The following is a 562,422-nucleotide window of genomic DNA, read 5'->3' as shown; positions in this document are numbered from 1 at the left end:
CCGAGGGCGAGTAACTTTCCAGCAAATTTTAATTTTTGAAGTGAGCTATTCCTTTAATAAACACAATTTAGGCAATAACTTCTGAAAAAGCATAATTGATCACTGCTCGTTTGTGGAGTCGAGGGGTCGTTCAGTTGCCAAGAACGGATGTTTTAATGTGTTTTCAGGCTACTTGTTCTCATTCTTTCGTTTTTAAATCATTAGAAAAAAGTATACAATGTGACTTTGGTAATATTTCTCTGTTGGTTTTCTGAGATGAAATAAAAAAACAGTGTAAATTACTAAAAACTGATAGCAGGTGAAATTGTGTTACACAATATTTGTTTCATGTCTCAATAATCATAGAATAATTGATGTCTTAACATGTTGATCACTGCTAGAGCCCTGAAGAGACAGTAGAACTGCATTAGGAGAAGCATTCATCAGCACCTGTGTGGACATGCTGTGTACGTTTCTTTTAACATAAGTAAAAGGTGGAGCTTTTTTTTAAACCTGCAGTACTGGCACTGATCCTGAATTACTTCGCTAAATGTTAGTTGTGCCGTGTGTTTACGGTACTTTTCAGTTGCACAGCTGACACGCTCTCCAGAATTTCAATGCGAGTGTTTTGCATTGCTTTGTATTGCAAGATGAGGCTGGTTTCTGAAACATTTCTGTCGCCGCACACTTCAAAATGCAACAACTGATGATAATACAGGGAATTCTGGGATAGCAAATCTGCTGACAGCAGCATGGGTGAGTTTGTAGTTGGTTTGAAATTAGTTAAAAATATTATTTGTTCCTCAGAATGCTGTAGATACAGCAGACAGTATGCAATAATTAAAATGACATCTATTGCATTTTTAACTGACATAAATATTATTCTGTCATGCGCATCTGAACGTCATTGTGCAATCACCACTGTTGATGTCTCCTTAAAAGACAACAAAAAGAAGTTGCCTGATTTTGTACACCCATCTGAAAGGTCTCATTTGAAGAAACATGGATCACAAGGTGAGGTGCACATAATTTGTATCAAAAAGTTTTTTTTTTTTTGGAAATTCTCCAGTGCAATCTTACAGAAAATACTTTTTTAAAATAAATAAATAAGCGTTCAAAATTGGCTGTATGTCTCGAAAGAGTTCTTTTAGATTACAGTAATCATGGAGCTTTCAGTTAGAGTATTGTATTTGATTTTACTTCTCTATTACTGTGAACCATTATGAAAGCCATTTGTATCTGTCCCGCCTGAATGAAGTGTCAGTCAAAAGCTGTCATCCATTTTATGTCTTTTCTTTTTTTATCTTCTCTATGCTTTCACTATTGTGTCCCCTCCCTCTGTTGTTCTCTCAAAGGGAGGTTTAGGGAACTCTAAGGAGTTAAGAACTGCACCTCCCAAAACACATTCGATTATACGATATGAACTTTGTTCAATGGAAACATTCCAGTCTTTTCTGTCATTGTGTTTCTGTAGAGTTAATTTGTATTAGATCACCAGTAAAGGGGAGTGATTGCTGGGAGGATTTTGTTACTTTGAAATCTTTCTTTCTGAGGTGGATCAACAACTTGGCTGGTTCAGTTTTTGAGTTTGTGTGTGTGCCACAATTTTTCCCTCGCTGCACTTGCCTCACTCATTTCTTTCCCTATATTCTTTTGGCCTCTTTTTCATTGTTGTCTGTTAGTTATGATTCATTCTTTTGGACTAGGTCTCTGGTGGGTGACAAATCCCGGGAACTTAATCTGATCCCTGTGTCAGTTTCTGTTTTCCTTAACAGCGACACTAGCAACATATGGATGTCATTAATAAATGTCATTAATTGCATTTGACTGAAACACACCAGAGTGATAAAATTCTATATAAACAAATGTTTCTTTTTATTACTATAAGAAAATACTTTCACAAGATGGTTACCTTTGTTATGGGTCTTTTTTCAATTTATCTGCAGGTTTCTTTTACCTGTTGTGTAACAAAAAACACACAGTATTATGTACTTCCTCAGTGCTTGACATATCAGTTTCCAGGGTAAAAATGGCCGTGGGTCAACTGTGTCAAGTGAAAAAGCGTGTTAGTATTTGATAGCTGAACTCTAAATAAATCCCTAGGAAACTTAGCGTGGGTGTCAGCTGATAACTTTAACCATTTCAGAGCTTTTCCTCATCCTATGTTGCTGATACAGGAGTGTGTGAGCAGTGACTGTCAAATCCTTCCAGTGATGTCAAGGAATCTATTCAAAGATTCTCTCATTCTCTCTTTATGGGTCAGTCGGTCAAGAGCCACATCTCTGAGACATTACCCTGATAACTGACCTGAGAGTCTTATTCATAGTGAGCGTGGTCATGTTTAGCAGTTAATGAGGGAGAGCTCTTTTAGAATCACCGTAGGCTGACAGAGAGAGTCGGGTTGGCAGTCAGGTTTGTCTTATTGGTTTTACAGAAACAGTGGTTGAAGATTTTACGTGTTCGTTTGAGAGGAGAGTTGTCAATACTGAGAAAACAGTAATGTAGACCTGGTCATATTGTGAGAGATTTTAAGGTCCTTGTTTATAGTCGGGGAGCCAAAGTCTCAAAAGCTCAATAAAATGGGTTGAACCTGACATGGTCTGCCATACTTTTTATTTGTGTTTTTTCTGTTAACTTTGACCCTAAGAACCAGTAATTGGAGGGTCTGCTCTGCTGGAAGTATTGCGAAAAAAAATTGTGGCCATTTTAGTGTATGCACCCTTTATTTTTTATTAGAAAAATGTGAAAAATGATTTTTTTTCCTCAAATCCTCAGTGGGTTTGGTAGGCTGTCAAAAAAATTAGGCGTTTTCTCACTTTTTTCCAATATTTTCATCTTTACTTCACTGGCAATCAACTATTCCCCCAAGTTATGACATCAGTCAATATGTCATTCTTTTCACCAAACAGTATACTCATTCCACAGAAAAAATCATAAAAATCCAACCAAAATCAATGGATCTGTGATGATTTCACTAATAGTTGATCAGCAGGCTCAGAACCTCAATAGAATTTTAGGCTGTTTAGAGTTATATAGAGTATACTGTTTGGTGAAAAGAATTTTTTTGAATCTTTTTTTGGAAAAAAGTGAGAAAACGCCTAATTATTTTGCATTAAATTAATGCAAAATCATGTAGAAATGTGTTTTAAGAGTTATTTTTTCAGTGGATGCTGTCAGAACATGTGTTCGGTGTACCTGGAATGCATTTATTGACAGCCTACCAAACCCACTGAGGATTTGAGGAAAAAAATTTTTTTTCACATTTTTCTAATAAAAAATAAAGGGTGCATACACTAAAATGGCCACATTTTTTTTTTCGCAATATTTCCGGCAGAGCAGACCCTCCAATTATTGGTTCTTAGGGTCAAAATTAACAGAAAACACACAAATAAAAAGTATGACAGACCATGTCAGGTTCAACCCATTTTTGAGACTTTGGCTCCCCGACTATTAAGAAGAAGAATGGAAGAAGTGGATTGTGAGAGAATGGAGGAGAAAGATGTTCTTCACACAGCTGATGAGCTCATTGACTTTGTGGAACTTTATAACGGTAAACGTAAAAGGCACTCTATTTGATGTGACTACTTTTAGATCTGTATTGCATTTCCAGTGTTTGCATACATGTTTATTCTTCTACAGATTAAAACATGTTATTTAAATATAATTTAATTGGGGTAAAAATTTCTGCCATTCCTAGACAAACCTGTCCATTGTCATTATACCCTCCAAAATGTTATCGTGAATACAAATGCACCTGTTTGTTCCTCATGCATATAACATCTATTCTTAGACATTGCTTAAATTGAAGGGAGCACAGCACATAGCGATTCAATCCTGCAAATTGTGTGTGTAGTTGTATGAGGTGTGTTCACTCCCTATGTTTCTACATGCTGGATTTCAAAATGTTCTCCTGTCTGTTTTGCCTTCAGTCGAGCAGGAGCAGATTCAGAAAAGAACCTTCACGAACTGGATCAATGCCCAGCTGTCCAAGGTGAGGGTCAAAGTTAAAGAGCTCCTAAACCTGACTTAGAAAAGCTATAATAGTGATGTTGTGTTTATCTGAATCATCATGGTCATCATCTCACTTGCACTAATCATGTGTATTGACAGTGAATCACAAATAGCCTTTTTTGACATGCAACTAAATTACAGATAAATGACCGACATGGAGAGGTTTTTTGGTAGAGGTCATTCCTGCATGTTCTCCAATAGTGGAGAGGGAATGAGGGGTGGGCAGGGGGTAAATATAATCTTCTCAGACATGGGCCAGAAGGACAGACAGCAACAGGAGTTAGTCAGCACACACACTCGTGAACACACATATTCACACCCACAGATACTTATAAAGTGAGCAAATGACACAATCAGTTTGTCGGGGCTTGTCGTCTTATGTGCATGAACAGAGGACGTATAAGAGGTGTTATTTTAGATAATTTCACAATGCTCTTCTCTCCGTATCCCCAGCAAACACTTACTAATGCCTGGAGCTCAGTTTTATGTAAAAGGTTTGATCAGGATATGTTCACACAAGCTTGTTTGATATGTCCTCTAGACATGTCTGAATATCTGCTGTGAACACATTTCCTAACGAATTGGATACAAATGGAAACTAAGCAATCTTTCAAACTATATAATTTGGAGTAGATTTGAGGGGAAATGTGCTTAATGTTTTAAAACATTAAAAATGTTTTGGTAACACTTTACTTAATGCTTTTATGTATAATGCATTATAAAAATAATTTTAATGCATTAATTATGCCGTGTAATGCATTGTGCAATCTCATGAATAATTGTAACCACAGTTAATACATTATAACACTTATCAATTCATTGTTACACTATGAATTAAAATTTGGTTATTAAAATTATTTACGACAGGATATAATGTATTACAACGCACATTATCAATAATTATAATGCATTATACCCTTTAATAACCATTTATATAAAGCAGTTGAAGCAAAACTCAGCAGGGCTGCGGCTCTCCAGGACCGACATTCACCACCCCTGATATAAAGACTTTAAGTGAAGTGTTTAATTGTTAAAAAGTGTTACATTTTAATTTTGAGGTGATATATGAACCAGAAATGTTTTTGTACCTGTATGGTTTAGTTATGAATTTATATATTGTGTGCATTATGGTGTTTAATATGTAATATTTCATTTTGCTCTCTCAGAGGAGTCCTCCAGTTACATTGGTGGATCTTTTCAATGAATTCAGAGATGGAAGCAGTTTATTGGACTTGCTGGAGGTGTTGAGTGGTCAGAGAATGGTAAGAGTCTGATTCATTAGTGGTCAACTGATTTTTCAATAACCTATGCTGATATCTAGAGAGCAAGATGGCCTTTGCCCAATAGACATATGCATCTATACCTATACACCTATAATACAGTACACTATCCATTGCTTATGAGATATACCAAATTATTACAAAAACATGAGCAGTGCTTTTGCGAAAACCACAACCTACCTTCATTTCAGAGCCGGGAAAAAGGAAGAGGGACATTTCAGCACAGAACAAACATTGAGAAAGGTCTAGCGTTCCTTAAGAGGAAATCGGTAAGACGCAGCACAGTAGAAAATACTCATGGAAATATATCAACACATTAATGGATCAACACAATTCTCGACTTTTTCCCCCACAGGAGCAAGTTTCCAACTTTAATTGTGTGCAATCAATTTAAATTTTAAAAAGTTAATTAATTTGTGTTGGAACTACATTAATGATTTTTGTTTGTTTGTTTGTTCAGGGGATTTTCTGTTCCCAGCATGCATGCTTTTTTATAAGAGTTTCTATTATGTTGGAGTTTTGGGGTTACCATTGTTGTGAAGAGTGATGCTAAGGCTGAGCGCAGGCTAATGAAAGTGAAGATTATTCTGTACTGCTTTGAAGAACAGTCTCATTTTTCTTTGCCCCTCCAGCCAACATCATGCACTTCACACGAATGTGTGAAGTAAAGCATTACTTTTAGCTCCCTGCTGTGTGGAGGTGAAATATCAACATCTGTTATTTTATCAACATCTTTGTCCTGCAGATCAAACTAGTCAACATCAATGTCTCAGACATCATGGATGGGAAGCCTTCCATCATTCTGGGTCTCGTCTGGACCATCATCATGCACATTCATGTAAGTTTACTGTCACAGTCTAACAAAAGATTTGGGTTATATTAACCATTAGATTTAAGAAGTCCTAATAAAGTGTACTAATATAAAATGTATTACAAATATACTAAACTCAGGAGAATGAATGTAAATTTTGTGATTTTTCACTTTTACATTGTTTAGATCGAAGAGTTGGCCAGCACATTGAACTTTAGTTCTCGTCAGTCTTCTCTGGAGTCATTGGCGAGTTTAGACACTCGTTCGACCAGCAGCAGTGCCCGCAGCAGTCCTGTGCCACCCTGTGGTTCACCCCTGCACACCCGTTTCCGCGTATCTGCCAAGAAAGCCCTGCTGCTTTGGGTCAGAGAGCAGTGCCAAAAGTGAGGAGCAACCTGCTAGAAGGGATTCTTGGGAACAGTGAGATTCTGAAACCAATAACCTTTTTCTGTCTTTTTTCACAGGGCTGGTTGTACTCTGAATGTGAAGGACTTTAAGGCGAGCTGGAGAAGTGGTGTAGTGTTTTTGGCGATACTTCATGCTCTGAGACCGAATGTAGTGGACCTAACCAAAGCCCGAACAAGAACCAACAGACAGAACCTGGAGGAAGCCTTCCACATTGCTGAAAGAGAACTTCACATCCCCAGACTACTAGATCCAGCCGGTAAGTGTGTGTTTATGCTGTGTGGTTTTGTTGTATAGTATGCAACAAGCAGTGATAATTTTAGGCTTTTGTTTTCTGTATGACATACTTATAGAAGAATGGTGTATTTGTATTTCAGATGTTGATGTTAGGGATCCTGATGAAAAGTCTATTATGACTTATGTTGCTCAGTTCCTGCAGTACTCTAAAGATGCTTCTGTTTCTGACGAGGAAATGCAGGTTAGCCACACACACACACACACACACGCACACACACGTGTACACTTTTCTCATTAACTTTTTATGCTGTTTACAATGACTATACCCTAAATCTGGTCTTTCACAGATGCCTTTGCGATTAATTTATTTTAATAAAAATAATATTTTGCCCATCTGAACCATTTTTACTAGTGAGCACTAGCCTCTCAAGTATGGAAGTAAGGAATAGTTTAGCCCAAAATTTAAATTTTCTCAGCATTTATTCTCTCACATGTTGCAGCTATTCCTTTAAGATGTTTTACTAGGTTTTTTTTTTTTATTGTAATTTTGAATCGTAATCACAATTTTTGTAAACACAATTAGAAATTTTCCACAAATCATGCATCCTTGGGTTTTACTGTATATGTGGGGACGTTTTTATGTTTTTCATATTCATAATAAATCTAAACGCAAACAGGACAGTATTCCTCCAACATTTCACACTGTAAATCTAAATGCTCAAGTGACTCTTTATGCTTTCACATATTTTTTTTCTTCTTCTTTCTGTTTTTTTCCCTCTCGATGGTGGTTTAGTATCTCACTCCTCCTCAGCGCCTCTCTCCTGTCAATCTGCCATCAGACTTTACTCCTTCTATAGCTGCATCACCTTTAAGACAGGTACTTCTATCTGCCTGTCTCTCTCTCTCATAGTTTTAGCAGCTGGATTCATTAATTAACTGCTTCTTCTCTTTTAGTTTTGTAAAGGTGTGTTAGTTGTTGTGTTACTAGGATTATTCACAAATGTCTATGAAAGGTTAATTCGGAATTGTCTGGCCTGTTTAACCCTAAACCAGTGTGTGAGTAAATGCAGTATATACACTCTCAAAAAGGTATAAAAGCTGTCACTCACATGGTACCTTTTCAAAAGTTACACCTTTGTACCATATTTACCTATGATTTTGATTGATTATTTTAATTGATTATTAATACCTAAAAGGTGCATATTAGTACTTTTTTAAAAAGGTACTGCCCCAGTGGCAGCTTTTGTAACTTTTTTCTTCTGAAAGTGTACTGTAAGTGGTTGACAACATTTTTTAGGCTTCTCTTTTAATCATCAAGATTTTGGCTTTAAATGTATAAGAATACAACCCGAATTTCCGGAAATGTTGGAACATTTTTTAAATTTGAATAAAATTAAAGCTAAAAGATTTTCAAATAACATGAGCCAACGTTTTATTCACAATAGAACATAGATAACATAACAACTGTTTAACCTGAGAAATTTTACACTTTTTATTATCCACTAAATGAGCTCATTTAAAATTTGATGCCTTCTACAAGTCTGAAAAAAGTTGGCAAGGGGGCAACAAAGGGATGACAAAGCAAGACATTTTGAAATGATTCAGCTGGGAGAACATCTAGCAACTAATTAAGTTAATTGACATCAGGTCTGTAACATGATTAGCTATAAAAGGGATGTCTTAGCAAGACAAGGTCTCTCAGAAGTAAGGATTGGCAGAGGCTCTCCAATCTGTAAAAGAGTGTGTAAAAAGATTGTGGAATACTTTATAAATGTTTCTTCAATGTCAAATTGCAAAGGCTTTGTAAATCTCATCATCTACAGTGCATAACATCATCAGAAAATTCTGAGAAACTGGAGAAATCTCTGTGCGTAAGGGACAAGGCCGAAGACCTTTGTTGGAAGCCCGTGGTCTTCAGCATGATTCTGTCTTTGACATTACTAAATGGGCACAGGAATACTTCCAGAAACCACTGTTGGTAAAAACAATTTGATGTCCCATCTGCAGATGCCAACTAAAGCTCTATCATTCAAAAAGGAAGCCATATGTGAACATGGTCCAGAAGTGCCGTCATGTCCTGTAGGCCAGGGCTCATTTAAAATGGACTGTTTCAAAGTGGAAACGTGTTCGTCAGACGAGTCCAAATTTGACATTCTTGTTGGAAATCACGGACGCTGTGTCCTCCGGGCTAAAGAGGAGGGAGACTTTCCAGCGTATTATCAGCGCTGAGTTCAAATGCCAGCTTCTCTGATGGTATGGGGGTGCATAAGTGCATACGGTATGGGCAGCTTGCATGTTTTGGAAGGCACTATGAATGCTGAAAGGTATATAAAGGTTTTAGAGCAACATATGCTCCCTTCCAGACAACGTCTGTTTGAGCAGGACAATGCAAAACCACATAATGCAGCTTTTACAACAGCATGGCTGCATAGTAGAAGAGTCCAGCTCGGGTGCTGAATTGACCTGTCTGCAGTCCAGATCTTTCACCTTTCACATTTGCCGTATCATTAAACGAAAAATACGTCAAAGATGACCACGAACTCTTCAGCAGCTGGAAACCTATATCAGGCAATAATGGGACCAAATTCCAACACCAAAACTCCAGAACCTCATAACCTCGATGCCCAGACATCTTTAAACTGTTTTGAAAAGAAGAGGAGATGCTACACCATGGTAAACATGCCCCCGTCCCAACTATTTTGAGACCTGTAGCAAGCATCAAATTTGAAATGAGCTCATTTTGTGCTTAAAATGTTACAATTTCTCAGTTTAAACATTTGTTAATGTTCTCTATGTTACATTGTGAATAAAATATTGGCTCATGTGATTTGAAAGTCTTTTAGTTTTAATTTTATTCAAATTTGAAAAAACGTCCCAACATTTACAGAATTCGGGTTGTATAAGGCAGAGGTCGCCAACCACCGGGTCGCAACCCACTACCGGGCTGTGGAAGAATTCCTACCAGGTCGCGAGAACGTTCTGGAGAAAATGTGTATAGATAGGACGCTCTGTTATTTATTGTGCGTAAATGATTGCTCTAATTATTCTGTATTTTCGTTGTATGCTATTGATATGGAGTTGCAATTTGACGATTTCATGTTAAATTAGTAAATAAAAGATTGCTCTGATCTGTCATATAGACTATTAGGGCTTAAACGGATCGCAGTTGATACGTGATATACGGACCAGCGCTCACAAGAATAAAGACATGTTTCAGTCTGTAACGGGGTGAACGAGACGTGAGATGTGCGGATCCATTTGCAAGCTTTTTTTTTTATTAATAAACATAGTCAAATAACAGGCAGAGTCAAAACACCAGCAAACGAGTATGGCACGGACAAGACACAAGGGTAATCTTAGGGCATGCATGGGTCCTCGATCGGCAAACAATATCCAGAGGGCTTGAGAAGAGGGGTAGTCCGATAACCTGAGCAATAATCCAAACAAGGTATACACAGAGTCCGAAACGGTGAGAAAAGGGTAAATCCACGATACAAGGGCGGGAAACAGGAAACGAGTCTATAAACAAAACAAACTAAACTTAGAAAACACAGAATGGCTCGGTAAGGCAGCTAACACTAGGAGAGTGTTATACGCAGAACAATACTCGGCAAAGACAGAGAGGAAGTTCAAGGCTTATAAAGCATGTGTAATCAGTGCAATCAGCTGTGTGATCAGCGCAATGTGAGATTGGTGACAGCTGTGTGTCGTCAGTGCAATGGATGATGGGAATTGTAGTCCGTGGGTGAAGAGCAACAGTAGTGTGGTGCAAGAGTCAATATGATGGAAGGGCGACCTCTGACGGTGAGTGCGGAAGACCATGAACCGGATTCGTGACACAGACAGCATGGCATACCAATTTGTTTCCTCTTTCATGTATCCTTGCATTTAAGATACATATGCATGGGGGTTTGCGGTTACGTCGCAATACTGGAAATATTTCTGATTTAAACCATGAAGGCGAGCCGCTGGATATCACACAAGCAACGCGCAAACTTTGCGCAATAGTTATGCCGGTGAACATCTTAACTTCTGTCATACAGAAAGTAAAAAAAAAACTACATTAACAGCGCATATTCTCTCAGAGACGAATCTAATTCAACGTGCTGATAACAGTATAAATGAATAGACCTGTTTTAAAGACCCCATCCACAACACACCCATTCACATATCCCCCCCCCCCCCCCCCCCCCCCGTCCCCCAGTCCGGTTCACAAGATTTTTTTGGAAAACATAACCGGTCCGTGATGTAAAAAAGGTTGGAGACCCCTGGTATAAGGAAAGTGTATATCTTAGGTTGAAGTATGTTATCTGAGATTCTTAATGATTTTAAACTTTTTGACTTATTTTGACTGAAGAGTTTGACTGATTTTTGCTATGGTCCACTTTTGTAATTGTTTTAATTGAACTGTTCTCTGATCAGGCTTACCTGTTAATGCCCTGTCCAATCAAATCAGGCCCTCCAAAATCACCTGAGACAGCTCGAGCAGCTGCCCCTGGGGTAAAATATCAACTCCGTCCCCTTTTATGATGCCCCCTGTATTGCTCAGTAACTACTAGTGTCTTGCATGTATAAACATGCTTATACTGTAACTGTAAACTCAATTATGTAGATAACCCCAGAAATTACAGAGCTAATCCATATATAACCAGAAAAGATAATCCGTGGTATTAAAGAGATAATTTATCTAATAAAGCAGCTCTGTGTTTGAAGACTCTAATATACTGAACGTGAGCTTTCATGACACTTAGCAGAAGCATTTTAATTACAGACATGCTGAGTAAATTGGTTTGTGTTAAGAACTTACTTCCTCCAGAGGACTACATTACTAAACTCTGACTGCTTTACTGTTTAGTCTGTAATGTAAATAGTATTTAACTTGCAAAGTTGTTTAATCCATATGATTTACCTAAAACTTGAATTTATGAAATTATATTTGTTTTGTATACCTTGATTATAATGACACCATAAATTAATTAATGGATTAAAAAAATCAAAGGCTGTGTTCGAAATCGCACACTCTTTGAGTCTGAGTAGGTACTTCTTTTGAATAAGCAATTACTTCACAAATTAGTACATTACCCATGTTGTCATTGTCATGTGTCCTAGCAGTGTCAGTTGCGTTGCTTACCAAGTAATTTGGGTACATTTCACCTACTGTTTTATGAATATTATGAATTTAAACATTCTACTCTTTTCACATACTGCTTAGACTACTATAGAAATATGCGATTTCAATTTCAGCCAAACAATTTTTGTTGTTGTGATTGATCGTTCATTTTTGTTCCTGTCTGTCCAGACCTCAGCCAATCAGAAGGCTCAGGAGGTCACATGCTGGTTGGATCAGGCCTATCAGGAGCTGATAGAGGGGTGGGACTCCACTGAAGGAGAGAGCTATGCTGAGAGATACCAAGTAAGACCTGAATTCTTATACATTGATATAGTCTTATTTTAATGAATACAGTCCATAATGCAGAATGAAACAAGGTGCACAAATTACTCTGGGAAATATATTATTGAATTTGAGCAAAGAACATTTATTTATTGTTTTTTTTGATTGCTTAATTGATTGATTTATCTGCAAATTATATGAAATATTATTTTATTTCATCTATTTTAATCTATTGACTTTGTTGAGATTCTGAGTAATAATATCCTGGAAATAAAATGAACACATTTTCAGATTTTTTACATTAATGTTTATTTACTTGTATTTCAGGTCTTCCACACGTTCATTGTGTCCTTTAACGAGCAGCGGCGGCCTGTAATGCCGTTACTAACAGCGATGAAGAGGACTCCTCATCTCAGTGCAGAGCAGAAAGCTCTTAGACGAGCCTGGGATGCTCTCGCTGAGAAGGTCACTGCATCACAGAAACTTTCTCTGTTATGTTACTTGTGTGATATTTGATGGGTTTTGAGTATTCGACTGTGTGCTGAGATTCATCAGACCCAATAGAAAAACAGAAACATAACATGTCTGAATGCATGTCATCTAAATAGAAAGCATATAGAAATTCTTACAGTAGATGTCTTTTGCTAATTTATGTCTATGTGTAGCTACGTGAGTATAAAACAGAGCTGGACCTGAGCCTTCCATCCCCACTGGACACTGTAGGCCGCTGGTTATTGCGTATTGAAGAGGTTTTATCTGCTGAAGAGGGCGAGCCAATAGATCACGCCAGAGCCACGGAGGAGGCTCATGAGAAACTTGAGCTACTAAAGGTTTTACTAACTTCCTTCCTTTTATTATGGCTATAGAGCTGTTCAGTCATGAAAATGTAAGTAATGTCATATTTCTGCCTGTGTGTTTATCTGCAGGTGTGTTTGGAGGAGATGCCACATCATATCAAGAGGTTTAATATGTTTCAAAACACAAATGAGTTTGGAGAGGCTCTGGTGCCAGCAGACAAGACGGAAGAGATGAAGAGAAGGTGAGTTTGATTGCTTAATCAGACAGGAGTCATATTGCAAATGAAACAGCATCACTTTTAGTTGCAATATTGCTGTTCTTGTTTCATGAAATGCAGTAAACTATTTAATATTTTTGTGTATGCGTCCATTTTCCAGGTTCACCAGTGTCCGTGTAACAGCTAAATATCATGGTATTAAGCTGGAGTACCGTGAGCACAGACACACAGCGTTAGACCTGCTGAATCAACTCAACATTAAACTGCGATCTTGGAAAAGAGCCTACATTTCCCAGGAGGCTGTTCGTGTGCTAATGCAGGACTGGAATGTGAGTGAGAATTTTAGTGAAGTCAAATAAAGTGACAGAATTTATAAAAAATATATTTGTATATATATATATATAATACATTAAACTCTGAAATTATGGATGCTTTATACTTTGCTCCCAATGAATATTTTTAGGAGACTGTGAATAAACAGGAACTGACTTCTTTGCTGGATGGAGCCCTCCATAGACTCAAACTAATCGCCAATAAATACACCAGCAAGGCTGCCTTGGGTAATACAAAGGAACGGTGTATGCATGCTCCTAGATGATGATAAAAATTATTTTTAAAAAAGTATTTAATGGCAACAAAAAACTGTAAAACTGTTAAAAATTTACATCCTAAGCACTTTTTTGTGAAAATTGTTATTATTGATATTCTGATGTCTGCTTCAGCTGGAGACTCGACTCAGGTAAATTGTCAGGTGGCTGATCTGGAAGCAGATGTGATGGCGACTCTGGAGGGTGTACGGGTGGTGAGGGGAACTATGGGACGTGTGTTGGCAGCATGGGACTCTTACAGTGATATCTACACCTCAATGCGAGCATGGCTGGAGCAGGGTCCACATGCCCAGCGACACGGACAGAGTACAGAGGTGAACAAATGCGTGCATAGAGAAAACTTTGAATCGACTTTGTTGCTCTCAATCTATGTACTGAGTAGACAAAACTCAAATATTTTTAAGGCTGTTGATTTTTTTTTTTTTTTTTTTTGGAATGTAAACATGCCTCTCCCATTGATTTCCTAGGTGACATTATCAGTTATGTCAGAGTGGAGTTCCCGCCAAGCTCACCTGAATGAGGTGGCCAACTACTTGACAGAGGTCACAGACCCACAGACAAGCCGTGCTATTTCAGATGAACTCTGCAAGATAAATCTGCTCTGGGCTGACTTTGCCAAAACAGCCCAGTTTGTAAGTTACCCATCATGTTCAAATTTGAATACTCCATGTGCAACCTTAATCATGAAATAAATTATTTAAAAAGTATGTCCTTATCTTGAATAGGACCAATACATTGTTTTGTCTGATTGCACTGGACAGAGAGTCTAGTAAATAATTTTCTTCTACAAATATAAAATAGAGTGCCTTTTTTAGTATTTTGAAGCAAGTTGTATATTTCAGTCTTTAGCTGAGGAGCCCAGTGCTGGCCCATCCAGTCCTCAGAAAGTTCAGTCTCTGATAAGGGAGGCCACTCAGTTACTGAAAGAACCTGTGGAGGTCGTTTCTGGATCCCTACGTACTTACACTAAAAGACTACAGGTATACAGTGTGTGCATATACTGTACACTTACGCACACACTCCCACATACATAAAAACACACAATGTATACTTCGTATTCCCTCTTTTTTATTATAGATATTTGCGATTTTGTTGCTATGTCTTTTTGTTTTCTAAATTAAGGATTAGACTAAGTAGGATTTAGCTTGAAATAGTTTTTTCTCACAGCTTATGATGAAGAAAATAAAGGATGTGAATCTAGAAGCCCTCTCGCCATCTCTAGACTGCTCTCCAGAAACCCTGAGCAAACTTCAACAAGCCATTCCTGAAGTAAGCAACCACAGTCTTCTTGTGCATTGAGTAAATTTTCTTGCCTTCATGTATACAATCAAATTATAGTGCAGATTCTGCAGAATATAACATTTTTAAAATGTTAATCTAACACATATAATGATCCTTACTGATGTCTGTATGCATTTCTGTTTTTTCTTTCTGTTTTTTGTTTTTGTGTGTATATATCTAGGTCCTGCAGACACTCTGTGAGGCTGAACAGGTGTGTGATGAGCTGCGCGTGAGTGTGAGTGGGTTGGGCGGGCGTCTAGCTGAACTGTTACACTGGGAGATGGAAGCCAGAGAGCTGTATCAGCTTCTAAAGGAGGAAACACACAGGCAGAAGAGAGGACAAGATCCCAGAGCACGGGTGAGTATCTACAAGCACCACAAAATATTCATACATCTCCTTCATTAAGTGATTTGGTATGAAGAACTCTTCTCTCTTTTCCTGTAGCTATTGATATCAAGGGGTTTACAATTAGAGGGTCAGGTGGTTATGGAGGAGCAGGATCTGCAGGTGATGGTTATGACTAGTCAAAAGACTTCACCACTGCAGTATCTCATGGCATCCACCATGCAGGACAGAGTCCGCACTGCTGTTGATAAGTCACAGGTCTGTCCACTAATTTTAGATTAACAAAACTTTAAAATGCTGTCAGCATGATTTCATCTATAAAATGACTTGAAAGTAATTCATTTAAAAAGATTATCTATAAAATTTAACCAGCTCTTTCAGAAATACAGATATGCCAAAAATTATATTTTCTGTTATTTTCCTACAAAGTCTTGGAGCCTAGGTAAGGTTGTTTCATAATTGTATGCAAATGCATTATCATTTAGAAATTCTGCTAAATCTCAACAGGAGGCCGTAGGGATGCTTAGCTCTTTGGGGGCTTGCAGAGACCGAAGCCCTGTTAGAGACCAGCCCCCATCCAAGATCTTTGTCCAATATCAGGAGACAGAGGAAGAGTCCAAAAAACCCTCTTTCCAGCCTGTCTCTCCATCAGGAGCCTCTGGTCAACCAGAACCTCAGCCTGCAATCAGGCCCAAAGTACCAGAAAAATCTCAAATACTCCTAGAGGTATCTTCTCAAGCAGTAGACCTCAAGACCCAGCAATGTAGTCAGCCTGTGCCAATGATTGTTGTGCAAGAGTATGAAGAGGAGAAAAGTAGTCCACAACCACAAATGCATCCCTCTGTACAAGTGAAAGCCTCTCAGTCCATTGAAGTTAAGTCAGAGAAAGTTGTCCATGCTCAAACAAAAATCAACATAGAGCATCATGTAGAAAGCCATGAATCTTTACCACAGTCTGTGACACAACAACAGACAGAAAAAGGTTCAGTAGCTAGCCAACCCTCACAGAACCTACAACAAGCAGAGTCACAAGTATATAATAAACAACAATTAGCAACACAGCCACATGTGTATATTCATCAACAAGAGAAAACTCAGCTTGCAAAACAGCAGGAGGTTCAACCACAAGTATCAATCCAGTCACAGTCTCAGGGCCAACTAGAAACACAAACACAGCATGCTCCAAAGCAGCAGAGGAAAGTAAAGAAGTCCCAGGCACATCTGCAGAACAGACCTTGGCTTCAACAGAGGAGTCAACTGGAAAATGTTGACCAAAAAACAATGCCACAGTTTGTCCCACAATCTCAGTCAGAGCCTGAAGACAAATGGCAAATAAGTTCTCAAGCACCACCACAGCATATAGTAGCTGTTTGCTCACCTAAAGCACAGGGAGCTGCTCAAGGCACAGCACAGTCAAAAAGCATTGTTGAGAGTGATGAGAATCACCTGAAGCCAGCACAGTCTGTTGCACAAGAGAAACCTCTTGTAGAAACAGAAAACCTTCCTCAAACTGTGCCAGCAGTTTCAGCACAACCAGTGACTCAAAAACAACCACAACAGCCAGTGACTGTTCCGATTCATCAACAGGTATTTCCCCAACCTCAGCCCTTTTTATCAACTCAAGCTCAAACAACTACACAACAAACACAAGCTACTGCACCTATTGAGCAACAAAAGCAACCTCAAACACAGATAATGACACCACAGCAATCTCAAGTGATGATCCAGAAACAGGTACAATCTCAATCCATGACTCCCATGCAACCACAGGTTATGGCCCAATGGCAGCCACAACAGACTATTGCGCAGCCTCATCCTGCAGTGCCACGACCACAAAGATTTCCAGTGGCCCAAATAATGCCCCAAAGGCCAGTCCAACAGTACCCAACATCTCCCATTCAACCACAAATAACGATGCAGAGACATCAGTCTCAGTCCCAGCGACCCACAATGCACAATCCGACTGTAATTTCCCCTCAACCCAAAGGTGCATCCCCCATACAACCCGGAATCATCTCTATGCCTCGACCCCAGATGCCTGTTCAATCTCAAAACCAAACTCAGGTCAAAGCACAGGGAAGTGCACCACATGTGATTCAACTTCAGGGGCAACCCCAGTGGGGTCAACCAGGAGATCTCATCCAAACGTACCCCAGAGTGCAAGGACCAATTTCTGTTGCTGCCCAAATGCAGCCTCTGTCCCATTTCCAAACTCATCCCCTACCTCAAAGTATCCCTCCAACTGAACCTCAGCAGTGGTCACCAATAAGACCAGGCATAGTGACCCAAACTTACCCCACTGTCCAAATTCCAGGTCAGATAGTCCAACCTCAACGTCAAATGGCAGGTTACCCTAAAATCCAGCCACAATCACAGCCTCAACAGTGGCCCTCTGCTAGACCTGAAACACCTTGGGGTCAATCACAGATAAGACCCCAAGGTCCAGCTCAGCATCTAGTTCCCTCTCAGCAATGGAGGTCTGTCAGTCCAGAGAGAGTCAGTCCAGTATACCCAAGACCTGAAACCCAAGGCCCCAAGGGACCACATCCTCAGTCCCAATATCAAGCTCTACCAAGGCCAGCTAGCCCTCAACATCAGCGGAGTCCAGTCCAACCAGAACATCAGTTTCAAGTTTCTTCCCAGACTATGTTCCATGGTGCTCCCCAACCAGTAGCTCCATGGAATCAACCACCTGCTCAAGCTCCCATAAGATCTCAGAGTCAACAACAGCCTCAGCAAAGTCAGCAAAAGTGGAGTTCATCCAGGACGGAGGCCCCATCTGCAAACCTCATCCAAAGCCAAGTTGCCCAGGCAGAGCTTCAGTCTCGAGATCTGACAAAGCCGCAGTTACCAATACAGGAACCACCCCAGCAGCAGTCAGCTCCTCGGGTTAAGCAGCCAGTACTTGCCCAGGCTCCCCCTCAAGCCTACACTGAGGCTTATATAAAGGCACAGGCCCTGGTTAGGGATAGATTTGAGGAAGCCAAGCACTGTCTTCAAGAGCACATTATAGAAGCTATCAGTGTATTCAAGGACAAGAGAATGACGGACGAACAGGCATCAGTTAAGGAGGTTTGTCCTTTTTAGTTTAAGTTAGTTTGCTTGTTTTTTTGGCGGTTTGCAACAGAGCCCAATATCATTAAACTATAATGTTGTGTCTGTATGTATTATAAGAGATTGTGGTTAATTTTCCCAAGTGTCTGTGTTGGATTTTTGTTTTTTTTAGGAGACGCTTCGGACTCTTGACCCTGATCTTCTTGAAGAGTTCTTGAGGGCTGCGGAAGGGATGGAAGCTTTCTGCACCCCATCTGAACTTAGAGACATGGAGTTTTTCACACAATCTGTTAGAACACAGTGGAAGGTATCGGTATAGTAATATTAGTGCTTGTTTGTCTGTATTTGCAGTGTGACTTTAATGTTAACCTTTTATTTTTAACATTTTTATTTTTGATACTAACTGAAATGCTCTACACTGTATTAAACTGATTGTATGTGAAGTTACAAATATTAAAATGTTGTGTGCTTGCTGTTGTGTTTTTTATTTTATTAATATATTTAGGATGTTCGAGTGCAAATATCAGAATTTTTGAAGCAACTCAGATTTGAGTTAACCCGCCTGCATTTTAACCGTATGGCTGAAACATGTGAGATACACTTTAAGAAGGAAAAACTCAACCATAGGCCTGAATCAATATCAGAATCAAAAGAAGAGGTAAAGTTACAGCTACCCTGACCACGGAGCATGTGGACAAATGGGTGTGGAAATGAATTTCTCTTAGCTATATTTTATTTCCTCCTTTGTTTTCTAAATTAAACATTTGATTTTGGGCTCCATTAATCCCTTAATTTATTGTTCTTGTCTTTCCTCTTAACCACATCACTTGCTTGGCACATGACACAACTTTATTTTTTATTTTGCATGTTGCAAATAAAAATACAGCAAAATAAAACAACAGTGCAAAGTAAATAAATTACAGTAGCATTAAATAGTAACAGTAAATAAAAGGATAAATGATAAGATTAAAATATGAGTAAAAATAACAAAAAAATATACATATCTGTAGGTTTAGTTTTTTATTTCTCTCTTCCTGCAGGCTTGTTTGTCTGCAGAGGGCAGTCTGGCAGAGGCAGGACAGCAGCTAGAAGCTCTGAAGGAGTTGTGCGATACTCTGAGCCCTGAGGACGCACACAGGCTGGCACAAGCCCAACTCAGAGAATGTGAGAGACGGCTTGCTGCCATCCAGCGGCAGTTCAGTGGAGACACAGATACACCTCCTTCAGACACTAGGTAACAGAAAGAGAAAGAGCCTCTCTCATATCACTTCATTTTGTCTGATAAAACTATTTATAAATTCATAAATTAATTTATTTTCAATGTCTAATAGTTTACAAACAGAGCCAACAAAAGAGCCATCCAATCAAAAAGCACCAGCAGTCTCACCACCACCTGAGAAGCCCAAAGAGGTTATTGTTTCAGAGGTACAAATATATGATCATTTTATAGAACAATAAAATTTGTATTATTTTATCTAAAAATCTTTGGTACATTTTGCTTTAGGCTGTTACAATGGTTAGCCCCCTGCGACCGAGAACTGTGGAGAAGAGAGAGATGGTGAAACAAACGAGTACAGAAGAGGACATGTATGGATAAAAAAAGGAATAGCTACAGTATTTGTTTCTGTATAAGATCGTATGTGATATTGTTTCAGAATCGTATGGTTTACATCTTTTTCTTGAACTTCTCAGGTACCGCAGCTCCAGATTTGCATTACAGGCTCAGCTAAACAGAAATGAGCAGTGCATGCTTGGAGATCGTACCTCAGAATCAGTCACTCCCACAGACCTGCAGAAACGACTGAGAGAGTTAAAGGTAATGCACAGTGTTTTGTGTTTTAAAGTTGGCTATTTGATATTATTATGCATTTTCAAATGACAATTACTTTAAAATTAAAAAGCTTTTTTGTCTGTGTTTAAGTCTCTGTGGGACGAGACAGAGTCTTTGTGGAAGGAGTATGAAGCGCTGTGTATGCAATGTGTTCAGTATAATGAACGAGCTGTTGAGCAGGACCGTATTGAGCTCACTGTCAGGTGGAGAGAGCAGAGGTCACAGTTACAGGGCAGGTATGACCATGTCAGACAAGACATTACTTGTCTTGCAGTATAAGCTTTAATGTGTGTTTAAAACTACCGAGTTGAAATTAATATTCAGATAAAAGCATATTACTGCTTCTTTTGTTCACTTTCACCCTGTGCTACCCAAAGAATCATATGATCTGCTCAAATCCTGAGAAAATATCCTGTAGCCAGACTGTGAGTGTGTTTGTTTGTGTGTATGTTGTGTTGTTTGTTAAATAAGTCTATGCATTCTGACAGGGTGGATTCACTGGGAGCAGCACTTGAGCTCATGGACTCTATTAAGCTGAAGATTTCTGAGATTTCTGAAAGGCTGGAAATTTTCATCAAAGAGCCCAAAGACATTAAGGGATATAAACTAGCTAACCCTGACATTTTGAGAGATGTGAAGGTGAGAGATATTTTTATTTATTAATTAAACTTATTTTTTATTGATTTCTATTCATGGTTAACATTTGTAATAGAGACACAAATGTCATTTTATTTTGTAAATAATATAATATAATAATACCTGAGAGAAGAATGTTTATTGTACTGCATTTCATGGCAATTTCACTGCATTTAGTGGTAATTTCACTGTATATAACTTAGCTTTATGCCTCCATCCCATTTTTTACATTGAAATATTTACCTCTCCCTCTTATTTTCAGGACTTAGATGAAAGTATCCAGACAGAGATGGATCGTCTGTCTCGATTCGACTCTGAGCCCAGTCATCTAGACTTGCATGACCGATCACCTCTAACTCAGGTAGTTCTGAACCACAGATCCAGCCTGGACCGACTCAGGCAACAGGTGCGCAAGAGCGACGCCGCTACCCGTGCCCTCGACCGCTTTCTCATGTCCCTGCGCACCGTGGAACTCGATGTATCTTCTGTGCAAAGCGCCCCCAGCAATGATGCTGTTGTGCTGCAGGACAGCAGGTCCAAGCTAGCACTAATCAGAAAGGGAGTCAGCAGCCTCAAGGATAAGGCTCCACAGCTGGACCAGCTCTTGGGCGGAGCACAGCTCGAAGTGACCCAGGACAGGAGCCCTGTTTCCTGTCTGGACATGGTGGGGGTACTGGTTCACAGGGTGGAAGAGGCAGATGATCGATTGATGATTCGACAGAATGAGCTCCAGAATGAACAGCAGAACCAGAGCCTCGGCCTGAGGAGGAAGACTCTCCAGGCTGAGTTAAGGAAGGTGCTGGCGGCAGCAGAAAAACAGGGTCTAAAGGATCCCACTATGCCAGCTGTGCAACATCGGTAATGATCTTTCTTCCCTATATAGATCTCATTAAACAGATGCTTTAGATGTAGAATTGCCTATATTTGGGCTTAATTTTAATTTGAGTTAATTGAGATTAATTTGATTGACTAATCAACATATGATACAATTAATTTATAGAAAATCCAAGATAGTTTTTTTCTATACAACAAAAGTTGACTTACAGTAACTGCCAATGTCAAGCTCCAAAAAAAATGGTATGTTATGTCTATATGTTCTCCTTCACTCTTTTAACACTGTGTTTGCATCTATGTTAAGGATGCGAGCACTGTCCGATCTGGAATCGCAACTGAACTCTCTTCGCCCTGAATACCAAAACATGAAGAAGGCTCTGTCTGAAGTCTCTCCACAGAAAGAGCACCCTGGTCCAGCAAATGAAGAGCTTGACTTCCTTTGGGAAGAAACTGAAAAAGCTGTATCTGACAGGTGAGATTTACTTTTTTCCTATTTTTCCTATTTTTTTTGCCTATTTTTCATTCGTAAAGGGTTCGTTTCGCCAAAATGAAAAATCTGTCATCATTACTCACCCTCAAGTTGTTCCAAACCTGTATTGATTTCTTTCTTCTGCTGAATGCAAAGGTGTTTTGAAGAATGTGGGTAACCAAACAGTTGCTGGTCCCAACTGACTTCCATAGTATGGAAAAAAACACTATGAAAGTCAATGGGGACCAGAAACTGTTTGGCTACCCACATTCAGAAGGAAATTCAAGTGTGACAGAAACCCAGAGTGTTACTCTCTTTATGTGTATGTTTGACAGACAAGAGCAGTGCACTGTTCTTATGGAACTCCTGAAGAAATTTCAGAACTGTCGCAGTTACCTGGGCAACACTCTCCAGAGGGCGGAGCAAACAATCAATGAGCAGGCTTCATACATGGGCAAAGACAATCTACAGCGACTCCTTGCAAAAGTATGTCAATTTTATTTTAATCACAATACATACTAATGTTATAACTGCCTGTTGTAATTTCCCATCAGGTTTCTTTCACTGAAAAGTAATTTTATACTGCATTTTCACCACCAGGTGTCACAGATATTACAATTCAGATGCAGATGCACAGTAGAGCTCAGTGTGAAGCATTCTTATTTTAAATTCATCCTGTAATTGAATTTTGTATCAGCACTAATCACAGTTTGCTTCCTCTGCATGTACAGAAAGGGTTTCACATTTATTACTCTCAAAGAGGCTTCTCTTTCCATTTTTGTTCTGACAAATCAGTGACAATGTTCTATTAATTTTAATTTAGTCAGATCCTCCATGCAGTACATTTATTTGCAGAGTTATGATGAATACAACTTGTGGTAATTTATTATAATTGTGTAGTCTACATTTAAATACCAATAGTAGTAGTTCAAGTTCAAGTTAATTTTATTTGTATAGCACATTTACAACAGCCACTAGGTTGACCAAAGCACTTTATAGAACAGAAAATTATAAAAGCATACACAGAAAGCAAACCAGATAAAAAAGAACAACCCGTTTTAAAATTACAGTATAACAGTAATCAATACACTAAGGAAAACAAACACGTTTTTAGCAGGGACTTAAAAACAGACAGAGAAGGGGCCATTCTACTCTCTAAAGGCAGGGTATTCCAAAGTCGTGGCCCTGCCACCGCAAATGCACGCTCCCGTCTATAACATGTGGAACTACCAACAAATCCTGGTTGCAAGATCTTAGGCTTCAAGGTGGAGTGTATAAATGAACGAGTTCAGAGAGGTAGACAGGAGCTAGGTTATGTAAAGATTTATAAACAAAGAGTAGAATTTTGAAGTCTATTCTCTGATGAACAGGCAACCAGTGTAGAGATCTGAGAATAGGAGTGATGTGTTCATGTTTGCGACACTTCAGAAGAAGTCTGGTGTTTCTAGAGTTTTGGGTTCGAGTTTTGATAGAAACTGTAACCGATAACGGAAGAGATATGTTTATCGAATTTGAAATGCTGGTCGACAAGAACACCTAGGTTCCACACCTGTGATGATCTAAAAACAGATAAACTGTCCAAACTGGGGCGTATATACTGAGAATTCTCATTAGAACCAAAAACAATTACTTTGGTCTTGTTTTAATTTAGGAAGAGATCATTTTGGGCGAGCCATGATTTAACCTCCTCTAAGCATTGCAGAAGAGAGGTAATCGCTGCGGAATTGTTTATTTTGATTGGTAGATAGATTTGAGTATGATCTGCGTAGAAATGAAAAGACGCACCATGTTTTCGTAGAATAGAGCCCAGAGGTAGCATGTAGAGAGAAAATAGAGAAGGAGCTAAGATAGAGCCTTGCGGAAGGCCACAGGATAGAGGTGCAGGGGAAGAGGTAAAATTACCCAGCTTCTCTAAAAACTTTCTCTCCGACAGGTATGACTGAAACCAATTTAGAATGGTAGCTTTTAGACACACTCAGGACTCTAGTCTGGATAATATTCTAAAAAGTTATCATGTTAAAAGGCAGGATTGAAAAAGTCTAGTCTACCTAGTAAGAGTAGATTAGATCTTTAACCATCAGACTACCACCACCATAGTCTTTTTTTTGGCAGCGGCTATTTGCACTAAGTGTAAATAGCAAGATTTTCTGCTATTTATACTACTTATTGCAAATAGTGGCATTTATCTGCACCTCAGTATTGTAGTACATTATAAAACAGTACGCAATAATAACGTATTGAGTGTAAATTATAGTTTTAATTCAAATTAGGCTATTAAATTGATGCCACCTTATTGGGACAATAAAGTCCTCCCTACACCTACCCTAAACCTACCGGATACTTTTTCAACTTTTTTATTATTTCCTTCATTTTTATTGAAAAATCTTTCCGATGCGATATGAGATTTGAAAAGGGAGAAAAAAAGTTTTGCAAAAAACTTGGGTCGATTGCATCAAAAAGCACGCTTCTCACCATCTACACCACTGAAACCGTTGCTAAATTAGCTTTTTTTTGCAGTGTTGACTATCCCAATCACACATTGGTGGGTGGAGTTAGTGTAAATAGCCTTTGCCAACAAGGTGGACGATTTGCACCTAGTGTAAATAGACACTCTGTTTTTTTTTTTTTTAATCTCATAATGTTTCTATTTCTAATAATGTTTCTGTCTGTATATTGTAGGTCGTTGGCATAAAGGAGGATCTTAATAGCCTCGGACCCAAGATGGAGGAGTTCAGATCTGTGTGCAGACAGTTGCAGTCCCAGCTAAAGAAAATTCCTGATTGCTCGGAAACTCCATTTGAGATGGAGGCAGATGCTTTGGTGGACTCATGGCTGGATGTGAGCATATGAAAAACGCTGTTCACAAGCATTATATTTTGTTCAGTCATTTTAGTTCCTTATCAAGTCTGTGTGTTTCTCTGGCAGGTGTCAGAGAAGACAGACAGTTACATGGATAACCTGCGTGTGGGTCTGGAGTTGTGGGAGAAACAGCTGGTTCTGGGTGGTGAAGTGGACTGCTGGACTTCTACTAAACTCATTATCTTCTCAGAGTCTCACCCTTTTAGCAGTGAAATGGAGGTTGACAGCATGAAAGTATGTCTTCAAAAAAAATTTATCTGCCTTAAAAGGATCCAGAATGTTCACTGTACACGGGCATGGGCTTAAAGGCACAGAACTGTCATTTTGATTCCATTAAGTCTTTTGTGTGTTTATTAGAATCAGATTCAGTGCCAGGAGGACAACCTTGAACGCTTCCACGGGAAGCTACTAGAGATCCAGGAACTGCTGCAGAGCAAAGAATCTCCTCTTGAGTTACAGGTAAATGTGCAGCATATTTTTTTCTGTTTATTAACTTTTTGGACTTTTCTAAATGCTAATTATTCCTAACTTTAAATGCACACACACACACTGTCTTGTCTTAGGTAATGGAAACCAATCTGAGGAAGAAAATGGAGCAGGTGAAGGAACTCTTCTCCGACTGCACTGAAGTGTTTCAGGAGCTCCTCACAGTTAAAGCTCATATGATAGAAAAGATTGACACCTACCAATCATCTGTGAAGAATATACGCTCCTCAGTAGACATGATCAGTTCAGAGGATCGCGCAGAACTGGATGTGCATTTACAGGTATGATTAACAGACACACTGTAAAAAAAAAAAAAAAAGTTGAGCCAACTTAAAAAGGCAACCAGCTTCAGCAGATTTTTGAGTTCTCTCAACTTATTTTTGTAGGAGATTCTCAACTTTTTGTTGTATAAACTTAAAACAACAAGTTGAGAAAACTCAAAAATCTGCTGAAGCTGGTTGCCTTAAAAATTTAAGTTGGCTCAACCTTTTTTTTTTTTTTTACAGTGCAGGCAGACATGCATAACACACTGTTTTAATATATAACCAATTTTATTTTCTGTTTGTAGGACTTGTGTGAGCAGCTTTTGGACCAGGAGGAGCAGACTGAAACTTTGCTAAAGGAAATCAATCTCATGTCTAGCATTACTGGTCCGCAGGCCTTGGAGGAGCTGGCCAATCATAGTAAGCGTCTCAAAGACAGCATTGCTGAAACACGGGAGTTGATTCACCAGAAGAAGGATCAAGGGGAGAAAAGCTTCCTTCAGACTATTAAAGGTCTGAGAAACTGCATTCAGCATTGTGTCATTGCGAAAATTAAACAAGTGGAATTTTTTTTTTTATGTTTTGACCATTTGTCCTATTGGTTCTCTGCAGACGAGTTTCAGTCATTTGAGGAATGGTTGCAAGATGAGCAGCTCTCTGTGAATGAGTGCTTTGAGAACCCTGAGAGGAAGCAGGATATAGAAACATCCATGCAGAGACTGACAGTGAGTAACAGTGAGATCTCAACCCTATCATTTTGGAAATACTTTTTAGATAAAAAGACTTGCTGTATAATACACTGATTGCAGGGACAGCAATCCAATGGCAAGAGTCACCAGGTGATAGCAGCCTTAGTCAAAAGCATAATTATAGAATTACAGGAAGGGTTCAAATTGAGTTCATCAGTACGGAACAGTTTGTGTTTTCTTCAGCGTTTCCTGGCTTCTAAGGAAGGAGAACAGCGTCTGGCTCAGTTGAAGGAGAGGTTTGAGCAAGGTGGACAGGCAAAGCTCCCTGCTGAGGCTCAAGCTTTGCTTTCCACATGGCATCAGGAGCAGGAAGGAGAACTGGCTACACTAAGGGCTCACTGCCAGGGACGCCATAAACAGCTAGATGATATCCTTCACAACCTCAACAGGTACATGGAAGAAGTTCTCATCATAGCTATTAGTTGTTACTGTTGTTTCGATTCATTCGTGACTTTGTCTTCAGTTTGCATGAGGAACATAACCATTTGAAGGACTGGCTGCAGCAGAGAGAGCAAGTAAAAGAACAGAGAGAAAAACTGAGGCAAATCCAAGAGGATTTTCTTAAAGAAAGGTACCACTCACTATTCAATATAAATAAACACAGTGCCAGACTTCATTATTGACTAAATTGCAGATAAGCTATATAGCAACTTCAATTTTATTTTGATTAATTGTGCAGTCTTTTATTTTATATAAAACAAACATAACAACTACTTTCATCCTTAATCCACAGCGCTCGTGTGGAGGCATTCAGTGACCTGTTATCTGCTGTAAGGATGTGTGGCCTGAGGGGAGACCCTCTCCTTAGATACTGTGAGACCCTGATAGACCGATACCACAGCCTGGGGATTCTTTTGGAGAATCAGGCACAAGTCCACAAGACCCTTGATGATCAAATTGAAACATTCCAAACCAATGCAGAACACATCAGAGCCTGGATCAGAAATTTAAAGCAAAGACTTGAGTACTTGGGGACAGACACGCCAATGCAGGAAAAACAAAAAAATGCTCAGGTGGGCCCACTAACCCTCGTTGTTTGGATTCTTTAGCTGTTGTTAGGGGAACAACTGGTTAAACATGAAGCTGAATGGAATGATGAATATCCTCAGTGTATTTAGAATAAAATACATTTTCTTTTGATTTTCTTTTTTCTGTGTTTTAAGGTTGTGCTTAATCTATGTCCTGAGGGTGATACTAAACTCGTGGCTCTGAAAGAAGAGGGTGATACTTTATGTGCGCATGAGATTTTGGAGGACACCAGAAGACAGGAGCTCATTCACACCCTTGGAAACATTGAAGATGAGTGGAAAAGAGTTCTGGATATGGCTCAGCAGCTAAAACATCAAGCAGAACTCCAAGACACTTTCTGTAGAGAACTAGAAGATCTACAGGCCCAGGAAGAGAGCATCCAGTCCTGGGTGAGAGAACAACTGCAAATGCTTCGCTCTTTGGGGAAGGACCTTCAGCCAAATGAAAAACTTAATAAAGTGCAGGTAAAGAGTCAGACTGAAGGAATTTTTTTTTAATCTAAATCTCTTAAATCAATTTCTCTTCTAAATCATTGCTCTTGCATGATTCTAACCCAGATAAAACTGAGTAAAGGTTGCTAGCCGAGCACATATTGTGTTGGGAATAATGTCTGTAATGTATATCCTCTAGGCTGTCTTAGACCTTGGTGATGAAGCCGATTGCAGATTGGCCAGTTTACAGAGACAAGGACAACATTTATGTTCTTATAAAGAGCTTGAGAATGAGAGGAGGAACCACATTGACCAAACCCAGAGAGCAGTAGAGGAGGAGTGGAGGAAAGTGCTACAACTTGCCCAGGAGCTCAAAAACCAGGTCAAGCAAGAGGAATCTCTCTACAGAGAGTTACAAATTTTCTGTGATCAGGGAGAGGACGCTCGATCCTGGATTAGACATCTCAGAGAGACCCTGGATTCCCTTCTTGTGACATCTTCCATTCAAGAGAGGCTTAATGGAGCTGAGGTAATAGAGAGGAAAATTTAACCCTTAAATGTTTGTACATGAGAGGCTTGGGAAGGGACAGTGAGTAAGCCTAATTGATGATAAACTATAATATTGAAAATGTGGCAAGTACTCAGGTTCACTCTAAAGGTTCAAATCTTAAGCATTCAAAATGTGAGGCTACATAAATATGATTTGCACATGAATGATGATGAATGAATGATGCATTTATATAGCGCTTTATTGTGTATTGCTGTACACCCAAAGCGCTTTACAATCATGTGGGGGGTCTCTCCTCAACCACCACCAGTGTGCAGCATCCACTTGGATGATGCGACGGCAGCCACAGGACAACGGCGCCAGTGCGCTCACCACACACCAGCTACAGGTGGAGAGGAGAGAGAGTGATAGAGCCAATCAAGTGTATAGGGATTATTAGGAGGCCATGATAGACAAGGGCCAGTAGAGGGAATTTGGCCAGGACACCGGGGTTACACCCCTACTCTTTACGAGAAGTGCCATGGGATTTTTAATGACCACAGAGAGTCAGGACCTCGGTTTAACGTCTCATCCGAAAGACGGTGCTTTTTGACAGTATAGTGTCCCCGTCACTATACCGGGGCGTTAGGACCCACACAGACCGCAGGGTGAGCACCCCCTTGCTGGCCTCACTAACACCTCTTCCAACAGCAACCTAGTTTTCACCAGAGGTCTCCCATCCAGGTACTGACCAGGCTCAGCCCTGCTTAGCTTCAGTGGGCAACCGGTCTTGGGCTGCAGGGTGATATGGCTGTACACTGTACTACATGAAGTGAAGTGACAGGTCTTATTCCTTAGTTAAGAAACAAGGCCATACTTTCTGGAACAGTAAATACTTATTGAAAACCAATGAAAAAGCCTTGATGGGTTGCACGATTGCATGAAGAATTAAAGGATGACAGAAATTATGGTTTAGATGAATGTCTTGGTTTTGTTTTGTTTTTAGGCACTAGTAGCTCATAGATCTGAGTGGGACTATAAACTTTCTGACCTAAAAACGAAGGGAGAGAATCTTTGTTCCTGTGAAGATCTAGATGAGGACAAACGTCAGACAATCCAACACACATTACAAAATGTACAGCAGGAGTGGATGGGATTTTTTATGCAGGCTCAGGAACTGAAGAACCAATCAGAACTTGAGCAGTCTCTTTCGAAGGACATTCAGGATCTTCAAAAACAGGAGGAGAGCACTCAATCTTGGCTCAAAGAGCAGCATCTGAAGATCGAATTGCTCAGTGAAGAGACTCGGTTAAAAGAGAGAATGAATGGAGCTCAGGTAAGAGACAAAGATTCAACGTTCACCAAATATGTACTTAAAGAAAACTATCTGACTTACTCGCTGACATGGTTTGCTTATTCTAGGCCATCCTGAACTCAGAATCAGAGGGGGATTACAAGCTAGCCAACCTAAGGAGGAAAGCAGAGGGTTTGTGCTCTCGAGAAGGCCTGGAGGAGAAAAGAAAACAGGAAATCCAGCTGAACCTGAGATCAATTGAAGAAGAATGGAAGACGGTCCTGGCAAGTGCTCTAGAATTAAAGAACCAGGCTGAGCTCCAAGATTCTCTTGCAAGGGAGCTTCAAAATGTCTGTGCCCAGGAGGGGTGCACCTGGACCTGGGTGAAGAACCAGAAAGATTGCCTGGACTCACTGAGGAAAAGCACTCATGGTACACAGGAGCAGATTGAGGAAAGACTAAGCAAAGCACAAGTAAGTAAAACAATATGGAGAAAAAGAAGAAATAATTGAATGTCTGTAGTAAAACACTTATTAGAAGAAGTTAAACTGCATTGCACATGATCAAAAATGTGACAGTCAAGTACTCTCTGTATTTTAGGCAATTCTAAGTCTGCACTCTGAGGGCAACTCTAAGATTGCAGCCCTGAAACAGACAGTAGACCATCTTTTTTACCGTGAAGATCTTGATGAAGATGCAAGACATTCTCTCGTTAAGAAAATGAAAAATGTAGAGGAGGAGTGGAAGACAACACTGCAGCAAGCACAGGAGCTGCATAGGTTTGATATGCAAATAATCATATTTATACATATATTCTGAGCCCATTTAATTGAATGGACATGGCTTTTTATGTACAGATCAGGGTGCATAATTAAATGTTTTTTTAATGTTAAACTTATAGCTTTTAGAACTTAAAATGTACACTTCTCATTTTATTTATTCTAAATAATATTAAAAATACTAGCTTAATTATATTATATTATATGTTATTCCTCATTCTGCAGTCTGCTGAAAAGTGTAGTTGAACGCCTGGTGTCCTGTCGGTGTCAGAAGGAACAGCTTCAGTCTCGTCTGGATCAGGTGAAACAGCAAAGAGCTGCATTGCCACGGCACTTCCCTTGGCCTGGTTTAGGGGATCGAAGGCACACATTGGAGCAAGCCAAGAGTCTGCTAGACCGTACCAGGGCCCTGACCCCATCTCTGTCTGCTGTCCGAGCGCTCGGGAGGGAGATGAGCCAGCTGACCCGTGATTCCAGCTGGATTGATCCATCCTGGGCCACCACAGAGGAGTGCATACCTGAGTTAATCAAAGATCTTACGGTAAGGCTGTATAGGTGTGCTGTTCTAAATATTTCGGACTAATCGTGACTAATAGATAAAAGAAACTTGATTTACGTGTATGACATTCTTTTTTATGTGTGCTTCTGTAGGAGTTTTGTGTAAATCTCGAAGAGGAAATACGGAGAGAGCGAGTCTGTGCTCAGTTAGTTGAGCAGCACACTGTAGCACAGGATTGGCTGAGAGAGCAAGTCAAAGTTTTCGGTGCTCTGCCCACTGAACGTCATGGGTTACAAAGCTCTATTAACACTCTTAAGGTCTATTTAAATTCTTTGTTTTATATAAAATCGATTAATCCATTTTTAAGTTTTTCAGCAAACCTGTTAATAAATAAAATGATACATATTTTATTATAATTTTGTAGGCTCTTCTTCAGACCATAGACAGGGTGAAGAGAGAAATGAAAGAACTGGATGCTGTTAAAGATTCCCTGATGGATCTTTGCACTCCAGGAGGTTGTGATACCCTGACCTTAGAGGTTAGCCATCTTCATGACCTCTGTGTGTCCTCGGAGAAAGAGATGAGGGAACGGTTAGCTGTGTGTGAGGCCAAATTGAGTGACATTGACCTCAGGCTTGCAGGCAGAGCACAGATTCTCAGGGAGCAAGCAGAGAGTCTCCTAGATGAGCTGCGTGCTCAGGACCACTCTTTAGGATTTCTGGTGGATAGCCAGAATATCAGCCAGCTACAGGAGAGCTGGCATAGCTTCAAGGTATTGTGGGAAAATATTAATTCATCTATGTTCAGTTTGTTTGTTCTGAAACTTTAGAGAAAGTCAATCAATTTAAACTTGACAATTTTTATATTCTCATAGACATGTGAGAGAGAGCTTGAGTCTTTAGAGGGCAAAGTTCATAACCTTGGCCATGCCCTCCAAATGGTCCCACCAGATGAGGCACCCCCCAGTGATGTCATTTCCATAGTGGACACAGTTACACAACAATATTGCAGGTACATACAGACATGTTGCCTTTTAACTAAATCCAATTATCAAGCTGTTCAAAATTAAAATGTCTGTAATAATGTATTCCTGTATCTGGATCCTGTTTAATCAGTTGTACAATTGATAGCATGTTTGCCCATTACAGTAAAATGTTGCATTATATTACAGTGTATTACTTATGTATCAGTGCTTTATGGAAAATCATCATTATTATTATTTTTCTCAGTCTACGGTCAAAACTGTTGGAAAAGCAGAATGACTGCGCAGACAGCACTGTGCAATGTATGAGACAAGCCTTACAAAACATACAGTCATGGAACCAGACACATGCAAATCCTCCCTGCAGCTCAGCCACATCCATGCAGGTGTGTTTGTATCTTAATTTGCATAAAGTATGTGAGTACACAACAAAACACTGCACCTGCACCATACAGGTCCATTTGAACGAGTAAGGTTGCTTTTACCTTTTAAACATGCAACATTTTTACTCCTTAGGCTGCAATTGAGGAAGGTGTGATACTGTGCAAAAGCCTGCAGGTAGTGCTGTCCCATAAAGAACTGCTGAGGGAATTTCTGGGCCCTGACTTGGCTGGCAAACTTGAAAGAGATGGAACAAAAGCACTAAATGAAGCAGACATTCACATGAGTGACCTTAAACAGGAGCTTAAGGTGAGTATGACTCAATTCTGTGGGATGATGCTTCACATGAGATGTGTAGTGGTTTAAAAAGATGAGTCTGTGTTTCAGAATGTGGAGGAGAAGGTGAAGCAGGAAGCTCAGAGGTTGTCACTGGAAGCTCAAAGCATTCAGCTGGATTCACAGGTACAATTTCACAAACATACATATTCACATACAAACATATTTCTAGACTTTTGTTGTATCTGGCCATTATGTGCAGTACTATGTATATATGATAAATACCGTTTGTAGGTTTCTGCTGCGACGCCATCAATGAAGGAGTCTGAACAGTCAGAATTTGTTTCTTCTTCATCGTTTATCATGGAGAGCATTGAAATGACAGATGACAGTCAGCAGGCTAAGGTACAGCCATCTGAAAACCTTGACAGCGAGCTCCCTCTATGTGTAATCTCAGAAACTACAACTGAAACAGAAATTCACACTGCAAGAAACTCACTATCAACATTAGAGACTGACACTGAACAGACTGATATCCAAACAACTGTACCATTAACCACAGAGATGCTACCTGAACCAGCAACAGGACTATATGAATCTACTCTTCCAACAAGCAGCCATGGTGCAAATGAAACTGAAAGTGAGAATTTTGTTTCCTTTGCTTTGGAAACAAAGTCTGATAATGATGAGATTGCAGATGAAAAGATGCCCATTTCCTCATCTGCAGCTATCCACAGCTTGAAAAGCACATTACAAGACACAGACTTGGAATTACACAGTACTGAGAGTCTTAGCACAGAAGGACAGGTAAGCCAGTTGTCTGATATAGTTGTGAGTTCAGAATGTTTTGCTGATGTGGAGGGTGAGAAAATTGAAGCAGTGACAGCAAAGCCAGATAAAGAGGAAGCGGTCTCATATATTTCACATTCTCAAGAGGAACCTTGTGGAGAAGGTGAAGCACAAACCAAAAAGTTTACTGCGCTCATTTTAGATATGGATACAGTGCACATAGATAGTGTAGACACATACTCCCACACACCCACAGATGGTGCTACAGTGAAAGAAGGCTCTGCTAATGCTATTTTAAATGAGAAGACACTGGGCAAACAAGGTCATGAAACAATTGCCCCGCCAGAAGCTGAAATTTCTGAAGTAGCCATAGAACCAATTAGCATCCCATCTTCTCTTAATGAGCCAAGTATGGTGAATGTTTTAGAAATTAGTTCAGCAGTAGAACCAGAACAGTCACAGCTCATCGATATAGACACTCATGGACAAATGCAAACAACAGCAGCTCCACATTCTGAAACACAAGGTAGTGAAGATGCTGCTTCCAGAGGTATTGGAACATTTTCTTGGAGCAATGGACCAAATGCTGAAATTGGTGACAGAGAGAGCAACTGGACTACAAATAATGCTCCGTGTGAAATCCAACGCCGATATATTATTCTAGACTTCCCTGGGGGGGTGGAAATGCAGAGACATCATGCTCATGAAGCTACTCTTTTCAGGGAACCCACTCAGACACAGATTCAGGGATCAGAACGTTCAGTGTCAGAAAGAATGGAGACAGAATGTGATGCTAAAAGAGAATCAGAGATGATAGCCAGTACAAATAGACATTTAGAAACAGCCGAACAATCTGAACTGGTTGAAGCAAGCCTAAAACTACCAGCAAGGCAATTTGGAGAAGTCATGCATTTCATTGTAGAAGAAGAGACAAAGAAGACGCCATCAGGTGATAAAATGCAATTCATAGAACTTGATCCTAAACTTACACCTCCAATCAAGCAACAAAATGAGGTAGAAACTGAGGGCCAACAAATAAACAAAGTGCATGTCTCAACAACAGTAGAGGATAAACCTGAACGTGAAGAAGCCATTGACGTCATTTTGGGAGAAGAGACAAAGACCCAGCCAGGTGATAAAGCACAGTCCAAAGAAATTGAACCTGAACTGACACCTTCAATTAAAGTCCTGGTTGACTGGGACACTGAAGTACAACCTGAAAGAATTAATGTCTCACCAGAGGAGAAACCTGAAGTTTTAGAAGCCGCAGATGTGATTGTAGAAGAAGAGATGAACAAGACCCCATCGGGTGAAAAAGCACAATTCATGGAATCTGAATCTAAAATGACACCACTTGTCTGGAGAAATGACAATAAAACTGATGTCCAGTCAAACAAGGTAAATGTCTCAACACAAAAGGAGAAAGCTGAAGGTGAAGAGGCAGTGGAAATCACTGTAGAAGAGGAGACAAAGACAACATCATCAGATGAAAAAGCACAATCCATAGAAGCTGAACCTGAACTGACACCTTCAATCAAACAACAGAATGACCAGAAAACTGAGGACCAGTCAGAAAAGGTGGATGTATCACCAGAGGAGAAAATTGAATGTGCAGAAGCCTTGCATGTTATTGAGGAACAGAATGACTGGGACATTGAGGTACAGTCTGAAAGAATTAATGTCTCACTGACACCAGAGGAAAAACATGAAGTTGTAGACACCGCAGATGTCATTGTAGAAGAAGAAACAAACAAGACCCCATCAGATGAAAAAGCACATTCCATAGAAGCTGAACCTAAACCAACACCACCAGTCAGGCAAAGAAACAAAAATAAGTTTGATGTCCAATCAGACAAGGTAAATATCTCAACAGCATCAGAGAAGAAATCTGAAGTTACAGAGGTTATCACTGTCATTGTGGAAGATGAAATAAAGATGACTTCATCGGATGATAAAGCACAATCCCTAGAAGCGGAACCTATACTGACACCACCAGTCAGGCAACAAAATGAGGATGAAACCAATGTCCAATCAAACCAGGTAAAACTGTCAACAACATCAGAGGAAAAATCTGGGGATACCATGCATATCATTGAGGCTATGGATAAAGTGCAATCCATAGAAGCTGAGCCTAAACCAACGCCACCAGTCAGACGACGAAATGAGGGTGAAACTGAGGTCCAATTAGATAAGGTGGATGTCACACCAACACCTCCCACCAGACGACGTAAATGTGACAAGTTATCGTTAGATATTGAATCACAGATAGAGGGAGAAGTTCTTCCCACCCCACAAAGCAGAAGACGTAGAAAGAAAATAGGAATTGAGAGGTTTTCACTTGATTTAGAGTCCCAACCTATACCACCAGCAAGACGACATAAAGAAAAAGAAGATAGAAGATTATCACTTGATCTGGAGACCCAACCCACGCCACCAGCAAGACGACGTAAAGAAAAAGACGGTAGTAAATTATCACTCTATCTGGAGACTGAAACCACACCACCAGCAAGACAAGGTAAAGAAAAAGAAGGTAGTAGATTATCACTCAATCTGGAGACTGAACCCACACCACCAGCAAGACGACGTAAAGAAAAAGAAGATAGTCGATTATCGCTTGATCTGGAGACCCAACCAACACCACCAGAAAGACGACGTAAGGAAAAAGAAGATAGTACATCCTCGCTTGATCTGGAGACCCAACCAACACCACCAGAAAGACGAAGTAAAGAAAAAGGTGAAGATAAAGGATTATTAATTGATCTGGAGCCTCAAACAACTCCACCATCAAGAAGATGCAAGAATAAGTCAGAGAGTGACATGTTATTTTACAGTGCTGAATTAGGAAAAAGTGATAATCAGCAAACAAGTGAACATAAAGACAGGGAAGAGCACACTGTTAAACCAACTCCACCTGTCAGACGCAAAGTTAGTCAGGTTGAAAGTGATGGCGCAGTTTGCAAAAACCAAGAAGAGAAAGAGGCCTTTGTGAAGCCCACACCACCAACAAGAAGGATAGATAGCAAAGTTGAGAATGAAATTGTCGCAGGTGCTTCTAACCTGAAAGAAGATATGAGCATACATAAACCAACTCCACCTCTGAGGCGAAAAGCAGAAACTGAGATGGTTTCAACCACTCCTAAAAGTCAACCTGAGGAAGTCCTTCCAACTCCACCGACCAGGCGAAAGAAAGATCAAATAGAAGCTGACAGAGTTCCATTAATGCCAGAAGAGCCACAGGTCATATCAACTCCAGCAACCAGTGACAAAGAAAGTTCATGGAATGAAAAGGTTTCTATGTGTGCAAGACTGGAATTGGAAGCAGATGTTGAAGCAATACCTAAACAGGAAGATAAAGATGAGACTGATACAAAGTCATTGGTTGGTCAGGAGCAGCAAGAGGAGGGGCAGGAATCTACTTTGGTCCCAGAACCCATAAGTGTAATCAGTCAGACAGATAGCGTCAGTGAGATTCAGGTAACTTTAATGTGCACGATTCCACCAAAAGGAGCAAACCTGCATGAGGTATGATGGTGTGGTATTTGCATGCTGTACTGCAATGGAAGTGTTCAACTGAGGATGTGTGCTAGGGCCAAAATGAAGTGTCCTTAAGCTATCTGGATATTTGCTTTGTAGGGTGAAATGAATCCTCTTTTTTGCAATAGTCCAGTTGTTAACATTCCCAAACACAGCTAACACATTAGGTTTTAACTTAATGGAAGAAGAAATCTTCTAACAAAGTTTCAATTAACACCTGGAGCTCCTGAATATCTCTTCTATTTGTTTCTTTATATGTTGGTGTGGCTCTGGCTGCCTTACCACTGAGAAAATCCCATCATATTCAGCTCATGCATACAGTTATTACTGCTCTCTATCAGTGAATAAATACTCTTTCATTCTTTTAATATTGTCATGTTCACAGAGAGGGCATTTTTTTCTGTTCCATCACCTCTTCCTTATGGCACTGTGAATGTTGGGAATGGCTTTCTGAGTTTTTATTTGTGCTTTTACCCACAATTGAGTTTGCTTGAATTTACTTCATTAACTGCTCTAATATCTCAGTTATTTGTCTAGAATCTTTTATCCTGTATATGAGATGTTGCAGTTGCTAGTCTTCAGTTCAGCCATTAAAATTTAGTTTTTTCTGCTTATTTTTTATGTGTTGCAGCCACAAGATCAAGATGTAGATGTTTCTCCCCAAGTTGGTTTCACAGCTGAAATCACTGAGAGTCAAGCAGAGGAAGACAGGGAGCCAGAGGGACCCACAATGAAGGATATATTCATGGAGATCAAAACAATTACTGAAAAGGGACCAAAAAGTGTACTTATGGAGGTAATTTTAAAATTGTTAATCACTATAACATTAAATTCAAAATACTGAAAGTGATTTAAACAGTGTCAAGACATGAAGTTTAACATAAACATAAACAAAAATTTTATGTGCAGTATGTCAACTGTTCTTTCAAAAAGCTTATATTTTTTAGGGCATACCTCATGAAAGTACAAAGAAACATCTTGATACTTCCAGCACTGATCTTGAAGCTCGGTTAAAAAGGCTGGTGTTCCATTTACTAGACCTTCGAACTTGCCCAGCTGCTCTGAACTCCAAAGACATGGCCAAACAACTAGAGGAGGCTGAGGTAGGACAACCCAATAAAAACATCAGTGTGATGAACTTACACCTTACGTATTACTGATTGTTCTATGTCCTCTTGCCTATTTAATATGTATAAGTTGAGTTGCTGATTTTTCAATTAATCATTTGTATTAGAATCCTGATTTATGTTTGGAGGTGAGCATATTTAGTACTTGTATTTTTATGTTATTTTAGGAATGTAGAAGGTGTGCCCAGGGACAGGTATCTATGCTGTCTAGGCAAGACAAGGCTAATGGAGACATTGGCAGAGGCACTAATGGCACAGTTCATGACCCTGAGGGTATGCAACAGCTGAGTGCCCAGTGGAGTGCAACTTTGTGGGATGCAGCAAGCTCTGTTCACTCCAAAGAAGCTCAACTACAGATGGTTGCAGATTTCAACAGACAGGTCCAGAAAGTCAAAGCTATTCTGGAGAGACTCAAAATTGAGCGTGCGGCACTGAGATTGTACGTATTTACTACTAAGCAAGTTGTTTCTGTATGTATCACATTAAATACTGAGCAAGTTTATTGTTGCACTAAACTAGGGGTCAACCGTTTTTGTCAGAGCCCTTGTTATTCTTAAAGGGGTCATATGATGCGATTTCAAGTTTTGAAATCATGTCTATGTCACGGTGTGAAGATTTGCAAAACACCGCCCAAATGTATACACAAAGAAAGAGGGCGGACCTATTATTGTCACTGTATTGTTGCTGCCGCCGGCGCCATGTCGTGGAGACGCTGTTTTTCATTGTTAAAGCGAAAGTACTTTTTTTGGACTTCCAAAAGAGGACATAACTAGAAATCAGTGGTTAAGTTATATTTACAACACTTTTCCAGAAAAGTTCAACCCAAATATTAGAGTGTGTGCAGCGCATTTTACAGAGGACTATTTCCTGAACCTGGAGGAGTAGCCTACAATGCTGGCTTGCACAAAGGCTGTTTCTATGCAAAGTGGGGCAATTCCAACTTTGCAAAGACAGTCTGGCACTTCTGACCCACAGCCTTTATGTACATTTTCTTATTTAAAGAATTTGCCACTGACGATTCAAACGTGAGTTTTGAGCAGTGTAGAGTAGTGCTTGTTGTTTGTCGTTTCTTCGATCACAAATGCAGACATAGTAATATTTACGCGGCACGATGCAACGCAAAGCGTAAAAAGACAGTATAAGTCATTATAATCAGTAATTATGTCCCCACTGGATGACTAAATGTATCTTTCATATCTCTAGCTCTCCAGCTGTGAGCAGTTTTGCTGAGGAGGAAAGGCTGCGCTCTTTCTTGAGAAACATGGAGCAGGAAAGGACAGCTCTCGGTGAGTTAATTCAGACTCATGCAAAACTGTCCCCCCACCTCAGTGTGCCTGAGAGACAAGCAGCGGAAATACAGCAAAACTATTTGCAAAGCCAGTGGAGGGTGCTGGAGAAGGATGCAGAGATTGTTCTTTACATGGTTAATGCTTATGCTAAAGAAAGCAGCAGCCTTATTCAAGAGGTCAGTGCCTTAAAAGACCATCTCGAGAACATTCAAAAGACCTTGGATGCATCGAAATCCTCACCAGTTTTATGGGATGGCAAGAGAGCTCAAGAAATTATGAATTTAAATGCTGATCTTACTTCTACCCATCAGCAGTATCTCTACCTTCAACAGACCTCTGAGGCACTTGCCCAGGAATTCCAATTCAATGCAGATATATCCAGTATAGAGCAGGATCTTCAGCATATAAAAGATCAGCTGGATCAAATAGGTGAACAATTAGCAGTTTCGACCCCTAGCAGCAGCAACCCAATGTTAAGTAAAATTGTAAAGGTGATGACAGATGCTCTGGCTTGGGCCAAACGGACAGAATGTGATGTCAAAGGACGGCAGAAAAAGGTGTCTTTGCTTCCAGAAGAGGTCCATCGACAGATTAAAGATTTAAAGAAATTGCAGTCTGAGATGAACTCAAAGCAAACCCAGTTGAAAGCTTTGGTTGAGGAAGTCACTGAGCTGATTTGTGATCTAGATGAAGCTGATGTTTCGATGGTGACCTCATGCTTGAAGGTCCTAGAGAATTTGTCCAAATCAACAGCAGGAAAATTGTCTGAGGCAGTTCGCGAGATGGAGTCAGGACTTCAGACCCGGGAGAAGATGTCAGAGCAGATAGCAGATGTTGATTCCTGGGTGGTTGGACATATGCGGAGGGAAGCTTTGAAGAGAGTAGATTATAAAAATTTGTGTGTGGCAGACCTGGATCGCAGGTTGAGGCAGATTCAGGACGTTCTTGGAGAGGCAGAAAAGCAGTTCGCTGTCACTGAAGCCCTTCAGATAAAAAGCAGAGACATTGCATCCGAGCTAAGTGTCACAGAGAGTACTAAGCTCTATAAGAAACTCACCAAACTTCAAGAGGACATCAAGGGTATTGTTATCTATGAGAAAATATGTTGCCAAAAAATTGTGGATGTCATACAGAGCCAAGAATCCTCTCAGAGGAAAGTGTCATCTCTCGAGAACAGCTTGAGACAAATGTTAGTTGATGTAAAAAGACACAGGTTTCCTGTTACCAAGGATACCCTCTCTGTCATTGAACCCATCAAACAGATGCTTGTGGAGCGAAAATCTCAGGTTGAGCAAGTCAGTCCCTGTGCAGAGGACAAGAGAAGAGAGCTGTTATGTGTTATTACTGAACTGTACCACAAAATGATTGATTTGGATCTCAAATCACTAGCTCATGAAAGGTACTTGAGCCTCAGTCGGTGCATTGAAGATGTCAAGGAAGAAATAGAGGCTCAGATCCCTAGGACCAAAGATGAGAGCATCAACAAAGAGGAACGCTACAGAGCCTGCCAGGCACTTCTGATCCAGATCTCTTTAATAAAACTCTTGTGTGAGGAAACAATGGATGAACTGCAGGAAATCATAGCAGATCTATATCCATCACAGCTCTCTGCTGAACGAACAAGATTCAAACAAATACTGGAAAGTCTCAAAACCTCAGAAATGACAGTGAACAATAATCTTCAGATATTGGAATGGGATCTGCTAATGCATATTCATTATCCATCAGAAAAAAGAGCAATTCAGCAATTCCTCAAAGACACCAATGAGGAGCTGGAAAAGCCTTGTAGTACTGAACCAAAAGAGGCAGTGATCGAAAAACAACTAAGAAAGTGTCTTGTACTCAGAAAGAATGTAGAATTTAGAATGCGAGTGCTTGAGTTTCTTGAAAAAAAGACTGGAGCTCACCCTCCACAGGACTCCAAACAGCTTACTTGCTTGAAGGATATGGTTTTGGAAAAATGTGATCAACGAATGGTGAGTTTACTCTGTTTCATCTTTGACACACAGTTTCATTGATCTATTCCTTTGCAATATAGTTTGGTGCAAATGTTTAGAAACATCATATACAGAATCTTTAATGAAAATATACATTTAAACAGATAAAGTCAAGGTAGATTTCTGCTGTCTTTTCAGGTGAGCCTGACTAAAGCTAAAGAACTGTTGAGGAATTACACCAAAGCGGTGACTGATACCATTCGATTCCTTCAAAGAGTCACATTGGCCCTCCTTCCCTCAATCTGCTCTGCTAGAAGCTGCTCAGAAAGACTACAAGATGCACAACATGCTTTATTGACCCTAGACACAGAGTTTCAGTCACATGTTTCACAGCTTCAAGCTCAAACCCCACAACATCCCTGCTTCAAGCCACAGAAGACTGAATTTCTACACACAGATGTCCTAGGCGAGCTCCTGGTCAGGCTATCGACCCTTAAAGCCCAGGTTCAAATTAATGTAGAATCTTTGAAAAGGTACATACTGTAGTATGAAACCTTATTATACTGTATAAGAACTTTTTCCTAAGAGTAAATGGTCATAATCACTAATCAAGATACATAATTACTGTTAACCACAATACACTCAGTATGCATGTCAAATCTCAAATCTTTATGAAACGTTATCATATCTTGTCATCAAATTACAAATACCCATGTCAAAATTAACTAATTTCTTGTCCATAACAAGGTGTGTTGAGTGCCAGAAACATTCTCGTAAGTGCTACGAGGAGCTTTGTCAGCAAGTGAGAAACTTAGAAACATTGCTATCACAATGTGCTTCCAAAAAAATTACTTCACACAAAGACTTTAAAGACCAGCAACAGAAACTCAAGGTAAAGTCAAAATAAAAGCCTTTCCTGTAGAAAGACTAGCATTTGTTGGACTACCATTACTTACCCTTTTAATCTAAAGATCTGTTTCATTTATCTGTGTTTTGCCAGCTGATGCAATGAGATACATATGGATTTCAGGCTAGTATATTTAAACATATTTTTAATCTTTTTAGGCTCTAGTGGAAGAGGTTGCCATGCTTCCTGGAAGACTGGAGAATCTTAGAGAGTGGTGTTACCTGTATGGGTGCAGAGCCAACAGGGAGGATGCCGTGAGCGATATCTGGGGTCAGGTGGCAAGACTGCAGCGCTGTGCCAATGATCTGCAGACACGCTCAGAACAAATGGAAGCAGAGTGGAGCAGTGTCACAAGAAGTGTAAGTGCCATGACCAAAACCGATGCACCAACATGCATGTGAAATAATTAAACTCTTGTTCTGGCATGCTTACAGACTGTTGTGCAGATAAGTAGAACTGAGCTAGCTTTCCTTTGCTGTCATTCTGCAGGTGGAGCAGGCAACCGCTGTGTTGGAGCAGGTGGATGCGGAGCTTCCAGATAGCAGCAGAGAGAATCTGACTGGTGATGAGCTACAGGAACTACTTGTCTTCTGGTCCCAGTACCAGGACAGACTGGACTGTGAACACAGAGCTCTCTCCGCTTTGGAATTAAGAGCTGCAAGGTTGCTTGGCATCCCCCCCCACCTGGAACAGGCCCCACCCATTGAGCTGTGCCAAGAGCTTCAAGCATTGCAAGAGCATTACCATAGGTCAGGCATCTACAGTACTTAGCCTATTACTAATTGCCTTTTTTTCAGTTTTCGTTCCTTCTTCCATTTTTAATTATCTTAAACCATGGTTTTCTTGAAATGTGAATGTCTTTTGCCTAATATTTCCTATTGTGGACTCCAAGGTCCCAGTGGTCCACACGTTAATTCCAAACCAGTTGGCTTACAAACTAAAGTAGGTCAACATTAGATGCCAACGTCCCATTCTAGAGAGGCCAAATGAACACATACTTCAGACCATTAAACTGCACACAGGCTCAGCTAAATATCTGGATAAAATGTACATTTATGAAAGTTTATTTTATGCTGAAAGAGAACATACTGATGTATGGATTCTGGGACATTAATCAGTTTTTTGCCTTCTTTTTAGCATCCATTTCGGAGTATGGAGTTGGACTGAGAGTTTAACATGTCTTTTAACTTGTATGTCCTGCAGTCTAAAGGAGCAGAGCTCTCAGGGGTTGAGGGCAGTAAGAACAGAGGTGGAGGAGAGGGAACGAGTGCTGGAGCAGCTGGAGGGAGTCCGAGAATGGCTGGAATCTGCCGTCTCTCTCCTCGCTGTTCTGGAGCACGAGCCCAGCAAGAAGCAACTACAGGTTTGTTACTTGTCTTGTGACGTGAATTTGTTAAGCTGGTCTTTAATCCACTTTAGATGTTTTTTTGACTTGAGTTAAAAAATTGGATTATAACTTTGCACAGGCACTTGTTATAGTAAGTAAATCTATTGCACCAGCATGATAATTACTAAAGCTGATGAGATGCAGATGAAGGGAAGAGGAATTTGCCATTGACACAATGTTCTGTTTGTCCCTGATTGCACGGCCAGCAAACTTCATTTTCTCTGCCCTCGCTCTGTATGAATAATACTCCACCTTTTCATGTTGGGGAGTAACTTGTTAACACAACTAAATTGACTACATTTTTCATTAGGCATTACAAATCATCTGCTTTCAATTCAGTGTAGGTTTTTGTAGCAGCAAATGTTCCTGTGTTTTGTTCATTTGTGAAACATTTAATTCAATTCTGTGGTTTGTTTTCCACTAAATTGAATAAATTAGGGTTTCCTAGTTTGATTAGTTGCTTGCTTTTAGATCTACTAACTGAAATTGTAATTATTTTTGTGCCAGATAAATGTTTGGGTATTGTTTTTGTAGTATAGATGGGATTTTGAAAGAGTAGACTGCCAGATTCAGTGTGCCTATGACTTTACAGATCTCATAACATAATGGGAAAAAAAATGCACATTCAAAAGTACAGATGGATACTGAAATGATATTTCACAAATTAAGACATTTTAAAAATTAATTAACCCAAATAGACACTGTCAGATTAATGAACCCTGCAGTGATTGTTTCTGAGCAGGCGAGAAACTGTGGGTATTGGCATACAGTGCTGTTTAGTCTAGGTTTGATTGGTTCAGTATTGGTGACCAGGCTTTTCCAAGTGACACAATTTGTAGAAATGAAAACCAAGCAATCAACAAAATATCCTGTTGTTTATAGTGCTGAATAGGTTGTTCAATCCAATCAGTTCAAACACACACACTCTTAAAGATTCAAAGACTTTTAAACAGTTATTCTCTTTTCATACAATTCTTACTTTTCTTGAATGTGTCCTATATTATACTGCCAAAATGCTAAAGCAGTAAAGCAGAATGGGTAGGAATGGGCATAAAATATTATGAAGAACAGCACATGTCATGACTCTTAATAAAACTTGAAACAGCTGCCAAATAGAGTGATCTGAACGGATAATCTATCTCTCTCTAATACATCCCTGTGGGTTTTCGGTAATTTTGGGATCTTGTTTATGCAGCTTTTCTTCCCATCTTAAATGACTCATTATAATATAAAAAGGGGTTAGAAGCTTTATCTCAATGGAGAGGTGAAAAGGGTTGAGAGATATAGAGAGAATTTTGAGGGGATTGTTCTGGTTCTGTTATCTTAAAGCTTGAGAGATTAAGAGCATCATCAGTGACTGGGTCAACCAGCAAGACTAGTGCTATATGAAAAACTGATTTGCACTGAATATCACATAAATGTACGAATATCACATTGTGCATCGTTTCCATGTGCTTTCTGGTGTTCCAATAAATGTAAGTGTTTTCTTTATTATACCTTTTTTGATATTTTGTATCCAGTAGAATCTCAAAATAGAAATTCTTCTACAGTAAAATAACCTGTAACCTATTTTAACTAAAGTAAAAATTTACTTGGTAAAATATCTAATATAATTATGTTTTCCAATCATTTGAAACTGTCTTTTTTATCTTTTGTGCTATTTTTTGTATTATTATACCCTAAAAAGAATTCAACAATAACATTTCATTTAAAGTACTAGCAATGTTTTCATAATGTTTAATATGAAAATATTGTTAGTACTTTAAATAAATATTTTGTTGTTACAAAGATGAGTAAAAGGTCAATAAATCTCATAAATTTCTGAAAATTGAACATTTTAGGATTTGACAAGGTTAGTTCAGGTAATCAGAAAAACATTTCTAAGAACTTGGCACTTGTTTGAAATGTGTTTTTCTTTCCTATTTGGCAGGGACAACATAAAGTACCTTACATCTCTCTGTAATGAATATGATTATATTTTGACCACCAGAACAACTTCAAATGTCAGATGATGTCTCTTTTTCTATACTCACTGCCCTGTATATTTAAAAAAAAAACACTCTTGTACCAAGAAGTATTTTTGAAATTAAATGGATAAAATGGAAAATGGTTATTTGTGCAGTCCATGGATGTACTCACTTCTAATGTACTTGATGAGTAATGTTGCTTTTTGCTAAACAGGAGGTTCACTCACAGCTGTGTACCCAGAACGCTGTTCTGCAACGTATTTCAGAAAGCTTGAAGATGATCTACTCTGACAAAAATACATCAATTCCAGAGGAGATAGAGGGACTATTACAGGAAGTCTCACAGTCATTACAGGAAGTGGAGGAACAGGTTTGTTCCCAACTTATTTTGTTTCAGCACCCAGATTTTACATTCATCGAAACATACATTACTCCTATTAGTTACGAGCAACATTTATCTAAAAGTTTTTTCTTATTTTAATATGGACAAGAGCACCAGAATGTAAAATACTCTTGTTCGTTATTGAATTCAAATAAAACTAAATGTGCTTCACGCACCTTTTAAACATCACACGCACTGCTGTTGTATCTCATCTTTAGTGAATTAAGAGAGGAGAACATCTCACTCTAGAACAGGTAGATGCCTACATCAGAGACACATACTCAACTCACATACACACTCTTTCACAGGTGTAAGAGGTGTTGCATCATCCAAATATACACTCTTAACAAACACATGTGAGAGAAGTTAGGTAGGCCCTGTGGGTTCGTTAATTAAGGTCTGGACCTCTTGCAATTCTTGTTACTAGAGTTTTGTCTCATAGACACTCAATGTGTCCATGTGTTTAGTGCTTTTTAAAAGTAACATCAGTAATTCGGTTTATGTTAATTGACATTTGATTTGTCTGTTTTTATCCATATCGCTCGCTCATTCACAGGTGAAGACAGCTGTGGAGAAAAGTGGCCCACTTCACAGGCTGGGTGCTAAAATCTCAGAGATTAAAGCAGGTCTGGGATCAGTTCAGAGCTGGTTAGAGCAGAAGAGCCTGAACTTCACTGAAGCTGAGAGCACACAGAAGGTCAGACATAAGTTTAGCTCAGTGTAAGACTTGTTTCATGCATTTTGTATTGTAAATGTACAGTATCTTACTATTGGTGCCCATATTAACAGATTACAATGTAGCAGACATAATGCTACAAGTCGTTTCAGGGAAAGCTCAAAATAACCCTGCCTTAGTTTATAGCCTGTAGCTGCGAGTTCTGTGAAACAGTGTTTTAAATGTTGTAAATTAGCCTATACACAAATTTAAAAAGCAACGGAAGATTTATCTGTTTATTGTTGCTTTGCAGCGAGTGTGGGATGAGTTGGATGGTTTACATACTCGTCTGACAGCGGTCGAGGTGGAGCTACAGGATGTGAGTGAAATGCATCCAGATGAGACCCGTCTGTTATTAGACAACCTTGCCAACACTCAGCAGACCCATACACGCCTCACCAAACAGGCCGAACAGAGGACTGCCTTCCTCAGCAAGGTCACCTGCTCAGATTCCCATGATGCTTTGCTGTACTTGGATAAAAATTAAAGGAATAGTTAAAACAAAGCAAAGAAGTTAAGCATGATAGAGTCGCATGAAAGGAGTTTAGTATAATAACTAATTTATGACTTCAATTGTGTGTTATCTAAAGTGTGTTATCTAAACTGTCTCTGTGTAGGTCCGTGACTGGCTGCAGGAGCATAAGGAGATGGTGAAGGGGTCACAGAGCTGGATCTCAGAGGCTCAGTCTTGGCTTACGACACCATGCACATACACCACAGCCAGATGCCTGGACAGTCATGTGAATGCACTGCAGGTATTATTCTCAGAAACCTCATTATCAATTACCTGACAGCTGAAGAAACCTGCATCATCTCACTGTGGGGTTTGAACTTAGTATTCGGTTACTGGTCCAGATCTTTTATGTATTAGTCTAAAAGGCTTTATCGTTTTCGTGTTTTAGATGGTTCTGGATGATTCTGCTCAGATGAGACGGTCTCTGCAGGGTTTCAGCAGTGTGCTGACAGAGATGAGAAGTGTGTTTGATGTCAGTCCATTAGAGGAGCACCTCTCAAATGCTGATCGACGTGTGGCAGACATGCAGCACAATCTGCTGGGACCCCTCTCTCAGCTGGAGCATGCAGCAGCAGTGAGCATACCAGCGTCTAATAAGATAAATGACTATATATTATAGACTTGTGTTGTTTTTATATAAAGCTTATAATAATTACTTTTATTAGATATATATATATATATGTGTGTGTGTGTGTGTGTGTGTTTGTGTGTGTGTTTGTGTGTGTTTTATTTTATCTAATAATCCCTGAGGGATGTTAGCTAAACTGTAGTTTAGTGTATAAAAATGCAGAGCTGTGTTATCTTTAAAAGTGAATTTCATGAATTTGTGAATCTCATCTATTCATTTATGTGTTTGCATGGTGTGTGTTTTTAAGGAAGTGGATGCCATTGAGTCAGAGGTGAAAGTCATGGAGAAAGATGTGGCCAAAATCAAATCTACTCTGACCACCAAAGAAGACATCAGTGAGGACAGTCTTAAGGTAAAAGAAAATTTTGCTTTGTATTTAAACATTTGACCAGGTATGGGTGCAACGCTAGTTACGCATGTAACTGGTCCTGTGAATTCTGGATGACCGCCAGAGGTAGTATGTATACTTTGGATTATCGCAGCGCCAGCCAGATCAAGAGGTCAAGAGAATATACCAACAAAGTCACATAGTGACGTATGCTGAGCTCTGGGGTGTTATAAGCCACAGTAACTCAGCACTCCACACTCGCGCATTCCGAATGACGATGAACTTTTTCACAGGAATTCACAGAACCACAGTTACATGCGTAACTAGCGTTCTGTTTCATTCCTACTGACCACCAGAGGCGGATGACACATTGGATGACACATACCAACATAGTCATGAGGAATGCTATCTGGTATACCTACCAGATGAAAAAATTAAGGCTGCTCCCGAAGAACCGCAGAACACACGGCATGATGAGCAGCAACGTTGTCCTTATAAAACCTGGCAAATGTGCACGGAGAACCCCAGGTAGCGGCAGTGCATATGTCCGCCAAGGAGACTCTTCTAAAAGCAGCCCAAGACGATGAGATGGCTCTAGTGGAATGACAAATTAGACCCGAGGGCAATGGTCTCCCCGCTGCCTTGTAAGCCAGTATAATAGTCTCAACTATCCAGTTCGACAATCTCTGTTTCAACACTGGAGCACCTTTCTTCACACCACCATAGCAGACAAACAACTGGTCTGAACGTCTAAATTGAGCAGTAGTGCCTACATAACACTTCAACGCACAAACGGGACACAAAAGGTGATTGCTCAAATCAGACCCTGAATAAGTCTGAAAAGAGGCCAGTTCAGTGTACTGATTTATGAACTGAGGGAGGAGAACTTTCGGAAAAAAAGATGGATTGGGTCGTAGGACCACCCCGGAGTTATCTGGCAACCTACACAAGCATAACTCACTAACAGATAGAGCATGCAACTCACCAACTCGTTTCGCAGAAGCAACAGCCAACAAAAAAGCAGTCGTCGAGGATATCCATTTGATGTCATTGCTTTGCAAGGGCTCAAATTGGGATGAGCAAAGAAACGAAAGCACGAGTGGTAGATCCCACACCGGAAAATTAGGATTCCAAGCAGGCTTTAGACGGCGTGCACCCATCAGAAAGCTGCAGACAAGATTGTGAGATCCAAGAGAAGATCCCTCGATCGGAATATGATATGCTGAAATCGCAGCAACATACACTTTCAACGTGGAAGCTGCTTTGCCCTCTTCCAGTAAACGTTGAAGAAATCTCAAGACACTCGGAATGACACATGTTGCGTGATTAAGCGCATGCTCCTCACACCAAGCAGAGAAAAGCTTCCAACATGAAGCATAAATCTGCCGTGTGGAAGAAGCCCTAGCGTTGGAGATAGTGTGAATAACTGCAGGGTCGCAATGCTCCAGAGAAGGATTTTTTCCCAACGGCCACACCCAAAGCTGCAGACAAGCTGGGTCTGGGTGCCAGATGCTGGCCTCCAGCTGGGAGAGGAGGGAGCTGCCACAGATTGCCTGTCAGAAGTCTCAGTAACAAAGGAAACCATGGTCTGGTTGGCCATCGTGGTGCCACAAGTAGCACTCTGTGAGATCCTGTTGAGAGTCTCCCTTAACCATTCGTGAGACTGGGGACTGGACACTTCTGTCTTTGCGAACCATAAGTGACAGTGAGTGGTCTACTCTGAAGCAAAAAGATCCACCTCTGCCCTTCCAAACCATAACCAGATCTCCTGCACTACCTCTGGATGAAGCCTCCATTCCCCTGGATGTAATCGATCCCTGGAAAGTGCATCTGCTGTCTGGTTGCATGCTCCCGAAATATTAATTCCCCTCAGTGAAGCGAGTCGTGGCTGACACCATGTCAGGATCTTGTGAGTAAGCTGTAGAGACCTGCGGGATTTTGTGCCCCCCTGGTGGTTCACATGGAACACTGTTGTGGTATTGTCGGACCGAACAAGAACATGACGGCCTCCCAGGGCTGGCAAGAAATACTTTAGAGCCATGAACACTGCACGTAGTTCCACCAGGTTGAGATGTTCTTTGGCCTGAGTAGGTGTCCATCACCCACAAATACCCCTCTGATTCCAAGTTGCCCCCCAACCTGTGAGGGAAGCATCAGTTGTGACTAACTCCCGTCGAGAGGGGACAAAACCCAGGGATACTCCTGCAGAAACTCTACCTGTCTCCACCGCCTCAACGCACGTATGGAACTGAGAGAAATTACAATCAGTCGATAGAGATGTCGGGTGGGATTGAGTCGTAGACTGTTGTTCCATAGCTGGAGTGGTCTGAGGTGGAGTAAACCAAGGGGAATCACCACTGTAGCAGCCGTTAACTTCCATATTAGTCGTAGGACCGTCCAGTAATGCAAAGACATACCCAGCCAAAAGAGAGTCAAGAGTTGCAGAATGTTTGTCACGCATTCCTGAGACAGGGAGGCAGACATTAGGGGGGAATTTAGAGTCATTCCTATTAACGTTGTGGTCTGTGCTGGAATCAGACAGCTCTTTTTCTTGTTCACAGAAAAACCCAACTTCTGCACGTGTCTCAAAAGCAGTTTGGAGTTTTGCTCGGCCTGCTGTTTTGTGGGGGCAGAATACGCATGCCTCACATCCAAAGAGGAGACAGAGCTGTGCTCACACACCTTGTGAAGACTCGGGGAGCAAGGGAAGGCTGAAAGGTAGAACTTTGAACTGATAGGCTTGATTCTGGAAACTGAAACGCAGAAACATTCTGTGATGAACAGCAATTGGGACGTGAAAATATGCATCTTTTAGGTCGACACTCAAAAACCAATCATCTGCTGCCACAGACCGAAGAACGTCGGCTGTGCGCAGCATTCAAAAAGGAAGGACCTTCAGGAACAAATTCAGATGCCTCAAATTGAGAATTGGGCGGAAACCAACAAGAAAATATGTTGAATAGAACCCGTCTCCCTGAACGAGGGGATTAACTTTTTCTATGGCTCCCTTCTCTAACAGTGAATTAATTTCCAGAGAGAGAGCCATTGATCGAACTGCGTCTCTGACAACCATTGGAACAATTCTTGAAAATCTGGGAGGCCGGCGTTGAAACTGTAGAAAATATCCCCAGGGGTCCACTGTGTTGGTTTTCCAGTACTCTAACTCTTCTATCGAAAAACGATCGCCCGCCGGCCTGAATGTCTCAGGCTTTGTGTGTGCGACTTTTAGTGATTGTGGGGGGACGCTGAAGGGGGCCTCCAGGCAGCTGTCGTTGAGGTGGCCGAGAAACTCTTGTATCTTCAGTAACACAAGGCTTTTGATGGGGCTGTGACTGAGGTGTAGCGTGTTGGCGGAAAGGGTGGTCCATTGCGGCATAGCAATGACGATTCTGAACTGCTGGCATCTTAAATGTAGAGTTGCACTGCACCTGCGTCAGTTGGTGAGTGGCCTCAGACAGCTTTACCCTGTTTTTCAACAGTTCTGGAATAATAGGTACAAAAAGATGCCCAGGAACAAAAGGAAGATCTCTCAAGTTTTTCTTACAGTCCTCAGGTAGTCGTGCTTGGGCAAGCCACACTTGGCGGCGGGCTGCCAGGGTTACATGGCCCATAGCCAAAAGAGCCGTTTGCAGGAACTGTGAAATCGAGGGATAAACATTTGCTGGTTCAGCAAATCAGAGTACTGGTGGCAGCAAGAAGTAATTGAGAGATTGTGTTTTCTGTACGAGTTATGTAGGAAACAGACTCACGCCTTTTTCAGTAATGAATCTGTGCAACCACATTGCGCACTAGGACATCACACATAGGGCCTCGTCAGGAGACACCCCCAAGGCTGCAACAGGCTGCTCTATTTCTGGAGCACGACCCATCCCAATAAAATCGGCTTCAGCCATAGATGCTAGCTTCCGAGCAATCTTTCAGCGCCGTTTAGGTGGACCAGAACCTGTGAGAGCATTTGAAAATTCAATTATAAAATCTTTACATGGTGGCATAGCAAAAGAAGTCACAGCTGTAGGCTGTCTGAAAAAAAATATTGGTTTGAGCAGATTGGGCAGGTGATTCATCGAGTCCTAGACGAGCATTTGCTATGCGAAGCATGGCCAAAGTATCGTCAGAAGAAGACTGGACCTGTCCAGATGACTGAACTGACACCTCACTAGACCCCTCTGCTGCTGGATGACTAGTGAAAACAACCCGAGGTGAAGGTTGCACAGCAACGCCCATAGTTCCCCCATGATCATTAAAAAAGGAATCAGAAGCACTCGTAGAAAGCATATCCAAGTCAGAAAAACAAGGAGAATCAAGAGATTCCTGCCCAGCTCCTTGATTCTGAACATTCTCATCCACCTGTGTTGTCTTCGCAGGAGTGACACGTGTGACAGGTTGAAGTGAATGAAGCAGGCATTTCAGTTCCGCCATTTTTGAAGAAAGCACAGAAACCGTCTTAGAAAGTGAATCTTCTTCCACACGCGAATGTTCGTCACTTCGCGATGTGACCTTCTTCTTCTTAGATAGGAGAAGAGCGCCGGCTGCAGCAGACGCCTTGTGTTTTTGAGAGCGCAGAAGGGCTACATCCAACTGAACGAGTTTCACGGTTGAATTAGGATGTAACTCAGCAAGACGGAGCCGTCGTTCCGACATAGGTAAGAGACTGCAGTGCAGACACGGTTCCGTGAGAGCTTCTCTCAGATGTTGAACACCCAAACTCGACGGGCAGATGTCGTGACTGTCATCCAGGAGAAGATTAGTAGGGCACAGCTTACAAGTCAATGGAAAGCCAGTGGCAATCGACCTGTGAGCCATAGTTCCTCAGATAGCAACGGGTTTAAGTCAATCAAAGAGATGGTAATTACACAACAAGACTAAAAAAGCTCAAAGAAAATACGATTCCTCCAGATAAAACTGACAGGTAATGCCAACAAAAAACTCACAACAAGAAAGATATATCTAAAATGGCCAATGGATTGAACCAAGAGGCACAGTGTATAGCATAAATTCAAGGAAAAGCACTCAAAACAATGGAATATATAATGATTACATTAATGGGAGACCGCTAACTTATAAGCGTGGATAACACCAGCCACCGGATCGCACCGAGAGGCACAAGGTGCTACTGACAAAAAATAATGAAACTGAAACCTCACCAAAAATGCTGCTGAAATGTTCCAAATACTTTGAAAAGGCATAGAAGCACACTGACACAGCTTGTGAGGACGATATCTCGCTGCTCTTTTAAGCTGCACTTGACAGCGCGAATATAACCAGGCGAGAAAGCGAAAGAGGGGAGTGCTGAGTTACTGTGGCTTATAACACTCCAGAGCTCAGCATACGTCACTACGTGACTTTGTTGTACGGTGGGCGAGAGAGCTCAACGCGCTGCAAATAGAAAAAACACCTGCAAATTAAGAAAACAACTTCATCAATTTGACAACACATGCGATGCAAATGCTCACAACACAACCAAATAAAGAAACGCACTGCAAATACTCACAAAACAACCAAACAAATAAACATGCTGCAAATAAAATTCTTTATTTGGTTGTGTTGTGAGCATTTGCAGCACCTGCTGTCAAACTGATGAAGATGTTTTCTTGATTTGCTGGTGCTTTTTCTATTTGTATGTGCTTTCTGAAGTTGGCGCTGCGATAATCGAAAGTATTCATACTGCCTCTGGCGGTCAGTAGGAATGAAACAAAACCAAAATGATGTAGTAGTTACTATTAAGAGCCTGATTGCTGTGAGTGTTTTGTGTGTGTTTGCAGGCAACAGAAGAAAGGATTGACCTAATGAAAAGGACAGTCGCTGAGATTCAAAACTGTAAGGATGGCCTGTGTCTTCCTGACAAAGCTGAAAACACACTCGTAGTGTTCAAAAAAGCAGAACGTCTACAGAAACAACTGCTGGAACTTGAACAGGTGTACATATATACTGTATGCACACACAAGCATGCAAACACAATTCACACAATGCTCAGTATTATGTTTGTCTCCTCTCAGCTGGCACTAGAATGCTCGATTGAGGTACAGGAGACATCTGTCCCACCTCTCTGTGTCACACCCCTCAATGCTCCACCCCTCAATGCTCCACCCCTCACTGCCCCAACCCTCAGTGTTCCACCCACAATTACTGAGGAAGACACACAGGTTAGCCGAAATATTATGTTAGAATTATGTTAATCAAGAGGCAGTAATTACATATTGATCATAATATGTGTGTGCAGGAGAGTGGTCAGATTCAGATTGTGCACGTAGAGGAGGACGTATTGAAAAAGTCAGGAGCAACGCTGATGACGGTGGAGCAATCCACACCGGAGCAGAGACTTATTTCTGATAAAAGCAGCCACACCCTCACAGAAACACAGGTATGAGAATTAAGAAATAAGGTGCAGTATATAGACATGGCTTAAGGCTTTGTTGGGCACAGCATGCATAGTTCTTTATTGCTTTCATAAAACGGTTACTTCAAAACAAAAATAGAAAAAGAAAAAAATTCAGCACTGATAGCCTTGTATGCAGCGCTGTCGCACTATGGGCATCCCATGTTCGAATCCCAACTCGTGGACCTTTCCCGATCCTGACCCCACTTCGCTTCCTGTCAGTTCTGATCTTGCAAAAAATTCCAAAAAAATAAAATAAATAAATAGTCTGGGCATGTTCATTTTATATTGCTTATTTTAAAGTATCTTTTTAAAAGTATCTTTTACATATGGTAAGAAACCCTAATACTGAAAATAATCATATTCTTGTTGGTATTTCCATGTATTTTTTTAAATGTTAAGTTTAAAATAATTTACTTTATCTTTTTAGATGTTCATTTCTATGTATATAAATACACAAATAAGCAGTTAGAAAGCCAAGGCTGAATTAATTTGATCAAAAATACATTAAAAACAGTAATATTGTGAAATATTATTATAATTTGAAATAACCCTGTTTTAATGTATTTAAAAATTTATATTTATTCATATAAATCAATGTATTTAATTATTCCTGTGATGGGAAAGCTGAATTTTCAGTAGCCATTTTTTTATTCCTCAGTGTCATATTATCCTTCATAAATTATTTTAATATGCTGATTTTGGTGCTCAAGAAACATATCCTGTTATTATCAATATTGAAAATAGTTGTGCTACTAAATTTCTTTTCATGATTTTTAGAAAAAGAAAAAGTACAAAAGAACATTTGTTAAACATCATAACCATATTTGCTTTTATAAATGTTTTTATTGTCACTTTTAGTAAAAAAAAAACAACTTAATGGTTCATATTCTCAAACAAGTACTAAAATACAGATCTTTAGCATTTCTGGTACAGCCAAATGCAAAAGCTGTAGTTCTGCTGGCTTCACACACTTGATGTTATTAACCTAGACAGTTTTAAAACTGGTGGTGGTGGTGGTGATGGTGCAGTGGATAAGACACATGCCTTTGGTGTGAGAGACCCGGGTTCGAATCCACTGTGAGACACCAATGTGTCCCTGAGCAAGACACTTAACTCCTAGTTGCTCCAGAGGCGTGCGACCTCTGACATATATAGCAATTGTAAGTCTCTTTGGATAAAAGCGTCAGCTAAATGAATAAATGTAAATGTAAAACAGGATTAGCATAATTCCTTTTTATTCGCATATTTGTGAGGTTAATAACATCAAGTGCAGCACATGACATGTCTGCTGTCTTGTCTATCTGTGGAAACCTCTCCATATCACTCCAGCTGACGCTATGTGTGTCTGTGTGGTTGCATGGTTGTGTTTGTGCCTGCTGCTGTGCATGTGTGTCTCTGATGTGATGGGACAGCAGGAGTCTGAGGAAGAGGAGGAGCTCTGTGAGGATCCAGGAGATGGAACGGAAGATGCTTCTGATGAAGACTATGAAGATTGCATTAAAAATGAGGATGAGGAGACAAGAGGAAGATCGCCGACCTCTCTGAATTCTGAGGCTTCCTTCAGCATGACTGTGGAGGTAATGCAGGGGGATCAGAGACTTCAGCCCTGGACACCTCCTGATGTTTCCTCTGCATGTTTTCTACATGCTTACTCTTTCCATCATATGCTTCATAGTTTTTCCACCATTTGACTTAACTCTGTTCTTCTTGGATCTTTCATCCTGTTATGTACTTTACTACATTTATCGTCACCCTCCTCATCTTCACAAAGTCGTTGTTTCTTCTTCTTCACTTCTAAGTTTTGTTTTTCTTTCTTTCTGAACACAGTGCAGTTTGATTATATTAGCTTGTTTTTCCTCGTCCTCTAGGAGGCAGTATGACTTCATTCTTTCATTGAGTTTGTATTTACTATTTTTCAGATACTCCCTGTTCTGTCTAAAATGTATTAAATATATTTACAGAGATTGTTTAAATCTGTATTTTAACAATACCATGATTCTGTCATGTATAAGAGGTGTTCATAGGCATAATATAGAGAATTCTTATCCATTGACAAATAACTATAATATTGCACAACATATTGGGCTTTATAAATTTGTTTTGCAAATTTACAGTTTGAGACTAGACTTAATCTGTATTTGAATAACCAATCACGGTTGACATTAATGTGTGTTTTGTTTGTTTGTTTTTTGTGCAGGACACAGTTTCTGCAGACGTGGTTTCTCCTACAGAACAGATTTTGGAGCAAGCAGAAGCAGCAGACTCAAAGGTAACACTAGACTTCTACAGTAATGGCCGGTCTTTATTTGATCACATTAATCTGTATGTGGAGTGTATTAAGGGGCAAAATTATTGCTGCCTTGCAAACTCCGAAAAAGACAGTGTGTCAATTTTTTGTTCTTTAAAAGGTGCTAAGTGGCCACTTAAATCTCTAGACCACTTAAAGCATTTTTAACGTTTTGTAGTCTTTTGGAACTACAAAAAGAAATCATATCAGATATCATATCAGAGTTTGTAAAGAATAACTTCTTTTTTCCCTGTGTTTGCAGGTAGAAGTAGATACCTCTGTGGCCTCAGGAACAGGTGTGTCAGAAGCTTTATCTGAAGCAGATGCCACAGTGGAAAGCCAGTCTCTCCCTGCAGACATGGTAACCAATACCTCCTCTGTTACAGAGATCCCCACGTCCCCTTCCAGAGTCCAGCTGAGGTGTTTGGTCTCCTAGTTGTAGTTCTCTCCCTACAGAACCTCCATGTCTTAACTCCCACCTCTACAACCCCTAGATGTAGATGTTTCTAGAGCTAGAACTCTTCCCAGTGCATTTACATGGCAGATGTGTAAAAAAAAAAAAAAGACTTCTGAGGAGAAATTCTCTTAAAATAGTTCAGAATTGAGTTCACAATAATGAAACGAGGGTAAAATTAAGCTAAATAGTTTTATATAACAAATTTTATAACAAATCATTGTATAAAAGGACTTAAAGCAACTTCCTGAGGAGTTTATGCAGAGGAGATATTCTCTTTGCATAATATCGATGTTTACATGTTACACCGTGTTTATACCGGACGTGTGCGGTGTTGCACAATAAAACTGGATCCCATTATAATCAACTACAGTATGAAGATGCTTTCACACTTACCGTTGCTCAATTGAATTTTGCACAATAAACTATTCTGCCAGCTAGCAAACAAACCAAGCCTAAACAATTGATTTCTAAACAGATGTTTTCTTCATCTGGTTATAGTATTGAAGTGTAGTGTTATGAAAAATGGCTGTATAGACACTGCCAGAATGAGCACTTCATTGTGGAGCTGTTTGCTCTTTTGCAATGCTGTAAATCTCCGGCCACACAGAAGTCACTGCCAAACCAAGAGGCTTGCTATTAGTTGGTGTTACGAATTGTAAAAGTTCACCAAATCTGATCCTGACGTGAAATTCACTTTGACATTAAGGAAATTTGTTTTTGCCACCAAAAGCCCATCAGGCAAAATTCTTCACTGTGCTGACTGTAGTAGAAATTTCACCCACACTTCAAAACCACTATTTTTTATATGCTGCACAGTTACTCCTGCCAGTTTTATCAGATATAAAGCTATTTTATTTACAAATATCATTATACACTACCAGTCAAAATTTTGGACACATATACTTTTCATTACTTTTTCATTATTACTATTTTGAATGAATGATGCATTTATATAGCGCTTTTATTGTGTATTGCCGTACACCCAAAGCGCTTTACAATCATGTGGGCAGCATCCACTTGGATGATTACAACGGCACCAGTACACTCACCACACACCAGCTACAGGCGGAGAGGAGAGAGTGATTTTCCACATTTAAGTGTAATTATTGTGTTAAATGTCCAAGAAAGCAGGAAAATCAGTGTATTTGTTCATTTCATGGTATCTTTTCCTTGACTTTTAGCTACAAAATACAATACTATGATACCAAAAAGATCCTAAAATCTTTTATATGGCATGTATTTTTTTGTTTTTTGTATAGCAGTGTGTTTTCTTTTTTCCAAATGCAAGATAAGATGGTTACTCTGAGAGGATTGTTGAACAGATTTTGTTTCGTGGAGTGAAACAATGTAACGTGAACATTAAAAATCAGTTAATCGATGGCTGCTCACTCTGCACAGTTATGTTTAAGTGCATGTGTATTATGATTAATTTATTGTTTTTCATGAACGATTGTTGTTTACATGACACATTTTTTAAAAGTAAGCTTTTCCTGCTCAAGAATATAAGAATCGCAGTATATATTTTGTTATTTATATTTAATATTTTATCTTTTTGTGCCATGTAAACGCACTGACTCTTATACGCACCTGTGCATGTTCTCCTGATCTCTCCCTCTGATTCCTCCTGTGTGAACAATATCATGCTCCTTTAAAGTCTGAAAAGAAAATAAATTCCAACAAAAAATTCACACTTGCTTGTCTCTCTCTTTCTCTGTCTGTGTCAGGAGCAGGGTGCATGGAGGGGGGAACAGACGCCGCACACCACTGACACACTGACACTGACACACGTGACACTCATAGACAACACACAGAAACATTCAGAGTCACAAGCCCCACCCACAGAAACAAAAGACATGTTGACCTTATCTAATGTCATGACCTCCGATAAAGGGCTGGATGATTCCTTAGAAAAACTTGAAGTAGTTTCAGAAATACATTCCACATTCAATCAACAGGCTCACTTAGAGAAACCCACCTTTGTGCCTCAGAGCCTGAGCTCCACAAAACCCACAAATACACTATCAGCCAAATCACCAGAGCAACATTTACACACTCCGACACACACTCCATCAAATGCAGAAGACGACACACACACACCAGTTACAGTCAAGTCCTGCCTGGAGAGGACAGAGCCATTGTCTGCGAGTGCATCTTTGGTAAGCACAGATGCTGATAGTGAATCTCATCCCACTGACTCACACTTTACACATCAACTCACTCACCCGCTGACTTCAAACTGTAGTAAATCTGAGAGTGTGTTGCATTTTATCTGCACATTTCTCTTTGCTCGCTCAAAAGAGAAATATTTCTGTCTTACACTAGAATAGCCTACTCAGTGCTATTCTTGCAGTCTGAGGTCTCAAAGATTGGATTCAGTAACAGGAATTTACCTTTGCAACTAGGTGATTCCTTAAAAATAATCTTTCATTAATCATTAATTGTTGGTTATTAATAATTAACAGCTCGATATGTACTCTTATTAATATTTGGTATTATTACTATGTGTTAAACAAGTCCTGCACAGTCAGGAATCCATATACATTTGCTGCATATGCATTTGTGTTTTTCTGCAAATGTCCACATATGTTAATCTTTTTTTTCTTCAAAAAGTCTCAAATGAGTTTATGATCATTTCACTCTCTGATTGTTACAAGTGAGCAGGCCATTTTGTTGCTGCTGTGCCTTTAATGTGCCTTTAATATAAATACTTTCTTTGCATATAATTTGAGCTAAAGTTAAAAAATAAACCACTATCATTAGTCCTTAGTCCTTCTGGTATTTACAATAGAAATCATACTTCCTCATTAGCTTACCCACAGAATAGGCGTTGATGTAAATAAGGGCAATCCAGTGTTGAAATATGTCTGTCTGACGTCAGAAGGTTAGTCATCTTGCATATTAGTTTTTAATAAAAAGTCTCTGTTGACTGGAAAGGAAGTTTGGATTTCTGAAAGTATGTTTTCATAGGACAAAAAAAAAATCACGAAACGATTTTGATAAAATATGACCCAGGACTATAACCACCAAAGACACTGAAGGGAACACATTCCCAGTATAGGTTATGGTGGCTGATTCTTAAATTATTATATTAGGTCCCGTCTAATCTTTGTGGCTATATTTCTGATATATGGAAGTAAAATCTATGAATTGCAGTTATTCCAAAAAGTTAAGATATTCTGTGACATCTGAGAAGGACAAAAGCAGCATTTTCTCAAAAGCTAGAAAGAAGTGAATTGTAATGGAATAGAATAAAGGATGAAAAATTATCTGGGCCATTTGAGCCTGAGCAAGGCAAAAGTATAGTTCCTCCTTAATGTGTGTGTGAGTGTGCTCCTTGTCACACAAGCTGCCCTTGAAAGTGACGACATTCCAGGAAGTAGTTGTAGCCGAAGGTGGGTAGAGAAAACCAGGGACAGACAGAGAGAGAGAGAGAGAGAGAGAAGCTACATGACAAATGACTGGTATGAAAGCTGAGACAGTTTATTGAGAGAAAGACTGGACCAGGGGGCAGAGAAACAAACAAAAGGGTTAAACCTGTGTGAGCAGAAACTGAGAGAGAAAGTAAGCAGAGTGTGTGAGAGTGTGAAAGTTTGCTTGTCTCTTGGTCAGAGGACACACCCAGTGTGTGTTTGTGAGTTTGTACTGCTGTGTACTCACTGTTTCTGCTGCAGTCAGCCAGAGCAGGTGTGCTGTCTCTCTCTCTCTCTCTCTCTCTCTCTCTCTCACTCTCTCTCTCACTCTCTCAGTACACCTGTCTTTACCTTTACCTGTCTTCTTCTATTATACTTCCCCTGCCTCGTGATTTTCTATTCTCTCTTCATGAACATCTGGCTCTGAGCTGCTGTTGTGTATGATTGTCCAGGCCGCAGGTGAAGCCGGGGGCTCGGGTGGATGGTTGTCCGGTGACAGACTGCTCCATGCCTGCCGTGAGAGGGCCGAGCAACTAGAGGTGTGTCTGGAGAGAGCACAGGTCAGTCTGGAGGGGTCAAGACAGCAAGCACAGGACGCAGCCATGCAGCACAGCATTAAACATCAACTTCACAACTGCCAGGTGATCTCACACACACACATATATATCTGCATTTCAAAGGTCAAGGAAATGTTAAACTATAGCATGCAGAATATGGCATTAATATGTGCTTTATAAGTATTATTATATGACCAGTATGCTAGTAATATGTATGCTAATAAGCAAGAGAATTGGTCTATAAAATAAAGTGTTACCGCTAAAACCATTTGAAATAAAATAAAAGTTAACTCAAATAAAATATAAAAACTTCAGCCAAGGCAACGTTTCTTTAAATGAATTTACTAAATTAATGTACTAAAATGACTAAAACTGAAATAAAAATGACTAAAATCTATTGACATTTTGAAATAAAAAAATAAACATTTCAAAACACACACATATACCCTCTGCCTTGTTGCTGCTGCTGACTCAGCAGAGCAGGAAGTGCTCAGAGCTGAGATCTGTCACACATTGAGTCTGGTTATATATTTGGCTCTGTTCAAAGTAAACCTGCCATGAGTATTACAGACCAATCTGACACTATCATACTATCTTTTTCAAATGTTTCTGTCTGTAAAAAAGTTCTATAAAACTTTAAAAGACATCATTATCAGTTTCTGTAGACATCAGTTCTCTCCTGTATAATCAAGACTTTCTCTTTTTCTTTGTGCCTTGCTCCTTCATTGTCTGTCTTTTTCTGCAGTGTTTTACAACTGTAAACTCTTTTATTGCTTGGAGATCTAAGTGTTTGCCAATGGCAGTAATCGCAGGTCACAAGCTCAGATCTCATGATGTACAATTAAACACAATACAGTCTTTATGATTGATAGACTGTCAAAATTGATTTCAACTTAGAATTTTGGTTAGACTGAAAATGTATTATTTGTTTAGAATAATAGTTACAGTGTACAAAAATACTGATTGGCTGAAATACAATCAGGAGCAGATTAGATTAGATTAGATTGGTTTCAGTGATTGTGGAAACAAAATAATTATTTTGTTTGTCTTATTTAATGATGGATAACTGCTTTTGCTCTTAATGCTAAATCACTGCAGGTAAATCTTAGTTAAATGCTTATTTGTGTGTTTATAAGCATTGGAAATGCAAGTGTACAGTAAGTGAGTGAGTGGACAGTACTGTACATCATGGCTCGATGAACCAAATAATATTAGTCTGTTATTTATTTTTTCGGGTGGAGTGAAGACATATCAATACCTGCTTCTTTCTTTCCTTTCTCTTTCAGCCTAGTTTATTCCCTTTTAAACACACATACATGTTATACACATGACATGCATGAGCATCTCTGTAAACCCACACAGCACTGCATTTCCGATGCATCATGAATTTCAACTTCTCTTTTCTTAAGGAAACTCTCTATGCAGATATTTCAGTTATTGAGTGCTCACTTTCATTTAAAGTTATTTGAGGAGAAAGATAGCTTATCTGTCAAGTGCTGATGCAATATGTTTTCTACCAATTCCTTGTAAGTTTCCCATTTAAATCTAATAATTTAGCCTGTCAGATCTTTTTAAGTGTGCCATAAAGCCTAAAAGGAACACAGATGTTTATGCTCTCCTGATTTATTGATCTTGGCATTGAACATTGTGTCTCATTGTGCTGTTTGGAGGAGGTCATGTGTCTCATTAATGCAGTTAGAGCTGATATCACTGATGAGGTTAACTGTAAGTTAGGTTCATAGCTTCTGCCTGACTAAGATGAGGTCATGCTAGGCTTTGGGTATGCAAATTTATTTTGGATTCTTTATATTTAGACATTTGACGTCATTTTAAAGTGGTTAAACCAGATATGCAGTGTTCTCATGTGTGTGTGTGTGTGTGTGTGTAACCCGACTCCTTCATCAAAGATTCAGAGATTCAGCTGAGCTCCAGCACAGTGACCTGGTAAACTGTTATAACTACCACTTCAACACACCAGCAGCCATCATATGCAGGAATCAATCAGCCTATTGAAAAATATATCATTTGCATACATTTGGTTCTGGTCAAGTAGGTGTTAAAGGGATAGTTCACCCAAAAATGTAAATTCTGTGATCATTTAAGACCTATAACCTATGGAAGTTTGTTTCCACCGAGGGGTTAAAAAATGTAAAAAGTAAATGTGAATTTTTATCTCACAACTCAGACTTTTTTCTCCTAATTATCAGCTTACATCTGAATTTTGTCTTTCTTCTCTGAAAAATAATCAGAACTGCAAGATATGAATTCTGAATTGTGAAATGTAAACTGCAAAATGAAGCTTCCATAATAGCCTGCATAACTGTCTGTGGAACACAAAATAAGATATTTTGAAGAATGTTGGTACCAAACATTGGCTTCTTTTCTTAAGACACAGAAAGACACATAATCTCAAAATTTGAGAGTGAGTAAATATTGATAGAATTCTCATTTTTTAATTAATTATCCCTTTAAGTTATGATAATTATGATCATCAAGGTCATCGTTAAGGTTTAAGCCAAATTATGTGCTGTTTGCGCTCAGTGTTTGTTGCAGGATGTACAGGTGGACAGACACTGATCGATCCCAATCGAAAGTCTGTGTGTTGGATTATTAATGAGATTTTTGTTCATATTTGTTTTTCCAAGTACAAGCGTTGTGTGAAATGTGTCAAATGGTGCATTAAACACCTGTCACCTTCCTCTCAGCCCTGCTAGTTCATTCTCTAAGGTGGACTCTGATCTTTATGGTGTTTATTACTTTTGATTGATTATATTTTCTCTATTGTGAACCTCAGCTTTAATAGGTGTTTTTTGTAACTTCTTGTTGCCGCTATGCGTGTATGCTGTGTTAGAGTGATTTAGAATTTAGTTTGAGTATGTGTTGATTTGTAATTGTGTTTTTTTTTTTTTTTCATCCATCTAGACAATTCTTGTGGAGATTGAACAGAGAATCTCCAGTCTTCCTGTGTGTGGATTGAAAGAACACGAGCAACGTGAGGCTGAATCGCTCAACACCAAACTCAAGCTGCTGAAGAACAGACTGGTGACGGTTCAATTACAGCTGCAAGAGAGACACAGCGAAGATCAGGTACACACACATACACTAATACATCCAGAATTTAGTCTATTACCAACCAAAATATGTCTGTTTTTTTATGTTGGGGACAGCATAATCCAGGTGTACTTAATGAACAGATTGCATGTGATGACAAAAAGTGATCATTAGTATGCTAATTGTGTCTGATTTTCACATTTTCTGATTCTGAGGTATTAAATCTAGAGGTGTTGCTAGTGAGAGGCTGCAAAGTGCCTGGATTTGAGCTGTGAAAATAGAGCTGTCTGAGGTGTTACTGTATGTTTCTGTCTCTCTCCGTCTGCAGGTGCATGTTGAGAGTCAGCGCCCCCGGCAAGCCAGGTTGATGCGCAGCAGCAGTGTGCAGGAGATGTTGAGTTCTTCCAAAACCAAACTGTTCAGACAGAGCAGCCTTCAACAACAAAGGGTAACACACATTCATACACACACTTAAAATATTAGTTTTTCTAACACAAAATTTGTCTCCCCAGGGTTTAACAATAAGGATTTTTTACTATATTGTTGTGGGATTCGATTTTTTTCTTGCCCTGCCAGAATTTTCACTAACTCTAACATTAACCCAGATTTTATTTTGGGGGGTTGGTAAGATTTTTAATGTTCACCAAGGCTGCTTTTATTTGATCAAAAATACAGAAAAATGCAGAAGAAAAACCGTGAAATATTACAATTTAAAATATCATGTTTTAATATATTTTAAAATGTAATTTATTCCTGTGGTGACAAAGTTGATGACAAAGCTGAATCAAAGCAGCCATTATTCCAGTCTTTAGTGTCACATGATCCTTCAGAAATCATTCAAATATTTTTGAGGAAACCATTATACATTTAGGATTCTTTGATGAATATAAAGTACAGCAGCATTTATTTGAAATAGAAATCTTTTGTAACATTATGAATGTCTTCACTGTCTCTTTTGATCAGTGTAATCTATCCTTGCTGAATAAAAGTATTAATTCTTTTAAAAATAAATCCTATGTACTCCTTTTATTAAAATAAAATGAAATAAAATATTTAAAAAGGAATGTACTAGTTTTTTAATTAGCAATAAAACCTGGATGTTATAAAGGTGCTAACTCCATGACAGCTGTATTTCATACACTTCTGCTAGAAATTATGTCCTAAATTACAAAAAAAATACTGATTTTTAGCCTGTTCTAATGCTTCTAAGAGTATAACATGTCATATCAGTCCATCATCACTGAGACCGGCTCTCTCACTCTCTTTCTTTCTCTGTTTAAGGAACTGGAGCATGGATTGAATGAACAGAGGGATCTAACTAAAGCTATCGCAATTCAAGGCAGCAGAGCCCAAACACAGAGCCAGAGCGCAAATGAACATGCAGGGTATCTAAATACACACCCTTATTTATACAAATATATGCCTAGACTTTGTCATTATATAACACTCCATGATGTCTGCAGCCTCTCACCAGCAAATGAAGACAAAAGAAAGGAAGTAGAGTTAGCAGTCCACAGGAAGTGGACACACCTCTTCAACAGATTGACCAAGACAGCAGAGACCGAGCAAGGTGGAGATAAAGATCAGGATCCATCTGAGGTCTGAAGAATCCTGATTTTTCTCCTAATGTTTATCTAAAGTTTCCATTTGCTAATGTTTAATGTGTAGTAATTTTAATGTGGGAGTTATTTTAAAGGGGTCATATGACGCTGCTAAAAAGAAAATTATTTTGTGTTAATGCGGTTTAAGGTTAAAAAAACACATTATCTTCCACATACTGTACATTATTGTTGCTCCTCTATGCCCCGCCTTTCTGAAACGCGTCGATTTTTACAAAGCCCATCGTTCTGAGAAGCGAGGCGTGCGCTGATTGGCCAGCTATCCAATGCGTTGTGATTGGCCGAATACCTCACGCGTGAGACGGAAATGTTACGCCCCTCACCGTATTGTGATGCCGTGTCCCGGGCGGCGCAACAACACAAAAACAATAAAACCCATTATAAACGAGGTATTTGTTGCATCCAGTGGGGACATAATTACTGATTATAATGACTTATACTGTCTTTTTACGCGTTGCATCGCGCCGCGTAAACATTCCCATGTCTGCATTTGTGATCGGAGAAACGACAAACAACAAGCGCTACTCTACACTGCTCAAAACTCACGTTTGAATTGTCAGTGGCAAATTCTTTAAATAAGAAAACTTACTTACAGGCTGTGAGTCAGAAGCGCCAGACTGTCCTTGCAAAGTTGGAATTGCCCCACTTTATAGAAACTAAAATGTATTCTTTATAGCCTTTGTGCAAGCCAGCATTTTAGGCTACTCTTCCAGGTTCAGGAAATAGTCCTCCGTAAAATGCGCTGCACACACTCTAATATTTGGGTTGAACTGTTCTGGAACAGTGTTGTAAATACAACTTAACCACTGATTTCTAGTTGTGTCCTCTTTTGGAAGCCCAAACAAAGGACTTTCGCTTTCACAACGAAACACAGCGTCTCCAGGACATGGCGCCGGCGGCAGCAACAATAATACAGTGAGAATAATAGTTCTGCCTTCTTTCAGTGCGTATACGTTTGGACGGTGTTTTGCAAATCTTTAAATCAAGTCTTAACTTTGATAAAGAATATCTCTTTGGTTTTGAGACTTTAGTCTTTGCAACTTCAGGGATCTTATCTATAAACAAACAGCTTGTATAACACTCCAAAGAGAAAGGAATACTTAAAGTCGCATCATATGACCCCTTTAAGTAAAGAACATTGTAATATTTGTGTGTGTGTGAACAGATCCTCGCTCCATCTGTGTGTTTGTGGAGTGGAGCTGCTGTTTCTCTCTGTCTCCAGGAGATTCAATCCAACATCACACAACTTAAAGAACTACAAAACTCAGCAGTTACAACGGTATCAATAACAAACACACATTACAAACAGGATTACTGTTTATAACATTTTAAAAAGATAGCATAATGTATACTCTCTTTTCAAGATCCTAGTACACATTCAATCAATACTGCCAACCTGATAACAAAATATATTTAACTGATCTGTCTGTGTGCAGGATCATCAGTCTCTGGATGAAGGTCTATTTGAGGTGTTGAGTGGAGTGGAGCTCACTCTCAGCTCTCTCACAAACACTCTAATGTTTCAGCCAGCATCCTTAAACACTGACATATTAAACCAACTAGAGCAGCTACAGGTATTCAACCATCCATCAGACCATCTTGTCTGTCACTTCATTCATCCATTACTCCTGGTTTCTTTTCTCATTGATAGGGTTTATCTGCAGAGCTGACCTCCTTGAGTGCCATACTGACCTCCCAAGGTTCAGAGGTCATAAAGTTGTTAGGTTCAGGTTCAGCGATATCAGAGACCTCCACTTGTTTTGACCTGCTGGTGCAGCGTGTATGTGACATTCAAAAGAATCTCACTGATAAACAGGAGCAGCTGCAGGAGCGATTAAAACACACGACTCAGCTGCAGGTCAGACTTTTATTTGCTTATTAGTGATGAGATGTGTGTGTGGTCACGTAAAAATTCTCCTGCAGTTACTAGTTACATGGTTCAGAAAATTTGTGCTTATGTGTTTACAGTGTTATGTTAGCACCGCAGTTACATTTTAGCAGGTTTTAACACCCCAAACCTTCGGAGGTCTCGCCTTCATAACTGTCACAAATACTCACACCTGTTTGTTATGAAACTTGTCATTATAATGTACTTATAATTTGACCTTTTTTATCAAGTGTGACTCATTTGTAATATTTCATTGTGTGTGTCAAACCCTGCAGAAGAGAGTGAAAGACCTGCATGACTCAGTGCTAACTAATACATTAATCCTTCATCCTACAACTAACGGAGAAACCCACTATGACCTTCACACACAGCTGCAGGTAAGCACACGAGCCTGTGAATAACACAGCTTGTAACATCAGGATGAGTGTGTGAAGATTAAACACTACTGGAGAAATAACACTCTTCAACATATCTGCAAGAACAAAAATACTGACGTCTTCAGTGTACATTTGCTGACTTCGGTGCCACCTCTCTGCATTTTATAAGTTATAAGGTTTCCTCTGAAAACCACTCATAATGCTAGTCAGGGTTTCTTGCACCAGAAACTGTTTTTCTTATTAGTTTTGATCCACTCATTTGATTGGAAAAGCATCATTTGTTAGTGCAGGTATTTTGTATAACAGCATTAGGTGTTCACTGAGTTTGATCTTTCTGTATTTGTGATTCCATGTGAAGGCCATCACTGGATGGAAACAGGAAGTGGAACAGAGTGAGAGAGAGCTGGCAGAACTTAAAGAAGAGACAGCGAGTCGAGATCAGCCCTTGTACCTCAAACAGCAGATCAGCACACTGGAGGTATGGATGTGCAGCATCAAGAGTTTACCATAAAATGCATTTTAAATTGCAATTCAAATTCTGGTAGCAAGCATGGGACACAATTGTAAATAAAGTCTTAGTTTTTTTTTTTTTAAGAAATTAATACTTTTATTTAGCAAGGACACATTAAATTGATCAAAAGTGCCATTTATTGGTGCATTTACACAAATGTTAAGCAGCACAATTGATAAAGAAAACAAATGTTTCTTGAGCACCAGACCAGCAAATGAGAATGTGAAGGATCATGTGACACTGAAGGCTGGAGAAAATTCAGATTTGCCATCAAATTGTGATATACACTCTCTGTAGGTGGTATTGGAGAGTGTTTGGAGTGATCTAGAGCAGCGCTGTGGAGTTGTGCAGTGGAGTCTAGATGAGCAGAAGATGAGTGAAAAAATACTGAAGTGTCTGCAGATGCTCCTGACGATTGGAGGAGAGAAGCTTGCCTGCACCTCTCAGCTGGAGCTCAGGAATCTACCACAAATCCAGACACACCTCAACACACACACGGTAAACATAACACACCTTCAAACAGCCTAGGTAAATACACACCCACAAGTTAATCAGCTGCACAAATACAAAAAAACAAATATACATTACATTTTACATCACACATGAATCATGCACAATATAGCACCATTACAGTTCCTTCGATCTCTTTTTCACCTCCCTAACTTTGTAAATCTATAGGCGTTTTTCCTGTCTCTGGGGGCCCACCTGAGGAGACTGCAGCAACTGAGTGTGCGGATGCCAGACAGCGCCTCCTGGGAGACTGAAGTGTCTGAGGTTGAAGGTCAAGTGTCCAGTGTCCTGCAGCAGGCTCAGGCTGTCGGCACTGTGCTGCACGCTGCACTGCAGGTACGAGAGCAAAAAAATCAAGAGATCATCTTGTGGAACGACACTTTTTTACAGTTTTTCTGTATTGAAAGCTGCATCAGTCAAGAAGATACAAGAATGAAAAAGGGATTGATGTATAAATAATAGAACAAACGAATGGGATTGATGAGTTCATGAATAAATTAACTTGTAGACTGAATGACCAACAGCATATTTTAATATATTTTTAGTTAATACTCCTCTGCCCTTGATAAGGACTTTGATGCATTTCAGGTTTTCACTCACTGGGATGAAAATCAGTCCTGGTTAGAAACGCTTCTGCAAAGGTTAGTGACTCAGCTTCCCATAACACCTCTGCAGGACCAAACTGAGGAGCAGCTCAGCGAGAATATTTCTGTCTATCAGGTAATGGTTTATACTTACGTATATAGTGAACTGACACACATATACATATATATATATATATAACTTTAAATCAGAATCCATGTATTTTTGAAGATCCTTGAATTCTTGTTTGTGATAGAGTGTGCTGGCGGTTCTGGAGAAGAACAGAGCTCGGATCAGTCTGGTTCTAGATGAGGGTCGCAGACAGCAGGAGCAGATTTATAGTAGTGATGTGGGTGTACCTATACGTATAGTGGGTGTGTCTACAGCAAGACTGGAAGAGCGATTAGCTGCACTTCAGAGGAGGGTGGAGCAAGGACTACACTCCACCCTCCATCTTAAGAAGCTTTGGAACAGGTAAAAATGAATGATATTGGTAAAATCACGCCAGCCAGCATTTTCACTCTGAAAGAATTCTTGCCATTTCATTACACAATATGCAGAATTCTAGGCTATCTCAGTCTTTTAAAATCAAAATATTTTGAGCCATATGTACTCACTTAAATTGTTTATTAAGAGAGAGTTGTGTAGAGACAGAAATGTACACAAAGGAAAAATATAAAGAATTACCACTACACTTTTTTCCAGGTACCAAAGCGATTCAGAGGCTATGAATGAGTGGATGCAACAAGCCAAAGAACGTCTGCATGCATGGAGAGATCACATGACCACAGCTGAACAGGAAGCGGACACCCTCTCCCATTTTAAGAACTTCACAGTCAGTCAACCAGTGATTCTAATCATTCATTTTTAGTTTAGATTATTTTGAACAATAAGATAATTAAAAACTTGATGATATTTACAGAAGCTACATAGACCCTGTTGAAAAAAACAGCATATGCTGGTTAGGTATGTTTTGAAGCATGGCAGCTTGTTTTGAACTAGTTTAAAATGGCCATTAGTTGGTCATGAGCTGGTTTAAGGTGGTCCTGAGCTGGTTATAAGCTGGTTATGAGCTGGTCCTGAGCAGGAATTAGCACATGACCAGTTTAAACCAGCTCATGACTAGCTGCCATGCTTTAAAACATACCTAGCATATGCTGTTTTTTCTACTGGGAAACCTTCTTTTATGCAAGTTAAATTAATATTAATTTATTCAATAATTTGAATAGGTTTAGATTTAACAATTACAACACTGGTTATATTAGGATATTTTTTCATCTGTGATGTTTTTGACACAGGAGTTCATGAAGGAGCTAGAGGTGAAATCGGCCCTAAAGGCATCAGTGATCAGTTCTGGATCTTTGATCCTGTTGCTCAATGAAAGAGAGCAGAACATTGAGACACAGAAGATCATCAGAACCACCAGTGCTCCAAGAACCTCCACTCCCTCTGGAAATACAACAACCTCTGAAGACCCACAGCCAAGTGAAACTAGCAACCGGGCCTCCATTGTCCTAGATAACAACCCTGAAGACTCATCTGTAGATGTCACCTTACCTTCAGAAACCAATGTTTCCTCTATTCAAAACATCTTCTCAGAAGAAAATATTTCTACCACAGAAGAATCAGATGGAAAGTTCACAAAAGAAGGTGTTATCTTTGAGGAACCAACTTCATCTGTATTCGATTTATCTGTAAAACAAGAGATGGTTCTGTCCCCAGTTCTTCTGACTCTACAGTCCCAGCTGTCTCAGGTGGAGCAAGACTGGGTGGAAATACAGACAACCATTCTTGCCATCCAGCAGGGACTGCATCAGGTACATTTTACTCCATTACTAACTGCATCCTGGATGGTTGGAAATAAAGACCTGTCAGTTTCATGTTCTTCAGTTTGGAGCATTGTCCAATAAATAAATAAATAAATAAAAGAAAAGAAAAATTTATGATGGAGGTCAGGCAGCCATCCAGGTATGATTTCCTGTATTACTGAGAAGTTGATAAAATCTTTGCGGAATATAGTCTGTCCTTTTTATTATCCATTATCAGGCCTCTCTTTCTTGTTCTCGTCACCGTTTTCTTCTTTGATTACATGTGTCACCCTTCACCCGCCTCCACTGTTTTCTTTCTTCTCTATTCTCTCCACCTCTGTCTATCACTTTCATCTTTCTTTATGCCCATTTCTCTGTTCTCTTTCTCTCTCTCAGAGTGTGGTGGAGAGCCTGTCTCCTGAAGGACTGCTGGCTGATGTGTGTGGCTGGATTACAGGTGCTGAGAGCAGGTTACAGGAAGCTGAACAAGAGGGTCACCACACCTGTACTGCTGCAGAGTTCACACACCTGCTCAGAACATATCAGGTACCTTGCTTGCATTTTATCTCTATTAATTAAAAAAAATCCAATAATTAGCTAATCCAATAATTAGCAGTGCAAAATAACAGATTATTATTTTTCTTGTAAAAATAACAAATTATAAAGAAATCAGCAAATATATTTGAATAAAATGATTATAAATGTAACTAAAATTTGCAAGTAATTTACCCCGTTATAGTAAAATAAATAGTATAAAGTACAAATATAACAAAAAGGAAGACATTACAAATTTAGTAATAATTGAACAGTTCTTTTCTCTTTAATTACATTTTCAATTTATTGTGGTTTATTAGCATTAAAACCAATTTTTTTGCCTTAAAAACAGAGCTAAAGAGTTGTATAAAGTAAGAAAAGTATTGAAATAAAATAAAATATAACGCAGACTACACTTAGAAAGCTTAGATAAATAACACAAAGGAAAACAGTATGAAAATAACTAAAGAAATGTCCCAGTGTAATTAACTCTCTCTTTCTTTTCTCTTTCAATTTCAGTTTGTGCTTTACTGACTTGACACAACTGTGTAAATTTGCTTAGCTGCATGAAATTAAAAAGTGTGAAGTAAAAAGTAAAGCTTAGAAAGTAACATTCAGCAAATACAAAAAATCACTTTCTCTCTCTCTATTTCACTCTTACTTTTCTTTTTCCCTATGTAATAAATCTCTTTAACACTTTACAGACTTTTTTGACAGAACACAATTTTATTGAATTTACTGATAGTGTAGCTTTTCCTGCAAATATAAAAAAATTAAAAAATAGTTTTGGTCGTACCTGTCTCTTATTCTCTTTCTGTCTAGGGGATGAAGAGAGAGATGGCATGTCAGCAGATGTCTGTTGACTTTATTAATCAGTGTGAGCTGAAGCAGGCCGGTTTTAGCAGGTGCAAACACACTGCATTTGCTGAAAACCTGGGACACGTCAATCTGTGCTGGAAAACTCTACAGGCTCAACTGAACACACTGGTGAGTTTATTATTATTATTTATTATTATTCCGCTAACCAATTCAGATTAACATTGTTTGCATTGTGCTTCTCAGATCCAACATGCTGAAGATGAGGTGAGGATGTGTGCAGAACGAGATAAACTACAAATCCTACAGCGCTGGGTCAGAGGTCAAAAACAATGGATGAGACTGGCTGAAAGACCCATCAGTCACTCATTTGCTGAGAGGAACCTGAAGGATTGTGAAGTTAGTCGCTGATATTTTCTGGTTGTGGTAACTGATTATGTGGATGCTCCCCTACTTTAAAAGCTTTCAAAAGCATTTTCTTTTCATTTGAATGTATTTATATTACATTTTAGAGGAAGCTTACTTGTCTTTCTTTCATTCTCAGGAGCTGGGGGAAAAGTTGAAGTCTAAATTCTCAGTACTTGCTGAGCTGAGGAAGAGGAGACTTACCACTGATGAAGAAGACATGGATAAAGAATTCCTCTCAAAAACTCACAATCTTTCACAATCTTTGACTGACCTCTCTCAACAGGTATGGAGACAAAAACTTGTTCCTGTGAATTAAAACAAAACCAACAAATATGTATAAACACTCATGAGTGTGTTTAATTAGGAAGTTGATAATAAATGTTCATTTTCTAGAGTACAGCCCTTGGGGATACCTTGAAAGAGCTGTGTAAGGTGTGGTCTCAGTTTGAAAGTGGGAGGAGTCTTGCAGTTTTAAACTCAATGAGGATCTGCCAATCACTAGAGTACTGCCACGCCCCTCTGCCCTCTCTCTCTGCCCTCCAGAACAACATTGATAAGATACAGGTGCTGTCAATCATCCAAAAAAAAATTTATTCACAAGCTATTTCTGATTGGTCACAGTTTGACAATTTAGGTTAACGCTAGAAGGGATCCGAATGGCGCTACTGGGCATGTGCACATCAATACAGCGTAATTTTTGTCACACTGTACAACAATAATTATTATTTTTTCATTATTGTAAGGGGTAGGTGTAGACGTTAATAAAACACAATCTAATAGATAGAAAATTAATTTCAATGTTCGTTTCCGGTCAGAGCTGTATCCCTTGTAGCCACAACCCATATTTTATTGAATTTAAATATGTGATTACATATTATTTGTTAACTTAAGAGTAAACCTTTGGCTTGTCAGAGATGTGTATCATAATGTGTATTCACAAATGATATCTGCAGGTCTTAAAAGCAGAGACAAAGGAGATTGACAGCCAGTGGGAGGATCTTACCAAGACATCAGCAGTTCTTATTGGTGGAATTAACCCAGACTCTGCCCAGGTGTTATCGGAGCATCTAGAAAAAGAAAAAGCAAGGTTAGACTTCACACATACCAGCAAAGCAATCTGAATGTGTATATAAATGTTCAAGCTCCTACACGTTGTGTCACCCTGTAGGTGGTCAGAGGTGAAAGAAAAGGTCACACACACCTTGCAGAGGTCAGACAGTGTTCTGAAAGTGTGGCAGAGATACTCTGATGTGAGACGTTCCTGCTCAGAGCAGCTCCAACATCTCAAAGAGCAGCTCAACACACACACTAAAACACCTGCTGACAATAAACAACTCACACACAGCATCGCAGAGCTGAAGACTGTGAGTACAATGCAAAGACACAGATATCCACAGATTACTATCCATTTAAATACACAAACTTAAGTGGGATCAAAGACCACAATGAAAATCTGGGATTTTTTTTAAATCAGAAGAGTTATGATGTAAAAGGAAGAGGAAATGATTATGCACTATTTCTAGATAAGTAATAAAACAGGCAATATATTACAATATAATATTACTTTTAATTATTTGAATACTGACCTATAAATAGTGCAGAATCATGTATTAGATAAATAATATTAGATAAGTATTAAAGGGGGCATAACACCCAGTTTCACCCAATCTCATGTTAATCTTGAGTACCTATAGAGTAGTACTGCATCCTTCATATTTCCAAAAAGTCTTTAGTTTTATCATATTTATAAAAGAAAGATACAGCTTTACGATTCTCTCCGGAAAAAAGCCGAGCTCCTGGAGGTGGCGTGCCGTGGGCGGAAGCTAAAGAGTGATGAGCACTTGAGGCCAATCACCAACAAAACACAGACATTTGATGCCGTTTTACTCACCACCTGCAGTTCTGAATCATGACCGGGATCTTTTATAGCTGGGACTGCTCCATCTTTCAGTATCGAATGCAAATCCAGCATGAACTGGGCTTGGTTTATAAAACGTTCATCAACAAACACACTTGTGAAACTCCATTGCTGACCCGGAAAAACAAACTGCATCCACTGTTCACGTAACGCTGGGTTCTTTTGGGAAGCTGAGCTTATCTTTCCCTCACAACCAAAAACACACTTCTTTAGACATTCTTCTCGAGCGAGTCCTGTGGCTTGCAGTGCTGCTGAATGAAGGGCGCGCACTTGCTTTCGCTCTGGTCGATGCGTGCACGGGTGTGCTCTTCTGGGAGAAATGCCCATATAAGGAGTTCCACCCTCGTTTACGTCATCAAGAGCAAAGATCTTGTATGAAACTTGTACGAACCCGGAAGTACGATTTTTGGCACATAAATACTCTGTTATACTTCCAAATACTTTTTTGAAACTTTGTCCTTGCTTAGCATGAGAATCCAACTCAGTGTAAACAACTCTGAATGCATGAAACAGCATTGTACCCTCACTTTAAGAAAAAACTATTTGGACTCCATTACAGTATATGTCACAGACTGTATTATTGTCCTTGTTTCCTTCTTTTAGGTATTACAGAAATGCTCAGAGACTCTACAGACTGATTTGAATGAAGTGCTTGAAGTATCTAAGGATCTGATTGAACAGATGGATGATGAGGATGCTGTTTTCATCAAATCAGAATGCCGTTTGTTAACACGTGGTTACCTGCAGTTACAACAGACTCTGAAAGGAAGAATTGAACACATGCAGGTAAGACTTACACACATTATGTGTTTTAATGAACATGGAAGTGTTTGAAGTATGTACGCTCTCTCATTTCATTCAAAACTCATCTGTTGTTATTTTTTCTGCATAATATGTCCATGGTCTGTCAAGTTTCAAAAAAGACCAAAAAAACCCACAATAATAGCACCATTAAGTATCATAATTGTAGTCTGTAAGTCATTGAAAACCATTAGGATGAGTAAATGATCACAGCTTTTGTGACTATTCCTGTAATTCAAAATATGCATATCTGTTCAGGTGGATCTTGAGCAATTTCAAGAATTTGAAAGGTTATTCCAGTCCCTCGAAACACAATTACAGCAGTGGGAAAGCAAGCAACGAATAGACAGCGAACTCACAGATATATCTCAGGTGATAAACACACACATGCATAACTCACTCACATCATTTTATTGAAGAAATCCCCATTATTAATAGTTTCTGTATTTCCTTGTTTACAGTCAGGTCTGATGGAGATCAGTTCTCTCTCTCCTGATCTGCATCTGATTAACACACTCAGCTACAGGCTGACCCTCAGTGACCCCGTGACACAGAGGCTTCAGCACCTCAACAGGAAGTGGGCACAGGCCTCCGCACATGCTCAGGAGAAATGCAGGTGACTGGCACTTACAATCTGATCACCTGAGAAAGATAAAAATATCAGATTCAACACACAGCATATTACATGTTTATGTGAATATTGTGTGTGTTTAGTGAGTTGCAGGCAGCTTCTCTCCAGCAGCAGAGCTTTGAGCAGAGATGTGAGAGCTGGCTGGCTTTCCTACAGCGCATGGAGGACTGTTTGGCTGTAGAAATTGCATCGACTTACCCTGGACTGAGAGAACAACAACGAACGCACCAAGTACAACAGTCGACACACCCATAAACGCAACACATATGGATCATAGATCCCATAAAATCTACCCTTTTCTCTCCTTTTCTTCTAGTGTTTTCAGGCTGAGTTGTCTTTAGGCCATCAGATCCTTCACTCTGTGATCAGTGAATCTCTCCTCCTGTTACAGAAGGGAGATGTGGAGGACAGGTGACGATTCTCAACATGTTTTTTTTTTTTTCCAATCTCTGTTTTGTATTGCATTTTGCATTGTGAAATACAATATCATTCAGAAGTTTGGGGTCAGGAAGATTTTTTTAAGAAATCTGGACTTTAATATGCATTACATTTTATAATGTTAAAAAAAATAACAATTAATATTGTTTCAATATCGATAACAGTGACAAATGTTTCATGAGCACCAAATCAGCATATTAGAATGATTTCTGAAGGATCATGTGACACTTGACAAGTGATGTTGAAAATTCAGCTTTGCCATTACAGAAATAAATTACATTTTAAAATATATTAAAATAGAAATTAGTTGTTTAAAATTGTAATAATATTTCACAATATTACTGTTTTTAATGTATTTTTGATGAAATAAATGCAGCCTTAGGGAGCAAAAGAGACTTCTTTCAAATACATTAAAGAAATTGTACTGACCTCAAACTTTTGAACCGTAGTGTAATATAGTAGTTTATCATTTTGTCATGAAATGTCCTACTTTATAAATATTAAGTTGATACTTGTAAGTTTTATATGTGATTTGTAGTTTTACTAACCGCCTTGCCTGTGCCCTCAGGAGTGACTTCCTATTAAAACTGGCACAGCTGAGAGAGCACTGGCAGGGGGCGGTGCAGAGAGCAGCTCAACGGCATGCTCTAGTGGAAGGGCTCATACAGCACTGGCAGCTTTATACACACACAATGCAGAAACTCCACAAACTCCTCACACTCACACACACACTCTTGTCACCTGCTGGTCCCACACACTGTAGTGTCCTGCAGTTGCGCCTCTTGCTGGAAGATCTGAAGGTAACAAAATGATTTTCAAATATCATAATCATCAGTGATGAAAATATTGTATAAGTCATACTTTTTTACTCTCACCAAGGCTCCATTTATTTGATTAAAATACTTTAAAAATAAAGTAGCCTAATATTGTAAAGTATTATTATAATTTAAAATAACTGTTTTCTATTTTAATATATTTTAAAATGTGATTTATTCCTATGATGGAAAAGCTGTATTTTCAGCAGCCATCACTCCAGTCTTCCGTGTCACATGATCATTCAGAAGTCATTGTAATATGCTCATTTGGTGCTAAAAACAACATTTATTATTATCAATGGTGAAAACAAAATTATGCTGCTTAATCTTTTTGTGGAAACTGTCAGTTTGGAATTAAAAGTTCTCAAAAGAACAATATTTATTGAAATAGAAACCTTTTGTAAGATTATAAATGTTTTTACTGCCAGTTTGATCTTTGCTGAATAAAAATATTAATATCTCTAAACCTTACTCGTCCCAAACTTTTATACACACCTGGAATAATGGCATATACATTTCTATCCATTTCATATGTTCAAATTTGTAGTTATCTCTTCTGGTAATACGTCAAACACTTATTGCCCTAGAAATATTTCTTATTCATTGTGAATCATATATTTTCTTTGTTTTTGATTAATTAAGTAAATTACTTGATTTATTCTATATTTACACTTTATAATATAATCTATTGACACCTAACTTGCTATTGTTAGTGACAAAAGAGTCAGTTTGTTTGTTTCACCATTTCTCCCTCTCTCTTTTTTGTCTGTCCCCTTCACTCTCTCTCTCTCTCTCTCTCTCTCTCTGTCCCTGTAAAGAGAACAGAGCTGTTGTTTCAAAGGTCAGTCTCTGCATATCTGTGTGTGATGGAGGTAGGCAGGCAGCTGTTCTCAGTGAGTGACACACAGACGCAGATGCAGCTGCAGACAGACCTGGCAGCCCTGCAGGAGGACTGGGAGCAATGCCAGTGCATGCTGGGAAAGAGAAAGACTCTCACATCTAACATCACAAAGGTAAGATGGATTGATTGGGTTTGAAACGGGACCTTTGAATAAACTAACTCTTGTGTTTTATTGCTTAGCTCTGTTGCATTTACAAGGTAAACTTATAATAATGATGATAATGTCACAATATTTATCCTTATCCTTATGTTGAAGGTCAAAGGTCACAATGGAAATCCATAAAGCTATGTGAGTGTGTTAGGCTTTTTTCTAAAACAGGATTCTCATGATAATGAAAGCATGGAAGCATTAGGCAATTTTAAAATTGTTACTTCTAAAACTGGGAAATTAATTTTTAAAAAGTCAGGGAAATATCCAGAAAAAAACTGATAGATACTATATACAATTGTGTACCATTTTTCGATGCCCAGCTGTAAAATATTTTATCTAGAAATTTTCCATTGTGAGTGAAATCTCTATTTGTTTTTTTTGTTTTGTTTTTTGGAAATCCTTTTCTAAATATGAACAAATAGAAAAGTATTTTCTAGAAGTCAGATATCGTTTCTATCTACCTATCTGCATATCAGCATTTATGAGAGTAAAGTTTACATAACAAAACAGGCTACTGCGAAGTGAAATTTGCCCTTGGAATCTTTATGTTTTGATATGATTTTATGATTAGATAAGAAATAGCATCTTAGATAGGAAAGAGCAGGTCATGGGTTGTCAATCTTATGAACACCTGTTCAGAGCTGCTTCAGAGAACAAACACTATTAACTGTCTGTCCATATATGGACCGGTCTAAACCTTCACCAGGAATAAACTCTGCCATTATATACTCCCATTCTAGAATGATGCAGGACAACACTAAATGTTGGATTGTGTGTGTAGAATAAGGAGATTCTGTATTATGGTGGTTTTGTACAAGAATGAGTCCAGCTGAGTTTGACCTACATTCCCTCTGATTCCACAGCTGGACTAATCCAGATCAGACCTTTGCACACACTAATACACAAACATACAAGCACAATAATTTTAAAATCAGTGTTTCTGACCTCAAAAGTCTTCATGCAGGTCTATCTGTCTTTCTGTCTGTCTGTCTTTGTTCTGTTGCTAGTATATCTGTTTCTCTGCTCCTCATCCATTGCTGACCTTGATTGTAGTTTAGATAATATGAAGACACAGAAAACAGTGTGCGCGTGTGTGTGTGTGTGTGTGTACTGGTATTCACTACGGTATGGGGACCAACAAGTCCCCACAAGTATAGTAATACCAGTAAATTTTGACCTTGTGGTGACATCTTTTAGGTCCCCGTGAAGAAACAAGCTTATGAATCATACAGTGCAATGTTTTGAAAATATAAAAATGCTGAAAGTATTGTGTGAGGTTTAGGGGTAGGGTTAGGGCAAGGACATAGAAAATACAGTTTGTACAGTAGAAAACCATTATGTCTATGGAAAGTCCCCATAAAACATGGACACCTGTGTGTGTGTGTGTGTGTGTGTGTGTGTGTGTGTGTGTGTGTGTGTTGTGTGTGTGTGTTGTGTGTGTGTGTGTGTGTGTGTGTGTGTGTGTGTGTGTGTGTGTGTGTGTGTGTGTGTGTGTTCATGAGTGCATGCATTGGTCATGTGCTAAAGGGTTTATAGTAAAGCCTGTCTAGGGATTTACAGCTCTCCCTGTCTGTCCCAGCCTTTCTGTCTCTCTCTCACAGTATTTTGTCTGTCTTCATTTCTCATGCAACACCTTATAAGATGAATGCCAGTGTTCTGTGTTCATGTTCTGTGCTGTATGTGTTATTATAATATGGTTTTACTTGTATAATACTGTATATGTGTGTACAGTATTAGCATGTAGATGCATGTGTGTTGTTGTGATAACCCCACACTGGTGTGTGTTTGTGCATGCATGTGTTTTCATTGCCTCTAGTCATGTCTTAACTTTTCATTTGTCTCTGCGCCAAGACATTGGTTTAATGTAGTGCACACTGACCTTCCACAGTGGATGGCTGGACACCTGTCCATATGTTTGTGTGTACCAATCTACCCTCACATATAAGCTGTCTATGTTTTCTCTGCATTATTTTTGCTTTTCCTGACTAATGATAACTCCATCCGCATATAAAGAGGCTTATATAAGATATTACATCAAAATCACGCTAGAGCATTACAGTAGCCTCTATTTGTATCTTTTTAAAAATTATTTTGCAGAAATGGGAGACCTGTGAGACCAGACTAGCTGATCAGGCCCATCGCCTGGAAGAGGTACGAGCCAGACTGAAGCAGTCAATCCCAGATCAGCAGGAGGAGATGGAAGAGGAACGCCTCCTTGTGAAGGTAAAAAATCTAAGAGGTGAACTGCTTCATATACTGTTGACTGACTTATTAATACACCGGAAATATGACTGGGGGTAAATAATTACCTACTTTTGTTCTATAAAAGAGCAACATAACCAAAATAAAATACTCAAAACACACCTCAACAGTTATGGTGTTTGGTAAAGTTAAAAGCATCTATGCTGAAAGTTAGCAGTTAGCTTGTGCTAAAACCACTTCCTCCCTGCTATAGGCTTATTCAGCTGTGATCCTCCTCCCTCCCTCCCTCTCTCTCTCTCTCTCTCCTGCCCTCCCTCTTTTGTCCCATGGGCTTTAATCTCGTAGGGCCAGAGGGAAAAAGATAGAGAGATTGTGTGAGTCAGAGCTGGGACGTGTGGCAGTGTTTTATGTGAGTGTGTGTGTGACGGTGGTGTGTTATGTTATGCAGGAGGTTCAGGTTTGTTTAGAGGACTGGTCCGTCAGTCTTTCAGAGCTCAGCACCATGAAGACGGACCTGTCCCAGTACATCCTCACCGATGACGTCCTACTCCTGCAGGAGCAAGTGGACCATCTGCACTGCCAGTGGGAAGAGCTCTGCCTCAAAGTAAGGCACACAAATATGTTTACCTAGCAGACATACCAGAGACTTTTGTATTTTCTGCTTTAGACGTTTAGATGGACTAGGAGGAAACAGAGCAAATATAAAGCCTACAGGAATCATTTGTCTAAACATTGACAGCTCTAACTCATTGAGCTGACTGATTAGTGTGTGAGAAGCTGAAGGAAATATTTAACAGTAAAAGACGATGAATGAATCTGTATTATTTGTATGTAGTTTAAGGTGTAGATACTTAGCAACTTTTGCTTTTTAAAACACGTGCTTTATAAAACATGTTGCTTATTTGAAAACACGTGTTTACCTACTGATATCTAAATGAAGACGTGCCATTTTTTGTTGATTTCTAAACTTAATTATAATTACTGAGTGAAACCTAACTCAAACTAAAACTCTGTGCTTTAAAGAGAACTTATTTATTGATTAGCTTTTATTAAAACTATTCATTTATCTAAATTATTAAATATTAATTAATTTGTTTGTTTTTTCATTTATTCATTTATTAAACGTTACTTTTGAGAATGGGTCACACTTTATTTTAAGGTCTAATTTTTTATATTAACAAACCATTAACTATGACTTTTGCCTCGATAAACTCCTAATTTGCTGCTTATTAATAGATAGTAAGGTAGTTGTTAGGTTTAGGTATTGGGTAGAATTAGGGATGTAGAATATAGTCATACAGAATATGTGCTTTATAAGAACTAATAAACAGTCAATATGTTAATAATAGGCATGCTAAGCAACTACTTAATAGTGAGAATTGGTCCTTATACTAAAGTGTTTCCAAGGGTTGTTTTGTTATATTTAACCTTTGGAGACAGTTTTGTCTCCTGCTACTGCTCAAAAAACCTACAAACACAGACGACATGCTCAAAGGAAATTCCATCTATTTTAAATACAATGTTGGCACACCGTCACTCCCCAAGAAACAGATGTTTTCTCATCAGGGCTCATTGATTCAGCTGGAGTCATTGTTCCTGTGAAGTTCCTTGATGTATGCTGTTCTGGTGACCATGTATTGATTTACTTTCAGAACCTGTGCATCAATCATATTACAGTCTCGTTGCTTTTTTAATGAATATGGTGCTGGATCAGTCAGCTGAAGTCTCCTGGGGTCATGTTTTGGGGGTCTGGTGTGAGTTTTGGGGTGGGTGGGGGTCTTTGACACTGGAACAAGAGAGCAGATGGTGGAGAGTGAAGGACACAGAGAAAAGACACACAGAAGTGAATAGAAGCAGGAGTCTTTACCTCTTTGTTTTGGAAATCATTCCCAGTGTGTGTCTGTCACACGCCGGAGTGTGAGTGTGTGTCTGTGGGGGGTGTGGGGGTGTTGCCTGGTAACAGTGAAGTCCACATGTGGCAGCTGTTGAGTTTTCAGGATTTTAAAACTTTCTAGTGGCAAGGTTCATAAAGATGTTTTAAACACATATATAGGTCCTTTGTAACAAAACGGGATTACCCTGCCTTGCCATAAACTTGAAAAGAATAGAGAATTCTTGTTTTTATTTTTCCCTATTATGAGCCTCTGTGTATTATGAGTCTATTTAAATTAAATTTATTAAGTTAAATTCTGAGTTCACATAATTTGAGACTAATTTTATTAATTGATTGTGTTCGGGTGTCACTAAAACATAACTACAGTCATGGCCAAAAATATCGGCACCCTTGGTAAATATGATCAAGGCAGGCTGTGAAAATTCATTTGCATTGTTAATCCTTTTGATCTTTTATTAAAAAATTCACAAAAATCTAAATTTTCATTGGATAATAAGAATTTAAAATGGGGGGAAATAGCATTATGAAATACATGTTTTTCTCAAATACACATTGGACACAATTATTGGCACCCCTAGAAATTCTTATAAGTAAAATATCTCTGAAGTATAATCCCATTCATATTCACAATTTTGAGCACTCCAGGGTGATTATGAACATGAAATTATCCAGCCATGGCTTCCTGTTTCACAGAAATATAAATAGGAGGGAAAACAAAGCCCAAATTCCCTTAATCATCCATCACAATGAGAAAAACCAAACAATATATTTCTGATGTGCAGCAAAAGATAATTGAGCTTCACAAATTAGTGAAGTGGCTTTAATATATATATTGTAATTCCATGTATTCTCAGTGTTGATTCATTAGATTTAATACCGTAACAATTGCATTACATTGTTTTTAAAATCAGTATAAAGGCAGTACAACTATATTAACATAATTAATACTATTTATTTTTTTATTTTTTTATTTACAAAATTGTGGTACTTAGAATTGTGTGTATTCTTAATTGTCAAAATGTGAAAAACATATTTATTATGTTTTACTGTTGATTTTGGTGAGAAATATGGTCTGCACATCTTTTTGACAGGTTTAGTGAGATTCCCTGTCTGCGTGAGCTGCACTCATGCTGTCATATCTCTTGTGTATTTTCTGTCTCTCTCTGTAGGTGTCACTTCGTAAGCAGGAGATTGCTGATCGACTGAATGCCTGGATCATTTTCAATGAGAAGAATCGGGAGCTATGTGAATGGCTGACACAGATGGAAAACAAGGTGGCACACAGTGCTGAGCTGAGCATTGAGGAAATGGTGGAGAAACTCAAGAAGGTTCGATCACCCAGCATAAATCACCTCAGATAGACTGTACTGTCTGATCCAGCGTTTCACTGTATTTTGCTAAACCTAAATAGCAAATGAACGTTTTTTCCACATTTATTTGCTTTCATTTGCTTGCTATATGTCCTGTTTTGCCTAATGTTGTAAGCAAACTAACAACAAGAGTATGACTCTCAAAATATTAATCATTATTACTTTCCTCGCCCACTTACACTCAAATATTGACTCTCTTCAGGATTGTATGGAGGAGATCAACCTCTTTAGTGAGAATAAGACACATCTGAAACAGCTGGGAGAACAACTCATCACTGCTAGCAACAAGACCAAAGAAACAGAAATCAATGACAAGATCAAGGACATCAACGACCGCTGGCAGCATCTGTTTGATCACATCGAGGCCAGGTAAGACCTTAGTAACCTTGAGCATGGCCATGCTTAAATACACTAAATCAGATGCAGTACATAACACTCCTTTATTATAAATACTGCTAGAATGTGACCATAAAACTGTGATGCACAAGTAACTTGAGAACTTTGCTGGATTTTTAAAAACGTTTGGGTCATGGGATATGAACTGCTTCCAAAGTACTTCGTAAGGCATAGTGATGTTAATCTGGCATTGATCCAATTCAGCTCAGTCACACTTTATATAACAGACAGGAAGTGCACTTTGTCACATTCAGTGCAGCGTAAACATCAGCTCCACTGAGTCAGAAACTGCAAGAGAGAGAGACTGAAATGTAGACCTGCACGTGGCATCAGTCCAGATGGGCGATATCAGAGTGGATGAAGCGTATGGAGGGGGTTGGTTTGTCCAGCTCTTCGTTTGATTAGACATATGGTGGCTGTAGCATCATGATACATTGATGGCCAGCTTGTTGACTCCTTGTCTCCAAGTCTGCTTTTCTTTTCTGCATTTTCTCTTTGGTTCTGAATCTCTGGGATCATTATAAAGTACATTCAATGCATCTATATTTATTTTTTGTTAAGAAACATTAAAAGAAACATTATTTTTCTTAAAAAAAGCACATTTCAATAAAGAACCTTTTGTGCAGTGGAATTTTTCCATGGATTTTGAGAGTTCTTCTTGGAACCATGAATGTCAGTAAAGAACTTCAAAATTCAAAATACAGCTGGAACATTGTGACAGTAAGCAGATCAGCTGGTTAAATGTAATTTAATGTAATTGTGTTGCTTAAACAAGCCTCTTAAGAGAGGTTTGGTGGCTATAAGGGGAAGAAACCAGTGGCCTGTTGCTCTCTTTACCTGCAGCTTCCTCTTGCCTCATAGCAGCAGATAAATTCACGTGTAGAGCTTTAGATCTTCACATCTGCTGCTGAGCAAAAATCTCTGCACTGACAGTTATTCAAATTCTGTTGGTAGCCAGGTCTGAAAAACTGTCAGCGTTATTGTGTTAGTAGCATGTTTGCTTGTTTTAATCTGGTTTGCAAATAGGTGGTCAGAAAAATTATGCCTTGCTACAAACATTTCTATCATAGTTCCCAGCCGAGTAGATTCCTGAATGTCTAGAAGCGATTTGAATGTTAACTCTGGCTCTGTGCCACTAATGTCAAGGTTTTAGAGCTAACACTGGCTGTGCAGGTGCAGGTAGACACTAAAAGTAGCTTTGTGGCTCAGTAGGTAACCAGGCACGAGATCTGCCTGTTTGTCGGCTCTCACCTTGAGCTGGAGCTTTAGGCCTGTCAATATTCCTTCCCATCAACCACTGAGACGAGCACAAGTTTAACCAAAGCACATGCAGTCAACAGGGTTGTTATCCAAAAATAAACACCTTTGGGATGATACAAGCTCACCCTGTCAGAGATAATGATCCAACTGACTGTCCATTATATGTATATTTTGTTGAACTATTCCTTTAAATTCACTTTGTGTGCATCAATAGAGTGTTTTATTAATGGGTTGTGCCTGTGTCGATAATGCTGTTGAAGTCATTTGTTTTCTCTGTGTGTGAGGTCAAAGTTCACGAGCATGACTCCAGCATGCCTGGGCCTGTCTCAGCTGGTCGCTCTGTTTTCATTGTCACTATCAAGTGTTTAGAGATTATTTTTTAATCTGTAGTTAGACCATCTGAAGAGATATGTTAATATACATTATACGCTACCATTTGTAGTATTTACAAAGTTTGGGGTCACTAAGATTGATTATATTTTTAAATATCAAATAAATGCTGTTCTTTTGAACTTTCTGTTCATCCTGAAAAAAGCAGCATAATTTTTTTTCAACACTAATAATAATAAGAAATTTTAGAGCACCAAATCACCATATTAGATTGATTTCTGAAGGATCATGTGACACTAGAGAAAATATGGCTTTGCCATCATAAGAATAAATAAAATTTGTATTATATTAAAATATAATTTTAATTAGAAGAATTTATTTTAAATTGTAATAATAATTTACAATATGACTGTTTTTACTTTATCTTTAACTTATAAATGCAGTCTTGGTGAACAGAAGAGACTACTTTCAAAACCATAAAAAAAATATACTGCCCCTAAACTTTTGAACGGCACTTTATGTATATATTTGTGTGTCACTCACACAAACTTGCAAATGGGAGTGTGTGATTGAGACAAGTCTCTAAGCAGGATTACAGAAGTTGACTCTTGTCAGCTAAAATCACAGCAGAGTTCACCCTCACTCACAGCATCCGCACACGCGGCAGCTGCTGTCTGCTAGCACTGGCCTTTGTGTCCACTCACCGTCCCCTAAGTCTTCTGTCTACACTTATTGTGTCGCTCGGCCAATCAGCATCAAAACTCTGTCCTTCTGCTCTTCTGCCATTTGCTGAGTGATGGCAGCCATTGTATTATTGAACCCTTGGTGTCTTACAAAACTCTGCTCACTATTGCTGGACAATGGACCGACATGGGACAGATGTTATGTTGAAAACACCCCCGCTGAACACACTCATAAGCGATCTTGAAGATTCCTATTCAGGAAAGTTCATTAAAACTCTCTACTCCCTGTTTTAAGGACTCGTTTGTGGAATGTTGACCAAAGTGTTTGTATGAGGAAATTTGTTTAAGACACCTGTAGCTGGACGTGTTTCTATGGCCAGTCTTATTTTAGGGTGTGTGACAGCATTGCCTGTTTGTGTGTGTGCATTTGTTTGTGCCTCCTCACAAATAAGATTCCATATTTTAACAGTCTTTATCCACCATGACTATCATCCTGAATGGATATCAAATACTGACTAATCGTGAAGTGGGACAATTGAATTAAACCATTCAGAGAGCTAAAGTGTGCTCTGGATCTTCCCAACACCCGTGAAATACTCTCTTCTAAAGACTGAAAGATTTTGGCAAGCAGCTCTATGTGAGGCTCCTATGTGAGGCCCACCAATGTGGTTCCCTGTGGCCCAGATTTATGAAATCACCTGAATCAATTATTACAAATTATTATTAACTCTATTTTAATATGAGTGGTACCTGTCTGTGCAAAACATGTTGCATAGATGCAAGTAGTGTCCCAAATGATGCATTATATGCTACACACTTATACCCTGCATTGTCTATCTTGTGTATGAATTTTATGTTATTTTGTCATTCAGCATCAGATTCTGACAGCCTCTGTCTTTCTACTGTGTAAGGAAAGCTGTTGAGTGTGTGAAGTGTCCAACATTCCACACTTCATTTATTTATTTATTTTTAGTTAAGTGCATCATCTGAGTATTTGAAGTGCACTTTTACTTTGTGGAATTGTTACTGCTACTTTATGCAGTTGTTCTGAGTGGGTTTTAGCATGTTGCTAGGTGGTTGCTAGTGTAGCTAGGGTGTTCTGTGTTGAAGATGTTTCTATGTGTTGTTTCTATGTGTTCTTTTAAATTGCCTAGCTCATTAGTCATCCCTCACCTGTTGCTTAGAGAAATGGCACAGTGTTCTTCTGGGATTAATAATCTGTTCAGGATAGGTTTGGATTTAATTATCTTTAGCCCATGGAACATAATCTCAGACCACAGAGGACTACAACACATGTAGAAGTCCCTGTTTGAACTCTTATGTACTCACAATTAAGACAGACATACACATATTCTTTTGATGTATTTTTACATTGCTTTCTTAGCTGTGGTTAGGCAAGAATCTCATATGTTAAAGAAAATGACTTTCAAAAGTACATGATGCTGTCTAACTTGCTACTACCTGTTTGCTACACGCTATTTTGCACATTCAGGCTCGCCCTGTACACCCATAATGCCACATACAACAAACAAACTAAACTAAAATTAAACTACTCAAATTGAGATGTAAGGGATAAGAGATTAGATTAATTATTTTTGTTTAACTTTGGAAGTTTTGATACATAAATATGATTTGGTTGCCTTTGTGTGTTACCTACAATCAGTGTTAGGGGAAGTTATACATTACAATATTGCAAAAAAAAAAGTCAATAAAATTGTGTTACTCCTAGTAAGGAATGCTTTATGTTACTTTTACGTTACTTTTGTCACCTGGGAGGGCTTAATTGTTTATTTTTATAACAAAAACCCCAAAAGTTATATTTTTGGCAACTGTAAAGGCCCTTTCAGACCAAAAGTGAAATTAATAAGCCTCATGCTAAAGGAAGTGCCTCTGCCTTTGTTTTTCACTCCCAATTTATCTCAACATGGGTACAGGAGAGGTGTCAGTGAATAGATGGGGAAACAAAAAAGTAACTCCGATATTTTCTTGTAAATTTAATGCGTTACTTTACTAGTACGTAACTCGCATTACTTGTTATGCGTTACCCCCAACTCTGTTTGCAGTCAAGCTTGCTACATTAACGACTCAAGACAATTTTGCTTTACATTTAATATTCAGATTTGATTTCTGTATCAGATTGTCATAATAAAATGCATAACACTCTCCACAAGATTCCTGTAACACATCTCTAAAATATACTTGCTCATGCCAAAATTGTTGTCTGTGATATGACAGTCTATAAATGTTCCTAAATATTTAAAACTACTGGCTATAGCCTATTTGTAATGCAGTTGAAGAAAGTGATGGGAACATGGAGTATCCTCCTCACCATCTTCCATCTCTTGGCCATTCAGTGAGAGGGAGAGAGTAAGGGGTTGAATATGAGAGAGGGACAGGAGGGTGGGGGTAATGTATACAGCAGTCCACAGTCTGTGAGAGGAGCTTGTGTGAGATCAGCCACAGCCATTAAGACAGACATGCTAACGCTAACACGAGAGAGCCATGGAGCCTCACCAGTCTGCGAGTAAGTGTTTGCTAATTGCACACACACAGGGCTTTCATGTAAGCATGCATGTTTTGTGAGAGGGGGATGGGCAGTGCTTTTGTCAGTGTGTGTTCTGCAGGACTGATCAGATTCCGCTTTGCATGGAAACACACTTGTTTCTAGGGAGGACGTGCTGGTGATGTGCAGATGGTGCATGTTTTCAATTCTAAATAGAGATGCTCCAAAATCAGGCTGCAAAGAAAATGCAAGATGCATGCATCTGGAATCATGCATCATGCATATAGAATCAGGAATAGCTAACACTATTTATATAGTATATGTTTTTAAATCTTGTCATCTTTTGAGGCTTTTGTGTTTATATTGATGTGATACAGCAAGGACATCTTGTCTCATTGCCTTTTTTCATTGCACCAAATATTTTGAGTGACTGCATGCATTTGTTATTTTATTAAAGTGTTTTCCCTTCATTTTGCATGTGATAAATGCAAATAGTGCTTATGTTATGTTCTGATATGAACACCAAACGCTTCAATGCATTGCTGTCACGTGCAGTCGAGTTGTTGTGTGATGTCACTTCTTCCACATCAGCACTCTGGTTTGTTTTGGTTGGACCTCCATTGGAAATGTCACATGACTATGAAGGAATGCCCCCCATCCTCTTAGTCACATGACGTCACTCTTAGAGTGGTGTGAATGCCGTCTGCACGCTCAGATAGTCCTAACAGCGAGTGTTCTGGTCTGGGTTGAATAGATTGCGACAGACGGACCGGATGCACACTCAAACCTAATAAAAAGCCTTTTGTCCTGCATTGTGTCTTTGTAAACCTCAGCTGGCAGGCTAGTTATAGGAACGACACTAGGTCAAGGAATGTTTGCTGTTTATGTGAACTGTTCCTCAGGCACCACACAGAACAAAACTCATTGCAAGAATCCATTTCTATATCCATATTGTCTAGGTTTCTAAAGTAAAAATCCCATTCATTGTCTCCAGAGGAATTACTCCAGAGCGATAGCTTAACTTCTAAAGACAGACAAACTGTGTATCATATTAACTTTTTTTTTTTTTTTTACAATGATCATTTTTAAACTACAAAAATTGCACTTTTTAAAACTTCTGTGGGGAAAATGAATGTGAAAAAGGACACTAAAAATGTGGACAGACACTGTTGCACTCTATAGTAGAAACGATGACTGTGACTGACTACTGTTTTACAGGAAAGCAAATGTCCAACCAATCAAAACTCTTAACTACTGTTAAGTGATACACACAATGTAATACACAAAAGACTCGAGTTCAAGTCCCAGCTTAATAGTCTTTTCCCAATTCTGTTCCTGTCTCCCCTCTTACTGCTTCCTGTCTCCTCTTACACTGTTCTATTGAATACCAGCAAAAAAAAAAAAAAAAAAAATGTATTGAAAGACTGACTGATTGTATTTCAGGGTGAGGAAGCTGAAGGAGACGCTGGTGACAGTGCAGCAGCTGGATAAGAACATGAGTAATCTCCGTATCTGGCTTTCCCGCGTTGAGGGTGAACTGGCCAAACCGATCATCTACAGCGTCTGCAACAGTGATGAGATACAGCGCAAACTAGTAGAGCATCAGGTAATCAGTGCATATATAGAACAGAACCACAATGACTAATATATATGTTTAAAATGCACAATGCGTTATGAGGTACATTTCTTTAAGCACCCGTGCTTTAGGGTGAGTAAAAGGTAAAGAGGGACACTAAAGCTTATTCATCTTTACCATTAATGCCTCATTTCCACCGAGCGGTACGGGTCAGTACGGTACGGTTCGGGACCAAACACCCTGATCCAGCTTCCGTTTCCACTGCCAACAGTACCCTTTACTTTATAGGCGTGGTGTAGTGATCGACAATAAGCACAACTCTGCCTCTTTTATGTCAGTTTTAATTAACAATAATAACCATTATAAAAGTATAAGTACAAAGTATACGAGACTTATATAAGAGGAAATAAAGACAAAAGCAAACAATTCAGTCAGACGTATGCTACAAAGTCAGCGCTGTAAGTTACTACGGTGAAGTTCAAAATAAATATAAAGTTAAACTTTGTACTCAGTAAAAATGATATGACCAGGAATAAATAATAGATTCCTGAGACCACAAATGCCTGTTAAATATACACAAAACAAATATTTCATGTTTAATCACTACAGAGACATCAGAGCCAGCGGCAAATGTTGGAAGGCCGAGCGTAAGGCTGCTCGAGGCGGATACATGAGCATTGAGCGCCCGCTGATCGCCTCAAGCTCCAAAATCAGCATAGCAAATTTTCAAATAGGCACTATATATTTATAAATAAACTGCAGATTTGAGTTTTAAACTACTATATTCTCGCATGAAAAACTCTTAAAAGTGCATTTCATGACACAATAATAGCAATATGTTTTGGCAATTACGTTTCACAAGTCCACAAGAACAGACAAGAACGCATATTGAGAAAAGGCTATTGTCTGTGTGAAAATATAAAATTATAAAATACACTTATATTTTTTTGTGTTTGCGCACTCTGATGTAATAAGCCGAACATAGCAGAGCGGAACGAGTGAAGGAGAAGCTTTATCCCCTTGTATCAGGCAAAAGTGACGATTTAGTAAACCAATCAACTTCTTCAGTGAGTTTAGCTCCACCCTTTTGGTACCCTTTGCTGTGCTAGGTACCCCAACGAAAGGGTACCAAAAAAGTGGTACGGTACGGTTCGCTATTTTGGTACCATTCACAAATTCTGACAATGGAAACGGACATAATTGCGTACCGTACCATACTGTACCGAACCGTACCACTCAGTGGAAACAAGCCATAAGTGTATATTCCTCCATTATTGAAAATTTACATGAAGTTTCACCTAATATGAGATGACATTGATGTATCCTTTTGCATTACTTTTATGTCTTTGCAATGCCATCTTTCTTAGACGACTGATAGTTTGAGTTTTTTGGTATAAACCTACATTAGTCTTAAGGCCTATTCACACCAAGAATGCTCAAGCTCTTTAAAGCAGGGTGGATTGAAATTGAAATTGAAATTGCTTCCAATGATATTGCTTCTCTGTGTCGTTATGATTATAGTTCTGATGTGGACTTTCTTCTTCTCATAGAATAAGAACAATTATTAAAACTTTATAGTTATCATTATAGTTCCTGTCCTTGCGTGTGAGCAGGCCTTTAGAGTGTGATGTTGTTCTCCACTAGGACTTGCAGAGAGACATCGAAAAGCACACAGATGGTGTAACGTCTGTTTTGACCTTGTGTGACGTTTTACTGCATGATGCGGACGCTTGTGGTAGTGATGGAGAGAACGATTCCATTCAGCAGACCACGCTCAGCCTGGACCGCCGCTGGAGGAACATATGTGCCATGTCTATGGAGAGGAGAATGAGGTCAATACAAACACCCAAATCAGCATGTTTGGTTACATAATGTCACTTTTTTTTTTTTTTCTGACCACTGTGCTCTATACTGTCCCCTGCAGGATTGAGGAGACATGGCGTCTGTGGTGCAAGTTCCTGGATGACTATTCACGCTTTGAAGAGTGGCTGAACACGGCAGAACGTACAGCGGCCAACCCTGCCACTAAAGATGTACTCTACACCTGTGCTAAAGAGGAACTCAAAAAGTTTGAGGTAATAGCACCAGAACTCTCATACAGATTCAAATTAATACTGAAATACACTCTTAAGAGGGTTTTCGCTGTGACACCAAAGAAGAACGATTTTTGGTTCCCCAAAGAACATTTCAGTTCTTTAATGAACTGTTTTTCTTAGTGTAAAGAACATTTTAATAATCTAAAGAACCTTTTTCAAGTATAAAGAACCTTTTGTGCAATGGAAAAGTTCCATGGCTGTTGAAGGTTCTTCATTGAACTATAAATGGCAATAAATAACCTGTTTTTAAGAGTGTAGTGGCACTCTCAAATTTGTGATTGTCTAGACGTAATCTATTGGACACTTAACACTGTTTTTAAATTTACGCACATGCAGGCGTTCCAGCGCCAGATCCATGAGCGCCTGACACAGCTGGAGCTGGTGAACAAACAATACCGACGTCTGGCACGAGAGAACCGGACAGACGGTGCCAGAAGGCTGAAGTTGATGGTGCATGAGGGAAACCAGCGCTGGGATACGTTACAGAAGAGAGTGGCCGCTGTGCTCCGCAGGTTAAAGGTCAGACTTGAGTCATAGATATTTTTTTTTTCTTAAAGTCATACATACGGTATATATATATATATCTGTCTGTGTGTGTGTGTTTATTTATTTTTATTCTTTTAGTCAGTCAGGAGACAATAAATTGATCAAAAGTGACAATACAACATTTGTAATGTTACAAAAGATTTATATGTCAAATAAATGCTGTTTTTTAACTTTCTATTAGGGATGCACGATATTATCGGACTGATATTGAAATCGGCCGATAATGACTTTAAATGTAAATATCGGCATCGGCCTGACATGCAAAATTATGCCGATATGTCTTGCCGATAAGGGGAAGGGGTTAACTCGCATGTGCTCAGGGTGTGCTAGCGATTAGATCACGTCAGCAATGTGGCTCATTCTTGAAGCAAAGTTTTGTCTGAATGATGAATAGATTGACTGTTTTGGATCGCTGCATTTAATGTGTGAAGGCATGTACAGAATGACGCGTTCGGTGTGGGATAGAGTAAACCGTTATAGCACAAGCAGGGGCAGCAGTGACAGCCTCCCCCAGGTCCTAATGCCCGTTCGGTAAGTAGTTTTAATAGTAGGGGCGCTGTTGGCCTACTTCTAATTAAATTAAAAGTAAAATAGCCTACACAAATAACATTTAGACTGTGTTTCTGATTAAATAAAGCAGTAATTGATGTAATAAAATAAGTATGTTTTGATTTAATGGTCAGAAGCTATAGCTTACATGAAAAAAAAAAAAATCACAAACATGACACTTGTAAATTAAATAATTTTATATATACTGATTTATTCATTAATGTGTAACGTTTTATTTTTTAAACAAATCATGAGCTCTAAAAGATTTTCAGAATTTTTACAACTCTTTTGTTTTAGACCATCTACAAATGTTAAATCTTAAAATAAAATATTAGGGTTAACACTGCATCTTTCTGGGGGAAAAAATGCAGCGATTGATATAGTTGATTTATATTTATTTTCAAAGCTTCAATGTACTGTTAAAAAACCTTTATTTTTTTTATTTAATTCTAATAAATAAGTTCTTTTTAAAAACTAACCAAAATTAATAATATTTTGCTTATAATTTCTGCACAGGAGAGACTTGGTGTTGTTTCCAAACAAAAGGAAATATATCGGTATCGGCATCGATATCGACCAAAATGAGTTGAAAAATATCGGCATATCGAATATCGGCAGAATTCCAATATCGTGCATCCCTACTTTCTATTAATTAAATAATCCTGAAAATATGTGTGAAAGTTTAAATTAAAATATCAAGCAGCACAACTGTTTATATCAATAAGAAATGTTTCTTGAGCACCAAATCAGCATATTACAATGATTTCTGAAGGATCATGTGACACTGAAGACTGACAGTTTAGCTTTGTCATCACAGAAATAAAATTAAAAATATTAAAATAGAAAATAGTTTAATTTTAAATAATTAAACTATTTTCTATTTTAATATTATTTAATTATTTAAAATAGTTATTTTAAATTGTAATCATATTTCACAACATTACTGTTTTTGTTTTTAATCAAATATATTCAGCCTTTGTGAGCATAAGAGACTTATTTTAAAACATAAAAAATATTACAGTGAACAGTACTTTTTATTATACATTAAATTCTCAAATACTGACTGGTTTGGAAATGGCACCTAATAAACTTTAAAACCTGTGAAAATGTTCAAATTAATTGCATCTATGACCATCAGTTTTTTGTTTCCATGATAACAAAGTGTACCTTTTTTGGGGCAAACCTCAATTTCCTAAAATGTTTCTGAACTCTAAATGCTTCTCCTTTGTGCAGCACTTCACATTTCAACGTGAAGATTTTGAAGTAACGCGGGAGGGGATTCTGGTCTGGCTGACTGAAATGGACCTACAGCTCACCAATGTGGAGCATTTTTCAGAGAGCGATATTCATGAAAAGATGCGTCAACTAAACGTCAGTACACTCTGATTTTATGTATAAAAGTCTAGTTACACAATCAGATTGAAAAATAATTTGTGAATTTACTTCCTGCAGGCATTTCAGCAGGAGATCACTCTAAACACAAATAAGATCGATGATCTGATTGTTTTTGGAGAGAACCTGATCCAGAAGAGTGCTCCGTTGGACGCCGTACTCATTGAAGATGAACTAGAGGAGCTGCACTCATACTGCCAGGAAGTGTTTGGCAGAGTCGCCCGATTCCACCACCGTCTTATCACCAGACGCCCGGTCAGTTTGAAAAGACTCCTCTCACAAACTCTGAACAATACTCTCATGACTGAGTACTGACTTTAACTCTTCCCACTTTTACCTTCTCATAGGTGCGTGAGGAGGACCGAGTGTTGTCAGACAGAGACACAGATCCGGAGGACTCGGTTGATTTCAGTGGGGTCTGGGAGAGAGAAAGGGAGGAGGAAGAGGAGGCTGCAATGAGTTCTGATGTTTCTCTGACAGTACGCCAGGCCGTGTCCCAGCTGATACCACCTGCTCTGGAGCGCTCAGGTCGTGAGACCCCCGTCAGTGTGGATTCAATCCCACTGGAGTGGGACCACACCGTAGATGTGGGTGGATCTTCATCTCCAGAGGATGATGAGGAGTTGACGTTCTACAGCGCCCTATCAGGTAACTCTTTACAGACTGGTCTCTGCAGCTCTATTAAAGTGTATCTAGATCTGTCTGTTATAGGCCGCTCTGTTAGTGTTTCTAGATCTGCTTTTGCTGTATGTTGCACTATTAAGGTCTGTCTAGAATTCTTTGTCTCTTACATGACACTCTGTTGGAGTATATCTAACACTGTCTGTAATCTGCCGCTCTGTTGATCTCTTTATCTGTTATCTGCTGCACTTTTAGGTAAATGTATAGAGCTCTTTTTGCCAATTGTTTAAAGAGATTCTAGATGTCTGTCTGTTATTGGATTCTCTATTTGAGTGTTTTAGATGTCCTTGTCCAGTACTGTATTAGTGTATATAGATGCACTAATAATCTGTAATACTGTATCTAGATCTCTTTATCTATTATATGAGTCATTCTACAATTTAGGGTACATTTCATGTCCACTGATGATCATTATATTTTTCTAACAGTTTCTTGACAAAAATAATATTTTATTACCTGAAATTACCTTGATGTCCCTTAAAGGGGACCTATTATGCTCCTTTTTACAAGATGTAAAATAAGTCTCTGATATCCCCAGAGTGTGTATGTGACGTTTTAGCTCAAAATACCCCACAGATAATCTTTTTATAGCTTGTTAAAATTGCCACTTTTAGGGTATGAGCCAAAACGCTCTGTATTTGAGTATGTTGCTTTAATGCAAATGAGCTGTTGCTCTCGGAGAAAAGGGGGCGGAGCTTCAAGAGCTCAAGCTCCCTCATTAGCAGTGCTAACCTTTGCAAATAACATTCCACGATTAGTACAAGCCTGTTATCTTTACAGAAAACATACTCGGTTTCAAAGTCAGTCATCTGATTATACTGTGCATAATAAATTCGTGTTTATGAATTACACAGACGGGGAGCATGGCGGGATAAAAATAACAACATAGCTGATCTCATGGTACATGGCATGCTATCACAAACTTTATAAGACCCACTCCTGATTATAAGCTCAAATAAACTCAAGCGATTGACTCACATTGCTTTCATATGCAACTTTTAACTACCACATTCCTATTCACGATCATTCATGAAGACAGCACCAGTGAAAACAGGCAGAGACAATGGTAGCTTTAGCATCATTAGCCTTACAGAGTGCCAAGAAGCTCTTTCGGAAGGGCAATTTGGAAAACAAACGTGTGGTACTTACTTTGTCTGGAGCTGACTTTCCCGCATGAAGTGTTGGTATTGATCCCTACACGTCTTGGGGACTTTACCGTTTTTTTCTGGGACATTTCCTTAGACAATGAAACTTTACCACAGTGTCCTCAGCGGCTCAGATGAGGGAGTCTATGGAGACTCCTGTGTTCATTAGTGCATCCCAAACACAACACTTGAAATGCCTCTTTGGCGCTGACATTGTATATCTCCAGCAGCTACAGCAAGTAATCAGTAATGGTGGAGGCGGACCACAGCTTCTCACTCAGGGCTGTGTCTATGCTTATAGGGCAGCCTCACAAATGGGTGGGACTTTTCCCCCTCGGTGACGTGAACAGAGGGAGAATCTGAAACAGCTCATTTGGAGAGACTGTTTATGATTTTGTTAGATGATAAACACCTTATAAAAGTGATTTTTGCATAATAGGTTCCCTTTAAATTACCGTTTTTGCAGTGTCAGTTTTTTGTGTCATTGGGTCTTGAGTTCAAAGTAATTAATAAAAAAAATGTTGAGGTCAATATTATCATATTAATGTATTTCAAAAAATATTTATTTCCACAACCTTCTGTCAACTATGTTATTAACTGTATAACCACCTGCGACTAAGAAATGGCTGATATAGTTTTAAAAAAAGACCATGCACCCAGCAAAAAACAAAATGGTGTAGAAACAATTTTTACTAAGTTTGTTAGTAAATTGACAAACGATTACAAAGAAATGGACAGTAACACGCTGAATTACGGTAAATGTGCAATTTTTAAGTATAGAAAAACTGAAATAGTATTTTCATGAAGAACTCCAATAATTTTATTTGTAACTTTGAAAACTCTTTTTTCATTGTTATTTTAAAATGGTTTTTAATGATTAAGCTTGGCAAGTAGAATGTTACACTGATGAAATCAATAGTCTTTTTGTTGAGAAAGCATATTGTTTTTGCACTTTCAGTTGCTGTAAAATGTACCCCAATTATTGAATGATCTATATGATGAATTAGGTTGGTGTACCTAGGGCTGTTATTCAATGCTCTAGTATTGTATCTGCTTCTTGTTGTCTGCCTCCCTGTTATACTGTATCTAGACCTCTGTCTGTTATATAACTCTCTATTAGTCTAGATTATTCTGTCTGTTATCTGTGTCTAGATCACTGTCTGTCTGCCGCTCTTCTGTTGCAGATGTAGAAGTCACTGAGAGCTCTCAGTCATTTATTAAAGCTACATCTAAAGCTCTGAAGGCTGTGTCTGGTAGGCATCAGCCTGCTGCATGCTGTCAGTACGGTCACGGCACATTACATGCGTGCTTTAGCATATGTTTTCTTCATTCATCTCTAAATATAATAGACATTTTATGCCTTGTGCTCACTGCCTGACTGCTTAAAAACTTCCCCTCTTAAGCAGCTCCCCATGTTCTTGAAATCCCATGATGCTTGTTTTTATGTTTGCCAAGAATCTTCTCCTGCATGTATTGCAGTACATATTCAAACAGATGTTTTTCATAATGCACGTCAGTTTTGCAACCAATTGCATTCTTATTCTTTTTTGTTTTGTTTTCTGTAGCATGTTGTGCAACTGAGTGATGACTTCCTGCATGCTTGTTTTACGTGATATTCGGAGTTAAAATATCTCTTTCTGTCTTTCGCTTAGGAGGAAGGTCAATGGTGGAGCCGTGGCACTCTCCTGATGCGCCAGACAGGAAGCGAGTGAGCAGAGAGATCATACGCAGTCTCAGATCTTCACCCACTGACACCAGCGCTCAGTACCACCCACAGGCCTATGTGAGTCCTCACTCACTAAACACACATTAACATTGGCGCACACATGTAAACACACTTTATGTTGTATTTCCTCTCTCTCCAGGATAAACTCATGTCTGAGTGCGCTGGCAGTATAGACAGTATAAAGCGAGTGAAACTGATTCTGAGCGAGGAAGAGCAACTGGACGATCATGGTTTGACGGTGCTTTCTGCAGCTGATAAGACAGGTGTTGCTATTTGTAATACTTTTACAGAAATGTTCATACATGGGGTGAGTTTCAATGATATCTGACCTTTGCCCTCCAATCTGTGGCCTCAGGTGTGATCGAGCGATGGGAGCTCCTGCAGGTGCAGTCGTGTAGCGTGCCACAGGATCTTCAGCAGTGGCACAAACTCAACTCTGACCTCACTGATGTCATGGCATGGCTGGACGCTGTGATGCCTGAGCTAGAGAAGCTTCAAACTCTAGAGCCAAAAATCACCATCAGAGACATGGAGAGCAATATCCACAAACTAAAAGTACTTACTTACAGAGACATTTAGAGAGTAATAGAATCAGACACAAAGAAAGTTAATAAAACAGTGCACTTGAGAGAGTGCATTTTTATCCATAATTTATATTTATTTATTTTAAATATACACTGTTGTTCAAATGTTTGGGATCAGTACTATTCTTAATGTTTTTAAACGAAGTTTCTTCTGCTCATCCAGGCTGCATTTATTTGATCAAAAATACATTTAAAAAAACAGCAATCTTGTGAAACATTATTGCAATTTTAAATTTCTCTGTTTTCTATGTGAATGTATTGTAAAATATGATTTATTCCTGTAATGCAAACCTGATCACAGGAATAAAAAAAGTATCACAGGTTCCGAAACATATTAAGCAACACAACTGTTTCCAACATTGATAATAAATCAGCATATTAGATTAGAATGATTTCTGAAGGATCATGTGACACTGAAGACTGGAGTAATGATTATGAAAATTCAGCTTTGCATCACAGGAATAAATCATTTTTTAAAGTATATTAAAATAGAAGACAGTTCATTTAAATTGCAATAATTTCACAATATTAGTTTTTTTCTGTATTTTTGATCATATAAATGCAGCCTTAGTGAGCTGAATAGTTTTTATTGTAATAATTTTTCACAATATTATTGTTTTACTGTATTTTTAGTCAAATAAATGCAGCTTTGGTGAGCAAACATTAGTGTGTATTATTTAGGCATATACCGTATAGGTTAATTTTGTCATTTTGTTCTTTCATAAGGACATGCAGAGGACTTTTAACGGCTACAAATCAGTGATGATTGGTGTTAATCTCAGTGGGCAGGGCTTCCAGCACGGAGACAGCGCCGAATTACGCGAACTGCGTGAGAATCTGCAGTCAGCCAATCAGAAATGGGCACAGGCCTGTGCGGCCCTGGACAGCTGGGAACACCGACTGCATCAAGCACTCATGGAGTGTCAGGTGAGGAAAAACAAGCTTGAAAAGTGACATTGATCCCAGAGTTCAGACAATACAGAAAAGTACCATGAGTGGTTTTTGTTTTGCAACTGCAACACAAGATGTGTTTAGTAAGCTCATGTCTCTGCACCTTCACACGTTTCCACTTGTTACTTTTCGTGTTCGTGAAATTTTATCTCAGATACAAAACCATCAAACCACAAAGTTGTTTTTTAGTTGTTTGTTGAAAAAGGTTTCAGAAATGCTGGGTGCACGTTGTTCTTAAAGCTAAGCAAATGTAATTATCATAAAAAAATTTATAAAAAGCCAGGGGGCAATTTATGTGCTGTTTTGTCCTGTGAAGCCTAAACCAAACAAACAAGCACCATGTAACAAAGACCTGTGAGAAACACAGACTCATCTGTTTTTTCCATTTTCCTTTTCACAGGAGTTTCACGAGACTCTTCACTCTCTGCTGCTGTGGTTAGCTAAAGCAGAAAGCCAGCGCTACATGGTCAACATCCATGACCAAAACACAGACCTCAACATCCTGCAAGAGCATCAAGACACGCTCAAGGTAGAATAGTGTGCTGTTAGTGTGAAATATCTAATAATGCCCCCACAAAAATTGGATGAAAAAAAAAGATTAATTGTGGGACAAAATTTCTTCATATCTTAATGTATGGGTTGTTGTCTGTGCATAACAGGCTGTTCAGCAGGACTTACAGTCTCGTGAGAGAGAGGTGCACTGCCTACAGGAGATCTCCTCACAGATCCTGCTACAGGACCAGGGAGAAGACACTCTGGAGGCCAAAGAGAAGGTTCACGTCATCAGCAACAAGTTACGACTGCTGATCAGACAGATCGCACACGACCTGCACACACTGCAAAGCAGACTGGTACGTTTCTTTCAGTCTCACACACACAAACCCAAGCTTTCTCTGCAGGCCAGACGGGTTTCACTCTCACACACTGATGTTTTGATCCTTTATGTTCTATTGCAGGACTCAACTGGTCCAAATGTGGACAGGACAGCATCAACACAACAGCAGGTACAGAAACACTCACACTAATTAATATAGATTTTGTCTTCTAACGCTGCTCTTGGGGAGTTTGGTTTTGAAAGTAACAGTAAATGAGGGTTTTCTAAGAATCTCTAGTCTGTGTTTATCATTTTTCTGATATCTCTAGGAAGCCGCAGGAGTTCAGGCCGTTACACAGGGATCTCCCGCGAGTGTCAGGTACACACTGATAGTTTTACTATGCGTCTGTGTTCAGTCGTGTGATTTTGCGACCTTGTATGACCTTGCTGAAGTTGATGTCTTCTAGTACTCTCTTCACAATATCTAGTTCTTCTCACTTTCACACATCTGCTGCACTTTCACCTCTAGAAAGATTCAACATGTACTTTATGTTGACCTTCACAACCCACAAAGTTAAGAAATAACTCACATTGAAGTATGCATAGTTGATAAATAACAGGTTGATTTTTTAAAGCATTTTAGGTTAAAGGTTAAAATGTTTGGGCTCAGTAAGATAAAAAATATATATATATATATTAATACTTTTAATAACCAAGGATGCCTTAAATTGATAAAGTTATAGTAAAGAAATTATTAATGTTACAAAAGTTTTTTCAACTTTTGAACTTTATAAAATCTTAAAAACTTTATAAAATTTTAGAATGTAAGTTTTGTTTTTGAAAAAAAGTATTTTGTTTATCAAAGTTACATTTATCTGATATACAGTATAAAACAGTAAAAAATTCATAATGTTAAATATTTTTACAATTTAAAATATTGTTTTATACTGTTGTTATATATTTTAAAACATACTTTATTTCTGTGATGGCAAAGTTGAATTTTCAGCAGTGTCACATGATCCTTCAAAAATAATTTTATACAATTTGGTTGTCAAGAAACATTATTATTTTAATGTTAAAAAAACATTGTTGGCTTTGATCACTAAAAGGTAAAAATATATTTTTTTTAACATTGTAAGTATTTACTGTCACTTTTGATCTGAGCCCTGTTACAGAATATATGTTCATTTAAAAAAATATTACTAAACCCAAACCTTTTAGCAGTAGCGTAAAACTTTGGAACTGTCTAACTGTGTTTTCTGCAGGGCTGACGAGTCTGATTCGTCCCCAGTGAGGCCTTTTCTGTATCGTGTCCTACGAGCGGCTTTTCCCCTCCACATCCTCTTCCTGCTGTTGCTGGTTGTGACATGTCTGGTGCCTCTCTCAGAGGACGACTATAGCTGCACTCTCTCCAACAACTTTGCCCGATCCTTTTACCCAATGCTCCTCTACACCAACGGACCCCCACCCACATGAGAACAACTACACGTACCCTTCACTAACAGCTCAATCAGTAGAGGAAATGGAACGTAGTCCAAGTCTCCCGGTTTACGCTCCTGTAGAAGATCCTGTAGCTCTGATTAATCTGAGTGAAAGCCCTTGTGTTTGGGATTCAATAGCTTTTCCTGCAAAAATCAAATCTTGTTCCTGGATCCGAGGTCTGTTGCACATGGAGAGTGATTTTTTGTTTTCTGAAACTTCTCTTCATGAGCCTTTCCTCATGATGTATATTTGTATTTTTAGAGAACGGCAAGGACTCCTCATCAAAGGTGCACTCATTTTTTAATTGTATAGTATGTAGCAGCACATTCATTGAAATGAATACTCCTTCACACAAATGTATTTATTTTTGACGTATAAATGACATAATTGAACCCTATAGGCTCATAGGCTTTGAGTCGGCCTGTATTTTTTAATTAGAAGCCCTGTGTATATGTCTGAGTGATGGGACTTGCTTGAATATCAGTTATGTTCATACAGTCGTGTTTCTAGGAGTCAGTGTAAAATGACTTGCAATAATGAATATATTTTATTTGTAGTGCTCTTAGCTGCCATTCTTTTGGTCAAAGCCATGGAGGAGAGACACAGAGAGGCATCAGGGTGTGTGCAAATGTTGTTTAATTTATTCAGCCAAAAGTTTGGTGGCTGTGTTGTTTTCGTGTGTGTGTGTGAATATTGTAAAACTACTGAAATTATTTAATAATAATTGGTAAACGATCTCAGTGGAGATGTAAATTATATCTGATTATGTTTTATAGTTTATAGCTAGAATTTTTGAGGCAGGAAAATCTGGTACCCAGATGTGTTTGTGTCTGGTGTGTTTAGCTAAATGGTTAAGGTGTCTCATAGAAACACATTTCAAAAGTATCCACATGACTGTATGTGGCTTTTATTTTATTTTTAACCTAGAGAAAGTCTGGTGAAAGGCCATTAGTCACTCTTTCACTCATACTAACTGCCAAAGTGTCAGAGACTTTGTTTTATGATTCATCACATTTACACAAAGAGTGCTGTTCGTCCTGTTGTTTGATGTTTTTAATTGAATTGTTATCGTATGGATTACATTATGGGTCAACTAAAATAGATTGATCACAGAAAACATTCACTTTATGAATTTATTTTGCAGCAAACCTTGCACTGCCACTGTCAAACACTGGTTGAAGAGAATATAAAGATATTTGTGTTTTTTGAGTTTGAAGTCAATTTTCCTACAAATAAACATCATGTACAAATATGCAAGTGTTCACTTATTTAATTCGCACATTTATTATGCAGCTGAATAAAATGAATTTAGTTTTTCTACCTGTAGAAACTTACTGTTGTGTCAGTGTATCATCGGTATATTTTTTCCTGTTTAAAGCTGAAGTGTAATTATTTTTTTTCCAGTTTAACCAGATAAAAGTAGGTTAATTCCCCAAAAACTGTAAACAGTGAAGCTATTTAAATGCTGTTAATTTGAGCACCTCAGCCGGCTCAATAGTGACATTGGCTCAATGACATTAGTTTGGGACTGTGTTTGTCCAACCAATGACAAACGAGGGAGTGTGTGGGAAAGTGTTTGAAAATTACTTTCATGTTGCGTTCCAAACAAGATAACCACCTCTGAAGGGCACTGCGTAATGAAGGTACAACTGATGGATACTTTGCTTCCATGATTCTTTGTGCGACGACGGTGCCACATTAATTTTCTTAGCAAAATGACGCAGAAGTGGTTTGCAAGGAGCTATTTTTTTTGGTCTCCAAAGTCAGTGCTTCATCCCGTCGAAGCACTGACTGGAAGGTAAACCCTTCGAAGGGAGCACTGGGATGAGCCTACCAAAATGGAACGCAGCATTGCAATACTACTTGGTGATGTACACTGCAGCTTTAATGCAATTGCTGCTTCTCATGACACTTCAGGTGCAGAATATGAAGTGTTTACACAAGGATGCACCGTTATTAACACTCATAGCACCAGAAAACTCAGCTGCATCTGTAATTACACATTACAAAGTATTATATAATTTGATACACTTTTCATGTGTTAATTGTGCGTCTAAGTCAGGCTTTAAGAAAACATCTGAAAGAGGCATCAACACTCCCAGATGTTTTTAAAAGCCTCACATTTACTGTCAGCGACAAGTACTTAATAAACCACGAGAAGCAACACAGAACAGCAAATAACAGCACACTTCAATGTCTTACAAATATACAGACACAAGAGTACAAAATGCATAAACTATTAGAAGTGTGTGTTTCATTTACCTTGGCCAGTCTTCAGAAAAACAGTCATATTTGTCAAGTCAGAGGTTGGAATATTTAAATGTGCAGTGTGTAATTTTGACAATCTGTTCAGTGTTGCCGACTAATTTTCAGGGAAAGTTGCTAAAGGAAGGTCAATTTGTTGCTAAAAGACGTTGTGATGTCATTGCACGATGACGTCATTATGTAATCACGATGCAAAATTGTGTCACTACATCAATAAAACCTTTATATATGTTAATTTAGATTTGTTCGTAAAATAATATAAATGCTAATATTAAAATATAACTTAAATTTCAAAATTTAATTGTTCAACAATTCAATGAATTAATTAACATACACATTTTTGAACGACTACAATTTAAGTTTTATATTTTTATTAGCTAGTAAACTAGTAAAACTACACATTCTGAACAATTATAGTTTTAAGCAGTGTATTAGTAGTTAGTTAGTGTGCTACACTCGAAGAAAAGTCTGTAAAAATAGGGCACAATCCACTGTGTTAATATAAAGGAATTTTCCTTATTGATTTTTCACAGGGTTTTTTTTACCTGCATTTTAAATGACACATTGTATTTTGTGTTTTCGAGTTACAGGGTTACAATGGATAATAGATAACGGATAATATCCTGGAAAATTACTATATAATACCTTTTCCATTTTTTCTAGATATTTTTCTTACAGTGTACTAACTGATCAACAATCACAGGTACAAGCTACTAACAAGGTGTATCATAAATTAGAAAATTTAACAATTGCAAATAGCAACTTAATTCATGTTATGCGTGTACTGCTATAGGCAGCTTTAATTTCCTATTTCTGTGTAATTTAGATGGAAAATGCACACCTTTTTATTGTTTGAGTCACTTATCAAAAGTTGCTAAAAGTTGGCAAATAAATATAAAAAATTGTTAAACTTGTTGCTAGGTGCTTTGGAAGAAAAGGTTGCTAGGGTAGTCTGAAAAGTTGCTAAATTTAGCAACAAAATTGTTAAGTTGGCAATATTGAATCTGTTTGAACGGCCCAAAAGGACACAGCATAGCACTGGCTCAGCCAATGGCGTGATTTAGCTGGTTGCTGAGAAATGGCAGATGGGGGAGTGTTCAAATGTTTCTTTCTACTGTGTTTACCACAGAAATTACACACTTCACATTTAATAAAACCATCCATTAAAAGGATTCCATTTGTGATTTCTTGAATACTAAAAAACATGACTGGTTTGAATAAGAAGGATTCCTCTTCAGGTTGACATTATGGCATATTAGGAAAACAACAGTTCAGCCCTGTTTGGTTCAGGTTGTCGTTGGTCATCTAAGTTTTTTTTCCAGGTCTGGTTTGAATCCCCCGTGACCCAACATTGGACAAGCGGCTTGGAAATTGGATTAATTTCCAATGCTGCATCCAGGGAGATTTTTACCCCACAAAAGGGATACTGTCAATCTGTGTCCATGTCCACTCGATGCTGACTACAATGTAATATCTTATCCACTGTCTCTTCAGCTCTAGAGAGACAAACACAATACGTATTAGCTTAGACTAGAAAACCTTGTGTGAAGTGACATTTTAAGAAATATATAATGATTCATTTGATTGTACTAGTTGAAGGAATGTTCCAGGTTCAGCATGTTACAGTCTATTTAACGCAGTTATAAAACAAACAAAAATTGTGTGAACAGGAAAGCACTTAGTTTGTTTTTAAAGGTAATTTTTTAAAAGGCTGCAGATATTTGATCAATAATATAGTAAAACAGTAATATTGTGAAATATTATTACAGTAAAGGTTTTATTTTAATATATTTCATTCAAAATGTAATTTATTCCTGTAATGCATGGCAAAGCTGAATTTTCAGCAGCATAACTTCAGTCTTCGGTGTCACGTGATCCTTCAGAAATCATTCTAATATGCTGATTGATTATCATCAATGTTGAACACTGTTGTGCTGTTTAATATATTGTGTAAACCATGAGTAATTTTTTCAGGATTTGTTGATGAAGAGAAAGTAAAAAAATAAATAAAAAAAACAGCATTCGTTTGAAATGGAAATCTTTTCTAACATAGTAAACTATTTTGCAACAAAATCAAAGTCTTTGCTGTCACTTTTGATCACTTCATTTGTAAATGAATAATTGCCGGATCCAAAACAGCAAGTAAAAGGCGCTGTGACTAACACTGATAATACAACAATACAGTTTTCCTGGAACATTCAATGACGTCACTAAACAGTGATGCCACAACTACAAGAGTATCGTTCACAAGTTTCTGCATGGACATAACTACAGCCTAGGGCACAGGTTTTCAAACCCATGGATCAAAAATAGGTCGCCAGGATGATTTAAGGAAAATGTGGCCTATATAATAATAATAATAATAATAATAATAATAATAATTTTCTAGGCACTCAAAGCACTTTACATAGTAAGGGGGTATCTCCTCATCCACCACCAGTGTGCAGCATCCACCTAGATGATGCAACGGCAGATATATTGCGCCAGAATGCCCACCACACACCAGCTTACTGGTGGAGAGGAGACAGTGATGAAGCCAATCAGTAGATATGGGGATTGTTAGGAGGCCATGATGGTCAGAGGCCAATAGGCAAATTTGGCCAGGATGCCGGGGTTACACCCCTTTATATGTAAGTTACATTAAAAATAACTAAATTTGTTTTCATAAAACTAAATTACAATTAAAGCCTATATATAAAAAGGTATAAATATGCAAAATATATCTGGCTAAAATAATTAACAGATATGAGGCGTGGTGCTCCACTAACAAGTTCACGGAAAGGAAACCGAGAACCAAGATGACAGATCGAGCATCCTGTTTGTTTACTTTATATTACAAAAGCACAAGTGTTCTGTTTTTATTGTGAGCGTGCAAAAATAAAACACTTTGCAGTTTTGAATTATGTCTTACTCTGATCTGTATGAAAAAAATTTAGTATTTTTTCCGCCAGTGCCTCACACACACCACATATTCTAGAAAATCAAACTTGGCATTTTTTTCTTATCGAAAGAAAATACAGTCAACCAAACGTATAAAAGGTTACACTGGTCAATTGAAATAGTCCGTAGGTTAACCAGTCCACTCTGCTGTTGTGCCAAGCACATTTTTGCTCATATGAAGAGGATGATTTTTTATATCTATATGGGCCTACGATTATAAATGTATTATATTATATATACAACAGTTTAACATTCAAATACACTGCGAATATGGAAACATATGGATTTATGCCAAATGAGAGGTACGTGAGCCCAATGCCTGTACTTTCAGTTTGCTTTGTTTTTGGTTTATTTAGCTATATATTTTTTCAATCTTGTTCTGTTCTGAATACTGTTTAAATCATTTGTTTTGGAGTGAGGGGAACTAACGTATAGCTATGTTTATTCATTAAAATATTTCAATTTATTTGTTATTAATTTTGGGTATTTTTGGTATTTCTGGTATTATTACACTCTCTCCAAATGTACAAACGTTCAACATTCAAAAACAAATACCGGAACGCAAAAATCCAAAATCTAACATTTCCCAGCTCAAATTAAGCACTCTTTTGAACGGCAACCAGTTACATAAACTTAATTATCATTTGGTTATTTTTTGATAAACTTGTGGGTGTATTTTTCACAAAATATGATTTCTGTATTACCAAAAATGGCACAATTCAACACGAGTGTGCATGTATGGATACACTCACTGTGGACTGTGCCAGGTCTCCTGGTTGCTCTCTTTCAGCGCAGGCTGCTGTCTGGATGTGTGGAGGATCTCTGTGGTCTGTTGTGTGTCCGACTGAAGAGAGGCTTCTGTGTGAGCTGCCAGCATCCGGCTGCTCTGGGATGTGTTGGCATCCAGCATCTCTAGCAGAAGATCATATAGCAGCACCACGTTTTTTCTCTTCATGGTTGACAGATGCTCGATGCCTTTGTTGCTATGGACGACAGAAGAAGGAACAGTGAGCCAGTGAAAATTGAAACATAAAATGGTGTGAAAGTCTATAATACAGCCCCTGTCAGATCATAAACACAGTCTGCTGTGGTACCTGAGGTGTCTAATATGTGAGAGCAGCATTAGCAAATGGGCGAGCCGGGTGGACTGCTGCTGTGAGGACAAGCCTGTTCTGGAGATGGTCCAAACTAAAGCGTCAGTCACAGAGTCCAGCAGCCTCAGAACCTTCCCACGGCTCTCTACATCTTCAGGAGTCTGTGGCAAGCTTGAACAGTTATCTGTTAATAAGCACACAAGAGAAGTGAATCACAACATCTGAAAACGGTTAATTTTGTGATAATATGACTGAACAAAGCTTGCCATCTAGCCACAACCTTTTCATAGAGTCAGCAATCAGACTGCAGTTTTAACCCTGTAAAGCCTGACATACGAAATACTAGCCTGAAAAATATATTCTTTTAATTGAACAGTCAGACAAATATATATATACACAAACATCTGCTTATGTGGATTATGTTTTGTATATTTGATACGCAGGCTTGTATGGCTCATATAGTGTGATATACTGTAGTGAGAATATGGAGCTCATATTTGAGGCGGAAAAACTTATTTTGACCTCCAATTTATTTAGAGGCTCAAACTGAGCAAAAATACATAATTTGTTGTAGATGTTGTTATTTATATAACGAAAAAATAAAAGGAAATTCTGATGTCTTGTAATGTGAATGTAATGTAATGTGCACCGCTCCTGTTTAGCCTGTATATGGAATGACAACCAGTCATTGCAAGACCACGCGCAAGTGCACGAACAGAGAAGCCCCCCCCCATATCAGAAGGTATGTTTTCATCAAGTTTTTATCAGGTTGATTATTCAATCACGTATAAAAGCTATTCATGTATAAAAGATTATGCAGTAGGCCTTTTAGGGTTAAAACACAAGAGGGCGGCACTGGCAGGAGACCACTGACCAGTCATGTAAATATAGTTTGCATGTTGTAATTATTAGCATGCCCTACAGTTAAGTAGAGGGGGGAAAAAAACAAGATACAAACTGCATCTGCAATTCTTTCATAATAACGTACACACACACAATCAGAGTAGTGTCATACTGGAGTTGAGAAGGATCATGGCTTTGAGGCAGGCATATTCCTCTCTCTGAAGCTTCAGTTCTCTGAATCTGGAGGTGGTGGCCAGCAGCATGTCAAAGATCTCCATGATTCCTTCAACACAGTTCCCTTCCTCCCTGAAAGAATTAGAGAGAAAGAAAGAAAAGGTATGAAACAGATAAAAGGGAAAAGATCAATCACTTAAGCCATAAATGTCTTGTGACTAATCACTCTGGAGCCACAAGAAAATGACATCACCACCACAAGAGCATGCGCAATCCCAAACTATCCTCAACTATTCAGTAAAGAAGACGAGAAGAAATTAATGTCCATTTTACAATTTTAGGAGCCTGGCACCTAAAAATATCTATTTTAATATAATGATAAAATGAAATTATATTCAAATTATTAGTTATACTTTTCTTGCAAAATAATTTTGTCAGAACATACATTGTTAGGCTGTACTGATATTTTCTATATACATATACACATGTATACACATATATATATATATATATATATATATATATATATATATATATATAGTATATACACACACGTGTATGTATTAAGTATTCTAAAATTATATTTACATATATTAAAAGTTTTAAAATGATAAAAAGTAAAAAGAAGAAAAGAGATATATATATATATACACAGGTATATAGAAGCCTTTTTTATTTTATTGTATCATATACTGTACATTCATTTATACTGCTATACTAACTGTACTGAAAAAAAGAGTATCCAAAAAAAACATTTTTTAAATAATTAATTAATAGAAAAACTAGGTAAAGATAATACTAGGTAACATACACAGCTTATTTTGAATGAATACACATGACCTTAAAGTGTCAGGTGAAAGACAAAGGAAGTACACGCTGTCTCACACACTTTCTCTCTCTCACACACACACACACACACACACAGTCCTGTGTGAGAACTGAGTAGTGCAAACTAAGCTTGTGTTATGAGACGGGAACGCCAAGGTTTGTTAAGACCCTAGAGATAATCACCAAGGAAGAGGAATATTTAATTCCACACAAATTAATAAACAGGTATACACACACACACCAGCCATACATACACAAAAGAGAACAAAAACAGATATGTTTTCTTAATGAACTTCAAAACATTTGTTTACACATCTCACACTGCGTGTACTGGACACACACAACAGAAGATTATCTGAAGGTCAATGAATGAATCCGTTAAACATCACTGTTTTTCAAATGTTACCATCAAGCAAGATATAAGCCAATCTCTCCCACTGATGGAAGACGCCTTTAGATTTCAAACAATTCTAAGCTAAAGAATTCTACATATTGACAGCACAAATGCATTTTTGGGATATCTAGTAAAAGTTGTTTTATTATTTTATATTTTGTCTCCTGAACAGAAAAAAAAAACAAAAAACACTGATCTGATTTTAACAAATTCCATCCAAACCACACTACAAATCCAATTCAATTTCTGATAAAGCCGAGTCCAAACTGTTACATTTCAGCTTGTTTTTCATTATTCAGAGTTTTGATATCATAGATCCTATGCCACTGCATAGAGAGACAATATGGGAGGAGTTATATCAGATTTTTGTCCATCAAAAGGGGGTTGTGCGCAACAGACGTCTGTATTCTGTAAAGCAGGTCTCGTCACTTTTGGTTCAGGTGTCTTTATAAGTGCTCTGTTAAATATGGAGCTGTTTTACTCAAGATGTGTATAGCCAATGTCCATCACATATGCAGATTGATATTTAGAAGTTTTCTATTTTTATTCTTTTCCCGAATATTCGGATATTAAAATTTTATAAAACTCCAACAATAACGACTACTAGTTAGGTTAGCTGATTACCTAAAAAGTCCATGGGCATCTTCATGAGTTCATAGTAATTGCTCCAAAAAACGGATCCATTTTATATATATAGATCAATGCATGCATATATATATATATATATATATATATGCAACCAAAGCCAGCAGACAGTCAGTAAGTATGGAAAAATTAATAATAATGGATAAAAATACAAATAAAAAAATTAGTAGATGTGCTCTGCAGTTCCACCTTCTTTGATGTGGAAATCTTCTCCAGTTAATTTCTTCTGTTCATGTCAACGAGGTTAGACGCAATTAAAAGCACAAACAGACTGGAGAGCTGCTTTGCAGTATTTAAGTTGTATTTCTAACTGAAAGCAACACCGACACTGTTGTATCATGTTAAAAAAAGCTGCTTGCTTTAAAGCAGGGGTTCTGATCTCTGGTCCTCGAGGTCCACTTTCCTGCAGAGTTTCCAACCCTAATCAAGCACACATGAATGAGTTTCATCAAGGTTAGGGCTACAATCTGCAGGAAAGTGGACCTCAAAGGCCCCAACGCAAAGAACGAAAAAGAACTTTGCTGTGAGCATATCAGGGCCATGAAGGTGTGTCTACAATACATTCTGATCAAATTCAGTATGTTCCTCTTCAGTGTGTCATCTGTGCTGTGGAAGAAGACATTTTCTAGTGTCAGTGGGAGATTTTACCTGTTGAGTTTGAGGTCAGGTGTGAAGATGAGTTTCCCGGGATGATCCACAGATCTCCACATCAGTCCCAACATCAATATATCCAGCCAGCAGCATTCCAACAGACGCACCTGATCTGACAAAGTCAGCTCCACAAAACCTGCGAGAGAAGTAACAAACACACAAATGTCTTCCGGAACACACTCTTACACAGCAGCTTGCCCTTCAATTGCAAGAAGTGCGCGCACATACACTCACACAAAATTATTTTTAATGCTTTTTGTCATTTCTGCATGACATGACAGCATGACAGCCCCTGCTAACCATTCACTTTCACTGAATGGATAAGCAACATTCTGCTAAATTATTATTTTTTATTCCACAGGAGACCGAAAATCATTCCGGGTTGGAACAACAATGAGGGTGATTGAATCCCATTAACCTTTTAGAAATTACAAGAAATCAATTTGCCAGAAAATTGACAACTTTATAAAATCACTTTAAACTAAAAGAAAAAAATTAAAAAGCATACGCAAATGTAATATATGTACATTAAATTTCCATGTATGAAACATATATGAAGTAAAAACATATGAAACCTAACAGAAACTTTTAAACAATTTCATATATTAAAATATCTAACCCATACAAATATGTATGTTTATAAATGTGTACCACATTTATTGTATAATATAAAAGATAGGCATGTATTACAGTTTTTTTCCTTTTTTGTATATATGTTGTTTTAATAAAGTTGCATATATAAATAAAGAAATTGTTGTCATACATGATATGGTTGCAACAAATGTAACCATATTAAAAAATCTTCATATAGATATTATTAAATTATGTACATGCATATTTTATTATATGATTTTATATATGTTATGAATTTATATCTTCATCTAACCAGAGAATGTATGTACAGGTATTTGAAAATTATATAGGTAACATATATAGCAATATCACTCTCGATAAAGGATAATACAATTCATATATTACGTTTCTATATGGGAAAAGTTACGCATTGCTTAAAAAGTGCAATGTGTGACAAATTATGAATTAGAGTATTTCAGGTATTTATACAAGCACACACCTGGTATCTTCTTCGCCCAGCTGATCATGAGCACCAGTTCCTTGTCAGCGAGGTTGGTTAGTGACATCATCATGCTGGCCTCAGTGTACGGCTTCTTTATTGGCTCTCTCAGGTAAATCTGAGGAGGCTCCGCCTCCAGAATACAATTGACCATCTGCTCTGGGGAGAGGCTCCGGCCACACCCTTCAGCTCTGTCCCCCGAAGGGAAGAATGGATGAGTGGGACTGAGGGGAAATTCTAAATGAGGCTGGGAACGACCTCTGACCCCTAATGCCCCACCTGAGCTGTCTCTGATCTGGGGGTTGCGATTATGACGAGCACCTCGGTAACTGCAGCGTTCCCGCCTCACACCTGTTCACACACACAGTGCACACTCAGCACAGCACACACTGTCCAATATGATAACACCTTAGTTTAGGGACCAGTTCTCACTATTGACTAGTTGCTTATTAGCTCGCATGTTGGCTGTTTATTAGTAATTATATAGCACGTACAGTTATTAATACCTTATCCTGTATTACCATATTGTAGATCCTTTAAATCGACCCCATACCTAAACTTAATAACTACCTTACTAACTATTACTAAGCAGCAAATTAGGAGTTTATTAATGCAAAAGTTGTAGTTAATAGTGATGCATAGTGAGAATTGGTCCCCAAAGTAACAAGTGACCAAAATATATAAAGTTTGACATATCTTATCCACCAGTAAATAATAAGTGGCTACACAGAAAAAAGAGGCGGCTGCCTACCACACTTCATCATGCCCACTTCATAGCACTTGCGGAGTCGACAGGCCTGGCAGCTCTTGCGTCGGCTCTTGTCAATGGTGCACTGGTTGGTGGCTGGACAAATATAGTCATTGTGCCCTAAAGATGATTGGGAGAAAAAAAATTAATTAAACTCATATCCTTGGGTGCCTTGGTTAAATTCAGCTTTTTAAATGTCATCTCATTGTATTGTCTAAGATATTATTAGGGCTGTTAATTGATTCAAATATTTTAGCACTACGCTGTCAAAAAATATTTTTGGAAGACCATTAGACAATGTTTTAGAAGAAAATACTATTTCAGTCTTTCTACTTCAAAATGGCATTTAATTCAGTTTTGCTTGCTACTTCTTTGTAATTTTTTTATGAAATTTACCAGCAATTTCTGAGTGAAAATTGTTTCTACATTATTTTAGTGTACAATCTCATTTTCGTATGGGATTAACTTCCAGAAACATGCACTTATATTAATAATCAATGTTTATAATATAATATAATTAAATATACACTCTAACGTTCAAAAGCTTGAAATAAATTAAGACTATTATTTAGCAAGGATGCATGCATAATGTTATAAAAATGTATAAATTCATCAAAGGTGATGTGTAATGTTACAAAAGACGTATATATATTTCAAATAAATGCTGCTCTTTTGAACTTTCTTTTACTCAAAGAATCATGAAAAAAATGTATCACGGTTTCCAGAAATCTATTAAAAAGCACAACTGTTGCTGTAAAATTGGGGTGAAACAGGGGTGTTGCGATTTCTGAAGAATCATGTGACACTGAAGACTAGACTGACAATTCTGCTTTTCTATTACAGGAATAAATTACATTTGAAAATATATTTCAATATAAAAAATTATACACCCAAAATAATATATCCAACACTGTTTTAGCATCAAATTAAAAAGCTAAAAGTAATACTAAAAGTTAAAAGTAATAATAAAAACATGAAACTTTTAATCACACACATTGACTTTGACAATCCTATTTATCATATTATTTTGTTATATTGATGTTTTGATTATGTTATCTGATGTTTGCAAAATCTAAATGACAAAATATTCCTCAATAATAAATTTTTTTCAGTGAAGTAATCCTTGGAGATATTAGTAGGAACATCACAAACTGACCAAGGAATACATTTTTTGCATGGAATTAATGCAATCTATGAAAAAAATGTGTCCTTTAAAGAATAAAATACTGTGTGGTTTTTACTGAGATTTAGTATTTGTAAAAACTGATATGTTTTACATATCTGGCTTTTTGAGTAGAGTCTATTGACTGAAAGGTCGAAAAACAAACTTGTTGGGGGAATACAGAGAACTGACCCTGACATACTCAAAGAAATCCACACACAGAAGAAGAAGAATGTTTGAGGATTCATGAAAAAGTCTGCTTAGAAGAACTCAAAACGGCAAAACCCTCCACTGATTAACATGGCATTTCAGAAGATAGAACATCTGAAGAGCATGTATTTGTTATGTTAAATGGTTACTTTGACCAATGTTACCTTGAATGCTCCGTTTGAAGAAAGCCTTGCACCCCTCACATGACCAGACACCATAATGATACCCAGAGGCGTAGTCATGACACACCGCACAGAAGTGTGCGTCTCCTTTACCCAAAACGCCTGGTGAAGGATTCAAGCCACCATCACCATCCAGTTGCTGCCCTAACAGCTTTGCATGAGTAAGGACAGAACTATAAAAGATGAAGGTACAGATGAAGTAAAAAAAGTGCAAGAAGAATTTTTTTTTTTACATTTTCTAAAGAAAACGTGAGGGGTTCTTGCCGCATGAAACTAGTTTTTATTAATATTTTGAACTCGATTTTATTTTTATATATTCTATTATCATTTTAAATAGTTTTTGTGGTTTGTATCATTTTTATCAGTTTTATTATTCATATGAATTTTTTATTCATGAATTTTAGTAGATCAAGTTTTTAGAAAGAAAAAGATTAGAAAAGTTGCTTTGCCGACTAGCTGACATAAACTAATATTCTATATTTTTTTCTTTCAGGTCATCGCCCAGATGCAAACACAGCTAAGAAAATCCTGGAAATGATTATAACTGTTTAATTTGATAAGTGTATGATCAAATTCATTTTTATTTGCTTTTTAAACCCTTTGTGATAATATCCTATATAAATATGCATTTGCTTGTTAGCTTAATTTGTTAGCTAGATTTTACAAAAGTGACAGGTGAATTAACACAAGTTAATTAATATTTTACATTATAGCCTTTACTGCATTTTTAAGTAAATTTTTATGTTTTATATAATGGTCTATTTATTTTGCTAAGCTATGCACAATTATAGGCAAATTTTCTTTAATTAGAATTAATTATTAGAATCCTATCAGAACAGACCTGAACAGACCCTTTTTTTGACCCTTTCACTTGTTTTATTGTCTGTCCTGTAAAAAGTCAGATTAGAAAAGTTATATCATGTATCTGCTCATAAAGTTGCATGATTCAGTATACTGTAGCAAGCACCTCAAGATAAAACGAAAAGCAAATTAAAACATTTTATGTGGTCACAGGGCTTTTATTGTCTCTATGGCAACTGAACTATGCATTTGAAAGCTGCTACTGGGAGATTAAAGGCATAAATCAATTATTAAGACACTGCATGTGATCTGCTGTTTTCTCACCTGCCCTGGTGTGTCTTGGCGTCCTCCCAGGTGGTGTTTGTGTGTGTTTCGCTGTAGGCCAGTGGGGGCGGGCAGTGCAGAGACAGCGCAGGGTGTGTGGTGTGGGGTGGCCAGAAGATTGTCGGACTGAGCGGGACAAGGCTTTCGGACACGGGTGGATAAGTGTACCCCAGCACTGTGGAGGACACAGGGCTGTAGAGCGTTAAGGCTCCATGGCTGATCTCTCCCCAGTGCGGTGGTGAATAATCCTGACAGGCTTCCACATAAGGAGATGGAATGCAGATGGTCTGGCTGTCCATGCCGAGCGGGGACGTGTACAGATGGGGTAACGTGTTAGGCGAGTCCCCTCGATTGGCCTTGCCGGAGTCCAGGGCAGGGGAGACTGACGCAGAGGCCAGACATGGGGAGAAGCTCATTCTGGAGAACTCAAACGAGGTCCTGGCTTGACAGACTACTGCATTGTAGGTCAACTGTGTCAGAGGAAGTGCTTGCTGAAGGACATAAAAAAAAAGGAAGTCAGATCCTGAGGGATATCAGAGGAACACTTACACCCCCTGCATGTTAAGCACACAGTACCATTCAAAGGTTTATGGTCAGAATGTTTTTTTTTTTCTTATTTATTTTTCTTACTTTATTCTTTATAATTGTTTTCAGGATTCTTTGATAAATAGAACATTTAAAAGAATAGCATTTATTTAAAATTGTGAAAATGTAATGCCCTTAGTCTTATTTTTGATTGGATTAATGCATCCTTGTTGAATAAAAAAAAAGTAGTAATGTCTTTAAAAAAAAAAAAGGACCCAAAAAACTGACCCATACAGACCCCAAACTTTTGAACAGATCATATGACACTGAAGACTGGAGTAATAGCTGCTGAAAAATCAGCTTTGCCATCACAGGAATAATTAAATATTAAAATATATTTTAACTACCAACCCCAAAGCTTTGAGCTGTAATGTACATACTGCACAAACTTTTAATATTTCCTGCAAGTGTCGTATAAGTGCTGCCTGCATTTCCTTTAATGTTTTTTAAACCTGTTTGTGATTTTCATGGTTTTTCCAGAAACAACGCTTGGCAGACTACATAAAGACAGCCTTCTCAAAAAGATCAGTATGCCTGTTTTTTCTAGTTGTATTAGCAGATGCACTTCCTTTTACAACATTTCTATGAAAAAGTGACTTGAAAAATAGAAAAACGTCACAGAAGAACATGATGCATATTTTAATATAATTATTTCTAAATATGTCCAAAATACATGATGCAAAGCGAGACTGTAGAGGGAGGTAAATAGCCTCTGTAGCGGGTTACACTGCTCTCTTCTGGGAGATTCATCACACCAAACCAGACAGGATAACTGCTTTTTTGGTGGGGGAGTGTTTTGCAGATGACATATTGAAAGGTGCTACTCCAGGAAATGAGGTAGCCTGTGAATAATTTACTTGTGGTTGAGGTTATAATATTCTACTGGTAACTGTCCAAAAATGCTGTAAAGATTTCAAGCCAATTTCAAAGATTTCTTTTGGTTTGGATATCAGTAAAGATATCTATAACTATAAGAAGGATCTGTCACTATCATAATAGTGTAAAACTTTGAGAAGAGTCTCTAACTCGTAGAAGACCAGTTAATGGAGCATATAGAGGCACGTCAGGTCAGCATTTGTTTTAATTCAAATGATTACTTAGTAAGAGATGCAGAGGAGAAAGTTATTTTAAACAGTTTGTCACAAAGATCCAGAGTCCACTGTGCTTCATGTAACACTGAAACCAGAGATGAACAAATAGACTATGAGAATTCTTAAAAGAGCCAGAATAAACCGTAAGGCCGTGCGTGTGTGTGTGTGTGTGTGTGTGTGTGTGTTGGGGAGAGAGATAGCTGTTAGTATGTGACCACAACTCATTAAAATAATGCAAGTCAGCATCCAAAGATGCCAAAGTGTCACTGAATAATAAAAAAACACTCAATCATTCTTCAAAAATAACGGCCCAATGTATTGTTACTAAGTCATTTTCCATATGAATTTTTTTCACAGGTGTTTTACCAGTATTTTGAATTACGCATTTCATTGCGTAGTGGTTTAGGGTTGAAGAAAATGTCAGTTTTTTTTTTCCAAAAAAAAAAAAAAAAAAACGTAAATTATGGCTTCTTCTCCTTGTATACACCGCTACGAGCACACACAAAGACATCCATCCAAAGCCTCCCTCTCCCCGAGGTGAAAATGAAACCTTCCCTACTCCAAAACCAAAGAGAGCTGTGTGTCTTTCTGTATCCATAATCCGTCTCTATATTAGATCAGAATCACAGAACACTCTTGAATTCACTGTCCTATGACAAAACAAAAAGATTTTCTTACTCTATAAGCTTGCCTTGTTTTCTTATCCCACTGGCAGATATGTTTTCTTGATTTAGGCATAAACTCATAGAATTCTGATACATTTAAAAAAAAAAAAATATCCATTTTATTCTATATATATAAAAAAAATAAATTATATCTTAAGTATTGTTGCTTCAAGTAAATGTATCTTGATTTAAAAATGTTTAAATACTTTTACTGGAAAACAAGATAAAAAATAAGGCATAAGAAATGTTTTAATGCAGTTTATTTTAAGATTATGTTTATAATATATTTTATTCTGATTTTTTTTAAAGCCATCACCAAATATTGTAAGTGGGTCTAAAACAATGCCTGAAATCCTTTACAGGGAATAATTACAGAAACAATTTTGAGCAATTCTCAAACGTTGAAATCACTCAAAAACTATTCATTTCAGAATTTTATGAGCATTACTATCAATTATGTGTGAGAAATTATGTAAAATTATTTTTTTTTTTATATAAAAATCTACAAACACTCAAAACTACAAACGTTACTTTAATGCCCAGAGTTCCCTGTTCTCTAGGCTAAAGGGCATCTGTGGGTCTTGGGTCAGAGATCTGGCCAGCTGCCTCAGTAAACACAAAGAATAAAGGTGAGACGTCACTGTGCCAACGTTATTACTGAGACAACTCCTGAAACATTGTGTTCTGTCTGAGAGAAGAACACACGTATAAAGAATATACCCAGAAACATTATGCTGAACAGTCTCTGTAAATACAGACATGATAGAGCACACCGTGTAAATAGAACACGGTAAGCACTAGAAAACACACCGGTAGCATGCCACTGACTGCAATGAGGAGGCAAAGTCCACTGTCTGGGTTTAGGGTTTTTCAGATTGTCTTTATATTATTTGCGTGTTGACAACAAATAAAAATATAACAACTTAATCAAAATTTCATTAGTATGCTTATGAAATAATATAATTTAAAAGAACTATTTAATTTCTATTTGAATTTTAAAATAATAATAATAATAATAACAATATTTTCCAGTGATGGTCATTACTTCAGTCTTCAGCGTCACATGATCCTTCAGAAAACATCAGCTCAACTAATATTTATTATTATTATCAGAGTTAAAAACAGCTGTGCTGCTTAATCACAGTGAAAACTGTGATTCATTTATTTTAGGATTCTTTGATCAACAGAAAGTTCAAAAGAACAGCATCTATTTGAAATAGAAATTATTTGTGACATTATAAACGCCTTCACTTTTGACTAATTTAATGCATTCTTGCTGAACAAAACATGCTACGCAAATAGATATTATATTCACTAAAGAAATGCTCATTGTTGCTCCATGGATTTAAAACATTTCTATAATGTTTCCAGGCCTGGAAATCACAATTTTACTGGAACTGAGCTTTAACATCCTGCAAAAGCACTATTGTTCAAGCCACAACTCTAAAATGCTGTCTATTTTTTTATTGCAATTATTTTGCTATTCATTTTATCAAACACTTTAGGACCTCTCTGAGAATAAAATGAGTTCAAAAGGAGGCAGAAGAGACGTTGCCTCCTTCTTTACCTTTATCTGCCACTGTCTCTACTGAAAAGGGAAATTTACTTTATTTATATAACTTTATGGGGAAAATATGGTTCATACACTATTTGGCTTCATAATACATAATATTTGTTTTGTTTTATTGCTATATTGTTGATTGTTATCTTACACTGGAAAACACTCCTGTCCTGACACACACGCACACACACACACACACACGCAATGCAACAGATGGTCTAAGTACAAGAGCACAACAAATCCATTAAAATAAACAGACTGCTCCTTATATTTCACCATATAAAAATCACACATGCAACCATACCAAAAATTTTGTTTTATAATACTTATAATAAAAACTATACACATTTTTAAGTATGGTCACTGTTACTCAAGCAACTTAAAATTTGAAAATTTAAATTTCATTGGAAGACGGAGAAAGCACTTTCCTCCTGCCGCTCTTATAAAGCTCTGATTGGCTATAATCCAGACACACATACCACTGAACAAAAGGCCAAGGACAGGACAAAGAAACCCCTACACATAACACACACACACAGACTCCCTGGGAGAACTTTTCTCCATCCTAATAAGGTCTTTCTGCCAACTTGAGATTTCTTTGAACTTACACAAGAATTAAGTTTAAATTTATATCACATCGGGCACATGAAGGTCCACATCACCCCAGTATCTCAACCTTGTATCTGCACTTGTAGTGAACCTTCACACAAATAATTATGCCCACACATCTGTGTATATATGCACATTCTTCACACTTGAAACCACTCCGATCGCTGACTCTATTCATGCTTTCCTAATTGAGACTCGCTTCTTTTTCAGGGAGTGAGGGATGATAAGAAAAGCTGGCCTTCTAAAATCTGAGACTGAGAGTTCTCTGGCACAAATATTAAGAGAGAATGTTAGAGAGCATGATTTCTGAAATTACTAAATGACACAGACTTATTACAGTCTATAAAGTTTGAGCCAATGCTAAAAAGTCATTACACCTCAGGTACTTCTTTTCGTAAAAACAGTATTTTACAGGAATTATAAGTAAGCACAGCAAATGGTGAGCAAAATTTGTGCATATGTTAAATTAGTAAGAGGTAACGTAAATAACTTGGTGGATTTAAAAAAATATATAAAAAAATTACTGATAAAGCCATTTTGAAAACTCTCTCTAAAATAAAAATGTTTTGTCAAGTAACCAAAGGATGTGCTTCATGTGGTATCTACATAACCTGGGTTTATTCAAGTCAAAAACAATACATAAGACTGAATCAACCTGATTACGCCGAGTTACACTTTACGCCATGAAATCTGTGCCAAAAGCTCTTGCATGCTTTTAAAAAAAATAATAAAATAAATTTAAATATTACCCGTGAAAACACATTCATACATGGAAACATTTTGTATTTATCTGCTAAATTAACTAACTTCATGGATTTAAGCATAAGCCTTTAGAATGTTTTAAAGACTATTCAAAAATATTAATTTGTCTACTTTTGGTATATACAGTATATAGTGTATGCATACAGGTTCACAGAAAACATAGATGACAAACAACTGTTCCTCAAAAACTTTTAGCACCACCACTAAAAACATTATTTTAAATGCTACTTCTGAACAACTACAACTGAATGTTGTAGCAGTTCCTTGTTTCAGTTACATGGGGCTGAGGTTTTGGATGATGTATCTGCAGAACAGATATTTTGGAAGTTTTGCCCTTGGCCTTTGAGATACAAAACGCAAAACAGGAATACAAAACCCCAACAGATGGTCAAGTTAACACCATACTTAATGAATATTTTATGTGAAACACTCTTTTTGTTATAAATTATACCGTTCAGGTGGCAGTCTGTTATCCAGTCTCATTCACTGTCTAAACACCCCATTTCATGATTTACTTCTGTCATTGAACTCATGCCTAACTCATCACTAATGCCATTATAATCTTATCACGGTCAACATTGAGTAATAGACCGCGTTTGTGCAGAGCTAATAAACACTGTCTGCAAAAAGTCTAGAATATGACACCAGCAGACACATAATAATGACCTGAAATGTACTGTATAAATTAAATGTAACAGTAATGGCACGGCCTTTAGTTTTATTACATCTTTTTATTACTGGCTTGAAAACTAGATAAGGAATATTTTGCACTTTGAGAGGAACTCCCTTCCTAAAATATAAACCATAACATAAATATTTATTTGATTTTATTTTTTGATGTATAGAAAGCAAGATTTAAAAAAAAAACTATATGTAATTTTTTACTCAAAATAATTATAAAACATGCTTATACTTTTAATATGCGATATTTTCTAGCACCCCCTTGTGGCTCTTTTGGGGTCCCCGGGCAAAGTTATATTGTAGCATACTTGGGTTATCACTTATACATCGAATCATTAAATTCATTCATCCACTGCAACACGTTTCATAAAGTTTTTTTTTCTTTTTGATGTTTCAGCAGCCTACCGAAGCAACATCTTTGGGTATCATATGCGCACTCGTTTGCCATTTCAAGTGTTTAAAGTTTAACAACATCTTGTTTACTAAACCTTTTGTCTCACATGAACACTAATAATTAACGCTCTGATTTCCATTCCAAAAATTGCTATGGTAACCTAGTTTCCGGCAAAATACCGGAGTTACTGGCGTAAAATCAGAATACGGTAATCCTTCAAACAGCGTAAGAAGTTTTGCGTATCTTTTTCATTTTGTTCAATTTCTATTTTGAAGACAGTGGCAACTAGCACTAATTTAGCCCATTTTTAATGAAAGGAAACTATGGTTACCGTTTTAGTACGGTTTCACTGTAGTTAGAAATGGCACTTACCGACAGCAGGTGATGTGAGCTGGAGAGCAGAGATCTGTTTGATCAGCTGTGAATGCGCTGCGATCTGATTTACTGCGCGCACAAAGAGAAAGGAGTTAGCAACAGACGCAAGAGAGAAAGAGAGAGAGAGAGAGACATGCAACCTCCTGGTAGTGTCCTAATAGCGCTCTTTGCCTGATTGTACTTTGGCAAAAATCTGTCTTTGGATATAAAGATTAGAAGCGCGCGTCACTGGCAGCCGCGCCCTCCCGGAGCCACCCCTAACCGCGTGAGGCAGAGATTTACAAGTGATGACAAACAACAGGACTAGAGGGAATTAACATATCATATACCATACTTCACCATATCCATGGGGAAAGTTCACGTTAGTTTCCACCAGAATTCACTTGTAAAACCCTTGCTTAAGACTCCCCCAAACTTTGTTTTGACTTATTTGGGGGGACTTTAAACTTTAAGACGGCAATGTGATGCATTTTTTATTGACCCTTTTCTTCCTACTAAAAAATGTAAATTTAAAAAAATGATAGAGAAAGAGAGAAGACAATTAAAGGTGCACTGCAATATTTGCATGCGCTGTTGAATACAGTCCTTTTGTTCTGGCGCCTGAATGCAGCATCATGTAGCCTAAAAGTTTTCAGTTATGCTGTGGTATTTCATACATATTTAATTTCTGACAGGAATGAAAATGGGGCTGTGAGAAATAGAAGTACAGTTTAACAGGATTGTAGCCTACTGTTGTTTAACATAAAAATTGTTCAGCTGACACAAAAAAAAAAAAAAACATTTCAGTGGTCAGTAACACAAAACTTTTTCAAAAGATGTGAATCCTGAAAATTACATGTGAAGTGATTGTGAAGACTGTAAGTATCCCTCATAATCTCGTTTTCATCTGCAAAATATTCAATAGGCCTCTGGAATCTGCTATTACTAAATTTTAATGAAAGTTAGACCAACAGGTGTATTTGGTCATTCAAACGTTTTTCAATTTTGCTCCAATTGCATTTATAATGGAACTTTCTCAATTTCTTTCAGTTCACCGCATCCTCCCTCACCCCCACTGACTTTTAAAACACTTAAACTAAAGTAGCTAATTAAAGGTTGATGTTGTTTTTTTTACACAACCGAATAGTGAGGTAGCGTTATCTGCAAATCTTGGTATTTCTTCATTTTCCAATAAGGCTGGTCAGCTCCAATTCAAGGCAATAGTGAAACAAGCCAGAACAGGAGACAAATTAAAGAACCGTGTGTTCCTTTTCAAGACCTCTGCACGCTCTTTCATTTGCTGGGGAACTGAGTGGAGAGAGAGCGAGTAAGAGAAAGAGGGGGCACCGAGTTGAATTTTTCATTCCCTCATATGCTGCTTATACCGCTTCTCGGCAGGCGAAGTTTAATTTTGCAGAATGCCATTCGTAATTATTTCTGAATTACAGTTATTTCTCCACTGGTTTCCGTACGGTAGCAGTAATGGCAAATGCCAGGTGGAGTAGGCAGAGCTGGGTTTTAGGAGAGTCCATTATCTCCTGTAATAGACAGCGGTGGAAAAATGAGCTGGCATTCACTTTCCAAAATGGATCTATTGGTTGGTTCAGTTAATGGCTCAGGGCAGATATTCCAATAGATAACTGGGTACCCCAGTATTACATCCCAGCTCTGCAATTAAACCAGTTTAGGTCTGATCTTAACGTTATAAGAGAGGAGTACAGAAGTATAGAAAATAAAAAAATAGAAAAGGAAATTGAAAAAATGTGATAAAAGAGTTTCAGACATTGACAAATTACTACCAGCAACGGGGAGCCATCAAACTGGGTTTGGAATTTGGTTCCATGTCCTAATGGAGTTTTTATGATGCTCTCTTGCCTAATTCTGCACAATTGAAACGTTTTCTTATAAAGGTTTTGCCAAAGTCTGATGCACATTATTTTCAGGCTCAGATTTATGTGAATTTACACACAAGAAGTGATCTAGAATATAAAAAAAAAAAACTGATCTAGAATAAGATTCTTGATTGTCGGACAATGATCTCAAATCAGACTTTCCAGAAGAGTAAACTGTTTGCTTAAATACATTTTAATTTAACTCTTCAATTCAAAGACTTGAATCCATCAAGTCGGCTGTTAAAAAAAAGACTTGTTTTAAGGTTGCCGTGTCTGTGAACTGACTTGTTAAAGACCTTCTCCTGTCTGAATAATAGACTGCACTCAACCCTTCTGTCTCTATAAAAGAGCAACACACACTCTCTTTTGGAATAAAGCAGCCTTTTACCAAGGCCAGAAGTCAATCCTTCTTCTCTTTTCTGTTTCTGGGTAATGCACACATATTCTGGCTGCTGATTTTCTCACTTTTATTACATTTATTCTTTTAGATTTAATCATTTAAGATTAAGGCAACTTACAGTACAAATGAGGACAAGCACAAGCAATTTATTATACAAAAGCTAATATTAATAGCATTAGCAGTACCTTAACACCAGATTTCAAGATTAAACTAGAGAAATACAAAATGTATTTACCTTTGTTTACGGTTTAAATGCTCAGAGAAGTGGTGCGTCTTCAGTCTTGAAGGTTGTGAGATCTCAGAAACTCCATCAGAGGAACAGTGAGAGCAAGTGAGCATGTTTTTTTCCAATGAGCCTGTGTGGGACAGTTATATTGTTTTTACTGCACTAGTAGGTTTAAGTTTCACTGTAACAGTAGTACCAACAGATATTTTCCTTTGTACATAAAAAGGAAAAAGTCATTTTCCAAAACCTTATCCCTTTCTGTTCCTCTGGTAGTGTGATCTGCTGACCCTCACCCGAACTGCTGAGACCATCCCAACTTTCAAGAAGCAATTGAACACACCTCTTCTGCAAGCACTTAACCAACCCACAACCATAAACCAATGCACTTACACAAATAAATAAATCTGGCATTGTATATTATGAATATCGTTGGCTCCTTGATAAATTGCTTTTGTTCCTCTTTTGTAAGCCACTTTGGATAAAGGTGTCTGTTAAATGCATAAATGTAAATGTGAAACGGCTTTTTAATTTTAATAATTTTTTTATAAAGTAGGGTGGACGCTTGGTTTAATCCATCAGCTATTGATAGGCTGGAGGCAGATCTGAATATAAACTTTCAGTCAATTGTAAGAAAGGGACAGACTAATTATTTGGAGAAGTCTGGCTTAGGTCAACAAGAAAGAAGTCTTATATTACAAGAAGATGGAGTTATGATATTTATAAAAAAAAAATATGAGGTCAAAAATATATTATTTTAAATTAAACGGTATGCACAGATGAACTGTTCACAATAAGATAAATAACGTGGATTTCATCTTGATTTTAACAGGCCTTTTTTCATCCCTAGAACCAAATTTTCTTTGGTGAAAATGCATGGAGGTGTTCCAGTTGGGGCATTTTTTTCTGGCTCCGACGTCTTGATGATGGAATAAAGGTTTTGTCATTGTAACGTGGGGTTTGGGGTTTGTTTCTTGTTTAGGTTTTCTGATCTTTTATTTTTATATTTTGCCTTGTTTCATGCTCCTGTCATGTGTTCCTTGTCCCTCATGTGATCATGTCATGTACTACTCGTGTCTGTAGGTGCGTTCGACTTAATGCGGCGCCGCAAGAATTGGTTGCCGCCTGACAAATGCAATGCATTCTGGTTAGAACATTTGTCCGACTTTGTCCGACACTGCAGCCGCCTTAAGATCACATGTGCCATCAAAGTACCGCGAGAGCAAAACGAGACCAGCTGCAAAGGTCAGGTGCTGCAGTTGCTCAAAATCGGCTGCGAGAGCCTTGATGACGACACACTTTATACTCATTGGGTAGATTCTGTGATGACAAGCAGGACATGTGTTGCGTGATTATTCTAACAATTAAATTCCAATAATACTCACAAATCTTTGTTTTTATAACAGTAAAAGCTTTTTTAGTGTAGTCGCACTGTTATCTTGAGTAATTTCTATTAAAAACACTGATAAAAGCATATATACCCCCACTTTATTGGTATTTAGTAGCCTATATGTTTATGTTGAACTTTATTCTTGAACAGATGGCGCTGTATTAAGCAGTATATAAGAAGTGTTTCTGTTTCTCATAAAAACATTTCTTTGTATTTGACAAATATTGCATTTAATTCACATTATGTGTGTAAGCGGCTACTCTCACCAGCCAGTGGCAGGCTAGTAGTGTAGTTCATCTCGAACAAGCCTGTGGTCTCTTAGAGTATTGAGTATTGTTGAGTATTATCTGTGTAACCTGCTGTTGGTGAGTTGTGATTCTGTTCATGCCACGTCAAGTCTGTTCAAGTTAAGTTTGTTCATGCCAAGTCAAGTCTGTTTCTGATCAAGTCTGTTTCAAGTCTAGTCAAGTCTAGTCAAGTCTTCGTTTGTTTGGATTTTGGATATCACTTTGTCAAATAAAAGCTGCACATGGGTTCTTACAACTTGCCTTCTGTTGACTGATTGTTACGCTCATCCATAGTAAGCAATGTGATAGAGATAAAAAGTCTGTGGCTGATCTGGTCTTAGTCGTAAATGACCTTGTCAGCAGAAACTTGGCAAGAGAGACTGATACGTCTACCTTAAACATGTACATGCTGAACATAAGGAAGATTTTTCCATCAAGCCTCTGTTAGAAGAAAGGCAGACTGTGCTGCCATGGCAACATGCAGCTAGTTTCCCAAACCTGGGCTGTTGAGGTCACGTGACTGATAGAGTTAGAGCCAGGTTGCAAGATGCTGTTTTAAAAAAGATGTCATTATGGTGTATACAGCAATAAAAAGATGATGGAGCGTGCTGTAAAACTCAGTCTGAGTGAATCTAAAGCGAACTAAATCAAAAAAGTACAGGATTCAATATTATCATTACTTAATGCACTTAAAGTTTTTAAGAATTGTTGTTCACTGTTAGTTCATGATACCTAATGCATTAATTAAAGTTAACAAATTGAAAAAAGTAATTCATAGTTAATGAAATTTGACTTCTATTACTATTGCTCATACTTAAGGTCATTGCACACTGAGTCCAGAATTTTTGTCTGAAATTTTTGCACTTTAAAAAATAAATATGACCTCACATTGTGTCAATCATGTTTGCACACTGCCTCCGAAACTTTCATCCTTCATAAAAAATTTGGACCAGGTTCGATTTTCTGCGATTTCGCATCCGTAGCAAGCATTTTGATAGGAAAGGATTACGAATATGAAAAAACGCATACAAAAATTTCGGACTCAGTGTGCAAAGACCTTTAGAGATTGGAACAAACTCTTAAAATTTGCCACAGAACTCCTCTTTTTTAAACAAGTGACATGAATGATACCTTGAATCCTGCCGCTTATTGAGAAGAGGTGTTTTTAGCCCAACAGAAACCAGGAGATCAATCACATGTGAACAAAAAAACAACATAACAATATCACATGGATACTAAATAAATTAAAAACAGATTCAGATTTAGACTGACACTGCTGTTCAAATGTTTGGGGTCTGCAAGATTTTTTAACTGTTTCTGAAAGAACTTGATCAAAAATACAGTAAAAATGTTAATATTGTGAAATATTATTTCAATTTAAAATAACCCTTTTCTGTTTGAATATATTTTAGAATGTTATATATTCCTGTGATTATGAAGCTGAATTTTCAGCAGCCATTACTCCTGTCTTCAGTGTCACATATGCTGATTTGGTGCCCACATTTTTGTAATACATTTGAATTATTTTAGTATTCTTTGATGAATAGAAAGTTTAAATACAGAATTTATTTGAAATATACTTTTCTAACATTATAAAATGTCTTTACTGTCCCTTTGATCAATTGATACATCAATGTCTTTAAAATAAAAAAAGAACATGTGAAGAACTGGTGAAAGAACATGCATATTCATAATCAAAACCCCATGTTTACTTAAAGACACCTTTGAAGATATACTTAGATGTGGGAACATCTAGACTATGCTGATGCTGTTTGTGAGAGAAGGATCTTTTTCTTCTCTTTCTCTATTGGAATAGGTCTAACACTTTAATGCACAAAACTTGGCTCTTTTTCTTCTCTTATATTTCATTTCGTGCACATTTAGTGTGTTTGGATTCAGCATCACAAAATAAAAACAGGTAAAACGTTTCAGATACTGGGATGAGCTTCAACTCTCTGTTAGTTCTTTACACTCTCATTTAATGCTCTTTTGCTGGACTTGCTAAGGTTTTATGAGTCCAGATGTTAAGGAAATTGAAATCTGGGACAAAATCATAAATTTTATTGAATGTTGCAGGGGAAAGGGTGTTGACAGAGCTTCATCTCAAAAACTATTTTCTGGTCTAAGCCACAATTTATTAAGAAATGAGTCTCGTTTTCAGGGAATAATAATAATAATAGTGTATGTTTAAAAGCTTATGCAGCAAAGCATCTGTTTTTTTTTGTTTTGTTTTTTTTATTTCTGACATATTTCTAACATAGTCTTGATCTGTCTCAACATGTGGTCACATTCACTGTTGTGTTGCAAAATTTTGTCAGCAGAATACAGCCAATTCAGTATATATGCGCAATTGTGAGTACCACATGAGTGCAGAAAAGTTACTTCATGCATCTCTACAATCTTGACAAGGGACTCTTTTCTTTTCTGCCAGCAAAATTTTGTTAAATTTAGTGTTTTATTGATGCTAAAACACTAATAATTCAACTTCTTTTCTCACTATGTTAGGGGAATAGTTCACCCAAAAAGTGATGATTGCCTCATGGTTTACTTACTCTCAAGCCATCCTCAGTGTATACAGTCGGAGTTGTATGAAAATAATGTTCTGGCTCTTCCAGGCTTTAAAATGGATAGTGAGTGGGGGTCAAGATTTTTATGATGGACGCACCAAAACATTTATGCGTTCATCATAAAAGGTACTCTAGAAGCTTGCGTTCTGCAAGTGAACGTCGCTTTATTGTGCCATCCCAAAGAGGTACAAAATCACTTTCACGCAAAAAACATCTCTTCCATCTTTATTTGACCCTCTAACTCTAGCACTCTCTATTCTAATTCTATTCCCCTTGTGCGACCAGTTTTGGTTTTGTTATAAGTGTGCCTGTGTTAATGCCAACTGTATACATTTTGGCTCAGGTGTTTATTTTTATTGGAATTTTAATATTTCACCCTCATTTCCTTCAAAAAATCAATTTTACCCTCCGTACAAAAAATACTCACACTCAGGACCTTAAGGACAATTGAAATCCATTAAAACTGCTATTTTTAATCGCAGTGCCGTTTAACAGTAAAATGATGCAATTTTTGTTAATAGGTTTTCATTCTGTTGGCAAGGCTTCAAAATGTAATTTTTTACTATTTTTTACCAGATGGTGCCATTTTTTCAGGTTTGGTCTATAAAGGGTCTATAAAGCAAATACTCGCTTTATTCCTGTTTTCTGCTTCTGTGTATTATAGAGCCAATTTGATAAATAATGAAGTTATAATTGTGTGGGTGTGTTGGTATAGATGTCAGAGTGTGGTTTGTATGTGTGTCATAAAAAACTATTGAGTGTGTGTGCTTGTAATATTTGAGAAAGAAAAACTTTACTGTAAATCACAAATCCAAGCACTATGTGCACCAGCAGAGTTTTGCTGGCATCTAATGGGGAAAATTTGGTACTGCGCCCAAACAAAATTTTACTGAAAGCTCATTTTTTGAGATATCAACCTCAAATTTGGAACACAGCTTGTTTAGATTTATGGCTTTGATTTTCTAGCAGGTTTAGAGTTCAACATGTTTCATATATAAAATATTCATAAAATAACAAAATATTAAATCATTTTCATAAATTTAAACCTGTATAACTTTTTTTTTGTTTCACTTTTTAAACTTTTTTTTACTTCAACAATAATCTGCCAAGGGTCTTCTTTAAAATGAGACCAAACTTAAGTCTGTGCTCCCAAGCTTCAAATTTTTATGACTGTTATTTTTTACATGGACATTTTTGTCCACTATGGACCTATGTGTAACTTTTTTTTTTTTTGATGCACAAGGGTTAAAAAAAACAACTTGTCCCTTTTAGACTTAGCACTCTAGTCATTTACTAACTGCTTGTTTTCTTTAAAAAAACAAACTAGCTTTTCTAATCTATTTGTTTTCTATCTGTTTGTTTTCTTTTTATTTATTATACAATTAACAAAAGCAAAAAAGGCCTCTAACACAGCTTACTCTATTCTTTTTTCTATTCTATCTGTTTACTTTTTATTCATTATATAATAAAAAAATAAATAAATAAAAGCCTTGCTTGTATAGCCTACTGCCTTAAGCTAACTGAGACTTGTTATAGCACTTGCATATCATTGCTCTTTTGTTGATTTGATTGCTTCCATTGTCCTCTATTTTAGATACAAACACGCTACACACCTTCAGAACTTTAGACTTTTGTCACATTCAAGGTCATGCATATTAATTTACACTACAGAAATGTATTAAAGTGTATTTTCATATATAATAACTTCACCTAACACACAAAGATGAACAAAAATATTCAGAGCAATCCGCTGTGTTTGTGCGTGCGTGTGTGTGTGTGTGTGTGTGTGTGTGTGTGTGTGTTTGTTTTGCTATACTTGTGAGGACCAGATGTCCCCACAAGGATAGTAAAGCCTGAGATTTTTGACTTTGTGAGGACATTTGGCCGGTCCTCACAAGGGAAATAAATTATAAAAAATACAAAATGAAGTTTATCTTAAAATGTAAACATGCAAAAAGTCTCCTGTGAGGGCTAGGTTTAGGGGTAGGGTTGGTGTAGGGCATTAGAAAATATTGTTATGTCAGTATAAAAACAATAGAAGTCTATGAAATTCCTCACAAGTATAGTTAAACAAACGTGTGGGTGTGTGTGTGTGTGTGTGTGTGTTTGACCAATAAACATTCTGTGAGACCAGCTGATCCTCGAAAAACCCGCTAACAGCATCAGAACGGAACACCACCGCCACCTGCTGGACCTGTGGAGCACCGAATCACCAGCGGGACAAACACCGAACATCACGGATGAGTTTTTCTGAAAATTCTCAGCGAGCATAGCTTCCAGGAACCACTTGTACGTTAACGGTCACAAACAGATTAACAGAGAATAAAAGAAAAAACAAGTATGTGCAGATAAAACACACACACACACACACAGGTGCCCTTTAATTATCAAATATCAGTCTGCTATAGTTTGATAGTGAAATGGAAAATATTTAATCTTTTTGCAAAGGAAATAAAATTATTTTGAAACTTTAAATGAACTTTGGAAAAGGTGACTAAAACTTTCGGTTTCATAACACCAGAGTACTTGAGACAATATGAAAGAGAATTCTTTGTTAAATAAAATTATTTCATATTCATACTGCTAATTAGCCTACATGGTTTGATATTATTCAGATTTAATAAGGCATAAGCAAATAGACTTTAAGCCCCAAAATAAAACCTCATTATCAGAAATAAGTTTGCATTCCCAAAAGAAAGAGATGCATATTAAAAAAAAAAAGGTAGATATTTCAAATTTTTTATTTCACTACATTTTTAACTTGTTTCAACATGTAGTTAAAAATGACAAGCTTCGTTCAAGCTTTTTATTTATGTATTTATACGTTTTTTAATTAATTAAGGACACATTAATTCCATTCCATTCCTTTTTTTACTTTATCAAAGAATCTTGATAAAATATATCAGTTTCCACAAAAATAGGCTATTGAGCTGTACAACTGTTTTCAACGTTGATAAGAAATGTTTCTTGAGCACCAAATCAATGGATCATGAGACACTGAAGACTGGAGTAATGGCTGCGTGCTGGAAATTCAGCTTTGCTGTTATAAGAATAAAGATGATATGAGTCATTTTAAACCTTAATAACAGAGTAATGATATTACAGTCTTTACTGTATTTTTTTATTAAAAAATAAGGAATTTTTGCAAAAACTCTATAAAATCCTTTTGACTTTTGAACAGTGTACATATAGAAACGATCACACAATTTAGTATATAAATGTTTCCAATTACAAAATAAAAAATAATTAAAAAAAAGATCATTGATTTTGAAATCGGGTGTATGAGCCCTAAAAAAAACCCTGGAGAAAGAATAATGTCAGCTTGTCTATTACTAACTCATTTAATCGTAGAGCCTAATATTTACCTGTCTATGTGGCAGGCCAGTCTGCTGTCTGTCCTGTGAGTTGGAAAATAAACACAAAACCATCATGTATACAACTGTGCAAAAACAACCACAACAGTGAAAATGCAGAGTAATTCATCTAATAAGTATACGTACGACCTTACGAAACAATCTCATTTCTGTATGAGTAACATTAAAAAAGACATATTATTATTATTATTTAGTCATTTAGCAGACGCTTTTATCCAAAGCGACTTACAAATGAGGACAACAGAAGCAATCAATTGTAGTATTAAAACAACTAAAAACAGATCCAAAACTAAAAAGTAAAACTTTATGAATACTACCTATACACATTTTAAAAATAAAGAAATTAAATAAAAATGACAAATGCATACAACAAAATTTCAAAACTTAACATTTAAATGAAAAACAAAAAATAAAGCTAAAAACAATTCAAAATATTGAAGAACAAAAGGTATGAGTATAATAAAGATTCTAACATAACACTACGCCAAACACCAAAAAAAAAAAAAACATATATATGTACAACCACACACACATACAAACATATACTGTATATACATACACATTTATCAATATATATATATATATATAAACGGTGTCCTCCGAAAGTATTGGAACTGTAAAGACAAAATTGCTCTGTTGGCTGTGGAGTCAAGACATTTACAAATATGATTAAAAGATGAATATGAGACAAAACTACAGAATGTCTCATTTTATTATGTTTCAACACACAGATGTTTTACCAGCTAAGAAGTTCAGCACTTTTAGAGTTTCATCCCTCTATCTGATGTGAGCATAAGTATTGGGACAGTTGCCTCACAGGTCTTTCTAAGTGATCAGCTGTGTCCTGTTGCATTAATTCTTCAGATATTAAAAGCAGGGAATGTGTCGTATCAGTTATATCCATTACTTCTGTATTCTGAATCCTGCAATCGATGATGACACACACAAACCAGGATGAAGATGAGGGAGCTGACTTTGAGAGAAAAGCAAGCAATTTGGATGCTAAAAGAAAAGAGGAAGTCAGTTAGAGCTCTAGCAAAAACAAAGGGCATGGAGAAATCAAGAGTTTGGAAACCACTAACAACGACCTGATCGGCTGAGAAAACAACAGTAGTTGATGACAGACAAATCATAAAAGCTGTGAAAATGAATCCTAAAAGACGTGTCTGTAAAATCACCAACAACTTCCAGAAAGCTGGGGTGATGCTCTGACAATTTACTGTCCTCAGCAGACTTTGACACAGAATTACAGATGCTACACAGCAAGATGCCAACCTCTGACCAGCACCAAAAATAGAAAGGCAAGAATAGAGTTTGCAAAAAAGCACAAAGGTGAGTCAGAAGAGTTTTGGAACTGTCTTTATGGACCGATGAGATAAAGATGAACCTTTATCTAAGTGATGGGAAAGCAAAAATGTGGAGAAAAAAAGGGAACTGCAAATGATCCCAAGCATGCAGCCTCATCTGTAAAGCATGGTGGAGGTGGTGTCATGGCATGGGCATGCATGGCTGCCTCTGGAACAGGTCCTCTCAACTTTACTGATGACTTAATGTATGATGACAGTAGCAGAATGAATTTGGAAGGGTACAAAACCATCTTGCCTACCAAAATTCAAGAAAATGCCACCAGATTAATTGGGAAGTGCTTCATATTGCATCAGGACAATGACCCAAAACACTCTGCCAGTTCAGTCAAGGAATTTATAAGGGCAAAGAAATGGAAAGTCTTAGATTGCCCAAGTCAATCTCCAGATTTAAATCCGATTGAACATGAATTTCACCAGCTGGAGAGGAGAGTAAAGGCAGAAACTCCCCAAAACAAGCAACAATTGGAATTGGCTGCATTAAAGGCTGGGAAAAGTATTTCAAAGGATGAGAGCAAGAGTCTGGTGATGTCTATGGGTCACAGACTCACTGCTGGGATTGTGCGCAAGGGATCTGCAACTAAATAATAGCTTTTAATCTTTTATATCTGCCTTATGTTCAACTGTCCCAATACTTATGCTCACATCAATGAGTGATGAACTCTAAAAGTGCTGTTCTTTTTAATTTCCATTTAGTTTGTTGAAGTATTAAAATAACTCAAATTAAATAAAACTAAAACTTAATAAAAGACCTATACAGATATAATAAATTCAGACATTATTTAACTAAAAATAAAATAGATAACAAATACAAATGACAGTAGTTTATCATTAATCCTAAGAAATAACGCTACCAAACACACATGCTAAATACAACAACTTACACATAGTAAAAAATGGTTATAAAAACTGAAACAGAAGTGAAATAAGTAGAAAAGAGGAGAAATCAAAAGTGATAACTGTCACTAATATCCTTTGGAGTCTATGGTCTTTACACTCGTCGGTCATCACACCACAACTGCCCGGTAAACTAAGCTTTTTTTATACCATCTAACAAAATACTAATTGAACTTAGCTGGACACACTTTCCTTATTTTTCCAGAACAAATGGCCGAACAAGCAGACACTGACAAGATAAACGCCATAACATATCCAACACCATTAACATAGGGCACATGGATTTTTTGTGTGTATTTTACAATTAAACATTTTTTCTAAATTAATCAGCTGTTAATGTTGAAGTTATACAGTTAGCCGATATCAACAAAAATCACTTTATGATGTAGGCTATGTCGCCCTCTGCTGTGTGACACGGAAATAAAAATTGTGAATTAGATTCCTGTGAAAATTGTATGTCGATAGTATATTCTTGTCCTTTTTAGTAACATTTTTAAATCTATTATTCTTAGCTTGTACATAGAATAAGTTGTTTAAAATATATTGTTACTGCCTCCTTTCCAAGTTCTGAATGATAATCTGTGTGCCCAAAACAGAAGGGCCTTGATGAGCCATTCACAACCTTGGCAAAGTGAAGACTAATGTTGTTTTCTGTCTCTCTTTGTCACAGTTTACAATCAGGGAGATACGACGGCTCCAAAGAGACACTACAGATGTGAGCGGCACGACCTGGACATCAACATAAGAACCACTTCAGTTTAAGTGGCAAATTACAACTAATCTATAATAAAAGAGGAGCAGTAGTAGTAGTAATTTATTACATAACATGTTGTCTGCTGCTATTAGCCTGTCCAAAAAATAAAGAAATACTTCATATTTTCAGATCAGGAATTTAAATTGTTTATCAGGGTAATTAAATATGATTCAATGTGATTCAACAGGATTGTGTTTAATAAAATTTGAGAACGTTGAAACAGTTGTAACCTATATTAATTACTGTGTTATTTATGAACAACATCAGAAAAGAATGATTCATGGGATTATCTGGAACATTTATGAAGCACGTTTCTTTAAAGTACTGCAGACAAAAACAACAAGACCAATTTAGTTACAAATGAAGGTACCTTTTATTGCAAACATTTGAGGACTTTGGCACCTGCAAGGCACAGAATACACTGTCATGAGTGAGCGAATGAGTCGAATGGGTCTGCAAAAGAACTGAGGGAAATAATTTTCACATAGGGAATTCCTTTCACAGAAAGGACAAAGTCTAGCTGCAGACACAAAGGGTAAACAGTACATTGAGCCCATGTATGATCGGCTGCACACAGAACCGATGCAAGTGTTCAGACACCATGAACTCCAACAGCAACCAAAATTAAAAGACGGCTTGGCCATTTCAAATTCATTGCTGCCATTCAAAGGGGCGAAGAGGTGAATGTGAAGACGGGTGAGAGTCTCTATAGGTACTGCATTAATGTTCAGCAGAACGCACAAAGTCATGACACGAAGGCCCACATGCACATGAGCTTTTAAGTGCTGTTCATCCAAACCACCCATGCAAAAAAAGAGGAGCTTTTAATTGGAAGTGGGGTTTATCTGCACTCATTCTTCATCTTTAGAGTCTACCTTCCTTTAAATTGAATATACATACACTCTTTTTTGTTTAAATGGAATAATTGCATGTTGCAACCTTTACATAAGGTTTCTAATACTGTCTCCCATTAACAGCTTAATACTGACAGTCAACACACCATTAAAACACACACACACACACACATAGCAGTCTTTCTTTATAAAATTACAAAGAAATAAACTTCCAGTTTGACAAATAAACAAAATCATCAGATGCATAAAGAAAACGGGAAACTCTAAAGGAAAGTCTATGGAAGACTGATTTTTCCCCCCTTGGTCAGCAACAGTATCGGCTGTGTGCAAACGTCTCTAAATCAAGAGCCTCGGCGGCCTGAAATCCCATCAGTCGTTCATCCTGAGGGGCGGCACACCCGGCACTGAGCCCTCTGATTATGATGCTCACATGATTCAGTTACCACAATTCCAAAAAGCTCATTAGGTTTAGTGTTATTCTTGGAGTCAAGACTGGGGCGCTTCCTTGGAGATGAGGGTGGAAGCAAACAGGAGTGCAGAAACTTTAGTTTTATGTTCTGAGAACCTGCATAGTGAATTCAAGGCACTACGGGTTTACTTAGGGCAGCACACACACACGCACAGTCTTTTGGATACTTTGGTAAGGCAGATTTTTCTAGATTTTAGTATTTTGGCATTAGGATATTGCAGATTTTCTTGCTTGTTTTGGATACACACGCACACATGTACTAAATGACCTTAAAGGGATAGTTCACGTTGAAATGGCAAAATCTGTCACTTAACTCAGTCATTCCAAGTCTATATAATTTATTTTCTCTTCTGTGGGACACAAAAGGAGATGTTTAGCAGATTGTTCACGCAGCTCTTTTCCATATATTGAAATTAAATGGTAACCAGGGCTGTCAAACTTCTAGAAAAAAGAGAAAAAGCAACATAAAAGTAGCACCATCCATTCATAAAGATACTATATGTCTTTAGAAGATCTGAAATATAGACCTTAATCAGGGTAGATGCCATATTGAATTTAAATGGATAGTTCACCCAAAAATTTTCACCCTCCTGTAATTTCAAACCTATATGACCTGTATGGAACACAAAATAATTTATTTTTAAAAAATGCTGGCAACTATACAGTTTTGGTTCCCATTGCCTTCCATTATATGGACAAAAAATACAATGGGAAAACAAATCAATGGGAACCTAAACTGTTTGATTATCAGCATTCTTCACAGTATCTTCTTTTGTGTTCAGCAGAAGAAAAAAAAATGCATACAAGTTTGGAACAACATTAGTGAGAGTAAATGTTTATCCTGTTTGGATAGACATGGATGAAAACGAGGCTCTAAGTGATAGACTTACAATCTTCAAAATGGCACACACTGTATAAAGTTCCTAGATCATGTGGAATTCTTACAACTCACAACTTTCAAAAGTTTGTGTGTTCTTAAAGTGTTTTTATGTTACTAAACAAGAGCACAGTCCATTGAACACACTGTACTTTTATCCCTTGCAACCTCGTTTTTATTCCTGCCAAAATAAAATGTCACTACCAGGACTAAGATCTATAGCATAGAAGATTTACGACTTATGACACTTTTTTTTTCTTTCTTTTTTTTTAATTGTACCAGCGTGGAAAAGTGCAACCAGCACGGTTATAAGAATTTCTCTTTTTGTGTTCCACAGAAGAAAACAAGCTGGGTTTGTACTGACGAGACTTTCTGTTATTCCGTTTACTATCCTTTTAATTTGTTCTGGGGCTCTTTTCAATACTCTCTGCCTTAAACCACAAACTCTGGTTCTGCTTCGGTGGTTAAGTGTTCTGTGGTCAGATCTTCTCTGTTCAGATCCAGAGAAAAATACTTGCTGGTTCTCTTGATGGGAAACGCATGTTGGTTATTCCGGATGCCTGAGCACTGATCTGCAAGTCCCTGGTACCCACAGCCGCCGACCGTGTCCCCGAGGTCTGGCTCGCAGCCAAACGTATAGCTATGTGCTGTGTCCTGGCAAAGCTCCGCCCACTCCTGACAGTTCTTCTGGAACAGACGAACATCATCCAGTGATTGGCTGTGCCGGTCTGCGGAGCTTTGGCCCTTGCTGCCCATCGCTGTCTAATAAAACGAAGACAATAAAACGCACGTCAGCACTTAGGAAACTAACAAGCCGCATTAAAACACAGAAATCACAGACTACACTAACTCTCAGCTAACCCTAAAATCTCAGAGAGCGGTTAGCTGTACACTCACATGAATTCACAGATGAGAAACGACAGTGCTGTTGGGTGTAGGGTAAGGCTGCCCTAAACAAATACTGTTAAGAGGAAGTGGGGTTACCAGCACTGTTAAAAGAGATTACAGGATTACTCAACAGAACGATGCAGCTCAAAATGCAGAGTGGATGTCCTTGGTTTGACTTCAGGGTTGAGACTGTCATTTAACTGCTGTAACGTGTTGTGTGTAAAGGTGTGCGTGTATAGGTGCACCTGGGGAAGACACTCGATGCTCTGGCCCCTCATTCTCACGACGGTCTCTGATGAGCTGGAGGTGGAAGAACTGACTTCCTTCACCACTAACCCTGAAATGCACAAACACAGACAACACACATGCATCATTAATAATCATTTTCTCTCAGACATTTGAAAGTCACTAGGGTCAACGATTCAAACTCCACCGCCTTTAAGTTCTTGTCAATTAAGACGAATGGATTCTCATACTTTCTTTAGTGACTTCCAATGATTATTTCTAGGACTCTTTCTTGACATTTCCAGCCATCCATTATTACTGGATATAGATTTTTTTTTTTTTTATAAAGCACCCAAAAAGACCAATTTCTAGTCAATAAAATGTTTTAGAGCAGAGCATAAATTGCCATGGCTTTTGGGAATTTGTCAATCTCCAATGACTTTTCCAGGTCTGAAAATCATCATTTCAAAATTTGACTGACAAAATGACTTGGAAAGGTGGCGCTAAAAGATCAAACTACAGCTAATGTCTGCCTCCAGAGATGACACAGCTTGAATTTATCCAGCTGTCAGCAGCAGGTGTGGTTGATACACCCAAGCCTTTAGAGATCATTATAATATGCTGATTTAGTGCTTAAGAAACATTTCTTATTATCAGCATTGAAAGAACCCCCCCAAAAAACAAAACAGCTGTGCTACTTAATAGATTTTGTGGAAACCATGATCAATTTTCTTACAGAACAAAATAGAAAGTTGAAAAAAATAAAAATAAACCTGCATTCAAACAGAAAAACAGAAATCTTAAAGGTGCTATAGAATGAAAAACTGTCTTTACCTTGGCATAGTTAAATAATAACAGTTCTGTACATGGAAATGACATACCGTGAGCCTCAAACACCATTGTTTCCTCCTCCTTATGTAAATCTTGTGAATAAAAAAAAAAAGACCACTGAAAAACAGGCGAATCAGAACGTAACAGACTGTTACGTAACAGTCGGGATCACTAATAGTTACGCCCCCAACATTTGCATAAACCCGCCCTTGTTCTAGGCCAGCCGCCAGCTGAACCATCAGACGTCCAGCAGGTATTGTGAAGAAACAAGCGAGGACAACACCGAAAATGGCAGACCATGGAAATAAATGTTATGTTCCAGGCTGTGCAGGGGATGTGAAGTGCAGTCTGTATTCAGAAAGGCACGGAAAACAAATAACGCGTTCTACTAAAACACGCAAGCCATTAAAGGGACATGGTTAGCTCCTTGCTAGCTGTAGCCTGTTACAGTACATAAGATTTAATTTACCACATAAACAGAGTAAGGAGAGATGCCTGAGGATGATGGCGAATGATTTACAGATCCTGAGCACCACTGACAAGCATCTGATCTTGTGAAATGTGTGGTAAGTACTGCTGCTCCATAGTATAAACAGAGTACATGCAATCGCGAATCTTGAAAGTGAAACTATAACGCGATCGACCGATCGTTCAAAAGCAGTTTCAGTGCCTCGCGTATTAATAACGGCTCCCTGATGCTCGCATCTTATATACAGTATAACTACCCGACGATATAACTGTGAGAGAAAGTATTTAAATATATATTTTCCTCCGTGTTTCCTTCTTGCTGTGAGCTACTGAAATGAGTTGCACTGTGAAACAGCTAATCAGAGCAGAGCTCAACATTGAGCAGCACTGTGAAACAGCCAATCAGATCAGAGCTCATTATTATTTATGACCCTGCCAAATAAGCCAATAACAGACCGTTTCATTCTAGGGAGAAATCCTAGGGTTGTAAATGGACTTGTAAAATCATTTCTGGAGATTTTTTGCCCTTACCTAAGCTACATACCTTCTATCTAGATAGCAGAGGACAATTTAAAATACTGTATCAATGCATTCTATGGCACCTTTAAGCAACATTATAAATGTCTTAACTGTAACTATTGATCGATTTAATGTATCCTTGCTGGAAGTATTAATTTCTTTAAAAAGAAAAAAAAAAGAATGGTAGTTGTAATATTATTACTAATATAATACAATATAATATATGCTTGTATATACCGGAGCATCCATTGTTCTGTGCTGACAGCATGTCCTCTGTGATGTGAATACACAGTTCCTGGTTGAGATCTAAATCGTGAAGATCTTCACAACTTTTCGGCTCATCAACCAACATCTCAATCTCTGAAGAAACACAAACACACAGAGACTCTGAGCGCTGAAACTGCTACTGCTTCAGTACTAAGACTAGTACAAATGAGATTTGATCAGTGCACCCATTTATCATACAGCATTTATTATTGATACTGTTATTACTAATATAATGAGCCTGTAAGTTACAAATACTAGCTGTCAGAAAAGTGTCATATGCATCTATGTGTGTCTCCCCTACCATCTTCATCCAGGCAGTGCTCCTTGCTGCTGCTCTCGATGCCAGATGTGTGTGTGCTGGCATGACTGGTGTTGGAAGACGAGTGTGTTCTCAGCGGTCGGTGGGGTGTGTTCGTAGGTGTTCGGAAACTGTCGGTGTCAACGCCGGATGTACGGGAGCTGCCATGACTCATGGTGGAGTGTCGTGAAAAGGGATTGGGTCGTGACGTGCTGCCTGCACTGCTGCCGCTGGCACGTGAACGCTTCTCCAAATGATCCATGTCCGCCTCCAGAGCGTCGCTGATATATGACTCCCTGTACTGCTTCTTTTCTGAGAACACACAGTTTAATAATGTCAACCATATGCTCGGGGTCCTTTGTAAAACAAAACAATAACACTTCCATGACAACACAAGTAAAGAAAAAGAAAATTTTATTCTTCTGAGTATGTCCACGTTTGTAAAGTCATTTAATTTTTATCAATAGTAATATTTTCAATCATGAATTATACACTGAAAAAAACTGATTTCGCTCAGAATTGCTAGACATTTCACAAATAATTACAAAGAAATGGCAAGTTAACATTGAATTAAACAAAATGTTGTGGTAGAAAGACAAATAGTATTTTTCTGTAAAATGAATTCCAATAATCTTTATTTACATTTAAATTTCAATAATTAGCTTAAGAAATGTTCTCATTCCAGCAAATTTATTATACATATTCTCAAGATACCTTCATTTTCCTCCAGTCGTCGAACCTGTTTCAGCACAGGCTGTAGGTTCATATACAATCGGTGGCTGTTGCTGAGCAGCTGCAGGAGGTGTCGTGAGCGCAGAGGACAGCCTGTGTAGTAGATGAGCTTCCTGGCTGAAGGCAAACCATCAGGAAGAATCTCAAACCTCTTCCCCTGTGGACAGGAAATGAGTCAATGGTCGATTCCTCTGAAAAGTGTAAACGCTGTAACCCTAAAGGCACAGAATTATATACTACAACTTCAAATCATACTAATAAAGCACTGTAATACTGACCACAAACACCAGTTTCCCCACGTTGGTCCAGGGGAAATCATACAAGAGTTGCCTGACAGTTCCCACATTCTAAAAAAAAAAAGTGACCATCACTACATAGAGATCACAATGTATAAGAGCTACATTTTATACAACTTGCTGTGTATCTTCAGTAAGTGTTCAAACAGCATACCTGAAAAATCTGAATCCCACGTAAGGTCAGTCCCAGAGTTAAAGAAGCATCCAGTTCTTTCTTATCCTGACCCCCCCCAAAAAAAAAAAAAATTCACATTGTTGAAAAATCAGTCTGTATGCACACACACGCGCACATACACAAACTGAGTCAATAGTTCTTCTCTGACCTTGTAAAGGCGGTAATAATGAACAGTCACATCATCCAAGAGCGCTGCTTCCTTTATGTATTTCAGCTGGGCCTCTGATGCCGTAAGAGCAAACTGCTCTTTGTGCATGTTTGGGATATGACGGAGAATATAGTCACATCCTCTCTTCGCAATTACCTAGAAAGGATAGAACCAGAACAATAATAAAGCACACCTTCTGACTGATAAATGTACATGATTTTCCAGTTATACTTAAAAATAAATTAAAAAGATAAGAACAGCATTTAAATTTGTAACAATATACACAACAGTTGAAAAGTTTCAGAGTCCATTTTTTTCTTTTTTTGAAAAATGTAATACTTTTATTCAGCAAGGATATGTTCAATTGATAAAAAGTGACAGTAAATTTATATTGTTCGAAAAAGCTTTTTATTTGCGGTTCTGTTTTTCATAAAAAAGAATCCTGAAAAAAGTATCACAGGTTCCAAAAAATATTAAGCAGCACAACTGTTTATAAATCAGCATATTAGAATGATTTCTGAAGGATCATGTGACACTGAAGACTACGCCTGATGAAAAGCTTTGCCCCCACAGAAATAAATTATCTTTTTAAGTATATTATATATATAGTATATTAAAATAGAAAAACATTATTTAAAATTGTTATAATATTCACAATTAAATGTTTTACAGTTTTATTATACAGTTTCTCTATTCAGTTCATCTATTGGCAGGTTTAGTCAAAAGTTAACCCACTGCAGATTTGTTTTTTTAACTCAAGCAACTAAAACTGGGGAAAAAATAAGACAGATATACAGATGTAATACTAGTTGTCAACCTTGGCTCTTGAGATGTCCCTGATCACTTAACATTCATAAAAACACAAAGATCATCTTCACAGTGCTGTCAGAATCTCTCAGAGTTCAACAGCACAGTCTGAGTTTATCTCTGACTGCACCATCCTGCAGTAAAGCAGTGTCTCACACCATGTGAATCCAGATGAGAGCACAGCTCAGCAAACCTAAAGCTAATGCACCCAAGATTCTTTTTAAAAGCTTTCGACTATTTTTAACCTCGACCCTCTACATGCACCGATGAACAAAGCGTCTTTTTACAATAGGTTCTGTTCAATTCAGGGACAGCACAGTGCAGCCCATAAACCACACACAGAGGGTAGTTGGAGCATACGCACATTTAACAGGTTTGATCTGCATAATGATTCATCAGGAAGCCATTTAATGGGGTGCTGCTGAGTAGACTTACCCAGGAGGGAAAATACGCTTCCGGTTGGAAATAGGCACCAAAGTGTTTGTTCCTTTTGAAGTTTCCCAGGTCAGCCTGCAGCGCAAATGCAGCCATAAGGAAATAAGCCTCTTCTCTTTGGATGCACTGAGACTGCAGTACCTGCTTCCGCAAGTGCCAATAGTAATAATACCGTGCCACGCGATCACTAAAAGACATACATGGAACATATTCATTCATTTTTCAAAAATAATTGAAAAATACAGTAAAAACAGTAATACTGCAAAATATTATTACAATTAAAAACTGTTTCCAACTGTATCATTTTATTGTGATGGCAAAGCAGAATTTTCAGCAGTCATTAATTCAGTCACATGATCTTTCAGAAATCATTCTAAGATGGTAATTTGGTGCTCAAGGCACATTTTATTACTCTCAATGTTGAAAACTGTTATGCTGCTTAATATTTTTGTGGAAACGGTGATACTTTTTCTGAATTCTTTGATAAATAAAAAATGAATAATTTTGGAAATGTCACTTTTGATCAGTTAAATGCATTTAATCTTACTGGCCCAAAACTTTGGTATTGTATGGTACTGTAGATATGCGTGTGTCTCACCTTATAAGTCTGCCGTTTTCAACATAATACTGTGCTCTGAAGTGAACAATCATAGGAGGTCCAAACTGGTCAATTCCCTGCAGTTGCCAAAAATTCAGTCAAAATGTGCAACAACAAAAAGTGTTTTTTTTTCCCAAAAAAGGTTTTTAACTCTGTGTGCTTGATACCTTGCTGGCTTCCCGTTTCCACTCTTTTGGACAATATTTAGACAGTTTCTGTCCCAGTTCCGTGTATATGTGTTCATTGTCTAAGAAAAAAAAAGCACAATTATAACACTGAAACACACATGCATTTAGATCTTTAATGTTTGTGTATATATCTGTAATGGATAATGAGGAAAAAGTCGGTAAATTCCAGCATCTGGACAGGACCAGAAAATACATAACCCGCAGACTGTGTATTATCTCAATACCTGCATGGTTATTTAATAGTTCAGTTAAGAAATGGACATACAACTTTGATATTTGAGTTGAAATGATTTAATCATGAGACTAAAGACATTAAAGAAAGATAAAGAAGACCCAAAACCCGGGACGCCTGGTATAATCAATACAGTGTGCATCCTTAATATTAAAATATGTGAACACAGAACTGACAAATCAGAATCAAGCACAGAGAGCCATGTAAAGTCTGTAATGTTGTTTTTAATAAACAAGTCAGACCGTAATAAAGTATAAAGCCGTTTTAGCCCATTTGTATGTGTGCGGTAGTGTTTTTGTGCCTTACTCTGAATAACACTGAGGCCGAACAGGTGGCAGTCCTTCAGCCTGAGCAGATCACAGACCTGCACCAACAACTCCTGACAAACAGTCTTAACCTGAGAGAAAAGAATAGATGTATTAAAGAGAGAAAGGCTATACTGCGCATGTCTCAGTAGTGGGGAATGGGAAACAGGTTTCACTTATCAATGGAAATTTTTATATAATTTTGCTTTCTGCAACATTGGCCCTAAAAAGTTGCTTCTCAAACTCTTACCAAACTGTGAAATTACAAGATATATTTTTACAATATTCATTTGTGAACAGATTACGCTTCAAATGCAAGACCACAACATCCAAGCAGGACCCAAAACGGCATGTTTAGAACCTGTTGCCCATCAACAACAATCCTTGTATATCATACAAAAAGATAAATCACAGGAAGCTGTGTTGTCTTAAAGCAATCAACAATGGTGTGTGTCATTGAATGCATGGCGCTTTACTCACACTGACTATTACATTGAGCGTTTCATCATTCGGGAGGAAAACACACACACACCGGCGGTCCTGCATCGTCTTGTTCTTGTGGAAAGTCAGTTTGCTCATGTTTGAGAGGCTGCAGCCTGTAGATTTGTGCCCCTCACTGGAGCTCCACCCCTGAGTACCTCCCAGTCAAGATGGGATCACAAAAAAGACATAGATACATACACACACACATACACACACACACACACAATCAGACCCTGTGATCTGAGAAACTCAACCTGACTGTTTCAAACCAGCAGTTTCTCCTGGATCAACACACAATCACACCACAAAAACACAGAGCAGCCCCAGTGTCCGATTCTGAAAAAGAGAGAAAGACAGAAATAAATGAATTCAATGAGAAAACATTCCTGTTGGACAAGTATTTCACATAAATATTAGAAAGGACAAATCTACTGGATTTTGTAGGGAACACAAGAACTGCACCTCTGGATTTCTTCTTTACAGTACAGATGTCAGAAATCAAGGAAAACTGTTTTTGATAGTGATGAACAGCTGTGAGTACATAACACACTGCAAACACACATTCTGTGCTCTTCATTTGTATTTAGGTAGAAAATATGGTGCACTACATTTTATTGTCATTTTCAACATCCTTATATAAAGGATAATTTGATTCTAGATATCTCTCTGTGATTCTAGATATTTTTGGGACATAACATCTGCTTGCACAGACATGAAACACTAACATACTATCGCTCTCTGCTTCTATCAGTATCTGTGATATGAGCACATAAACATCAAATGTTATCTCTCAAATTTAAAGGAATATTCCAGGTTATTTGTATGTACCACAAGCGTGTACCATCCAAATGAATAAGTCATCAACACAGACAATTTCTTCAGTATATCAACTAACATGAAACACTATTATGTTGAAATTACATTTTTGAATATAAGCTCAAAAAAAACAATAAGTCACTTTCCCATCACATTCTGCTGCTATCTATACAATGGGCTAAAAATATACATTACAAAAATCTAATAAGGAATCAGTTTACAATTGATTTTAGTTTTAGCAAAACAAAGTTAACCACACTACTTTAAACTATTTTCTTCAAAACCTATTTTTTTCCCTTAAGTTTACTGCCATTTGGCCCCAACAACTGATAATAAAATATTCTTTGTCGTTTGTGGAACCGCCTATGCACTGCTATGTTATTTTCTCAGCTCGCTTGGCTGGTCTTTATTAAAGCTTTTTCTATTGTAACATTAAAAGAAATCATTTCAGCAAGTATACATTGGAAAAATGTCAGGCAAAATGCAAAATGGAGTAGTGAGAAAATTTTGCATGAGTGAGAGACAGAGAGAAGAGGAAAATGTGCAGCAGTCAGGAGAATTCCACCCAACATCTGCTTCTCATTCCAACAATAGAGGCCTTTGATTCTCACACATACACACACACACACTCAGCTACACGTACTACAGATGTGTGATGTTCAGATTCATACATCAGAAGACAATGACGTGGATTTTGGCTTTTCGTGTTATGGTTAGGAGATCATAAGGGATTGACTTATAGGTTGCTAGAATCATTGCCTACACTAGTTAAAAGGAAAGCAGGCAAACAGCCCAAAGGAGCTCAATAACAGCCCTAAAGTCATATAATCTATGACGTGAATGATTAAAGTTAATTTTAAGCTGGTACTGTTGAGCAGGATGAAAACAGAACGGAAGAGAGGATTGCATGAATCCACATTTGTCAGGATGTGTGACGTTATGTGTGACGCTATATGTGGCATTTCTTTGCTGAAAAGATGGAGAAACTTCCTGTATAATTTTTGAGATGAAAACAAACCACATGCATATAAAGTCCCAGTCACAGACAGTTATCATCTGCTACAGTATTAAGGCCTCTGTTACGCCTGTCATCCTGCTACCGCCTCGTTTTGCCTTCAGGGATCAAATCTTACCTTATCTTTAAAGACGACTGCTGAAGTGCTGGGGTTTAGTTTTTACGAGCCACCTTACATCATCCACTGCGCTTTTACCTCTCAGAATGGAAACATCTAAAACCCATGTAGACAGAAAAGCCTTACAGCAAAGTTGAGGAAAATGTACCAAGAAAGTTCCAGTAAAAAAACTAGTAAGCAAACATGGAAGTACGAGAGGTAAGGAAATGCCACTGATAGGTGGAATCTGCATGTCCAGACCTGCTCAGACACTGTTGGTCCACAGTTATTTAGTGTGATTGTAATCCCAGACACATTCCGCTTTTCACATGCACTGAACTGTTTCTTTATGGCACAGCAGAAGACACAACTAGAGGAGATCATCTGAACACATCTGTACACCTGTTATTAAATCCATTGTATTAAGTTCTTAATTCATTGAAGAAAGCAGATACGTTCTCCTTACACAAAAGATACGGAAGGGCCTTTGGAAAAGGAGGGTTTAAAGTCCAAAATAAAAGAATTTAATAAAGGATTTAAAAAAAAAAAAAAAGAAGAGGAATATGGAGTGTATAAAACAAGTAAACAGTTCAGCTGGAGGTCATTTGATACACTTATGCTTTCTGCCAGCTATGACACAGCTTTTTACTAATAACAATAATATTGGTAGTAGTGTTTTTTTTAGAAGCAAACATCAGGACAAATCTTCCAGCAATATGTTTCAAAATAATGCTTTTTCCCTTTCTTAAAAAAAAATACATTTAAGGCTAATAAAAAGAAAGTAAAATGAACCAGAGGGAGACAAAATATTGTTTGAATTTTATGATTAACTATATTTAAATAACACACACACACACACACATCCACCCACAAACCTATACAAAGGACACCAGAAGGACGTGATGTGCTCATAATGTCAATCGGCAGTAAACCTGTATGAGTTTGGGCTAATTCAGATGGAGTAAACACACAGATTAATTTCAATGTGACCTAATTTCATGTTAAACCATTTTTAACCACACCTGTATGAATTATTACTAAAAAGATCATAGTCATTTTTTTCTCTTTGAACTTTGGCTTTGAAGCATTAAGATTCTTTTTAATGAAGACTTTAAGACAAAATAAAATAAAGACTTTGTATATGATTAGATGATTATTATAGTGAACATAAGTAATCTGTCATATACAAAAGCTGATGACAAACATCTATATCCGTCCTGTACACTACAAAAGTTTGAGGTAAGATTTTGAAGGAAATTAATACTTTTATTCACAAGAAAGGGTGCGTTATGATTAATAGTAACAAAGAAATTTATAAAAATCGTACCAATCCCATTTGAGATCACTAATCTTGATTAATCATTTCACATATGTACAGTACACATTATGATCAACATTGATTTTATTTGATTAAAGACTCCTCTTGCAACTCTATCCCCTGTGCATGTAACGCTGTGTGATGAATCAATTCTGAGTATATGCATCATAAGTTTACTTTGATTTATAAACATCTTTAAAATGATTATTAATGATTGCGCATCCAGATTGTTAACACAAGGGCTGCTGGCTGAATCTGGATAGGCATCATAACAGTACCACTGTGCAAGACACTGAACTCAAAGTAATGCTTTACTTTACATTTAAACATTATTTATACAGCCTCTTCACTGATATTCTGAGCAACCCCAGCTCATTAATAATCAAGTCAGATGATTTTACACAGAGACTATATTAACTAAAATATTTTACAGTACTTCCATCCATTCAATATAATTGTTAAGCAACAAACTCTGACATACTAACACACGCAAAGATCGCCATAACACAGATGTTAGAAAGGCAAATAATAAAGGCAACACAAAGAACTACATACAAACCACATTAAAAGGACTAGGGCGCTGCACACGCAATAACAACAACCCTACAAACAATAGCCGTGCCATCTTAACCTACCCAAGCGAGCCGGTAAACTTCATCTCTACCACTCCTACACTGCCACCGAGACGGCCAATCAGAATGCAAGCTTTCTTTTAAAATGTTAAAGAGCTACACTAAAAAAAGCATGTCATGTGAGAGATACAGTTTCTTCAAAGACGCAGCATGTTCATGAGGAGTGAGATCATGACGTCATGCTCATGCAGGTGCACAAGGAAGTTCAATATATTTGTCTCATAATTCATAAAGTTTGCGTCGATTCTGTTATTTTTCCTGTTTGTTACTGTGAAACTGCTTTGAAACAAAAAGTGCTTTATAAATAAATGTGACAACAACCATTTCGGAAAAATTATTCACTTGAGGATCAGAGAAGGTCACATAGACGTGACACAGACACTACCAATACCTGGATTATACGGTCTTTCTCAACAGCATTAATTAGGCAACCTGCAACCTTGTGTTTACAGTCCAGATACATAATCATGAAGCATTCTTTAAGGGGCATTTCCAAGTTAGCATAATCAGATGAGCCATTTTCTCCAGAATCACACGGACGGGTTAGACCAGAGATGGAAGAGGAATCTTTAGTCTCTCAGGAGAAATCTTTTTTTGAACATCTATTCTAGCTGCCTTCAGGCAAATTAGACTTCACGAACACACCTACAAACATGCACACATTTACACACACACATGAAGAGCAGCTCAGCAAAGAAAACATCCTGAGGCTAAAAAAAAAGAAAAGGAAAGGAAACAAAAGGAGAGCAGAAAATGCTTCCTGGCACCAAACCACCACAAACAAACACACAAAGCAAATTTAACCCTATGCCCGGCAAAACTAGACTTCATTATTCTTCAGGGCACGACACAGGATGTGACTACAGATCGACTCAGGCAAACCTGCATCAAAGCAAACACAAGAAAATATTCAATGACGAAGTCGATTTGACACGTACGATTGGAAGGATGGAATCCTACTCTGGGTAAAAATCACAAACACTGAGATTCAAATGATAAAATTACACAAACATTATGAGCGATCATTGAGTACATAAATTGTTTTAGTCAAGATTTGAGGTTGTTAAAAGAGCAAAACTAAAAGTCAGAAAATACAACTGACTAACAACTATTATTAATAAACTCAAAATTAATTTGATCTCCTAACAAGTTATTATTGAGGGGCCAATGAAATGATCCCCCTGCGGGTAACAAATAGAAAGACACATAAACCGTTCCAGAGACCGGTTTAGACCAACCTTACGCATTAAAGATTTTCAGTGCTTAGAGAAAATCACTGTAACACAAGAGAGGATAAACGTGAGACCCTTAAACACCGGTCGGTGTAGAGTTGCACTGGGCTAATATTAAACCCGCCCTGACCGCAAAAAGGAAATTGTGAACATTCCTGATTCCAAAAGAGACGAGGAGAGAGAGGGGGGAGAATAAGAATGAATCTTTTCGGATTCATGTCGTGTTGTGATGCAATTAATCTGCATGTCCCGTTGAGATTGACATCACTTCCTGAAGGTTTGGGGTCCCTGTGCTGTGCATATAAAAATTAACAGTAATTTCAAAATAAATCTATTAATGTCAGTGATTGTTATCCAGCATAGTAAACTTACTATTTATATTGGAGTCAATTTTAACACATTGTCAGAAAAAAAATACAACAACAACAATAAAATATACACTTAAAAAAAAAAAAAACTGACATCTACCAGTGTACACCAACCACACAAATGTAATATTTGTGTTTTATATTATTACGTAATATTGTCATAGCAGTGTTGTGAAGCATGTTTTACCAAACATAAAATTTTGTTTATATTAGTTCGCACAAGGTTCAATATCAGCACCCAATATTTTAATATTAAGAATGTTTATGAGATGCTAACAAGGGTCTCTGGGTTTTTCAAACCCCATAAAGAAGTAAACATGCCTATGATGCTCTAAAATGCTGTCTAGCACATCAGGTTTTGAGACACTTCCAACGGGTCTTATTACAGGAGACCTTAACTTGGACAAACCCCACATAACCCCAGGGTTATGTAGGCCATTGAGCTGACTGGGTGCTATAAACCAACCTAAGTACCAACACATTACTCCAAAAATAGCCAGGGAATGCCATATTATGGTCTAGAAGTAGTTGTATGACCTAAACGTGGATTTAAACAGTAGAAACTTACCATGGCAAACAAAGTTTCCGCCAAAATCTGTGTAACGTTAATATACCACGATGAAACAATGTAAGAAGCTTTCAGAATCTTTCCACTTCGTTGTGAAACATCTCATAACGTGGTGACTAATGCCAAGTGAGCACAGTTTTACTATAGTAGAATTAACTGTAGTAACAGGCTTCTTGGTGGAAACTAACTTCTCGTTACCATGGTAAATTTGCCAGGCAGAAAGCAAACACTGCTGTGTTTTGGTCAAGCTCCATCGGACAGCGTGCGCGAGCGCGTGTATGCGTGATTCTGCGGGCCAGCGCTGCCACGTACAATAAGTTATTTGGGAAATGCAAGACTAAACCCTCTCTAAACCCTGGCAGCCTAAACTTAGACGAAATTCTAAAGTTAAGACAACAAAACTCACCTTCTTGGTGACGGTAATGCCGCGTATTCCCAAACCCCTTCTTCCATGTAACTCTTGCTCTGATTCCTCTACTGCGCTCGCCACATAATCCCGAGCTGCGAACTCAACCCCATCGGGCTCCCCAACTCTCACAAATCACTACACATGTGGAGGGAATTTCCCAACCGTCTGTAGGAGGGGTGACAAACTCCAAAGGAATCGGCCGGAAACGCGTCTGCTACACGGCGCCTCTTTCCCTCAGTTTTTGAAAGTAACGCAGCGGCTGTGCTGTCTTTACATTTAACCAAGCGAGGACAAAACACCACCCCTCTGCAGCTGGCGTTGGTAGTGTCCACGGCTGCTCAGCATACCTTTCCCTCAGCCTGCAGGAGAACCGACGAATCCTGATACTAAAGCGAGGGATTGCATTATGAATATTAATGAGGTCCTGCAGACGTTGCCTAGTAACCCTCCTGGAGCGTCCAGTCACGTAGCTAAATTAATATTCATGAACCAAGCCTTCTCCACGGCAGGATTCCCCGATTCGCCAGCGGTCTAGCTCCCTTTGAGGTGCAGCCAATCACGTATGCGTTTTAGTCAAACGTCAGGTTACGTGATTAATATTCATTAACCAATCCCTCTCCCTAGTAGCCTACTGAGAACTGGAGCTCTTTTGCGCATGTAGCCTACTAGAAATGGATGCTATTGGAAAGCTGTAACTGAGGAGGGAGTGGACTGGAATAACCGTGCAGCGTTGCCAAATCATGGACATACACAGTTCCCTTGCGCATAGAGTGACTTTATTTTATGCGTTTTGTTTTTTCCCAATTTTGTCATCACTCTTTATATTTTTTTGTCTTAAAAATGTCTAAAATGTGCAGACCCAGACATAATCAAACACTTATGAATTTGCTTGGGGACTGGGAGAGGGGAGATTGCAGAGCATTTGTTTGGTCAAAAATCCGTCTAGAGCATGATGAGTGTGAATACTTTGGTTCATTTTTTTTTTCTAGAAGAGAAAAAAAACCATCTAAGGCTAGCCTACCAAAAGTGAATTTGCCAATGTTTAATTTAGGAGGAATAGAATCATGACAGAAAGGTTTTGAGCAGAGTTTAGGATGGAGGAATTAGGGTTAAGATTAAATTTTCTAAACTGTTTGGATTGGGATTACCCAGGTTTATTGTTTACACTGGAGTTAATATGCACCTTTGCTAAGTGAGAAGGTGTGAAGGGGAAACAAATTGAAGAGAACAAATTGAGACGGTTTCAGATCATGACCCTGTGTGAGATTCTCAAGAGTGTGAGAACACACAGGTTCATTGCTAGAGTGAGTGTTTGTCTTCATTCTAGCTGTGTGTGAATGTGAGGCCCAAACGTGTTGTTATGAGATTCCTCAGGATGAGTCCTTGATGTTAACACAATCACCCAGTAACAGAGGAGAACAAGAAGATCAGAATATTTTTTTGGTTTAACTAAAGTCTTAGAACTGTAAAAAAAAATTGTGTTAATTGAAATACAGCTAAAATAAAATAAATCAAACTGAACAGAAATATTCATTGAAACAACAAAAGTTAAAGTAGAAGTAATTACTAAAACTAAATCTGAAATAAATGAAATCTTATATATAGCCTATGAAGTCGTGGCCTAATGGTTAGAGAGTCGGACTCGTAATCCAAAGGTTGTGGGTTCGAGTCTCGGGCCGGCAGGGATTGTAGGTGGGGGGAGTGAATGTCCAGCGCTCTCTCCAATACCACGACTGAGGTGCCCTTGAGCAAGGCACCGAACCCCTAACTGCTCCCCGGGCGCCGCAGCATAAATGCCCACTGCTCTGGGTGTGTGTTCACGGTGTGTGTGTGTTCACTGCTGTGTGTGTGTTCACTGCTGTGTGTGTGCACGTTGGATGGGTTAAATGCAGAGCACGAATTCTGAGTATGGATCACTATACTTGGCAGTATGTCACTTCACTCACTTCACTCAATCCTCTCTAAGATATCTCTAGTGCTCCGTCTGCTCATGACTGTTAAGAGTTTACTTCCCAATGAATCTGGAGGCATTTTCTTGAATATTGGTAGGCAAGATGGTTTTGTACCCTTCCAAATTTATTCTGCTACTGTCATCATACATTAAGTCATCAGTAAAGTTGAAAGAGCCTGTTCCAGAGGCAGCCATGCATGCCCATGCCATGACACCACCTCCACCATGCTTTACAGATGAGGCTGTATGCTTGGGATCATTGCAGTTCCCTTTTTTTCTCCACACTTTTACTTTCCCATCACTTGGATAAAGGTTCATCTTTGTCTCATCTGTCCATAAACTCTTCTGGCTCACCTTTGTGCTTTTTTGCAAACTCTAATCTTGCCTTTCTATTTTTGGTGCTGGTCAGAGGTTTGCATCTTGCTGTGTAGCATCTGTAATTCTGTGTCAAAGTCTCCTGAGGACAGTAGATTGTCAGAGCATCACCCCAGCTTTCTGGAAGTTGTTGGTGATTTTACCGACACGTCTTTTAGGATTAATTTTCACAGCTTTTATGATTTGTCTGTCATCAATTACTGTTGTTTTCTCAGCCGATCAGGTCGTTGTTAGTGGTTTCCAAACTCTTGATTTCTTCATGCCCTTTGTTTTTGCTTGAGCTCTAACTGACTTCCTCTTTTCTTTTAGCATCCAAATTGCTTGCTTTTCTCTCAAAGTCAGCTCCCTCGTCTTCATCCTGGTTTGTGCATCATCGAATGCAAGATTCAGAATACAGAAGTAATGGATATAACTGATACGACACATTCCCTGCTTTTAATATCTGAAGAATTAATGCAACAGGACACAGCTGATCACTTAGAAAGACCTGTGAGGCAACTGTCCCAATACTTATGCTCACATCAGATAGAGGGATGAAACTCTAAAAGTGCTGAACTTCTTAGCTGGTAAAACATCTATGTGTTGAATCACCCAATAATAAAATGTGACATTCTGTAGTTTTGTCTCATATTCATCTTTTAATCATATTTGTAAAAGTCTTGACTCCACAGCCAACAGAGCAATTTTGTCTTTACTGTTCCAATACTTTTGGAGGGCACTGTAGATACAGTGTGTCATGCAATTAAAAACATCTTCAGATCGACAGATTTCTTATAATGGAAGTCTATGCAGGGCAAGCCATTCCAAAGGGCTTAAAGCAATGTGCTGCTGCTCATGTTTTTGTTAAAGAGTTTATATTAATTTTTCTGTGGAAAAATGTGTGTAAATTGGCTTAAAATATCTTTTAACAGTGTGCCTACTGTTTTGGGTGGATTAATGTCTGAATATGAGTCACAGATATAGTTCCTGTGGTTTTTCTCAGCATAAACAGTCACTTTATAGCATCTTTGTACATAACAGTGTTACCACGTTTTAGCTGCCTTTACAAGGTCAAGACAGGAGTTCAAAATTGGAATTAACTTTGCACAGACAAGATTAAAAAATGATGTAATCTGAATTGAGCAATATTGATCAAAAATATTTGTCTTTAATTTACATAATCCATAACATCCTTTGTTTTTGTATATTAGGCTCTTTAAAACAGGCAGGATGAGGTAGCTGACTGTGTCTACTGATTTTTGGCAACATACAATTACTGTTCATCATCAAATCCCATCATGTTCTGATATTAAGCAGCTTCTGGTTTCTCTGTTGATGTGTCTCAGTCTAATGGGGTTTTGAATTATATTTTTAAAGAGTAAAGAGCTTGGCCTGTAACACAAAATCAGGTATTTATAGTTGGAAAATTGGGTTGATTTTGTAGATTATGTTGCAGGGGGAAACAGAGAAGATTTAAGTAAATATTTGGCCCTGTTTGGGTTTCTATGCACAGTCCAGAGTCCAGAGACATTACTGCTTCCTATTTAGTTTCACTGAAGACAAAGCATACGTGAAGGTCAAAAACCTGCTACAACATGTGTTTGGTTTTGGTCACGTGGTCTGCACGTTTTCAAAATAAACAGATTTGGCTCTAGTAAAATGTTTTATTTAGTGTCATCATTAATAACGTACATCTGTAATTTCCACTACCTCTGCCTGTGCAGGTGTAATGCTCTTTTCATAATTTCTCCTCTGTAATATCCATAATCCAAAGATCAAGCAGATCAGCTTTTCTGTAATACACAAAACAGTTTTTATTTTTATGCTACCCCTAACCTGCTTAAAGACGCCCATAGTCTGTCTACTGTATAAGATTAAACGCTATGTGTATGTGTGACCTGAATTCCTGTGTGTTTGTATCATCCCTGATGAGCTGGATAAAAGCAGGCCTCTGTTCTTTAGGGAGATCGACTCATATTTGTGCCTGTGTGTGGACAGAAATGCCTTTATTTAGAAATATAATTATTATTTGGTCCAGATTTTATTTATTTTCAAATTAATAAAGAATATAAAGGCTTGGGTCCAGGCATTGTCGAAATCATACTCTAGATTTAATACTGTCACATGGAAATTATGTTAATGGTGTTGAAATTATGCAGCAAAGCGATGATATCTCAGATCATTATCTAGTCTTGTGTAAACTCCATATAGCTAAAGCTGTAAATTCAGCTACAGTATCGCATCAGATCCCCTGAGGAATAGTTCCATTCATTCTTTACTATAGGAGAGGAAGAATTGTATAAACTTGTTAAATCAGCTAAACCAACAACATGTATGTTAGACCCTGTTCCATCTAAACTACTAAAAGAGGTGCTTCCGGAAGTCATAGATCCTCTTTTGGCTATTATTAATTCATCACTGTCATTAGGATATGTCCCCAAAAATTTAAATTGGCTGTAATTAAGCCTTGAATTAAAAAAACACAACTTGACCCCAAAGAATAGCTAATTACAGACCGATCTCAAATCTCCCTTTTCTGTCAAAGATACTAGAAAAGGTAATATACTCACAATTATATTCCTTCTTAGAGAAAAATTATATCTGTGAGGATTTCCAGTCAGGATTTAGACCATTTCATAGTACTGAGACTGCTCTCATTAGAGTTACAAATGACCTGCTCTTATCATCTGATCGTGGTTGTATCTCTCTATTAGTGCAACTGGATCTTAGCGCTGCGTTCGACACTATAAATCACAACATTCTTTTGAATAGACTAGAAAACTTTGTTGGCATTAGTGGAAGTACATTAGCATGGTTCAAATCGTACTTATCTGACCACCATCAATTCATAGCAGTGAAGAGGTATAATATCGATCACAAGTGCAGTATGGAGTACCTGAAGGCTCAGTACTTGGGCCGTTACTTTTCACGCTTTACATGTTACCCTTGGGAAATATCATCAGGAAACACAGGGTTAGCTTTCACTGTTATGCTAATGATACTAAGCTCTATATTTCTTCGCGGCCCGGTGAAACACACCAAATTGAGAAACTTATTGAATCCATAGTCGATATAAAAAACTGGATGACGAATAATTTCTTACTGCTAAATTCTAAAAAAAACAGAGGTGTTAATGATCAGACCTAAAACTCCCACAAGTTATAACCTAGAACACTATCTAACACTTGATGGCTGCTCTGTCAATTCTTCGTCATCAGTCAGGAACCTAGGTGTGCTATTTGATAGCAATCTCTCCTTTGACAGCCACATTTCTAGCATTTGTAAAACTGTTTTTTTTTTTTCATTTTAAAAATATATCTAAACTGAGACAAATGCAGAAATGTCAATTCATGCGTTTATGACCTCAAGGTTAGATTATTATAATGCTTTATTGGCCGGTTGTTCTGCACGCTTAAACAAACTACAAATGGTTCAAAATGCAGCAGCTAGAGTCCTTACTAGAACCAGGAAGTATGACCACATTAGCCTGGTTCTGTCAACACTGTACTGGCTCCCTATTAAACATCGTATAGATTTTAAAATCTTGTTAATTACTTATAAAGCCCTGAATGGCTTAACTCCTCAGTACTTGAGCGAGCTCTTATCGCATTATAGTCCTTCACATCTGCTGCGATCTCAAAACTCTAGCTATTTGATAATACCTAGAATATCAAAATCAACTGCAGGCGGGAGATCGGATGGTCACTGCAGTCACCAGATCCAGTTTCTATCCAGATCAGATGGTGGATCAGCACCCAGAGACGACCTACAGCCCTGAACGTCAGCGGAGACCAGAACACCTAGATGAGCCCCAGAGACAGATCCCCAGTGAGGACTCCGCCACCTAGACAGCCATCGGGAAAAGTCCACTGGAACCAGTTGAGCCCTTACAATCTGACTTTTCTGCAGTGGAACAAACTGCTTGTTCGTTTGGCCAGAGGAGAACTGGCCCCCCGACTGAGCCTGGTTTCTCCCAAGGTTTTTTTTTCTCCATTCTGTCTCTGATGGAGTTTTGGTTCCTTGCTGCTGTCGCCTCTGGCTTGCTTAGTTGGGGACACTTAATTTCCAGTGACATCGTTGATCTGATTGCACAGACACTATTTAAACTGAACTGAGCTGGACGATGACATCACTGAATTCAATAATGAAATGCCTTTAACTGAAAATTGAGTGTTTAATCTTGTAATTTTACATTATTGGCACATTATTTTCCTATTTTGATATTGCGCAGTTGCTTTGACACAATTTTACCATGTTTTCCTAACAGTTGGCACTGAGTGACTGACACTTGCTGGTCAGAAAAAAATATCTAGATATGTGTAAAAAAAAATAAAAATAAAGATAACTTAAAACAATGAAAAAAGTAAAAAATCCCAACTTTCTTTCTTTTCAATATTCATTCATAAATTATGTTACACTATAGTGTCATTTTTGGCCGTTGGCATTAGAAGTTATACCACAGGAAAAAAGTTAAATATGCCTTTTTCGAAGCTGCTGTAAAAAAACTGAGAGCTAAAGTGCTACCTCCCATTAAAAAGCACAAATCAATAGCGAAAAATGCTACCTATCAGATTATGCTACCAGCATTTTATTCACGTGGTTTGAGGCTTTTTTTTTATGTCCACACCTACCCTTACCCTAAACTTAGCTTTAAAGCAATGCAAATATTTTTTTTGGTAGCACAATCTGATAGGTAGCATGTTTCGTCGGTACACCGCCACTGAAAGTAACTATGCAGACGATCAATTGCTGTCATTTACCCTACTGAAAAAAACAATAGAACCCTGCCCAAAACACAATAGAAAATGTAATGGATTTAATTGTTATAATGGGAATTGTATTGGTTTTAATGGAAACTATAATGGTGTCTACTGGTATGTGATGGATTCTATTGGTGGGATGTTAAATCCTATTACTTACTTGAAAAAGCTAATGGTTTATATAATGGTATTTTAATGGAAACATTGGAATTTCTGTGATGGTTTCTATTGGGGTTCTATTGTTTTTTTAGCAGGGTAGCAATCAAAATGTTTGACCACAGAACGTTTCTCATTACAAAACAGTGCCGTTTCAACATTGTTGAACTACTTTTAAATAGAGAGCCACGTTTTTAGAATGCAAAAAAAAAAAAAGACGAGACGCGAACATGTCAAACACATCCATCTAGCACATATTTAAATAATATTAATAATAATAAATAATGGAAAAGCACCGCAGTGTAATCCAACAAAAACTCCAGAACCTCATAAACTCGATGCCCAGACGTCTTCAAACTGTTTTGAAAAGAAGAGGAGATGCTACACCATGGTAAACATGCCCCTGTCCCAACTATTTTGAGACCTGTAGCAGGCATCAAAATCTGAAATGAGCTCATTTAGTACATAAAATTTTACAATTTTTCAGTTTAAACATTTGTCATGTTATCTATGTTCTATTGTGAATAAAATATTGGCTCATGTGATTTGAAATTCTTTTAGTTTTCATTATATTCAAATTTAAAAATCGTACAGCATTTCCAGAATTTGGGTTGTATATGCGTAATATAAGCCTATTAATATATAATAATAATATATATATATATATACCTCATGTGTGTTGAAATATATTGTACAATCCATTTTTCAACACGGAAATAAACTATTTCCTGTGACTGTGCGAGACTTCCGATTCATTAGCCATGGGTAAATAACTAGAAAAATGGCAAAGTGCTGTAAACGGTAAACCTTTTGTGCTACAAACCAGTGTATTTATGATTACTATGATAAATTTAAATAATATGATAACACCAGTTTGTAACATATAGCATAACAGATTTTGTACAGCCAAAATAACTGGAAGCAGATCACACCAAAAACCTAGCACATTCAAGTTAAAAATGGTTGTACCCGCTCTAAAGTCGTGATAAAACAGAAGTAGCAACAGATCATTTCTTCCATACAATGACATCTGAGTGAAGCAGATTATTGAAAAAGAAAAAATGTGACTGGGGACTTGGTTTTATACTGGTTGCTGATAAGATTGTGAGAGATGGAAGTTTTCACCAGAAGGTCCAGTTTTGACATTTTGATTAAACATTACAAGATCAAAATATAAAAGAAAGAAAAAGAAACATGCACAGATGAACTGTTTACAATAAGATCTACAACATGCATTTAGAATATAGATAGGGTGAATCTTCTTTTAATGCCAACTTTAGGCCTAAAAATAACGTAAATACTAGAAAACAATCATTACATCACTACAGGCATTCCTTTAGATCGGCTGAGCAAAGGTAGTCAAGAAATGCAGAGAAATCATAGCCAGAAAAGGTTTGTAATCATACCCTGCTGAATTGTGCAACTTGGAGCCATATTTAAAATATTCTAGTGTTGGCCAAATACTCCAGTGTCATGTTATAAAGCTGTTTATGCTTCTGTTTGAAACGTTCTCCAAACTGTCACCAGATCAGTTCCTTCTGCCACAATCGTGCATTCACAAATGTGTGTGAGATGACACAGCATGCTGATACAAACTGGTGCTGCTTTCTCCTCCAGTGGCTCCATTCTCAGGAAGAACAGTGAAAGCTCAGAGGGGAAAGCAGCATTGTTTTCTTTCAAACAATCAAGACTTTTAGGGCCCACAACAGTTTACTCATTCACAAACAGAATCAGTGCAGAACACTTCTCATGTTTAGTGTTGGTCAGTGCTTGACCTTCTAGTATCCCAGCAGCCCACAGCAATGTGAAAGCAAAGCCATGTCCTTACCGCCACCATAACACTGCTGATTTGGCAAAACAAGACCAGGACAAAATCCCAATGGGGTAAAGAGTCAAGCCCAGGCACAGGAAACTCTAAGGAAACCACTTCCTTCCCCAGCATTTCCTCCCTTTCTGTTCCACAGTGCTTTTAGATGAAATCACACCGCTTAAGTGCAAAAATGTTGGTGTAAACAATCTGACCAAAAAGGTTTTGTTTCACAGATAAATCACATTTTTGCTGAGAATGATATTTCAGAAACAGAATAACGCAACTTTTAATGCCTCTGAGCTTAGGCTGTACTATAGCCGAGCAGAGCAAACAGCTAAATACATCCAGATGTTCTAGCCGTTTGTAACTGGAGACCACTGGACCTAAACAGATCACTCAGACCCATAACATGCAGGGCCAAAACTCAAACTTTATAGGATAACCGTCACAGCTTTATCTTTGCAAGATGCATTTGCTTCGGCTTCTTTTTTAGCATACTGTTAAAAATAAAAGTTCCAAAATAGGTTTTGTGCAGTGATGCCATAGGAGAACAATTTTTGGTTCCCCAAAGACTTTTTCAATTTTACAATTTTCTTAGCGTAAAGAGCATTTAAATAATCTAAAGAACCTTTTTGTCCACTTTAAAGAACTTTTTGTGCAATGGAACAATTCCATGAATGTTAAAGATTATTCATGTAACCATCAATGCCAGTAAAGTACAGCAATGCTTTGTATAATACAAAAAAACCCATGTAACTTGCAAAAATGCAAACGTGTCCTTCATGTAGTATAGAAGAGTGCTCAAACAATATGTTTGTTTGTCTGTTTTTTTCTGTAATCATATGTTCCCTAGCATCATATGCAATACCACAGTCAGAAGATAATCACTGCATTTCAGTGGTTCTTTCATTTCAAACTTTCTTTTCAAAGTAAAAATTATGAGCGTGTGTGTGTGTTTGTATATTTATGTGTGAGCATGTGTGTGTGTATTGTGAGGCCTCCTCAGGAAATGGGTTTGGGTGGGGTGGTAATATGGGGTTGGAGAGACAGAAAAAGTTCTAAATTGGGCAGTGAAATGCATAATGTCTCTACAGCTCCTTAGTGGTAAACAGTCTAGAGAGAAACGACTTATCTCTTCTGAATTGCAAGTTCTGGATTCTGGATTTATATCTCACAATTCTATTTACTTCTCTTTTTTTGAGAATTGTGAGGAAAAAGACAGAAATGTGAATTAAAGTTTTTTTATATTTGACTTCATTGATGGAAACAATCTTCCATTGGACAGATTTAAATTCCTATAACTCTATATGAGCAATATAGTGAAATGAGCAATTTTTGATGTCATTCAAATGGTTGCGTAGTGCTGTGAGAGTTTGAGTGGGCCCACGTTTCAGTCATGAAAATGTGTGTTTTTAGGAAACACGGGCTCATGGGAAAATAAATCAGACAAGCACATTCCAACCAGGAACGTTGTGACCTGCTGCTCAAATCACTGTCCTTCTGCAAATCTCTAGTTTCACACACAGAATTGCAGAGCAGGTTTAGTTTTGAATATAGATTGGGATGCTAAAAGCAAAAGGAACGTGGACTCTGATGCAGCGACTAAAATAATACTTATTTCCTTCCCTTCAGAGTCCCATGATGTGTTTGGGGTGCCCGTGTTGCTCTGTGCAGCAGCGATGCGTGCTGAGAATTACAGTAATTACCTTTAATGACAGTCAGCTCAGAACGAGAACCTTCCCTGTAAACAACATACAAGATTCTCTCTGATGCCTCAAGTTTAGCCTGAGATCTAGTGTCTTAGTTTTGTATCTTTATAATAAACCTTCTAAAGGAAACTATCCTGGTATAATCAGTTTCACAGACTGAAGAAGCATTATTTTGTGCTGTAACTACATTTTTGTGCAAAGTACAAATTCAATAAAAAATTCTGATCACATAAAACTTATTCTTATTAGATTCAGAGTTTTAAAAAAATACTTAATTATATTAATTCCCATGCTTTTTATTTAATATATTTTTATTTTCAAATATTTTGAAATGTAATTTATTCCGAGCTGAATTTTCAGCATTATTCCAGTGTCACATAATCCTTCAGAAATTATTCTAATATGCTGATTTGATGCTTAAGAAACATATTTAATGCATCCTTGCTATAAAAGTATTTCTTTCTTTTTTCTTTTTTTTTTACTTTTGAATGATAAGAAAAATATTGACTGATTTTATTCTGTGCTAATGGTACATTCTCATCTCTCACTGCTAAATTGTAATGCAACACTATGATGTGGTTCAAAACTGCAGTCAGCTTCATCCGGCTGTAATGCCATTTTATATTCACAATACTTAGATCAGTGTCTCAACTGTGGCAGATTATATGCATTTGTACCAGTGAAAACCGGCAGTATGTTGTGTCAACATGAGCACTTTATATTTTGTAGACGTAGTAACATTATCCGAGGCCATCACTGACCGTGCAGGGAAGTGTTTGGTTTCACAGTCACATTGAAAGAAACTTTATACTTCTTGCACCTTCCAGTAAGAAAAACTCTTTTACATTTTCCACATTATCACTAGTCTCCTGGGATTTAAAGGTTGTGCCAACGATTTTTAAGATCGTGAACATCATGCATGTGAATGCTTAAAAAGTGTAGAGCAACATAATCAAAGTAGAGCATCTGAAAAGGAGGTTAGCATATCCCTGAGGACAGGAGAGAAGGTTATCAGACGCAGAGACCTCTTCTTTTGTGTGTGAGAGAGAGTTTCAATATCAGACAATGTCATTGGTTATGCAACTATAGGCACAAGTTAATGGCACAGGCAGCCTCCAGCAATGTGTGTACGTGCATCTGACAATGAATACTTCTTTTGAATTTCATCATCATTGAACAACATTCACAATACAAACTGACAGGGTAAACAAACAAGATACTTCCATGTAATGTTGCGTATTCTCCTTAGACAAAGAATCTCAATATTATGAAAATTGAACTATAGTTTTACAAAAAAAATGCTATTTCAGTTTCTTTGTAATTATATATATATGTGGCCTGACCTGGACCACAAAACTAATCATAAGTAGCACATGTATATTTGTAGCAATAGCATTGTATGGGGTCAAAATGAAAGATTTTTCTTTTATGCCAAAAATCATTAGGATGTTAAGTAAAGATCATGTTCCATGAGGATATTTGATAAATTTCCTAAATATATGAATATATGAGTAATATTCATTGCTTAGAACTTAATTTGGACCATTTTAAAGGCGATTTTCTCAATATTTAGATTTTTGCACGCTCAGATTCCAGATTTTCAAATAGTTTTCCAAATAATAAGCTCTAAATATAAAGATAACAATGTAGATCTTGACCATGCATGCAGCTAGTGCAACAAAGCTCATCATGCAATGATAACAAACAATACATATGTAGAGCATGTAGTGCATTGATAGTGTTTTTATAGTAAAGAATTCAAAGAGGTTTGTATACATAGTTTTATGGTAAAAGTATACAATGATCAAAAAGAAGTTACTAACACTGTAAAATTTAAGAAATTGCTTACTTATTACTTAAATAGTAATGATCAAATTGCCAATATTATAAAATGTCCATAACTGTAGGTAGTTTTTGTGTGAATGAAGGACAGAAATCTCCGAACATCAGATTCAGGATGCCAGTGTATTCCGGTTTAAACAAGTACCAGATGCATGTACAGAAGATGTGAAAACCAGTCAGAGTGTGTGAAGTTTCCTGCAGTAGCAGCTGTGTTTTCTGGGAGAGTGAAAGTGTGTGTATGAGACAAGAACAGAGAAAGAAGTTTCCAGATGTTAGTTCTGGATGTGAACGTACACCACCCAGCTCTGATAAACATACACTGCGCTTGGAGAATCCATTAACATCCAAGAACCACAGAACAACATCCATGAAGCACAGCTCTTAAAACTGCCCCCCCCCCCCCCCCCAAAAAAAAAACAAATTGATTGTGTGCTGTATCAACAACATCCATTCAGTTTTAGTGGCAACTTTCATGTTAATTATAGGACATAATAAATGTACAATGAACTGATTGTGTCAAATTATTCCCCCTTACATATTTCTGGCATAGAGAGGTCTTAAATTCATTGTGTGGATTCCAGCTTGCTCAATAAACAAATAAACTCTTAAACAAATTTGCTCACTGAAGAGGCCCTGACAGAAAGAGTGTCTTATCTACAGCCATATGTTGAGTAGAGAAAACTTAAATAATACTGCCCTCTACAGATGCAAAAGCATTTGAAATATTTTTTAATGTGCATGCATGTGGTGAATATGACATACATTAGAGCAATGGTTCCCAACAATTTTGATTCCAAGGCCACTCTTTGCCCACCCTATATAAGCTGATTTGTACTACTGCAATATAAGAAAATAAATAATAATACTTTTAAGATTATGTAACATTTAAATATTATGTACAGATTATGTAAACTCAATTATTGTAAGACTTATTGGGGCTCTCCTAGAGGTTTGTCAAGGCCCTTTAATGAGCCCCAGACCCCTGGTTGAGAATCACTGTGTTTGAGGCTTCACAACTAAATCTCACACACATTTTATAGTAGCCAACAAAAAGTAATTTTGCACAAAATCACACTGTGAAGTTTATTGCATTAAAATATCAGACCATGCTGCAATATCAATCCTTTTCTTAGACAATATTCTAATTTTGTCAAAAGAACATTTATTGTGCAATTATTAAAACTTATTTTGTATAAGTTTTACTTGTAAATTAATGCTTGTGCTCTTTCTTTAAAATAAATATTTTTATTTTCATACATTTATTGTCCAAATACTTTTTTGGGCCACTGTACACTAAACTGTCCAAAAGGTTTTGAAAAAAAACACACACAAAAAACTTTTATTTAGCAAGAATCCATTGAATTAAGACATTTTCATTGTTACAAGAAATAATTCTATTTCAAATAAATGCTGTTCTTTTGAGCTTTCTATTTGTCAGTTTTTACAAAAAATATTAAGCAGCACAGCAAAGTTTCTTTAGCACAGTCAGCATATTAGAATGATTTCTGAAGGATCATGTGATACTAAAGACTGGATTAATGGCTGCCGAAAAATCAGCTTTGCCATCATAGGAATAAATTACATTTAAAATCTATTACAATAGAAACCAGTTCTTTCACACGGTAATGATCTTCCACAATTTTACTGTTTTCTACATTAAATAAATGCCACCCTGGTGAGCGTAAAAGCACCTTACTGACCCCAAACTTTTAAAATGGAAAATGTCAAATAAAGGCCAACATATCTGCATCTAAGACTCCTTTTGATTGCAGGTCTGTGAAAATACTCAACACTACAGCTTTAAACTGTTTATTAACAGTCCAGATTCACACCATCTCAAATACAGAAACATTCCAAAACCAGTCTCTCTCACACACATACACACTTTAAGCAATACAGTTGTAAATACAGACATTCACACATTAGAATTGTTCTGCTTTGGACAAATGAGCAGAACACATCGAGAAGCACTTTAATTCTAGTGGATCAGTCAAATGTCAGGGGTCAAACTATATAGTAAGGATAAGAAGAAAACTCTTAGAGCTAAAAGGGGAACAAATAAACTGCATCCAAAAATAGTCGGAAGACCAAGATACATGGTAAAATCCACTGAAACACAGAATTACCTGAAACATAACATAATATGCCAGCTCTAATTAGTCACATGTCCCTATGCATCATTAAACAAACTAAATTTACAGAAACAGGGTATGGAAAATGAGAAAAACTCATTCAAAGCAAATTATGAGAACACAAATCATGTCCGACATGAACTAATGAAAGTGTCTTTCGGTGTCAAATAATAACCAATCATAACACATTAATAAACAAGCGGTAATTTAGGCATTTTCTACTTTTCCAAAACTTCAACAACACAAAAACCAAACGAACAAACGAAAAAAAAAAAAGAACGAAGAAGCTAAACACTACTTGAAAGAAAAACCGTTTAAAACAGCGAATTGAACATTCTGGATTTATATAACAGGCATCCAAAAGCTCAAATAATAAAATATTTACAAAGTAAATCACAAAAATCTTTTATATTCCCAAAAGCCTCATTTACAACAGATTCATAGTGTTGTTGTGGTTTGATCTTGGTTATTTTGCTCAGTATTTGTTTGGAACTGTGAATCGTGAAATTCCTTAAAGTAAGTCCTAATATTCCTCTGACACACACACACACACACACACACACACACACTCTAGAGGTACTGCATAGCAAGGAGTGTAATAATTAAAAATGGACAGGTGGAAAAAAGAAAACACACAAACCAGCGGCAAGTAAGAGAGAAAAGCACAACCACATCAATCTTTCAGAGGGAGCTATGACATCACACGGGACATCATCAAGCTCAATAAGCCTGCCAGGGCGTGCCGTAGCGCTGTGGTTTGTGTGGTGGTTTTGTGCACAGTGAGCGAGAGGCAGTTCCTCTCCAGTCCATTAGGTGTCCTCATCCGGCACACCCACACCTCTTCTCCTGAGTGCATCGGCTCCGTCCGCTTGCCGCCACTCTTCAGTCTTTCCACCGTAATCATCGTCATCATCCTCTTCCTCTCCATCTGCTTCCTGTTCATCTTCCAACTGCTGCAGGAGACGTGCCTGCCCAGCAGGCAGTTTCCCTAAACAAAGCATCATTTCACCATAGTTTTGTTATAGTCATGTTATCTTTATTTTAATCATCACGTTTATTGAATCTCAGGTACATTACATGTTCCTGTAGTCAAGCAGGCAGGTTCAAATAAACGTTCACACTTACTGTAGTGATAAGCTGGTGCAAACCGCCGTGAAGGGAACACAAAATCTGCGATGAAAACCAGTATCTGAGAGAAAGAAATCAAGGAGACGTTTGAAAACGATTCCAATAGAGATTAATGGTAGCATGTTCTAAGCAAATGATGTAAAAGCACACAAAATTAAATTGAGCATGTTATTGACACTATTTGTACTTATTTAGACTTTTAAATCTGTGGATAGATGAATTCGCTGCAATGCATTCTGGGATTACCCATTCCAAAATTTACACTTGAAATCTTGTGTATACAACCATTAGTAAGTTTGGGGTCAGTAATACTTTTAAAAAGATATTAATACATTAACTTAGCATGCACACATTAAATTGACATTTATTGGTAAAAGACATTATAATGTTACAAAATATTTCAATTTCAAGTAAATGCTGTTGTTTTGAACTTTCTATTCATCAAAGCAACCTTGAAAATGTACGTATCGCTGTTTCCAAAAATGATCAAGCAGCAAGTCTTGTCAACATTGATAAAACTAGGAAATGTTCTTTCACCAAATCAACATATTAAAACGATTTCTGAAGGACTGTGTGACACTGAAAACTGGAGTAATGGCTGCTAAAAATTCAGCTTTGCATCTAAAATAAATTACTATCTAGTAGATTAAAATATAACAATTATTTTTAAATTGTAATAATATCACAAGTTGCTTTTACTGCATTTTTGATCAACTAAGTGCAGTTATGGTGAGCACAAATTACTTAAAAAGCCATTAAAAATCACACAACCTTAAACTTTTGAATATTAGTGTGTTTTGTGTGTATTCTCACCAATCCAAGGACCAATCCTGAGATGAGTGTTGCTAGAGCAAATATCCCATAGGAGCCCCAAACCGGGACACCCAGCTGCTCTGTCAAGTAATTATGGCAATGCTGAAACACAAAGTAAAAAAAAAACATTAAATTACTGCATGAAAACATCTAAAAACATATTATAAAGGTATGAGGCCAGGTGTATACTATTAAATATATTTCTTTGCTGAGTCATTAAACAAACATATATCTTCTGGCCTTAAAATGGAAGTGAAGCAGTCAGTCAAGTTTAGATTTAGTAAATTGATTTCCACTTTAATTTATGCTTACACTATGCTGTGTCATGTGCCGAATAATGATACAATCACCTCTACTTTAGGTCAGGACTGGAGGTTTATTTTGCATTATTGACTACACTCGGAATTCGTGCTCTGCATTTAACCCATCCATCGTGCACACACACAGCAGTGAACACACACACACCGTGAACACACACCCGGAGCAGTGGGCAGCCATTTATGCTGCGGCGCCCGGGAGCAGTTGGGGGTTCGGTGCCTTGCTCAAGGGCACCTCAGTCGTGGTATTGGAGAGAGCGCTGGACACTCACTCCCTCCACTTACAATCCCTACCGGCCCGAGACTCGAACCCGCAACCTTTGGATTACGAGTCTGACTCTCTAACCATTAGGCCACGACTTCCCTGTCTACCTGTCTCAGTCTCTGCTGCTGTTCCTTCACCATTAGCTTGAGTTATAAATCTTTTGTGCCTGTAAGTTATAACTCTAAATTATTCAAAGAATCTCTAGGAAAAGAGTGTATATACTTTCATAACTGAATTCACAAAACTGACAGGAATACAGAAGTTAAATAATAATAGGCATACACACTCACCCTGATGAACATGGATAACTTGAAGAGGGCTGACATTGCATTCATCCTAAAATATAATAAAAAGTCAGTCAGTCACAGAAATTGTGTCAAATCAAATAAAAAAAAATAGCCTGCCAGTATTACATTAAAAGCATTAACCACATGCTGTGGATTCCCTTAACTCCCTTTTCTGGAGATATTACCCAGAGCTATTGCATTATTATACAATTTGAAACCACCCCAGCACACACACCCACACACACACACACACAGCATGCACTCACAGGAAGGATGAGGGGCCAAACCAGGAAGAGACTGGCTCTATGCTCTGCCATTTCTTCTCATCAATGAAGCTCAGGAAGTCATCTTTAGATCGGGCTCCTTGATACCGCCGAAACACACCATCTTTACAGCTGCAACACACACGCGAACAGCCATGTTTAACCATTTATAACTGCCTTTACATCACACAGATGTAAACAAGACAATCGCTGGTGTCTATCTAAACAAAAGAAAACAAATACTTTTATTTAGCAAAGATGCATTAAATTAATCAAAAACGACAGTATAGACTTCAATAGTTTACAACTATCTTTACTTTTCTGATTTGATCAAATCTGTCACCAATACCAGCTCACTAACTTCTAAAGAAAGGGTTAAATGTATGAAAATGGAAAGAAACTCACTGGTAGATAGTTGGAAGAGCTGTGATGATAAACCTCCCGCTCAAACCTGCAGCGCATAGAGAGAGACGAGTGTGAGAATCATGAATACAGGCGATCACGTGAGCAAAGAAAGCAGATGTGTGCAGATAGAGTCAGACCTGGCTGCTCGGTGACGTCCACTTTGGCAATATTCACTCCCAAATCTTCTCCCCATTCTGCAAACTCACTCCACACAGTCTGGAGCTGCTGGCAGGCTGGACACCACGGAGCAAAGCTGCAGCAGACAGACAAACCTTTTAATCCAAAAACACAACCCCAGCCAATGGAGACACAAAGACAGAGGCTCATTTGTTTTCCATTGGATCCATTTAACTACAATCCTCTTGCTCGATTTCTCCAGCTGGGGGCAGTGTGCATGGGAAACAACGGTTAAACATTTCTGGAGAGAGGGACAGGGAAGATTCTGGCATTATTTACTCAGTCATGATGTTAGAGATGTTAGGCAGAATGACAGTCACCAATCAGATACAGATGCATTGAACATCAATGGTGACTGAGGCTGTTATTCTTCCTAACATCTCCTTTTGTGTTCCAAGAAAGAAAGTCATGAGGTTTTGAATCAACATTTGGGGAGTTGTCGTTTTTTTAACCTCAGACCACTGAACTTCCTCTATACTGAGCCCAGCACAAGAACACTGCAATAAGAAGTAATGTAATAATCTGAAGCTAGATATTTGAGATCATTTAGATTCATGTGCAGCATTAATCAACATGCATAGATAAACATAAATAAACTCAGACTTTTTCAATAACTCACAACTCGATCATCCATTCTCCCGTCAGGATTTCCTCCCAGTTTCCATCTGTGATTACTCTTAAATTGTCCGTCTTGGCCGACGCGGGCTGCAGCATCACACATGTTGCGATAAGCGCAGAAAACACACACGCGCCGGCTGTCATCCTGACTGTGCGCGCCATGTTTCAGCGCCCACTGTTAGCCTTCCGCTTCCGCATCGACTCTGACGTGTTACTGATGGGCGGAGCCGCTTCGTTGACGTCATGGCGTATAGGGTTGACAGAGTTTAAATGAAAATTTCCTTTCATTGCCAGATACTTTGATTGAATAAAATATTATAGCAACATATGATTTTAGATTGCATATGAAATATATATATAATAGTGTGTGTGTATATATAATAACCTATATATATTTTTCAGTAAGTTTTATTGATATTTAAATGTATTTTATTTGTATTTGAGTAATGTATTGAAGTTCAAACGTTGCAAAGTTCTGATTTAACATTTAGAATGTGCAGCATATCCAGTTTGGTCATATAAAAAAAAGTTGCTGAAATATTTGGGGGGGGAAGACCACAAGGTGGCGCCATGAGTAAAAGCTTTAGCACAATTTTACTGCACTGTTTGTGATTGAAACTTGAGTTGAATTTATGAATCCATTAGAATATAAAACCCACGTAGAAAGTAGCTATAGGTAGAAATTAAGGAAATTATAGTTTACAGTAAAACAGCTGTTTAAGAAGAGAAAATATGCTTATAAAATATTTGTTATAGTCTATATAACCTAATATAATTGCTTATATTTAGCTGATACATCTACTCGGTTCATTTGCTCATTTGCTCAAGCTACAGGGAGGTCATTATGTTAATTATGTTTTTACAAGCCAAAGTTAAAACCATTATTCTAATAGATTTTTACTATTTAACTTTGAGATTTTGTGTGTGTGCTTGCTTGCACAGAACAATAAAAAAGAGCATGCTTAGCAGTTTGCTAAAGAAACACAATGAGGCAGAAATGCGCATACACCCTCAGAGGATGTTGTTATTACTCTCTCTCTCTGCTGACACTAAATGAGTGCTAATGACAGCACCGATGTGATAATTGCTGTGCCACAGTGAACGTGTTAATGTAAATGTGTTGTGTTTGTGAGTGATGTGATTGTTTAGACTGATTTATTGAGGAAAGTGTTATGATTATGTATGGGTGGGGTTAGGGAAATGTTTAAAATTATATTCTTGTTCATCTGGAATTTCTGTAGCATGCTATGCAGTCAAGACCTATTTTTTGATCTTGAAAATAAACTGACTTTAACATTGCTAAAAAATAGCACGAAATTATGAAAGCAATGAAAAAAACAAACTAAAGTGTATTATAGGCCTATTGTTTGATGAGTGGGCAAAGTTCAATTTAAAATGCTTTCAAATGGCTCTTTTCCTCTAAAACTTATTTTGCATGTATTTCATAAAAAAACCGTAGAACTATGCTTTTCATACTCTCACCTGTGTATAATTTATCTGAAACATCATTTACACCACATTTCAGATATGTTTGATAACATTCTGTGGTGGACGTAAAATTGGTGAAAATTATATTAAAACATTTTGGACTCATTCTTCTTGTTAGCTAGGATTCAATGATAGCTTTTTATGCATTCTGAATTCAGGATGCATATTTTCACACATGCATAATTTGACAAAATTACAGCTCATTGGAAATTACATGCAATAAAAATATTCCATTCACACATCGTGTCAAGTGTCCTCACACATCATGTCTCATGTTTCATCTCAAGCATGCTCTTCACTGATCATTTTGTTTCCTTGGTAACCAAAGACACAAACTTAAAAAAAAAAAAAAAAAAACTTTATTAGTGGAAAAAATGCATTGTGGTAGAAATAAACTGATATAAATCATTTTTACACCATATTTCAAAAATATAATAATTATTATTTAATGATGGATTTTCGCATTTAAAAAAACACAAATCTGGGTCTGAGATTGATCAAATAGTACACTTTCGAAACAAAAATGCAGTAAAAAAATGTTTAACATTGGCTAATATTCTGGCAAGTTCTGAAAAACATTAATAAAATATTTGCCCAAAGTTATCTGGTCTTTAATATTGTTCGATATGTTAGAGAGAACATTACTGCAAAAACAATAACTGCTTCCATAATGAATGTTAGCAACAAATTTTGTTACTTAGTTATTTCTTAAATCTGGTCTGGGCTTGCTAGTTTGTTTTTAATATAAAAAGTTATATTTTTGGTAAATGTAAAAAGCCCCTTCACAGCAAAATTGAAATGAATACACCTCAAGGAAATGTAAATTCATGTCTGTACAGTAGAGAGCGCAGCTCAAACAAACCTTTCAGTTGTGTTACCATTCTGGATTGCATGAAGAATAGGACAACGGATAAGAAAGTTCAATTCTCTTCTGCAATAAAAAAGATACACATAAGTTTATCTAAAGTAATTTCTGCTTATTAGTATGGTTGAATTGGATAATCAAAGGTCAGCTGAAAAGACACTGGTTAATAAAATAGGATTAAATACAATGTATTTCATTGTTTTAATTTATTTTGAGGAATACTGGTTCTATTTTTTGTGCAAGTGAGGCGAGTAAATGCATGGTAACATTTAGTCTAGAACTAATCATAATTTTTACAGTGCACACAACAAATCTTACTCCTGATTTCTCTCAACACTGGGACAGGAGAACTGTCAGTCAACAATTGGGAAAACAAAGATACTTATTTTGAAAGAAGCTCTTCTAAATCAAAAAGTAATGCACTCCTTTACTATTTAGCCTAGGCCTACTTGAAAAAGTAATCTGATTACGTAACTCATGTCATAATACATTATTATTATTACATTGCCCCCAACCCTGGTTAAAATCTCAAATGAATTCATTTATTTATGTAATTAAAAGAGTCTCTGTCCATCTCTCTTAACCCATCCGGTTATCACCATGTACGGAGTGTTACACAGTGACAGTTCTCACTGACGTCTGTGCACACACACATACACACACACGACAGGATGCACGTGGGAGGAGAGAAAACGCCGGAGACAGCATGAATAGGAGTAGGTGGATACAGAAATCCACTTTCCCCTCTATTTTTCATCCTCTCCCTCTCATCTTCAATCTGAAACTGGCTTTTACCTGTTATGCAAGGGGCTGCCTACTCTCAGCATCATAGAAAGAGCAGGTTCATTTTCAGACCTACCAAAAATAAATTCCATTCTGTGAACTACTGCCACACACATATGCTAATTGACAGGCATACTCATAAAAACGCTATTATAGATGCGGGTTGTCCTCATTAGATTGCATTACAGCTTTTATATAACTGTAGATGATGAACAGCTTGTGCACACAGACAGAAGAAAAAAATGAACTTAACACTAAATCCACACACAGCGTAGTCTGATTGATTCCTATTTGATGCAAAATCTCTGCAGCCAGGATGTCGATTTAGTAATCTAGGGACTGAATCCAAGCCAATTTATAGTCCAAATTTTGCACTCCTTCTCCTTCTGCCTGGAGATTTTAGGTTTCTAAAATCTTTCAAAAGATTCAGCATCACCTCCTTCAGCAAGAGCAGCTCCAGATGGACAGACTGAAGCTGAGAGCCAGAGAGAACAGTTGCAGAGCTGTTGTAGGTTTACTGTGCAGCTGCGAGTACAATCACTGTCCCTGCAGGTATTTAGAGATCAGTAGCTTGAGGAAAAGCACAGTTTGGTCAGAAGTCAATAGAGTTTTTTTGTTTGTTTTTTAGTATAGGCCTTTAATATAGTACAAGTTTATTCGGGAATTAAATATATAAGCATTTATCAATAAATAATTAATATAACAAATGTCAAGTGAAAGAAGAATCAAGTGATTTCATTAATAAATTGACATCCATTGACATTAATTCTCCCATAATTATGTTGGATTAATTTGTGTTTAAGAAGGTCAAGATCTAAGCATCTCGTTGAAGATTGTCATGCCACTATGGCTGACTCTCTGCTCTGAGAACCTCAATAACTACTGGCATCAGTTTAGAGCCTGCTCTGTGACCCAATTACTGTCATAAGAATAAAAATGATTAAGCAATTAATTCCCCCCCTCCCCCCCCACCAAGTCTCTCTCACACAGATACTCACGAGAGTGGCACACGGACAAAATTCACATGGCACTCAATCACAGGCTTTCTAGCACGCACACACACTCTACAACAACCTCAATACACCCACACACACACTCTCCTGCACTCCTCTGCTAGCACTCACGTTTCAGATGCTCACACGTGTCACATGACACAATACAACACAGAGGTCAAAAATTTGGTCAAATCAATAGCATCTGACAAACAACATCCAGATTATTCTAAAACACAGTATTACCTTCCTGTCAGTGATCCTGAGAAAGTCTTATAAGCAAAATTAAACATCAATATCATCTTTACAGCTTTAAAACTGTGACAATTTTACAATGCCTTTAAGGGTTGTCAACTTTTTTTATTTTGAGAACAATCAAAATATTTTTTTAAAGAAAACCACAGTTATTGTGATTTATTTGTGACGTGTAAATCAATAATAATTTGATAAATAAGTAAAGCAGGCCTATTTGGCCTATTTTGTTGTCACGTCTGATATAGGAGAGAAGATATAGGCCTGTATAAAGAGTTAATTTGCAAAAACAGATAACTCTGTTTTAACAATTCTCAAAAATCAAGCTTTTTTAATTTTGCTTTCCAATTATTCTCAATGAAACTGCAGTTGTTGTTTTTTGACTAGGTTACAAAAAAAAAAAACAGCTAGCTGCTAACTAACAAAATAAAACACAATACGAACACGGTAACATCATAAAAAACTTGATTTTTGAAAATGTAAAAAAAAAAAGAAACGTTTTTTCAAATAAACTCTTCATATATAGGCTATATATTTGAAAATGTATCGAATTTGTGTACAATAATTTTCACAATCTTTCACATAAAATTTTGTCTGAATAAATAAATTGCTTCTGCGTTGGGAGGTGAAATAGCAACAACTGCTGACTAAGTGTCTCTGGCCGTATATAAATTATATCGACACATATTCAAATACGAGTTTGTTTGAACAGATATCGTTTTTTGTTGAGAGGTAACCATAGCAACAACTACTGGCTCACATCTATATCGACAAACCAATTTCTCTTTTGTATTATTTTGATCTATTTGCTCTCTTTTTGGTTACCGTGAAAATTCTGCCTGGAGCAATTATCACCACTTAGCAATTAGGAAAGAACATTTCAGCTTTAGCTCCGACGTTTTTTGCTGTCAAACACTAGAGCTGAAGAGTGACTTGTGATGTAGCCTACATAAACACACCTTGGATGGGAAAATCAGGCGCGCTCTTAGAGCAGGTGCACTACCACAAACACTGGCTGTGTCTCAAATTCATCAAGCACTTCTGCCATACTTTGCATCGTCAGTGTGATTGGATTCCTGGAGCTCATCGCGTAAACTGACAGCGATTTTATGCAGTAGCTGTTGGAGCTCGAGCACCAGTACTGGAGTCGGCCTACGCCCACCGAATTTATACCGCCCCCTCCTCTATCCTCCGGTGCATAGGACGGAGAGCGCGAAGGAGACGCGTACGTGAAGAGCTGCCATCGGAGGGAATATTCCGTTTTCGTTCACAGGAAGCCTCCTTATCAACAAGACAAGATGGATGAGATGGAAGAGGAGTTAAAATGCCCGGTGTGCGGCTCGTTTTTCCGCGAGCCGATCATCCTGCCGTGCTCGCATAATATCTGCCTGGCCTGCGCGAGAAACATCCTGGTGCAGACGCCCGACGCCGAATCCCCGCAGAGCAGCCGCGCGTCAGGCTCCGGCGTCTCCGATTATGATTACTTAGACCTGGATAAAATGAGTCTGTACAGCGAGGCGGACAGCGGATACGGCTCTTACGGCGGGTTCGTGAGCGCACCGACCACCCCGTGCCAGAAGTCCCCCAACGGGGTGCGCGTTTTTCCCCCTACCATGCCTCCTCCACCCCAGGCGCAACACCACCTGCTGCCTCACACCGGCGTCCTGCCGCCGGTCCCGCGGAACTCCTGCCTTACCTGCCCGCAATGCCACCGCAGCCTGACGCTGGACGACCGGGGGCTCCGGGGCTTCCCTAAGAACCGTGTGCTGGAGGGGGTTGTGGACCGGTACCAGCAGAGCAAAGCGGCCGCGCTCAAGTGCCAGCTGTGCGAGAAGAGCCCCCGCGAGGCGACGGTTATGTGCGAACAGTGTGACGTTTTCTACTGCGATCCGTGCCGCCTGAGATGCCATCCGCCCCGGGGTCCGCTGGCCAAACACCGGCTCGTGCCTCCGGCTCAAGGCAGAATCAGCCGCCGCGCTAGCCCCCGGAAGATCTCCACATGCACCGAGCACGAGCTGGAGAACCTGAGTATGTACTGCGTCCAGTGTAAGACCCCCGTGTGCTACCAGTGTCTGGAGGACGGCAAACACTCCACTCATGAGGTCAAAGCGCTGGGGGCCATGTGGAAGCTCCACAAGGTGGGGAAACTGATTGAGATTGTTGTTTACTATTTAAAAAAATCACTGATGACTAAAAAAGCATCTTAAAACCAGCCTGGTTTAAGCTGGTCTAACAGATGGACAACCTGGTCTGGATGTTTCACGGTCTGGGTAAATTGGTTTTCAGTTGGTTTAGCTGGTCAGCAACCTGGTCTGCTACACTCTTAAAAATAAAGGTCTCAAAAAGGAGTAATGTCATAGAAGAACTATTTTTGCTTTCCCAAAGAATCCTTGAGTGAACAGTTCTTTAAATAATCATTATTTTCTTATTGTGTAAAGAATCTTTTTTCCCACTGTATAGAACCTTTTGTGTGGAAAGATTCCATGGTTGTTAAACCTTATTCATGGAATCATCAACCTTTATTTCTTAGAGTGTGCTGTCTGACCAGCTCAAAAGTGCCCTAAATCATTTTAAAGCCAGCTCAAATCTCCTTTTTCAGTGGGCTGAGCACTCTGGTTTTAGTATAAAATGCCTATAGTGCAGTAAGAGTCACTGTGATGGGTGAGACACCACCGGTCTAATTAAAACCCAGCGCACGACACAACCAGCCATGATTCAGGCCAAATGAAAAACACTTGCACACCAGCTCTCCAGCTTAGATTCAACAGAAAAAAAGCCCAAAGTAATTCAAATCCAGGTATTCAAGACAAACCATCTGATGGAAAATATGCTTGTGTGGATTTTGAGGCATCTGCGGTGCACATTCTGTGCTGTTTTAAAGTGATGGAGGTTAAATGCTCCTGTGATGTTGTGTTATTTTCCAAATATCTGTTGATGGGAACTCAACCGTACAGGATGCTCGTGTTAACTGTGTGTGTCTGGATTCCTCAGGGAACATGTAAAACTGCAGTGGCCATGGCCTGTTGTTGTAGCAACATGATACAGTGAGGCAGTGAGCTGATTTACTGTGTCTGTCTGTGGAAGAGAAAGACAGTATCCATAGGAGAGGCGAAGAATGAAGAAAGAGTCCCCCCTCTCTCTCCTAGTCCTAACATGCATGCATTATGTGAGTTAATAAATTGTGAGTTAATTTAGCAGTAAACACAGCAAGACTGTTTTATTTATTTAGAAACCATTAACATGAGCAATCAACAGGGACGAAGATGGTGGATCAGTAAGTACATGGTTTAACACGGCTCACACAGGTTATGCCTTAGAAGAAATGTTGGCGTGAGACCACTAGTGATGCTTCAATATTAAATATACTGGGTGATATGATAGGATGATAATTATTGCTATGGCTGATAAGTGATAAATAGGCAATGTAAAAAAAAATACACACTAAAAACTAAAGCCAGTCATTTTAAATGCTACAAGTGAATTAATACACCATAATGATAATATGAAAATGGATATTAACTTGGAGATTTGCTACAGATTATAAAGTATTATTAAATTATTGTTTTTTTTAAAGATTAATTTTATGAGTGATGCTGATCTTTTGAGCTTTATCTTCATCAAAGAATCCTGAAATTATCAATGTGTAAAGTAGTTCTGCTGCTTCATATTTTTGTATTAATATTTAATATTTTACAAAAATACTGTGCAGCACAACTATTGTTAACATTGATAATAATAAGAAATGTTTCTAAAGCACCAAATCAGCATTAGAATGATTTCTGAAGGATCATGTGACACTGAAGACTTTAGTAATGATGCTGAAAATTCAGCTTTGCCATCACAAGGATAAATTACTTTTTAAAATATATTAAAATAGAAATGCTATTTTGAATTTTAAGAATATTTCACAATATTACTGTTTTTACTGTATTTTTTAAATCAAATAAATGCAGCCTTTGTGAGCATATGTGACCCTGGACCACAAAACCAGTCTTAAGTCGCTGGGGTGGCAATAGCCAAAAACATTGCATGGGGTCAAAATTATCAATTTTTCTTTTATGCCAAAAATCAATAGGATATTAAGTAAAGATCATGTTCCATGAAAATATTTTGTAAATTTCTTACCCTAAATATATCAAAACTTAATTTTTGATTAGTAATATGCATTGCTAAGAACTTCATTTGGACAATGTTAAAGGCGATTTTCTCAATATTTAGATTTTTTTGCACCCTCAGATTGAGATTTTCAAAGAGTTGTATCTTGGCCAAATATTCCATACATCAATGGAAAGCGTATTTATTCAGCTTTCAGATGATGTATAAATCTCAATTTCGAAAAATTTACACTGAAGACTGGTTTTGTGGTCCAGAGTAACATATAAGAAACTTCTTTCAAAAAATATTACAGACCCCAAACTTTTGAACAGTTGTGTATATCTAATTTTGACTGATAAATTACTATAAATTTGAAGTCTGTTCATTAGAAACTCAATAAAATGATTACAAATAGTACATTTCAGGCATTTGATTGCATTTTATTTGGCAGTTTGGCTTGATCTCTGATATATGGTACTAACATTTGCCCCTCTGTCAGCTTTTAATTAGGTGAGGAGACATTTCCATGTGCAGACAGCTGTAAGAGCAGAAAAAGTTACCTTGCACTAGAAACCATTCCTATTCAATATCCACTCCCGCATTTCAAGCACTGCATTACTCCATGTGTTGAGCTGCGTCATTTTGTGTTCAGTTACATTACTCTCTGTTCAGGGCTCCATGTCTGATGTTGTGGCTGCATAATATCAGTTTGAACTGGGACAGCAGCAGCATCACAGCAGACCCAAATACGGCTTCCCCCTTTTAGCACCTGGGACACACTAACACAGAGAGATCAGATCTTGGATCAGTGTCCTCTACTATGGACCCATATGTAGCTGTTTCACTGAACACTGGCGAGTTGGCCTCATATCAGAGGAAAATGGCCTCTTTCCGCATTGCAGAAACTTGCTCGTCATTCACTAAACAGATTGTAGTTTTGCTGTAGCCTCAGGGCACCATATGCTTCTCTTTTTCTCCATTTCTCCATCTATCTTTCCATGCACAGACACTTACACAGCAAGCAGGAAATGGGGCCTGTGATGTGTTGATGCTCTGAAAGTCTTTTTACTTGAAGGGAGTATATTACTGCTTTTTGCAACAGTGCCAAATATTCAAATTTTAATATTTTTATTGGTAAAATAGTAGTCCACAGAAATGGCCAATGCCTATATCTAGAGTCCTGGGTGTCAGATATAATGTTTCCATATATAGAATTTTTTGTTTTTTTTAACATTTCACTTATTTTGCATGATTATTTTACAGATTTTACTAACAGTTCACTAAATTATAAACAGAAATTGTTTATTGTCCAGTGAAAATGCTGTCGTTCGATTTTGGAACTGGTTTATTACTAACATACATAGCTAAAGATTTATTTTAAAGTTCAAATGCAACAGAATGATTTCCATGATGAGTCTGGAATGATTTCCCTCTTTTTTCTCAAAGTGTGCCGTTTTTGTGCCGCTAGTGCACCAAATGGAAATGTGAAAAAATGATTGTTTCCAAACATGTTTTTTAAATATTCTTGTTGCCCCTGCTGCCCACCCCGTCTACTATTGCATGACCAAACTAGTAGTGCGTAGTGTGTAATGATATGTTGGGCTCTATATGTGGTATTCTAGTGTGTAACATTTTTAAATGAGACTAACTCTTTTAAGGTAAGAAAACTCTTGTGATACATTTACATTTATTGGCAAGACTAAGGAAAGACAGCACAGGTGAATGCGGTAAATTTCAAATAGGTTTCACCACACTTGATTAATTACAGTACGTTAGGACAATTGTTTTGTAGTACATTTTCTGAAATGTTATGTTTAAAAACAAATGAGGCATTATCTATTTAAATATGCATTTATTTGCATACATTTTCCAGAATGGAAATGTGAACATTGGATGAAGCCAGGTTCAAAATTCTTATTTTTATTTTAGACATACTATGGAAGCACAATAGCCCAAAATCTCAAAATTGGCCAGTGCAAGAAAAGACAAGGGTTCTGCTTGTGGTGTTTTTCCCTAATTATTTAACTAATGTGTTTGTAGCAACTGGGCCCTTATTACAGAACCAACTGAACTCCAGAATCCTGTCTTATCTGTTTACTAACAGTGGTGATTTCAGTTCTCAATTAGGACAAATGCTTAAGATATGGTTCTGTAACACTGCACCTGGTGGGTTCTCATCGTAGGACTTTAGTATGTCTAGTATGTTAGTATGCATTGCTTTAGTGTGCAGTGCTGTAATGTGCTGTCCTTTAATGTGTGAGGCTGTCATACGGCTCTAGTATGTAACGTTCTAGAGCGTAGTGCTGTAGTGTATATGGCTGTGGTGTAGTATGTAGGCCATAGAATAAAATTTGGATCACTGTGTTTCATTACTTGTTCTCTCATTTTTGTTCCTCGTTTGAGAACAGATCACAAATGAAAGTGGAGGTCTCTTGGCGGATGGTTGTCATAGCAATGTGAGAACATTTATAATGGGATATTTTTCCCACTCTAAAGCAACATCCTTTCACTGTGCCTGACGCACACACACACATACGCACGTTCACTCCTCTTCCTATTCTCTCACCCACTCTTTCAATGACAGATTTAATGACTAACCTCTCACAAATTATGTCACTTCCTCGCTCAACTCAACTTTCTAGCATAAACACATTTCATGTACATCACTGCTTCCCTGTTGTAGCAGATTAAACAATGTTTAACTGTGTTAAAGTGTTAAGAGTACAGAAAAAATTATAGTAAAGATAAAAAATTATTATATGTCATTTTAATAAAATGTTGGGTCTCTTTAAAATCTCTAAAATACAGAAAAAAAGTCAAGATTTACATAGTACTGTTCAAAAGTTGGGGTCAGTGAGATTTTTTTATTTATTTTTTAAAGAATAATTTACTTTAATTCAGCTAAAATGCATTCAGTTGATCAAAAGTAGCAGTAAATCTTTTACAATGTTACAAAAAAGTCAAACGGCAAAAGTTAAAAAAATGCTAGGCCTATTCTTTTAAACTTTATATTCATCAATAAAATCCTGAAAAAACGTATCATGGTTTCCACAAAGATATTAAGTGGAATAACTGTTTTTAACATTGAAAATAATAAGAAATGTTTCTTGAGCACCAAATCGGCATATCAGAATTATTTCTGAAGAATCACGTGACACTGAATACTGGAGTAATGGCTGCTGAAAATTCAGATTTGTCATCACAGGAATAAATTACATTTTAAAATGTATTAAGTTATTTTAAATAACCTCGAACTTCTGAATTGAAGTGTATTGTACTAAAACATAAAACGCATAAAATTGAACTTTTTATTATTAGTATTAATATTAATATGATTATTTTTATAATTTTGTTTTACAGAAAGTTTACTCACAAAATAAATTAGAAAATATTTCAGACAGAAACAGAAGTTGTTTATTTTCCAAATGTCAAGGCTGTTGTTAGAATTTTGGAACTGGTTTATCCAAAACGTTTTAGAGAGGTCCACACGTAACCTAAATCCATGCATTACTAAAGCTTTAGTAAAATTAGGTTAGTAAAGTTCAATTGCTCTTTATATATAGTTCCTATATCTTCTCACATCTCCCTCTCCTTCTGTCTTTATGTTTCCAGGGACAGCTCTCTCAAGCACTGAATGTTCTGTCTGATCGGGCCACAGAGGCCAAAGAGTTCCTGGTGCAGCTCAGAAATATGGTACAACACATACAGGTATGCACACTTGCACTTTTACACACAACTGTGCAGTGCTGTATCAACTTTTACTATCTAATTCTTTCCTCACCTTGTGTTTCAGGAGAATGGAGTTGAATTCGAGGCATGTTTGGTTGCCCAGTGTGATGCTCTGATTGAAGCTCTCAACCGCAGGAAAGCTCAGCTTCTCAGCAGAGTAACCAAAGAACATGAACACAAACTCTCAGTAAGCACAACCACACAAGACATCCCCAACCCAATGGAAGTTTGTCTATAAATACATATGCTGTTTGTTTTATGTAAATGTGACAAGAATTGTACATTGTAATAAAAAATCTGTGGAAAAATGGAAAAGAAACTAGTCATATTCTACAAGGATATTTTCTGTTCAATTTAAAGACATTTCCTTTAATCCTAAAACACAATTTTTAATTCAGAATACAGGTAAAATGCCTGTGAAATATCAATACATAAAATTCCTATATATTATTGAGCCATATTTTAGAGTGAAGTGACAAACTATTGGGCTGCAGGGGCACATATCCATTATTATTAGGCCTATAAGACAGCAAGATGGTTAAAAGCATAAACTAATTATGCAGCTTGGTGTTTCTAGATGCATGTGAGTCACTGAAGGGATTAAATGTTCCTCAACGTGCATGTCTAACGTTCACTTTTCAGTTATTGGGCCACATTTTTTAGTAGCTTTGTAGGAATAGAATTATAGTAAAATACACTGAAGGCACATAAAGTCCACCCAAAAATGTTATTTCATACCGTGGAAATGTTACAAATGTTGTTTCTTCCGTGGAACGCAAAAGAAGATATTTTGAAGAATGTTTGTAAGCAAACAGTTTTGGTTCCCATTGACTTCCATTGTATGGACAAAAATAAATAAGTCAACAGGAATAAAAATGTTTTGTTATCAAAATTCTTTAAAATATCTTCATTTGTCTTAGAGTCTTAGAGGTAGGCTGTATGGAATAACATGAGGGTAAATGATGAATTTAGTTTAGTGTTTAGTTTATTAACTAATATTCATGGAAATCTCCACACATTTCTGTATTAGGGCAACAGATGACTGGGCACTGAGGATATTTTCTACTTCCCCATTAAAAATTCATTAAATCTCTTTTCTGCCAAAGTTGGATTCAGAATAGGTTCATGCTTCAGGCAGCAGGGCTAATCAGCAGCCATTGTTGGTGTGTCAAAACAGCCTGTTTCTAGCCTAAGCTTCTATCAAGATTCAAGTTTATCTGTATAGCGCTTTTTGCGATACAAATCATTGCAAAGCAGCTCTACAGGAAATTAAGTTTCCACAATATATTTATATATTGCAGATTTGAAATGGGTCTGTAATTTGCCAGTTCATTAGAATCTAGTTGTGGTTTCTTAATAAGAGGCTTAACCGCCAGCTTGAATGGTTTTGGGACGTGACCTAAAGACAACGATGAGTTAATAATATTGAGAAGCGGTTCTTCTGCTACAGGTAACAACTCTTTCAGTAGTTTAGTGGGTATAGGATCCAATAAACATGTTGTTGGTTTAGATGCACTGATAAGTTTATTTAGCTCTTCCTGTCCTATAGTTGTAAAGCACTGCAGTTTTTCTTTGGGTGCGATGAATGAAGCTGAAATACTAGACGCAGTAGAATATATATTTGTTATTGTATTTCTAATGTTATCTATTTTATCAGTAAAGAAATTCATAAACTCATTACTATTAAACTGTGAGGGAATATTTAGATCGGGTGGCGTGTGTTTATTTGTTAATCTAGCCACTGTGCTAAATAAGAACCTTGGATTGTTTTGGTTATTATCTATGAGTTTGCGGATATGCTCTGCCCTGGCAGCTTTTAGAGCCTGTCTATAGCTGGACATACTGTTTTTCCACGCAATTCTAAAAACTTCCAAGTTAGTTTTTCTCCATTTGCGCTCAAGATTACGAGTTTCTTTCTTGAGAGAATGGGTATAACTGTTGTACCATGGCGCAGTACGTTTTTCTCTAACCTTTTTCAATTTGAGGGGGGCAACAGCTTCTAATGTATTAGAGAAGATAGTCCCATTTTGCTAGTCATTTCGTCTAGTTCATGTGTATTTATGGGTACACAGAGCAGTTGAGATAAATCAGGCAGGTTATTTGTGAATTTGTGAAATATTTAGGAGCCCAAGCTTTAAAAATAGTTTTTGTTCATTTATTTTGCATTTTTCTGGTTTAATCACGATCAGATTTTTTCTATTTATATTTTGACCTCGCTATTCGGGGAACAGACACAGTCTGTATAGATTAGACAATGCAAGTACATCTTTTAAGTGGGTAGAACAAAAGTCATCCTAGCAGTTATTTGAGAATTGGCTTACTATTCAAATGGAGCATAGCGTCCTGGAGATGTTGTCCGACAGAAGTTTCGCTCCGACTCTGCTGGGGTGCAGGCCATCAGCACGAAAAAGCCTAGGACGCTCCCAGAAAAGATTCCAATTATTAACAAAGAGCAGTTTCTGTTCTTTACACCATGACAATAACCATTCGTTTAAAGCAAACAGTCTACTGAACCTTTCGTGTCCTTGTCGATACGTGGGAAGCGGTCCTGAAAAGCCATATGAAAAGGTTTTCTATCATAGGGGTAACGCAGATTAATGGTTAAAAATCTGGGCTATTAACACAGAGATATTATGTTTAACCTCGAGTCATTGTGTCCTTGAATGAGACTCTGAATCCCAAGCTGCTCCAGTGAGACTGCATCTATAGTTAGTGTACTGCAATTCTTTTTAGTTGAAATGCAGCTGTGAAATGGCAAGTAACCAAATGTAAAATCAGTGTGCTTTTAAACAGTCTCAAGAATTCTTGTCATACTCCAGTCACTTATAATGCGCTAGCATGATACTGATTTGGTCTTCCAGTGGGTAGTTGTTAAATGACGTGTCCGGATTTAAATGTATGCAAATGTAAAAGTTGACCCCATAGTGTGGTGAGAACTCTAGTGATACTTTTGGGTGGAGAAGGGGCGGTGGAGGGATGCTGATTAACCGTCAAATGAATAGAGGTATGTCAGCTGTATTTATATCTGTGCATTGATTAACTTGAGTGCATACCACTTGTGTTTAATTAGTATCTGACGTGCTCCTCCCAAATGTTGTTAATAAAACATCATGCCATACAAGATATAGATGAGTTTGTTTCGTCATTGGATCAGATTTGGCTAAATTTAGCATCACATCATTTGCTCACCAGTGGATCCTCTGCAGTGAATGGGTGCCGTCAAAATGAGAGTCCAAACAGCTGATAAAAACATCACAATTATCCAGAAATAATCAACACAACTCCAGTCTATACGTTAACACTGTGTGTTTGTAAGAAACAAATCCATCATTAAGGCATTTTAAATTTAAACTGTTGCTTTTGGCCAAAATATATAATAATCCGTAATCTGCAATCCATAATGATGCTTCCTCCATTATAGTTTTTTGTTTGATTTAATTGTGGTCTACTTTTTGCAGTAAGTCAGTTAATGGTACTTTTACTTTTGGCATAGATACATTTTTATTACATTGAAAGTTGACACATATATTTTTGTCTGTGAGTTATGAAGAGAAATATACTGTTAAAGTTGTATAGTATGTGAGATTTTCTTTTTCTTTTTTGCTGGCATCTTATATCAGCCTATTCTCCCTTCTTGTCTCCATGGTGCCACAGACCTGTTCCCATGGTTACAAAGATGTTGGGGTTCTAGTTTTGACCAGAGGCTCTGCGAGATGAGACTGCATTTCTTCAGTTCTGTCTCATACTGTTTGGATTTGAACAGCTCTCATGTGAAGTGTTTTATGTTTGAATCATTCAATGTGGTTAGATGCTCTCTGAGGCCATCTACAGCTTTGGAGGACGTGTGTGTGTGTGTGTGTGTGTGTGTGTGTATTAGTGTGTACTTGATGTGCATCACATAAAAGAGATGTAGCCGCTAGGTTTAAGTAGAAGTTGAAGAGGCACACACTGACACACATTCATCCATTGAAATATGCAGTCATGAAGTGCAAATGGATTTTAAAATGTTTTTTTGTAAAAGGTCAGTGATGTGTTTGCTGCTCAGAGAGGATGCAGACTATTGGTCCTGCTGTTGCCTAGCAACCCAGCCATAGCACAGTTACCATGAATTCATTCTCTTTCTCTTTCTTTCTACCTCTTTATCTCCTTTTTTGTCTCAGGTGGTTCGTGATCAGATATCCCACTGCACGGTGAAGTTGAGGCAGACCACAGGACTAATGGAATACTGTCTGGAAGTTATCAAAGAAAACGACCCCAGCGGCTTCTTGCAGGTCCTTGACCCTTTTATACTCTATAGTTATAAAGATTAAATGATAAAATTATTATTAAAATTATAGTCATCAGCCATTATTTTATACTCTATAGTTATAAAAAGAAATGTATTATTAAAGTAATCTTCATTAGCCATTATTTCATACTCTATAGTTTGGCGATGTCTACATTCACTTCTTGCATATTTTTAAAAGTATTTTGATTGTAATTTATAGTGTCTAATTTTTTATTTATTTATAAAAAATAGCAGTTTTACATTTTTTACATATTATAATAATACATTATATATATATATATATATGTATATTTATGTATATATATATATATATATATATGTATGTATATATATATATATATATATATATATATATATATATATAATAAAATATATAATATTTTATAATCTCTTTTTTCATGTATCAACCATAACATGAAAATAATTGTCGGCCAGAACTTTAATATCTATACTAAATGTTATTATATTGCTCTTTGCGAGTGTTGTGCAAAACTGGTTCAAAGCCAGTGTGACATCATTGTTCTGTTAAGGACCATAGTGAAGACTTGTACAATTCACTAAGATTAAAAAAGACTGGTACCTGATATACAAATGGAAAACTGCCTAGAAATTACTTATAAAAGAGTGGAAAGGGCATGCAAATGTATTCGTTAAAAAGAGTGTGATCCTATAAAACTTTTCCTCAAATACAAGGACTCCTGCTTAATGACACTTTGCCTTCCAAAACTTTTCCAATCACAAAATGTTTCTTGCTCCAAGGATTCTTATTAAATTAACAGAAGGTCATACATTTACATAATGGCAACACTTCATTAATTTGACTTAATGCCGTGTAATATATTCTGAATTACAGTCTGTGTGTGTGTGTGTGTGTGTGTGTGTGTGTGTAGATTTCAGATGCTCTGATCAGACGGGTCCATTTGACAGAGAATCAGTGGGGGAAGGGCTCTCTGACCCCTCGCATGAGCAGTGACTTTGACCTGACGCTGGACAGCGGACCCCTGCTGCAGACCATACACCAGTTAGACTTCGTCCAGATGAAGGGTGAGTCTGTGTGTGTATGTGATTGGGCGTTTCAATTTTTTGCATGGCTTTCCTTAATGACACAGTAAGACAGAACACTGGACCCAAAATAACCCTGTCCATCTTTGTTTGTGGCTTTGTGTGTGTGTTTAGTTCCAGCTGCTCCTATTCTTCAGTTAGAGGAGTGCTGCACTCAAACCAACAGTGCGACTCTGTCGTGGAAACAGCCGCCTCTCTCCACCATTGCTGTGGACGGCTACATTTTAGAACTAGATGATGGGAATGGAGGCCAGTTCAGAGTGAGTGTCATGTACAGTACATACACACAGTGAACCCTTTTGTGCTATTGCATTCTCAAGATTGTATATGCATTACTGATAAAAAATTTTTAATGTTTGAAAAACATGAAAAGTCTCTTATGCTCACTAATACAGCATATATTTAAACAACAACAACAAAAAAAAAACTGTAAAAATGGTAAATATTATTACAATTTAAAATAACTGTTTTCTGTCTGTATATATTTTAAAATAAAATGTATTCCTGTAATGCAAAGCTGAATTTTCACATGAACCTTCAGAAATTAATTTAATATGCTGATTTGGTTCTCAAATAAATGCATCCTTGGTGAGCATCACAGACTTCTTTCAAAAATATTAATCTTAATTTAAAAATCTTAATTATTCTGCTGCTCAAAAGCATCTTTCAGCCATTCTGAAGTCGCTATAAATTGCAATTAAAATGAATGGGAATTATTAGATTCTTTTTGATCAGATTGTCCAGATATCAGACAGTTCTGAGTTTCAGTGGGCATGTTGCTTCTGGATACACACCAAAAACATTTCTGAGCTGAATGCAAAAGAAAGTGTGGGGCTAGAAAAGCTTGATATTTCATAAATTGGAGTTAAATTGAACGGCCGGCATCTCAAATCCACACATTAATTTTCAGTATGGAACTAAAGCTGTGCAAAATCATGTGGAAATACACAACATTGATGAAATTTATGATAAAAGTTCAGCATCATACACCAGTATAAATATTGTAGCTTCATCGTAAGCAACATTGCAATAATAATGACTATTTCGAGCAAATGGAATCATACAGAGACCATACATTATTATTTTTATGGTCTAGTATTACTTTTCTTTCTCAAAGCAGACAACACTGCATGATGATTCTGCTCAGCTGACTCAATGATCTGTCCAAGAGAAAGAGGTTTTGCTCTAAAGGAAGAAAAATTTGAGTAAATATCCATATAAGCATGGACATACACACTCATCCGATGTCAGTGTGCATTGTATTATTAAAGTGATATTTTTGAGCATGGATTTGACATTTGGCTGTGAGCAGTCAGAATGAGTGACGTACAATGAGTGAGCTACGAGGGACACGCATGTATTTCCATTAGATCAAGTCAAGTCCACAAACATGGTGTCTCATCTCACATTTGCAGCAAAATGCAATCTAAAGATGATTCACGCCTTTCGCTGCAGAACTCTATTTATATATTAGAGGACCACTGTACCCACAAATACACACACTTATATGATCACACATGCATGCACGCACACACACAACCACTGTCACTCATTGTTTACACTTGGCCCCTTGTGATTTAATTTCATGTGATTTTACATACACTAGCATATAAAAGTTTTTTTAAAGAGGTTTATTATGCTCATCAAGGCTGAATTTATTTGATTAAAAATGCAGAAAAAAAATGTAATATTGTGAAATATTATTACAATCTAAAATAAATGTATATTTTAAAATGCAATTTATTCCTGTGATGCCAAAGCTGATTTTCTTCAGTCTTCAGTGGCTCACGATCCTTCAGAAATCATTCTAATATTCTGAATTTCTGCTCTAGAAATATTTATTATCATTATCAATATTGAAAACAGTTGCTTAATAGTTTTTGTGTGATGCATGTTTTTCAGGTTTCTTTCATGAAAAGGAAGTTCAAATGAACAGCATGTACTGTATTTGAAACAAAGCTTTTGTAACAACTACAGTAAAAGTCTATACTTTCACTTTTTATCAATTTAATGCATCCTTGCTAAATAAACATTAGCCCCCCCCAGAAAAAAAAATGTTTTGGGTGTTCTGATCACAAAGTAAATCACCTGAGATTAAACTAAGACACATACACCATATATAGCCACACATTCCCATTGAAATACTTTCTCTCAGACACACACATTGTAACCAACACATTGACACACACACTCAACTTTCCTCTAAACAGGCCAAGCTCTTATTTTAGAAAGCCAGGTTCATGTGTTCTCATATTTGCTCCATTTTTGGTTCGATTTTTAGCAACAGTATCACATTGTGTTTTTCCCAAGAGATTCATCAGCATATAGAAAATTAGCATAATATGCAAAGTGTGTCTACTACATACTGCAGAAACAGAGTACACTAGCATACTACATACTAGTATTTCTGTATACAAATTGTCCAAGTGCCTTGGAATACCAAGGCTGAATTTGATTGTGTATACTAGTCTTAGGTAGCACTTTATTTTAGGGTCTCTTAACTAGTTGCTAATTAGCATGCATATTAATAGAATATTAGCCATTTATTAGTTGTAATTAAGCACATATTAATGCCTTATTCTACATGACCTTATTCTACATCCCTAATCATACCCAATACCTAAACTTAACAACTACCTTCCTAACTATTAATAAGCAGCAAATTAGGAGTTTATTGAGGGAAAAGTCATAGTTAATAGTTAGTAATAAGTGTTACCTAGTCTTACTACAGTAAGAGTAGTATGGTAGTACATTATTCCCATTTTGGCCATGGACGTATTTGTTTGTCATAATGCCATTTATAGAGAGCACTGTGTGCTGGATGCTACAGTAGATCCCGCAAAGCAGTGTGCTCAGTCTGGCCATCCATTTCAAGTGTGACCAATAAACCCAAAGTAAAAAAGGGTTTTAACATCTTTTTTCATTCAATATTTGATTAGACTGCCAAATGTTTACACATTTTATCATAAAATTGTGTGAAACGTGTATACTGTTTCATGTATTCCGTTTAAAAATCGTATGCAGTATATAAAATGCAGTGTACAGTAAGCAGTACCCTAAATATTCATTACGAATATAGATTGTTAACCATGTGTGTTTATTAACTGAAGTGTGTATTCTGCAGGAAGTGTACGTTGGTACAGAGATGATCTGCACTGTGGATGGTCTGCACTTCAACAGCGCTTATAAATCTCGTGTTAAAGCGTTTAACTCCAGTGGAGTCGGCCAGTACAGCAAAACGCTTGTCATGCAGACATCAGAGAGTAAGAGATGTTATCTCACTGTTGCACACACACACACACACACACACACACACGCACTTACTATTGAATGCTGTCACTCTTAATGCACAGGGAAGCTTGAGCATGTCAGTGCAAAATAATACAACAGATTTGTATTAGAAATGTCAATATAGTGTGCAGTTTCCACAAATAGGATATACTGTAACGGGGAGGCATTTTCATTTAGATCCATGTGCAGCTTTATTAGTTCCACAGAATAGTCGTACAAGCAGAGGTCAATCACAGACGGTAAACACAATATAGACATGGCAGAATCATAAACCAAGTTCAGGCTGAGGGTCAGGGCAGGCGGCAGACTGAGAATAGAGCAGGTCAACAAGGCAGGCAGAGTCAGAGTAGGCAGGCAGAGTTCGTTCGTAATCGATATAACAGTCCAGGTCAGCAACAGGAAATCAAACACGGGAATAACGCTCAGAAATGTCTGCATGGGCAAGAACAAGACTTCCACTGAGAGAGGGGAAGGAATGGTTTATATATGCTGGTTGATGAGGAACACCTGTGCAGGTAATCAGTCTCAGGAACGGGGTGATATGGGAAATGGAGTCCGAATGATAATGTTAGTATGGTTCCCTCTGGTGGTGATCGGAGGGAGCCACAGAGGCTGAATTTGTGACATATACTTTGGTCTTTTTTAAGTAATTAAAACTAAACTAGTTTCTAACATAAAATGTAATTAGTAGCTAGTTTTGCATGTATGTATCACTCTTAAACATTGTCCAAAACTCATTAACTTTTTTTATTTTATACATATATATATATATATATATATATATATATATTTTTTTTTTTTTTTTTTTTTTTTTTTTTTCAGAATGTATAGATGTTGTATTTTTTTTAAGCTTATGTTAAAAGGTGAGTATCAAAAATGATACATCAGGCTTTTGAGGAAACTTTATTAGTAAAACTCTCAATCATTGCTGTATTGCAAGCTATCAGAATTTCATCTTACCTTTTTCCATATAAATATCAGCAACTGCACCTAATTTTTAAATGTTCAGTTTAAAATTGAATAAAATAAAATTGTGGTGTTTTTTCCTCTTAAATTTAAGCTCCATATTCTCCTGTATCATACTATATGAGCCACAAAAGCTTGATGTATCAAATATGATACTTAACAAAAAATGTTTTTTTACATTTTTTTTATTATGTTATAATATTATATTTTATTATATTCTTACATTTCAAAAATTAGATTTTTCTGACTATTTTCTCATATGTCAGACTTTAAAACTTAATGTAAATTATACACATTCTTGCGTTGTTGCAAAATCATCATTTAAAGAAAATCAATCAGGTCTTATAATTATTATTTTTTTTGAACTTCTGAAATTTTTGCATTTACCATTGATCATTTAATGTAAAGAGAAAGAAAGAAAAAAATGTCAGGCTCTTTTTGTACCGTATTCATGGAAAGTGCCAGTGACGTCACACTGAAAGTCTGCTGTGGAGGTCTTTATGAACACCATTGTATGTCTAATTGTATGTTACTAATATAAATGAATATCATTGTGCTGTTAACTGTACTAACGCTCTATTGTAGTTTATCACTTGTAAGCGCTGAAGAAGTCCAGCTTCCCTGATCTGCTGCTTTCCTTCCTCTCTTTCAGTACCCAATTCTGTTACTTTCTTTTTTTTCCTTCCACCCCTCTGCATTTTCTGTCCTCTGCATTTCTCTGCCTTTTCCACTTTTCATTATCTCTCCAACTTTCTCTCGCTCTTTTCCTCTCTTTCTCTTGATTTCAGTGAGTCTGCCTTCATATGGTTGTAAAACTCTGGCAGCAGGTATGAATGCTGAACATCATCATTATGTTAACCTCATATACCCTTTCTTGTCTGCTTTGCAAGTTTGATTTGCAGTGTCTCTGTGTTCATAAACTCATCTGGACTTTTATTCTTATGGTAAATCAAAGCTCAGCAAGCCTTCGTGACCATATGTGTGTATCAGAGTTTCCGCTAGAAAAAAATGGTGCCGGTCAAAGTGACCGGCAGAGGTTTCGTTTTCCGGACATTTTGGTGATGTGCCGGTCAAATATCGCCTCTTAATTAGTCAAGTTGAGGAAAACTGGAAGCAGGCTATGTAACTTAAAAAATGATATAATCAGTCCGTATAGAATGCAACGTTTATTAGCCTAACTTTCAAATAGACGGAAAAAACATGAACGTCCGATTGGCGTCAATCAACCCCAATTGTTTTTACTATGGTTTCACATTCATAGTTTAACAAACCAATCCCCCTTCCCCACATAAAATATCTGAATAGTAGCCTATTGTTTTTACTCAAGCGAACTTAATTATACACTCTCAATATGTCTCATTTAACTGGTAACATTTAAATTGGCCACCGTGAAATGACTCCTTGTCAAATTAACTGGAACAAACAAATGACTAGGCCTATAACACTGTCATTTTAGGCTACTTTTTACGCTGTTTTGCAGTGCTGAATTGTGCAGCTGCCGACTTAAAATCAAAACTTCTCCACAACTTGCAATGCGCATAAGGCGCGTAACCTTGTTCTCCGCAAGGCGACTTCGCTGCTTCGTCTTGATCCGATTCTGCAGCGAGAACCCCCTCTCTGCAGGAACACTCGAGACAGGGATTACACAGGCTATCTTGGCGAGCTTGGTCCACTCTGGATACATTTCGTTGAAATCACATATGAGGACTTAGCAGGCTGTGGAGAAATGCAATCCTCCATAGCCACGGAGCTCTGTCATGACAGCGAGGGCATCACGTCGCAGGCTTATGGCATCGATAAGAGGAGCGGTGTCCGCAGACTCAATGCTTGTAAAATGGCAAATAATCCTTCTGATCGCTGGTTCTGCATATTATTGAAGAGCTATAACATAATATAATAGGTGAGAACGATATTAGAATTATAGGCCTACAAAAGAATGCTGCGCTTATTATAAATAGACGTTTCAGGGGCCATTCACATATCGCGCCTAAAAACGCGTGGAAAACGCTAGGCGCGCCGCTTTCTCTTTTTTTCCAAAGCGCTCGGGCGGTTGCGCTCCGGAGGCGTCTGTCGTTGCTAAACAACCATCAGCTGCGCTCTCCGTTACAACAAGGAAATTTCAGCAATGGATTTGGACGCGCCTGGAAAAAACGAGCGCGTCGCACCGCGACCGCGTCGCTTCCATTATGAGCGCGCATACCGCGCATCTCCATTTGAAATAACGAACTTGAGCGCGCAAAAGACGCGATATGTGAGCGGCCCCTTAGGCGTGCGCTTTATTTTAAATGCAGCATGCGATGTTGTTTAATAACTTTCAAACGGTAGAGCCTGTTCCTTTATAACATAGCCAAAGGTCGGTGTATTTTTGCTTTATACATTTTAGGCTTATTCTCAAATTCAGATTGTGTTAGTGGGGCGGGATTATTAGGCCATTTTAATCGGACAATTTGACCGGAGAGATTTAATTTTGTCGGACATTTCATTTTTTTTCCGGCCAATGTCCGGCAATTACCGGACAACGGAAACCCTGGTGTGTATGTGTGTGTTGTTTCTGCAGTTGCCTGGTTCACCTTTGACCCTGCGTCGGCCCACCCTGACATCATCTTGTCCAATGACAACCTCACGGTGACATGTAACAGTTACGACGACCGTGTCGTAATGGGCAACACAGGGTTCTCTCGTGGCGTGCACTACTGGGAGATAACCATCGATCGCTATGACAACCACCCCGACCCTGCGTTTGGAGTCGCCCGGGTTGATGTCATGAAGGACGTGATGCTGGGGAAGGATGATAAAGCCTGGGCCATGTATGTGGACAACAACCGCTCCTGGTTCATGCATAACAACTCACACACCAACCGGTATGAATACATTTGTCTATGTGTGCGTGTTTGTTTTGCAACTTCTCGATTAAATGATTATCATGAGAATTAAATTAAATTAAATTAAACAATTAAATTTCTATACATCATGTTATTACTTTTTCAAAAGCACTGCCAGTTAAAGACCACACTGCTCACAGTTTTTAGCAAAATCTACCAGCTCATGCACTGAAAAACAATTGGTGTAGAAACAATTTTAACTCTGAAATTGCTTATAAATTTCACAGTTACACAGTTACAAAGAAACAGCAAGTAACACACTGAATGTGAAATTTTGAAATAGAACAACCGTAGTAGTATTTTATAATAAATCATACTCCAATAATCTTTTTTTATTTACAACTTCAAAAAAAAAATGCATGAAAAAAATGCATTATTATATTATATTATATATTACAAAATATTCACTACAGGTCATATAGCTCTGTATATTATATTATATTATAAAATTATTGAAAGAAATTCTCGGGAATAAAAGCCTGATAAAGCGCCTTATCAAAAATATTCACAGTTGCTCTTGGTTACAAAGTGGATGCTATATTTAGATGAAGCTATGAATGAAGCTAATTTTAATAATTAAATGTATATCCTCTATAGGTCCTTAATAGTCCTAAATAGTCCTTAGTCACATAATGACTCATAAACTACATTTAAAATATATTTGTGAAATTTCAACAAAATGTATTGCCAATGTTGTGACAAGATGCCAACATAGAAGAATCCAGCAAACATGATTTTCTATCAAAACAGAAAATACACCCACTGACATTTCAAAAGGAAAGCATTTATCTGGAGATTGCAAATACAGCACTATTTCTACCGTTTCATAAATCACACCATCAGCTGGCAATATAGAAATAACACCTTCACCCACGCATTCACAGTGAACAATATGCTCTACTGTTTTCATTCTTTTTGTCTTTCATACTCTCCCACCTTCAGTGTCTTTACCTGTGCATAGATGGTGTGGTAGAATCTGCTATCGGATTTGAACATTATTTCTAAGGCACCATAGGTGTGGATTAACATGCAGAAAATGTCCCTACTATCTGGGGGATATCACTGAAATAGGTGTCCTGAGAAATCACACCTGTCTGAGTGACAGCCCTTAGGCTCTGTGAACAGCAAAAATATCAGAAATGCTATCTGCTTGTTAATTAATGTGCATGTTTATGTTTGCTGACATATGGTTGGCTATCATTTTTGGGGGGGCAATGTTTTAGACAGAATATATATGATGAAAAGATGGGACTGGTTAATTTGTGGCGGAAATTCAGTAGCCCCTCACTGCAGAACACAAGATCCAGGGGGCATAGTTGGATCTACATCTAGGGGGTGGAGATGGGTAGGTTTGGGGGTGGAGATGGGTGGGCATCAGGGAGTGGAGACGGGTAGGTTTAGGTATATATAAAGTGGGAGGAGTTGGATCTGGATCCAACCTCGCCCCCTGGATCTTGTGTTCTACAGTGAGGACCATCTTCGGAAACTACAGCGTGTACAAGTGGATGAAAATATGATGCATTACTGCCACCTGCTGCTGGTTTATATTATTCACACGCAGAGGAATCGTCAAGGTTTATTGAGTCAGACATGAGCGCCTATTATAGGTCTTGCACTCTATTTGGTCAGTGCATCACCTTTCATTTATTCTCTCTTTCTTTTCTCCTTCTCTCAGTACGGATGGAGGAATAAATAAAGGAGCGACTGTGGGAGTGCTGCTGGATTTCTCTCGTGGGATTCTGTTGTTTTTGATAAATGATGAGCAACAGGGACCCGTTGCCTTCAACACACTGGAGGGCATGTACTACCCGGCCATCAGCCTCAACCGCAATGTTCAGGTAACATTTATTTCATTTTATTCACTGTAAGCATTTTAGTACACCTCAGCATACTTTTAAAGGGAATAATGCAAAAAATATACTGTACTTGAAAGAATATACTATGTGAAAACTAATGTAATGAGATCTGTGTGATGATGCAACATACTTCCTTCTTCCTGCTTTCAAAAATGTATATAGGGTATAAATACTAATATAGACCAAAAGGCTTTTATGAGCAATCATTTTTGTGTGTCTTTCTTTTCATAGGTGACTCTTCATTCTGGGCTGCCTATTCCTGATTTTTATACACCTGGAGAATCTGAAGCTGGAGGCTCAGTCTGCTGAAGAGTCATTGCACACTTATATACATACATACACACATGCACAGACAAGTGCACATGGATTCAGCTGTGAGTACTTGGCGGGGGAATTGCTGCTGACAGTCATTAATACGTTTTAACAAGGTCTGAGAGTTCTGAAATGTAAACGGACCCGATATATGTGAGGGTTAGGGTTAACTCAACCCTAACTTAACCCTAACCTTAACTCTGACCCTGATGTATGTGAGGTAAATTGATATTGAAGTTCTTTAATCATTTTCTTCTCTCTTTCTTACACTTTTTCTAGATATGATTATTATTATCGATGTTGTCATTGTTGTTTTTATGGAAAAGGTGCTCATGGATTTGAACTCCCAGATTACTGGATATTAACAGATGTCTGTCTTTTGCTTCATGATAAAATCCTCTGTGTGAAGTTAAGCTTAGACATAAGTTACTGATGTGTTAGACCTTAGAGGATGCATTTTACATTACATAGATCTGTTCTGTTGCATATAAAGGTGATTTTAACTGCAGATGGGGACAGAAACTAGAGTAAAATATCTACTATTACAACCTCCTCATGCATATTACGCCTTAGTTAATGTTATATATCCTAAACCCTGAAACTCAAACCCTGACCCAAACCCGATATTTCCATCCTTCCGCATTCACAGTGGATGAGCGAACATACAATTAGACGTATTAGACAATGCCAGAATGAGCTGAATATGTGTCAGTGAGGAGGTAATGGCTTTCTGTTTGTTAAACAGAATAGAAAACACTAATTGGGACAAATACATGCACACACACACACACACACAAGCATTTTCACAGCCTTGCGTAACGTATTATGGAGAGATGAGAATGAATAAAGTTTTTGTTTCTCTCTCTCTGTTTTATTTCTCCTTTGCTGCCTCAAATCTGCACAAGCTAAAAGCAAATGCTAAACAAATAACTGGTGCTGCTTATGTTCAATGTGAGAAAATATTGCAATATTAAAGAATAGAGCTGCAAATCCAAAAGAGAGAAACTTTAAACAAGACAGCATACATTGTAGCTGCTTGAATCATTGGCTATTAGTTTACCATAAAGGATGTACTTTTGCGTTAAGAAAAATGTTTAAAATCCCACTGGTGGGGTTAAAATATGGGGCAGGTGCTGTACTTTATCTGTTTGTTGAGCAGATGGTTTATGCTCAACAAACAATTGAATGTTTGGGTGCAGTGAGGGACAATTTCACCCATTGTAAATTGTATTTTTTAATAAATTAATCCCAATATAAGAAATGTATTATTATTATTACTATTGTGTCTGAATTGTTGTTATCTGTAAAGATCTATGCTCAATAAACTGGATTATGTGCAATATAAAACTTCTTCTGTTATTTCCCTTCCAAAATAGTTTGTGCAAATTTGCAATGGAAAATATTTTTATTAGCTACTGTTTACGTTTTAAATCTTTGTAGTAATGTGGTTTATATAATTGAAATAACAATTTAATTATTACATTGCAGTTACAATATTAAGAAGCAATAATAATTTAACAATTATGTTTTTCAAAAATCTTAGGTCTGAGACATTTTTGACTGAAGCCCTATAAAAACATCAAAATTAATTTTAATTAAAAAACTGGAAACATGTGCATCATAGAAGATGTGTATTCAAGTGACTGTGTTAGCTGTATGTATTTTTAATGTCAAGTCATTAATTCATATACTGTATGTTTACCATGGTTAAAAAAAAGTTAAACAAGTCCAATGAGAGAGAGAGAGACTTTCTGCCCCTCCCTCTGTGCCTCCTATAAAAATATGGGGCTCGTGACCCCCGGTGCTCGGAGTAACCGGTGATCTTCAGGATGGCGACTCCTCTAACGGACCAGGAGAAGCGAAAGCAGATCAGCATCAGAGGGATCGTCGGTGTGGAGAATGTGGCAGAGCTGAAGAAAGGCTTCAACCGCCACCTGCACTTCACGCTGGTCAAAGACAGGAACGTCGCGACGCCGCGCGATTATTATTTCGCTCTCGCGCATACGGTGCGTGATCACCTGGTGGGCCGCTGGATCCGAACGCAGCAGTTCTACTATGAGGCCGACCCCAAGGTGAGTCCGGGGGGAAAAAAGTATTTTAGAAAGAAGTCACGTGGTAACGTTTGTTTGAAACTTTCAGCCACAGGTAAAAATTAATTAAAGAAATTAAATGTAATTTGGAAAATATTTGATTTGTATTACGTTAAAAGTGTATCATTTTATTGGAATATAAGAAAGATGTTTTCACGTTAACATATTGGTGAAGGTACATTTTTTTTCACTTTTAATTATTATGGGATTAACAGGTTGTAGTGAAGCTGTCGATCAGGTTAATTAAATCAGGTGCTTAAATTTTTGAAACATAATGCATTACAAGTAAGTTTTATGGATTCAAATAATGTAGCCTATTTGTTCCAGTTGTTTGTGATTATTACCAGGGTTCAGACTATCATGCTAAACCTGGATATTTAAATTTATAAAAAATAATAATAATATTTTAGAGTTGGCAATTTATTGTGATTTCCAGTCCTGGAAAAGTTATGAAAATTCCTTAAAAAAAAATCTAGTTATACACGGTTTAAGGGGTTAAGTAAGATCACTATAATTTTTTTTGTTTTGTTTTTTGTGATGGAAAATAATTTGGCATAATTTGCACCCAATGTACACTCCAAGAATGCTCTGTTTGATTTTTAAATTATTTCTATTTCTATGTGCTTCAGCGTGTATATTACTTGTCTCTGGAGTTCTACATGGGTAGGGCGCTCCAGAACACCATGATTAATCTGGGTCTGCAGAACGCCTGTGATGAGGCTATCTACCAGGTGAGAGAGGACTAAACACTTGTCCATCCATCTGTGCGTCTGCCTTTCTTTAAATCTCTCTTTTTCCTTTTAGCTGGGGTTGGATATGGAGGATCTGGAAGAGATGGAAGAAGATGCCGGATTAGGGAACGGAGGGCTGGGAAGATTAGCAGGTCTCTGTTTCTCTCTTGCTTTCTCTCACATATACACTATACAAATAATTTACAGTATTAATATAAATTAGCTATATACTGTGTGTACACGATCCACAGCTTGTTTTCTCGACTCCATGGCGACTTTGGGTCTGGCTGCTTATGGATATGGGATCCGATATGAGTATGGAATCTTCAACCAGAAAATCAAAGACGGCTGGCAGGTGAATTCACCAAAATGTCCTTAATTTATTCATTAAAGTTCTCATATGCAAGCTTCTGATGTCATAATACACTTTACTATAGTAGTTCTGACCCATATAACAAAAATATATTTATGGTGTATTTATAAATATATTTCAGAATACAAAAAAATGCCTAAATTTATCAGTAATAAAGATTCTACAATACATTTTAGTTACTTATATTTTCTCATACTTTTTTATATGTTTTCAGATATATTTTTAAATATATTTCAGAGTACAAAAAGTGTCAAAATATATAGATTTAAAAATATATTTAAATAAATATATTTTCTGAAGGTTTTAGTTACTTATAATTTATATATACTTTCAAATTACTCATGTTAAATTTATCTTTAAAAATATATATATTTTGAATTTCCTCAAAATTCTGGGTACTTTACAGTTTGCGATACTTTGTAGGACAGTGTCTGCATGAAAATCAATGTAAATGGGCCAGGAGTCCACTGTGCTTGTGGTCACTGGCCTGGTGCATGTGAGCTTGTCACAGAGCTGATAATACTGCACCAATAGGGATCTCGTGCCAGCAGTAGTAGGTTGATAAGAAACAGCGGCTCGATTTATTTGCAGAAGGACAGTGATAATGGTGTGTTTGTGCAGTGAAAATGCTCATTTTAAAAAATACACACACTTGAACTTTAACCTGCCCTAGATTTGAGTACTATGTCCTCCAGTGCAGACCGGCACTGGTGTCCTCTTTCATCATCTCTGTATCATTGTCTGTTAGGTTGAGGAGGCGGACGATTGGTTGAGGTACGGTAACCCCTGGGAGAAAGCCCGTCCTGAGTTCATGCTGCCCGTGCATTTCTACGGCCGTGTGGAGCAAGAGGATGGGAAGGAGCCGAAGTGGGTCGACACACAGGTATCAACACAGTTAAACAAATAAAAACACACTTCAAGGACAGCAGTACCCTGGCCAGGTTAGTAATGCATGTTTGTTGTGTAGGTGGTTCTTGCCATGCCGTACGACACACCAATCCCTGGATACATGAACAACACAGTGAACACTATGCGCTTGTGGTCTGCACGTGCACCAAATGACTTCAACCTGCGAGACTGTGAGCCATTCACCCAACAGAATACCAATCCATATTAATCTGTGATTTTATACAAGACAAACATTATAAAATTATCTTTTTACTTAAGTCAACTTCAAAATTAAAATGTACCCCATTTCCTGGTCTTATTGTGAACGATTCATCAGTGCATAGTATTCCAAAGAAAATGCATTTGTTATAATTTTTCTTAATTTGTCTGTTTTCAGTTTAACCAGTATTTATCAAATCAAAATGGGTATTAATTAATATTAAATATTAAATTGAACTAATTTAAATTACTAAATTAAATTACCAGTCAATTTAACCAGTATTTACCAATTTGAAATGGAATTAAATTAAATTAAATTAAATAAAAAATGACTATTAAATATCAAATGAAATAAAAAAAATTTGTAGCCCTGACATTTACAATTTCGTCAGACACCTGAAATCAGTGCCACTGGAATTTATATGTAATAATTCAATGATGGATATTTTCTTTTCTCTTCACAGTTAATGTTGGTGATTATATTCAGGCAGTTTTGGACCGTAACTTAGCAGAAAACATTTCCCGTGTACTCTATCCAAATGACAATGTAAGTTTTAAAAATTATTTTGTGCAGAAAATTAGGTTTCAATTATCCAATGTAAGTGCATCAGATGTTTAATCTCACATATGATTTCAGATGAGATTTTAGCCCAAACACACTCATTTGTAGTTTTATGACACTGACATTTGTGGGTGTTGTAGTTCTTTGTAGGAAAGGAGCTGCGGTTGAAGCAGGAATATTTTGTGGTGGCAGCAACTTTACAAGATGTGATTCGGCGCTTTAAGACTTCAAAGAGGAACTGCTCTGGACCGTTGTCATTTGACAGCTTCCCTGATAAGGTCTGTTTTCACTATACACATTTACACTAAACATCTCACTTGACCCGAAACAAGCATTCCACACTGTAATTCTGCAGGCACTTACCACCCACGCTAGTCACTACATTAGTGCTTTGCATTGTGTTATGAACTTTGAAGTAATGTACTTGTGTGATTCTGCATGTGTGTTTGTCAGGTTGCCATCCAGTTGAATGATACTCATCCTGCTATGGCCATCCCTGAACTGATGAGGATATTTGTGGACATTGAGAAACTAGACTGGGACACAGTAAGATTTAAGAATAATTCATGATACACTAATTTGAATAGTTTTAGTTGTAGTTAACAACAATAACAGTAGTTAGGGTCGACATTTTGTTTTGTAAATTCATCTTGTGTTGATTTTGTCAAGGCGATATGATAACTGAAATTAGTTCTTCTGTGTGAGTATATAGGCCTGGAATATCACTAAACAAACGTTTGCGTACACCAACCACACGGTTCTGCCTGAAGCACTGGAGCGCTGGCCAGTCGACCTGATGGAGAAACTTTTACCCCGACACCTGCAGATCATATACAGGATCAACCAAATACACCTGGATGTGAGTGCACTTACACACAGACTCAGGAAAACTGCATTTCATTTATTTATGAGCCATTTTCCAGTTGAAGACCACTCTTAAATAGAGGATTTTCAGTTTAAATTTGTCCTCAAAGTATAGCTAAGTAAACCCACATGCACACTTACATTTAGTGCAGACACCAAATTAATGTTTTTCGATGTGTATGTGTGTGTGTGTGTGTGTGTGTGTCTTTGTAGCATATAGCATCTCTGTTTCCAGATGATATGGATCAAATCTGCAGGATGTCTCTGATCGAGGAGGACGGGGGAAAGAGAGTAAACATGGCTCATCTCTGCATTGTGGGCTCACACAAAGTCAATGGAGTTGCAGAGATTCACTCCGACATCATCAAAAGAGATGTGTAGGCCTCTCTATCTCACATGCATACAATCCTACTACATCCCACTGCTGATTGTTTCTTAATTGAATTTAAATTTGATCATTTAGATTCCGAGACTTCAGTGAGCTGGAACCAGAGAAATTTCAGAATAAAACAAACGGCATCACACCACGACGCTGGCTGCTCCTCTGCAACCCAGGACTCGCTGATCTGATTGCAGAGGTCCAGCACACACGTTTTTCTCTCGTTTTATAACACATTTTGCCAGTTGATGTTTTTCATGTGTTTCATTTGTGTGTGTTTGTAGGCTATCGGTGAAGAGTATGTGAAAGACCTGACTCAGCTGCAGAAGCTGAATGATCTGGTTGATGACGATGCTTTCATCCGAGATGTAGCCAAAGTCAAACAGGTTTCATATTAAGTTTGTAGATCTTGGTAATCTAGGAGTTCATTTATTTTTTTTCTCCTCTTTATATGTGACCCTGGACCACAAAACCAGTCATAAGTAGCACGAGAATATTTGTATCAATTGTCAACAATACTTTGTTTGGGTCAAAATGATCTATATTTCTTTTATGCCAATATTCATTAGGATATTAAGTAAAGATCATGTTCCATGAAGATATTTTGTAAATTTTTTATTTGTAAAATGCATTGCTAAGGACTTAATTTGGACAACTTTAAAGGCGATTTTCTTAGTATTTAGATTTTCAAATAGGCGTATCTCGGACAAATATTGTCCGATCCTAACAATGATGTATAAATCTCAGTTTCAGAAAACTGACCCTTATGACTGGTTTTGTGGTCCATGGTCACGTATAATTGTTTACTACTTTTGAGGTTTTCTGTGGGCATTTCTGACTCGAATAAAATTAGTCAAAAGATTTGTTCATTTTAATTCTAAGTAAGTTCCAGTTCATTTTTTGGCACGTTTTCTTGTGTGTGTGTAGGATAACAAGATGAAGTTTGCACAATATTTAGAGAAGGTGTACAAGGTGGACATAAATCCCGCATCCATGTTTGATGTCCATGTGAAAAGAATCCATGAATACAAACGACAGCTGCTCAACTGCCTCCACGTCATCACCATGTACAACCGTATGTACAGAAAACAACAATCAAACACTCGCATATGTTGATTAAGCTGTCATGTTTATGTTTTTCAAAATACTTTTACCTATGTAGAGACTACTTTAAGTAAGCAATGAAAATTCTGTCATCACTTATTTATTTTGTACTTTCTTCTGTGCGCACACAAAATAAGAGACTGAAGAATATTCCATCTGTTTCACACACAGGCATCAAAAGGAGCCCCATTAAACCGTTCATACCACGGACTGTGATTATCGGTGGAAAGGTAAAACAAACAACCTTTTCCGAAACACACTCACATGCAATGATCTGCAATATGTACATGTTCAAAAGTTTTGGGGTCAGTTAGATGTTTTAATGTTTTGGAAGAAGTCTTATACTCACCGAGGCTACATTTCTTTGATCCAAAATACTGTAAAAACTTGTGCCGTCAAACGATTAATCGCGATTAATCGCGATTAATCGCATCAAATAGAAAAGTTTTTGTTTACATTATATATGAGTGTGTACTGTGTATTTTATTATGTATGTATAAATACACACATGCAGTATATATATTTAAAATACTTGCATGTATATACATTTATGTTTATATAAATATATTTAATATATAAACATAACATATTTTCTTAAATATATACATGCATGTGTTTGTATTTATATATATATATATACACATAATAAATATACACAATACACACTCATATATAATGTAAACAAAAACGTTTATTTTGGATGCGATTAATCGTTTGACAGCACTAGTAAAAACAGTAATATTGTGAAATATTATTACAATTTAAAATAAGCATTTTCTATTTTAATATATTTTAAAATGTAATTTATCTTAAGATGAATTTTCAGCAGCCATTACTCCAGTCTTCAGAGTGACATGATCCTTTAGAAATCTCTCTAATATGCTGATTTGGTGCTGAAGAAGCTTTTCTCACTGCTTAATATTTTTGTGGAAACTGTGATACTTTTTTCAGGATTCTTTGATGAATAGAAAGTTCAAAAGAACAGCATTTATTTGCAAATAGAAATCTTTTTCTAGCATTATAAATACTTGTATTGCAACTTTTGATCAATTTAACGCATTCCTGCTGAACAAAAGTATTCATTTATTTCAAAATAAAAAATATTACTAACCTCAACCTTTGAATGATAGTGTATGCTTTACTTCGTATGTTTATTCAGGCTGCTCCTGGATATCACATGGCAAAGATGATCATTAAGTTGATCACCTCCGTCGCTGATGTTGTGAATAATGATCCTGTGATCGGCCGTAAACTGAAGGTCATTTACCTGGAGAACTACAGAGTGTCACTGGCAGAGAAAGGTGACTAACACAAACAACTAATATAAGTATGAGATTGTTTGCATATTTATGGATAAATTTATGATTATCTGTTTTATGTGCAGTGATTCCAGCAACAGACCTGTCAGAGCAGATCTCCACTGCAGGTACAGAGGCTTCCGGAACGGGAAACATGAAGTTCATGCTGAACGGGGCGCTGACCATTGGCACTATGGATGGTGCCAACGTGGAGATGGCAGAAGAAGCCGGAGAAGAAAACCTCTTCATCTTTGGCATGAGGGTGGAAGATGTGGCAAAGATGGATAAAGAAGGGTAGGGAGTGAGACGAAGAGATTAAATACATGGAAATGGATGCTGAGTAAATGTCATGCTATCTTTGAAGACATTAACCATTCCTTTGTGTGTGTGTGTGTGTGTGTGCAGCTATGATGCATTACCATATTATGAGAGTCTTCCGGAGCTGAAACAAGCCATAAATCAGATCAAAAGTGGCTATTTTTCTCCGAAACAGCCTGAGATGTTCAGTGATATCATCAACATGCTGTTCCATCATGATCGGTAAAACACTCACAGTTTCTTTCTCAAACTCTTACCCTGCAAACTCTCTCACGCTCTCTAAAACTGTCCCCCCAGGTTTAAAGTTTTTGCAGACTTTGAGTCTTACGTCGAGTGTCAAGAGAGAGTCAGCGCTCTGTATAAGGTGAACATTATCAAACAAACACATTTTGCCTAAAAAACACATCAGAGATTCAGATTCCTTCATCCTGCTTCATGTAGAATTAAAACTTTTGTTCAACCAGAGATTTGGACCATATTGAACTGGCCAGGTCACATGATTTTAGCAAACAAGACTTTGTAAAAATGTTTTTTACAGTTTTATAATGAAGGTTCAGTTTTGATGAATTTAATGCAATGTATGTGTATTAAAATACAGACAGTGATAGTTTATTCTTCTAAATAGTCTAATTAGCCAAGTCCTACATAAAAACACAAATTAATAAACGAACACATAAATATGAAAATGATTCATATTTAATGATTAGTAGATTATATTTAATAGATTACACTTTCATAATAACTTTCGTAATTGGTTTGTAAAATGTGTCTATATGCTTGTTTGTAACACTTGAATCATTTTGAGAATTAATTCAGTTGATTCAGAGTTTCTCCCATCACTACTTTTCATTTTATTTAATTGAGTGACATTCAGTGACACATCATCATTACTCATTTACTGAATCAGGTTGTTCATTTCCAACTCCAAGCGATTTTGACTGTGAAACACAAAAGTTGAAATTTAGGAATCTTATGATTTAAGAAGATGTGAGACTTAAGAATGATTACACAATTCTTTGCTTTATAGCAACAGTTCAAAGTGACCATGGCTGTCAAGCTCCAAAAAATTACAAAGAGACCCTAAAAGTGGAATTAATATAGTTCATGTTGCTCTGTTTTGGACAGGATCAGAGAGAGTGGACTCGGGTGGTAATAAAGAATATTGCAGCATCTGGAAAGTTCTCCAGTGACCGCACCATTAAAGAGTACGCCACTGAGATCTGGGGAGTGGAGCCCACTGACCTGAAGATTCCTCCACCCAGCGAACCCCGTGAAGCTCTGGAGGAAACCGCTCGTGCTCTGCGCAAGAACTGAACACGTCAGCACAGTGTCAGAGGATCATGAGAAGATTTGTTGCAATAATTAATAGAACTACATAACTTAGTAAGAATTCATTTTTAGCTTTTGCTTTACATTTTTGCCTTGTACAAGCAAAAAGCTAAAATAAACCTCATATTTTAATTCAACATGAGTTCAACATTGAGTCAATATAATGATTTTATGGAAAATGTATAAGAAAAATGAGAAATTGTATTCTTTGAGAAAAAGAAGAGTGGATGAGAGGCAGAGGACAAAGAGTTTCATGGGTCAACGTATTAACATTCTGCACTTTTATAGTGCTAAAGTAAATGAAATAGATTAACCAGAGCAAGGGCTTGCAACACCAAAGCTGTGGGTTCGGTTCCAAAGAAACACAATGCTAAACAAAACATGCACCCAAAATACACTGTAAGCATCTAGCAATTAAATGAATGTAAATAACACTATTGTTCAACAGATTGTGGTCAGGAGATTGTTTTTATGTGAAGGAAAATAATACTTCTATTCAGCAAAGAACTAATTGATTAAAATATAAAGTCTACTGTCAATTTGATCAATTGAATTAATTCCTTGCTTGCTACTAAAATATATGTATTTTAAAAAACAGCTGCTTTGAACTGTCTAGTTATGAGAGAACCCTGAAAAAGTATCACAGTTCACACAAAAATAATAAGAGATACTAATAAAATAGATATAAAAGTCAATAGTTTTCAGCTGTGAGATTAATAAATTGTTTTTGAGCTTTACTATAGCAAAAACAAATGACATTTTGGAATATATTGCAATGGAAAACAGTTATTTGAATTAGTTTTACTGTATTTTTGATCAAATGAAAGTAGCTTTGGTGAGCATAAATGACTGGAACTGTACTGTAGAGTTTTTCAGCTCAACATGTGTGTAGTTCCATCGCTGTCCTGCCGGAGGCGCTGTTGCGCGCTGTGTTTCTGCTGGTCTCCTCCTCTTCCTCCTGCAGGGCCTTTCAAAATCTCCCTGACCGCCCCATTATAACACTGACCCGTGCACTCAGCAGAAAGACATCACATTCACAGCTTCAGCTCCGGCATTAGATCCAAACACACACAGAAGGGTTCAGTTTGAGGGCGAGCTCCGGATCAAACTAATGGACTTCTAGCCGAATAACAGAGAGACCGCCGGGTAAGTTATGTTCTGATGGGTTTAACTTTGACTTTATCACACACAAGTCACAGTCATCTCACTCATAATATATTCATGCATTCATTCGGCATATTATGTGTCCTGCATATGGTTTTTGAGTTTGTGCTGTGATTTTATTTGGCGATTTGTGACTGCAATATTGAAGTCCAGAACTTTGTTTCTTTAAAATGAAAGACTTGTCTTTCACCACAAAACATGTTAGATAAAGGAAGTGTCAGTGAGCTTAGTATGGGTGTGTGTTTGTGTGGTTAATGTTGCTGTGTGTATGTGTTGCTAAGAGTCTGTGTTATGGACTGATGACCTCGATCATCTGAGATTGCAGAACTGTAGACATGTGAGATGAGGGAAGTAGTTTTAGTTTTCAACAGGTTGTGGCACTGTTTCTATAATGACTTTAAATGTTTAAAAGCCATGCAAAACTAAGTGGAAACAGAGTTAGACACCACAGTGATGGAATGACCCTTCTGTCTGCAACTGAATCAAACCATCTGTTCATTTAAATGACTGCTGCGTGTCTGTCATTGTCCTCCTTTGTGTCTGTGTCTCCCTGCTGGACACTTGTGTGATGTTGAAATCTCTGATTAGTAGTAGATTGTTGAAATGCTGATAATTTTTTCAGTTTATTAATTGAATTACTGCAAAGAGATTTCTCAGATTTGTCTTATTCTGTTCTAGTCCTATGTGGGACCTGTTACCATAAGATACTATAACAGAGCTTCAATAGGTGCTGCTCGTTCATGGCCAACAATGCAGACTTTGACATACAATTTGATATTGTGTAGTAAAATTATTTTGGAAAATATTAATATAAAGTGTATTCTGGCAATACATTTGTTGAATTGTGTTTTCTTGTGTGTTATTTACATGGTAAACGGTTCCCATGATCATAGAAAACCTGCATATATGTGACCCTGGACCACAAAACCAGTAATAAGTTGCTCGGGTATATTTGTAGCAATAGTATCTATAATTTATGCCAATTATGTTAGTACAAAAAACATTACGATATTAAATAAAGATCTATTATATCTATATTAAATAAAGATCTATATGATAAATAATGTTCCATGAAGATATTTTGTAAATTTCCTACCGTAAATATTATCAAAACTTAATTTTTGATTAGTAATATACTTTGCTAAGAACTTCATTTGGCGTTTTTCTCAATTTTTTTTTTTTTTGCACCCTCATATTCCATATTTTCATATAGTTGTATCTCGGCCAAATATTGTCCTATCCTAACAAACCATACATTAATGGAAAGCTTATTTATACATTTTTAGATTATGTATAAATCAAATCAATTTCATTTCAGTTTCAAAACTGATTCTTATGTTTTGTGGTCCAGGTTCACATATAAGGTAAAATTTGTGATTTCCAAATGTGGAAATATCATAATTTACAGTGATGCATGTGGCATATGAATTTAATACAGTAATAAGGTTAGGCTCATTTTAATTAATTAGTCAAATACAAAGATGTCTATTTAATTTATTGCAGTTATGCTCAGTCCAAAAATATTTCTATGTAAACAAAAAGAGCTAATCTCAATTATAAAACACAAAATTAATTATGAATATAAATTAAATTAATACAAAAAAATTTAAATAATATGTAAAAATTGGTCTGATTATTGATGTGATTTAATAGTATTAGGCATATTTGGAAGACCCTGCCTGTACATTTTTTATGGTAAAAAAATGTCCCTCAAAATCAATTTCACATATTACCTCGTCCAAATATCTGAGTGACTCTGAATCTGTTCTTCCTGAATAGAGGGACACCTGGCCACTCTCAGACATCCTTGAAAGGGGCCGGTGATGATGTCATTGTCAAGGAGCAGATGGACACCAAACCCCTCCCCTTTTGTGTGTGTGTGTGTGTGTTTGTTTGAGGGTGTGCACCATCCACTGAAGAATAATAAATGAATACACACACTTAAATGCATATAAGGCTTTCAGAGGGGTCAGGGCTCCTTGGGACAAAAGACACCTGCAGCAGAGTGTATGTGATTGTGTTCATCTCAGATGTTATAACTTGTGTGTCCTGACGTTGTCCTCTCTCATCTGTGCTCTGCTCTGCATTTAGCCCACAGATCTCATCTCTTCCTGAGCGGAGGGATTGTGTGTCAGAAATAGTGCTGTAGGTCTCTCCATTTTTGTGGCTCAAGCTTTGTTCCATCTATACTCTTAATAGCCATGAGCACAAATCCTAAGCTCAAGGAAATGATGTAAGTCTTAAAAGTCATAGAAACGGAGTCATAAAATATGCCTTTGATTAGATATTGTTGGTTGTGTTTGCCTGGAGTAAAACAAGCATAACAATGTATGTCCATGGACAGTTTTATTGGAGATGTTTGTACATTAACAAATATTAGGAATGTCCCTAATAAACTGATAATTATTTTGTTACGTTATGCTGATAATTGTCAATTGATAAATGAAAGTTTATTAAAATACACTTAAATCAATTGCACAAAAATACTAAAAAAGAAAAATCAGTTTTTTTAATGCTGCAAGTAAATTTTGGCATCAACATTATAATGTTTAGTATGAACAAAAGTACAAATTTTGAGATTTGCTAAAGATTACATTTAACAGTGTTAAATGACTAGTGTCTTTTAAAAATCAGTTGATAATGTTTGTTGAAAAAGTATAAAAAATTAATTAATATTCATATAATGTATATTTATTTATAAAAAATTATCTATTAAAATTATTTATAATATCTAATAATCTAAATATAAAAACAGGAGAAATGGGCATGCATAATTAAACAGTGATACATTTTAAAAATCTGTAATATTGGCCAATAACTTGTACTGTACAGATATGTTGTGCATCCCTAATAAACATAATACTATACACATATCATTTAAAAAAAAAAAACTGGTACCTCATAAAAATGGAAATATGCCTAGAGATGTAAAATATATCTATATACTCCTTATACAACTGAAAATATCATGGAAATCCATTAGTTAACTGTGGGAATGTTGTTCTGCTTTTATGAAAGCTGTAGTCCTTTAATGGCTGACAGCCAATACAGCCTCCTTGGTAAGAGTGTGTCAAGCATTTGCGCTCGAGCTCGTTGCTGCTTTTGTCCATTTTTATTTATTATTTTTTTTGTCGCTCACTCTGGTTATTGATGGCTCTTTCTGCATCCTTGTTTTGAACAGGAATATGTTGGAGTTATTGTGAGGGTGGAGGTGAACTATCTGCCTGAGTAAGCTGAAAGTCAGTGGTCTCTGTAGGAAAAGCTGATGGATGGAGCGAGGGACCAGTATGAGGAACGATTGAAAGAGGTGTTTGAGAGTTTTGATGGCAGTGGTTTGGGCTCTCTGAGTCCTGAAGAACTGACCGATCTCTGCCAAGCACTTCAGCTGGAGGAGAACACACTGAGCACACTCTTACACACACTGCTGGAGGACCAGATCCGTGCACGGGTGAGAGACCACATGCGTTATTTAGATTTTATTTCTTTTAGTGACATTTTTCTGTTTTTATTTTAGTCGTTTTATTTTATTTTAATGTCTTTTTTTGTGTGTGTGTGTGTGTGTGTGTGTGTTAATTTAAATGCTGAGGCATTAAATACTGTTAATGGTCAGGAGAATTTGAGTGTGGTTTACATTTCAGAAACTTTGTATTTTGTTCAAAACCCAAACAACCTTTTAGAGCATCTAGAAACTGTATAGTCTTGATAGACACTGATGAAAAGAGGAGTGATTAATTGCTACTGTTTTGATTCTTCAGGTTGATTTTGAACAGTTTAAGGATGCGCTGATCCTTGTGTTATCAAGCACAAACACAGATGATCCAGAAGAATGTCTTGAACGACCAGGTAACATCCTCATAAGATCTGGCCTGGTAACCAAAAGGTTGTAGATTTAAACCATATAATGAACGGACATCATCATTATGTCATTGATCATTAAACTTGATCATTTTAGATTATTGGCATCAAGTAACCTTGCTTGCTGGAACCAATATTGTTTAAAAAGAGCAGTTTAAATTCTCAGTTTGATGAATGTCTCATTAAATTGTATAGAAATTCCATTCTAAAAATATAATCGTCTTTGGAGACACTGCTGTCTAGATATTGAAATTACCATTGAAGGACACTTTTAAAACAATTGATATCTATACATGCTGTGATGTCACATAAGTCACCAAAACTTGTAGAAAAAATATCTCTCTATTAATTCTATATATCAATTTATGTCTAATATAGTTTTTTTGTGTTTACAGCAGTCTATTATTCGGTCTGCTTGACTTATGACTAATGTATGACTGATATATGTCTGTTTACTATAATTAGACACAGATTTTAATGCAGGTTGTGATCAAACGGTTCTGCTCAGCATTTAGAAATCATGATGTAATAGAGAATGTATTTAAAACCAGACAGCCTGAGCTGAGGGAGGATGTAAGGTTAAATTTGGATTAAGGAGGATTATTCTGAGAACAGTGAGAGTGTAAATGAAGTCTATTCTATCTTAAAACAAGCTCTTCTCTAATTATGACATCTCACAGTTAATGATTAAGCCAGGGCATTGCTATGCAGTTGCTACAAGTGTTTGCCTAATTATAAGCAATAGAAATAGTGACGCTTGCCTTAACAAACTGTGTTTTTTCATGAATAATTTCTGCTAAACACCTGGTAGACAGCATTTATACACACAGTGTATGTGTTACCCTGGGCCTCAAACAAAACTTGCCATTCATCGTTCATTCATGCTCTCAATTGAATTTCAATCACAGGTTTCTAAGGTGAATGATAAACAAATGGTTCACAGATTTAGTTTCTAAAAACATCCTGCGCTCTTATCAAAATATGCTACTGCCTTGACTGTTGCTAATATATCATGAATGATCCGGTAATGAAAGCTGCAGACATTATGGTAAACATGTACATCTCAAAAAATTGGAATATCATGAAAAAGGTCAATATTTTTTGTCACTCATTTCAGAAAGTGAAACCCATATATTATATAGATTCATTACACAGAGTGAAATATTTCAAGCCTTTATTTCTTGAAATTTTGATGATTATGGCTTACAGATAATGAAAACCCAAAATTCAGTGTCTCAGAAAATTAGAATATTACATAAGATCAATAAAAAAAGGATATTTTAAACAGAAATGTCAGGCTTCTGAAAAGTATGTTCATTTCTATGCACTCAATACTTGGTTGGGCCTCCTTTTGCATGAATTACTGCATCAATGCGGCATGGCATGGAGGCAATCAGCCTGTGGCACTGCTCAGATGTTAGGGAAGCCCAGGTTGCTTTGATAGCGGCTTTCAGGTCATCTGCATTGTTGGGTCTGGTGTCTCTCATCTCCCTCTTGACAATACCCCATAGATTCTCTAAGGGGTTCAGGTCAGGCGAGTTTGCTGGCCAATCAAGCACAGTAACACTGTGGTCATTGAACCAGTTTTTGGTACCTTTGGCAGTGTGGGCAGGTGCCAAGTTCTGCTGGAAAATGAAATCAGCATCTCCATAAAGCTTGTCAGCAGAAGGAAGCATGAAGTGCTCAAAAATATCCTGGTAGATGGCTGGGTTGAAAACACTGGACCAACACCAGCAGATGACATGGCAGCCCAAATTATCACCGACTGTGGAAACTTCACACTGGACTTCAAGCAACATGGATTCTGTGCCTCTCCACTCTTCCTCCAGACTCTGGGACCTTGATTTCCAAATGAAATGCAAAATTTACTTTCATCTGAAAAGAGGACTTTGGACCACTGAGCAACAGTCCAGATAGTAAGATGCTTCTGACGTAGTCTCTGGTTCAGAAGTGGCTTGGTAGCCCTTTTCCTGACGACGTCTGAGCGTGGTGACTCTTGATGCACTGACTCCAGCTTCAGTCCAATCCTTGTGAAGCTCTCTCAAGTGTTTGAATCAGCTTTTCTTGACAGTATTCTCAAGCTTGCGGTCATCCCTGTTGCTTGTGCACCTTTTAATACCCAAATTCTTCCTTCCAGTCAACTTTGCATTTAATATGCTTTGATACAGCACTCTGTGAACAGCCACACCTTTCAGTAATGACCCTCTGTGACTTACCCTCTTTGTGGAGGGAGTAAATGTTCGTCTTCTGGATCATTGCCAAGTCAGCAGTCTTCTCCATTATTGTGGTTTCAAAGAACAAGAGATACCCGGAATTTATACTGTAGGGATGGTCATTAATTGAAGCTCAAATGTAAATATTCTAATAGTGTGAGATACAGATTTTTGGCTTTCATGAGCTGTAAGCTCTAATAATCAAAATCAAAACAAAAAACTTTTGAAATGTTTTACTTTACATGTAATGAATCTAAAATATATGTAAGTTTCCCTTTTTGAAATGTTACAAGAAAAAAAAAAGAACTTTTTCAAGATATTCAAAATTAGTTTTTTAGATGTACCTGTAGTTTGACTAAACTCTATGCTGCCCATAAACACTACTCTTCAAATAGATATGTATGTATATATACACTTTAAAACAGCAAGGATGCATTAAATTGATCAAAAGTGACAGTAAATAAATATATTCATAATGTTACGAAAGATTTCTATTTCAAACAAATGCTGTTCTTTTGAATTTTCAATTTGTCAGCGTATCCTGAAAAAAAGTACCATGGTTTTCTCAAATATATTAAACGGCAAATCTGTTTTAAACATTGATAATACTAAGAAATGTTTCTTTAGCATTACATTAGGATATTAGAATAATTTCTGAAGTATCATATCAAGTATCATGATGAGTTTGCCATCACAGGGAAAAATTTTTTTTTTATATTTCACAGTATTATTGTTTTATGGTATTTTTGACCAAATAAATGCAGCCTTGGTGAGCAAAAAAATAAAAAAATGTAATCCTACCAACCCCAAACCTTTGAACTGTAGTTTAATTTTTTTTTCAGGATATTTTCTGTCTTCAATTATTTAAGAAGTTATTTTATTTACAGATATGTGGTCATTAGACATCCCTTGAGCAAAAATTGTGAAAGTGTAGTAAGTATTTTGAAAGAGTTGAGCTCTTGTTAGATGTTACTGTGGAGGAATGCATTTTATTTTTGTATAAATGTTGTAAGATTTATTTATCTCTCCCCTAGATTCCCCAGAAGTCCAGCCACGTTTTGTACAGGGCAGTAAGCGCTATGGCCGCCGCTCTGCTCCGGAGTTTATTCACACGCACATTGATTCACACACACAGGCTGAAGATGAGGAGGAGAAGGATGAAGATGCTCAAGAGAGCGATGACAGGACTGTACCCAGGAAACGTGAGGTAACAAGCGCTCTCATGAATGACAATGAAGCGTAAAGGTTAAGCCACATTCTTCTCATTTGGAATCATCCATATCTGAATACACAGATAAAGCTGAAGGTTAAAGTTGCGATTTTTCCTTCAGAAACAATCCAAATTATTCAGCCGCAACTAGCTCCAAAAGACACAGTCTGGGTGTGAGTGTGTGTATGTGTGTGTGTCTTTGCCCGCTGCTCTGACAGCAGTTAATGAGATTTCAGACTCTCAGAAGAGACACCCCACTTTAAAGCAAAATATCAAGCAATGACATTCACATTGAAAAGAATTTTATCAAATTCATGCTGGCTTGTGTTTGTGAGCTTTTGTGAGTGACTCTGGCCACGCTTTCCAGCAGGTGCACATTAATAAACACTGCTGTGCAGAGCTCTCTCTGATAGTCCGGTGTGTGAACAATCCTCCGGTTCTACAACAGCAGATGTGCGGGGGGCTTTCTATTGACGAACAATGACCCTTCCCCACCCCTGAATTCCAATGCACGTATTCTCCATCTGCTCCCTGCACCCCCAGAAATTCACTTTGTCCATATTTAAACACACACACACAATGATCTTGACCAAACAATAGGGAAGTAGTTGATTGAGTGGCTTTTTAATTTCACAGCCTGTGGCTAGTTTTGCATAATTAGTATTTTAATATATATATTTTAATTTGGTTAGCATTTATTATTATTATTATTACTATTGTTATTGTTGTTATTATTATATATTTAACTCTGAAATATTTTTTATGCTTTTGAGTCATTTATGCTTACCAAGGCAGCGTTTATTTGATCAAAAGTACAGTAAAGACAGTAATTATGTGAAATTATTTTTTGAAAAACTTTTTGTTTTAAGATATTTTAAATGTAATTTAGCAAAGCTGAATTTTCAGCAATTTAATAACATTATGCATCATAAATCATTCTAATATGCTGATACAAAATCAATAAACATTTCTCATGGCTATTAATATTGAAAACAGTTATGCTGCTTAATATTTTTCTGGAAAGTGTGTAACTTTTTTTTTGGTTTCTTTTTTTTCTTTTTTTTTTAATACAACGTTCAGCATCGATTTGAAAATAGCAATTTTTAGAATGTTGTTAGTGTCACTTTTCATCAATTTAATGCATCCTTTATGAATAAGCATTAATTTCTTTAAAAAAAATAAAAATAATAATGAAATCCTTCCCCAAATTTTTTAACCGTAGTCCATATGTTTTAAACCTTGAGTAGATTATAAAATACAGGCAATTGTTTTGATATTAATTCACAGTTAGTAATTCTAAACAATTACATTATTAATAATAAACAATCGTTCAATCCACAATTTAATCATTAACATCTCTTGTTAAAATTGGTCTCAGCTTATATCAATGTAATAGAGCTTAAGTTTAACTCTTTATTGAGATCATCTGCTTTTTTATTGTTACTCAGTGCTGCCCCTCCTGGGGGTGTGATTATCAGTGTTTTTCATCTGTGCATTTTATTTTTTACAGTGCTGGAATGCTGACATAAGCATTTCTGAAGAGTTTGAAGCAGAAGGTGAGTTTAAATACTTTTTTTTTTAAATAAAAAATTCTTCCCGTATGCAAGACATTTACACTGGATTGTGTGCAGGTCAGCTGCACCTCTGGAACCCAGATGAACCCAGCACACCACTCTGTGACATGGAGGAGCGTTTGCATAATGCTTGTCATCAGCTCTCTCTACCCATAAACGGCACAGCCACACTGCAACAGCTACACACACTCTGCCAGCACATAGGCATTGAGGTATTTTCCATGATGAACAACCTGAGATGCATTAAGTGGTTTAGTAGATCATGTCTACGTGTTTGAATGTTCCCAGGTGGGTGAGGATCTGTTGCAGTGTGGTGATGAAAGCGCAATAGATGTGCAGGAGTTCATCTCATGCATAATAAACCACAGCAAACCACCCACACCGTCAGCATCTACACCCTACAGACAATTAAAGAGACTCCATTCCACTCAGGTAGTACACAATAATAGGCTGTGTGCAAAACATGCGTAAATATAAGTGTTAAACCTCTTTTCTCCATCCTTCTCTTTCTTCCAAGTTTGAGTCGGGTCGAAGGATCTCATGTGTGTTGAGCAGTACAATCGGTCTGCAGGTGTTTTCGGATTTGGATGATGGATCGGGACACGCTCCTGTGGAAGTTCTGCTTTACAGGTGGATGGAAGAGGGAGTGGAGAATAGCTCAGAGATCTTACAGGTAACACGCATAGACTGAGGGCCTACACAACTCTGCATTTCAACTGGGATATTTGTAATAAGCTTTTATATGTGTGTGTCTGTCTGTAGGCTCTGGATTTTAATCTGGAAGGTAAAGTGAATCTGTCTGAGCTGACCGTTGCTTTAGAGAATGAGCTGCTGAGTGCTAAGAATTCAATCCACCAGGCGGCACTAGTGAGCTTTAAGGCAGAAATCAGACATCTCCTGTGAGTCCATGTATTTGAACTCTGGCGCATTTCAACTCTCACAGCTTGGTCTAGAACTGCTCCAGCGTATTACTGCATGATTCATATTATTCATTTATATGATCATCAAAATAATTCATTAAATCTATCTTACACCAGTTCATTATTCTAACTTACTCTAGAGAATTTCAGCTATTCACTCTGCGTCACACTAGATCATTTCAGTTTGCTATTCACACACTCCATCTCATTCTACTGTTTCTCAACCAAGGGCCCACTAGGGGGCCTTACTACAATTCCAAGGGGGGGAACAAAATGGCATAAAATTACTTAAAATAAGACAAAATATGTATTTAAATAAGTTAATACAGCTGAAAAACAAGATGTAAACTGACATTTTATATTTTAATTTGTTACATCAACACATTTTTAAGAATCAGAATTCCCACAGGAAAACCTGCATAAGAGAATTTTAAGTGCTATTTCTATGTATGAAATACACTGAAAGTGTCTTAAATTAATTAAATATTAATTAGCTTTGGTAATATATATAGAATTTATTTTTTTTCTAGCTATGTCAAGCTGTAAATTATTTTAGCAGGTAGGGGGCGTTGAGAATATTGTCTTTTATGCAATAATTTTGGGGAACTTTGGAATCAAAAAGGTTGAGACCTTCTGTTACACATCAGACATCACTATTCGGACTCACTCCAGATTACTCCAGCTCCTTATTTTGACCCATTTCAGATCCCTCCAGCTCTTTTTCTTTTTTAAGTCTGTTTATTAATATTTTATATAATATGACAACAGTTTTAAAAAGAAAAAGTGAAAAAATAAATGTTCTTGCTCCAAGAGAGCTCCCCAACCCCACTGCACCATTATTATACATGATGTTACGTACATTGTTATGCACACTTTTAATCTCTATACCATATTACTGTTATACTTCAGATGATTCTAATTTAATATGGAGACTCATTCAAGATCACTTCATTTCATTATTCGACTCACCCCAGCTTTCTATTGTGACTAAAACTTATTGTTTTCTCTTACTCTAAATCACATCTTGTTATTCTTCTTTAATCCAGGTCATTATTCAGACTCACTCCAGATTGTTTTTACACACCTATGCTCATTATTCAGATTCACTCAAGATCATTTTAGAACCATCAGAGCTCCAGTTTGATTCTAATGTCAATTCTTTGTGTGACAGTGAGTGTGTTGACCTGGAAAGGCGTGAGAAGGAGAGAATTCGCTTTGATCTGGACAAAGCAGAGAAACTGAAATCTCAGCTGGCGTCTGAAGTCGATGACCATCATGCTGCCATTGAGCGCAATAACGAACTCAACCTCCGGTAACCTTTCACCTTCAATCAGCTGCCCCTTTTCCTTTGTTCATAAATGAACCCAAATTACTTTATACTTCAGAAAGCTTTTATAGATTTAAAATTCTCCAAACCAATTACTGTTCTTCCTGTCACCTGTGATGTTTTCCACGATTGTATCCGTGTTCACCTGCAGAAATTGCTGCATAAACACAGAAGGCTTGTTCTGTGGACGTTGATGGTCTATGCATGTGAGTGTGAACATGTGTATTCATATGTCATGTGCATGTGTGTTTATGGCCATGCATGCAATTTAAACAGGAAGTTGGAGCAGGAATATAAAGAGAGTATGACGGCTCTGAGAGCAGAGCTTAGTAAAGAGGTGGAGCTTGTGCAGCAGCAGGCCAATCAGCAACGAGAAGAGCTTGAACAGGAAATTGGGAATATGAGAGACGATGAAACCTTCCTACGAGAACATCTATCTCGCACCATTAAAGTAATCAGGATTTTGCATTGAGTTTTTGTTTTGTTTTTTTAACATCACAAATTGCCTGCTATATGTTTGCATCACATTCCTGTCAGCCTGTCATTTTAATTTGATTTGAATTGCAAAATGTATCGTATATGTTTGTATTCAATAACTTTATGTTGTGTAGGAGAATGGACGTCTGGAGTCTGAGCTCATTGAGACCACAGAGAAACTGGTGGAGGCAGAAAACCAGCTAAACAAAGTGCAAAAAAACCTGGACGGTGTTTTGAAAGAGAAGGTACTGGAATTAGCACAGACACAGACATCCGTACTGACATCAATAGTAACATCACCTCAAACACACCTGTTTTTCCTGACATCACTTACTCGAGCCTGCTGACTTTACAGATCAGGTTTCATACAATATCAGGTCTTGACAAATCTAGGTATATAAGGTAGCCTATTTTTAAGTGTTTTTTTTCTAGATCAGGAAAAGTCATGTAAATTGATTAAAACGTATAACTCTGTGGGCATTTTATACATTTTTATGAATAAACATTGTTCTAGTTATGCCAAACTCATATTTTCTATTGTAGAAACTGTGAATACCTATAATTTTGAAAATCCTCGTCTAGTAAATCATGAACAATAGGAAAATGCTTTTGTGTGTAGTTTGGTGATTTGGATCCAGACAGTGCAGAGTTTTATCAGCAGGAGGAGCGTCTGAGACAGCTGCGCAGGAACTACGAGGAGCAGTGCAGGGTCTGTAACTTCTGTTTCTGTTTACTTTCCTTTTTGTTTCAGTCATAGCTCTATGATACATTGTTCTATTATACTGTCTCACTCAAATTCATATCTAAATCTGTATGTGTATTGTAGGAGTTGCAGGATCGTATAGATGAGCTGGAAGCTCAGCTGGAGGAATATCAGACTTCAGACCACACACCCTCAACACGTCCCGGACTGAGTCTGTCTGATGAAATGGCCGGCAAGAGTCCAGACCCAGGTAACATACGTGTCTGCTCATACTCAATACTCATCGATAACACTAAATGCTTGCAGCTGGTGTCCATCTTCTGTCACTCAGCTGTACTGTTGTGTGTGTGTGCATTTGTAGGTTTTCAGGAGCAGCAGCCATTAACCATGAGTCTAGAGACCGAGATGTTACTGGAGCAGCACCAACGAGAGATAGAAAACATCAGGGCAATGGTGAGACACACACGTGTTCATACTAAAACTATGGAAAATATGAAAAAATGTATAGCTGCTGTTTTTGTGAATTGTATGAAACCAAAGCATACTTGCATTCAGATCAATTTCAATTTTAAATTTTTTAAATAAAATTTTTAGGTGAACTGCTACTGTACCTTTAAAAACTTTTATTTCTAGGTTAACTATACCTTTAAGATAAAAGTAAATGCCAAACTTTCCTAGATTGTTTAAGGAATTAAAGTTTACTCTTCCTGTTGCTTTCTGATGCCCTCTGTAGGTTTATGAAGAAAAATGCAGTGCAGAGGAGGAGAGGAGTCATCTCTCCCTGCAGCACCAACAGGAGGTGCAGGTATTGAGGGAGGGGCTGGCAAGAGAGCAAGAGAGAGCAAACAGATTGGAGCAGGAAATTTCTGCCCTCAGAACTCTCCACCAGCAAGAGCTTAACTCTCTCATGCAGGAGGCGCAGGATGCCAGAAGCCGTGCCGAACAGCTGGAAACAACGGTGCAAGTTCTGGAGAAAAAACAGACTGCGTATGAGGAGCAGATCAGAGTGCATGCTGAGGAGATGAGTCTGATGAAATCTAAGCACCAGGAGGTTCTGGAGGCCAATCTGCAGGAGCAGAGAGAGAGACTGCAAGAGCAGAAGGAAAAGGAAGAGAAGAGGCTTAAGGAGCAGTGTAAAGAAGAGCAAAAGAACTATGAGGAGGTGCTAAGTGCTCAGCTTGAGGAGATGCAGCATAGAACAGAACATGAGTGTGTTGAGCTGGAAAAGAGGCTCAGGGAAGAGTGGGAGTGTGAGAGGCAGGATTTAGAGGAGAACAGTAAGGAGGTATTGCAAGCTGTGCTGGAAGAGAGAGAACGGAGGCTCAAGGAGGAATGGGAGCAGGAGAGGCAGGAGCTAGAGGAGATCAGTAAGGAGACGCTGCAGGCTTTGCTGGAGGAGAGGCTGGAGAGGGAGAGGAGGCTCAGGCAACAGTGGGATGAGGAGCGGGCTTCGTTAGAGAACAAACATCACGCTTTGCTCCTACAGCGTTTGCAGGAGGAGAGGGAACACCTCCGCTCACAGCAGGAGGAGACAGAGAGCATTATAATGGAGCATTGGGGGAGAGAGAGGGCTCAGCTGGAGAAACGGCATGAGGAGGTGCTTCAGAGAGAGAGACTGCAAGGAGAGAAAGAGGAGCAGGAGAGGAGGTGGCAGCAGAGCCGAATGGAGGAGGTGCACAGGGAGGCCATGCAGGAGCTGAGTGTCAAGCACATCGAGGAGAGAGAAAGACTCGGCAGCCTTTTGGAGAAACTACGCTCAGATATTGCAGAACAGAGGTAAGACACACTAGTTAGAATTACTAACTTCAAACCTTTGGCATTTTTAAATGTGAAGTAAGACTAATTTAGTTCCTTCTGAAGCCATTTTCCTTTAAAGTAGGTGCTTAAAATGAATACACAGCAAAAATGTTTTCTGTAGAAAGTATTTTTGTCTTAAGTTAAAATATCTAGAATCCTTGAAACAAGATAGATTACCTGTAAAAGAGAAGAAAAGTTGTTTTCAGAGAATGTGTATATTAAGCAAATTCGACTGTTGTTTTTTGAGGAAATAATTTTTAGCTGACATTTGAAAAGATTAGCAAATTTTGACTTTCTTATATTTTTTTAAAAAATGTAATAATAAAAACATTTAAAAATCTTAAATCAGTTTTAATTTTCAATATCTTTTAGTGTGTGTGTGTGTATGTATATGTATATATGTATGTAAAAAAAATTTAAGGATTTTCTTAGATTTTTTTTTTTACTGGGGAAAAAATGAATTAAAAGCTGTTGTTTTGTTTTGTTTTGTTTTTTAATTGTACTTTAAAATATTTGGGGAATTTGGTCCTGTGTGTTATGCTTTTGGATTTAACAACACTCAATTTGTCATTTTAAAATATACAAAAACCTCTATCAGCTATTCTTGTCTCCACTCTGCAGTATAGTTGGTGCATATTTCTTTCAGGTAATGTTATAAACTATTGATGTTGATTGGCCGTGTACAGGAGAGAGCTGGAGAAACAATTTTCTCAGCGACTTGAAGAAGTGGAAGTCCGTTTCTATGGTGACCAAGAGGCAGTATCTGAGCGTTTTCTGGTGGATGTACATAAACTCGAGCAACATTACCAAAGTGAGATTGCAGCACTTGCCCAACAGCATGCTGCAGATCGTTCCCACTGGGAGGAGGAGTCAGAGGCAGCCACCAAGGAGGTGGAGCAACAGTGGAAGTTTTTAAAGGAGGCGCTGGACCTAGAGAGGGAGAAGCTCTAAAAGGAGCGTCAAAGCCTTGAAGTTGTGCACGCACAAGATATTAAAGTTCTGACCGACAAGAACCTACAGCTTCAGGCCGAGCTTGAGGCTTTAGTCAGTGTTGCTCGAACCAAAGAAATTGAGCTAAGCCGCCAACTCAATGAGCTGCACAACCATGTGCAGGATAGGATGGAGGCCAAAGACCTGCTGCTGGCACAGGCAGAGCACAAAGCCACTGAGCTGGAAGAGATGCTGAAGCAGGCTGTGGATGACTTCATCCAGGAGCAAGCAGAGCTGCAAAGGAGTCTGTCTGCTTTGGAGAGCAGGCGAGGGGAAGTAATTTCATTTTCTGAGAACATGGAGATGATAGGCAGAATCCAGGAAGGTGAGGAGCTCCTCTGTCAGGAATTAAAGGATGAGAGAAAGGCTCTGCTTGCAGAGAGAGATCCACTAGCATTGAGAGTGGTGGAGTTGGAGGAAATTGTGTTGCAGTTGACAGGATCCACTGGAGAACCTTCTGCAGAACCTTCTCAGGAATGTTGCATAGTCCACTGTAGGAATCCCTGTAGAACCCAATGGAGATGGCCTTGAAGGAACTTTTAAAGAATCCACAGTAGAGCCCTTTAAGGAACTCAATGAAGAAACTTGCACAGAATCTACTGAAGTCAGTCCAAAGCACGTCATATGTGAGGAGTCTTCTGTAAACAGAGAAGATGAAGAGGAAGCAGAAGAGGAAGTGGATGAAGTTACTGACCCAGACTTTGGTAATTCACAGCTACACAGATGCCCAGAGGTTGGAGTTACAAATGATATAACTTTAAACTCTTGTGCTGATGGTAAATTAGACATAGCTGATGTAGAATCTAACAACTGTGGAACAGAAACCCCTGATTGTTCTAAAGAAGAGAAGGAAGAGACTAAGGAGAAACTCCGTAGTTCTGGAGAGGGTGGTTTTGAAGATAGAGAACTGAGTGAAGAGCTGAATGTTAAGAGCAATAGCACTGAGACTCAGAGAGATGACACTTTGAAGATGGAAGAGGGGTATATTTTGAATGGCACAGAAAAAGAAGGTCATTTTTCTGCAGAATCTGATGATTCCTATAACCAAGAGAGCTTGCAACACCACGAATCTCCAAGCAAAGATGACACCCAGGCTGAATACAATGCCAAACCAGTTGAACCTGAGACTGAAGAAAGTCCAGACGATGGTATCAGCATCGCAAGTCTTGAGAATGACATCAGGCCCTTTGTAAAGGAGGTTTGTGCCCTAACTATAGTTGATCTGAGAGATGTGTGCATGCAGCAGATCCTGGACCTTCAAGAAACCGTAATGCAGTACAGCAATGATATAGGATGCACTAGCTCTCAGTTGCAGAGCCCTAAATGGCAGGATCCCGACAAAGAGAATATCACACCTCAAGTACCAAAGCACTTTAAGCAAATGGCGGCCCCAATCGAAGATGTGCAACTTGCTGAGTTAAAGGTCTGTTTTGAGCAAAGCATCCAAGAGAACATGCAGCTCGTAGACAGCAACAGAAAACTGGAGAGTAGAGTCAAGAGTCTAGAGGACAAGATGCGCATAGTCCAGAACCTTCACATACAGCTGGCGTCAGTGTTGGAAGAGACTGCACGAGTCCAAATGGATAATTCTAAACTGAAGGTTCTTGTCCAGGAACTTTATAAGCAGGATAAGGTGCTGCAGTGGGACTCTGACTCTTCCGATACTTCACACAACTCATTCCACAACTCCCAGCCGAAGGAGAAGATTGCTGTAGTGAGAGAGCTTGAATTCTTCTGCATAGAGTTTGAGAAACAGAACTTGCATCTACGCCGAGCACTTGCTGATCTGCAGGGCAAATCTCTTAGGATCCATGGACAAATGCAAGAGCGGAGGTACCATATGATGGTCCCCTGTTTTATGTAGATCAGTATCCCCACTCTGCTCATCCCATTTGCTCCCTGATGCTAAGTCACTTCTGCGTGAGTGCCTTGTTGTAGACCTTGCCTCTTTGCAGAGATAGAGCCCCATTCACCATCGTTAATCCCTCGCACACTTACAACTTTCTGGTGCAGTTGTACTCAAGTTTTGTGACTGAGATCTGCCTGTGTAGTGAACTGTTGCTTATCTGTTTTGACCCAACCCTTGTCTAAACTTTTACAAATGTCTAATGCACTGTGGAGCATATTGTTAGTTTAACAGACTAAGGGACTGTTTACACCAAGCCTAATGCAAGTATGCAGTTTAGTACTACCAAGTAGATTTACAATGCACTCTGTGTTTAGGAGTGAAGTTTGTCGTCTGGCTAAAGAGAACATCATTCTGAGGCACAAGATCTCAGTAAGGGAGGAGGGCTTGAGAGAGAACCAGGATGACCTGCAGTAAGACATGCACACTGACAGTTCTTAACTGTCCCATGTAAGAGCAGGTTAATGATATGATAAATGTCTTTGTCCAGATTACATCGCATCAAGCAAGGAAAGAGATCAGTACAAGCTCTAAGGAGACAGGTAAGATTTAATTCCATTGCTCAGACAGTTAACTTTAACTTTCTTGATGGGTGCACTTGCAGAATTAAGATTCTTTATAAACTTATGAGGTTGTCATCTGTCATTTTTATATTTAAAAGTACATGTGTTTAAATGTTTGTATTTAATGATTTGCATATGTCCACACACAAACAGACTCTTAATTTCCTTTTCTTCAGCTCTCTGAGCCTCGCCGTCTAGGACAGCAGCTAGAGGAGGAGAATTTCTTGTTACAGCAGGATGCAGATCATGTACTTCGACATGCACTCCAGGAAGTGATACGTCAACATGACAGCTCAGCCAATGAGAAGAGTGGAGTATGGTTTTAAATGTGTCTGTTTCATAGTAATATGCTCAAGAGTTTGAGTGGCACGAACATTTCATAAAAATCATTTTTCTCTGTGCCTGTCTTTCTTTATGCACACATACACACTCGATTACAGTTGTGTGATCGGGAGGATTTTGGTTGCAGAACAGAAAAGGAATTGCTTAGATCAGAACTCAATCGGTGCATAGAAAAGGTATGAAAAGCACACACAGCCCACTCTCGCTCTGACCTAACTTTTTGTGTTTGTTTGGAGGGGGTTTTGTTTGATTTTTGATGTTTTTGTTTCGTTTTTTTTTTGTCGTTTCGCTTTTTTTGTTTCATTTGGTTTTATTTGTTTTTTGTTTTGTTTGGGGTTTTGTTTAGTGTTTGTTTGGTTTCATTTGGGGGGGGGTTGGTTTTGTTTGTATTTTGTTTGGTGTTTTGTTTTTTCTGCTTTGAGGGACTTTTTTTGGCATATGTCTCTTGGTTTCCTTCAGGTCATGTCACTGGATTCATCTTTACTGACGGTCACTCAACAGAATGCTCGTCTCAAATCTGACCTACGCATCACACAGCAAGAAAGAGATGCCCTTAAACAGGAAGTGATTTCTTTGCACAAACAATTGCAAGCTGCCAATGAGAAGGTGAGTTAGGAGACACTGAAACAACGCTTTATCTCCCCCACCCACTGTAACTATTTCTCTCTCTTTCTCCATATCAGTTGTTGGAGGTTTCCGTTGTGTCTGCTAGTCAGCAACAGGGGAGGCGTGTATGGGCGGAGCTTTCTGGGCTGATGGAGGCGGAGCATGCCTCACTTACAGAGGAGAACCAGCAACTCAAGCAACAGATAAGCGAGATGAGCTCAGAGCTGCAGTCGTTAATGGAGCAGGTCAGAGCATGTTTACTAAAGACCTCTGGCAGCCATAGGATGTGTGCGAGCAATTGATGAAGTTGTTCTTTTTTAGATCCGCCATCTGGAAGCATTAAGTGTGAAACACAGAGGACTTGTAAAAACTGCAGATCAAGAAAAATCAGCCTTGAAACGTGAAATGGAGGCTTTGCACGCTCCGCTACTGTCAACACGGAACAAGGTTACCCTTTTTAAGCACATTTTAGTGCTGGTCTGAATTATGACCTAGCAGTTAGTCTTAAACCCTATTCGCACGGGATTAGTATTACCTGGTGACCTCCAGTCATTTGTAATAATTGCGGAGGATGTCTGTGATCTTAATCCCGTGCGAATCGGCCATGTCTGTAATTTGTAAAGTAAAAATTCCCCCGCAAATGACCTACCATATTTCGCCGAACACCGAGGTCCTGTGATAATATTAGTCCCGTGCGAATCGGGAGCTGCGTTGGAGTGTTTGATAGTATTTTGGGTGCTGTCATATCGCTACACCATACAATTTGCAGAAAGAGAAAGCTGAAAAGGTTTAATGTGTTACAAATAAATCAAGCATGAAGCTTGAGATATTATTTTAACCTGGTGAAATGTAAATTACACGGGGCACAAAACTATATTAGTTTTTTTTTTTAGGTTTTTTTTTTTTTTTTTTTTTTTTTATCCATCTAATTGGACCATAGAACGGGACTCTCAAAGCCTTGACTTCCGGGTATCCGGGAGATAAGTCAGTAATTTCGAGTAAAATCACAGGCTTCGCTTATCCCGTGCGAATGCACCACACGAAATTCAGATGTGGGGGCGTAATTTCAAAATCAGACATGGTCCCCAGATAATACTAATCCCGTGCGAATAGGGTTGTACTCTCTGGGTATTCGTTTCTTTTAGAATTACTTTAATAACCTTAAATTATGTTTCATATTGTAGGAACATGTTTGGTATGAATAAAATCACGATGTAGAGTTGGCTTGCTACCCTAGTACATTTGGCATCCCTGTCATGTACACAAACACTCGTTCCCTCATCGTAACACACTGATCCTCTGTTGTTTTAGGCTCAGCTGGCTGCAGTCTTGCCTTCGTCTCCTCAACAGTTACCAGGGGAACAGAGAGGACAGCACCATAGCGATGGTCCAGACTTCAACATGCAGGTAACACACTTGCACCCAAACAATCAGCATCACAGCCGGGACAAGATTTCTCTCGGGGTCAGTGCATACTCTGTAACGGTGTAAGCGCAGCACTCTCTGGGGAATATTTACTGTACGTCTAGTTCTTTGGTGAATTGGGCTCATTTGGTGTCTCTGTTTGTTTGCTCTATTCTGGAAAACAGTCGTCACTCGTATTCACACTCATGCGGGCAGCACTGGGCCTGTTCTTTCTGTAGAAGCAATGTTAGAGTGACCCCTATGTTGTTTATTTGAATGGTGTTGGATGATGCTCTTGGTGTGTATTTATTAAGTGTTTGGGGGTTTGTATCTGTGCAAGTCTGTTCTATCACAGCTCTCTGTGTGTGTGTAGATATAAGACGTGTGTATGTTTCTACAGGTGTAAGAGCTGTGACATCACTAACAGACATAGAAGAATTGCAGCCTTTGACATCATCTCCCCTTTGAACTCTGACCTTTAGTCTGTGTGGTCCGATCACCGAACCTTTCCTGCCAGATTTGGTTGTTCTTGTTTGAGTTTTTGGGGTCAATGTAGCTTTGCAGCTAATGATCTGAATCTGCCACAAGGTGGCATCATTCTGCTTGTACACTTGGCTGTGAGTTGGTTCTTCTTTGGTCCAGATGCTGCCACACATGGAGTAAAATAGGATTTTGACATTTAATGCCATTTAAGGGCAGTACAATCTACGATTAGGAAATCATTTTAAGATCTTAAGGCATTTAAATAAGCAGTATTGTTTTTTTGTATTTTTTTAAGTTTGCACTGTTATGGCATCACCGTTTTAATGTGTGATACCGCACTTCAGCTGTAATGAATGATTGTTCTGAGAAAAATGTATTTATTTTTATTTATTAAAACCTCCATCCATTGCTTTATCTACCTATAAATATTTTACTGGACATTTTGCATCACTGATTTATAATTAATGAATGCTGTTTATTAATTGATTAGATTTTTATTTGATTTTATTTGATTTGTTGAATTGTGTTGGATGTTTTACTTGGTTTAAATGTGTTATGTCCCTTATTCATGTGAATGTGTTTTTTATATATAAAACTGAGACCAAATAAACTATTAGGTGAAATATTTTGTGTAGTGAATTTAATTTTAAGTTGAATTTAAAAAAAGCTTACTCTTGATTGTCTGTGATTTATTGTGTCCCTTATTTTACACCATGTATATTAAAAAAAAATGTTTCATACATTTATTTCCATTTGCTTTTATATTATCTATTTTAGTTAGTTTGTTTGTTTTTGCTCATATATCATCTATTTTAGAGTTTTCTTTTAGGTTTGTACGGAAGGGAAGGCACAGAAACCATGCAAAGTTAATTAGCAGTTAACTAAGTGAACATAACTAAGGCAGTGGATTTCTAGCAGACCAATTGACCTTAATCTGTCATGACCTCTGACCTTGATCTGTATGCCCAGCAGGACAAGCGGGAGGTGGTGCTGTTACAGATGGAGGAGAGAATGAGAGAAGTGGAGCTCACGCTCAGAAACCTCAAACTGCTGCTACAGGAGAAAGTGTCTCAGCTGAAAGAGCAGGTACAGAAATACACAAACGTCCTCCCCTGCCCTTTAACACATTCTTGATAATGCATTTTACTCTGTCCAAATCAGACTTCCAGCATAACCATTCTGTACTCTCTGCTTCTGTAGTTGATCAGGAACAGTGAATCGGATGTGTTGATCAAAGACCTCTACGTGGAGAATGCTCAACTGCTCAAAGCCCTGGAGAAGACAGAACAGCATCAGAAAGTAGCAGAAAAGAAGAACTTCCTCCTGGAGGAGAAAATTTCCAGCCTCAACAAGATTGTCCGTGACCTCGGGCCTTCCCCATTGACTCGTGCACCCTACCACTTCACACGCTCCTGATTTTAAACTGTATTACACATGATTTTAGTCATACAAGCCATTCCAGTATGATTTTCTTCTGAGAAACATGTTCGAGCTGCTCTTTTTTTTTTTTTTTTTTTTTTTACGTCAAGCTCCAAAAAGGACAAGAAATACAAGTAGTCCACATGACTTGTGCACTATATTCTCTGAAGCCATACGAAAGCTTTGTGTAGTGAACAGACTGAAATAAAATTATTGACTAAAGATCTTCCCTTCTGCCATAGATCCCAAATTTCCTTCCCGTTCATTTTTATTTCAAGGTTAAACTTTCCTTTTAAGTTGTTTTTTTTTTTTTTGTATTGCTTTTAACAATTTTTATAGCAGTTTTTTTTTTTATTAAGCCATACTGTAATATTACTGGTGTATCTGGACCTCAAACTGCAATTAGAAGGTGGTCTTAAGGAATGGTGAAATTCCTTAGACCTAGAGAAGCTTGTCCAGCAGCTGAAGCCACCGTGTTCACACACACACACACACACACACACACACACACACACACACATACATACATATACATACATGCATGCAGCCGCCTATCATTACATAGTTGTAGTGAAATGCAAACAAGGTCAGTGATTCCCTCCATCTCAGAGAAGGAAATTAAAGGGCAAATGCCACAGTGTTTCTTCATTGTTTATTTCAGTTTGTTATAGTGCATTTTATGTCTTTGGGATGGTTTAGTTAATATAAACCTTTTCACTTCAGAATGTGCACCAAAAAACATCCTATAATGTTACTTAAGTTGCAGTAGGACTTTGTGCTTTGTATTTATTTTGTGTTCCTATTTTTCATTTATGAACCTTAATCATGCATTATGAGCACTGTGAATATGAATAATAGGGAGTCTATTAAAATATTTATGTGGAGTAAAAGAAACTCAGAGCTCGGAGATGTCAGCCTCGTGGTAACCACTGTATAATTTGTGTGTGGAGAGGAAAATTGCTGGTTATGATGTTTCATTTCAGGCGTCTCTCAACGAGTGCAGTTTACAAGCTTTGTTGCTTTGGGGAAAAATGCACAAAGAATTTGTAGTATTGTAACAGCCTTAGGTTAAGTATAAGATATGCTTTACCAATATTTGTTATAAAATAACGTTAACTTAAGTGTTAATTGTATAACACTTGGTTCAGATGTAAAAACACATAAAACATTATTTGTAAACAAATAAATAAAATAGTTTAGCAAACATTGGGTGTGAGTTTTATTTATATATATAGAATAGTTTATTTTATAATTTATTTTTATTGTCGTTATTTTGGCAAATCCCACAGAAAAACCGCTAAACCACAAAAAAATGTGAAAGATAGGGGAAAAAAGTTCGAGAATGAAATATTTCCCACAATGCTTTGCTTCTATGAGGACCTGGTTTAGGGAAGGTCTGATCTGGGATCAGGCTGCTGTGGGGAGAGCGATCCGGAGAGAGTTGGTCTGGGATCAGGCGAAGGGGCGGTTAAATAGAAAATATATATATTTTTGTATATACTAGTGCAACTTTTTGAATCTTGAAAATAAAATAATCTGGTCTGGAATCAGGCAGTTGGAAGTTATGGATCCAGACCGCTGATCTGGGATCAGGTAGCGAGCAGGGCTTCAGTGAGAGCTGATCTGGGGTCAGAAGGAGATTGAGGGCTGGGTTGGGTTGGACATATTCAGCTGGTAAAAGTTTACGTGCGCTTTTCTCTGGGCGTAATTTGGACAGCAGGCACGGGGAGCGCTAATTAAACATCGAAAAAACATTCGTAATGTTCGACTAAACAATTAAAACAACGATAAATTCGCTAAATGCAAACTAATCGCCAGTGTGTTCATGTTTTCAGTCTGTAGCCATGATGACTCCAAACTAGCTAACATTATCGGGCTAAGCGCTCCGAAATGGACTCGGTTCTGAGTGTCAGTGCGAATCTAAAGCCGGATTTCAGGATGAAACCGAAGTCTAATCGGTCCGGAATCGATTCGGATTAACGATGCTCTCTAGAAAGAAGAGTAAAAACGAAGCGTCCAAACCAGCAGAAGTTCAGGGCAAATATGTGAAGAAAGAAACGTCCCCGCTGCTGAGAAGTGAGTAACTTCAGTCAGTCTGCCTAACAAAACCCACCAAATAGAAAACAATAATCTGCATTTTTATATAATGAACGTTACTCATTCAGCGTATTTTGGAATATAAAACGTTTGAAAATGAAACCTACTTTAAGTGTCTGTATGTTTAATTAATTAAATGTCAATACAAGTCAAGCCTCGTCTGACAGAAACCATATGTGTGCACGGTTACATATTCTGTCAGCCTAATAGATGTCTATTTTGTAAACCTTTTGCATTATTAAAAAGATAATGTGTCATATATGTTCATACATACTGTAATTTAAGTGTCATTTCATATAAAATTTTGTCCACTTAAAATATCACACTTAGTTTATTTTTAAAACAAAGAATATTTGATGCACACTTTACCCTATTTCAGAAATTGATTTCTTTATTTTGTTATTATTATTAAACTATGATTTAAACTTTCTCCATAACAGGATTGGCACAGCTATAATAGAGTACAATATAAAATGGTATTTTGTAGTTAACATCTGCTTTGTATTTATCACCTAATTTTGGATAACCTCATTTTAACACTAATGTCATTTAATGTTGCATATATTTTTTTTTAATTGCAAGTAAACGTATCAGGGCATAATTGGGTGGACAGTAAATTAAAGTACTCAAAAAAAAAAATGCAAATTAGCCACAACTATATTTTACATAATATAGTATACATTTTGCATAATATAGTCATAGACTTCTACTTGTATTGGAAAGAAATGTAGAAATCCAATTATTTTCGCACTTACTATTGTAAGAAAAACATTTACACATTTAAATCATGACTCGAGACATCAGAAAAAAAATTGTAGTCCAGTAAATCAAAATGATTTAAATGTGTAATATTCTTTTTATTTTGGAAACATTAATTCTTAAAAACAGTTCTTAAAAGGCAAAGACTTGTAGTAATGATCAGTTTTGCAGATTTTGAGCAACTTTGTTTTGCATCACTGTCACTCTTTTCTGGACAGTTGAATATAGAAATTTATGGTAGACTTTATCTTGAGCATTCTTTACAAAATAAATATTGCAGAGTATGTTTTAATCCACTTACCCCTCTTCTGCCTCCCTCGTGGTTTGTTCCAGATTTGATGCCCTCGTTTATCCGGCATCCAACGTTTCTTCGCCGTGAGCCCCCGTTAGTGGAGCCAGTTCAGGCCGGGGTGTCTGGTGCAGGTCCATATTCCTCTGGATCTGTTGGGGATGTTAGCGTCCCCAAGAGTTTCCTGCGCAATGTCCCTCCACGGACCCCCCTCGAGGTGTCACGCAGGGAGAGTCATCGGCTGTCTGCCCCACCACACCTTCATCGTGATTACTCCCCTTCCTCGCCATCTTACATGAGCGATGCTGGTTCGGTAACAGAGAATGGAGACGGTGGCCCGTTTTACTACCCTCCAGAGCCGTACTACAATAACCAACCCAGACGAGCACGCAGACCAGACCACTTTAATGAGAACTACATGTACTATGAGCACAATGAACTCAGCTACCCACGAAACCCAGGACAGCCTCAGACACCCCAGCCTCAGAGTCGCCCACCCCCAGGTGAGTAACACATCATCCGGCATGCAATAACACAACATGCACAGACTCACATGCATTATAAAAGACTCCTCATGAAATAACAAACATGACTGTCACTCTGTGCTATAAATATACACTTCCATAATCTGTCTCTATTTATGCTGTTGACTGTACGAGACCGTTTAGTCTGTCTAAATCAAGTATTCAAACTTTTTGGTCAACCAAACCCGTGAGTGTGAGTGTGAGTGACCCTGGACCACAAAACCAGTCTTAAGTAGCACGGGTATATTTGTAGCAATAGCCAACAATACATTGTACGGGTCAAAATTATAAATTTTTCTTTTATGCCAAAAAATCATTAGGATATTAAGTAAAGATCATGTTCCATGAAGATATTTTTTCAATTTCCTACCGTAAATATATCAAAACTTAATTTGATTAGTAATATGCATTGCTAAGAACTTCATTTGGACAACTTTAAAGGCGATTTTCTCAATATTTAGATTTTCTTCCCCCTCAAAATCCAGATTTTCAAATAGTTGTATCTCAGCCAAATATTGTCCTATCCTAACAAACCATACATCAATGGAAAGCTTATTTATTCAGCTTGATGATGTATGAATCTCAATTTCCCAAAAAATTGACCCTTATGACTGGTTTTGTGGTTCGGGGTCATATATATATATATATATATATATATAAATAATTGTAAGGGTGCCGGTATTTTTGGCCATGACTAATATATATATATATATATATATATATATATATATATATATATATATATATATATATATATATATATATATATATATTAGTCATGGCCAAAAATACCGGCACCCTTGCAATTCTGTCAGAAAATGCAACACTTCTCTCAGAAAATTGTTCCAATTGCAAATGTTTTGGTATTCACGTGTTTATTGTTTTAGTTTGCACTGCAACAATACAAAAAACAGAGAAGAAAACCCAAACTTGATAACATTTCACACAGAACTCAAAAATGGACTTGACAAAATTATTGGCACCTTGTCAAATTTGTAAGAAATAATTGCTTGTCAAGCATGTGATGCTCCTGTAATTTGTATTTAGACACACCTGTGGCAAGTAACAGGTGTGGGCAATAAAGTAATCATACTTGCAACCAGTTAAAATGGAGAAAAGTTGACTCAACCTTTGTGTTGTGTGTCACACTGAGCATGGAGAAAATAAAGAAGTGTAAAGAGTTGTCTTTTTGGATTTGAGAGAAAAAATTGTGGAAAAACATGGACAATCTCAAGGCTACAAGACAAGTCCATCTCCAGAGATCTTAATGTTCCTGTGTCCACTGTGCGCAATATCATCAAGAGGTTTACAGCCCATGGCACTGTAGCTAACCTCCCTGGACGTGGACGGAAGAGCAAAATTAATGAAAAATTACAATGAAGGATTGTTCGAATGGTGGATAAAGAACCCCGATTAACTTCCAAACAAATTAAAGCTGATCTGCAGACACAGCGTACAACAGTGTAAGCTCGCACTATCCATCGCCATCTGAATGAAAAGGTAGGAGACCCAGGAGGACACCACTGCTGTCAAGCAAGACTGGAGTTTGCCAAAACTTATGTGACAAAATCACAATCCTTCTGGGAGAGCGTACTGTGGACAGATGCGTCAAAAGTAGAGCTTTTTGGTAAAGGACATCATGGCACTGTTTACAGAAAAAAAAATGAGACCTTCAAAGAAAAGAACACAGTCCCTACTAGGGCTGTAACGTCCCAGTCGATTAGTCGATTAATTGGTCGATATGGTCTGGTTCGACCAAAAATCTGATTGGTCGATTTTTTGCCGCGCTCATTTCATCAGTTTGGCCGCGCTCATTTCATCAGGTGGAAAGCACTAATTGCTAATGGGGGTGTTTTCAGAGCACCCCTGTTTCACAGGTAACAGTCTGTTTTCAGAACACCCCCATTGTTTTCACTTTTTTTGGATTAGCCCAACCCACTGGAGAAGAGAGACAGATAAGTAGGCTTTAGAAGGTTTGATGCTGAATATTATTTATTTAATAACAAGCTAGTGTAAAAACAAGAAGCTGTCTCCTTCCAAAGAACCAGTGTTAATTTCGTTAACGAAGAGGACGACGAAAAATATTCGTTAACGAACTTTTTTTCTGTGACTAAGATGAGAAGTTGACGAGATAAAATTAATATCTGATGATAAAAACTATGACGAAATGTATGCGCGTCTTCGTTAACGAGACGAGACGGGACTAAAATGTTATTTGAGGACTACCGGACATTCAAAATACATCCTATAGGCTAAGTTGACTGTCTTGTCTTTTAAAATGTGCGTCCCTGTCTCTGGATCGCAATCAGATGAGGGGCGTTTGTATATCTCACAGTATGGCAGCCGCAGTGGGCGGATACGCTACCAAAACGCAAACTAGCGATCTGAAACAATGGCCTCAGCAACTGAATGGTTATAGGGATAGGGTGACCAGACATCCCGTTTTTCCCAGGAGTCACAATTCGTTGTTGATTAACTTAAAGTTAGTGAAGGCGCGATAGGCGGAATCACTCTGATAGAAGTGCTCCACTTTCTCAGTTCTCACACAGTGCGCGATCAGTTCTCAGTTCTCACAATATTGCGCAATTGCGCTGTGCCCACTGTTTGTGTTAGTTTTGAGCCTAAGATGCTTTATTTTTCAGTTATGCACTTTATTTGGTTTCTGCTCTTTTGTTTAATAAATATTCTTTTTTTATTAAAGTGGACGCGCCTTTTGTGTTTATTAAGAGTAAAAGCTTTAAGTCTATTCGTGTCTCAGCCGCGAAGCTGAGCTCTTATGTTCAGCCTCGCTCTGTGCGAGCTGCGCAGAGCGGCTGAAATGATAGTGTCTGACAGTTATACTTATAACATATGACAAAAATAATTTTCTAAATTATGTTGCACATTCCTCAAAAGTTCTTGTGATATCACTAGTTGACAACATAGTACTGTTTTCAGAAATCACAGGCTATGATATTGTGCAGGTACACGTGATGCACCGCAGTCAGAGACGACAGACTCGTGTGTCAGACTCATTTCAGTGCAAAATAATTAGGTCAAAAACGATTTAATATACTGCAAATAGCCTATTAGTTTTTTACGTTTATTTATAATTAATTTAGGCAGACAACAAGGCTACGAAGTACTGAGCACAGTGCGTATCTAATTAATGTAACGTACGTTTTTTTTTCTCCACAACGCCATTTTTAGTCGATTTTTAGTCGAAAGTTTCAGGACTTCAGTCGACCAAGATTTTCTTTGGTTGATTACAGCCCTAGTCCCTACAGTCAAACATGGTGGAGGTTCAAAGATGTTTTGGTGTTGCTTTGCTGCTTCTGGCACTGGATGCCTTGACTGTGTGTACGGTATCATGAAATCTGAGGATTACCAAAGAATTTGGGGGCGCAACGTAGTGGCCAGTGTCAGAAAGCTGCGTCTCCACCAGAGGTCATGGGTCTTCAGCAGGATATTGACCCGAAACACGCTTCAAAAAGCACTCAGAAATGGTTACAAACAAAGCGCTGGAGAGTTCTGAAATGGCCAGCAATGAGTCCAGATCTGAATCCCATAGAACACCTGTGGAGAGATCTCAAAACAGCAGTTGGGAGAAGGCATCCTTCAAATCTGAATGACCTGGAGCAGTTTGCAAAAGAAGAGTGGTCCAAAATTACAGTAGAGAGGTGTAAGAAACTCATTCATGGTTACAGGAAGCGATTGATTTCAGTTATTTTTTCCATGGGGGTGCCACCAAATATTAAGTTAAGGGTGCCAATAATTTTGTCCAGTGCATTTTTTTGGGTTCTGTGTGGAATTGTATCAGATTTGACTTCTCTTCAGTTTTTGTTGTTGTTGTTGTTGTTCCAATCCAAACAAACAAATAAACACGTGAGTACCAAAACATTTGCAACTGCAACAATTGTCTGAGAGAAGGGTTGCATTTTCTGACAGAATTGTAAGGGTGCCGATATTTTTGGCCATGACTGTATGCATGTATGTATAAATGTGTGTGTGTGTGTGTGTGTGTGTGTATATATATATATATATATATATATATGTATGTGTGTGTGTGTGTGTGTGTGTGTGTGTGTGTGTGTGTGTGTGTGTGTGTGTGTAGCAAACCAAAATATTCACCTAGAAGACCCTGTTTCCACAAAAACTGACCATAGAGAACTTTAGGGAAAGGGAAGTGGTGTGTGGCCAAGTATGGTGACCCATACTCAGAATTTGTGCTCTGCATTTAACCCATCCAAGTGTACACACAGTAGGGAACATACACCCGGAGCAGTGGGCAGCCAATGCTGCAGCGCCCAGGGAGCAGTTGGGGGTTCGGTGCCTTGCTCAAGGGTCTCACCTCAGTCGTGGTATTGAGGGTGGAGAGAGTGTTGGTTATTCACTCCCCCCACCTACAATCCCTGCCGGACCTGAGACTCAAACCCACGACCTTCGGGTTACAAGTCCAACTCTCTATCCATTAGGCCAAAAACCAATATCCATGAAAGAACTGAACATTTATTTGACCAAAAATACAGTAAAACCAGTAGTATTTTAAAATATTGATTCAATTTAAATCAACCGTTTACTATTTAAATATATTTTTAAATGTAATTTATTCCAGTGATGGCAAGGCTGATTTAATGATAGTGTCATGATCATAAAAGTTGTGCAGTTAGAGCACCAAGCTGAACTTGAATCAACATCTACCCTTGCCATCTCAATACCTGACTTGAATATTATCAAATTATTGTTGGCAGTTCTGGAGAGTTAGAAGCCGATTCCCTCATCTAACTTTTCTAAAGTAATTAGCAGATGTTCTGAGGGATGACATTCCACTGGAGACTGTTCAAAATAGGGGTCGACCGATTATCGACCTGGCCGATTATTGGCACCGATATTAAGCCTTTTTATGATAATCGGCATCGGTCATTTTCAAAACCGATGTGCCGATAAAATTATTTAATTTTGAAACGTGCTATTTGGCTCTGATGCAGCCTGTCGGAACTCACCACTCTGTGGCCTAGAGCAGTCTCCGCCCACCGCGCATCTGATTTGTTGAGAGTCAGGAGCCCGACCAATCAACGTGGAAGACTAAAGGCACTCTCACACCGAAAGCGCTTGCTAGGTGCTGCTTCACGCATCAGTTATCTCTCAAAGGCAGCAGCAGACCTTGCACAAGTTGCAATAAATTACAATCCACTACACTGAAGTTGTAAAAACCTCAATTTTATCTATTTATGGTTTCCGAGATGGGGGAAACACAGGGGGAATCGCGGAATCCAGTCATATGGAATTTACTGTATAACGCGGAGTCACGGAATTAGTCAAAGTTTGGATGAATTAATCAAAAGTAGGTCAGTACACTTAAATCGACTCATGATATGGACTATCTGTAAACATTAAGCTGCAAAAAGACTATTTAAATATGAATTCTGCATGTTCGGCGTGTCTCTGTATATGTGAAAGGCACAGACGCGCGGTTTTGACACACACACACACACACTGAAGTGCGCGACGCTCGCGGTGTTTTCCGCATCTGCCATGTCACTAAATGAGGACATAAATACATGAACATCATCCCCAGAACTGTTCTGAGAGTTACTTCATCAGCATTTGACTGTTTCGTTTGAGTAAAACGATCGTCATATCATAAATAGGCTACAGAAACTTAAGAGGTCCTCATGGCAACCCGTCAAAATAAAAGTTCGGTTTATTTACTAATGCTACTACAATTATTACAACTTTTTGTTTAAAAGAACAATCACACAATACGCTATTTCTTACATGTTTTAATTTTAATAGTAAACACATTTGTTTGCCAAAAAATAGAGTTCAACTCTCATTTGATTAAAAGATAAATTAAATTAATGTTTTATGCCTTCATTTGCACTGCTCTGTAAATGAAAACTAATGGAAATTACTGTCACATAGGCCAAGACTAAGATACTGTCACATAGGCCAAGATTAAGTTACTGTCACATAGGCCAAGATTAGGATGACGGAAATTGGGACATTTCAATAGGCTATTGAACCAAGTGAGCCTATAACAGGCTATTAGTGTTATAGTTTCATTAAAATAGTTGCGGTCTTCTTCGCAACTTCTACAATGGAGCTATGAAGACAATTAAATTATTTACACGTATTATATACATTGCGCTTTTTAAATTAATCAATTGATGTGCATTAGATGATGAATTGAATAGTCACCTCTTGTAGGTTATGATTTAGTCAACCGAAAATAATGAAGAATTATGAGAGGTTATGCTATTACACATACATTTCTAACATGTAAATTATTGAAGCCAAATACTTAATTTCCCCAAGCTGTTTAGCTGTAGTATTTAGTATTCATAGGCTTAATCATGAAGCATACAGTGGCCCCACTTTTAACTCTCTCTTTATATATTACCCTTATTGTAGATGAATGCATGGGGGAAGACAAGAGTAAGAAGTGCAACCAACACTAGGGAAGGCCGTTTTTGTCAGAGCCCTTGTTATTCTTAATTTTGACATTCATTTTAATTTTTACACCAGACATATATATCGGTTCAATATATCGGTTATCGGTCTACTTGGTCTGTAATAATCGGTATCGGCATCGGCCCTGAAAAACACATATCGGTCGACCCCTAGTTCAAAAGTTAAATGAATCTATTCTAAGAGGGTTGGAAACTGTATTAAAGGCAAATATAAATATACACTTTATGGATGAGAGAATCGTTTGCCTTGAATACAGCTTAACCAGCCATGATGAGTGATATGACATTTTGCTGGTTTCTGTTTTTGTCCTAAATCTTGTTGCGTTATTAATAAATCTATGCTAAACATCAGATATATTCAGATTGTCTCTCTTAGTGGGACTGATTGCTTCTGTTGTGGACAGACTAACCACATAATGTTTAAACCGTAGCTTGGTATCTGCTAAGAATGCCTGGTTTGATACATTTATCTCTTCCTGTAGTGTAGTGTTTCTGTCTTTCTGATTACATTAAATGAAGATTCGTCAGTTTCAATGATGGAGAGCTTTGCAGTAATGTGGTTGGTTCAGATTAGTGAAAAAAACGGTATATTTCAATTTTGTCTCCTATAATATGCAGATGGGTTCTTGGTTTCTTCAACAGAATGAACTTGACTTGTTGTTCTCAGATTAATCAGTTTAATACAGTGGCCTCAAAGTATTAGCACACCTAAGCCAGGCTTGAACGTACAAAATTCATTCATAAGTGTTCAAATACTTTTGGGACAACTATATATTTATGGGTGTATGAGTGAGGTGAACCTCTAGAGCTATTGAGCACGAGAAGAGATGTGAAACTGTGCACTGACGTCATCATACATTCCAGCTCTGACTCTCTCACACACACAAACACACACACAGTTCCCTCACAAATATATGCTCATGATTAAAGCTGAGTGATATAGCTAAAATCATGTCTTGATATATTATATTATAGAGTTGGGCAAAAAAGTATTTAGTCAGCCACCAATTGTGCAAGTTCTCCCACTTAAACAGATGAGAGAGGCCTGTAATTTTCATCATAGGTACACTTCAACTATGAGAGACAGAATGGGGGGAAAGAATCCAGGAAATCGCATTGTCTGATTTTTAAAGAATTTATTTGCAAATTATGGTGGAAAATAAGTATTTGGTCAATAACAAAAGTTCATCTCAATACTTTGTTATATACCCTTTGTATGAAGTATGTTTTCTGTAAGTCTTCACAAGGTTTTCACACACTGTTGCTGGTATTTTGGCCCATTCCTCCATGCAGATCTCCTCTAGAGCAGTGATGTTTTGGGGCTGTCGCTGGGCAACACGAACTTTCAACTCCCTCCAAAGATTTTCTATGGGGTTGAGATCTGGAGACTGGCTGGGCCACTCCAGGACCTTGAAATGCTTCTTACGAAGCCACTCCTTCGTTGCCCGGGCGGTGTGTTTGGGATCATTGTCATGCTGAAAGACCCAGCCACGTTTCATCTTCAATGCCCTTGCTGATGGAGGGATGTTTTCACTCAAAATCTCACGATACATGGCCTCATTCATTCTTTCCTTTACACGGATCAGTCGTCCTGGTCCCTTTGCAGAAAAACAGCCCCAAAGCATGATGTTTCCACCCCCATGCTTCACAGTAGGTATGGTGTTCTTTGGATGCAACTCAGCATTTTTTCTCCTCCAAACACGACGAGTTGAGTTTTTACCAAAAAGTTCTATTTTGGTTTCATCTGACCATATGACATTCTCCCAATCCTCTTCTGGATCATCCAAATGCTCTCTAGCAAACTTCAGATGGGCTCGGACATGTACTGGCTTAAGCAGGGGGACACGTCTGGCACTGCAGGATTTGAGTCCCTGGCGGGGTAGTGTGTTACTGATGGTAGCCTTTGTTACTTTGGTCCCAGCTCTCTGCAGGTCATTCACTAGGTCCCCCCGTGTGGTTCTGGGATTTTTGCTCACCGTTCTTGTGATCATTTTGACCCCACGGGGTGAGATCTTGCGTGGAGCCCCAGATCGAGGGAGATTATCAGTGGTCTTGTATGTCTTCCATTTTCTAATAATTGCTCCCACAGTTGATTTCTTCACACCAAGCTGCTTGCCTATTGCAGATTCAGTCTTCCCAGCCTGGTGCAGGTCTACAATTTTGTTTCTGGTGTTCTTCGACAGCTCTTTGGTCTTGGCCGTAGTGGAGTTTGGAGTGTGACTGTTTGAGGTTGTGCACAGGTGTCTTTTTATACTGATAACAAGTTCAAACAGGTGCCATTAATACAGGTAACGAGTGGAGGACAGAGGAGCCTCTTAAAGAAGTTACAGGTCTGTGAGAGCCAGAAATCTTGCTTGTTTGTAGGTGACCAAATACTTATTTTACCGAGGAATTTACCAATTAATTCATTAAAAATCCTACAATATGATTTCCTGGATTCTTTCCCCCCATTCTGTCTCTCATAGTTGAAGTGTACCTATGATGAAAATTACAGGCCTCTCTCATCTTTTTAAGTGGGAGAACTTGCACAATTGGTGGCTGACTAAATACTTTTTTGCCCAACTGTATATCTTGTAACTTGATACACTACTGTTCAAACGTTTGGGGCCAGCAAGATTTTTAATGTTTTTGAAAGAACTCTGTTATGATAACCAAGGCTGCATTTATTTGATCAAAAATACAATAAAACCAGTAATATAGTAAAACATTGTTTCCATTTAAATCAACTGTTTACTATTTAAATAAATATTTTCAATGTAATTTATTCCTGTGATGGCAAAGCTAATTTTCAAGTCTTTATTCTTTAAAAATCATTCTAATTGCTGATTTGATGTTCACGCAATGTTTCTTATTATTAGACTATTAAGATTATTATTATTATTATTATTATGGTTTTTGTGGAAACCATGATACATTTTTCCAGGATTCTTTGAAGAGTATAAAGTATAAAAACCTCTAACAGTATTTTGCTACTAAAGTATAAAGAAGAGATTAGATATACTCAGTTTTATTGGAGAGACCTGCTCAGTACATGATTTTCTCCTGTAAACACTTTTGCTCAGTATACACAAACTTCCTGGGCTGTCACTCTCCTGTAGTATTTCTCATTGTGTGTGAGAATGACAGAAATGTGGATTTTTCTTGGTTGCCCTTTTCTTCACCCTACACTGATGTGTTTTTCCTTGTGCTGAACCTTTCATGGTCTCCTGGGTTTTTTGCCTTAGATTTGTCCCTGCAGCTGTAAATTGTTGTTTTCACCCCATCTTTCATTCATATCACTTCAACTCCTTTGTGTTCAAATTAAAAACAAAAACAAAATATCATTCTAACACACAGAGAATCATTTCCTGCATACAAATCTGTAATACTTCCATGTGTTTGTTGTTTTCTAGCAATCGGCCGTGTGCCAGCAAAGTCGGTGGGTAATCTGACGACCATGAGTGGGGAGGAAGCGGCTCTTCCTCCTGGCTGGACTGTTGATTGGACGATTCGAGGCAGGAAGTATTTCATCGATCACAACACAAACACCACTCATTGGAGCCATCCGCTGGAGAGGGAGGGGCTTCCACCGGGCTGGGAGAGGGTGGAGTCAGCTGAGTTTGGAGTGTATTATGTTGACCACATCAACAAACGTGCCCAGTACAGACACCCCTGTGCACCCAGGTGAGTGTCGAGACGTTCCAGTACATTGTGAGACTGTTTGGTGAGATTTTGGATCTAAAATACACCAACTCTGCTTTTGCTCAGTGTTCCACGTTACGACCAGCCCCCGCCCCCGCCAGTCACCTACCAGCCCCGCCCACCAGAACGCAACCAGCCCGTACTGGTACCAGCAAACCCGTACCACACAGCCGAGATCCCAGACTGGCTGCAGGTGTATGCCAGAGCCCCTCTGAAGTAAGTTTCACATGCACTCATCGTCACACATTTCAATTATTGAATGATACATAATACTATTCTATAATATTATAGTATTTATTCATATTTTGAATAGGCTTTTATATTTTATTTTTTTTTTATTTTTTTTTCATATTTCTATTTAGCTTTAATTTATTTTATTTATATTATATATATATATATATATATATATATATATATATATATATATATATATATATATATATATTTCTATATTATTGATAGTTTTTTTTAATTTATTTTTTTAAGCAATTTCAGTACTTCCAACTCAGCTTATTTCAGTTAGTTGTAAAGTAGTCTCAGCCTCAGACATCATACATTCGGACCGTTGGCATCAGACCGTTGTCAAGTAAAAAATATTTTAACTTTCATTTATGGTTTTAAGTTTGTTTTTTGTCATACACTGAACAAAATTATAAATGCAACACTTGTTTTTGCCCCCATTTTTCATGAGCTGAACTCAAAAGATCTAAGACTTTTTCTATGTACACAAAAGGCCTATTTCTCTCAAATATTGTTCACAAGTCTGTCTAAATCTGTGTTAGTGAGCACTTCTCCTTTGCCGAGATAATCCATCCACCTCACAGTTGTGGCATAACAAGATGCTGATTAGACAAAAAGGAACAATAAAAGGCCACTCTAAAATGTGCAGTTTTACTGTATTGGGGGGGGTCCGAAAACCAGTCAGTATCTGGTGTGACCACCATTTGCCTCACGCAGTGCAACACATCTCTTTCGCATAGAGTTGATCAGTTGATTGTGGCCCGTGGAATGTAATGAATTTATTATTATTATTATTATTAATGTTGGTCCACTCCTCTTCAATGGCTTTGCGAAGTTGCTGGATATTGTCAGGAACTGGAACACACTGTCGTATACACCGTATCTCTGTGCATTCAAAATGCCATCAATAAAATGCACTTTAAATGGACTTGTGTTCGTTGTCCATAACATTTTTTCATTAACTGTTCCCATCTGGTGGAATGACCTGCCTAACTCAATCCGAGCAGCCAAAACCTTACCCATCTTCAAGAAACGGCTAAAAACTCATCTGTTCCATCTTTACTTGACCCTCTAACTCTAGCACTCTCTATTCTAATTTTATTTTATCTGTCTTTTTATAAAAAAAAAAAATAATAATAATCTGTACTGCGTTAGGCTAACCAAGACTTGTAATAGCACTTGCACGTTGTTGCTCTTTTGTTGGTTTTGATTACTTCTTATGTCCTCATTTGTAAGTCGCTTTGGATAAAAGCGTCTGCTAAATGACTAAATAAATAACATATGCCTGCCCATACCATAACCCCACCGCCACCATGGACCACTCGATCCACAACATTGACATCAGCAAACCGCTCACCCACACGATGCCATGCCATCTGCCCTGTACAGTGAAAACCGGGATTCATCCGTGAAGAGAACACCTCTCCAAAGTGCCAGATGCCATCGAATGTGAGCATTTGTCCACTCAAGTCGGTTACGACGACAAACTGCAGTCAGGTCGAGACCCCGATGAGGACGATGAGCATGCAGATGAGCTTCCCTGAGACTGTTTCTGACAGTTTGTGCAGAAATTCTTTGGTTATGCAAACCGATTGTTGCAGCAGCTGTCTGGATGGCTGGTCTCAGACGATGCTGGAGGTGAAGATGCTGGATGTGGAGGTCCTGGGCTGGCGTGGTTACATGTGGTCTGCGGGTTGTGAGGCCGGTTGGATGTACTGCCAAATTCTCTGAAACGCCTTTGGAGACGGCTTATGGTAGAGAAATGAACATTCAATTCTCGGGCAACAGCTCTGATGGACATTCCTGCAGTCAGCATGCCAATTGCACGCTCCCTCAAAACTTGCGACATCTGTGGCATTGTGCTGTGTGATAAAACTGCACATTTTAGAGTGGCCTTTTATTGTGGCCAGCCTAAGGCACACCTGGAGTCCGGGGAGTGAATTTCGAGGGGGGACGGCGTTTCATTTCCAACTGGTTAGATTTATTTGAAAATTAAAATGATTTCTATATTATATCCATTCAAAAGACTAGAAAAGCGATCCCAGTTCTGCATAAACCGTAGTGCAGTGCAGACTAAACAAAATGTAGCGGGATATTTGTGTCTATGGTTTGCTGGGCAATGCCGTCTTTGATTGGCCATCAAGAGCAGACTGCAGCCAATGGAAATGCTTCTCTATTGCTGCGCATGCTGCTCCTCACAGCACAGATCGTGAAAGCAGACTGCAGTTTGTCATTCATTGTAACAAACAAAGTGTAGAAATAATAGATTCAGTGTAGAGAGCTTCATTCACTAAAATAGTAGTTTGTGAGATCGCGATGAACTTAATGATTATAAAGAGTTTGCAAATGTGAAATTTAATTAATACAACAGATTTATACATTATTGATTTTATTCAAAAGTTAATATAAAGCGACTTACATTTTAGGAACACTTGTCTGATCTGTTGAGAACTATTTTGTTGATGAAATAAAGTCACAGCTGAGCCGATGCGCATCTCCAAGCAAACAGCGCTGTTTCAATTATGAATGAATCTTTGTTTTTGAACAAATCTAGTCAGTCGATGATTCTATGATCCATTCATAAAGAGAGTCACTTGCTTCATTCCTTAATGAATCAGCAGTTTGAACGAATTGATTAGATGAATGATTCAATGACAGACAGTGACTTGCTGCCACCTACTGGGAGTTTCATTTTTAAAGAATACATTTTAATTGTTTAATTATTTCTATATTCATTCTCATAACATTGTTTTTATTAAATGTATTAATGCCACCTCTGAGTCTTGTTAAAAAGTCTGTAAATATTCCACATTTGTGCTCTTCTGTTCCGTGCAAAGATTAATTGTTGCTGATTTCAGGTCTTCCTGATTGTATCTTATTATTTTAAATGAATTTATTGTTTAATTATTTATTTATTTATTTTTTACAAAAAGTTAATAAATCTAATTTTGGCACAACATATGACATACATTTAATAAAGATAAAAATGGCATTACAAAGGTTAAAAAAAATACTTTAAGGAGTCAAACATCATCTTATAATAGTAAGTTTAATTTCTGTCATTGATCAGAAGGTGTTCCTAATTTATTTATTTATGTTTTTTAAGAAGAAGCACTAGTGCTCCTGAAAAGAAACGTAAGTGTAGGGTCCTTAAGAATGTAATGTTACCTTTTAAAACTAATTGAAAAGGTTTTTGCAAAGTGTAAACTATTAAATATAATCTACAAATCCTGCAATACTGTAGCTACCGCTAAATAAGACGTGTTTTGAGGACTTAGCTAATCAGGCCAATGAGAGACAATCATTCTAATATTTTCTGAAATCATTAGTTAATTTCACTAATCAATGTTTTTTTGTTTGTTTTTTATTAAACACAAGAGGTCATTAATAATAATTATATTATAAGATGCACAAATTCAAACACAACGCATCTTTAATTTGGACAGAGTTGCAGGTGCCTGTCTCAATGTAGGCTACAAGAAGGTTTAGAGAAAATATGACACAAGTTCTTAATAAATGTTTTCATAGATTATAAATGTTTTTATGATAAAATACATCCGAAAGGTAATCTAAAATTACCATTGTTAACCCCCCCCCCCCCTCTCCAAGTTAGAGTCCCCCCAGTAAATATCGGCCATTTCCACCACTGGATATACCACACCTGTGAGGTGGATGGATTATCTCGGCAAAGGAGAAGTGCTCACTAACACAGATTTAGACAGATTTGTGAACAACATTTGAGAGAAATAGGCCTTTTGTGTACATGGAAAAAGTCTTAGTTCTTTGAGTTCAGCTCATGAAAAATGGGGGCAAAAACAAAAGTGTTGCGTTTATAATTTTGTTCAGTGTATATATAAATAAATAAATAAATAAATAACATTAAAATATATACACACACACATTTCAGTTGAAATAATTTTCCATTTTATTAATCAGCCAAAGCAACAGACAAAGTGGGTCCTGAAAGCATGTTTGTTAATAAAAGATAAAAGACCCCTGCTGAAAAAAGGCTGGTTTAAGCTGGTCTTAAGCTGACTGTATGATAAGTATCTAAAACCCTTCTAAAATCTGACAAGAGACCATCAACCCAGTTTATGCTAGATTAAGATGTTTTTTTCATCAGGGACATCGGGCAGAAGATTTCTCACTTAAAAGTAGTTTTTTCCCCCATTGGCTGGTTCCTGGAAGCCATTAGAGGCTGTTAACTGTTAACCTTCAGTCATATTAGTGTGTGGTTGTGCTTTGTCTCAGGTATGACCACATCCTGAAGTGGGAACTGTTCCAGTTGATGGATCTGGACACTTATCAGGGAATGCTGAAGCTGCTCTTTATGAAGGAGTTGGAGTGTATCGTTAAATCCTATGAGGCATATCGACAAGCACTGCTCACCGAACTCGACACGCGCAAACAGCGACAGCAGTGGTATGCCCAACAACCAGCCAAAAACTTCCCTCCTAACATATGACTTGTATGAGACACACCCAAACTCCAGCCTTTTCAGTGCCTTAGCTGCTGATGCAGACTATCATTTACTCCCTCAAACAGCTCCAAATATAAGCCCAAAGAGAGACACCACACAAAGCCTTTACACTATTACTCCTATATATCCTTATCAGCCATTGTACGGCTGTGTGTGTTCTGAGTCTATGCTTGGTTTTGATTGTGTTGTGAATGTGTTTGCACATGTTGAGAGTGTTTGTGCATGTCAGGACTGTGAGGACTCATTCTGCATTGTCTTTTTGGACAATCACATCTATCAGTTATCAATGTTTTATTGTTTAATCAGACTCTTAATTTCAGTTATAGTTTTGCTTTTAGGGTGAATCTCATTAAACTCATTCAGGTCACATTTCACTTAAAAAACAAAAAATTATAGTTTGCATAAAGAAAATGAAGCTTAATTTAGGGTCATTTAAATCAGCATGAATGAACAGTTTTACATCAAATACTTTGCAATTTAAATAAATTTATAAAAATCGCTAGTTTTTGCATTACAGTAATGAGTTTTTATAATGAAAATAATGCAATAATCTATCTTCATGGTGCTTCATTTTCTTCAAGTAAAATGCATATTGTTGTTTCTTGTGTTTTGTTTTTTTGGGAGGGTGAAATATGACTTGGACATTTCTTTGAGGTTTATCCTTTAAGGTGTAGTGGATTCCTTTAAGGAATTTTCTTATATTTAAAGATGAAACTTTCAGACGGAGTCGTCACTTTATATTAAGTTATTGAGCCTGCGGCATTCTTTTTTTTTTTTTTTTTTTTTTTTTTTTCATTGCCTGTATTTTTCAGTTATGTCTGTTTGTAAAATCTATTTTGAGCATCAACACTAAATAAACCAGGACTTTGTATTGTGTGTTTGCTGTGTGTGTGTGTGTGTGTGTGTATGTGTGAGATGTTCATGAAGTTTGTCTTTCCAATTTAGGTTGCAAATACTTTTCTCTACTTCAGTAATTTTTTTACCAATATTATACTTATTATATATAAGTAGAACAAAACACTATACAAGTATATTTATTTTAATCCTTGAATATTTATTTTTCTTGCCAATCAATTTTTTTAGCAGCTTTCAAGTAAGAATTCATTGAAAGCTGCTCTTCTGTTCATATCTCATGAGGACACCAAAGCCACTTATTGGAAAACAAATGCAAAATTCAACATTTTGGAAACAAAGTGCTACCGTTCAGAAAGCCAATCCTCAGTAGCATCACAAAGGTATCATTGGGAGCCTCAGTTCCTGAATTCCATGGATTTTATTCAACATTATATGTGTGGGAATAAATCTGGATTCATAAAGGTAAAAACTAATGTGAAAAATATCTTTTGCATTTTAACTTTTTGTGCTCATACTAGTAATTTTGATTCATTAGCTCATACAAGGTTAAAATGTGTTCCTCTATGCTTGTGATCAATTATGAGTGACGATAAAGACCAGGGGCCCATTAATAAACATGTATGTAGAGTGATCCTTAATATAAATGTACAACCGTTTCCAGAAAGTTCCTATGATTATAAATTGCCTATATGCACAAAAATTGTTTGGTCTCAAATTCTGTTGAATCACCTCCATCAACAGAATGCCCACAAATATCACTTTATGGTTCAAAAGAAGTCTTTATAAATGAATTTATGGCAGCCTATAGTCGTTCAAGAGCATAAGAGCTAATGAAACTAAATTTATGATGCTATGTATGTCAGATATTCTTGGTGATTTTTTTTGTCATTGAACACACTTGGCAAATGGTCTTTTCCCACTCAAGTAGACAAGAACTGTAATCATTTGGCTGCAAATAGTGGCCCAGGTGCTCTACCATGATGACCATTGAGTGGAGCAAATGTGCAGTATTTTCAGGTGCGATGCCCCAAACGTGATGGGATGGAAGGCAAAAACTCTGTAACACGTCGTTTGGCCCATGATAATGACTAAAACTTGTGTTTTTAAACATGAAGTATTTTATTCCCTTATAAACAGCACTGAACTCAACATACGACATCCATTACAAAATAAGCACAGACTGCTTTCATGTGAATGTCAGAGAGAGAAACAGTATTTACAGTGAGAAGATGGCAAAATGGTGAACTGTCAGAACTAATACTGTGATTTTCTAACGCAGGCACAAGCAACACAGTCAGACTGAATCTTTTCAGTCTGATTCTCCACACCGTCTGACCATGGGCCTGAGCTGTAGGTGCAGGATGTTGCTGTGGTGGGTGATTGTGGCGATATGTTCCTGTTGTGGTGTTGAACAGTCCGCGTCTCTTTCTCTCTCTGACTGTACGCTCCACTGTCACTGTCCACAGTGCGTCTGCGTGAACTGTGTGGGGTCAGTTTTGTTTCTTGCCCTGCTCAGGCTGTTGGTCAGTCTGGTGTCCAGGGAAGGCGTGATTATACAACTGCCTGTGGTTTGCTGCTACACTGTACAGCTTATACAGAGCCTGAGGGAGATGGACAGGAAGATACCACATGTTAATGTGAGGTGTCTCTTCATATTTGTAAGATGTAGTGAAATTGTTTGTCTAAATAGGTAAGTGTGTTCAGGTGTGTGTGCAGGTAGAGTAAACACCCCTTACCTCATTTGTGCTTCCCTAAAACAAAGAAATGAGGAATATAGTTAACCAATCTTTAATAAAAATGTGACCTGATTTTCTTTCTTTATTTCTATCTATCTTTCTGTCTGTCTGTCTACAGATTTTACAGTTTTATTATCTATAACACTTATTTTATTTACTTATCTCTAACACTTGCTCTCTCTATTCATTTTCTAACTGCATGTTTTCTTAAAAAAGGTTTCTAACACAAGCTTTCTCTATTCTTTTTCTATTATACCTACTTGTTTTTGTTTTGTTATATATACAGTTGTGGTCAGAATTATTGGAACCCTTGGTAAATATGATCAAAGAAGACTGTGAAAATTAACCTGCTTTGTTAATCCTTTTGATCTTTTATTTAAAAAATTCACAAAAAGCTAACCTTTCATTGGATAATAAGAATTTTAAATGGGGGGAAATATCATTATGAAATAAATGTTTTTCTCAAACACACGTTGGACACAATTATTGGCACCCCTAGAAATTCTTAAGAGTAAAATATCTCTGAAGTATACTCCTATTCATATTCACAATTTTGAGCACTCTAGGGTGATTATGAACATGAAATTATCCAGCCATGGCTTCCTGTTTCACAGAAATATAAATAGGAGGGAAAACAAAGCCCAAATTCCCTTAATCATCCATCACAATGAGAAAAAACAAAGAATATATTTCTGATGTGCAGCAAAAGATAATTGAGCTCCACAAATTAGTGAAGTGGCTTTAAGAAAAGAGCTAGAGCAGTGAAAATCCCCATTTCCACCATCAGGGCAATAATTAAGAATTTCCAATCAACAGAAAATGTTACGAAACTGCCTGGAAGAGGACATGTGTCTATATAGTCCTAATGCACGGTGAGGAGGAGAGTTTGAGTGGCTAAAGACTCTTCAAGGACCACAGCTGGAGAATTGCAGAAAATAGTTGAGTCTCGGGGTCAGAAAACCTTAAAAAAAAATTGTCAAACAGCCCCTACATCACCACATGTTGTTTGGGAGGATTTCAAGAAAAATTCTCCTAGCTCATCCAAAAACAAACTCCAGCATATTCAGTTATCAGACAGGACTGGCACTTCAAATGGGACTGGCTTCTATGGTCAGATGAAACTAAAAAATGAGCTTTTTAGCAGCAAACACTCAAGTTGGGTTTGGTGAACACAGGGATAAAAAGTACCCCATGTGTACAATGAAATATACTGCTGTATTTGTGATGTTGTGGGCCTATATTTCTGCTGGAGGTCCTGGACATCTTGTTCAGACACATGGCATCATGGATTCTATCAAATACCAACAGATAAAAAATCAATAAGTGACTGATTCTATTAGAAATATTATAATGGGCCATGTTTGGATCTTCCAACCGTACAATAATCAAAACACAAACCTCAAAAACAACACAAAAATGGGTCACTGAGCACAAAACCAAGCTTCTGCTGGCCATTCCAGTCCTCTGACCTGAACCCTGTAGAAAATGAATGGGGTGAACTGAAGAGAAGAAGCACCGTCATGGAGCTGTGAATCTAAAGGATCTGGAGTGATTCTGGATGAAGGAATGGTCTCTGATCTCTTGTCAGGTGTTCTCTAACCTCATCAGGCATTATAGGAGAAGATTTAGAGCTGTTAAACTGACAAATGGAGGTTTCAAAAAGTATTGAATAAAAAGGTGCCAATAATTGTGTCCAACGTGTGTTTGAGAAAAACATTTATTTCATAATGATATTTCCCCCCATTTTAAATTCTTATTATCCAATGAAAGGTTAGATTTTTGTGATTTTTATTTTAAATAAAAGATCAAAAGGATTAACAAAGCAGGTTAATTTTCACAGTCTTCTTTGATCATATTTACCAAGGGTTCCAATAATTCTGACCACAACTGTATGTATATATATATATATATATAGTCATGCCCAAAAATATTTACTTTTGGCACCCTTGGTAAATATTTGGGCTTTGTTTTCCCTCCTATTTACATTTCTGTGAAACAGGAAGCCATGGCTGGATAATTTCATGTTCATAATCACCCTGGAGTACTCAAAATTGTGAATATGAATGGGAATATACTTCAGAGATATTTTACTCATAAGAATTTCTAGGGGTGCCAATAATTGTGTCCAACATGTATTTGATAAAAAAAACATTTAGTTCATAATGATATTTCCCCCATTTTAAATTCTTATTATCCAATGAAAGGTTAGATTTTTGTTCATCATTTAAATAAAAGATCAAAAGGATTAACAATGCAATTCATTTTCACAGCCTTCTTTGATCATATTTACCAAGGGTGCCGATATTTTTGGCCATGACTGTATGTATATATATTTATAAACCTTGCTATGTGTACTGTGTAAGGCTAACTGAAACTTGTCATAGCACTTGCATATTATTGCTCTTTTGTTGGTTTTCATTGCTGCTGCTTCTAACATTTTAAGTGAACATTTTAATCCACAAAAACATGGTGATCAAAAGATATATATGAAACATTTAACGCTTTAATTTACATAAATTAATATATTATATATATATATATATATATATATATATATATATAATTTTTTATTTTTTTGCATGTTTGTCACACTTTAATGTTTCAGATCATCAAACAAATTTAAATATTAATCAAAGATAACAAGTAAACACAACATGCAGTTTTTTAATGAAGTTTTTTATTATGAAGGGAAAATAAAATCCAAACCCACATGGCCCTGTGTGAAAAAGTGCTTGCCCCCTAAATCTAATAACTGGTTGGGCCACCCTTAGCAGCAACAACTGCAATCAAGCGTTTGCGATAACTTGCAATGAGTCTGTTACAACGCTGTGGAGGAATTTTGGCCCACTCATCTTGGCAGAAATGTTGTAATTCAGCCACATTGGAGGGTTTTCGAGCATGAACCGCCTTTTTAAGGTCATGCCACAGCATCTCAATAGGATTCAGATCAGGACTTTGACTAGGCCACTCCAAAGTCTTCATTTTGTTTTTCTTCAGCCATTCAGAGGTGGATTTGCTGGTGCGTTTTGGATCATTGTCCTGCTGCAGAACCCAAGTTCGCTTCAGCTTGAGGTCATGAACAGATGGCCGGACATTGTCCTTCAGGATTTTTTGGTAGACAGCTGACTTCATGGTTCCATTTATCACAGCAAGTCTTCCAGGTCCTGAAGCAGCAAAACAGCCCCAGACCATCACACTACCACCACCATATTTTACTGTTGGTATGATGTTCTTTTTCTGAAATGCTGTGTTACTTTTACGCCAGATGTAATGGGACACACACCTTCCAAAAAGTTCAACTTTTGTCTCATAAGTCCACAGAGTATTTTCCCAAAAGTCTTGGGGATCATCAAGATGTTTTCTGGCAAAACTGAGACGAGCCTTTATGTTCTTTTTCCTCAGCAGCGGTTTTCGGCTTGGAACTCTGCCATGCAGGCCATATAAATACTTTTTCACACAGGGCCATGTGGGTTTGGATTTTGTTTTCCATTCATAAAAAAAATCCTTAATTTAAAAACTGCATGTTGTGTTTACTTGTGTCATCTTTGATTAATATTTAAATTTGTTTGATGATCTGAAACATTAAAGCGTGACAAACATGCAAAAAAATAAAAAATCAGGAAGGGGGCCAACACTTTTTCATACCACCGTACATATATGTACATATACACACACACAGTGCCGTGAAATTTTGCCCCCTTCCTGTTTTTAATTTTTTGCATATTTGTCACTTAATTTAATATTACACAAAGATAACCCGAGTAAATACAAAATGCAGTTTTGAAATGATGATTTCATTTGTTAAGAGAAAAAATCTTTCCAAACCTGCCTGGCACCACGTGAAAAAGTAATTGCCCCCTAAACCTAATAACTGATTGTGCCACCCTTTGCAGCAACAACTGCAATCAAGAATTTGCAATAACTGGCAATGAGTCATTCACATCACTGTGGAGGAATTTTGGCCAACTCTTCTTTGCAGAATTGTTTTAATTCAGCCACATTGGAGGGTTTGAGAGCATGAATGGACTGTTTAAGGTCATGCCACAGCATCTCAATCGGATTTAAGTCCGGACTTTGACTTGGCCACTCCAAAACCTTAATTTAGTTTTTCTTGAGCCATTCAGAGGTGGACTTGCTGGTGTGTTTGGAATCATTGTCCTGCTGCATAACACAAGTGCGCTTGAGCTTGAGGTCACAAACTGACGCCCGGACATTCTCCTTCAGGATTTTCTGATAGAGTGCAGAATGCATGATTTATCAATTATGGCAAGTTGTCCAGGTCCTGAAACTGTACTACCACCACCATGTTTGACTGGTGGTATGATGTTCTTTTTATGAAATGCTGTGTTGGTTTTACGCCAGATGTAACGAGTCACACACCTTCCAAAAAGATCAACTTTTGTCGCATCAGTCCACAGAATATTTGCCCAAAAGTCTTGGGTATAATCAAGATATTTTTTTTCAAATGTGAGACAAGCCTTTGTGCTCTTTTTGGTCAACGATGGCTTTTGCCTTGGAACTCTCCCATGGATGCCGTTTTTGTTTTTGTTAGATCATGAACACTGACCTTAATTGAGGCAAGTGAGGCCTGCAGTTCTTTAGATGTTGTTGTGGGTTATTTTATGACCTCCTGGATGAGTCGTCATTGCGCTCTTGGAGTAATAGGAGTAATAATAGAGTAACACTCCTGGGCCCGTATTCACAAAACATTTTATCTTACCACTAAGAGTTCTCCTAAATAGCAGTAAAAGTTTTTAGCTAAGAGTCTTCTCTTAAAACCTATTCACAAAGCTGCTGAGACAAGCTTTTACTAAGGAATAGAGAGAAGTCTTAAGCTAAGAGTAAGGGCGGGGTTGACCTTGTTGCTGTGGATGATGTAAGCATGCTTACTAACTATGGACACAGTGATTGGCTGATAGGAGAGGGGAGGGGTCTCTGTCAGAGATTTATTAATAGAAATATTGCAGAGCACAATGTTATGTTGCCATATTCAAATAAAGGTTTAAAAATAAAAATGTTAATTGCCACATTCAAATAAAGATTTTAAAATGCAGGCTGTGTCGCTAATTAAACAATATAATATATATATATATATATATGTGTGTGTGTGTGTGTGTTCAGCTAATTGTCAGCCTGTATGCTTCTCGTAAACAAATGTGAATATGCATATATACAGCCTTTTAATTAACTAAGTAGAATAATCATGCCAGATAGTAAGACATGAGACAGAAAACCAAACTAGACACAAGAACAACTGTTACTTCTTGCCCAATTGGTTCATGAAAAACAAGCATATAATCAAAGTAAAATTTGAAGTTGGGATAACCTCCAAGACCAAAGGCAATACCTTTATAAAAGCTCATTATCGTCAAATATTTCTAAAATGATGACATTCCGAGGCAGATTGCCGGCAACAGTCATTTTAGGATAGTTTGTGGCTTGGTCTTAGTGACTTAGGAGTCCTCTTCACTACTCCTAAAATTTCATAGATTTAGGAGCTACTTTTAGCTCTAAAATGCTTTGTGGAATACTTTTAGAGCAAAAATTTAGGACCGACATGCCCATTGTTTCTAAGATTTTCTCCTAAATCGGCAAGTTATGAGCTACTTTTAGCCTTAAGATGTTTTGTGAATACGGGGCCCTTGGAAGGTTCACCTCTGTTCCAAGTTTTCTCCATTTGTGGATAATGGCTCTGACTGTGGTACGCTGCAGTCCCAAAGCCTTAGAAATGGCTTTATAACCCTTTCCAGACTGATACATGTCAACTATTTTGTTTCTTATCTGTTCTTGAATTTTTTTAGATCACGGTATGATGTGTTGCTCTTTAAGCATGATTCACTTTGTCAGACAGGTTCTATTTAAGCAATAATCAGGCTTGGGTTTGGCTAGTGAAATTTAACTCAGGTTTCTAAAATAATGTGGTTAATCAGTTATTTCATGATTTAACAGGAGGGGGCAATTAATCTTTCATGTAGGGGCCAGGCAGGTTTGGACAGCTTTTTTCCCTTAATGAATGAAATCATCATTTAAAAACTGCATTTTGTATTTACTTGCATTATCTTTGAGTAATATTAAAATTTGTTTGATGATCTGAATCTTTTAAGTGTGACATAAGTTGGACATTTACTATACTGAAAAAACATTTTAGTTTGTTTAAATATTTTTTATTATATTAATTATTATTAATATTATTACGTATATATACACTACCATTCAAAAATTTGGAGTCATTAAGTTTTTTATTAAATAAATGAATACATTTAGCAATGACACATTGAAGTTGAAAAGTGACAGTAAATGTATTTAAATACAGTAAATACAAAATATATATAATAAATGCAGTTTTTGTTGTTTTCAATTTTTAATGTTCCATTCATAAAAGAATCCTGTAAAAAGTTATTACGGTTTACACAAAAATATTAAGCAGCACAACTGATTTTAAAAATTGATAATAATAGAAAACTTTTCTTAAGCACCAAATGATTACTGAAGGATCGTGTAACACTGAAGACTGGAGTAATGGCTGCTGAAAATTCAAAACATGTATATAAGTAAACTCTATCTAAATGCATACTTTAGAGTACAGAAAGTATTTATTTCCTCTTAAATGTTGTGTTTTACCTGATCCCACAGCGCTCCGGCCACCTGGTCAATGACGGCGCCCAGTTCTCTGTATTCTCCTGAGTAGCGGATGTACGCCCAGGTGCACAGAGTGATGAGTGCGAAGCCCAGCACCATGTTGCAGATGCTTGCGATGATGTCAACACCCACGAACCCCGTGATCCCTGCGGCCACATACATCACAAAGATCACCACAAACAGCGTTGCGGGTGTTCGTGCCGCATGGAAGATGTTCTTGGAGTCGTTGTGTTTGATGTACTGCACAAACAGCTCGTCGATCTCCGCCTCCAGCTGCAGCAGGTAACGCCGGCTGAACTCCTCCCCACCCATTTTCTTCACGCTGCGAAACAACGTCAACGCCTCCTCGCGGATGTCCAAGTGACGCGCCTGCAGCACGCTCGGTGCGAGGAAAGGCCGATCTCCTCCGCTCACCTAGGGTGTAAGACACATTTGATGAAGAGGAGTCACACTAATACAATGAGAAATGAGTTAGTATCACACTCACCTCCTCCATCTTCCTGTTGTATAGATCTTTAGCTGCAGCCACTGCAGTCAGATTATTTGCTTCTGCTGTGGCCTGTGGACACAGACACACCCTAACACTGTCATACTGTATGATGCTAATAGCTCTTAGGTGTATTTACTGTATGTCAGGCTGTGGATGTGGAATGTGTGTGTTAGGGGTTAAGAGGTCATACCTGTAACATGGATTTTGGATGTGGCAGCTCCTCTCCCTGGTAAATCTTGATATATGCCTAAAATCATAAACAGCTGCTCAGTTCACTCAATGAATTCCACATATCAAATTAACAATTATAAACTACATAAAAATGAGGGATACATGATTGGTACCGTATTGGTTGCTGGCAGTAGATTTTGTAATATCAGTTGATATTGGATTTATAATTCTGCATTATAATTTCCTCTAACAATGTGAAATGTAATCTTTAGGAAATTAATTTACTTTTCAATTTAAAATGCTAATTAACTAAATAGTATTTTATTATGGTATATTATATATAAACCATTTGCAGGCTGTAAGAGTTTATTAATGTTTTTGAAATAAGTCTCTTCTGCTCACCAAGGCTGCATATATATTTGATCAAAACTAAAACAGTAAAACTGTGAAATATTATTACAATTTAAAATAACTGTTTCTTTTTGATTATATTTTTAAATGTAATTTATTTCTGTGATTGAAAAGCTGTCACATGATCCTTCAGATCAGTGTCTAAAACAGATTAGTTTTTCAGGATATAAATAAATATAAGTAGTGTATATATATATATATATATATATATATATATATATATATAAATAAAACTTAAATATATATATCAATTTAAAAATTATTTATACTTTATATATTAAATTCTTGTACTGGCCCGCTATTTATGAAAATAACATCAGCAGATGGATTTTTTTATATTAAAAGAGAATTGCATTCTGAATAATAATGCCTGTAGGTGAATTCCCATTTCATTCGTAGTAGTAGCTAATGCACCTCTAACAATACTATTACCTTGAAGTACTCCAGAAGTCCACGGCAGGTGATTTTGCTTCCATTTATCTCTTTCACATCCAGGTTTTTGGGCTGTAGTAACCACGGAACAAGCACTTGCAGATTATTGATAAAATCTTGATCTATCTCTGAAATACATGATTGGAAACAGGTGTTTTTGAACACTGTTTTTGTACTTCACAAGGATGCCAACATAGCTTCCACATATTTGAGCTCAGCTACAATCTACTGATTAAGCGTGCATCTGTAGATATACCCCTCAATCTGCCGTCAAAGTGTGGGTTTGTGGCCACCTTGAGTCCCGGGTGCGGCAGGAGGAAGCAGGAGATGTTGGTGAAGCAGGAATGGATGTGTTTCCTCACGTTCTGCAGCTCCTCATGTTGATTCTCTGAGATCTACATGTAAACACACGTTGTGGTGGTTCTGATTTCAGTATTTTCATATGTTAGCCCTTCCATATTTCCATATTAACCTCCTGACCTTTAATCTTTTCTCCAGAAATTTAATTCCTCCTTCCTGTCCATAGGGAAACTCATATGGAAAGCTCCAGTCCCGCACCAGAAAGATCATTGACTTGTGTAAAAACACATAAAAGATGAGTACTGATATAGTAGTATAATGCATATAAAAGCATTTCGTAATGACAGTTTCATGAAGAACAGTCTGTTTCAGAATGATACTACAAAAAAGCTGTCAGCAGAAACATTAAAATTCAGCAAATACCTGAAATGGTTTGAGGAATGTTTTTTCCATGGCCAGTCTGCCGTATTCAGTGAAAAGCTATAAAGGTCAACAAAATCAAAAGCAGAGTTTTTTTTTAATGTAAGCTATTTTTTTTAATAGTTATTCATTTTTACTGTTTCACAGTACAACAACAAAAAACTGTACTCTAAAAAAATGTCCTTTCAACATTTATTTCATACCAAAGGCTTTTCTGTTTAACATTAAAAAAAATGATGGCTTACAGGCTTGTCAGGTTCAAGCATAAACTTGCAATTGCCATTAATATTGTATTTTTTTTATTGTTTATTTGTTTATATTATCTTTAAATTACTCAGCATGTTTTGGTGCACTCATGTTTTTTTCTAATGCTTTATAAATATTTTTTTATTCATTTGAATCTCATTAAACTCTGATAACAACTACAGTTCAATAGCATTGTGAGTGCTATACCTGCAGATGCTGAAGATCATCTTCCTGAACATTCTGAGATATGTTATACACCTTGAAAAAGAAAAGATGACATCAAGGTTCCATTGAATTTCATTGAAAATATGATGAACGTGACAGGTTGGGGGGGGGGGGGGTTGTGGACTACCTGCATAGAGCTGATCATGGTACTGAGGGCAAATACAGTAGCTGAGTCACGGAGAGTGGACTGGCTGTCAAAGGTCCCCTGTGTGTCCATTAGCAGCACTGCCACCTACGGGAAAAACAGCATAATGCATGTCTACACACTTATGGTCCTCAGGAAATTTCCTCTGGTGTTTAGTGGAGTTTTGTTTCATTTTCACATACAGGGCTGAGTTACAGGCTCTGCTTACACAAATATATTAGATTATAGTTTCACTCAAGTCATGAGAATCAGTATACACTATTGTTCAGGGTCAGTATGTTTACTACTTTTATTCAACAATGATCCATTTATTTTATGAAAAGTGACAGTAATTTATAATGTAATAACAAATTATAAGTCAAATAATTGCTGTTGTTTTGAGCTTTTTATTCATCATAGAATCCTGAAAAACAATTATTATAGTTTGTACAAAAATATTTAATGTTTTTAGCATTGATAATAATAAGACATATTTCTTGAGCAGCAAATCAGCATATAAGAAAGATTTCTGAAGGATCATGTGATACTAAAGACTGGGGTAATGGCTGCTGAAAATTAAGTTTTGCCATCACATTTTAAAATATTAAATTTAAAAAATATATTAAAATCGAAAACAGCTATTTTTAATTATAAGTCACTTTATTACTTATTTTTATTATTTATTATTATTTTTCATATTTTTATTAAATAAATGCAGCCATAGTGACCATCTTTCCTTGGTGAGACTTCTTTCAAAAACATAAACTTACAGACCCCAAACTTTCCAATAGTAGTCTAGGTGGGTATTTTATGTAGGTTTGGTTCTAACCTTGATACCATCTGGTTTGTCCACCAGGAAGACTTCACTCCAGATCTGAATACCAGTGGTCTCCCGCTCTGAGCCTCCTCTCCATGAGAATCCTGTCAGCGGCTCCTCTGGGTCCCCCAGCCACTTATCGCTGGCCTGAACGCAAACACTCATATTACAGATTACACAAACTTCAAAAAGAAGCTGATTGTGATTTGGAACTAGTCTGAGAGCAATAATACATATATTTCGACTTTAGATTATGAATTAAAGCCAATCTCACCTGGCTGTACATGTAACGCAGCATGAAGTCCATGAGGAAGGATTTGCCCTTGCGGAAGGCTCCTGCCACAGAGATGGCCACCACCTCTCTGTCTCTGACCTCTTCAGCCAGCAGGATCTTACTGAGCGCTGCCTCGTCCAGCTCAAACGTGTGGTCATCTTTCACCACCAACACCTGCACTGGACGCGCCCGTCCGTCTGTCTCCTCCTCCTCTGAGCTCCAGTCATACACGTTCTTATCCACGAAAGACCCTGAACACAACCACATTTAAATATGTTAGTCCTGCTATTGCAGCGACTGTCATAGTTGTAACTGGTAACCATAGACATCCAGCAATGTGAGCAAACTGCAGCCAACAGAGACAACAGAGATTCTTTTTATATTTTTAAATACTTTTTTAAATTTTTGTTTTCATTTTAATATTAGCTTAATTTTTAGTCATTTTGATATGTGCCTTTGTCATTTTATTATTATTATTACTTACTTCTATTTAGGTTTAATTATATATATATATATATATATATATATATATATATATAATTTCAGCCTTTTTAATTAACAAAAATGTTTTTAATAGTTAGGTTTAGTTAACAGTAATAACTCCGGTTGGGTATGTGTGAATTAGTGGAGCATTAATGCCACATTATGCTTTAGATAATCATCTATTTGATATCAAATAAGGCCTAAATCCAAATCAGGGACAAGTGATCATAAGACAAATGTTATGGAAGAGCATTTCAGTTGCAATGACTCAACATAAAAAAATCTTTCTTTTCTCAATCTGACAAATTGTGGAGTCGTGGTTTAGTCAAGCTTAATGCAGCAGACAGTCCTAATGGAGCTTTAGTGATGATCTTAACCTTTGTCATCAAGGCTAGTGTGATGTGGCTCATAGAGATGTTTTATTGGTTAAGAGGTCCTGAAGTACATCTCAGACCTAATGTAACAACAAAACTGGTTGTCAAGCATTATACCAGTTGCTACCCTAATGGTTAATGTGTTTTTAAGCATTATATGAGTATGTGAACTAGTAATACACCAGGTTGCTATGGAGGATCTGCCCTCTAATTGATGCATTTATCAAGCATTTCTTAGATGCAACTGAACAGTAATGGATATTGATCATGGATATAGGGCTAAGAGGACCTTAGTGGGCCTAATTCAAATTATAAGGATGTGATGAAGCTGTTCACAGCATTGCATTTACACTTCTGCCATTAGTTAGCATCAAAGCGACACCAATAGTGTCCCAACATTGTAAATTATTTACATTAAAATTAGCTTATAGAGCTAGTGTTCTCTCTTGCTCTCTATCATGTCATATTCACCTGGTCAGGCCCGGTTAGAGCAGCAAGCATTCATAAGGCTACCGTGTATATTATATAAACCAGCATCTCCATACAGGCCTGTAGCAGATGTACAGAGATCTGCTTATGTGGGTCACTGGCATCAATGCACATCACTTCACACACAGTCAAGATCACTTCTGATTTTAACCACTGCAATGTAGAAAAACAGTGACGTGTGATCTAATCCATCTTCCTGAAACATCAGTATCAATACAAGGACGTAATATTAAAAATAAAGCATATTATTGACTGGGATGTGTAAGAAATGGGTGGGTGCATTATACAAACGAGCACGAATTTGTGTTCCCACAGACATCCCAATACTGCAAATGTCACATTGCTTTTAAATATAGATGTTACAGCAGTAAAAATAGCTGTCATCACAAACACACCCACAGACACAGGGCGGAACAGGGCTGTGGTCCGGACCAAATCAGCTGATTTGGACAGGGGAAAAGCATTGTTTTTGTTTATTTGTGTGTGTTCCTTAACATACAGACAGAGTGTCTATGTAGCAGCATCCTCATAATTAACAGAATCGCACAATAACCCGTCTCACGTCTGGATGGTTTATTGGATTAAAATGGACTTACCCCAGCTGTCTCTGTCCTTTTTGTCTCGTGCCATGTCTCACTGGATATTTTGTTCAGTATTCGGGTCGGTTCGGTTCTAAACAGCGATCATGAGACGAATGCGATGCTGGAAATCAGCTGCCAGTGATGGAGGCTCATTCTCATCTGAAACAAATGTGCAGCGCACAATTGGACCGCCAGCGGCGCTGTGGAGCCCTAAACATCTATACTGTAATAACTTAACTGTAATGGGCGGGGCTTAGCGTCCCTGACGCTGTCTCTAATTGGTCAGGAACGGTTGGTCTAAATTATAGCTCTCATATTTTAATTCTTTACTGTATTATTTCAATTCTGTATTTTTGATGATATTAGTGTCATTATTTAGGATTAAATTATTATTCAGACCTGTCAGCACTGAATCCCTTAGAATAATAAATTTAACAATATTTGCTGTTTACACATAGAAAAGGCATATTAATTTATAACACCACTTTAGTATTATTTTTTTCTTTATTGTATCTCTCTGTCCTCACTCTGACTGCGAATTTGCAAATAACTGTAAATTCACCCAATAATTAGAAATGGTAATATTCATAAGCGATCGCTATGTAGATCTGAGAATATCCGTCAGATGGCGCTACGCTTACATTAAAAAGAAAATAAATAACAATAAAAATAGAGTTAAAGAATGAAAGGCCATAACAAACCATTTGTTTGTTTAGATTTCATGAACGATAAATAATAAGCAATAGATAGTTATGACGTATCATTTAAGACAACAAAAATAAATAACACCAGTTAATTATTGTATATATTGTTTCGATTATTTATTTTTCACAATAACTATTGACTGTAACCATTGTCTAACCAGCTACTACTTGGTACCGGCATCATTGCTCAAATTCACAGTGAGTGAATTAAAGTGAAAGAGATATTGTGTGATATTGCGTTTCTCTGAGCGTGTGTGTGTGTGTGTGTGTGTGTGTGTGTGGGTGTGTGGGGTGATCTGGCTTCAGCTGAAGTTAGTTTGCGCTTCTCTCTGTTCCTGTTTGGATGGTTATTTCGACGCAAAATGAACGTCGTCATTTAGGAAAACTTTAAATCTTCATGAGTTCCGAGGACAACGATTAATCGCACAAATGGTGAAGTTTAAATAAAAGTTTCTGAATTTAAGTGATTTATTTGGCGTTGTAGTTTGACGCTGTTTATAGCATTAGCATTAGCTTCGGTTGAACTTTGTCACTTAGTGCGAAAGGCTCTTCAAACACTCACCAGCTAAATACAGCTATAGATCTGTAAAATCTGGATTATGCTTTATGAACATATTTGTGTATTTGTATTTTGTCTTTAAAAATGAAGTTTCAGGTTGAAGTGATTATGTGAGATTAGTTAGCAGAAGTTAGCTGAGTTAGCTTCATACACCGAGATTCAGACAAAAAAAATTACTTTAATTATTTAAACATTTAAGGAAAAGTTAAACTGTCTTTCTCACTATGTGGGGGAACTTTTAAAACAAACCACCAGTTTTGGACAGTTAACACTTCCTGACACCCGTCAATTAATTTGACATGTGTCCAAATAACTGAATGTAACGTTACAGCTTAAAGTCTCCTATATTGTATTTAAGAAATAAATACTTTTATTTATACTATTAAATTACAATTGCACTATTAAAAGCAGGTATAGTTTGCTAACAGATGTTTTTGTTGTCTTTATAAAAAGGCTAATATTTTATCTATCTATCTATCTATCTATCTGTCTGTCTATTTAACTGTCTGTCTGTCTATCTAACTGTCTGTCTGTCTATCTAACTGTCTATTTGTCTGTCTGTCTATTAGGGATGGGCGATATGGCCTAAAAAATTTATCACGATAATTTCAGGTATTTATTGCGATAACGATACAAATGACGATAATATATATATATATATATATATATGTATATATATATATATAAATAGATTAAGTTTTAAAGATTAAGTTCAGTTACAGCTCATCTCCATTAATTGCTCTTATCAACCATAATAATGCGTTATGGACGCTTCATATTAAATCATATGCATAGGCTACTGGCACACGTTTACCAATGCTGATGACTGAAAGCCTGTGTATGGCTATACTGCTGTGATCTGTTTCAGGCTTTCCATATCATAACATTTTAGAAATTAATTCATTGTAATATCTCAGAAATGGCATATTTAACTTTATTAAAAGTATGGCATCTTTTATGTCAAATTAAAATTGGACGTGTTTCCACTCTTTGTAACCACCATTTTTCTGTACACTTTGCATATTACGGTAGTTTGCTCCTCATCTGATTTTCTGTAACCAAACCAGTAGCAAATTGTGGAGGTAGCTCCTCGCGTAACAACAAGCTCCTCCTCATGGTGCGTTCACACCAGACGCGAATGAAGCGTTAAGCGCGAATGATTTACATGTTAAGTCAATGCAAAGACGCGAATAAACATCCTGCCGCGCAATTCGCGCGAATGACGCAGCGCGAATTGAGCGTTTAGAGCGAAATTCTATACATATGCTCTCTGTGGCAGTCATACATGTGCGCCTGGCAGAAGCCCTGCCCATGACGCGAATTCGCGTCTGTTGTGCAGTGAATTTCACGCGCGAATGAAGCGCGTAAACCCAAAATGTTCACGCGTCCAACTACGCGCGAATAGCGCGATTTATTCGCGCAAGTCGCGTCCGGTGTGAACGCACTGTCAGCCTCACGTCCGCCTTCCGCCATGCTTGTTTTCATTCCGCACGTGAACAGTGAATCGGGCGCGCACAAAACTACGTCATCAACTAGACTTATCGTTATTATCGTGAGGAGACAAATTTTTATCGTGAGGAGAATTTTCAACGGTATATCGCAAACGATAAGATATCGCCCATCCCTACTGTCTATTTAACTGTCTAACTGTCTGTCTGTCTGTCTAACGGTCTGTCTGTCTATCTAACTGTCTGTCTATCTAACTCTGTCTGTCTGTCTGTCTGTCTAAGCTTAGGTGTGCTGTTATTAATCTCATGTTGTTCTGGTTTCTGTTATTTTTCAGGGGGATGTGGACTGCAGGTCTGTTGTAAAACTGAATCTGGGTCATTAAAGTAGTAAATCCTCCAGTCCGACAGCATGGATCTGCTGGGCCGGTCCGGAGGGGAGATTCAACGCAGAAACCCGCAGCACGACTTTGAGCTGATCCAGAGAGTTGGCAGCGGGACCTATGGAGATGTGTATAAGGTACTGGACCCATTATACCTGGGATTCATGAACTGACTCTATTATATAGCAAACAGTAATGCATGTATATCCATGTATGTGTGTAGTTGATATTTGGCTTCAATTTTAGCCAGTAATAGTTTGTTAATATGATTATGTGGTTGGAGTGTTTCCGTGTTGGGTCAGAATGTTTACCTGGAGTCATCAGTCTTAGGCACTTCGGTTTCCATTTGCATATAGAGGGATACTGATATGAGCAGTACCAAGGAAAATTAAAAATGTATTTATTTAGTTATTAATATTGTTATTTTTTTAGCTGTTTAGGAAGGCAAAAGCTTTTGCACAGTCATACCACACGTGGAATACTTCCTAGATTTAAAGCTCTGAATGTAAAGAGACTCGTTCCTGACCGTGCGTTATCCCGGCATGTGTTCATTTACTGCCTTTCCAAATCCCTCAAGAGAAAAAGCCCATATAAGGTAAAAAAAAATTACTCCGTAGCAGCTTCTATGAGAAGAATAACTTTTCAGTGTATTAACGACATATGTGGTTGGTTGTTTCCGTGATGATAAACGTTTGGTTTGATCTTTATTATGTAAATAGACCTATCGAACACTCCTGTGAAGCTTATATAGTGTCTTTTATGTTTTTTGTTTTTTTAAAACTAATAGAAACCATTAGGAAATGAAATTTTAGGTGATGCAGTTAGTGGCAAGCATCACTTTTATTATTATTCATGCTCATAATAGATTAGAACAAACAAATAATCCCTAATATTAAAGTTCAGCATACATCTTGTCCAGCACTGTTTGTGCTATAGTCATATTCATATATGAAACTTCAAATCGTGCCTGTTGACATAATGTGTGTGTGTGTGTGTGTGTCATCCTACATATGATTTTTCACCTGACGGATGACCCAAATCATCAAGAACATCTTAGCCACCGCATAGAAATACCCTAGCAACCACTCACTACTCACATTTTAGTGGCATGATTTTTACACATGCACACACAACTCTTCAGAAAATGTTAAAATCTATTTCTTGCTTTATTCTGGCTAAAAACTGAATTAATCTTCTTTTGCTCATAAGTTTTTGCAGAGAAATACAGTAGAAATAAATATTTGAAAATGAAAAGGCATGTGGGATCTGATTCAATAAAAAAAAAAAAAATCATACTTGATCTCATGGAAACTTTGATCAAAGATTTATTAACTTGCATTTGGCTGAGTCTGAGTGCAACATGAGTGTTTAATTTGTTTATTTGGAGACTAAACACACACACACACACACACACACATTGTCCCCCAGGAATTTGGATGTAGCCGGCGGTCTGGAAGTGCTTGGAAATCTGGTGAATGTTGTAGTTTCCATTCATTCAGCAGAGTGCAGGAGTGTGTGTGTGTGTGTGTGTGTGTGTGTAGGTCTGCGTATTACATTCACTGCTTCTGTTATTGTTCGCTGGACACACTTCCTGGCTGGGTGTGTGGCTACTGGTTATGTGGATGATCTGAGGGTTCAGCATTGATCCGTCCGATTACATTAGGCTCCAAAGGATTGCTTTTTCATTATTAAAATTTAACATAACCACAGAAACATAGAATTTGAGGGAAAATTAAACAGAATTTAGAGAAAAATAAAACATTTCAAAGAGCCCTGAATACAACAATAAACAGCTATTTCTAGAGCAGTTCGAATTTTTTTTAATGATGAAAAATTGTATCTTTGAATTAATTTATCGAAAAAGAAAGTTTAAAGCAGAAAAACCATTGCAGATATATTGTGAATATTCAATATATTGTTCAGCCCTAGTTCACAGATCAAATTGGGCTGGTTTACTGCTCACAAACTAGTTTAGGAATTGTAGTCTGAAGCATAATTGGTTACAGAATATAGTGTATTAAGATTAGTTAACTGTATTCATAATGATTTAGGGCTATGGTTAGCATAATCTCGCCTGCTTGATAATAAAATGTAGTTACCTGGTTCAGATAACTGATAGCTTCCGTGGTGCTACTGTGTGTTTTACAGTACAGTAAAGATAGTGCAAAGCAGTCATAACGAGTCACTTTGTTGTGTGTTATCGATGGATAGCATTGACTAAATTGGTGGTACATGTGGTTAGCTGTGTTTTTCTTACTGAGGTTCAGGCCATATTTAACTTCCTTTCAAACACTTGTTTTTCTAACTCAGATGTGGATGTGTCTTGTTACTCATGTTGTCTCACACATTCACACACAATCATACTGGCCTGTGTATCTGGCTCAATCTTAAGATAAACACTTTTTATGAACTGCTAAATCACACCTGCAGGTTATGGACAGAGTTCACACAGTAACAGAAAATCTGAGACTGTCTGGGAAATGCATAAAATCTTATAAATGTATGGTGGTGAATTTGAAATTTCTCTTTGTGAGTCTCTATAAAGTTAATAAAAAAAATCCATATGCATTGATCATAAAAAAATACATGCAAATGGCAAGAAAATTCACTAGCAAAAAAGTGTGCAAACCTTAAAGGGATACTCCACCCCAAAATGAAATTTTGTCAATTTTCACTTAACCCCATGTCGTTCCAAACCCGTAAAAGCTTTGTTCGTCCTCGGAACACAATTTAAGATATTTTGGATGAAAACTGGGAGGCTTGTGACTGTCCCATTCATTGCATAGTAAATTGCACTGTCAAGGTCCATAAAAGTATGAAAAGCATCGTCAGAATACTCCATCTTCCATTAGTGGTTCAATCTGAATTTTATGAAGCGACGAGAATACTTTTTGTATGCAAAGAAAATAAAAGTAACGACATTTATTCAACAATTCGTCTCCTTTCTGTCTCTCTGTGTCAGACGAACGAAACTTTTACGGGTTTGGAATAACATAGGGGTAAGTGAATATTGACACAATTTTCATTTTGGGGTGGAGTATCCCTTTAAAGCTAGTTGTCTAAAATAGATGTATTAACTAGACATTTCATCCAGGACAGCCCACAAGACTCTTTTCTCTGTGTGCTTATGTGTTTTGATGGCTGTCGACCTACTTCCATTTGGAAACGATGAGACTGTTTCCATCAGAGACACGGCTCTCACTTACACGCTCACATTCCAGTGTTTTGATCGGAAACTATTCTCGCTCTCTCCTTTTTGAATCACTCTTCCCTCCTTGTGTTTGTCTTCTGCAGGCTCGTAACATCTCTACTGGAGAGCTTGCAGCAGTGAAGATCATCAAACTTGAGCCCGGTGAGTATGAAGCCATTCTGTTGAGCTTGAGGAGGTGTGGTGTAAAGTCTGTGGTTTGGCTCATTTGAGACATCCTGTTTTGTTTTCGCCAGTGGAGAATGAAAGGAGAAATTAATGATTGTTTAGATTGATGTACATGAACGCTAGCACCTCTCAGCAAAGGCCTGTCCCACCGTTTTAAGTGAGTGTGAAGAGTTATGCAAGGTTTTTCCTTGCTTGGAAATATCCTTTGGTTGTAGCTCACACACACATGTACAGTTGCAGTTAGTTCATAGTTAATATAATGTATTTGCAAGTTATAGCGTTTAAAGCTGGACCTCCTTGAATTATGGACAAAACTGTCAATTTTCCCACTTGTGTAAAAGCTGTTCAGTTCTCATGGCTTTGTTTGACTTCATGTATCCTAAGAGATGACTCAAATCATTAAGAGCCAGATCAAAAGAAACAAACATTGTCATTGGAAGCACTTAGTAAAGTGGTCTAACCTTTCTGTAAGGTCAGAATATTTTAGTTCAGTCATATGTGACCCTGGAGCACAAAACCAGTCTTAAGTAGCACGGGTATATTTGTAGCAATAGCCAAAAATACATTGTATGGGTCAAAATTATTCATTTTTCTTTTATGCCAAAATTCATTAAGATAATAAGTAAAGATCATGTTACATGAAGATATTTTGTAAATTTCTTACCGTAAATATATCAAAACTTCATTTTTGATTCGTAATATGCATTGCTAAGAACTTCATTTGGACAACTTTAAAGGCGATTTCTCAATATTTAGATTTTTTTGCACCCTCAGATTCCAGATTTCCAAATAGTTGTATCTCAGCCAAATATTGTCCGATCCTAACAAGCCATACATCAATGGAAAGCTTTCAGATGATGTGTAAATCTCAATTTCGAAAAATGTACACTTAAGACTGGTTTTGTGGTGCAGGGTCACACACACACACACACACACACACACACACACACACATATATATATATATATATATATATATATATATATATATATAGTTAAAATGTATTTATTAATATAGGATGATCAGCTATAAAGCTGTACAGTTAACCGAAATAACGATATGGCTTTGTGTGATTATCAGATTACAAAGGTTTTACGTAAATATATGCATTGCATGCTTCAGAGTAAAGTGCGGCACTATGATCGTTTTCATATGAGCAGCTCATAATCTGGTGTTTTCAGTGTCTCGGAGCGGTTGGATTGCTGGTCGACACAAGTTCATCTCTGCATGTGCTTCATGTTTGGGATGCTTATAACATGCATTTGGAAATTACAATCATCAATTTTGGCAGTTTTCTGTCAAAAAAAATGAGAGCTAAACACTGCAGGGCAGTGGCCCTCTAGGAACAGGTTTGAACACCCATGTTTGAGACTTTTTCACATCTGAGACAAATGTTTCACATCTCGTATAAAACCACAAAACAGGATATGAAGGCACAGTCATATAGGGAGAAAAGTGAATTCACCTATAAATTTGCCTCAACCCTTAAATCTTTGGCATCCCTTTTCACTAAGCTTAACTATCAGTTCACCATTTTTCCCACTGAGTGACTGGTTTGGATTGAGAAGACTTTGTAGAGAATGAAGTTTCCTTTCTGATTGCTTGAATTCTAACGTAACAATCTCCAACACGTCTGCTCAAAGAGGCCGAATGACCTTTTTTAGACAATTGTATTGACAATTGTAAGCAGACAATTGTATTGTAATTTTACAGTTGTACTATACAATTTATTATTTAGGCTTTCCTGTAGCTCAAATAGTCATGGCAACGCCAAGGTCATGGGTTCGATTCCCAGGGAAAGCAAGAGCTGATAAAATGTAAAAAAAAAAACTGTAACTTGAATGCAATGTAAGTCGCTTTGGATAAAAGCGTCTGCTAAATGCATAAATGTAATGTAAATGTAAATTCTTATTGTTATACTGTTTTTCTTGAATAGTTTTTTTTATTCCACTGTAAAGTTTTACAATAGTAATATTTCTTGTTTTGTTTAATAGTTTTATTTGGCACAATAGTAATATTTCTTTAGTTTAATATTTTAATATTTACTAATAATAATAACAACCATAATTTTATTTATTTATTATTATTATTATTATAGTCAAATTGTGCCTTTGACTTTCTGTTTACAACAGAAAATAAATTCTCATAATTGCAAGTTGCAACTTCTCTGAAGAGTGTTTTAGCATAGTAGTTTTGTGCCACACTTTAGTGAATACTTTGATAGTTTTGTGCAAGAAGTTTACAGCCATATAGTTTAATATCTGCTAGTCACTTTATTGAAGGGACTGGTGGACATGGCACAGCTTTATTATACAGGACCCAGTTGATTTTAAAATAACGAATGAAAAATGTAGATTTGAACATCTCTAGTATACTCGTTCTAGGTAAAAAATAAAAAAAGTCTAAAGTTTAGTTGGGAGCACTGTACTGTCAAATAATCCTCAAATATGTTGGTAACACTTTATTTGTGCATATTACTAGAAAATTAGCCATTTATTAGTAGTAATTAAACACATATTAATGCCCTATTCTAAATGACCTTATTCTACATCTCTAATCCTACCCAATACCTAAACTTAACAACTAAATTACTATTAATAAACAGCAAATTAGGAATTTGAGGGAAAAGTCGTATATAACGTGAATAAGTGTTCCCTATTCTAAAGTGTTACCAATATGTTTTCTCCATACTGCACAGATCAGTTTGGTCACATTTTTGAGACCAGAGGTGTCCAATCCTGCTCCTGGAGGGCCAGCGTCCTGTAGAGTTAAACTTCAACCAGCTCCAACACACTTGGCTGGCAGTTTCTAGTCTGTCTGAAGGTTAAGGCTAGAAGGGATATAGCTGCAGCTACTGGACTTGCACACATCAATATATAGTGTAATTTTTGTCATGCTGATCAACAATAATTACTGTATTTGCATTATTGTAAGGGGTAGGTTTAGGGTTGGGGTAGGTGTAGAAGTTAAAACACAATCTAATAGGTAGAAAATTTAATTGATTGTTTGTTTCCGACCATAGCTGTATCCCTTCTAGCCACAACCGTCTGAAGACCTTGATTAGCTGGTTCAGGTGTGTTTAATTAGGGTTGGAGCGAAACACTGCAGGGCAGTGGCCCTCTAGGAACAGGTTTGTACACCCATGTTTGAAACTTTTTCACATCTGAGACAAATGTTTCACATCTTGTATACAGGATATGAAGGCACAGTCATATAGGGAGAAAAGTGAATTCACCTATAAATTTGCCTCAACCCCCTGACATATTGCTTGGGCGGTTCCTGAAGAAATGTTAAATCTTTGGCAGTGACTGGTTTGGATTGAGAAGACTTTGTAGAGAATGAAGCTATACAAGTTTCCTTTCTGATTGCTTGAATTCTAACGTAACAATCTCCAACACGTCTGCTCAAAGAGGCCGAATGACCTTTTATAGTGAATTCGGTGACATGTGCATTTGTTTTGTCAGATAGCGTCAGATCACATTATGCTGTTGATTGGTTGTCAGATTCCTTCAGTTGGTTGTCATTTGTTTGTTCTGTTAGTGATTCAGTGACTTGTGAAATCAGTCATCTGAAGTTATTGAGAGGAACATCTGGACCAAGTGTGCTTGAAAAACAGGCAGAATCTGATATCCACCTGGAAAGCAGGTGTGAGCTCTTGTGTGCATTTGCCTTTTTAGAAAGATGACTCATTCATGTATGTTTAGCAGTTGTCTTTAAAAGCAGCCCATCAGCTGCAGTTTTTGTGTGTGTGTTTGTGCAGAGTTGCGTGTGACCACCAACGGTTTCTCATGGAGAACTGAAAAGCTGACTGTATTCACAACTTCTGTTGCACTAGCCACACTCTTACCCTGCTGCAGGAAAAAAACTTCGACAAAAAACAACTTCGATTGAGCTGAGACACACTTGTTGATGTAGAGGACAGATTTTTTTTTTTTTCATTGACTTTTTAACACTCCACCCCCTAGAAACGATCCAATCAGAGCGTAGCAACTAAACAGTGGGAAGTCTGTCGAGAGCATTTCTTACTGTGGAAGTCTGGGCTCTCGTTCCACTGCTGAGAGCGGATGGGTGGTTTTTGTCATAGTTTGGTTTGTGGAAATGTTATATATGAATCCCAATTATAAAATATACAGAGCATGACTAAATATTATGAAGTCATTAATTGTGAATGAGATTAAATAATGTTTTCCCCTGTGGAGGACTTTTAATTTGGGATTCATTTGCTGATGCTTTCAGTTCTAAATTTATCACAAACAGCTGGCTAATAGGTTTAGATCATGTGTTTCCCGAAGCATTTTGTGGGCTATTCTTGCAGCCTTTCTTTGATCTCTTTTATATAAATTCCAATATATTAGATAGCTGTTACTAGTTTTTGTCTAAAATCCGGTAATGTTTTGTCGACAGAAAATTTAAAGAGATCTGATAAGTGGCGTTATATTTGCATATGAATGTCTCAAGATAAGTGAAGCTTCTTCACAAAAGTCAAATGACTAGTTTATCTAGTTTTAAGTTTGTACCCAGATGTTTCACATTGTTACACCAATAGTTAGAGTTTACCTAAACTGTTCCTTGTACAAGACAATAAAAAAAAAAAGACAAACAAATTGTTTGGAAACCACACAATTCTACATGGAATTATCTCCTTTGAAGACAAACCACATGTATTATGCTGTAATTATAGTCTAAGATACTTTACTATTCAAAAGGTTGGTGTCAGGTTTTTTTTTTTTAGAAATTAAAGGGATAGTTCACCCAAAAATGAAAATTATGTCATTAATTACTCATCCACTTGTCATTCCAAATAGGGATGCAGCGATTAACCGGTTCCGCAATTAACCGCGCTTTAAAACGTCACGGTTAATTAATCGTAAAGGTTTCGCAAAACCGAGTGTTTCTGTTGCACGCAACTGAACTGTTGCAGCTTGTGCAAAATGAAAACAAAGTCACACTAGTGGTGCACCAGCTTAAAATTACGTGCTTATCAGAGACACTGAGGCTACTACACTAATTATATTAGTGACAGAGGGACTAAACAGCGAAGCTTTATTTCCACCAAAGAAATGCCTGTGGATAGTAGTGTGCAGGGCTCGACAGTGCGAGTATTTCACTCGCATTTGCGACTAAAAATAGATGTGTGCGAACTGAGCACAAGTGCGAATACAAAACAACCTAACTTATACAGTAGCCTATAACAAACGTATTAATTTATTCTGTTTATGGAAAAATTGCGATGCAGCCTCATATGATTACTTTAGAACTTTAAAAAGGCAACGTTTTAATTTAAATGAGCACAGATGAGAAGAAAAGCGGAGCGAGTTAAAGTGAAGCCGCGCTGAATGACGCACATTCGCCACTAGAGGGCGCTGCCGTTACCCCGGTAACCCAGTAAATAAATCCGCTGCTCTACTTTCCTGAAACTGTGTAAATAATGTTTCACACTCGCAGTCATTTAGATATTTATATTCGCTTTAGTCTTCACAATAGCATCAAATAATTCTTACTTAAAGACTTAATGAGCTATTTATTTTCAAACATGTTTTCTAAGCTAAAACATGGCCCATCCACTGATCTATAGAGAACAGTGGGCCTATCTATATATCAACGACTGATTCGTTATTATTGTTCAGTAACACAAGTTCCATTAGTTAACATGAAAAACACAATACGTGGGAAGTCGTGGCCTAATGGTTAGAGAGTCGGACTTGTAATCCGAAGGTTGTGGGTTCGAGTCTCCGGCCGGCAGGGATTGTAGGTGGGGGGAGTGAATGTCCAGCGCTCTCTCCACCCTCAATACCACGACTGAGGTGCCCTTGAGCAAGGCACCGAACCCCCAACTGCTCCCCGGGCGCTGCAGCATAAAATGGCTGCCCACTGCTCCGGGTGTATGTTCACGGTGTGCGTGTTCACTGCTGTGTGTGTGTGTGTTCACTGCTGTGTGTGTGTGTTCAGTGCTGTGTGTGTGCACGTTGGATGGGTTAAATGCAGAGCACGAATTCCGAGTATGGGTCACCATACTTGGCTGAATGTCACTTCACTTCACTTCAATGACTGCATTTATTAATAATGCTATCTTAATTTCAACTTTTAATAATACATTATAAAATCAAAAGTTGTCTTAATATAATTCAATGGAGCTAACATTAACTAACATAGTTGTATTTTTTATTAATCAACATTAACAAAGAATATTAACTACTGCAACAATTAGCTATTGCACATTTTTAGTTAATGTTAACCTGCTTTAACTAATGTTAACAAATGGGACCTACCTATTGTTCTTTCGTTCATTATTTTCAAAAGAGAAACCTTTTTTAATTCTAATGGGATAGATGGACTTTTGTTTGTTGTTTGTTTATTATTATTTTGTGCTGTATTGTTGGTTACTGTGTTATTTCTGTTTCAAAAGCCAGCAATAAATAACACTTTAACATCTAAAGAGTGTTCATGTGATTTTATACATTATTAATGTTGGGAAATGAATAAATGCCTAATAATCGTCATAATCGTAAAACCGTGATTATTCATCAGACAATAATCGTACCAGCAAAATCTATAATCGTTGCATCCCTAATTCCAAATCTGTAAGATCTCTGTTTATCTTCGGAACACAAATTCAGAAATGTTTGGTGCAGTCCGAGAGCTCTCTGAAACTCCATAGACAGCAAGGGTCCTACCACAGTCAAGGCACAGAAACGTAGTAAGGAGATCATTAAAATATTCCATGTGACATCAGTGGTTCAACCCTCATTTTATGAAGCTACAAGAATACTTTGTGTGTAAAGAAAACAAAAATAATGACTTTATTCAACAATTCTTCTCCTTCGCGTCAGCCTGGTCGCCATTGTGGAGATTATCACATGAAGATCAAAGATTAGATTAAGTTTTGTGTCCAAAGGAAAACAGTATGATGATAATTTGATTGGAAGAAGCATCTAGTGGGTGGACTGAAATCAGCCTGCTAAAACTTGACACAAAGCTCGTTGCTCGCTTGCTTGCACAAAAACTTTGGCTTTGTCTCACTGATCACGCTGCGAAGCGCTCACAGCCATAACATCAGGCTAAGAGACATCAGAACGAAGAACTTCAGAACTGACTCGTTGGAACTTCTGACTGAAGAGACTTTAAAAGCTGAGTCGCTGCAAACAGACTTCCTACGAGCTTTCCAGAGCATCATCACGTCACAAAGAAACCAACCTATCACAAAAGGGCGTCCCTGGAAACGCGTCACGCAACGACGACTTCAGCAGCCAATCAGAAGCCCCGGAGGTTTCCCAACCAGGAAAGACAAATGCAACTGAAGATCAGCTGTCAACTCAACTCAGTGCAAGTAAACAAACAAATCTCCATTTTTGCTGGAAACTGGTGAATTGATCTGTATGCAGTCAAAGATAGCCAAATCTCTGCTTGTGACCTTCCTTCAGTTGAATTGATGAAATAGCAAAAGAATGCTAGACTTAAACTTTCTTCAAATCGCATTAACTCATTTCCTGAAATGAGTGTGTTTTTTTTATTTAGCTTAGTTATGTGTCGTAGAGTAACAGTTAGCAAATTAACTTTTTCATTTATAAAGAATCCTTGTGCTGTGTAATTTTCAAGTCTAAACATCTGCCAAAGATCTCGTTTACCTTGCTCAAAATTGATAAATTACTATTTTGTTTGTTTCATCGTTGGCCACGAAGTAAGATAAACAAAATTAAGATATACTGATTTTAACGTTTGCTGGACGAATCGTTAATAATGTATAAATTATAAGTTTTGAATTAATATCAATTCAATCAAATCAACCCGAGTCTTTAAAGAAAATTATAAAGATAAAAAAAATAATAGCTTAAATTCATTAAAAGGTTTAGATCATGTGTTTCCCAAAGCATTTTGTGGGCTTATTCTTGCAGCCTTTCTTTGATCTCTTTTATATAAATTCCAGTATATTAGCTGATACTAGTTTAGTTTTACAATATTACTGTAATACTTGAACTATAGTGTATTTTAAAGAATGTCAGTGGGATCCACTACAAATGGTGTGTAGGTGATGACAGAATTCTCATTATTAGGGGAACTATTTCTTAAAAACATTTGACAGGAATGTTCATTTTAAAATCTGCATTACTGTGTGAATTCAGGACATTTGTTATATTTGTAAAGAATGTCCATCATGTCAATTTAAATGGTTGTATAATGATGATGAATTACAGTGATAATCTTATAGAGTGGCATATCCTCCTCCAAATTGTAATTAGTTTTGTGCATGTGGGAATTCTAATCCAAAAGATCGAGGAGCTGGGTGATTGTAGGAAAAGGGGACGGGTTTAGTCATGGCTAGCTTGATTTATTACATCTGACACTACTAAATACTAACAACTTGTTTTCTGAGAAGTGCATCAAGCTCAGAGGAAGCGGAGTTCAGCTTTCAGCAGACAAACCCTCAGGCCCTGCTGCTGTCTTTGACACACACAGGCTTACATTATCTCACAGACACATACTCTTGGCCATGGCCTGTTTGTCTTGAGCGGAGAGGAAGTGGTCAGAGCTGGTAGGCTTGACTTCATAGCTATGCTTATTCTTGTTTGTCACACACACACATACACTGTGATGCTAATGTTAAATGCAAAGGTGTGATTGATTGCACCTTTCAGTCATTACTATTCTGACCGCAAAGTTATTTTTCTGTGTCTCATCATAGAGTCGGTGTGAAACACAGGTGGTTGTGTTTTGTGTGCGAGTTTCTAAGTTAAAGATCTGCAGCAGAATGGAGAAGTGTCTAGAGCCGGTTAACATCCATTATTGGGTTGAGGTTATACAACATATCGAAAGGCTGTTTTTGGAAACTACACTACCTCTGTCTTCATATTTAAAAGCAGTTTTTCAATGTAATGATCTTACTTAAGAATCTAGTTATTCATATTTCACTTTGTTGTATATTTTTAAGGGAAGACACATTTCTCCATATTTGTATTTTCTTTTTTATCTATGAAAAAAGAATGCTATCATGAGTGATGGGATTTTCTGCTGTCATGAATAGATCAAGAGATTCTGAGGGCATCAGGATGAACAATTCTTATATTCAGGAAGCAGCACCACCTACAGAAAACAATGCAGTATTAACTGTAACAGCCATTAAGTCATAAATAGATCATGTGCAAAAATGCCAGGTCTTTGAGTCACACGATGAATGAAAGCTGTTTAAAACATAAAGGTGTGTGAGTCACTCCTTTAACAAAGCAGGTTGTGAAGTTACAGGTGTGTGAGTTTGGCTGATAGCATCTTTCTTTTATTTTTCACATCATGATACATTGAAGTATTTGACTTGAGATTTTATTTTTTATTTTTATATTAAGTGGTCCTGTGGTGGAACAAATAAGGTGTGTACATAAATCTGCCCTCTTTAGTGTATCGTTTCTTTTTTCTCTCTGGAAAATAGAATGCTATAAAGTGTTCATAAATCCACAAACTCCAGTTCAACTCCATCTGAAACAAATAATAGGAATAATTGCACATCAGGCAAATATGCTAGTCATAAATTATACTTTGAATGTTTAGAAGATTAATTTGTGAAGAGACCTGAGTGTTGTCATGACGTGTGTTGGTATTAACACAGATTCAGAAGGAAGTTAAGCTAATTATCTGTATTATTGGAAGAGACGGGGGGGAAACCCATCACACTGGCAGGCTTTATGTAGCATTAGAGATGAGGGGGGTGAAGAGATCAAAGAGTGAATGAGTTCCAGCTTTGTAAGTCTTTTTTGTGTGGTAGCTAAATCACAAAAATCTGCTCAGGAGAAGTAAATGAAAACTGACACGAGTTCTCCCTCATTTCATGATCATAATCCATCTCAGATCCAGCCATCTGCTGTCCATATCTGATTCTTTTCACTGTTTAATTTATACTGCTCTCATATATTGATTCCTCTCACTTTTAGGTGATGATTTCTCAATCATCCAGCAAGAGATTTTTATGGTGAAGGAATGCACCCATCACAACATTGTGGCTTACTTTGGCAGCTACCTCTGGTAACAAATAAATGGATTTGTTTATAAATAAAATATTTTAGATGCCTTAATTTGATTGAGATTATAAAACATAAGATTTCAGATATTTAAAAGATTAAAGATATATTTAAATGCCCCATATTTAATCTTAAAGATTTATGATTCTCTCTGTTTTTTTCTAGCCGTGAGAAGTTGTGGATTTGTATGGAATACTGTGGCGGAGGATCCTTACAAGACATTTATCATGGTAAATTGGTTGTGTGTGTTAAATATACACCCTCCTTTTTTTTTTTTGATCCTGTCTCTGCTAAATATGTGTGTGTTTGTGTACATGATCAGTTACAGGTCCGCTCTCTGAACTTCAGATCGCCTATGTGTGCAGAGAGACGTTACAGGTAAGATCCTTCCAACATGGTTCACATCTTTCACATCTAATGCTGCTGTATTATTAAAGCCTTTAAACATCTTGAATTAATTTGAGTGTGTGTGTTTAGGGTCTCGCTTATCTGCACTCCAAAGGCAAGATGCACAGGGACATCAAGGTAATACAGCTTTATAATCAGTATATGTGTTCATTACTTTGGTGTTCTACCTGTTTCAAACTATCTTCCAAATGCCAGTTAGTAACTCTCAACTCATTGTGCAATAGGGGGCGAATATTCTGCTCGCCGACAATGGAGATGTCAAATTAGGTGAGAGGATCACGCTATGATTGCAGGGTGTTTTTGTGCGTTACTGAATTTGAATGTTAAAAAAATCTTCCTGTTTTGCAGCGGATTTTGGAGTGGCTGCTAAAATAACGGCCACTATGGCAAAAAGGAAATCCTTCATTGGGACGCCCTACTGGTAAGACCTGTTCTGTGAAAATGAAGCAGCTACATTTAAATATGCTTGGTATACACATTCTTTTCACCTCTCTGTTCATTTGAAAAGTCTGGAAAAAATATTAAATGTGTAAAAAAAAAAGGAATAACATCATCTTAAAACATCTAAGAATTTGTGAATGTGCGTACAATTTTATAATCCAGAATATATCATGAAAATCTACCATAAGAACAGCAGAGGTACAATTCAAACAGTGAAATTATCAAACATGGCAATAATTGCCTTATTCAGATTGAATGGCTTCTTCAGGATCTCTGTGAACTATAACCTAATGTTGAGACTGTGAACTATAACCTAATGTTGAGACAACACATTTGGCTAGACAAGGGTAGACACACAAAGTGCACGTGAAGTTCAGCTCATGAGACAAAAATGTATCTCTACAAGTTTCAGTAAACAGTTTATAATGTTTTGTGACTTAATCAGACTTTGTATGTATTTCTGTTCATGAAGAGTTTTGATAACTGAGCACACACCACTACACCGTTATGTTAGAAACCGTTTCCCCTCACTCATAAATAGTCTGATCAGACCTTAAGTTGTTTTTCTAGGCTCACCAAAGCTGTAATTAATGGATTGAAAATACAGCTTAAAACAAATGTTGTGAAATATTATTGCAAGTAAAATACCTGTTTTCTATTTTAATATATTTGAAAATGTAATTTATTCCTGTGATGGTAAAGCTGAATTTTCAGCAGCTCTTACTTCAGTGTTACGTGATCATTTTAAGATGCTGATTAGGTTCTCAAGAAACATTTCTTATTATCAACATTGCAACCCGTCCTTGCTAAATGAAGGCATTCACTTCTTTTAAAAAGAAAACACTTCTGAACTGTAGTTTATGTCTCTTGTCTTCTCTGTGTTTATATTTATAGGATGGCTCCAGAGGTGGCGGCAGTGGAGAAGAATGGAGGTTATAATCATCTGTGTGATATATGGGCTGTTGGAATCACATCCATAGAACTGGCCGAACTACAGCCTCCCATGTTTGACCTCCATCCCATGAGGTATAAACACACATACTTCTTGCCAATGAGCAGACATGTTTTTAACCAAGGCGTTTGCTCCGGGCCCAGAGTTATAGTGAATCTTAATAAATTAATTATGTGTGAAAATCCTCTTTGTTTGGAGCCAAGATAATTAACTATTAGACTTCCACCAAATTCTCATAAAATTGCTCAGACATTTGTATCTTTCTGTGATCTCCTCCTTTCTTTTTGTGTGTATGTCCAGGGCTTTATTTCTGATGTCTAAAAGCAACTTCCAGCCACCCAAGCTAAAGGACAAGACCAAATGGTGAGTCTCTCTGGCCTGTTTGTATGTGTATATTTGAATATTTGAGTTACAGAGAAAAATAGAGTGTGTTCTGAATGAGTGTTTTACAAATGAAATCTTCAGTCCCTGTTTCTTTCCCTTTCTGTCTTAACTGTCTTGCTTTTCCACAGGTCTACAGCCTTCCATAATTTTATAAAAATTTCCCTCACCAAAAACCCGAAGAAGAGACCAACAGCTGAGAAGCTGCTCTCGGTAAAGATTTCCTCTCTATCTCTATTTTATCTGTTTATGATTTCACACAGTGCAGCTCTTTAAGCTGCTCTCAGTAAAAATGTCCTTATTTCTCCATTTTATCTGTTAATGATTCCTCACAGTACAGCTCTTTAACTCATTTAGTGGAAGTTTATTTGCACATGCAATGAAATATAAACTCATGCAACAGAGAATTGTGCACTTGAACTCAATACTGTATCTTGAAAGAAGAATATTATGCTTCCAAAGCAGTATTTATTTGATTAAAAATTAAGTAAAATCAGTAATGTTTTGAATAATTACAATTTGAAATAACTTTTTTAAATTATATTTTAAAATGCAATTTATTTCTCTGATGGCAAAGCTGAATTTTCAGCAGCCATTACTTTATTCATCAGTATGACATGATCATCTGAATGTATGCAGATTTAGTGCTCAAGAACATTTCTTAATATTATCTACATTGAAAATGGTTAAAAAAATAAACATAATCTTACTGACTCCAAATTTTTTAACAGTAGTTTAAATCACAGTATGCTACTGTAAGAGTATCACAATCGAAAATATGCATAGATGTGTAATATTAAAAATGTGTTCAACACACACCTGTGTCCATTCCGTCAATATGAATTATTTTCTTGATTAAGTTCCTCTATTCTGTTATTTTTGTCTGAATGTTACATAGGCTACATCACAAGCAGCCTCTTACACTACATTGTCTCTGTGTTTGCATGCAGCACTTATTTGTGGCTCAGACAGGTTTGAGTCGACGGTTAGCTTTAGAGCTACTTGATAAGATGAACAACCCAGATAATCATCAATCTCACTTCAGTCAGGGAGATGAAGATGACTTAGAGGTAACTTGTGACTTTTGCGTATGTGTGTGTGCATTTGCATGTATGAAAGAGATGGCAAGTTATTATGTAAATGTGCTCTTTGTTAGTGTGTGAGTTTGTGTGTAAATGGGTCAGAGTTTCAGTGTATGAGTGTGAGTGCGCATGACTTTAAATGGTAAATGTGTGCAAACGATTGTCTGTGGTATAGTTTTACTATGATTCTTTCTCTGGTCCGCAGCCGCTTGCAGAGCGCCACACCATTCGCTCGACCCACAACAGGAGCTCTCGTGCTGAAAAGACCCAGTCTCAGATCAACTGTACGTCAGCCACAGGCCTGAGCATGATTATGAGTCTCGCTGTCTATCCCCAATGAACCCCAAAACAGTTACACTGGCTGGCAGAACGTATTTTTTGTGCTCTATGTAGTACCTGGCTTAGAAAACTTACATTTCATTCTATAATACTGGTCATCTTAACCATCAAAGTAAAGTAATAGCTTTACTAAAAGTTACTCCTTGGGATCCAAACAGAGTAAGGATCCCAAGGAGCCTGGTGCCTCTGGTTAAAGATTGTGTAACTGATCTGTTGTATTTGTCAGATGAGAATTTGTGATGGTTTAAGATGACATACTCTATAATTTTAGTTACAGAGATAGAGTTGGTTTTTAGAAGAAAATTAATCTAAATGTGAGTTTAATATGAAAATATCTTCCATTGTGGACATTCAGGGATGTCCTCATTTTTATTTATTTTTTCTAACAATACAAAGTTTTCATTTATGGTTAGGATGTGGGATATGGGCTTGTAGAAGTCTATCATATGTCCTTGTTTAGATAGCTAATTCAACATGTGTTTGACCTTTACTGATGAACGTGATGTGCCACCACACACTCCAGACCTCATGTATGATAAGTGACATCTCTTGGTCTTACTCTGCTCTTGAAGAGTTTTAGCTCTTATTATTAGTTCAGATAGAAATGCATAGTCTTGCGCCCCTCCTGTGGTGGAGATGTGGTACTACACGTTTAGACTTCAGCTTGAACTTTGTCACGATTTTTGTACAAAGCAACCCAGTAGTGTTGAACAGAATGTTAGAAATATTGCAGAGTGCAGATAAATGATGGTGAAATGTTTTTGTCTTGTCTGTGGCATGCTAGGTTAAGAAGTGCAGTAATACGTTTTCTCTCGTCTCTGTAATTTCAGTTGATAGGCTTCAGTTTGAGCCCCCCATGAGGAAGGAGACTGAAGCAAGTGCTGAGATGGTGAGAGAAGCATTGCATAGTCCAGATAGTCAATACATCACTAATATTAATCAAACAGACACACACACACACTACAGAATAAAGCTGGAGTTCAATAAGATTCTTAGTGTCATTGTTTGATAAGCTCAAAGCCAAACATTTTCCATGCAAATATCTGCATGAGTAAATTGACTATTTGCCCAGAACAGGTATGCGATGAAACCTGACTTGCATGTTTTTAAAAAGGAGTGTCTATATATGGTTCTTTCTTTGCAGGATGTAACTAAGGACAATGATTTCTCCTCCCCCTGGAGCCCGTTCACAGAAGGTCCCATCACCTCCAGGTAACCATTAAAGGTTTTCTTTGTGATTTTATGAACAATTTGATTCCTGCTACTGCCGTCCGCATGAAAACACCGCAAGCAGTCATTTCCCTGTTCTGTCTGCATCGTTTCTCTGACGTCCCCCACAAGTCTACGCACTTCCTTCTTTCTGCAGAATCTCGCATGAGCTCTGCTTGCATTCTCTCTACTTTACTGTTCTGTTGTGTTCTTTATTTTCCCCGTTTTCCTTTACTTTTCCCTTTTGTGCACTCCTCCGCTGAAGGAGTCTTCTGAAGAGTGTTGAGGAGGAGTTGTTTATACGGTAAAGAATTGGTTTGTGTAGCTGTTATTTAACAGAACCAAGGAAACTTCCAAGCAGGGTTTAAAATGAACTCTCACCAAATAAAAGTAAAAGCTGGTGTTTTTTAGTGTTAAAGGAAATGAGTAAAAATGAATGTTGTAAATGGTAAAATGCACAATGTGATATTTGTTGAACAAATTTTGTTCCATTATTCAGTTTCTGAATAAAGTAACTAATTAACTCTTTCTGTCCATTTCTCTCTCTGTCTTTCTCTGAAGAGGACACTTGGCTCCATTAGAAGATGCTTTTGAGGATGTTGATCTGTAAGTGTGGCTACTCTTACACTTTGAACATTATCTTAAAGACTTTATATTCTTCTAGGGCTTGTTTGTAAGGTATCATATTCTGTAAAATCAACATGGAAAAAATATGTGCTGTGAAACTTGCAAGGTTAATCACAAGCAAAGACCAATTAAGTCATTCTGTTCTTTTTCCCTCTTTCATCTCCCCCTCTCAGTTCAACTCTTAAACAGGGAGTGCCACCACCGCTTCCTCCTAAGGTAACTGTGAGTGTGTGTATAAGTGTACAAGTGTCTATATTAATTCTTTTAGTGGTGTGTTTTTGAAATTCAGAATCAGAATTAGCTTTATTGCCAGGTATTATATACGAGGAATTTGTTTTAGTGACAGTAGCTCCACAGTGCGACAGAATGACAGCAACAGGACAGGACACAGATAGTAAAAAAAAAAAATTCTTATTCTTATCAGCCCTCTCAGGCTCGGTCGAGCAGTGTGTCCGATGAGTTTGGTTTGAGCGACGGGGCTCAGACGGTGCGGAGGTTCACAGGCTCTGATAACGGGCCTCTACCAGTGTCTCGCAGACAGAGCACACCTGAGAGAGGAAGTAACGCAGAACACACCCACTCAGACTACATGTCTGTGAGCATCAGCAGCCCAGGGCTGCTCTCACACACCGCTGACCATGGTAAGACACACACACACTTATTCTCCAAATCATTTTTATAAGCAGATACTGTTCATGTACTACTCTCATTAAAGATGTATTGGAAAGTATGTTGATTTAAGAAAGATTTTGAATGTTTCTAAAAGAAGTCCATAATCCTCACCAATAAGAAACTGGTGAAATTGGTGTATATTGCTGATGTGGTGCAATATACAAAAATATTTGACCACTGAAGTTGACCAATCAGAATGACATATTTTACAAAATCATTATAAATTACTGAATATTTCAAATTTCTCTCTTTTACTTTCTATAGAGGAAGACTCAGACGAAAGCGTAAATGGGGATGTTTCAAAATCACCTCCAGGTCGTCCGCAGAGGAAAGAGAGAAAAGATTTTCCTGTGAGTGTGTGTGTGTGGGAATGTGTCTTGCCGAGAGGAGTGTGACGCATGAAAAGAATCTTGTGCTCTACTCATTTTTCTGTTCTCTTTTTATAGAAACCTGCTATTAACGGCCTGCCGCCCACTCCTAAAGTCCTGGTGAGTGACATCATCACACATCACTTACGCTGAACTAAATGCTAATATCTTCCAATCTCACTATTTAACAGCTATTTGATCAGTCCTTTATTTTGATTTGTTGTTTTATGACTGTCATAAGCTCACACATTACTTCTCTGCATGTCTGCAGATGGGAGCTTGTTTCTCAAAGGTTTTTGATGGTTGTCCTCTTAAAATTAACTGTGCCACTTCATGGATTCACCCAGATACTAAAGGTAAAGTGCCGGTAACCAATGAATGTCTGTCTGATATTAAATTTGATACTATTTTGAATATGTAATAAAAAGTCTGGGGTCAATTTTTTTTAAATGCACAAGATTTTTATAATGTTTTAATGTCTTCTCTATGTATAGTTTAAGTCTCTAATACTCAACAATGGCTGATTTATTTGATCAAAAATACAGTAAAGCAGTAATATTTTTAAATATTGCTAAAATTTAAAATAACTTGTTATAATGAATTTTTATAATGTAATTTATTGTGATGCAAAGCTGAATTTTCAGCATCATTACTCCAGTCTTCAGAGTCACATGATCCTTCAGAAATTATTCTGATATGCTTATTCTTAATATAATTGTGTGTTGAAAGCAGTTGTCCTGCTTAGTGTATATATATATTTTTTTTACCTGTAAACACTACTACTATTGGTTGTTTTTTTTTAGACCAGTATCTGATATTTGGCACTGAAGACGGAATCTATACTCTGAACCTTAATGAGCTACATGAAGCCACCATGGAGCAGGTACAGCCTAAACTCTGACTTTCACCTTTACCCTTGTCCTTGAATAGACAACAGGTCCATGAACTCATAACCTGTTGTTTTGATGTGTTTCAGTTGTTTCCACGGCGATGCACGTGGCTGTACATAATCAATAATAATCTGATGTCATTATCGGGTGAGTGAGAGTGATGTGGGAGCGGCTCTTCTGTCTTTCTGTTACTGAGATTCTCTGCAGTACCTACATGATCCCTGTCTGTCTGACTGTCTGTTTCTCTCTGTTCACGGCTGATTTCACTGCTTGCTGGCTCTTCTAATGCCTAAATCACCATAATCAGAAGGTAAAATGTCAATCCTCTGTCCTCTAGGCCCACATGCACACAGCTAATATCACATCATCTTTCTGGCCTCATTCTTAAACTGATTTTGATTCAACTTGCATAACTACACAGCTCAGCTTTTCTTTGTGCTGGGAGTAATGACTATTCATTTCTGTGGGGCGTCATTTTCCATTCTCATCAGCACAAACGATATGAATTGTGTCATACGTTGGATATCCTGTGTGTAGTCATACCCTGTGTTTGGTATGCATGTGATGTGTGTTATCTCTCGTTTAAAGGGAAGACGTTTCAGTTGTATTCCCATAATCTGATTGGGCTGTTTGAACAGCTCAGGAAACCTGGACTGGCCACTCAGTTCCACACCCACAGATTCCCTGACAGGATACTGCCCAGGTACACACACACACACACACAGTTTTTGCACATTTCACAGTATATTTGCCATGATTTTATTAGCAATATAAAATTAAGAAACACTATGAATATTGTTGTTAGCCATTCCTAAAGAAAGTGCCGTTACACTTAGAGCTTAGATCTTTTAATCAAAACATTAAACATTATTTACCCCGTTTGTATCTGCGAGTCGTCCATTACACATTTTCCCTGTGTGTGTGAACGTCAGTAATTATGACCGTGTCTGACTTGATTCTTGGTATTGTATTTTTACCATGCCCCCAAACATACGATTCGACTATCAGTCGAATATCGGCAAGTTCAATCATCATGATCAGACCTATCGCTGTATTTGCATGTATTTCATTTGATGAAGACATATGTGCGCATACACGATGCTGGTTCATGTTTGGAGCACAAGAGAATATGAAATATGTTCACAAAATTTGAAACACTTGCTCCGGTTCGAATATGAACTATGATCCGCGCAGCGAGTGTTGTTAAACTCACCACGGCATTCAGCACAGAAACTGCTCTCTCATGTGCACTGCACGTGTTGTTATATATTAAATATTGTGACGTCATGTTTACAGAGATGAACTGACAGCATGTTAGCTCCTTCATGAGATTTAAATTCTCCGCTGTAAGACATCCTCTCGTGTAATACAGTGCAGTGATTGGATCATAAGAGTTCATTCTCATGAATAATACTGAGAGAAGCTCAGAAACCTGATGACGTAGACTTGTACTCGCTAGCCACGGCAGCAAATCACCACTGCAAATTAACGCATATACGTCACTTTTTGTGATGTTGGTTCAACTTTGCTTTTTGAACCGGAAGAACAAAAAAGGAAAAAATAACCACTTTTAACTTAATAATAGACTAAATGAGTGCTATTGTTGTTAACATCTCAAAAATTGTGTTTTAGGGTTTCATGACAATTTAAGATTTTCATCTAATATTTATATTTTATTTAATTTCAGATTTATTTAAGTTTTTCTAAATTTATTTTTAATTGTTGTAGTTAACACTTAAAACATGTTGTCTGCTTCACAGGAGATTTGCTCTCACCACCAAGATCCCTGACACCAAGGGATGCCACAAGTGTTGCATTGGTAAAGCTTTAAACACACACTCCTGTACAAACACACACACACTCGGATTGAGTTTCATCTGCTCACTTTCTATTTCTTTCAGTGCGGAATCCGTACACAGGTCACAAGTATCTCTGTGGAGCTTTGCAGTCTGGGATTGTTTTGCTGCAGTGGTACGAACCCATGCAGAGATTCATGCTTATAAAGGTTAGACACACAAAAGAAACTGTATATGCAAACCAGTAGGAAAGTTGAATTAAATCCAGACTGAATAAAACAAAAGATATGACATGGAGGCTTTAAATCTCTCTCTCTCTCTCTCTTTCACACAGCACTTTGATTTCCCTTTACCAAGTCCGCTGCGTGTGTTTGAGATGCTGGTGGTCCCTGAGCAGGAGTTTCCTCTGGTGTGTGTGGCGGTCAGTCAGGGCACAGAGCCGGGACAGGTGGTTCGCTTCCAGACCATCAACCTCAATTCCTGCTCGTCCTGGTTCACTGAGATCGGCTCAGGTACTGCTCTCTCTCAAGCACAGTTTATTCTGTTACTTCATAATGTCCTATACCACGCTTTTTAGTACTATCAAATGGACCCACTAAAAAAACGTGATGGTGTGTATGTTTATCTGTTTGTAGGTGGTAACCAGGTCGATGCGATCCACGTGACGCAGTTAGAGAGAGACACCGTGCTTGTGTGCCTGGACAGTGAGTGAAATAACATTCCACATACACCTTGATAAACATTATTTTACAAACATAAACACAAAAATTATTGAATAATTCTAATGTTGTCTCTTCTTTTGTTTGTATAGAGAACGTAAAAATAGTGAACTTGCAGGGAAAGCTAAAGTCTAATAAGAAACTGGCGTCTGAGCTGAGCTTCGATTTCTGTGTCGACTCTGTAGGTGAGAGATCCACTTCTACGCTCATCCAGCTGTGATATGCTTTTATTCTGTTGTGTAGTGTGTTTGATGGGTGTGTGTAACCTTATGTGTGTGTGTGTGTGTGTGTGTTTCTGTCAGTATGTCTCCAGGACAGTGTTCTGGCCTTCTGGAAACATGGGATGCAAGGGAAGAACTTCAAATCAAACGAGGTAAATGCAGACATTGTGTCAACATTGCATTATTAGTATATATTTATTTCATCTGTTCAAGCATTCAAATCTATGATGTGAACACTAGGGTTGGGTATTGTTTGTTTGGATTTTTTTTATTTTTATACCGGTGCCAAATCGATACTTTTAAAACGGTACCGGTGCCTGAACCGATGCTTATAATAAAATAAAATAAAAATATTACCAATTAATAATTGGATTAGCCATTAGCACTAAACACATGATGTCTTTTTCATTCATACTGGACGCCAGAAGGCACCCTTGCACAGAAAATCCACTTATCCAGTCACAGAAGTAACGGAACTCATGAGGCTCCAGGGATATGGACAAAGGCATTGCTATCGCTGTAACTGAGTAAACAGAAGATATAAACGTTTTGAATGATAAAATAAATACAATCAACACTCGACTACGGCAATGTATAGTTTATCTGTATTTTTCAAGCCATCTCTGGTATTTTCATAATAATTAAAGGTGCCATAGAATGGAAAACTATCTTTACCTTGGCATAGTTGAATAATAAGTGTTCTGTACATGGAAATGACATACCGTGAGCCTCAAACACCATTGTTTCCTCCTCCTTATTTAAATCTCGTGAATAAAGACCACTGAAAAACAGGCGAATCAGAACATAACACAGACTGTTAAGTAACAGTCGGGATCACTAATAGTTACGCCCCCAACATTTGCATAAACCCGCCCATGTTCTAGGCCAGCCGCCAGCTGAACCATCAGACGTCCTGCAGGTATTGTGAAGAAACAAGTGAGGACAACAGCGAAAATGGCAGACCATGGAAATAAATGTTATGTTCCAGGCTGTGCAGGGGATGTGAAGTGCAGTCTGTATTCAGAAAGGCACGGAAAACAAATAACGCGTTCTAATAAAATAACGTGAGCCACTAAAGGGACATGGTTAGCTCCTTGCTAGCTGTAGCCTGTTACAGTACATAAGATTTAACTTACCACATAAACAGAGTAAGGAGAGATGCCTGAGGATGATGGCGAATGATTTACAGATCCTGAGCACCACTGACAAGCATCTGATCTTGTGAAATGTGTGGTAACTACTGCTGCTCCATAGTATAAACAGAGTACCTGCATACGCGAATCTCGAAACCGAAAGTAAAACGCGATCGTGCATTCAAAAGCAGTTTCAGTGCCCAACATATTAATAGCGGCTCCCTGATGCCCGCATTTTATTTACAGTATAATTACCCAATGATATAACTGTGCAAGAAAGTATTGAAATATATATTTCCCTGTGTTTCCTTCCTGTGAGCTACTGAAATGAGCTGCCAATCAGAGCAGAGCTCAACATTGAGCCGCACTGTGAAACAGCCAATCAGAGCAGACCTCAACATTATTATTCATAACCCTGCCAAATAAGCCAATAACAGACCGTTTCATTCTGGGGAGAAATTTTAGGGTTGCAAATCGACATGTAAAACTGTTTCTGGAGAATTTTTGCCCTTACCTAAGCCACATTCCTTCTATGTAGATATCAGAGAACAATTTAAAATACTGTATCAATGCATTCTATGGCACCTTTAAGTACAGGTACATCTCAAAAAATTAGAATATCATGAAAAAGTTTTCTTGTAACTTATTTTAAAAAGTGAAACTTTCATATATTTTAGATTCATTACATGTAAAGTAAAACATTTTAAGTTTTTTTTGTTTTAATTTTGATGATTAGAGCTTACAGCTCATGAAAGTCAAAAATCAGTATCTCAAAATATTAGAATATTTACATTTGAGTTTCAATTAATGACCATCCCTACAGTATAAATTCCGGGTATCTCTTGTTCTTTGAAACCACAACAATGGGAAAGACTGCTGACTTGGCAATGATCCAGAACTCGAACATTGACACCCTCCACAAAGAGGGTAAGTCACAGAGGGTCATTACTGAAAGGTGTGGCTGTTTACAGAGTGCTGTATCAAAGCATATTACATGCAAAGTTGACTGGAAGGAAGAATTTGGGTAGGAAAAGGTACACAAGCAACAGGGATGACCACAATCTTGAGAATACTGTCAAGCAAAGCTGATTCAAACACTTGGGAGAGCTTCACAAGGAGTGGACTGAAGCTGGAGTCAGTGCATCAAGAGTCACCACGCTCAGACGTCGTCAGGAAAAGGGCTACCAAGCCACTTCTGAACCAGAGACTACGTCAGAAGCATCTTACTATCTGGACTGTTGCTCAGTGGTCCAAAGTCCTCTTTTCAGATGAAAGTCAATTTTGCATTTAATTTGGAAATCAAGGTCCTAGAGTCTGGAGGAAGAGTGGAGAGGCACAGAATCCATGTTTCTTGAAGTCCAGTGTGAAGTTTCCACAGTCAGTGATGATTTGGGCTGCCATGTCATCTGCTGGTGTTGGTCCACCGTGTTTTCTGAAGTCCACAGTCAACGCAGCCATCTACCAGGAAATTTTAGAGCACTTAATGCTTCCTTCTGCTGACAAGCTTTACGGAGAAGCTGATTTTATTTTCCAGCAGGACTTGACACCTGCCCACACTGCCAAAGGTACCAAAATCTGGTTCAATGACCATGGTGTTACTGTGCTTGATTGGCCAGCAAACTCGCCTGACCTGAACCCCATAGAGAATCTATGGGGTATTGTCAAGAGGAAGATGAGAGACACCAGACCCAACACTGCAGATGACCTGAAGGCCGCTATTAAAGCAACCTGGGCTTCCATTACACCTGAGCAGTGCCACAGGCTGATTGCCTCCATGCCATGCCGCATTCTGATTCAGTTCTAGTACATACCGGTTAGATAGGTACTGGTGCCATATTGGTACTGGGTTGCGGTACCCAACCCTAGTGAACACAAGCACTCTTTCTGGTGAAACTTCTGTGTGTGTGTGCGGGCACAGAGATGGTATGTATTTGTATTATGTGTGTGAGGTTTTGCTTCATGTTTCTTGGCTCTGCAGGATGTAATATAAGTACAATAAAAGGCCAGAGGTCTTCTGGAGGTGAAGGATTGTCTTTATGAAATATGATAGTGTTTGTGTGTATGAGACATAGATGACAGGGTGTGATGGATGATGTAAAATTAATGTACAATCAGAAAGCTCCAGCTGGCCAGAGAGTAATGGATTAAATTATTCAGCTGTTTTTCTCCTCTCTGATTCCAATGAAAAGCGGTCGGCACCTACACCCCTCAAAAGAGTATGACCGTGTGAGGAGGGGGGGGCTTTACAGCCTGCCAGGTGGTGCACCTGCATTGCCAACCATTGTATTTTGAGAACACGACCCACGTGTGATATTTTTCAAGTTAGAGGTCTGAGTAGGAGGTTGTGGTCTATCATTACTAAAGGAATAGTTCACCCAAAAATTTACTGAAAATCGACTCACCCTCAGGCAATCCAAGATGTAGATGAGTTTGTTTCTTCATCAGAACAGATTTGGAGAAATATCCTCTGCAATGGATCCTCTGCAGTGAATGGGTGCCGTCAGAATGAGAGTCCAAAACAGCTGATAAAAACATCATAATAATCCACACAAATCCTTCATTAACACATTTTTAACTTCAAATCATCATTTCTGGATACAATACCAGAGTCCATAGAATCCTTAATCCATAATAATGCTTCCTAAAATAAAAAATCCATCCCCTGTTGTCCTCTCGCATCAAAATCCACTGCAGAGGATCCATTGGTGATCAAGTGATTTAATGCTAAATTTCTCCAGATCGGTTCTGATGAAGAAGCTCATGTATGCCTTGGATGGGTGAGTATATTTTCAGCACTGGAAAAAAAATCTAAATAAATCATTCAGCCTCACTAATCAACTAGTTGTATGGCTAGATGACTATTCTGACACGTATCTCATTTTATTAAAGTTTAAGTTTAATTGTAGAGATAAGCTTCATAATAATAGCTCTCCTGGAACTTTTTTTTTGCAGGTGACACAGGAGATTTCAGACCCAAGCAGAGTGTTCAGACTCCTGGGATCAGACAGGTTAGAACCAGATCAAATCATTTCTGTCTCTCTCTTGCCTTACATCATCACCCTTTTACTTCTATTTCTTTTGTCTCCTGGAAACATTACTCTCTACCACCATCTCTTCCAAGAAACTCTGCATGTAGCCTTTTTACTTTCGCACATGCAGTGGACAGAAATAGAGACATGAGGAGGAAAAAAGTCAACAGGGAGAATGTAGTGTCTCTGCTGAGTTTGTTTCTATAGTGAGGGAAGCCCTGGGTCAGGTTTATAGGGGGGACCTGAGTGACGTACGGGGTTAAATTAGGTCTGTGAATTTTAAAACCCATGCTCATTGATGAGGTTTTGCTCTGCTGTGAAAATTTATATATTTTTTTGTTTGTTTTTTTGATAAACAATTTGAAAGAACAGCCTTTTTCAAATTGAAATATTTTGTAAGCTTGTAAATGTCTTTCACATTTAATTTAATGCACCCTTGCTGAATAATTTTTTTTTTTTTTTTTTGATGATCTCTGTCACCATACATTGATGCCACATACACAATGGCCCTGCACCACCCCAAGACCCTCTCTAGCACATGCTGTCTCTCTCTTTCACTCTCCCTCTGAGATCTCCATATTTTATTTACACTGGTAGTGCCAGGCTGGTGTCTCAGTGCTGTAATTTCATCTTGTCGCCTGCTGCTGAGGACACGACCAACCTCACGCAACCCCTCTACATTTGCATAATCATGGCTTTCTTCCACCCTTTCACCCTCATCTCTATATGGTACATGTTGATTTTGATGTGTATTTGTGTATTAATATTTGTGTGCGTTTTAGGGTTGTTGTTTTGGAGAGCCGGCCTACAGATAACCCTACCGCTCTCAGTAACCTCTACATCCTGGCTGGACATGAGAACAGTTATTAGCTCCGCCTCCTTCAGCCGTTCAGGCCCTCTGTACCTGGAGCCGTACCCATGATGCATTCGTTTCGGAACAACCACAGACTGTGTTTAGTGCTAAATCTCACTGCAGCCTTATGCCATACGCTGCCCACCGCCAGAGACAGCCAGACTTCTCGCCACTTCAGGCATCCAGAATCAAACATCATGCAGTTCTACCGCAGCCAGTCAGATTTTTGTAAATCAAACAAGCAATTGCCATAACTGCAAGCAATAGTGCTCTCTGTATTAAATACCTGTTTTTTAAACCCTATTAAGTATTGTAATCATTCTAAACATTTAAAAAACATTAAAGCTGCAAATATAGAACATTGAGCAAAATGCATTGCTGCTCAAAAAGTGCCATATAAGGGAACGGTTTTATTAAACGTAACTAACCTTGGAGGTTTTGTTAATTGTAGATTTTAAAGGTCAGGTTTTGATGCCGGCTAATGTGGAGAGCTTTGGGAGAATAAGTGAGTGTTATTTATTCAGCTGAGTCATGAGAGTGAAGCATCTTGCCCTTGTGTTACGGAGTGAATATTTTTCTGCTGCAGGTCATTTTCTCTGTTTGTTGTAGCTCTTTGATTTTCTCCAGCTAAGTAATATTTTAAAATATCAGTTATCTCTTTTTAAAAGTAACTTTAATTCAATACTTGCACCATGTAAGCACTTTTGTACATGTTCTTTTTGTATTTAAAAATTACAAAACATGGGAGATGTGAGGTTACTGTGATATCTCAAGTGTTTCCGTTGCTTTAGTTTTAATGTATGCAGCTTTTGTAATAAAAAGGCAATTGTTAACACTTTGGGATGTTTGTCAAAGTCATTTTTTTGAGATTAAAAAAAAATACACAAAAATATAATGAAAACCTCTCAAAACCAACATATTTGGACATGCTCACAATAAAAAAAAGTCCATCAACTAAACATTGGGGCAGTGTTGTATTTTTGTTGTAGTTGTAATTAGTACAAGTGCACAAGTTTTTGTAGCAATACAAAACATGATCTATTTTTCTTTTATGCCAAAAATCATTAGGAGATTAAGTAAAAAATCATGTACCATGAAGATATTTTGCAAATTTCCTACCGTAAATATATCAAAACTGGATTTTTGATTAGTAATATGCATTACTGACAACTTTAAAGGTGATTTTCTCAACAACAACAACAACATATATATATATATATATATATATATATGCACCTTCAAAATTCATCCACAGTTTCAAAGAGGCTAGTTGTATCTCAGTCAGATATTGTCCTAACATACCATTCATCAATGGAAGATGTATAAATCTCAATTAAAAAAAAAAAAAAAAAGACCCATTTGACTGGTTTTGTGGTCCAGGGTCACATAAAAGTTAGCAGTGTGCCGTGTGATCAACGGAGGGACTTTGTTGTTTTTTTAGATTTATTTAATAAGAAATAACATTCTCTGGTAGATATATACGAGAAAGCGTAATTAACAGAAACTTATTTTTAACCTTTATTTAACCAGGCAAGCCAAATAAGAACAGGTTCTTCTTTTCAACTTACGCGCGTGCGCGTGTCACCTCACGTTCGCGCGCAGTGTTGTGTTTGTATGTGTGTACATTTGATTTATGTAACCGGATTCAGGCATTTACAGTCCCACTGCTGACCGCTCTCGTCTCGTAAACGGCTGCCGATCTGAGGTCAGATCGAGCGGATAGTTTCGCTCTTTGAGCGTGTTGCTGTGCAGATTGAAGCGCGCGCGGAGCAGAGGCGGAGTCTCGGCTCGGTTTCTATGGCGACCGGCCGCTTGTAAATAGCGTGTTTTCTTCTCCACGCGAACTCAAACACATTCACGGTGCGCGGGCACGCGGCTCAATCAGATTCACACGACAACACACAGCGCCGGTTATTTGACAAATTTCGATCTCAGGAAGTTGCTATTTGTGTTCGCTTTCGTTTTGTTTTTTATCATAAAGCAAATATTTGGATGAGACATTGGAGGGTAAGCTGTATATCTAACTCTCTATATTATTATATAACATAAGTAACGTTACGTTATGTTTTTATTTTACAGTTTTAAGGTTGAACACTAAACTGCACACTAGAGCTTTAGACTTGACTAGAAAGGATCTTTACTACAGTCATGTTACATAACAGTGATGCCTTCCTCAAAATAGCATCTAAAATAACTGAATTAAGAAATAAAGTTTAGTGACCTGTAGATAATAATATATAAATAAAAAATAATGTGAGGAATAAAGTTTGGTGTCCTAGTGAGGTCAAAGGTGAACTTTTAGGGGCCCACAACAATTTCTAAATGTTATTTTTAAAAAGGTAAGAGGCCCTGAACGATATAAAGGTAGAATTTTTGTTCTGGTAATACTTTATTTATTTTACAGTGTCCTTGTACTTACTATAGTAGAAATTCTTTGTGTAATTAACAGGGAATAAAGTTCAAATAAAATGTAAAAGCATTTCTATCTTCAGCCATGTATGTGTCATTTACAAACAACATATTTGGCTGCAGTTTTTCACATTTCAATCAGCATCAAGGTGAGGCGGTCTCATACGTGTTTGTCTGCTGGTGTCAGAGAGATGGAGAAGTATGAGAAGATCAGTAAGATCGGCGAAGGCTCGTACGGCATTGTGTTCAAGTGCAGGAATAAAGACACCGGACAGATCGTTGCCATCAAGAAGTTTGTGGAGTCTGAGGATGATCCCATCATTAAGAAAATAGCTCTCCGAGAAATCCGCATGCTGAAGGTAAACACTCAGTCTGACTCTGCTGCTATAATCCCTGTTTAAACCAGCCTAAAATGGTTTGTTGGTCTTAACTGGTTAAGATGGCTCGCCATCCTAGACAAGCTGGCTTTGTATGATGGCCAGGTCAAGTGTCTAGAATCAGCCAACAGACAAGCAAGATCAGCAAAGCAGTTTAAGATCTTGTTTCAGGAGGAAGTCTTTTTGATTTTGTTTTGCTACTATCATCCGTTGTAGACTTGAAGAATAGTATTAGTAGTATTTTTGTCTCATTAGTGGACGTGTGGCGACAGGATGTTTTAATAATCAGTGTCTGGAGCTCTTGTGATTTGCAAACTCTTTCCTTTGAGCTGAGAGCAAAGCAGTGGCCCTTTGAAGATCTGACATGTCAGCCAACACTGGCTTACCAATTAATTTCACTCTGCTATGCATGAATGGATGGATGAATATTCTTGTTGTTCCCTTCCCCTCCCTTGAGGGTTTTGTTTTTCATCAGAATGTTACTGTACCACAGACTTTAGTCCATTTATTTGACTCTGGGCTGTCAAAATATTATGTGATCAACTTTAAATATCTACTATTTTGTCTTTAAAAGGAAGTTCCAGTTTATTCAGATCTTTAAACTTCTGAACTCTTGCAGGTGAAGATGGTTCTGGGGTGGATGCTGATCTGTTTCTGTTAAATGGGGTTATTTTCGTATTGTTTATATAGGCCTACTATTACGATATTTGTTAAAATTTTGAATTGGCTTTTATTTTTAGATTTTAATTTTAGTCTTTTGTACATGCTTTTGTCATTTCTATTAATAAATTCATCATTTTATTTTGTATTATTGATTAAAAAAAAATGATTAATTTATCAATAAAAAATAAAATAAAAAAGCTTAAGGGAAATGTTTAAAATAAATACAAATATACTAATTTATTTCAGTAAGTTGCCAAGGCAACATTTCCATCTTCCATCATTTCCATCTAATATTTATATTTTTATTTATAAAAAAACGTTTTAGTTAACAATATCAACAGTGATATGGGGTGTGTTATGAAACTCATTTGATAAGACTTAAGGCTGCTTATCTTTTTTAACACTTGAATGCTAAATCAAATGTATACATAAAAAGTGGGGTCAGAAGTCTCAGACTGCATTGAAAATATGGAAGTTTTATCATTTAAAACCTGTAAATAAAGTTTTAGGATTTTAATGATGCAAAATAAGAAATATCTAAGATTCTGCAGTATTTGCTCACTATAAAAATACATTTGTGACATTGGCCATGTGAACTCCTCTGAACAGATGATCAGACATTCTTCCTTTCATTAAAGCACAACATTCTTCTTAAAACTTCTCAAATAACGCTGGAAGCATGATTATTAGGTTTTACACAAACTTGTGGCATTTATCTTTAAAGCAAAAGGGGGACTACTAAATACTAGACTACTATACAAAACTAATACTAGGATTGGATAAGAAGCATTTTTTCTAGTGTTCTTAGACTTTTTTTGGATACATTTCCACACTTACAAATCCTAATTTGTTCATTAAATTGTGTGTATTTAGCAACTGAAACATCCAAACCTAGTGAATCTGATTGAGGTGTTCAGAAGAAAGAGAAAACTGCACCTGGTGTTTGAGTACTGCGACCACACCGTCCTAAATGAGCTGGACAGATACCCAAGAGGGTGAGAACACACACACACACACACACCTATAAAACAGCTCTGTGTTTCTCACACTAACACATATTGTGTTGTTGTTGCTATGACGCCCAGCATGTCTTTGGTGGAATGTTTACAGCAGGATGCATTTGTCCTCTGTGGTGCACTTGAGGGAGACGCTGTTAAAGATTTAACAACATTTAACTCTTTATGTGTCGTCCTCTTGACAAAGCTCACACAATAGAGCACTCATACACGCACATACACACTATATCATCAGAACCTATAGGGTTAGTGTTTAGTTCAGTTGGAGCAGAGAGGAATGAATGGTTAAAGTAGAAAATGAGGTTTGTGTTCCTGTAACTGCATTGTAACACTTTTTGTGTGTATGTGTGTGTTCACTCAGCGTTCCAGAGCACATGGTTAAAAGCATCATCTGGCAAACACTTCAAGCTGTGAACTTCTGCCACAAACAAAATGTAAGAATTTCTAAATTGTTGCTGCTCTCTCCCACTCTATTACCTTCTTACCAGGATTATTTTCTCAGATTGAATGCCTCCGCCCAGATTAAAGAGTTAAAAAGTACCCCCTTTCTAAAATATAAAGGCAGCTGCTTTTATACTGCTAGAAAAATATTTTGTGATATTAAATACTATTATGAAGAACAGTATTATTTTAGTACCATTGAGATAATTTTACAGTATTTATTGATATTTTGAATCAGTTTTCATTTTTATATTTTCCATTTTCATTTTCATTTTCGAGTAAGTTTTAGTAACTTTGTTGTGCATTTTTGTCATTTTAGTAGTTTTAGTTATTTGTCTACATAGTTCTTATTATTTTACTTTTTCAGTTTTAGTGTTAGTTATTTCAATACATTAAGTTAAACTTATTTAAAATAAGAGAAAAAAAATCTTAAATTAAAATCTTAAACTGAAATCTTTCTTAATTATTATTGAAAATATTAAATTTAAATTAATAATAAATTATTAAATTATTAGATTTTAGTTTGTTTGACTTCAATAATTCTGATAAATTGATAACTGATCATTTTTTCGAATTTGTTTATTGAGACAGACAGACAGACAGACAGATGTAAATAAATAAATTTCCACACCCCCAATTCCACAAATTGGATCTGCCATCTATTTTAGTAAATCCACAATCTCATGTTTTGGCCTGTATACATTTCTTGAACAGTCCAGAATTGGATCCAGCACCTATTTTAGTGGATCCACTACCTCATAACTCTATGAAAAAAGTGTATCAGTGAGTCATTGTAATTTTAGTGAAGCATCTTAATATTATATTTTTTAAATCAGATGTTGTAGGAGACTCACCGAGTGATTTAAAAATGTGTTTTTAGTGTATCCACAGAGATGTGAAGCCTGAAAATATTCTCATCACCAAACATCAGGTCATCAAACTCTGTGACTTTGGCTTTGCCAGGATTCTCAGTGCGTGTACACACATAATCCTAACATACATACACGCACACGCACACACACACACACACACACACACACACACTCACACACATCATACACCATACACACTACCTACCTTCAACTTTCCATTCATCTAATAACTCACTCTTTTTCCAGCGGGTCCATGTGATTATTACACGGATTATGTAGCGACGCGGTGGTACCGAGCTCCAGAACTGCTAGTAGGAGACACGCAGTATGGCCCGCCAGTGGACGTCTGGGCAGTAGGCTGTGTGTTTGCAGAGCTGCTCTCTGGTGCCCCTTTATGGCCAGGCAAATCCGATGTAGACCAGCTGTATCTGATCAGGAAAACTCTGGGTAAGAATCACACATAACTCCAGCTGTTCATATGATATGTGCATGGATGCATGTAATGAATAGAGTTTGTTTGTGTGTTGTTGTGTTCATAGGCGAGTTGATTCCTCGACACCAACAGGTGTTCAGCACTAACCAGTTCTTCAGCGGAGTTTGTGTCCCTGAACCACAGGAGATGGTGAGATGATCATTAAGTTTTGATTCTGCATAAGTTTATTTCTGTAGACCTAGAAAGTAAACCTGTTCACACACGATATGTGTCTGATCTACAGGAGCCTCTTGAACTGAAGTATCCAAATATCTCGTACCAGGCGCTGAGCCTCATGAAGGTCAGTTTAACACACAAACCAATCATACAGAAGTCCACTGCTCACTCAGAACCAGTACCAGCATGTTTGTCTGTCTGTTGCCTGTATTTCTCAGGGTTGTTTGCGAATGGACCTGGCTGAGAGGTTGTCCTGTGAGCAGTTACTGGAGCTGCCATACTTTGACAGTCTGAGAGAAGAGAGCGAGAGTGTGACACATGAACTGGACCGCAAGAGACGCACACGCCAGCCACGCAAACACCTGCCTCCTGGGGTCTGTACTCTGTAGCCACAACTACAACACTCACACCTAGGGCTGGGCCATGTGACCTTTATTGTATGTGAAGCTGTGGAGTTCAGTAGTTATTAATTATTCCAGTAGATATATATATATATATATAAAAGGTGCTATCTTCTAAGTTGTGTATCAGATCCAGATGAACATACCTGTAAATAAAAGCTGAAATGTTAATCTCATCTCATATTCATCTTTTGATGTCAAACCCAAATGTTTACAGTCTACAGCAAAAATAAAGGAATTGGCCTTACTGTTCCAATACTTTTGGAGGGCAGTGTATGTATATATATATATATATATATATATATATATATATATATATATATATATATATATATATATATATATATATATATATATATATATATATATATATATATATATATATATATAAATTATTTTAAAATATATACGTATACGTAGGTCAGTAAGATTCTTTTAAAAAGGCATTAATACTTTATTAATTAAAAGTGACATTTCTAATGTTACAATAGATTTCAAATAAATGCTGTTCTTTTGAAATTTATAGTCATCAAAGTAAAAATGTATAATGTTTTCCACAAAAACATTAAGCACCACAACTAATGATAATAATTATAAATGTTTCTTTAGCAGCTAATCAGCATATTTGAATGATTTCTGAAGGATCATGTGACACTGAAGACTGGAGTAACGATGATGAAAATTCAGTTTTGTCATCACAGTTTTAAAATATATTAAAATAGAAAATAGTTTTTACTGTTTATTTTTTTTCTGTATTTTTGATTAAAATTGAGCATAAGAGGTTTATTTCAAAGACATTAAAAAGTACCAAGCCTATGCTTTTGAACAGTGTTTTTGAAACAGAATATTTATTTATTTATTTATATACAACCCCATTCCAGAAAAGTTAGGGTGCTTGTAAAAGGCCCTAACATTAAGGATATGTTATTTGCACATTCTCTTTAACCTTTATTTAATTGACTAAAGTACAAAAAAATAAATTCAATGTTTTCACTTGGCCAACATAATTTTATTTTGTAAATATAAACAATTTTGATGGCTGCAACACACTCCAAAAGTTGGGACAGAGGCATGTTTAGCACTGTGTCTCATCAACATTCCTCTTAATTGCAATGGTTAATTGTTTGGGAATTGAGGATAGTAATTGTTAAAGTTTTGCAAGCAAAATCTTTGTCCAATCTTGCTTGATACAAGACTTCAGATCCTCAGCAGTCTGTGATCGTCGTTGTCTGATTCTCCTTTTCATGATGAGCCATGCATTTTTAATAGGAGACAGATGTGGACTGCAGACTGGCCAGTCTAACACATTCACTCGGTGTCTACAAAACCACGCTGTTGTAGCACATGCAGAATGAAACCGGGCATCGTCTTGATCTAATAACCATGGTCTTCCCATGAAAGGCATCATCTTGATGGCAGCATATGTCTCTGTATGGGATCGTGAGCAGATCTTTTCTTTCTCCAAACTTTAGCCTTTCCATCACTTTGGTCCATAAAATCAGTCCATAAAACCTTGTCCCAGGATTTTTGAGGCTCGTCTCCTATTCTTCTTGCTAATGAGTGGTTTGCATCTTCTGGTGTAGCCTCTGTCCTTTTGTTCATGAAGTCTTCTGCGAACAGTAGATTGTGATACCTTCACTCCTGCATATGTCTCAATCCCGATATATGGTACCTTCGCACATATGCCAGTCACCCATGCTGTTTGCTCTGCTGCACCACCATTTACATTTACATTTAGTCATTTGGCAGACGCTTTTATCCAAACCATACCATGACAGACGCTTGCTTTTGCATCTGTTGCTGATGAAAGTCTGGATGGTCCCATTGGTCTTTGGGACTGAGAACTCGACAGACATTTTTCCCAGAAACAAGTTGAAATGTGGACTCATCTGACCACAGCACACATTTCCACTGTGTTTTCAAGAGATTCAAGTTGCATTTCTTAATACAGCGGCAGATTGTGGTAAATGACAGCGGTTTTCCGAAGTACTCCTGAGCCCATGTGGCTATATTTAACACCGCAGGCATGACGGTTTCTTAGGTCATGCACATTCACCTGAGGTTTCCTGCCTTGCCCTACATGTACTGAGATTTCTTTGGAATTCCCTGAATCTTTTCACAATATTATGTATGGTAGTTGGTGAAAGACATAAATTCTTTGCAATTTTGCATTGAGAAATGTTATTTTTGGTTTATTTGACACTTCTCTCATGAAAGTTGGCACAAAGTGATGAGCCATGTTCCAGCTTTGCTTGCAAAGACTGAGATGCTCCTTTTATACCCAAATACGATACCTTGACTTATTACCAATTCACCTGCTTACTGTGAACACTTTCAAAACAGTTTCATTAGGATATTCTATAACCTTTTCATTTTTATTTAGCCTCTGTCCCAACTTTTTGGAGTGTTGCAGCCATCAAAATCAAAATATTTATAAAATGCAATTTTAAGTTGGTCAGTGAAAACTTTGGAAATCTTTTTTTTTTTTTTTTTACTTTTATCAAATAAAAAAAATTTATTAAATAAAAGAGAATTAACAAATCACAGATTCTTGATGTTACTGCATTTTACAAAACATCCCAACTTTTCTGGAATTGTGATTGTTTGTTTATATTTATTCTTATTTTCTTTTACTTATTTATTTTCAGGTATAAACATAACTACATTGCATTTATTTAAGCACAACAAATTACTTAATAAAACATTTTGGTCATTGAAATCTCCCATTTATTTTAATATTTTAAATCCCTGTTCTCTGTCTGTATAGTATCTGCCTCAGCTGGCCAGCAGTACTGTCTTCCCAGCCGTGGAAAACAGAAAATACTACAACAACCTGCGCAAATTCAACTATCATCTACCCAACATATGATGGACGTCGACTCATCAGGAACCCGAGAAGCGACCGAACACCTCCCAGCTGGTGTGTGTGTGTGTGTGTGTGTGTGTGTGTGAGAGAAGAGAGAGATAGACAAAGGGCTCTGCTCTGCCTGTAGAACAATAATGTCACACTGCCAAAGAAAAGACTCACAGAGGCATTTCTGTAATATGTAAAATGACAACAGCAATAATAATAGCGTTAAAACTGAATGCTGTGCTGTGCTTGATAGTTTGATTAGAAACTGACTTCAGTGCTATAGAAGAGTATGCTCTGTGGGACAGATTTTTTTTTACCTCTATTAGATCCAGATGTTTTAATTATAAATCCTAATGATGTTTGAAGTGTGTATATGTGACTAAAATCATTTGTAGAGACGTAACCATACCCAGACAGAATCAACAAACATTTTTTTCAGATTTTCTGTAGATAAAAGACTAGATTTTTGCAGTATGGATTTTAAAAATCTGAATTCTGAGTTGCTGAATGCAAGATCAAATTAGCCAAAATATTTAATAAATGAAGTGTTTGGGGATGTGTAGAACTTGTTTGAAATGTGCAGAAATCTGTGTGGGCCTTTTACATTTATCACCCCATTGTGGACATAATGATCTTTTTGTTGCCTTTATGAGCGGTGCTAATAATTGAGCCACTGACTTGCACCAAATGCCAAATTCAATGTGATTTGCAAATGTGTTTTTTGTGTTAAAATAGATATTAAATATAGTTAAAATAGTTTTTGTTGGTTTTCAGACTAAATCATTAAAGATCTTTGCGCAACATATATTTGTTTCTATAGCTTCTTCATAAGAAATGAAACAAGAAGTGTATGAAGCAAACAACAACAAAACTGTTGAAGATTTATTGATAACAGCAATATAACATTGTTCAACTGCCCCGGGTGGTCTGACAAAACTCAATTTTGTTGGATCAAAGCTAATTCGGTGTTGTTGACTGACCTCTAAGGCAGAGGAGCTGCATCCATCCCTGGGATGCTCAGTTGCTTGGATACTGTTGCCACAGCAGTCATTGACATCAGCCAGAGGACTTGTCTGGCCTGGTCATAAAGCTGTGATAGTTATGGTTTCCCAAATGTGCTCTGAGAAGCGCTGTGATTGGCTAAGCGAGGTCCAGTTCTATGGTGAGTCTGGGAAGTGCGGTCTGGATTCTGTCCACAGTCTGATCTTTATCTTTTACACCAGGCAGATCACTGAGAAGCAGCCACTCCAGGTTCCTAATACACACACACACTATCAGACACGTATGATTTCAATAGCAGAAGTCACAGATTTTACTCTTGTGACAAACCAATATATCAACCCGGGCTGCGCTTCTCAAAAGTAGATCATTAAAACCTTTGGCAGCAACGGTCTCTATGATCAACTTTAAGGTATAGTTCACCTAAAAATGAGATTTGCCTAGAATTTACTCACCCTCGGGCCATCCATGAGTTTTTCTTCACTGGAACAGATTTGGAGAAATTTAGCATTACATCACTTGCTCACCAATAGATCCTCTATAGCGAATGGGTACCGTCAGCAGTCCAAATAAGAGAAAACAGCACAATACATGCAGATTTTTGCTTCACAAGATTTATATACAGACAAATTCATTGTTGGACTGTTTTGGACTCTCATTCTGACAGCACCCATTCACTGCAGAGGATCCTTTGGTGAGCAAGTGATGAAATGCTACATTTCTCCAAATCTGTTCTGATTTAGAAAAACTCAACTACATCTTGGATGGCCTGAGGGTGAGTACTTTTTCAGGAAATTTTCATTTTTGGATGAACTATTCCTTTAAGCTCACAATGCTTCTGGGAAAAGCAACCCTGGCTGATTAATTCTCCAATATTTGGTCATTTGAGATGATCAACATCATATAATAATGAGAACTAAACTGAAATAAAAGATGCTGCTGTCATACCTGAGGTGATGAAGAGTGATGATTCCTTTATCTGTCACGTTGCCACAGGAAACTATCGTCATGTTCTTCAAACTGTCCTGCAGTGTCTTTATTTGACTCAAACGCTCCAGACAGGCATCTTCTATATAAATACACTTATTGAACCTGATTTCCTCTACATGCTCAAGACCCTCTAAACACAAAAACAAAGGCGTATTAGTACCAACAGTTCTTTAGATGCCTTTGGTAAATATTAATATAGTATAATCCAAGGGGTCAGCAACCTTTTTTAACCTTTACATTTTTTTTAAACAAATAAAATAAAAGTAAAAATATATTTGAGGTCAGTATATTTTAATTTATTAAGCAAGGATGCATGCATTAAATTCATCAGTTGTGCTGATTAATATTATTGTTAAAAATTAATACTTTTTTTCCAGGATTCTTTGATGAATAGAAAGTTCAAAAAACAGTATTTATTTAAAAAAAAAAAAACTTTCCATCAGTTATTTTATGTAGCAGAATTTCATATTAAATTAAATTATAATTACATACTAAATTACATTAATTTAAGTGTCAATGTCATTGTGTTTTACTGAATATTTAGATGTATTATCATTTCTGTCTTCTGCATCCACAGAAATCCTGAATGCAATGCAAAATTGCCAAGCTCTGATATAATCAGCTGGTTGGCATATTACTAGGTGAAACAAGCAAGTTAGGGTTTGGCTGGTGTTGTCATATTGAGTACAGTAAGAGTAGAAATGTAAAATGTAGTGTACTGTATAGTAAACTGGATGTGTGAAAAGCCTATGCGAGTGAAAAAGAAAGGACTGCATGCACTGTATCTGTCTGTGTAAAACACCCCTTAGCTTTACGTCACTTTTTCCCCACAACTGAATCTCTCATCCTCACCTGTGACACACAGACAGTGTCTCATCCTCACCTGTGACACACACACGGTGTCTCAGTGTCTCACCACACCTCACACACACACGGTAGCGTACTCACAAACTTTCCCTCTCTGGGGTCTAATTTAATAAATAATGCAAGACTGTTTTGCTGAAGCAAATGGAGTAAGAGATCTTAGAGTTGAAGCAGGTGTTTGACCTTCTCCATTCACTGATGATTTCATTAAATTTGCATAGGCAATGTCACAATGCTAAAGGTTAAAATATAACTCTGCTACATAAAGGTAACTGGGTCAGGGCAGTGAGAAGAGTGTTTATGTGTTTAATCGATCACTTACCCAGATGATCAAAACCACGATACATGATGCAGGACTCTGTGGCATCAATAGCTTCTATCCGGTACCGGCCCAACGGCCCAGTCGGGAGTCCGTTGTAGTCGTGCTGCCAGCGGTCGAAACCACGGAACCGGACTTTTGCACCACATCTCAGGAGCCACTCGGCAGCGGCTCGATCAGGACCCACTGCTTTAATACGCTCATAATCAACTCTATATTGATCAAAGAACACAACAATTACAGATCACTGCATTTGGAGAGCTGACGTGACATTTCAAGCAGTGACATGCCATCTAAAACCAGTGACAGACCAATGAATCAACTGCTATTTAGCCATTTTTGATTTTCAGTTTTGTATAAATTACCGTTCAAACGTTTGGGGTCGATACATTTTTTTAAATGTTTTATTAAGAAGTCTTTTATGCTCACCAATGCTGCATTTATTTGATCAAAAATACAGGTAAAACAATAATATTGTGAAATATTATTACAGTTTAAGATGAACTCTTCTATTTTAGTATATTTCAAAATGTAATCTTTTCCTTTGACGGCAAAGCTGAATACATTTCAGCAGGCATTACTCCAGTCTTTAGTGTGACATGATCCTTAAGAAATCATACTAATGCTGATTTGATGCTCAAGAACAATTCTTATTATTATCAATGTTGAATACAGTTGTGCTGCTTTATTTTTGTTGAAAATGAAACATTTTTGTCAGGATTATTTGACGAATAGAAAGTTAAAATCAACAGCATTTATTCAAAATAGAAAACTATTTACAACATTATAAATTAACATTATATAACATGACAACATAATAAATATAAGTCATTTTTGATCAACTTAATACCAGTAATTTTTGTTTTTTAAATAAATATAAATAAAATTTCACTTTTGAACTTTTTGCACTGTATATCTTATTTTTTTGTGACTGAACTGTATATATATATACACACACACACACACACACACACACACACATGTATAAAATATATATTTCAAATATTATAGCAGCCAGTGGCAACACAGCTTTTTGGCATCAGTATTTGATAAATGAAAGACACATTTGTTGACCACTATTAACTATTTTGTACAGCATTGTTCTACATGGAACTTTTAAAATAAATTTGTCACACTTCAGGACTGTTCAAGTGAATTGCAGAAACTAAAAACAAATGATGGCCAGTAAAAGCACATAAAACATACACTAGATGCTATTATGTTATTAAGTTGGTGTTAAGTTAAGACTCTAAATAAGAGCTGTTGTTGTGAATTAGCAGATTTAGATTAGTCTCCATAGGGATTCCTCACTCTATGGTACAGAGACTAATTACTCTAGACATTGATTAGACCCTTTATAGATATTTATGGCTCTCACACTCAACATTGTTTTTGTTGTAATTAGCCTCAAGTTCATTAGTCTGCTATAGGTTGGGAAAGGAAATCAATTATGACACTAGAAAGATATTTAACCAGTTACATAACTGTTGTTTTGAAAAATAACAAAAATTTACTTGTTGAAAACCGCATTGAGCCACCCCCAGAACTCACGACTGCCCCCTGACACCTGCTTATGTGCGGATAGAATCCTCCGCGCTGACCAGGTGAACAATCTCATGTCTATGGATGAAATAAAGAGAGAGAAACAGATGAGATATCAAAATATGAAGACGCACTGTTCAATACTGTACGCTGATGGTCGTGTCATTGAATATGGAGGACAACGTATCAAACCTCTAAATGTAGTAAACATAAATATGCAGTGAAGCTCCCAGACAATCGGTTCATACCACAGCTACAATAAAATAGTGTAAATCCTACAAAACTGACCCTTCGGTTCTGGTCGCTGCTGTATCGGAGTATCTGTTATTTACATGCTCCGTCCTCCATGCGCGCTCGCTGATCTTTCACCCGTTACGTTTACGTAAGGGGCGGGGCTACGAAGGACAGATTCAGCGTCCTAACAACAGAGGGAAGATTCCTTTACTCGAGAATAAACCGTACCGGGTCAGCGACTAGCACTATGATTACACGGTTATAATAAATTTGTTAGGAAAAGTGAAAACGTAATTTGTGGAATTATGATACGAACTTTCGGTAGCGGATCTGTGTGCGCGCGCTTACTGACACAGAGATCAAAGTATGCAGCGTGCAGAGCTGCACACCACAGCGGGTGAGAATAACAGCACTACAGAGTTATTGAAACTACAGTACAGAGTCCTCACAGTGACTGTAGTGTCACACTATTAAAAATACCTCAGCTGCTGTATGACTTAGTATTAGTGTTGTTACTGTAGAGTGCAACTGTAGTCAGAATGCATTCAAATTCCAAACCTGTATTACACTCTTTCTTGTGTGGAACGTAAAAGAAGATATTTTGAAGAATGTTGGTAACCAACAGCTTTGCTCACATTGACGTCCATTGTATGGAGAAAAAAGGCAGGGATATTTCACAGAATGTTCTGGCTGTTCCATAGAAGGAAAGTCAAAAAGGTTGAAGCTGTTTTCTTTAAATTTACGGACAATAACTGGTAAATGTCTAATGTTATTCTGTTTTGTCTAAATAAATTAAAAATAAAACACTACAAACTAAAATCAGACATTTTAAATGTTACAAAGGAATTTAGGCATCGCAACATTATTATAAATTATATGAAAAAATAGACATTTATTGTGCAGTTTTCTTTTTTACAGTAAAATTCAATTATTTAACATTAACATCAATTTTAAGTGAGCACAAGATGACGGCAAGGGTAATCAAAATGTATAAATAGAAAACATGATCATTCACAGTTAAATATACAATATCGGATTACTAATATTATACCATTATATTGTGTAGCTCATTTGATGTTGCTGTCATTGGTGGAGGGATTGTTGGACTGGCCTCTGCCAGAGAGCTGATCCTCAGGCATCCAAACCTCACCTTTACCCTGCTGGAGAAAGAAAAGGAGCTTTGTAAGTGTGTGTTTGTTCTAGATACTTCTTCATATCTGCCCTGATTTCATATTCATTTCTTTTGTGTATTCCTTCCCTCAGCTCTCCATCAGACAGGTCATAACAGCGGTGTGATCCACTCTGGGATATACTACACACCAGGCTCTCTGAAGGCTCAGCTTTGTGTTCGTGGAGCCATGCTAACATATCAGTACTGCCAGAAGAAAGGTGTGCCTTATAAGAAATGTGGCAAGGTGAGAATGAGCATAGGCCCCCATAATTCCACATATACCAAAGAGATTTGTCCCTGTAGTATTGTGTGTGTGTGTGTGTGTGTGTGTGTTTGTGTGTGTGACTTCAGCTTATCGTAGCAGTGGAGAGAGAGGAGATTCCCCGTCTGAAAGCTCTATATGAACGCGGTCAGGTGAACAGCGTACAAGATCTCCGTCTGATTGACGCCAAGGCCATCCGAGAGAAAGAGCCGTACTGCAGGGTGAGTGACATGTTTATATAGAGTTTATATTTTCCACTTATGTACCATCCATTGGTTTGATCAATAACCAGCAGATTGCAAAAGTACTGTCATCAGGCCTTTACCTGATTCAGATGACCTTAGGCCTGCTGTTTCAAACACTGAAATATTAACCTATTTATGATTTATGATCATATATGCATTTATATTTTGTATAACCTCAGTGGTTACGTCTGTTTATGTTGAAGCTGGCCCTCACATGCACTACCGTTCAAAAGTTGGGGTTTGGAAGGATTTTTTGATGTTTTTGAAAGAAGACTACGTCAAATTGCAGCATTTGTTTTATTCAGAAACAGGAAAAATTTTAATATTGTGAAATATTTTTACAATTTAAAACAACAGTTTTTTATTTTAACATTTTAAAAATGTAATTTATTCCTGTGATGGCGAAGCTGAATTTTCAGTAGTCATTACTCCAGTCTTCAGTGTTACATGATCCTTCAAGAGTCATTCTAATATGAAGATTTTGTGCTCAAGAAACATTTCTTATTATCATCAATACTGAAAACACTTGTACCGATATATAGAAAGTTCAAAAGAACAGCATTTATTTGTAATATAAACTTTTTGTAACATAAGAAATGTCACTTCTGTTCTGTTTATTGCATCCTTGCTTAATGTGTCCTTACTTAAAAGTGTTGTTCTTTTTAATACTTTATTTATTGGCATTTATAACAAAATATACAAAAAATTGCAACAAAAAGGAACTTTAAAATAACAATCCCATAGTACTTTAAAAGTATTTTTTAATCCTATTTAGACAGAGAGACCATCCAAATGTCAAGAAATGTAACTAATCACTGTTTGTTTTGTTTATAGATCATATTTTTTTTAAATATATAATACGACAATAACAGACTCTATAGTGTGACTTTTAGTAATTAGAATTTCTGTTTTGTCCAAGATGAATAAAAACAAATATTATATTAGCAAATAAAGCAGAATTTCAGTCGTTTACTGGTGCACCCTTCAAGCCCTGGAAGATGCGTACTTCCAGCCAATCAGATCTGCTGGGAACTGCTGATTTCAGCCAACCTGTGCCATTTTTGTGTAGAATATGGATCAATCAATCAGAGAGTGGACTGTGCATGAAATAACGTATGGTATTTTTTTTGTTTATACACAGGGCATTATGGCATTAGACTCTCCAAACACAGGGATTGTAGACTGGCGGTTAGTAGCTCTGACGTACGGTAAGGACTTCCAGGAAGCAGGTGGCACTGTGATAACTGACTTTGAAGCAGCTGACATTAAGGTGGCAGCAGAAAGCCCAGCTGGAAGTGCTGAAGGTGAGTCATGTGACTTGCTCAATGTCTCAGACCATTTTTTTCTTTAAATGTATTGTATTCATTCCTTTGTCTGTTTAGGGCTGAAATATCCCATCATCATCAAAAGCTCACAGGTGAGAAACTGATTTGTGTGAATGGTGTTTTTATGATCTTTTGGGTTGGTGTCTTTCTTAGTATAGCTATGTTTGTGTGCAGGGGAAGGAGGTGAGGTGTCGGTTTGTGTTGACGTGTGGAGGCCTTTACTCTGATCGGCTGTCTGAGATATCTGGCTGTAGTTCAGAGCCCCGTATCGTTCCCTTCAGAGGAGATTACCTGGTGCTTAAGCCAGACAAAAACTACCTGGTCAGGGGCAACATCTACCCTGTGAGTCAGTAGAAACACCCCACACAAACACATAATACACAGAGATATGAGAACGTGTTTAAGGACTCTGTTTGTGTGCTGAGGTGCCAAATCCACGGTTCCCGTTTCTTGGATTCCATTTCACTCCTCGTATGGACGGTAGTGTCTGGCTTGGCCCAAACGCTGTGTTGGCTTTTAAACGAGAGGGGTATAAACTCTTTGACTTTGACACACAAGACTTCGTTAATGCGGTCTCCTTCAGGTACAGTGAAATACACTTTTGCATATAGAAGTTCAAAAGTTTGGGGTCAGTAAGATATATTTTTTAAAGAAAATATCAATTTAAATTGATCAGAAGCGACAGTAAAAACAATCTACAAAAGATTTCAATGTCAAATAAATGCTGTTCTTTTGAACTTTCTATTCATCAATGAATCTTAAAAACAAAAATATTTAGCCGCAGCTATTTTCAACATTGCTTATAATGATATTAATAAAAAAAGCATTAGATCAGGATATTAGACTGATTTTTGAAAGATCATGTGACACTGAAGACTGGAGTAATGATGCTGAAAATTTAGTTTTGCCATCACAGGAATACATTGTGACCCTGGACAACAAAACCCGTCTTAAGGGTCAATTTTTTAAAATTGAGATTTATACATCATCTGACAACTGAATAAATTAGCTTTCCATTGATGTATGGTTTGTTGGGATCGGACAATATTTAGCTGAGATACAACTATTTGAAAATCTGGTGCAAAAACAAAATCTAAATATTGAGACAATTGCTTTTAAAGTTGTCCAAAATAAGTTCTTAGCAATGCATATTACTAATCAAAAATTAAGTTTTGATCTTTACTTAATATCCTAATGATTTTTGGCATAAAAGAAAAAATCTGTAAGTAATTTTGACCCATACAGTGTATTGTTGGCAATTGCTGCAAATATATCAGTGCAACTTATGACTGGTTATGTGCTCCAGGGTCACAATTACATTTTAAAATAGAAAACAGTTATTTTAAATTGTAATACTATTTCACAATATTACTGTTGTTACTGTAATTTTGCTCAAGTAAATTCATGAGCATAAGATACTTAAAAAAAAAACAATAAAAAAAAATCTTACCAACCCCAAACATTTCAACAGTAGTGTACACTCATATTGACACATTCTCATACATAGAGTGCACTTAAAGGAATGTTCAAGGTTCAGTTTAGCTCAATCAACAACACTTGTGGCATAATGTTGATTACAACAAAAATTAATTGGAACCAGTTTTCTAGGTATCTGGGTTACAGTGAGACACTAATTATGGACATGAACTTACTGAACCCAAAATATTTCTTTAAATACATAGGTTTGTTCATTCTAGACAGCTCATGGAATTAAAAACGAGGCCCCTTCCTCATATGTGTGTGTGTGTGTGTGTGTAGGGGTCTGCAGAGGCTGGTAATGAAGAATATTGTGTATGGAATGGGAGAAATATATAGAGGTGTGTTTACCAGTGCTCAGGTAAAGAACCTGCAGAAGTTCATAGCTGAACTGAGCCCCAGTGATGTCCTCAGGTACAGACACGCAAACACTCTATTGAGAAAGCTTATAAAAGTCATACGTATTCTTATTTATTATCACAGTTGTCCTGCTTGTAAATCTTTGAGCGTGTTGGTTTGTGCAGGGGGCCGTCAGGTGTGCGTGCACAGGCTTTGGATGCTGAAGGAAACCTGGTGGATGATTTTGTATTTGACGGTGGGAAGGGAGAGCTGGGCAGCCGCATTCTGCACGTACGCAATGCCCCGTCACCCGCTGCGAGCTCCTCCCTGGCCATCGCTGAGATGATCGCTGATGAACTGGAGAAAAGATTTCAACTGTAGACATACCTCAGATGCGCTGCCATAACCTTGATTACACTCTCACTCTTATACTTCAGTTCAGAAGATAAAAGAATAATTATAGAATAAGTTTTACTTTTATAATAGTGTGGACAATGTAAAGAGATTTCTGGTGCTCTTTTCTAATGTATCTTCTGAAAATGATGCAGATTTTAGGAAATGTTGGGTAACTGTTATGTCTTTGTAAATCTGATTTATGAGGAAAAAGAACCACCTTAAAATAATGTACAAAGGTAGATGCCTTTTAATAGAATGAATTCACTCCATCTCTGAATATTGTAAAAATAAACCATGACAAATTCTTTAGCTGATGAGTCTTCAAATTATATCTAACCTCTAACAGCTCTTCTGATTTTTTCAGTGTAGAACCATTGCCTGTAACAATATTTGAAGGTCTGATAGTCCTTGGTTTTGTAAATTAAATTTTCAAGATTCCAGAAGTTATAGAGGGTGAATGTTCTTTAGGGATGCCATTGTCTTTATCCAATGAATGAATGTACATTATTGTGATTCACTGGACAAGGATATATATATATGTGTGTGTGTGTGTGTGTGTGTTATAGTAAGCATAAATAAAAATGTATGCTCTTTATAGTAAGGCCCATTAATATTTTTATCTTTATTTTATTGTAGTATTTTATTCATTTGCATTTCTCTTTAATGTTTTATTAGTTTACATTACTTTCCCAGGTCTTGAATTCATACCTTGTTCTTCAAAGATGTTGAGATCATAAACAGTTGTTGATGAGGTGAAATACCTTTATATATAATTTTTTATTATTATTATTGTTTTAGTTTATTTTAATGCTTGTTTTGTTATATTTTAATTGTGACCCTGGATCACAAAACCAGTCTTAAGTAGCACGGCTATATTTGTAGCGATAGCCAACAATACATTGTATGGGTCAAAATTATTCATTTTTCTTTTATGCCAAAATTCATTAAGATATTAAGTAAAGATCATGTTCCATGAAGATATTTTGTAAATTTCCTACTGTAAATATATCAAAACTTAATTTTTGATTCGTAATATGCATTGCTAAGAACTTAATTTGAACAACTTTAAAGGCGATTTTCTCAATATTTAGATTTTTTTGCACCCTCAGATTCCAGATTTCCAAATAGTTGTATCTCAGCCAAATATTGTCCTATCCTAACAAACCATACATCAATGGAAAGCTTTATTCTTTAAAAAATGTAAAAAAATAAATAAATTATAATTGAAAAAAATTTTACTCTTTTGACTGGTTTTGTGGTCCAGGGTCACAATAATTTCAAGCAATCTTGAGGCCCCTTTGGAGGTTTCCTGTTTGAGAACCCCCTTTCTAGAGCATAATTTGCTTAAGTTTCCCCATAATAATAAGTGTTTACATGATCTTACGTGACCATTCCGCTCTTGACCACACGATGGCGGTGGGTGGCTGGAAATTTGGGGGATTTTTAGATTTATAGTAAGTGAAATAATCGTGAAAAATTATAAATAATATTTGGAGGTACAACTGACAAGGTATTTAAGATAATCAGTGCGTTTTACTGAAAGTCAAATACAATAGTTTCATTGTCTAAATACTTTTGGAGCACACGCTCGAGTGTATATTGTGCCAAAATAAGACGTCTCATGTAAGTGCTATGCTGATCCCTCCCTCTGGGCTGCGCAGATGCGGGAAGCGCGCGCAGTGAGCAGCTGTGATTACACCGTCATGGACACGAGCGCACCACATCGGAGTTGAATCGGGAGGTTGCCAACAACAAAAACAAAGACATTAGCACACCGAATTTTCGTCGGATTACAACGGATTCAAGCGTCGCTTTTGTGGTTGGAATATGCCCAGCAGACAGGCTCCAACAACATGACAGTGTCGCGCTGGAGAAACTCCTTCTCCCGCGCTTCATGAAGAGTCTCGAGGCCACAGAGCCGCCGCGCTGCGCCGCCAGATGTGCTGCCGTTAACCGCAGGCACAACACCGCCAGACGAACACCAGCCTGACGACACTCAACGCCTGCGTTTAACATTTCCCCCTCTGTGAAAGACATGACATCGGCTGTCCTGTTTGGGCGAACTGCCCGACTAGCATGTGCGGCTAATTTCGGTGTATGTTAGCGGCTAATTAGCGCACGACGACCGCGACACTCCAACGGCTGTCAGGACAGAGACCCAGACACTTTTACACTCTGCTTAATTTGATTTACAAACAGTTTTTCCCCACAGAATGAGGTGTTTCACGTGTTGGAAAGCCTTGCTGGCCCGTAAATGCGGTAGAGTTTGAGTTTGTTTTGAGTGTGCGTGCGCGCCGTGAGAGCGGCTAAACTTGGGTGGTTGTTCCCGGGGCTGGGAGCGCTCGGGGCCGATGCGGAGTAGCGCGGACGGCGGCCGCAGGCATGCAGCACGACTTCGGCTCCAGCGAGGAGAACAGCGCGAGATGGCGAGGCCTGTTCGTGCAGGCGCTGCGGAAGGTAATGACCCTGGTCGGTCCGTCATTCACACTTCTCGTTATGTTTATATCGAATCTCAAGCGTAATGAGTGAGTTTTAGAGATTATTTCTGCAGAACTGAAATCTAGAGTTTTCTCGTATGATGATTTGCACAGCTGTGCGTAACGTAGTGTCTGCTTTGAGGTGTTCCTGAAGGATGCAGCTGTGCAAGATGCAAAGAATGTATCTTTAATATTATATCATGGCCTCAACGCCATACAAGCACGGTTTCATAGTTGACACACTTTGACACGACATGCCCTGTCTAGTGTCTAGACTGGAGAGTTCAGTTGGTTGGTTTTTACTTTTTGATGGGGTTTTACCTTTGGCCAGCGAGTCCAATGTTTAACTATCATGCAATCTTAGTCCTATTAAAAATTACACTAACTCTGTTTGTGTGTGTGTGCATTTGTATATGTGTGTGTGTGTGTGTATGTATAAATGTACACACACATACACATTTATTTATTTTTGATCATTTTATTTGAGATTGAGGGATTCCAGGGCTTCCCCTGCCAGAATAAACCAAAAATGTATTCCAGATCTCCCTTCTGTCTTGTTCTCACTACTGCAAGCAAAATATCTTCGCACCATCAGGAGACCGTGGGAGCAGATGGTGTGTGTGAATGTTTTTGGTTGTGAGAGAAAGAAAGATTTAGGCTGCATCTGATCTGATGCTGGAAATGATTTTTGCTTCCAACCAAACATTCCCTTAGAAATAAATGTGAAGTGAGACAAATAAAGAACTTTAATTATAAACAACATATTAACAGATCATTGCTTGAAGGGAAAGTTCACCAATAAAAAAAGAAAATTAATTTACTCACCCACATGTCATTCCAAACCTGTATGCCTTTTTTTCTTCTGTGTAGCATAAATGAAGATACTTTGAGAAATGTCTCAGTGGTTATTTTACAATTGAAGTCAATAGTAACCAAAACTGGTTACCAACATTCTTTCTAATAAATAGTGTTCTGCAGAAGAAAGTCATAAAGGTTTGGAATGATATGAAGGTGAATAAATGATAACAGAATTATCTATTAGTTTGTTTCATGTAACTTATATTATTCATCCAAGCGTCCAGATGTAAATGTACAAAGCATTGCTTTTAAATATCATACTGGATGTTTTTCACTCTGGATGTAGACTCACTAGCGCTCACATCTCTCATTTTCTCTGCCTGCTCTCCCATTCTCTACATCAATACTTTTCTGTCTGCTACTATCATCCCCCCATCCCTGGAGAAGACAGAGGGATAGAGTGTGTGTTTGTATCTGCGTGTGTGTATGTGTGTTTTGGGGTCCCAGTAGAGTAGCTCTCAGTGCCTAATGGAGGACGGCATGTAACCAGACACTAAAGCAGAGAGCACAAGCCATCTCTCATCTGTGTATTTGTGCGTGTGTGTATGTGCTTGCATGCATTTGCTTTGTGTTTTCGGTCAGTATTTCACAGTTGGATTGCAGAAGTTGATTAAATCTGTGTTCGAACCTGTGCTCGCCTTTAACCTTTCACCTGTCATCACACAAATGCTATTTTTTATTTTAGACTGCTACTGTTTGCACTCTCTCTGACACTTTTTCTCTAACTGGTTTTGCCACACTACCTGAACAGACTGCATTCCTATTTCAGGACACAGCCCAGTAAGGTGGGAGGGGGATAAAATTGGAAAGAGAGGGTTTTTTCGTTTGTTTCATTTGTCCACCAAACTGAGAGCAAGGAAGGTGTGCGTGTCTGCATAACAGTGTGTGTATGTCAGATGATGTCATGCTTTGTAATAGTGTGTCGATCTATAAATGTGTGAGAGAGCTGTGATCACAGACCAGATTTTTTAAAACTCTTTATTTTATCTTCTTTTTTTTATGTGCATTTGTCTTGGTGATACCATTCAAATGCATCTGTGGTTCAGTGTTAGAATGAAGTAATAACTTTTTTCTGTTTTTATATGTGCAGGTGCAGTTACAAGTGCATCCAAACCTGTCGGCTAAAGAAGATGCGCTTCAGCACATTGAGGCACTCATACTACAGCTCCTGAACAAGCTGTGTGTTACACAGCCCAGAACAATAGCTGATGTCGAGGTACACATACAGACATATGAGGGATAGGCGGTGTTATCATATACTAGATAGTGTACTATGGGAGAAATGTCAACTGGCAGCAATTGTGCTATACAGATGATGCTATTAGTGGGTATGAATGCTTTATATTATTTACATGTGGCAGTGATAAAGATGCATGCAAAAAAAAATTTTTGAAAAATGTCAAATGGTTCATTAAGACCTCGTCTAGCAACCCCAATACTCCAAATAACAAATAAACATCTAAAAGTATCTTTATTTGTACGTTTTCTGAGAGGAGTACCTTTTCTCCGCTGACTGTTATCTGATGTGCGCACATAAAGGCGCTTCTGACAGTGCACGATCCCTATAAACAGATTTACAGTAGGCTAAATATATATTCACGCAAACATCATAGCCCGGTTTCACAAACAGGGCTTAGCTTAAGCCAGGACTAGGCCTTAGTTAAATTAAGATATTTAAGCAACTTTTACAAAAATGCCTTAGAAGAAAACATTAAGGTGTGCATCTTGACACAGAACAATGACACTGACATATTTTAAGATATATCAGAGCAAGATATTTTCAGTTGAGACCGCTCAAACATGCATTTTAGACTGGGACTAACTTAAGCCTTGTCTGTGAAACCGAGGGAATCTGTTATATCTTAAGTGAATGTTTGGGGAAAAATATCGGGTGGGTAACATTATATTAGATCTGTGCATTACACTGTCTAAATATAAGCCGTCTGCTGCATTAAAGATGGGGTATGCATTTTTTCAAAATCGCTTTAGAAAACGAGTCTGGGCCAAGTACCAAAACAAACTTGTAGCCAGTCAGCAGTAAGGGGCGTGTCTACTCATGATGCAGAGGAGAGAGCGCTCATCAGTGCACATGACGGACATTAGCCGAGCCAAGCGACGACAGAAAGATAGAGATAGCAGATAAAAAACTAAAGAGGAAAACGTCTGTGGAACAAAAGAAGGCTTACACCGTGTCTACACCTAACGCGACAGGTCTGTCTACGCTGGACGCGACAAAGCGTCCAGTGTAGAAGCGTCCAGTTTATAGTTATGTCAAGGTCTAAAATATTTTATGTAGAAATTTAAAGTACAATATACAGTATCTCACAGAAGTGAGTACATCCCTTACATTTTTGTAAATATTTTATTATACTTTTCATGTGACAACACTGAAGAAATGACACTTTGCTACAATGTAAAGTAGTGAGTGTACAGCTTGTATAACAGTGTAAATTTGCTGTCCCCTCAAAATAACTCAACACACAGCCATTAATATCTAAACTGCTGGCCACAAAAGTGAAAGTGAAAATGTGCAAATTGGGCCCAAAGTGTCAATATTTTGTGTGGCCACCATTATTTTCCAGCACTGCCTTAACTTAACCCTCTTGGGCATGGAGTTCACCAGAGTTTCACAGGTTGTCACTGGAGTCCTCTTCCACTCCTCCATGACGACATCACTGAGCTGGTGGATGTTAGAGACCTTGCGCTCCTCCACCTTCCATTTGAGGATGCCCCACAGATGCTCAATAAGGTTTAGGTCTGGAGACCTGCCTGGCCAGTCCATCACCTTTACCCTCAGCTTCTTTAGCAAGGCAGTGGTCGTCTTGGAGGTGTGTTTGGGATCGTTATCATGTTGGAATATGGCCCTGCGGCCCAGTCTCTGCATCAGTATGTCACCAGTACATGTTGGCATTCATGGTTCCCTCAATGAACTGTAGCTCCCCAGTGCCGGCAGCACTCATGCAGCCCCAGCCCATGACACTCCCACCACCATGCTTGACTGTAGGCAAGACACACTTGTCTTTGTACTCCTCACCTGGTTGCCGCCACACACGCTTGACACCATCTGAACCAAATAACTGTATCTTGGTCTCATCAGACCACAGGACATGGTTCCAGTAATCCATGTCCTTAGTCTGCTTGTCTTCAGCAAACTGTTTGCGGGCTTTCTTGTGCATCATCTTTAGAAAAGGCTTCCTTCTGGGACGACAGCCATGCAGACCAATTTGATGCAGCGTGCGGTGTATGGAGCACTGACAGGCTGACACCCCCACCCCTTCAACCTCTGCAGCAATGCTGGCAGCACTCATACGTCTATTAACCAAACACAACCTCTGGATACCGCTGAGCACGTGCACTCAACTTCTTTGGTCAATCATGGCGAGGCCTGTACTGAGTGGAACCTGTCCTGTTAAACCGCTGTATGGTCTTGGCCACTGTGCTGCAGCTCAGTTTCAGGGTCTTGGCAATCTTCTTATAGCCTACGCCATCTTTATGTAGAGCAACAATTATTTTTTTCAGATCCTCAGAGAGTTCTTTGCCATGAGGTGCCATGTTGAACTTCCAGTGACCAGTATGAGAGAGTGAGAGCGATAACACCAAATTTCACACACCTGCTCCCCATTCACACCTGAGACCTTGTAACACTAATGAGTCACATGACACCGGGGAGAGAAAATGGCTAATTGGGCCCAATTTGGACATTTTCACTTAGGGGTGTACTCTCTTTTGTTGCCAGCGGTTTAGACATTAATTGGATGTGTGTTGAGTTATTTTGAGGGGACAGCAAATTTACACCGTTATACAATACTCGCTACTTTGCATTGTAGCAAAGTGTAATTTCTTCAGTGTTGTCACATGAAAAGATATAATAAAATACTTACAAAAAATGTGAGAGGTGTTCTCACTTCTGTGAGATACTGTATATGTTTTTTTTTTTTTTTTTACCTTATGATGATAGGACTGTTTAGACTTGACGGGAAGCAAAGTGGGAGAGAGGGGGGCGTTATTGGGAAATGTCCTCAAGCTGGGATTCAAACTCAGGACGCCCGTAGTGCAACTGCACTGTATGTCGGCGCGCTGCCCACAAGGCTGTCAGTGCCTTATGAATCATATATTTTTATGAACATAGTAAAGTTAAGAGGTCCCCATGACCCTGAATAGTACCTGACAGTTAGACACAAATACATGCATACAATCAAGCAGTACGTGTGTCTGATTAGCTTTGTCACCTTTGACTTGATGTGTAATCACAGGATCGTGTCCAGAAGACATTCCCAAATCCCATCGATAAATGGGCCATGGGAGACGCTCAGGCTGCAATAGAGAAGCGCAAGCGAAGGAACCCACTGCTGCTGCCAGTCGATAAGATACATCCACTACTGAAGGTGTGAAAACCTCAAACATATTCAACATTCACAAACTGCTAGCTAGCACACAGCGTAACACATGGTTGGTTTTGTGTGTGCAGGAGGTGCTGGGTTATAAGATCGACTATCATGTGTGTCTGTATATTGTTGCTGTGCTGGAGTACATCTCAGCCGACATCCTCAAGCTGGCTGGAAACTACGTGAGCAACATTCGACATTACGAGATCAGCCAGCAAGACATCACTGTCTCCATGTGTGCTGACAAGGTCAGAAATGTGTGTGTGTGTGTGTGTTCTTAAAAAGTTACTGATTCATCATATCTATATAAATAGTTGTTGTTCAGAGGTGGAAAGTAACGAATTACATTTACTCGCATTACTGTAATTGAGTAGCTTTTTTGTGTACTTATACTTTTTAAAGTAATTTTTAAAATCTGTAATTTTACTTTTACTCAAGTATATCTTGTTTGATGTATTGTACTTCGTTACATTTTAAAACACATTAATTACGGAGTTCGCTCCCTGGAAACTACTGCATGGGCAGGAGAACAAACTCGCGCTAAAATCACAAGAAAGATGCAGACGGACAAGAGAGGCGTTATTGTTGTGTAGACCCAGCTGAAAACGAAACCCCGTCGTATTCTGCTGAAGTTGAATTTGAAGGAAATGAAGTGAACCTCTGGCAATGTTTATGCTCTGTTATGCAGTGTAAGCTGTGTTTGCCTAGGGAGACCAAACTAGCAGCTTAAAAAATCTCGACATCAACCCTTTCGCAAGCATATAGATATAAGGTAAATAACGTTATGCTTGCATCATTGCATTGGTGGTTAAAATGAAGCTTTGACAGTTTAGCAAAAGGTTTTGCACAAATTAGCCATAAAGACAGTGGTGCAGCAGGGTGTGCAATATATATATCGTCTGCAATAATATTGTAATTATTGTTTTAACGATGTGCGATTTGACATTATCAGTGTTTTCTTTTAATTAAAAACAACTAGTTTGAGATTTATTGGCCTATCCCAGGGGTGTCAAACTCAGTTCCTGGAGAGCTGCAGCCCTGCAGAGTTTAGTTCCAACCCTGCTCCAACACACATGCCATGTAGTTTTCAAATAAGCCTAAATGATTAGATTAGCTGCATCAGATGTGTTTAATTAGGGTTATATCTAAACTGTGCAGGGCTGTGGCCCTCCAGGAACTGAGTTTGACATCTTTGGTCAATCCCATTTTTGCCCCCCTCCCGCTGTTAAAATGAGTACATTTTAAATTAGGTACTTTTTACTTTTACTTGAGTTGATTTTTAGACTGGTACTTTTACTTCTATTTAAGTAAAATTTCATTAATGTAATGGTACTTTTACTTGAGTAAAATATTTTCGTACTCTTTCCACCTCTATTGTTTCTTGAAAGGATGTTACGAGTGAAGTTACTGAAGAAATTAAATTTAGCGATGACAAAACAATTAATGCAACTGTTTATTTCTAATGTATCTGAAACATGGAGACATTCTTAATCCCTAATTAAATTATAAATTAAATTAAAAGATGGACAATTAATTTAGAAACGACAATTAAGTCATTATAAGTCTGTTACACTTAATTTGGGTTCATCAGATCTGAAACCTGTAAAATATGTTGATAAATCTAGCTCAAGATGAAGCAAAAATCTAATTTAAAATACATGGGTTAAAATCTGAGAAATGTTGTTTTATGTTTCTTATTTCATTTTTTATTTATTTCATTTTTTTACTGTGATACCATAATATTGTTATCTTAAAACCAAGTGGCCTAAAGTTTTGTGATGCTAATTATTATGGTCTACAGGGATCTGTTATTTTATTATTGTTCTTGTTGCTGTTATTTTCAAATATTATTATTTTATGCAAAGTTACTCTACTCCAATAATCAAGAAAGCTTTTTTCTGAATTAGTAGGTCTGAATACCAAGACCAATAAAGATTAACTACAAAAATGATAGTGAATAGTTGAAATGGATTATTTTAATGTATTAACAGTATTGCTTTTGTGTGTGCCTTCAGGTTTTAATGGATATGTTCGATCAGGAAGAGGAGATGGGGCTGGTGTCTCAGAGTGTAGAGGAGGTGTCTTCCTCTGGTGTGCTCACATATGATGACCTTGTGCGTCTGGAGATCGCAGAGGAGCGTCAGTATCTGCGGGAACTCGATCTCATCATCAAAGTATTCCGCCAAGCCTTTACGTCCAGTAGCAAACACTTCTCCACTCAGGTGCGTTCTTCTGACCAATCAGAACATGTGAACTGATGTAAATATTCATACTGCCAGGGATTAGCTGTTTGCATTCTCTTTATCATCAATTATTCTGTTTTATCTCTCTCCGCTATGTGTGTAGGATGTGGAGCTGGCATTCAGTAATATTCTAGAGGTTCACGAGTTAACAGTTAAGCTGTTGGGTCTTATTGAGGATGCTGTAGAAATGACAGCCGACGGTAGTCCACACCCCCTTGTGGGCAGCTGCTTCGAAGACCTCGCTGAGGTACGGAAACTCATAAACACTCATGAGAGTCCAAAAATGAGAACTACCATCATGTATGATGTACCTTACTGCGCTGTTAGAAAAGTTTGTGTGTGTGTGTATATCTGTTGTGTACAGGAGCAGGCGTTTGATCCCTATGAGACACTCTCTCAGGACATCCTCTCTAAAGAATTCTGTCAACATTTCAACATTCTGATGTCCCGCCCCACTGTTGCTCTGTACTTTCAGGTCAGCGCCAACACTGGCCTCTTATTGGTTCATCTTTTTTCAAATATTGGATTTTTTTTCCCACCTAAATTATAGAGATCTTAAAATACTGGCTGATACACATATGCCGGTAATTATTTTCATGTTATGGCACGTAACCAATAAATTGGCAATATAACAAATCTACCATTTTGTCTAAATACATTCAAAATAAAAACATTTATAAATGCTTCACTTTAAAGTGAATTTAGGGGGCACAGTATGAAAAATGGATATTAATTTTGAGATTTGCTAAAGATTACATTTAACAGTGTTATTAAATTTCTAACATATTGTTACAGCAGTGATAAACTAAATGGGGAAAAAATACGTGGAAGGCAGCGTGCACAATTAAATATCCAATTTCAACAGATACCAGTAAATTAAAGTAAATTAATATTGGATGATAACTGGCAGTGTTATTTCTAGGGATGCACCGAATGTTCGGCAACCGAAATTGTAATAAGCGAAAAGACAGAATAAACTATACCGAACAATGATGTGACGCGATCAAATAGAGGCGCGCACTAATGCAGCAAACACATCTGCAGTTTTAAAGTATTTAAAACTGTCAGAGAGAGATGCAAAAATCATTACTAGCAGAATCACCGACAGCGAGAGACTGCTTGGTGCTGCATCTCATGTCTCTGATGAGAAGAGGAAGGGGTGGTTGTTGCTGGTTGCTGTGATTGATTGAAATCGCGAAATGGTCTCAAACGATTAGTAAATAAACTGCAGAATGTTATGTTTTCAAATACACGCACGGATTGCATGTATTCATACAGCGCTGCACAGCTCACAGCGCTGCACAGCTCGCAGCACCAGGGTTCAAAATCCGAAGCGTGAGAAAAATCTGCGCTAAAACCGTGTTCAGCCTTCAGCCCAGTGTTTCATTTTGTTCAGCTTCGGCTTTTCGGTGCATCCCTGTTTATTTCAGTATTATTTATATTCTTTTTAAGTTCTTATTAATATTAGAATTAGCTTTACTGTCATATTTTCCATTTTCATTTTAGGTTTAAAGTTTTAGTAATTGTTTTGTGCTTTTAAAAATATCTATATTTCTGTATAGCTTTGATTTAAATTAGTTTTAGCAATTTTAGTACTAAAAATTATATTATTCCAGTTAGTTGCCAAGGCATAATTTCTGATTTTCAGTTGTTTTAATAGTTTTTTATCTGATATTTGTTTTAGTTTTTGTTACCAATAACTACACTGATAATTGATATATACCTGCTACATACCTAATAAATTTAAACCTGTTTAAAAATATGTAATATCTCCAGACACTGAGGATTCCTTTTTTCTTTTTTTCAAACTACTTTATTTATCAGTTCAATTATTTTTGTAGAGATTGTTTTGTTTATGTAGGTTTGTTTCAATCATGTTTGCTTCTCTTTTATCCAGTACCGTACCTCTTAGAATTGACTCTAACTGAAATTTAAAACGCTGCTTTTAGAGTTTTGCTAATTAAGACAACCTGTTCTTTCATTAGTCGAACTTGGAAATCATATGTACCACATTTTGAAGTAATCCAAATAATCCAATCTAAAAAGAGACTTTTCAGGGAGAGGGCGGGCGTTGGAATCAAAGCCTTCATCTCTGCAGGCATGAGCTCAGATGTTCTCTCTCCTGTGGTGTGTTTCAGTCAATTGCAGAGGGTTTTAAGGAGGCAGTGCAGTATGTGCTTCCTCAGTTGATGATGGTTCCCGTTTACCACTGCATGCACTACTTTGAACTGTTACAGGTGAGTACTAAACACACTTCACACTCAGTCAGTAACGTGTGTAATGTGTAATTTGAGGTTTGTGTATCATTGTCTCTGTAGCAATTGCAGGAGTGCAGTGAAGACCAAGACGACAGAGAGTGTTTAAAACAGGCTCAAACTGCACTTATCAACCTACAATGCAGCATTGAACGCATATATGCTAAACACCAACCACGGCGCAAACAAGGGTAATGCAAACACCAGGGCTTGCACAACTATGTGTCTGTACCAAATCCCATTTTCATCTTTCTTTTTTGTGACTTTCTTTTTTAGGGAGCCCCTGTATCGGTTATATAGTCGTGCATCTCGCAGCAAGCAGGCAGCAATAAAGCGAATGAATGACATCCAGAGGAGTATTGATGGTTGGGAGGGCAGAGATATCGGCCAGTGCTGCAGCCAGTTCATCATGGAGGGGGCGCTCCTACGGGCCGGAGCCAAGCACGAACGGCACAACTTCCTGTTCGACGGCCTCATGATAAGCTGCAAAGCCAACCAGAGCTCTAGGTTGCCGGGGGCGGGCAGTGGGGCGGAGTTTCGTCTGAAAGAGAAGTTTGTTTTACGCAAGTATCGCATCGTAGATCGTGAGGATTCACCAGAGTTTCGTCATGCATTTGAGCTGGTGGGCCGCGAGGAAAGCAGTGCCGTGTTCAGCACACGTTCAGCGGAAGAGAAGACTGCATGGATGGCCGCGCTGGTCACACTGCAGTACAGGCCCACTCTGGACCGCATGCTGGACACCGTCCTGCACCGTGAGGAACAAGCACAACCACTGAGGCTGCCGTCACCGGATGTCTACCGGTTTGCCATACAGGATTCTGAGGAGAACATTGTATTTGAGGAGGGAGCGCAGCGCAAGACTGGAATCCCTATTATTAAGGCCGGGACAGTTGTCAAGCTTATTGAGAGACTGACATACCACATGTATGCAGGTACAGAATAAAACATTCCTTTAGATCAAAAGGTTTTTAAGAGAGAAATTCAGTCAAATGTCTCCAGACTTTTGCCTAGGTGTGTTTATTTGTGTCCTTGGGTGCCTTTTATAAGTACTGTTCTTTTTTTTTTTCACACAGACCCAAATTTCGTGCGTACGTTTCTTACTACGTACCGTTCTTTCTGTAAACCACAAGACCTGCTCACACTACTGATTGAAAGGTAACGCACACATGCACTTGTGTCTCACACATGTTCAGTCAATGAGAAGAGAGGACGTCTGTTAAATTATTCACAGCTCTGCCATCACTCTAAAATGTTGGCCTGTCCATCAGGGAGTTTGTTGCATTTACACACATTGGTTTGTAAAGTTAACATTGTCTGCTGTTTCTTTGTGTTTCCCTTTCATGTTAGTATGTATAGTATGTGCATGCAATTTAGTTTTAATTGTTTCCCCATGATGCTTCAGGATTGAGATTCCAGAGCCAGTGCCATCAGAAGCAGACCTAGAGGCACTTTGGAACGGAGAGCAACCAATGGCGGCCGAGCTTCAGAGATTTCGCAGAGAATACGTGCAGCCTGTCCAACTCAGGTAAAACACACACGTTCTCATAGCACACCCATATATGGTGCACTCATGATAATATAACTATTTAAAATAACTGTTTTCTATTTCTATTATATATCTTAAAAATGCGAAGCATTTTATTCCTGTAATTACTCCAGTCTTCAGTCACATGATCCTTCAGAAATCATTCTAAAATGCTGATTTGGTGATCAAGATACATTTCTAATTATTATCAGTGTGGAACACAGTTGTTCTTTTAATATTTTAGTGGAAACTAATACATTTTTTGATTCATTGAAACTTCAAAACAACAGCATTTATTTGAACTAGAAATATTTAGCAATAATATGTCTTTAATGTCATTTTGATAAATAAATATATATAATTTTTTTATTTTTTTTATTTTGTAAGACCAACCATCCTGTTGTTGCTTCATCTTGTGCTCATTTCAGTCAATGTCACCACACACACTCCTGCTGTCCATCAACACTAACAGTGTCTGTGAGCTCGTCGGTCTGATGTCTGTATGTGTGTCATTAGGGTTCTGAATGTATTCCGTCAGTGGGTAGAACATCACTTTTATGACTTTGAGAATGATCCTGAACTCAGCTGTGGACTTGAAGAATACCTCACCAGCACCACACAACTTAGAGGTATGCACATACACTCTAAATATGCTGAGTGTCCATGCATCATACATACACACATACTCAATGAGACACACAAGTTTAGAGACTTATATCTGATATTCTGTTTTTCAGGTAAATCGATGCGCAAGTGGGTGGAGTCTATCATCAAGATCATGAGGCGGAAGAAACAAACTCAATCTAATGGCATCAGTCACAACATCACCTTTGAGAGCCCACCTCCTCCTATTGAATGGCACATCAGTCGTCCCGGAAACATTGACACCTTTGACCTCATGACCCTTCATCCAATAGAAATTGCTCGTCAGTTAACACTTCTAGAGTCTGATCTGTACAGGTGAGCAAATCAGAACTATAAGAATGTATAAGAATGACAGTACATTGACTAATAATTGTACATTTGTGTGCTTAGAGCCGTTCGTCCATCTGAGCTGGTAGGAAGCGTTTGGACAAAAGAAGATAAAGAGAAGAATTCTCCAAATCTGCTGAGGATGATTAGACACACAACCAACCTCACTCTGTGGTTTGAAAAGTGAGTAACCAGCACAGGGCTATCCAAACTCTTACTCGGTCCTAGTAAGAGCTTGATTAGCTGCTTCAGGTGTGTTTAATTAGGGTTGGAGCTAAACTCTGCAGGAACCTGGCCCTCCAGGACCGAGTTTGGACAGCCCTGAACTAGCACATAGCCAATTGTATCATCTCCATAAACAGTACAACACATTTCACGTTGAAGAAAAACATCATCTTCATTCTTGATGTTATCAATTCTGTGAGTGAATTCTTTTTCTCTCTCTGTCACTCAGGTGTATAGTAGAGGCTGAAAATGTGGACGAGAGGGTTGCTGTATTCTCTCGTATTATTGAGATCCTGCAGGTGTTTCAAGAGCTCAATAACTTTAATGGAGTTTTGGAGATTGTGAGTGCCATCAACTCAGTACCAGTGTATCGTCTCGACCACACGTTTGAGGTGACCTGCTCGTTTATTATGCACTCATAGTGTGAATCAGAATAGTACTTGACAGATAATAATGGAATATATGGTTTTGTTGTGTATATGTAGGCCGTGCCTGAGAGGAAGAGGAAGATTCTGGAGGAAGCTGTTGAGCTCAGTCAGGATCATTTTAAGAAATACCTCGCCAAGCTCAAATCCATCAACCCGCCTTGCGTACCTTTCTTTGGTAAGAAAAACACAAACTAGCATGTGTTTACAAATGTTTGGCGTAGTAAGGTTTTTTTAATGTTTTGGAAGTCTTTTGTGCTCACTTAGGCTGCATTTATTTTGTCAAAACAGTAAAAACAAACAGATATTACTGATATTTTATTCAAAATAACTATTTTCTGTTGTGTATTTTGAAATTTAATTTATTCCTGTGACGGCAAAGCGGAATTGTTATCAGTCATTACTCCAGTCTTCAACAAAAGTTGTGTTGCTTGATATTTTTGTGGAAACCAATTCTTGAATGAATAGAAAACTCTAAAAAAAACAGCATTTATTTCAATTAGAAAGCTTTTGTAACATTATGAATGTCTTTACCATCACTGTTGATCAGTTTAATCTGTCCTTGGTGAATAAAAGTATTAATTAATTTTTTTCAAACCTTACTGACTGTTAGAAAAACATTTTTTGACAGCATTGTACACGTGTGTGTATGTGATGTTTCCTGTCTGTTTGCTCTGTGTATTCAGGTATCTACCTGACTAACATTCTGAAGACTGAAGAGGGAAATCCAGATTTTCTAAAACGTGATGGAAAAGAACTGATCAACTTTAGCAAAAGACGCAAAGTAGCAGAAATCACTGGAGAAATCCAGCAGTACCAGAACCAACCCTACTGCCTCAAAGTAGAACACGATATAAAGGTCTATATGTTCATTACTCACTCTGACTTTTTCCCTCTACCTTCGTCTAGTTCTTATGATGTTAAGAAGAGTTTGTTTGTCTTGTAGAGGTTTTTCGAGAATCTGAATCCAATGGGAAACATGAGTGAGAAGGACTTTTCTGACTACCTGTTCAACAAGTCTCTAGAGATTGAACCACGTAACTGCAAACAGCCACCCAGATTTGTGAGTTGTTTTTGTTGTTGTTTTTCTTAAAAAAAAACTGTTTATATATATAAAAATAATTGTTAAAGGGTTAGTTCACCCAAAAATGAAAATTAGCCCATGTTTTACTCGCACTCAAAGCAAACCTAGGTGTATATGACTTTCTACTTTCAGACGAATCCAATCGGAGTTATTAAAAGTTTTCCTGACTCTTCCAAGCATTAGAATGGGAGTAGCTGGATGTTTTTGTTCAACAGTCCAAAAGTAGTCAAATAAAGCACGCGCATCCATAATGAAACGTGTCTCACGCGGCTCCGAGGGTGAATAAAGGCCTCCTGTAGCGTATCAATGCGTTTTTATAAGAAAAATAATTATATTGAAAATGTTAGAAATACTTTTCTCTCACTTCTGCTGACTGTTATGCGTGCAAGCCATGTACGGAATTACGGATGCGCACGCTTTATTTGACTACTTTTGGAATGTTGAACAAAAACACCCACATACACCCATTCTAACGCTTGAAAGAGCCATGAAAATTTTTAATATAACTCCGATTGGATTTGTCTGGAAGAAGAAAGTCATACACACCTAGGATGCTTTGAGGGTGAGTAAAACAAGGGCTGATTTTCATTTTTGGGTGAACTAACCCTTTAAATAATTAAAACAAACAAACTTATTACATTCACATTTATTTACAGCGTCAATTTATTTATTAGGCAGCAATGTTTTTTTTTATAGTTTATTTGGTGGAGGTTGTTTTATTAATTTTTTACTTTTTGGCTTAAATTAATACATTTTATCCTGGAATTTAACAATTAAAGCTACAAATAAAAGTAAGAATAGTAGTAATAATGTAAACACAAAATCTCACTAATCGACTGGACATTTTATTGGAAATTATTTTTGTGTGAAAAGCTTTCTAACCCTTTTTTCTATGTATACATTTCATGTTGATGCTCATTTCATGTTGTCTATATGACAAGCATCAACTTCTGACTAATCAATTTTGAAAATATGTAGTTTACCACATCCTTATTAGATCCATGGCTTTATCGCTTGACATAAATATAATAGAGCGATAATGTGTTGTGTTTTCACTGTGTTCATTATTTATGTGAGGTGGTTTAAGTTTATAACAGTATGTTGGTTTTGTGTCATATAGCCTAGAAAGACTACATATTCTCTGAAGTCTCCTGGCGTGCGGCCGGTGCGGCAAGCATCAGGAGGAGGAGGGACGCTGAAAGGTCACCCAGTGCCATTAGAACGAGAACCACCTCACAAAATCACCTTCAGGAGCATCGCAGAAACCGAACCTGAGACTCCCCATTCTCTCCCCACCTCTCCAAACACACCCACACCTCCACAGTCTGCCTTCTCTGACCTCAACTCGGTGTTCATTGAGCCTGACCTGAGCAGCTCCTATGGTTAGTGAGGGGAGTGGCGGTAACTCAATGGTTATGGATCAGCTAGTTAACTAGTGCATAATATTTTCCCTATACATGCTTAAATGGTTTTTTGTTTGTTTTTCTGCAGGTAACAACTCCATATTTGCCTCAGTTTTTCTGCCTCAGTCCAGTAAGTGTGACGTTCTAATTTTCCTCAAGCAGATCTCTCTTGCTTTGTGACAGACTGTAAGACTATGTGTTTTCTCTCTGTCAGAGTTTCAGTCTGTGTCGTGTGGCAGTTTACACTATTTGATTGGCGATGAGCAACCTAAACCCCCTCCATTACCTCCCCGCAGGAAAGATACCGCTTCAGAGACCAAGGTGACTTGCATAGTGTTGAGGAAGTTACTTTGAAACTATACATGCTATAATGTCCACACACTCCAAAAACTTTTTTTTTTTCAAGAATCCATTGGGGGGCTGGGGGTTTTGGAGCTTTATTTTTCAGTGTGCAGACGTTGTTTTTGTTTATTTAATGTAATATCGAAAGACTTAATTCTTTTTGTCCTGTACTTGAACTCAATGTTTGGGTCTTTTTGGATATGTAACCTTTTTGTATTTTTTTCAAACTATACATGCTTCTCATGACTTAAAGAGTTGACAACATAGCTACAAATCACTTTTAACAAAATATTTTACAAAAAAAATTTAACTTTTTAATAATTCCTTTATGTAGATTTTTCAGAATGCTTTCGTTTTTGGTACTTACCAATATCTGTATTGTCATTGCATTTTTAGGAAATATAGGTTTTAGAAACCAAAATAATATCATATTAGTTGACTAATTTGTGTAGATTGAGATGTTTTCTTCATTAAATTTCATGCTTAAATTAGACCTGTTGAAATGTATTATACAAGCTGCTGTTACTTTAACTAGGGGTGCTCCGATCATGATTTTTGAGGCTGATCACCGATTGCCAATCACAGAAAGCAGTATCTGCCGATCCGATCACCAAGACAGATCTTTTTAAAGCCAACTTTTTATCATGTAGAATTATTTATAGTGATACTCCAATCAGTATTTTTAGACATTTATTCAGTGCTTGAATTTCATTTTTGAAAATGGCGTCTCACGGACGAGCCGCACACATGCAGCCTGTCTCGTAATGCTCTTTTATACTCACGGTCTCGCGTCCGGTTCTGCTCCGCAAGTCTCTCACGAGCGCATCTGGCAATATGGACGAGGCCTGACGCACGCGCACAACCTGTGTCCACTCGCGCCTGGCTCCGCGTTTAAAACAAATGTAAATTAAGTCTAACTGCTTGTTAATTTCACTTGGATGAAATGAAACCTTCAGCACATTTTCCACTTGTTCTTAAAATCCCAAAAATACTTAAATGAATAAACCAGCCCATGTAACATGTAATACTTTAATAATTGACTAAAGATATAGTTATTTATAAAAAATAAACAAATCATTCCTGTGAAATTCAGTAATTCTGTGAAGTACAGGTGTATCTCAATAAATTAGAATGTTGTGAAAAAGTTCATTTATTTCAGTAATTCAACTCAAATTGTGAAACTCATGTATTAAATAAATTCAATGCACACAGACTGAAGTAATTTAAGTCTTTGGTTCTTTTAATTGTGATGATTTAGGCTCACATTTAACAAAAACCCACCAATTCACTATCTCAACAAATTAGAATACTTCATAATTGTTGGCCTTCTGGAAAGTATGTTAATTTACTGTAAATGTACTCCATACTTGGTAGAGGCTCCTTTTGCTTTAATTACTGCCTCAATGCGGCGTGGCATCAAGTTGATCAGTTTTTGGCACTGCTGAGGTGGAATGGAAGCTCAGATTGCTTGGATAGCGGCCTTCAGGTCATCTGCATTGTTGGGTCTGGTGTCGCTCATATTCCTCTTGGCAATACCCCATAGATCCGCGGTGGACAGATAGGCTACCAAAACGCGAACTAGCGATCTGAAACAATGGCCTCAGCACCCGAAGGGTTAGGGAGAGGGTGACCAGACGTCCTGTTTTTCCCGGGAGTCACAATTCATTGTCGATTAACTTAGTCGGTGAAGGTGCGATAGGCGGAAACGCGCTGATAGAAGTGCTCTCTCTCGCGCACGCTCCACTTCTTCAGTTCTCATACAGCGCGCGATCAGTTCTCAGTGCTCAAATACACACACAGCAGTCCAAATGTCTCTCATGTAGAGTATCTCACGGAAATACAGTCCGTTATGGTTTAAGTGAGCTTAAACAGGTGGGTGAAAACTGAATGTATGTCAGTAGGCTATTACATGCATACCTTCCGTCTTAAATGGACAGCATTCCTAATTATCTGTCATAAATGTTAACCAACAAAAGATGTTAAATAAATGTATACTTGTTAAGTAAACCTACTGTATCTGAAAAATTAGTTTAATTTATATCTCTACCAAAAAATTAAAATTTATTCCAGTTTTTCCAAATTCAATCCTTGATTCAAATTTCTCATAACTAAGCTTAATTGATTTGGTCTAAGGAGAGAAGTATTGATGACTATTTTTGTTTGAATACTACATATAAAATAGCTACCAAAATAAATGTTGGTAACTGCAGTTTGACTAAAAGGAACGACTAAAATTTGACAAAAATGCAATGACTTTTCGTCGACTAAAACTATGAAAGGCTCAAATAACTAAAATGTGACTAAGACTATTAAGCTTTTTCGTCTCAAGATAAAGACTAAGACTAAATCAAAAATGCCTGCCAAAATTAACACTGAACCAAACTAATTTCCCTATAAAAAAAATGTAGATATACAAGGTATAAAAAAACAAAAAAGCACATACCCATACACATTACTTTTTGCATTTCTGACACTTGTGAAAATGCATCTAATTTGTTGTATTTAATTTTATCTCTAATTCATTATTTAAAAAATTTATTGCAAATTATCAGCATAATTAGTGTAAAGTTCAATTGAAAACAGTATTATTAATTTCAGAATTATTTTATTTAGCTTTTATTTTATTTATTTAGATTTTATTTAGCTTCACAGGCTTTCATCATTGCATTACGCTGTGCCATCACATTTACACGAGTGCATTCTGTCCTCTCTTAAGTTGAGTTCCAGACCTGAAAGTCCTCCCGCCATTCCACCACGACAGCCGCCTCCTCCTCGCCTGCAACCACGTGTTCCAGTGATCAACGGGCCGACAGACGGCCCGCTGCCGAGCCCCCCACCCCCTCTGCCCCGTGATCCCCTGCCGGACACACCTCCGCCAGTTCCACAGCGACCGCCGGAGATCTTCATCAACTACCCGGTGAACATGCAGCCGTCTCCAGGTGGCCGTTTCCTCTGGGACTTCACCAACTCGCCTAGCACTCCCAACACCCCTCCTGGCACGCCCTCGCCCCGTGTTCCGCCCCCCGGTACACCTTCTCCACGCGTGCCTCGGCGCCCCTGCACGCCCAGTCAACTCAGCCTGGTCCACCTGCCCCCGCCCACTGAGGCCCCTCCCATACCGCCTCGGCACAACTCCACCCCCGCGCTGCCAAAACTGCCCCCCAAGACTTACAAGAGAGAACTCTCTCAATCCACACACACTCTCTCACAGCCATCCATACACACTTTCTCGCTAGTCGACAACAGGGACAGCAACGAATAAGAGCATCACACCCTAAAATACAGACGTGAGTGTGTGTGTGTGTGTGTGTGTTTTAACAACGTTTAACCTGGAACCAGACAATCTGATGCTAATGAAAACCTGAAGACGCTCATTGCTCTCGAGGAATGTGATTATCACTCATTTTTCACATCCGTCATATTCAGCGTGCAGAGCTACGCAAGGTCATGTGCTCATCGACAGCACATTCACTGATGGAAATGCTGCTCTGAGGCCTTTCACCACCGTCAGACTCTGCTGTGGATGTTTATTTGGTTGCAGGTCAAAGGTCAACCAGGGTTCAACCCGAACACCCTCTGCACGCCTCTCTTCGGTTGCCTTTAACTCATAGCCGTGACCTTGACCAGAGATTGTACCCTTCAGGTGAACTCTTGACATTTTGGTGAGAGCTTTTTCCTTACACTATTTAAAGCCAATATGATGTCTTAACCCCTCTCCTCAAAGACGTACCCATCTATTCTCGATTCATCACAAACCGATACTTACGCCCCTTGATTTCCGCACCAAACTCTTAATGTGCCTTCAATATCAGTACTGAACAAAATGTAAGCATTCGCCTTGACCATGCTTAGAACAAATGTCTAGACGACACCTCCGTTCGTCCGTTTGTGTGCGTGCGCTCCAAGTATTCTGTACAGAGTGACATATCTGCCCTCACTACTCACCTCGGCGCCGTGGCGGCCCAGTTGCTGATGTATCTACTGACAATCTCAGTCTGAGACCCACCGGATTCACACACTGTTGTAGAGTGTTTGGTGTGGACCAGTGTCAAGTTTGTGTCTTAATAGTGTGCGGTGAGCCTTTTTTTGCACTTTAGGGCAGTACTGTTACAGACAGGCAGAGGACTCAAACTCACAATCCTGTGACCTTATGACCCTGTCCTGCTAACCCCCATCCTCTGGGCTGGTCAGGACAACCGTCGGGCTGTTTCCCAAAACTCATGAACTTTGGGATACGGTCAGAATGTTCTATTGTAAATCACGCCTCCTGCTCTCATTCAGGTCCGCTCCATCAACCGATGGACATCAACATGTCCATACAGGAAGGGCTTCATCACCAGAGCAATTCCTATCCTGTCGACCACAGAAATGGTCTGAGGCGATCAGCCATAGAGGGACTGCAGTGTTTTGTAGTGATGTCACATCCTGTATGTGTAGAATCTCATCCTGGCCATTCCCACGGAGACGATTGGTCAGTTGGTTTGAAGTGTTAGTTATTCCCAAAAACTCACTGTTTGTGTGTGTGCGCGTGCGTGCGCGTGTGAGCATTCAAGGCCTGTAACTGCTTTTGTACCATGTTCTCCATGAGACTCATTAATAAACTCGCAGTCTTATTTTCTACTGAACGTTTTTATTCCTCTGTTTATGTGTACTTTGTTACATCAAAGTGTTTATTTCTCTCTGACAGATCACATCATGCTGGAAGGCGTTTGTTGAATTTAGCTGTCGTGAGGGTGCTGGTGCTTCATGTCAGTTCACAGTGAAAAATCGTTGTCATTTGTAATCTCAGATTTTTTTTAAGTTTCCAGTTATTTCATTGGATGAAGTAGAGACATTCCCTGTGTTTGATTAGTTACACCAGTTTGTGTCAGACTGTACTGCAGGGTCCTTCGCTGTCTTCACTGTCATGCCACACTGCTTCAGCCCGCTGGACTCCAGTCCCTCTATATGCAGATTTAAATCAACACATACACACATTACTGGCATCGCACAGTTTTAAGTTTAGCACAGAGATAACTTTGCACAATTTTATTGGATTTCAGAAATTGTTCAGAATGGCATTTTACTGGCTCTGCAGATGACATGTAGATGATAATGATCAGTTATATCAGATATATTTGCATGCTTGGAGGTAAGTACTGTTGAATATGTAGCTAAAATGAAGTAAACGCAATAAACTAAACTGCAGTTACGATAAAAAGGATGATGCTAGAGAATTATAATCCAAGCCAATTATTTTAATTTTGAATTGGCAATTATTTTATTGCCTTTCTTCTGATCCCAACATTAGGAAAGAATGGATTAACTTTTTATTTTTATGAAGATCCACGCTATGTCAGTAAGAACTTGGCTCTTTGTTCACTTTAATTACCGTGGATTTGTTTACAATCAAGACACAATTTGACACAGGATTTTCAGAAAGATTGAAACTAAAAAAGGAGAGATGGCCCTCACTGCAGAACACAAGATCCAGGGGGCGAGTTTGGATCTAGATCCAACTCCTCCCACCTTACATAGACCTAAACCTATTAGTCTCCACTACCTGATACCTAAACCCACCCATCCCCACCCCCTAGATGTGGATCCAACTCCGCCCCCTGGGTCTTTGTTCTGCAGTGAGGGGCTACCTAAAAATGATGCTGCACTGACAATATTGGATCTGACAGTAATGTCGCATCACAAGTGTAACTGTTTTTATGTGGTCACTATTGCTTTGCCTGTTATTATAGATCAATTGATATTTACTGAGTATTTATGCATTTTTAACCTAAATCACTGCAGCGTCCATCTGTGAAGGATGTAGGCTATCAAACATACACAACTGTTAGCCAATCATAGCCGTGGGTGTTTACTTCTGAGTTTACAATCCTCCACGTCTATTTAAACGGAGCGTTCTGATGAGGGGGGTTAAAAACAGAACAGAAAATAGCCTATTATATGTTTTTATTATATATGACTTATTATTATTATTATTATTATATTATATTAATCTTGATAACATAAGTGGACAAAATAATAAGGCAGTTCATGTACCCTTTAAAAAATACTTTGTAGTTAGATTTGTGATTTTAAGTATTTTACATAAATGGATGGCACCAGCATGCTAAATTGGCACAAAGTGTCAAATGCAATACAAGTGGCCTTTAGATCAAATTGAATGATAATCTTGCTGTTGTGGAAAGACATTTTTATACAAATTTACATAAACGCTTAACTGTTTTATAACTGTGATTATTAAATGTTCTGTTCTATACTGAATATTTTGGCAGGTCATCGAGGTAGCATGCTATTCCAAATGCAGCCATACTCCCCTTACCGTGATTGGTCTGTCTCTTGCTGCTGATTAACGATCTGATTGGTTGAGCTGAAAGACACAGAGTTCTCTTTTGCAGGAGTCACATCACCCTGAAAGAGAGAAGGTGAGTGTTTTTCTTAGTAATGGTTCATGTGATATTTCAGCAACTGCATCCAAAATCACATACTTATCCACTATATAGTAGGTGAGAAACAGTATGTGTTCATAGTATTCATAAAACATCTTACTACTATTGGTGTTATTCTAAAGTGATATCCAATGGACACATTTGTGAACGGCAGCTGACACAATCGATTGCTGGTAGGTCACATGACAAATGTTATACATTCATACTACATCAGGGGTGTCAGGCCGCAGCCCTGCAGAGTTTTGTTCCAACACACATACTATGTAGTTTTCAAATAAGCCTGAAGGACTTGATTAGCTGGATCAGGTGTGTTAAATTAGGGTTGAATCTAAACTCTGCAGGGCTCTGGGCCTCCAGGAACTGAATATGACACCCCTGTACTACATGTTCATACTATAGAGAACATACTTTTAAAGGTTTACCAACTCAGAGAGTATGCGATTTCAGACGCAGCCAATGTTTTTGGTACAAAACAGCTTGACCAACATTATAAGTGGACCTCAGGGGGACAAAATACTGATTCAAATTTGTAAGATGTAGTGGGCTTGTGCTAATTTTCATGTGACGTCTCAAACCTGTGAGTAAGTCGGGTCCCAAATCGGCCTAAAGGCACTGGCAGGGATTCTGTGTGGTTTTGGGGCATATGTTTTTCCTTGCCCCCCAATGCGAACCTCAGCAGGAATAGGAGCCCGTCTGGGAATCTGCCACGGCATGCATAATCCTCCCCCTCCCTGCACGGCTGAAGCGTTGTGAGTGTATGAAGGTTTGAGGAGAACTGGAACCTCGCTGTCCTCTTCATCATCATCCTCATCATCACGTGCTTCCGCTCCCCTGAGCCGATTCAGAGTTTCATCTGGGCTACAGGTTGTTACAGAAGAGAAGTCAAAAACGGATGCGTCGGCCACGTCGCAGTCTGTGTCCCCGTCATCGAGACGGTGCGGCGGAGGGTACAGCTCAGAGGTGTATACTTGTCTATTGAGCCCTGGGGAACCACACACACGCACGGCCAGACCAGCTGAGGAGCTCTGACTCTTGGCAGCAGTAGTGAGGTTTCCCCCGACACCTACAGGTGGCACAGGGTTCAGAAAGCTAACAGCTTCTCTAGGATGACGAGGGAAGGGTACGCAGATGGGACCCATGTGGCTCTGGCCCGCGCTGCCATTCCACATGTACTCTGCAGTCCAGCCACCAGGAGGCAGATCACACATATGCTCACAGCCGTTTCTGAGAGGAGACATTGTTTAGGATAGGTAAGAAAAAAATATCCTAATTAAATTAAATTTTAAAAAGTAAATTCTAATTACATTAAATCTACAGATTACAAATGTAGTTTAAATGAGGGATTTTTAAAGTCAACATGAAATGAAAATGTATTTTATTTTTTTAAATGTGTTTTAGATCTTACTGTGAAAGATTCATTTCATATTTAAAAAAAAAAAACTTCTAAAAGCAGCTATATATTTATTAAGACATGCTTATACTCTGATATTATGACGATGACATGTTTGAAAATTAAATAATTGCCATTTATGTTTCCAATACAAATAATCCATACTTACAGGCTCAAATTGATTTAGTTTTTTTTATATATTTAGATTTGTTACAGTTGCTTCAAATTTTATGCATATTTTTTTCATATATTAAAGCAGCTGAAAAAAAGAAATGACTTAACTCTATAAATTACTTTAAAATGTAATTATTTAATTATTAATTATTTAATTTGTTAAATAATTTTATGGAGATTGCACTGCCAAAGAACATTTCAGCAACAATTCACTGAGGAAAGAAGCAAATTTAATCATTTAGAACTGATAAATGCCCATAATTTTAAAACATTTTGTTCAACAATGATAATATATTTTATCCAATTATGGAAGTAGCTACATTTAAATGTTTATATGGGAATTACCTATTAACATCTACATAATTTGCAATCATATAGAAATTGCTTTATTTTTTTATTTTTTTAAAATCAGACCGATTTTAGACTGCATGCAATTTTTATTTTTGATTTGTTTGCTCTTATTTCTGTATAACATGCTGGATTACCTTAAAATGCCACTGGGCCGAGGTAGCGTCCGTGAGATGCCAACACGACAGCATTTCCTCTGGTGGACAGTGCTGTCTATGCCTGCGCCCGCTGTGACGCTGGCTGTATCCGCATTAATGTTGGCACAGTACTTGGTAAAAGCGGAAGGGCCACAGTCGGGGCTCTTGGCACAGCACCTGCTTCTCAAACTGCAGACACACTAAAATTAGCATCAACCACCTGCCACAAAAGCCAGTTTCATCCAGTTAAACAGAAGAGCTCTTTGTAAAATTCACACTTACTGAAGCTTTACGTGACAGACAAACAGGCAAAATAATAGGACTGACCCTTGTTCAGGCCCCACCCCCTCTACCCATGGCTCCGCCTTCACCAAGGTCATATGACAGTTTGTGCAGAGGTCCCACAGAACCCGCTCGCTCTCCTGTAGTGAACACCAGTCTGCATGTCCAGCACCAGAACTGCGTAACAGAGCCTGGTGGAAATATGAAGAGTAGTAGAGATGCAGTGTCTTTTGTAGCAACACTGACATTTAAAATCACTTAGAAAACAGAAGACTGCATTTTAGGAAGATAATGATTACTGTATGCACTGAACTGCTTGTCTCAGACAGTAGTGCAGCAGTGTGCAAAGCAGACTAAGGTGGCATGAGTTCAGCAATGCGGTAATGCCATCTGCACCCTGCTCGACTTACTGTAGCATTCATTGCCGTCTCATAGGCTACAACCCCTGTGTCATGTCTAGCATCACAATACACAATTTTTGACCTAAATTTAACATTAGCTGTTTAATTGAGTCAGATTATACATTTCACTATAAAGATTCTTGAATTCTGTTGACTGTGTCTGTCATGCTGTTGATCACCATAGAAAATGATCATCTCTCAGTAAAAAAAACCCTAATGTTTGCAGTTATATACTTATAATGGAAGCTCAACAAATACAATGTATATAGTACTTTTTTAAATAAATTAATATTTATATATTAAGGGGACACATTAAACTGATCAAAAGTGACAGTAAAGACATTTATAATATTATAAAATATTTCAAATAAACACTTATCTATTGTAATTTCTATTCATCAACAGTTTCCAGTGTTTTCAACATTGATATTAATAGGAAATAATTATACCAGAATGATTTCTGAAGAACTGATTGAAAATTAAGCTTTGCCATCACAGGAATAAATTATATTTTAAAACATATGGGGAAAAATACTTTTTAAATATTTCACAATAGAACTTCACAGAGGCTCCTTTCAAAAACATTAAAATATCTTACTGACTCCAAACCTTTGACTGGTCATATATATGAGATATGAAATTAATAATAGCTGTTATAAGTGGCAGTGTTGTGACCGCTACTATAGCATTCATGACTGCATAAATCAGATCTTTTTATTACAAAATGATTAAATGTTTATAAAATGTTTTTAAATTATTTGTATATGATTACAATGCATGCATGACCCAGTCATGAATTTCCAGACCCAGAGTTTACAATCACTTCTTATTACATGAAAATCTCTGCTGTTTACATAAACACATCACTGGTAATGCAGGAGTTCATGAATCTGGAATAGTCTCAACTGAAGGATTTGCACAACTTTATTCAACAAAATAAGCATTGTATGTGTTACTGTGAACGTATTTTTCATTTATTTTTATAAAGTTTATTCGGCAAGTATGTGACTCACCTGTATAATGTTCAGGTATGTGTGGATGCGGGAAACAGGAGCAAATAGTAGTGAAAGCAATCTGAAGCTCTCTTTATCCTAGCAGAAAAACATAAATGCATGAAACCAATATTATGCAAAAGTAAAAATCAATAGACTTAAATGTAAATTTAGAAGTAAGTGCGCCTGGTTGCTGTAGACTCATTTGCAAAACATATACTGCTGCTGAGCTAGACACAAAATAGTCAACACTGTGTGCTTAAGCATCTTTCATAACATGAAAAAGGAAGTTCTTGCCTGTGTATTTTGTGGATTGCTGTGGGGTGAAGTTGTAATGATCTCTGTTCTCAGGACAGTACCCAGACTGGCCACGTATCCAAGATATGCATCAGAGAAAGACTTCTGCTGAAGGACAAACAATGAATGTATAAAAACAGCAATATTGTAAAATTTTACTATTTAAAAGAACTGTTTACTATTTTAATATATTTTAAAATGTAATTTATTCCGGTGATGCAACACTGAATTTTCAGCATCTTTACTCCAGTCTTCAGTGTCACGTGTTACTTCAGAAATCATTCTAATATACTGATTCACTACTCAAGAAACATTTATCAATGCTTCACAATTTTGTAAAAATGTGACAATTTAGGATTGTTTGATGAATAGAATGTTCAAAAACAGCATATTAGAATTTTTTGTAATAATGTAAAAGTCTTTAATGTCACTTTGGATTAATATGATTATTTTAGTAGTAAATGGCATTACATTGTTCTGTCCAGTGAGGTTGAGAAACGCATCCCCTGCAGCACAGCTTCTCTCATCCGTGGTCAGTCGTTCTTCGAGGGTGTTGCGGAACAGCAGGTGACGCTGTAGCATCTGATCAATATGCTTTATAAACGCCACACTGTCTCACAAACACACAAATACAATTGTTGTAGTGCGTGATCCAGACAGAGATCAGGAGATTACATGAAATAGTGTTTATGATCGTAGTTCTCTACTTTTGCTCCGCAGATTTGTATTTCTCATAGAGCTGATTCAAACTAGACACATAATCGCGTTCAGACCGCAACAGCATCTCCACCACACCCCATCTCCTGCCTGACACAAAGAGACAGAGAGACACGAGGATCCACATGTGAATATTGAGCAGTTAAAAGGCTTGGAGATCAGGTTATTTACCCCGCCGTAGGCAGCTGTGTGTGTGTTACATGGAAGGAAAGAGAATCTGCACCAGAAACGGTAAACAAAATCAGCTGTACTGTGAATGCACAGTGTAAGGATTTTAATTTCATTTACTTCCCTTCATTTAATTTCTACCACATATTAGCTACGCTATGCAATTTTTGGTCCTCTAGCGGCTGAAGCATAAAACTATATGTATATACATAAGTTATATGTATATGCATTATGTGTGTGTGTGTATATATATATATATACATATATATATACAATGCATATACACACAATTTATGCATATACATATGAGGATTACAGTGTAATATGTACAGTCATGGCCAAAAATATCGGCACCCTTGGTAAATATGATCAAAGAAGGCTGTGAAAATTCATCTGCGTTGTTAATCCTTTTGATTTTTATTTTAAAAATTCACATAAATCTAACCTTTCATTGGATAATAAGAATTTAAAATGGGGGAAATATACATTTCTCTAATACACATTGGCCACAATTAACGGCACCCTTTTTTTTATTCAATACTTTTTGAAACCCCCGTTTGCCAGTTTAACAGCTCTAAATTTTCTCCTATAATGCCTGATGAGGTTAGAGAACACCTGACAAGAGATCAGAGACCATTCCTTCATCCAGAATCACTCCAGATCCTTCAGATTCCCAGCTCCATGACGGTGCTTCTCTTCAGTTCACCGCACTCATTTTCTATATAGTTCAGGTCAGAGGACTGGAATGGCCAGCAGAAGCTTGGTTTTGTGCTCAGTGACCCATTTTTGTGTTGTTTTTGAGGTTTGTGTTTTTTATTGTAGAAGATCCAAACATGGCCCATTGTAAGATTTCTAACAGAGTCAGACACTTATGGCATTATGGATTCTATCAAATACCAACAGATAAAAAATCAATGTGTCTAAACAAGATGTCCAGGACCTCCAGCAGAAATATAGGCCCACAAGATCAAAAATACAGCAGTATATTTCATTGTACACATGGGGTACTTTTTATCCCTGTGTTCACCAAACCCATCTTGAGTGTTTGCTTCTAAAAAGTACATTTTTTTAGTTTCATCTGACCATAGAAGCCAGTCCCATTTGAAGTTCCAGTCGTGTCTGATAACTGAATATGTTGGAGTTTTATTTTTGGATGAGCTAGGAGAATTTTTCTTGAAACCCTCCCGAACAACATGGTGATGTAGGTGCTGTTTGACAATTTTATTTAAGGTTTTCTGACCCTGAGACCATTTTCTGCAATTCTCCAGCTGTGGTCCTTGGAGAGTCTTTAGCCACTCAAACTCTCCTCACCGTGCATTAGGACGATATAGACACATGTCCTCTTCCAGGCAGTTTCGTAACATTTATGTTGATTGGAAATTCTTAATTATTGCCCTGATGGTGGAAATGGGAATTTTCACTGCTCTAGCTCTTTTCTTAATGCCACTTCACTAATTTGTGAAGCTCAATTATCTTTTGCTGCACATCAGAAGTATATTCTTTGGTTTTTCTCATTGTGATGGATGATTAAGGGAATTTGGGCTTTGTTTTCCCTCCTATTTATATTTCTGTGAAACAGGAAGCCATGGCTGGATAATTTCATGTTCATAATCACCCTGGAGTGCTCAAAATTGTGAATATGAATGGGAATATACTTCAGAGATATTTTACTCATAAAAATTTCTAGGGGTGCCAATAATTGTGTCCAACGTGTATTTGAGAAAAACATTTATTTCATAATGATATTTCCCCCCATTTTAAATTCTTATTATCCAATGAAAGGTTACATTTTTGTGAAATTTTTTAATAAAAGATCAAAAGGATTAACAATGCAGATTAATTTTCACAGCCGCCTTTGATCATATTTACCAAGGGTGCCGATATTTTAGGCCATGACTGTATATGCATATTTGCATTGCTTTGACTGCTTTCTGTAGGTCACATGCCATGATTGGTTGATTATGTACAAAGCCTGCACATTATTGTACATATAAAGACAACAATGTTGTCAAAATGGTCCAAGTGTTCACAGATCTGCAAAAATTATTAAAAATGCTGTATTAGGCATGCCAGGCCAGTATTTGGAGATGTCACTTAAAAACACTATGCACCTGCAAACATATGCATTCCAATAGACTGAACTGGGGCCCGTTTCAATAAGGAGGTTCAACCAACTCGGAGTTTAAACTTGAACTCAGTTGACTTACTCTGAGATGGGAAACTCTGAGTTTTCAGTTACAAAATAGCTGAACTGAGTTAGTTTACTCAAAATAGGTTGACTCTGAGTTAAGCGCGTGCACCACGACTATGAAAAGTCATGATCAGCGGCGCGCCGAAATTACGATTCAAGGTAAAGCTTTAAACATGAAAGGTTCATGGGTGTGGGCTAAATGACTTTACAAACATTTGACATTAAATTTCATTCAATGCCTATTTCAATGCGCTGCAGCTTTTTCCACATAGTCTAACACTTTTTTCACATAATTAAATATTATCTAATCCAGTTACATTTCTTAATTAGAGTAATAAAATTAACTATTGACTAGTCCACAGCAAGAAGGCAGAGGGAGAACCAGTGCACCAGCACCACTGACAGATGAGGAGATGATGGTCAAGTATTGGAAGATTTCTAAAATCCAAAAGTAAAAAAAAAACTTTTGCTTTTGTATTAGGAAATAAAGATGTAAAAATTGTGAATCATTTATTTAACAGCAGTGGTGGTGGTTACGGCTTGTACTACCCTTCCATTTGGCATCCTTCCATTCTATACCAGTAATCAGTTTCATTTTCAGAAGGGGCGATGGTGGGGATATGCTTGTCATCAATGCATCCAAGTTTCCACACTGAAAATCCTGAAGGAAATTTGGATTATTGGTTTACTTCCAGACATCACAGAAATATGATATCAAGTGAACGTCATTTATCAGATTATCCTCATTTAAACCGATATTTACACCACTGACTTACAGTCCTGTGAAACCCCTCTTTGACAGATTTGTGCAGGAAAACATTCTCAGAATGAGTGCGAGAGCGATGCACACTTTCCTTAGAATCTGCATACAGCGGACTTATAATGTGCTCTGCATCTCTGATGTTTTAAAGTGCATCTTATTTGGCAAATTATCTTCCAATGGGGTAAGAAATAAAAAATATTCTTGTTTCCGTTTGCATTGATTATTTTTCTTACCCTATGGTGGACAATTTTACTTATTGTATGTAAAATGGACTTAAAAGGAAAATCCCCCAGGAAACAAGACTAAATATAGACAATTTTTCATATATAAAATGCATATTAAGAATTTTTTTATATTTGTACTTGAAATAAGACAAAAATACTCAGTAAGAAAATCAATTTTGCAGCGTGAATGAATGAATACGGTATTTAAACTTTGCTAACACTATAAAAAGGGGGAGGAGACCAAAAGAAACTCTGGGTTTACCGAAGAAAACCTGCTCCCTACCAGGTTAGATTCACAGAGTAAGTTACCACGGTAACTGACTCTGAGTATAAGTTACCTCTCTTTCAGAAACAGGCTTGACCTGCCCTGCTTTCTCGGGTTTGACAAACCTCCCATTTTGAAATGTTTCCCTCATTTCAGGGTTAACATACTCAGAGTTTTCACTTAACCTCCTTTCTGAAACGGGCCCCTGGTAATCTGCATGCACATGATAAATGTGTTTTTGTTGTCTGTATTGTTTTCAAAAACTTGTACTTTGAAACCCTTTTTTAAAAGTTTTAATGTTTTTATTTGTTTGTTTTTTACCCAAAAAATGAAAGCTCACCTGTATTCTGTCTGGCCCATTGCCACACCTGTAATCCCTGCAGGTAACAGTGTATGAGGAAATGTCCGCCCACAGGTGAAAGGGGACGAGCCTCTGCAGCACCATTACTCTGTCCACTACTGTCATCCACTCCATTACTGCATTCACACATACACACATCGACACACGCACTATAATACAGTTTCAGTCATACTTTAAATTTGTGCATGTCAGCGTGTGTTTGTGTGTGTGTTTACTTCTCTATTCCTGGATTCGCTGGTGGTTTTCTGTCTTGTGCCTCACAGAGTTGACGAAACTGACAACGTACCTCCTCCAGCTCCTCCTAAAGAGACAGACACAAAAACATAACTTTGACAAACACGTAGCAGGCTACAGAACAGATTTACAAGACAGGTGTGTGTGATCCCACCTTGAGGGACAGCACCAGACTCTCAAGGTGAAGGGCGTGCTTGTTGCAGCCATGTCTTGTGTCCTCCAGCTGGCTCTGCAGCTCAGTGTCTCCCTGCTGAATTTGATTCAGATCCAGCAGCGCACGAGAAAACCCTGCCCGCAACTCACACACCATCCCCTGAACCTGAACACAACACATCAAGTGAGACTGATTTTAAAACATTTTATGCATTTTGCACTGTCAAAGAACAATATCTCGCCAATTTAATATTTCAGAAATGAGAATAGCTAGAAATGTCCATGATTTTAAGATTTGGATTCATTTCCATGATTTTTCAGGCTTAGTAATTACACGCACCAACCCAAAATGTATTTTTAACAGACATAAATGTTTACAATGCTCATATAAGTTCCTTATTTTTCAAACCTATTGAAGAAAGTCTGTGTGTGTTTGTTACCTTAGAGATCTCTCTCTCCAGTTCTCCCTCATGAGATTTCATTTTCTGTGAGGATACACAAACATCATTTAACACAGTCTCAAAGGCTTGTACACATTCTCTGTTGAGAGGCTTTATTTGACAGGTGACCGCGGAGATTTATGTTGGTGTAGTAAGATGCACAGCCTTTCAGTTCTTATGTCTGATGCTTGCTTAGCAGCCATGGTCATCTTATTTAATCTTTTAAATTAGTCACTCACTACAAGAATAGTAAAGTATGATCATCTTGCCCATTTTATGTGTTTTATTCACTACAAGAATAGTATACTATAATCATCTTATCCATTGTATGTTGTTTTACGAGGTTATTCAAGGTTAGCCAATATCAACTTATCCATTTTTAACAAGTTAGTCACTACAAGGATAGAAAGCCATTCATGATCATCTTATCCAAGTTTGTCATCACACGAATAAGAAAACCTGAGAACAAAACGCAACAAACATAATAATGTCGTAAAGATCATGTAAATATATATGTATCATCAGCTCCATATAAAACCACTGTTTCTATGTGAATCCAAGGCGCGCTTGTGTTTTTACCTAGTCGCCCTGTCAGCGAATCCCAGGTGGGGGGAAAGATACCTGCCAAAGAGCTCCACCCTACAACAGAGAGTGAAAAATTATTTGTTTGTTTTTTTTATCAAAAGTATTTGCATAACCTTCACTTTCCTAAAACAGACTTGTAAATGTAAAACATGCGAAACTAAATGGCCAATCAAAAATGTAAGTAGCAACCTGAAATGTAATCCCAAAAATGCAGTAGCCTATTCATCAACTCAAATCTTAATAATCAAACTAAGGCTATTATTATTAATAATTCTAACAGTAAGAAATCTGACCGTATGTGCAGCGCGCGCTCACTTACCAGAAACTCTTCAAGATTTCTTTTTAAGTTTAAATGTTATTCCATTTCTTTGACACAGTGACAGCCTCATGTTTTTGTAGTCCTCGTGTCCCGTTGTCCGGTATATCTGGTGTCGTGCACTGCGTCTGTCTTGACTGCGGAACACGGACTGCGCGCGCCGTCCGGTGTCTCGGGAACTCACGCGCACCTGCACAGTCAGCACGAGAGCAGTTTTGATATGTGACTTCCACTCACATATCAGAGGTCTAGAATGTATTGAGATGGCTAAGTGCTTTTGTGATTATTTTAACTTGGGTCAAAATATTTTATTCAATAACCCAGATAATATTTGTCTGCCATACCTCTGAATAAATACGTACATTGTAGTAGTAGCCCACTCCGAGAAGGCTGAAAAACTGAACGTCTCATTAATATTTAATTCTCAGATTAAGCGAGAAGGCGTGTCTTCTACAAAACGAGGCGTGGTTTTCAAACACATTCAATGTGATTGGACGAATCCTGTAAGTATGTTTTAAAAAAGCCGCGCGTGCGCAGTACGGAGCGGTGTGTCGGTAAGTTCGGTTGTTGATCTCTGTTGTTAATAACTTTGTAGCAGTTTAATGCTTCTTTTGGATAACTTCGAGGTGTCGAGTGCGTAAACAAAATTAGTTATGCAAACGAGAATATATATGAACCTGTTAGCATATTATACTTTTATTTTTCATACATTTACACTGAAATCATCTAAATGTTTCAGTCCCACTCCTACATAAGCAAAGCCATCAGAACAAGCTGCTGTTTGGATAGTGTTGTCAGGGTTGATTAATGATCTTGGTGTCATTACACTTGTGTCTATGGCAGACTGGAGCAATGAGGGCAAGTGAGTTTGATTCATCTGACGAAGAAGACTTTGGTGAAGTGGAAGCCACACCTTTTCAGATCTCATGGTATGCAAAACATGCATATACACACATATTTCAACAGCTGGAGAAATATTCATAGATTGAGAGTGATCTGGGATGTGTGTGTTTTACAGGTTGTCTCTGTCAGTGGTGGAGTGTTCCCAGTCTCTTGGCATTTGTTCCTTACCTGGTAAAATTAATGAATGAATTGTGTCTCATTGTGTGCTCATTTTATAAATATTAATAAACATTTCTGCTAGGGCTGCATGATTTGGGGAAATAAAAAAAATTATAATTTAAAAAAATGTTGCTCCAGGTTTGCTATGCTGTAAACAAACGAATAAGAATGAAAAATAATAACACTATTTCACAGTACAACTGTAAAATTACAATACTAATTTAAAACAAACTGAAACCCTGGACCCTGAAACACAGTGCTGTGGTTCACCCTGAATAATCGCACTAAGCCATAACATGATGTCACTTTTATTTTAATTTATCATGCAGCCATAATTTCTGCTCATTTCAGGATGCAGATATAAAGAAACCAGAAGAAACTTGCAGAAAGATGTTGGTGAGTCTAGCTAACACGCACACATACAATAATGGTCTAAACCAGTAGTTCTCAACAGATCTGTTCTGATTGGTTTGCGAAAGAGCAAGGTAAAATCAATGTTAAATTCATATAATAAAATGCAACTAACTTTATGATCATGCATAATTAGGATATCTAAATAAACTGTCTTTTTAACCTTTAAAGGTGAGGCCAGAATGCAGTTACCAATCAAAATCCATGGCATTTAGGCACAAATTCTTGTCAGTTTACTAAAGGTAGTCAAATTAGTCAGATACAAACAGAGGTTCTTTGGCATCCTCTCAGCCTCAAAAAAAAACAAAAAAAACACGTGAAATCAAAATGGACAATTCTTAATTTATTTAAATGAGCATTGCAGCAATTACCAAATGACAACGATCCAGTCAATATCCTTGTGGACAAACTTGAGTCTTGTCTTACCTTTTTTTTCTTGTTCAAGAAGCTGTTTCATTTGAATATGTCACAATATGGGAGAAAAGACCCCAATTTCCATTTCATGACATATGAGTTTATTTGCATAAGTTTGGTTTGTGCCAACTCCCCAAAAATGTTGTGCAGTGAGTTTTTTTCCCTAGTCAGTCTATGTCATGCTGTTTTTGCATTTAGCAGGGCATGTTTGTGGTTATATTAATAAAATTCAGTGTTTGGAAATGGTTATTTTTGTTTTGTTGAATACGTTATATATACATACATATTTTTTACTGCTTTGGTTCACAGCTTGATGTCCTAACTGTGAGTTATTTGGTGTGTGTGTGTTTGTGTGTAGCTGAGATGCGTGATCAGGGTGTGGAGGACGTGTTTGTGTTCTGTACCAGAGGAGAGCTGGTGCGCTACAGGGTGCCCTCTCTGTTAGAGGTTTATTCTCAGAATGGACTCAGGGTGCACCACCTCCCCTTCCCGGACGGGGACGCCCCAGAGCTTCCGCAATGCAGCTGCATTCTGGAAGAACTGCAGAACTGCCTGCAGAATCAGCGCAGGACTGTCATACAGTAAGAAACTCTCTTAGTTACTCAATTCAGAGCTATTCCTCCACCCCCTGTGAAAGAAATGTGATCAGTTTACCTTTATAACAAATTTAACCGAAACATTTCCATATATTCTGGCTGTTGTCAGACAATTTCTCTGGATTATTACAATTAATGGCAAAATGTTTGGAAATGTAAACTGATATTTCCTACTGACACACTACAGCAAAAGTTAAAATAACTGACTTTAAAATAAACCTTTTTTAGCTGGTGAAAATACTAGTGTTCTTATCATTTTAGCCACCACTGTATTTATATATAATCTTTTAAATTGAACTGTATTTTAAAGTTTTAGGACAACTTGTATTAATATTATTGTTTAAAGGACATACTTTTCGGCAAGGATGCATTGAATTAGCTGTCAAAATGGACAGAAATCTTTTGTAACATTATAATAATCTAAAAAACAAATGCAACTGTTTTCAACATTCATAATAAAGATACATGTTTCTTGAGCACCAAATCAGCCTATTAGAATGATTTCTGAAGGATCATGTGCTAAAAATACAGCTTTGTTATTACAGGGAAGTTTATTTGAAAAATACAATATTTTTACTGTATCAAATAAATGCAGCCTTTGTGAGCATAAGAGACTCACATAAACCTAAATAAACATAACTATATATACATAACTATGTGTATATACACACACTTTCATATTAAAATTAGAAAAACATCGGATTTTATTTGTGTTTTTATTCCCCCCAGTTGTTATGGAGGTCTGGGACGCTCAGGGTTAAGTAAGTATCAAATGCTCAAACAGGGTTCAGTGTTATGATTATGTGTATGTGATTAGGAGTTTAACTTGTGCTTCATTGTCACAGTTGCTGCATGTTTGCTGCTGCAGCTCTCTGTGTCCATGACACCCAGCTCTGCTCTGGAGATCCTGAGGGAGCTGAGAGGAGGTGGAGCCATTCAGACCGTCAAGGCAAGAGGCAACATCCAGAAACCTACATGCATCCCTTCCCCTATCCGTACAGCTAAGCTGTTAATGATGCTTTCTCATTCGTCTCTTATAGCAATACAACTTCCTTCATGAGTTTCGGGAGAAGTTTGAAGCATATCAAGAAACCAAAGAGCGGCTTTCAGAGAGATCAGTGTCCCGATGATCAACCTGACATCCAGATGATGTAAAATCAGAAAAAAAGACAAATTACTTTGATTGGTGGTTTTGCTCTATGAATTTTCTCTAGTTTATGAATGCATTTGTTTATTTTCTGATGGCACTTTAAAAATTCTGTATTTTTATAAGTCGATCTAATAATATTGTGCTTAATATATAACTTAAACTTTGCAATTAAATGGGTGTTGTTCAGTAAGTGAGTCTTAAAGGTGCAGCAAGTTATTTCTGGGAAACGCTGTTGAAAATTGTAATCAATACCCAAACAAACAATTTTCGGAATATTTTCAATCTGTCTGTTCGATGGATGTTGAAACAAATTGTTTGTGCATAGTCCTGGCTGAGAAAAAAAAAACTAAGCGGATCGGACCGATCAGACCGAGCACCACAACACTCTAGTAGCCAATCAAAATTGGGGGCTTTTAGGCCCATGATGGGGAGGAGAGAGCGTGAGCCAGCGAGAGATTTGATTAGAGTAGAAAGAGACATGGCTGATGCATTAAAAATGTCGGTATGTGAGTAACATTAGTTTTTTTTGTATTTGTGAAATATAGCATGCTGTTGCAATATTAGCTATAGTGTTGCTGGTGCTTGGCGTCAGCTATGATGAAAACATCCATTTCGGCAGACACGAGTGAGCTGTCTTGATAAGCCATCTGTTATAGTTGGATGTGTTGCATGTCTATTTTTGACATCAACAGTGTTTCTTAGAAATCGGTTAGTGCCTAAACACGATGTTGTCTGCATTAATCCTGGCCAGTCAATCAAATTGAGAGTATTCATTTTTGTGTCTAGGAAACCATATGTTGTTTATGTGAGTAACAGATGGTGGATTAAGTTATGCAGCTGTTGGCAATAACTCCTGGCAATTCTCTTATCAAAGTGGTCATTAGTAAGGAAATTTATAAAGTTTGAAACAATTACCTAAGAAGTCAACTAAGGTAACGTGAACCAAACCAAATGCTGTCATGAATGAAATTTTTTTTTATATAAATTTTATATTTGCCACATGAGAATACTTTTAGCATTTAGCATTACATGTCACAAAATGAGCAAGATTATCATCCATAAGTGATTATATATTAAAGAAATTACTCCAAACCCATTTTTACCATAATTACTTTAGCCAAATGGAATAAACTCAACACAAAATGCCATCATAAAATGAGCATTTGTCTATTGGGAGCTTTGAGAACTTTAAGCAATATTACAACCCAAAAACGGGGAAAAAAACAAAATCACAATTTACTATAGCTCTTGCATAACTTTATAACATTCAAATGCACATAATTCTGGGTTCACACACACGCACAGGAGGGAAAAAAGCAAACCGGGAAAAAAAAAAAATCAAATCACAGGGAAAAAAAAAAAAAAAACTTCCTACTCTGAATATCACCTATGTGATTATGAACCGCTATCAGTGTGATAAAAATCCTTCCACACACCTCTGCTCTGAATCCAGATACAAACTCTACAGCATCACCTCAGGACTGAAGCCTCTGTTTGTGATTACTGACAGGATAAAAGAAAATGGCATCTTGGCAAACTAAGATCATGCCAACATCAAATCAAAATAGTGTCCACACTCATCTCTATCTCACAAAAACAATGGAAAACAAAATCAGACAACAATTACACTTAGAAATACGAAATGCACACAAAAGCAAAAAAAAAAAGTTACATGTGGAGTATTTCCACGGTGTATGAGCGAAGTAAAGCCTTCAACACACTGAAAGCATCAGTGACAGTAAACAGTGGTTTTAACACACTTGAAATGGAGCATTCATCTGATAAGAACCATCAACATGAAGCAGACCACCAGCATGAGCTGAAAAACACAAGACTTGCAAGATCATGAACCACCACATGACTCTGAAGGACAAATTAAAGAACTGACTGAGCCACAAGGCAGTAATACATTTAAGATAAAATAAGTCTGTAAAAATGCTACAATCAAGATCTTTATTTTGTCCCACAGTTGGAAAGCACAAGAGTAAAATCTTTGCACATTTCCATCAGTGGTATAGCGTTGAAGCCCTTGTGCCTGGTCAATGTAAACGGTTTCATCTCATCTGCTGATGCTTTCAGTGTGTGAAGTGCTTTGGCATTGGTGCAGCATGTGTATATAAGTCTAAGCAGGTTGTACTGAAGAGTTGGTAATTATTTATTTTTGCATGTGTGGTTCTGGAGTTGTGCGGGCTGTTGCGTCCTGGATCATTCTTGGCCAATGAGGTGTAAATAAAGTCAATGTCCTTTTGAAACAGCCGAGCAGAACTGAGAGAGATGGCCAAGTCCAAATTCAGCTCCATTTGGGTTTTAAAATCAGCATCTCAAACGCTTCCTTTCCAGCTGTATCCAGTTTAGGAGCTCACCAAAACATAGATCATCCTATAATAGAAACACCAGAGAGAAAGCATAAGCTATAGGGTTTCTGATGAAACAACACAGATTTTTTTATTCTTTAAACAAAGTTCAAATAAATTGCATCAATTTGAAACAAATCTTTTGTAAAATTATTATTGTCTTTACTGCTACTTGTAATCAATTTAATGTATCCTTGCTGAATAAAAGTATTAATTTCTTAGGGGAAAAAAACATACTGACTCTTAACTTTTGAATGAAAATGTATATAAAAATAAAATCTAAATATATAAAAATGGTATTTTTAAACTCTACATACCCGTAAAGATAGTAGAAGAATGAGAGGAGGTAGAATGCCAGTTTGCACCAACCCTCCTTCTGACAGTATGCCAGAATATCTGCGTTCATTATTGTAGTGGGGTCATACAATCCAGGTCCACTCATCACAGGGCGGCTCATATACCTGCGCACAAACAAACACTTGATGTTGCACTCTGAGCAAGAACAATGTTGACTAATCACTTATTAACTTGACACATCTGCTGAGGTGATTGATATATAGCCAATAAATATTAAATGTGTGATTCTCTGCGATTCATTTAGGGCTGAGGGCCCCACCCACCTCCAGACGTGATAGGCCAGCAGAGGCATGTTGAGTCCAAGCGTCAGCCATTCTGCAGCACACAGGAACATTACGCAGAAGAACACATGGATGAGGTACTCCGGCAAGACGAGCTGAGGAAGCCAAATAATACATGGTCAGAGGACAACACAAATCCATCTCAGAGACTAGAGTTATATTGCAACTGAAGCCTGTGCCCCAAGTCTAGCCAATCAGGTGTAAGAATCATTCATGTCACCCCCCATCCCATAAGCTCCAGTACTTACTGATCTGTTTAAGTACATCTAAATCTCTCTAAACCTCTAAAGAACGGGATCTGCTGAGAAGAATGATCATAAATTATAATTTAAAGGAATTGTCCACCCAAAAATGAAAATCTGCTCACCCTTAGGTTATACAACATGTTCACTAGAAAAAATTGAGGAATTTATCACTACATCACTTGCTCACTAATGGATCCTCTGCAGTAAATGGGTGCCGTCAGAATGGGAGTCTAAACAGCTGATAAAAACATCACAATAATCCAGTAAGTAACAGATTTATTACAAACACAGCTTTTTTGACATGAATTGCTGGAGTTGTGTTCACCCATTGGCACCCATTCACCCCACAGGATCCATTGGTGAGCAAGTGATGTAATACTAAATTTCTCCAAATCTGCCCTGATGAAGAAACAAACTCATCATCATCATCGATGGCCAGAGGTAAGTGCATCTTCAGCAAATTTTCATTTTTGGGTGAACAATTTTTTTCAAGCAAATGTTTAATTAAAACAATTTTAAATGTAAAATCAAACCAATGACCTTAAATTACTGGGCAGAGATTGAAAAATAGAAAACTGCCTAAATAGTATGTGAAGAATTAAAAAATTTAGAACAAGGACCTTTGATCCATTTAAGAATTTATGACATCATTAAGTTCAAAATTCAAACCATCCAGAGGTTCTCTGCTCAACAACCTCTGAAACAGGGCATCTGTATATATTGTATACATACAGTACCCCATCTGCTTTAGATTGTTAAATATAGAGTGCTAATTTTCTTTTATTAGGCAAATACAACATCTGGCCATTAGCAATTTACAGCAAAAAAAAAACAGACAGGTCAACATTATCTACATCCCCAGCCCACAGACATAGATATGGGAACAAAGGCAGGATCGTGTTTTTTTTTTTCTTCCCACAGGGATACAATGCCAGGCAGAGTGAGAACAGCAGCCATGCTGAGGGAGGGAGCAGCTTCAAGGACCCCAGGCTGCCCCTACCATGCCTGATCATAACCGGTAAATGTAGAGACAAGTTACACATGAAGCCCATGCAAAAAGAGAGAAAGTGTGTATTCTGCTTTTGCCCAACACAAACACATTGTAAAAAAAAATTATTCAAACTGTCAATTGTGGCGATTATGAAAAACATAAATATGTAAAATGGCCTCAAAACTCATTAAGCATTTACTTCTGAGAATGGTCAGACACATCCAACCAGAAATACCCCTTTCTAAAGGATACTACTGCTTGATTCTAAATTAATGTGCACTCACTACACCCACTCATCATTAATCTCATCCATAACATGAGTGCACTTGAAGCAATCACTTCTTCTGTATGATCTTAATGGTGCAATTGTTTTACAGCTGAGCCAATTTTGTGAGACGTCATAAATGGAGTTAGTCGCTCTGGGTTAAGAGCAAACGGAGGGAGGGACAGAACGGCACATGCATGTTCTGAGCATTTGCAAGTCTTTTCAGTTAACACTTTTCCCTGTAAACCGCTGTCTTTCCTACTCTCGAATAAACACCTGTGCAGATGACATCTGTGCCTGTGCTCAAACCCACAGTAACGGACTAAACCAGCCAAACAGGAGCAAAATAAGAGCAACCGTAAAGGAGCAATCTGGGTTTTGTTCATTCGGCAGATGTGATGGCGTTTGCAACAAAGACAACCTCTGATATCAAGCTGTCTAGTTGGCGTAATACAGGTCCTGGCTCTCTGCTTGGCTTGTTAGTACATTTGTGAGGCGTTAGTTAACTGAAAAGACATTTGTAAACACTCCGCTCGTGCACACAGAGAGACTGTTACTGATCTTAAGCTGAATTCTGGTACCAACCTTCAGAGCAAGCCTGACCCTTTTAATTTTTTTCACCCTGTCAACTGTCTTTGAGCCAATCAGAGAAGAAAGGTAAAAAGCAAATATTCAGGAAATAAGACAAAATGCAACTCAGAAAAATCGAACCAAAGTAGTGTTAGTGTTGGAAAGCAACATTCACTGCAGATGATTTCATCGTTTAGCAGAACAGTGTTGAGATAGAGGAGAAGAAACAGGAGTGCATGCATCACACGCCATCTCTCCAAAACCTCTCACTTACCGGGTTTAACGTGTTACACTGGTCTATAGGATTCTTATAGTCAGTCTTCAGCTCATCAAATGCAATTATCTGAAAAACAGGGAGGACAAAAACAGTACGATCAATATGCAATCACAGTTCCTACATTGCCATCATATGTCAGGAATGTTATTCTTTATTCTAATTTTTTTTACATACTGAATGATTTAAATCAATTTAAAATTAATATTATTGCAAAATATGAATTGCAAACATCAAATCTTAAAGAATTTAATATTTTAGGAGATTTGTGAAGCAGGAGATATTATGTAAATTTAAACTACTTTATTAGAGAAACACTAGAGATCTTTATGCATTTCTCTTTGTTTCATCTGTAAACTCAAGTGTTATATTTATGACCCATCCCAGATTCAGAACATATGCAGTGTGTTATCCATTACGCCTGAATCATTCAGATTATTTACTCATGATTACCCATAAACACCAAAATCTAATTTATTACTTAAACTAATATTATTAGTAAATTAATATTATTTAATCTTGGGAAAATAAGGGTGGAAATCAATATCCCCTTTACTGTTGTGACATCTGTCTGCATCTGGCATATTAGGCAGAAATGTGATGCTGGTTATGAAAGTGTTATTATCTCTGAAACAGGTTAATGGCATCAGCCAGCAATGAATCAGCCCAAGAGATCTGAACAGTGGTGCTGTTCTGTTCGCAAATAACTCAAAATGTGACTCCAATTAAAAAAAAACATATAAATAAAAATAACAGTTGCGTCTAAGGCCCAAATGATGCAGGGACTCTAGACTGAGAGGATCATGCATGCATGATTTCACTGCATCGGGTTTTTGTTGTTTATTAGCGTTTTCTTTATGTTGTTGATTTTAGCAGCAGCTCTGATTTATCACTGATCTGTAAACACACGCACGAGCGCTAAACGGGAGCGCGCGCCCATCCGCCCGTGATCACCACTAACATATATAAACATAGCGTGCATTAAATGTGGCTAATTCTGTAGATAACAGTTAGAGGCCCCTAACTGTTTAACGGATGAATAGCGGTGATGATAATTATGGGTGCCACCAGCTCGTGCTCGTGCCATTCATTCGCGCTCTGCTGTGTGTCTAACTAATGTCACTATCCGCCGAGTATCTGTGTGCTCAAAGTCTCCCCAGTTTGGCTGGAGTTTAATCAAAATACTTACATGCCAAATAGCGAAGAAGATAAGCGCCGCCGTCAGCAGTAGCGCCAGCATATAACAAAAGGCCGCGAATGTGAACGCCATTTTTCTCTCAGACCGACGACTGCTGTGACGCAGCTGTACGTCACGTGACCGAAAAAGTCACGTGGATACTCGAAAAAACGCGAGATCAGGGGAACCCCTAGTATTAATAAATTAAATAAAAATGTCACTCCAAACTCATATGTTTTTCCGTGGAACACAAAATGTCTTTTTATGAAGAATTTTTATGCTCCTCTATTCAGACATATTACTATATTCCAAGTCTTCTTAAACCACAGATTAAGATTTAGGCCGATATTCCCTGATATTTATTTCTGCCAAAGCTCTGAAATCTCCATCCCAAATTGTATTGCTTATATCTGACTGAAAACATTATTAGTAAACTTTATAAAATGCTGGCAAATATTAATCGTACACATTAAAGCATAAAGAGCTCATTTGTGTGATGCACTAGAAGTGATGCCAGTTTAATCTGCTTGAATAAGGAAACATACAATTTGGTGATCTCTGACATAATCATTTATTCGACTGTTGTGCTGAACATTAATAATGTTATTATAGTATCTAATAAAAAAAATGAATTTGAGAAATAAAGAGGATATATTCATATATGTTCCGACATATGGAAATGTAAAGCCAGCTAACTGCAAACAAACAAGCAAATCTTTGATGAGATTCTTCACTTCCTGGGGCAAGATAAAATGACTATGTGTGGTCATTAGGTGATGCATGTTTGTCAAGGACTAGATCAATAAAGCACAACCAGACAGATAAAAGCAAAACCATACGAATGTGACTGTGAATGTTGTAATGCATGTACCATTGACCTAATACTGGTTTACTAATGCAAACCCTGCATTTGTGGAATATAGAATAGTTAATTTACCATGTCTGTTTATAATGGAATTATATTTGCTCTCTTACCAGATACTTCCTACCCAAGTAAGCAGGAATGCAGAAAATGCCCACCTGTAAAATTTGCTAAAACCAGTAGCGTACCGATATTTAACATGTTAACATTCAGTGTATTTTGTACAGACAATATTTCACCCTTTGCTTACAGAATACATGTAAAAAATACAAATAAAAACACATGATGCACAGTACAATTAAGAAGTTTAAAAATAGAACAAGGTGTGAATACCAATCAAGAACACTCCAGTTAAGCACATGGTCGCATTTTCAAAGGAAAAAAACTTTTAATTATTCAAAACAGCAGACAAATGTAATTGAGACACATATTGAAAGTTTCTTCTGGTTTCAAGAGAGAACTTGAGTTATAAATGATCAGGAAAAATTTCTTCAGTCATTAAAAATTAAATGTTAAACACATACACAGTTCACTACTGTATGGGACATATCATGTGATGTCCACATCATACAAACCACCAAAGTGAGCAATCAGTGTTTAGTAGGAAACGGCACTAATCACAGGTGTTACGGGTTCTACAGATGTACAGAAATGAGCCTGACCCACATTAGAGCTCACAAATTCTGAAAGATGTTGAGATCTGCCAAGGTATTACTTCTCAAACACATAATAACATCACTTCCTTAAACTATTCATATTACTCTGTTAAGCTTTGAACATTTAAGAAATCTCCAGTGTTTACATTTTGCCAATAGAAAGATAGTTTTTTTACATAAATACGGAAAAAGTGATGCTTTGCATAAACTTAAGAATAGTGACACCAGCTTTATTCCAGTGTTTAGTTGGACAGTGAGAAAGAGGAATTAATGATTGCCTGTGGCAGAATAACACCATAGCACATCTCTGCCGCTGTCCATCTAAACCTGCACGTGTGATTAAGGACGTCTGGGTATGTCCCTCTGCCAAAAACACTAAATCAAGTAAAATTAGTCCCAGAACTTTCCCCCAATTGTCCTCACAGATTCTAGAGCTTTAGTCAAGATTTGTTTATCACGCTGTGAGCACAGATTTAAAAAGAATTAAAAAAAAAAAGGAATGAATTTATGACAACAGGTCAGAAAATGTAAATGATTTCTCCCAAAAACATCAATAAGACTTCTGACCTCTTCACCTACCGTTACAGTTCAACACATACCTAGCCAAAATAATTCATGTTTGGTCAAATTAAAGTTAGAAAATGCATTACAAAGGAAGAAAATGTTTGGCCCTTTTCAGGGCTCTACATGAAGACTTACGTGATTTTATACCAAAATGGGCAAAACATGCCACATTATAGATTTTTACAATGTTTAAATCTGTTGCCATGTCATCTATCATAAAGGATAGCTGACATAAAATCACAACATGTCATCCAACTATCATGGCAGTAAGACTGGACCACCTATGCAGGCCAGTACATACGTTACTGCTCAGGGATGAGTGCGGAATACTTTTAAAAATCCAAGGAATTGTTCAGTGTATATGTGGAATTTCCTTTCACATTTTCTTTTCTTTGCACCTCAAATTTCTGTCATTTTAAACTGGTACAGGCGGGTTTAGAGTTTGGGCAGAAGCATTCAAACATACACAAACAGACATTATCAGATGGACTATGGTATTCTCTCCGTTTGGAGGTGATGGTCCCATCTCGGTCACTCTTTAAACACGAGTGTTAGCTTGTTTGGTCCTTTCTTAGCGGAAGAAGCCCAGTTTCTCTCGGAGCCACTCCTCTGTCAAGTCTTCAGTGTTCCTGATCTCAAACACCTGAGAGAAAGCAGATACAGAAAAAAATTTAATAACATATTCCCACCAAATCACTGTGTGTAAGGTTATGTGTGTTAGCTAGAGCTCACCTTGGTCAGTTCAACCGTCTGTACCAGTTTGTTTTTGCTGCCGGCATACATCATCTGCTGCTCAGGTTTGCATCCTGGGAAATTAAGTTTCATTTTAGAGACTGCCTCGTATTACAGGGTTTGTTCATGTTGACTATTGAATGTGTGCATTTTCTTTACCAACAGGACTGGAGAAGATAAAACACAGAGGGTAGGACACTCTCCCATCATCGTGCTGGTACTTATAGCTGTAGACTACAAATGTGTCACAGGTTAAGAAATCCATTGATTGTAATGTTGAATAGACACATTTCATGAGTTTAATCACAGTACAGCACAGAGTGAGTTTTGTTTTACTGAAGGATATCTGGGCTGTCTCTCTGGTAGCTCGTTCTTCAGGTCTTCAGGGGAAATATCCTACAAGGAGAAATCAAACCTTGGTTTACACCACTAATCTGATCAATTATTAGTCCCTCTAGAAAGTTGTGTATTGCATATTTCTGCAATAACGTGTGTATTTACCTCATGCTCCTCCTCCAGAATCACCAGCTGTTTGTCTTTATCAATCTTCACTGTAACCAGAGGTCAAAAACAGCAATATCATCATTCAGTCCTAATGCTATATGAGAAAGTGTAAGCATATATGGAACAGCTTGAGTGGGTAAGAGTTTAATTTCAGTTTGACTCACTGATGATGGCAGCGTTATTAGTCTCCTTCCTGAAGCGGAAATCCCGCAACTTTTTCACCAGGTCTTCGTCCACCTCACACACAACTAAAGACTCACTCTGCACACACACACACAAACATTATTGTTACTATTTACCACATGTCAGTCAGCTTTATTACTATTTTCAGTCTGCTTAGTTAATTGCATCCAAACCTTTGAATAGTAGTAGTGTATATGTAATACATAAAGCTACATAACCAGAGAAACTCCCAATTAATCTCTTTGATTAGGAGTTATACAGGTTAGGGAGGGACACACTTAGTCAAAGTATTGGTTCTCAACTGAGGGCCGGGGTTCACTAGGGGCCTTTGCAAAGTTTTGGGGGGCCCAATAAATCTTATAATTACATACATGTAGTTATAATCTAATCTTAATTAAAATACTACAAATTTAATGTACAAATACTAGAAACACAAAAATAAAAATGTGCAACAATAAACTGACATCATATTTTTGAGTTTATTTATTTTTAGTACTACCAGAGGAACGTATCAGCTTAAATAGTGGAGCCTTCAAATATTGACCTGGACAAAGGGGGTCTTGGAAAATGTTGAGAGTAACAAGTAACCAACAGACTAAATACAGTGAGCATGGGAAATATTTCTTCTGATTGTGTAATTCTGTTAACAAACTTGAAATCTCTCAACAACTCACCAATAAAACCACCTGTCTACTCTGGCACACAACATCACAAAGAAAAGGAGTTCACAAAAGTCATGCACCATGACAATCAGTGTAGGTCATCATCACACTGATGTAATCAGGAGAACAATCACGTTCTTGGCTGTCGATGTGGTGGAATGCAAAAAAAATTAATTACATTGCTTGTCTTTTCTGCTCTGATTTGATTACACTGTTTGATCGTGGCTTGACGTGCCATTCAAAGTAAAGGAGCCACACCGTCTCTTTGTCGCTTCGCAGATTTCCCAAATTTCCTTGAAATACTGAAGTGTGAGCACGACTGCAACAGGAAATGAGAATTCCCCCGGAGCCGACTGAATTCCATCATATCGCAATTATGCACGGCAATCCTATCTCATGAACATTCAAAACAGAGTTCTGGGGTATATTTAACGCCAAACGTGCCTTTATTTTGGTAAACTTTATGAAGTCGGTGTAATGCAAGAGAGGGTTTGGTTTGACATGCAGCTCTTCACAAAGCACTGGGTGGAACTGCAACAGGGCTCAGAAAAAACAACCCCTCTAACATACACCTATCCCAGACCGTAGAGGCGTACGACGTTATTTGTAAATGCCTCCGTATTATTATACATCCTACAAGAGAGGGCCGCCATACAAATGTTCTTATTAATCCAAGGCAGTTTTTATACTCACCATTTTCACAGACGGCACGAGCTCAGCAGTGCAGGAGTTCTACCGTGACGCTCGTTCGACCAATCAGAGCGCTGGAACGCGCCAGGATTTGCATGAAGGGCTGTACTAGGATCAGGTTATTTCACCCATAAAAGGACGAGATCCGTCGGATCCCAGAACAGCAGCATTTTAGACATGAACAGATGCTCATGGAAAGAACTATCAGATGCACGATTTTCTCCACCCTACGGGGAAATTAGAGGATTTAGATATATTGCCAGCTATTCGTTCAAAATAAATAAATGAGTATATGAAATGCACGCAAATGTGTCCCAAGTGAATGCATTTAATATCTTAAAATATAGCCATAATTAATTTATTTAATTTATTCAGCAGTGTTAAAGTAATATTCAATGTACAAGTTTAAAATAATGATAACAATATTAATAAAATATACAGAACGTATTTAACTAAAAAGCACATTCAGAAATAGCTACAGAACATGTTGAAGTCCCACTCCTTTTTAAGTATTAGTTTTTTTATATATGATATAAGCATTAAAATATCAATTTCTTTCTTAATTTATGGAAAATATAAATTTATCAGTAACTACAAACCCGAAACAATCAACATTTTGTCAACCTTCACTTCAACATTCACCATTTGTTGTTAAAGCCTCACCTTTTCAAGGCATTTAAGTGACATTTATAAAACTGAAAAAGTTTCTAAGCCAGTTGTAAGGCTGTGATTCATTTTATTATGGTTGTTATATTATTAAGCCTCCCAAGGGTTGAAAACGCCCCCTTCGTCACAGTAACCCCGCGCATGCGTAGATGATCCGGCCCATCCCTCAGAGGACACGCCCATCGGGGAGCATGCGCGTGCATTGCGCTCATATCTGATCTATAAACACAGTAGATTGTCCTGTTCTTTTAACTACAGTAGTTACTGTGTCATCCATATTATTTGGTACTCACACTGTTTTCAAACTCGCCGTTGAAAATCCTCAATGTTCCAGTTATCGCCTCACTTCCTGTATAGAGTTTAGTAATTCTGACTTTCGGATCTTTTCGGGAACTGGTGCTGCTCTGAACCCCGAGTCCTCGAACCGCAGGCCCTGATCCAGTCGAGGTGCTGATGCCCACAAAACTGCTTACAGTTCACTCAAATGCGCATGTATAGCCCCACTCAGATTAATCAATGTAGAGTTGAAATGCCTGATTTAATCTTACGTTTTAAAGTATAAGTTTGTATATACATTGACGTTAGGCTCTATTAACAGCGTCTGTATGACTAGTTGTGTGCTTGTACTAGACTTATGACACAATCTGAATTGTATGTCATTAAGTGTCACTGTTTGTATCTGTTTTAGGCCATGGCAGACTTTTCGGTAAGTGTTTGAACTGTTTTCTAAGTAAACTTCTTTAATAGTTCACTGTTATCAGCATGGGCTGTATTTTCTTCTGTTAGTAAAGTAAGACATTTTGTGTTATTTTATCAGTTACCAGCAGTAGAAATGATTAGTAGACCCAGTTACTGTATTTATTTTCCCCATCAGTTTAATTGATATATTTATTCAGCACATATATTCAAAAATTCAATGCAAAATAGTATAGATATACCAGAATATTCTGTTTATAAATATACAGTGAGACCAGCATAAGACCACCAGTGAAAAAGTTTCTGTTGTGCATTCTTTTACAATTTAATTACAGAATGTATCTATTTTGTATTAAAATGTATGAAATGAAATGTTGTATTAAAACTATTAGCATAAGAAAACAATAAGTTAAAATAAAACGTGTTTAATGCATTAAAAAAAAATGTTTTTTGCTTTAATGACAGGAGCACTTTAGCTGTATCAACTCCACAAGCCTGATGATCATGTTGTCCAGCATGATTTCATCCAAAGAGCATCTTGTACTTTAGTGGATGCAAAAATGTCTAACCTTTTGCCAAAAGGAATTGAAATGTCACACATTTGTTTATTTAATTAGCTAGTAGTACCTAGAAACATTGTGGAATATTAAAAAATAATAATTTGGTATCATAATGGGTTTTTTTTTTACACAGTCCTACAATTTTCTGTTTATTTACTGGTTTAATTTAGTTTTTAATCTCATATTTTCAATCTGGTTTCAGACTTTTGGACCCCACTGTTTGCCCTAGTTAGTTTTTGGATTTGCAATGATAATAACAGACCAGAAGTCTCTCTGATAAAACTCTCAGCTAGTGTTTTATTTGCTGTGCTTTTTCTGCATTGTCTTTCTGTAGCTTGCTGACGCAATTCCAGATGATGTTTCTAATGAAGCATCAAAAACTAAGCACACCAATCCATCAGCTCCTGGAAATGGGGCTCCGCCCCCCACTAATCCTGGCTGGCCTGGTGCAGCCCCTGGTGGCCCTCATTTTCCACCCTCAGCAGGCCCTGCCCAACCAACAGCACCTGGCTTTCCTCAGACTGGGCCGTCTGCCCCAGGTCAGTTTCCACACGGCCCAGGAGCCCCTGGCCAGTTTCCCGGAGCCCCTGCTGCCCCAGGTGGATACCCTCCAGGACCAGGCGTACCTGGACAGTTCCCCTCCAACCCTGGAGCTCCAGGACAGTTCCCCTCCAACCCTGGAGCTCCAGGACAGTTCCCCTCGATGCCAGGTCAGTTCCCACCAGGTGGGGCACCTATGCCATACCCCGTTCCTGGACAGTTCCCCTCCCCACCTGGGGCTCCACAGGGCCCATATCCAAACGTGCCTTACCCAGCAGGTCCATCTGGGCCTGGTATGTACGGCCCAGGAGGCCCTGGTGCTTTTCCACCAGATGGAGGCCCGGGATATGGAGGAGGAATGTTTCCCCCAGTACCACCAGGATCCTGGGGTTCACCCGGAGGGGGCTTCCCTCCTCAACCTGGCCCACCAGGAGGCTTCGGTCCAGGGCCCATGGGACCATATGGAGGGCCTGCAGCTCCAGGTGGAATGCTGGTGAGCAATAATGACTGTTTGAATGGGTCTATAAAGAGGTTTGGCATGTGTCTGCTCAAAAGTGCATATGATGGGTTTGTTTGGGTGATGGCTCTGCTTTAATCTGCTGGAGTTTGTTTTCTGAGAGTGTTGGTGACATAAGCATTGCTTTCAGGGTTGTAGGTTTGGCTCTTGAGGTCTTGGATGCTCCTTCTCTGGTCTCATTCTGCTGGATCAGCCTGCAGATCTTAAACTCATGCACATCTTATGTAGATCTCAAAAGCTCCTCTTCTTGTTTTTCAGCCACCATATAGACCACCATATTTTTGAACACAATGAACAGCACAGCCAATGACAGGAGGAGGACGGCACCACAGCCATCACAAAGACCCCCGTTAGCATCCAATCAGAGCTCAGAGTTGTGGACACTGAGTACATTGCTCGTACTGATATATAAGCATATCACCTTTGCAAACAAATGCACATATTTAATGTAGCTGAGCTACTTAACTGCTGCACAGTACATTCATGATTATTAATATTATACTTTTAAAAGTTCGTTGTTTTAATGATTTAATTGCTTGAAAAAGAGAAAAAAAATAATGCACTTTGTGGTAATACAACAAACAGATGAAATTAATATTATTGTAATTAAAGGTTTTTTATGGGCTCAATTTATTTGTCAGCATCCGCTTTTGTCTGAAATTGTAGGTTGGCATTTTTGTTCATATACAGTGGCATACTGTATGGTCTTCATTAATATTTGGGGCAGAGAGGAGTATGAGGACTGAAACCTATGATAATCAATTTCATAAATCTGATACATTTTATTTTGCATTCGATGATCATATATAAAAATTTTAATATTTACACTACTCTTCAAAGGTTTGGGGTTGGGAAGATTTGAATGTTTTTGAACAAATTCTCTTATGCTCACCAAGGCTGCATTTATATGACCAAAATATTATTAAATATTGAAATTTTAATTCTCTGTTTCTGTTTTAACATTTTATAGTGTAATTTATTCTTGTAATGACAAAACAAAATTTTCAGCAGGTATTGCTCCAGTCTTCAATGTCACACAATGTTTTAGAAATCATTAATATGCTGATTTGCTGCTCAAATATATATTTCTTATTATTATCATTATTGGAAACACTTGTCCTGCTTAATATATTTGTAAAACTCTAATAATTTTTTTGCATTATTCAATCAATACAACGTTCAAAAGAATAGCATTTTTTTAAATAAAAATCTCCTGTAACATCATGCATTTATTTGCTGTAACTTTTGATTAGTTTAATCCATCTGTGTATGAAATCTTACTGATCCCAAACTTATGAACAATAGTGAATATTCGTGATATAGAAAGGCTTCGTGATTTTTATTATTTTATAGTTTATTATCACAAATTTGCACATGTTTGTTCATAAACAGTGTGCATGTGTGTGTGTTTGATCATACCAGGCTTTATTCACTGAGGGGAATCATGAGTCAGTGGGTGGGGTTTGGAATCTGGGTTTGGTAGTTTATGAGCTTTGTCACAGTGTTGCCATAGCAAAGTTGTTTATAAACTAGGTAATGTCATGAGCACTTTTGCGGTTTGTCATGTGATTTGTGACGTGGCATAGGAGAAAGAGAAAGGGCATGTGTGTTTGGATATTTGCTGTTTAGTATACATAGGCTTTTGTGGTGATTAGTAACTTGCTTCTCTTAGAATATCTGTTCAGTTCAAGCTGGAAAATATGCCTTTGAATTGAACAGTCCTGTTTAATGTCAGGGAGGGATTCCTGGTATTTTGCACACTATGGAAAAACCAGAGATGGAATTTTAGGATAGGGAATGGAAGCAACTCAGAGACATGATGGGAAAATGTATTAACAGATGATGAAGCCTGTCAAGTCTCTACACTTAATGTGTAAATCGAGCTCTCAGGATAATAGGGCTGATCCAACACTGAAATGAGGATAATGCATATATTTGTGCTTTATAATCATTTTAATTAAAAGTTTGGGGTCAGTAAAAATGTATTTTTATTTTGCAAAGATCTATTAAACTGATCATGACAGTAATGTTTATATAATGTTGCTAAAGATTTCTATTTCAAATAAATGCTGTTTGTCTGAACTTTTTATTCATCATAGAATCCTGTATCATATCATAGTTCCCACAAAAATATTAAACAGCACGACCATTTTCAACAGTAATAATAAAAAATGTTTCTTTAGCAGCAAATCAGCATAGAATGATTTGTGAAGTATCATGGGACACTGAATACTGGAGTAATGATGCTGAAAATTCAGCTTTGCATTACAGAAATAAATTGCATTTTAAAATAAATTAAAATAGAAACCAGTTATATTAAATTGTAATTATTCTTCATATTTCTTCAATATTGTATATTCTGTATATTCTTCAATATTACAGTTTTTACTATATTTTTGATCACATAAATGCTCAAAAGTTTTTAATTTTAATGTTTAAATATTAAAAAATCTTACTGACCCCAAACTTTTGAATGGTATAGTGTATTTGTAAAAGATCGCAATTTTATGTCTCTTCTGATCTTCTCTCAAATTCTGGGATATAAATTTCATTTTAGAATAGTTTATCAGGTGTAACTGCTTGCAAAAAAAAAAATTATTTGCAGTTAGGGGTGCACAATCTAACTATACCATATTGGTTTTTGGTGGATATTTCATTTTTGTACATAGTATCAGTTAATACTATTAAACATGATTGATATTTATAAAGCTACTGATATCATCATATTGTACATCCCTATTTGCGGTACCACAATATACAGTAACAAGGATAGATTCTGAAGGCCAATCTTTACATATGTTCTTAATGTAGACACCTGTTGCAACTGTTAAAGAACTCAAATAACTTTTGTGTATGTGTGTGTGTTTTAGCCATTGCCGTACGATCTTCCGCTGCATGCAGGGATAATGCCCCGCCTCGTGATTACTATAGTGGGTGAGCCAGTACCAGGAGGAAACAGGTAATAAAAAAAACAACAAGATGCAGCATTACTTCTGCATGTCCAAAGCAAACTCTCACTTCTCTTTTCTCAGGTTCCATGTAGATTTTGTGAGGGGGCATGACGTAGTTTTCCATTTCAACCCTCGTTTCCATGAGAACACCATCGTACGGAACACACAGCTTGGGGGCTGCTGGGGTCCGGAGGAGAGGGAGGGAGGATTTCCCTTTGTGCAGGGCAGACAGTTTGAGGTACAGCATCCTGATTTACCCATTAGAGAAGGAACTTAAAGGAATAGTTCACCCAAAACTGAAAATTCTCTCATCATTTACTCAACCTTAAGTTGTTGCAAACCTGTATGAATGTTTTTCTTCTGTTTAACACAAAAGAAGATGTTTTGGAGAATGTGGTTAACCAAACAGTTTCTGGTCCTCATTGATCAGAATTTTTTTCCTATGGAATGAAATAGAATAGATAAGCCAAATATGAAAATAATTTACTCCCCTTTAGCCAATAATCTACTCATCCTCATGCCATCCAAGATGTAGATAAGTCTGTTTGTTTGTTGTATTGGAACAGATTTTATTAAATTTAGCATTACTTCACTCGCTCACCGATGGATACTCTGCAGTGAATGGGTGCCGTCAGAGTCCAAGCTGCTTATAAAAACATCACAATAATTCAGTTCAACAGTTGTCTTGTGAAGTAAAAAGTTCCTTGTTTGTAATAAACAAATCCATCATAAGACATTAAGATTTTAACTTCAAACTGCTGCTTCTGGCTAAAATATGTGTCCTCTATCCATAATATTGCTTTCTCCTGTGAAAGTGTCGTTTCTTCTGAATCAGAGGAGAAACATGCACACATCAAGCACCATTTACAATTGAAAACAGTTCTAAACAAATATGTTGGTGAAATTTGATGTGAGACAGGGGATGGACTTTTTTATTGAGGGAAGCATTATAAATTATGCACTTGCATTTTGCCCAGAAGCGACAGTTTAAAGTTAAAACATCTTAATGATTGATATGTTTCTTACAAACACACAACCTTTTACTTCACATGATGTTAACTGATTGAATGAAGTTGTGTGGATTACTTGTGGTTTATTGTGATGTTTTTGATTAGCTGTTTGAACTCTCATTCTAACGGCACCCATTCACTGCAGAGGATCCTTTGATTAGCAAATTTTCAAAAAAAAAATTATTTTTGGGTGAATTATTCCTTTAAACCATAATGGATTTCAGTTGAGTTTTCATAATGTGTTTGTGTGTGCAGCTGAAGATCCTGGTGGAGACGGATGGGTTTAAGGTGGCCGTAGACGGCGTTCATCTGCTGGAGTTTGAGCACAGAACAGGCGGGATGGAGGATATCACTCGCCTGCACATAGAGGGAGACCTCGTCCTGTTCAGCGTGGCCCCCAGCATGATCTAAATCCCAGGGGCGTAGGAGCGATTTGACAATGTTGAGGAGACGCATTAAGTCATTGGTCCTTGAAAAGTATAGTTTATCTTCAAAAAAGTGGGACAAACAGGAATTTCTAAAAGCTATAATGATGTATCTGTTATCTGCCTCTTCATTGCAGATTAGTCAAACTCAGACACATGAGCTAAACGAATGACATACAGATGTAAAGAAAGTCCCTCTGAGAGGTCACCAGGACACTGATATGTCTAAAGCACCATAACGTTCTGTTTTTCCTCATTCTGTCACCAGAATGCATTATGCTAGTTAAACTTTCGCATGTATATGACAAATTTTGTAAAAACAAAACGTATATTGTTCCAAACACACCTGTAGTATGAACTTCAGTATTAGCACTGTATAGTACGAAGGCCCTTGAGCGGTCATAAACTCTAATTCAGGAAACTGCAGACCAGGGCTGTGACACTGTGCTGAATTACATCAGATCTTAATGGCTGAATATTATTTTATTTGGTATGGATTTTGGAAAATGTTCATTATTTTGAATAAAACCATATTAATGAAATCATTGTGATAACGGAGATAAGTAAATAATTATGTCCGAATAAATGCTGTATTGCCCCAATTGAAATGTGCTTGGTCATATTATATTCTGCATGTTGACCTGAGATAAGAGTAAGTAATTTAACATAAAAAGTACAGTTGTAAAGACGAATTTTACTGTGCACTGTAAGTATGCACTTATGCCATGTCCGCCTTTGTCACATACGTTTTGTATCTGTGTATAAGAATTAGCTTCTGAATTTGTTTCTATTTATTACTTCACATTTGCGTTTATACATTTAAAAAAGGCAACCTTAATCTTTCATTTGCATTTGTACAACTGAAAATTTGAAGTCAAGTCACTATTATTTGTATAGCGCTTTTAACAATACAAATTGTGTCAAAGCAGCTTTACATCAGCTTGATATAAAGCTGGGTGGCTTTATAGCAGCCTTAGACGGGGAAATAGTGTAATTCTCCTCTGGCCAGACAAAATCAGCAGTTTAAATCTAGGCTGAAGCAGAATCAGATTGTGCAAAGGACTCATGAATCATGATACCATATACAAAAACATAAACTGTTCAGGTGAAGAGTTAAAGGGATAGTTCACCCAAAACAACAAAGCTGACAACAAAGCTCAGTGTTTTTTACAACCCGAATTCTGGAAATGTTGGGACGTTTTTTATCTTTTCAAAATGTATTGCTTTTTCAGCCCTTTGTTGTCCCCGTCCGAACTATTTTGAGACCTGTCGCAGGCATCAAATTTGAAATGAGCTCATTTTGAAAGTCTTTTAGTTTTCATTTTATTCAAATTTAAAAAACGTCCCAACATTTCAAAAATATTGAGAAAATCACCTTTAAAGTTGTCCAAACGAAGTCCTTAGCAATGCATATTACTAATCAAAAATGAAGTTTTGATATATTTACAGTAGGAAATTTACAAAATATCCTCATGGAACATGATATCATAATGATTTTTGGCATAAAAGAAAAATCGATCATTTTGACCCATACAATGTATTTTTGGCTATTGCTACAAATATACCCGTGGTGCTACTAATGACTGGTTTTGTGCTCCAGGGTCACATATGTTAAACTATAACACCAATGTTAACACTAATATTAAGCAGAACATAGCGACAGACATGGGGACCATGATGCTCTTCCCTATTTCTGACAGATCATTCTTTGATACAATCAAAACATGGTCATATGAATACAAACATAGTAATATATTATATATAATAAGCAGAATATGTGGATCAAGTCATTCATTTACAAAAACTGATTTGCAGAAATGGAGCAAGCGCTAAGTAAGTGTTGATTATCGGGGCCAGTATAAACATGAAAGAGAGGTAATTTCAGATACAACTTGCTCCTCCAAATTCTATTAATTTTAGAAATAAAACTACCATAAGACCTTAAATATTTACCAACTTCATATTTTACAAGTTCCCAATACCTACTAAAAGTACCTTCCTTTTGTGCCAAATCCCAGTAAAAGGAGATAAATTTGAAATATATAAGTTTCAATTTGACTGCCTCATGTCTTAGATGAGAAACATTCATTTTCCAAAAACAATTATGACATGACGTTACAAAAGAGGAAGATCTAATATTTATATAAATTGCCCTGTGATCTGTTCAGGGAGCAACTAGAATGTTTGCTGACATACAGATGCATCTCAATAAATTAGAATGTATGAAAATATGAATATGAAAAGTTCATTTATTTCAGTAATTCAACTCAAATTGTGAAACTCGTGTATTAAATAAAATGCACACAAACTGAAGTAGTTTAAGTCTTTGGTTCTTTTAATTGTGATGATTTAGGCTCACATTTAACAAAAACCCACCAATTCACTATCTCAACAAATTAGAATACTTCATAAGACCAATAAAAAAAAAAAACATTTTTAGTGAATTGTTGGCCCTCTGGAAAGTATGTTCATTTACTGTATACTCAATACTTGGTAGGGGCTCCTTTTGCTTTAATTACTGCCTCAATTCGATGTGGCATGGAGTTGATCAGTTTGTGGCACTGCTCAGGTGTAATGGAAGCTCAGATTGCTTTGATAGCAGCCTTCAGGTCATCTGCATTGTTGGACCTGGTGTCTCTCATCTTCCTCTTGACAATACCCCATAGATTCTCTAAGGGGTTCAGGTCAGGCGAGTTTGCTGTCCAATCAAGCACAGTCACACCATGGTCATTGAACCAGCTTTTGGTACCTTTGGCAGTGTGGGCAGGTGCCAAGTCCTGCTGGAAAATGAAATCAGCATCTCCATAAAGCTTGTCAGCAGAAGGAAGCATGAAGTGCTCTAAAATTTCCTGGTAGATGGCTGGGTTGACTGTGGACTTCAGAAAACACAGTGGACCAACACCAGCAGATGACATGGCAGCCCAAATCATCACTGACTGTGGAAACTTCACACTGGACTTCAAGCAACATGGATTCTGTGCCTCTCCACTCTTCCTCCAGACTCTGGGACCTTGATTTCCAAATGAAATGCAAAATTTACTTTCATCTGAAAAGAGGACTTTGGACCACTGAGCAACAGTCCAGATAGTAAGATGCTTCTGACGTAGTCTCTGGTTCATAAGTGGCTTGGCCCTTTTCCTGAAGACGTCTGAACGTGGTGACTCTTGATGCACTGACTCCAGCTTCAGTCCACTCTTTGTGAAACTCTCCCAAGTGTTTGAATCAGCTTTGCTTGACAGTATTCTCAAGCTTGCGGTCATCCCTGTTGCTTGTGATTTTGAGATACTGATTTTTGACTTTTATCAGCTGTAAGCTCTAATCATCAAAATTAAAACAAATGTTTTTTTTTAAATGTTTTACTTTACATGCAATGAATCTAAAATATATGAAAGTTTCACTGTTTGAACGATATTCTAATTTATTGAGATGCACCTGTATTCTCTTTTAAAATGCTCCCAGAAACCAAAAAGAAATATATGCGGGCTGCCTTGTACCATTTTTGTTACTCCATGTATAAGAGCACCGATTAGGATACATTTTCCTCCATATATCAATTAAATGATATTTCTGCATAAAAAAAAATTAAAACAGTATTGGACGAACCTGGCTGCTTTGGAGGCCATCTATCAACCAAGTCATTTAAGGTCATGTTAAATGAAATTAAATGTGGAGGATGTTAACAGTGACAAGATGATTGACAGGCCAGTTTACAGAGACAGGGTGCGTGTAACAGATGCGACAGAGTATGTCCCAAAGCTTGCCTACTCTTCTACTACACACTCAAAAGTGTGTACTTTTTCTTCACCAAAAGAGTACATACTTGAAGGGCGTAGTATAAGTACAAGTCGTCCCTCGCCGCAGTGCACTGTGAAAGTGTTCCGGTGGTGTCCGTTAGGGGGCAGTGGCGGGTGCGCAAGTATCCCTGCGGCATTAAACCTGTGCAGAAGAAGCAGCCGGAGTTACGCACGCCTTAGGAGGGTTTTAGCTATTCGGGAATAAAAAGTGAAACTTTTCTGACATCATGAACGGATCCGCACATAACGCGCCGAGCGTTGAAGAAATTACGCTGAAAAGAGGCCCGGCTGGTAAGTTTGGCTCTCTTCGACGTCCCCTGCTCTGTTGGAGCTGTTCAAACAGTTCATCCTGGCGGTCCGGTTCTGTTCTGCTGGGTCGGCCCGCTCCGGAAGAAATGCTCACATAACTGGCGCCGTGAACCCGATCTGATAATCCGGTCCTGAATGCGCTCTGCAAACGATCAGATCGGGTTTATTCAGAGGCGTTTGTGTTGTTATGAAAGCGAAAGTTCAGTTGAGATCAGAGCCAGCAGAACACGCCATCAGCATTTTGGACCGACATTTAAAAACAGACACATTTCTGCTAGAATCAAGCACACTATATTTGGGTGTTATTGAAGTTGTTCAGGAGTGGTGTGTCTGGTTCTGGTCCATTAGTTCAGTTTCTGAGAGCTGAAGCTCGCACCTTTGATTAATCCGTTATATAATGCGTTGGTGTGTGACCTCTGCGAGCTCATGCACTGGACTGCTCTGATAAGCCCTGGACTTTGTCTTGTGATTAAATAGTATGACTGTAAAACAATAGCAGAGACGTCATCAACACGAATTAGTCTGTTTAAATTATACCAGACCCGCCTCTATAGACAATCAAATTTTCAGTTTTGGAAAGAAAATGTCCTGTTTTTAGTCCCTTATAAATTAAATGATATTTAGACACCTGCACTGATATAATATTTAATACATGATCTTACAATAAAACAATATCTGGTGCAAAACTGCCCACTAGTATGCAGTGACTCGTGACTGCTAAATTTAGATCTTTTTTATTCTAGGCTCAGTTGTCTTAAACATATTTTGATGTATCTTTAATAAATTGCATTTTAAAGTCAGCATGCTATTATTTATTTAGTTTTTAAATCTCTATTATATATGTCATCGTGATGGATTCATGCATGCAATTTTTTTATTTTTTTTACTTCGTAATGTTTAATCAGAATGTAATGGTTATTCTGGTGAAAATGACAGACATCAGGTGGTGCATAATTTCATCTACTGCATAATTTCAGAAAAAAAAATCATTACTTATTAAAGGAATAGTTCACACAAAAATAAAAAAATTGCTGAAAATGTACTCACCCTTGAGGCATCCAAAACGTAGATGAGTTTGTTTCATCATCAGAACAGATTTGTAGAAATTTAGCATTACATCTCTTGCTCACCAATGGATCCTCTGCAGTGAATGGGTGCCGTCTGAATGACAGCTGTTCAGACAGCTGATAAAAACATCACAATAATCCACAGTCCATCAATTAATGACTTTTGGAGTGAAAAGCAGTGTGTTTTTTTTTTTTTATTAACAATTGCACCGTTAAGGTGTTTTAACTTAAAACCTTCCCTGCTTGCCAGAATTTTCTCCTTTGATTCAGACAAGATGACTAACATTTCTTACTTTATACATCAGTTAGGCCTAAATTATATTATTAGTAAATCATAGCTTTTGTGGTAGGTATGAAATATGTTGTACTGCAAGGATTGCATTTGACAGTGATATTTTCCATGTGTCTCGTTGTTTCTGTGTGTGGAAATGCGACCCCTCTCTCATAAGACGTTACATCTGGCTGGGATCATGTCTGTTTCTTCCCCCTTCCCTATTTCTTCTGCAGAAATCACATTAAGGCTGTCTGAATGTATTTCAGGCTCAGTCTAATCATGTAAGTAGTTCAAACACGCGTTGTGTGTAATGTCCTCTCTGTCTCTGTCAGGTCTGGGGTTTAATATAGTGGGTGGAGTGGACCAGCAGTATATTATAAATGACAGTGGATTCTATGTGGCAAAAATCAAAGAAAATGGAGCAGCTGCACTAGATGGACGTCTGCAGGAGGGAGACAAAATTCTTGCGGTAAAAACCACTGTAATTTACTGTACATAGTTAACAAATGGTACTCCACTAATACTTAATACTTGACAATCTCTATACTTAACTGTGAATCAATACTGCTGCTTCACTGTGTAACAGCGCCACTGTACATGAGTGATTTATTGTAAATCGATGCTCACTGTAATCCCATGGATGACCCTATTCACCTTAAATGGAGATCTTTAGAATAATGATGCTACAGCATTGCACATTTTTTATGTTACCAGAACAAAAGTGGGTACATTTTTCTTTTCATATATAGAAAATAAACTGGACAGATCTAATGTACATTCAAAGAAAAGCCTTTGGCTTGAATTGCAGAAGGCATGGGATCACATTAGTGTTGAAGTTCTCAGGAAATATATAGACACTATGCGAGAGAGATGTATTGCTGTAATTGCTGCAAAAGGTGGACATACCAAATATAAAAGTAAAAAGTGGTACAACTCACTTCATCTGATATTTGTTGTGCTCAGAGCAACCATCTGCATGTTTCATGAACATAATGAAATTAAATCATGTTTAGGAGGCAAAAAAGTCTTTCAGATCTGTCAGTTCATCTGTGTTCTAACCATTTTGGCCACCACTGTGTGTGCATGTATATCTGTGTAATTTTTTTTATTTTTTTTTATTCAAAGATTTGTGGTCGTTTTTAAATGAGTAAAATGATGCCAATATTGTCAAATATTATTACAATAATTAACTGTTTTCTATTTTAAAATGCAATTTATTCCTGAGGTGTCAAGTAAAAGCTGAATTTTAAGCAGCTTTGATGAATAGTAACATCTTTACTGTCACTTTTCATCAATTTAATTAATACTTGTTGACAAAAAAAAAAAAAACTTAAACCCAAATGTTTGGTTTGAACCAAATAGTGTATATACAAAATATTGCAAAATGTTAAGGAAAATAAGTATTGATATGACTACTTTAAAATGAATGTACATTTCATAGTTTTTTGTGTGTGTAGATAAATGGCCAGAAGTTGGACAATCTGTCTCACAGTGCAGCAGTGGAGCTGTTTCGGTCTGCAGGGGAAGATGTGCATCTTCGCGTACAGCAGCAAGTAAGTTCGGCAGGTTATGGCGATTGTGATGTTGAAAACATCTCTGAGAATTGCCAATAAATTAATCCGCTTCTCTGACGTGTGTTTGTCTACAGCCTATCGTGCAGAACGGCCCCACTAGCTCTCGTGCCGATGGAGAATCTTCATCTGATTTTGGCACATGGACAATTTATACTGTAGCTGTCATGGCAGTAATAACAGCAGCAGGTTTCATTGCTTACAAACGTCTTCAGCTGCACCCCCGGGGGTCCCGGGGCCCGTTTTAACCCATCACATGATTACATGACATTTTTACAGACTAAATCTTTTTTCTTTTTTTTTTTTTTTGGAACGGTTTCTGCTGAGGGCCCAAACATTAACAGGGAGCGAAAATGGAAACCAGTTAATGTCAGCAGAGCGTGCAGATTTTCTTTAATTGTTTATACCATGTTATGACCACACACTTGAAGCTGTAACAGGTTTTCACAATTCATTTGGTGATAATCATTGGCGCTTAACCAGAAAACCCAGCACGCCTGATGACATTGCATGGTGGAATAAGGGAACAGGGATGATGAGCACAGTGGATCAAGAGCTGCAGCAATCTCCATAATCTGAATTAGACAGAGGGGCCACAGGCAGGAGACAGAGGCCAAGGTGGAACTGTGTTTCTGGGCAGAAGACAGGCCCACAGAAGAGTGACTGTTCTCGTCCTGTACCTGCAGAGCGCTGGAATGAGCCGAGGTGTGCCATTAGATTTGTTTGAGGTCTTCTCAGGTACCTGCTTGTGTAAGAGTATGTTTGAAAGCGTGCATGATGTGAATGGAGTTAACTTTTTTTTTTTTCATTTTTAATACTTTAATTTCTCACTTATCCAAATTCAGACATGCAGGATGCATTTCTGTGGCTGCAGTAGTGAAGGGGGAAGTTAAGACGTTTGAATTGTTTATTTGGCATCAGGGTTTGGCCTTGTATTTGCTCTTTCTCCCTCAGGGGGAAAAAAACTAGAGGTGGCATTTGTTAGATTTCACAATCAGAACGAAAATGTTATATTGTTGATATTGTATATGGCTTGTGTTTCTGGAATCATCTCGTCCACTAATGGTTTTCTGCACCTCTTTCAACTCGTGCCTTGCCACATTGAGCTGCTGATCTCAGTGCTGCTCCATGTCTGCAGTTTTAGGGGCAGCAGCTTGTGCTGTTTCTGTAATATCTGTTCTGTAACTGCCAAAGTGTGTTTGTGCTATCACGGCAGGTCTGTTTGGATGAAACCACATGTAAAGTCTTCATGAAATGCTCACTCATGTTTCACAGTTAGAATAATGTTGGCATTCACATGCATCATGCATACACATTTATGTCTGTGTGCTTCTCAGTTTGAAATGTGTCTATAATAAAAACAATTCAATTGGCTAAAAAGAATGTGGTGACACTTCATCTATGAGTGCCTTTTTTATATTAAGTTGTTTAAATGAAAATGAATTAATAGTGTTTATAAACATTATCCTAAATTGATTTTATACAAATTAATGATAAAAACAACTTATCTTTGATAAATGTCTCTATATTTGATGTTACGTGGCTGGATACTTTCCAGACAGCCCTTGTGTATGTGTGTGTGCATATATATATATATTGTAATGTGTGTGTATATATTTAACTAACCTTAACAGTGAATGAAAGAGACCGAGACGAGAGTTAGTGTTTGCCCAAGCGGTCCTCTTTTGTTTGAGGATGCGCTGCAGTTGTCTTATATACAAACAATTTAATATTTTTATGACACAAACTCTACGCAGCGGGGTAGCCACACACAGAGATATATATATATATATATATATAGAGTTCATTTGCAAAAACCTATAACTCTAGCTTTTTCAGAAATCACTTTTTTTTTATTGTGCATTCCAGGTAATATCAATCAAACTGCAGTTGGGTTGTTTTGATTAAGTATTAACAACTTAAACAAATACAGGTAATTTACGAAATTAAAGTTCATTGAAAGTTTTTTTTATTTTAATTTTTTGAATTAAAAGTTTGTTTTATAGCAAAAGCAGATAACTCCACATTTCATGCTTTAAGAGTTAAACCCCCACAAGTTTAATCTTTGTAATCTCCTCAGATGACAACGTAGATCCCTAACAAACGCTGCTGCTGTTGTTGTGATCATAGATTATGGATGTGATTACAGGAGCTTTCCCTCATCATTATAACGCGCTGCTGATCCATGAAAACGTTTCAGCTTTTATTTCCCTTTTTCGCCCTGAAGAAGATATCACAGCTTCATCAAATTCGTCGAAATTATCCATCCTCGATCACTTTTAGTCAGCTTTGACGAAACTCCTCTCTCAGGTAGCTCGTCTTTTCAAAGCAAAGTCTCTTTATGATTTTATGGGTATTCTATAGTCTTTGTTCAAAGTGAAAGTAGTCTTGTCACCTGACCTGAATACAGCGCGCTGATTCGCTAGAATGGATTTATCGGCTTCTGTTCGAAGACTACAAGCTTCTGCAGTAAAACTGAACTCGCAATGCCTTGAAAGAGGACAATACAGGCTTTTTTGACAAAATGCTATTTTTCAGATCGCGCTATATGTGGAGAATAATGTATGGCACTCATAATGAATAATGTATGGCTTTTTTTTTTTTAAAGTGGTGTTTATCGGTTTTTGCAAATTAACTCTTCACATATATATATATATATATATATATATATATATATATATATATATATATAAATATAATTTGTTCCTCCCCTAACATGTAAATAAAACAAAGATTATTGGAGTACGTTTTACAAATAAATACTATTTCAGTCTTTCTATTTCAAAATTTCATGCTTAATTTAACATTACTTTGTTTCTTTTTAATTATCTGTTGTTCTGAGTAAAATTGTTTGAAAGTAAATTTTTCCAGTGTATTTTATAGGCTATATATATATTTAGATATTTTTTTTAACAGTTTTTTTTTTGTAAAGTAGTCTATGTATTGCCTTGATATAGATGTATTTGCATATTATATATGTTAGGAAATTAGAAGTTCGTGCAGACTTTTTACTTCTAAAAATTATATTTAAAAAATTATGATTTACAGTAAAATCACATGTATTTTCTTTTAAAATATAATTTAATTTTAATGTATTGTTTTTAAATGTTTGCATTACCTTTTATGGTAAGTTTAACAGTTTTTCCTGTAGTATTTTACTTTCTTTTTCCATTAAAACCATAAACATTTTTACAGTAGCTACAGTTTATGTTTGTCATGGCAAGCATATTCTTCGGATGCACAATAAACATCATGGAAGAAGATGTGTGTCTCAAAATACAATTATATCTATGAATAATAATTATGTGCATAAGCAGTAAACACAAAGTTCAGCTCTGGGCATAGAGAGCAGAATCATGTTATTTGTAGATCGGAATAACGCATCGCCCCCGCCCCGATATAACGCTCGGCGCGGATGGAGATCATCATGATGATGATGATGATGATGTAATAATCGCACGCTCCGCTGGTTCTAGTGCACACACGAATCCTCACGCTCGCGACCCGGCCAGAGTGATGTCAACATCAATACCGTGAACCGTGCTTAGGAATTTTCACCCCGCGTCCGTGCTGCTCAGCGCGGCCTCCATGAGGACAAACCCCGGGACTGCGGCGCTGATGGCTGTTGCGGTCGGGACTGCAGCAAGCTCCCTTCAGCATCACAGCTGCGACCCCTGCGCTCAGACAAGCGGCAAAGCCCGTGCAACCGAAACACGCGCGAGAGCGCTCTATATGGAATATCTGTCGTCTTAACGGGAGTTCAAACTTAGGATGTGACTGACAGCTAGTCGTTGTGCATCACCGATCATCTGCGCCCTTTTAGGACTTTTTTGGTTTGTGTCTACCCTTGAAAATCGGTGAAATCCGTCTTACTCGGTGCCTGTGATCTCTCTCTCTCCCTCGCGCTTACCGGAGGCTGTCCGCGCGCTGCGCACCCGGAGGCCACAAGTGCCTGTTATCTCCCGCTAGATTTACCATTGATGGAAAAACTGATGCCCTGTTGCCTTTCCTCGCCCGTTTCTACCTCTGCAGCCGCTGTTTCTCCTTTAGTAACGCGACTAGGCCCCCGAGCCCAGCTAAACATCTCACATAATGACTCTTTGATGGATAAAATGACAAGAGCGGATCATTTGTATAGTGTTTTGGTCTTTTGGATGTTGGCGTAGCGACTTTCCAGTGTGTTTTAATCTTCTCTGGATGCGACACCCGGGTGCGCGAGGAGAGCAGCTGTCTCGAGAGCAATAAACGCCCGGTATTTTAAGGGACCGCGCGCGCTTCTCTCTCAGGATGGCAAATGAACCCGTTATTCTTAATGTGTATGACATGGTAAGCTCATTAATCATTTGTTCTTTCATTCTTTACACTGGTGACCGTCCACCTCTCTCCTTATGGCTCTATTTTTGTGTAATTTTGCATGCAACATCAAATGTTAAGATGAACCATCAATGCATTGATGAAGACTTTAATATCTAGGCGATCACAGTGTAGTGATAAAGAATCTGGAGTGGACCGCTGACAGAGGTTTAACTTTGAAAGCATGACTACAAACCCACTTTGCCTATGTGTAATACTAAGCATTGAGAACAGAATTGATGTGCGAGTCGAGATGAGAGCGCGTGTGTTTCTCCTCCCGTGCTGGAGGAGGCTCTGTCACCCCATCACATCAAAACTCTTTACAAGTACAGAACACTTCGATCATAGATCTATAATATATTACTGTGGCGAGAGAGCTCAACGCGCTGCAACTTCAGAAAACACACACAAATTGAAAAAGCACCAGCAAATTAAGAAAGGCTCTTCATCAGTTTGACAGCAGGTGGTGCAAATGCTCACAACACAACCAAATATTTTTTTTTTATTTGCAGTGCGTTTCTTTATTTATTTGTGTTTTGAGCATTTGCAGCGCGTTTGTTGTCAAATTGATGAAGTTGTTTTCTTAATTTGCAGGTGCTATTTCTATTTGCAGCGTGTTGAGCTCTATCGGCCACCGTAATATATAAATAAACATATACATTTAGTTGTTTAGCAGACGCTTTTATCCAAAGCGACTTACAAATGAGGACAATAGAAGCAATCAAAACCAACAAAAGAGCAACAACAAGTGCTATGACAAGTCTTGTAAGGTGTTTTTTTTTTAACGAGTAGATAGAATATAGAAAAAAAAATGAACCTATTTTTTTTTTTTTTTAAGAAACAAGTAAATAGAATAGAAAATATATACATAAATAGAGGTCAGTCATTTTGGTAGGCCTAATCCTATTTTTATTAGCTTTTTATTGCATACTGCTTTTCACTAATGTACTAAAATCATGTCTGTTAATTACTCAGTTTTATGCAATATTATGTCATAAAACATCAAGAAAAATATTTAATTATTACATATAAGTGGACTCTGTGGTGTTTATCAATTTATTTTACAATTAGATTAAATCAGAGGGGTGGGGATAGGCTAGTATTTTTTCTGTGTACATTAAATCATGTTCTGCCTCTTATATTATTCATGAAGGGCAGCTGGTGTACTTTTTGGCCTCACACAGACACATTTTCTCTGAATATTCCCCCTCCCCCTCCACTTTATGGCTTATATTGTATAGTGTGGGTCAGAGTTGTGTAGCATTCATTGATTTTAATGCCTTATAGCTAACAGAATGCTATGTATGCTAGTGCTGTCAAACGATTAATCGCGATTGACAAACTTTTTATTTTTTTGTGTAATGTGTATATTATATGTGTACACATACAGTATATTTTTTGAAAATATTTGCATGTATGTACATGTATATATTTATATTCATATAATTTATATTATATATAAATATAATTAACTATAGCATATTTTTCTCATATATATGCATGGGTGTGTATTTATATATACATAAATATGCACAGTACACACACATATATGTAAACAAAAACGTATTTTGGATGCGATTAATCGTTTGACAGCACTAATATATATGTATATATATATATTACTATAATTAAAATATGATTATATGAAGATCTCTTTCTCCCTTTTGCTCTTTTAGTACTGGATAAATGAATACACCTCCACTCTGGGTATTGGAGTCTTCCACTCAGGAATAGAGATTTACGGCAGAGGTACAGTGACCAATTAACTTTTTGCTGTTATTTAATTATTTTATGTTTTTTTCATCAAATTCTAGACCTTTACTGGAACCTTGGTCCGATTTGTAAAGAACTTTAAAAAAGGCTGTGTCAGCTACAATTAGAAGACATGGTAGTTGGTAGACATTTTGCCTATATATTTAGAGTTCCAACTAATAAAAAAAAAAGAAAACACTATGATAAAATGGGAGTAAAAATAATTAAGAAGTGAATTAGCAGCTGAATATGAATGATCATTATAGCCACATTTAAGTAAGGTGATACATGACATGGCATCACTATTCTTGCTTGTTGCTGTACATGTTTTTATTCATTCAACTCAATCTCTGTATCATCTTTCTGCAATCTGAGCCTTGACACTAGCAATTAAGTGTATTATGTACCCTGTGTAAGGTTTGAAAATGGCTCGACTTCACCTACAAGTGTTGTCTGTGTCTGTAGTGATGGAACACAACAGAGGAAGAAACATGCTGTAGCCAATTAGTGGGGCCTCTGATCTGAGTGAGAGAACATGCTGCATTTTTAAACTATTTCTTTCTTTCTTTTATCCGTTCACACACACTGCTTAGCAGCATTGATACAGAACAGACGTAGGCAGCTCTGAAGACTGAGCCATGATTCATTGGGATTTTTACAGAGCTTTAGATTCTCACTAATAGAGTGCTGCAGGGATGACATTTTTGTAGGCCAAAGACCAGAAACAAGTTAGCATTTTAGCACTTCCAGTTTCTACATCCTTTAGTTTTTTAAATTTTTGGTTAAATCACTCTTACAAACTGTTCTAACACAAACCTTGAGATTTTTTTTTTTTAAATAAAGATTGAAAGAGTTGTCTTGAAGTCATGTGACTATGGTGTATAGTTCATTTATAGCCATTTATTCATTCTTTAGCTTTTTACTTCAGGTCATATATTTAGGCTTCAAAAGTTTTTTTCATTTGTGAAGATTATCATTATGAACAAAATGTATAAGAATCATAAACTTTTGTAGGTGACAGCTTATTTTCTGCAATAATCTTTATCGGCAAAAGACATTTAAAATCCTAATTGGGTTTTTGTTGAGGGAACCAGGGGGATGCCAACTTCTGGGTTGATCTGCAAAACAGTTGTCGTTACTGCAGTGCTCTATACACATTTAAACATGAAAAGAAATTGCTCTGTGAGCATGTCTCTGTAAATCAGGGATTAAACTGTTTAATAGCTAATAACTATTGTAAGTAATACTGCAAATATTCTAAAGTCAGTATGAAACAGAAGTTGCGACCATCTTTTCTTCCCTGTTGTGATGTATATCTGAGTAAAAAAGCTTCACAAATGACAATTTCCAGACATTATACTTATGAAATCCCTAAGTGACAATCAAAAGATAAAAAAAAAAAGATTTTAATGTTTGTTGATTTGTTCCCTGTAGAGTTTGCATATGGCGGCCATCCGTATCCCTTCAGTGGCATTTTTGAGATCAACCCTGGAAATGCCTCAGAACTGGGGGAGACTTTCAAATTCAAGTTAGTTTTTCACACATACACACACATTTAAGCCACAAAAAACAAACAAACAAGAAAACTAGTTGTATTTCTTCTCCAGAGAGGCTATAGCTCTGGGTACGACAGACTTTGCAGAGGAGGACATTGATAAAATAATGGAGGAGCTGGGAAAGGAGTTCAAGGGGAACGCCTACCACCTGATGCACAAAAACTGCAACCATTTTTCTTCTTCGCTGTCTGAGGTCAGTATACGCCCCATACGCCTTTTTTTGAAAGGAGTAGGCTGTATATACAGCTTCACTGACTGGTGACATTCTACATTCTCAAATCACTTCATTCTCTCCATTTCTCTCTCTAGTTGCTGTGTGGTAGAGAGATCCCACGCTGGGTCAATCGATTGGCATATTTCAGCTCCTGTATTCCATTTCTGCAGAGTTGTCTGCCTAGAGAGTGGCTCACACCTGCCGCGCTCCAGAGCCATATCAGCATGGGCCTTCGGATGGAGAACACACACTCACACACACACGATTCCAGCGACGACGAGCCCTCGTCTACCACAGAGGCGGCCACTGGAACATCACACAGCTGCAGGCACACTCGCGTGTGATCTTACATATATATTTACACGCAGTATTACACTAATTTGAACACACATACTCCAAACTCTGATCCTGCTGCTACAGCGCCTCCTGCTGGACTGGATGAACACCAGACCTCATGGCCTCTCTGAATGAGGAAATCAAAGTCATGTTTTTCAGTAGAGCCTACAGGGATTTAAAAACCTTGCAATGGTACTCTTAAAGTTTTAGAATTGTTTGATTTTTACTGAGATTTTAGGGAAATTAAAAAAGTGTTTGCCAATTAGTGTTTTCTCTCTCTTATAAGTGCATAGGACAATATGAATGATGGGCGATCATAATGGACTGCCCCCTGCTGGTGTGTAACAACACTACAGTACAGGCCCCTTCCTCATAAATCCTGAATTTTTTCTTTTAATCCCATCTGGATGTTTTCCAGATTCAACCGAGTTTGCTGTGTATTCAATTATTTTCTATTTTTTGTTGGAATAAGCGTGTCATCTGAAGAAGAACTTACGTTCCTAACCTTATTTTTTTCCTCTGTGACTTTAGAAATATGAATCTGTTTTAATTGAATTATATGATGTCAAACTAATGTCATCTTTGGTTTACATTCATTTAATTTTAGCTCTCTTTTTATATTTTAGTGCAAGGTTTGCAATGAATTTACACTAAAAAGGGCCAATGACACCACGTGTCACACACACTGACGGCAGTTGGAAATTGCAGCCTTATAACTGTAAGCCATTGATATGCTGGACTCAACTGAAACAAAAGACCCCTGTTGTTCAGTCATCGAGGACACAAAGGGGGCATTTGTGGGGGTGATGTTGAGGGGGTGGGTGGGAACGTGTGGGTGGGGTCTGCACATCAGGTCTGGTATCAGTACTGTACAACAGTGTTGTGATTGAATGCAATGTCTTAGTGATTAAGAGAAAGGGAGTGTTGCAAAGGTGTTAATGATCATTTCTCTTGACTTTAGTAATTGTGGTTTCTGGCTTTTAAAAGTACAGACTGGAGAGAGTAATGTTGTTGTTAAAATGAGTCATCCACACCTCACTACATTACTTTTGCACAAATTTTTGCCCTGGTTTTCAGTCTGGAGTAGTCAACGGTAGTTGCCAAAAGTCAGCACCAGATTTCACAGAAAATAGTGTATGATGGTCACAGACAAACTTTTTGCTGGAGACTATGATCCCATCCAGTCAGAGGATCAAACATGTTTGAGTTGCATTCAACATGACTTGTAAGTGTGTCATGCTCAGTTGTTTAGTGGAGGATGCCCAGTTTTTCTCTGTAACCATTTAGAAAGCTAGCAAGCATAAAATGTCTGGTGTTTTAAGATCTGTTCAGATTTTAAAAGTTGTGAAATGTATTCCAGCCTTAACAGTAATTTAAGGCCACAACTAAAGGTTGTAAGGTCTTTCCAGTCTTCAGGCAATAGACCTTAGTAAAGGTAGACACCATATGTAATTTTTCACAAATGAAAATAAAACTGGTAGAGATGTACAGATTATTTAATAGGTTGATTGTTTTATGGTCCAATGACGATTTACCCAAAAGAAAAGCATATTTTCAGTATTTTGTCAGTTGATGGACCAACAGCAAAGTTAAAAATATTTCAATGAGTTCATTTGTTAAAAAAAAAAAATTGAGGCCTACATATGGTGTATACCCCGACTATGATCCACATAGAGTAAATGATCCATCTCTCAGTATTATTTTGACCTTCTGTACCATTTTGCCTGTCAGAATCTTCTCTTGAAGCCCATCTTCTCTCAGGATGGCATGGTATTGTAGATGGCAACACGGGTGTTTCATGAGTCAAATCTGACATTTATAAAACTGAATTTTATATCTGGGATATGGTTCTATTTACTGTTATTCTGTCAAAGATATTATTAGAGCCTAATTCTTATGATGCTTCTTTGTTTTATTTAGTCTGAGGCCACAACTGAGATCTTTTACTGGTTCAGCGAAGACCCGTTTTGTAGGCGTTACCCACTGATGCCATTTCTAGCCTTGATTAGTATGTCTTGTTTTGATGTAATGGACAATTTCAGACATTTACAGATTAATAGAGAAAAAGAAATTAAAACTTTTTTATTTTACAGAATTTCATTGCTGTCACGGGGTGGAGAGGGACAATTCAATTAATTAAATGAATTCACACCTTATCCCAAGAGTCAGTGTTCTCATGTGACTCCTGATATGGTCAACAGCAAAGCAACCCAGATCATGTGATGTCTTCCGCTTCCAAACTGGATCAATCCAGTTCCAACTCAACTGTGTACACCGAACTCACGTGATAAAAGTATAAAGTCTAGCAATCAAGTGTATTCCAGCAGTACATTCAATTAAATACTGTATCTTGTATAAGTATTTAAGAAATCGTGAAATAATAATTTTCAATACATTTACGTACACATGCACGAGCCTCGCCGCCATTACCCTCCCCCCTCGCGCGTGAACACGCATATAAATACGTCTGCGCGCGGCCGCGTTCCTCAGTCTCGAGGCCAACGCCATTTTGTCCTGTAAGCAGAGGTGAGAAGACGAAGCTCAATTCGTTAAAATACACGTGGTTTTAGATGTATTGCTAGTTTAGTGTTTTGTTTGAGTTTTGTTAATGCGAAACGAATTCATTTTAACGGTATTTTGTCAGTTGTTATGGTTTGACGTCGAGTAAATTTATCTGCGCAAGCTGCTAAGTTAGGCCTCAGCCGCACGCCTGATCCGTGTTCATTAATCGTGATGTATTTTCTCAAAACTGACTCAAGTTTTGTTTTTACTTAAAGTTAATCGTGATTTATAGCAACACTGGGGTTTTGACATTGTATGGGGTGTGTATAAGTTACTAATTTTATCATCAATTCGGTGGTTCTGCAGAGTCAATAGGCAACGTTAGTAAGCTAGATGTTTTTGTTTAAAGCGTTTGTGTTTCACTTAAGCTGAAGGACCCCCGTGTTGCAGAAAACCTTATTCTAATTCCACGAATGTTTTGCGATTTCATTATGATTTACGTGGACTGAATGCACTGGATAAATGATTATCCGGTGTTATACCGTGTGTGACCAGCAAGCGCGCAGATGCGGTTTTTCCTACAGATCAAAGTACGTTACGTGTTTGCCAGATTGTTGATTAACCGCATGTTCATTCTCTTGCCCCAGATTTCCCAGAATTTTTCATCACCATGAGTGGATGTCGTGTGTTCATCGGCCGTCTGAGCCCTCATGCTCGTGAAAGAGACGTGGAGAAGTTCTTTAAAGGTTACGGACGCATTCGGGAGATTAACCTGAAAAACGGGTTCGGCTTTGTGGTGAGCATTGACGCTTTTCTGAGGGTCTCTCGTGTGAGGTGATGGTGAAATCTTTATCTTACTGCCCCCTGCTGTCTGGTTTTCACAGGAGTTTGACGACCACAGGGACGCAGATGACGCAGTGTATGAGCTGAATGGAAAAGAGCTGTGTAGTGAGAGGTGAGACTAAATCCAGACCTGCCTAATGTAGATGAGTAGGCTGGTTTCAGTAGGTTTTTATAATTAGGTTTTTCAATAAGTAAAACAAGGTCTTGGGTAAATATAAATAGATGGTGGATATTTTACTCTGTTAAATTACGCACTCATACTAAAACTGCAGCATTACACATTTGAAGCAGTTGTTTGTTTTGAATTTTTAGGGTATTTTTTTACCATGAATTTAAACATTTTAAAACCCTTTTTAGGACAGTGGTTCTCAAAGTGTGGGGCGTGCCCACAAGTGGGGGTGCACGAGTATTGCAGGGGGGCGTGGGCCATCCGCAGAAAAATAAAACCGTAAACAGTCAAAGGAATTAACTTAGAATGGGAGATGGATCAGTTTGTGAACGGGAAGAGAAAACCATACACAGTCGCACAGACCCAGGAAGGTGCTGTTCATTCTAAAGCTAAATGCAGGAAATATGACTGGGCAACCAAAAAAGTCTGAGAACCACTGCTTTAGGAAAACCTTGAAGGAACCCATGGTGAATTAGACTTCTAGGTTTTAACATCAGTTGCTGCACCTTGTGACCAATGTGCATTAATAAAAATAAAAGACTTAAACCCTGTTCCCACAAGCTCTCATTCATTTGCCTCCACTTTTGAGTGCAACACCCACATCTCAAAATATAATCAACAGCTAATGCATAGAAAGTCCCTTGCCTACATTTATTCATTTTTAATCTTTTATACTCGCATGTACATCACATTACGGAAGAAAAAATGTTGGTACTTTCATCATGACATTAATGGTTTTTCTTTTAACCCCAGGGTGACCATTGAACATGCCCGCTCTCGCCGAGGAAGAGGCGGCGGCCCAGGAATGGGAGGACGTTTCTCTCCACGTTTTGGAGGGTATCGTAAATCCCACAGTGTGGGTTCCAGGTTAGCAAGCATTCTGAGAGCAATCAAACGCTGTTTGTTGCGATATAGTTCAAATGAGTTAATCTTTGCCCTTCTGTCAGGTACGGACCACCCGTGCGCACGGAGCACCGAATCATTGTGGAGAATCTCTCCTCTCGCATCAGCTGGCAGGTGAGCGTCCTGAGCTGTAGCAACAGAGCGGCATAGCAGCCTTCTGTTGTAGCGATTCATCATCCCTGCACTTCTTTTGCATTTGACATCAATACAACCACACAAATAATTAGTTTTATTACTGTTTAATTGGAAGTGAATTTTTTTTTTTCTCTTTTCACCTCAACCAAACTTTAAGTAAAAATGATGATTGTAATGTTGAAAGGTTCTCTAACCCAGACCCATGTTTTTCAAACCTTTTCTTTAACAGCTGTGCTCTGGTATTCTTTAATTGGAGTTGCATGCACAGCCTCCGAGGTGCATAGCGCCCTCTCCTGGTTGTGTTCTGAATAGTGTCCCTGTGGTGCCTCACCCCACACGCAGTGTCTGCCGGTCTAAGTCTTGGCTGGGTTCGTAGCGCCATACAGAACCGTAGCACAGGATAGCCTTAGAGGAGCTGGGTAGCTGCTCTCTGGAGGATCTGTGATGTCAGATCTGCTCCATCCCCCCGATCTGCTGTTTGGGTCTTAATCTGTTGGTGCTGAAGCGGGGAGGGGTGCAGGGTTTTGGCCCCTCCCCCATCCTCTCTCTCTCTCTGGTGGGGTCCGTTCTTACGGAGGCCGGATGGGTCGAATCCGAGGTCGTTTTAACGCTTCATTGCTTCCGTTTGCTATTTGGACAAGTGGCTCTTTGCTAATGCCTTCTGTGGTTTGGAACGGTAAGTAGCTCATCACACTGGATAGTTACACGGTTAAGAGGGTTCTGTCACTTTAAATCTGGAGTTAGTTGTACAGGGAAAAAGATTGCCGGTAGGAAGTTTTGAGATTTGCACAAAATCTAATTAACAAAATGAGAACCTGTTCTCAGGAACTAGCTGTAGTCAGGCGTGTCTCCATCTGAGGGCTTTGCTTCCTGCTGTTTTACACAATCTAAATGAGATTTGTGTTGCCGAAAACGCTCCGGCAGTATTATAACTGGGACAAATATCCGGTAAGATGACATCTGTTGAGGGAGCTTTCTACCTTTTCTACAGGTGCACCAGTGCACACCTTAGAGCAGATGCTGCAGAATGCAGTGTGTGTGTTTTAATGTGTGGGTGCCAAAGTGCAGTGTGTGACTCAGTGCTTTAGGGTTTGTTTGAAAATGTCATTAAGTGCTTTCTGTGCTTTCTGCAGGATCTGAAGGACTTGATGAGGAAGGTGGGAGAAGTGACTTTTGTGGATGCACACAGGACCAAGAAGAATGAGGGGTAAGATTGCACAAGACGTATGTATCGGACTGTGTTCCGACTGTTACATGATTGTAATAAAGTTGTCCTCATTTCTTTTACAGGGTGGTGGAGTTTTCTTCACACAGCGATATGAAGAATGCCATTGACAAGCTGGATGGAACAGATCTGAATGGACGCAAACTCAAGCTGTACGAGGATCGCAAGAGGGAGTATGTACCAGACAATCTCACGTTGACTTTAAATTGCAAAGTTCTCACACAGGGGTTTTTTTTTTTGGTAAAATTAATGGGGAAATTGGTTGGAAGTTGTTTTACAAATTAGTGTTTCTAATACAGTTATGAGCTCCCTCAAAAGTTAAACTTAAAGAGCAAATTGACATTGCGTTCTCATTTAGTTCAGTCTAACATTTACCTTTATGAAACCTGCAGAAACCATGACACAATCTTAACCTGTTTTCTTCTCTTTCCGCAGTCGTAGTAGGAGTCGTTCCCGCAGCAGGAGCAGCTCCCGTTCCCGCTCGCCCAGTCGGAGTCGCACCCCTGAGCGTGGAAGCAAGCGTTCTCGCAGTCGCTCAGCCAGTCGCACCCCAGAGAAGAAGAGTACTAGCAACCGGTCTCCTTCCCGCTCTCCATCTCCTCCGAGGAAACAGAGCCGCTCCCGATCTGCCTCTGCAGAGAGTCAACACTGAAATTAATTGTGTGTGTATGAGTGTGACTGAGCTTTTTTTCTTCACTTATTATTGTGGCATATGTCATTGTGCTACTTTAGTGTAAATTACTTTGAGTTGAATGGATGAGTGTATGAGTGTAAGATGTTTTGATTTATTTCTTATGCTGAGGAACTGGGAGGGTTTAAGTGATAATGGAGTGGGGTAAGACTAGATATTTTTCACTGTCTTGTTTTGATTTCTATTTTTATTTGATCAATATCAATCCTGGAGTACTTCTGTAGAGAACTTAAATGTATGTGGGTTTTATTTCTCAAACTCACGTGTTAATTTTTGTTTTTGAGTCTTTATGGTGGTTCAACAGAAGGTTATGCCTGTATATACACTCTGGAATAAAGTATATTGGTATTTGGCAGAGAGAGACGTTTGAAGTGTTTCTTCTAGTGCCCTCAAATGTGCGCTCAGTTTGATTAGTGTACTTCGGCGTTGATTAGAAAACCTGAAGCGTAATATCTTCTAAGTTTTATCTGTTATCTCTGATAGCTTGTCATTATGCATTAGTCACTGAAAATTTTGAAAATCATTCTGCTGATTTTAAGCTCAGTCCACTAGGTGATGCTGCTTCATAGTTTGCAAAAGACCAGACTTATACACAGTTCGAGTTTTACATGATCGACACATTTTAGAAATTCAATCTTGGATTGGTTGATTTTATTATAAAAACTACTGAGCGGCTACGTGTCGGTGAGAACCGATACAGTTCCCATCTAGGGCCTCAACATGTACACAGCACAGAAACCGGGAGTTATTGATTCAGTCAATACGGTATGAGAAGCATACTTGAAACCTGTATTTTATAAATTGATCTGGCAATCGCATATTGAGAAGTATGAATGGGAGGCGATGTTGTAACATCTGCAGTGTCCGAGGACAAAGCACCCTCCCTCCATGCTTCTACCGGTTCTTTATTCTTTTCGCTCATAAAACTAGTGTCCTCTGTGCACTGCGACGATCTGGGGCTCGTTCTTCGTACGTCGCTAACTCAGTTAGCTGGATTTGATTGTTGACGATTTGGCATGATCTTGGATCGTTTGGTTCTTCGACGCTCATCCTGGACTTGCTGTCATAGCAACAGGTGCGCAAGCTTAAACCTGCTCGGGAGCAGGCTTATTTCATGTAAACAGGATTAGATCGCGGCTTTATAAGCGGAGGAGATAGGGAAGTCTGTCGCAACCATGTCTTGCCCGTTTTTACGAGAGCAACCTGTTGCGGAAGGTGCGAGGATAATTCGCAGAGCTTTTAGAATTAATCGCATTTTGCGACACATACAGGATCCATTAGCACAGGGCGATAGTGTACTTTTTGAAAGATATCGTTTTTCACGTGAGGGTGTCATTTACATCATAAACTTGTTAGAACCTCATATTAAAAGTTCTAGCAGCTACTCGTCGGAGTCGGGCTTTAACCACAACACAAACTGTGTGCATCGCGTTGAGATTCTTTGCGAGTGGCACTTTCCTGTACACTATTGGGGATGCGGAGAACTTGGCCAAAAGTGCTGTCTGTCGTGTCATTCGTAAAGTTTACCTGGCGCTAAAGCAGTTTTTATGTGTTTTTGTAGTCTTTCCAAGCCACTTAAAACCCCAAGTTGTAAAACAGAGCTATTTCGCAATTGCAGGTACATTCTACTTGTTAATGAAGATCGTATGAATATGACCACACTAGTAAATATAAATCGATTGTCCCCCAGGCTTCCCTAATGTGATTGGTGCCATAGACTGCACACACATTCATATCAAGGCCCCACCAGGCCCCAATGAAGGGGATTTTGTGAACCGAAAGGGGGTTCACAGTATAAATGTGCAGGTGAGTTAAGTATCACAATTCTTAATATTTTATATTGGTAATATATACAATGTATTCCATAAGTATACAGTTGATTGACTACAATGTCTTAGATGGTGTGTGACTCTGTGTCATATCACAAATGTGGAAGCCAAATGGCCAGGATCTGTGCATGACTCAAGAATTTTCAGAGAGTCACAGTTATGCACATTATTTGAACGTGGTAAGGATATTAATGTCATGCTCACTGTATTAGAAGTGCAGCCTGATGATGACCTCCAGCCAGTGCACTTGGATCAACCTAGTGGCAGAGCTGCACGGGACAGGATTGTGGAACACCATTTTTGAGAATAATTTAATAAAAATTTAGACAAATAAAAAAAAAAGACAAGGCAAATATGGATTCAATGGTTTTTATTAGTTGTTCTTTGAGAAAAAAAAAAACAAATTAGGGTCATCTTTTGCCTGCAAAGAGATATTGTTATGCAAGGTCAACAGTAGTGCTCTGAAATGTGAAATGTTTTAGTACTTACTCTGAAGTTCCTTTTGCAGCAACTCTATTTCTAGAGCAATTTTCTTCTTCATTAGCTCTTGGAACTCCATTTCTCCCCTCAGTTTTTGTTTTTTTAAATGCAAATATTCAACCTTTTGCTGTAGGCTACGTTTATAGAGGGAACGGATGTCACCCTGTGCCATTTGCAGAGAAAATAAATTAGACTCAACCCATACAAAAAAAAAAAAAAAACTGAAAGTAAAAAAAGTCTGCACAGTCTGCCTCTGTGCAGACTCCTGCAACTCATATTGCGGTCAAAAATATAAAGGACATTAGTTGATAAGTTTATAGGGTATATTATATAGTGCATTTTTATGTGTAGTCATGCACTTACAGGTACTTCCTCCAAAGGACACTCATCCGAGAGGGTCTCTTCACTGTCCTGTGCAATGAAAATAAATGGTATGACAAAGTGATACGGTGTCTCCACTATTGATATTGATTTCACTATTGAGAAAAAAAAAAAAAAAAAAAACGACAAGTCCACTTACTGCACATGCTTCAGCCACCACTTGCATGGGAACAGGTAAAAGTGTGGGTGTGTTATGTAAAACTGCACAGAAATAGAGAAAGAAATAAAAATTCATTACAATGAGGTACACAGGAAAAGAAACATAGAAACTTTTTAGTCCCCCCCCCCCCCCCATTTACTCAAAGTAGGTTTAACTGCCTTCCTTTCATGCCAATGCAATTCAACACTACTCAAGATTTACCAGTTGAAGGGTGTAGCTGACATTTGGATTACACCAAATGCAAGGTAGCTACCAATTATTTTACAGTAGCCTATACAAAGTGAATTAAAAACCTCTTTACCAGTAATGAAGGTGCTGCTGCTACTGCTTCCTGGCTGTGGGTCTAAGGAAGAGCTGCTCCCAGGGATGCCCTGAACATTGGGTCGGTTCACATTTAACTCAAGGGCCAGCTCTTGAGTGTGACGTGGGGGTGTGACGTGGGGGTGCAGGACCACTGCCTGTTTTTTTTTGCTCTGCCTTTTTCCTAGTTGCTGATATAAACAAGCACATCATTTCACAGTCGTTTAAAACAAAAACAAAAAAGACTAAGAACAACATATGTAGTTAATTATTACCATTTTGTAGAATATTCTTGTATTTCACCTTTACTTGTTTCCAATTTATAGTGGGTCCTGTGGAGGCTCTAATATGAAAGATTAAAGACGAAATTGTTTAATGTACACTGTCATAACTGATTGAAAACCTCTAACACAATCACTACTTACGCATTTAATTTGTCTGCAACTTTTTGCCAGCCCTCTCTCCTGGCTTTTGCAGCCTTTGAGGTGTTCCCTGTCGTTTTTATTAAATTTTGGAACTCCCCATAGCCCTCCATCAAGAGTTCTTGTTCTGCCGCAGAGAAAAAGTGGGCGCGCTCTTTGGCCATTGTGGGCAACCAATAACAGCGTTGCTGATCAGTGTTTCTACTATCGATACATATCCCCTTTTAAACCAGCGCATGAACGCGCAGTTATCTCAGATAACTCAATCCAGCGATACTAATCATCAACAACAGGTGTGTTCGAAGAACCCAATTAGCCGGATCATGATTAGCACGATGAAATCATCTCGGATGTCTCATTTGATCTCGGATGTTTTAAGCAACGTACGAAGAACGAGCCCCTGGTCCTCAAGGGCAAACAGATAAAATCAAACTGCAAACAAACAACAGAAGTGCTTTGAGAATACGCTAGTTGTTTGAGAAACACATTACACACATGGCGTAGACAAAGTTGGAGAACACTTAATTAAAATGCATAAAACAGGAACAGCTTGTCCTTTTGCTCTTTCAATTACACGTTGTCATTGACAATAGCTGCAGCGTTTTATAGACAGCAAAAAAATATACATATAACCTAATGGTTAAGCTTCGATTTCATTTTAAAAGTTTATTAAAGCTATCACACAAGTATCCTTTTGTGAAGATCATTTTAGAAATAAAACCAGAAAGGACAACATGATGCTCCACACTTTTAATTACACATTTTTCTAATTAAATTAAATTAAATTTAAGACAAATTTGTATCTACATGATACAAATGCTGTATTATTTAAACAATTGCAAAGTTTTATTACATTTTGTTGCTGAAATCTACACTTCTATTGGGATCAGGATCATAATTTTTTTGGATGTATATTTATAATATTTTATTATACGATCATATTATCAGTATAGAATGCTACTGTTATGGTAAAAGTAAAATAGATGTCCAGGATACTGGACATTTGGAATAGCAATATTATATTGCTGAAGTTGGCAGTATATTATTAAAAAAAGATATCTCTGAGATAATATTTAAAACTTAATTGGCCTATATTTACATCCATTATTGTTATTTTATTTATATTTTATCTTGACTAACTTCATGCAGTAGATTCAATAAATGCTTGCTTTTTTGCAACACTGGTAGAAATAAGGAAGTCCTATACTTCCAGTAGACTTAAGTCCAAATGCTGAGTACTTGCAAGTTGCAAGCACTATAATACTATAATATTAATGATTATACTGGATTATGATACTGTACAATCCCAGCATGACGTAACTGTTCATTTATAAACAGCACTAGGTACTTTCACTACAGTTGTCCCGTTATTTGCTGGCCATCCCGAGTGTGCGAGAGCGCAGATGCGCCAGTCGCTGGTACAACCCGGGGTCACGTGACTTCCTGCGGCGAGCGACTGCTGCAGTTTGTTGTCGCGAGCGCTCGGTGCACGGCGTCGTGGAAACTCCGAACCACAGCGGCATGAAGCTGCGCGCAGACACCGCACGAGAATCCCGTGAACGGTAACCCGGCTCCGTAGAGCAGCGGATTAACAGCGGGAAGGATTTAATTCCAGCGCGTTCCTGAGGGAGAAGTTTGCTCACTGTGTCGGTGGAGGTGAACGGGACACCAGCCGCGAGCATGGCGGAGAGAAGTGGCCGGTTAAGCTTCCCCGGGAGCGGGGCGCTAAACAGACCGGTGCCTATGAACCTGTTCGCCACCTGGGAGATAGACGGCTCCTCTCCTAACTGCATCCCCAGGTGAGAGTCGCGCGAGATCGGTGGGCTGTTTGTCAGCGGGCGGGCGGGCAGGTGCACGGCGAAAGGGAGTGGTGTGTCTGTGTGAGACAGAGAAAGGGTGTGTGAACTAGTTAAATATCACTGTGGTGCACTGATCCAGCGCGTCTGATTGCACCGGTGTCAGCATCGGATCACGGTGGCACAAATCCAGTGATGTAACGCTTTTCTGTCATTCACCTTTAAGTGTTAAAATGTGATCCCATTGCTTTTTGATCACTATAGTTAGTCTTTTAGAGATAATTATTTCCGTTATTCTTGGGGCGATCTGTCAGCTCTGTTCTGACCGCGAACACAAACTCTTTGGCCTTTGTGACGTCAGGGTTCCGTTCTCGCGCCGTGAGGTGGCACGCGCGGCTTGTTATGAATCGGTTTTGCCGGAGGGGTCGAGCTGTTATCAATATGGGCCTGTGTCGTGCAAAATAACCCAGTGGATCAGAGTTCCTCAAATCTTTCCCTGGAGGGTCAATCTGCTGCAGAGTTTAGCTCCAACCCTCAAACTCACCTACCTGTGATTTTCTAATGACTCCGATTAGCATGCTCAGGTGTGTTTGATTAGGGTTACAGCTAAACTCTGCAGGAGTGGGCCAGATTTGAGGATCCCTGTACTAGAAGCACTTCCACCGGAACATACCCAGTGTTTCAGAGACTGTTGCTTGTCTTCTGAGTCATCAAAGTATTCTTTCTTTCTAAGCCACACATTAGATCAAAACAGAGAAGCTACTAATAAAACGGGCTTGACTAGCAGCCTATGTGTGCTGGCATGCAGGTTGTTTTTGTTTCTGTCTCATATAATAGTTATGATGAACTATGGGTGTTGTCCGCAAATGACCTTAAAAGACAGTTTACCCATAAAAGAGAATTCTGTCTTTAATTACGCACCCTCCTCACTTACAGGAGAAATTATAGAGTGTGATGGTCATTTTTTTCAATGCAGTTGCAAAGAATGGGGACTGGAGCTTTCAAGCTTCAAAAGCTATCATAAAGTAGGCGCTATGAAGATCACAAGCCTTCTGAAGCCACACGATAGCTTCATGTGAGGAGCAGTTCAAAGTGAGAGGAATTTTTCCTTGAACAAATCATTCTTTTGAGTTTGATGTTTTAATGGATCAGTTGTTCAGGTTCACAAAACCAGTCTGAATGGTTTGTTTACCATTTGGATTGATCAAGTTCTTGAGTTCAACTCGCTAACTAAATGATCCAGTCTAAATGAAGGTGATGATTTTTTTATTTTAAATGACCTCTCATAAATGCTTATAGATTGGAAATATAATGTGTGAGTTCTGTGGATTGCTTTTAGTTTGCTCTTTTGTAATTTTGGAGATTGGCAGTTCTACACTGTAAAAATATCCCATTAAATATGGTTGCAGTGTAATAAATACTGTGACAATGTTTCTGGTATTATGAGTTGCCTGTGTATTTTATAATAATTGTATATTTTATTAAGATATGTAATGTTATTTGAACTACCAAAATCCACTTTATAGCTTAAAATGTATCACCATAATAATACAGGTGGCACAGTAGAAAGCCACATGGTGAGTATTCTTCACAAATTCACCTTTTGTGTTACACAGAAAGTTATTCTGGTTTTGAACAACACGTGGGTGTGAAATGACAGAATTTAAATTTTCTGGTTTACTGTTCCTTTAAAACAACCTGAACTGGAGCAAACGGTGAGATGGATGGGGAATAAAGAGAGAGAGATGTGCCTTATGAATTCTTGATCATAATAAAAGATTCACAACTGTACCACAGACACATTTTCCCTCAGGCCCTTTGTCTGCCTGATGTATGTGTGAGGAGCACGACATTTGACCACAGAATTCCTACAGTTAATTATGTGTTAATTTAACGGTCTGTTCAGTGCACATAATTGAAGCTCAGAGAAACAAATCATCTTATCACAGTGAGACACACTCATACATCTCTGTCATAAAAATGACATTAACTTTAGTTTTTAATGAGCTAATTAATGAGCTACAGCAGCTGGTATTCTGAGCTTTTCTGTAGGATTTTCCCCTAGGGCTTCCACTGCAGTGGGTGTGGCCTTGTTTGGAGGTGCTATCTGATTGGCTGGGCCTGACGTGGTGGGCGTGTCCCTATTGTAGGACTGGTTTTCTTATTTTTGAGGGGACTGTGAATATATAATTTTAGCAGCACTCATACATGTTTTCTAGGGAATATTTGAGTCATTGCAGTGTTGCTATTGTTAACTAAAAAAAACATAAAATTGTTAAATCAAAATATTAATAAATACTATAGTAGTATGCAAATAATACTAAAGCAATAGTGATTTATTGGTTTGTTTGTTTGATATATAAAACCCCATTAAAACACACACACACACATATTTTGTGAAAGATGCATCTGTCATTTAGTGTGTTCAGATTTTGTGTTTTTGTCATGCTTCATCATCTCTTGTTTACTTGAGTGTTAAGTGTTTTTGTTTTTTAAGTGTGTTGAGTGTTTTGAAGAGAGATACTTTGCATCCTACAACCACATCTAAGTGTGTGACCTCTGGAGATTGTGGGTCAGTTGTCAGCTCGAAGTGTTTGTGGTAGGCTGAAGAGTAGATCTGCAAGCAGCTGTTTTGAAACCATTTTCAAGCTGTTGATCTCTTGATGTTTGATTGTCAGAGAATAAGAGGATGAATGAATTTGTATTGAATGACAAGGATCGTCATCATTCAGATTACACACTGCAAAATAGGTCCCAACACATTGAGTCTGAATCCTGTGTGACTGTTGTGTTATGGCAGGTTTGATAGATTTAAAAGGGCTTAATATTAGCTCACTGTAGCTGCCAAAATCCTCACGTTCAATTAAGCTGTCAGTTCTGACACATTCGGACTAGTTCAGTCACCCTAGTGCTAGTTCAGTCAGAGACTATCGGAGTGTAAGAAAACAGAAGGTAACTGAACGCTACAAGACCAAGAAATGTCAACTACGAATAAAATGGCTGCAGCAGAAAGGCTGATCCACTTCTGTTTTTTTACTCATTCACTTTTCAGTCCAGGATGTGAATGTGAAGTGTGTTGATTTGTAAATGTGTGTGTGCTGTAACTGGATTGTAGAAAGCAGTCTTGTTATTGTTAAACTAAAACTATTAAAAATCGTTTTCACTAATTGAAATCAAGCTGAAATACTAACTGATATGTGATTATAAGATGAAGTTGAAGAACTAAAATTGCTCAAGGCATGGCTGAAGTAAAAGTTAAAGCTATATACAAATATTAAAAAAGCGAGTAAAACCACATAGCAAAATGACTAAAATTGAAATGAAAAGTGATAATTTAAAAATAAAAGCTAATTCAAAATGTTATAATAGTATAGGAAGTTATGAGGTTTTTGGAGGTTATGCTCATATCTTGATAAATTAAAATGTTCTTGTTCTTTTGAGTTCCAAGTACATTGAAAATTAGCAGTTTTAATCAAAATTCCTCCAGAAAGTCTAAACAGTGGAACAAAATTAAAACTGTGGTGCCAAAATGGCTTGTTTCTGACACCAGAAACCTAAACTTATTAACACATAACTGCTCACATTTATACATCAACAACCCTTATTCAGTGTTGAGCGTGGCCTGTTCAGTCATGTAGCGGTAATACTGAGGGAGTAGCAAAGATATTATTAGTCCTAAACACCAGAAAACATATTTATGTTTAACTATAGATGATATCAATGGCAGATTTTACAATTCCATACTATTATGTCTGGATAAATTAAAAATAAAGCATTACAAACTAAAATCAGTAATTTGAGTGAATTTAGGCATCACAACAATATAATTTAATGGGTGTTCATTTTGAAATTTGCTATAAATTACATTTCACAGTTCTACATGATTTATGTTTTTACATATTAACTTTAAGTGAGTGTTCGCCTACGTGATGAAAAGATAATCTAATAGTAAAAATTGGGAAAGCAAACACTAGGCCTATTAAATATCCAGTTTGAACTAATAAATAAAAAACCCTCTAATATTGTCTGATAACTGATATTCTGTATATTTTAAGATTAGAATTCCATTCACCAGCAGGAGCTTAAACACAAACTTATTCTTTATAGTGACGCTGTGCTGCTGACTGTGTACACGGCCCCATTATGGTCCTTTGTATCTTCTGAAGTGGGCATCGTTTTCATTAAAACAATAGAAATCTCTCTCTCTCTGATTGAACAGGCTGTGCTAGGCTGTCATATTTGTGTGTGTTGGTGGAGTGTGTGCTGCGTTCTCACCCAGAGGGAAGAAACAGTCATGGCTTTGTCTTTAACGCACCCACAGCCATTCTTACACACACACTAATAGGAGCGGGTAAATAGGCGTATTGTTTATATGGTAAAGTGCTGTTTTGTCTTGGAGCATTTTGTTGTGTATTTTGTGAACGTTCTTGATTCGGAGGGATGGCAGATGCTTTTACTTGACATCTCTTTAATGGGACAATGAATGACGGTGCAGCTCTTTATAGCACATGGTCTAAGTCTGTCCATCAGTGCCTGTTATGGCGCTGTTCAGTCATGGTATCCATTTTGTAGGTTAACCTAGAGGACTAATTTGCTATGTTCCCTCAGGAATTTTTACTGGGTTTTTAGAATAGTGCTTTTCAATGTGTGTGAAAAATAAGGTTACTTTAAATATCTTATTAAATTAATTAACTACAACAAAAATGTTTGGTAGTCAGTAACTATTTTTTTGGGGGAAAATAAATTATATTTGACAATTTATTCAGTAAGGACACTTTAAAGGGGTCATCGGATGCCCTTTTTCCACAAGTTGATGTGATTCTTTAGGGTCTTAATGAAAAGTCTATAACATACTTTGGTTAAAAATTCTCAATGGTAGTGTAAAAAAACACCTTTTTAAACCTGTCAAAATCAGCTCTGTGTTCATCAAGCCGTTTTTTAGTCAATGTTGCTTTAAATGCTAGTGAGCTCTGCTGACTCCGCCCCTCTCTTCCGTGGAGTGACGAGCAGACCATGGATATGTGTAGATTCCCTACTTGACCGCTCCAGATACGTTGATGCGTCAGCCATCTCGCATTCACCATAATAATCAATGATTATTCAAAGATATACAAGCGAAAGTAACGTTAATCCTCTGCCTCTTCAGTGGCTCAGATGTTGGGGAGTAAATGATGACTGCTATATTCATTATTACATCCAACAACTAAACGCTTAAATTGCTTAATCGAAGACATCTTGTCTTCCCCTGCACGGAGGCGGACAGCTCTCAGCTCACTCAGGGCGGGTCTAAGGTAAGACGGCTTGTCAATCAACTATTGTGGGAGCGGTCTGTACAGAACTACGTCATTCTGACAGGAACCTCAGAACAGCCTGATTTGAGAGAGAGGATTTTAAAATGGAGATTTAAAAAAAAACACTGGGTGGATTTTTATCATTATAAGATGGATGTGTACACGCACTTCCAACACACATTTATGTTCAAACAACTTAAAGTGAATTTTGCATCCGATGACCCCTTTAAATTGATCAACATTAACAGTAAAGACATTTATAATGTTACAAAAGATTTCTATTTCAAAGAAATGTTGTTCTTTTAAACGTTATTCATCAATAAAACTTGAAAAAAGCATCATGGTTTCCACAAAAATATTAAAGGGATGGTTCACCTAAAAATGAAAATTCTGTCATTAATTACTCATCCTTATGTTGTTCCAAACCAGTAAGACCTTTGTTCGTCTAACACAAATTAAGATATTTTTGATGAAATCCGTGAGCCTTCTGACCCAACATAGACAGCAATGCAACTACAACGTTCAAGGCCTAGAAAGGTAGTAAGGACATTAAAATAGTCCATGTGACATCATTGGTTTGACCATAATTGTATGAAGCTACAAGAATAGCCTACATTTTGTGCACAAAGAAAACGAGAATAATGGATTTATTCAACAATTTCCTCTCTTCTGTGTCAGTTAGTCAGTCTTTGTCGTGCTTTCACGAGAGTACCATGATGTATGTGAATAAAGTCATTATTTAGTTTTCTTTGCGCACAAAAAGTATTTTCGTAGCTTCATGAATTTGCGGTTGAACCACTCATGCCACATGGACCATTTTGACTATGTCCTTACGACCTTTCTGGGCCTTGAACTTGGCAGGACCCTTGCTGTCTATGCAGGATCAGAAAGCTCTCAGATTTCATCAAAAATATCTTAATTTGTATTCCGAAGATGAACGACGGTCTTTTACGGGTTTGGAACATCACGAGGATGAGTAATTAATGACAGAATTTTCATTTTTCAGTGAACTATCCCTAGCAGCACAACATTTTTCAATATTGATGATAATAATAAAAATAAGCATCAAATCGGCATATTAGAATGATTTCTGAAGGATCATGTGACACTGAAGACTGACTGCTGAAAATTCAGCTTTTCCATCAGAGGAATAACTTATTTATAGTTATTTTAAATTGTAAAATTTTATTAATATGACTGTTTTTACGGTTCTATAATTCACCTATGTTTAATAAAGCTATTTAGAATTTCTCTGTACATATGGCAGGAAATGAAGTGACTTCCTGCACAGACACACTCACCCCCCCCCCCCCCCCCCCCCTCACACACCAGTGCACAGCTATCTGCTTACTCAGCACTTACAGTCGGATGGGGGGTAGGTGTGTGTGTGTGTGTGTGTGTGTGTGTGTTTGCTCTCTATTTGTGTTTGGTTCTCATTCCTTCAGATTCCAGTCTGGTCAAGTCTGAAGGTTTGTTAAAAAGGACTGTGACATAAGTGCGTGCACACACACACACACACACACACACACACCCACACACCTCCTAAAGCCAATAGCCAGTCGTTTAGACTATAAAATTCTTCTGACTATGTTCTGAATGTTTGCTGATCATATAAAATCACCATGCAGATACTTCAAACCCAGTTCACCAGATTCTGTGTGAACCTAAAATGTGGTGTTTGATGGTTTTTAGCAGAGCTGGTGTCTGCATTAGTTAATTATTTGCATGTGGTCAAAAATAAAGCCAATAATCCTGCTTTTGGTCTGAAGAAACATACAGGCTTAGAACAACATGAGGGTGAGCCATGACAGTTTTTGGTGAACTGTTCCTTTAAAGTCGCCTAGATCCTTCATAAACCAAGTACCTTCATTTGCATTGATATTTTTGTGCTGAAATTGTTTGGATGGATTTATTTTAAACTCTGTTGATCAATGTCTTATTAGCAGTGCAGCTCTTTGTAAAGACTGATCATCAACATCACCGTGAGGTCCAGAGATTCAGAAGATTCCAGAGCAAAACCGGCATCTGAGCACACCATCAAGAACAGATGCCTTACAACCCGGGGATTCTGGGAGTCTGCACACCAAAGACAAAAATAGCTGGTTTGTGGACCATGACCTGCTTCTTCCCAGAAGCCCCGGTGTGAGCCAGCAGCAGTAGGGCTTTGAATTATGGTTATCAAGAATGCAAAACTAGCATGAACATCCTGATCACATGTGCATGACCACACGGCAGTGGTGCACATCGGTTTTGTGTTTAAATAAAGCTGTGGCCAATGTGAATTCTCCATTCCTGATCACTGCAGGTGAGTCTGTTTGTTGTGCAAAGACGGAGAGTAACACAGCATTCAACCAAACACTGGATATGAAAACAATGCACCACTGTGTAAACTTATACGTACAAATAGAAAATATCAGTTCACAATTGTCAGTCAGCTGCACTGTTTTCTGTTCTGCATTTCAGATCTGGTATTTTATTAGTCTCATGTAAAGTGTGCAGGACTTTAGGTCATATGCAAGAGGGTAGGGTCACTATGGTTAACGAATTATCCAGCTACTGACTAGGCACTTAGTGAGGACGACAATATCATTTTATAGCCATACATATTCAGATAGATGTCTTTAACCGCTGTGTCACGTCTCACACTGTTTTTTATTGTCCTGGCTGCATTATTTGATCGAAATTATAGTAATTTACTGGCAAAGCTGTCTTCAGTGTTGCCTCCTTTAGAAATCATTTTTATATGTTGATTTTGTGCTGAAGAAACATTCCTCCTTATTTTCAATGTTGAAAATGGTTGTACTTGATGATGTATTTTTCCCATGAGATATATTTTGTCATGATGAATGTTTTGTCAGGATTCTTTTATGAATAGAACAGCTTTTATTTAAAATATAAATATTTTGTAAGAATATATGTCTTAATGCACTTTTCATCAATTTAATGCATCCTTGAGTGGAAAAAAAAAACTTTAGAGATGGTTTGGCAATATAAAATGCAAACATTTTTGTTTTGTTCATCAATAGGTAGGCCATCTATAGAAATAACATCTAGGCTCTTTCAGGATCAGTGATAATTTCTCTGCTTATGTCACATATTGATCTAAACACTAATATTAAAAAGATGTTTATTCACCAGTACTGACTTAGCCACAGATTATAAGCATTCGTCTGCTGTCTTTAAAATGAATGCCACTTTGTTTGATATTTTCTTATCTAATGTGATGATATTAAAGTATATTCAAACAGAAAGCAGTTAATTTAAATGGTAAAAATATTTCACAATATTACTGCTTTTGCTGTATTTTGGATCAAATAAATGCAGGCTTGGTGAGCAGAAGAGACTTCATTAAAAAACATCTAATCAAAAATCTTACGGTTCAAAAACCTTTGACTGGTGGTGTATAAGTAAAGGAATCTCAGCAGATTTGCGTCACTGAACTCATTTGTGCAAGAGGTCAAGATGTTCTTGTTTCCGGTGAAGCACAAGACGTTCTTTGGATCAATCTCAAATCATGCTGGTGAACACGGATCACAAATGTAAAATGTGGGCAAACCAAATACTTAGAAATGTTATTTTCTGCTGATAATGTATTTTTTTTGTAAATGTAGCGTTATATTAGAAGCAAATGCAAAATACAAGTATTTGCACTAGTGGTTTTAGATGTTTGGATCCCACTATTTATGAATTCAGGATAAACTGATTTTTACCAAGAACACACTTGACATTTTTCTACATTATCGGAAACTATTAATTGTGCCTTCTAACTTCAAAGACCGTCAAAACTGGAGCAGAGAGTCGAGATAAACTGCACTGTAATCTGTCCCAACGACTGCAATAAAATTGTACGTGTGTGAGAGAGAGATATGGACTTTATAAACAGTAATTCACTCTCAGTAGATCTGAATTCATTTCACCCCGGTGAGATTACAGGAGTCCCTGACCTGTGTATGACAGAGAGACAGAACAACCACTGATCCTCTTAAACCGGACAGACAGACAGGAGAGATCGAGTTAACCTAAGCCTGTAATGGAGATAGGAGAACATAAACCGATGCAAACAATCCTTCTGTGTTTCACCTGAGCACAAGCACACGTTTCTCTGGACACACTCGCTTGGCTTCATTCAGCTCATAAGTTGCAGATGTGTGTGTTGACTTCCAGCAAACTGCAGTTAAAGACTAACACATGCTGAAAACATTTGAGTCAACATGCACATGCATCTCCTTCCCTTGTAAAAACAACTGACCTACATTTTCCTACTTTCTCACTGGATCACAAACACACACACAAATATAATTCTGATTAGAAACACAAGATTAAACATTAGAAACATCTCCTGTAGCACAATGCAAGTCTTTGTTTAAAATATTAGAAATACCTGACAAAAATGCACTTATGTATACAAAGTCAAGTATTTGTGCTCTTGATGCTTTAAAATGTAGTTTTTTCCTTTGATTTCAAAGCTGAATTTTTAGCGTCATTACTCCAGTCACATCCATCAGAAATCATTCTAATATTCTGATTTGCTGCTCAAAAACATTTATTATTAATATTAATGTTGAAAGCTGAGTATAATTTTTTTCAGGTTTCTTAGATGTATAGGAAGTTCAGAAGAACAGCATTTATCTGAAATAGAAATCTTCTGTAACATTATAAATGTCTTTATCATCACTTTTGATCAATTTAATGCATCCTTGCTAAAAAAAAAAACTAATTCTACTGACGCCAAGCTCTTGAATGGTATAGTATATAATGTTACAAAAGCTTTTTAATTCAGATAAATGCTGGATTTTGGATCAAATAAATGCAGGCTTGGTGAGCAAAAAAAAAAACATTTTTTAAAAAACATTACAATTCTTACTGTTCAAAATCTTTTGACTGGTAGTGTACATTTCATTTGATTTTGGTGATCCAATAATGTTTAATTTCTTATTTAATATCAGTATTTTTTTATTTTCAGGTTTAAATGGATCAAATAGAAAGTTGGTCTCAGAGGTTTGGACCAACAGAAAAAATTTTTTTTTTGTGTGTTTACTAGTCATGTGCTTTTCATACCAATGATAACTTAAAATAACTTATGAACTTATACACTGCTTAGTGTATGTGTGTCTCTTCCATCATTTACACTGAGTATTCAAGCCTTTGAAATTGAGCTAATTAGGACCAAGCTGACCTTGTTAGAATAGTGTGTGAATGTGTGTGTGTGTGTGTGTGTTTTTAGCTTCTACAAGTAAATCTAGGTCAGGTCTCTGGTGTTTTCAGACACATGCAGAATATTTGGACCGTCTTTCTGATGAGATCACATGAACACGAGTCCAGCATGGAAACTACCCTTTAAAACACTTGGAAGACACGCATAAACAAAAACGATGAAATCCAAAAAGATTTGTGGCTTTTAGTCCACGTGTGGTAGTTTTGAGGCAGTCTTTGCTAGTGTACTTCTAAATGTTTTGCTGATTTGTAAAGTTAAAATTAGCTGTCTCTTTAAGGAAAATAGACTCCAAATATTGATGACTCATCCTGCACTACTCAATTTTCTCTCCAATCGGATACACTCTAGAGCGTGAATGTCCCTCCCCATCACACTATTTGCAAACTGTGTAGAAACCAATAGCTTATGGCAGTGCTGTAACTAGGCCTATATATGAGAAAATGTCCATTACATCAACATACTTGTTAAAATCACAATCAAAAACAAAACAGAGTCTTTGTTCTGGAAATATGCTACTTTTCTTTTCTTAAAAAAAATAAAACATTTCTGTATATCTTCAAATCTACCTTTAACCTTAAACTTTAAATTAACCTTAAATGTATTACTTTTTTTAGTGCTGTCCAAGATTAATCGCATCCAAAATAAAAGTTTTTGTGTTTCTGTGTATATTTATTATGTATGTATAAATACACAAACATGCATGTATATATTTAAGAAAAATTTTATATTTGTATATTAAATATTTATATATAATATAAATGATATAAATACATGGAAATATTTTCAAAATATATACTGCATGTGTGTGTATTTATACATAAATATACACAGTACACACACACATAAATTATGTAAACAAAAACTTTTATTTTGCATGCGATTAATCATTTTGACAGTACTACTTCTTTTTTCTTTTTCTTTTTCTTTTTTTTTTTTAGTTAAGGGAAATGTTTTTTGATATGTCCCAGCAAAACATCCTGTTTCAATAGGAAATGCATCAAGAGAGAAAACCCTTTTCTTGAAGTTGTAATATGTAATTTTTTAGAAATAAAATAAAAAAACCCTCACATGCTCCCTTTTTTTCCCCGTTGGTCAGACATGGTGTTTAATTATTAATTAATTATTATTATATTATTGTTATTTTGTATTATTGTTATACCATTATAGTATTTACTAATATTTCATTTTGTGCTTTTGTCATTTTTTATTAGTTCTTTGTTGTAATATTTCTATTTTGCTTTAATATTTTTAAATTTCTGTTTTAGTAATTTTAATATTTAGTACTTTAGTACTTCAGCTTAAACTTATTTTAGTTAAAAAATGTTAAGTTATTCATCTAATATTTATAGTTTATTTCAGCTTTTTCAATGAATGAAAGCAATTTTTAATGGTTTAGTTTTAGTTAACAGTGACAACACTGATAGTCCCGCTCTAATCTCATGCCATTGGTAAAGTCAGTGTTGTTATGGCGTCAAAGTCATGCACTCAAAAAACAGCTTGCAGTTCAGTTTGCTGCCACTAGTGGAGGAAAAATCATACGTTTCACCTTCAAATCGTGATCATGGCATAAGTTATAAGGTATCTCTGTGCATGTAATTGACCTAAATGTTCTTAAATGTTGTCAGAGCTGCAGGTTTGAGGGTATAAATCTACCAACAGTGTTGTGAAATATTGGTGTCAGCTCTTGTGTGTACTAATGCATTGGCTAATCCAGGTGTTCTGTCCGGGCCCGTAACCTGAGCACGTTTTCACTCCTTAGCACTGCCCTTTCAGACTTACAGTTACAGTAGATGTGCGTGTAACCTGAGTCAGGAGTGATGGAACCTTAGGGTTTCTGATGAGAAACGAATGAATTTGATTTTGCTCAAATTCCCTCTGTGCCCGAGAGTCTCTGCAGCATCTGCCAGAGTGAAACACACACAGTCTCTGTAGGAGAGTGTGTGTAATGGAGCTGTGATTGAGTTTGGATCCAGCTGAGTGGAGTGAGACACGTTTATCTTTTAACTCCAGAGAGGATGAACAGTCTCTGTTCTTCTGCTAGAGGTCATTGAGGGCTGTTAGATGTTTATAGGAGGTTATACGTAGTTATTAGAGGGGTTTGATTGACGACAGTGTGTGTGCAGTGAGAGACACAGAGCACACACACACCTCTCACACCACACCAGCTGAAATAATCAGCCTTTGTACTGAGAAAACAGAACATGAATTTGTGTGTGGCCATTGTTTCCTGTCACTAAAATCAATTGTTTTTATTAATTATTATAAATATAGTGTGTTGACTGTTTAAAACTAGTATGTAATTTGTTTAATGTGTGATTAACTTGAAATATGGCAGTGTTTTACACGGCGAACCGAAGCTAAATTTAACTGCAAAATCATACGTTTTAGAAATAAGAATTGCATTTTTGCACCATTTTCATTATAATTAATTAGGTAATCATCTTCCCCAATTATCTTTAGTTTACTGCAATTTACATTTTTCTTTCTCAATACTGTAATGCATTATTTAAATTGTAAAGTATATTTGCAAAATAGAATTAGAAGTCTTCCACACATGACGTTATCTGTTATACTGTAATTCATTTATGCCAATTTTTATTTGAGAAAATCATGCCTAGACAGAAAGTATTTTTCCTGTGCTATGCAGGTTAAATGCAGATTAGTTTTTAAAAATTAATTAAAACCATTAAGTTTTTGTGGTTGCAAACATAGTTTTTGATTTGTGTTAGTGTGTGTATGTTTGAGAGAAATGTGTATATGTAAAGAATTTTACGTCATTAGCTGCAACCACAGTAATAAACGATTAACTTTGTGTTTTTGTTGTTGCAACAAATCATTTTTAATCTGTGTTAGCGTGTGCAAGAGAGAAATGTGTTTGTTAAGTCCGCTGTGTGTTCCTTTGTTGTGGTTAGCATGCTAATCGCTCAGGGAAGAAGAATGGCTTGTGTGTGTGTGTGTCAAAGTGAGAATGTTGTGTGAACAATACCAGCCTTCAGATCACTCAAGAGATTGTACTGTGTGCCTCTCTCTTTCTTTCTCTCTTCCTTGTCCTCGTAGTACCTGGTATGTGATTTGAATATATAAAGTGTTTCTCATTAATATTCTATGAGGTGCATGCATATGGGTACGTTTCCATTGGCTTCCCTCTCTGTACAAGCTGCTCTGGGGCCCCTCTGGTCCCTTGATCACTTCCCACTGCGACATTCCTGACAATACTGACTCATCTCTGCTCTGACTCTCTCCCTGCATGACTGACGTTATCTCATTCTCTCTCTGTGACAGGATTCTCTCCCTCCACAGTCAGTGTGCAAAAGGACATTTCACCCAAAAATGAAAAATGTGTCATTTATTCGACCTTATTGTTGTTCCAAATCAATAAGAGCACAAAAGGAAATCCGAATACTCACATTCCTTTCCAAGCTATTAGTAAATGTGCTTGGCAAGCTCCTTAAATGACAAAAATCACGATAAAAGCATCATAAAAGTATGCAACTTGTACATTATATTTCAATATTCTGAAGTCGTTCAGTAGCTTTGTGTGAGAATCAAATGGAATTCTCTTGCAATTTGAATATGCGCATAAATTTGTCCTGCTTGCATTATTCAATTTCGGAGCTTCGGCTAAAGGGAAGATTATCGGCAAATAATGACTTAATATCTTTTTTTTTTTTTTGGTCTGCTAATCCTTTTAATTCTGGAAATGTTTGGCTCTGTGATGCAAATGTGGGAGTTTAGATTCTTTCCTCATTTGCATTGTCGCTGTATGTGTTAAAGGATGGATGTCTCTCAGTGCAGTGTTGAGCGAGGGTGTGTGTTTATTATTATGATTTAGTACAATTATTTTGGCCCATTTGAGTGGTTCCTCGTGCCTAAAATGACAGACACTCAATGGAACGTTTTGTAAACAGTTTTGTATGCACGTTTCCAGAGAACTGAAATCCCTGAACCCCACTTTATCAGCCCCATGAATTCCAGCTGGTTTCTGGACTGATCTGTCCCATTTGAAAGCTGGTAAGGGCCTGTTTTCAGCTTCAGACCTGATTCAGTCTTGTAGAATTTCTCCCAGAGTTTAAGTTTAGTTTGGCAAGAGTTGTTTTTAGGAAGATTGAGTTCTCTTTGGAAATGGTTCATACAGTGCCTTACTGATAAGAAACTCAGGATATAGAAAACAAGATCATCAACTCACTTCCTGTTACAGGAGCAAACCTATGGATCACATTTACTGATGAACACCAACTAAGATAGTTCACCCAAAAATAAAAATGTTCTCGTTTAGTTGTGCTGTAAACATGTCACTTTTTCTACACGTTTATTACAAAGATTGCTTCTCTATTAGCCAGATGCTATGCATAATCACATTTGTGTAAATAACGCTGTTGTTTTTGTCTGTAGGTTGTGTAGTCTGACTTTGAAGAAGCTAGTGGTGATAAAGGAACTTGACAAGGAGCTGATTTCTGTCGTCATCGCGGTCAAGATTCAGGTTAGTAATCAGCTTCATAAAGTGTATGATGTTTTTCAACAGCAGTGTGTCTAGATTTTTTGCAAAAAAGAGCACAACATTTACAAGTTTAGAGACAATAATCAAATATTCTAAGAGGGTTACAATACATGAGAAATGAATTGAAGTGTATTATTTCGTAATGTATAATAAAGAGCCACCAAAAATAAAAGTTTTGTCAATCAGAATGATGATAAAGTCCAAGGTCCAAAAAGCTTTTCAATAAACAAAAAATCCCAAATTAAGTGGATAATTGTTTCTTTAAAGTGATGACAGAAGGAACAATTGGGTGAAATACAGATAAAGTGACTGGTTGTGTCTGTAGGGCTCCAAGCGAATCCTGCGCTCTCATGAAATAGTGCTGCCCCCTGCTGGTGGGGTGGAGACTGATCTCGCTCTCACTTTCTCACTACAGGTAAAGATATCTTCAAAACACACTTTTTCAAATTGCTCAGTCATATAAATGGCTCTGAACCAAAACTTAGTGAACTGCCTAGTTATCTACTGCTTACATTAAGAGCTGCCTTGCCTGACAAAGAACCTCATAAGTGATTGATTTGGAACACCCTGCGGCACACTTTGCAATGCATTATGCATACAAGTGTACATGCTGCACTGCTTTAAAATGAAAACAAAAGGAAGATAAGAAACAGCCTTTGCTTTGAAAGTGTGTGTGTAAATGCTCCCTGTGTAGGCAGCTTATTAGGTTTTGAAACAGAGCCAATATTGCTTTTAAGACATAATTTCAATGTGCTCTGACTCATTCTAGAGATTTATTATTTTATTGAGTTTGATGTTTTTCCTGTCTCTCTCCTGTGTGTACATGTTTGTATGTGAATAGTACCCTCATTTTCTGAAACGCGAGGGAAATAAGTTGCAAATCCTGCTTCAGCGGAGGAAGAGGTACAAAAACCGGACAATTTTGGGTTACAAGACGTTGGCTGCTGGTTCTATAGACATGGCAGAGGTATTTCGGATTTCTCGGTGAGGTTAATAGTTACTTTTGAAGTATAAACAACGCTTACATGCTGATTTGTTTGTCTGTGTAGGTGATGCAGCATCCTGCAGAAGATGGGCAGGTCTTGGCTCTTTGCAGTAATCAGAAGGAGTTACTGGGTAAAGTTGCTGAGATTTGGATCTATTCCCTGTCCAGTCAGCCCATAGACCACGAGGAGGCAGCCATTCTGGGGCAGAAAATCAAATGTTCTGGTAAAAAAAAAAATCATCCCCACACACACATCAATTTTTAATTAGTCTAATGGCACTTTTCCACTGCGTGGTACGACTCGGCTCGGTTTAGTACCGCTTTAGAGTGGGCGGGATTATACACATCGGCCCATCAAGCTCTCGCTCCTCGGCTATCAATGAGAGGAACGTCTGTACTTCCTCAACAGACCATGAAACAGCCATTTATTGGTTGCTAAAAAAAAACGCTCGTTCAGAAAAAGAAAATAGTTGTGCTTGATCGTTTGCTGGTTGTGCTGATTTAAATCTAGCGGGTCTGGTGTCGCAAGTCGAATGACGTAGGTAGTGACTAATCAGTGTTCAGCAGGGTTTACAGTCACATTTTGGTAACGGTACGCCTCGCTTGGAACCTCAGCTGAGGTGGTACTGAAAAAAGTACCAGGTACTGTACCCAGTGGAAAACCCCCCAAAAGCGAGCCGTACCGAACCGTACTGTACAGAGGAAAAGTGCCATATGACATGTCCCTGGCAATAACAAATTGTGTTCTTTATATATACAGTATGATGTGAAGTTATACACTAAACAGGTGTTTTGTTTCTATATTGTGTAATTTAGTGTGACTCGTGCTATCAGCACCTTATCAAATATAAGCATGGGTTGCTGTGCACATTATTTATGAAATTAAGTTAATTTCTTACAAAAAGTTTATTAATGATTATTCAAAATATACAGTATATTCTGTTTAAATCCATTAGTTATATATATTATGGACTATCTAACCAACTTCCTCCTCTATTGTTGTTAGCAGGTATTTTTTTTTCCTCATTCATAATTTAAAACATTCAGAAAATTTTTTGTCATAACAGATTTAAAAAAAAAAAAGTATCCATTTTTCATACTGTACATTATAACAGAGATTCCTGATCTTTTTTGTCAGCCGAACCCCTTTGACCTGAATGTTTACTTGAAGTACACCCTGAGATTTTAAGTTTTTATTTACTTTTTTAATTTAATTTTAATTTTTTTTTATTAATTCTTTTTTTCTTTTTCTTTTTTTTAGCTGAAACCCTCGTGACCTCGTTGGGAGACTTTCATTATAGTGCTTTTGCATGCTAACTGTTTTAATGTCCTTGACTTGCTGGAACACTGCGTTGACCAATCGGTATTCAGGACTGGGCCTTTCTTTTTTTTCTAATATTGTTCGTTTGACTTGGTAGATAATTACTCAGAAGAAGAGTATGAAAGCTTCTCATCGGAGCAGGAGGCCAGTGATGACGCAGCTCAAGGACAGGTAAATACAAACACACAAACAAAGCTACCTCACTTCCCTCTCTTTCTGCTCACTCGTGTATGTTCATGTTCCTCAGGATCTTGAGGATGACGAGTACGAGATAAGGAAACCAAAAAAGCAGAGGAGGTCAATAGTCCGGACGGCATCGATCACCAGGGTAAGAATTCCAGAGAACAAAGAGAGTTTACTCAGTCATCGCTGTCAGATGTGATTGGGTAGTAAACAGGCCGTTAATACAAGTGTGTATGTCTGTGTGTGCTTCTCTTTCTCCATTAGCAGCAGAACTTTAAGCAGCGTGTGGTGGCATTGCTCAAACGGTTCAGAGTTTCTGATGAGGTGCGTAAATATAGTCTATTTGTTTTTAAGTGTTTAAATACATGTTAGTCACGTTGTGCAGGTTGACTTGTGTGATGAACCAATAAATTTTGTAGAATTTTTTTCCATCTCAGTGGACCAAATCCATGTTTGTGTGCAACTTAGTTTGTGTTTAACTAAATGTACTTTAGATTTACTAAGACCTCTCAGCTCTGACATGATAGGTAGTCTAAATATTATCAAGTCAAGCCAAGCCACTTTTATAATGAAGCGCTTTATAAAATACAGATTACTCAAAGCAGCTTCATAGTAATAAAAAGGAAAATAATGAGACAAATTCAAATTCTGCTGTAAAGCAGCTCTAAAAAGACAATAGTGTAAATATTTAGCTCAAGTCAGTTCAGTTTGATACAGTTCAGTTTATTAACTGTGTAAAGTTCATGAATGATGAAGCAAATAGAATTAATCTATACAGAAGACAATAGTTTAATCATCCAGCTCAATTAATTTCAAGGATTGTTGTCATCTGATAGTGTCAGTGCAGTCAAATCAATAATATTACTGAATTTTAAGTGTCCTTTAAACCACAACTAAGCAAGCCACAAGAGTGGCAAGGAACTCAGACTCCACCAGGTGACAGAAATGGAGAAAAAACCTAAAGAGAAACCAGGTTAATAAATAAGTTGTAGATTTGTAATAAATTAGTTGATTTCTTCTGCTGTTGTATGATTTTTGTTCAGTCTGTGATCAATCAGCGGACACAAGGCCTGACCCTTGCCTGGCTCCACAGATTAATTTAGCTGTGCATAATCAGCACTGCTACGGAAACCCAATCCTTGTTTGCTGATAATCTTGCCGAGTGGAGTTCTGCACAATGAGAGCAGGACTGACACAAGGACTTTGGCTATAATATTCTTACTGCTTCTGCGGTGTATAGTATGTATATACTGTAAACATTATGCAAATGCATATAGTGTATGCATAAAACTGCGCAAATTGCACAATTTTTACCTACAATGCAAAGTACTGGATTTGACCCTCGATTTTCAATTTCACCAACTTAAATAATGTTTTTACGTTTTTAATTTTTTTTTTTTTTAAAGTTAATGTTGACACATTTTACACACATAATACTTGCATAACCATGCAATGCAAGGAGGTCATGTGACAAACAAGGTATGAAAAAAAAGTAAAAAAATAGGCAGTATACAGAATATCCACCATAGTATTCAGTAAGTAGTAAGCTAGTATTTGGGTCCTGCACCATTCTATATATTCAACAATTTGACATATAACCAGTAAGCATGAAAAAAGAAAATGCTGCCCACAGCAAAATAAACACATGCCACTTTGGGTTAAGAGGTCAGTCGTCTTCTGAAGGACAGGAAGTGTGTGGTGATGTGCAGAAGCAGCAGTGACGTCCAGTAGGACAGCAACATGATCTCATCAGCATTGTATCTCAGGTTACATCCTGTTCTGACAGGACACTGATTCTTATTATGGAACCATCTGAAACCTGACCGAAGATTTTCACAAATATTTTATATTAAAGGAAGTTATTTAGTCGCTAATACTGTCAGTAGGGTTATGTTTGGAATTGAGTGCTAGCTTACAACTTACTAAATATTGCCCAGTGTATACTGTATACTGACTGCTATTTCAAAAACAGTAGTATGAGAAATGGTATAGCCATTAATCGATGTAACATCTCAAGCAGTAGTGTGCTGTATTGGTGTCACGTGACCGCCTAATGTTGCATGTTTAATTTAGCAAGTGGAGTCTCTGTATAATATGGAAATGGATTTTAGTCCACTTTGTGTAAAACAGTGTTGTTATTGTGAACTATCCAATATGGTTTCTGTTAATCAAAATAAAGCTGAAATTAAATAAAATATAAATATTGGATGAAAAACTTGACAGCCACCTGAAATGACTTGAAATACTGATATGACTAAAACTAAAATAAAATAAAAAAGCTAATAGAAATACTTTTTATATAATATTTTTTAACTAATAAAAATGACAAAAACAACAGAATTACTACAAAAATGTACATTCAAAATAAAAATAAATAAAAAAAAAAGCTAAATATGATTTCAAGAATAAATTCCTAAATAAATACTTGTAATAACACTGGTGTAAGAATGTTATTTGGTAGTCCAGTCAAATAATAAATAAAGAGGTAAATTTAAGTTAGGTTTATTTATACTATATCATATTTAATACACAATGGTATTTCAAAGTGCCTTACATAAAAAAAATAAATAATTAAATGTAGTGTGCTGTTGTCAGCCTAGTCAAAATCAATGATGAACTTCATCTGAGACTGAACGTTTTTTTTTTCTAAATTGATATCTTATGTTTATAGAAAGCAAACTCTTTAAAATGTAAGGTTGGAATTTGATTTGAGATATATAATCATCATGTAATATGAGTATTTAATTTCTAACATCTATATAGTACCAGGAATGACATTAGAGCATTTAGCTCATTCAGCAGCAGCTTGTTCAAATCTGTTAAGAAGCCGGATTTACCCTGAACATTGATGGCTGCAAACAAAGTCCTTGATTGATTTCCTCTCTCATTAATAATATCCAGGAACATCACATGGCGCTTTGGGATCGATTTCCCTGCAGCTGAGTCTGAGCATTCTCTGTTTCATCAGATTATGCTTGACCCTCGGTCGCACCATCCCTCACTCTTCTGCCCTGCACATTCATGCAATTCAAATGAGGAATAAATAATGTCTAAATCTTTGTAGGTGTTAGACTCCGAGCAGGACCCAGCCGAGCCACCTCCAGAAGTAGAAGAAGATCTGGATCTGGAGAGTTTAGAGTTTGAGAATCCGAGTGACAGTGGACCGGATCTGGATGATGATGAAAGTGTTCTCAGCACCCCGAAACCCAAACTCAAGTATAATAAGAAGAGAGTTTGTTCATTAGTGTTTATTTAGTGCTATATCTGTTAATGTTGAGATGTGTGTTATTTTATTAACCCTCGTGTGTTTACCTTTTTGTGTCTGTGTGTGGTTTAGGCCATATTTCGAAGGAATTTCTCTATCCAGCTCTCAGACAGAAATTGGCAGCATTCACAGCGTTAGGAGTCACAGAGAGCCGCCCAGTCCAGTAAGAACTCATTCATGTGTTTAGAAGATATTTAAATGCACTTGAAATAAAGCTAATTATACTAACCTAATACTAACGCTTTCCAAAAATATATGTGCCATTCAAAAGTTTGGGGTCAGTAAGATTTTTATAATTTTTTTTTTAAAGAAATTGACATTTTTATTCCACATTAAATTGATATTTAATATATAGAATATATTGTTTATATATATTACATATTTAATATATAAATGATTTATTTTTCAAATAAGTGCTCAGAATCCTAAAAAAAATATTTCCACAAAAATATTAAGCAGCACAACAGTTTTCAACATTGATGGTAATAATAAATGTTTCTTACTGGAGTAATGGTTGCTGAAAATGTAGCTTTGCCATCAAACTTATGTATCTAGAATATTGAAATAGAAAACAATAATTTTAAATTGTATTACTATTTCACAATACTGATGTATTGTATGCATGATCAAATTAATTCAGCTTTATTGAGCATTATAGACTTCTTCAGAAACATTAAAAAATCTTATTGACCCCCAATGTTGGAATGATATTATATATATATATATATATATATATATATATATATATATATATATATATATATATATATATATGACATTTATTTTTAATCAATTGTCCCCATGAGGAGGAAGTATAAGCTAGGTTACATAAACACTTCAGTTTAATCACTCCTGAGCTAACTCTCCACCTCTCTCTCTCTTTCTTTGTTCAGATGGATCCTGATAAAATAAGGGCTGTAGGTGGAAAGTTTCAGATGGATAATGAATCTGATAATGTTTCAATGGTACGACCTTCACTATTGTAAGATATTCACTGAATATCAGATCAAGACTCACATGTTTGTTTTGAGATGAGTTCTGGCAGACGCTCTGAAGCTGAATCACAGATAATGAATCGCCCACACTGAAGCAACATGTGGTGTGGTGGCAAGAGAGCAAAACAATAGTAATCATAACAGTCATTCTGAACAGAATTTCAATGGAATTTTGAAGTGTCAAACGCGAACTAGGAAAAAGTTTCTGTCGATATAACTTATTTGGCCTTTATAATGTGCCTTTTTATCTTACATTAAGTTTCTTGTTTCTTTTGCGGCCCCTCCTTGTCTCACAACATGTGGATACGAGTGTTAAGACAGATCTCTGTGTATCAGTTTAAACTGTTTTTCTAAGTGAATTTGTTCGTATCAAAAGTACCCATTCATTTTTCTTATATTAAAATATTTTAGTTATTATTATTATTATTATTATTATTATTATTATTATAGAAATGTATATCTAAAATATATATGTACAGTATATTGTGTAACGTGTTTTAATATGTGCGTCTTTGGGTTTTAGGGTAATCCTGAGGTTGTGACCCCGACCACAGAACTGGAGATGATGGACAACATGGACACTTTCATGGAGAGGTTGCCTCCTACTGGCCGGATGACCAAAACAGAGTCACTTATCATTCCATCCAACCGGTGAGGATACATAACCCTTTATCACTGTGGTTAGATGAAGAGAGTATAATAGATCTTACCTGTTGTAGCTGTAAAATGTTTTATTTTTAAACAGCTCACTCTTGTGGGGTTTTTTGTCTATTCTGTTTAGTGTTTTTGTAAAAAAATAAAAAGGTTCTGCAATATGAACATCTTTCTCTCTCCATCTGAAGGGTGGAGCCAAAGTTGGCAGGGCGACGGGGACGAAGCACATCACTTAAAGAGAGACACACCAGTCGACCGCCCAACGAGAGAGCCAACAGTCTGGACAACGAGCGCTCGTTTGACACACGCTGCCACCTACAGGTCAGATAGAACCTCACTGCACACAACAAATATACTCCAGTTACTAAACAGAAGCAGCAGTTTTTACTTTTATTTGAACTAATTATGGTCTCTGTCCGGTTAGATTCCACGCAAAACGGTTTATGACCAGCTGAACCACATCCTGATGTCAGACAGCCATCTTCCCGACAGCATCATCCTCATTAACACCTCAGACTGGCAAGGCCAGGTATGATTGACAGCTGTCAACACAGCATGGCAGTTTCTGTGATGGCACATATTGCGAATTATCAGCTGTAGATTTTGGCTAGTGATTCACTTATGTAACCCTCTTCCTGTCTTTTTGTCTCAGTACGTATCTGAGGTGTTACAGAATCACGGTCTTCCTGTTGTGTGTACATGTACCACGGCTGACATACAGGCTGCGTTCAGCACCATCATCTCTCGCATACAGAGATTGTGAGTCAGACATTTCTTCTTCATACTTCTGCCGTTTTGGTTTCTAGTTTTTCCAGAATAGTGACACACTATGTACTTATTTTGGCTTTTCTCTTTCTCTCTAGTTGTAACAGTAACTCAGTCACACCGTCTCCTGTGCGGATCGGAGTAGCAGGAGCTCAGCATTACCTGTCTGTCGTTTTGCGTTTGTTTGTGGATCACCTGACACATAAAACCCCCGACTGGCTCGGATACCTGCGATTCCTTATCATCCCTCTTGGTAAGTGCAGGAGTCAGGGAAAAAAATGAGCAGTCACTGGCCAATAAAACACTACCAGAAAAAAAAAAAACCTGTGTGTGTGTGTAGGGGTTCATCCAGTGGCTAAATATCTGGCCAGTATAGACTACAGATATAACAGCCTGTTCCAGGACTCAGCTTGGAGAGAGCTTTTTCACAAACCAGAAGCACCAACCTCAGGTAACCTTCTCTGATATATTCATTCACTCATCATTCTATCCATCTGTAAATAAATGAAAACTGTACACTTTAATACTCTATCCCCCGGTTTCACAGACAAGGCTTAAGCCTGGTCCTAGACTAAAATGTAAATCTGAGCTGTTTCATTTGAAAGAAATTTACACCAGTAATGTTTTTTTCTAAGGCATGTGTATAAAAATTACTTAAATGTCCTAATTGAACTATGGCCTAATCCTGGTTTAGGCTAAGCCCTATCTATGAAACCGGGCCTAAAACATATAATAGTATATGTTAATATTATGATATTCAATTAGAAATATATAAATAATAAATAGGACATTTTATTTTGTGTTGTTACTAAATAATTAATAAAGATTTTTAAATATTGTACAATTGTGTATTTTTCTATATAGTGAAATACATAAATATGTATTTATATATATAAAATAGTATGTTAATATTAAAATTATATATAATTAGAAGTGTTTAAATAATAAATTACATTAAATATTTTAATTGTTTTTATATTGTGAAATATTTTAGATTCTATTTTTTATCATTTAAAATATATATATTATATTTCTATTACATAAGTGTCATATATTTTATATTATTTTGTATTGTTATTAAATAATTAATAATGATTTGTAAATATATTAAAATTCTAAATTTTTTCTATACAGTATAATATACACCATGTTTTAATTATTAATGATGTCATTTTTAAATGTATTAAAAGTGTATATAAATGTAAACGCACAAACACATTTTTATAAATGTATTAAAAAATATCAACATTTTCTCTTTTCTTCTGTCAACCTTCTCCAGCAGTTCAGGACAGTCCAGATGTGGTTTCCAGGGTAACACAGTACATGTTGGGAGCAAACGGAGCTCATCAGCTGCCCATAGCAGAGGCCATGCTTACCTATAAGCAGAAAAGGTGATACACGCATGCACAGAGCAGCCCAGATCCATATTTTTTTTATAAGAGAATTAAACCTTTCAGAGGAGGCAACATAAATGTTGTGTGCAGAACACAGTGAATATGAAATATCAGTGTGAATTTTTTTTTTTACCATAGTACCACTCGATAATAAAACATATTCAAAGATTATGACTCCACAATTGTATTTGGCTAAAAACAGTTAAAAGAATATCAATTATCTCTTGATATAAAAGTGCTTTGAATATGTGTTATTAGAGGCTGGGTTCATTTTCAGATGCAGATATCTGGTTTTCACTCTCAAATGCACTCAATCCATTTTGTTTGTTTTTCCAGATATTTGCATCTTTTTCTTGAGCATCCTCCTCCTTAAAGTCATGTTTGGACAGAAAGCATGTGAATGTCACTGTTTATCATCTCTGTCTGTAAATAACATACTTTATTTCTCTTTATTTTTTCTTTTCCTTGCCCTCTCTGAAGGAAAAAGAGCTTTCATTTTGATTTTGCTGTAAGGTATTGTGGTCCTCCTGCCTGTGCTGATACCGTAGCCAATCAGATACAGATCATCTTCCTTTCTCTGGCTTGCTCTTCTCCTGTAGTATCAAGGGGAATTACAGCTGAGGGAGAGCAGAGAGATTCTGTTGAAACTCTGTAGAGATTCTATCCACACTTTACGATTTATGGTCTATTCAGGGTGAAAACCGTTCAGTGGGCTTGTGTGCTGGGGCTTCCTTTCCTGCAGCTGCCAAATGGAGCATTGCAGTTTCTGCCTTTTATTTCTCCTCCACCTTCTGATGATTTAGGAATTAGCCATTAAATTGTGTAATAAAGGCTGCAGTGTGGAAAGAATCTGAAGGTTTTATTGGATCTCTTGCTGCTCTGGGATATGAATATTACCTCCATCATCCTCCGCACACCTCCGATGTCCTTGAGCATAGCACACTATGTACCAAAGCCTTTTCAGTTTAAGCTTCTTGTAACATTCAAAACCTAAATGTCCTCCAAGGACCAAGAAAAAAAGTACATAATAATACTTGAATCCAAACTCTATAGAGGACATCAGGATTCAGTTACAAAGAAAAGGGGAAAATTGTTCATTATACTCAAATCAGTTTTTAAGTTTCAGGCCATTTTTGTTCTGACACATCCTTCTTCAAATGATTCCACTTTCATGAAAAGGCAGAAAAAATATCTGAGGTGAACAGACTTTATGATGGAGGTAAAATAATTTCTTCATTTTCTGTCTTAGCTTCATGTTCATTTCCCTCCCCTCTAGTGATCTCTCTCTCTCTCTCTCTCTCTCTCTCTCTCTCTCTCTCTCTCTCTCTCTCATCAGAGTAAACAGCCTAAAATACACAACACTCACAGTCTTGATTCTCCGTACAGGTGCTTGAAGTATTGCTGCTGATATTGGCTGAATTCTCATTTATGGTTTCATCAGTGTCTCTATATTCTCCGGTTTGCAGAGCAATAGACCATCTGTTACGCCTTTCACTGAGAACAACCTCTATTTTGGCTCAAATGCACTCTGTGAACTCCCTCTGTTTGGGCTTGTGCTGTGTTGTTTTTGGGGTGGTTTATTGGCACAGATTATTTATTCTTTCTGTTCTCTTATAATTTGCTTCTGGTTTTGGGTTTTGCTCTTCTAGTGATCAGAGATGGTTTAACAGAACATGAGATTTCAGTCTGAATGTAAATCTGTTGGATGTATTGCAAAATTAGTATTTAGTATTTTAATTTCATGCTGAACAGAGTGGTCATTTCATGATTAATTTTATTTTTGAATATAATGTACAAGTAAGCATAACCATTTTAACATTATTATTGTTGCTAGATCTATTATCTCTGCATTAGACCATCTCTGGTTCAAGTAGCTTGAATCTGAGCCATGATTGGCTGAGACTGCTTCTTTTAGTTTTTTAGGGGCGGGTGGGGTAACGGTAAAAGTCAATTAGAATTATGCTGGCATGACTTGCTTTACAGCACTTCTTTGTAGCATGTCTCAGACACGCTTTATTGGATGACACAAAATTGGGAAGAAGTTGAAGTTAAAGGATGCTCAGTTGGAGGGGCAAAGAACGAATGAACCAGACAATGGGATTGACAAAACCAGCCTTAGAAGCCTTTTCTCCTCAAAGATAAAAATGTTTCCTAAACTTAAGGGGGGTGGGGGGGTTGGTAGATGTAGTGTGCAGTTTAATGGGTTTAATTTACCAGTCAGTAAACCATGTGTTCTTTTTTCCTCTCACAGTCCTGATGAAGACTCGTGTCAGAAATTCATTCCTTTTATTGGGGTATGTGTCCATTTACAATGAGGTTTTATAGTTTGACATGTTTTATTGTTGTATTTGGCTCGGAGTGTATTTGTTTTCAACCTGTCTGCAGGTGGTGAAAGTGGGGATTGTTGAACAAACTTCTGCCACATCTGGTTAGTTATACTGTCAGTATATTATATATATTAAATATGGCTGTCAACTAATATGAACATGTTAACCTATATAAAATATGACAAAATAATAGTCAGAAAAAACTCATTTGAAATGGAATAGTTTATTGAAGCTTTAGACAAAATCTAACAAAAAAAGTTTACATGTGTTTTTTTGAGTATAATATTTGATACATGAGGCTTTTATGGCTTGAGGAAGAAAACACAGATTTTATTCAGAGGCTCAAACTGAGCAAAAATATGAAATTTCCTACAGTTGCTGATATGCATATGGCCAAAAATTAAGATAATAACTTCTGATAGCTTATAACGCAAATCAATGAGATCTTTATAACAGTATAACAGCTTACTTACTGTACATTAAATTAATATACATATCTGTTGTCACTCTATATCTCACAATAATATGTCTCACAGTAAGATGATCTTTAAATGCTTAGTTTTATGCTCAAAAATCTGTAGGGATTTTTTATTGTAGGAAGCAAAACATAATGAAGTGCAATTCAATGATGATTGAGAGACAAATAAATGTTCCTCAAAAGTCTGATGTATTATTTTTGATGCACATTATCATTATTTGTTTATATATATATATATATATATATATATATATATATATATATATATATACACATACATACATACATACATACATACATACAGTATATATTTAAAGTGCCCTCCAAAAGTATTTGAACAGTAAAGACGAAATTGCTCTGTTGGCTGTGGAGACATTTACAAATGTGATTAAAAGATGAATATGAGACACAACTACAGAATGTCACATTTTATTATTGGGTGATTCAACACATAGATGTTTTACCAGCTAAGAAGTTCAGCACTTTTAGAGTTTCATCCCTCTATCTGATGTGAGCATAAGTATTGGAACAGTTGCCTCACAGGTCTTTCTAAGTGATCAGCTGTGTCCTGTTGCATTAATTCTTCAGATATTAAAAGCAGGGAATGTGTCGTATCAGTTTTATCCATTACTTCTGTATTCTGAATCTTGCATTCGATGATGACACACACAAACCAGGATGAAGATGAGGGAGCTGACTTTGAGAGAAAAGCAAGCAATTTGGATGCTAAAAGAAAAGAGGAAGTCAGTTAGAGCTCAAGTAAAAACAAAGGGCATGGAGAAATCAAGAGTTTGGAAACCATCAGCGACACCAGCAACCAACAACGACCTGATCAGCTGAGAAAACAACAGTAGTTGATGACAGACAAATCATAAAAGCTGTGAAAATGAATCCTAAAAGACGTGTCTGTAAAATCACCAACAACTTCCAGAAAGCTGGGGTGATGCTCTGACAATTTACTGGAGACTTTGACACAGAATTACAGATGCTACACAGCAAGATGCCAACCTCTGACCAGCACCAAAAATAGAAAGGCAAGAATAGAGTATGCAAAAAAGCACAAAGGTGAGCCAGAAGAGTTTATGGACTGATGAGACAAAGATGAACCTTTATCTAAGTGATGGGAAAGTAAAAGTGTGGAGAAAAAAAGGGAACTGCAAATGATCCCAAGCATACAGCCTCATCTGTAAAGCATGGTGGAGGTGGTGTCATGGCATGGCCATGCATGGCTGCCTCTGTAACAGGTCCTCTCAACTTTACTGATGACTTAATGTATGATGACAGTAGCAGAATGAATTTGGAAGGGTACAAACCCATCTTGTCTACCAATATTCAAGAAAATGCCACCAGATTCATTGGGAAGTGCTTCATATTGCATCAGGACAATGACCCAAAACACCCTGCCAGTTCAGTCAAGGAATTTATAAGGGCTAAGAAATGGAAAGTCTTAGATTGACCAAGTCAATCTCCAGCTTTAAATCCGATTGAACATGAATTTCCCCAGCTGGAGAGGAGAGTAAAGGCAGAAGCTCCCCAAAACAAGCAACAATTGGAATTGGCTGCATTAAAGGCTGGGAAAAGCATTTCAAAGGATGAGACCAAGAGTCTGGTGATGTCTATGGGTCACAGACTCACTGATGTGATTGTGCGCAAGGGATCTGCAACTAAATAATAGCTTTTAATCTTTTATATCTGCCTTATGTTCAACTGTCCCAATACTTATGCTCACATCAATGAGTGGGATAAACTCTAAAAGTGCTGTTCTTTTTATTTGGTAAAACATGTATGTGTTAAAACGGCTAATAATAAAATGTGACATTCTGTAATTTTGTCTCATATTCATCTCTTAATCATATTTGCAAATGTCTTGACTCCACAGCCAACAGATCAATTTTGTCTTTACTGTTCCAATACTTATGGAGGGCACTGTGTATATATGTGTATATATATGGATAATCAAGTAAACCAAAGTTGCTTCAGTCTAGTAAAAGTATCATCTTCAAATATGACTAACAGTATAAAAATGTTATTCTTATGTTTACTTTATTAAAATAAGTAAAGATTTCACAGAAAAAAAACACATGCACCACAACCTGAATGTTGGATGTTTGTACAATTATACTAAAAGGTCTGTTATTTACTGAAAACTATTAAATATAAACTATTTATCAGATGACAGAAGGAATGAAGTAGATTGTAAACATTAGGTTTTTCAGCTAAATTTGGATGTTGTTGATAATATAGAGGCGTTAGAAATGTGTGTATCAAATATGACCGTAGACTTTATAGCAGGGGCCACCAAACTTGATCCTGGAGGGCCGGTGTCCTGCAGCGTTTAGCTCCAACTTGCCTCAACAAACTTACCTGGAAGTTTCAAGTATACCTAGTAAGACCTTGATTAGCTGGTTCGGGTGTATTTAATTTGGGTTGGAGCTAAAATCTGCAGGACACCGGCCCTCCAGGACTGAGTCTGGTGACCCCTGCTTTATAGGGTTAAAATACTACAACGAATTCTAAAAATGCATGAACAAATTCTAATAGCCTTTGTGAAATATAACCAATTGTGAAACTAAAATATATATATAATATATAAATGTTATATTTAATGTGCTTTTTAATGTTTTGTGCATGTGACTGTGTTTGTAGGCGATTCAGATGACGCTGCTCCTGTGGGATCTTCTCTTCTCTCGTCTACTCCTCCTGCACAGATCTCACCATTACTGAAAGACGTATCTCCAACGCCTCCTTCTTCTCCTTCTGTGCAAATGTCCAGGTACAAACACACACAGCGCTAGGTGTCTGAGATCTCTGTAGTCTTCTGCTTTCTCACCTTGTCTTTGTGGCTGCAGTTCTCCTGGAGGAGGTCAAGGGGAGCTGATGGGTCTTCAGGTTGATTACTGGATTGCTCCATCAGAGAGGAAGAAAGAAGTGGAGAAGAGAGACTCCTCTACCAAAAACACGCTCAAGTGCACCTTCCGCTCGCTGCAGGTTAGCCGCCTCCCACTGGGCGGAGCAGAGATGACACATCAGCCAACCATGTCCATGACTGTTGTCACCAAAGAGAAGAATAAGAAGGGTAAGATACAGAAACACAATTCTTATAGTAACTCATTCAGGGACAGTCAGTTTATAAAATGTACTGTGTTGTTGAATAAGCATCAAACACTCTGTTTCTGTGTTCAGTGATGTTTCTGCCTAAAAAGACCAAGGATAAGGAGGCGGAGTCTAAGAGTCAGGTGATAGAGGGCATAAGTCGACTCATCTGCACAGCCAAACACCAGCAGACCATGCTGAAAGGTGATCAGCCAATCAGAATTAATCAAAGTAATCATTACAACTTACAAAACAGTCAGTAAACTTTGTTTTGAGAGGTCTTATCATCATCATCATCATCATCAGTTTGCTGTGGTATGACAAACAGCTTTAAACTGTAGTGGCAATGTAGTGGCACAATGTAGTGGCACATTTCAGAGTAAACTGATTTCTGAACCTGCTGCAATGTAGTTTCAGCCTTTCAATTTCAGCCGACAGTTAAAAAATATATTTATAATGCAAACCACCAAGCCTTGACTAACAATATAAACATGAACTTCAGGGATTTCAATTTAAAAATTGAACCACCAGTTAAATGTAATATAAATTTAATAATAATTATTATTATTACACTTAAATGTGCTTTTTAATAATTGTTTTATTATTTAGTAATAATAAATTAAATACCATTTAAACATTTTTGTTTTTGTTTTTTGGAAGAAATTAATACTTTTATTCAGCATTTATGTTTTTATTCATTGATCATGACTGACAGTAAAGACTTTTGTCAAGATTTCCATTTCAAACAAGGTTATCAAAATTGATAATCAAAGAATCTTGAAAAAAGTATCACAATTTCCACAAAAATAGTAAGCAGCACAATAGTTTTCAACATGGATAATACGTTTTTTTTAGTTTTTTGAGCTTCTAATCAGCATATTAGATTGATTTCTAAAGGATCGTGTGACACTGAAGACAGGAGTAATAATGCTGAAAATACAGCTTTGCCATTAGAGAAATTCATTATATTTTAATTTGTAATAAAACCGTTATTTTATATTGTAATAATATTTCACAATATTACTTGTTTACTGCATTTATTGAATTTACTGAAGGTCTCTTAGGCTCACCAAAGCTGCATTTATTTGATCAAAAATATTTAATAAATCCTGCCAACCTCAAAACTTTTGAACAGTGCTATATATTATACATACTTCCCTTTATAATATAGGTATAGATGATGTATAATTTATATTTGTGGAATTCATGAAAACATGGTTAAAGACATGCATGTTTTTTGCTTCCTCCCTGCAGTGTTGATAGATGGAGTAGAGTGGAACGATGTGAAGTTTTTCCAGCTTGCGGCTCAGTGGTCATCTCACGTCAAACACTTCCCGCTTGCCATCTTCAGACCCTCCAAAGGGCCTTACTGAACTACAGCCTCACATCTTCACTCCTCTACGCTACGGCTGCCTTTACACTCAGTGCTGCCTGATGTTTTTATTTAAATTATCTGCTTTCTCACGGTTTGTGTCTGTGTTTTTTAATTTCGTTGATATTTGATTGTTCTTTTATGAAAGACTTGATGCAGTCTTGGCAACAGGACATATTATTTTGGACTACGTATGTTAAAAGCCTCCAGTGTTTATAGTGAAATGACTAATGAACTGAATCTTTAAAACTGATCTAACTCCGTAACTAGTGAGTTTTCGGGTGGTTTTGTGTCATTCTGCAAAGCTGTATCCACACACTTCAGCAGCCAGCACTCTTGTGGGAGAACAAACCAGCAAAAAGGGGAGAAAGGAACTGTGCTTTTGTTATATTAAAAGGACAAAATCTGGATTGGATTTTGCTTCAGAGGCATTTTCCAGATGGCTTGGCTTTATCCTGAAGACAGCTAAAGTGTTTTCTCCATCTCTCTCGCTCTATAACCTCAGCGAGGTCAGAGACTCTCTCGAAGGTTAATTGTGTGTTTGTGTTGCAGTCTCCACCTCGTCACTAGGTTTGTGTGTGTGTGAGAATGTATTCACTGAAGGTACTGAACGCTAAAGCACTTTTAAAACATTACTAGATTGTGTTTTTGTTATATAATGCTTCCTGTGGTGCACGGCGCTGTTCAATCCAGACAGAAACTGGACTGAGTGTCTGTGTCTACATTAGACGGACCAGTGTAAAACCTGTGTGCTGCACTCTATCAAATCTTTTTTTAATGTAAATGTTTCCTAGAATGAAATGTACGTTCTGTTTTGTTAGTTAGCTTGTTTGAGGATGTCCCGTTTCCCCCAGATGCTGTAATGGATTTAGAATAATGTGCCTAAAACATGGAGAATTTTTAGAGCAGCAATGTCCAGGTCATACTTAACCCCAAAATCAAAAGAGAAGTAGTTAATATTTTGTTATAAGGGAAATGCAGCACATTTTTTTAATATATTATTTAATTTTTAAATAACAAAAAAGTTTTTTATACTTTTTTTTTTTTTTTTTGCATTGTGATGACATTTTAATGATAATTAAAAAATATTTACACAGCATGTTAATATTTGTTGTACTACCTTTTGTTTGTTTAAAAAAAACAATTAATAAAAAAAATAATTGTCTGATTATTTTATTATTCCCACTAGTATAGGACATGCATTGGCATTTGGTATCAAGAAATAAAAATTAACAATATATTTAAACGTTTATTAATCTTAAATTTCCATATACATTTTTGTAGTTGTATAATTTACTAATTATACTATTATGCTAATAATATATATACTATAATACTATTATAATTATACTAAATTGTAGGATTTACTATTTATAAATGTATTGATGTATTGTGAATAACAATATGATCATAAATTAATATTAACCTAGATTAATAAACATAAAATATTGTTCATTGCTAGTTCATGAGACCAAATGCATTATCTAACATTCACAAATTGAACTTTATTGGAAAGTGTTGGAAAAAAATCTCATGAGAATGATGTTTGAGAATACTGAGAAGCAAATTTAGAAGCAAAACATCCAAACATTAGAGACTCTTATTTGTCACAATTCAGAAAATCTTGATGGCCAAAAAAACCTTTTCTTCTGATTTTGGGGTGAAATATGACCTGTAGATGTTTCATGAACACTAAACAAACAAGCTACATATGTCAGTATATTTTATCCTCACTAAATGTAGCATTATAATTAAAGTGTTCCACAGCCTGTATACATCATACCTGCCTGTAGGTGACATGAGCACGTGTAGATGCTAACGACTCGGTGTTATAAAGGTATTAGACATGCCTTTTTCATAAGGCCTTTAGCTAGGCTCTGAACTATCTCAGTCTCTGCTTTGCGAGAATTTGAGATTGTTTAATCCTCATTACTCATATGGAGTAGTTTTAAATCAAATTATATTGTGCCTCACTTGCTCCTTAGAAAGCCAAAATTTGTCAAAACAAACAAATCCATCCCATAATTCAACTCTCAGACTTGCACTTGTCACGATTAATGCAAGCAAGTGGCAAATATGTGCAATGATGTCAGTGTTGTTCTATTTGTGGCCAGCAGAGGTTTTGGTGCAATTCAATGGAAATATGTCATGCTTGTCCAGACTGTAAAAGCTGTGCTAAAGAACTGTTTGCTGTTTAAATGTATACCTTCCACTAGTATTAGTTTCGTTTTGTTTTGTCTTTTATTTAAAAATATCATTTAAAAACCTTTTAGCTTTTTAATTCAAAAGTTCTGCTCCAGTTAATGGGGGATTACTCCGATAAATTTGTATTTGTAAAAAAAAAAAAAAAAAAACTGTGGAAAAAAATACTACCACTGTTAATTCCTTACTGGAATTTAATAAAACTACACACACTAAGATTTGTTTTGGTCCCTGCTTGTCATTTTTATGCTTTTTGAGTGAATATTAAATGAATATTCAATATTTGCCCTTAGCCACCAAACACTGATTCTTTAAGTCTTTAACTCTGCTAATATTTTCTCTGAATCACAACAAGATATAGAATACCAAAAGTTTTTGAATATTTAATTTAACATGATGTTGTAAAATTTGAATCTGAATGTAACAATTAAATATGAATCTTTTGAATCTGAATAATTTAATATGTTATTTATAATTTGGTAACACTTTATAATAACTGCACACTATGAATCATTAGTTAAGCATTAGTAAAAAGTCAATAAAGCTATAAATGTTCTTGAGCATATATATAATGTTTAATAATTGTATTGTCATATTTTATTAATGCTAAATTTATCATTTCTAAATTATTACGTAATTTACAAAGCAGTTATTTAGGAGTTGTCAGTGGTTCATAAGATCAGTAACACTTTAGAATAGGGAACACTTATTCACTATTAACTATGACTTTTCCCTCAATAAATTCCTAATTTGCTGCTTATTAATAGTTAGGAAGGTAGTTGTTAAGTTTAGGTATTGGGTATTATTAGGGATGTAGATTAAGGTCACGTAGAATAAGGCATTAATATGTGCTTAATTACTACTAATAAATGGCTAATATTCTAGTAATATGCATGCTAATAAGCAACTAGTTAAGAGACCCTAAAATAATGTGTTTCCTTTTTTTTAATGTAGCATTATTTGTTGTCTAATTTCCTGGGGGTGAAGCCAGGTAATTTGGTGCACTTTTTCCACTGAGATGGCTGGAACAAAATGTCCAAATTAACCTGAATTACATATTTAACAAATAACATTTAACTAGATAGATATTAACTTATATGACAACAAATAAATACTTAAATAGGTACACATACAGCATTCTGGTTCACTTTTTAATAACAATAAAACATTTAAAAATTAAGCACTGCATTAAAAGCAATACAGATTACAGAGACACAAGTGTTCACAAATTATATAAACAAAATTTTTTTTGTTTTGTTTTGTTGCAAAACTTGTAGAAACATACAAGAACAGGGAAACAATACACGAATATATTCCTACAAAGAACAATTATAAAAACAAGGACAGAAAAAGTTCTGAGTTTAGTGTTAGTGATCCGCTCCTGTGACGTCTTCACCCTTGCACCGGAGCAGGAAGTGCCGGCGGTCGGTGGGACTCCCAACCTTCTGTTTTTGCTGCGCACTTTCACGCTTTACCGAACAAACATGTAACGGTACATCCTCCAGCCGAAGCAGAATCCACCGAATCATACCCGAGCTCAAACCCATGACGGCCGGGACACTCTAGCGGCGGCGTTGAGACTCGTTTACCCGAGGAGAGATGAAGGAGGTGCGGGGCTGCGGCATGCGGAGCGCCGTCGGGTTCCTCTCCCGCAGGACAATCGGGGGACAGCCGCAGCTGAAGGAGGACTTCCAGCGGCGCAGAATGGCCGGCTGCTCCAACCTCTATAAGAAGGACATGCTCGGACACTTCGGCTGCGTCAACGCCATCGAGTTCTCCAACAATGGAGGCCAGTGGCTGGTGTCCGGTAAGATCCTCCGGTTCTGCTGATCTTTCTAATGTGGGTCAGCGAGAGAAAGACAGGAGTAGAGAATAGGCATGCAGAATAAAACATGCGTTGATAGGATTGCTTTGACATCTTTAATTTGTCAGATTGTGCATGCATGTTTTATTTTTCTGGGCATTGCCAAAAACAGGTTTCAGTCTTTAGTATTATATAAACCTGTTAAGGGCGCACTCAGTAAAAAAAAGTTTTTACACAAAGAAACGCAATGACCAGAGTAATGCCATTTAAAATGAATGATATTGGATTACATAATGCACATCCACATGAGATGAAGATCAGTCTTCTAGAAAAAGCTTTTTTTTTTTTTTTTGCATGAAGCGGGTCGCCCCTTTATGGGCGTAATCATGTTGACATCACGTGACCAGCCTTATTGCGAAACACTAAAGTTACTGATAGTTTACTAAGTGACTACTATTATAATAAACAATAAAAAGATCTACCATGCCATAGTTAATAGATAAATGGCAAGACATTAAACACAGTCATTGTCGCCCCAAGATAGCCTGTCCAAGATACAGTCGCTGCAACTTGTTAGAACTGCATCCAAAACATTTTCACAAACTTCATCCATTCAGTCTGAAGTCAGTATGAAGTTTGTATCACTAGTAGCCTACTATTAGTACAAATGAGAGCCAGATAAACCTAAACGAAACTAAGTGAATGCACCTTTGTAGGAGGGCCTCAGTAGTTTCAGTCGGACTCATTAATTGGTTGCAGCTGTTACTGATTCTTTTGGCTTCACACATTCTTTCCTGCTCAAGTCCTTTGTATGTTTTTGCACTTGCATATTTTCAGTCTTTACATTAGGCATGTACGGTGTGGTGAATGCAGAGGGTTCCCATGCTTCTGACCTGGAAACCAGGAAATATCAGACCATTTTAAAACTGAGGTTTCAAGGCCTGGAAAAGTTTTCTAGCAACGCTTGACTTTAACGTATTTTATCAGCTAGAAAGTACCTCGAATTGCATTATGTTTAAAATATTTTTTAACTCCAGTAATGACTAGAAAATCATGTAAATCCATGGGTCAAAACACTGAGAGAAGATTTTTTTTTTTACACAGGTTTTGTAAAGAAATGTAGATGAACTTTCCGTTAGTTTCACTGTGAAACTAATTGCAAAACACTGAAATTTCAGTTTCATTTTGTACAACAGATGACACTAAAACAGGAGTTAGGATGCTGCCATCTTTAATGGCTTGCATGGCAACAAATGCTCTAGTGGAAATCCATCCATTTAAATAAAACACGTCAATCTGTATAGTCTCACAATAACAGACTAGGCCTACTGTTCAGAAGTTTGGGGTTAGTAAGAATTGTTTAATGTTTTTGAAAGAAGCCTCTTATGCCCACCAAGTCATTTAATCAAAAGTAAAAACATCAATATTGTGAAATATTAAACTTTTTTCTAATTTATATTTTTTTTAAATGTAATTTAGTATTGTAATGCTGAACTCCAATCTTCAGTGTCACATAATAATAATCCATCAGACATCATTGTAATATACTGATATTTTTCTTATGATTAACAATGTTGAAAACAGTTGTCTTGCTTAATATTTTAGTGTAAACCATGATGCTTTATTTCAGGATGCCTTGATGAATAGAAAGCTTAAAAGAATAGCATTTATTTGAAATAGAAATCTTTTGTAACTTTTATCAATTTAATGCATCTTTAATGAATAAACATTATTAATTTCTTCAGGTTAAAATGGCATCTGGAAACGTGTCACTGTTGTAACACAAGGCAGTCACCTAAATCTTTTATTAGATACAAATGTGTATTTTCCTGTTGGCTCAGAATTTTATTTACGAACATAATTCATATGTAGACCAGATTTGCCATTCAAGTTTGTCATCACATTATCACAGAGCTTTTTTGCAAGTCTCCAGACTGTGCATTATATTACAAACGATATAAAATAATAAATTAACAATGAGTGTAAAGATTAAAGTAGCTATATATTTATTTATAACAATAAAAACCTAAACACTTGATGAATTCACTGAGCAGAACTTTATCACATTTACATATTTGCACCAGCTGAGAATAAAGCCCTTTTGTAGTAAATCACAGCAGGAGAGGGCTACATGATGTTTTTGTTATCACGGCCATGAATTTCTGAACTTCTGTTGAATAAGGCTCCCAAACTCTTCTTAAAACAGCCAGATTGTGTGCATATAACCTTGCTTTCATACCCTCAGGAGAGTGATGCTGAAACATTTCTCTGGTGAATCTATTAATATGTCTTGTGTTGTAGGTGGAGATGACCGCAGAGTGCTGCTGTGGCACATGGAGAAAGCAATACACTCACGAGCCAAACCGATCAAGTTGAAGGGGGCGCACCTGTCCAACATCTTCTGCCTGGCATTTGACAGCACCAACAAACGTGTTTTCTCAGGAGGTAAAACAAGCAGCTGCTCAGGTTTGTGATGCTGCTGCTGAAACAGAGGGGAGATCAAATGTCTAATGTTTCTGTCTGTCGCTGCAGGAAACGATGAGCAGGTGATTCTGCACGACGTAGAACGTGGCGAGACGCTCAATGTCTTTTTGCATGATGATGCTGTGTATGGTCTGTCCGTCAGTCCTGTTAATGATAACGTCTTCGCCAGCTCATCTGATGACGGCCGAGTTCTCATATGGGACACACGAGAACCGCCACATGGAGGTTTTTAATATGGCCCCCTTCTTTAATGACACATAAAGGATAATCACAGAAATCACTTCATTGTCATATGATCCTTCAGAAATCATTCTTATATGCTAATTTGGTGCTCAAGAAACATTTCTTATTATTATCAAGGTTGTGTTGCTTAATATTTGTGGAAACATGATAATTTAATTATTTTAATGTGTGTTCTAGAACCTCTGTTTCATCTAAATCCTGAACTGTTCTAGACTCTAATTCTGTTGTGTGTTCTAGAACCGTTCTGCTTGGCCAACTACCCCTCAGCGTTCCACAGCGTGATGTTTAACCCCGTAGAACCCCGTCTGCTGGCCACTGCTAACTCTAAAGAGGGGGTGGGACTGTGGGACATCCGCAAACCCCGCAGGTGAGATGGAGATCTGTCTGAAAAACGCACACACATTCTGTCCCAGTCTATCTATCACATTCCATCACTCTTACTTTTTTCTTTCAAAGTCTAAAATACATTATCAAAAGAAAGTTTGAGAGGTATTTAGAGAGGCTAAACATTTTTCAGAATAATTATCAGATCTCAGCACTTTCACTTAGTAATTTTGTGATAGAACACTATAATACTGTGTTAATTTATTTTTAGGGTATGAGTTTGAAATCTGAACAATAAGAACTAGTATGTAAATCAGGGGTGGTTAGTCTGTTACTAATCCTCGGCTGTAAACAATATTTATCCATTATTTTAATTTCAAATCCAAAATGCTTTTTCAGCATTGATTCTTTTTTACACAGTACAGTAATACAATCTTTTATCGACATATTCACACACAATAAATATAAACAATATATTATTTAATGCGTTTGACTTCTAGATTTATATATTAAGTTGCTCAAGCAAGTGGCAAAACATTTAAAGGAACACTCCACTTTTTTTGAAAATAGGCTCATTTTACAACTCCCCTAGAGTTAAACAGTTGAGTTTTACCGTTTTTGAATCCATTCAGCCGATCTCCGGGTCTGGTGGTAGCACTTTTAGCTTAGCTTAGCATTGATCATTGAATCTGATTAGACCATTAGTTTCTCGCTCAAAAATTACCAAAGAGTTTCGATAATGTTCCTATTTAAAGCTTGACTCTTCTGTAGTTACATCATGTACTAAGACCAACGGAAAATGAAAAGCCTTTCATAACCCACTTTAAAGAACTTTGTTTTTCTACTGTTAACTGAACTTTTTCCTGGTTATTGCACAGCTGCTTCCAAATATGTAAATAAATGGACAATGAATATTAATTTGAGTGGAGTTTTTTTTTAATTTTGTGTAAAAAAAGGAAACTGCAGAGGGCCATGAGGAATATGAAAGTAACACAGTTAGCTGCCACAGACATGGTTCAAATAAACAGTTTAGTGTCATTATACAAGTATGTCTGGCTGAAATTGGTTAATCAGAATCAAGTGTTACAGAGAACGGTGTTTATAAGCAAAAAGGGTTGCTGAACTATGTCCAGTAAAAGCTTGAACGCTTTCTTCGGACCAAATATGGACTGCAATCTAGCTGACAAGGCCAGCTTTATCATCATAGCTGTCTGCTCTACTGCCTGAGACCAGCAGAGGACAGCAGAGCTTGTGTAAAGTTGTTCAGAATTTGGTCACTGTAAACATGATCTCCTGAAATGACACAAATCTGAATAATGATCTTTTATTATAACCTACTTTCCTCTGTGGTTGATATCTCTGTTTTTGCTGTAGTTCTCTGTTGCGGTACGGAGGGAGTTTGTCTCTTCAGAGTGCCATGAGCGTGCGCTTTAACAGCACGGGGACGCAGCTGCTGGCTCTGCGCAGACGTCTGCCTCCTGTCCTGTACGAGCTCCACTCTCGTCTGCCCAGCTTCCAGTTTGATAACCAGGGCTACTTCAACTCCTGTACTATGAAGAGTTGCTGCTTTGCTGGAGATCAGGATCAGGTTAGAGAAACAGGATACTCAAAGCTTACAGTAGATGCCAGAACTATGTGGGACCAAAGTGCCTTTCACTTATTGATTGCCATCCAAAAATTGCACAAAAAAAATTACCGTTAATAAACTACTTTTTTTTGTATAAATAAATTACTTTTAATCAAGCAGAGACAAATTAATTTGCATTTCAAATCACCATATTTGAACGATTTCTGAAGGATCATAGGCTGCTGAAAATTTAGCTTTGCCATCACAGGAATAAATTACGTTTTAAAATAGTTATTAAAACAGTTATTTAAATTGTAATAATATTTCACAGTATTATAGCTCTACTCTATTTTTGATTAAATAAATGCAGACTGGTCAGCACCTCTTGATCAGACTTTGTTCAAATTTCACTTTAAAAAATCTTACCAAACTTTAAACTCTGCAAACAAATCTCAGATATTTTGTTACATTATTGTAGATATTTCACCAATTACCAATTTTTGGATAATAGGGAAGGTGTCCAAGATGGAGCGGAAGTTGTACTAAGCTTGTAAAGTGATCTCAACATGGCAGCCACCAAAATACAACCTGTTCCATGCAGAATAAATCAGATTTTATTAGACTGCTGATTTGACTATGGCTGTTGAGATGATCTATAATCACATTTTAAAAGGGGTTATTTATTTATTTTATGTTTAATTCCATGCATCTGCATAATTATTCTGGTTTAAGGTCATATCCATCAAATGCCGGTCAGACTGGTTTCTTAGGGATTCACATCTTTTATTCAGAAAACCGCTAGATGGAGCATAACAGAATGAACTAAATCTCCAAATGACCCATCTCTAATAAACCTAATCTGTCTTTCTTTCTATCTATCTGGCTGTCTGAACACTTAACTTAACCAGTCCCTTTAACACATCTAGTAATAGGTCAAATAAAAGTGTGTATGTGAGATAGATCACTGATTGTACAGGAGAGGTTGCATGTGTGTACATGTTTGTGGGTTGGTGGACATGTGTGTCAGTAGATGTTGAGTGTGTGTGTGTGTTTTCAGGTATGTTCAGTGAGGGAATGTTGGGTTATGGCTTGTAGAAGCTTGTTTTATCAGTGTTGAATCTAAAGCGCAGCAGATGCTCTTCTGTCTGTCTGTCTGTGTACGCTATGGTCTCTTGGGTTCTGTGTTTGGATTTTTTGTATGTTTGTCCAGCTGTTTCTGCTCTCATTTTCTGTCTGACTGTCTTACACCTCCTTCTACAGAACGGTGGATTCTCCTCTCTAAACTCTCTCTAACATCTGAACAGCTCAGTGTGTTTGTTTTACTCGAAACTGTTTTCAGAAATTAGATAAATGTGTCTGAAAACCTCCTCTTGGGGAAAATCTTTTTTTTTTCTATTTTAAATAAAGTTAATGTTCTATGTTATTTATATACTACCATATAAAAGTTTGGGGTTGAGCAAACTCTTAGATGCTAATACTGTAATATTGTGAAATATTATTACAATTTAAAATAACTGTTTTCTATTTGAATATATTTTAAAATGTAATTTATTCCTGTGATGGCGAAGCTGAATTTTCAGCAGCCGTTACTCCAGTCTTCAGTGTCACATGATCCTAAAGAAGTCATTCTAAGATGGTGATTTGGTGCTTAAGAAACATTAATTATTATTATCAGTGTTGAAAACAGTTGTGCTACTTAACATTTTTGTGCAAATCGTGATTATGGAAACTTCTTTTTTTCAGGATTCTTTGATTTAACAGAAAGTCTTTATTTATTGTACAATGTTAAACTCTTTACTGTCACAACTTAATGCATCCTTACAGAATAAAAGTATTAATTAAATTTAATTTAATTAAACATTTGTAGAAAGTGATTTTTTTTTTTTTTTTTTTTGCGGATTCGTTGTTGAATAGAAAGTTTGAAGAACCTTTATTAAGAACAACACAGCATTTAGTTTAAATATAAATCTTCTTCTAGAAGAAAATTCTAGAAACTTCTCTTTGCAGACCGTGTCATATTTCTCTAGAACTCTGTGACATAACTGGATAGTGTGTGTGTGTAATAATAGATTCCTTGTGTCTTTTCAGTACATCTTGTCTGGCTCAGATGATTTTAACCTTTACATGTGGAGAATCCCCAGTGACCCTGAAGCAGGTAAACACAGTCACTCATGCACAGGCTAACCGTGTCTAATGTTATTATTATTTATGGACTCATTCTCTCTCTGTCTCGACAGGAGGTCCGGGTCGAGTGGTGAACGGGGCTTTTATGATTCTGAAAGGTCATCGGTCTATCGTGAATCAGGTCCGCTTTAACCCTCACACGTACATGATCTGCTCCTCAGGGGTGGAGAAGGTCATTAAGGTTAGTTGTTACTCTTATACAAACATTATAATAAACATATTGAGCATCAGAACAAACTAAACAGAAGAGATAATTCATCAAAAAATAATTTAGTAAATTCTGTCATTTACTCCTCATTATGTTGTTCTAAACCTTTATGACTGTCTCTCTTTAATGGATCATAAAGAGATGTTTACCCTGCTTTTTTCATACTACTGTAAAAGTGAATGGGGATGGATGGTTGGATTTAAATGAAAAACATTATAAAAGTAATCCATATGGACTGTGTATTATATTCCACGTTATCTGACAATTTATGTTGGTGTTTATTGAAAATTTTCCCCTTTACTGTAGCTCCCCCGTCTCATTTTTGACACCGTTGGTTCTCACATATGCTTTTTTTAAAGAAATTAATACTTTTATTCAGAAAGGACGCATTAAATTGATCAAATGTGACAGCAAAGACATTTATAATTTAAAAAAAATAGTGCTACACAAGCATAAATGACATTTTAAAATATATTAAAATAGAAAACAGTTATTTTAAAATTGTAATAATTTGTCACAATATTAATGTTTTTACTGTATTTTTTTATGAAATAAATGCAGCCTTGGTGAGCATAAGAGACTTCTTTCAAAAAAAGCTACCATTGAGAGGTCTTAAATTTCAGTCTGGTCATCGCACAAACATACATTTCAACTTCTTTTGTGGTACTTTTAGGGTGTATTTTTGATCATATTTGGAGCTGAACAGCATCTGTTGACATTCATTTACATTTTGTGGAAGAGAGCAGCGTAAATATTCTACCTTATGTTTTCTTTTTCTGTTATGTGGAAGAAAGTCATACGGGTTTGAAACATGAGGGTGAATAAATGGACGAAATATGATTTCTGGGTAAACTATTTCTGCATGACACGAGCAGACCTGCCACACACACACACACACGTAAAAGAAAAGATCCTGCTTGTGTTAGAAAGATCATCGTGTCTGAACTTGTGTCTGTCCTACATTTAGTCTTAAATGAATTTCTGCTGTGGCTGGTTCAGCCACACCTAAAACCCTAAAGGCACAGAATCTCGGCATGGTTTTGCCCGTCTCACACTTCACCTGTCTCACTGACCTTAATCATTATGAAGCAGAGAGTTACAACTTCACATCTGCAGCTTTCCAAAAAATATAACATAATCAGCGGTTACTTGTTGCGATGTCTTCATGACCACAAGGTCTCCATTTTTCGATGTTGTTATGCAGCTGTCATGTTCTACGTGAGTTTGTTTCTTCAGTCTTGTCATGTGCTATTGTGAGACTGAGTGAGACTGTATCTTTCACTGGTGGTTCTTGTGAAATCTTGTTTGGCAGGCAGTAGATATTGAGTAACGCTAGAACACTGTGGGCCTGTTCTTGCTCTCTAAACTCAAGAGTCAAGTTTGTCAGAGACCAGCATGGCATGTTTTTTTGTAACACACAAACATACACACCTGCTGTGTTTGTATAGACATAGAAGTGGCTACAGTGATTTATACATATTCAGTTCTGTAATAATTATATTCATATTCAGGCCTGTTTCACACTCACGTATGAGCAGTGAGTAAGAAAAACCACAAAAGCTGACTCACACATTGTGCTTTCACACTGACGGCATGCCAACTGCGTTTGGAGTCTATAAATATTTTTTATGTTTTTGAAATAGTCTCTTATGCTGACCAAGGCTATATTTATTTAATCAAAAATACAGTAAAACAGTAATATAGTGAATTTTATTGCTACTTAAAATTGAAAATAACTTTTTTTATTTGAATGTATTTTAAAATGGAATGTATTCCTCTCATGGCAAAGCTGAATTTTCAGCAGCCATTACTCATTACATAATCATTCTAATATGCTCAAGAAACATTTCTTAATATTATCAATGTTTAAATTCATGATTTTTTCTATTCTTTGTTTTCCTATTCTTGGATGAATAGAATATTTAAACAACAGAATTTATTTAAAATATAAATCTTTTGTAATATTTTAAATGTCTTTTATTGTCAGTTTTGATCAATTTAATGCTTCCGTGCTGAATTTTCTTTTTTTTTTGCTGACCCTAAACTTTTAAATGGTAGTGTATGAAATTTTATATTATAATAATGAGAATAATCATAATTTTAAGTTGCAGTTATTGACAGTAAAGAATAAAACAGATTTTAAAAATGGAAAAATGCCTTTTTAGTTTTGTGTGAATTCTTAATCTAAATGTTCATTTCTCTGATATATGATAATGATTTCTATTTTTTTAAATCTTACTATAATATTTTACCTTACATGCTATAATTATTTATTTGATAAATTCTATAAAAATAATTCTGAATAGAAGTTTATTCATCTAGTATTAATACTGGTAGGAAAAAGATACACTGTCAGCTTAATACAAAGTAAAGAAAATAGTTTTCTTTAGCACAGTCAGTTTAAAGTCTTTATTTTTATATATGTGTATGTGTGTGTATATATATATATATATATATATATATATATATATATATATATATATATATATATATATATATATATAAGCTAAAGACTTTAAACTGACTGTGCTAAAGAAAACTATTTTTGTAATTATATACACTGCTGCTCAAAAGTTTGGGATCAGTAAGATTTTTAATGTTTAGAGTCTCTTCTGCTCATCAAGGCTGTATTTATTTGATCAAAAATACAGAAAAAACAGTAATATTGTTAAATCGTATTGCAATTTCTAATATTGGTTTCCTATTTTAATATACTTTAAAATAGAATTGATTTATGCAGCGCTGAATTTTCAGCATCAGTACTCCAGTCTTCAGTGTCACATGATCCTTCAGAAATCATTCTAATATGCTGAATTATTATGTTAGTTGTAGAGTATGTAGAGTGTTTAAACTGTTGTGCTGCTTCATATTGGTTTTTTTGGAACATTTGATACTTTTTTCTTTGATTATTTGATGAATACAAAGTCAAAAAGAGCAGCATTTGTTTAAAATAGAAAAAGTCTTTACTATGACTTTTTCTTAATTTAGCACATCCCTCCTAAATAAAAGTATTAATTTCTTTAAAAAAAAAAAAGAAAAAAATTTACTGACCCCAAACTTTTGAATAGCATTGTATATTGTAACACTAAATTTATTTTTTAAATAAATGCTGTTCTTTTTAACTTTTTATTAATCAGAGAATCCTAAAAAAAAAATCACAGGTCCCAAAACAAATGAAGCAGCACAACAATTTCCAACATTGATTATAATTCAGCATATTAGAATGATTTCTGAAGGATCATGTGACACTGAAGACTGGAGTAATGATGCTGAAAATTCAGCTTTGATCACAGAAATAAATTATATTTAAAGTATATTAAAAAACTGTTATTTTAAATTGCAATACAATTTCACAAAATAACTTTTTTTTCTGTATTTTTGATCAAATAGACACTTCCAATTGTAGACACATCCTTGATGAGCAGAACAAACAGAATAAACCCCAAACTTTTGAGCGGCAGTGTATATATATATATATATATATATATACACAGAAGGTCACTTGTTGTTAAAATGCTAAATAAATGCCTGTACCATGTAAAATGGGCCTAATTCGCTCCCTTTATCTCTGTAGGCATGGAGTCCGTATCAGCAGCCAGATAGTGTTGGTGATCTGGAAGGCCTGGTGGAGGACAAGTCTCGTTCTCTCTACACTCATGAGGAATACATAAGCCTGGTCCTCAACAGCGGAAGTGGCCTGTCACATGATTACGTCAGCCAATCAGTGCAGGAAGACCCCCGGATGATGGCTTTCTTCGACTCTCTGGTTCGGCGTGAGATTGAGGGGTGGAGCTCGGACTCGGACAGCGATTTGAGAGAGGGCGCCATTCTACAGCTGCACGCAAGAGCTCAGCGTTCCACACGCTCCACGCGATCCACGCCACGATCTCCTGCTGATGTATCCGCCGCACATCAAAGCGACTCTGACCACTCCTCTTCATCCTCATTGGCCGGACCAGACGCGTCCGGGAGCGAGCGGACTGATCAAGATAGGAGCGTGTCGCAGAGTCATACAAGGCCACGTGCGTCTGCGTTTCTGCTAGACCTTGTGAACGAGGACTCAGATTCCAGCGGGTTCTGGTTGGACCCGATGCCCCGTCCCAGATCTCCAAGTCCACATGAGAACTCGAGCCTTTCTAGCCACGCCTCCTCAGCAGGCGTGGCCTCTAGTTCTAGCTCCTCCCCCAGCTCATCTTCTAGCTCCTCGTCCAGCACCGACGGCGTCGACGAGGAGCTGCGCAGGAGCAGGATGCGACAGCGCAACGCAGCCAGATGGAGGCGCCACATAGGCCTTTCAGGAAGAGACTCCGCCCACAATCTTCACGGCGCAACAGATTCCAACTATCCCAGCATTTCCATCCATGATCCATCATCACCCTCTTCGTCCTCAGGTGACGAAGGTCGACCTTTCAGGAATCGTGGAAAAGAAAAACCAAGCGGACACAGCTCAAGTCTCACGCACTTATCTGACAGACAAATGCAGTCCAGATGTAGGCGCCGCTTCACTTCCTCTTTCTCAGGTGGTGATGCTCCTGTGGAGAGGGTGAAATCTCGAGCGGGCTTTATCGCAGAGTCTGGGGAGGAACAAGAGCGAGGGAGAACTAGCGGGGAAGAGTTAAGTGCTGTGGATGAAATAAACGTGACACTCAGCAGTTGCACCACAGTCCCTGGGGTTAACGGACATCCACATGCAGATGAGAACCACGCAGACTCTATTCACCCAGAATGCTCTGGGGCAGAACTCAGTAAGAACTCTGGCGACTCCAGGACCCAAGGGGAGCCCTCTGCAAGGGAGATCTCCAGTGTTGCTGGGAAACGGACTTGTTCGGACTCAGGAGACGAGGAGGATTCACCATCGGAGAAGAGGGCGAAAAGGTGGTGATGTCACAGCACAACTCACTGACTCTGAGTCAAACTTATTTTGAGTTGTTTATCTTTGGACGCTTTTGGTTTATTATTTTTGAACCAACTTCCCTTTTTCTCTTTACCTGATGTCACGCATTCTGGGGTCACACCACAGTGATGACACTAAAAAAAAAAAAAGATATTAGTGATATTAATATGTTATTGGAAGAAAAAAATAACTGCAGTGCTTTTGGTTTTGTAATATTTTAGTTTCATTGAACCTGTAACATTTATGTTGGGAGTTCTGGTTTTGTTTTTGGGCTGTGAGAAGAAAAGGGATTTGAGAGCATTTCTACAAGGATGTCTGTTATGAGTCTGTATCAGTGGAACTGGGGTGGAAGGGGGAGGGGGGGGGGGGTGAAAAACAGTGTTTCCATGGTAACCTCATTGAGCAGCAGCTCAATGAGAGTTCTGCATTAAAGTTCTGTTCCAGTGTTTCCATAGAAACCCTCTTGTTATGTCTCTTCTTTCTCATCGTCCGCCATTCTAATCAAAGTAATAAAATAGATATGTATAGGCAGATGCCCTATTAGCATCTGTTTCTATGGTAGCCCTTTGGGCAGGTACTCTTCAGATTTTGGTAGCCCGAAAATAATTTAACTAGCCCAAATAAAATAAAGACCATAAATGTCAATCAAAAACATTTTCAATACACAAATATCAACGAATATCAAGGAAAGAGTTTTATTTTACTATTTACAAGGTATCAAAAATCTATTTAAGGCAATTTGAAAAATTATTTCTTCGACAGTTTTAAATACATTAAATGGTATAAGGCCTTAAAAACTCTTCAATTTAGCATTCTTTATACCAGACCTGTACAGCATGCACACAAAAACTTTTAACTTTAATGTGCTATTTATATTTGATTCGACCCTTGATGTAACTAAATGATGTACATTTTAGGTTACCTGAGAACACATTTTTACTGTACAATACACTGCAGTTCAAAAGTTTGGATCAATACATTTTTAAAAAAAAGTTTCTTATGCTCATCAAGGCTGTATCTATTTGATAAAAAATACTGAATATTATTTCACAAAATAATATTGTGAAATATTATTGTAATTTAAAATAAATGTTTTCTATTTGAATATACTTAAAAATTTAATTAATTGTGAAGCAAAGCAGTGTTTTCAGAGTCACATGATCCTTTAGAAGTCATTTTAATATGCTGATTTTTAATCAATGTTGGAAACAGTTGTACTGCTTTTTTATTTAATTTTTTATACTGTATTTTTTGGGACCTGTGATTATTTAAAAAAAATAAAAAGTTAAAAAGAACAGTGTTTAGTCAAAATAGAGATTTTGTGTTACAATATAAACTATTCAAAAGTTTGGGGTCAGAAATTGTTTTCTTTCTTTTTTAAAGATACTTTAAAAAAGTTTAAAGCAAGTTAAATAAACTTTATTCAGCAAGGATGTGTTAAATGGGTAAAATTGATAGTAAAGACTTCTATTGATAGCCCGACTGGAAAACACAATAGCCCCGGGATGTCGCGCTAGCGATTTTGCGAGCCCTGGCATATGTGAATATCTATATCTGTAGTAGACTTCAGAAGGTGATTTTGCTAAAATAACCCAAAACAACAAGAAGGAAGCCATTAGCTAACAACATTTAACAGGCACTACAGTTTAAAAAACTGTAATATTGCGTTAATAAATATTTCTTAATTTAAATGTCGGGGGGTTTTACAGCTAGAGGCTGCACAATGTTGTGCTTTTTTTATTGTGAGTGATGACACATACAGTAATACCCTCTCACACAGTACCAGTAAATTGCCATAAAATTACTGTAACGACATTACCGTAAATACAATATCGTTCCATCTTTTTACCTTTAAAGCACCATTCACACATCGGTTTCATATTACCAGTAATTTGTGTGACATCATTAACCAGAAATGACCTCTAAACGGTTGCGCCATGTTGTTTTTAAACATGGAGGAGTATACACGGTCAGTGTTTTTGTTGATGTTTTCATTTTTGTGTCAAACGTTCATGTTTGTGCAGTTGCTTTTGGCCCAGAGACACTACGTACACATTACAAGTTTCAGGAGTGACAACCCCATTTAAATGCGGGAGTGAGTCCCGTAAATGATCTTTCCATGTGTGTACGGAACAGCACTCACTCCAGCATTTGTAACCATAGCAACATTCTGTCCTCTTACGGGAGTGAGTAAAAGTTTAGCCGTTTGTTATGTGCCATTTTTTGACTAAAGACTCTTTTTGTCCGTCGATTTTAACTAAATTACCGCTGATAAACGTGCAGTGTTATGGTTATGCTCAAGAGGCTGCTTTAGAGAGCGCTGTCTTGCAGTGATACCATGTCCTCATATTTACAAGCGCTTTTAGGCATGTTGTTTGGTCTTATCTCATAAAGATAGGCACTTTATGAAGTGAAGTTACATACGGCCAAGTATGGTGACTCATACTCGGAATTCGTGCTCTGCATTTAACCCATCCAACGTGCACACACACAGCAGTGAACACACACACACCGTGAACACACACCCGGAGCAGTTGGCAGCCACTTATGCTGCGGCACCCGGGGAGCAGTTGGGGGTTCGGTGCCTTGCTCAAGGGCACCTCAGTCGTGGTATTGAAGGTGGAGAGAGCGCTGGACATTCACTCCCCCCACCACTTTATTATGAAGTTAATAAAGTGATCTGTTGGACATGATATTTGTTTTGGTGTTATAAAACAAAGAATTTGGGTGTTTAAGTGTTTTTTGTGCTTGTCCTTGTTTGTTGTTGTGTTTGTCTATGAAGATCACTGACACTTTACCGCAGGTCTCATGAGCGTAGCTAGCCCCATGCTAAGTTAAAACTTCTTTCACTGTTATTTTCTTGCATCTCACAGATGAATACACAGATACACGTTCAAATGCGTCATTAACAACTAGTTGTTCAGTTCAGTTCTGTACACACTGCGTAGAATTTCTGTAAATGCGGTTGTCACTATCTGTATTTTTCGGGAGTTAATGCGGTTGTCGAATGCGGTTGTTAATCCTGTATTATAGTGAATTATGTGTGTACAGAACACGATTAAGGAGTAAAAGGTGAACTGACAACAGAATTTGGCTTCATTGTGTATGTGGCCAATGAGAATTTCAACAGCTCTGGATTGGCCCAAAGTAGATGTCTTATGTCAGCGTGTTCTGAATTTATACGTGCTCATACCCTTATAGACTTCACTACATCCAATCAATTCACAGTAGAAAAAATAAGCCATGCCCTCTATTTTCCTCATTCAATATTCTGTTTCTCTCGGAAGTGCGTCACAATATGGAAGTAAAAACGGTCGCAAACTTCCAGTTCATGCAGACTTTAAAGATCCTGTTCACACATGATCTCTTGATGGTAATTTACCAGTAAAGTCTGTAGGTGTGAAAGGGGCTATTGACCATTCCAAGATGGCAGACGTGTCTGGACCAGCCGAATGTAACATCTATCTTTATATATCTATGATTCTAATTATCATGAAACAGGAAGTAGACTGCTGTAATATCTGGGTGAGTGTTCTAGGATATTCTGATGTGAGAATTGTCACCATGGTGATGCATCAGTATCTGCTCTCCATCTGTCTAATGGAGCGGCTTGAAGGGCCAAGTGAAAGATGATAATGTTGTAGGTCAATGCAGGGCTAGTTGTCTGAAACTCTTCCTCTACAGTCGATTGATAGTCCCTCGCAAATTCTAATAAATCGGGTGTTTTAACATCAACGTTAAAGTGAGATTCAAAAGTGCAGGGAGAGTTTATACTCAAAGGACACCAAATTTCTGATTCAAATTTAATAAAGTCCCAACATTTCCGGAATTCGGGTTCTATCTATCTATCTATCTATCTATCTATCTATCTATCTATCTATCTATCTATCTTAGTTTTGTTCTGAAATAAATCAATTTATCAATGAATTGATAAAAAGTGACAGACTTTTATGGTTACATGGCTTAAATGGTTAAATGCTGTTCTTTTGACCTTTCAATTCATAGATGAATCCCTGTAATCACTGATTATTACTGTTTTAATTACTGGAGTAATGACATCATCACAGGAATAATTGCATTTGAAAATATAGAAAACATTTGTTTTAATTTCTAATAATAGTAGTGTAGGGTAGTGTGTGTGTTTGTGTGAGGCATTATGATGTCATCATTGTCAGCCCTAACCTGTGACTCAGGTGTTGTCTGTTTGACCAATCAAAATGAACTAATTGTGTCAAATAAAGTTGAAATCTTACAGACATCCCCTGATTGTTTTGCAAAGAGCAGTGAACCCTTTGTTGGAGCCCTGTGAATCAAAATGCAGTTATTGAGTTTGACACAAAACAACTGCAGAAAAGTTCCTGTGGCTGATGCTGAACATATTCAACTGACGCCATTCAGAGAATTCACAGAATCACTGTAGTTTTTGTTTAATGAAAGCCTGCAGATGAGGAACAGGTCTCCCTTTAGGAAATCAACTATTGGTTTTCCACTCCCCACACGGCCACACGCACACACAGGAGGACGTGCTCTTGCCTCGATGAACAGTTCAGGGCAGCCATAAATGGAATCGTCTCTCTGTTGTTGAACACGATCAGGAAACTCCACCCAACGGTAAGCGCTGTACTGACAGTTATTTGGCTGATGTCATGAGTACGGTTTCTAAGACACACCTTCTCATGTGATTTGACCCCTCCTTTAAAGTGACAGTGACGTGACATGTGGCCAAGTATGGTGACCCATACTCAGAATTTGTGCTCACACACACACAGCAGTGAACACACACCGTGAACACACACCCGGAGCAGTGGGCAGCCATTTATGCTGTGGCGCCCGGGGAGCAGTTGGGGTGTTCGGTGCTCAAGGGCCTCAATACCTCAGTCGTGGTATTGAAGGTGGAAGGTGGAAGACAGCGCTGTACCCCACCTACAATTCCTGCCAGACCTGAGACTCGAACTCACAATCTTTTCACCAAAAGTGAATCATCTCTAGAATTGTGTTCTGTTCCTCTAAATCCACAACACAGGACAGTTTTACTCACCTGTGAAATCAAGGGGATCATGCATACAATGCTTTTGCTTGCTATATTTCTCAAGACCAGAACCAGAAATCAGCCTGAGGGTTAAAATATGGGGGCAAATTCCCTCCATTGTTTTTTATCTTCCATAAATATAATAGTTACATTAGTCTAGTGTTAGTACCTCTGCCTGTATTAACATCTTGTGCATTATTAACTGCTACTTAACTGCTATACTGTTAATTTTGAATTCTCTAGGTAGGAGCTATAATTTCAAAATGAGAATGTATTCTAAATAACTGTTTCATTTGAAATGTATCACCACGTTTTATATGTCAGAATGGGGTAGAGTCTGGAGCAACTTTACCACTCACAAGGTGCATGAAAACAACTAAATTCAGGAATGTGAGGAAAAATTCCAGCACTACTTGTGATAAGGAGATATTTTATTATAACAATACGAACGCGTTATATGTCAGAATACAGATAAAATAAAATAAAATACCCCAAAAATAAATGGAAGACAATATTACTGCAAATAAAAGGACAATAAAAGACATATTTTTTTTCTGCTTATGTGGCATATATGCCATTTATTAAGTACTTTGTATTGTTTAAAAAATGATTATTAGTTATTATTATTGATTTAATTTATAGGTAATTTATAAAGAGATACTAAAGTGAAAATCCTGTGTGTGGGAAGGCTGAGGCGACAGAAGGATGATGATGTATTTGCTCAGCTGTCAGCCCTCGATTGTGTTTTAGTTTCTCTATCTTGTACCATTGTTAATCTCAGTCTGTCTGAATCAGCTGTAACACACTGTTATCAACAGGAAATGAATGATCTGTACCCTCATGCCTTCTTAAAGTCCTTGTAATCATGAGGGGGTTGGTTATTCTTATACTTTTAAATCAAATAGGCTATTCAAAACAGATAATATTTCACAGGGTTTGCCTTCATCCGGCCAGCGAGCATCTTATCAGGAACATTGTGACAACAGCTCTAGAGACTGTTGAGTTTCACACTCAAGGGGGCAGGGGGTGGTAGTGCCAGTTTGTGCCGGATTATAGGCGGAATGCTTTCAAACTGCTCCAGAGATCATCCGTATGAACAGTGTCACCCTCCATAACATCTACCTGTAGTGCTTCATTAATGTTTCACATAAGGAGACAATAAGAATACGTTGTGTACTTGCATGAAAATATAGATGTAGAAAGTTTGACTTTCTAATGCGTTTAATTATGTGAGAGAGTGAGGGAGTGTCTGTGTGATCCATGTTGGAGCTATACATGTAAATTAGACATTCTGTTGTGAAATATCTCACTGTGCGTGTGTGTGTGTGTCTGGTGGACCACCAGGAATGTCGATGACAACGGACTATCCATTGAAATTTTGTAACGGGCCCTTTGAATTTAGGAGGTGGCCCAGTGTAGTGGATTATACAGAGTTTGTTTTGGTCATTTAACAGACATTTCTTCTCTCTCTAGCTGTGAAAAGTGTGACTGTATTTAGTAAAATTATTCAATGACCTTTGGCTCCTGCTTGTCTACACTTACTATACGCAGTTTTGTTGATGCTGGTGTTGATAATGTCAGCAGTTATGTAGATATTTAGATGACATATGAATCATTTGAATAAGTAGTAGATAAATAGCTGAATGTTGATATTGGCACAAATACAAAAGGTCCAGTGTAAACATTTATTTTACTAATCCCAAAGTCAATCTTCATGATTTTTAAAGCAGATTCACTATCTTTTGAGTACCAAGGACTGCAAAATGGCTATATTTTCAAAATGCCATTTAATGCTATATGAGGCATCCAAACGCTTTTGAACCATTTACAATCTTTATGTGTGTAGCATGTTTTTAAGCCTTTATTTTTGTGTGAAAGTGCTAGTCAACTTTTACAATTATTATTAGCATTTAAAATAACTGCATTCTATTTGAATATATTGTAAAATGTTGTTTATTACTGTGATGGCAAAGATTAATTTTCAGCAGGCATTACTCAAGTCTTCGTTGTCATGTGATCCTTTGGAAATAATTTTCATATATATGAGATTTATTTTATATATTTAAATATTGAGCTATATTATTATAAAACACTGCTTGGTAAATAGGCTACTCCAAAAGAAACAGAAATCAGATTGTTTTTCCTCAATAATCTGCTCCTTAAATTGCTTCAAGAGAAAGTGTTTCCTGTTTACATACTCCTGGGTCAAAAGTTCCCAAGTTTGGTGATCTGAATTCAGAAAATTGACTAAGCAGCTACACTGGTGCTGTTTTAAATCGTCTGAGAACGTTTGAGATCTAATACAGTCAGACAACAAAGGTTTTATTTAAGTTGGCGAGAGTTTTACTGCTTTGATTAAGAGGCAGCGTTGAGAATAAGATCTCACTGTCTGTGCGCCTAACCCCGTGACGTCACTTTCCTAAACATTCGCCGCTTGGAAGTTTGTCCATATATGGAAGAGCGCTCCAGACTACAGTGAGTGCTTCTGACCTACTCATACTTTTAGGGATAAAATTGCTGAAGAATGTTCCTAGATTTTTGCTAAATCAGATAAAACGTTCTTTTAGGTCCTCAAATAGAGACAAAAAATATCTAAAATAAATAAAACAGACAGATGAATATATGAAACTTAATATTATGAAAAAAAATATATTTTGGGTTAAGGTTAGTTTGTAATAGTCAGAAATATCTTTATTTGAAAACAATAAAAAAATCTATGGTAAAGCGCTATTTAAATGATGAGTGTATGCCAGACAGTGAGGTACAGCCTCTGCAGAGGGGAACTTCTGTTCACCAGGAGGGGGCTTTACCCTACATGGCAGAGGCATTCAGTCCCAAACAACAGCCTTCTTCGGAATGCTGGGAGGATGGAGGCAGGAGGTGGACTTTGAACTGATGCCTTGCACTGAAGATGTGATGTAATGGTGTGAAGTTTGACAGCTCTGACAAAAGTGACAGGATCAGGGTGCTTTATTGCAGTACAATACTATATGTTATTGTTTAATGTACAGCACAGTATATTGTAAAGTACAGTATAAAATAAAAATACAAAGAGTAAAACAAAAGTTCACAGCTCAAGGTTTTTTGTCATAGACACTGAAATTCTTCGATGCTTAAAACCTGATATGATAACACATTTTTGTAGTTGACAGACGGATGGCAGAACATATAACAATGTATAATACATTAAAACATAGAATAACAATAATAAACAAATATATATATATATATATATATATATAACAAAACAGTTAGGAGTTCAAGATGTAAACTGCAGTAACTTTAATTCATTTCTATTGCAGAATGATCATGTGAAGTGTCCATATGTGTATGTTTTAATGCATGCAATATAACTGAGTAGTGACTTCAGGGAAAGTGTATTGTAGATTTATGAAAGGAAAAAAGGCAATACAGTAAGCTGATCTGGGCTGTACATCACAGAAATGAACAGCTGGCCCTAGTTCTGCTGATGCAGAGCATCAAATACTCACAAGACGAACATCTGTTTGCGTCAGAGCACGCAATAGCTGTTCAAACATGCCCTGATTAAACAGAACTAATCATTTCAATCCTGTTCCAGAAATAACCACAAGGATTCAAGAAAGGAAATCTCATAATCTTAAACTTCACAGCCTTTCTTCCCCTGGTTAGAGGTGATGAATATAAGGGATATCCCCTGCCAGTGCAGGCAGACTTCCACTTTCAGTCTTTTATCTATTCCCATAATTTATAATGGTGTGAAAGTTTCATATGCTTGTTACCCTGTTGGCAAATTCCAGCTTAAGATGGTAGCTGTGTTTTGGAATAATTGGTGCAAGCAGGTCATTATTTGGTGATCAAGCTACTATGTTCCAAAAACCAGCTTGACCACCACAAACTGGTATCTGCTGCTAGTCCAAGATGGTCTACCAGACTAGTTAATGACCAGTTGGACCAGCGGAAAGCAGCTTAATATTGATTTTCTAGCAGGGATACTAGTTATTAAACAATACTAATGGGAGATTTCTTTGGATGTTGTATCCCCCACAACTTTCCTCCACCCTAAGAGAAGAACATGAGCGCTGTTACCTGAGACACAGTGAGATAAAACAACTTAGGGTGTGGTCACCTGGAGGGCAGTGAGAAAACATTAAAGGATTATTTTATAAGAATTGAAATACAATGATTTAAAAATCATTAAATAAATTAATACAAACATAAATTCATCCTGCAATTAATTCAAGTGGCACAAATATGCCTGAAAGCTTTTCCAATACCTACGTCCATGCAGACAACCTACACCAAAATCTATTAAAGGACAGCGATATTAGCCAATCACCACCGAGCGTTTTCTAGTGGGCGGGTTTTAAGGGTTTGCGCATCAGCCAATCAGGCGCCCTGCGTCGTCCTTCTTTTTATTTTTTTCTGTTACTGTGAAGTTTTTGCTGCCGATGCTCGTGCTGGCGCTTCTGCCTACTGGCCACTCTGGATAGCGGCCGTGAAAAAAACGGACAGAACGAGAAAGACAAGGAGACGGACTTTGGGGAGAGTGAACGGGGCAGGGGAAACGAGGCAGAGACGTTAGTTTAGTGCCCATCGTTTTAAGTGCGCACGGGAGTGTTTACTGCAGCGCTCTGTGGGAGAGAGAGAGAGAGAGAGAGAGAGAGAGGAACAGCAGTTCAGAATGGATCACCACCATCAACAACATCATCATGATCACTATGATGGAGGAGAGATCGACTATATGCGGCCAGAAGATGACTGGGACCGAGATCTGCTGCTTGACCCCGCCTGGGAGAAACAACAGCGAAAGGTAACGCAACGTTACGCGCTATTATCTCTCCACACCGGTTTAAGTACAAAGGGAATTTACAAAGCAGAAGAGAGAAAAAAAAACATATTGCAATGTGGCCCTTACGGTTATTCAGTTGTGGGCTGCCTGTGAAATTGGCTTTGCTCTGTGACTGCGACGCATGCTTGATTTTTTTTTATATTGTATGTATAATATTTGTTTCCCTTAAAACATGGGAGTACAGAAAACCAAAAGCTTATAAATTCTTCATATTCCTAAAGCACCAGCCTTCATTATAAGAAACTTCAGGAACATCTGTTGCGGGAGTGCGCATGTTCAGTCTGTCCATTCATTTGAGCGCTGTGACGGCCCGCCCCCAGTCAAACGATCCGGGACCCTGATCACCGGACACCGTGCGCCCACCTATTCTCCTCACCGCCAGCGACAGCAGCCTGTGCTCATATGATCCGCTGCGCTCGCGGAAAGCACGAACTCACTTTATTTAGGGTCACGGCACGCTTTAACGTGTGACCCGTGTAGACTTGAGAATCATCCTGGTTCCGATTCCTCTTATCGATTCCATTTCCCTAACGATTCTTTAGTACTTTTGAGGAAGTGTCTTCTGAAAGAAAATGCAATTAGTATTGTATTTGCAGTCCTCATGATGTGTGCCAAATGATGATGTAACGTCTGACTACAACAGAACATATATAAAAAATAACTGCAATAAAAATGTTATGTTTAAGGTTTTGTAAATATGTGTTTTAACTATACGCTGTCATATGAATAACTAACGTTAGTCAGTAACTACATGGACTAAGTCTAGTCTAAAGTTTAGATTCATTTCGCATTCGCAAGTAATAATCTGTGGTTCAGAAAGTGATTCAGATTAATTTAAGCACCTCTTATATTGATTCAGAATACTTTTTGACTCATCAAAATGATTTGTTCATAGGAGTTGTTTGCTTGAGAAACGTACCTCGCTGATTCACTTCAAAGGAACCGGTTCATGAGAGTCGTTCGTCGAGAATTGGACCATACCATCAGTTGTGGTGAACAGTAACAGTAGTTGCTAGAAAACACTGTCAGAGTATTTTAGTACGATGTTCAGTGCTCATCAGCAGTGCAATGCACCGTTAATGGTCCTGATTAAGTACCGGTTCTCTGTTGCCAACTAGGCCAATGCCAGCTCCGTTAACGCATTAACCGTTAGTTTAGGGAGGGGTTGTTTATAAAAATCTCTCAGATGTGATTTTTTGCACAGAAGTCTAAAAACTATGTGAAATATGAGTGAAACATTTGTCGCTCCAACACTATTTTCCTCCCCCTTGGAAAACGGGGAGGAAAAAAGAGAACGAGTGCTGGAATCTGCTGCGGTTTGGGCTGGGCTTGTCAGGGAGCGAGTCTGCCCAAAAATGGTAATAACAGACCCCGTACACGGCTGCTGGAAACTTTCCCGCGTTTCTTTTTTTTTTTTCCCTCGAAAGCTTGTAGACTCCTGAATGATGTCATCAGCTACCGGCGGGAAAGACTCATGCTCAGGTATGCGAGCAGAGTCCTGCACTTCAGCTCCTACGACCATAAACCCGTGACAAAACCACCAGACCAGACATGTTCAGTCTTACCTAACTGAGTGTTAAGAGAGGAGATTAAACCCCTTAAGAGGTTTTGCACCATATTTTGAATCTAAGACACATTAACCGTTATGTATGCTATATGTATATGTGTGTGTGTTGGGTTAAATGGAAATGAGTGACACACAACTAGAAAAGGCCCTGAGGTGTTTTTGTTCCCCCTGTCTCTGTAAATAGGCACTACATTGTGATAGAGCATAATTTCAGACACTGTTCATTAACGACAAACACACACACGTTTGCTCCATACTGCCTATTAAACACCCTCTGTGACTTTAATGATGTGTGTGTGTGTGTGTGTGTCAGACAAATTGATTATTGTTCTGCATTCTGACAGGGCTGAAAGGTCAAAAGAGAAGTGAAGTCTGTTCTGCAAACACACACACACACACACACACACACTGTAGGTATAGAGTGCAGCCCTGACTCCCATCTCATAAAAGACATATGGACTAAGTCAAATCTGGAGTAGATTTGAGCTGAGAAAGTGAATGTGTGTGAGAAACCATCTGATTAGCTGCAGTTTATGTTTATGCATGAAAGTATTTCAGCAAGTTCAGACTGGACCAACAGAATCAGAAACACGCATTTTCCTGTCTAATAACATCTGTGTAGGTCTGTGAGAATTTGTCTGCAATTTGAGAAAAAGAAGCCTCTCGGGCCGGACAGGTCAGGTGTGAGGTGATTTAGCTTAAAACAGCAGCGAGACCTTATGAACTCTCTCTCCTTTTTGTCTGTCCCCATCTGTGAGGTCAGATTTTCATTGTTTTTGTACACGTGTCCATTCCTGATGCTTTCTCAGCCAATCAGCGAAGGGTTATGGGGTCTTCAGTTCCCACAGTTCAATTTGTAGAGAGATCTGTTAGGTTTCAGTGAATGTTCTGTTTTCATTTACACTACCTTTCAAATAGTTTTGAACTGTATTATATGTGTTTTTATGAGTTCAGCTTCTGTTCTCACTCATTCTTATAGAAAAAAAATCTACATTACTAGGGGCACCAAACAGAAAGAATTGCAAGAAAAAAGAAAAAGGATTCAAACCCTCACAGTCCCAAAAGTTGTGGCATTGTGGCATTGGAAGGCCCATTCACACCAAGGGCGATAACGATAAAGACATAGTTCTAAAAATCGTGTGTGCCTTTAAATAAACTGACGATATCATCCACTGGTATGTACGCTAATATCGTTACCTTTCTAGTTATCATTCTTGGTGTGAACGGGGCTTAAGTCAATGTTGTTTCATTCAAACAAGCAGATGGCATTTTTATTGGTGCTGCTAGTGGCACAGAAATAACTAAGTAGAGTTTTCAGCAAAGCTCATTTAAATGTGAAAATCTGATATTGCATTCAAATTTGCGACAATGTTCAACAGAAGTTTTACCGCAGGTATTTGCACTACCATTTGAACGTATGAAAATATTGATAAAAATAGGTTAAAGTAGTCTCAAGTGAACTAAAACACATTTTAATTTGTATTTTAATAAGGGTTGACTTGAGACTATTTTATAAACCTATTTGTATCATCATTTTCATACTTTCAAATGGTAGTTGAACATTTGAACTGAAGTACTTTGAATTTCTAAATTACGTTTTAAGTATCCAGGGACCACAAGCAGCTCTCTACCAACTGTATCCTAACATCATAGTAGTGAATTTCCTCTAGAAAATATAAAAATACTGAAAGTTGTTCTGCAGTGCCGTGCAGTGTGCAGACAGTTCTAGTGAGTTAAGTGTTTCCATACTGCAGTAGTTCAGTCTGCCTTGGGCAGGTTTTAAATGGTTCTGTTTGCAGATCTTGATGCTCTGATAAGAAAAAATGTAGATCTTCAAAAACAGGAAACAGTTCAGCTCTAGTGAATCTGAATCAGTCACATATAGTTGGGTTCTGAGATCTGTATCTATCTGACAATCTGCATTGTGTATTTTCTTTGGTGTGTGTCTTCAGGGTAGTAAAGAGTTAATGTAGGAGGGGAAAAACCTTTTCTGGCTTTTTCAGTCTAAAGAATTAAACTAGGTCTACTTGTCGCAATCAATCCTTGGTTTTTCTCTGTCTCTCTCACTTGCTCTCTTTCTCTCTACCTGTATTAGAGGGGTAAGTTGAGTATCCCAGTGGTACAGTGGCTGTTTTTAAGCCGGTCTGAGGTGAGATTCCTGAAATCTGTCGCAGATCTCAGATCTAACAAGAATCTAAAATTCTCTGTAAAGATACTGACATACACATTCCATCTCTACATCAATAACTTTTTTCCCATGTTTCTTTGGTGATTTTTAGGGGAAATCTGCAGCATTCAGTGAGTACTATACTCTTAATGGTAGCTGAAAGCATAATCCAATTAGCCAAAATATCTAATAAGCCAGCTCACAAGTGGCAGGGTGTGTGTAAAACATTGTGAATGGCATCTGCTTCAATTATGTAGAGTTCTGCGGATACAGATGCCACGTAGGTCTGCATATAACACGTGATATCCTTAGTCGTCATTGCATGCCTGATTTTTTTTTTTTTACCACTTTTTTGAAAGATGACATTTTCAGTTCTTGAGCAGAAGCTCTAGTTTACCCAGTGTATTGCTACGAGTGATAATACACCATTAGTATTTGATATTTTTAATGTTGTGCATTCAGTGCGGTTGTTACCAGTTGTAGAAACCGACAGCAACAGTGTCACATCTCTCTAAAAATGGGAACCAAACCAATTGACACGGTCAATGTTTTTCTTTCTTTTATTTAAATTTTTCAAGGAATCAAAGAATTAACAGATGAAAAGAGAGAAATTAAAATATCTAGAATTTGTTTTAAAGTAATGCCTTATTTATAACAATTTTGTGCATATATAATTGTATTGATGAAGATGATGGATTTTTGGTGAACTCTTCCTTTAAATTCATTCACACTATGCACACATTCAATCTTAGTCATAAGCCTAATATAATATGCAAAAAACAGCTCTGTTAATGTCTTGTCACATTCAATTATTAATTACATTACATCAATCACATAAATCATGTGTTTTCAATTCCAAACAGTGATATTTTGCATATTCAGCATCACTTATTACTTTGGTCATTTAACATTTGGCTACCAAACTTGCACTCTTTCACTCTTAAAACTGAAGAGTTGAGCTGGCATTCACGTTTGGCTTCTGTGGACAGTGAACCCTGCCTTCTTTGATTTGGTTGGCCATCTCAATCATTTTGACATCAACGAATGCTGTTAGACCAGTCTAAAACACAAACTTTCTGTCATCTTAACAGCAAACAGAGCAGCATCAAGAATATCAAATATTGGGAGGACAATTTGACCATATCTGAATATTGAGAACTATGGTGGTTACAGCCCTGCAGCTGTCTGACACAGGCTCCATTTTATTGCTTTTCTGCAGCTTGCTATGTCTCACCATTCTTAATATTCATCCACTGATCCACAAATGCAATTGTGTTTTATTAAAAAATGTATTAGGGCAGACTGAACAAAATCCTAGTACATACAGTGGAAGATTAATGGAATGCTCAAATTAAGTTTGTCTCATGATTTCATTCAAAACAGTAAGATCATGTTTTATTCATGCATACGTATTTACTATTCATGAGATGATGCGTCATTATTTCATGACATCATAAGCAGCACGTCTGTGAACGACAGCTGTCCCCACAAGAATGACATGCATGATGATGTGCATGACACAGTCTCTGTCATTTCCTGCCCTGGAGTTTAATGTCAGGATGTGATGAGGTACTTTATCCCTCACTGTGTTCTTTCAGCCAGTGAAAGAACAGCTTGAATAGCTCCACAATAGTGTAGAAAATGCTGCCACATTTGCTGAGACCGTGTGTGCTCGAGCCAGACCGAGATGCTGCGGGATGCAGTTTTTTGATGTGTGTGTGCGTTGTTAAAAAATTTTTTTATTGACTCTGTTTGATCCTCCTTCGCCTCTGCAGTTTGCAAAGTCAAATATGTCAAGTCAGACTCTTTTTTTAATCTTAGTGAAAGTCAAGGTCTTCATGCAAATCATTATGTGCCGCTCCTAACCTGATGATGTGCTCCAAACGAGGACTTTGTTCCTTGTCTCTGTCCGACAGACTTACCCAGAACCAGGCCTTATTGTTCCTCACACAAAACCGTATAGATAATGTAACATCGCCGGGAGCCGCAGTGAGTAAGTGTGTGCACATACACTGTGTGTGTTTTAAGTTTAATTAACGTGAAAGCAGCGATCCGAGCGAGTCAGCGTTTAGCTCTAAGTGAAGCCGCTGGCGTTGTTGATAAGATTATTAATGAGCCATTAAACTCTGTGTCTGGAAACGTGAAAATAAGAGACAGACTCACCTTAGGAGGGTGTAGTGTGTGTGTGTGTGTGTGTGTGTGTGTGTGTGTGTGTGTGTGTGTGGGGGGGTAATGTGGAATGTGTGTGGAACCGAGACAGTGGGCCGCGCGTCTCAGGGGCTGATCAGCACTTCCTGTCTGGAGGAGAAAGCCAGTAGACACCAACAAACAGCCTGCTAACAGACAGATAAAGGGTGAGAGAGAGAAACGGATGGGGAAAAAAAATTATTTTTACGAGAGTTATGTGTCTCATACATAACATAGGGGTTTGTTCAAAGTAGTAATGATGTTTGCCTTAGCAAACAGCACTAATGTGAAAGATAAACCGAGACAGACAGGCATTTCATCCATTGAAAGGGTATGATGTCATTGTCTGTGTGTGTATGCGGTCAGTATTTTGTTTAAACAGGTAACAGCTGTTACACCTGTCGCACGTGCACACCTGAGTGAGTGGAGCTGCACAGGCATTTGTGTGTTGAGAAGTTTAATTCCTGATGTCTTTCTCTGGCTCTCACACTGAGAATTAATGTACAGTGGCCCCAAAATGTATTTGGTCACTTATACATACATAAAATGGCCACTCATAAAATGGTACACTCATGTCCAAAAATATCGGCACCCTTGCAATTCTGTCAGAAAATGCAACACTTCTCTCAGAAAATTATTGGCACCTTGTTAAAATTGTAAGAAATAATTGCTTGTCAAGCATGTGATGCTCCTGTAATTTGTATTTAGACACACTTGTGGCAAGTAACAGGTGTGGGCAATAAAGTAATCACACTTGCAACCAGTTAAAATGGAGAAAAGTTGACTCAACCTTTGTGTTGTGTGTCACACTGAGCATGGAGAAAAGAAAGAAGTGTAAAGAGTTGTCTGTGGATTTGAGAGAATTTTTTTTGAAAAACATGGACAATCTCAAGGCTACAAGTCCATCTCCAGAGATCTTAATGTTCCTGTGTCCACTGTGCGCAATATCATCAAGAGGTTTACAGCCCATGGCACAGTAGCAGACCTCCCTGGACGTGGACGGAAGAGCAAAATTAATGAAAAATTACAACGAAGGATTGTTCGAATGGTGGATAAAGAACCCCGATTAACTTCCAAACAAATTAAAGCTGATCTGCAGACACAGGGTACAACAGTGTCAGCTCGCACTATCCATCGCCATCTGAATGAAAAGGTAGGAGACCCAGGAGGACACCACTGCTGGCACAAAGGCATAAAAAAGCAAGACTGGAGTTTGCCAAAACTTATGTGACAAAACCACAATCCTTCTGGGAGAGCGTACTGTGGATAGATGAGACAAAAGTAGAGCTTTTTGGTAAAGGACATCATGGCACTGTTTACAGAAAAAGAAATGAGACCTTCAAAGAAAAGAACACAGTCCCTACAGTCAAACATGGTGGAGGTTCAAAGATGTTTTGGTGTTGCTTTGCTGCTTCTGGCACTGGATGCCTTGACTGTGTGTACGGTATCATGAAATCTGAGGATTACCAAAGAATTTTGGGGCGCAACGTAGTGGCCAGTGTCAGAAAGCTGCGTCTCCACCAGAGGTCATGGGTCTTCAGCAGGATATTGACCCGAAACACGCTTCAAAAAGCACTCAGAAATGGTTACAAACAAAGCGCTGGAGAGTTCTGAAATGGCCAGCAATGAGTCCAGATCGGAATCCCATAGAACACCTGTGGAGAGATCTTAAAACAGCAGTTGGGAGAAGGCATCCTTCAAATCTGAATGACCTGGAGCAGTTTGCAAAAGAAGAGTGGTCCAAAATTACAGTAGAGAGGTGTAAGAAACTCATTCATGGTCACAGGAAGCGATTGATTTCAGTTAATTTTTCCAAAGGGGGAGCTACCCAATATTAAGTTAAGGGTTCCAATAATTTTGTCCAGTGCATTTTTTGGGTTCTGTGTGGAACTGTATCAGATTTGACTTTTCTTCTCTGTTTTTTAGTGTAAAAAAATAAACATGTGAGTACCAAAACATTTGCAACTGCAACAATTTTCTGAGAAAAGGGTTTGCAAGAATTGCAAGGGTGCCGATATTTTTGGCCATGACTGTATGTGCTGATATTAAAATTCTGTCTGATATGAAAAGCTGATCATATTTATAGGATATCTTCCATAAAATGTAAATAATTCTTAAATATTAAAATTAATTATTTAAATATTACATTTAAATAATTAGAAATGTTATTAAATACTATTACATTTCTACAATATTTTGTCTGAATAAATAAAAAAACTAAAATCTAAAATCACTTTATTTTTATAAATAGTAAATATATACATTACAACATTACAATGTACTCTATCAGAATGCATATTCATGTTAAGATCTATTAAAGATTACACTGAAGATTGATATTACATTATTAGTGTTTTTGAAAATGTACTTTTTAATGGAGTGTTAAATGACATCAAAGGTAATCTAAGTGTAATTTGTTGATTTTTGGGTAAATTATTACCTCTTTAACCCTATAAAGCCTACTCTATCATATTTGATATGCAAATGTCAAAGGCCTCTAAATTATATGATCAAATATGATCAGAAGTTTTCTGATAATACAATCTGCTACATGTCTTCTATCGCCTGATTGATAGTTTATACTTGGTAACACTTCAATATAGGGACCAATTCTCACTATTAACTATTTGCTTATTAGCAAGCCTATTAATAACAAATTGGCTGTTTATTAGTAATTATAAAGCACATATTCTGCATGACAATATTCTACATCTCTAATTCTACCCAATACCTAAACTGAACAACTACCTTACTAACTATTAATAAGCAGCAAATTAGGAGTTTATTGCGGCAAAAGTTGTAGTTAATTGTTAATTGCGAGAATTGGGACCTTAAAATAAAGTGTCATTGAACTTTTAAAGGCCTAAATTTTTTATTTTATTTTTTATTTATTTATTTTTTATTCAGATTGTGGTGCACATGTCTGTATTTAAAGATTTTTGAGTGCCCACTGCCCACAAACGTTTTGGGGCTGCTGTATTTGAGAGATGTTCTATGAAAACAGTTTTCACTATAGCTGTAAATAAACAGGTCATTTGCTTGGCTTATGGGGGAGTTTGTTTGTGTGTATGCGTGTGTCTCAGATCGCCTGATTGTAGGTTTTCTGGCATTCTGTTCAGTTGCTATGGCAACCCCAGGATGATGAGCTGAGGTGAGCTGTATTTCACACCAGAGAGAGAGAGGAGGAAAAGAAGAAAAGAAAAGGAGTGAAACAGAGGGTTAAAGAGCTATAATGAAGAAATATTTGTGGTGCAGGTGTGAGAGGAAATCTAGTAGCACTCCTGCTGAGTGAGCAGAGATCTGCTGCCTGTGAGACTATATTTACATGCATTTGTATATGTGAGTATACATTTGCATGCCTCTGCATAGATAATATGTGCATGTGTGAATGTGTCTTTTTGTTTTGTACATTTTTGTGCGCATAGGCTTGGTGCGTTTTATGCTTAGTGTGAATTGCTATATATGTATATACTGTATATCTTTAGAAGTAGAGCTTATTCTCAAAAATCGAGCTAAACTGTATGCATGTTCATAATGTTTATATTGCTTACATATTTGGGTTCCATAACTTTGGAAAGAAATTAATACTTTTATTCAGCAAGGACCCATTAAATTGATCAAAAGTGGCAGTAAATGCTGTTTTTTTTTTTTTTTTTTAGAAAGTTTTTTCTCATCAGATTCTATGTTTCCAAAATTCCAAGATTTCATGTTTTCAGCTTGGATAGTAAAAGTAAGAAATGGTTCTTGAGCACCAAATCAGCATATTCGAATGATTTATAAAGAGTCATCTGACACTGAAGACTAAGAGAGTAATGGCTGCTTTGCCTTCACAGAAATAAATGACATTTTAAAATATATTAAAATATAAAACGGTTATTTTAAAATTTTATTCATATTTCACAATATTACTGTTTTTCTGATTTTTTGTTGCAGTTTTGGTGAGAATAAGAGACTTCTTTCAAAAACATTAAAAAACCCAAACTTGTGAATGATAGTGTGTGTGTGTGTGTATTAGTTTTGAAATTTTAGCATTTAAAGGGGTCATATGACGTTGGTAAAAAGAACATTATTTTGTGTATTTGGTGTAATGCAATGTGTTTATGCGGATTAAGGTTCAACAAACACATTATTTTCCACATACTGTACATTATTGTTGCTCCTCTATGCTCCGCCTTTCTGAAACGCATACATTTTTTACAAAGCTCATCGTTCTGAGAAGCGAAGCGTGCTCTGATTGGCCAGCTATCCAGTGCGTTGTGATTGGCCGAATACCTCAAGTGTGTGACGGAAATGTTACGCCCCTCACCGTATTGTGATGCTGTGTCCCGGCGCGACCACACAAAAACAATAAAACCCATTATAAACGAGGCATTTGTTGCATCCAGTGGGCACATAATTAGAGCCCGAGCACAGATGGTGTGAGCACCCTATTGGAATTGCTCTGTTTCTTATTACTGATTATAATGACTTATACTGTCTTTTTACACGTCGCGTTGCATCGCGCCACATAAACATCACCATATCTGCATTTGTGATCGGAGAAACGAGAAACAACAAGCACTACTCTACACAGCTCAAAACTCACGTTTGAATCATCAGTGGCAAATTCTTTAAATAAGAAAACGTACTTACAGGCTGTGAGTCAGAAGCGCCAGACTGTCCTTGCAAAGTTGGAATTGCCCCACTTTATAGAAAAGCTTTTGTGCAAGCCAGCATTGTAGGCTACTCCTCCAGGTTCAGGAAATAGTCCTCCGTAAAATGCGCTGCACACACTCCAATATTTGGGATGAACTGTTCTGGAAGAGTGTTGTAAACACAACTTAACCACTGATTTCTAGTTGTGTCCTCTTTTGGAAGCTTTCAGAACAAAACACAGTGTCTCCAGGACACGGCGCCGGCGGCAGCAACAATACTACAGCGAGAATAAAAGTTATGCCTTCTTTCTTTGCATACATTTGGGCGGTGTTTTGCAAATCTTCCCACACAGTGACGTAGACATGTGGAGGCGTGTTTAAATGAGCCGTTTTAGGAGGGCGTGGTCGAGTCTTAACTTTTATAAAGAATATCTCTTTGGTTTTGAGACTGTAGTCTTTGCAACTTCAAGGATCTTATCTATGCACAAACAGCTTGTAACACTCCATAGAGAAAGGAAAACTTTAATTAGCATGCAAACAGCATCCTGTGCTTTAGCTGTTTGCATGGTGAATCCCTCTTAGAAAAGTTACATCTTTAAATTCATCCCTTCATTAAATTCAGTGCTCTGTCGAACTGTTCATGAAAAGAAGAATGCATCTTATGTAAATGCCCCCCCTAAGAAAACCAGTCAGCCTAATTACACAGGACTTCTTTAAAAAACTATTAGTTGAATAGTCGCTTAGGCACCCCAGCAGCTAGTTAAAAACATGTTGTTTTGCACATCCCTCAACTAAAAGCATGACATGCTACAGTGGGCACATTCAGTGATTTTTATGGGAAGAAATCTAGATAGAAACTTATGGTAGCTCGTACTATGTGTTTATTGTAGCTCTCTAGTTTTAGAGTTTGTCTTCATGCTTAAGTGTGTATAACTGATAGCTTCATAGGTTTTATTCTTTCACATTTTGATTTGCTTACTGAAGTTGGAATTTTGCAGTCATGCTCTCGTGTGTGTGCTTGCCAACCAGTGTCTCCACTTCCTCTTGAATTAATTTATAATCCTCCTGCTTGACCTCCAGATATTCCCATGTTATGGCATTTCCTTTTGGTAGCTGCCAAATTCCACAATGTTTCTCACCTGACCTGCGCTCTATTACCCATAATCCATCGTTAAACTGCACACCCCAGCCCACTCGTGGTTATCGGCTGTATCCCATCATGTAGCAGTACTGTCTCTCCTCATGTCCAGATCTAGACATTTCTCCTCACCTCTTAAAGTTGGAACAAACTCCTGCGTTTACGTGCATAATCTGAAGTGTCTCTGATTCCGTTAAGTGGCATATCAATCGTATTAGTGTGTGTGTGTGTTTAGCTTCTGTTCTGCTCCACAGCTGTTTCTCATCAGCTCGCTAACATACCGAAGAATCCTGAAGCCACAGATATCAGCGCTGCCATGACAACCTCTGTCGAGCGCTTACCCTCCCCTACTCTCTCTCTCACTGTCACAATAGATGTAGATGAATACAGGAGTACCAAAGTATTGAAGCGCTTGCATAGCGCAGGTGTATGAAATAAATACAACTGGTTAAATTGGTCATATCATCAGGAAATTACAGTTTCTTTAGTATTGTATTGTACTATCAACATAACGTTCGTGTGCTCTTTCAGGCTTTGTGTAGCAGTAGCACCTACAGCTCTGCAGATTCTTCTGAAATGCTTACATTTGTTACTGATCATTTCAGTCTGATCTTAACCATTTGAGCTGCACATTTCAGTGTGGATTTTGTGAACCTATTGAAGTTTTATAGAATTTTCTGCCAAGTCTTGCACATTCCAGGCAGTTTAAATTTGCGTTGTGTTTTTTGTGTTTAAATCACTCTTTTTTTAGACGTTTACTGCATGGTGCAATTCTCATCTACGAAAGGCAGGGACGCAGATCGAAAACATTGAGGAGGATTTTAGAGACGGACTCAAACTCATGCTGCTCCTAGAGGTCATTTCAGGTCAGTGACCTCTAACCACAGTCCCACCTTGAACCCAGTCCACCCCTCTACCTTTTAAAGCTTGTATCTTCTATGATGATATGAAAATTAGTTACACAAAGTTAGTTACACAAAGTGTATTATTTATAGCATTAGCCAATAGAATTTCTTTCTTGTGTAAGCAAAATAGACCGAAATATACTTAAAATAATTAGAAATAGAGATCGACCGATATATCGATTTACCGATATTTTTCCCGATATTTAAGTATTTTTCCATAATCGAATATCGGTTTTGTAATATCGGATTCCCCGATAAACACCGCCATCTTGTGGACGTTTTCAGAATTGCGCGCAGGATCGCAATTGCAGCGCATCTGAGGGGAGACGAGACAGCAATGGCATGCAGGTACTTGATTTGCTGTAGTTAGTAAACTATTTAATATTACAGGCATTAATGCACAAATTAGATGTATTACATAAATGCCTGATATATAGTTTAAATGCAACTTGGCTCTAAGAAATATGATAAATAAGATACTCTGTCAAGCCCTGTCCCTATAAAGATAGGCTATAACTTTGCCTGAAATAACACAGCCATGAATTAGCACATGGTAGAAATAAAAGCGCTGAATTTAATTCTCTCTGTGGTCTATTAGTCTCGTGAAGTCGGAGTCACATAGATAATCCGTCAAGTCCTCTCCCAATAAAGACGTAACTTTGCCTGAATTAAATAATACAGCCATGAATGATTGCATGTTGGAAGGAAAAGCATTGAATGTAATTCTCTCTCTGTTGTCTATATGCTCATCATTAGTCTCGTGAAGCCGCTTTCATATTGCAGTTCACTCAGCGGGTTGATGCTCAAGAAATGCTCAGCACGGCCACCGCATGTAACTTTTAACAAGATTCACTTTTTTGAAGCACCCTAAATCGTATTAACACTTACTATATAACCATTATTTCGTTTATAAACATCTAAATTAATACAACTCTATGGAAATTAATTATTTATTATCTCCGCGATCGATCGCAGTTTGAGTAGCCTATAGTTCTGTGTAAAGGCATAGATAAACCGCGCTGTCAGCAGCATAATTTAGAGCATGCCTGCTGAGAAATGCAATAAAATACAATGCTTGTTATATTCCAATATTCCAGAGAATATTATTCCGTGAATTATCCAGTGAATTATTCTTCACTCTTTATCCTATTAAACAGCTTATAAACCTACTAAAATGAAGTTGATATGACTCCTTTCCTTTATTTTCTCCATTTGAAAACATTAGACTTTCTATGTTCATTTTGCTTACTGCTAATATTATTGTTGCTGCTAAAGCTTTTTATAAATAAAATGTTTTTTATTGTTGTAATACGAAGATTAAATTGAACATGACAGGGCTCTAGACTGCGACCAAAATGGTAATTGTTTGCGAGTTAAAATTTGACGTGGTCGCATTTGTAGGAGTGCCAGGTCTGCGCTACTCCAAAGCATCTGCTTCATACAGCGCGCGCTGCCAGCCGCAGCACATTATAGCAGGAGTCAGATTTCACTGATCACGTGAAGAGAGGTGCTTTAAGCACGAGCGCTTCAGTAGAGCCTGGTTCATACTCGCCGCGTCAGCACGAGCGTGAAGGTGCGCGTCGCGGATGGAGCGCAACGGATGGATTTGTTTTCAAACTAAAGTAAAAGACCGCTTCTTAAACCAGAGAAGGTGAACGTGGTGGTATTCTTGTAGAAAAAACATGCAAGTCCTGTCAGCTACAGCCAGTTTAGTTTTACTTTTCTTTTTGTTTTCGTTTTGAGAAGCTTGTTATCTTTGCTGTTTACCTCAGGTTATGCTATGGAGGCTTTCCTTAATTAAAAAAAAAATATATTAATATTTATTTGCTTCCTCAGAGTTTGCTAAACATTCTGTAATATACTAGGTATATAGTACAGCATGTGGTGTGTCCTGTGCCATGCCTCGTCTTATTCGTTTTTGTTGATAAATGTTATGTAAGAGTTTGTCATTGTCAACGTACTGTTTTATTGTTGTTGCGCTTTTTAATTAAGAATAACAATGAATCCATCTTTTGTTTTAGTCTTAAAAAGTTAAAGGTGTATAGATATAAGCAAAACAGACAATGATCTGTTCTTGTAAAATGTGACACCAAGATCGCAAATTTGAAAGTAAAAAGCACACGAAAAAAGGAATTCCTGTTCACAAAATTTAAATCACAAATAAGACAGATGAAAAAGAACGAGTTGAATGTTGAAAACTTTCGTTACCATATAACTATAAACTATGATAAAAGTTCATCAGCATGCATTGATTAATCAAATGTTGTAGCAAAAACAAAAAACAAATTGCAACCAAATTATGTGCTCGTGCGCAAAAGTGAGATCAGTGGGAAGAATGAGTCTAGAGCCCTGCATGAAAGACTGCTAATTCTCAAAAACTTTTTTGTTAAGATGACTGAAAGGAGGAAAAACCAAAGTGAAGTATGGACTTACTTCACGCAGTCATTTATTGACTTTATAACTGTAAATAAATATCGGTTCTGCATATCGGTTATCGGGCACATAGACATGCAAATAATTGGTATCGGTATCGGTTATAAAAAATCAATATCGGTCGATCACTAATTAGAAACAAGCCAAATTTAATTGAATCAAGAGCTTGTGGATCTAATCTGAATCAGGAAACTCTGCTTTCATCTGTGTTCATACAAATTTGCAAAAAAACAAACGTAAAAAAACAAATGTAATTTTTTTTTCTTCTCAAAATAGAACTTGCATACTACAAGTTAATTGATAACTGTCAGGAATAAACACGTGATAAAAAATATTTATGTACACGTTTAAGTCTCCTGAGGGCAGAATGTTGTGTGTGATATAATATTATGTAATATTTAAATTCTTTCTCTGTAGGAGAACGCTTGGCCAAACCAGAGAGAGGAAAGATGAGAGTCCATAAGATCTCCAATGTGAATAAAGCTCTGGACTTCATTGCAAGCAAAGGAGTCAAACTGGTTTCTATTGGAGCAGAGGGTAGGTCCCCCCCCTTCAGCAGTGACCTATATCCTGCAGGCTTCCAGGGTCATGAGTTCAGCATTTCAGCATGTGAGATCAATGACTATCAGAAGCTCAGCCTGTACGTGATATGTGCTTGTATCTCATGTCATATAAAGCCCCTCCCCATTACATACAGTTGAATAGGTTAGACATGCTGTTTATAGCTGACATATATTAGACCAATCTATAGTGTGTGTGCATGCACGCACGCACGTGTGTGTGTGTATTTTTCATGTTAGCTGTTCTCTCTCTCTCTCTATGTATAATCCAGAGCAGCATTCCAGACAGATTAGCCATCTACCAAAGCCTTTGCCTTGGTCACATACTGTTACCAGTTTGTGTGTGTGTGTCTGGCAGAGCCGGTATACACGTACACACACATACTGGGATGTGTGTAGAGTGAATTATAAGATTAGCTTAAGAAGAGGGAGAGGAAACGCATATTTAGCTAGATATTTAAATGGGGACTTCCCATCCTCATCTATGTGTAAAAAAATTAAAACGAAACTTTTGGTATATTTAGAAATGAATTCATACATTATTTAGTCTTTATATTATTTAGCCTTTATAAACCATTTGTCCATTTATAAATGTCGCCAAAATGGCCCTTTTGGGTACATGTTCAGCAGTTTTATTTTATAAGTATAACGAAAGTTTAGATAGTTTAGTTACATTGTTTTCATATCAAAGAAAATAACCTAGCAAATCTATTCTACTGCACTTTAGACTCTATAACCTTGCTAAATACTCTCTAATGCTCACAACCTGCTCTCTACAGTCCTAATTAATAAAGCTTATATATATATATATAATTGAAATAATGAAAATAATGTGTATTTTGGTTGGTGGAGGGATGCAAGAGGAATTTTCACAGTAGTGAAGTAAGCAGAAAATCAAAATAGAAAAATAAGTAATAATTAATTAATGAAGCATATTTGTTGAACTGTTTGTTGAAGTGTCATTATTTTCGTAACAATAAAGCATTTTTCACAAGTTTTTATAACTGTAATGCAAAATAAAGTGAAATTATAAAAATAAATAAAAAACATTTATAAATTATGTATATATTGCTAGAAAATTAAATAGGTTTTTGTAAATGGTAAACTGTCTGCATGTTTATTATATTTGCAAGTCTAATTTCTTGTCAATGCAGAACTGAATTATATAAGCTGCTTTCTGGTTCTGATATGGCTTTAGTTTGTAAAATGATCTCATTGTTGAGCTGTAACAGTAAATGTGATGCTGGTGTGCGTGTGTCTGCTCAGAGATTGTTGATGGGAACGCTAAGATGACTCTGGGGATGATCTGGACCATTATCCTCCGCTTTGCCATCCAGGACATCTCAGTGGAGGGTATATATAAATATCACACACACACACACACACACACACACACACACACACACACATACATACATACTTTTCAGTTTATAGCCTAAGTGGTGCATTAGATCTTGAAGAAAAAGGCAGTAGGTAGGCAGTTAATTTGTGTTTATTGAATAACATGAGAGTGAACAGAATGGCTGACTAAAAATACAGTTCTGCTCTTTTGAATTTCTGAATATTCATTGTTTAATACAAACATAAGATCAGGAATGTGTGAGTCATTTAAAAATGACAATTTTATCTTTCCACCCCTGAGATTCCATTTGATACAAGTGTGTGTGTGTGTGTATGTGCAGAGACCTCAGCTAAAGAAGGCCTGCTGCTGTGGTGCCAGAGAAAAACAGCTCCCTACAAAAATGTCAACATCCAGAATTTCCACATCAGGTGAGCAGACAGGAAATGAGCATTAGAGAGAAGCAGAGTGAATGATGGGAAAAGATCAAGACTGACAGAGATACTGCAACTGAACGCTGAGCTACAGCATCATATATTACATTTCTCTTTCTGTCTCTCTCCCTGTCAGTTGGAAGGATGGATTGGGCTTCTGTGCACTCATTCACAGACATCGTCCAGAGCTCATTGATTACGGTAAACTGCGCAAGGTGAGACATTACCAGAACCTCTGACCACATATAGAGACCAGCAGTTGTGAAAGACCATGACCCATGCTTTGATGTTTGCTCTCACTCAGGACGACCCAATGACTAATCTGAACACCGCCTTTGATGTCGCTGAAAAGTACCTGGACATCCCCAAGATGCTGGATGCAGAAGGTGAGACATGTAGAGGACAGGTTTCTTTCTGTTCCACTTCACTGTGAAATTAGGTTAGACCTCTGTCTAAATATAGTGCTGTAGGAGGACTGCAGGTATGTGTGTAGGTTGAATTTCACCCCATTACTGCAGGCAAGATTGTGGATGTTTCCTTAACATAGCCTGTTCGAAAGGATTTTTAGGACATTATTTGTGACCCTGGACCACAAAACCAGTCATAAGGGTCAATATTTTAAAACTTCCATTGATGTATGGTTTGTTAGGATCGGACAATATTTGGCTGAGATACAACAATTTGAAAATCTGGAATCTGAGGGTGCAAAAAAATCTAAATATTGAGAAAATCGCCTTTAAAGTTGTCCAAATGAAGTTCTTAGCAAAAATTAGGTTTTTATATATTTATGGTAGGAAATTGAAAAAATATCTTTCTGGAACATGATCATTACCTAATATCCTAATGATTTTTGGCTTAAAATTTTTTATAATTTTGACCCCATACAATGTATTTTTGGCTATTGCTACAAATATACCTGTGCTACTTAAGACTGGTTTTGTGGTCCAGGGTCACATTTAGATTGTTGCACTGTTGCACTAGATTGATGTTCCTCAAACATTTTTAAATCCTAAGTATTAAGCTTGTACAATGAATTCAGCCCGAACCGCTTGACACACAGCTTTGGTGTTCTGTTCTTAACTTATATATATATTTTTTTTTTTACAAATTTAAGATCAAAGTTAGAAAATCGTTCATTGATTTAGATTGATAGAATGTTTAGCATGTGAGATGGGAATAATATTTGCATAATGAATTGAAATGGGTCTTCGTTCTTACATCTATTTGCATATTGAACTATCTTTTCTTTCTTGCAACTTTCTATTTAAACATAAAGCCACTTTACACAGAAAAACAGTGTCAACATTGTTGTTTTTTAGTTCACACAGATAGAAAACAATACACAAATTCACATTTTTACTGGCCCCAACACAAAAAATAATAAATTTTATTATAACAGTGTAGCAGTCCCAGAAACAGTGTAAGGTCCCAGAAAAAAGATTTATACGGATAAATATATATATAAATTTTACATTTATAGTATTTATACTAATATATATTTACTATAATTCCCTCTTAATATTTGTTTATTTATTATAATATATCATGTTTATTATATCAATACATTTCCCTTTAATTGAACTTTAATTTGTAATGAAAGCTGACATTTTACAGCTATAAAGTATATCCACAAGCTAGATAAAATTGGCTTTGTGACATTTAAACCAGCATAATTTGCATCTGAACTTTTGATTTATAACAAAAGGAGAAAAGTATCAAGTGGCTATACTGGAATATTTCATTTACACAAATACCAAAAACCTAACTATTTTGTTGCTTAAAGTATTTCCTTCAGCAAAGTCTAAACTTTTTCAAACATTTTGATGATTAGCTTAATTAGGTTGATTATGATAGTTTCATATCCATTCACATTAACAATGCTTTCTTTACACAGGAAGTCACCTCAGATGGGCCTCTGAAGTGTGTGTGATGTGCTCTGATTATTAATTTATTCTCTCATTACTTTAATATCACCCCCTTCTTTCTCTACAGATATTGTTGGTACAGCCCGTCCTGATGAGAAGGCCATCATGACCTACGTTTCTAGCTTCTACCATGCCTTCTCTGGGGCGCAGAAGGTATCGCAGGGCACCCCTTCCAATGTCATGAACTTCTTCACTCACCCAATACGTCCCTCCCCTCACTCTGTTTCTGCTCAATGGGTTTTGTGATCACCAGTAGCAGTGATTACTGGCTGTCGTGGTTTCCTACTCCTAACAGTCTGCCTCTCTCGGACTCTTTGCAGTGCTCAGCTCCGCCCCTCAGGGCTCATGCTCTTCCTACAGTTGCATGAGTCTTTCCACCTGTTGCATGAAGGAAATGAAGTCTTATGATGAAGGCATGAGTGTGTCCCCACTCCAGTCTCCTAAAAAAAATACTCAAACGTTCCCGGAGTCAATGAGACTTCCTGGAGACCTCTTCATGCCTTGTATCATTTCTGTAGAACTGTGCCCCGTTTGCCTTTGTGTCTATGCAGTCTTTTACTCTGTGCTTTTTTTCTCTCCCTTCCTCTCCACCTCCTTCCTGCTCCCTCTTTCCCTGGGCAGATATCGTTAGTACGTTGCGTCCCGATGAAAAGGCCATCATGACGTATGTGTCATGTTACTACCACGCCTTCTCTGGCAAACAGAAGGTGAGCGCAGACAGACATCAGCCAATCAGGACACAAGCTTCACAAACCCAGTCAAATCTAGACAGCCAATCAGATCTCTGCTTTCATCAGAACCCTAAAAAGCAGTAGCAATAAAGAAATGTAAGAGATGTGTTCTTCACTAATCTGAACTCCTTTTTGAAAAAAAGGGATATTTTAGCATTTATGTTTTATATTTTATGCATATTATGATATTTTAGCATTTAACAGCATGGCTGTTTCCATGGCAACCCTGCTGTAATATTACATAACACACCTAGCTCTGTTTCTCCACACATCTGTATGCACACACAGGGCTCTGGTATAGAACCATCAAACTTCTTTACATATCAAAATACACATCGACGATACACATCGAGCTTCACTGGAGTGGTCGGTTCATTCCTCTTCAAATGACTTTTATTGTTCCTAATTCATTGTGTGTTATTACAGACTTAGTCCAGTTTAGTTTAAAATCAATAGCCATTTCCTCATCAGTGAACCAGCTTAGACAAGCTCTTGAGCCTTAAGCCAGAGCAGCCTCATCATAAGCAGCATATACCACAAAAGAATGTTTACACTTTTGAATTCTGAATCCGTATAGACAGACTTGTGTATTTGAATCAGTTCAGATAGACTCACTTTAGATAGTAATAGTTCATTCAGAGAAAGCATGTTCCTCACTGACAGGGTGAAAGTTACTACTTCACTGTGCTGATTCATCACATCCAGCTGGGTTTCCTCAACTCTTTGTGAGTGTTTCTGAGCTGATGACTAACATCCCTCGATAAATAGTTTCTATATGCTGGGTGTGTGTTCTCAGCGCATTCAGATCCTGTCAACTCTTATAAGGCATGAATCTGACTGTAAACCCACCAGACAGTTCTGCATTCAGAAAAACTTCCTCACATCCACACCCATGCACGATTGTTGTGTGCAATAATTTGATTTTTTTTAAAAACTTGGTGTCATCATGGTCCAGTAATTGTATCTCGACCAAACTATCTAATTTATTTAGAAAAGACAATATTATATTGTTTTGGTGGCAGTCACAGACTCTTTGTTTTCTAAAGGATTAAAAAAACTATTAAATCAAAAGTTGGGTTTGGAGTGTCATGATGATGAGTGGATGATGACAGAATTTTGATATTTTGATGGCCAGTTCAGTATTATTTCTACATAGCAATATCACGTTTTTGTTTGATTAATTTTTGGATTTTAATCGTAATCAATTTAAATATAAATATTATTTTCTATAATATGTGTGTTTTTTAAAATATTTTTATTTTAAACACAAAATACAAAAATAACATCAATAGTAACAAAAATTTAATTCAGCTGAACAATGCAAACTGAAATTGTGCGCAGTTCATGTTTTCATAGATTTTTTTTCAATTAAAAAGTTAAACCTTTGCACTGTTCAACATAAATGGTAAAAAAAAAAAAAACGCTTTTCACAGCAGCTTTTCCAATAAAAAAAGTATAACTTCTTAATCCACTATTGATAACAATTTTGTGCCAACATAAGCAAAATTTCAGATTAGCATTCATAAGATGGTCATAAAACTGAGAGGCACTGCCTGAACTCTGTCTGTCACTGACAGCGCTAAACTGAGCTTATCATTGTTTTCTCCTCTTCCTTTCTAGCTTTTAGACTTGCAACTCACTTCCTTACCCCCCCCCCCCCCCCCCCCCCCCCCCTCCAAATATACACACATTTATAATTAAACATGCACAGAAGGGTTATATGATATTGACATAGCAGTTGATTGCATTTGGTTAACGGTAATAAAATGACTTGAGCACCTCAACGCACTTAAACACACAGAACCTTAACGGCGTTGCCATGGCGCTGATGTGGTTTCCACAGAAACAGAAGCAGATTCACTCTGTCCTTTACCCCCTCAGGCCGAGACAGCAGCCAATCGGATCTGCAAAGTCCTGGCTGTCAATCAGGAGAACGAACAACTGATGGAAGACTATGAGAAACTGGCCAGTGATGTGAGCACATTCATTCATGTTCTCTCCTGTTCACTTCCATCCTCCTCTCCTCTCGTCTCCCGCCTCTCTTCTCCTGTTGTCTCAACCTGTGCTCATTTAGTGCCAGTGAGAAGTTTCAGTAACCGAAACTCAGCTAATGTCTAGCGCATTTACTCTACAGTGTTGTTAAGGTCATTGAAAACAGGGCATTTAAAATTCTGCTTTCCAGACCATGCAGAAAATTAAGAAAATCTTAAAGGATCATGGAAATTTTTGTACTGAAAATTAATTGTTTTAGTAATGCTCAGCTTCAAAATATTCAATATTTGTGAGAGGAATCTCTAAATGAAATAATTCTACAATAATTATATCAATAATAAAAAAATAAGATAAAATTAAAAAACAAAAAAAATCCAGAATGACCGGAAAAGTCATTGAAATTTCATTTTAAATTATGTGAACCCTGCGTCAAATTCATAATGAAAAACAATATATACCATATTTAAAACTTTCTCTTTTTCTCTCTCTACCTCCTTGATCTCATTCTGTTTGCTCCCAACATTTTCCAATGTTTTATCCTGTTTTTTTCCCCCCTGTTTTTGTTGTTTCCCCCCATTTTTTTCTGTCGCTTGCTCTCTTTAGCTCCTGGAGTGGATTCGCAGAACAATCCCATGGTTGGAGAACCGCGTTCCAGAGAACACCATGCAGGCCATGCAGCAGAAGTTGGAGGATTTCCGGGACTACCGACGGCTTCACAAACCACCCAAAGTTCAGGAGAAATGTCAGCTGGAGATCAACTTCAACACACTGCAGACCAAACTCCGCCTCAGCAACCGGCCTGCGTTCATGCCCTCAGAGGGGAAGATGGTCTCGGTGAGAACTTAACACACTTACAACCTAAGTATCTCCCCAGGATTCAGAGCATTTCACTCTCTTAATTGGATCTGTGATGTTCAATTAATCATCTGCGTGTGTAGGATATCTCCAATGCTTGGGGAAGTCTTGAGGGAGCAGAGAAGGGTTATGAAGAGTGGCTACTAAATGAGATTCGCAGACTGGAGAGACTCGACCACCTTGCAGAGAAATTCCGCCAAAAAGCCGCCATCCATGAGGCCTGGACTGACGGTAATGCTTCTTTTTATTGGTTTATAAGAATTGAAGAATTCCTCATTCTCACTACGGCTGATTTTTGCTGCTCCCTGTAGGTAAGGAGGAGATGCTGCAGCAGAAAGACTTTGAGACAGCTTCCCTCTCGGACATCAAAGCTTTGCTGAAGAAGCATGAGGCGTTTGAGAGTGACCTTGCAGCTCATCAGGACAGAGTGGAACAGATCGCTGCCATCGCACAGGAGCTTAAGTCAGTAAACGCACCAAAAGATCTGATCCAGACATTGCGTCATGCTTCATATCTTAAATGTTTTGTTCTAAAGCAGAACACACAGAACATTTAATCTGTAGTTTACATAATCTGTAATCTTTTGTTGAAGTAGTTTAATAGTTTCACTCTCATTCTCTCTCTAGTGAGTTGGAGTACTATGACTCTCCCAGTGTTAATGCTCGCTGTCAGCAGATCTGTGATCAGTGGGATTCACTGGGGGTTTTAACTCAGAAACGCAGCGAGGCCTTGCAGGTAAAACACTTCTATTATACACCCCCCATGGAATTAATCCTTTCTATTCTGACCCGCAGGAAAGGGCAGTATTGCTGCTTTGGTGACACACTCATATGTGTGTCTTGGCTCTGTCTCTTTATTCAGAGGACCGAGAAACTATTGGAAACGATTGATCAGCTGTACCTGGAGTTTGCCAAAAGGGCAGCGCCCTTTAACAACTGGATGGAAGGAGCCATGGAAGACCTGCAGGACACTTTTATCGTCCACACCATTGAGGAGATACAGGTATAGTGCATTTATCTTTTATCCATCCATTAACATGCAGAATATCTGTTGATCTGTCTTCTCATTTGTTCTCTCATTAGGGCCCTGTGAAAATAACATTAAATATTTTTGAGGAATATTACACAATATCAAATTTTTTCCATGTTTTCATTTAAACTGTAAACCTCTGTTGTTTACCAAGAATTTAAAGGAATTATTATTTTTTTTATTTTATTACGGTTTGAAAGATTAATTCGTTTTATGCATTAATTTGACCACTGTTTTTGATAATAAATGAGTATTAGAATCCAGAAAAATTAAAAGAGAATCCAGAATTCTGAAAAAATAATGCATATATAATCATAGGGCATTATTGTTACATTTTTAATAAATAATTAAATTATTTGTTTTATGAGACCAATTGATTAGACATTCTTTTTAATTATGATCAATTTAATTAGACCATTAAAATGAAAGGGACAACACAGAATGATCTCATCTGTCTGTCCATCCGTCCATCTATGCATCTATACATTTGGTTTATTTCAAATGTGACTGTGAAGTGTTCTGATGCTTTTCACATAAAAGTTGATATAAGAGTGAAAACTGAAAAGTTGCAGAGGGGGAATGTTGTGGAAAATTATAGCACCTCTCTTTGTGTGTGTGTATGTGTGTGTGTGTGTGTGTATCAGGGACTCAGCACAGCCCATGAGCAGTTTAAAGCCACACTGCCTGAGGCAGATAAGGAACGACAGGCCATCCTGGGCATCCATAATGAAATTGCTAAAATAGTGCAGACATACCACGTCAACATGGCTGGCACCAACCCCTACACCACCATCAACCCTCAGGAGATCAATGCCAAATGGGATAAGGTCAGAAAATACACTTGAGCCGGACAAACAGAAGGGAATCAGAGTTTTCAGACAAATATGTGACATGTTATATATAATTATGAAAGAAAATGGGTACAATGAGAGTTGTTTAATTCACCTCCATACTGCTTTCTTCTAATCTCCCTTTTCTCTCTGTCCTCTCAGGTGAGGCAGTTAGTACCCCAGAGAGATCAGGCCCTGATAGAAGAACACGCTCGTCAGCAGAATAATGAGAGACTGCGCAGACAGTTTGCTAATCAGGCAAATGTCATTGGGCCCTGGATCCAGACCAAGATGGAGGTGAGACATGAGTTCTACTAACAGAAAATGAATCACATTCTCTTAGGGTACTTCAGAGAACTTCAGAGAAAAAAAGACATCAAAAATGTCCTTGGTGAGTAGCTTACATACATGATGACACAAGCAAATTTGATTGATTTACATTACCATTTTTTAGAAGGAAATTAATACTTTTATTCAGCATAAATGCATTAAATTGAAGAAAAGTGACCGTAAAGACATTTATAATGTTACAAATTACTTCAATTAATCAAATAAATATAGCTCTTTTAAACTTTCTATTCTGAATTGTGAAATATTAATGTTTAATATATGTTTTTGGTAACTAGGATATATTATAGATCAACTAACCATTTGGAGTAAAATGCCATGGGAAGTTAAACAAAAAAAAACCTTATATAAGTAGGGCTAGTATTACTATAGCCCTACCTTGTACTTGGCCACATTACAATTCACGATATGTTAACAATCATCTTAGAGGAAAAAACATGCATCAGATACTGCTAAATTAGCTCTGAAAACCATTTGGGTGGCTGGAGAAAAAAATTAGCAGGAAAAACCTTGGGGCGAAGATTCAGGAAGGACTGTGGTTGGCCTCTTATTTTAGTATTTTTTTTATTTTCTGTGCTTAGGAAATTGGCCGAATCTCTATTGAGATGCACGGGACCCTGGAGGATCAGCTGACCCACCTTCGGCAGTATGAGAAGAACATTGTAAACTACAAACCAAAGATCGACCAGCTAGAGGGAGACCATCAACTAATACAGGAAGCACTTATATTTGACAACAAACACACTAACTACACCATGGAGGTATACACATATATAAACTCTCAAATGCTCACATCCAAATCCCCAGTGCAATGTTATGTTCCTGAAGTCTCTTTTCTTCTTCTAGCACATCCGTGTGGGTTGGGAGCAGCTCCTCACCACCATCGCTCGCACCATCAATGAGATCGAGAACCAGATTCTGACCCGTGACGCCAAAGGCATCAGCCAGGAACAAATGAATGAGTTCAGAGCCTCGTTCAACCACTTCGATCGAGTCAGTATCACACCGCGCAGTCCAACACCACAGTTTAACATCATTAAGAGCAGTAGGACGCCTGAGACCGTAACTCGGTCACTTCATCTGGGTGGGAACCGACAGAGAATTGCATAACTTTTTGTTAGTTAAAAACATTTCATTTTTTAATTTTATGATTGGCTGCTGCAAAATTTTGTGTGGTAGCTTGCAGACTTGGGCAAAATTTAAAGTTTAAAGGCCCATTCATACAAAGGACGATAAATTATTCTACATGTAAAAGAATAGCAGAGACCACACCACAACTTAACAATAACGGCACAGAGGAACGATATTGTGAATATCGAAATCACACAATGATTTTTTTCCAGCTAAAGAATGCTGAAAACCCTGAATCGGTAATCCAGTCAGTAATCATCCTTCTTTAAAGAGCTTGACATTTAAAGCTGCAGAGAACAAATTTCTAGCACTTGCTTATGATAAACACACCATTATAGTGCATTGGTGTGGGTGCCAATATAATTCTTGTTATAGGTATCTTTCTTGGTGTGAAAAAAGATAAAAATGGTTCCTTTGTAGCTGATACATTATAGGAAGTTGAATTGGAATGACAAAAAGTAGAACTTAATAAATTACACTTCAGAGAAATTCAGCAGGTAATGACATTCTGGGAAATGAAATGATTTTCCATCCTGGTCCAAGTCTGTAAGGCCTAAAAACTTTGAAACTTCAAGCCTTTTTTAAACTTTCAGACAAGACCAACTGCGTTTATTTTGTCAGACATAATTTTTTCAGTTCAATTAATTTAATTTCGGTTGTACTTCATTTTTTGACCTTAAATAATATTCAACTCTGTATTTTATTGACTTTTTAATTGTTTTTATTTTAAGTGGAGTACAAACCTGGTACCTTGCGGTGCCTGTACTCGGACTTAATAGCATTGAAAATTGCCAAAATGCACAAATATCTAAGTTTTTACTTTCATAACAATGCGTTTGTATAATTAATCTGATGTGCATAGAGTGGAATTATGGTATATGTCACCCACACAAATCCCAGATTACAGGCTGCCATGCTGAAACCTAACGCTGCACTAAAATCCCACACCCAAGACACCTTAACATCATTAAAACAACACAATATAGTTAACCGAGCACAACGGGCACAGTTTTGAGCAGATCTGTCTTCACAATCACTCTCTGTCCTCACTCACGGCACAGTACTGCACAGTTTGTTCTAACTTTTGTGCACTTTTCTCTTCTTTTGTCTCGTTTTTCACTTCTGCATGGACCCCCTTCCACCCCTCCACATGTCTGCATGACATTCCCTCACCCCTCCCATCTGTGTACTGCATGTCCACGCTGCTGACCTCTGACCCTGCCCACGGCTCTGACACCCAGGACCACTCGGGCAAACTGGGCGCTGAGGAGTTCAAAGCCTGCCTTATCAGTCTGGGCTTCGATATCGGGAACGATGCACAGGTACACACACCAACACAAGTTAGGGAGTTCAACCATTAACCACACTCTTTTTGTTTTGTTTTTTTCCTACTCTATTTTTCTTTCTCCTTTTGCTCTCTCATTTTCTCTCAAACCTTCCTCTAAAATGACTTCCTTCACCTATACTCCTCCCGTCCTCTTTCGCTCTTCATCTTTCTCTCTACTACTACCTGGTTCTGTTTGTCCCTGGTGGGTTCCTGTAGAAGAGAACAGGCATGATGGATGCAGAGGACTTCAGAGCCTGCCTCATCTCCATGGGTTATAATATGGTAAAGCAGAGAGTTCAAATCTCCATGGGTTGTGATCAGGTTCAACTGAAAGTTGTAGTCCCCATGGATAATGTACTGGTAACTCATATATAATCTGAAATTGATATTGATAATCCCTATGGATTAACCTGGAAAATCAGAGGTTTATGATCAACATGGGGTATAATATGGTTTAATATTATTATTATTATTTTAGTAAGTATTTCTGGAAAATGTAGCATGAACTATTTAAAAAATCCATGGATTATAGTCAAATTATAATCCTCGTATGACTCATTATAAACAGAAGATATACATTTTTATATCTATTACATGGGATAACTATATCTTAGAAAAACAGATTTATAATCAACAAGGTGCTGCCATTTTTAACTTGAATGTGCAATGCTTTGGTTTTAGCCGCTTCCACTTATTTTATCTGTACAGTACAAAAACAGTCCATAATGCTGCTTGATGCAGCAAACTGGTGTAGGTTATTAATCATATTATTTAGATTGATTTGTCTATTCATAAATGTACTGGTTTGTTGCACAAATAGCTTTTCCGTTTACTGCACTTTGTTATTTTTCTAGTTATTCATCTACAGCGGGGAATGAATCGGAAGTCTCACACATTTACAGGAAATAGCTTACTTCCACATTGAAAAATAATGTGGAAAATATGGTAAAGCAGAAAGTTAGAATCTCAATGTATTATCTGGTAAGCCAGAGTTTTGTGGTTTAGGAAAGTTTGCTGAACTCTTGATTAGTCTGGTTAGATCTATGTGGTTCAGTATTGTTTATATACTATTATATTTATTAACGTTTTGAATTATGTATATATTTTAATTTTAGTTATACGTTTTTATAATTTAGTTTGTTTCCCATTTTTTATTATTTTTTTCTTTATAGCTGTATTTTTTCAGTTTTGCAACATTTGTATTTGTAAGTTTAAGTTTTCATGTAATATTTATACTTTATTTTACTTCAGCTTTATTTCAGTTACTGAAAGTGATTTTTTAAAAAGTTTTAGCATTAGTTTAGTTAACAGTAACAACACTAATGTGGTTATTACTTAAGTTTCCTAAGTATTCATAAAGTAGCCTGAACTATATTGAGTTAAACTGTTATAATCCCCATGGAACTTCACTCATAAGCAGAAAGTTAACATGGTATATAGTCTGGAAAAGTTGAGATTTACATTTATAAAGATGTAAGGAAACAGATCATTTTGATTTTTATGGATTAAAAGCAGGTATATTAGACCATTATCTCTAAATAAAGCAGTTATTGAAAAAGATAAGATTAGATAAAATAGCATCAACTATGCTAACCCAGTGAGGAACGATCTTTCATGTTGTTTTCATAGTGATTTTTAAGAACTGTTTCTCTGTGTGTAGGGAGAGGCGGAGTTTGCCCGCATCATGAGCATTGTGGATCCTAACAGACTGGGAGTGATCACATTCCAGGCCTTCATTGACTTTATGTCTCGCGAGACGGCCGACACGGACACCGCTGATCAGGTCATGGCATCCTTTAAAGTCCTTGCTGGAGACAAGGTACATATACAACATGCAAAAAATCATTTCTGTGTTAAAAGTGTATAAATTAATAACCAAATGAATAACTCTCTCCTCGTGCAGAACTATATCCTGGTGGATGAGCTGCGGCGTGAGCTCCCTCCTGACCAGGCCGAGTACTGCATCGCCCGCATGACGCCTTACACCGGCCCTGACGCCATCCCGGGAGCTCTTGACTACATGTCCTTCTCCACTGCCCTCTATGGGGAGAGTGACCTCTGAACAGTGACCCCGCCAACCTGCCTTCTGATACAAACACACAAATATGCGTATTCATACACACATAGCTCGCGCACTATGAGAGTAAAAGTGGCTCTTCAGTGCTGATCTAGCACCAACAAGCAGAGCAAGCAGAACTGGTCCCAGATCAGCCCATCAGAGCAGCTTCCACCCAATGACGTTCGGTCATTTTTGTATCCTCCTATCAGCCCAGGCCCTTCCTGTGTGTCATATTCAACTTCCTGTTCTTTCTCCAGCTGTGTTCATGAAGCCTGTCTTGGGGTTTGTGTCACAAAGATGCAGCTTTCACATGCTTGTCAGAAGATCCTACTTCGTAATTATGTGTTTGTAACATTGAAGGAGAGAATAGGAAACGGGACAGGAAGTCCTGATACTCTTTTCTCTGTGTACATGTACAATATGCAACAAACGGTTACAAATATACTGTACATAAAGCATGTGGTAGGCAGCATCATTGTGACCTCTGACCCATGTGATACTGCATGACCATGTGTTATGATTGATCCGCTTTTTTACATACAGTAAAGTGTGATGAGTCAGACTTCATGAACAGATCTTCCCCTTTCTGCTTTCAAGCGCAACATTGAAAAACTCCCTTCCAGGAGGAATGTTTTCTGTATTTTTACTTATTTTGTTTGTTTCCTCTTCATAAAGGAATAAAGTTAACATATTTTATTATACAGAACAAAAAAGGTATTTTTCTTCACCTTATTAAAAAAAAACTTAAAAAATTATGAAAATTTAAATAAAGAAACAATCACAGTTGTGTGTTTGTGTTTTTTTAATTGCTTGTATGAAGGAGAAATGTGTTATATTAACTGAAGGTAATTAATTTTAATGTAAAGTGGAAAGACATTGTTAAAATGAACTAATTTGAACGTTTATTCATTTTATTTATTCAACTTATCAATACTTAAAGCTGCAGTCCGTAGGTTTTGCCTCTTTGTCGCCATCTCTGTTTGAAAACCTGGAAACCGGTTAGCTCATATCTTTTCAAACAGTGCAAATTATTAGTATTGTTATACTTTATTCTCAAATTATTAATGTTAACAACATCAGCATTGCATGACTATGAGTATAGTGTGTTGATTTCAATTTCTGTACAGTCTAGTATCTAATTGTCATACCATTCGAATTTCATATTAAGAAATTATTTTAACCCAAAAAGCAAACTATGCTCCCTTCGAACTGCTTTTCTTTAAAATACAAATCTTGTGTAATCCCAGGCTATCTGTAATCAGAAGCACATTTAAAACTGGAATATAATTTAATTTCATTCACATGTGTTTCATAAACACATAATCTTTTCTGGATTACAATTCACCATCAAAATGATACATATATTATTCCAGCTGTTGTGAGAAAAGGCTATTAACAATTCACCACCTGCAGGATCCTCACATGCCATAGCCTACTAGCCGGGCTTTATGTTCACAGACGTGACGTAATGAAGCAGTGCCATGCTCGAATTTCCCGCGAAAACCTACCGGTCCCATTCAAATTATAGCTAACCGCTGTGAATGGGGCTAAAGTAAGGCGATAGTTTTGAACACTGTCTGGTTATGTACCTGCTCAAATAACTGATTTCAGATCATTTTTAACCAAAACAATTTACGGACTGCAGCTTTAAATATTAATTTGCTGTATATTTCCTAATGAAACGGGAAAGTGTATAAGAACATATAAGAAATCCTATATTTTCAGATAATGTACATGATTTAATTAACTTTTAGCTGATTATAAAGTAAATTGATTAGATATTGTGTCATATTGCCTGCTCTTGTTCCTTGACCTGATGTACTAACAAACACCATGAAAATAATTACATTTTCTAAGCACCTATAGAACTAGGATTATTTATGTATCTTAACGGCTTCAATTCTGACAGTGCATTATGTCGAAGTTTAGAGAGTACACCTGCATATAGATAGAAGGTCTCAAAGCTAACAGATATGGACTAAAAGCCAAACTCTAGATTCGATTTCTTGAGGTTTTTTTTCCTGGTATGAAGGTCCTTTATGATTTCTAAAGTTCTAAAGTTCTAAAATGTAAAGTTAAGAGATCTATTGTGTTCATTTATAGTTGAACTAAACTAACCCTGAAAATGTGCTCAGTTGTAATTCACACAGTAATTTAGCTTTTATGCCTCATTTTTTAAAGTGGAACCAATAACTCGTTTCTTAGTTCTACACGGACGCAATATGAGGCTGTACGAAGTGGTATGTTGAATTATGTCCTTCTGACTTTATTCTTAGTAATGCACAAATTGTAGAATGACATGCCTTAACTAAACATGTGGAATCAAGTTCGTAAACTGCAAAAGAACAGGACAGTGAAATATGGGATCCCGATGCTGGTGAGCTGTCATTCATCATCAAGTGTTTCTAGTTATGATTTAAAATAAAAAGCTGTGTAACATAAGCGAGCCTTAGTAATGACTATACCGAAATCATGGTTTAAATAATAGTAATATTTATTGTAATTTACTTTAATAATAAATCTGTTGTTTAAATGACTGTCAACCGTTATTATGAAAATTGAGTGTGATACAATTTTTTGTCCAATATTACTGATATTTAATTAAGGTTTTTGCACCTTTTATTTTTGCTTTTTCAGTTATAGGTTTTATCAGTGTATTTCCTAGTGTTCATTTTTACGAGGTGATATGTAAACATTATGTAAATCAAGATATTGATGCCTAAAACAATAAAAAATAAATACAATTAAAGAGAATTGCCTGCTTTCACAGACAGGGTTTAGACTAAACCAGGATTAGGCCATAGTTCAATTAGGACATTTAAGTAATTTTTATAAACGTGCCTTAGAAAAAAACATTACTGGTGTGCATTTTAAGACAACACAAAGGCATTGATATATTTTAAGATCAATCAGTGCAAGTTTCTTTCAGATGAAACAGCTCAGGCTTAGATTTTAGTCTGGGACTAGGCTTAAACTTTGTCTGTGAAACCGGGGGAATATGTTCTTTGATAATTCAGTTCTGTTTTTTTCATATTGCTGGTATCACAATTGTTTAGTGGCAATATGTTAAACACTGTTGTCAACTTTCTGCTATTGTAAAATCAGTCATTTTATTGCTCATATTTAATGTTTGTATAATGTTTGCCTGAAGCTGCTGGTTGTGGGAGGGTCGTTTGGATTGAGAGAATTCACTCAGATCAGATATGATGCACAGAAGATGAAAAAGAAGGTGTGTAAAACGTCATATAATCTTTTCATGTACAGGCCAAGTAACAGTGGCAGAACTTCAGCCAGAACTGATTTATGCTGTTCAATAAAATATTATAATAGTTTCCTTCTTGTTATAATTTTTTCTTTTCTTTTGCATGTTTGTTTTAGCTGGATCCTGCACTGGAAGCCCGGGTGAACACTAAAAAACAGTCGGCCGTCCTTCAGGATGAGTATGAAGTAATGAGAGAACGAGATGAATAGATGGAGGATCTGTGTGTGTGTGCACTGTTTTATAGTGCTATAATGTTTTATAGAGCCATCTGCTGTTTTGCTGTGGATAGGAAGTTATGTTTACTTGCTAGTGAGGTTGTGGTAGTCTAATGGTTAAGCATCTGGCTTGTTAAATGCAATCGGTGCAGGTTTGGACCTGACACAGAGTGACTCAGGAACTCTAATCGCAATTTTGTCATGCAGTTTGTCAAGCAGGACACATAACACTAGGTTTTTCCAGGGAGACTGACTGACCTGGCAATTAGCCAGTTATTTTGGACGGAAAGTGTCTAGTTAGCTGTTTAGTCTCGACTGCACTGGCACTTGGTTCATTTAGCATCTCACATTTCAGGCTGTGGGTGGTTGATGCTGTCATTATACCGTGATGGTGATTCTCCTTGACTTTAAAAACATTATTTTTAGCCTTGCAGCCATTGTAAGAAGTTACAATGCTATTAAATCTGACCACCTGCTTCCAGACAGTAGTAGAAGAGCGCCCTCAAGTGGAACCAGGGAAATTTAGTCATCTCTCATCTGTTCATTAGATTCTAAATATTAACTTGGGTTATGTGTCATCCTAATTATTTTATTATCTTATATTGACCCATCATGAATCATAAAACAAACAAACACTCAACTGTAGCTGACTCATCTTTGGTAACAAGTGTACTTAGTTTAGTGTTCTGTTTGGGGTCATGAAGATTTAATTCAGCAAGGTTGATTGAAAGTGACAGCAAAGACATTTATTATATTACAAAAGATTTCTGCTGTTCTTTTGAACTTGTATTCATCCTGATAAAAGCTAGCATGGTTTCCACACAAATATTGAGCAGCATGACTGTTTTCAGCTTTCATACACTGAACAAAATTATAAACGCAACACTTTTCAAATATTGCTCACAAATCTGTCTAAATCTGTGTTAGTGAGCACTTCTCCTTTGCCGAGATAATCCATCCACCTCACAGGTGTGCCATATCAACATGCTGATTAGACAGCATGATTATTGCACAGGTGTGCCTTAGGCTGGCCACAATAAAAGGTCACTCTAAAATGTGCAGTTTTACTGTATTGGGGGGGGGTCCGAAAACCAGTCAGTATCTGGTGTGACCACCATTTTCCTCACGCAGTGCAACACATCTCCTTCGCATTGAGTTGATCAGGTTGTCCACTCCTCTTCAATGGCTGTGCGAAGATGCTGGATGTGGAGGTCCTGGGCTGGCGTGGTTACATGTGGTCTGCGGGTTGTGAGGCCGGTTGGATGTACTGCCAAATTCTCTGAAACGCCTTTGGAGACGGCTTATGGTAGAGAAATGAACATTCAATTCTCGGGCAACAGCTCTGGTGGACATTCCTGCAGTCAGCATGCCAATTGCACGCTCCCTCAAAACTTGCGACATCTGTGGCATTGTGCTGTGTGATAAAACTGCACATTTTAGAGTGGCCTTTTATTGTGGCCAGCCTAAGGCACACCTGTGCAATAATCATGCTGTCTAATCAGCATCTTGATATACCACACCTGTGAGGTGGATGGATTATTTCATTATCTCAACTTGATTAAAGTTGAATGCATTTGCTACGAATATCTTTGTAGCTTTTGAGACCTGATAATTGTTATTAAATTTCTGTTTGTGCATTTAATTTGTGGCTTTGAAAAAAATGTAATTTAATATAACATAATCTCTTTTGTTCCTACAGAAATTAAAGGATGCAGACTTGGATGGATGGAAGAACATTCGTGGCCCACGTCCCTGGGAGGATTCGAAGGAGTACCAGGAGCAGCAGCGAACTCGACTTGATAGAGGCACATAGAACTCTAAAACCTTAAACTACCCCTGCTGGCTCAAAGATGTAAGACACTCATAAAACCAGTGCAGTGTACCATGGTTGCCACTGTATAATAAATCAGCACTATCACATTATATCTAGATCAGAAACTACCAATTTGGACTCTACTGTCTGGCATATGGAATGCCACTTTGTCTTTTTTGGAAATATATGTCCTTGTGGCTGGGTATGTGTGTAGCAGGCTCTCTGTCCACTTTGGTGCTCCTATATTTTTATGGTATCAGGAAGGTTGTAACCATTATTCCAGTCACAGTAATGCATAACTCAAGCCCCAGTACTGAATTTTAGTGAATAAAACCCCTTGTTCTTTCAGTGGTACAAACTGAATCGATGGTGCCTGTGCACATGGTGGGTGAATGGTACAGTCTAAAGGCAGTAGGCATGAATGACCTTCTGTACACCTGTGCTGGATCAGCCTACTGCTCACTGTACATCTCATTCCAGCAAGCATGTCACGGAGTGTGTAGAATATGATGATCAGCAGTTTGGACATTATTGTCTTTTCTGCAACAACTTCCAGAAATCCAGGTTTAGCTTTCTTTATGAACTTATTTTGGCTGTTGGTCTCTAGTAGTGTCTCTCTGGGATCTTGAATGAGTGAAAAACTAATAATTTAATTGAATGCAAAATATAAATAAATGTGGATGCATAATATTCAAAATAAATCTGAAATTACGATTATAGCGCAGTCTGATTATGAAATGAAAGACTGAAATTTATTTAAGTATATAGTCTCTTGTGCACTGTGTTTTCAGCGCCTCAATTCACACTAAATGCTGCTTCTCACAAACTCCATCTCTGTATGTGCAGTGAGTTTAAATGTTGGGATCTTGGGAAATCAATGTGTGGTACGTTCTCTTTATTTGCACATTTGCACAATGACCAACATTTCGGTTGAAAGATTTTAACGTTTGACAGTGAAGAATTTAAGACGTAAATATTACCATTATAACTTATAAAAAAAATCATTATTAGGCCTTTAATTATCATTTTATTATTTTACAGGGCAATTGTAATTTAAAACAGTAATGAATTTATGTCCTCTTTTTTCAGTTTAAAACAATCACTTGCATGCCATGTGCACCATTAACCAACATCAGAGAACCATGAACATGTGAATGGGCCTTATTGTAAATATAGCCAATTCTTAGTCCATAGAAGCTTGTGGTGAATGTGATTCCCAATATATTTGTATGAATGATTCTCCATGTCTCAGCCATATCCCATTTACCTCTTGATGTTTCCAGTTTCGTTTCACATTAATTTGCGAGAAAACAGGTTTGCAAACTTGCTCATTTTACTGTTCAGTTTTGTGCTACAAGTGGTACAGATATGACTTTCGATTTTAATAGTATTTATGTTAATATTCATATCTATTGTAGCTTTAGAAATGAAGAGATATTTTACAGGGTTAAATACCAAGGACCCCCCTTTTTAGAATAATCAATGCTATTTTTAGCAATGCGTTTTAATGCTTAATAATTCATTTGATGTAAAGTTTCTTTGCAAAAAAATATTTTTACATAGTATTATTTCCAAAAAAAGAAGCAATAAGCTGGATGTTACACAACTTTTTTATGTAGTTTGTAGTTTTCAACACATTTTACTGACATTTTTAGTAAGACTATCAAGTCACTTTTAACATTATCTTGGTGACAGTTCAGCAGAATTTGTTACAACAATGTAAAATACATATCAGAAAACCAAATGGTTAAGTTTGCAAGGCATAATACTGGATGTGCAGGATCAATGAATGCAAGATTTTTGATGGTATTGCAGCTCTATCCCAAAAGGACCAGTGACTGTCAACTGCTGTTATCTCAGCCCAAAAAATCTCTCTCACAGCCAGCAATTCTTAGTGTTGAGCAAAGTTTTTTATATATATATATATATATATATATATTATCATTTATTGTGATAATCCTACCTTTAACCCCGAAACTTGTCGGTTGAATTTGTCTGTGCTCACTTTGTGATTGTGGTTTTATGTACAGTATGCAACCTGCACATCATCCTCCATAAATGCATCTGTGAGATGCTACAGAGCAAGGATATCACCTCCTGCTGCTTTGATCAATGCTACACCTATGGTTGTGTGATTTTAAAAGGTCTAATCTTTGGTTTATCTTGCATCCAGCTGTGGAGACGTACACCGTCTTTATTCAGACCTGGAGTGCATGCGTATTTCCAAACAGGATCCGGGCATGGGCTGCCGCTCTCAGGCTAATGTTAACGCCAGCACTGACTCATCTGTGTGATGTGAAGCTTTGTTCGGAGGCACATTTTAACAAGCCCCTGCTGACTTTCCCTCTTCCCCTTCGTCACTCTCCTGCTGGAAATTCCAGCACTGTCATGTAATGTGCTTCGTCACTTTAATTGCCCAAGTGGGAATGATCCTCAAGGGCCGAAGGGAACACGTCAACAAATCTGACTTCAGGAGTCCAGATATCCTCAGGGGGCATTAAAGCCACTCATGTGTCCAGTTCGAGTCAAAACATTGTTAACAGTGAAAGGCTTTAGTATGTTTCAATAAACTTTTGAGATGTTTTGGCTGGTCAGGTGAGGAGCACAAAAACAGACTAATTAATTTGTCTTGACAAGTGTTGCTGTAGCAGAGAAGTGCTTTTATAACAGTGAATTTCATTTGATGCTGGCTAAAAGTGTTTCATTTGTTATTAATTTATCATAAATTTGTTATTAGCCTATCATTAATTAGTATATTCATTTATATAATAAAATTAGACATTTTGTTCTGTATTTTGCACAGTAACCAATTATTTTTGGTTTTTGAATAAGGTAATTCAAGATGTGGTTAGCTTACATTCTCACTTAATTGTATATTTATTATTTTTTGAAGTATATATTATATTCCCTATATGTGTTAAAAACAGTGGAAATTATCATTTTTCTAGGATTTTGATGAATAGAAAGTTCAAAAATGTATTTATTAGAAATCAGTGTCTTTACTGACACTTTGATCAATTTATATTAATTTCTTAAATATATCATAAAAAATGCTAAACGTCAGCAAAGAGTATAATGCCTTACTCAAAAACCCAGACGTGACAGAGCTGAACTGTCTCAACAACTCAGTCACCTCAGCTTGACAAGTAGTGGGGACTTGAACCCATAACCTCTTCCGCCCAGATCCTTAACCATTAGATTAACAACCCACTAACAGATTTATGTGGACAGGCCTCCTTTACTGCAGTGTGAGGAAGCCACTTCTCCCTGAAACGCTGAGCAATTTATCTGACTCCCCACTAAGGGTGGCACTTGCATTTAAATTAGACCTCTTGAACTACAGTCAGACCTCCACCACAGAGCTAGAGCCTTATTGATGTTAATAAACATCTTTATTTTTTATTCGTCATTGCAGAGATGAACATTTCAGTCTAATTCATTCCACTTTCACTGCCGCAGAGGAACAAAATGTATAAATATATAAATGTTTTTTGTTTTTTAATTCATTGCACTACCAGCGTCTTGCGTTTAAGGTAAACGCGTTCGGTGTGAATAGTCTCTTTTGCATTTTTGAACATTTCTCTCCGTTCTATAGCCTACCACTTTGTTGGACAGTGTGTGTATGTTTGAATTTAAATGCAAATTATTTTAAGATTTTAGGAAGCCAAATGAGTCAGAGACCCAGAGCAGACATTTGAAAGCAGCCAGGGAAAGTATCTCCTCCTTCCATCATTTCCTTCAAAATTGGACCAATCCAGAAGTCAAAGGTCAGTGGGAGCTTTGTGACTTGGATGATGGTAGCACAAATGAATCAATTCCCACAGGAAGCCAATCCAGCAGCTATTGCAATACACAAAGAAGACTTGTGGAAGATGCTGTGAGGCTCGACTTGTCAACTGTAAATATGACTCAGTATGTTTGGCTCAAATCCATCAGATCTCACCTGCAGAGCCTCATCACAGAGGAGACGCAAGTGCTCTCTTCTACTCTAATAGGGCCTAAGGTTCCTGTTCTAATAGATTATAATAAAATGTACTTAATTAACATTAATTTAAACTATGTTATGCATTCTATGAAGCTCAACATTGATTTACTTTGATAGAAAATTTGTATAAATTAAAACCAAGTTTAAATGACGTCTGTATATTAGGCAGCTGATTCAGAAGTTTAATAGGGTTTGGGGTTTAGAACAAACTCTAAAGACAATGTTTGAAGAACATCTGTAATGTGCTGTCTTGCAAGCACAGTAACTAATAAACTGCCTTCTGCAAGTAAACATGCCTATGTATGGCATATGTACTTGCATACATACAGTATATAGGCCTGTACTGTATGTTACATGTGTGTGTGTGTGTATTTAAGTGTTTCTTATTTGTAAGTGTGCAGTCGTGTTCTCAGACTGTGGCTTGAGACTTCCTCACACGTGTGCTTCAATTTTTCATCACAAACTGCAAAAAAATGGCATCAATTATTAATCGCAACACTAAGAAAAGAAGAAATCAATTCAATATTTACTGCATACTTCCTGAGCTAGCAAATCACATGGCAGAGAGGATAGAAAGGTGTGTGTGCGTGTGAAGGTTACACGAGGGGCCTTGCTGTGAAATTGGCAAAGTTTAGAGGAAAACCCCCTTTTCTCCTCCTAGAACAAACACCCAAATGAACTCTTAGTATTGTAATTATCTTTTAGAGCTTGTACTGTATAATTAGCGTGACACACACCTCTTCGCTGAAGCGGATAACATCAGTATCACACACACATAAACCATTATATCCAACAAAATTATACTCGCACTGCACCGTTACTGACTGATAATCCTTTTCATGCATGTGATGCTGTATATGCATTGCTTATTGTTTTTCTTTGTCATAATTCTGTGTTCTATAAATATCCTGATGCTCTGCAGCAGAAGGACTGTTCAGGCAGAAAATACACACACATCCACACCCTCTGGCAGAACTACGGCACAGCACACACACGAATGCATTATCTCGTAGACGCACAACCTCAGATTCATTCATACTTCAGCACGCACACACATGTTTCAGCTCTGCCAATCATGTTTGCACACACAAATATACTGGCATTAACAAGTCATCTGGGCATCTACGCACAGAGCACAGACTTACTCCATTCCTTTACTCTGTGGCATCATTACACATATATACAATATTGTGGTGATGTTACGTCACAAATACACACATTATTACAAGTTTATATAAGATTTTTCGTTAACACTTTATTTTAGGGCAGGGGTGTCAAACTCAGTTCCTGGAGGGCCAGAGCCCTTCAGAGTTTAGATGCAACCCTAATTAAACACACCTGATGCAACTAATCAAGTCCTTCAGGCTTAATTGAAAACCGCATAGAATGTGTGTTGGAACAAAACTCTGCAGGGCTGTGGCCCCCCAGGACCTGAGTTTGACACCCCTGTTTTAGGGTCTCTTAACTAGTTGCTTATTAGCATGCATATTACTAGAATATTAGCCATTTATTAGTACTAATTAAGCACGTATTAATGCCTTATTCTACATTCCTAATCATACCCATTACCTAAACTTAACAACTACCTTACTAACTAGTAATAAGCAGCAAATTAGGAATTTATTGAGGGAAAAGTCGTAGTTCATAGTGAATAAGTGTTCCCTATTCTAAAGTGTTGCTGATTTTTCTATTTTCATGTATTTTAAAATGTTATTACTGTGATGGCAAAGCTGAATTTTCAGCATTCATTACTCCAGTCTTCAGTGTCACATGATCTTTCAGAAATCATTTCTTATTATCAGTGTTAAAAACAGTTCTGTTTGATTTTAGTTTTCATTTGTTCTCACATTACTCTTTTTCAGATTTTTTTTCCATCTTCAATTTGTTTTCGTTTTTATTTTAGATGTTAGACTTGCTAAATTGTTAATTTCTTACATTCTAGTGTAATTGTATTGCAATTTAATGCAGGAAGTTTTACCATGTTTCACAAAAAAGGTTTCTTAAATGATGATAGCACTTTATGAAAGTTATGGGATGTGAAAAATGTCTCAAATGTCTCAACTATTTTCATTACTCAGTGTAAATGTATTTACACTTCTTAAACAATAAACTTATTTATCTGGAAGCTTTAAGCGTGGCTGCATGCCTGTAGTGTGTGTGTGTGTGTGTGTGTGTGTGTGTGTGTGTGTGTGTATGTGTGTGTGCGTTTTTGTGACATGACACAAATTTGTATAATGACATGGGTATGACATAGGTATTACAAGGAGAAGGTGACTTATGAGGACACTACCCTATGTCCCCATATTTCAAAAGGCTTATAAATCATACAGAATGAGTTTTTTTTTTTTTTTTGTAAGGGGTAGGTTTAGATGTAGGGCGATAGCAAATACGGCTTAATACAGCATAAAACCATTATGCCTATGGAATGTCCCCACAATTCCCAAACACAAACGTGTGTGTGTACCTGTATTCCCTACATTATGGAAACCAGATGTTCCCACAAGGACAGTTATACCAGTAAATTTTGATCTTGTGGGGACACTTTTTTGGTCCCCATGAGGAAAACACCTTATAAATCATACAGAATGAAGTTTTTGAACATTTAAAAATGCCATTAATATTCTGTGAGGGGTAGGGTTAAGGTGAGGGAATACAGTTTGTGCAGTATAAAAATCATTATGTGTATGGAATGTCCCCATTAAACATGGAAACCTATGTGTGTGTTTGTGTGTGTGGGACGTTCTAGACAGCTTTGGCTTTGGAGCAGCTGTGGTTTTGAGTAGTCAGAGGAGAGGGTAAGGATACACACACAGTTTGACCTCTGTTAAAGCTGACAGAAGAGATGAATGTCCCTTCATTTACTGTGTGTGTCTGTGTGTTAATTTCACAACTACATGCATTAGAGCTGGCTACTATAGGTGTTGTCCCCAGTAGGTAAGACGACTGAGGGTGGACAGACGTGCTGAGTCAGCTGACGGACTTTTGCCTGCCACATGCCTGTCTCACTGCAGGAGGAGGCAGACAGCTGAGCTCTATATCTTCTGTTCTCTGGCTCTTGCTGCATCAGGCTCTCCGTGACTGCTGTGGGCACAGTGTCCGCCAGAGTCTGCCCGTTGATGAAAGTGTGAGTAGCGTTTGCTTGTGCAAAACTCGCCACCACAATGCTAGAGTGTTTTGAGGAGTCAGAGGAGAGAGTGAGGATACACACACAGTTTGAGCTCTGGAAAAGCTGACAGAAGGGATAACTGTCATTTTACCTTGAAAAACAAAGACTTTGAATGTTGGCTTGACAAAGACTTGTTTGAACATTTTGAAAAATTTCTAAAAAGACCAGATAGGGTAGCGATATGTGCTTACAATACTCAGCGACCTGAATGAGGAAGTCCATTGCTGTGTCCAAATTCAGGGTCTGCATCCTTCGGAGTACTCATTTGAAGGATGTTACGTCACAGCGCCGCGACGAAGGCTGTCCAAATTCGTAGGATCCTTCAAATGCGGCCCACAAATACGTCCTCCTTTTCCCCGATTTGGAAGGATGGGTGTGGTGGATCCTTTCCCGTCCTACCTATCCCATAATTCTTTTCGGCAGAGCGTAATGGCGGACGAAGCGAGCGGTAGCGGAGTGGGAGAGGAGTTTCTCTGACAAAACAAGCTAAAGTTTATGCTTCGGCTCAATGAATTTGTAGGAGAAATTAGTAGAATACTTAAAAACAAATAAAAATAGGCTATAATGGCTTACCTGGATGTGACTGTCTTGTAGTCTGATATAAAAAACTCTCCGACAACGAGCAAAGAAAGTATTTAATTTAATTGCTTTATTTCTTCCAAAAGAATTAAAATGAATAACTCTTTGTTTGTCCATTTTCCCGCTTCTTGCTTGGCGTTGTCACGGTTGCTAGGCGACAGGATATGAGCAACGGGTAAGGGAGGGAACTGAAAGAAGGGTAGGCTGTCCAAATTCACAAACACCGACTTCCGGGTTTTGCGGACGTCGGAGGATCCCTCCTCCTTCAACCGGGTAGGAAGGATCCTAAGGAGGATGCAGACCCTGAATTTGGACACAGCCCATGGCTTAAGTAAGGCTGTGATAGGAATCAGCTGTGTAATCAGTGCTTTCAGTTGTGTGTGTGTGTGTGTGTGTGTGTGTAATCAGTGCAATGGATGATGGGAACTGTAGTCCGGGGGGGAAGTGTAGTGTAAAGGTCTCTGCACACTGAGTCCGAAATTTTCGCATGCGTTTTTTTGCATTCGCAATCTTAAAAATTCGTCACGCACAGAGACCTTGCACACTGAGTCCGATGCGTTTTAATTAATCCATTGCGAAAAAATTCGCAAAACTATGCAAAATGTCTTTAAGTAGTGAGGATGATTTTGTTGTCCTCTCTCTTTTTAAAAAAAGAAAAAGGAAATATTGGGTCCATCCAATCCTTAGATTGCGCAGAGGAAGGTTCCACCTCCTTATCAAAGAGCTGCGGGATTATCCCGAGAGATTCAAAGTTTATTTCAGGATGTCAATGCCTCAGTTTGATACTTTGCTAGCGATTCTGAATCCACATATTAAAAAGACCACCAATTTCCGTGAACCAATTTATCCTGAACAGAGACTGTCTGAGGTATGAACACACACACACACCGAACTGCTGCATCGGAAAGGTGTGCACGCCAGGCATAAAAAATAGGCTACAGCAGTTCTTTATATTCTGTATTCCGCAATTTGTTTGTCATAAAGTGCGCTGTGCTGCAAGACGAAGTGTATTAATTTGTCTGACACTATTTTGGATTTTGGCTTTCGCTTGTACGGTGGCTCTGAATTGTCAAAACACCTTCTCAAAGCATCTCAAAATGCTTTATACGGATGCGAATAACGCAAAAAATCGAACCCGATCCGAATTTTTTTTTGACGGACGAAAATTTCGGAGGCAGTGTGCAAACGTGATTGACAAAACGTGAGGTCGTATTTATTTTTCAACGTGCGAAAATTTCGGACGAAAAATTCGGACTCAGTGTGCAATGGCCTTAAGAGTTCATATACCGGATTCGTGACAGATAGTTCATACACCACCTTACAAACATTTGTGGTCCATACGATTTATTAATGTTTATAAAAAAAAGAAGTATAACTAACATTTTATTGTACCGTGTCCTTATTACATGTTACATGTACTTAGTATAGTAATAACAATAGATTATGCATAATTATATGCAACTAACCCTAAACCAAACCCTCATCCTAACCCTAACCAGTACTTGGATGTATTATTACACTGTAACAAGGACACTGTAACACAAGTATCTTATACTCATCAAGGCTGTATTTATTTAGTCAATACAGTAATCAAAACCATAATACAGTGAAATATTATTACAATGTAAAATAACTGTTTTTTAAATTTAATATACTTTAAAATATAATTTATTCCTGTGATGACAAAACTGAATTTTAGCAGCCACCTACTCTAGTCTTCAGTGTCACATGATCCTTCAGAAATCATAATCATGTACTGATTTGATGCTCAAGAAACATATCTTAAAATTATCAATGTTGATGCTACTTAATATTTTTGTGGTAAATGATACATTTTTCAAGGTTTTCTTTTGAATAAAAAGTTTACTTATAATAAAATTATTTAAAATGTGTTTTTTGTAAAATGATGAGAATGCATAACTCAGTAAATTACAAATTCTCTTCCTGCTGTTCCAATTCAAATTCCAGTTCTACTTCCTGTGGGTGTGACAAAATTTACACTCGTGAATTGAAAGGAAGTGTTGCACAATCCTGTGATCTGAATTGGTTGAATATGTAGTAAAAATGCCCTCTAGCATCCAGCAGCACTGATTTAACTGGTGTCAGTGTGAAGTGAAGTGAAGTGAAGTGAAGTGACATTCTGCCAAGTATGGTGACCCATACTCGGAATTCGTGCTCTGCATTTAACCCATCCAACGTGCACACACACAGCAGTGAACACACACACACCATGAACACACACGCAGAGCAGTGGGCAGCCATTTATGCTGCGGCGCCCGGGGAGCAGTTGGGGGTTCGGTGTCTTGCTCAAGGGCACCTCAGTCGTGGTATTGAGGGTGGAGAGAGCGCTAGACATTCACTCCCCCCACCTACAATCCCTGCCGGCCCGAGACTCGAACCCGCAACCTTTGGATTACGAGTCCGACTCTCTAACCATTAGGCCATGACTTCCCCCCAGTGTGAATGAGGCTTTAGAAATTGCCATTGTTAAATATTTAAGATTAGTGGTTTGTTCAAATCCCTGATTTGTTAGTTGGTTAATGTTTGTGTCGGTGTAGTGCTCGCATTCATTTAAATTATTGTAAGACTCACATTAGGCAGCCAATTGAGCATCAAAGATCTAGAGATTTGGAAGCATCTGGGAACGCGTGGCAAAAAATTGTAAGGTTTTATTACTAAACGCCAGAGAGAAGTTTGACTATCAGCTCGGCAACGACTGATTCATACATTCATTGATTCACTCCTCAGCTGATTTGTCCTTCACTCTAAATATCCACAATCCTCCTCAAAAGAACAGATGGTGTGTGTGTTAACAGGTCATTATGTGTGTGTGCGCGTCAGGGTTATTATAGTTTTGCATTTTTCATTAGTTTTTATTTTTATTTCGTTTTGACTTTTTGTTTTCAAATTCAGTTTAGTTTTAATTAGTTTTTAAAGTGAGTTTGCTAGTTTAGTTTAGTTTTTATTTTTTTGAAAATGCTTAGTTTTAGTTTAGTTTTTATTAGTTTTAGTGTTAGTTTTAGTCTTTTTTTCTAATTTGGGTTATTTGTCAGGGGCAAGATTCAAAAAGGTCAGAAAAAGTATTGTGTAATAATAACTCAACAAAACCATCATACAATTTTATAAAATATTTATTCAACAATAACACCAGTACATAAAATGTACATATGGGCACAAATATGTATGTAAACCGTCTCCGCAGTAAGTGCAAAATGTGTAAGTGACGTACGTGTGCGCGAGTGAGCAAGAGTGTGTGCGTGTGTGTGTGTGTGTGTGTGTGTATATGTATGTGTGTGTGTGTGCACGAGTGAGTGAGCATGTGTGAGTGTTTGCGCGTGCGATCGCGAGTGAGCAAGAGTGTGTGTGTGTGTGTGTGTGTGTGTGTGTGTGTGTGTGTGTGCGAGAGTGTGTGAGCATGTGTGAGTGTTTGCGCGTGCGATCGCGAGTGAGCAAGAGTGTGTGTGTGTGTGTGTGTGTGTGTGTATATGTATGTGTGTGTGTGTGCACGAGTGAGTGAGCATGTGTGAGTGTTTGCGCGTGCGATCGCGAGTGAGCAAGAGTGTGTGTGTGTGTGTGTGTGTGTGTGTGTGTGTGCGAGTGAGCAAGAGTGTGTGTGTGTGTGTGTGTGCGAGAGTGTGTGAGCATGTGTGAGTGTTTGCGCGTGCGATCGCGAGTGAGCAAGAGTGTGTGTGTGTGTGTGTGTGTGTGTGTGTGTGCGAGTGAGCAAGAGTGTGTGTGTGTGTGTGTGTTGCTTGAGTGTGTGTGTGTGCGAGAGTATGTGAGCATGTGTAAGAATACCTCTTACAAAATCCACACGCCGTACCAAAAATCTACACATGTTCTAGAATTCACACCCTACAAATACCACAGCTGTACAATTTTCACACCCTATACTAAATTTACCCTATAGCCTACAGTCAATAGCCTACTCATCTGGATTGAAGCAGCAAACATTCAGTGTAAAAGTAAAAAAATTACATAACATTATTTTATATTTGAATCACAGCTTATATAGTGTTTTGACATCGACAACCACAACCAAAAAGTGCATTTTACCTCAAACTTACGACTAGTTAACTTTCTAAAGAAGGCATAATCGCTTCTCGGGTCAACATTAACACACTGACAAAATTATATTCAGAATTTAAAATATTTTTGTATCACTTTTTAATGTTTGATTGAAGGTGTTCAAGAGATGGAGATACCAACCTTTCGCGAACTTTCAACGTCAAACGAACTCGTTCTCATGGAGACGCGGTGTGCACGGAGGGGAGGGGCTGTGTGTGTGTGTGTGCGCGCGCGCGCGCATGTGAGAGACACATGAGTGACAGAGAGGCGGAGGGAGAGCAGGGAAAGGAAATGCAGCTGAACGAATACGCTGAATGTTCTAAATAGCGTTAAAAAATTAAAGACCTTGACAAAGACGAAAACTAAGGACATTTACTCTATAATTTTATTTTATTTTAGTTAGTTTTGCCAAACACACATTACAGTTTTAGTTAGTTATCGTTTTTTTGTAATGCCTCGTTTTTATTTTTATTTCAGTTAACGACAATGTTTTTTCCCACCTAGTTTTCGTTTTTTCGTTCGTTTTCGTTAACGATTATAACCTTGGTGCGCGTCTGGTAATTTGTTTTAGCTTTGTTATGTGTGATAAATGATTTGGTCACGTGAAGGGCAGCCATAATTAGAAGAGGCTGGTACAGTGAGCTGATTACCCTGGGCACAGTCTTTCTCTCTCTTACACACACACACACACACACACACTTTCCTTGGCTGGAAGTAGGACTGATAATATCAGCATTAATGATATCTGCAGGAACACAGATTAGGTGACTGATATGTTTTGGATCTGATTGTCAGTAAAAGGCCTCATAGATTTTCACTTGTAAACAGCTGATCTGAGATCATTTGTTTACCCTGTAGAGCCCTGTATGTCAACAAAATTGAGCTTAAATTCAAAAACGTCTGTTACATTTACTTATGTCCATTAATGTTATACACTCAAAGTTGTTTAAGTTTTATAGTGTGTTTGCAACCCGTATGCTAACAGCAGATGCTTTTATTCAAAGCAACCGACAGTGCAACTTTCAGTGTATACTTTTTATCAGTATGTGGATTTCAGTTGACCTTGGCACTGCACTAGTCACAGGAACAAATAGTTACACAATGTGAGGCATTTCAAAGTAGGATAAAATAGGATAGTCAATGAGAAAAAAGGTCAGACAAGATATGATGTTTCTTTCTGTGACAGGGGTTTGGAAGAAAAGGTTTGAAAAATAAGAAGGTTTGGTTATGTTAGCTGACTTATTTGATTTTTTTTAGTGGAGCAGGTTTTTACATTTTGCTTAAATGTTATTAATTTTTTTTTCTTTTGAAGAACATACACAGAAACATTGTTCACAATATTATAAGGGTAGTTTAATGGTTGACATGCACTGATAATCGTAGCAGGTTAAATGAACGCTATAGAAATGCAATAGGATAGGTAACCCAAAAGTGTAAATTCTGTCATGATTTACTCATCCCAATATCGGTCCAAACCTGTATGACTTTCTTTGAGGAGCACAAAAGATTAAATGTTGTTTGGTCACAAATGTTCCTTTATATTCCACAGGAGAAATAAAATCATACAGATTTGGAAAGACATGAGAGTGAGTAAATGATGACAGAATTTACATTTTTGTTCGACCTATCTCTGTAATGTGAACAAATAAGATGTACACAAAATTGCTGAATTTAAATGATTTTGGATCAAACTCTATTCAAGGATGGCCAGTTCCGTTATTCATCCAATCTGGCACAGACAAAAATGGCCCAATAATGTTTGATTATTCAGGCTGGATGTATCAGCCTACAAGTAGTAGAGAATGTGATATTAAATTAGATCACACTATCTAAAATCATAAAATTACACATTTTATGGAGTATAATTTTAGGTGCACTGATGTAAAGGACAACGTTAGGCAGCATTAAAGACTGAATGCTCCTCTATAGACCAAATTAGATATTTTTGACCTCTTGCTCCACGCAATTATTCCACAAATGTTCTTGCGTGGCATTTTAAACGTTGTTTCAAGGCACGCGCGCAGATGTGATATTACATGCACATGAATTATGGTGCTGCATCTCGGTCCCAGCTGATGCGATGACGTAGACGCGTGTGTCCGCGTGTGTTTGGCGGAGGGTGTGTTTCCAAGGCGAAATCTGGAGAAGGGAGGCAGAGATTGAAGTGGGAGGAGAGAGAGGTGACTTTAATTCTCAATATTTGCCATCTTAAAATTCTCCCTCTCGTGATGCACGGAAAAACGCGCAGGACAAGTCGCGCAGTCTCGCAACTGCGTGATCAAATGAAGCCGTAATTAAGCAAGCGGGTCAGTGAAGCCTGCAGATGAAATGCACAGATGCTGACGGATGGAAGGTTGTAGATGCAGCGGTTGCACCGGTGCTGACTCTGAATGCTTGGTCATGAAATGATACGAGGCCCGCTCGGTTGTGAGAACACCAACTTGTTTCCTGCGCTATAACGTGAGACGGACAGAGAGAGAGAGAGAGAGAGGAGGGGGCGCGAGCGTTCGTTCGGCGCTGTTGCTCGGGGCTCGCGGAAGAACCGATCACATGGATTCCAAGGCTCCATTTTTCAACGGCGCTTCGATCTGAGCGCGCGCTGACAGCCCCGGTGACCGGCGCATCCATCAGAGCCGCGCGAGGGAAAGAGGCATCACTTCGCCGGTTCCATCGATCTGCCGGAACTGGGCAGGCACCGGAGTCAGTCCGTGTGTGCGTGTGCGCACGAGTGAGGAGGGCGAAAGCGGCCCTGGGGTATTTCTGCCACCGAGGAGCAGCCAGCTGCACGCTTAACGGAGAGGAAACCGATCCGGCTGGAATATTTGACGTTGCCTAAAATCATTTAGGAGGAAAGCATTTCTCATTTGCTCAAATCACAGGTACGTACCTTCCGTTCAATGCGTTTGCGCGTCGCTATTGGTTAGTCAGCGATAATTAGAGCAGTTCGAGGCGCCACCGGCTTTATTTAGGGGTAGTTGGAATGTTGCGATTTTTCCTCGGAAAACGGCAGACGCTGTTCGGAGTGGATGTGATCAGCGCGATGTGGAATTGCTGTGGAGAGAGAATGTCTCCAAATTTGCGTCACATGATTTCCACCATAATGCCACTCAAACGTAAAATAATCATTGGCAGTGCTGAATTCGTCATCGTAGTGATTACAGAAAGCACCATAATGATCTCGATGATTTTATTTCTATGTTAAAATATGTGGATTTAGAGACTCGTATGGATCATTTGGGCAGAGAACCGAAAACAGGTTTCGTTTTTTAAACGAATTTTTTTTCCTGACGTTTCGGTCCGCGGTTTCCGAGCGTAGCTTCATCCGCGAATGCGGACAGATCACCGAAATAAAACCGTCTACTCTTGACAGTGTTTCCTGCACTACTACTATTCAGCGGCAACACCGCTACCGAATCTAGTGATCAGTGTAGTTCGATTCCCGAACAAATGACTCTTCTGAGCCGGTTCTTTTTGAGTGAATCATCAACATGTATCAATCACTTGGAGCCGTAGGAGTGAGTGACTTACTGAGCCCCAAGTTATTAGTTTCAACATGTTCATCTTTTGACTGCTGTTTGAAATACTTATGAATAAATCGTATTTAATTTTTTTTTTTTTTTTTTTTTTTTTTAAGAAATCTCTCATAGAACTGCAATCGGAACCAGCATTGTTAGCCTAAATGTCTTACTACTTCCATCCCTGTGGAACATTTATGAGAAGTGTCGCTCGAGGCGGGCGTGAAACCATGTATGATCTGTTTGTTCAGTCATTTGCCTTTTAAACGGAGGATGTGCGCGTTTCTACGTACGTTTCTGAACGTAATATACCCTCCCGAGCCTTTCACAGAATCCCAGCATCCTACACGTCAAATTTGGTCCACCAGTTTTTTGGTTCCTCATGCTGTATTTCTGTCAAACATGATGGTAAACTCACACTTGAGGCAGTGGGGATTTGTAATATGTGCGTATGGGATTGTAGAGTTAGTCATCTGATGCGAGTTCCTCATGTTCTTTTGGGGGTCCGCACAGGTAAAGAGAATTTGCTGAGATATGTGATAAATTCAGGACAGCTGCCACCTGCCACACTCTACTCTATTTATATCCATATCAGGTGTTGCCCCAACTGGGGATTTCTTAAAATAGGGTGGGGGGAGGCTTGTGTTTGTGGGTGTCTCTAGTTCGCTCTGTCTCCTGTTACCCTGAGAGACATGTAGCACTTCTTCTTTCCTCACCAGGCCGGTGAAAGCCAGAACTTTGGGAAACAGATATGCTGCCGGTGGCAAACTTGCTGTTGTGCATTTGTGTGCTATTTGGCTTTATGGTGTCGAGTGTGTACGACAAAAATACCTAAATTTGTATGCACACTCGCAGACATGACTGACTGCCTCCAATTTTTTCTCTAATGAGCACACAAAATTCGTTAGCTTAAAGGCCTCATTAGTATGTTAATTAGCCTGAGTTGTTCATAGGCCTTTTGTGTGAATATTTGTAGTCTATTCATTGTCTGAAGTGAGAACACTAAGATGCCTCTCAGCGGCAGTTGTCAACAGTTGCGTATGAATGGATTTGCTGAGGGTTCTGCAACGCAGGCTGAGGTGTGATATACGAGAAGCAGAGAGCGGAGGAGTGAAGACGGAAGTTACCAAACATACTTTTTTCCCACGATTTACACCTAGTGTGGTGCCCATTTGCTAGTAAGTCCTAGTCATGGAGAATGTGTGCTTTGAAAAGCATCAAGGCAGCTATTTGCTGTTTGCCCATTGATTACAGGTGCCAACGAGGTACTTTAACGCATGCTGAGATCCACATGATCGTATTAGCCTGCAGCCCACAGGCATCTCATTGCCATGGGAACAGCTGAGGCGGTGGAAAGGAGGTTACCCACGATTGGCTCACCATCCTGAAACGCTGCCAGTCATGTTTCTTGAGAGGTCTGACCTGATCTTGATATGAATGAGATTCAAACCCACCATCTGTGTGATTGGATCAAGACATTGCCAACGGCTCATAGTTAACCTGTTGATTTTGTTGACTCATAATTAAAAGTAGTTAAAGGGATTTCATTCTGGCATCATTTACTCATCCTTATGTTGTTACAAACCTGTATGATTTAGTTTTTTCCTGTGAAACTCAAAAGACGACTTTTTTTTTTTTTTTTAAACAATACATTGACAAAAAGCCAATGGGGTCCCATGAATTGTTACTGTTTAAAGGTGCAGTAGGAGATCTCGGAAAATGCAAACTTTAGCCTGATAGCACTGAAAGCGAACGTCCCACCCTCCCTGCAATCACCGTCCAAACCACGCCCCCTGAATGCACATATGCTCAAAGAGCAGAATACCAGAGACAACATTAAATTACTACAATAGGCTACATTTCATATGTATATCTTATCACGTCTTACGTTTGTTCTATTCAACCGTAAGTCATAAGTGCCCTGCGACGTGGACATCACCAGATATTCCGCCATGATTCCAGTTCAAAGTGAGTGTATATGTTCCATACAAAGGCATTAAAGTGTGCGAGACGTGAATTTAAATTGTATTTATTTACAGGGGTATATTATGTCACACTTCACTCTTCTCTAGTAAGTTTCGTCTGTGTGTGAAGACGCTGTGCAGCCCAAATCCGTGAAGGAATGTTCCGAAGTGAAATAAACTTCAACGGATTTCCCCTGCTCAGGGAGCACTGTGTAGGGAGCATGTCAATTGGACCACAGTTCATGCACGTAGCTCTCTTCTAACGAGCTGGTTATCTGAATCAGGTGTGTTAACTAAGTGAGACATGCAAAATATGCAGAGCAGGGGGTGCAAGGACTGGAATTGGGAACCGCTGGGCTACATCATGTGTCATTCACCGGTGAGAAAACTTTATAGCACAGTTAGTAAAAGTACTACAATACCAGGAAGGAAGATTGGGTTGTTGCTGTTTGTCTGCCATTCTCGCTCTGTCTGCACAGTGTGTGTGAACACGCTGATGACGTATCGTGTCTGCGCTAACAGGGTGCGCAGAGGTATGCAAATACATATGTTGACAGGCAGGTAGGAAAGCCAATTAAAACGCTCGTACCGAGCGTTTTGATTGGACGAACATTTCTTGGTCCTACACCTTCCACAGAATATATAAAAGAGAAAGGGAAAGGAAAGGGAAGTGGTGTGTGGCCAAGTATGGTGACCCATACTCGGAATGTGTGCTCTGCATTTAACCCATCCAAGTGTACACACAGTAGTGAACATACACCCGGAGCAGTGGGCAGCCATTGCTGCGGCACCTGGGGAGCAGTTGGGGGTTCGGTGCCTTGCTCAAGGGTCTCACCTCAGTCGTGGTATTGAGGTGAGATAAATACAGATAAGTACATTTAGACCACTTAACTGAATGATTGCTATCAGGGTGTGAAGAGACTTTCAACCAGAATACCAAAAACATTTTTTCTGAAGACAATCACCTATTGCACCTTTAAATTAATTGAAATAAATCTGAAACCAAATAAAAGTATAAATCATATGTATAAACAGCAGAGTCTGGCGCTAGCAACAGCAAGGTCATGGGTTTGATTCCCAGGAAAAGCAAGAACTGCTAAAAATGTAAATTTGTACCTTGAAAGTATTCTCGCAACTTTGGAAAATTACAGTTGAACCTCTGATGCCACATGGACTGTTTTATCAATGTCCTTACTACGTTTCTGGGCCTGGGAACATTTCAGTTATGTTGCTGTTTATGCAGGGTCAGAAAGCTCTAGGATTGCATCAAAAATATCTTCATTTGTGTTCCGAAGATGAACGAAGATGAACGGGTCTTAAGGCCCATTCACACCAAGGACGATAACGATAAAGACACAGAGAAATCGTTGGAATCACTTTCAGAACGATTTTTTCCAGCAGATGAACGATACAAACATTGACATCCAATCAGAATCCATCCTGCTATAATGAGCTCGAGAATTTAAAGTAGCAGACACGCGTGCGCTTAGAATAAACAGATGATATAGTTCGCTGGTGTGGATGCTAATATCGTTATCTTTATAGTTAGCGTTCTTGGTGTGAATGGGGCTTTACAGTTATGGAACGACATGAGGGTGATTAATTAAAGACAATTTTCATTTTTGGGTAAACTATCCCTTTAAGATAGGAACTGAAATATAAACGCTAATTCAACTTATTATATTATTATATGTAATTATATATAAATAATAATTAAATAACACTGGTCTCATGTTGTTTGGACTATAGTATTCTTCAGAATATCTTTTTCTTCTTTCAGTCAGTCATACAATTTTTCTCCAATCCACCAACAGAAATAGTATGCAGATAGTCTTTAAATTTCAATAATCATATTATTTCGGATCAATGAATTTGCTTCTGATAGAAAAAGAGTGAGAAAAACAGACCAAGAGCGGGAGGGGGATAAAAGGAGAAATGTGTAATTGCAAACGTGGAACAGCTACTTGCTCTCCGACCTATCTCTGTGTGGGCTTTCCAAGCAATGCTGTGTGAAAGCGTGTGTCGTCTCTTCTACTGTATTTTTAGTGCATTACTTTTTCATGCTGGCATTGACTCTGATGCTGAGAGAGTGAAAGAGACGGTATGCGTGTGTTGTAGTCTCTGTCAGCACTCTGCCATCTCACGGGTGTATTTGGAATAATGTATAAGATCTTTTTCATGTTCTGAAGTGTGTTTGCTTACCTCCCAGAGTGCATCAACACACGCACACACACACACACACACATGCACACATGAGACCTGCACCTCGAGACTTGGAGAATCAAATTGTGGTTTTATTACACAGTGCTTTTGGAGGGTCAAATTGGGATTATACTCTTACTCATATGAGTGCATTTGACCAGAGTTGAAGAGCTCCTGAGGTCTTCTGTGTGGGTATTTAGCAGAGAGATCTTTCCTTCAGTCCTCTGAGCAGCTACACACTCCTAATTCACAATACCATTTTTAGTTTATCAGATTATCACTTTATTTTCCTCATTATTAGCTTTAACAATCAAGGGATTTTGTTAAATTAGTGCATTTTAGTTATGTTTAATTAACATTAACTATAATGTTTAGTTATTTATTGTTGTATATGTTTCTGAGAAAACACTACTACAGTTTCTAACAGCTAACAGTTTCTAAGTGTGAACTGTTTCCACACCATTTTTTTTCAGTTTATGTAAAGCATCGGAGCAAATTGTGATTTTTAGGTGTCACCTTTGTGTGTTTTGAAAATCTGCAGTCATCGCAGCCATACTATACAGAATGTGTCTTGAAAAGCCACAGATGAGTGTGGAGCTGCTCACAGATGACTTTTTTTTTGTTGCATTTCTGTCTTTCAGGATGTTTCATTTTCACATAATGGCCAGACTGATTCCAGGTTCAGTGTCATATGATTTGTGAGCAGAAAACGAACAGTTAAGTTTAAAATGACCCAGAGGAAGCGCTGTAAAGGAGTGTTCAGACTACTGGAGATATTAAGCATGTGAAAATGTTCATGCTCAACAAAGCTGCATTTATTTGATGGAAAATAAAGTAATATTGTGAAATATTATTAAAATTAAAATTTTCTGTTTTAGATTGATATTTTAAAATGTAATTTATTCCTGTGATGCAAAGCTCAAATTTCAGCATCATTACACCAGTCTTCAGTGTCGCATGATCCTTCAGAAATTAATTGAATTGAATCAGGAAAGTTTGTGATTGCTAACAAAGTATAACACATCATGTGAATACAGGCTTCCTCTTCTTTTTCTCATCTTTCTTTCTTCATTTATTGTTGTATATGGAAGTGTAGACAGAGAGGAGGGGGCAGCTAAAGGCTTCAGGCTGGGCTCTTTTGCTTTACAAAACAGTTTTTTCTCATTAGGCCTTCTGTTTCTACACTGTGCTGTTTACTTACAGCCCACTGCATATGTGTGAGTGTGAGAGTGTTTGTTTTACTCACTATAATCAGGTCTGGCCTGATGGCTCGTGCATAGTCCACTTATGCTCATCTGCATCTGTCTCGCAACAGCTTTTGGGTCTATGAGTTTTAGGAGTTTGATCATGCAACGTAGTTAAACTGCTTCCTGAATGTTAGGAATCATAGAAGATTTAATGATTCTGGTTCCTTAGCGGTTATTCTAACTAATTTGTAGAAATAAATAATTAGGATTAAATGCAGGATTTTCAGAAATTAAGACCTCAAATGTGTCTCCTCTAAAAACTGTGCTTATATTTGCCAAGATACTGAAATCTAGTTAAAAAGTTAGAGAGTCAGTACAAACTCAAATATTTCTTATCAGATTGTCTCAAGACTAAGTTATCTGAAATATGCTGTATATTTATTTACATATGCATATACATAGATTCTACATACATATACTTAGCGCCATACCCTTACCGTTTTTAATGTATTTGAAATAACTCTCTTATACTTATCAAGGCTGCATTTATTATCAAGAATACAGTAAAACGGTAGTACTGTGAAATACTATTAACATTTAAAATAGCTGTTTTTCATTAATATATTTAAAAATGTAATTTATTAATGTGATGGCAAAGCATTGCTCCAGTCTTCAGTGTCACATGATCCTTCAGAAATCATTCTAATGCTGATTTTGTTTAAGAAACATTTCTTATCATCAACATTGAAAGCAGTTATGATGCTTAATACTTTTGTATCTTTTTCATTATGAAATACAAAGTTCAAAATTTTTAGTTCAATAAAGTTGCATCCTTGTTTAATAAAAGTATTAATTTCCTTCAAAAATTCTTGTTCAAAAAAACTTACAGACCCCACTTTTCAACGTAGTGTATTTGAGTTTAATTTTCATTTCTCCTAAGGAATTTGAAGAGAAACATGAGACATGGATGTCTCATTTAAGTATCCACTATTCTGAGTTTTCAAAGAGCAACCCCTTGAGCAAAACAAATTTCCTCTGGGTGCATTTCTGTGTTAGAGAAAGAGCAAATCAACTGCACACACACCACCTCCATCTCCATGTGGATTCACCAGAGCTGCTCCCACACACTCCCACATACACACTCTGATCTCCACTGGTGCAGTGGGATAAAAATGTAATGAAATAATGTGTGTCCATATTAGTTAATTATTCCCAGCTCTCTGTGTGAAACCTGCATACATTTCATTTCCAGAAGAGACACACAGAAGCTCTGCTACAAAACCTACATAGGCAGCATTCTAACAGTCATGTAACCTAGTTAAAGACATATTTCACCCAAAAATGGAAATTCTGTCATCATTTACTCACACTTTTGTCATTCTGAACATGTATGACTTGATTTTTCTGTGAAACATTAGAAGATCTTCAAAAGCTCTTCAAAGTATCATCTTTTGTGTTTCACAGAAGAAATAAAGTCACACAAATTTAGTAAATAATGTATAAAATATCAATATTTGTGTCTCTTTATCTGGTTTGTGATACTCCATGTAGACACCAGCTCTGTGTGCCACTCCTTATACTGAAAGCTCATTTATTTAAACCGCTTTTGGCTTTAGCATTTTGCTAAGGTGACAGAAGCATACTCTATAAATAAATACACAAAATGTGTATTACCCTGAACATGGTAGTGGGAAGTCGTGGCCTAATGGTTAGAGAGTCGGACATGTAACCCAAAGGTTGCGGGTTCGAGTCTCGGGCCGGCAGGGATTGTAGGTGGGGGGAGTGAATGTCCAGCGCTCTCTTCACCCTCAATACCACGACTGAGGTGTACCACAATTTGAGCATAAATGGCTGCCCACTGCTCCGGGTGTGTGTTCACGGTGTGTGTGTTCACTGCTGTGTGTGTGCACGTTGGATGGGTTAAATGCAGAGCACGAATTCAGAGTATTTCACTTCACATTTTTATAATTCTTTTCAGTGTTTATTTAACTTCATCAGCCATCTTGTTTATTTTTTACTGAGGGCAAACCAATTTCCCCCCAAAAAAGTATTTTAGGATTAAATAGCCTTTTGGAACAGGAGTCTTAAAATGCTACCTCAATAGACAGCATGTTGGAACGGAGCAACACGCTGCCCTTGCTCTGTTGTTGATGTTTTCTAGTGCGTCATTTTGGGCATTGCTTATTCTGGCAACATTCACACCTGCTGAGTGAGGCCTTTTAGCTTTCTGCTGTGTGGACTTTTAGTATTTCACCATATTATATCACACACACATGCACTGCTCGCAAATGTAACACAGTATAATGGCTTTATTTGCTGAATTCTCAGATGGGTTTGCTTACATTACGTTTGCACTGCTCATACTCCTGACCGCTGATGACAAGTGTCTTTCCTTGGCCATTAGGAAGGTGTTTTGATGGCTTAAGTACTGGTTTGTTGTTCTCTGTCAAGTCAAGTCAATATTATTTGTATACTGCTTTTAACAATGCAAATTGTGTTAAAGCAGCTTTACATCGGCTTGATATAAAGCTGGTTGGCTTTATATCAGCTTTACAGTATTTAGACAGGGAAATAGTTTGTCGAAATAGTGTCATTCTCCTCTGGCCAGACAAAATCAGCAGTTTAAATCTAGGCTAAAGCAGAATCAGATTGTACAAATGACTCATCTGGTTCCTGTGGTCTTGTCCCGATGGCCGTCTTGGAGACTGGGTCTTCACTGGGGATCAGCCTCTGGGGCTCATCTAGGTGTCCTGGCTATAGAGGTCATCTCTAGGTGCTGATCCACCATCTGATCTGGATACAGTCTGGATCAGGGTGGTTACGGTGACCTCGGAATAAGAAAGAAACAGACTAATATTAGCGTAGATGCCATTCTTCTAACAATGTAACAAGTACATCAGGTGTTTTGGGAAGTGTTCCCGGTTCCGGTTGACCTAATTAATGCAGCCTAACAATCCTTTAACGGATTTGAATTATAGAAATGCGATAGTATATTATGTGTAAGCCAGGTTAAAGAGATGGGTCTTTAATCTAGATTTAAACTGACAGAGTGTGCCTGTATCAAAAAGTACGCCTAGGTTCCTAACTGATGACGAAGAATTTTCCAGGCTGCTCTATTTAGGGCCCGAGTGTGCTCATTATACCACGGTGTTGGACTCTTTTCCTTAATCTTCCTTAAGCGTAAAGGAGCAACCGTATCTAAAGTGCTAGAAAAGTGAGAGTCAATAGTTTCTGTTACATCATCAAGTTGTTCTGAGCTATTGGATATGCCGAGGAATTGAGATAAGTCAGGAAGATTATTTATAAAGTAGTCTTTTGTGGTAGAAGTGATGGTTCTACCATATTTGTAACAAGGAGTTGGCTTTACTGCTTTATCTATATGGAATATACACGAAACTAGATAATGATCTAAGATATCATCGCTCTGCTGCAATATTTCCACGCCACTGAGATTAATTCCATATGACAGTATTAAATCTAGAGTATGATTTTGACAATGAGTAGGTCCTGACACGTGTTGTTTAACACCAATGGAGTTTAGAATGTCTATAAATGCTGATCCCAACGAATCTCTTTCATTATCAACAAGGATATTAAAATCACCAGCAATTAGGACTTTATCTGCAGCCAGCACTACCTCAGATAGAAAATCAACAAATTCTTTAATAAAGTCTCTATGGTGCCTACAAATATCGCAGGGGATTTATCATTAATACTTGTTTCTTTGGATAGCGTTATATGAAGCACCATTACTTCGAACGAATTGCACTTGAAACCCGACCTCTGAGAAATACTGAAAATATTGCTATAAATTGTGGCAACACCTCCCCATTTACCTTTTGGACGCGATTCATGTTTGTAACTGTAATCTTGGGGCGTAGACTCGTTTAAAGTATTGTCAAACAAAGCACATCTAGTTTATGGTTTTTCTCCGTCTAAATACTGTAAAACTGATATAAAGCCATCCAGCTTTATATCAAGTCGATGTAAATATGCTTTGACACAATTGTTAAAAGCGCTATACAAATAATATTGACTTGACTTGACTTGGCCAGTGATTATATAATTGTAGAAAGGGATCTAATATTCAATAAGCCAAGCTTTATCATTTGTTTATCTGTATTACATTTACATTTATTCATCTAGCTGATGCTTTTATCCAAAGCGACTTACAATTGCTATATATGTCAGAGGTCGCACGCCTCTGGAGCAACTAGGGGTTAAGTGTCTTGCTCAGGGACACATTGGTGTCTCACAGTGGATTCGAACCCGGGGTCTCTCACACCAAAGGCATGTGTCTTATCCACTGCGCCATCACCACCCCAGCGTGTATTTAAATTGCATTAAATTGTTACTCTTACCTCTCTAGTTCGGGGGAACAGACACAGTCTCTATAGTGTGATATCTAGGTGAAAGAGTCTGTGCTAAGAATTAACTGTGACTTCTCTGATTCACTCCCTGCTTTTCTTCTCTCACAGGTGGCGTGTGGAACCAAAGACAGCCCAGTGCTGGATTCCCGAAGGACAGCTAGAGATCACAGACCCTTGAGGTGAAAGAGGGTGCATGGATCACTCAAGTACAAAGACTTCTGCCTACCTCTGGTTGGGCGTGGTCTCCGTGGCATCAGCCTTCCTCTGCGCAGAGGCAGGAGTCACGGTGAGCCCGTCCCTCTCGAATAACATCACATGTGACGGCGAGACGGGTCGATGCCAGCCTGGCATCATCTTACCCATTTGGTACCCCGAGGACCCTTCCATGGGCGACAAGATCGCCAGGGTCATTGTGTACTTCGTGGCAATGATCTACATGTTCCTGGGGGTGTCGATTATTGCGGATCGCTTCATGGCCGCCATTGAAGTCATCACCTCCCAGGAAAAAGAAATCATCATCAAGCGTCCAAATGGTGAGACGACGACAACGACAATCCGAGTGTGGAACGAGACCGTGTCCAACCTCACGCTCATGGCGTTGGGCTCCTCCACCCCTGAGATCCTTCTCTCTGTCATCGAGGTTTGCGGGCACGGGTTCCACGCTGGTGAACTTGGCCCATCCACCATCGTAGGCAGTGCCGCCTTCAACATGTTTGTGATCATCGGCCTGTGCGTGTCGGTTATCCCGGAAGGGGAGGTCCGGAAGGTAAAACACCTGCGTGTGTTTTTCGTGACAGCCGCATGGAGCATGCTTGCCTACATCTGGCTCTACATGATCCTGGCTGTGTTCTCACCCAATGTAGTCCAAGTATGGGAAGGCCTTCTCACCTTGGCGTTCTTCCCCATCTGTGTCACTCTAGCTTGGGTGGCCGACCGTCGCCTGCTCTTCTACAAATTTATGCACAAGAAATATCGCACGGACAAACACCGAGGCGTCATCATCGAGACGGAGGGTGACCGTTCAAAAGGCATCGAAATGGATGGAAAGATGATGAATTCTCATTTTGTCGACGGCGGAGCTGCTAGTAATTTGATGGGCCTGATTGAGGGCAAAGAGGTGGATGAGTCTCGCAGAGATATGATCCGTATCCTGAAGGACCTGAAGCAGAAACACCCGGAGAAGGAGCTGGACCAGCTGGTGGAGATGGCCAACTACTATGCACTGTCACACCAACAGAAGAGCAGAGCGTTTTATCGTATCCAGGCCACGAGGATGATGACCGGCGCTGGGAACATCCTCAAGAAGCATGTGACCGAGCAGGCCAAACGCAGCACTAGCATACAAGAAGTTCACGTAGAAGAGCCTGAGGAGTATTTGTCCCGCATTATGTTCGAACCTGCCATTTACCAGTGTCTGGAGAACTGTGGGGCCGTTCTCCTCACAATAGTTCGTAAAGGCGGCGACATCGCGAAGACAATCTATGTGGATTATAAAACGGAAGACGGCTCGGCGAACGCCGGTGCAGACTATGAGTTCACGGAGGGCACGGTGGTGTTCAAACCTGGTGAGGTTGTGAAGGAGATCACTGTTGGCATCATCGATGATGACATCTTTGAAGAGGATGAGCATTTCTTTGTGCGGCTCAGTAACGTGCGTGTTCTGGAGACTGAGGATGAGGTGCTGTCGCCCAGTAGCCTGCCATACCCAAAGGCCTTGATAGGATTCCCAGCAGTTGCCACTATTACTATCCTCGATGATGACCACGCAGGCATCTTCACTTTTGAATGCGAGTCCATGCACGTGAGTGAGAGTGTGGGCATCATGGAAGTGAAAGTGCTGCGGACATCAGGGGCGAGAGGGACGGTCATCATTCCTTTCCGCACGGTGGAGGGACTCGCAAAGGGTGGCGGAGAGGACTTCGAGGACGCGTATGGAGAGCTAGAGTTCAAAAACGATGAGACCTGGTAAATATGATTTATTTAATTCACATTTATTCAATTTTTTCAAGGCCAGCGTGTAAAGAGGTTGGGATTTATAAAGCTTAAAGATACACAGTGGCTTCAAAAAGTAGTTTTTTGGAATGTCATTGCATTAGATGTCAAACCAAGTGTCACTTGCAAACAGATGATGCTAAAGCTAACTAGCCAATTTGCAATACATTTTGCACGGGCTATTGTCAAGTTAATGAATGTATGATGATGATGATGTCCTAATTCTAAATACTTCTAAATCAAAATACTTTTTAGTCTTGATTTTGAACAATGCATCTATTGTTTTATTAATGAAAACTGATTAAAGTTCCTTGTTTGTGAAAAAACTTCCTGGCAAAGACATTCATACATTTCTTTATGTATGATGCAATTTAAGTGTCCAAAAGTTTTTGGGGCCACTGTTAAGGATGTCTACACATAGTTGAGGAGTTGTGGTTTTATGTTTGAGATTCGTGGATGTTGAGTTGGTCTGATTTGCTCATGTATTTGGTCATGTGATGTTGTGTTATAATGGCTCTAATAGAAGGGCACATGTGCCAGAAGTTGCAAAGACGGATTTGCTGCTGTTTGTATTCTGTCTGCTTTGTATATCTTTTGTGACCTCCAATATGAGTGATATGCAATTAAATCACTTTTACATGCATACATTTTCTCTGTTTAAGCACACACCGTAGCTCCATAGAGGTTTAGATTTCTGATATTTCTCTCAGGAATGTTGGTGTTTAATTAATCTAGTTCATTCATGTGATATTTAGAAAGAGATCCAGTAATACAGTAGCACACAGAGCAGATAGAGACAGAAAGTATTAATAGTTCAGTAAGAATATTCACAGCATATTCCACATGACATTCCAACCCACCCACTGTCTATATGTAAGAGTATGTGAGTAGCTGACACATATCTATGGACATGACTTTTTTTTAATTGACATCAAGATTTTTGGTTAGACTGCATATTAATATTTAAGAGAGTGTGTATATCTTAGTTTCTGGGTCTGGTCATTAAGTATTCCAGCATTTTTAATCCCATTTTTTTTCTTTTTCTTTTTAAGTGGTCCTGTGGTGAGACCAATGAATTTTTAAATTCTAAATTTTGCAAGTAGTCTCTGAATTAATATGAGATTATAAAACATGCATGGATCATAATGAATAAAAGAGTTTTAAATGGAGTATAGTGTCACAGTGCAGAACATGTCAACTTTCCAGAAGTATTTCGTGTCAATTACCCATGTGCTGCACGCATTAACTAGAGTGTTAGGAAGAATTCCATTCATCTGCATTAAGTGACTTGTGTTTAAAACTTAAAAAAAATTTTTTAGTTATTTTTAAAAAGTTTTTATTCATTATTATCTATGTATGTTTAATTTATTTATTTATATTGTTTTTTATTATTATAAATTCAGTTGAACTTGGCTGCCAGTGGTCACCATGTATTTCTGTTGTATGAATTTTCTTTGCAATTTTAATAGGCCTATCTTGTGTTCCATGTAGAAAACATTTCAGTCAACATAAGGTTAAGCAGATAATGAAAGAGCTTTTAGTTTAAAGCAAATGATCCTGCATAAGGAGCAGCTTGATTGAACTGACCAAATTTAGACATGAATGCGTTTTTCCTCTTGTGCTTTAGATAAACACATTTGACCTACTTTTTAATTATAAAAGATACACAAAAAATTAATTAAAAGTTTCATTCAAAGTCCATTGGGCTGAAAAATCTCAGGAGGCACAGACAATTTGCTTGTCATTGCAAACTTGCATGAAGAACAATGCATCCAAACAGAGTGAGCGGTGTCATGTCCAGAAAATGGTGTCGTATAGTAAATAGTGATGAAGGTATCGTGACAGCTCTAATACACGAATAGCTGGCACCATTCCTCAGTTACGGTTGAGCCTATGGACTGCTTGCAGAGAGAAAGTTGAGTAAAGGCATTTGCATTTATCATAACCAAGCACCTGCCATTGCCACCAGCAGGGTTTAAATCACGGGCACCCTAGCCAGTGCGCTAACTAACTAGATTATATGGAGCTATCCTGCCTTCTGTTCTGCTTTAAGAAAGGTCAGCAGTCAGCACAAGCAAGATATACACTATTTGTCTCTCTCTCTCCTTTGTAGGGGAGTTTTATATCACTGTGACCCCTCTTCACTGACCTTTAACCCTGTGGAGATAGAGACAGTAGATGAGAGACCAGGAAAGAAAGCTATTTAGAGAAAACTGTATCCATCAGATGACACTTATAACCTACTAAAGCTGACAGAGTAAAGAAAAGAGCTCAACCTCTCCATCTCTTTATATACCTCTCTCTCCATTGTTTCCTGTGTACAGTACACTATCATTGTGTTACACACAGTGTATAAGTGTGTGTGTGTGTGTGTGTGTGTGTGTCGGGGATCTCCTTCTCGGCTGGTGCCTCTTATATTCCCATGATGCTGCAGCACGATGCACCAGAATGCACCAGGAACCAATTTTCTCTCTTTTTTTCTCTCAGGTATTTGATATATATATATATATAAGAATCCATATGCAGTTTTGATTGATTATTCATAATTCAGATGAATAAATGCTGTTCAATGTTTTATTCATCAAAAACTTCTATCACAGTTTCCATGAAAAAAAAAAATCAATCAGCGCAACTTTTTTCAGCATTGATAATGATAAGAAATGCATTTTTGAATGATTTCTGAAAAATAATGTGACTGGAAAAATGGATGTTAGGAAAAGTTTTATAAATGTATAGTCACTGGAGTTTGTGTGTTAATTAAGTAGCTTTAATTATTGTGCCTAGTTCAGTCAGCGTTGAAAGGAATGATGAAAGGAAAGCAACGGTAGAAAGAGGATATGTATCATTAGCCTTCTCTGATTCTTCTTTGCACTGTTTTTCTGTCTCTCGCATCCCCTTGGACTTTCAGACCTTTTTTGTTGTTGTTGTAAATCTGTAATTATAGCAGAGCTCCACTATGTAATGATGAATCATTTAGAATAGTAAACATTTTTCATTTATTACGATGAATTAACAGGTGCTTCTAGAGAATATGTTTTGATTTCTTCATAGCGCACAAACATGTTTAGGCAAACGTATCAGGAGTAGCTATTAGGAAGCGTAATAAGATGCTGTCATGAGGTCTTTAGGCATGCATGAGGCTTATTGGTAATTGTGTAAAGTTCGAGAGATGCCCAGAACTGTGTTGTGCTTAATGTAATGATTTTTAGTTGTTCCTGTCAGCACTGTATGGAAGCCCGTTTCTGCCAATGGATAAAAAAAATAAGGAAATTGTGACTTTTTATCTCACAGTTCTGATCTTTTCTCACATTTCTGTGTTTATATTTGAATATAAAAATTCAGAGAAGAAAAGTCTGAACTGTGAGATCTACGTTCGCAGTTGTGAGGAAAAAAAGTCACAACCAACTTTTTTTATTCTGTGACAGAAACTAAAAGTAAGAATTGCGAGATGTAAACTAAGAATTATGTGAAAAATGTAAGAATTGTGAGATGTAAAACTTAGAATTACGAGAAAAAAAGGCAGAATTCTCAGTTTATATTTCGCAGTTCTGTGTTTATATCTCACAACTCTGACCTTTCAGACAAGTTCTAATTTATAGATAATTCCATAATTCTATTTGGTGTGTGGAATGGCAATATTTCAACACTGTCTATCCTCTATCTTTTACATTTACCATTACTTTTATTTATGACCTCCAAGCCGTCTAGGATTATATAGAGGGACTGTGCTTGTGTGAATTTGAGTTCCTTTCACTCTTGTTTTACTACATTCACTCCAGACATCAGCTTGAACATCTTAGTGACTCCTGTGAATGGAAAAATCCCTCGTAACAGGGAGTGAGAGAGCAGACGAGGAGAGCTGCTTGAATAATGGATTGAACAGCAAAGAGGATGAATATATGATGTAAATCATAAATTATTTTGGATTTCAAGGAATAGTTCATCCAAAAGTGAAAGTTCTGTCATCATTTACACACTCTCACCCATGTGACGTTCCTTTTCCAGTTTTGTGTGAGGAACAAACTGAAATGTAAGTCTTTGAAATATCTGCGTTTTTATCAGTATTGGCAATATTGACCTTTGATTATTCTTGGTTAAAAGAAGATAAGTGATATTGTCCATGCCTAATGTTGAATTATGTCCAGGAGTTGCTGCATGGTGTGTGACTTTCCTCAGGGCTCCAGTTTAATATGTAGGAGTGTAAATTCAGTTTGATCCTAGCACACTTTGCTCATCTCTCTCTCGAGCCCTATCGGACCGGACTAGTTTTCCCTGTGGAGGTCAGGTAAATTTGTGTTTCGCAGATGTACTTTGTGACTTCAATCCTGTCAAAACGCATCTGTTTTTCTCTAACAAACTTCGTAAGGAGTAAATTACCTGCTGGTTTTGTGAATCCTCTGATAAATGTAATTCTGTCTGCACAGGAATGTCACTGATTGAGGATTATATTGAGAAGATTATATTGTTTCTTTCACCACATGTCTCGTTTGTTTGGATCTTAATTGTTACTGTAAGGCTAAGTTGCATTTAGACATTTTTGCCAGCATTTCTGCATGGTAATTTTTTTTAATACTGTTTCAGTAATTCTGTTTTAAAATGTCACATTTAGTTTAGTTCACATTAGTGTGTTACTTGCCCTTTCTTTGTCACTATTAGAAAATTTCTATTAGTTTTTTCTACACCATTTCAGACTGTGGTTAAGTACTTCTCTAACTAAAAAAGAAAGCTAAATCAACTAAAAAAGTAAATTAAATCATGGAGAGTCTGAGCACAGACTGCTCAGAAGAAAAACTCATTTATCCACAAAGTAATTTTTCTTTTCTATATTATATAGTATACATACTGTAATTTTCTGTTTGATTGTATTTTAAAATGTAATTTATATCTGTAATGGCAAAGCTGAATTTTCATTAACTCTTACTTCAGTCTTCAGTGTCTCATGATCCTTCAGAAATTCATTCTAATTGCTGATTTTGTGCTCAAAATTCGTTTTTAATTATTATCAGAAACTGTGCCCCCCCCCATGATCATTTTAATGCATCCTTGCTTAATAAAAGTATTTTCTTTTAAAAAAACATATGACCCCAAATATTTGAAACGTAGTGCTGTTTACAACTGTTGTAAGCTTTAACTGAGGTCACAGTCAAGACTTCAAGACTGAAATATGCGGCACATATTCATCGAGTTTCATTGAGTTTCTGACCACTGAGCCGTTATAGTTAACATACACAAAAAGAGATGGTGGAACCCTTTGGAATTCCCTTTGTAATCTAAAAGACAGTTCGAGTGAACACCAGCAGTAACATTACAGATGGGGATCGATCAATGAAATGATTACAGCACTCTCCACCGTGAATCAGAATCCTATCCGAGAGTCCCTCTACAGCCATTTTCCACAGAGGAATTGCTGATTAAGAACATGCTTAAATAACGAACACACTGTGGCTACAGTGAATCATTGTGTGGATCAAACCAGTAGCGTACTGGGATATTTCCCTGGGTACCGTGTCAGGGTCTAAGGATCCAATCTCAGTATGATAAAGCTCAATTCAAAAGTTTGGGGTTGGTAAGATTTTTGTCTCTTATGCTCACCAAGGCCATCAATTTGATCAAAAATACAGTAAAAACAGGAATATTGTGAAATATTATTACTATTTAAAGGGATAGTTCACCCATAAAATGAAATTTCTGTCATTAATTACTAAGTTCCAAACCCATAGAACACAAATTAAAATATTTTTGATGAAATCTGAGAGCTTTCTGACCCTGACAGCAACTCAAATGACACGTTCAAGGCCCAGAAAGGTGGTAAGAACATTGTTAAAATAGTCCTTGTGACATCAGTGGTTTTTCTGAAGCCACAAGAATACTTTTTGTGCGAACAATAAACATTTTTTTTCCCAGAGTTAGCTAGCTACTAGCTAGAGTACATTTTTATCGAGAGTACACCTTTATCGAGAGTAAATTTTTGGGTGAACTATCCCTTTAAAATAACTCTTTTCCATTTTAATATGTTTGATATCATCTTTACAATTGATTTAAACCATGTATCACACTGCAGCTCCAGCCACTGGCGAGTAACCATTTTATTAGCTTGCCAAAGCCAATTTTTACCTGCATTTGGCACTTAGCGAGAGGGTAATACTCACAGTTGAGTACAGAAGTGGCCCCATCTGAGTCTCAGCGTCACGCTAGCAGCTAGCTAAGCATGTTATTAGCGCCACTAGCGCTGACCACCCTGGGGTATGAGGTTCCGGTCTATTGTTAATAGCCGCCAGTGGAGTGTTGCCTGAGGTGAGCTCCAGGAAACAACACTAACAAGAATAAGTTATCTTATGTAGACATTTTCACACACAAATGTGTGTGTTAGCATACCAAATCGAGAAAGTATCTGGGAAGGCTAAAGTGTGTGTGGGGAGCCAGAGCTTTGCTCCTTTTCAGCTGAAGGAAACTGTGTCTCCTTGGCAACCACAGAGAGCACGAGCTCGCAGGCATGTGTGTGTGCGTGTGTGTGTGTGTGTGTGTGTGTGCACGGTGTCTTTGTGTTTGCGTTGATTCAAATTAGTCTGTGAACGTGTATCTCTGGTTGTGTGTGTATTTGCTCATCAGTGCAGACATGCATGCACACACACACCCTTTTCACTGCAGGGTTTATTTTTAGCACGTGTCTCTTATATAATCAGGGTGACACTGGGGAGAACATAGACTCTCTCTCCTCTCCTTCCTCCTCACTCTTGATTTGGATATCTATGTGTGTGTGTTGTACGCAGATGAGACAGAGGTTTTCTTAGTTGCATATTTCTGGTGCAGTAATGATGCTCAAGAGTGTCTCTGTGCCTGCAGGTCTGAATTACTGAATATAGAAGAAAAGATGCTGCATAAACACAACCAATATGCACACAACACAGACACACAACACTACTCCATTTGCACAGAGAGCATGTGGGAGAGAGAGTGTGTGTGCAAGTTTGTATTACTATTATTTTTTTTTGTTAACAACTTTTTATTGAATTTAATTCCTAAAACAGCAGTAACAAACAAAAAACAACTGTGCAAATTCAGAACCCACCCGAACCCACTATAAAATAATTTTCACATGGATCCCAGAAAAGATGACACAACATCAAACGCTGAATGACACAAACTTACAGTTTCCACACTAGATCCTTGCACACAAGAAATTGAGAGTTCCACCGAGACAATGTCCAACAAACACACAGTCCAGGTTCGTTCGTCGGTCCATTGTGTGAGGAGGACTCCAACGGTTGACTAGCAATTTTTGCTGTTGTGAGAGCAGCTAAATGTAAACATCTTTGTTGGAAGGACAGGGTGAAGTCCCAAGAGTCATTCATGAAAAAATGTCGCGGAGTCAAACATATCTCAGTACCCAACAAATATAACAGGTCCTATGAGAGCTGAATCCAAAAAAATGAGAGAGAATGCCCCCCCCCCCCCCCCCCCCCCCCCAAAAAAAATAACTATGCGAAAACGTGCCTACACTTAGGAGAAGATGACAGATTCATATTCAGAAAAACCCTTGAGAGTGTGATTCCTTTGGTCCAGATCTATCTAGGATATGCGACATTACAGAATTCGTATCTGCACCTAATACCTATTTCAAAATCCGAAAATTTCAAGAGATAGGTTGACAAAACCGAGAAAAAGTAAGGTCAGGAGCACAAGGGGCATAAACTGAAAGAAATACAATATTCCTATTCTCCACTATTGTTTTTATATGTGTTATTCTACCATCTGTATCACAACCTTTGTCTAAAATAATAATATTTAAAGTCTTCCGCACCAATATTAGGACGCCCTTGGTTTTAGTATCCGAAGATGAGTGAGATACCACTTCATAAAACTTATTATTACACCTGTGTATATCCTCAAATGGGATTATATCATTCAAATGGGATCCTTGAACTAACAAATATCAGTCTTTCTTCTTCGCAAAAGATCCAGAAAACCTGTATGTTTGTGAGGGCCATTTAGGCCTATTACAACTCAGAATATTAAGGTCAGTCATAGGTATCGAACATAATTACTGCATAATAAGACAAAATACAAGTTTGAGAATAAAACCAGTTGAGTCTACCATTAAACCACCCCCCACCCTTCCCATCACTATTTGAAAAATATATAAATATGGCAGATCAAACCACGAACAAAACTTGATCTGCCAGCACCCCTTAATATGGTCCGTGGCGTGAACAAAAACCTGTACATTACAGAAGCACCAACATTGGCCCCATAGTAGTCAAACGTGCGGAGCTCTACTCAAGTGTGACTAGGTTCATGAGCATGACACGTGACTCCCCCAAGTTTGTATTAGTTTTAAATGAAATTGATGTCCATCAATCAGCTCAGGGCCTGATGATAATTCACTTCAGCAGTGTTGTTGACTCATCGTTTTAATCATACGCTAGATTTAATTATATTGCATGGAATTGATCTTACCGATATAGATATAGTACCTCAAAGTGATGATGTTACTGATCATTTCCTTGTATCGTGCATGCTGCGTATTACTGATATTAATTATATGGCTCCGCGTTATCGTCCGGGCTGAACTGTTGTTCCAGCCACCAAAGACAGATTCACAAATAACCTGCCTGATTTATCTCAACTGCTCTGTGTGCCCATAAATACACATGAACTAGACGAAATGACTAGCAATATGGGACTATCTTCTCTAATACATTAGAAGCTGTTGCCCCCCTCAAATTGAAAAAGGTTAGAGAAAAACGTACTGCGCCATGGTACTGCAACAGTTATACCCATTCTCTCAAGAAAGAAACTCGTAATCTTCAGCGCAAATGGAGAAAAACTAAGCAGAATTGCGTTGAAAAACAGTATGTCCAGCTATAGACAGGCTCTAAAAGATGCCAGGGCAGAGCATATCCGCAAACTCATAGATAATAACCAAAACAATCCAAGGTTCTTATTTAGCACAGTGGCTAGATTAACAAATAAACACACGCCACCCGATCTAAATATTCCCTCACAGTTTAATAGTAATGAGTTTATGAATTTCTTTACTGATAAAATAGATAACATTAGAAATACAATAACAACATCTAAACCAACAACGTTTATTGGATCCTATACCCACTAAACTACTGAAAGAGTTGTTACCTGTAGCAGAAGAACCGCTTCTCAATATTATTAACTCATCGTTGTCTTCAGGTCACGTCCCAAAACCATTCAAGCTGGCGGTTATTAAGCCTCTTATTAAGAAACCACAACTAGATTTTAATGAACTGGCAAATTACAGACCCATTTCAAATCTTCCGTTTATGTCTAAAATTTGTGTCTGCCCAATTGTGCTCCTTCTTGCAAAAAAATGATCTCTATGAAGAATTTCAGTCAGGTTTCAGGCCTCACCATAGTACAGAAACTGCACTTGTTAAAATTACAAATGACTTGCTTCTTGCTTCAGACCAAGGCTGCATCTCATTGCTAGTATTACTTGATCTTAGAGCTGCATTCGACACTATAGACCATGACATACTCCTAGATCGATTACAAAACTATACTGGTATTCAAGGGCAGGCTTTAAGATGGTTTAGATCCTACCTGTCCGATCGCTACCACTTTGTTCATTTAATTGGGGAGTCATCTCAATTATCACCAGTAAAGTATGGAGTACCACAAGGATCTGTCCTAGGTCCTCTGCTATTTTCAATATACATGTTGCCTCTTGGTAATATTATTAGAAAATACGGGATTAGTTTTCATTGTTATGCTGATGATACTCAACTATATATCTCAACAAGACCAGATGAAACTTCTAAACTATCTAAGCTAATAGATTGTGTAAAAAATTTAAAAGATTGGATGACCAATAATTTCCTCCTATTAAATTCAGATAAGACAGAGATATTACTTATTGGACCAAAAAACAGTACACAAAATCTCTTGGATTACAATTTGCAACTAGACTGATGCACTGTTACGTCCTCTAAAGTCAAAAATCTGGGTGTTATATTAGACAGCAACTTGTCCTTTGAAAATCATATTTCCCATCCCATGTTACAAAAAGAGCATCCTTCCATCTTAGAAACATTGCCAAGCTTCGAAACATGCTACCTGTTTCTGATGCAGAAATACTAGTTCATGCATTCATGACCTCTAGACTGGACTATTGTAATGCACTGCTAGCTGGTTGTCCTGCATCTTCAATAAACAAGCTACAGATAGTCCAAAATGCAGCGGCTAGAGTTCTTACCAGGTCAAGAAAATATGAATCCTCCTTCAAATCCTCCGCGGAGGTGAGAGCAGATCCGTTGCTGGCCGACGAGTTAAACATCTTCTACGGCCGCTTCGATGGCAACGGCGGCGGCGCGTTTCTGCCGACCAGCGCGTCAGGAAGCAACAGGCAGAGCAGCGACGATCCTGTAATCACCGTGTCGGAGGATGAGGTTCGGAGGGTGCTAAAGAGAGTGAACGTCAGGAAAGCAGCCGGTCCTGATGGGATAACCGGCCGTGTTCTGAGGTCCTGCGCCGATCAGCTCATTGGTTTGTTCACTTCCATTTTTAATGAGTCCCTTGCTACCTCCGTGGTTCCCACTTCATTCAAAAAATCCATTATTATCCCTGTGCCAAAGAACAATAAACCCTCTTGCCTGAATGACTATCGCCCAGTTGCCCTCACATCTATAGTCATGAAGGTTTTTGAGAGACTTGTAAAGAGCCACATCTGCTCCTCCATCCCTGATACTTTGGACCCTCTTCAGTTTGCCTATCGCCCAAATAGATCCACGGACGATGCCATTTCTCACGTTCTCCACTCTTCCCTCACACACTCGGACAGCAACAATGGGAATTATGTAAGGCTGCTATTCATTGACTATAGCTCAGCTTTCAACTCTATAGTCCCCATCAAGCTGGCATCTAAACTCACAGACCTCAGCCTAAACTCCTCACTCTGTGACTGGATTCAAGACTTCCTCACCGGCAGACCTCAAATGGTGAAAGTTGGCCAGTTCACCTCAAACTCCATCACTCTGAACATAGGAGCCCCACAGGGCTGTGTCCTGAGTCCCCTGCTCTACTCTCTCTACACGCATGACTGCGTGTCCTCTCACAGCTCCACATCTATTGTCAAATTCGCTGATGATACTGTGGTTCTGGGCCTCATCTCCAACAACGATGAGACCGCATACTTGGATGAGGTAGAGAGACTCACATCATGGTGCCAGGACAACTGTCTCTCTCTGAATGTGAGCAAAACTAAAGAGCTGATCATGGACTTTAGGAAGAGACAGCAGCAGCCCTACTCTCCTCTCAGGATCAGTGGGATCCCTGTGGAGAGGGTGAGTAGCTTCAAGTACCTCGGCGTAAACATCTCCGAGAACCTGACTTGGACTACACACATCCAAACACAGGTTAAGAAAGCCAGGCAAAGACTGTACCACCTGCGACAGCTGAGGAAATTCAGGGTCTCACCAGCAATCCTGAAAACTTTCTATTCAGGGACCATAGAAAGTGTATTGACTCAGTGCATCTCAGTGTGGTATGGAAACAGCTCCAATCAGGACTGCAAAGCACTACAGAGAGTTGTGCGCTTAGCTGAGCGCATCTCAGGGTCTGCGCTCCCCTCTCTGCAGGACATCTACCTCAAACGCTGCAAAAACAGAGCTGTTAAAATCTTCAAGGACCCAAATCACCCTGGTAACCATCTATTCACTTTGCTTCCATCTGGTAAACGCTTCCGTAGCCTGATGGCAAAAACTGAGAGACTTAGGAGGAGCTTCTTCCCCCAGGCCATCAGGCTCCTAAACTCTAACTCTGTGTCATAACATCACTTGACTCCATGTAAATATCACCATATCAATAAGCTATTCATAATTTTTCTCTACCTCATATTGCTGCTATTCAAATACCCTGTACAACTTTTTGCACATTCCTCTTATTACTATTGAAGTCAACAACATACTGACCTGCACATTTATATTATATTTTTTTTATCTTATCTTATTTTATTTTATTTTATTATTTTATTTTATTTTATGTTTTGTACTTCTCCTTCTTAATACTTGTATTCTATATAATTGCACTGTCCTTGGAGCGGACCTGACCTACATTTCACTGCTGGTTATACCCTGTATAATTGTGTATGTGACAAATAAAAACTCTTGAATCTTGAATCTTGAATCTATGATCATATTACCCCAATTTTACAGTCTCTGCACTGGCTACCTATTAATTTCCGTATCATTTACAAAATATTATTACTTGCCTATAAGGCCCTGAATGGTTTAGCTCCTGCGTACCTAACTTGTCTTCTACCACGCTACAATCCAACCTGCTCCCTAAGGTTGCAAAACTCTGGACTTTTGGTAGTACCTAGGATAGCAAAGTCCACTAAAGGAGGTAAAGCATTTTCACATTTGGCTCCCAAACTCTGGAATAGCCTTCCTGATAACGTTCGGGGTTCAGACACACTCTATCTGTTTAAATCTATATTAAAGACACATCTCTTTAGCCAAGCATTCACATAATGCATCTTATAATCTTGTACTGCAGTTATATCTGATCAAATGTCCATTATTATTATTCTTTAGCTTGGGTTGAACAAATCATTTTTGCTTAGATGGAACAGCAGCTACGCTAATTATGTCTTTATTTGTATGTCTCTATTTGTTATTTTGTAACATCCCATGGTAACTAGGAATTACAGAAGCTTCAGTCTGGATCCAACCCTTAAATGATCTGAGATGACCGAACACCTGAGAAAAGATAATGCCAACCCCTCAGAGGACCTCAGAGGATGCCAATGCTCAGACAACATACAGAATTACCAAATTTTGTCATAAGTTAAATATATTAAGGTTCTGCAATATATAAATATATTGTGGAAACAATTTCCTGTAGAGCTGCTTTGCAACGATTTGTTTCGTAAAAAGCGCTATACAAATAAACTTGAACTTGTTGTTGTTGTTGTCAACTGAAAATAAGCTGTTAAAATAATAAATTGAAAATTACTTTCATTTATTGAAATAAAGTCTGTATTTATATATTCTGTGAAGGCGTAGGACCAAGAAATGTTCGTCCAATCAAAATGCTCAGAACGAGCATTTTGATTGACTTTCCCACCTGCCTGTCAACATGTATTTGCATACCTCTGCGCACCCGGTTCGCACAGACAGGATACGTCATCAGCATTCACATACGCTATGCACATTTCACATATTTAATTGAAATAAAGCGAAACTGATATAAAATGTAAAAAACATATTAGATGTAAAACTTAAGCGAAAGTGGCAAATGTTGCCTTGTCAATTAACTGAAATGCAATACATTTAAGTTTGGATTCTAGTTTTACTAAAACTGAAACTAAATTAAAAATAAATTAAAGTGAAATATAAATATAAAAAAACTAATAAAATGCGCATCCAAGGACAGTCCATTGCATGGAATGCCACAATCCCAAGCAATCAGCTTGACCTTTAATTTTCAGTGACAAATGAACCGGAAGCAACAGTAAATGCCATTTAAACATGTGCTTTTTGACTCATTATTTAGTTGGACTGGCAAAAGTTTGCATTTTTACGTGAAGCTGGATAAAAAACAAATAAACAAACCAACATAACAATGTATATAACATATAAACATAAACAAATATAAATGTTAGTGAGTTTTTTAAAAACCTTTTTCCCACTCTCTCTTCATTCATCCATTTTATCCTTTCTTTTCTTTTTTTTTTAGATTCTCCATTTGCTCCTACTTTCTTCTTTCTCCCTCTCTGTAGATCTGCTAACACGAGGAGTTTAGCCTCAAACTGTATTTTCAGCTGAACCCTTGATTAGCTTGTTCAGGTGTGTTTGAGAGACGGCACTAAACCCTGCGGGAAAATACAGGTACATCTAAAAAAATTTGAATATCGTGAAAAAGGTCAATATTTTTTGTCACTCATTTCAGAAAGTGAACCCATATATTATATAGATTCATTACACAGAGTGAAATATTTCAAGCCTTTATTTCTTGAAATTTTGATGATTATGGGTTACAGATACTGAAAACCCAAAATTCTGTCTCAGAAAATTTGAATATTACATAAGATCACTACAAAAAGGATATTTTAAACAGAAATGAAAAGTATGTTCATTTCTATGCACTCAATACTTGGTTGGGCCTTCTTTTGCATGAATTACTGCATCAATGCGGCATGGCATGGAGGCAATCAGCCTGTGGCACTGCTCAGGTGTAATGGAAGCCCAGGTTGCTTTGGTAGCGGCTTTCAGGTCATCTGCAGTGTTGGGTCTGGTGTCTCTCATCTTCCTCTTGACAATACCCCATAGATTCTCAATGGGGTTCAGGTCAGGCGAGTTTGCTGTCCAATCAAACACAGTAACACCATGGTCATTGAACCAGGTTTTGGTACCTTTGGCAGTGTGGGCAGGTGCCAAGTCCTGCTGGAAAATGAAATCAGCATCTCCATAAAGCTTGTCAGCAGAAGGAAGCATGAAGTGCTCTAAAATTTCCTGGTAGATGGCTGCGTTGACTGTGGACTTCAGAAAACACAGTGGACCAACACCAGCAGATGACATGGCAGCCCAAATCATCACTGACTGTGGAAACTTCACACTGGAGCAACATGGATTCTGTGCCTCTCCACTCTTCCTCCAGACTCTGGGACCTTGATTTCCAAATGAAATGCAACATTGACTTTCATCTGAAAAGAGGACTTTGGACCACTGAGCAACAGTCCAGTTCTTTTTCTCCACAGCCCAGGTAAGACGCATCTGACGTTGTCTTTGGTTCAGAAGTGGCTTGGTAGCCCTTTTCCTGAAGACGTCTGAGCGTGGTGACTCTTGATGTACTGACTCCAGCTTCAGTCCACTCCTTGTGAAGCTCTCCCAAGTGTTTGAATCAGCTTTGTTTGACGGTATTCTCAAGCTTGAGGTCATCCCTGTTGCTTGTGCACCTTTTCCTACCCAAATTCTTCCTTCCAGTCAACTTTGCATTTAATATGCTTTGATACAGCACTCTGTAAACAGCCACACCTTTCAGTAATGACCCTCTGTGACTTACCCTCTTTGTGGAGGGCATCAGTGTTTGTCTTCTGGATCATTGCCAAGTCAGCAGTGTTCCCCATTATTGTGGTTTCAAAGAACAAGAGATACCCGGAATTTATACTGTAGGGATGGTCATTAATTGAAACTCAAATGTAAATATTCTAATATTTTGTGATACGGATTTTTGATTTTCATGAGCTGTAAGCTTTAATCATCCAAATTAAAACAAAAAAACTTTTGAAATGTTTTACTTTACATTGTAATGAATCTAAAATATATGAAAAAAATTACTTTTTCACGATATTCAAATTTTTTGAGATGTAGATCTCTGTGTGCGCTGAAATATCTCAGGTTTGATTTTGTATGAATAAATTAATTAGGAAATTCGAACACAAAATGTCTCACCGCTTATCATGGACACAGCTGTTTAGGGCAGAAGTTCTCATTAACGTGAGCAAGATTTTATCATTTGTTGCTGTATCACGCTTGGTTAGGACATGGTGTAAAGCTGTGTTCAGACAGGGGGTAAAAATTCATTTTTTTTTATGATGTATGCAACTAAAACCCATGTTTAAAAAAGCATATGAATTCTAAAATTTGCCAATCCACATCTCATCTGCCATCTATGTGGTTTTTATGATTAAAATCTATTTTTTGAAAATGTTATTTAGTCAGGAAACCGTATTACTGTAACGCCAAGCACAATGTTCACGGCTGTGTCTGAATTCATTTATTTCCACTCACATGTGGCATTCATTATGTATGAATGGTAACTGAGTGAATGAGTAATTGGTCTTGAAAACAGGATATGCATCAATGTAAATGCATGTTCCTCACGCAGTCTATACCATAAGATGAATGGACTTGAATGTCTTTAATCTTTTCTTTCCACTATGACTACTAGTACTATATTGTCTCTTGGTATTGTGTTGACTTTATCCAAGATAAATATACCAGATATTGGCTACACAGTTTGCTTCAGTTTTATTACTTGCAAAATAAGTATATGAAATGAGTACAGAAGACTGGGGCAGTGTCAACAAAGCTTTTGAGATCAGAGCATCATTCTCTAATTTTGATACCATTAGTAGTCAGGTCTACTAAGAAGTATATTGATTGTGTGTTTCGTCAGTGTGACAAAATTGTAGTAACGTTGGCTGAAGTGGGCAGCATTAGTGCAGATAGAAATAACAAACCTGTATACATTTCAGAAATTGTTCTGCATGCTTTTTCACTATTTGTAAATGAAATAGCGTGGTATTATACTGGGCCACCATGCACTTTAATATTTCGGCATTGGACCGTCGACCATCAGAAAATTTGTATTGGTTGACCACTGAGGTTAACTAATGTTTAATTTAAGGGATTGTATGGGCACTTTAGGTTAATGGTCTCAATATTGGAACCTAAAACTGTTAAATTCAAATCCACTTATAACATTCTAGTTCGTGTACTTTGTAGGATGGCAGGGAGCAAAAGCAGCAGCAAGCACCTGGAGTTGTTATGGAAACCAGATACATTCCAAGCAGATTTGCTGATAGATGTTCTAGAATGAAAGTATTGGCAAATCAACTTGCAGTGGCAATGAAACAGCTCTGCAGTGTGATTCTGTTGAAAATCACGAACAATGCCAGAGAATGTAGACAGCTGAAATTGGAGGTATTAATGCTTTTTAGTGCATTGTCAAGACATCAGCACACACCTTGTGAAACTGGCATCGTCTCGGGTAAATCCTAGATCACATTTTGGAATGCAGCGGTCCGTGAAAGTGTGTTTCAGGCTTAAGATTCCATTTAGTTCCCAGAATGGTAAAAGAACAGAGGAGGAGTGTTGTCTTTTCTGATTTTGAGCACACGTGCAAGGTTTAGATTTATTTGTGGTAAGCTCAGGCAGTCTGCCAAGTCATTACAGCTCGGAGCAGGTGGAGGAGCCACTGTAGGGATTTTTTTCACTATACAGAAATAAACCTTGTTTACTGTATTTCCTTTACTTTTAGCCCTGCACACTCAAACACACACATACACATATACACGTGTCTTGGTCGAGGCAAATGGATATAAGACTATATTAACCACAGCTCATGTGCCATTCCTTTTATGCAGCACTTTAATAACTTTGTATTTAAATATGAAGTAATGTAATTTAAGGAAGTATCTCTATACATTATTTACCAGTCTGGTCAAAATTAGCATACACAATGGCAAGAAAACAGAATGTCTAGCAGAATGGAAATAAGGAGCTAGTGAAACTTGCTTTTTTTTTGGTATGATACTGATTTCTGTAATTTTATAAAAACAGGATGTAATGTAATGTTTTTGAGGATAATGTCATTACCGGACTGTTTCGAAAAGATTTAGAGACCTATGTGAATAGAAAACTGGGTTGTACGATTTAAATTCTTTGTATTAAATGTGCCTTTTTATTTTTAGAATGACCTTTAAGCTCTTTACAAACCAAATTTCTTACATTTTATAAATCATTTTAGGCTATACATAAACCTTTTGGAACAAATTATTTAAAAAAATCACTTAACATGTAATATTGTAAAAGATGGGAAGTTAAAGTTTACCCTTACTTTACTTAATTGTGACATTATAAAAAATATTTTATAATTATTAGTTCAGCATAAAATGAACATTTAAAAAAGCATTTATAAGGCATTGAATGACTTGGAATATAAGTCATACAGACCTCTTTTATTGTACTTATTTTTTCTTAAAGAATTAATACTTTTATTCAGCACGGATGCATTAAATTGATGAAAAGTAACAGTAAAGGCTTATATTGTTACAAAAGATTTGTATTTTAAATAAATGATGTTCTTTTGAACTTTTTATTCATCAAAGGAGGAGAGACCCCCTCCCCCCACATGATTGTAAAGCGCTTTGGGTTGTACAGCAATACACAATAAAGCGCTATATAAATGCATCATTCATTCATTCATTCATTCATTCAAAGAATCTTGGAAAAGGTGTATCACAGTTTTCCACAAAAATATTAAGCTGCACAACTGTTTTCAACATTGCTAATACCAAATCAGCATATAAGAATGATATCTGAAGGATCATGTGACACTGAAGACTAAAGTAATAGCTGCTGAAAATTCAGCTAATTGTACAGTTCCTTTAAGACATGATGGAGACACCAAAATGTACTGCATGGTAGGAATGGCCTACATCAGATCACAGACCAAACACGCAGCCCTGTCACATTCTCTTTTTGTGTGTGTACGTGTGTGCGCGCGTTGTGTGAGAGAGGCTGAGGACGTTTGAGTATAATGTGTACGCTAATGGAGGGGAAACAGGGAGAGCAGAAGGGAATGAAAACATGAGTATGTTGGACTGAAAGACATATTAGAGAGAGATGAAGCGGTGTGGGTCTGCGGACAGCTATACTGTCAGTAACTGATCCGAATGGAGGGAGGGGGATGTTCACAGGTCGAACACGCAAACACACACACATACACACACACACAAACACACACACACACACACACACACACACACAGAAACTCTCACTGAAACAGGTGTTACTCACAGTCACAGAGAAACCAGGTCAACATCAATCACATGCTATAAATACACACACACACATGCTGAGAATTTAGCAATGAAAGAGTGACAGAGTGTGAGAGAGAAATGGATGTTACAGATAAGAGGTGTTAAGAGATTGATTCTTTAAATAAACACTCATGTAGGCTGATCAACAATTTGCCAATGTTGCTACTGCTGTGTTGCGAGCTAAGACACCAACTACTTTATAGGGAAATGAGCTAAGCTAAGGTGAAAGCTAGCCTTTAGAGAATTAGCTTGCTACATTCAGGATACTTCAGATTTCTTCATATAATTTCATTTAGTATATGTTTATGGAAAAAACTAAATATCTCCAAAATACAGCAGAAATTGTATTGGCTGTTTTTTTTACTACCATTCAAAGTTTGGTGTCGTTAAAATTTTTTAATGTTTTGAAGTCTTCTCAGCAAGGCTGCATTTATTTGATCAGAAATACAGTAAAATAGTACTATTGTGAATTATTTGAAGTGTTTTCCATTTGAATATATTTGAAAATGTAATATATTCCTGTGATGCAAAGCTGAATTTTCAGCAGCTATTACTCCTGTCTTCAGTGTCACATGATTCTTCAGAAATCATTCTAATATGCTGATTTGGTGCTCAATAAACATTACTTATCATTATCAATGTTGAAAACAGTTGTGCTGCCTAATAATTATGTGGAAGCCATTTTATTTAGAATTCTTCAATGAATTTAGAAGTTACTAAGAATCTTTTATTCGAAATAGAAAACTTCTGTAAGATTAAGCATCTTAAGTCTCAATAAGTAATCATTCAAGGGGTTGGACCCCCTTTTGTCTTCAGAACTGCCTTAATTCTTCTTGGCATAGATTCAATAAGGTGTTGAAATGTTGAATGTTGAAAACATTCCTCAGAGATTTTGGTCCATATTGACATGATAGCATCACACAGTTGCTGCAGATTTGTCAGCTGCACATCCATGATCCACAGTTTTGAGCGTGTTAAGCTCCAGGTTGTTAAAACTGCACCAGACAGCCAGCTCCTTAACCTCCTATCTGTAGGCAGACTCGTCACCGTCCTGGACGAGGCCGATCAGTGTGGTGTCATCTGCAAACTTCAGGAGCTTAACAGAGGGGTCTTTAGATGTGCAGTCGTTCGTGTAGAGGGAGAAGAGCAGTGGGGAGAGAACGCAGCCCTGAGGAGCTCCAGTGCTGATGGTGCGGGTGCTGGATGAGAATTTTCCCAGCCTCACTAGCTGCCTGTCTGTCAGGAAGCTGGTGATCCACTGACAGACGGAGGTGGTGATGGAGAGCTGTGTCAGTTTATTCTGAGGGGTGTCCGGGATGATGGTGTTAAAAGCGGAGCTGAAAGTCTACAAACAGGATCCTCTCATAAGTCCTTTGTCTGTCCAGATGCTGCAGGATGAAGTGCAGTCCCATGTTGACTGCATCATCCACAGACCTGTTTGCTCTGTAGGCAAACTGCAGGGGGTCCAGTGATGTCCTTCAGATAAGCCAAAACCAGTCTTTCAAATGATTTCATGGCCACAGACGTTAGAGCCACAGGTCTGTAGTCATTAAGTCCAGTAATTTTGGGTTTCTTTGGGACGGGGATGATGGTGGAGCGTTTGAAGCATGAGGGGACTTCGCACAGCTCCAGTGATCTGTTGAAGATTTATGTGAAGATGGGGGCCAGCTGGGAGGCACAGATTTTTAGGCAGGCTGATGACACCATCCGGGCCTGGTGCTTTCCTCCTTTTGTTCTTACTTGAGACCTGGCGCACATTGTCTTCACTTATCTGCAGTGCAGGTGTGGGGGAGAGGGGGGTTGCAGGAGGTGTGGATGGTGTTTCCCAAACTTGTTCATCATCCTTTGTTATTTATCTTATTTCATGCCCATGTGGTCTACAGTATATTGGCAAAACTATTCGCCAAATAAAGACCTGCATCAATGAGCACAGAAGCTCCATCAGAAGGATGGATATTTATTCTCCTGTGGCCAGGCATTTTGCAGATGTTGACCACAAACTTAGTGATATGCGATTTTCAGGCATTCAGAGATTGACCAGTTCAAGAAGAGGTGGTGATTCTAATAAAAGACTGTTACAATGTGAAGCTAAGTGGATTTATTATATGGACTGTGTATATCCGAAGGGTTTTAATGAAGAACTTCAATTGTCTTGTTTTTTATGAATTGTATTTTGTTGTTAACAGACACCCATTGTTCTCCAATTTGATGTAGATCATCCATTGTTAAATGTACACACATTGTGGTTATCTTTTATTTATTATTATAATTTATTTTATTTTATTAATTTATTAATTGTATTTTTTTTATTTTTTGATCAGTGTGTGGTCTCATTGATCATGTGATCTCTTAAATCATCGTGTGACTTCTCAAATTAAGATGGCTCCTAGCTCTATTGTCAGCTTGTCATTGAAAAAGGTCAACATGTGACCAAAACGTTTGCCTTGTTTTTATTCAGTAAATTGCTCTAAATGTTATCATCTCGCTCGTGATTGTTTTTGATGTTTGAGAGTGTGCGGACCTTCTTCAAGCTCTTGTTTTTTCAAACCTGCAATAGAACTCATTCAGGTCATCTGCCAGTTGTTGATTCTCCAGAGGTCTGGGGGATGGTGTCTTGTAACTGGTGATATCTTTCATACCTTTCCACACTGAAGCAGAATCACTGGAAGATAATTTTTCCTTAGCGTGTCAGAATAATTCCTCTTTGCCACTCTGATCTCCTTCTCCAGTGTGTATTTGGCCTGTTTATACAAGACTTTATCCCCCTTTCTGTAAGCATCTTCTTTGAGTTTTGCAGTGAACCATGGTTTGTCGTTGTAAGTTAAATGAGTCCTGGTAGGAATGCACATATCCTCACAGAAACTGATATAAGATGTTGCAGTCTCTGTGAGCTCGTCCAGATCGGTAATAGTCCAATCAGTGAGAGAGAAACAGGCTTGTAAATCCCGTTCTGCTTCATTAGTCCATCTTTTAACACTTCTTAATACAGGTTTAGCAGATTTAAGTTTCTGCCTGTAGGTCGGTATGAGATGAACCAAACAGTGATCAGAGAATCCTAAAGCTGCTCGTGGGACAGTGTGATATGTGTCCTTTATCGCTGTCTAACAGTGATCCAATATATTACTGTCTCTGGTGGGACATGTGATGTGCTGTCTGTATTTTGGCAGTTCACGGGAGATATTTGGTTTATTAAAGTCCCCGAGAATGATTAAAACAGAGTCTGGGTGTTTTTGTTCTGTGTCTGTGATCTGATCAGCGAGTTTCAGTAAAGCTGATCTCATGTTTGCTTGCGGTGGAATGTAGACACTCACGAAAATGAACGAACAACTCTCCCGTGGCGAATAGAACGGCTTGCAGTTAATGAAGAGCATTTCTAGATCAGAACAGCACATCTTCTTTAACACAGTTACATCCTCGTTGACATACTCATTGATGTAAAAGCACATCCCGCGATTTCCCCATTGATTCTACGTCGCAATCTGCTCTGATCAGCTGGAAGTTAGGCAGATGTAGCATGCTGTCCGGTATGGCGTCATTCAGCCAGGTTTCCATGAAACACAGAGCAGCAGAGTTTGAAAAATCCTTGTTTGCCCGGGAGAGCAGAAGGAGATCGTCCGTTTTGTTGGGTAGAGAGCGGAGATTCGCCATATGGATGCTAGGCCGTTCTTAATCCGTGCTGACGAAGCTTCACAAGCGTGCTGGCTCGCTTCCCCCGTCTGTGCGTCCTGAAGCGTTTGACCAGAGCTACGTCTCCGCCAACTACAATGCCCAGCAAAACAGCCGAATAATCAAAATCCGGTAAAAGATTTTGTGGTGTGTTCTGCCGAATGTTCAGCAGGTCATCCCTGGAAAGACTGATCGTGTTTGAGAAACAAAAAACAGGAAAAACAAACAAATACAGTACAAACACTGAAGAGCAAAACACTGTAGCTGCCAACTGCGGTGCCGTCTTAGATCTATCCAGTTCGAGGTGTTGTGCGTTCAGAGATGGTATTCTGCATACCTTGGTTGTAACGAGTGGTTATTTGAGTTACTATTGCCTTTCTATCATCTCTAACCAGTCTGCCCATTCTCCTCTGACCTCTGACATCGACAAGGCCACACAACTGCCGTTCACTGGATATTTTCTCTTTTTCTGACCATTCTCTGTAAACCCTAGAGATGGTTGTGTGTGAAAATCCCAGTAGATCAGCAGTTTTTGAAATACTCAGACCAGCCCGTCTGGCACCAACAACCATTCCACGTTCAAAGTCACTTAAATCCCCTTTCTTCTCCATTCTGATGCTCAGTTTGAACTTCAGCTAGTCGTTTTCACCACATCTAGATGCCTAAATGCATTGAGTTGCTGCCATGTGATTGGCTGATTAGGAATTTGTGCTACCAAGCAATTGAACAGGTGTACCTAATAAAGTGTCCGGTGAGTGTATGTTTTTACCTGTAGTCTTTCACAAGCTTCACTTGCAGTTGTTGAACCTAAAGACTTTCTTCATAGCTGTAAAATGAGGGAATGCATTTGCACTGCTTTTGTTTCAGTTGACTGTATGCTCAAGAGTGATTCATTTGCAAATTGAGCATTGTTAATTCTCATTTTTATCTCTAAGCTTGATAGCTGAGATATTGTCAGGGAGAGTGAAACACGTTTGTCAATAGCACAGCTTCCTATAATACTACTTAATAAAACAACTTTGCAACGGTAAAACTACATGATTTCAAGTAGTAGTGTTACAACCTCACTTTTGAGAAATTTCATTAAAATATTAACGTTGGTTATTATTATTATTATTAATGTGTGATTTGTAACAATACTACAAACAGTTGAAATCCATATACCACTGCTTTATTTGTAAAATCAAACTTGATTGATGGTACAAGACAGCTAGGGGAATGAGTCATAGAGAGATAATACAGTATAGTATGTTCGCATGACCTGTTTGACCTCTGACCTCAGGACAGCCCACTGACCCCTCACTTGATTAGTGACTCCTGACATTGTGTTTCTCTCTCTCTCTTCCTCTCTCAGTAAAACCATACAGGTTAAAATCATCGATGATGAGGAGTATGAAAAAAACAAAAGCTTCTATTTGGAGCTAGCAGAACCACGCATGGTGGACATGAGCCTTCAGAAAGGTAAAATACACACACAATATACACACAGAGAGATCACATCTTGTGACCATCGTCCTCTTTTGCTATAAATGTAATATACTCACTCATTTCTAAATTAATTTCCATTCATCCAGTGGCTCTTTATCAGGACATGTTTTATGTCTTCAATGTTGTTTTTTTATTGTGAGTAGCGAGTGTCTTGTTGTTTGAGATTCACTATATAATACATACACATACAGTACCTTTCAAAAGTTTGGGGTCAGTAAGATTTTTTTTTTAAAGAAATTAATACTTTTATTCAGCAAGGGAGCACTGAATTGATCACAGTCAATTCTGTTTTTCTCTAGTCGTCAAAGAAAATATATTAAGCAGCACAGCAGTTTTCAACATTGATAATAATAGGAAATGTTTCTCAAGCACCAAATGATTTCTGATGGATCATGTGACTCTGAAAACTGGAATAATGACATTACAGGAATACATTAAATTGTAAAATATATCAAATAGAAAACAGGTATTTTAAATTGTATTATTATTTCGCAAAATTACTGTTTTACTGTATGTTTGATCAAATAAATGCAGCCTTGTGGACCACAAGAGACTTATTTCAAATACATAAACCGCCTTTTGCAGAACTTTTTTTCTCCCCTTTCAAATCCAATATCGCATCAGAAAGGCATTTATTTTCAATAAAATTTAAGGAAATAATCAAAAAGTTGAAAATAAATAGAAAAATAAATGAGAAAAAAATGGGTTTTGCCTACTTTTAGCTGAAGAAGCAACACTTAAGCAATTTTTGTCAGATTTTATTTTTTATATGCATTATTGAAACACAAGGCTACCCAACAGTTTCTGAGATTTCCCAATTCAAGTAGATAGGATGCCTATTGCCTAGATAATAAGTAGCTACCCAGCGGCATGGCCAAAATGGCCACCGAGTGGACTGACTTGCCTTAAAGGGACTTTGACTCAAATCACATGATTTCAATGAAGACCCACAGGGCACAACTCTCAAACTGACTCATCTCCAACTCACACAAGAAATGCTGCTATGACGTTTTTGTATTGCTTTAAAAATGGCAATGTTCCTGTCTTTGTCTTCCAGTTTTTATATAGTATCCTAAATGTCTTGAGATTATTGTTTCGGAAACTATGTGAAGGATTAGCTGGCAGTGTTGCTTTTTTCACTGACTTCTTTGGAGTTTCAGTATACATTGACCTTAAACGTCAGTGTGGGATCTCAAAGAGTGTGAGAAATGAATGCAAACTCACACACACACATACACACACACTCCAAGTAGTCAAGTGCGTCTCTCAATATCTCTCCATAAATCAGGCAGACGTGGTCAATGCTACCAGCACGCACACCGCAGTGCTGCGGTGCAGTGTACGTGTGTGTGTGTGTGTGTGTGTGTGTGTGTGTTTGCATGTATGCATGTGTCCTTGTCCCAGTATTATACCCTTCAGAAAGAATGAGAGATGAAGAACAGCTGGTCCTCTCTGTTTGAGCTCTCATCTCGCCTGGACAACATTAAACAACCTACTTATTAACTTGCCTAAGCCACAAAAACAACATGTTGGCTTGTCTCCTCACTTGTGTGCTTGTAAACAAGCAGTTTATTAATTATTCATTAGATATTTCTTTATTTTCATGCCATCATGGATTCGAATAAGATTAAATTTTGATATTCAGAGAAATCAGTGGGGGAAAAGTTCCTTAAAGTCAGATATATGCACATTCATAATTTGTTTGACAACCAATAATAAGCAAAATATGAACATTCTATATTTGTTTCCATGGAAAAATACACTCTGTTAATTGCAGGAATTTTATATAGCGCAGTTTGTAATTTAATGATTGTGGTTCTAATTCTGATTCTTTTTTAATAATTCTGGATCTTTGATGATTCAGTGAAAATAATAATTCAATGAGTGAGTTAGATTGAACAGGGTTCCTACACATTTTCCATTTAAAAATTCCAAACTTTTCCAGACTAAAATTTCCAAACCTCTTAGTAGATTTTCAGCCCATATTTAACATAAATGGTGCATGGAGCATTATTTTCAACTTTATATTTGGTATATAGTACAGTCATCTGTAAATATTTTTATTTTCTCAGGGTGAAAATAAATTTAATAAAATATATATATATTTTTTTTTTCATTGATTTTCTCAAAGTGACAACATACAGAGTCCCTAAAACAACAATAAATAAATAAATACAGACTTTTACATGAACACAAGAAACTTTTTTGTGCCCTCGAGAAACTATTCACGTGTGCATGGTAATGTTTTGCGTTCTTACATATTACAATTTCTAGTTTTATAAAACCTATTTCCTTTGTGCATCACTACCATCTTACTATGAATAAAATGAGAGCATGGATGCACATGAATTAACAGAGATCTACCTGCTCAAAATGTTGCTTTTCTTATGGTAGTACCTCTAATATCAAGGCTTAACGTCTAATTTAACACATACTCTGTGGCAGCACAGAAACCATGACACAAAATGGGCTGATGTCATAAAATTTGCCAAGTTCAAGGGTCTATAAAAAGACAGGCACTGTAAAAAAGTGTTTATGATTTGGCTTTCATTGGGGCAGTATGCCATGTTTCAAGGCCTTAGGTAATGCATACTCTGTGGCGGCCAAGATACCACACCGCGAAATGGGCTGATGACACAACGGGTGTGCATTGTCCTACAGTATATGCTAAATTTAATGGTTCATTGTGCGCACATAAAAATCTGTATATTTTTTATTTTTGCAAAGGTCCTTGAGGTTACACACCTGCAAACTAGTCGCTTTTCGGTGAAATTCGCCGTTTTGAGTCAAAATATGTCATTTATGTGAATCGTCTAGCACGTAGACAAGAGTGTGTTCGACCAAAGTCCCTTTCTTGGTTCGACTTGAAGCAGCACCGCGCAGAACGATGGCTGTATGACATCAAAGCACCGTGGTACTTTGTTAAACGCCAACCGGTCCGCGCGCTGCTGCTTCACATCGAATACGTCATCACACTTACGCTCACATCCGCATGTAAACATGTCGTTGGTGTGGAACTTCTTTATCGTGAGTGAGGCAGGCACAAAGTTCGCGATTTGTAATAAAGTATTGACTGTTTTTGCTCAAGTTCGCTGACGAAGTTTCAATCAAAGCCACAGTAGAACTGTATTGTGTCTCCGAGCAACACAGCAATATTTCGTTACTGAATGAATCAACGTTTTTGAACGAATCAAGCGAGTCAATGATTCAGTAACCCATTCATAAAGACAGTAGTCACTTATCTCGTTTTTGAATGAATGACTAATGACTCGCTCATTAAAACAGTCATTTACCGCCAACTACTGGTGCTTTGGTTTCATAATTGTAGTTTACCCAACATTTTTAACTTGTATGTTCAAAAATATTTAAAACGATAATCTTATAAAATTATTTATGCATCTAAAATTTTGTGATGTAAATGCATTTATGGCACCTCAGCTTCATTAAACAGTCTGTGTAAATACATCTAATGCCACTTCAGATGTAGCTTCTGTTTCCTCTGCAGTGAAAAGATGGAGTTTGTTGATAATATGTGCACTCTAATGTGAACATTAAAATTTGCAAAAATAAATTACAAAAAGAAGTATGAACACCGAAGACAAGAGAGTTGCACTGTCCAAAAAGTTTCTGGTATAAATGTGCTTTTTTTACTTGAAGCATATGTTGTCTTTTTCTTTTATTTTGTTGCCCCCAGACCCCCCTACAAGGGTTACATTACGAACTGTCAACTTTTTGACCGCTTGTGAGTTTGCAGGTATGAGGTTATGTAATACGGTGCTAAGAATATAGTGTGAAGAAACCCAAAATAACCTGCATTTTGCATAATAAAAAAGTGCACCTTGAATTAATTTAGTCATCTTTGGCGATCACTAAAGAATCACTAAACAGCTGCCATGAAACCTCACTTCTTGTACGATAAATTTATTTTCATTAATTTCTTAATATTCTATTATATATATATATATATATATATATATATATATATATATATATATAAACTAAATAGGATCAAAAGTCTGGAAACTAAAATATTTTTCCCTTCTCTGCTTTCTTTTTTCCATACTTTTCCAAACCCCATAGGAACCCTGATTGAAGGAGTTGTTCACCCAAAAATAAAAAAAAAGCTGTCTATCTTCACGCCTTTCTAAACACCAGAGTCTTTTTTGTACACTATTTGCACTGGAATGATTCACTCTGTAGATTCAGTAACACAAGTTGTTGTTTTTTTCAGTGCAGAGAGATAAAACATTGTATCAAATGGGTTGTAGGTGTTTTTGACACTGAACCTGTAATAGAAGACACATCACTTGTCCTACATCAAAACATGACTTTAGAACTGCTGATCCTGTGCTGTCGCTGCAAAATATGTGAGGGCTGTTGAGGGATCTAAAGAAATATTCCCAGCTTTATACATCTGAATACTGGATGCTTTCTTTGGCATTGAACCCTCTTATAACCCTCTTATACACCAACTGGATAAATATAAAAATGTAGCTGTAGAGACAGTTGTGGAAAAGGGGGTGAGACAGGCAGGAAAGCTGTGAGGTAAGAGAAAGAGAGAGACAGGTAAGTGATGAAAACGACAGGAAATGGTGAGGAGAGTCTTGACAAAAGATATGAAAAAGATAGAAAAAATGAATTAAATGTAGTTATATTTATAGATTTTGGTCCATTTTACTTAATTTAGTGCTTGACAAAAAGTAATGCAAAAAATATATTTGATAAAACAATATTTTTAATTTCTATTAATTTAAATGTGTATTGACATTTAACAAAAAAAAAATATTAACATTGTTCAGTAAATTTTTATTTATTTATATAGCACATTTAAAAAACAACCATGGTTGCCCAAAGTGCTTCACAATGTCCGGAAAAGCTCACACACAAACAAAATGAATACAGTAAGAACGTCACAATGTCTCAACTCAACTCAAAATAAAAGCCAAGGAATACAGATGTGTCTTAAGAAATGACTTAAAAATTCCAACACTCTGAGCAGTTCTTATATGTACAAGTAAACTGTTCCACAAATTAGGTGCCACCACTGAAAAAGCTTGTCACCTTTATTTTTATAATCTGGCTCTCGGACCATCCAAGAGTACCTGATTGGACGACCTCGGTGCTTTAACAGGAGTGTGTACATGTAAAAGCTCTGATAAATAGGCAGGCGCCAACCCATTTAAAATCTTAAAAACAAACAATAAAATCTTGAACTCGATCCTGAAGCGGACAGGAAGCCAGCGTAGTGAAGCTAAGACTGGGGTAATGTGCTCATACTTTTTTGTCCCAGTTAGGAGACGAACTGCTGCATTCTGGACTAACTGTCAGCATTGAAGAGATAACTGATCCAAACCAACATATAAAGAGTTACAGTAGACTAGTCTTGACGTTATAAAAGCATGAATTACAATTTCAAACTCCTTACGCAGCAGGTAGGGCTTGACTTTAGCCAACAGTTGAAAAAAAACTGGCTTTTACAACAGAACTAATCTTTTTCAAATGTAAAAGTACTGTCGAAAATCACACCGAGATTCCTGGTAAATGGACGAACATACAATCCTAAATTACCAAGTGCTACACAAGCACTTAAATCCCCAGGACGACCAAACTGTCTTATTTTCATTAATACAAAGAAAGTTTTTATCCAGCCATGTTTTAAAATCTCTCAGGCAATTAAGTAATGACCGAAATTAAGCTTTGTCATTTGTTTTGACAGGCAAATAAATTTGTTCATCTTCCGCATAACAATGGAAGGAGATATTGTGTTTTCTAAAAATATACCCCAAAGGCAGCATATACAAAGAAAACAGCATAGGCCCCAATATGGACCCTTGGGGGACGCCACAAGAAAGTGGGGCAGCAGATGAAGAAAATTCACCTAGGTGCACAGAAAAACTTCTGTCAAATACGATTGAAACCATTTAAGGGCTATGCCCTTAATACCGACACACTGTTCAAGTCTAGACAAGAGAATCGAGTGGCTGACCGTATCAAAGGCCCAGGTCAAATCCAAAAGGACTAAAACAGCATAGTTACCAGAGTCCACAGCTAAAATAAGATCATTAGAAACTCTTAAAAGAACAGTTTCTGTACTGTGACGGGGCTTAAAACCAAATGTACAAATAAAAACCATGGACTCCTTTAAATTTTTACCTTATCTATGAATAGCTCATTTGACACTCATTCTTCATTATTCAAAAACATTGCTAGTATCTTACAATATTTTTTTCTCATCAGGTTTTCCTCAACAGTATGTTTAAAATTAAAATGGCATAATTCTCGTCATGATCCCCATTTTTCATCTCATCTTTATTAAAAAATATTTTTAATAAAACTTAGTTTACTAACATTTTTTCAGGCATTCGTAGGACATTATCACTGAGGTTTTGTTTGGCATTTGGTAAACAAAGACAGCGAGAGACAGACAGGATGGTGATAAAGATGAAGAGAAAAGGACAAGCAGAAGAGGTGAGAGACAAATAAGCAGAGAAAAGTGAGACAGGCAAAGAAAGACAGAAAGGGTTGAGCCAGGTGAGGAGAGAATGGCCGACAGAATAGAGTGAGAGACACATGAGAAAACTAGGAGAGGGGTGATACAACTTAGGACAGAGAGACAGGCAGGAGATCTATTGCACTGTATCTGTGTGCGATTAATATCCCATAGAGCCCAAACCTGCAACACCCCTACCACATGTCTCAGATGAGTGTGTTTAAAGAGAAGATCATCAGTAGTGGATCACTTGTGTGTGTGTGTGTGTGTGTGTGTGTATTAGAGGAAGAGATCTCTGCATTCACGTGTGTGTGATGATGGAATAGCTGTGAATGAACCAATGACAGGGGAGTTTTCGTCTGGATATCGACACCTATGTTCCACGGTCCCATTACCTCAGAACGCAAGGAGGAGAGAGCTGTCTGGTATCTGTTGCCAGGGTACCATCAGCTGTTGCTAACGCTGATGTGCAATAGATTTACACTGAACTGTTGAATCGAAGCTTCCAGAAAAGAACAGCGAGAGAGAAAATCTGGCCAGTAGATTAAATGAATTCCTTTGTGCGTTTGACACGTCTGTGTGTTATCATGAAGCAGACATGTTGAAAAATTTAGAGCTGATGACGCTAGACAAATGACAGGTTAATAATGTGCATCAAGACACAACCCCCCTCCACCCCCAACCCTACTCGCAGACACATTCGAGCATAAATTATGGGCTTATTTACACATCCAGCTTCTCATTATAGGTTGATATTTTCATCTCAGCACACACACACACACACTTAATCAAAGCTTGTTTGTTCGCCATCTCAGTCATCCTCAGCAACAGAAAATTACAGCACTGATTACAGAACTATTAAAGTCATTATATACACACAGAGAAAGAAAAAAGTGTAATGGAGAGACAAAGAAATTGATTCCTTTAGTTAGTGCTATTTTTGTAAATGTGCGTGGGTCCGGGTGCTAGATTAATAAATTATGTAAAAAAGTATTTGTTGTTAATTCAGGAAACCTGATGCACTGACTAATTGAACCTTATTGTTACAGGAATAGTTCAACCAAAAATGAAAAGTCTCTCATCATTTAGTCCAGTGATTCTCAGGAAATATCCGAGGGACCTCAGGATTCCTTAAAATAAGACAGAACTAGCATTAAATTAAGCTAAAATCAAGAATTTTAAGAACTAGAACTACTGAAAAATCTAGATATATCAGGAATACTAATTTTAAAAGTGTCGTTCATAGTCATGTAAAATAATCTCTTAAAGGTGACATATGAAATTTTGACTTTTTCCGTGTTTAAGTGCTATAATTGTGTCCTACTCAGAAAACGAAAAAAAGAACAATCCATAATTTTTTGGGTAGGCCTTTCTCTGCAAGTTTGTGGAAAAAAAAACAACTAAAAAACAAGCCACCCAAAAATCTAAAATGCAAAAAGGGTTTTCTGAGGTTTAGGGGACGCACTATATCATTAGCACACTATAAAACATTTGAAGTCAATAGGAAATCTGCATCACGATAGGGAAAGTAAACGTGTGTGAATAATCAGCATAGCTTTAGCACCTCTTTGTTCTGTCGCCATATCTCAAATGCTACTACGACACTCCCGTTGCCAGGGGCAACCACCTGCTCCGGCGCTCTGGATCGGCCCACACTATCACATCTGATCACATCTGCTCGGTCACACCTGTCGCACCTGTCCAGCTCAGAGATTCCAGGCAGAGTGATGAAACACCGGAGGCTGCGAATATTTTTATTCATGTTTATCTGAGTAAATAAATCCTGTCCAGCATCTCATTGCATTTCCCTCCACCATTATCTGTCTAAAGTTTTCTTCATGTCATTCCACCCCTCCCTCTCTTTTTTTTCTCCACACACAGCTCTGTTATTAGCTGATGGTAAGTTTGAGTGAGTGTGTGTGTGTATGTGAATGTGTGAGGTAAGATGAGGCCAGCTGCGGTAATTACCTCACACACGTGTGTCTCCAGGTTTGTGTGTGTTTTAACACGTGCACGAGAAGATGAGCTTTGGGTTGCAGGGGGTTTTGAAAGTTCATCTCAACTTTCAGGCTTTTCTGTGTGTATTTGTGGTGTGCGTGTGGATGTTGTGCTGTTGTCCTTCTGAATCACTCAGGTTTACAGCACAACTCACACTTGGTTCAGTCAAACAAAGTTTGGCTGTTAATCTGTGGTGTGTGTTTGCATGTGTAGTCTTTCTAATAACAGAAACTATAGTGATAGTTGGCCTCATTCATAAAATAAAACCAGAACTGATTTCTGCACGAAATTGTTTGTAAAAATGGTGTTACGTAAGTAGTCACATTCGATTCAGTGCGACAAGTTAGGTAAGAATGACATTATGAACGTTTTACATGACTTCGCTGTGCTTGTGTTTCATGAATGAGCTCCGTTGACCCTAAATATGCATATGAATTTAGTGCAGTTTATAGAGACCATAAATGAATATTAATGAACATTCAAAAGAATTATTGCAAGTGTGTAAATCACAAGTCATTTAAAAGTGACAAAAAGCCCACTTGTAGAGTGTGTGTGTGTGTTTGATGTACTAATATGACACACAACATGACACAGAAGTTTCTTTTCGTCTGTTTATCTCTTGTAGATCTTCCAGACAGGAAGTTGTCATCAGAAGCGGAGGAAGCCAGAAGAATAGCAGAGATGGGGAAGCCTGTATTGGGCGAGCATGCAAAAATAGAGATTATCATTGAGGAGTCTTACGAGTTTAAGGTACAAACACACATACACAAAATTTCAGTGATCAGGAGTCTTTTGCATTATGGAAGAATTTTATTATGCGTATTAATGTTTAACATTTTGTGTGTTTGCTGTAGAGTACAGTAGATAAGCTGATTAAGAAGACTAACTTGGCTCTGGTCGTGGGCACAAATTCCTGGAGAGAACAATTCATGGAGGCCATAACTGTCAGCGCAGGTGATTATCAACACTAAACAACACTGAACTAAAAGTGAAAAAACAAAATTGGATTCAAATATTTTGCTCTTATTTAGCAAGTATACTTTTTTCCCTCTTTCTATTCTATCTACTTGTTTTTATTTTATTTATTTATTAAAAACAAACAACAACAAACTTGACCCTCTAACACTAGCGTTCTCTATTCTGTCTACTTGTTTTCTATTTAACTATTTAAAAAAAAAATAACTTTATAACCCTCTATCTCTTTTCTCGCTACTTTTTATTCTTTTTATTTACTATAAACTATTGTTGTTTTGATTGCTTCTATTACCCTCATTTGTAAGTCGCTTAAGCAAGGATGTATTGAACTGATTAAAATAGTTAATAAAGGTATTTATAATATTACAAATGATTTCTATTTCACATAAATTCTGTTCTTTTGAACTTTCTATTCATCAAAGTATCTTGAGAAAAAAATATTTCATGGTTTCCACGAAAAATGTTTTCAATATGATAATAATAAATGTTTCTTGAGCAGCAAATCGGCATATTAGAATGATTTCTGAAGGATCATGTGACACTGAAGACTGGAGTAATGATGCTGAAAATTGATTTGCCGTCACAGGAATAAAGGACATTTTAAAATATATTCAAATAGACAGTTATTAAAAATTGTAACAGTATCTCACAATATTACTGTTTACTTGATTCTTGATCAAATAAATGCAGCTTTAAAAATCCTACTGACCCCAAATATTTGACTGGTAGTGTAGATCACCTCAAAACTCACAGAAAAGCAACAAAAGTCAGTTATTATATAAATATACACTCATGCTCATATTGCTCACACACAAATATTTCTATCACTGTTGTGAAACATTCCCCGGCCCACATGAAAACCAAGCCCACAGAACTCCTACACTCTTCTCCTCATCCTGCAACCTTTGTCTTCTAAACATTTTGGCTAATTTGATCATTTTAGATATCAATAAGAACGTAGTATTATCAGCTCTGCTTGTTACGTTTCACTATGTTTCCTACAGAATTCCCCCAAAAATAAAATGGAATTTCTGTGTTGAAATAAAAACGCTGCTCTCACAGTATGTAGCCTCCAATTACCGTGACTATCAAACAGCCTGTGTTACCAAGGCAACAGGACCCCTAAATCCCCATGGTGTCAAATGGCTTTGGTCAGGTATAGAAGTTTACACGACGATACTAACATTTTTTTCTTTTCTTGTTTTTTCTACCCCCCATTCTGCTTTTCTTTCTTTCTTGCTTTCGCTCTTTATTTCTGTCGTCCTGTCTTTATCTCAGGAGATGAGGACGAGGATGAGGGGGGAGAGGAACGTCTGCCATCTTGTTTCGACTATGTCATGCACTTCCTGACTGTGTTCTGGAAGGTTCTGTTCGCCTGCGTCCCGCCCACGGAATATTGGAACGGGTGGGCGTGTTTCATTGTTTCCATAGTGATCATCGGTCTTTTGACTGCTGTGATCGGTGATCTGGCCAGTCACTTCGGCTGCACCATTGGCCTAAAGGACTCCGTCACCGCTGTGGTGTTTGTAGCCCTGGGAACATCCATCCCTGGTGAGTTTGCGCATGCTTTTATTTGCCTACATTTTTATGAATACGTTTTTAATGGGGTCACAAATTTTAGGTTCTGTAAGATCTACCTCTATTCAGCAATTGCATTAAACTGACCAAAATAACAGTAAAGATATTTGAAATGTTACAGGATTTGTTTCAAAATTCTGTTCTTTCAAACGTTCTATTTATTAAAGAATCCTGGGGGAAAAAACTATACCACGGTTTTCACCAAAAAATATTTAGCAGCAAAACTATTTTCAACATTATTAAAACAAACATAGAGATAAAAATCATGGTAACCCCAGTACATTGAAAATAGTGGATATACAGCATATTCCGAGGTCAATAAGAAGAGGAGGTTCCAACAGAGAGAGTCTTTCTGGATTTACACTTTGAAAGCAACACAATTTCCAGGTTTAAATGGAGATTTTTTGTAATTGATTTCTTTGTGGCCTTTAATTATGATGGATTTTTTAGATTACTTTGAGATTTATTTATAATATATATATTTTTTCTACTTTAATATCTGTTACAGTGTCTTGAATTTATTGATTATGATTACGATAAGTAATTCTCTCATTGTTGCTTCGATACCTGTTCCATTGACTGTCATGAGATGAACTGATTGTTTAAATGAACTCCTGAGTGTGTTTGTAAATTGACTCCCTGATGAAGGCGAGTTAGCCGCAACGCGTCGATGCTCAAATATGCGCTTTTTTATTTTTTCACACTACTCGAGTGCCTTGGATTTATGAGTTTTTTGATGATATGAAAGAATTGTTTCTTTAGCACCAAATCAGCATATTAAAATGATTTTTTTAAGAATCATGCGATTGAAGACTGGAGTAATGGTTGCTGAAAATTCAGTGTTGTCATTACAAAATAAATTACATTTTAAAATATATTAAAATAGAAAACGCTTATATTAAATTGTAATAATATTTCACAATAATGCAGTATTTTGGATCAAAGAAATGCAGCCTTGGTGAGTATAAGAGACTTCTTCCAAAATCATTCAAATATCTTACTGTCCCAAAACTTTTGAACAGTAGTGAATAGTGTTTTCTCCGAGGTCCACTTATAATTAATAAAGTTGTTTCTGCCAAAATCAATCATAATTAGTTTTTTTTTATACAAGATTTCACTTGAACTTTCTATTTATCAAAGGAATCCTGGAAAAAAATCTTAGTTTCCCAAAAAAATATTAAGCAGCACAACTGTTTTCAACATTAATAAAACAAAGAAATGTTTCATGAGCACCAAATTAGCATATTAGAATGATTTCTGAAAGATCGTGTGACACTGAAGAATGCTGAAAAGTCAACTTTGCCATTACATGAATAAATTACATGTTTATATATATAAAAAAAATGAAATTATTTTAATTTGTAATAATAGTTCACAATATTAATGTTTTTACTGTATTTTCGATCAAAAAATACAGCCTTGGTGAGTGCAATGTTTTTCTTCCAAACTACTGATCCCAAACTATTGAACACTAGTAGTGAAGTTTTTTTCCCCAAGGTCCACTTGTAGTTAATAAAGTTGTTTCTGCCAAAATCAATCATAATTTGGTTTTGTATGACAGTTTCAAGCCTCTCTCGGGCCCTTGAATTTAATGAGGCTGATCTGTCTGACATCAAAAAATTGTGAGGGTTCACAAGTCAGTTTTGCTGCTTAGTTTTAATAAATGCATTTTTTGGATTAGGAGGAAGTTTTGACAGTTACAGTATGTTTTTTTTTTCACACAATGAATTGAATAAAATCAATACAAATCTGATTCCTCCTGATTTGAATCCTTTTAATGCTTGTTAATCATAGATTATCATATTTTATAATAGCATACACATCAACATGTCTCTTTTCTCCTCAGATACCTTTGCCAGTAAAGTTGCAGCGGTGCAGGACAGTTACGCAGACGCAGCTATCGGTAACGTGACCGGTAGCAACGCTGTGAACGTTTTCTTGGGAATCGGTGTGGCGTGGTCAGTGGCCGCCATCTACTGGCACATGCAGGGTCGTGCGTTCGAGGTGCAGGCAGGTTCCCTGGCATTTTCTGTCACTCTCTTCACCGTCTTTGCCTTCCTGGCGGTGAGCGTCCTGCTGTACCGGCGCAGGCCTCACATCGGTGGAGAGCTGGGTGGCCCGCGCACACAGCGCATCTTCACGACACTCTTTTTCTTTGGTCTCTGGTTTCTCTACATCCTTTTCTCCAGTCTTGAGGCTTACTGTCATATACAGGGCTTCTGAAGAGAAGAGATGGGGTGGGATGGGATGGGGCGGGGGTTGGAGATGAGGAGAGATAGATGCCAGGAAACTTCTTCTAGTCGTAAATGACAGAGTAAGAGCTAAGGATTGATTCGAAAAGGTCACCAAGGTTTTAAGCAGGAGGTACAAAAAGGACATTCGTTCTTCAGATACCTTCACGCTGAAAATGAAGAGTGTGAAACATCTCTCTGAGGGGTGGGACAGTCTTAGCCTGGAGTCTGAGCTTTTCACAGTCTATATTTTTCTCAACACCTGCTGAGAACGACTTTTTTCTAATGAAGTATTTTGGGAAAAAAATACACAAAAAAAATAACAAAAAGAATTAAAGGATTCAAAGGACTATTTTCAAATCTGCTTCCAGGATTTGAAATAATATTTCAACAAAAAATGAAAATATATAACTACATGAAATCTGTTATTGAGTGACATTTGAAGGACCCATACATTTTTTTCTTTTTTTTTTTTTTTTTCTTTTTTTCTCGTTCAGTTTGGTAAGAACTCACAGAGCTTACAGCTTTTACCGTCAGGCCAAAGTCCCGGCTAGGGAGAGTGGTTCGGAAACACCGAACGCTGAGTAGACAAACGGAGAAGAGAGACGAATATGAACAATGACTGAACACTGCATTTTCTCCCTGATATTCCTGTATGGATATAATCTGCTTACATATTTTTTCTGTACTTTTGTGTATTTCCTTGCCAAGTGTTGTTATTTCGAGAATCACAGAGGCTTCAGAGGATTGCGAGAGAACAGAATGCAAAAAAAAAAAAAACATGATACAGAGGAAAAATGAGGCCTTTTTGCATTTGAACATTCATCAAAACGAATCACTAGTGTATTTTCTGATAACACCATGGAGTAGAGCGCACTGCACCTACTATTACAGTTGTTGTTTTTTTTTTTTTTTATCTGTTTGTATTTCAGTCATTGAACAAACATGAAGCACCCCAAAGAAATCTCCCACCCCCACTTCACTCCAGAGAGTCCCTCTATATAGAGTCACTAGACCATTTAACCAGGAGCTCCTTAAGTGCGCATCTAAACAGTGTCTGAAGTGATATCGGTGGTGAACTAAGCATTTTTTATTGGGGCCTTTAATGTGGTTCATAATGTTTACAGGCCTTCGGTCCAGAAAAGAGTGAGAATGGTGCAGTTCAAAGAGATTCGTTTAACATGGTGAGGAGAGTTTTTTTGCATTTCAGGGAGAAGTATCGAAATTTTGTGCAAAGCTGCAGAAATAGTTCACCTAAAATTGAAAATTTGCTGAAAATGTACTCACCCTCAGGCCATTCAAGATGAAGATGAGTTTGTTTGTTCATCGGAAATATAGCTTCACATCACCTGCTCACCAATGGATCATCTGCAGTGAATGGGTGCCATCAGAATGAGAGTCCAAACTGATAAAAACATCACAGTAATCCACACGACTCCAGTCCATCAATTAATGTCTTACTCTATACCAGTCCATAATCTATAATAAGGCTTCCTCCTGTGAAAAAGTCCATCCTCTGTTGTGTTGTCCTCTCACATCAAAATCCACCAACATATTTGTTTTGAACTGTTTTCGCTTATAAACGGTGCTTGATCTGTGATCTGATTGAAATGGATGACTTTTTCTCTTGAGAATAGCAGGGATAGAAGACTTGTATTTTAGCCAAGCCAACAGTTAAGTTAAAAACGTCTTAATTATGAATTTGTTAATTACAAACATGCAGGCGTTTGCGTCACAAGATTAAATAATAGATAATTTTTTATCAGCTCTTTGGACTCTCATTCTGACGGCACCCATTCACTGCAGAGGATCCATTGGTGAGCAAAATTTCTCAGAATCTGTTCTGATGAAGAAACAAACACATCTACATCTTGGAGGGTGAGTACATTTTCAGCAATTTCTCATTTTTGGGTGAATTATTCTTTTAAAAGCCGTCATTAATTCATCTGACTAAAGTGTTTCCGTGCCTATTTTTGCTGTAGTGAGCTGAAAAATAATGATGTGGATGTTGTTTCTGTATTATCTGGGGAAGTGATGTCATAAAGAATTGTTTAGCCCAGAACCAAAGAACAGAACCTCAGACTGCCACCCAGAAGCTGCAGTGGTTCTCTGGGCCACCGCCCCGTTCCACCTCTGTTTGTTTGTACAACTCTTGCATTTTGTGTGCGTGAGTGTGTGTATGTTGATGTGTTTCGTGTTTGCTCATTACAAATACAGGCCAAATCAGTTGTATCCAGGACACCAGTGTTGGGATTACAGCATCTACAACAGACGTGTTTCATTTTTGTTGTTTACATTCATATATAGCTGTGTATGTGTTGCTTGTGAGTGAGAGCAGTTGAAAACGCATTTAATCTCTGAAAATCTCTCCATCCAAATTGCAAATGTAACTGCTGGCATTGCTTCAGCCTGCTCTGTGCTTCCTACTCAGTGGCTTCTCAGTGCATAATCGATGTGCTTTTAGCTTTACAGTACAAGAATCACACAGAAATCACAACACTTCGCATTGAACATTAACCAGTGCTCTATGACTTATACAGGCTCGTGTTAATGAGTTTTTAGTGTTTAAACTTTTGTTTTTGTGCAGAAAGGTAGGAGTGTGTGTTAGCTTAGCTACACAACAGACACTTTCTTTATCCACACACACTGACTTTGTGAGCATGTACTGCCTACATAGACAGCATTATATACTTCTAATATATGCAACTAATTATGCAGCTTTCTAAGATGCCTTACTTTGGACATATTTTAGGCAGCATTGCTTGTATTCATCAAGCTGAATCTCTTATAGTCTAAAAAGGTTTGTTAAAAATAATTCAGTCTGATTGTTTTTTCTTTTTTTGCATAGGTGATTTATATTACCTGATATGTACACTACCAATCAAACAAGTCAGTTTGTTTTTTAAAATAAATTAACACTAATTTTTTCACCATTAAATCGATCAAAAGTGACAGTAAAGGCCATTATGATGTTACAAAACATTTAGATTTAAAATAAGTGCTGTTCTTCAAATTTGTATTCATTAAAGAATCCTGAATTTTTTTTTATTATGGTTTCCACAAAAATATTAAGTTGCACAACTGTTTACAACATTGATATTAAGAAATGTTTCTTGAGCACAAAATCAGCATATTAGAACGATTTCTGAAACATAAAGCATCACTAAACACTGGAGTAATGGCTGCTAAAAATTCAACTTTGCCATCACAGAAATAAATGACATTTTAAAATATATTAAATTAGGAAAAGTTATTGTAAATTGTAATCATTTACAATATTACTGTCTTTACTGTATTTTTGACCAAATAAACACAAGCTGTCTGTTTTTATGCAATCACATTGATATCTTAGCGGCATGATAATTTACGTGAAACACTGAGTTGCTGCCTATGTAGAGCGTTCCAAATCAGTCACTTCTGATGTTCCCTGTGTAGGCAGTAGACAGCAA

At 37.6% G+C, this 562,422-nt stretch overlaps 26 protein-coding genes across 38 annotated transcripts; 18 read left to right on the top strand and 8 right to left on the bottom strand.

The window, feature by feature from the left end:
* Positions 1 to 731: 731 nt before the first annotated feature.
* On the top strand, positions 732 to 104,562 carry LOC306882569 (uncharacterized protein; the record flags this gene model as incomplete). Its single annotated transcript, XM_079437292.1, has 129 exons — positions 732 to 735; positions 922 to 993; positions 3,909 to 3,970; positions 5,157 to 5,252; positions 5,462 to 5,539; positions 6,016 to 6,108; positions 6,268 to 6,464; positions 6,546 to 6,745; positions 6,864 to 6,964; positions 7,517 to 7,600; positions 12,023 to 12,136; positions 12,443 to 12,580; positions 12,781 to 12,945; positions 13,042 to 13,154; positions 13,291 to 13,459; positions 13,594 to 13,690; positions 13,853 to 14,052; positions 14,206 to 14,370; positions 14,581 to 14,718; positions 14,906 to 15,007; positions 15,201 to 15,377; positions 15,465 to 15,623; positions 15,873 to 18,437; positions 18,592 to 18,726; positions 18,925 to 19,077; positions 19,460 to 19,653; positions 19,751 to 19,844; positions 19,924 to 20,006; positions 20,112 to 20,235; positions 20,341 to 20,486; positions 20,739 to 20,889; positions 21,149 to 21,744; positions 22,025 to 22,192; positions 22,525 to 22,675; positions 24,869 to 25,027; positions 25,115 to 25,282; positions 25,406 to 25,507; positions 25,612 to 25,815; positions 26,103 to 26,310; positions 26,410 to 26,522; positions 26,730 to 26,935; positions 27,010 to 27,117; positions 27,280 to 27,559; positions 27,710 to 28,039; positions 28,206 to 28,535; positions 29,500 to 29,829; positions 29,916 to 30,260; positions 30,388 to 30,566; positions 30,792 to 31,107; positions 31,218 to 31,382; positions 31,490 to 31,837; positions 31,940 to 32,076; positions 32,295 to 32,433; positions 32,564 to 32,737; positions 32,816 to 32,890; positions 32,999 to 36,967; positions 37,659 to 37,823; positions 37,975 to 38,130; positions 38,322 to 38,593; positions 39,358 to 41,419; positions 41,579 to 41,913; positions 42,128 to 42,272; positions 42,446 to 42,646; positions 42,777 to 43,036; positions 43,491 to 43,650; positions 45,856 to 46,011; positions 46,580 to 46,720; positions 46,992 to 47,174; positions 47,356 to 47,493; positions 47,641 to 47,826; positions 48,128 to 48,232; positions 53,971 to 54,123; positions 54,205 to 54,351; positions 54,429 to 54,569; positions 56,000 to 56,164; positions 56,785 to 56,856; positions 57,137 to 57,235; positions 59,056 to 59,487; positions 61,194 to 61,382; positions 64,221 to 64,385; positions 64,678 to 64,797; positions 65,631 to 65,734; positions 65,813 to 65,948; positions 67,134 to 67,247; positions 67,405 to 67,542; positions 67,620 to 67,826; positions 68,132 to 68,233; positions 68,592 to 68,711; positions 69,042 to 69,242; positions 69,423 to 69,590; positions 69,843 to 69,974; positions 70,093 to 70,310; positions 70,542 to 70,671; positions 71,135 to 71,653; positions 72,041 to 72,190; positions 73,001 to 73,165; positions 73,241 to 73,393; positions 73,539 to 73,685; positions 73,796 to 73,966; positions 74,356 to 74,489; positions 74,571 to 74,766; positions 75,924 to 76,106; positions 76,380 to 76,493; positions 76,583 to 76,737; positions 76,836 to 76,983; positions 77,069 to 77,163; positions 77,759 to 77,990; positions 78,824 to 79,018; positions 81,155 to 81,280; positions 81,708 to 81,863; positions 84,323 to 84,481; positions 84,726 to 84,892; positions 91,139 to 91,301; positions 92,916 to 93,103; positions 93,196 to 93,346; positions 93,704 to 93,886; positions 95,696 to 95,833; positions 95,915 to 96,109; positions 96,202 to 96,502; positions 98,865 to 98,933; positions 99,333 to 99,463; positions 99,546 to 99,669; positions 99,762 to 99,961; positions 100,717 to 100,917; positions 101,342 to 101,470; positions 101,601 to 101,792; positions 101,898 to 101,945; positions 102,085 to 102,134; positions 103,021 to 104,562. The coding sequence occupies 129 exons, from the start codon at positions 732 to 734 to the stop codon at positions 103,229 to 103,231; spliced, it is 29,826 nt and encodes a 9,941-aa protein (XP_079293418.1). The 3' UTR covers positions 103,232 to 104,562.
* A 2,237-nt stretch (positions 104,563 to 106,799) lies between these two features.
* Positions 106,800 to 124,421, bottom strand: LOC306882092 (estrogen receptor beta-2). Its single transcript, XM_079436554.1, has 10 exons — positions 124,291 to 124,421; positions 117,571 to 118,061; positions 116,428 to 116,618; positions 114,895 to 115,011; positions 114,144 to 114,494; positions 113,069 to 113,207; positions 110,552 to 110,685; positions 109,537 to 109,720; positions 109,195 to 109,425; positions 106,800 to 106,998 (listed from the first exon to the last, which is right to left on the bottom strand). The coding sequence occupies exons 2-10, from the start codon at positions 117,984 to 117,986 to the stop codon at positions 106,932 to 106,934; spliced, it is 1,830 nt and encodes a 609-aa protein (XP_079292680.1). The 5' UTR covers positions 117,987 to 118,061; positions 124,291 to 124,421; the 3' UTR covers positions 106,800 to 106,931.
* A 13,351-nt stretch (positions 124,422 to 137,772) lies between these two features.
* On the bottom strand, positions 137,773 to 154,358 carry LOC306881972 (FERM domain-containing protein 6-like). 2 transcript variants are annotated; one of them, XM_079436374.1, is made up of 15 exons: positions 153,968 to 154,331; positions 147,513 to 147,851; positions 147,034 to 147,124; positions 146,475 to 146,554; positions 146,308 to 146,384; positions 145,710 to 145,896; positions 144,468 to 144,623; positions 144,299 to 144,364; positions 144,127 to 144,195; positions 143,831 to 144,005; positions 143,120 to 143,428; positions 142,789 to 142,911; positions 140,754 to 140,845; positions 140,518 to 140,581; positions 139,896 to 140,382 (listed from the first exon to the last, which is right to left on the bottom strand). In XM_079436374.1, exons 2-15 carry the CDS (start codon positions 147,609 to 147,611, stop codon positions 140,324 to 140,326), a joined length of 1,647 nt encoding a protein of 548 aa, XP_079292500.1. In that variant the 5' UTR covers positions 147,612 to 147,851; positions 153,968 to 154,331; the 3' UTR covers positions 139,896 to 140,323. The 2 variants fall into 2 exon arrangements, with proteins under 2 accessions (XP_079292499.1, XP_079292500.1); XM_079436373.1 differs by lacking the exon at positions 140,518 to 140,581 and having other exon boundaries at positions 137,773 to 140,382; positions 153,968 to 154,358.
* A 13,255-nt stretch (positions 154,359 to 167,613) lies between these two features.
* Positions 167,614 to 173,162, bottom strand: LOC306882317 (thioredoxin-related transmembrane protein 1-like). The gene is made up of 8 exons (XM_079436858.1): positions 172,959 to 173,162; positions 172,300 to 172,415; positions 172,163 to 172,208; positions 171,761 to 171,889; positions 171,498 to 171,543; positions 170,626 to 170,727; positions 169,810 to 169,873; positions 167,614 to 169,672 (listed from the first exon to the last, which is right to left on the bottom strand). Exons 1-8 carry the CDS (start codon positions 173,117 to 173,119, stop codon positions 169,494 to 169,496), a joined length of 843 nt encoding a protein of 280 aa, XP_079292984.1. The 5' UTR covers positions 173,120 to 173,162; the 3' UTR covers positions 167,614 to 169,493.
* Positions 173,163 to 178,543: 5,381 nt separating this feature from the next.
* trim9 (tripartite motif containing 9) lies at positions 178,544 to 201,160 on the top strand. Its single transcript, XM_079437006.1, has 10 exons — positions 178,544 to 179,475; positions 185,045 to 185,140; positions 185,226 to 185,348; positions 189,322 to 189,432; positions 190,340 to 190,493; positions 190,626 to 190,771; positions 193,636 to 193,774; positions 197,326 to 197,629; positions 199,326 to 199,488; positions 199,738 to 201,160. The coding sequence occupies exons 1-10, from the start codon at positions 178,636 to 178,638 to the stop codon at positions 199,813 to 199,815; spliced, it is 2,154 nt and encodes a 717-aa protein (XP_079293132.1). The 5' UTR covers positions 178,544 to 178,635; the 3' UTR covers positions 199,816 to 201,160.
* A 425-nt stretch (positions 201,161 to 201,585) lies between these two features.
* On the top strand, positions 201,586 to 210,512 carry pygl (phosphorylase, glycogen, liver). The gene is made up of 20 exons (XM_079437787.1): positions 201,586 to 201,890; positions 202,538 to 202,639; positions 202,713 to 202,791; positions 202,891 to 202,994; positions 203,761 to 203,895; positions 203,980 to 204,091; positions 204,584 to 204,666; positions 204,822 to 204,959; positions 205,135 to 205,227; positions 205,394 to 205,540; positions 205,759 to 205,922; positions 206,009 to 206,123; positions 206,209 to 206,310; positions 206,852 to 206,999; positions 207,200 to 207,258; positions 208,188 to 208,329; positions 208,413 to 208,620; positions 208,732 to 208,866; positions 208,942 to 209,008; positions 209,770 to 210,512. The coding sequence occupies exons 1-20, from the start codon at positions 201,648 to 201,650 to the stop codon at positions 209,956 to 209,958; spliced, it is 2,565 nt and encodes an 854-aa protein (XP_079293913.1). The 5' UTR covers positions 201,586 to 201,647; the 3' UTR covers positions 209,959 to 210,512.
* Positions 210,513 to 210,985: 473 nt separating this feature from the next.
* On the top strand, positions 210,986 to 233,164 carry LOC306882841 (ninein-like protein). Its single transcript, XM_079437786.1, has 26 exons — positions 210,986 to 211,119; positions 214,394 to 214,585; positions 214,893 to 214,980; positions 218,240 to 218,412; positions 219,926 to 219,971; positions 220,047 to 220,201; positions 220,278 to 220,421; positions 220,507 to 220,662; positions 220,752 to 220,888; positions 222,081 to 222,221; positions 222,513 to 222,687; positions 222,848 to 222,958; positions 223,333 to 223,422; positions 223,540 to 223,666; positions 223,778 to 223,869; positions 224,150 to 225,192; positions 228,427 to 228,522; positions 228,600 to 228,651; positions 228,849 to 228,986; positions 229,113 to 229,190; positions 229,474 to 229,620; positions 229,698 to 229,865; positions 229,942 to 230,067; positions 230,932 to 231,027; positions 232,480 to 232,593; positions 232,708 to 233,164. The coding sequence occupies exons 2-26, from the start codon at positions 214,403 to 214,405 to the stop codon at positions 232,921 to 232,923; spliced, it is 4,092 nt and encodes a 1,363-aa protein (XP_079293912.1). The 5' UTR covers positions 210,986 to 211,119; positions 214,394 to 214,402; the 3' UTR covers positions 232,924 to 233,164.
* A 1,160-nt stretch (positions 233,165 to 234,324) lies between these two features.
* sav1 (salvador family WW domain containing protein 1) lies at positions 234,325 to 252,998 on the top strand. Its single transcript, XM_079437159.1, has 5 exons — positions 234,325 to 235,002; positions 236,116 to 236,574; positions 246,440 to 246,710; positions 246,795 to 246,944; positions 251,220 to 252,998. Exons 1-5 carry the CDS (start codon positions 234,909 to 234,911, stop codon positions 251,431 to 251,433), a joined length of 1,188 nt encoding a protein of 395 aa, XP_079293285.1. The 5' UTR covers positions 234,325 to 234,908; the 3' UTR covers positions 251,434 to 252,998.
* Positions 252,999 to 253,793: 795 nt separating this feature from the next.
* atl1 (atlastin GTPase 1) lies at positions 253,794 to 266,564 on the bottom strand (the record flags this gene model as incomplete). Of its 2 annotated transcripts, XM_079437158.1 has the most annotated exons (14): positions 253,794 to 253,904; positions 254,040 to 254,054; positions 260,661 to 261,092; positions 261,166 to 261,237; positions 261,359 to 261,415; positions 262,183 to 262,310; positions 262,439 to 262,577; positions 262,663 to 262,755; positions 262,906 to 262,962; positions 263,356 to 263,406; positions 263,501 to 263,605; positions 264,327 to 264,461; positions 264,589 to 264,839; positions 266,531 to 266,564. In XM_079437158.1, 14 exons carry the CDS (start codon positions 266,562 to 266,564, stop codon positions 253,794 to 253,796), a joined length of 1,680 nt encoding a protein of 559 aa, XP_079293284.1. The 2 variants fall into 2 exon arrangements, with proteins under 2 accessions (XP_079293284.1, XP_079293283.1); XM_079437157.1 differs by lacking the exon at positions 254,040 to 254,054.
* A 905-nt stretch (positions 266,565 to 267,469) lies between these two features.
* map4k5 (mitogen-activated protein kinase kinase kinase kinase 5) lies at positions 267,470 to 298,941 on the top strand. Its single transcript, XM_079436570.1, has 33 exons — positions 267,470 to 267,651; positions 269,562 to 269,743; positions 272,901 to 272,958; positions 282,900 to 282,990; positions 283,152 to 283,216; positions 283,309 to 283,364; positions 283,464 to 283,511; positions 283,619 to 283,661; positions 283,743 to 283,815; positions 284,730 to 284,861; positions 285,088 to 285,150; positions 285,300 to 285,381; positions 286,119 to 286,238; positions 286,456 to 286,534; positions 287,420 to 287,478; positions 287,734 to 287,801; positions 288,360 to 288,404; positions 288,599 to 288,641; positions 288,850 to 289,066; positions 289,362 to 289,447; positions 289,544 to 289,585; positions 289,737 to 289,821; positions 290,269 to 290,348; positions 290,442 to 290,502; positions 290,944 to 291,058; positions 292,116 to 292,174; positions 292,257 to 292,360; positions 292,486 to 292,663; positions 292,787 to 292,855; positions 292,963 to 293,055; positions 293,173 to 293,243; positions 297,177 to 297,232; positions 298,036 to 298,941. The coding sequence occupies exons 2-33, from the start codon at positions 269,636 to 269,638 to the stop codon at positions 298,121 to 298,123; spliced, it is 2,637 nt and encodes an 878-aa protein (XP_079292696.1). The 5' UTR covers positions 267,470 to 267,651; positions 269,562 to 269,635; the 3' UTR covers positions 298,124 to 298,941.
* A 957-nt stretch (positions 298,942 to 299,898) lies between these two features.
* On the top strand, positions 299,899 to 308,592 carry LOC306882426 (cyclin-dependent kinase-like 1). 3 transcript variants are annotated; one of them, XM_079437031.1, is made up of 10 exons: positions 299,899 to 300,113; positions 300,639 to 300,874; positions 302,429 to 302,550; positions 302,933 to 303,005; positions 303,893 to 303,983; positions 304,131 to 304,331; positions 304,424 to 304,506; positions 304,601 to 304,657; positions 304,752 to 304,907; positions 307,702 to 308,592. In XM_079437031.1, exons 2-10 carry the CDS (start codon positions 300,707 to 300,709, stop codon positions 307,801 to 307,803), a joined length of 1,053 nt encoding a protein of 350 aa, XP_079293157.1. In that variant the 5' UTR covers positions 299,899 to 300,113; positions 300,639 to 300,706; the 3' UTR covers positions 307,804 to 308,592. The 3 variants fall into 3 exon arrangements, with proteins under 3 accessions (XP_079293157.1, XP_079293159.1, XP_079293158.1); XM_079437033.1 differs by having other exon boundaries at positions 299,964 to 300,113; positions 300,703 to 300,874; XM_079437032.1 differs by having other exon boundaries at positions 299,969 to 300,113; positions 300,658 to 300,874.
* A 46-nt stretch (positions 308,593 to 308,638) lies between these two features.
* On the bottom strand, positions 308,639 to 312,954 carry LOC306882743 (ATP synthase subunit s, mitochondrial-like). Of its 3 annotated transcripts, none has more exons than XM_079437596.1 (5): positions 312,791 to 312,954; positions 312,475 to 312,580; positions 310,964 to 311,172; positions 309,736 to 309,907; positions 308,639 to 309,043 (listed from the first exon to the last, which is right to left on the bottom strand). In XM_079437596.1, the coding sequence occupies exons 2-5, from the start codon at positions 312,576 to 312,578 to the stop codon at positions 308,929 to 308,931; spliced, it is 600 nt and encodes a 199-aa protein (XP_079293722.1). In that variant the 5' UTR covers positions 312,579 to 312,580; positions 312,791 to 312,954; the 3' UTR covers positions 308,639 to 308,928. The 3 variants fall into 3 exon arrangements, with proteins under 3 accessions (XP_079293722.1, XP_079293724.1, XP_079293723.1); XM_079437598.1 differs by having other exon boundaries at positions 308,639 to 309,059; positions 312,791 to 312,886; XM_079437597.1 differs by having other exon boundaries at positions 308,641 to 309,043; positions 309,736 to 309,856; positions 312,791 to 312,882.
* Positions 312,902 to 318,559, top strand: l2hgdh (L-2-hydroxyglutarate dehydrogenase). The gene is made up of 10 exons (XM_079437595.1): positions 312,902 to 313,133; positions 313,803 to 313,918; positions 314,000 to 314,151; positions 314,259 to 314,390; positions 315,556 to 315,718; positions 315,797 to 315,831; positions 315,914 to 316,081; positions 316,165 to 316,322; positions 317,498 to 317,629; positions 317,740 to 318,559. Exons 1-10 carry the CDS (start codon positions 313,042 to 313,044, stop codon positions 317,933 to 317,935), a joined length of 1,344 nt encoding a protein of 447 aa, XP_079293721.1. The 5' UTR covers positions 312,902 to 313,041; the 3' UTR covers positions 317,936 to 318,559.
* Positions 318,560 to 319,607: 1,048 nt separating this feature from the next.
* On the top strand, positions 319,608 to 340,776 carry LOC306882253 (son of sevenless homolog 2-like). Its single transcript, XM_079436766.1, has 23 exons — positions 319,608 to 320,407; positions 322,376 to 322,501; positions 325,539 to 325,670; positions 325,754 to 325,918; positions 327,686 to 327,892; positions 328,017 to 328,160; positions 328,278 to 328,388; positions 330,052 to 330,150; positions 330,232 to 330,359; positions 330,445 to 331,100; positions 331,242 to 331,323; positions 331,571 to 331,693; positions 332,210 to 332,322; positions 332,431 to 332,653; positions 332,729 to 332,848; positions 333,120 to 333,282; positions 333,376 to 333,493; positions 334,002 to 334,174; positions 334,262 to 334,378; positions 335,520 to 335,781; positions 335,891 to 335,932; positions 336,017 to 336,123; positions 338,861 to 340,776. Exons 1-23 carry the CDS (start codon positions 320,333 to 320,335, stop codon positions 339,404 to 339,406), a joined length of 4,032 nt encoding a protein of 1,343 aa, XP_079292892.1. The 5' UTR covers positions 319,608 to 320,332; the 3' UTR covers positions 339,407 to 340,776.
* On the bottom strand, positions 340,762 to 352,166 carry LOC306882568 (uncharacterized protein; the record flags this gene model as incomplete). Its single annotated transcript, XM_079437291.1, has 13 exons — positions 340,762 to 341,087; positions 342,461 to 342,549; positions 343,163 to 343,811; positions 344,637 to 344,825; positions 344,919 to 345,109; positions 346,333 to 346,410; positions 346,609 to 346,716; positions 347,080 to 347,218; positions 347,316 to 347,415; positions 351,277 to 351,413; positions 351,513 to 351,598; positions 351,686 to 351,850; positions 352,125 to 352,166. The coding sequence occupies 13 exons, from the start codon at positions 352,164 to 352,166 to the stop codon at positions 341,012 to 341,014; spliced, it is 2,049 nt and encodes a 682-aa protein (XP_079293417.1). The 3' UTR covers positions 340,762 to 341,011.
* A 1,398-nt stretch (positions 352,167 to 353,564) lies between these two features.
* On the top strand, positions 353,565 to 357,984 carry LOC306882256 (cyclin-dependent kinase inhibitor 3-like). The gene is made up of 8 exons (XM_079436770.1): positions 353,565 to 353,579; positions 353,869 to 353,954; positions 354,044 to 354,099; positions 354,439 to 354,483; positions 355,271 to 355,493; positions 356,238 to 356,269; positions 356,354 to 356,457; positions 356,549 to 357,984. The coding sequence occupies exons 2-8, from the start codon at positions 353,878 to 353,880 to the stop codon at positions 356,636 to 356,638; spliced, it is 627 nt and encodes a 208-aa protein (XP_079292896.1). The 5' UTR covers positions 353,565 to 353,579; positions 353,869 to 353,877; the 3' UTR covers positions 356,639 to 357,984.
* Positions 357,612 to 363,288, bottom strand: cnih1 (cornichon family member 1). Of its 2 annotated transcripts, XR_013785230.1 has the most exons (6): positions 363,185 to 363,288; positions 361,996 to 362,064; positions 359,633 to 359,745; positions 359,330 to 359,473; positions 358,796 to 359,037; positions 357,615 to 358,378 (listed from the first exon to the last, which is right to left on the bottom strand). XR_013785230.1 is itself a non-coding variant. In XM_079436771.1 (5 exons), the coding sequence occupies exons 1-5, from the start codon at positions 363,263 to 363,265 to the stop codon at positions 359,010 to 359,012; spliced, it is 435 nt and encodes a 144-aa protein (XP_079292897.1). In that variant the 5' UTR covers positions 363,266 to 363,288; the 3' UTR covers positions 357,612 to 359,009. The 2 variants fall into 2 exon arrangements, 1 of the variants encoding a protein (XP_079292897.1); XM_079436771.1 differs by having other exon boundaries at positions 357,612 to 359,037.
* Positions 363,289 to 365,179: 1,891 nt separating this feature from the next.
* On the bottom strand, positions 365,180 to 368,228 carry gmfb (glia maturation factor, beta). The gene is made up of 7 exons (XM_079436772.1): positions 368,029 to 368,228; positions 366,655 to 366,751; positions 366,488 to 366,537; positions 366,333 to 366,382; positions 366,146 to 366,228; positions 365,987 to 366,060; positions 365,180 to 365,897 (listed from the first exon to the last, which is right to left on the bottom strand). Exons 1-7 carry the CDS (start codon positions 368,029 to 368,031, stop codon positions 365,826 to 365,828), a joined length of 429 nt encoding a protein of 142 aa, XP_079292898.1. The 5' UTR covers positions 368,032 to 368,228; the 3' UTR covers positions 365,180 to 365,825.
* Positions 368,229 to 368,862: 634 nt separating this feature from the next.
* lgals3a (lectin, galactoside binding soluble 3a) lies at positions 368,863 to 375,995 on the top strand. Of its 2 annotated transcripts, XM_079436767.1 has the most exons (6): positions 368,863 to 369,138; positions 369,380 to 369,397; positions 370,282 to 370,980; positions 373,875 to 373,963; positions 374,037 to 374,193; positions 375,221 to 375,995. In XM_079436767.1, exons 2-6 carry the CDS (start codon positions 369,383 to 369,385, stop codon positions 375,374 to 375,376), a joined length of 1,116 nt encoding a protein of 371 aa, XP_079292893.1. In that variant the 5' UTR covers positions 368,863 to 369,138; positions 369,380 to 369,382; the 3' UTR covers positions 375,377 to 375,995. The 2 variants fall into 2 exon arrangements, with proteins under 2 accessions (XP_079292893.1, XP_079292894.1); XM_079436768.1 differs by lacking the exons at positions 373,875 to 373,963; positions 374,037 to 374,193; positions 375,221 to 375,995 and adding an exon at positions 371,263 to 373,082 and having other exon boundaries at positions 368,919 to 369,138.
* A 3,369-nt stretch (positions 375,996 to 379,364) lies between these two features.
* LOC306882261 (deubiquitinase DESI2) lies at positions 379,365 to 391,188 on the top strand. The gene is made up of 7 exons (XM_079436775.1): positions 379,365 to 379,475; positions 381,167 to 381,303; positions 382,292 to 382,387; positions 388,435 to 388,507; positions 389,945 to 390,038; positions 390,118 to 390,259; positions 390,376 to 391,188. Exons 1-7 carry the CDS (start codon positions 379,412 to 379,414, stop codon positions 390,622 to 390,624), a joined length of 855 nt encoding a protein of 284 aa, XP_079292901.1. The 5' UTR covers positions 379,365 to 379,411; the 3' UTR covers positions 390,625 to 391,188.
* A 1,699-nt stretch (positions 391,189 to 392,887) lies between these two features.
* On the top strand, positions 392,888 to 397,441 carry srsf5a (serine and arginine rich splicing factor 5a). Its single transcript, XM_079436769.1, has 8 exons — positions 392,888 to 393,142; positions 393,766 to 393,914; positions 394,003 to 394,073; positions 394,884 to 394,997; positions 395,078 to 395,147; positions 396,302 to 396,375; positions 396,459 to 396,566; positions 396,829 to 397,441. The coding sequence occupies exons 2-8, from the start codon at positions 393,789 to 393,791 to the stop codon at positions 397,043 to 397,045; spliced, it is 780 nt and encodes a 259-aa protein (XP_079292895.1). The 5' UTR covers positions 392,888 to 393,142; positions 393,766 to 393,788; the 3' UTR covers positions 397,046 to 397,441.
* A 4,769-nt stretch (positions 397,442 to 402,210) lies between these two features.
* LOC306882260 (phosphofurin acidic cluster sorting protein 2-like) lies at positions 402,211 to 435,421 on the top strand. The gene is made up of 24 exons (XM_079436774.1): positions 402,211 to 402,455; positions 417,351 to 417,438; positions 417,782 to 417,871; positions 418,298 to 418,423; positions 418,506 to 418,665; positions 419,860 to 419,933; positions 420,010 to 420,090; positions 420,210 to 420,269; positions 423,010 to 423,161; positions 423,283 to 423,373; positions 424,104 to 424,175; positions 424,729 to 424,856; positions 425,048 to 425,180; positions 425,284 to 425,388; positions 425,512 to 425,618; positions 425,723 to 425,877; positions 425,965 to 426,075; positions 426,904 to 427,015; positions 429,270 to 429,312; positions 429,404 to 429,446; positions 432,470 to 432,596; positions 432,673 to 432,899; positions 433,007 to 433,120; positions 434,171 to 435,421. Exons 1-24 carry the CDS (start codon positions 402,337 to 402,339, stop codon positions 434,287 to 434,289), a joined length of 2,637 nt encoding a protein of 878 aa, XP_079292900.1. The 5' UTR covers positions 402,211 to 402,336; the 3' UTR covers positions 434,290 to 435,421.
* Positions 435,422 to 437,890: 2,469 nt separating this feature from the next.
* LOC306882865 (DDB1- and CUL4-associated factor 5-like) lies at positions 437,891 to 450,653 on the top strand. Its single transcript, XM_079437843.1, has 8 exons — positions 437,891 to 438,297; positions 440,596 to 440,739; positions 440,827 to 441,003; positions 441,259 to 441,388; positions 442,720 to 442,933; positions 445,001 to 445,067; positions 445,150 to 445,277; positions 448,879 to 450,653. Exons 1-8 carry the CDS (start codon positions 438,090 to 438,092, stop codon positions 450,184 to 450,186), a joined length of 2,376 nt encoding a protein of 791 aa, XP_079293969.1. The 5' UTR covers positions 437,891 to 438,089; the 3' UTR covers positions 450,187 to 450,653.
* Positions 450,654 to 459,621: 8,968 nt separating this feature from the next.
* Positions 459,622 to 490,435, top strand: actn1 (actinin, alpha 1). 4 transcript variants are annotated; one of them, XM_079437153.1, is made up of 22 exons: positions 459,622 to 460,019; positions 472,503 to 472,617; positions 475,507 to 475,626; positions 476,916 to 477,002; positions 477,332 to 477,419; positions 477,559 to 477,637; positions 477,727 to 477,808; positions 479,415 to 479,500; positions 481,960 to 482,052; positions 482,674 to 482,904; positions 483,009 to 483,156; positions 483,237 to 483,387; positions 483,552 to 483,660; positions 483,787 to 483,927; positions 484,599 to 484,781; positions 484,947 to 485,081; positions 485,714 to 485,893; positions 485,979 to 486,125; positions 487,505 to 487,585; positions 487,807 to 487,872; positions 489,251 to 489,409; positions 489,494 to 490,431. In XM_079437153.1, exons 1-22 carry the CDS (start codon positions 459,891 to 459,893, stop codon positions 489,650 to 489,652), a joined length of 2,769 nt encoding a protein of 922 aa, XP_079293279.1. In that variant the 5' UTR covers positions 459,622 to 459,890; the 3' UTR covers positions 489,653 to 490,431. The 4 variants fall into 4 exon arrangements, with proteins under 4 accessions (XP_079293279.1, XP_079293278.1, XP_079293277.1 ...); XM_079437152.1 differs by lacking the exon at positions 487,505 to 487,585 and having other exon boundaries at positions 489,494 to 490,435; XM_079437151.1 differs by lacking the exon at positions 487,807 to 487,872 and having other exon boundaries at positions 489,494 to 490,435.
* A 1,455-nt stretch (positions 490,436 to 491,890) lies between these two features.
* Positions 491,891 to 495,656, top strand: LOC306882259 (cytochrome c oxidase assembly protein COX16 homolog, mitochondrial-like). Its single transcript, XM_079436773.1, has 4 exons — positions 491,891 to 492,026; positions 492,801 to 492,878; positions 493,028 to 493,096; positions 494,826 to 495,656. Exons 1-4 carry the CDS (start codon positions 491,964 to 491,966, stop codon positions 494,937 to 494,939), a joined length of 324 nt encoding a protein of 107 aa, XP_079292899.1. The 5' UTR covers positions 491,891 to 491,963; the 3' UTR covers positions 494,940 to 495,656.
* A 24,427-nt stretch (positions 495,657 to 520,083) lies between these two features.
* On the top strand, positions 520,084 to 559,739 carry LOC306882283 (sodium/calcium exchanger 3-like; the record flags this gene model as incomplete). Of its 2 annotated transcripts, XM_079436816.1 has the most annotated exons (7): positions 520,084 to 521,940; positions 545,568 to 545,674; positions 554,073 to 554,090; positions 554,815 to 554,939; positions 555,044 to 555,143; positions 556,443 to 556,715; positions 558,589 to 559,739. In XM_079436816.1, the coding sequence occupies 7 exons, from the start codon at positions 520,169 to 520,171 to the stop codon at positions 558,963 to 558,965; spliced, it is 2,772 nt and encodes a 923-aa protein (XP_079292942.1). In that variant the 3' UTR covers positions 558,966 to 559,739. The 2 variants fall into 2 exon arrangements, with proteins under 2 accessions (XP_079292942.1, XP_079292943.1); XM_079436817.1 differs by lacking the exon at positions 554,073 to 554,090 and having other exon boundaries at positions 520,169 to 521,940.
* Between the last annotated feature and the right edge of the window lie 2,683 nt (positions 559,740 to 562,422).

Source organism: Barbus barbus (genome assembly GCF_936440315.1).
Source record: "Barbus barbus genome assembly, chromosome: 16".
NCBI classification, from domain to species: domain Eukaryota; kingdom Metazoa; phylum Chordata; class Actinopteri; order Cypriniformes; family Cyprinidae; genus Barbus; species Barbus barbus.
The sequence above is the reverse complement of the archived record's forward strand: the minus strand, read 5'-3'. Positions and strand labels throughout refer to the sequence as shown.

Excerpts from the sequence above, each read along its gene's own strand:
- pygl (XM_079437787.1), top strand. The coding sequence starts at position 201,648 with ATGGCGACTCCTCTAACGGACCAGGAGAAGCGAAAGCAGATCAGCATC. Across the intron at positions 207,000-207,199 it reads CGTCATCACCATGTACAACC|GCATCAAAAGGAGCCCCATT; the intron begins GTATGTACAGAA and ends TTTCACACACAG. Across the intron at positions 208,330-208,412 it reads AGTGTCACTGGCAGAGAAAG|TGATTCCAGCAACAGACCTG; the intron begins GTGACTAACACA and ends TTTTATGTGCAG.
- map4k5 (XM_079436570.1), top strand. The coding sequence starts at position 269,636 with ATGGATCTGCTGGGCCGGTCCGGAGGGGAGATTCAACGCAGAAACCCG. Across the intron at positions 288,642-288,849 it reads CACCACCGCTTCCTCCTAAG|CCCTCTCAGGCTCGGTCGAG; the intron begins GTAACTGTGAGT and ends TATTCTTATCAG. Across the intron at positions 290,349-290,441 it reads ATGAAGCCACCATGGAGCAG|TTGTTTCCACGGCGATGCAC; the intron begins GTACAGCCTAAA and ends GATGTGTTTCAG.
- LOC306882259 (XM_079436773.1), top strand. The coding sequence starts at position 491,964 with ATGTGGAATCAAGTTCGTAAACTGCAAAAGAACAGGACAGTGAAATAT. Across the intron at positions 492,027-492,800 it reads AATATGGGATCCCGATGCTG|CTGCTGGTTGTGGGAGGGTC; the intron begins GTGAGCTGTCAT and ends GTTTGCCTGAAG. Across the intron at positions 493,097-494,825 it reads TCCTTCAGGATGAGTATGAA|AAATTAAAGGATGCAGACTT; the intron begins GTAATGAGAGAA and ends TTGTTCCTACAG.
- srsf5a (XM_079436769.1), top strand. The coding sequence starts at position 393,789 with ATGAGTGGATGTCGTGTGTTCATCGGCCGTCTGAGCCCTCATGCTCGT. Across the intron at positions 395,148-396,301 it reads CCTCTCGCATCAGCTGGCAG|GATCTGAAGGACTTGATGAG; the intron begins GTGAGCGTCCTG and ends TGCTTTCTGCAG. Across the intron at positions 396,567-396,828 it reads TACGAGGATCGCAAGAGGGA|TCGTAGTAGGAGTCGTTCCC; the intron begins GTATGTACCAGA and ends CTCTTTCCGCAG.
- LOC306882743 (XM_079437596.1), bottom strand. The coding sequence starts at position 312,578 with ATGAGATTGTTCACCTGGTCAGCGCGGAGGATTCTATCCGCACATAAG. Across the intron at positions 311,173-312,474 it reads CTCAATGCGGTTTTCAACAA|AGTTGATTATGAGCGTATTA; the intron begins GTAAATTTTTGT and ends TGATCAATATAG. Across the intron at positions 309,044-309,735 it reads ATCACTCTTCATCACCTCAG|GAACCTGGAGTGGCTGCTTC; the intron begins GTATGACAGCAG and ends TGTGTGTATTAG.
- cnih1 (XM_079436771.1), bottom strand. The coding sequence starts at position 363,265 with ATGGCGTTCACATTCGCGGCCTTTTGTTATATGCTGGCGCTACTGCTG. Across the intron at positions 359,746-361,995 it reads AGTGTAACACGTTAAACCCG|CTCGTCTTGCCGGAGTACCT; the intron begins GTAAGTGAGAGG and ends TGGCTTCCTCAG. Across the intron at positions 359,038-359,329 it reads TTCTTCTACTATCTTTACGG|GATGATCTATGTTTTGGTGA; the intron begins GTATGTAGAGTT and ends TTTCTATTATAG.
- trim9 (XM_079437006.1), top strand. The coding sequence starts at position 178,636 with ATGGATGAGATGGAAGAGGAGTTAAAATGCCCGGTGTGCGGCTCGTTT. Across the intron at positions 185,349-189,321 it reads AACATGAACACAAACTCTCA|GTGGTTCGTGATCAGATATC; the intron begins GTAAGCACAACC and ends TTTTTGTCTCAG. Across the intron at positions 189,433-190,339 it reads ACCCCAGCGGCTTCTTGCAG|ATTTCAGATGCTCTGATCAG; the intron begins GTCCTTGACCCT and ends GTGTGTGTGTAG.
- lgals3a (XM_079436767.1), top strand. Across the intron at positions 370,981-373,874 it reads CAGCTCCAGGTGGAATGCTG|CCATTGCCGTACGATCTTCC; the intron begins GTGAGCAATAAT and ends TGTGTGTTTTAG. Across the intron at positions 373,964-374,036 it reads CCAGTACCAGGAGGAAACAG|GTTCCATGTAGATTTTGTGA; the intron begins GTAATAAAAAAA and ends CTCTTTTCTCAG.
- LOC306882426 (XM_079437031.1), top strand. The coding sequence starts at position 300,707 with ATGGAGAAGTATGAGAAGATCAGTAAGATCGGCGAAGGCTCGTACGGC. Across the intron at positions 302,551-302,932 it reads CTGGACAGATACCCAAGAGG|CGTTCCAGAGCACATGGTTA; the intron begins GTGAGAACACAC and ends GTGTTCACTCAG. Across the intron at positions 303,006-303,892 it reads ACTTCTGCCACAAACAAAAT|TGTATCCACAGAGATGTGAA; the intron begins GTAAGAATTTCT and ends ATGTGTTTTTAG.
- LOC306882092 (XM_079436554.1), bottom strand. The coding sequence starts at position 117,986 with ATGAGCTTCTCCCCATGTCTGGCCTCTGCGTCAGTCTCCCCTGCCCTG. Across the intron at positions 110,686-113,068 it reads CCTGACCTCAAACTCAACAG|GGAGGAAGGGAACTGTGTTG; the intron begins GTAAAATCTCCC and ends TAATTCTTTCAG. Across the intron at positions 109,721-110,551 it reads CATGATCCTTCTCAACTCCA|ATAACTGTTCAAGCTTGCCA; the intron begins GTATGACACTAC and ends GCTTATTAACAG.
- LOC306882865 (XM_079437843.1), top strand. The coding sequence starts at position 438,090 with ATGAAGGAGGTGCGGGGCTGCGGCATGCGGAGCGCCGTCGGGTTCCTC. Across the intron at positions 438,298-440,595 it reads AGGCCAGTGGCTGGTGTCCG|GTGGAGATGACCGCAGAGTG; the intron begins GTAAGATCCTCC and ends CTTGTGTTGTAG. Across the intron at positions 445,068-445,149 it reads CCCCAGTGACCCTGAAGCAG|GAGGTCCGGGTCGAGTGGTG; the intron begins GTAAACACAGTC and ends CTGTCTCGACAG.
- LOC306882256 (XM_079436770.1), top strand. The coding sequence starts at position 353,878 with ATGAGGGCAAGTGAGTTTGATTCATCTGACGAAGAAGACTTTGGTGAA. Across the intron at positions 354,100-354,438 it reads TGGCATTTGTTCCTTACCTG|GATGCAGATATAAAGAAACC; the intron begins GTAAAATTAATG and ends TGCTCATTTCAG. Across the intron at positions 355,494-356,237 it reads CAGCGCAGGACTGTCATACA|TTGTTATGGAGGTCTGGGAC; the intron begins GTAAGAAACTCT and ends TATTCCCCCCAG.
- LOC306882841 (XM_079437786.1), top strand. The coding sequence starts at position 214,403 with ATGGATGGAGCGAGGGACCAGTATGAGGAACGATTGAAAGAGGTGTTT. Across the intron at positions 222,959-223,332 it reads ACGGTGTTTTGAAAGAGAAG|TTTGGTGATTTGGATCCAGA; the intron begins GTACTGGAATTA and ends TTTTGTGTGTAG. Across the intron at positions 223,423-223,539 it reads ACTACGAGGAGCAGTGCAGG|GAGTTGCAGGATCGTATAGA; the intron begins GTCTGTAACTTC and ends TGTGTATTGTAG.
- LOC306881972 (XM_079436373.1), bottom strand. The coding sequence starts at position 147,611 with ATGAGCAAACTGACTTTCCACAAGAACAAGACGATGCAGGACCGCCGG. Across the intron at positions 144,006-144,126 it reads TGGGGAAACTGGTGTTTGTG|GGGAAGAGGTTTGAGATTCT; the intron begins GTCAGTATTACA and ends TCCTGTCCACAG. Across the intron at positions 140,846-142,788 it reads ACAGAACAATGGATGCTCCG|GGTTAGTGGTGAAGGAAGTC; the intron begins GTATATACAAGC and ends TGTGCATTTCAG.
- l2hgdh (XM_079437595.1), top strand. The coding sequence starts at position 313,042 with ATGATACGAACTTTCGGTAGCGGATCTGTGTGCGCGCGCTTACTGACA. Across the intron at positions 316,082-316,164 it reads TCAGGGGCAACATCTACCCT|GTGCCAAATCCACGGTTCCC; the intron begins GTGAGTCAGTAG and ends TTGTGTGCTGAG. Across the intron at positions 316,323-317,497 it reads GTTAATGCGGTCTCCTTCAG|GGGTCTGCAGAGGCTGGTAA; the intron begins GTACAGTGAAAT and ends GTGTGTGTGTAG.
- LOC306882317 (XM_079436858.1), bottom strand. The coding sequence starts at position 173,119 with ATGGCGCGCACAGTCAGGATGACAGCCGGCGCGTGTGTGTTTTCTGCG. Across the intron at positions 171,544-171,760 it reads TTTGGCCCCTCATCCTTCCT|GATGAATGCAATGTCAGCCC; the intron begins GTGAGTGCATGC and ends ATTATATTTTAG. Across the intron at positions 169,673-169,809 it reads TGCACCAGCTTATCACTACA|GGAAACTGCCTGCTGGGCAG; the intron begins GTAAGTGTGAAC and ends TGCTTTGTTTAG.
- sav1 (XM_079437159.1), top strand. The coding sequence starts at position 234,909 with ATGCTCTCTAGAAAGAAGAGTAAAAACGAAGCGTCCAAACCAGCAGAA. Across the intron at positions 235,003-236,115 it reads AACGTCCCCGCTGCTGAGAA|ATTTGATGCCCTCGTTTATC; the intron begins GTGAGTAACTTC and ends GGTTTGTTCCAG. Across the intron at positions 246,711-246,794 it reads AGACACCCCTGTGCACCCAG|TGTTCCACGTTACGACCAGC; the intron begins GTGAGTGTCGAG and ends GCTTTTGCTCAG.
- gmfb (XM_079436772.1), bottom strand. Across the intron at positions 366,229-366,332 it reads CTACCAGAGAGACAGCCCAG|ATTTGTAGTCTACAGCTATA; the intron begins ATATCCTTCAGT and ends AACCTGTGACAC. Across the intron at positions 366,061-366,145 it reads TATCTTCTCCAGTCCTGTTG|GATGCAAACCTGAGCAGCAG; the intron begins GTAAAGAAAATG and ends TTAATTTCCCAG.
- LOC306882260 (XM_079436774.1), top strand. The coding sequence starts at position 402,337 with ATGGCGGAGAGAAGTGGCCGGTTAAGCTTCCCCGGGAGCGGGGCGCTA. Across the intron at positions 426,076-426,903 it reads ACCAGAAGCACCAACCTCAG|CAGTTCAGGACAGTCCAGAT; the intron begins GTAACCTTCTCT and ends AACCTTCTCCAG. Across the intron at positions 429,313-429,403 it reads AATTCATTCCTTTTATTGGG|GTGGTGAAAGTGGGGATTGT; the intron begins GTATGTGTCCAT and ends ACCTGTCTGCAG.
- actn1 (XM_079437153.1), top strand. The coding sequence starts at position 459,891 with ATGGATCACCACCATCAACAACATCATCATGATCACTATGATGGAGGA. Across the intron at positions 477,420-477,558 it reads ATCCAGAATTTCCACATCAG|TTGGAAGGATGGATTGGGCT; the intron begins GTGAGCAGACAG and ends TCTCCCTGTCAG. Across the intron at positions 477,809-479,414 it reads CAAGATGCTGGATGCAGAAG|ATATTGTTGGTACAGCCCGT; the intron begins GTGAGACATGTA and ends CTTTCTCTACAG.
- LOC306882261 (XM_079436775.1), top strand. The coding sequence starts at position 379,412 with ATGAACGGATCCGCACATAACGCGCCGAGCGTTGAAGAAATTACGCTG. Across the intron at positions 382,388-388,434 it reads ATCTTCGCGTACAGCAGCAA|TACTGGATAAATGAATACAC; the intron begins GTAAGTTCGGCA and ends TTGCTCTTTTAG. Across the intron at positions 390,260-390,375 it reads TTTCTTCTTCGCTGTCTGAG|TTGCTGTGTGGTAGAGAGAT; the intron begins GTCAGTATACGC and ends TTCTCTCTCTAG.
- LOC306882253 (XM_079436766.1), top strand. The coding sequence starts at position 320,333 with ATGCAGCACGACTTCGGCTCCAGCGAGGAGAACAGCGCGAGATGGCGA. Across the intron at positions 327,893-328,016 it reads GCAAACACTTCTCCACTCAG|GATGTGGAGCTGGCATTCAG; the intron begins GTGCGTTCTTCT and ends CTATGTGTGTAG. Across the intron at positions 333,283-333,375 it reads GTCTCGACCACACGTTTGAG|GCCGTGCCTGAGAGGAAGAG; the intron begins GTGACCTGCTCG and ends GTGTATATGTAG.